A 417,665-nucleotide genomic window follows, 5' to 3' on the forward strand; every position below is an offset into this window, starting at 1 on the left:
AGTGGCACTGTGGCTCCAAGTGGTAGAGCGCTCGCCTTGAGCAAGGAAATCTCAAGTACAGCGCTTGGGCCTTGACTTCCATCCCGATGAGTACAGCCACCACCACAAAAGGCGTGGACTTTCCTGTCCAGGCTAGCTTCTACCCACAATCCTCTGATCTCAGCCAAGTTACCGGCGTGAGCCAGCCCCTGGCACCCGGCTTCTCGTCCATAAGAGTGAAGAGTTCAGAACGTTCCAGTGCAGGCTTTGCCAGTATTGTGCTTTTGATCAACACTCGTCAGTATCCAAAGACCCCAATACCTGTCATCTGGCTTCCCCCACTTTTTTACTGGGATTTACAAAGGAATTTCGGACGTAATGACATTGGCCCCTACAAGTTTGTTATGTATCTGAAAACAAAGGCATTTTTCTTGTTTGTTGAGACAGTTCAGTTTTGTAAGCTATCATTGAGTTGGAGATTCTCATGCCCGCAGCTTCCTGTGTGCTGGGATTACAGGTCTTTACCACCACACCCAGAAGCCTTTTCTTAACACACCACTGCATCAGAAGCCTCATCTGGCACACAGACGTATGTAATGCGGTCAGGAGATACTCCAGCTAACAGTGGAGACTCTAGGGTTCTAGGGAAGGCAGCAGGGTGGGGAGGGTTCTAGGCTCTGGGGAAGGCAGCAGCAGGGTGGGGAGGGTTCTAGGCTCTGGGGAAGGCAGCAGCAGGGTGGGGAGGGTTCTAGGCTCTGGGGAAGGCAGGCAGCAGGGTGGGGAGGTTCTAGGGTTCTGGGGAAGGCAGCAGCAGGGTGGGTGGGGAGGGTTCTGGGGTTCTAGGGCTCTGGGGAAGGCAGCAGCAGGGTGGGGAGGGTTCTGGGGTTCTAGGGCTCTGGGGAAGGCAGCAACAGGGTGGGTGGGGAGGGTTCTAGGCTCTGGGGAAGGCAGCAGCAGGGTGGGGAGGGTTCTAGGCTCTGGGGAAGGCAGGCAGCAGGGTGGGGAGGTTCTAGGGTTCTGAGGAAGGCAGCAGCAGGGTGGGTGGGGAGGGTTCTGGGGTTCTAGGGCTCTGGGGAAGGCAGCAGCAGGGTGGGGAGGGTTCTGGGGTTCTAGGGCTCTGGGGAAGGCAGCAGCAGGGGGAGGGTTCTAGGTTCTGGGGAAGGCAACAGCAGGGTGGAGTTAGGGTTCTAGGGAAGGCAGCAGGGTGGGGAGGGTTCTAGGTTCTGGGGAAGGCAGCAGTAGGGTGGGTGGGGAGGGTTCTAGGCTCTGGGGAAGGCAGCAGCAGGGTGGGGAGGGTTCTAGGCTCTGGGGAAGGCAGCAGCAGGGTGGGGAGGGTTCTAGGCTCTGGGGAAGGCAGGCAGCAGGGTGGGGAGGTTCTAGGGTTCTGAGGAAGGCAGCAGCAGGGTGGGTGGGGAGGGTTCTGGGGTTCTAGGGCTCTGGGGAAGGCAGCAGCAGGGTGGGGAGGGTTCTGGGGTTCTAGGGCTCTGGGGAAGGCAGCAGCAGGGGGAGGGTTCTAGGTTCTGGGGAAGGCAACAGCAGGGTGGAGTTAGGGTTCTAGGGAAGGCAGCAGGGTGGGGAGGGTTCTAGGTTCTGGGGAAGGCAGCAGTAGGGTGGGTGGGGAGGGTTCTAGGCTCTGGGGAAGGCAGCAGCAGGGTGGGGAGGTTCTAGGGTTCTGGGGAAGGCAGCAGCAGGGTGGGTGGGGAGGGTTCTGGGGTTCTAGGGCTCTGGGGAAGGCAGCAGCAGGGTGGGGAGGGTTCTAGGGCTCTGGGGAAGGCAGCAGCAGGGTATGGTGGGTTCTGGGGTTCTAGGGCTCTGGGGAAGGCAGCAGCAGGGGGAGGGTTCTAGGTTCTGGGGAAGGCAACAGCAGGGTGGAGTTAGGGTTCTAGGGAAGGCAGCAGGGTGGGGAGGGTTCTAGGGCTCTGGGGAAGGCAGCAGTAGGGTGGGTGGGGAGGGTTCTAGGTTCTGGGGAAGGCAGCAGTAGGGTGGGTGGGGAGGGTTCTAGGTTCTGGGGAAGGCAGCAGTAGGGTGGGTGGGGAGGGTTCTAGGTTCTGGGAAAGGCAGCAGCAGGGTGCGTGGGGAGGTTCTAGGGTTCTGGGGAAGGCAGCAGCAGGGTGGGGAGGGTTCTGGGGTTCTAGGGCTCTGGATGGAGCCCTGGGGCACAGGCCTCTGAAAACCTGGAGGTGAGCACTGCTGAAAGCCAGGTATGCTGAGGGCGTCCACCTTCCCCTCCCCCCCCCACCTTCCCCTCCCCCCCCCCACCTTCCCCACCCCCCCACCCCCCTGTGCATGCCAGCACTCAGCCCAGCTGCGGGAGGTGAGGAGAACTAGGAACATGGTGCCCAGGGCAGTGTTCTCAGATGGTGTGAGGCTGGATCCCCAGCCACCCTTCGTGTGTGGAAATGGGGTCTGTGCTCGGGGGTTGCTCAGGTCCTCGCACAGCAGCACAGGATTGAGTGCCATCTTGTCTGTGTGGGAGCCCACAGGTCTAGCATAGGACTCTTTCTGCCCACCCTCCCTCCTTTCATCCTGAGCTGGGGAGGAGACCCAGGGACTTACTCTGCGGCCGAGATCCCTGGAGACCCCCAGCCTCTCCGTCCTCTTCCCCTTCGGCCTTCCACCTGGAAGCTTGTGCCCTGTGGATGAGCTGAGGACTGCAGCTCCACCCAGCTTGGCATTCACTGGCTGGGACTCGCTCCGAAGCTCCCACATCCAACAGGCTGTTGGCTACCTCCAGTTCAGGCCAGAAAGCTAGCATGAGCACCTCATGCTTTCCCTCTGGCTATGAGTTTGGGGAGCAAGGCTGCTGGAGCTGGGACTGGGACTTGAACTTTGGGCTGGGGTCCTGCTCTCCACTCTTTTGCTGTTTGCTGGCTAACTGGAGAGTAATCTCACAGACGTTTCCTGCTTGGACTGGCTTTGAATCACAATCCTTAGGCTCAGCCTCCTGAGTAGTTTGTGTTACAGGTATGGTGCACTAGTGACCCTTTGAGTTTTTGGATTTTTTGTCAGTCGTGGGGCTTGAACTCGGGGCTTGGGCACTATCCCTGAGTTTTTGTGCTTAAGGTTAGCATGCTACCACTTTGAGCCACAGCTCCACCTTGTTTTCTGGTGGCTCACTGGAGATGAGTTTCACAGCCTTTCCTGCCTGGGCTGGCTTTGAACTATACTCTTCAGATCTCAGCCTGTGAACCACCAGCACCTGGCCCATTTCTGAGTTTTTAATCTTGAAACATGACTTTCTTATACTGGAAACAGAACAAAGTTTGCTCCAAGAAGAGCTGAAGCCCGGCATCCGCTTTGTCCACACGCCTTGCTCCCTTCTGCATCTGCCGGCCACTGCACAGCCTCGGATGGCATTGGAAGGGTCCACCAGAATTCGACCCCACGCAGCCACCGCGCAGCCTTCGGGATCCTCTGCCCGCCTTTCCAAGGGCTGGGAGCGTGAGGGGAGGAGACAGGACTTTGCAGAAGGGAAAGGGGACAGGGGAGGAGCTCAAGCTGGGCCCTAAGGCAGAGAGGGCGGTTTGAGGCCAGGACTGGCTTTGCTGTGGCTCCGGGGCCTTGTGTGCAAAGCCCTGTCCTGTGGGACTCTAGCTTCACCCCGAGGCTGGTGAGGCTGGAAGACCTGAGCAGTTGTCAGGCTCAGCCCTGTGCTGTAGAGGGGAAGCAGGCCGGAGGGCTGGTCGGGTGGGGGGGGGGGGAGATGGGGCCGGCCCAGCCAGGCAGCTGAGCAGCTGCTGTTTGTTCCTGGTGTGAGTGTGCCAGCACTCGTGCCAGCATGGGCACGTGTGAACCCTGTAGGGCACAGGGGGGGAGAAGCTGGCCTCTGCCTGGAGGTCTCAGGAGCCCCGACACCTGCCTTGAGCTGGTGGGAGCGCAGGGTGGGCACCCGCCGGACTCCAGTCCCGGCAAAGGCTGGGCCGCCCAGGGCACACCGAAGGCCGGCAGCGCTGCAGTCCTGAGAGCGAGCGTGGCTCACCGGTGAGTGTGCCTCTGTGAAGGACAGCCCTCAACACTGCCGGCTGAGCACCTCCGAGTGCCTCCCGTAAGCCAAGAGGCACACAGTGCCAGCTCGCTCGGGCTGGAGGTCTGTGGCCCCCATTTCAGCCAGTGGAGCCTGGTTTCTACTCAGCCCCCCACACGCACACACACACTTGCGACAGTAAATGAAGGCTCCACTTGCTGAGCCATCCACACACCCTCAACCGTGTGCCCTCCTCGCTCTTCCCACGCACACATCCTAGATTTGTCAGTGTAAATTTGGAAACAAAGTACTTTTGGGGGGGCCAGTCCTGGCACTTGAAATCAGGGCCTGAGCTCCGTCCCTGAGCCTCAAGTGGTAGGCTAATACCTACCACTTGAGCCACAGCGCCACTTCCAGTTTTTTCTGAGTAGTTTATTGAAGATACATCTCAGACTTTCCTGCCCAGGCTTTGAGCCACAATCCTCAGATCTCAGCCTCCTGAGTAGCTAGGATTACAGGTGTGAGCCACCAGTGTGTGGCAAAAACCAAGTTCTTCCCAAGTGCTACACAGCTGTCTTTGGGCCTGGGGAACTTGGTCTCTAGAAGCGAAGATGGCTGGGCCTGTGGTTGGGGATGGCCCTCAGCTGCAGTGTGGGGCGGTGGTTGGGGATGGCCCTCAGCTGCAGTGTGGGGCGGTGGTTGGGGATGGCCCTCAGCTGCAGCGTGGGGTGGTGGTCTTGTGAGAGGCCCAGGAACTCAGTGCTGCGTGGCAGCCTCCCTGAGCAATGCCAGGGGCGTCTGGGAGGCTGCGCTAACGGCCTCGGGGCGGCGGCAGACCGTCTCTTTGGGGTAGGCGTGATTTTGAGGGTTTTTAAGGTGGGAATTTGAGTGCCCACACTTATCTTTTTTCCCCATTTTGCACAGTCAGTGCGGGTTCATGGGGCCCCTGGCGTGCGAGCGTGTTCCCGGGCCGTGGGACCTGGAGCTTCCGCATGTCTATTGCCACATCTGACCCTGGGCTATCACAATTTTCTGCTGTTGGAAAAAGGCAGCAGAAACTTTCAGTCTAACCAGTCTACATGGACGCCCAGAAACCTTTCCTCCATTATTCTCAGACAGACTGCGCCTCCTCGTTCCCTAGGAAGACTACTCACAGTGAGGGAGCTCTCAGCTTGAGTGGCGTTCTGCAGGGCCAACTGGAGAGCCAGTCGCTGGGCTGGGCCCAGCCACGTGGGTGCCCAGAGACAGGGCAGGCACAGCCTGTGTGCACCTGAGCGCCTGGGTGGGCCGGGGTTCCCGCACGCTGCCAGTGAGCGCCGAGGGGGCCACAGGGCGGCTGCAGGGTGGCTCAGACATAGTGCATCTCCGGTGCTGGACTTGCTCAGATCTGAACTCTCCAGGGGTCTGGGCGGACACATCTGTGGGGGGTCGCATAAGAACAGGCACAAGGATAGCAGGAGCCGGGGCCCCATCTGCCCTTCACGGGGTGAAGTTTTACTGGGATCCAGCCTTCCCGCACTCTTCGTCAGACATGCTATTCCGAGCTGTGTGCCCCGGTTCCCCGCCACCGAGCCCCTCAGGCTGCTCCCAGCACACAAGCCAGTAAACCACGGCTCCTGCTTTGGTCAGGCACAGTCCCCCGCAAATGAAATGCACAGGGCCTGCTAGCCTCAAGGATCGAGGCCAGCCCATGTCCTGAGAGGTCCCTTCCCAGACTGGGGCCTGGGGCAGCAGGTAAGAGTGTGGTCTTGCCAGGTCCCTTCCTCTGGGGCCTGGAACTGGCCCTGGCTTTCTGGCAGATTCCAGAAGGGCCACAGGTAGCATGAGAACGCCTCTTCCCGCCCCAGAGGCTGGGTCTGCAGAGCAACTGGGCTCAGCCTGCGGCCGGCAGTCCAGGCTGTGGCCCTGACCAGACGGGCAGCTCATCTCTCTGGCAGCAGCAGGAAGAAGGCAGCCTTCAGGAAGCGGCCGAAACTGCAGAGTGCCGCCACAAACCAGTGGGAACGAAGGCCAGGGTCCGTGCTGACCACACACTTGAGGACGTCAGTCTGTGGGGAAGAGGACAGTCAGACAGCCAGGCCCCAGTCCGGCAGCCTCGCTCTGGAATGCCTGTAGAGTCAGAGGGGACTGAGGTGGGGTGGTAGCTGGCTGAAGTTCCAGCAGGGAACCTAGCTCGCTGGACAGGGAGAGGCTCCCGGTGTGGAGAGGAGCAGGCACACACCACCGCATCCGGAAGGACACACCCAGCTTCAGATCTTTCTTTGTGAAATGAGACTGGCTTTTCTAGAAAACCAAGGAGCCCTGGATGTCTTAGGTCCCTTCTGGAATTATCCACTCCTTGGCTGCTCGTTTCTGTCTATTCCTGAGTCTGCCCCTGGCTTGGGCTCTGATGGCCGCCCAGGAGCCCAGCTGCACGGCCTGCTCCGCAGGGGAGGGGGCGGCAGGGATGGCCACCAGGGTCGCAGAGGACCCTGACCCCAGGAATTCTCAAACCCACTGTCCCTCACAGGGGCCCACGTTGTCCCTGCCCACACTACAGGAGAGCAGCCTCCACCCCAGAGCCTGGGCATACCTGCAGTTTGGCCATCCAGGCGGTCATGGGTCACGTGTGGGGATGGGAGAGGGGTGCTAGGCGGTCATGGGTCACGTGTGGGGACGGGAGAGGGGTGCCAGGCAGTCATGGGTCAGGTGTGGGACGGGTGCCAGGCAGTCATGGGTCATGTGTGGGGACAGAGGGGTGACAGGCGGTCATGGGTCACGTGTGGGGACGGGAGAGGGGTGCTAGGCAGTCATGGGTCATGTGTGGGATGGGGGAGGGGTGCTAGGCAGTCATGGGTCACGTGTGGGATGGGGGAGGGGTGCCAGGCGGTCATGGGTCACGTGTGTGGGATGGGGGAGGGGTGCTAGGCAGTCATGGGTCACGTGTGGGGACGGGGGAGGGGCGCTAGACGGTCATGGGTCACGTGTGGGATGGGGGAGGGGCGCCAGGCGGTCATGGGTCACATGTGGGGACGGGTGCCAGGCGGTCATGGGTCACGTGTGGGATGGGGGAGGGGCGCCAGGCGGTCATGGGTCATGTGTGGGACGGTGCCAGGCGGTCATGGGTCACGTGTGGGGACGGGGGAGGGGCGCCAGGCGGTCATGGGTCACGTGTGGGGACGGGGGAGGGGTGCCAGGCGGTCATGGGTCACATGTGGGCCGTGCAGGGGGTCGAAGGGCCAGCCTGACCCCCACCCCTCTGGCTTCCCCTCCTCTGGGGTGGGCAGGACTAGGCTCTGCGGAGGATGGTAAGGCTGCTGTGCACAGTACTGAGACAGCCCCTGGCCTGCAGTGGGCCTGAGTCCGGCCTACCCCAGGCCCAACCGCGGTGCCCGCTTGGGACCAGGCACACTCTGGGACAGCGTATTCTGGGGGCCCCTGCCGGTGGTCCAGGAGCAGAGGTTAGGGGGTGCTGCAGCTCTGAGGCCCTGCCTGCCACCTACACTTCTGCTGTCCCTCCCACGTCCTCTCCTTCCACACTCCACCTCCTGCACCACACGACTGGTGCGCCCCCACCCCCACGGCTCACCCATCCTCCACGCCACACACAGGGCTCACCCATCCTCCACGCCACACACACACACACACACACACACACACACACACACACAGGGCTCACCCATCCTCCACACCACACATACACACACACACACACACACACAGGGCTCACCCATCCTCCACGCCACACACACACACACACACACACACACAGGGCTCACCCATCCTCCACGCCACACACACACACACACACACACACACACACACACACAGGGCTCACCCATCCTCCACACCACACACATACACACACATACACACACACACACACACAGGGCTCACCCATCCTCCACGCCACACACATACACACACACACACCACACACACACACACACACACCACACACACACACACACACACACACACAGGGCTCACCCATCCTCCACGCCACACACACACACACACAGAGCTCACCCATCCTCCACGACACACACACACACACACAGGGCTCACTCATCCTCCACGCCACACACACACACACACACACACAGAGGGCTCACCCATCCTCCACCACACACACACACACACACACACACACACACACACACAGGGCTCACCCATCCTCCACGCCACACACACACACACACACACACACACACAGGGCTCACCCATCCTCCACACCACACACATACACACACATACACACACACACACACACACAGGGCTCACCCATCCTCCACGCCACACACATACACACACACACACACCACACACACACACACACACACACACACACACACAGGGCTCACCCATCCTCCGCGCCGCCGGAGCCAGGTTGCCAGTGTCTTGCGCACAAACTCCCCCAGGCAGTCCACCAGGGCGTGAACCAGGGCCGGTTGGGCCTGCCGCACGCAATCCACCGCCAGCCCGGCCGCCACGGCGTACAGAGAGACCACCTTCCCCCAGGTGATGCCTGTGGGAAGAGACCACTGCCCGTCAGCAGGAGACACCAAGACCGGGCTGGCCAGCCCACAGGTCATACCTTCTGAGCCCCTCCGGCCCCTGGGCCGGCGGCAGGAAGCCAGGTGCCGCCCCGAGGAGGAGCGCCCCGAGGAGGAGCCTGGCCGTCCTCCCAGGCAGGTGTTCAGGGGCCGGCTCCAGTGCACGCCTGTCTGAGCCTGGTGGTGTGGAGGATGTGGCCGCGGGGGGGGGGGGGGGGGGGCGGTCTGCGCAGCACCCAGGCTCCGCCAGCGGACAGGACCCGGTCTGCCTCTGCACCTGATAAAGATGAGGCCGCAGGGGTGCCTGCCCCAGACCGCTCACCTGGGGCCAGAACCAAGACGCGGACACCTCCGGGAAAGGGCGGATGGCTGGAAACGATGTGGGAGGAATGCCTGAAGTCAGGACATGTTTCCCTAAGAGAGTGGGTAAATCACTGAGAAAAATAAACCTCTCAAGACCCAGACTGTGATCAACACAGAGGCTGAGGAGGGCCGAGGGTGTGGCTCTGCACAGACTATCTGCCTAGCACACACAGGCCCCAGGTTCAAGCCCTGCCCTGCGAGGAGGAGGGGGAGTGTGAAAAAGATGGCAGGGCTGGGAAGGTGGCTCAGTGGTAGAGCGCTGGCCTTGCACGCCTGAGGCCCTGGGGTCGATTCCTCAGCACCACATAAGCAAAAAGAAAAAAAGCCGGAAGTGGCGCTGTGGCTCAAGTGGTAGAGCGCTAGCCTTGAGCTGAAGAGCTGAGGGACAGCGCCCAGGCCCAGAGTTCAGGCCCCACGACTGGACCCAAAAAAAAAAAAAAGATTACAAGTGGTGGTGGTGCACCCTGAAACCTCAGTGGAGACAGATCAGGAAGACATCAAGAGTTAAGACAGCCCGGGCTACTGAGGGATGGGAGGCCTGGCTCGAGCGGCAGAGCATCTGCATGAGCAAAGGTGAAGACCTGAGTTCAAACCTACCGGCAAAGGAAAACGCAAGGAGAGAGAAGCTCAAATAACACATCCTAGCCAGGCGCGGTGGCTCACGCCTGTCATCCCAGCTACTGGGGAGGCTGAGAGCTGAGGGTCACGGTTCAAAGCCAGCCCGGGCAGAAAAGTCAGTGAGGCTCTATCTCCAATAAACTACTCCGAAAAACCTAGAAGTGGTGCTACGACTCAAGTGGTAGAGCGCTAGCCTTGAACACAAAGAGGCTCAGGACAGCACCCAGGCCCTGAGTTCAAGCCCAAGCCTGGGGGGGGGGGGGGTAACATCTCCTCACCATCCTTTCCAGAAGGCAACCTGCGATGCAGACGGTCACCGCCACATAAATCCACGTGGGGTTCAGGTAACTGTCCCAGCGTTGCTGGGGGACAGCTGGGAGGTGCCCGAGGGGGCACATGCCCTGCAGAGCCCTCCCAGGACACTAGACTAGCAGGTAACACTGGCAGAGGACAGAACCCCAGCCTGCGTGACCTCTCGCAAACACACAAATCAGACCACGGACTTGCTCACAATGGCCACAAGGCGCAGACAACCCAAACGCCCTTCTTGCTGGCCCAAGAACCCCACCCCACCACACATGGTCCGACGCTCCCCAGGCTGACACCTCCACTCGCTCGGAAGCCCACCCCATCCTCCCTCAGGGGACCCAGAGCCAGTGCCCCTGGCTGCCTCCCAGTCCAGCGCTGGGCAAGGGTGGGTGGGCAGCAAGGGGCTTCCCTCCCTGCTCACACGACACCATCCAGGGCCTAACCCACCTCCCAGCCCCGTAAGCCACCAGGCCAGAGCTGGGCTCAGAAGGACGTGTTCCTTGTGAATCCAGCCGGTGGCTCACAAACAGGCCTGCTCACGGGCTGCAGTCAGATCCATAGGTGGCCACGTGCAGCCACAGATACGCCTCCGGAGGGCGCCCCTCAGTCCACAACACCGGCCCAGTTCCCGGCCCTGCCCTGAGCCTCACTGGCTGCGTCCTCCAACATGCTCCAGGGGGCTGGAGCTCACCCACCAGCTCCCGGTGCAGCCCTGGACCACGTGGACACAGCCCCTGCTACGTGCCCACGCCCTGCGGCCCACGGGCCCTCTGCCCCCAGAGCCCCGCCCTCACACCCCACGGAGTTACACTGGCTGACCCTGTTCTCCTAGGCTCCCGGCCTGGCCAGGACTTCCCTCCCAGCAAGCCTGGGGCAGGCATATGGGACACATGTGGAGCAGCCCAGGGGGCTTCTGAGGACAGGACAGTGGACAGGAGGTGTCCAGCGGGCTCTGAGGACAAGACAGTGGACAGGAGGTGTCCAGCGGGCTCTGAGGATGGGACAGGACAGGCTGGGGGAGAGCCCCTCAGCACCTGGTGAGCCTGGCCCTGAGTACAAGGAGAACAGGCAGGACTGGCCTTGAGGAAGGGCAAGGAGGCCACAGAAGGGTCCAGGTAGCTCCCAGCTGCCTTGGAACACATCCACAGGGGCTTGTGCACAGCTGGGTGAGCCCTCACCCAGACCTTCCCACACCGGGCTCCCCCCACCCCCCGCTGCTCAGAACGCACTCCTGGACGCTCCCCACTGCCCCCAGCACCGCACGGTGAGAAGCCAGGCCGCCCTGGTGTCACCCACACCCTGAGGAGCACCACGGCCCGGCCGGTGCTGGGCCCGAGGGCCGGTGCTGGACCCGAGGGGCGGTGCTGGACCCGAGGGGCGGTGCTGGACCCGAGGGGCGGTGCTGGACCTGAGGGGCGGTGCTGGGCCCGAGGGGCGGTGCTGGGCCCGAGGGCCGGTGCTGGACCCGAGGGGTGGTGCTGGACCCGAGGGCCGGTGCTGGACCCGAGGGGTGGTGCTGGACCCGAGGGCCGGTGCTGCCGAGGGGTGGTGCTGGGCCCGAGGGGCGGTGCTGGGCCCGAGGGGTGGTGCTGGACCCGAGGGCCGGTGCTGGACCCAAGGGGTGGTGCTGGACCTGAGGGCCGGTGCTGGACCCGAGGGGTGGTGCTGGACCCGAGGGCCGGTGCTGCCGAGGGGTGGTGCTGGGCCCGAGGGGCGGTGCTGGGCCCGAGGGGCGGTGCTGGGCCCGAGGGGCGGTGCTGGGCCAAGGGGTGGTGCTGGGCCAGAGGGGCGGTGCTGGGCCGAGGGGCGGTGCTGGGCCCGAGGGGCGGTGCTGGGCCCGAGGGGTGGTGCTGGGCCGAGGGGTGGTGCTGGGCCGAGGGCCGCACGGGCCTGTGCCTAGGCCCTGGCTCACACAGGCAACACTGCAGGAGTGCGGCACAGCTCACAACAGGCATGTGCGTCCGGGCGGCTCCAGGACCCCATGGGGCTTAGTCTTCTCGGCAAGGCCACCCTCACCCACACATGCTGGTCCTCCCCGGGCGTCCCGGCAGCGGACCCATCCTACCTGCAGAGAAGATGTGGCTGGCCACAGCCAGGAACGCATCCGTCACCACGGGCTCCGACTGCAGGGAGAGGTGCAGCTGGCGGGCCACGTTACGGTACACACTGGGCCGGATCTGCTCCAGCTCGTCACCTGTGGGGACACACAGGGCTCAGGGCCCACCTGTGCCCCCCACGGTCACCCCAGGCCACTCCTAACCCACCCCCGAGCCACGCCCCCCCACTGAGCCACGCCCACTCCCAGCTGACTTACTTCACAGGCCCTGGGGGCAGGACCAGACAAGTGCTGTGGGCACTCCCAGTCCCAGGCTGTGGTGGCGCTGCCCCAAGCCCCCGCCTGTTCCCCCCCCACCGGGGCAGGAATCCTGCAGGGGGGAGTGGGCCCTGCTTGCTGGTGACTCTCGGGAGCCAGCCAAGCTGCTCAGGCAGAGCCCAGCCTGGCAAAGGGCAGGGAAGGGAGCCCCTACACAGGCCTCCGGACCCACACTCCAGTGGGGAGGCCCCGGGCTGACCCCACCATCATCTGGTGATGGTTCAGCAAACAACCTGTAGATGCTGATCCACAGCCCCAGGCCATCAGCACCACCCACCGCCACCACCAGGGTGTGTGTGTGTGTGTGTCTGTGTCTGTGTGTCTGTGTCTGTGTGCGTGGGCGAAGCAATGTAAAGATGGTGCCTGGAGCTCCACACTGCCAAAGACTGGGAGTCCCCAGCTCAGCCAAAGCACACAGTGACGTGCTGCATGCTGGACTGGCCACTGGTAAGGGCTCCAGTCATGTCTAGAGCTGACTGCCCCATCTAATTAACGAAGGCCTAGAAGGAGAGCAGAGGCAGGGCTGTCCCAGGGATGGGGGATGCCGTGGGAATCCTCAGGAAACACAGACCCTGGGGGCCCCTAGGGGCTGGTTTGGGGGGCACGACGTGGCGCAGAAGTGGGCTGCTTCCTGCTTGTGGCAGGGCTGGGGGAAGGTCAGGGGTCACAGCACCACACTACGAAGAGACTTACCCTAAGACACGGAATCCAGCAAGTGGACATGAACAAGAACTCCTAAGGTCTGAGCTGTCTCCTGGGGTCCCTTCAGCTGTCTGGCAGGGCTGTGGTCTAGGCCCTGCCTGCCCAGCCCCAGTGCAAGGTTTGTGCCTGTTCCCCAAGCCTGTGACAGAGTGTCCTGGGGGGGAGGCAGGCAGGTCTGAGGGGAGAGGCTAGCTGGGCCCGACAGCAGGCCACCATCAAGCAGGACTTTCTCCCTGCCTGAGCCCTGGTTCTGAGGAGCATCACCTCCAGAGCAGCCGGGTCTCACAGAGCGAGCCTGGCCCTGCGGCCCTCCCTCTGGCCCTGCTCCCTTAGCCTCCCCCCCCTCGCTCAGGCGGCGGTAATGCGTCCCACGGATGGTGTCCCTTGTGCTCTGGGGCAGGCCGGGCGGACACAGCCGTGTCTGGGACCAGCATGGCATGCTGATGCGGGGCCACACAGAGCAGAGGGTCAGCCTGCGGCCACCCCAGCACAGGCCCTTCCGTCAGACCTCCTTCCCAGTCGGGCCGGGCGAGGTGGGCCCTGAGGCAGTGGAAGCGCTGAGCTGTGACCCCGAAAATGCCCCAATCTCGGGGTGGGAGGCCCTCAGGGGAGAGGGCAGCTGAAAGGCCTGTTTTCCAAAACAAACATGGGACTGCGGTCCGAGGGCAAGGGTCACCCAGAGGCTAGCGCAGCCCTTCCCAGGCCCGGCAGCCAGCAGGCCGGCCGGGCCGCGTGCGGAGCCCCACTCCACCCTCCGCACTGGCCCGCACTGGGCCGGCCCGCACCAGGCGGGGCCTTGCGGGGCGGGGCGGGAGCCGCCCGGGGGTTATGGGTAGGGGCCTGGGCGGGGCCTCTCGGTGGGGCGGGGCCCGAGGGGCGGGGCGGGGCCTTGCGGGGCGGGGCGGGAGCCGCCCGGGGGTTATGGGTAGGGGCCTGGGCGTGGCTCTCGGCGGGGCGTGGCCTCTCGGCGGGGCGTGGCCTCTCGGTGGGGCGGGGCCTCTCGGCGGGGCGGGGCCTCTCGGCGGGGCGGGGGCCGCCCGGGGGTTATGGGTAGGGGCCTGGGCGGGGCCTCTCGGCGGGGCGGGGCCTCTCGGCGGGGCGGGGCCTCTCGGCGGGGCGGGGCCTCTCGGCGGGGCGGGGCGGGGGCACTCACCCAGGCGCAGCAGCACCGCGCACACCTCGGCCAGGCGGCCGCCCGGGGCCGGGGCCGCGCGCTCGGGCGCGCTCCAGGCAAGGCCTGCACGCAGAAGCCGCGCGTGCACGAACTCCCGGCCCAGCGCCTTGGCCTGGGCCACCAGCTCCTTGTCGGTGGGCGATCTGTCAAAGGCATCCATGATCTCCGCCGCGAAAACCGAGGAGCGCCGCAGCACCTCCATGGCGGGCACGCGGGCGGGCGGCGCGGCACCTGCGGGTGGGAGCGCTCAGCGGGCGGAGCCCGGGGCCGCGGGAAGGGGGCGCGGGGCGCGAGAGGGGTCACGGGCGCGGCCTCCCCGCCGGCCTCCCCGCCCGTGTGGCCCGGTCCGGCCGTCCCCGCCAGACCCTGGCTCTGTGCCCGAGCCTCGTAAATCGGTGTCGAATCCTCCCGGCTTCCGCGGACATCCCCCGCCTGCTCCAAACTAGACGCCGCAGACCCCCGGACCCCCGAACCCCCGCAGACCCCCGAACCCCGCAGACCCCCGGACCCCGCAAATCCCCGGACCCCGCAAATCCCCGGACCCCACAAACACCCAGACCCCGCAAACCCCGGACTCCGAAGACCCCCAGACTCACAGACCCCGCAGATCCCCGGACTTCCAAACCCCGCAGACCCACAGACCCCCGGACCCCGCAGACCCCCGGACCCCGCAGATCCCCGGACTTCCAAACCCCGCAGACCCCCGGACCCCGCAGACCCCCGGACCTCTAGACCCCACAGACCCCCGGACCTCCAGACCCCGCAGACCCCGCAGGCCCCCGGGCCTCCAGATCCCGCAGACCCCGCAGGCCCCCGGACCTCCAGACCCGTCAGACCCCCGGCCCCGCAGACCCAGCACGGTCGGCAGCGCGCGCCACCCACCCCGCCGCTCGCCGCCCGGCGGTCCCCGCGGCCTCCCCGTCCCCGCGGCCTCCCCGTCCCCGCGGCCTCCCCGTCCCCGCGGCCTCCCCGTCCCCGCGGCCTCCCCGTCCCCGCGGCCTCGCCGTCCCCGCGGCCTCCCCGTCCCCGCGGCCTCCCCGTCCCCGCGGCCTCCCCGTCCCCGCGGCCTCGTCCCCGCGGCCTCCCCGTCCCCGCGGCCTCCCCGTCCCCGCGGCGCCGCCCGCTCACCTCTCCCGCCGCATGTCGCGCCGGGGCCGGGCGGAGCTCGGGTCTCTGGCTTCAGGGGCCGCGCCCGCGCCGCCCCGCCATCCCCAATCAAACCCAAGCCCGGAGCGGCGGCACCGCCCCGCCGTTCCCAATCAAACACAAGCCCGGAGCGGGATCCCGGCCCGCGCGCCCGGGGGTCAGCTGCGGGGGGGGGGTCCGCGCTCAGGACGCCGCCGCCGCCGGGACGCCGCGCTTCGCCTTCTAAGGGAAGGGCGACCGGGGCGGAGCCGCGGCCAGGCCGCCCCGCCGCCCAGAGGCCCGATCCCGCCCAGAGGCCCGCCCCCCGCCCAGAGGCCCGCCCCCCGCCCTGCCCGCCAACCAGAGGCCCGCCCCCCGCCCAGAGGCCCGCCCCCCGCCCTGCCCGCCAACCAGAGGCCCGCCCCCCGCCCTGCCCCCCGCCCAGAGGCCCGCCCCCCACCCTGCCCGCCAACCAGAGGCCCGCCCCCCGCCCTGCCCGCCAACCAGAGGCCCGCCCCCCGCCCTGCCCGCCAACCAGAGGCCCGCCCCCCGCCCTGCCCCCCGCCCAGAGGCCCGCCCCCCGCCCTGCCCGCCAACCAGAGGCCCGCCCAGACGCCCGCCCCCCGCCCAGACGTCTGCCCCCCGCCCAGACGTCTGCCCCCCGCCCTGCCCGCCAACCAGAGGCCCGCCCCCCGCCGCCCCCCGCCGCCCCCCGCCCCGAGGCCCGCCCCCCGCCGCCCCCCGCCCCGAGGCCCGCCCCCCGCCGCCCCCCGCCCCGAGGCCCGCCCCCTGCCCCGAGGCCCGCCCCCCGCCGCCCCGAGGCCCGCCCCCCGCCGCCCCCCGCCGCCCCGAGGCCCGCCCCCCGCCGCCCCCCGCCCCGAGGCCCGCCCCCCGCCGCCCCCGCCGCCCCCCGCCGCCCCGAGGCCCGCCCCCCGCCGCCCCCCGCCCCGAGGCCCGCCCCCCGCCGCCCCCCGCCGCCCGGAGGCCCGCCCCCCGCCGCCCCCCGCCGCCCCGAGGCCCGCCCCCCGCCGCCCCCCGCCCCGAGGCCCGCCCCCCGCCGCCCCCGCCGCCCCCCGCCGCCCCGAGGCCCGCCCCCCGCCTCCCCCCGCCCCGAGGCCCGCCCCCCGCCGCCCCCCGCCCCGAGGCCCGCCCCCCGCCGCCCCGAGGCCCGCCCCCCGCCGCCCCCCGCCCCGAGGCCCGCCCCCCGCCGCCCCGAGGCCCGCCCCCCGCCGCCCCCCGCCGCCCCGAGGCCCGCCCCCCGCCCCCCCCCGCCGCCCCCCGCCGCCCCCCGCCGCCCCCCGCCGCCCCGAGGCCCGCCCCCCGCCGCCCCCCGCCGCCCCGAGGCCCGCCCCCCGCCGCCCCCCGCCGCCCCCCGCCGCCCCCCGCCGCCCCGAGGCCCTGGCGGAGAGCGTGCGGGCTGAGCCCTGCGCGGCAGAGATGGAAACGCCGAGCGCAGGCAAGGCCGAGAGAGGCTAACCCGGGAAACCCCGGCAGACGGCCCGGGCCTGGAGCTGCGCCCCAGCTGCGCCTCGGCCGGGCCCAGCCGGGGCCTCGCTCCGCCTCCTCCCGCCGCGCGGCCGCGGGGTCCAGTCCGGCTGCGCCGTCGGAGCCGTCCGTCGGTCCGTCCGGCACGCGTCGCGGCACGCCCCCAGCTCCCTCGGAACGGACGGTGTCCCCGGGAGACGAACCTCCCGAGACCCGCGGCCCAGACCAGCGGCCAGGCCCGGGGTCGGCCCCCGACGGCCCGCCCAAGGCGAGCCCCCTCGCAAAGGCCCCTCGCGGCCTCGGCCCTAGCCTGGACGGCGGGGATGGAGCCGGCCGAGCCGGGACTGCTGTTGGTGGTGTGGTGTTAGGATCTCACCGCGGAGCCCAGACCGGACCCCTCGCCTGCCTCTGCCCGTGAGGGGGCTGCGCCCTGCCCTCGCCCACCTTCTCTGTGGGGGGGACAGGCGTGCGCCCTGCCCTCGCCCACCTTCTCTGTGGGGGGGGGGAAAGTCGTGCGCCCTGCCCTCGCCCACCTTCTCTGTGGGGGGGACAGGCGTGCGCCCTGCCCTCGCCCACCTTCTCTGTGGGGGGGACAGGCGTGCGCCCTGCCCTCGCCCACCTTCTCTGTGGGGGGGGGGGAAAGTCGTGCGCCCTGCCCTCGCCCACCTTCTCTGTGGGGGGGACAGGCGTGCGCCCTGCCCTCGCCCACCTTCTCTGTGGGGGGGGGGAAAGTCGTGCGCCCTGCCCTCGCTCACCTTCCCTGTGCGTCTGCACATCCAGCTTTCTCTTGGTATAGATGTTGCACACGTCCCAGGCTGCTACCTCAAGTGTTGTTGCTAGTTTGTTTATTTCGTGGCGGTTGAATTCAGGGCCTGAAGCTCTCTAGGCAGGTGCTCCGCCGCTTGAGACACAGACGTAGCCCTTTCTGCTTCAGCTATGTTTTGGCTGGGGCCTTGAGCATTCCCCCGAGCCAGGCTGGACCACTGTCCAGCTGTCCTTCATGGCTTGGAGGACAGCGATTGGGCACCACGGCCAGCTTGTTATTTAAGATGGACCTTAATCTAACTTGTGGCCCAGGCTGAGCTCAAACTGCAACCTTGCTGATCCCAGCCTTACGCAGACCTGGGTAAAGCGCTTCTTTTCTTTTTTTCTTTTTTTTTTTTTTTTTTTTTTGTCGGTCGTGGGGCTTGAACTCTGGGCCTGGGCACTGTCCCTCAGCTCTTCAGCTCAAGGCGAGCGCTCTACCACTTGAGCTACAGCGCCACTTCTGGTTTTCTGGTGGTTTTATTGGAGATAGGAGTCTCACGGTCTCTCCTGCCCGGGCTGGCTTTGAACCGCGATCCTCAGATCTCAGCCTCCTGAGTAGCTAGGATTACAGGCGTGAGCCACCAGCGCCCGGCAGCGCTTCTTTTCTTGTACAAAGCTTGTGCATTTATGATGGACTGTGTCCTGAGGCGCTTTGAACGCCACCACACCACAGCCTGTCCCCTGGACTCTTTTCCTAACTTGGTCATGTTTTCCTCCTTTGGTTTTGTTTTTTATGTTGCTCCCATTTTCCATCACAGGATTTGGGAACGTGTATATGTTAGAGGTCAATGTGGTTTTCAGAATCAATTTTCAAGAGTGTTAGGAAGAAAGAATATTAGGAAGAGTCAGAGATAGGAGGATTTTGGTCAAGGCCAACCCAAAATGTAGTGAGACGTCTTAAAACACAAGATGGGGCCTGGGAATGTGGCTTAGTAATAGAGTGCTTTCCTAACATGCACGAAGCCATGGGTTTGATTCCTCAGTACCATATAAGCAGAAAATACCAGAAATGGCACTGTGGCTCAAGTGGTAGAGCACTAGCCTTGAGCACAGAGAGGCCCCAGGGGAAAAAAGTCTGACTCTGTCTCCAATTAACCAGTAAGAATTCCTGGACTATACACATAGTCCAAGGGGTAGAATGCTAACCATGTGAGAAAAAGCAAAGAGTGTCATGCATTGAGTTCAAATCCCCATACCAACTCAAAACCAAAACAAACCGAAAACAGCCAGGTGACAGAAAGACTGGAACATGGCTCAAGGCATAGAACACACACCTAGCAAGCAGAGAAGCCCTAGTTCAATCCTCAGAACATGGGTGGGTTGTGTTGCTTTCGTTTATTCTCCCCAGCCTTGGCCTGTCTGGTCTTTGTGTGATGGACGAGGCTCTGCCCGACTCCATCTCTCATACCACTGCAGTGGGTGTGCAGTCACCCTCTTATGTGTTTTTCTGCAACTGAACCCAAATTATGAACATCCATGACTTAATTTTTTTGTTTTTGTTGGGCATGGGGCCTGAACTCTGGGCCTGGGCGCTGTCTCTCAGCTCTTCAGCTCAAGGCTAGCGCTCTACCACTTGAGCCACAGCGCCATTTCTGGCTTTTTCTGCTTATGTGGTGCTGAGGCATCGAATCCAGGGCCTCATGCATGCAAGGTAAGTGTTCTACCACTGAGCCACCTTCCCAGCCCCATCCACGACTTTAAAAGTCCAGTAGTTCGGCATGGCTGTTGGTGAAATAGTGCCACCCTTGCTGCAGGCCCCAGGGGCCGTGTACCCTGGTTGTGGCGCCTCACCACACCGGTGCTCAGCCCATGACCCTGAACAGTGGTGTGATGTTATCTGGGGAAGTCCAGGGATTGCCCCTTCCAGCTACAGGCTTCCTGTCCCTCTCCTCCTCACAGCTCGTCCGGGCCTAACATCCGCCCTCCCCACGGAGCTGAGCCGCCGTGTGAAGCTCCTCCCCCTCTCCAGTGCAGCCCCTGAGATGGCTCTGCAAGGTGGGTTGGAGTCAGGCTGTGCCTCTTGCTCCGCGTGGTGCTGGCCGCTCTGTGTCCCAGCGGCTGTGCACACCCTCGGCTGCCGGTGTCTCTGCAGCCTCCCCGGCCACGGCCCCTTCCTGCATACTGATTTCCCATGTACAGCACAGATCAAAAGCACCCGACGGCCCACATCCAGAGTGGGAATTGAAGGCCCCTTCCCTCTACTTCCCCGTCTCTCTCAACCCACCTCACTCCCCCGCTTCCACTTTCCCAGGACAGCTGGACCTAAATCCTGGCACCCCACAGTTGTTGTGGGCTTTCAGTCCCTGCTGAGCTGGTGAGCACCTGGCTTTCCCAAGGCTGATGGCTGCCGTTCCGTTCCCCCATCCGCCTGCCTGCTGTCACCCCGGGCACCACAGGCCCCAGCTCACGGTGCCCCTGCTGCCCTCCCCGGAGGCCTTGCTCTGTCCTCTTTCCCAAGGGGTGCATGTAGGGGCCGAGCAGGGCCCCCGGCAGCAGGCTCCCTGCCCCTCTGATCCAGCTCTGTGCTCCCTCCTCTCTTATCATTTGGTTCTAGTTTCTGGAAGAGTTCCTTTGTGTTTTTTCCTTTTAATGTTTCTGGTGAATTTTATTTTTAAATCCAGATGCTCTTATGCTTTGAAAATTGCCTCTCTCGCCATACACAGAGCTCTCTCTGATCTCTCCGGCGGTGTCCATTTTTAGAGCATCAGGACCAAAGATCTCCAGCTATCCATGTACCAAAAACAGTGTCTGCAAAGACGCCTGCTCCAGGGAGGCTGCTTGCCGCCCTGCGGGGTCACACACCACACAAGGCCCTTCTGAGGGTGACGTGTGTGCGTGGCCCTTAGACCTCTCCTCACCTGTCTCTCTCCGTCACCCCATCTGTTGGTGGCTGCAGGGCCTGCCAGCGCCTTCTGGAGTGAGCCTGGTGATTGATCTGGTGTCCTGGGGACTGGAGGGGAGGGCCGGCGCACCTAACAAGGGAGTGGGGAGTAGAGAGCATTGCTCTGTCTGGGCAGAGGGCAGGAGGGGAGCGGGAGCCTTCGTTCAGCATCAGCCCACCCGGCCTTCCCTGGACCTCCCTCCCAGGGTCCACGGAGGGCTTCCTGCTCCGACCGGGGGAGGTGAGGCAGGCCTGGCCAGGGGTCTCCCACGGCGGTGCCACAGTCCACACCATGGCTGGCCTCAGGAGGGCCTTGGAGCCACAGTGGTCAGTTGCATGGTTTAGAGAGCACTCTTCCTCACTAGTCCATAGTGACTAGTGCTGACCGGGTGGCTGTCCTCCTGATGGACAGCGCTGGGCAGGGTGGCTGTCCTCCTGATGGACAGCGCTGGGCAGGGTGGCTGTCCTGATGGCCAGCGCTGGGCAGGGTGGCTGTCCTCCTGATGGCCAGCGCTGGGCAGGGTGGCTGTCCTCCTGATGGACAGCACTGGGCAGGGTGGCTGTCCTCCTGATGGCCAGCGCTGGGCAGGGTGGCTGTCCTCCTGATGGACAGCGCTGGGCAGGGTGGCTGTCCTCCTGATGGCCAGCGCTGACCGGGTGGCTGTCCTCCTGATGGACAGCACTGGGCAGGGTGGCTGTCCTCCTGATGGCCAGCGCTGGGCAGGGTGGCTGTCCTCCTGATGGACAGCACTGGGCAGGGTGGCTGTCCTGATGGACAGCGCTGGGCAGGGTGGCTGTCCTCCTGATGGACAGCTCTGGGCAGGGTGGCTGTCCTCCTGATGGCCAGCGCTGGGCAGGGTGGCTGTCCTCCCGATGGACAGCGCTGGGCAGGGTGGCTGTCATGATGGACAGCGCTGGGCAGGGTGGCTGTCATGATGGACAGCGCTGGGCAGGGTGGCTGTCCTCCTGATGGACAGCGCTGGGCAGGGTGGCTGTCCTCCTGATGGACAGCGCTGGGCAGGGTGGCTGTCCTGATGGACAGCGCTGGGCAGGGTGGCTGTCCTCCTGATGGACAGCTCTGGGCAGGGTGGCTGTCCTCCTGATGGCCAGCGCTGGGCAGGGTGGCTGTCCTCCTGATGGACAGCGCTGGGCAGGGTGGCTGTCATGATGGACAGCGCTGGGCAGGGTGGCTGTCATGATGGACAGCGCTGGGCAGGGTGGCTGTCATGATGGACAGCGCTGGGCAGGGTGGCTGTCCTCCTGATGGACAGCGCTGGGCAGGGTGGCTGTCCTCCCTGTAAATAAGCTAGGGTATTGGCTCCCTGAAGGAGGTTAGAGCCTGCAGGTGCCCCACCCGGGCCGCCCGGCCCTCCCCCCCCCCCGTGCCCCCGCCCCAGGCCCGGCCAATCCCCGCCCCACCCTGCCTGCCCAGGCCCTGCCCCCGCCAGATCCCCCGCCTCGCCTCAGGGCCCGCCCAGTCCATGCCCCCGCCCCGCCCCAGGCCCTGCCCGGCTTCACCCCCCCGCCCGTCCAGGCCCTGCCCCGCCCCAGGCCCCGCCCAGACCATGCCCCCGCCCCGCCCCAGGCTCCGGCCCCGCCCCACCCGCCCGCCCAGGCGCCCCGCCCCAGGCCCCGCCCGTGCCCTGCCATCGGCCCCGCCCAGGCCCCGCCCCACCCTAGGCCCCGCCCCTGCCCCGCCCCACCCTAGGCCCCGCCCCGCCCCAGGCCCCGCCCGTGCCCTGCCATCGGCCCCGCCCAGGCCCCGCCCCACCCTAGGCCCCGCCCCTGCACCGCCCCACCCTAGGCCCCGCCCCTGCCCCGCCCCACCCCGCCCGCCCAGGCGCCCCGCCCCAGGCCCCGCCCCCGCCCTGCCCCACCCTCCTGTGCCCCGCCCCGCCCCCAACCCCATCCCTGCCCCCGCAGCCTGGAGCAGGGCACTGTCAGCCAAGCAGCAGGCTGGGCTGCGCATACTAGCCAGCGGCTGGGAAGACTCCAGGACACCCGGAGGAAGCCAAAGGCAGCCACCTACTCGCTGCTGAGGGCCCTGTTCTAGCCTGACATTTCAGACAGCCATCGCACCAGGGCCAGAGGGGAAAGCTTGTGATTGGTGCAAACAGTCATCATTTGCATGGGCACACGCTGTGATTGGCGTAGGCACCTTCGCCCCGCCCCTGCTGGCTATATAAGCGGGATTCGCGGCTCCCTGCGCCGGCTCCCAGCAGAAGCACCCCTGGCTCCCCCGCTGGCATCGCAGACGAGGCTCCCGGTGTGATCCCAGTGTGACCCCACGCTGTGATCCCAGTGCCCACCAGGGCGCCACACCCCTCTGAAGTGGAAGCCGAAGGCCTCTGAGGTGGCCCTTTTCAAAAGAACTGACCACCTAGTTGTCCTACCGCCCATCATCCTGTTATTTGAGCTTCTTTAATTTCCACTTGAATTGCAGGAAAACTGATGACAGCCTCATAACCCCCATCAGAGATTTTGGGGATCAAGTTATTTGGGGTCACTCAGGGCAGGTGAACCTTCCTGGTTCTTAGCTGCTGACAGCCCAGAAAAAGAAAAGCACTTACTATGTATGGTTGTATCAATCTAAACTAGTAGAAGAAATTATAAAAACTTACTGTGTCAAAAGAAACACCAGCCAAGAAAGCCCGCAATGCCAGGGGCTGGGTTTCTACTGCGTCGCCCTTCGACCAGGACAGCGGGAGCTAACTGCAGAGAACAGAACACCTAGGGCAGCCTTGGTCTAGACGCCTCCTTCGGCTCTTGGTGCTTACCAGGGTGGACTGGGAGGGGACGGAGGGGTGGCATCTGAACAGGGGTGGTGACAGTGGCGGCAGTCACCGCGACAGGGCCCTACACCTGCTTCCTGTTCGGGTGGGGGCTGGTGTGGCTGAGCTGTGGCTCACTGCTTGGGGATGGGCTAAAGTGGTTGCTGGGTGAGAGGCCATGGGTGGTAAAGTACAGAGCAATAAGCCTCCAATCTGACCGCCAGGAACAACAGGCCTTCCCTTACCGCTCAGGGCTCAGAGCTGTGTTCCTGTGGCTCTCAGGGCACAGCCCCACCTGTAGTCCTGTGGATTTCAGGGCCCAGCCCCAAGACTCTGAGCATGGAAAGGCTGGGGACGGCCGGTAGTGGAATGTGGGCGACACAGACCCACGTGACCCTGCCTAAGGATTCATGTGGTTTATGTATGCTCCTCCACAATCCTGGCCAAGGTCAGGGACCGGGCTGCAGCCTCCAGGCTGGAACCGGGCTGGACGAAGGTCCGGATGCCTGGCCATGACCTTGGTGGAGGACACAGGGAGAGTGTCCTTCGTGCTCCTCCAAATAATTCCGGAGAACAACGCCTCAAGATTCCTTTCGTGTTTCTTAATGGACCCCACCTGCCCCTTGCTTTCTCTTTATTATCTTGGCCACAGGGAACTGCTCCATCTTTGACAACCCTTCCTGCTCACTTATTAAAGGTTGTTCACTTTTATTGTCTGCATTCCCTGAAAATTGTTTAAGGTTAAACTTCTGTCCTATGATTGTCCTGTGATTGCCCGGTGACTACAGACTTACTTTCCATGCCCCTATACTGTGTATAAGCATGTGATAAGTGTGTGATGTTTTAATAAACTGTCTGTGTCCACATTGTATGGTCCACTCTCTGCCTACCAGGTATTGTGTTCCCAGGTCTCCCTGTGTGAACAGCAATAGTGGAAGAGCTACTCAGTTTCTTTTTGAGTTTGGCACAAGGAACCCAGCTGGCTGATTGGTGGCACCTCCAGTCTATTGTCTATACCCTACTGTATGTCTTTATATCAGACTGATTTTTGTTCCTTTTTCCCCTCATAACCTCCCTTCCATCTGTCCCTCCTCGATTAGAATCCTAGCAGATTAACACCAACAGACATGTATTCTCTGACCGTCTGAAGCATCACAGAGCACGAGGAGGACATCTGGCCTCCTCACTCCAGCTGCCTCGGCCGCCATGGCTGGCTGTGGCCGTGCCACTGCTGCCTTCGCCGTGGGCTCCTCCCTCTCGTACCTGCCACCCTGCCCCTCCGGACGCAGAGCCCTCCTCTTCCCTCGGCCTGCTCCGCAGCGTCCGGGCTTGCTCCTTATAAGGACACCAGTCACTGGCTTCACATCTACCCGGCCCAGGATGACCACATTTTAGCTTGGTCACATCTACAAAAGTAATTTCCATATTTGGCCAAAACTCCAGGTGCCGGGGATGGAGACGTGTCCTTGCCTTTGGAGGGCACGGTTAACCTCCACAAGATCGTCCTGGCTTTTTGTTTTTGTTTTGTCTTATACTTCGAGTTCTGACATTTAACCATGATGTATGAAAATTCTCTCCTCTTTTCTTGTCTGTGTGTGTCATCTCATGCTGCTGCCACTAAGGGCTCTACCACCCAAGCCACAGCTCCACTTTGGCCTTCTAGTGATTCATGGGCAGTGAGAGTCTCATGGACTTCCCTGCCTGGGCTGGTTGGAACCACACTCCTCAGGTCTCTAGCAGTTCAGGTGAGCCTGCGAGGCTGGGATGTGGCTGGTCTAGCATTTGCTGTGTCTGGCTTTAATCCTGGCACATTATGCTCACACATAGATGGGCTCGGGGGCGGGGGGGGGCTCTCAGAGGCTCCCAGAGGCTCCCTCCCCCAGGAAGGGCAAAGTGCTCCTACCGCAGCCGGTACTGAGAGGAGCATACTGTCAGAACGACCACGCCTCTCCAACGAATGACCACCACAGGCTCAAGTCAAAACAACTTTATTATCTCACAGTTTAGGGGCTGGAAATCAGGAGCAAGATGTCAACAAACTTCTCTGAAACCATTCCTGGCTTTCCAAGCTTTTAGAAACCACCTGCTTGCTGTGGCTCTCCTCTGGCTGCAAAACCAGCAACGCAGTGTCTGCCCGTGTCCCTGCCCAGCGTCTCTGCTCAGACCCTGGCCCTACTGTCTCCCCATTGTAGGGACTTTTGTGCTGACACTAAGACCAATCCCCTAGGACCTCATCCCCTCCACAGATCCCCTCCTCTTCCGGGGGTTGGGAACATGACCGGATTGTGTTTTTCAGCACAGCACACTGAGCTTTGCAGAAATGCCAAGATGGGCAGGAAAACCAGGCCAACTGAAGGAAGAAATGATTCCTGCTCCCACTGTTGGGAAATGCCACTGGAAGAGCGACCAGAAGGTCCTGCCACAGGTATAGACCCAAGAAAGACCAGAGAACAGGGAGAGGGTGTCCGTGTGGAGTCTGGACATCCAAAGTATGAGAAAAGGAGCTGGGAGGGTGGCTCGGTGGTCGAGTGCTGGCCTAATCTGCAGGAAGAAGCCCTGGGTTCCATTCCTCAGGACCACATACACAGAAAGAGCCATAAGTGGCGCTGTGGCTCAAGTGGTGGAGTGCTAGCCTTGAGCAAAAGCAGATCAGGGACAGCGCCCAGGCCTCAGGCCTGGCAAAAAATAAAAGACAAAGAAGAAGTATGAGAAAAGCCAGGCACCCGTGGCTCATGGCTGTAATCCCAGCTACTCAGGAGACTGAGATCTGAGGACCACAGTTCAAAGTTAGCCCAGGCAGGAATGTCAATGAGACTCTTATCTCCAATTAACCTAAGAAAACCAGAAGTGGTGCTGTGGTTCAAGTGGTAGAACGCTAGACTTGAACAAAAAACTCAGGGTCAGTGCCTAGGTCCTGAGTTCAAGCCCCGGGACAGGTGCTTGGGCACACCTGCACACTCATATGTGCCCACGTGCATGCACGTGCACACACACACACACACACACACACACACGCACACACAGAGCACGAGTTAAAAATAAAGTAGCACTGTCACTGTACTGAGTAGCAGATGGCTGGAAGAAGATCACTGAGGTGAAGATTGAGTTCAGAGAGGGATCTCCAGGGCTGGGAAGGTGGCTCAGTGGTAGAGCGCTTGCCTTGCATGCATGAGGCCCTGGGTTCGATTCCTTAGCACCACATAAGCAAAAAAAAAAAAAAGCCGGAAGTGGCACTGTGGCTCATGTGATAGCGGTCTAGCTTTGAGCTGAAGAGCTGAGGGACAGCGCCCAGGCCCAGAGTTTAGGCCCCACAACTGGACCCCCCCCCCAAAAAAAAAGAAAGAAAAGAAAGGGGTCTCCATTGTGGTCCTGGAGAAAACTGTCAAGGAAAAACAGACCTAAATGAGAGAGGCTCAGGTCTTACAGCTGTCCACCAGGAGTTTTACACTCACACACACACACACACACACACACACAGGTGTGGCTCAAGGGTAGAATGCTTGTTTAGCATATGTTAGCTCTGGCTTTCTCACACACCACACACCACACACCACACATACCATATATACCATACACATCATACCACATACTCCAACCACACAGACCACAAACTGTAAGGTCCACTCCTGGATGGCGAGCAGACTCCACCCTCCTCGCAGCAAAGTCTCCACCCAGAACCTGCGTTACCTAGGCAACTGGGACACCTGGAAGAGGTCACATCTGCATCCGCTGAGGTCACATCTGAATTTGATGTGGCCACACCTTTCCCCACCCATACCCTACATAAGGGCTAGCCCAGGCCCAGACTCTCCCTTTTTTTCCTCTCTGTTCGTTTCTAGCTCTTGCTGCTCTTTTCTTGCTCTCTTGCTCTCTCTCTTTCCTAGCCACGTGGAGTGCCAACCTTGCCTGGTCCCAGCAGGTCTACCCCTTACCTGAATACCACGTGAGTGCTACTGTTCTTACCCCTCTCTCCGCTCTTTTCTCTCTCTTTCCTCTCTTCCCAGCTCTCTCTCATTCCCAGGCCTTTCCCAGCCACGTGGAGTGCCAACCTTGCCTGGTCCCAGCAGGTCTACTGAATAAACCTACCCCTTACCTAAATACCACGTGCGTGGTGCAGTTCTTACTCGGCTACCTCTTTTTAAAAACCTAACACAAACCACAGCATGCACCACTTACAAATAAACACACACATACATCAAGCACACATGGTATAGTTAGGCACGCATGTACATGTGTGAAATTTTCCCTAGAAGTGAAGAGTGAAACAAGCTGAGCACATAAACAGCTCCCAGTCTGGTTCACAAGCAAACAGAGTTGGACATACTTCTTAGAAGGTCTGGACAGGGACCCCTCCCTCCCTCCTGGCTAAGTCTCCGCCCAGTATCTGTTACCTAGGTAACTGGCAGACCTGGAAGCAGTCACCTTCCCCTCCTGCTAGGTCACATCCTGGGCCAGCTGTGGTCACAGGCCTCCCATCTGACCTTAGGAGGGTCCCAGACCCTGAGGTCACATCCAGATCGTGTGGCCACACCCCTTCCTGTCCCTGGTCTGGATCAGTCCTGGCCCAGAGGTGGGTCCCCTTCCCTCCCCCTTTCCTTCAGCCATGCCTCTCCACTGAGCAGGTGGGTGGGTACGTGGGTGGGTAGCTGTTGGGGGGTGGGTAGGTGGGTGGGTAGCCGGTGTTTTCCTCTTCCGCTACCTAGTGAGAGCTACCTACTTAATGTGCCCTCACCGGAGGGGGGAGGGAGGCAGGAGCGGGGCTGGAGGAGTTGTGAGCGTGGTTTTGTGCGTGTTTCCCCTTATTTTGTAGCCTGGGCTCTTGGCCAGGGCGTTACATTGGTCTGTGTTCTGTGAGGGGGAGTCAAGCCCGGGACCCACGCAGGCTGGACCAGTGCGTCCACCGCTGACTCACACCCCGTGTCCACCGCTGCCCCACGTACACTGCTGACCCGCACCCTGTGTCCACTGCTGACCTGCGTCCACCGCTGACCCGCACCCCGTGTCCACTGCTGACCTGCGCCCTGTGTCCACTGCTGGCCTGCGTCCACCGCTGACCCGCACCCTGTGTCCACTGCTGACCTGCGTCCACCGCTGACCCGCACCCCGTGTCCACTGCTGACCTGCGCCCTGTGTCCACTGCTGACCCGTGTCCACCGCTGACCCGCACCCTGTGTCCACTGCTGACCCGCATCCACCGCTGACCCGCACCCCGTGTCCACTGCTGACCCACGTCCACCGCTGACCCGCACCCCGTGTCCACTGCTGACCTGCGCCCTGTGTCCACTGCTGACCCGTGTCCACCGCTGACCTGTGCCCCGCATCCACCACTGACCCGTGTTCACCACTGACCCGTGTTCACCACTGACCCGCGCCCCGCATCCACCACTGGACCCGTGCCCCGCGTCCACTGCTGACCCGTGCCCCGCGTCCACTGCTGACCCGCGTCCACCGCTGACCCGCGCCCCGTGTCCACTGCTGACCCGCGTCCACCGCTGACCCGCGCCCTGTGTCCACTATGACCCGCGTCCACCGCTGACCCGCGCCCCGTGTCCACTGCTGACCCACGCCCCGCGTCTACTGCTGACCCGTGTCCACCGCTGACCCGCGCCCTGCGTCCACTGCTGATGAGCGGCCTGTGTTCACCACTGACCCGTGTCCACTGCTAACCCGTGCCCCGTGTCCACTGTTAACCAGCGCCCTGTGTCCACTACTGACCCGTGTCCACTGCTGACCCATGTCCTGTGTTCACCGCTGACCTGTGTCCACTGCTGACCCATGCCGTGTCCACTGCTGACCCACGCCCTGTGTCTACTGATGACCCCTGCCATATCCACTGCTGACCAGTGTCTGCTGCTGACACACACCCTGTGTTCACCGCTGACCCATGTCCACTGCTGACCCGCGCCATGTCCACCGCTGACCCGCGCCCTGCACCCATTGCTGACCTGACCTGCACCCTGTGTCCACTTCTGACCTGACCCGTGCCCTGCATCCACCGCTGACCCAAGCCCTGCGGGGGACCGGGGGCCACGGCCTGGTGCGGGCCCGGTGTGGGCCCTGTGCAGGGAGCGGGAGGGTGGGGGAGAGGGACAGGGGCCGGTGCGTGGGAGGGGGGAGGGGGGGCCAGGCCCAGCACGGAGGTCAGTGCAGAGAGCCGGCCTATGCTGGACCCAGCCCCGCCCCACCAGTGCACTCTGAAGAGGCCCCGCCCACGGACCATAGCCCCGCCCACGGACCATAGCCCCACCCTTGATGTCCTGAGAGGCCCCGCCCTGAGGTGGCCCCGCCCACGGACCATAGCCCCACCCTTGATGTTGTCCTGAGAGGCCCCGCCCTGAGGTGGCCCCGCCCACGGGCCATAGCCCCGCCCTTGGTGTCCTGAGAGGCCCCGCCCTGAGGAGGCCCCGCCCACGGACCATAGCCCCGCCCTTGATGTCCTGAGAAGCCCCGCCCACCGCTCTGGCCCGGACCCGCCCCTCACTGAGGGTCTGGGCCCTGCAAGGCCGCCCGGCCAGGCCTCTCCTTCCTGAGCTTCCGAATCAAACCTGCAGGAGGAATGGCCTGCAGCGGCGCCAGGGCGCCAGGGCGGGGACCTTCCCGTGCCCAGGGGCGCCCGTCCTCCCGGGCTGACCCTAGGCCCCCGAGGCCATCCCAGGGCCAGGGCCAGCCTGCAGCCTGACCGGCCCGGGGCCAGTGTCCAGGCGCCCCGCGGCCCGCAGCCTGCCATCCCCTGCAGACAGACCTCCCTTCCTCCGGAGATCTGGAGGCCTTCTTTGTGCACAAATGCATAATTTGGAAACAGCATTGTTCTGAGATTTCAGTCAAGGCCAGGACCAAACACAACGTGGTTTTCTGAATTATAGCAAAAAAAAAAAAAAAACGAGCACTGAAGGACATTGCGAAATCAGAAAAACATAACAAGATGCAAGCCTATAACTCTTAGCTGCTCAGGAGGCTGAGATCTGGCAGTTCAAAGCCATTGGGGCAGAAAAATCTGCCAAGCCGGGCGCGGGTGGCTCACGCCTGTCATCCTAGCTACTCGGAAGGCTGAGATCTGAGGATCGCGGTTCAAAGCCAGCCCGGGCAGCAAAGACCGTGAGACTCCTATCTCCAATAAACCACAAGAAAACTGGAAGTGGCGCTGTGGCTCCAGTGGTAGAGCGCTGGCCTTGAGCTGAAGAGCTGAGGGACAGCGCCCAGGCCCAGAGTTCAAGCCCCACGACCAACAAAAAACAAAAAACAAAAAAACAAACCCTGTCTCAAAAACTTCAAACCCAAAGCACTCTTCTTTTTTGGCCAGTCTTGGGGCTTAAACTCAGGGCCTGGACACTGTCCCTGAGCATCTCTTGCTCAAGGCTAGTGCTCTAGCACTTGAGCCACAGTGCCACCTCCAGCCTTTTCTGTGTATGTGGTGCTGAGATATCCAACCCAGGGCTTCATACATGTTAAGCAAGCACTCTACCGCTGACACATATTCCCAGTCCTAGCCTGTAATTTTAACCTACCGTAATTTCATCCCTGGGAGTTTTTTTAAATTTTATTTTATTTTTTTAAATTGTGATTAAGTGATTACATAATTTCCCGAATTTCACAGTATTGTGGAATAAAGTCACAAGTTCATTCTAACTTTCCTGGAGCAAATTCTCTATCACAGTCTATAACATGTAATGGTGTACACATATACACCATACATGTGATCAGCAGCATGGGGATATTTAGTAGTGGTTCGACCAGATGAGTGGGGGAGTTCTTTGTTTCTTAAGTCCTGTTAGTTTTGTCGTATCTCCTAACATTTTGGATTTAGGTTTTTTTTTTTTTTTGTCAGTCATGGGGCCTGAACTCTGGGCCTGGGCACTGTTCCTCAGCTCTTCAGCTCAAGGCTAGCGCTCTACCACTTGAGCCACAGCCCTACTTCCAGCTTTTTCTGCTTATGTGGTGCTGAGGAATCAAACCCAGGGCCTCATGCTTGCAAGGCAAGCACTCTACCAACTGAGCCACCTTCCCAGCCCCGGATTTAGAGTTTTTTAAAATCATTTTTAAATTTTTTTTTTGCCAGTCCTGAGGCTTGAACTCAGGCCCTGGGCACTGTCCCTGAAGTTTCTTTTGCTCTAGGCTAGCACTGTACCACTTGAGCCACAGTGCCACTTCCGGCCTTTTCTGTGTATGTGGTACTGAGGAATCAAACCCAGGACTTCACGCATGCTAGGCAAGCACTCTACCACTGAGCCACATTCCCAGCCCCCTGGGAGTTTTTAATTGGATGTTTTCCTGAAATATTCTGGTGTTGTTTCTGGAGTGTGGTATTTTCATCTCCCTCTGGGCATTCTAAAACAGTATGGGACATTCTTCATTTCTCCATCCTCTGTATTTCCTGTTTCTTCCTAGATCATCATTCTCATTCTGGTTAGTTCTGTTAGTCTCCTATCACTGTGAGGAAACTCACAAGCAACTTAGAGGAAAGATCTTTTTTGTTTCTGATTTCTGAGATTTTGAGACAAAGAGATAAAGCAACAGAGATTAAAAATTATAAATACATATAAATCATGTATGTTTGTGTTTGTGTGTTATCAGACCAGATTTGGGAATTAAAATAGAACCAGGAAATAAAACTGAAAAAAATCAGAACAAAAAACTTTCCTGTTGGGGCTGGGAAGATGGCTCAGTGGTAGAGCGCTTGCCTTGCATGCCTGAGGCCCTGGGTTCGATTCCTCAGCACCACATAAGCAAAAAGAAAAAAGCCGGAAGTGGCGCTGTGGCTCAAGTGGTAGAGCGCTAGCCTTGAGCTGAAGAGCTGAGGGACAGCACCCAGGCCCAGAGTTCAGGCCCTACGACCGGACCCAAAAACAAAACAAAACAAAACAAAAACTTTCCTGTTAAGTTACAAGACACACAGGAAATTCACACCTATTTCCCCTGATTTGGGTAAACAAAATCATTTGTCTTCATGTTTGTAGATAATAAAGAAAACCCATTTCAGCCATGTTTTAGACAATAAATTCAACCTAACACTTGTCTCAATGTCTGGAAACACAGCAAAGGATTAGAGGTTGTTAGGTAATATGATGAAATTCAACAAATACTAGGGGAGCGGTGGGGAACTGGGCAGCGGCAGCTCAGGCCTGGAGTCCTAGCTGGGACTAGAGCGTGACCACCATCGGAGACCTCTTCACGTCTCTCTCCTGCCTGGGAGCAGGAAGACATTTCTCCTCCCTTTCTGATTTCTCCCTACATTACCCTCTCCCTTTCTCCAGTACACTTCCCCGTCCTGGCCCTCTGCTGAGAGGCTGGGGCAAGGCTGCCCTGGGGTGGACCCTGTGGGGGAGCTGAGGGGGGGGGGGGGGTGGGGGGGGGTGGGGGGGGTGGTGGTGGTGGTGGAGCTGACCGGGGGGTGGAGCTGACTGGGGGATGAGCTGACCGGGGGTGGAGCTGACTGGGGGAGGAGCAGACGGGGGGTGGAGCTGACCAGAGAAGGAGCTGACTGGGGGAGGAGCTGACCAGGGGAGGAGCTGACTGGGGGTGGAGCTGACCAGGGGCAGAGCAGACGGGGGGTGGAGCTGACCGGGGGAGGAGCTGACCGGGGGTGGAGCTGACCAGGGGGTGGAGCTGACCGGGGGGTGGAGCTGACCAGGGGCGGAGCTGGCCAGGGGTGGAGCTGACGGGGGGTGGAGCTGGCCGGGGGTGGAGCTGACCGGGGGTGGAGCTGACCGGGGGCAGAGCAGACGGGGGGTGGAGCTGGCCGGGGGTGGAGCTGGCCGGGGGTGGAGCTGGCCGGGGATGGAGCTGACCGGGGGCAGAGCAGACGGGGGGTGGAGCTGGCCGGGGGTGGAGCTGGCCGGGGGTGGAGCTGACTGGGGGAGGAGCTGACTGGGGGTGGAGCTGACCAGGGGCAGAGCAGACGGGGGGGGGGGGGTGGAGCTGACCAGAGAAGGAGCTGACCAGGGGGTGGAGCTGACCGGGGGGTGGAGCTGACCGGGGGAGGAGCTGACCGGGGGTGGAGCTGACCGGGGGTGGAGCTGGCCGGGGGAGGAGCTGACCAGGGGTGGAGCTGACCGGGGGAGGAGCTGACCGGGGGTGGAGCTGACCAGGGGAGGAGCTGACTGGGGGTGGAGCTGACCAGGGGAGGAGCTGACCAGGGGCAGAGCAGACGGGGGGGGGGTGGTGGAGCTGACCAGGGGTGGAGCTGACTGGGGGAGGAGCTGACCAGGGGAGGAGCTGACTGGGGGAGGAGCTGACCAGGGGTGGAGCTGGCCGGGGGTGGAGCTGACCAGGGGCAGAGCAGACGGGGGGTGGAGCTGACCGGGGGTGGAGCTGACCGGGGGCAGAGCAGACGGGGGGTGGAGCTGGCCGGGGGTGGAGCTGACCAGGGGCAGAGCAGACAGGGGGTGGAGCTGACCGGGGGTGGAGCTGACCGGGGATGGAGCTGACCAGGGGCGGAGCTGGCCGGGGGTGGAGCTGACCGGGGGCAGAGCAGACGGGGGGTGGAGCTGGCCGGGGGTGGAGCTGGCCGGGGGTGGAGCTGACCGGGGGGTGGAGCGTGTGGTGGAGCTGAGAGGTTCCCCTCATGGCAGCCAGGAAACAGGAGAAGGTTCCTGAAGCACAGTGTGCCTTGCCAGGCACACCCCAGCGATCTACTTCCTCCACCGAGGCCTGTCTTCCCGCCGTCCTCAGCAACAACACAGTGTGAATTGGTCCACGGCTCAGGTCAGCCCTGGGGAATCAGCCATCGGTCAATAGCGCTGCCGTCAGGACCCCATCTTCAAACACAAGTCATTCGCAGGAAAACCCCAGACACAGCGATCCTGAGCCGTCTGTGTAAAGAGGTGACAGGAAGTAGATATGAAGATGTCAGGCTGGGCATAGTGGTGCATGCCTGTGCCCCCAGCCCTTGGAGGTGGACGCAAGACAGACAGACAGACAGAAAGAGAGAAGGAAGAAAAGAAAGAGAAGGAAAAAAGAATTAAGAGATTAAAAAACGGTGAGACACGTCAAAACTGCGCTTTGCTTGGGGAAGGGTACGGGATGTGGTAAGCAGCCTGAAAGCCACCCTGCGGGGCACTTTTTCTAGGACAGTCAGGGTCTCTGGAGTCCATACCTCACCCCATCTTTGTGCCGGGAGGTCATGGTGTGTGGGCTCCTGTGCTGGGGAATGGAGGGGGCAGAGGCCTGCGGGCCCACGGATTCAGGCACAAACCTGCCACCCCCCACCTTCCTGGCATGGGCCGGAGGCATCAAGCTTTGCCACTGGACACTTGTGGCGTTTTCTCACCTTCTGGGAGCTTACTTCTTCAGAGTTAGAGTTTAGATCCTCTTCCTTGGCCCCTTTTGGCAATGTAGCAGGTCTTCAGTTAGGAAAGAGGAATAATCACCAGTGCCCACTTACTTAGACCAGGGTGGACTCTAACCCTGGTGGAGTCTGTGCTGTGCTGTCCCTGGTAGATCTCACCCTCTCTGGGCTTTATCTCACGTATTCAGTGACAGGGAGGCCCCCTGGCCTGATGTGCCTGGGTGCTGGAGGTCCCACGGTATCCACTGTTTAGCTCCCTTTGTCCACAGGGCCAACCGAGGCCTCTTCAGCAGTGCCAGAGGGGCTTTTAGGGAGTTGAGTTCCGTCCTGGCCCTGCCATGTTATTGTCATGGCCCTGGACCCTGAACCCAAATGAGCCACACACAGCTGACCACTGGAAACCACTGCCCACAGCTCAGCCGACCACTGCCCACTGCCCACGGGAGCTCAGCTGACCACCTGCCCATGGCCCACGGGAGCTCAGCTGACCACTGCCCACTGCCCACGGGAGCTCAGCCGCCCACGGCCCACGGGAGCTCAGCCGACCACGGCCCACGGGAGCTCAGCTGACCACGGCCCACGGGAGCTCAGCTGACCACTGCCCACTGCCCACGGGAGCTCAGCTGACCACTGCCCACTGCCCACGGGAGCTCAGCTGACCACTGCCCACTGCCCACGGGAGCTCAGCCGCCCACGGCCCACTGCCCACGGGAGCTCAGCCGACCACGGCACACAGGAGCTCAGCCGACCACGGCCCACGGCCCACGGGAGCTCAGCTGCCCACGGCCCACGGGAGCTCAGCTGACCACTGCCCACGGCCCACGGGAGCTCAGCTGCCCACGGCCCACGGGAGCTCAGCTGCCCACGGCCCACGGGAGCTCAGCTGCCCACGGCCCACGGCACACAGGAGCTCAGCTGCCCACGGCCCACGGCCCACGGGAGCCCCATCAGGAGGCCTCCGACCCCCTCGAGGTCCCCGTCCTCAGGATCCAGTTCTGAAGGCGGAAGCAGGGAGTGGAGATCCTGCGAAGCAGAGGCCTGCTCAGCGCCACGGAGGAGAGTGTTGCTACGTCGAGGGCAGGGCGGCAAGGGCTCAGTTCTAGGTGCTTCTGGAAGTGCAAGGACACTGAGCACCAGGGCCGGAGGTGCCGCGGGCACGGACCGAGGGACAGGCCCGCACGGACCGGACGGCGGCTCCCGCTGGTTGCGAGGCCCCCACGGGCCTCGTGCGCGGGCACGAACGGGAGGACCCCCGACGGGAGGGCCAGGCAGGCTTCTAGGAGCTTCTAGGCCGCTGCTCAGCTTTCAGCGTCCCAGAGCGCCACCCAATGGGAGTCCCTGCCCCGAGCAGCCGCGTGGTGCGCCTGCGCCCTCCCGCCCCCCGCAAGCTGCCGGGATTTGTAGTCGGCTTCCAGGGAGTCTGTTCTGCGCTTGCGTTCTCCCAGCGCCCTCCGAGGCCTGCCGGGACTTGTAGTCAGCGTCCGTAGAGGCTGTTGCGTCTCGCGGCCCCTTCGCCGCCGCTCGGCCTGCTGGGAATTGTAGTTCAGCGCCCGTAGGTCCTAGGCACCGCGTGGGTTACAGAACTCGCGGTCCCAGAAAGCCTCGCGCCCGCCACGACGCCCTGGTGGGTCGCGGCCGCCGCTGTTTCGCCGAGGGAAGGCCTGGGCGTTCCTGGAGACTGGGGCTGCGGGCGGTGCGGCGGAGCGGGCCGGAAGGCCGGAATGGAGCCCCCCGGAGGTGGGCGCCGCTAGAGGACGGCCCGGCGGGCAGGGACGGGCTCGGCGCGGGGTCTCCGGGCCGACCCCGACCCGCGGCTCCCTTCTCTCGCAGGGGCCTGAGCGAGGCCGTGCGGGCGTCCGGGCGGCGGGCGCACGGCGGGCCGCGGCGGCGGCGCGGACATGGCTCACCTGCGGGGCTTCGCGCACCAGGTGAGTAAGGCGGGCGCCGCGCCGGGCCGCGGGGTGGAGGCCGCGGGGCCGGGTCGGAGGCCGCGGGGCCGGGGCCGGGCGGGGCCGGGGCCGAGGGGCTGGAGCGGAGCGGGGCCGGGGCGGGGCCGGGGCCGGGGCCGGGGCCGGGGCCGAGGGGCTGGAGCGGAGCGGGGCCGGGCGGGGCCGGGGCCGAGGGGCTGGAGCGGAGCGGGGCCGGGGCCGAGGGGCTGGAGCGGAGCGGGGCCGGGGCCGAGGGGCTGGAGCGGAGCGGGGCCTCGGGGCGGGGCCGGGGCCGAGGGGCTGGAGCGGAGCGGGGCCGGGGCGGGGCCGGGGCCGGGGCCGGGGCCGAGGGGCTGGAGCGGAGCGGGGCCGGGCCGGGGCCGGGGCCGGGGCCGAGGGGCAGGAGCGGAGCGGGGCCTCGGGGCGGGGCCAGCGCGGGGCGGGGCCAGAGCCGGGCGGGGCCTCGGGGCGGGGCCGGAGCGGGGCGGGGCCGGAGCGGGGCGGGGCCGGAGCGGGGCCGGGGCGGGGCCAGAGCGGGGTGAGGCCGCGGGGCGGGGCCAGAGCGGGGCGGGGCCGCGGGGCGGGGCAGAGGGGCGGTGCCAGAGCCGGGCGGGGCCGAGGGGCGGTGCCAGAGCCGGGCGGGGCGGGGCAGAGGGGCGGGGCGGGGCCGGCCCCGCGCAGGCCCTGGCGTGGAGCGTGCGGGGTCGGGGCGCGGGAGGTCACCGGTCGGCGCCGGCCGGGCGGCCCGGGCTGGCAGCGCCTTCCCTGAGGCCGGTTCCCGCCGTTGCTCCCGGGCCGCCGGCGCTGCTCGGGCCCCGCCTCCGTCACGTCGGCCCTGGCCGTCGGCCCGGCCCCCGGACCGGGCGCCGAGGGCGCCGGCGGACCTTCTGCCTGGTGGTTTCCCCGAGGCCGGAGAGAACCCCCCCCCCCAGCTCCTCCTGTGACCCAGTGCGCGGGGGGGGGGGGGGGGGGGGAGGGAGGGAGGGAGGAGGGGAGGGAGGGAGGAGGGGAGGGGAGGAAGGAAGGGAGGAGGGGAGGAAGGGAGGGAGGGAGGAAGAAAGGCAGGGAGGGAGGAAGGGAGGGAGGGAGGAAGGAAGAAAGGGAGGAAGGAGGGGAAGAAGGAGGGGAGGGAGGGAAGGAAGGAAGGGAGGAAGGAAGAAAGGGAGGGAGGGAGGAGGGGAAGAAGAAGGGGAGGGAGGGAAGGGAGGGAGGGAGGAAGGAGGGGAGAAAGGAGGGAAGGAAGGAGGAAAGGGAGGGAGGAGGGGAGGGAGGGAGGAGGGAGGAAGGGAGGAAGGAGGGGAAGAAGGAGGGGAGGGAGGGAAGGGAGAGAGGAAGAAGGGGAGAAAGGAGGGAAGGAAGGAGGGGAAGAAGGAGGAAAGGGAGGGAGGGAGGAAGGAGAGGAGGAAGGAGGAAAGGGAGGGAGGAGGGGAGGGAGGGAGGAGGGGAGGGAGGAAGGGAGGGAGGGAGGAAGGAAGGAGGGGAAGAAGGAGGGGAGGGAAGGAAGGAAGGGAGGAAGGAAGAAAGGGAGGGAGGGAGGAGGGGAAGAAGAAGGGGAGGGAGGGAAGGGAGGGAGGGAGGAAGGAGGGGAGAAAGGAGGGAAGGAAGGAGGGGAGGAAGGAGGAAAGGGAGGGAGGAAGGAGGGGAGGAAGGAGGAAAGGGAGGGAGGAGGGGAGGGAGGGAGGAGGGAGGAAGGGAGGAAGGAGGGGAAGAAGGAGGGGAGGGAGGGAAGGGAGAGAGGAAGAAGGGGAGAAAGGAGGGAAGGAAGGAGGGGAAGAAGGAGGAAAGGGAGGGAGGGAGGAAGGAGAGGAGGAAGGAGGAAAGGGAGGGAGGAGGGGAGGGAGAGAGGAGGGAGGCAGGGAGGGAGGAAGGAGGGAGGCAGGGAGGGAGGGGAGGAAGGGCCGCCCTTTGTCTCTTCAGGAGCTGTTTGTCCAGCAGAGGCACCCCCCTCCCCCCCCCTCCCTGGCGCTGGGACTAGGGCTTGAACTCAAGGCACCATCTCCCTGGACTTTTCCCCTCCTAGTTGGCTTTTTAATACTCCAGCCACACCTCCAGTTTTGGCTTTTTGCTGGTTAATTGGAGATGGGAATCACTGGATTTGTCTTCCTCTGCTGGCTTTGAACTTTAACCCTTAGGTCTTAGCCTCCTGAGTAGTTAGGATTATAGGCCCGGGCCACTGAACCAGACTACACTCTGTTTTTCTTTTTTTGGTGAGGGGAGGGGGAAGGGGTCCTGTTGTGGGGTCTGAACTCTGGGCCTGGGCGCTGTCTCTCAGCTCTTCAGCTCAAGGCTAGTGCTCTACCACCTGAGTCACAGCGCCACTTGCGGCTTTTTTTCTTTTTGCTTATGTGGTGCTGAGGAATCGAACCCAGTATGCAAGGCAAGGCAAGCGCTCTACCACTGAGCCACCTTCCCAGCCCCTACACTCTGTTTTTCAATGCAGGAACCCTTGTAGGCCTCTTACTTTCATCCCAAATGGGCACCATGCTGTCCCATGGCCTGTGGCCAGTCTTTTTATTTTTATTTTTTTTACTGGGTCCAGTCGTGGGGCCTGAACTCTGGGCCTGGGCACTGTCCCTCAGCTCTTCAGCTCAAGGCTAGCGCTCTACCACTTGAGCCACAGCGCCACTTCCGGCTTTTTTTCTTTTTGCTTATGTGGTGCTGAGGAATCGAACCCAGGGCCTCGAGCATGCAAGGCAAGCGCTCTACCACTGAGCCACCTTCCCAGCCCCTGGCCAGTCTTTTTAAAACATTAGGCAGCTGCTACTCCCCCAGTGATTGCTTCTCTATTACGACTCCCCTGGCCATTTCTTTCCCAGCCTTGGAAGCCCACCCAAGAGTGTCACTTGGCTCTTGCCAGTTGGGTGGTAGACGGGATGGCTTGCCACACTTGTTTTGTGTGTGACTAATAGCAGACATGTTGGCAGGCAGAGGCCCCAGATGTGGCAGCCCCTGGGCTGAATGGGAGAACAGGTGTCTCTACCACCAAAGCCAGTTGCATGGCCTGAGTGATGGCTCACGCCATCTGCATGGATGCTGCCCACAACCAGGTACAGCACGACAAGATACCAGGCCAAAGAACTGAGAGAGGAGGGGGTACCAGGGTCCAGAGCTCACCAGCTTCTGAACCCTGAGCTCCCGTTAGCAAGCTTATGTATTTAGTTCAGTGCAAGGGAGGTGACTACAGGTATGTGCAGAACCTCGGGTATCAGTCAGTCTTGTGGTTATAACCATTAACGTGACCTGTAGTTTGTGTACATAGTGATAACTGACTCCCTATTGTTAGGGAACAGCAGTAAACCTTTAACCATAACACAGACCATTCATCTTATCTCCAAGATCTCAAGCTTATAGTGTCCAAGCAGCTCTAACTTAAACACACTTAGGATAGTAACTATACATCTGATGCCTTGACTGTTAGATCTTTCCAGGGCCCAGTTCGAAGCCTTCTGAGTGTTGTGGACATGGCATTCCAACCTTTTAACATTTTCCTGGTCTCACAGCTCTGCTCCAGAGTTCCTTAGACTCTGTCTTCCAGAAGAGGAACCTGATGGGGGAGCTCCTTAGCTTTTGTTGGCCAGGTAGGGTGCAGGCTGTGTGGGGGACCGGCCCCCGGGCCAGCTCCCTTGAGGTGTTTCTGAGGAACCGTCCTAGGTGGAGAGCAGGCCAAGCAGGCAGAGCCACCCCCCAGGGCTCTGCGTGACGATAAGAGGCTTGAGAGGGTGGCCTTGGGTCTGATGGAGCAGAAGCAGGCAGGACTTGCACTGTGCCTGGTGTTCAGGACTGAGCTCTGATCATATGGACAGCTGGAGAATACATTTTTTTTTGGGGGGGGGTCTGTTCGTGGGGCCTGAACTCAGCCTGGGCGCTGTCCCTCAGCTCTTCAGCTCAAGGCTAGCACTCTACCACTTGAGCCACAGCGCCACTTCCAGCTTTTTTTCTTTCTGCTTATGTGTTACTGAGGAATCGAACCCAGGGCCTCATGCATGCAAGGCAAATGCTCTACCACTGAGCCACCTTCCCAGCCCCGAGAATATATTTTTTAAAAATTTTTATTTATTTATTTTTTTGTCAGTCATGGGCTTGAACTCTGGGTCTGGGCGCTGTCCCTCAGCTCTTCAGCTCAAGGCTAGCGCTCTGCCACTTGAGCCACAGTGCCACTTCCGGCTTTTTGCTTATGCGGTGCTGAGGAATCGAACCCAGGGCCTCATGCATGCAAGGCAAGCACTCTACCACTGGGTCACCTTCCCAGCCCCTACTTCCAGGTTCTTGCTGGTCAGTTGGAGATGAGAGTCTCAATGGCTTTGAACCATGATCCTCAGATCTCAGCCTCCTGAGCAGCTAGGATGACAGGTGTGAGCCACCACCAGCATGCTGTTTATTATTGTGCTGGTACTCCAAGCTTGAACTCAGAGCCTGTTTCCCTTGCTTAGCTTTTTCATTCAGGCTTGGTGCTCTGTGACTTATGCCACACCTCCACTTCTGGCTTCTTGTTGGTTAATTCAGGACTTTTTTTTTCCTGCCTGTGTTGGCTCAGATCTTAGCCCGTGAGCCCCACCCAGGTAACATCAACACTGCTCACCGTTTGGCCCGTGTTGGGAGGCCCGTGAGTCTCTGGCAGCTGAGCCGCCCAGCCCACACTGGAAAACACCTGAGCTGTCTGTCTGGCAGCCTTAGTGGAGTGAGCTTTTTCCTGGTGGTTCTTTCCAGCATGGCTCTGATGGGGGAGTGAGAAGGGTCAGGCTGGGCTGGATCTGTTATTTCTTTACTTGGCCAGGCAGGGTCTGTGTGGACACCAGCACCGGCTCCTGTGGAGAGCTGGCGAGGGTGACTGTACCCAGCCCTGGCTGGCCGGTGTCCTGGACGGGTGGGATTGGCTCTGTGTTGCAGTGGTGCTGATTTGCAGCCCTTCCCCACCAGGACTCACTATCAGGTTCCTCTCAGTGTGGACCTGGCCGTGTGTTCACAGGAGGTGCCCTCCCTCCCTGCTCTCTAGGTTACACACGTTTGAAGGCAGCAAATTGGCAATCTCAGACCCTGGACCCCCAGCGGGGGCAGAGGTGGCCCTGAGGCAGCGGGGCGAGCACAGAGTCAGCTGAGTGCCTGAGCTCTCAGGATTCATGCAGTATACCAACGTGTGGTTTGGGCTTTTTGTGCCTGGCCACTTTATTTTATTTTGTTGAACTCAGGACCCTGGGCTAGGTGGCTCAGGGTTAGCCCTCTGCCACTTTGTGTCACAGCTCCACATCTGGTTTTCTGGTAGTGAATTGGAGATACAAGTCTCAGGGACTTTCCTGCCCAGGCTGACCTTGAACCACTATCCTTAGATCTCTGCCTCCTGAGTAAGTGTACAGGCGTGAGCCACTGATTCCCTTACACTTCTTATTTTGCAATTTTTGCAGTTCTGGGGAGTAAACCCAGTTTGTCATGCTTGTTGGCAAAGTGTTCTCCCACTGCCTGACCACTTTTAATTGGCACCAAGAATCTGTCTGGCTGAGGGGAAACTATTTAGGAGTGAGATTGCGGGCGGTGGACAATCTCTTGATGAGATTTAGGGCTCCCACCCCCTAGGCCCAGTAAACCTGTGTGTCCTGAGGTGCCCTGGCATGTTCTCTGCCTGGGCCTCTGCCAGCTCGAATGGGTCGGTGGGAGCTGAAGAGAACATACTCTTGGATGATGGGTAAGGGCAGGGCCAGACCACACCCAGGGGGTGCTGCAGAGCTCCGTTGCTTCTGGCTTCTCTGTGCAGAAGTGAGGGATCCGAATCAACTCGTGATACCTTGGCGCCCAGGCTCAAATCCAGCACGGGGTTTGGGCAGCGACACGCCTTTGTGCTAGAGCTCGGGGCGCACGGGGGCTGTGAACTGCGGGTTCTGCTCTGTTGGCTCAGCAGTTTTCAGGCTTTGTTTAAGTCTGTGGGCATGCTTTTGTGCTGCTTATGTTGAACCAACCGTCCAAAAAGTATTGAGGTTTCAGTTCTCCTGGTATGAGGTACAGCAGAGTGCTTCCAGGAGAGCCAAGAACATGAGATCATCATTTCTTTCATAGTTTTTTTGTTTTGTTTTGAATTAGTCATGGGCCTGGGTGCTGTCTCTGAGCTCTTCTGCTCAAGGCTAGCCCTCTACCACTTTGGGCCACAGCTCCACTACTGGTTTATTTTTGGTTTTTTTTTGGCCAGTCATGGGGTCTAAACTCTGGGCCTGGGCGCTGCCCCTCAGCTCTTCAGCTCAAGGCTAGTGTTCCTACATGTGAGCCACAGCACCTCTTCTGGCTTTTTCTGCTTATGTGGTGCTGAGGAATCGAACCCAGGGCCTCATGCATGTGAGGCTAGCACTCTACCACTGAGCCACCTTCCCAGCCCTCCACTACTGGTTTGTGAGTGGTTAATTGGAGATAAGAGTCTCACTGGGATTTTTCTGCCCTGGCTGGTTTTGAACCATTATTCTCAGATCTCAGCCTCCTGAGCCACTGATACCTTTTTTTGTTTGTTTTAAGAGAATGTTTAGGTTTATAGCACAATACGGTACTCTGTCCCTCACATGGTGCCCCTCCCCCAGCTCCTAGAGCCACGGTTTACATCTGGTTCGTGGTGTGAAGCTCTGGGGAGTCTGCTCCCTGGAGACGGGAGTGTTTAGATTTTTCAGAACAAGGAATGAAAGAAAACTGAGGTGTGAGGAGCCCTTGTGGACCCTAGGAAGCCGCTCTGCGTGGGCCGTGCTCCACAGTGCGGCCCACGCCCTGCCCCCTGCTGTGCCTCCGCAGCACCCTCGAGTGGACCCCGAGGAGCTCTTCACCAAGCTGGACCGCATCGGCAAGGGTTCCTTTGGGGAGGTGTACAAGGGCATCGACAACCACACCAAGGAGGTGGTGGCCATCAAGATCATCGACCTGGAGGAGGCTGAGGACGAGATCGAGGACATCCAGCAGGAGATCACTGTGCTCAGCCAGTGTGACAGCCCCTACATCACACGCTACTTCGGCTCCTACCTGAAGGTGCGGGGGGGGGGGGGGGGGGGGGGGGGTCTGTGTCTGCGAGGGAGGGTGGGGGGGGTCTGTGTCTGTGAGGGAGGGCGGAGGGGGCCTCAGGCTCCTACCTGAAGGTGGGGGGGGCGGGGGGGGGGTGTCTGCGTCTGCGAGGGAGGGCGGAGGGGGCCTCAGGCTCCTACCTGGGGGGGGGGTGTCTGCGTCTGCGAGGGAGGGCGGAGGGGGCCTCAGGCTCCTACCTGAAGGCGGGGGGGTGGGGGGTGTCTGCGTCTGCGAGGGAGGGCGGAGGGGGCCTCAGGCTCCTACCTGAAAGTGGGGAGGGGTGTCTGCGTCTGTGAGGGAGGGCGGAGGGGGCCTCAGGCTCCTACCTGAAGGTGGGGGGTGGGGGGTGTCTGCGTCTGTGAGGGAGGGCGGAGGGGGCCTCAGGCTCCTTGCGCCGCCGCCTGGGGAGTAGAGAGCAGGGTGCTGTAGGTGCATGGGGCACCTCTGGAGGGCAGAAGGCCTTGCCACAGCGTCACAGCCGAGCAGGCTCTGCCCTGGGAGGTGCTGGCGACAGGGTAGGCTGGTGTGAAGAGTGAAAATGACCACCTGCCCAAGTAGGCCCTGCCAGGAGCCTGCCACAGAGGGCCCTTGGTGTGTGGCTGTGTTGGCTATGATTTTGCCTGGCATGCTATCGTCCTGGGTTCTGTGGACCGAGTCTCCAGCTTGGTTTTGATGGACCGTTCACTGTTCTGAGCACTCAGTATCCAGCACACGCATGCAGTGGGGGTGTGGTGGAAAGGAGTCTGCTGTGACACCTGAGCCCTTTCCTGTTTGGGCCAGTGGCCTGTGGCCGTCACAGCGTGGTGCTGACAGCTCTCTCTGCTCTCAGAGCACCAAGCTATGGATCATCATGGAGTACCTGGGTGGTGGCTCTGCGCTGGACCTGGTGAGTTGGGCTGCAGCATGGACAGCTTGCTGGGAGGGGGGGGGTCCTGCCCATCCAAGGATGCCCTTCCCCACAGATCCTTGGAAAACTCTAGTCTGAGTATGTCAGTCATCAACAGGAAGTGCCTAACCCACACCAAATCCATAGTGATTGTGCTGAGTGGTGCTGAGAGGTGTCTGGCCTCTGCTGGGGTCCCCAGGCGGGCGGCGTGCTTGGGGAGAGCTCTGATGTGTGGCTGGGATCCTACAGCTTTGCCATTCCCCATTCCAGTAGGCCCACCTCCTGACGGGCCACCACACTGAATTTTACTTCAGAAGTACTTAAAGGATTGACCGGGTGCTGGTGGCTCACACCTATAATCCTAGCTACTCAGGAGGCTGAGAGCTGGAGGATGGAAAGTTCACTAGAATCCATCTCTAAAATAACCAGCAACAAGTAGGATTGGAGGCATGGCTCAGATGATAGAACACCAGCCTTTGAGGAGCCCCTCTGCTGCTGACAGCCGTGGAGCTCTGGCCCTGAGGATGTTCGGGTGTGGCTGAGGCTCTGCCCTGCCCTCTTCCTCCAGCTGAAACCAGGCCCTCTGGAGGAGACGTACATTGCTACCATCCTGCGGGAGATTCTGAAGGGTTTGGACTACCTGCATTCAGAGCGCAAGATCCACCGAGATATCAAAGGTCCTGCGGGGTGGGCACGCCCCATTGACCCTGGTGTGGGCGGTGGGAGGGAGCGGCTGTGGGGTTAGAAGAGTGGGGTGGGTGGTGGGAGGGAGCGGCTGTGGGGTTAGAAGAGTGGGGTGGGTGGTGGGAGGGAGCGGCTGTTGGTGGCTGTGGGGTTAGAGGAGTGGGGTGGGTGGTGGGAGGGAGCGGCTGTGGGGTTAGAAGAGTGGGGTGGGTGGTGGGAGGGAGCGGCTGTGGGGTTAGAGGAGTGGGGTTGGGTGGTGGGAGGGAGCCGCTGTTGGTGGCTGTGGGGTTAGAGGAGTGGGGTGGGTGGTGGGAGGGAGCCGCTGTTGGTGGCTGTGGGGTTAGAGGAGTGGGGTGGGTGGTGGGAGGGAGCGGCTGTGTGGTTAGAGGAGTGGGGTGGGTGGTGGGAGGGAGCTGCTGTGTGGTTAGAAGAGTGGGGTGGGTGGTGGGAGGGAGCAGCTGTGGGGTTAGAAGAGTGGGGTGGGTGGTGGGAGGGAGCGGCTGTGGGGTTAGAAGAGTGGGGTGGGTGGTGGGAGGGAGCGGCTGTGGGGTTAGAAGAGTGGGGTGGGTGGTGGGAGGGAGCCGCTGTGTGGTTAGGGGAGTGGGGTGGGTGGTGGGAGGGAGCTGCTGTGTGGTTAGAAGAGTGGGGTGGGTGGTGGGAGGGAGCGGCTGTGGGGTTAGAGTGGGGTGGGTGGTGGGAGGGAGCGGCTGTGTGGTTAGGGGAGTGGGGTGGGCGGTGGGAGGGAGCGGCTGTTGGGGGCTGTGTGGTTAGGGGAGTGGGGTGGGCGGTGGGAGGGAGCGGCTGTGGGGTTAGAAGAGTGGGGTGGGTGGTGGGAGGGAGCCGCTGTGTGGTTAGAGGAGTGGGGTGGGTGGTGGGAGGGAGCGGCTGTGGGGTTAGAGTGGGGTGGGTGGTGGGAGGGAGCGGCTGTGGGGTTAGAAGAGTGGGGTGGGCGGTGGGAGGGAGCGGCTGTTGGGGGCTGTGTGGTTAGGGGAGTGGGGTGGGCGGTGGGAGGGAGCGGCTGTTGGGGGCTGTGTGGTTAGGGGAGTGGGGTGGGCGGTGGGAGGGAGCGGCTGTTGGGGGCTGTGTGGTTAGGGGAGTGGGGTGGGCGGTGGGAGGGAGCGGCTGTTGGGGTGGGCGTCCTGCAGTTACTCATGGATGGGGCAGTCCATGCTGATCTGCTTCCAGATGATACCCCCAATAGCAGCTCTTCCCCTGTGGTGCTTGGGTTAGACCCCAAGGGGTTTGTACATGCTAGGCAAGTTGCTCTACCAGCAAAGCATACTTTACCCCACCTAGCAGGACTGTCCTAGACTCCTAAACCTGTTAACCTGGTTTAGGGCCAGGCAGCTTCAATCACAGCTGTTAGCTTGGTCACCAGGGCTTGGGGAGGACTCGCTGAGGGGTCCTACCCCGTGAGGGATGTGGCGCCCAGCCTCCTGCCCCTGCGAGGGACAGGGGGGGGCAATGACCATTGGGTCAGGTCATGGTGAGGTCTTTCTGTTGGTATTTGCCACAAAAGCCAAATGAGCCCCTGCAGCTCAGGGAGGAGGGCCTGGGGGGTCCTCTAGTTTGTGACTTCTGCCTGCCAGGCCCCAGGGGGCCCGGGAGCCGCCGTGGGCACACGCAGCCTCGGGCAGCCCCCAGAGGCCGGGCGGAGGGTGACGCCTGCCCGCCTTCCTGTTTTGAGCAGCTGCCAACGTGCTGCTCTCAGAGCAGGGTGACGTGAAGCTGGCCGACTTCGGGGTGGCCGGGCAGCTCACAGATACACAGATCAAGAGAAACACATTTGTGGGCACCCCGTTCTGGATGGCTCCTGAGGTTATCAAGCAGTCCGCCTACGACTTCAAAGTAGGTTCTTGGGGTGGGAGGCGGGAGGGTGGTCCGTGGCTCCAGCAGCTGCGGCAGAGTCCTGTGTGGCGCCTCCTCCAGGCTGATATCTGGTCTCTGGGCATCACCGCCATTGAGCTGGCCAAGGGGGAGCCGCCCAACTCTGACCTCCACCCTATGCGCGTCCTGTTCCTGATTCCCAAGAACAGCCCCCCCACCCTGGAGGGCCACCACAGCAGAGCCTTCAAGGAGTTTGTGGAGGCCTGTCTCAACAAGGACCCCCGATTCGTAAGCCGCCCCCCCTTACCCCCGCACAGCTGAGGCAGGCTGGGTCTGGCAGCTTGTGGGTGGTGGCCGCCGGCTAGGAGGGGACAAGGTCAAGAGGTGCAGCCACCCAGTCACCTCCAGCGCCCCCTCCCTGACTCCACGTTCCTACCCGGCCTCTCTGGGCCACTCCTGCAGGCCACGCTGCGGTGTCTGGCACCTGGTGACCGTTCTGTGACTATTCTGTTTCCTGCCCCGGCAGCGGCCCACCGCCAAGGAACTCTTGAAGCACAAATTCATCACACGCTACACCAAGAAGACCTCCTTCCTCACCGAGCTCATCGACCGCTACAAGCGCTGGAAGTCTGAGGGCCATGGAGAGGAGTCCAGCTCCGAGGACTCCGACATGTAGGGTGCCTGCTTGTCCTCAGGGGCCTCCTCTCCTCTGAATCCCCCCCCCCGCTCCTGGGTACTTGGATGTGGGTGGCAGGGACAGGACCTGCAGTGCTGTCACTGGACACTGCAGCCCCGGCGGGCCCCCATCAAGTTCAGAGCCTGCTGGCTTGTGAGGCTGCCTCCCAGACAAATCCCCCCCCCAGCGTCCCCACCGGCTCCTAATTCATCACCCCCTTCAGCGACGGCGAGGCTGAGGACGGAGAGCAGGGCCCCATCTGGACGTTTCCCCCGACCATCCGGCCCAGTCCGCACGGCAAGCTCCACAAGGGGACAGCCCTGCATGGCTCCCAGAAGGTTTGTCCCGGCTGGGCCCAGCTGTTGAGAACACCCTGGGGAGGGTGCAGGTCCTTGGCTCCAGCCACTCGGGCTGCATTTTACTTCAGAAACCCGTCCCTTGGCAGCGTCCTGACCATCTGCTCAAGGATGCCAGAAGGGAGTGGGAAGAAGCCCTAGTCCCAGTCTCACCTGGTGCCTCCATTTCCCCCTTACAGCCCACCGAGCCTGTCAAGAGACAGCCGCGGTCCCAGTGCCTGGCCACGCTTGTCCGGCCTGTCTTCGGAGAGGTGAGGGTGGGGCTGTGCCAGGTCATGTGGGGGGCTTTGCTCTCCACCGGACCCTTTTGTGTTTCTAGACCTGCTGCGGTTCTCAGCTTCCAGGCGGCTTTTGAATTGGAATTAAGACCTATGAATTTTCCTTCTCAAAGTATAAGCATACCACATGACTCTGGGGAAGGAAGAGGGGTCAGTTCAGGCGGTCATAGGACCTTATATCCACATCTTGTGCTGGTGGAAGTTAGAGCCACCTCCCAAAATAGGAGGCCGCCAGGTGAAACCCCCCCCCGTTCTCCCGGATCCCCCCCCCCCCGCCATGTCCACCTCCACCCTGGGGGTGCGGAGCCTCCCCAGGATGGCACTGAGCCCGGCTAGGCCGTGGGCACGGGTCCCTGGGGAGAGGTTGCTGCGAGCCCAGGCCTCACATGAGATCTGCAGTGCGCTCGGGATCGTCAGACCCTCGCCCGGCTGCCGACCTGATCCTCCATCGTGAGGAGACTAAGGTGGCAGCAGAGGAAGGGAGCAGAGGCGGGCCACCTTGAGACGGAAGGCCACGCAGGTGCCCCCATCAGGGTGGGGCACGCGGCCTCTGTCTGCCTCACCGGCTTCCTGGACTGAGTCTCAGGGAAGGCCCGTTCAGATAGTTTCTCTCTGCAGCTCAAAGAAAAGCACAAGCAGAGTGGTGGGAGTGTGGGTGCCCTGGAGGAGCTGGAGAACGCCTTCAGCCTGGCGGAGGAGTCCTGCCCCGGCATCTCAGACCAGCTGATGGTGCACCTGGTGGAGCGCGTGCAGAGGTGAGCGTCGGGCACAAGGATTGGCAGTGCCTTCCCTGCCGCCGCTGCTCTGCAGGGGCAGAAACGTCTTCTCTCATTTGGGCCTTTGGGCCTCGGCCCCTGGTTTTGAGCTGTGTGCAGAAGGTTTGGCCCTAGCAGCAGAGCCTTGATCTGTGCTCAGTGAACAGTTTGAGGGGTTGGCAAGCCGGCCGGGCGAACCTGAGGTCACCTCCAGTGGGGGCAGGCACGGAGCCGTTCCAGCAGCCCCGAGGGCTCGGGTTCCCATGTCTGGGCTAGTGCAGTGCTGCGCCTGAGACCCAGGAGACCCCTCCCCTGGGGACACGGGTGGAGTGGAGGGAGGCCTGGCGGCCATGATGGCTGCCGAGGCGCACGTCCAGGCCACACTGACGAGCTCTGTTCTGCAGGTTCTCACACAGCAGGAACCACCTGACGTCAGCCCGCTGAGCGTCAGCCCGCTGAGCAAGCTGCTCTTCGTGGCAAGGAGGAGAAAGAAAGGTTTTTGTTTGGAGCTCGGAAAGGACCCTGCTGACCTGGGCGCTCCCTTACGCTGACTGCAGAGACCAGCCCGGCCGGCCTGCAGACCTCACGCAGGTCTCCTTCCTGTTCCCCGTGTAGTGTGCCGCCCCCCCCCGCGGCAGCCGCCCGCCATGTCTACTCTCCTGGCTTGGCTGAAGCAGCACCTCTGGCAGAGAGCCCACGGAGAACAAGGTAGCCACTCTGGGGCCCTGGCCCTCCCAGCCTTCTCTCCAGTGCAGGCCACGCCCTCTGCACCCGGCCCGCCTGGCTGCCAGACCCAGGAGCAGAGCAGCTCTCCAGGGCCGTCCCCCAGCCCTGGGGCCTTCTCCTAAGGGCCATGGTGGCCCGGCCGGGTCCTGGGTGTTCCTCTTCTCATGAGTACTCAAGTCATCCAGAATGTTTGGTTTTTTAAGCAATTTGAACTTATTCTCAAGTGTTCTGAGGAGTAACGTGTTAGTTTTCATAGAGCACTGAAGGTCCCACCATTTTAAATAAAGACCTGGACTGGATGTGCTCGTGTGGGCCTGGCCAGGTGGCCCTCCTGCAGCCTAGGACCTTCCCTGGGACCCCCCAGCCCCTGCAGCCTGCCTTCCACTCTCCATGTTCCCTGAGGCCTGCTGGAGAACAAAATGGCAGAAGAGGACGCAGATGGGGAGTTGGTTTATTTTGTTGGCTGTGGGGCTTGAACTTGGTGCATGGGTACTGTTCCTGAGCTCTTGCTCAAAGCTAGCACTCTACTGCGTTGAGCCACAGTACCACTTCTGGTTTTCTGGTGATTAATTGGAGATAAGAGTCTCATAGACTTTCCCATCCCAGGCTGGCTCTGAACAGAGATCCTGAGATCTCAGCCTCCAGAGTAGCTAGGGTTCCAGGTATGGCCACAGCCCCCAGCTGAGGGTGGTTTATTGTAACTTACATAAGTGCAGTTGTAAGCGCACACTTGCGGCAAGGAGCACTGGGGCTGACAGGGTGGAGACCCTGCCCTTCTATGGCACAGGGAACTTGAGTCAGTCTTAACCTCTAGTTATGCTGGTGGGGTCCAGAGTAGCTGTTGCTGGACTCTCATCTTTCTGTAGGCCAGGCTACGAGGCTCTGGGCAGGAATTCCCTCAGAAGTCGCAGGGCAGTGAGACTCACCACACAGCCTGGGTACGGGCTTCAGGGCTTGTCTGAGGCGATGTGGACCCAGTGCCTTGAGTGTCTGAAGCGGGGTCGCTTCATGCCCTCAGCCCTCCTGGTAGCCCCCCTCCCGGCCAGGGGCGTCACTCCTTTTCTCTGACTGTCCCCTGCAGTCCTGGGGAGGGACACAGGCAGTCTTGCGTGGAGCTTGGGGGCCTTCCCGGTGCGCTGCCGGCCCTCTCAATCACCTCCATCCACCTGCAAAAGCAGTCAGGCCGTCAGACCAGTGAACTTACACTCACCTATCTTCCCAAGAATGATCCAGAATGATAGGATAGAAAGGGCAGGGCCGTGGTCAGCTGGAAACCTGTAAGCATCACTCAGTCCTTGCTCTAGAACCCAGAGAAGGCTCTGCTCAGATTGGGCTGTCCCCTGCAGAATCACCTCTCAAATGTGTACTTGCTCTCGGCTCGGAAGAAGTAGACATGAGACTTGAACTGAAGCTTGAAGACGTAGTCTTTGTGGATGCTGTCCTCTTCTTCAGGGACACTCACACTGTAACCCAGCAGCGGGAGACTGGCAAGGGGGTAGTCATCCTGGAAGCAGGCATAAATTCATGCACAGGGTTGGTCGGGGTGTTGGGGAGGGCAAAGCCGCAGCTTGCACAGGAGGACCGCTTTCCACATAGAAGGGGCTGGGTGGGGGTGGTGAGCCTGACTTCCAGAACACTGTTCTTCAGCATTGTGCCCGGGCTCCAGGTGCACACACCTGGTGGGTTTTGTAGAAGAACAAGCAGAAGTTGGTGAAGACTACCCAGAGCTTCTGCCAGCCATTGCTGTTCTTGAACTTTCTCAGCAGATATCCTGAAAGTTGGTTCTGTGAATAAAAGACAAGAGTGCTCTGGGTAAAGCTGTTTCCCACCTGTGTTCAGTACCATGGTAAGTCTAGGGACACTAGAGTAGGATGCTTTAGTTACTTTAGTTAAATGTCCTTGAGCTCTTTTACTCAAGACTAGTGCTCTACCACTTTAGCCTCCGCTCTACTTCTAGCTCTTTGCTGGTTGGCCTTTTCTGCTTGGACTGCAGTGCTCAGATCTCAGCTTCCTAAGGAGCTAGGATTATAAACTTGCTGGAAAGCAAGAAGATAAGGAGTCTGAAGAGGTGACACAGTGGGGTCTGGAAGGTTCTTTCAAATGATGGGCAAAACGCTTTCACCTTCCCACTGCAGATGCCTGTTGGGGGCCTATTCTACTGTGCGGCCTGACCCCAGGACGGCCTCACTGTGACCCTTAGGTACCCAGAACTGTCAGGAACCACATGGGCTCCTCATTCCCTGGGTCCTGGCCCTATGGAGTTAGGAGACAAGTTTGCAGCAGATAGGGAGAGTAGGCCTGGGAAGGGCCTCCAAAGTCCTGCAAAGGCAGATGGGTAGCAGAGCAGCCACTGAGCAACACACAGGGTGAGAGCGTGGGTACAGTCCAGAGCGGAGGAGGAGGGCTGTGAACATGCCAAGGTGGCGGGAGCACCCAAGAGAACAGTATCCTGGGTCTCTGGTCCCAGGTGACTGCTGACAGTACACACAGGGTCTGGTCCCACCTGACAGTACACACGGGGTCTCTGGTCCCAGGTCCCACCGGACAGTACACACGGGGTCTGGTCCCACCTGACAGTACACACGGGGTCTCTGCCCCACCTGACAGTACACACGGGGTCTCTGTCCCACCTGACAGCTGACAGTACACACAGTGTCCCTGGTCCCAGCTGACAGCTGACAGTACACATGGGGTCTCTGTCCCACCTGACACCTGACAGTACACACAGTGTCTCTGGTCCCACCTGACAGCTGACAGTACACACAGTGTCCCTGGTCCCAGCTGACAGTACACACAGTGTCCCTGGTCCCAGCTGACAGCTGACAGTACACACAGTGTCCCTGGTCCCACCTGACAGCTGAAGGTACTCTTGGTATCTCTGGGCAGAACTCAGGACATGCAGGGCCTCTGGTCCCACCTGACAGGCAGCCCATGAATGGGGACCAGTTGCTAGCAGGCAGAGCCCTGGGCTTTTCCCAAAGGGCACCTGGTGTGCACAGCGGCTGCGGGAGACCTTCCAGACCAGTTTCTGCTGTGCCGGGAGCTGATGGCTCTTAGCTCTGGTTTAGCCCAGCCAGCTGGGACCATGCTGGGTCAGCCCTGCCCACAGCCAGCACAGGGTCAGGGAATCAGGCCATACCTCAACAGCTGCACTGCGGTCCGCCCTAGACACACTTGTGTTCCGGTACCAGCACACATGCATTGTGGTGTTGGTCCGGTGTTGGCCTGGCCCCTCCAGGGATCCTCGGGTGCCTGGGGCATCCTCTTCTGACTCCTGCTCCAGAGAGAGCTCGTCGGAGGATCCTGTGGGGAGTTGGCATTTGACCCCACCCCGTGCCCGCCCCCTGCCACCACAGCCAGCATCACTTGGTACTTCTGCCAGAGCCGTGAGGTGTGGGCACTGAGCAAGCTGACCGTCCCTAGGTATGCTCCCGTGGGGGCCGGGGACCCGCAGGCCTGCCCAGCCACTCACTGGGGGTGTGGGTGCATGTGGGGCCTCCGGCCAGTTCTGGTGGTGGGTTGCTGCTGCTCTCGGCTGCTTGGATGGCTGTACTCAGGTCTTGCGTCCACTTCTCCTTCTCTAGTTGGGTGCTGTGGGGCAAGGTGGGGGCGGGGGGGCTCGGGTCACAGCTCTCCCAGGCCCAGGGCTGTGGCCTATACCCTGGTCCTAAGGCCCATTACAATGGCCCCTCCAGCACAAGCAGGGAGGGCCCCAGAGGCCACGCCTGGGTCAGCAGGAGGGGAAAGAAGGCTGGGAGAGCAGGACCAACACTGGAGCAGTGCCTCCTTCGAGAGTTGTTTGATGCTGAAGCAGACAGGCCTACGTTCTTAAGTCGGCACTTCCTGGAGGAGGACCCGTGAGCGGTCAGCGGGGCTGGCCACTGCAAGCCTTGTCCCTAAAGAGCACAGTGCACGGGAGGGGGAAGGCCGGCTGCGCCCCGCAGGGGCTCTTGCCTGGAGGGCCAGAGGCACCAAATCACACAGCCTGCTGGCTGGCCCTGTGCTTGTCAAGCAACAAGGGCCCCAGGGCGCAGCACCGCGCTGACTTGTGGATACTCTAGAGGTCAGTGAGCGTTCCCGCCTGGCCACGGAGAGGACAGGAAGCCCCCCTGCAGAGCTGGGTCCCAGGAGGCTCTGGGTACAAGGGAGGGATGCGCGGGGGGGGGGGGGGGGGGGCGCTGAGGCCCGTACCTGGCGGCCACCACAATCGTTTTCTGAACTGCGTAGATGGTGAAGCAGTGAGGAACAGACCACTCGCTTTCACTTTCTTCTACCTAGGGTGAGAGCAGAGGTGAAGGTCCCAAACCTCAGGCACAGCACTAGGTGACTGCCAGCCATACTAGGTGCAGCCAGCTTGGAAGCCCTGTGCTGTCCAAGCCTGCGTGACTACGGGGGACATACCGTGTCCCTGCACTACAACGGCCGCCGGGAGCGTGGGCTCCAGGCAGACACCGGGTACTCACCGGTGGGTCCAGCACTATTAGCTGAAAACCAAGCAAAGGAGAAAAGATTGAGCATTTTTGTTACTAGTTCTCTCTCTCTCTCTCTCTCTCTCTCTTTCTCTCTCTCTCTCTCTCCTCTCTCTCTCTCTCTCTCTCTCTCTCTCTCTCTCTCTCTCTCTCTCTCTCTCTCTCTCTCTCTCTCAGACACACACACACAAAGCCATCACAGATGTAAGAGTTCCAAAACTAAATATGACCAAATCAAACCTAAGAGCATACTCAACAGCTGTTCTAGGATGGGTGAACTCAGGGAGATGATGAAAACAATTCATCCTGCTAGAAGTCAAAGAGAAAAAACCATTTGTGTACGTGCTGAGAACACCATGGCTAAAAGCTGGTTCCTCCGTCGTTCCTGACTGTCAGTACCTCGGATACAGAAGCCGAGGCCTAACACGATTAAGTCTTTCTCAGGCAGAGATGCTCCATCCTCTGGCTGCAGGCCCACAGCCTTCACAGGCAGCCAGAGAATGGAGGCCAAGCACTGCATCACACCGGACAGAGCAAAGTCTCCTGAGTCTGTAACTTTAATGTGAATTCAGTTGAAACCTTAAAAGTGTTTGGGAAAACATTTGTTTAACTGACTCCAAAGTTTCCTTCCATGCTGCAAAATAGCGAAGAACAATTTAAGAGGGAAGATGGATGGGGGATGTATTCCCCCAGCCCATGGCAACTCCTTGGTCAGTGTGGACTGTCCAGCCACGGGATGAGAACAGTGAGAGAAGGAGGAGTCAGCGAAGGACAGAGAACCGCATTACACAGCCATCTAATAACACCAATCATGTTCTAGGCAGTTCCGCGATGCGGCCTGGGAGGGGAGCCCCAGAGGGAGTGTGAGCACATCTGACATCCAAACCACTCCCTTAACAGTGAATGCAGATTCCCCTCCAGAACAACACAAGCAGACTCCTTTAACAGTGAATGCCAGATACCCCTCCAGAACAACGCAAGTAGACTCCTTTAACAGTGAATGCAGATAAAACCTCCAGAACAACACAAGCAGACTCCTTTAACAGTAAATGCAGATAAAACTTCCAGAACAAAGCTGGGCGCTGGTGGCTCACGCCTGTAATCCTAGCTACTGAGGAGGCTGAGATCTGAGGATCGTGGTTCAAAGCCAGCCCGGGCAGGAGAGACCGTGAGACTCCTATCTCCAATAAACCACCAGAAAACCGGAAGTGGCGCTGTAGCTCAAGTGGTAGAGCGGTCCCCTTGAGCTGAAGAGCTGAAGGACAGCGCCCAGGCCCAGAGTTCAAGCCCCACGGCCGACCAAAAAAAAAAAAAAAAAAAACTTCCAGAACAGCACAAGCACAATCCTTTAACAGTGAATGCAGATACCCCTCCAGAACAAAACAAGCAGCCCACAGAGATAGGTCTAAGTGTGCCACAAAACCAAACTACAGATAAAGAAGGCATTTACTCCTGGAAAAAGGACTTGCAGCCTGTCAGAGTGGCTAGCAGTTTTACTCACATGGGTGTTACAGATATGCACAAAGCTGAGGCTCATGAGATCTAGTGACAGACACACCAAATGGCTGCTGCCGGGGGCCACTCAGCCGCCCTGAGTGTCCACAGGCGGGAGGCGACAGCGCTTCCCGCTAGTGGGTGGCTGATTGGTGCCACCATGTGAGCGCGGAGTCAAGTGCCCACGTGGGGGCGGTGGGTGGGGCGGGCCCGAGGACGTGGGGGCCAAGGGTTATGGTTTACAGTCTTGAAAAGCTAGTCTGACGGCCAGCCACAGGTGTCCAGTGTCTAGTCCCTCATCACTCATCACCACGTACCTGTACTGCATGAGAGACGCCACAGACGGTGCATAGCTCAAACGCAGCTGGGAAGTGACTGGTGATGAGGCAGCCTGGGGGAGCCTGGAAGGCTTTGGTCACAGGTACCTATCGTAAAGTCTATTTTGCCAGTCCTAGGGCTTGAACTCTGGGCCTAGGCACTGTTTCTGAGCTGCTTTTGCTCAAAGTGAGTGCTCTACCACTTGAGCCACAGTGCTCTTCCGGCTTTTATTATCTTTTTTTTGGGTCTGGTTGTGGGGCCTGAACTCTGGGCCTGGGCACTGTCCCTCAGCTCTTCAGCGCAAGGCTAGCGCTCTACCACTTGAGCCACAGCGCCACTTCTGGCTTTTTTTCTTTTTGGTTCTGTGGTGCTAAGGAATCGAACCCAGGGCCTCAGGCATGCAAGGCAAGCGCTCTACCACTAAGCCACCTTCCCAGCCCTCTTCCGGCTTTTTTGAGTGTTTATTGATGATAAGAGTCTTGTGGACTTTCCTGGCCAGGCTGGCTTCCTCCTGAGTGACAAGGGTTGCGTGTGGAAGCCACCAGCGCCCAGTGCAGTAGTGCTTTTAGAACCTCACAGTTGCGGTTCAGCTTTGTCACCCTGTGAGGAAGCGGCCACCAGTGCCCCCAGGCCAGACCACGGCGCACTCACCAGCATGCCTCGGAGTGGGAGGAGGCCCCGGATCCGGAAGCGGCCGGTCCCTGTGACCCCTTGGCCTGTGTACAGCAACACGTCTGAGAGCTGAGGGTAGACAGAACAGGGGAGAAGGCTTCAACGTCTTCACACTTAGGCAGTGGTGGGCTCTGGGTGCCCCTTATCTGCTTATCAGGCAGAGGCAGCTGCTGGAAGTTTATAGCAGAAAAATACTTTCATTTCATGGCTCAATTCTTTTCAGCTAAGGTAGCAGCCAGATGAACTGGCTGGCCAGGGTGCCACCAGCCTCACGGAACTCCTTACTTAAGAGTACAGTACGGTGTGGTCAGCTGGTCACCTTGTGGGGCAGGCAAACCGGCTGGGTCCAGACTGGGGAAAAGGGACCGGCGAGCCAGTTCTCAGCCCCATGCACGGGGCTGCCAGACACCCCTGTGACCCAGAGAGGGTTTCTCCCCACGGCACCCTGCTCTTCCACTGGTGCCTGGAACTGCCCGGAACTCAGTCGGAGCAGGCCCGCTGCTTCCCCTGCACCCCTGGGGCCCACGTGCCCCCCCGCGCCTCCCAGGCTGCCCTGGTCCAGGCCGACAGGCTGCCGGTAACCAGCTCCTGAAGGGGAGTGGGGCTCGCGCAGGAGACCTACCAGAAAGAACATCCTCTGCTGCAGCCCCTTCTTGGTAAGTTTGTGGAGGCAACCCTCACGGATGAACTCCTGAAACACAGGCAGGGCTCCCTGAGCCAGGGCTGCCACGGCACCCCAGCCACTGGCAGAGCTCGGTGGTAGTGTGCCAGCCTTGCACAGAAAAGTCACGCAAGACTGCAGGGCCCCGAGTTCAAGCGTGTGAAGCCCCGAGCTCAAGACTACAAAGCCCCGAGTTCAAGACTGCAAAGCCCCGAGGCCAAGACTACAAAGCCCCGAGTTCAAGACTGCAAAGCCCCGAGTTCAAGATTACAAAGCCCCGAGTTCAAGAGTGCAAAGCCCTGAGCTCAAGACTGCAAAGCCCCGAGCTCAAGACTGCAAAGCCCCAAGTTCAAGACTGCAAAGCCCCGAGCTCAAGACTGCAAAGCCCGAGCTCAAGACTACAAAGCCCCGAGCTCAACTGCAAAGCCCCGAGTTCAAGACTGCAAAGCCCCGAGGCCAAGACTACAAAGCCCCGAGCTCAAGACTACAAAGCCCCGAGCTCAAGACTGCAAAGCCCCGAGCTCAAGACTGCAAAGCCCCGAGTTCAAGACTACAAAGCCCCGAGCTCAAGACTGCAAAGCCCCGAGCTCAAGACTGCAAAGCCCCAAGTTCAAGACTACAAAGCCCCGAGCTCAAGACTACAAAGCCCCGAGCTCAAGACTGGGAAGCCCCGAGTTCAAGACTGCGAAGCCCCGAGCTCAAGACTGCAAAGCCCGGAGCTCAAGACGGGAAGCCCCGAGCTCAAGCCTCAGCACCGCACAAAGCTTAAGAAAGAAAAGCATGAAATGAGATAAGACAGGCCATAAAAGTGCTGGGGCAACTGAACGTCTTTGGGCAAAAAAACAGAAGTGGACGCTATTCAACAGCCATCAGGTATCTAAGTGGAAGGACTGACACAATGATTAAGTGGATGGAGGGCTGGGAAGGTGGCTCCGTGGTAGAGCGCTTGCCTTGCATACATGAGGCCTTGGGTTCCATTCCTCAGCATCACATAAGCAAAAAGAAAAAAGCCGGAAGTGGCACTGTGGCTCAAGTGGTAGAGCACTAGCCTTGAGCTGAAGAGCTGAGGGACAGCGCCCAGGCCCAGAGTTCAGGCCCCACAACCGGACCCAAAAAAAAAGTGGATAGAGCTTCACAGCTTGGAATAGGTGATGGTTTCTTAACTATGAAACCTATGGCAAAACATCTAAGGATAACTAAGACATCATTGAAATTAAATGATATAGTCAAAAAAGTGAGCCAGGTGCTGGTGGCTCACGCCTGTCATCCTAGCTACTCAGGAGGCTGAGATCTGAGGATCACAGTTCAAAGCCAGCCCAGGCAGGAAAGTCCGTGAAACTCTTATCTCCAATAAACCACTCACAAAACGGGAGGTGGCACTGTGGCTCAAGTGGTAGAGCGCTAGCCTTGAGCTGAAGAGCTGAGGGACAGCGCCCAGGCCCAGAGTTCAAGACCCACGACTGCCGAGTGAGCAAAATGCCAATCTGACAAAATTAATTAATTAAAAACTTGAAAGGGGGCTGGGAAGGTGGCTCAGTGGTGGAGTGCTTGCCTAGCATGCGTGAGGCCCTGGGTTCGATTCCTCAGTACCACATAAACAGAAAAAGCTGGAAGTGGTGCTGTAGCTCACATGGTAGAGCACTAGCCTTGAGCTGAAGAGCTGAGGGACAGCGCCCAGGCCCAGAGTTCAAACCCCAGGACCGGCCAAAAAAAAAAAAAAAAAGGGCAACCATGTAATTTGCAAATATTCTCTCCCATTCTATGAGTCATCTTTTCACTTTTTTTTTTTTTTTTTTGGTTGGTCATGGGGATTGAACTCTGGGTCTGGGTGCTGTCCCTCAGCTCTTCAGCTCAAGGCCAGCACTCTACCACTTGAGCCGCGATGCCACTTCCAGTTTCCTAGTGATTTCACGGACTTTCCTGTCCAGGCTGGCTTTGAACCTTGATCCTCAGATCTCAGCCTCCTGAGTAGCTAGGATTACAGGTGTGAGCCACTGGTGACCGGCTTCACTTGGCTTTTTTGAGCAGGATCACACTTGAGCCACACCTCCAGCTTGGCTCTTTGTTGGTTAATTAGAGATGGAATCTCCAAGGCTTTTCTGCCTAAGCTGTCTTGAAACCTCATTCCTCAGTCTCCTGAGTAGCTAGGATTACAGGCATGAGCCCACCTGGCTCTCTCACTTTGGGTTTGAACTAAAGGCCTCATATGTGGTAGGTAGGTGTGCTATCACTTAAGCCACACTACGGCCCTTTTTGAATACAGTTATTTTTCAGATAGGATCTCACTCCATCCCCATTCCCTGGGCTGGCACTGAACCATGATCCTCCCAATATCTACTGGCATTACATGCACGAACCACTGTACCAGCCCTTATGTGTGTGTGTGTGTGTGTGTGTGTGTGTGTGTGCACGCACACGCATGTGTGTGCATGCACAGGTGTGCGCACATGTGTGCACTGCTCCTGGTGCCTGAACTCAGACCCTGGGCACTGTCCCTGAGCTTTTTTGCTCAAGGCTGGCTAGCTGGCCCAGGCTAGCTTCAAATTGGGATCCTCAGATGTCAGTCTCCTGACCAGCTAGGATTACAGTGTGAGCCACCAGCACCTGGCTTCTCATTGTTTTTGAAGCAAGGTTTGTGGCCCAGGTTGGCCTTGAAGACAATCCTCCTGGCTTCTGGGATTATAGAAGTATACTGACATGCCTGGCCATTTTCTGGAAAGGTTCTAATATTCAAGATAGGTAAAGAACTCTTAAGGTGGCTGGGAAGGTGGCTCAGTAGTAGAGTGCTTGCCTCACATACATGAGGCCCTGGGTTGATTCCTCAGCACCACCTAAATAGAGAAAGTCAGAAGTAGGGCTGTGGCTCAAGTAGTAGAGTGCTAACCTTGAGCAAAAAAACAGCTCAGGGACAGCGCCCAGGTCCTGAGTTCAAGCCCCAGAATTGGCAAAAACAAACAAACAAACAAACCCCAAAAACTCTTAAAACTCAACAGGTTATATTTTTACTGTTAAGGTGTTTTTTTTTTTAAATTACTGTTGAACTTTAAGGGTTCTTCATTATTCTAAATAAAATAAGCCGGGCGCTGGTGGCTCACACCTGTAATCCTAGCTACTGAGGAGGCTGAGAGCTGAGGATCGCGGTTCAAAGCCAGCCCGGGCAGGAGAGACCATGAGACTTTTTTTTTTTTTTTTTTGGGTCCGGTCGTGGGGCCTGAACTCTGGGCCTGGGCGCTGTCCCTCAGCTCTTCAGCTCAAGGCTAGCACTCTACCACTTGAGCCACAGCACCACTTCCGGCTTTTTTCTTTTTGCTTACGTGGTGCTGAGGAATCGAACCCAGGGCCTCGAGCATGCAAGGCAAGTGCTCTACCACTGAGCCACCTTCCCAGCCCAACCATGAGACTCTTATCTCCAATAAACCACCAGAAAATCGGAAGTGGCGCTGTAGCTCAAGTGGTAGAGTGTTTGCCTTGAGCTGAAGAGCTGAGGGACAGTGCCCAGGCCCACGACCAACCAAAAAAAAAAAGGCAAGTAAAGGATCTAAGTAGACTTTTTTTTTTTTTTGGTCAGTCGTGGGGTTTGAACTCTGGGCCTGGGCACTGTCCCTCAGCACTTCAGCTCAGATTTGTGAGTGATTTTTTGGAGATAAGAGTCTCATGGACTTTCCTGCCCAGGCTGGCTTTGAACCCTGATCCTCAGATCTCAGCCTCCTGAATAGCTAGGATTACAGGCGTGAGCCACCGGCACCTGGCTTACGAAGACATTTTGTTTCCAAAGAAGGCATACAAATGGTTGATGGGCTGGGAAGGTGGCTCAGTGTTAGAGCACTTGCCTTGCATGCATGAGACCCTGATTCGATTCCTCAGCACCACATAAGCAGAAAAAGCTGGAAGTGGTGCTGTGGCTCAAGTGGTAGAGCGCTAGCCTTGAGCTGAAGAAGTCAGGGACAGCGCCCAGGCCCAGAGTTCAGGCCTACGACCGACAAAAAAAAAAAAAAATAGGCTGATAACCATATGAAAAAATATTTGACATCCTGAGCCATTAGGAAGACATATCACCAGGATAAGAAGCCTCATCCCCACCACGAGGGCAGCCACAGCTAACAACTCGGGATGTGCAGAGGGGAACCAGCCCACAAGACTGCCCGTGTGACCAACAGTCCCGTTCTTCTTCTGTCTATACACAAGACATGAAATACAAGACTCACACAGGAGTGTTTACACCTTCCACAAGGTGTTCATCGCAGATGAATGGGTAAACACCTAGTATGCCACGATGGACGTGTGCATAAAGAAGCCACAAAGCGAAGTGAGGCTGTGCTTGGGCCGCCTCCGGCTGGGCGACTCCAGCGTGCTGTGTGTGTGAACGAAGCTGCCAGACAGGAGCTGCTGCACTGCAACCCCATTTCAGCGAAGTGCCCAGGACAGGCAACTCTGCAGAGACAACGTGGGTCAGTGGCCGCAGGGGCTGGGAGAGGCCCGGCCAGGGGCGCGGCGTGACCTGATCCAGCCATCGTTGTCATTGCCGTGACTTGTGACCCTAGCTACCCAGGAGGCTGAGATCTGAGAACTTTACCTCAAAACCAGCTGTACACAAAAGTTTGCTAGAACTTATTTCCAGAATAACCAACAAAAAAGTAGGACTGGAGGTGTGACAAGTTTGGTAAAGTGCCAGCCTAGAAAGCATGAGCTGGGTTTAAACCCCACTAGTAAGCAGGTGGTGTGTGGAGATTTTATGCTTTTGAATAAAAGTCAAACAAAGCAATGAAGTCGTCAGCTCGAAACCTCTCCCCGCCGCGCGGCCACTCACCCTGCCAGGAGCAATGAGGTTGTCTATGCCCACCAGGTCCCGCTGCAGCTCCATCAGCTTCTGCAGGTGCTCCATGCGGGCGAGACTGTGCTGGAGCACAGAGGTCACCTCCGTGATGGCCTTCAGGGCATCTGTGTGGAAAAGCACTCAGACCTCCACCCGGCCCTGTGCAGAGGCTGAGATTTTATTGTTTTTTTTTTGTCGGTCGTGGGGCTTGAACTCTGGGCTTGGGCGCTGTCCCCGCACTCTTCAGCTCAAGGCCAGTGCTCTACCGCTTGAGCCACAGCTCAACCACTTTGGTTTTCTAGTGGTTTATTGGAGATAAGAGTCTCACAGAGTTTCCTGCCTGGGTTGGCTTTGAACCGGGATCCTCAGATCTCATCCTCCTGAGTAGCTAGGATTACAGGCGTGAGCCACCGGCACCCGGCTGAGATTTTAAAGGGTGCTTTTTCTTGGGGGGTGGGGAGGGAGGTTGGTCCTGGTGAGGGCCTGGTGGTTTTAATCACAACATTCTACTCAGACTCCTGCAGGACCAGGCTTGCAGCCTCCAGAAATCTCTCAAAGCTTTGGCCCCAGCAGCGTTAGCTTTGTTCAACCCAGGCTGTGGACCAGCCAACAGTCTGGTGTGGGGAAGCTCAGGCTCTGTACATGATGAGCAGTATTTGCTCCTTAAAGGATAAATGCTTTGCACCTTTTAGTGCAATTTTCTCTAGAACAGAGGAGCAAATACTCATCTTACAGTTGAGCTGTAGAGTCAGGAAATAGATCACCATGACAAAACACAAAAGTCAGATGCCAAGGGCGGCAGCCTGGCAGGGGGGCTGCTTGGCTGCCCCCTCAGCCGCGCCCCTGCCCCGCCCCTGCCCTGCCCCGCCCCTGCCCCGCCCAATCCTGCTCTGCCCTGTCTGGCCCTTGCCCCGACCGTTGCCCCATCCCGCCTCCGCCACGTCCCGCCCCTGCCCCTGCGCCGTCCCGCCTCTGCCCTGCCTACTCGTCCCCCATCCACACCTGTCTTCTGCCCACAGGACTGCCATGGTACTGCCCACGGGACTGCCCACGGGGACTGCCACGGGACTGCCCATGAGGCTACCCACGAGGCTACCCACGGAACTGCCTACAGGACTGCCCATGAGGCTACCCACGGGACTGCCACGGGGACTGCCCACAGAACTGCCCACAGGACTGCCATGGGACTGCCCACGGGGTTATCCATGGAGACTGCCCACGGGACTGCCACGGGGACTGCCCACGAGGCTACCCACGGGACTGCCACGGGGACTGCCCACGGGGTTATCCATGGAGACTGCCCACGGGACTGCCCACAGGACTGCCCACGGGGTTATCCATGGAGACTGCCCACGGGACTGCCCACCGGGCTACCCAGGGAGACTGCCCACGGGACTGCCCACTGGGCTACCCACGGAGACTGCCCACGGGACTGCCCACGGGACTGCCCACCGGGCTACCCACGGGAATGCCCGCCTAGGTCATTTATGAAAGTGGCGTTTTGCTCGCAGGCAGCAGTTTTCTGTACTAACATGCTACAACTGAAAGTCTGACTTGCAGGTTAAAAAGGCTCAACTTTCTCTAACACAACTCTGAACAGAGAAAGTCCACTTGTATTTCAGACACTTCCAACAGATCCCTGCCCAGGGCTTCTGGACTGACACCCCCAGGACTCGGGTCCCTCTGGGAGATGCGCCCACCCCATGCGTTGGTGTGGGGGTGGCAGCAGCAGGCAACCCTGGCCGTTGCCTAGCTCTGGAACTGTGCAGGGCAATCAGTCCTCCATGCTGTTGGCATTTGGGGCCAAGAAGGTCCTTGCCCAAGGGTAGGGGGCAGGACAGGCACTTGGTGGAGCAGACCTGGTCCTCCCCACGGGACGAGGGGAGGGAAGGGCAGAAGCTGGTTCTGCCCTGGGGCCATGGCCTGCCAGGGTGAGGGATGCACCTGCACTGCCCAGCTGCAGAGGCCCAGCCCTCGGGTCCAGTGCTCTAGCTCCGCAGCCTCCCGCCCCCCGGCAGAGGGCACAGAGGGCACAGGGCGTGGTCACACGCACCACGGCAGTCGGCGTGGTCCCGGTGTCCAGGCGGGTGGTGAGCACACAGCCGGCTGAGCAGCAGGCGGTAGTGCACCAGCCGCTGAACTGGCTTCAGCAGGAATGTGTTGAGGGGCAGGTAGCAGACCTTCTGGAGCTCAAACTCTCTATACACGGCCTCCAACTTCCGGCAGCCCTTGGAAGCCTTTTCCAGTTCCATCAGGACCTCATCGTGTCTTTGGAAGTAGCTGGTGAACTCCTGTGGAAGCAGGGGAGGGCATTTTGGTGAGGAGACAGGGTGGGTTCGGTGCGAAGTGGCCTGAGGCCAGCGTAGTTCCCAGAGAGCCGGGTCCCGACGGGTGGAACAGGGCCAAGCAACCTCCGTGGGGTCTGCATATGGTGGGCTTCGCTCTGATCCCGGCCACAGGGCCTTCTTGCTTCTTGTAAGTGAAGACGGGTTAGGAGGAGCACAGCTGGCCTCATGGGACTCAGTAAGCATCACTGGGCAGGGGTTAGACAAACCCCCTTCGAGCGCTGCTCAATCCTCAGTGTACTCGAGAGAGCACTGGAGAGGGAGTCACCATTGTGATGATGTGGCAAAGCCCACAAACGTATGGATCCTGACCACCTTCCTCAGAGACGTCCTGGACTACATTAGTCCCTACATTCTAGGTTTCGAGAGTAAATCAATTTATTTCCACAAACATTAAACATAATCTATGTGGATTAAACAGACTGGTGTCTATTTCTACTTTAAATTAGGACAATGCTTTTGGTGTAAGTTGAGCCTTATAATGACTCAGCTTCTGAAACACAAGCGCAGGCAGTTAGGAGGCTCTGCGCAGATGAGGCGGGGAGGGCCGGAAGCTCTTCCGGTCGGCACCATGGAGACCCAGCAGAGCTAACTGGGCCTTCAGGAGTTGGGGGTGCGGTGCGTGGCCGTGTGAAGCTGGGATGCAGCATGGGGCTCAGCAGTGCCCTGAGCTACAAGTGGCCGCCATGCCCCAGGCTGCCACAGGGTAGACTTCTGGGCAGCCTGGGCCGGGGAGGCTGGCTCCACGTCTGTGTGGTAAAAATACCAGTGTGGGTATGGGGCCGGTACTGCGGGTGTGGGGCCGGTACTGCGGGTGTGGGGCCGGTACTGCGGGTGTGGGGCCGGTACTGCGGGTGTGGGGCCGGTACTGCGGGTGTGGGGCCGGTACTGCGGGTGTGGGGCCGGTACTGCGGGTACGAACAGTGGTGGCTCCATCATGGCACTGACATATTCTTAGAATAGTCTCTTCATAGACCTCTAAACACTCAAGAAGAAAGCCTGAGCTACGAGCCCACACCCTTCCACCCTTAGCAGCTACAGGGAGAAGCCCATTTCCAGGAAATGCTATTCTCTGGCAACACAGTGAGGGGATCCCTGTTCTGTAAACTCCGTTCTAGAAAACTGCATCCTGAGGGGAACCAGGGTCTGAAACCTTCTATCCGGAAGGACAGACAGGACAGTGTCTGGGAAGCCCAGTTCTGGGGGGCCCAGTGTGAGGGCTGTCATGAGGAATCATGTTCGGGAGAACCTGGATCTAGGAGACCTGAGTTTTGAGAGGAACGTCATGAAAAAAAAATAGTGCTCTTCAGGACCTGTCAGTCATCCGGAGCACAACTGGCTGTGAGCCACCTGTTCTAGGGGGTCTTGGTTCTGAGGGGAACTGCATGCTCAGGCGCGCCACATGCTGGGGGACTCTGCTTGGGGAAACCGGGCGCTGGGGGAACACCAGGTGTTCGAGGAACCACATGCTCGGGGGACCGAACCATGCGCTAAGAGACGCTGTTATGAGGGGAATGCTGTCCTGGGGAAAGATACTCTGAGATGAAGCCTGTTCTGAGGAACAATGCTGATGGAAACCTTTTCTCAGCAGTACTGTAGTGGCAGGACCTTGTTTTGAGTGAAATACTGTATCAAGAAACCCTGTGTGGGGCATACTCTGTGTGTGAATGTGTGTGCACACGCACACGCATGTATGTGCATGTGTGCTGGTTCTGGGGCTTGAACTCAGTCCTAGAGCTTTTTTTGCTCATCGTTATTGCTCTACTGCTTAAGCCACAGTCCCACTTCTGACATTTTGGTGGTTAATTAGAGCTAACAGGCTAGCTTTGAACTGCGATCCTCAGATCTCAGCCTCCTGGATGACAGGTATGTGGTACTGGCCCCTGGCTGGGGATTTTGTTCTGAGCAGAACCTTGTGCTGAGTGAACAGCCATCATCTTGTGATGAATACTCTTTTTAGAGGAAGACATTTATGGGGCAGGGCACTGTTTGAGGAGTCCTGTTCTGAGGGGACAGGTGTTCTGGGAAAAGGTATCTAAGGGGAAGGCAACACCCCTCAATGGAGTGCTTTCCCCGGGGAAATGCGGACGGAGGGCTGCCCCATTCAGAGGAGAGATGTGGAGGAGTTCTGAGAACGCTGTGTGAGGCGACCCAGCTCTGTGAGAAGCCCTGTGGGGCACGGTGAGAGGAAGGGCACTCTGAGGGGAAATCCGCTCTGAGGACAACACCTCCTGGAAGTGACACTGTTCGGAGGGGAATTCTATCCTGCCACCCTTGTTCTGGAGGGAATTCTGTGCTGGGGAGGAAGCAGCTTGGGGGATCTGCTCTGGAGAGTTCTAGTCTAAGAAGAAATCTATTTTAGGACATTCTGTTTTGAGGAGAATTATTTTTCTGAGATGCTATCTTAAGGGAAATGCTATACTGAGGGGAATGCTGCTCTAGGAAAATGAACTTTGAGGGGAAATCTGTTTTGAGGAACATCTGCTATGAGAACGCCATTTTGAAAGTTCTGTCCTGAGGGGCGTTATTCTACGCAGTGCTTTCTGCTCACACCGAGGGAAATGCCTGTTAAGAACAGCGGCGCAGTGTGTTTTTGTGTGTAACTTCTGTGCGAGGCCCCACGTCACCACACAGATGTGTCCTACCTTTAACTGACGCATGTTTCTGAGCAGGATGTCCCCAATTCGTTGGTGTTCGCCTTTCACCTGGGCACTGATGGGCCCTTCCCTGGAGTGGAGGAACAACGAGGTTAAAAACCCATGGAACAAGCCGGGCGCCGGTGGCTCACGCCTGTAATCCTAGCTACTCAGGAGGCTGAGATCTGAGGATCGTGGTTCAAAGCCAGCCCGGGCAGGAGAGACCGTGAGACTCCTATCTCCAATAAACCACCAGAAAACCGGAAGTGGCGCTGTAGCTCAAGTGGTAGAGCGCTCGCCTTGAGCTGAAGAGCTGAGGGACAGCGTCCAGGCCCAGAGTTCAATCCCCACGACCGACAAAAAAAAAAAAAAACCCATGGAACAGTGATACTCCTAGACACTGTGCTCAAAACGAACTATACGTGTGGGTGAGGATGGGAGGGAAAAACTGGGAGAGTAAGGGAAAGGACGGCACTGTTCCAAAAGAAATGTATGTAACTTAACCCCTCCATACATCACTTTTATAATAACCAAAAAATAAAAATTTAAAAAACCATGTAGCTGGGCGCTGGTGGCTCCTGCCTGTAATCCTAGCTACACAGGAGGCGGAGATCTGAAGACTATAGTTAAAAGCCATCCTGGGCAGGAAAGAAAGCCCAGGAGACTCTCATCTCCAATTAAACCATCAGAAAACTGTAAGTGGAGCTGGGATTCAAAATGGTAGAGCGCTAGTCTTGAGCAAAATTGCTCAGGGACAGTGCTCAGGCCCCAATGACTGACAAAAACAAAACAAAACAAAACAAAAACCCATGAAAGCATCAGGATTTGGTGGGAGCTGCTGCTTGCAGTCATCTGGTTTTGAAACAATGTCTTGCTATATAGTCTAAGCTGCCTGTGGGTTCCACCTATGCTTCTCCTTCCTAACTGCTGGAATTACAGGCATAGGCTGTCACAGTTATATGAGTGACAAAACACTTTGAAGTAGAAGGGCTTCTGTGTTACAAACAATTATTATGTGTCTGCCAATGTTCTTTTTTTTTTTTTTTGTCGGTCTTGGGGCCTGAACTCTGGGCCTGGGCGCTGTCCCTCAGCTCTTCAGCTCAAGGCGAGCGCTCTACCACTTGAGCTACAGCGCCACTTCCGGTTTTCTGGTGGTTATTGGAGATAGGAGTCTCACGGTCTCTCCTGCCCGGGCTGGCTTTGAACCGCGAGCCTCAGATCTCAGCCTCCTGAGTAGCGAGGATGACAGGCGTGAGCCACCAGCGCCCGGCTTGTCAATGTTCTTAAGAAGATAGTAACCACATTAAAAAACAGCATGCTTTCTTGTTTCTGTGTGTGGCAGCGGTGAAGTCTGAATGCAGGGTCTCATGCATTGTCAGGCATGTGCTCTAGCACTTGAGCCATGCCTCCAGCTTGCTTGTTCTATTTTTCAGGTAGGATCTAATGTTTTTGCTGGGGATCAGTCTCGGATTATGTTCCTCCTACCCAAGGTCCCCCATGTAGCTAGAATGATGAGTGTGCCACTGTGCCCAGCTTATTGATTGAGAAGGGGGTCATGCTAAATTTAAGCTGTGATCGCTCTAGTAGCTGGGATTATCTATGTGCACCACCACACCTAGCCGATTTTACCTTCTTTTAACTCTCTCCTTTCATTTTCTTTTCTAGAACATGACGAACAAAGTTTACTGTTATATTCCTAACCTTCCCTATATGATTTTAAAATATACTGGAAGGAAAATGGGTGCTGGTGGCTCAGGCCTATAATCCTAGCTGCTCAAGAGGCTGAGATCCAAAGATTGTGCCTGAAGTGGAGCAATGGCTCAAGTGATTGAGCAAAAAGTTCAGGGACAGTTCCCAGACCCTTTCATTCAAGCCCCTTTCATTCAACTGGCACCAATAAACAAATAAACAAATAATCGAAATGTATTTTAAACATATAAAACATAAAATGGATCACTGTATCTCTGTTCTATATACACTGGAATGAGATGATGCTTCTGAAGCTGGAAACTCCAGCGGGGTGATGTGGCCCGGCTGGGAGGCCATAGGCAGGCTGTGACTCGGGCTGCTCCCTAGGGGTCCAGGGCAAGGGCGCCATTGCATGCGGAGGGGACCTGGGGACAGGAGCCAGCACTGCGGGCCCAGCAGGAGAGCTCTGGTGTGATGGTCGGGGTGGGAGCCCTCTCGGGTACAGCATCATTACCAGAGTGCCAGCCTCTGCTCCACCTCGTGGAGGAAGCCTCTGTGGAACTCGTAGACAGGATCGATGTTGGAGAAGAGCAGCGTCGTGAGGGCTGCAGGCATGGCGTCCTCCTTGACCACCGCACTGCGGAACCACTGTGGGGAGCAGGGCATGAGGGCAGGCAGGGCCTCCGCTAGACCCCGCCGGGCCCAGGACCACACCGTGGGGAGGACCAGCCAGCTGTCCCCCCTGTTGACCGTGTGTTCATGTCAACGCTTTCAAACGGACACAGTCTCAGCTTTACAGTTCTGCCAAAAGTTGGACCTCAACATTGTGACCTGCTATAGATCATGCCTCAAGACAGACATACGTGAGATTTACATATACATATCTTCTGAGTGGCAAGAGGCATTTCTTAGGAGGGGGCTTGTGTCTGTGTTTAGACGTAACACATATTAAAAAAAAAGCAATCAAGCACTTAGGCTTCATACCACAGTAATGACTTCTAAATCCTTCAGGTATGTCCGCTCTGTCGAGAGGATCTCCTTTGCTATGAAATAGGCCTCATCTTCTGGTAGACGCTGTAAGAAGCAGAGATCGCTAAGAGCCCATGTCTGGGTCTGTATCCCTTCCATGTTCACGCAGAGTCTGCAGTTGGCAACCATTGCTTTCTTCAGCTCAATTCATATTCTCATAGAACTTTTGGCCATAGTTTCTAAAGGAACTTATTTGTAAGTGACAACATAGTCATAATTAAGTCTGGACATATTTCCTTCACTTATTTTTCTTTTATGTTATTCTTTTGAAGAGAAGTTGTTCACACACACACACACACACACACACACACACACACACACACACACACACACACAGACAAATTGGGCTGGAGCTTATTATTTGTTTTGTGGTAAAAGTATTATTCATCCATCACTGCCAGTGGAATAGCTGGTTACAGACAAGAGCTGTAAGTGTATATGTATAGTATATATGTATATGTGTGATTATAAACAATTAAACCTAACTCACTAAAATGCACATACATGTGCCAGAGTCCCAGGCTAGCTGATCACTTCCTGAAGCAGGCCCCAACCCTGGGCCCTGAGTGCAGTGCTGTCCCAGTCCCAGAAGCCCTGAAGCCCTCCAGGCCAGTGCTGCCTGGTGTTCAGGTGTCTGGCGGGCAGTCGGTGATGCGCACAGGTGCCATGCTACCTCCTGCGGAGTCTGCATGAGAGATGGTGTTAGACAAAGAGCTTCAAGGAAGCATGCCTGCAGGAAGGGGGTGTGTTGGTTCAAGGCTTCCCATACACTTGGCTGCACCTTTATAGCCTCTACCTTTATTTTTTTTTTTTTTCTTTGGGTCCAGTCGTGGGGCCTGAACCCTGGGCCTGGCGCTGTCCCTCAGCTCTTCAGCTCAAGGCTAGCGCTCTACCACTTGAGCCACAGCGCCACTTCCGGCTTTTTTCTTTTTTTTTATGTGGTGCTGAGGAATCGAACCCAGGGCCTCAGGCATGCAAGGCAAGTGCTCTACCACTGAGCCACCTTCCCAGCCCCCTCTACCTTTATTCTTACTATATTCTTCTTGGCTGTACATTCATTGCCTTTATTCTCGTTTTGGCTATTTTTCTATTGATCCACGAGCAGAGCATGTTGTATTTTTCCAGTCCAATAGAGACGGCTTCTCTAAGTAATAAAGACTAAGACCAAAGATTAAATGTGGGCAATGCCCCAATCAATCTATCATCTGATGTGACCTTGCCTCCAGAAACTCCTACAACTTCACAAGCGGTTTTGCAGCTCACGCATAGTAAATATAGAGACTTAAAATTTCCAGATATGTCCAACAGAAAATCAATGAATTAAACTAAGTTAGAAAGAGTTATCCCGGTAGTTCAGAGAGTTCTAAAAAAAAAAAAAAGGGATCTCTGATTATAAAAGAAAAAGAAAGATTCTCCCAACAGTTATGATTAAGTTTAGTCCAACTTACGTTATAGGAAATAGATGGTGGTTTCACACAAAATATAAAGTTAGTAACATCATATTTCCTGAACCAACTGAAGAACCATTTCCTTATACAGGAGCTTATAAAGATGAAATTAGTTGGATAAAATTAAAAAGAGTATAATGTAAGTACAGCCCTGTCTTAGGTTTGTTAATTATTAACCATAAAAAGGCTGAATAGATGATGCACTCTATTAAACAATATGCTAGACTTGTCTCGCACCACTTCGCTTAAACAGTTGGTGGGATAGTCATCAATTTTCATGTAATTCATCAATGCTTTGCCTTTTTAAAAAAATTGATTACGGCCGGGCGCTGGTGGCTCACGCCTGTAATCCTAGCTACTCAGGAGGCTGAGATCTGAGGATCGCGGTTCAAAGCCAGCCCGGGCAGGAGAGACCGTGAGACTCCTATCTCCAATAAACCACCAGAAAACCGGAAGTGGCGCTGTAGCTCAAGTGGTAGAGCGCTCGCCTTGAGCTGAAGAGCTGAGGGACAGCGCCCAGGCCCAGAGTTCAAGCCCCACGACCGACAAAAAAAAAAAAAAAAAAAAAAAAAAAATTGATTACGTGCTTAAATAAACAAAGAATCTATGTCACAATCACACACTGTATAAAAATGTTAATTCTCCTCAATAAAGATACACTCAGATGCAACTCTTTTGAGTCTGTGTCTGTTTGTCACCTCGCCGACTCCTTGCCCACCTATCCCGAGATCCCTGTCCCGTCGGTCCCAGTGCTCCGGCCGAGCTGGTCCGTGGCACACGGGGACCTCACCTGAGGACACCTCACACTGGCCTGTGGCGCGGCTGCCGGCCCTCCTCCACCCTCTTCCATTGCAGAGACCCTGGCTGCTTGCCCTGCGCTTCTCCAGGGCAGACAGGCCCTGAAGCCCCTATGGACTGGGCAGCTCCAACAGAGATCTGGGACAGGGCCTGGATCCCAGGTCCTCCCACCCACTATGCCTCAAAGAAGCAGAGCCAGTGAGGGGGAGGTGAGCACAGGCGGGGCAGGGGAGGATGGGAGCGGGGCTGGGAGAATGAGGGCAGGCTACGGCCTTGCTAGGACTGGACAGTGTGAGCTGGAAAGCAGGGCAGAGGTCAGAGAGCAGGGGTGAGGTGGGTGGGGCAATAGGGGATCAGATGGGTTCTGGAGGGGGAAGGAAAGGCCTCTGGAGGAGGCAAGACACCAGCCTCTGGTTAGACACTCAGGGTACACTCGAGTCGGGGTGCACTAAAGTTTGGGTACACTTGGCATTGGGGTACACTGAGGGTCGGGATGCACTCGGGGTGCACTCAAGGTTGGGGTACACTCAGGGTTGGGGTACACTCCGGGTTGGAGTATACTCAAGGTTGGGGTACACTAGGGGCTGGGGTGCACTGGGGCACTCGGGTTGGGGTACATTCGGGATCAGGGTATACTGGGGTCAGGGTGCACTCAGGGTCGGGATGCACTTGCGGTTGGGGTACACTTGGGATCAGGGTATACTGGGGTCGGGGTGCACTCAGGGTCAGGGTACACTCAGGGTTGGGGTGCACACGGGGTCGGGGTGCACTCAGGGTTGGGGTGCATTCAAGGCCAGGGTATACTCGGGGTCAGGGTGTGCTCAGGGTCGGAGTACACTTGGGCTTGGGGTGCACTTGGGGTCAGGATACACTCAGTCGGTGCACTTGGGGTTGGAGTACTCAGTATTCTCAGGTTCAGAGGTGCACTCGGGGCTGGGGTGTGCTCAGGGCTGGGGTACAGGGAGATGGCTTTTGGTGAGCTCTGCAGCAGCCAGTGAGGTGGTGCTGGGCAGATGTGGCGGGTGAGGGATGGCCACCAGTGGAGGAAGGGCACGGGAGGTGGGCCTGGGCGGAAGAGCAGGGCTGAGGAGGCCCCCTTGGTGCCTAGGCTCAGGAGAGCTACGGCAGGCTCACAGAGCCCTGTGCATGAAGGGGGACAGCCGAGCTCACCTGCGTGCCCTGCGCCCAGGCCTGATGGCAGGGGGGGCTCCCTCCACGCTCTGCTGGGACCACTCCCAGCCCCACCCAGCAGGGAGCAGGCCGGCCCCTCCCGGAAGCCGTCCCCTCCTCCCAACACTGCCACCTAGGGGATGGCACAGGCCCTGCTGTGTCCACGCAGTGTCCCCATACTGTCCCCATACTGACCCTCCACCCCAGAAGAGAAGCTCAATCCCCTTTCCAACCTTTGTACTTGAAAAAAAAGGGGGGGTTGTGTTGTTGTTTTTTTAATGGCCTTTTCAAGTCCAAATTCAGTAAGATCCTTTATAAATTCTCTACTGACTGGGTCGGTGTGTTCCATGAACTCCCTGGGGTGAGAAATGGCTCCAAGACACCCGTGCCTGTGGTCTGCAAACCCCTGCAGACTCTGGACCCTTGCTACCAACCCCACAGCTGAGGCACACGGACTGTGGACATGGACACCCACCCACTGGCCTGGGATGCAGGGGAGTCCCGCCCAGAAGAGACCTAGCTGCAGCTACCTTTGCAATGGGTCCCCAAACACTTAACTCTGCGTGTTGTTCTACAGAGACAGGCTCCCCAAGTTCCAGACCAGCTCCTTACTCCTGGGACATGGGTCAAAACACAGCAAGAAGGGTGAGATGGCCTGGAGGTGCACTGTTGGTGACCACACACTGTGCCTCCACCTTCCCCAGCCTTCACAAAGCCAGCAGGAGGGTGGAAAGCACCACAGCCAAGTGCTCTGCCCCAGCAGCACCCCAGGCAAGCACGCTGTGGGTCAGGGCCACAAGGCGGCAACAGAGAATAGGGACAGGGCACCCTCTCCACTAAAGGAAGCACTGGGGCAGTTCTCCGCCCATACAAATGGTGGGAGGGCACTTCCACCATCTCTGGCTCAGTAGAGCACTTGCTTAGCATGTATGAGGTCCTGGATGAATCTTTAGCACCACATGTGCATGTGTGTGTATGTGTGTGTGTGTATTGCACATACCTATTTACTGTAGTACAGTAACATATTAAGTTACTTTTAGCTGAGTGCTGGTAGCTCATGCCTGTAATCCTAGCTATGCAGGAAGTTTAGATCTGAGAACTGCGGTTTGAAGCCAGCCTGGAAAAGAATGTCCTTGAGACTCTTATCTTCAAGTAACCACAAGAAAACCACTGTGCTGTGGCTCAAAATGGTACAGTGCTAGCCTTGAGCAAAACAGCTCTGGGACAGCGGCCAGGCCCAGAGTTCAGGCCCCACGACCAGACCCCCCTCCCCCACAAAAAAAGTTACATTTAGCTGTATGCCAGTGGCTCACACCTGTAATCCTACCTACTCAGGAGGTTAAGGATCACGATTCAAAACCATTCTGGACAGGAATGAGACTCTTGGGCTGGGAAGGTGGCTCAGTGGTAGAGCGCTTGCCTTGCATGCATGAGGCCCTGGGTTCGATTCCTCAGCACCACATAAGCAGAAAAAGCTGGAAGTGGTGCTGTGGCTCAAGTGGTAGAGCGCTAGCCTTGAGCTGAGGAGCTGAGGGACAGCGCCCAGGCCCAGAGTTCAGGCCCCACGACTGACCAAAAAAAAAAAAAAAAAAAAGAATGAGACTCTTATTTCTAATTAACCACCAAAAAGCTAGAAGTGGTTTTTGCATGGCAAAGGATGTAGTTACTAAACTAAAATGATAGACCTTTACCAGTAATACATCTGACAAAGGCTTAACATCCAAAATATACAAGGAGAATCTAACCCCACCCAAAGCCAATAAACCAATCACTAAATCGGGAAAAGAGCTAAGGAGAGACTTCTCAGAAGAAGATGTAAGAATGGCAAAGAAACATAGGAGGAAATGCTCATCATCTCTGGCCATAAAGAAAATGCAAATCAAAACAATACTGAGACTCTCTCTCACCTCAGTTAGATTGGCCAACATCATGGATTCTAACAACAAATGTTGGTGGGGATGTAGGGAAAAAGGGGCCCTGTTGTGCCGTGTTGGTGGGAACGTACACTACCACAGCCACTCTGGTCAGCAGTCTGGAGGTCTTCTCTAAGACCCAGCCATAGCACTCCGGGGCTATCTACCCAGAACTTCACAAGCCAGCATGCCTCGCGGCTGCAGTATTCATACCAGCGCAGCTATACAAACAGCCCAGAGGCCCTGCAATGACAAGTGCATCTAGAAAATGCGGGACCTATACAGAAAGGAACATTATGTCATGTGCAGGGAAATGGAGGAACCTAGAACAAATCATGTTAAATGAGAGTGATGCCAACTCAGAGAGACAAATGGTATACACTTCTTCTCATTTGTGGAAGGCAGATTTAAAATACACCAGGACACGACATGTTACATAGGGCTGTAGGCATCCACACACAGGGAAACCAAAGGAGGATATTTGTAAGAGAGGAACACAAAGGCACAATGCCTCTGTGCCTCAGATCATGTAAAACTATTTACTGATGGGACTGGGAAGGTGGCTCAGTGGTAGAGGCTTGCCTTGCATGCATGAGGCCCTGGGTTCGATTCCTCAGCACCAACCACATAAGCAGAAAAAGCTGGAAATGGTACTGTGGCTCAAGTGGTAGAGCGCTAGACTTGAGCTGAAGAGCTGAGGGACAGCGCCCAGGCCCAGAGTTCAGGCCCCACGACTGGACCCCCCAAAAAAACCCAAAACTATTTATTGAAATGAACTCTAGGGGGGCTGGGAAGGTGGCTCAGTGGTAGAGTGCTTGCCTTACAAGCATGAGGCCCTGGGTTTGATTCCTCAGCACCACATAACCAGAAAAAGCTGGAAGTGGGGCTGACGCTCAGCCTTCAGCTGAAGAGCTGAGGGACAGCGCCCAGGCCCAGCTTTCAGGCCCCAGGACCGACCAAAAAAAAAAAAAAAAAAGGAAAAAAAAAAGATATGAACTCTAGGAAATGGAAACACGAGTTTTTTCTTTGTTAAAAAACAAAAAGCCAGGGCTGGGAAGGTGGCTCAGTGGTAGAGCGCTTGCCTTGCATGCATGAGGCCCTGGGTTCGATTCCTTAGCACCACATACGCAAAAAGAAAAAAGCCAGAAGTGGTGCTGTGGCTCAAGTGGTAGAGCGCTAGCCTTGAGCTGAAGAGCCGAGGGACAGTGCCCAGGCCCAGAGTTCAGGCTCTAGCACTGGCAAAAAAAAAAAAAGAAAAAGAAAAGAAAAAGGCAGAAGTGGAGCTGGAGCTGAGGCACAAGAGGTAGAGAGCTAGCTTTAAGCAAAAAAGGCCCTGACTTAAAGCCCTGGAGAAACGCACCCAGAAAAAAGTGACTTTTAAGGACAGATTTCCTCTAAGCCATTTTTGTTTTTGTACTGATCAGCAGGGGCCTGTGGTCTGAGGAGGGCGTGTGCCAGCCCCAGGCCTCCTGGGGCCCGACCCCCACCTTCTGGTTCCAGGGCTGCTCAGGGCAGGCACTCAGGGAAGGAACGCCCAGCCTCATGCCTTGTGAGGTGGGCACCGTCCTACCTGCCTCACCCCCTCAAGGGTCCCAGGGGCGCGTCCATCCGGGAACCGTGGTCTCTGACAGGGTACACCTCCTTCAGTTAATTCACTGTTACAGCTTGATCTGGAATGTTCTTCATGTACTAAGGCTTGGGTGGAGCAAAGGGAACCTCTTGAGGTCACTGGGGACATGCTCCCACAGGGGTGAGGCTCCTAACCCTGGCCTAGCCATGACCTCCACCACGATTGACACTCAGGCCCAACAGGCCATGGATGTGGCCTTCAAGACGGAATCACACGCCTTCCCTGTTGGAAGAGCTGCTCAGGAAGCTGGAGGACAGGCCTCTTCTGCCACAGACCCACCCGAGCAGGCCCCAGGCCCTCTCTCTTCTGGCTGATACTCGGGACTTCTGCTTCTTCCCACCGTGTCCCTAGGCACAGCTGGAGCTCATTTTAAGCTGGGCCTCTCTAGACCTTTCTTGTGCTCCTTCTGCCCAGCTGTAGCCTCAGGTGGGCCCTGTAGATTGTATCACCTGCCACTGCGCGTCTCCCGTACGCACGCGCCAGCCAGCGGTTCCGCCTGCTCACCTCACCACGGGCTCCACTCACGCTCACACTGCAGACACGCACAGCCACAGCCCTGCTGCTCCCCAGCCAAGAACCCACTCCTGCCACCAAGCACAGGACTGGCTCTGCTGCAGGCTCCTCACTCTCCCCAGCTTTTGGCCAGAGCCCCACTGCTCTTGGGTCTCCCATCTGAGAACCTCCCGACCCCCACCCCCAATCCCCTAGCTGTTCACAGTCTTTTCCAAGTCACTAAAAGGTCAGGATGGAAGCAAGGAGGGAGGCAGGAGCAGGGGGAGGGGGAGGAGGCAAGAAGAGGGGGAGGGGGAGGAGGTAAGAAGAGGGGGAGGCAAGAAGAGGGAGAGGAGTCAGGAGCAGGGGGAGGGGAAGGAGGCAGGAGCAGGGGGAGGGGAAGGAGGTAAGAAGAGGGGGAGGAGGCAGGAGCAGGGGGAGGGGAAGGAGGTAAGAAGAGGGGGAGGAGGCAGGAGCAGGGGGAGGAGGGAGGTAAGAAGAGGGGGAGGAGGCAAGAGGAGGGGGAGCAGGGGGAGGGGAGGGGGAGGAGGTAAGAAGAAGGGGAGGAGGCAGGAGCAGGGGGAGGGGGAGGAGGTAAGAAGAAGGGGAGGAGGCAGTGTGGGAGGGGGAGGGGGAGGAGGCAGGAGCATGGGAGGGGGAGGGGGAGAAGGTAAGAAGAGGGGGAGGAGGCAGGAGCAGTGGGAGGGGGAGGAGGCAAGAAGAGGGAGAGGAGTCAGGAGCAGGGGGAGGGGAAGGAGGTAAGAAGAGGGGGAGGAGGCAGGAGCAGGGGAGGGGGAGGGGGAGGAGGTAAGAAGAAGGGGAGGAGGCAGGAGGAGGGGGAGGGGGAGGAGGCAAGAAGAGGGAGAGGAGTCAGGAGCAGGGGGAGGGGAAGGAGGTAAGAAGAGGGGGAGGAGTCAGGAGCAGGGGGAGGGGAAGGAGGTAAGAAGAGGGGGAGGAGGCAGGAGCAGGGGGAGGGGAAGGAGGTAAGAAGAGGGGGAGGAGGCAGGAGCAGGGGAGGGGGAGGGGGAGGAGGTAAGAAGGTGAGGAGGCAGTGTGGGAGGGGGAGGGGGAGGAGGCAGGAGCAGTGGGAGGGGGAGGGGGAGGAGGCAGGAGCAGGGGGAGGGGGAGGGGAAGGAGGTAAGAAGAGGGGGAGGAGGCAGGAGCAGGGGAGGGGGAGGGGGAGGAGGTAAGAAGGTGAGGAGGCAGTGTGGGAGGGGGAGGGGGAGGAGGCAGGAGCAGTGGGAGGGGGAGGGGGAGGAGGCAGGAGCAGGGGGAGGGGGAGGGGAAGGAGGTAAGAAGAGGGGGAGGAGGCAGGAGCAGGGGAGGGGGAGGAGGTAAGAGGGGGAGGAGGCAGGAGCAGGGGGAGGGGGAGGGGAAGGAGGTAAGAAGAAGGGGAGGAGGCAGGAGCAGTGGGAGGGGGAGGGGAAGGAGGTAAGAAGAGGGGGAGGAGGCAGGAGGAGGGGGAGGGGGAGGGGAAGGAGGTAAGAGGAGGCAGGAGCAGGGGAGGGGGAAGAGGCAGGAGCACTGGGAGGGGGAGGGGGAGGCAGGAGCAAGGGGAGGGGGAGGAGGTAAGAGGAGGGGGAGGGGGAGGAGGTAAGAGGAGGGGGAGGGGGAGGAGGTAAGAGGAGGGGGAGGGGGAGGAGGTAAGAGGAGGGGGAGGGGGAGGAGGTAAGAGGAGGGGGAGGGGGAGGAGGTAAGAGGAGGGGGAGGGGGAGGAGGTAAGAGGAGGGGGAGGGGGAGGAGGTAAGAGGAGGGGGAGGAGGCAGGGGGAGGGGGAGGAGGCAGGGGGAGGGGGAGGGGGAGGAGGCAGGGGGAGGGGGAGGGGGAGGAGGCAGGGGGAGGGGGAGGGGGAGGAGGCAGGGGGAGGGGGAGGGGGAGGAGGCAGGGGGAGGGGGAGGGGGAGGAGGCAGGGGGAGGGGGAGGGGGAGGAGGCAGGGGGAGGAGGAGGGGGAGGAGGCAGGGGGAGGGGGAGGGGGAGGAGGCAGGCTTCCCCTGGTTGCCTCTGTCCTCCTCCTGTTAACAAGAAGTCTCTTGAGGCCCAGGAGAACCCAAAGGTCCACTTCTCACAACAGTTTGCTGGGGATGAGCCGAGGCTCAAGGGTGATCCTGAGGCAGAGCCCTGCCCCACCTGCACGTGCTCCGGACAGCATCTCAGAAGAGGGAAGGTTTGCAAACCCCTCAGCCCAAGAGGCTCACCTTGTGTTTCAGCTCCTCTTGGTCATCCATCCACCTTCTACCCGCACTGCTAAGGACAGGGCTCACAACAGGGGACAAGGCCTGCTCGGCCGGGCCCAGGCCCGCCTGGCGCGCGGGGCTCAGGCTCTGCAGGCTCCTCTGGCTTGAGGGTGAAGGCTGAGGACTGTCCACGGAAAGGCCTGGAAATGAACGGGGCAGGGGTGGAGCAAGAATGAGAAGGGCTGTGGTGCTCACCGTGCACTAGAAGTAGTATCAGGACTCATACTGCAGCTACCACTTTCAGGGAATGTACGTGCAAGCCTGGCACATGCATTTCTACATGGAACATGCTAGAAACAGGCTGATGGGTGAGCTGCCCAGTGCTAGGCACCAAGAGATAGTGTGGGTCTCAACACCTCTTTTGTGTCTAGGCATTGTGTTTCTTTCACTCTGGAGATGTAGCTATGATGAAAAATGCCACCAAAACTGAGACAGCAGGAGCTGGGAAGGTGGCTCAGTGGTAGAGCACTTGCCTTGCATGCCTGAGGCCCTGGGTTCCATTCCTCAGCACCACATAAGCAGAAAGAAAAAAGCCGGAAGTGGCGCTGTAGCTCAAGTGGTAGAGCGCTAGCCTTGAGCTGAAGAGGTGAGGGACAGCGCCCAGGCCCAGAGTTCAGGCCCCACGACCGGACCCCCCAAAAACAAAACAAAACAAAAAAAACAAAACTGAGACAGCAAGTAGAGGCCTGAGCCATCAAACCAGTGCTGGCCACACTTACTAATCATTCATCACAAAAACCAGGTCACAGCTGGGCGCTGGTGACTCACGCCTGAAATCCTAGCTACTCAGGAGGCTGAGATCTGAGGATTGTGGTTCAAAGCCAGCCTGGGCGGGAAAGTCTGTGAAACTCTTATCTCTAATAAACAGAATACCAGAAGTGGCGCTGTAGCTCAAGTGGTAGAGCGCTTGCCTTGAGCTGAAGAGCTGAGGGACAGCGCCCAGGCCCAGAGTTCAAGCTCCAGAACCGATCGAAAAAAAAAACAAACAACAAAAAACCCAGGTCACATAATGCTTACCTCGCCGAACGCCAGTGGCTCCTGCTTATAATCAATCCTACTCAGGAAGCTGAGATCTGAGGATTATGATTTAAAGCCAGCCCAAGCAGGAAAGTCTGAGACTCATCTCCAATTAACAACCAAAAGAAGGAAGGAAGGAAGGAGGAGGCCAGAAATGGAGCTGTGGTTCAAGTGGTTGAGTGCTAGCCTTGAGCGAAAAAGCTCAGGGACAGCGCCCAGGCCTTCACAGCTCAACTCATGATTCTATCTGCTAATTCCTTGATTTTTAATTTTGTTTCTAGAATTAGACCAAAATAAGTAACTAATAATAATGTATTCTTTTCCTCCTTAAGAGTTTACTTTTGAATAGAGAAATACAATTTGCAAGCTCATTCTAAGGAGGATGAGGAGGCATATTTCATCATACTTAAAACAGTTTTGGTAGTAGTTTCTTATTCATTATTTAAATGTCAGTACTGGGTCTCCAACTCAGAGCTTCCTTGTCCTGCTTAGTTTTTCCTGCTCATAGCTGGTACTCCACCTCCTCAGCCATGCCTCCAGTTCTGCTTTTTTGCTGGTTATGAGGAGTCTTGTGTCTGTGTCTGCCAGGCTTCCAATGGGCAATCCCGCTGTCAGCCTCCTGAGTAGCGAGGAGTACAGGGGTGAGCTAACAGTGTCCTGCTTGGTACTGGCTTTTCAATTCAAGGTTTCACACTTACTAGGCAGGTCCTCTACCTCCCAGGCCATACCTCCAGTACTTCTGTGCTTTAGCTGCTTTTCAGATAAAGAGTCTGATGTTTTCCTTGGGCCGGCTCTGGCCCAGTACCCTCACCACTCCCTGCTGTGGGACTGCAGGTGCAGGCTACCACTTTATGGATTAAGATGATGTTACCTTACATTTTTGTCCAGGCTGACTTCAAACTGCAATCCTGTTGATCATCTTGATATTTTTTCCTACCAAGAAGCTGGATTACAAGTGTGAGCCACTCACACCATACATTTTGTAATGAAGAAACTTCCTTGGGAGGCTGAGGCAGGAGGATGGACTTTTGAGGCCAGCCTGGTCATGAGATGCTGACTGAAAGCAAAACCCTGGTTCAAAAAAAAAAAATTCTTTATCTTTTTAATCTCAAAAGTGTGTTTCTTTTTTTGGTTGGTCGTGGGGCTTGAACTCTGAGCCTGGGTGCTATTCCTGAGCATTTCTGCTCAAGGTGAGCGCTCTACCACTTGAGCCATGACACCACTTCCAGTTTTGGTGGTTTATTAGAGATAAGAGTCTCATGGACTTTCCTGCCTAAGCTGGCTTCAAACTGCAATCCTGATTACAAGTGTGAGCCACAGGCACCTGGCTTTAAAGTTAGCTTTACACTTGAAAAAGATACTTTAAAGAAGGAGAGATTTAAATGTGATTTAAGAACTATCAAAGATGGAATTGATCTACTTCCCAGTGCATGATGTTTTACCCCTGCAGCTGTTCCTATTTCTGATAATGCCGTCAGTTTACAGAGGTGGAAGAGCCTGAGCTGGCGGCTGGTTGCAAGCCTGTTCTCCTGTGGGCCTCCTTTCTCCACCCAGGCCTGGCTACTGACAAACAACAACCTCTTAGGCACTGCTGGGAATGCTCCCGTGCGGTGCTCTCCAGCATCAATTGGTAAGACAAAACTTAGTTATTTACATAAACAGGAAGTGAGTGGGCGGCAGCTGTGGCGGGGTGGAGCCGGCTGGCATTGGAGCCGGGGTCTTGCCCTGCAGAGTGGAGGAAGGCCTTATTTCACATTGACAAACTCAGGGGCCTGCCAAGACCTCACCTGCTGTTGGGTCTTTTAAAAGAGGAATATTCATGATGGAACTTTACTCTGGAACTGTCCATAAGATACATTTTAAAACGAACATACATTGACGCAGAAGACCTAGACAGTGCTACTATATAAAATGATTAACCAGTTTATTAGCATTTGGCTTTATTAAAGTATGCTGCAGGGGCTGGGAAGGTGGCTCAGTGGTGGAGTGCTTGCCTTGCATGCATGAGGCCCTGGGTTCGATTCCCAGCACCACATAAGCAGAAAAAGCCAGAAGTGGTGCTGTGGCTCAAGTGGTAGAGCGCTAGCCTTGAGCTGAAGAGCTGAGGGACAGTGCCCAGGCCCAGAGGTCAGGACCCACAACCAACCAACTAACTAAATTAACAAACAAACAAAGTATGCTACAACATTAACATAGAGTTCTTACACCTCTCTCTGCCATGCTAACCTGTCCCTCTGGAGAGCTCCCAGGGAAGCCATGTGGTTTCCTAGGTGAACAGCTTGTTTCCAAGGGCGCACCATTCAGGATCTGTGCTCCTAAATCCTCTTTGTCCCTAACAAATGATCATGAGGTCCTTTAGTGTAATTAAAATTCAGAGAAAAGTCTCGATGCTCTAAATATCTATCTACTTCTTCACAACAGCACCTTTAAAAACTGTAACTGCCACAATGTCTTACGTTCAGCTAAGAAAGTATGTCCAAAGATGGTCACTTTACCATTCCGAGCTCCACACAGGCCACGTCCCCAGAGGACGCTCTGGGGACAGTAAAGAGACAGCTGCTGCAGGATGGGTGTGGTGCACCCAGAGGGTGGAGCAGGAGGATCATGAATTTGTGGCTAGCCCTGGCTACACAGAAACAAAAGAAAAGAAAAGCAAAACAGAAATTGCTGAGAATCTGACTTTATTTTTAAATGGGAGGAGATAAAATGTGAGGAAATGGTATCAGCAGCGTGGGAAGTGCGCCTAGGCCTTTCTGGGTTTGAGCTACTGGTCCTGAAGTGTAGGGTGAAAGTTCAACAAGCAGTCCCTTAGTGAAGACTCAGAGGATGGAGACTCTTCTTTAGGAAAGAATGCTCCTTTGGACTCAGCTGCTTTTGTACCTATGGAAGTTACAAGTTGTCATTGAATTATCAACATAAACACTTGCTATTCACTCGAAACTTAGTGGATAAAGTACCATAAAGTTCCACTAAACTTTTGTGTGTGGTATTGGGGCTTGAAGTCAGGGTCCTAAACTCTTGGCTGGATTTTTTTCTCAGAGCTGGAGCTCTATCATTTTAAATTATTTTGTAATAATTGAATGTTAGCTATAGCAAATAACACAATCGTGTCTACACTTTGAATCACAAAAACACGAACCCTACCCGATAAGGTAAAGAAATCTGGGGAGCAGCTGTGTTCTAGCTCACTAGCAATGCACTTGTCTGACTCTTGCAAAATCATGGACAGCACCCCACCACCATCAAAATCTGTGAGGAGATATTCTGCCAAGTGGCAGTCGCGGTGTTCCTTGTAAAGGCGGGGTGGCGCCATGTGCAGCTGTATGCAGTTAGGCTCCTGTATCGCCAGTGTCTGTCCATGAAACGACGGTGCTGGAGACACTACACTGCACAGCAAGACCGTGGGGGGCAGTGAAGCTTCCCAGAAGTGACATGGGCAGTCTGAAGGCAGCGCCACTCTGAGCTCAGAGATGACACAAAGGGCGCTGGGTCTACTGCTCCATGACTTGGAAAATTTGCTCAGCATTCCTAAAGCATATTTGAACACATAGCTGTAAGTTTTTAAAGGAGCTGGGCACTGGTGGCTCATGTCTGTAACCCTAGCGACTGCAGAGGCTGAAATACAAGGCACAGTTCAAAGCCAGTCCAGACAGAAAATTCCTTGAGATTCCTAAAAATCAGCAAAATGTAGGACTGGAGGAGTGGTTTAAGGACTGCCAATCAAGCAAGCAAGCCAAGCAAGGACAATGCGCTGAGTTCAAGCCCCAACACTGCAAAATAAATAAAAACTAAAAAAGGTAAACATCAAGTTTTTAGGTGCTACAGAATGTTAGAGTTAATCTGAAGGATTTGTGAAAACAGACTCCTACAACCAAGGTCTTGAACTAAAAGTCAGTCAGAAAGAGTCAGCATTTTTTGGAGCTACAGGAGTCTGTTACAAAATTCATCCAGAAAAGCTGGGCGCCAGTGGCTCATGCCTGTAATCCTAGCTACTCAGGAGGCTGAGATCCGAGGATTGCAGTTCAAAGCCAGCCTGGGCAGGAAAGTCTGTGAAACTCTTATCTCCAGTAAACCACCAGAAAACCGGAAGTGGCGCTGTAGCTCAAGTGGTAGAGCGCTAGCCTTGAGCTGAAGAGCTGAGGGACAGCGCCCAGGCCCAGAGTTCAAGCCCCACAACTGACCGAAAAGAAAAAAAAGCATCCAGAAACAAATACAGATACACTGCTGGTAAAAAGATGTGCCCGCCCCACAGTAACCCACATTCTGTCACATATGACTGACAGACTTGTATACACAAGTCCTTTAGTTTGCAAGTCGGTTATTTGCGATTGACAGGGATGATCTGCTGAGTGCTCTCTGCTGGGGGGATGCCCACAGTGCAGCTTGCTGTCAGCGGGAGAGGCTGCTCCAGCGACCCGTGGAAGAGGTGTAAGATCCAAGTCTTTCTTCACAGGACACTTAAAATCTAAAACTCACTTCCACCGTCAACAGTCCACATTTTTGGTAGGCACTTTTCCTTTCGGCAGTCTTTAATATCAAGTTTTTCCCAGCATTCATCTGATAATTTTTGAAATGTTAAAGAATACGGTATTATACTTTTGTGTTTGCCTTTACTTTTTCCTTTAAGGCATTGTTTTTAGCTCACTAGAGATGAAAGATGATGAAAAAGAACTATTACAGTTAGAAGAAAAACAGTTTTTTACCCCCTTTTCCTTTTTGTGCCAATCCTGGGGCTTGAACTCAGGGCCTGGGTGCTGTTCCTGAGCTTTTTTGCTCAAGACTGGCACTCTCTCTCTTTTTTTGAATATTTTTTTATTGTGAAAATACTGTACAGAGGGGTTACAATTACATGGGCAAGATAACGAGTACATTTCTTATCAAGCATTGTAGCCTCCTCCTTTGTTTCCCCTTCCCAGCCCTTCCCATCCTCTGCACTCTATCTCGAGTCACAACTCTATGTACGGCTTTTTAGAGGGTGAGATAAAAGTCTCACCAACTTCCTGCCCAGGTTGGCTCTGACCTGTGGTCCTCAGATTTCAGCTTACTGAGTAGCTGGGATTACAGGCATGAGCCACCAATACCCAGCAAAAGATTTCATAACTTTAAATCCTCTTTCTCAAAATTTTAATAAATAATCCTCAAAAAATGACAGCCCAGCAGAGGAGAAACAATCCGTTCTTGTTTGGAAAACCTCAGGGTCAGTTGAAGTTTATGTTGTAAGAAGAACAAGAGCCATTTGCTCAAATAGTGAACTGTTAATCCCAGAAGAAAGAGAGCCAAACTGGAAGGGATGTGGCTGTGAGCTGGAGGGCTATCAGAAGCAGTCTCCTCAGGAGGCCGCGGGTCACTTCACACAGCATCTGGCTCTGACATACACGTGGGAGGAGAGGACAAGGAGCCTCCGTCTCCGTTCACTCTTCCTGTCATCGGTATGGAGCTCACCTCTCTTCCCACGTCTCCATCTACAGAGTGGGAACCATTCCACAGGGCTGTCTACACTGCGGGCTGGGTGACACACCAAGCTCTGAGCCAGTGCCCAGCAGAACCAAGGCAAGGTCGACTCTAGTTCAGAGCATCCCGACATAGGGAGAGCCCCAGCAAGCATGGTCTTCTTTCATCTTCCTCTTTGGTAGGAACGGATGTTCCTTCATGAGAGTGGCTGCGGTTTCTAGTCTCAACAGTGTTTGAACAGGTGCTCAACACTTCCACCCGGCAGGCTATTCAGAGCGCTGGTGTCCTGTCCCTTCCCTCCCCTGGCACTGCAGCCCCCACAGCCTCCGCTGCTGTGTGGTGGTTGTGTCCCATTTGAAGGTGCACCAAAACCGCCACCACCAGGAAAACCTCAAATCCTGCATCTCCTGTGTCTGTCCGTCTGCCTCAGGGATTTGAACCCCATGACGTGGCTTTGAAGAACTTTGCTAAGTATGTTTGTCACCAGAATCCACAAGAGGGAACACACCAAGAAACGGGTGCAGCCATCGAGGTGAGGTGGCCAGATCTTCCTACAGGACGTCAGGAAATCAGAGTGTGACTGGAAGATCTGGCAGTCTGAATTCAGTGCAGTGTGCACTCCTACTGGAGAGTGGGGGACACTGCCAGGGACCCCACCATGTGACCTAGTGCACTGAGACTCATGGGAGATGAGCAGCCGCGATCTAGCCGAGGACTGGGGCAGTGCTGCCCATGGCTCCGGCACGGACAGAACTCTCTTCTGCAAGCTCCCCTGGGAGACTCCACTGGACATCACTGAGGGGCACACATGCTGGGTCACTGTCACCGTATGCTGAATAAATCAGCCACATACATCCTCTCATTTGTAGCATTCCTTCAAATAAAGGTACTTGGTACCAAAGAAGGGGAAAAAGAGAAAAAAGGGGGAAAGGCCATAACTGACACAATATACTAATTTATAACACAAAGTAAGAGGGCAACTCGTCCGCAGTCACAGCCTGCCACTCAGTCATCTCCCCTTCTGCATGGGCAGCTGATCTACGGCTTTGATACTTTGATTCCTTGGCAGTCAGTGGTGAATTTCAGCGGTAGAGAGCATGAGGCCCTCAATACCTAGCACTGGAAAAAAACAAAATGAAACAAAAAAACAATAGCAACAACAAAAATCCTGAAAGTAAAATCCCCAAGCCCCAAGCTCCAATCCAGTGATGGGCATGGGGTCTGACACACTTCTTGCTATCTGTATCAGTCATCCTACCGAACCAATTAAGAAATGCTTTTTTAAATAGTTTCGTGAATCAGGATTTGTACACCAAGGCAGCTCCCTGGGTGCCCACTGAATGGTCACTGCTTCATTCCTGAGCAATTGGTGCTGGACAGGTATGGGCAGGGGACTCGAGCCCAAGACTCACTCCTCATGTGAGAAGTAGCTGCCCTGGACACTGGGGAGACCCTGAAGTGCATGCCAGGGGCTATTTTCCTACATGGACTGCGGCCATGGCGGCTCTTCTGTGTGGGGTGGAATGCAACGTTGGTCTCTAAGAGGGCCTGGGTGCTTCTCACTCTGGGCTCAGTTATTTCCTCTGTCCACTGCTTGTGCGGTACCCACAGGGCACAGTTATTCCTCCCGGAGGTGTTGGGCACAGTGGCTGACTTTGCTCAAGCACCCCAACATGAGGGAGCCTGTTTTCCAAGGATGTGCTGCTGCCCAGGAAGAGGGGGTGGCAGTGGGTGGTCCCATACACTCGAGAGGGTGAGGCTTGAGAAGCTTCATGAAGCAGCAGTAGGTTTGTGCTGGTCAAGCAGAAAAGTCTGAGATCAGAGCTAGAATAGAGACTGCCCTGGGGGCTGCAGCCTGTGCTTGGCAGTCAGTGATGGGCTCCACAGGGTGGACCCCGCTGATGAGAGCAGGTGATTGTGTCCAGATGTCCAGCATTTACCACCCACCCGCAGCACAGTCGGTGCAGAGACCTGCTCAGTGCCCATCTCCACGGCAAGCATCTAGCACAGGCAGTGGCACACAGCCCATACCTTGAGGTGCACACGGTCTGAGTGCAGACTATGGGTTCCTATACCTCTCTCTGCCATGCTGGCCACAGTGGTCACAGGTAACATCTTGATTTAAAGAGCCTTCTGAGAGAAGCAAGGTACTGCCCCCTGCTGGCCTTGGGTAGAGATGACATTACCCACAATGATGACAAGGCCATTCCCACAGCCCTGTGGCACGGCTTGGGGCTGCAAAGCCTGTGAAGTGAAGATGTCAATGAAGGGGTTGCACAACTATGCAGCTAGTTAAAGGATCAAGCATGGATTTAATATGTGAAATGACTTTTAACTTATATAAATCAAAATTCTAAAGAGAGGAAAAAAACCTAAGATCTATTTAAAAAAAAATCATACCTGCCTGCGGGGTGCCGGTGGCTCACTTCTGTAATTCTAGCTGCTTGGAGGCTGAGATCTGAGGATCACGGTTCAAAGCCAGCCTGCACAGGAGACTCCATGAGACTCTTACCTCCAATTAATCACCAAAAAGCCAGGAGTAGAGCTGTGGCTCAAGTGCTAGAGCAGCCACCTTGAGCACAAAGGCTCAGGGACAGTACCCAGGCCCTGAGTTCAAGCCCCAGGACCATCACAAAAAAAAAAAAACAAAAAAAAAAAACATAACTTGAATAGTAAATATTTCCTTATTTTATTGAACAAACAACTTAGGAACTCTTAATTAGTACATATCTGCAAGTTTATAAATGGCAATTTCAATGGAAAACAAAAAATTAAGTACTGCAAACCAGACAACAAAATGTGTCTCTAAAGAGCAAACAAATTTCGAATGTGTAAGAAAAATTCCAGCTTCATTTTTCTTCATTTCCTAAGGGAATGAATGCAATTACTTCCATAAAAGACAAGGCTCTGACACTATGGACCCGGGTGCACCTACTGCATGGACAATGGTGGCAACATCACCTGATAGCACACATGGTTACAGGACAAGCCAAAGTGATGTGGTGGTCTATGCAATTCTACAGCCTTGAGAACAAACACTAGCCCACCCCTCTCCAAGAAGACTGTTGTTTCTGACCATAAAGCAGCCTACCCAGTGCTAGATTCTTTCTGATGTTCATGAGATGGGAAGGCGTTAAGTGTACCTTGAACATGTATGGATCACATCAGCGTTGAGCGGCACGTAAAGCACCTCACAGCTAAGGTCATGTGTGCTACGTGTGTTCCTGCACGGTCATGGCCCCAGTGTGTGCACGGCACTGTGACCCCTCCTCAGTAGAATGTGGAGCCTGAATGAAAATCAAAATGTACCTGCACACCAAAGCTATCAGAAAGGGCCAAATCGCAATTGGCACAATAATAATCATGGGAATGGCTTAACCGTTAGGGTCAAGGTTTCTATATTTAAACTATTTTGGGTGCTAGTGCCCAGCTCTTGGACATCACCACTACGTACAGCATGGTAGCTCTGGAGAGAAGGGGTTAAATATAGTACCACTTACACAAGGCCTCTGTGATATAAAAAGACATATATCAACACCTAACGCTTAGAAAAAAATTCACAAGTGTATATCATCACATATTTTTAGTGTAGTCAATCTTGTTAACACATAACTATGTTGGTAGACTTGAAATATTCATCTATTGGCCTATATAAGACACTGAGACTTGGAAACTTAATGCAACAACAGACTTGACAAGTAATAAAAATAAACATTCTACCTGCAGCAGTGGCGTATACTGTTAGTGGCATAAGAAAATCAAAAGTCATCACCGGCTGGTGGCCCCGTCTATCTGCACTCAAACTCTGGCTGTCTGTCTGTATGGATGCAGGCTCTGACGGCCCTCGCTCCTCCTGGGACGGCAGAGGCCATGGTCAAGGCAGCAGAGTCCTACTTTAAGACTCTGGATGCAACCAGGAGGCAAACAGCTCTGTCAAGTACTGCCACCACCAGGCAGAACTCTCCCCTGCCCTTTCTAGGTGCTGCCTCCGCGGGGGCAACGCAGTGTCCGGGCCCAGGGGCTTCTTCACCATCCACTGGTACCAGTCATAGAGCACTGGTCTCCATGCTGGGCTCTCTTAGAGCTGTTTTGTCCCCCAAGGAGAAACTGTGGAAATTAGTGCCAGTAAGGTGTCGGCAGCAGACCTCAAGTGCCTCCTGGCATAGTGCCAGGCTCAACCTTTAGTACAGCCAGTCCAGGCTTCAAAGAGGGGGCAGGACCCCTGGTCTAGCTTCTCCCACACCAGGCACCGGCTGGGAAGAGGGGTCTAAGTGAAACCTAGCATGTATCACACATACCAACATGAGCGAATCAGATGCGCACAGGTATCTCATGTCTCACACACTACTACCAACAAATCAGATACTAACAGATGTTTTATGGCTTTTGAGACAGGGTCTTACTATACAGCCCAGGCTGGCCTTCAACTTTTCACCTTCCTGCTTCTGCCTATTAAGCTTGCTAGGATTATAGGTATGTACCACCATGCCCTGTTTTAACAGGCACTTTGAAGATAAGTAGGTGATTTAAGTGTGTTCTCAGACTTGGAGGATACCAATAAACCATTAGTTTGTATGACTGTGTATGGGACTATATAACGTGTCCTGTTTCAGAGACACATGTAGGGTTTCTAAGGAAAGTGACAGCAACAGAACTTAGAAGAGAAGGAGGGGTAAGCAATGCTGACTTGGGGGTGGGGGCTTGTTATAGCCCTCCTGTTTTGAACATTTTGAATACTTCCTAACTAAAAAATTATCTCCTGAAAGTGAGGCTCCACTAACAGAAAATAGGAACAGCAAAACCCATTTTATAAGAGTCCTACCAGAAGATGGCTGAGAATTGATCCACAATCTCCAGGAAGGCACATGAGATCTGCCCTAGGGGACAGTTCCACTCACATCCCCTTTGAAAGGAACACTCCCTTTCCAGTGCAGTAGCTTCATCTGGTACCAAAGCTAGATACCTGCTACTTGACACTAGGGTGGACTCCTTAAAAAAAAAAAAAAGACAACTGTTACTTCATTGCATCAATCAATGCCTAGGCAGTATGTAATGAAGGGCAAGATCTTCATTAGCTACCATGTGTTATGTTTCAGATATGTCAATTGGTTTACTACTGGAGTGGTACGGGGGAGAGAATAAATTGTCCTGTCCAGTCCTGTTGTAAACAGGTGCCAAGTTCACCACCAGCCTCTCCATGCTAGCAAAAGGAGCCTTCACAGACGGCAGACGGGAGCATAGGATACCAATCCTGCCTTAGCAGTCTTCAGAAGACTGCCCAACACTATGAGAGGATAGAATGGAACACATGGAAGCACTAGCCAAAAGACAAGAAGAGTGAGACTTTAGGCTTAAGGAAGCTCAAAAAACAGAAATAACATGATGCATGTCACATAAGCCCTTTGCTACTGTCCGCACAACACCAAAAAGAAACCAGAGACCAATATGTTCATGACACCTCACAGCTCACCGAGACTCCAGCAAGGCAAAGACAGCAAATCCATTCCAACTCAGAACTAGAGGTCTCTCACATGACTGGAAATGAAAAGTTTCCATAGGAAAGCTGAGGTGTAGTGGCAGAGTGCTTGCTTGCTTAACATGTGCAAGACCCATCTCAGCATGGAGAAAAAGCTTCCACGGGACATTTTGGGAAGAAAATCAAACTATTTCTGTATTTCATTACTAGATAAGATCAGGAAGGAAAACCATCAATATTCTCCTCCTGCCAAACTACTCAACCTGTGGATGGAACCAATTCAACAGTGCAGACCAGGGCAGGCCTGGGGCTGACACTGGTGGGGCTCTGGATTGCATGGCAGAGGCTTTTCCTGACCTTGACTGGTGGCATATCCGGTAGGTGCTAAGGAACCTCAGCCCCAACTTTTATAGTATTTTCAACCAGGGCCTTCCATTACCTTGGGCATCCACTGCACACAGCCATCATGGTGACTGCAAACCATCTGATGTGACAGAGACACCTCCCCCAGATAAGGAACAAGAACCCAAGATTTCTCACATTTTGGGCATCTTATGTTCTTATAATTTTTAACGAATAATTTGTTCTACAAGTAGGAGAAATAGCTTCCAAGCACTTTGGCCTGTTTGTGAGTCTGGTTCTACATTACCGCCACCATATTATCTATGGGTTATCACACGTACTAAGGAGAAGAACAGCTCACACTTGAGCAGTGCTCCTGCAGCGCGCCCTACGCACGGCACTACCCCCGTCTCGTCAGCGACAAGCAGAGGCCCTCTGGCACAGGCACAGTCCCCAGGACCCCCTTTCGGAAGGGGTCTGCAGAGGCATTATGGAGAGATTTCCTGCAGTTTCCCTGGCTGGACAAATCAGATAAACATCCTAACTGAGTAGGAGTGGCATGGCTCATCTTACAAAGCAGCATAACAGGCATAATTACATACATTCTATTAAAGTCAACACAAATCAGAACTGTGTAACATTCAAAATGTGTAGCACCGGTTTTTACTTGAATTAAAGGCACATGTCCCAACCCAAAGCTACAGAGGCTAATTCCTCAGCCTTCAGATGGCAATTATCAGCCACCAGGAGGAATGGTAGAAATGCTCATTTACTCTAAACTGGTTGCATAAGTGTTAACATTATGATAGGTGGAAATTTTAATTCTTTGACATTCAAAAAATATGAATCAGGAATTTAAAAAAACGGATTATATTGTATATACATAATCACTTCCTATGTCTAAACCAAATGATTCTGAGCTCTCCATGGATAGGGGAGGGGATCTCCTTATAAAGGAGTCTGCAGTGGTCAAGATGGGTTTTTGTCTACCTGCTCTCCTGGAGCTGCACACTTTAAACTGTCCTGCAAATTGTAAGGGATTCTCTCTCCACCTGTCTGTACAAAAGGGTTGCTGAAGAAAAGGCTCATGTCCAGAGGAGCCTCAGCCTCAGAGTCCCATGAGTCTGTGTCTGTGCTGCTGGAGTCTTCAGCTGTTGTGGGCGGGTAGCTGAGCTGTTCTAACTGGTCAATGATATCAGAGAACTGGAAGGCTGAGCTGGACTCTGAGCGGACTGAGTAGGCTGGGAAGTTAACCATGGAGCTGGCCTCAGACTGATTGGCTGAGCTGGATATGAGCAGAGACAGTCCGCCATGCAGTGGCATATTGTTGAGGGAGCTGTTCTCAGACTGGTTGTTCCTAAGGGAACTGGTCTCAGAGGGGCTCAATAGGCTCTGCATGAGGCTGGCTTGTGCCTTCACCTCAAATAGTTCTGAGGTGTTAGAGGGCTGCACATTGCCATTGAAGTCACTTCCCTCCCCAAATTCAAAATCATCTTCTACACTCATGTCTACTGCCTCAGTGGAGTATCTGTCAGGGCTGGACTGGGCTGATTCTGGGTGCTGGAAGGTTTCTGGACCACACAAGGGAGGCGAGACAGTGAGATGGGCAGGTGTCCGGGGATCCTGAGAGACCAAAGAGCTATATGGGAAAGAAAATGCCTCAGAGCCTCCAGCAAAGAAAGAGATGTCTGCTGGGTCGTCATCTATGAACTCCTCAGACACCTGCAGCTGTGCATTTGTCAATGTGAAACCAGGGCCCTCCCCTCGATGCTGCTGGCCACGCCGGTACTCCACTCTGGACAGGAACGGCCCAGTAGAGAAGCCACCCTCACCACTACCCTTTCTCCCACTGGCCCTTCCTGTCTCTAGGTTTAAAGCACCAAGACCCTGCCCCCTAGGACAGATGGAACCACAGCTGTTCATCACACGACAAACCCCAACACCTGGACCAGGCTGGAGCGCAGGGGGTCCAGGGAGGTAGGCTGACTGAGTGCTGGGGCTGTCGGCCACGGCTCCTCCGCTCCTCTCTGCTGCTGCACTCTTGATGTAGGCAGCCTGAGGATCTTCAAGGGAGTAGCTGCTGTCTTTGGAATTGGGCAGACCAGGAGGAGCCAAAGGGGAGGTGGAGAGCGGGTAAAAGGAGGCATTTGCTGAAGACAAGGAGGCTGAAGTCCTGAAGCCCTCGGTGAATGAGATGCTCTGCAGATCAAAATTAGGAGAAAAAGAACACATAACATTACAAACCACTAGACTGGGGACGTGACTCAGGTGGTAAAGTGCTTGCTTAAAGAAGAACAAGATACTGAGTTCAAATCTCTGTATATAAAAAACACACACACACACACACAAAATAAATACAAAAAAAATTCACCATTCCAAGGTTCAAAGTGAACTGAGCCCAACTTAGGACATCCACATATTTCCCACAGCCTTCCTAAAGAGGGAAACTGACCAGACTTTTGTAAGTGCAGGTGGCACTGCAAACCAACTCAGGGCCATCTGTTTATAATCCCTTATAATTCCATTCTTTTCTCTTGTGGCATGGAATGTCCGCATTATAGAGAGCTGTATCTAAGTAGGTGTCAGTACTCATACCTGTAACCCTAGCTGTACTAAGGAGGCTAACGACTAAGGCTCCATGTTGGTAGCCAGCCCAGGCAGACAAATACGAGAGACACCTAGCTCCAATTAAACAGCTTTAAAAAGGCAGAAGTGGAGGTGTGGCTCAAATGGTAGAGTGCTAGCCTTGAGTGAAAAAGATAAGAGAACATGAGGATCTGAGCTCACGCTACACACACACACACACACACACACACACACACACACACACACACACACACACGTGTGAGCTCACCCTCCCTCCCATATGTGAGCCTTCATCATGGAGATCATGGTAAACAGGGGCATGTTGACTGTGTCTTTGTAGTACTCCTCATCACCCCAAGATCTGAAGCTGATATATTTGGGTGTTTACAATTCTACCCACAGTGCCAACATCAGATGACAAATCCAGAGATTTACTACCACCAAGGAGTGGAGACACAAGGCAGCCCACTGATGCATGCAAGGAAAGGTTTAGGGGGACTGCTCAGGAAGCACATTGTCTACCTCAGTGGCACACCTGAAGGCAGGGTGAGGAGCACTGGAGGGCAATGAAGCAGCCAGGCTGTTGCACACTTTTCCCTGGGTATTCTAACGCTGTCCACACTGGCGATTGCATATGCAAAGACACAGATTCAGTGGGGGAAGGAGGGGATAGTGGGACAACAACAAGGGAAGGGGTAACAATGATCAACAAGTATGGTACGCATTGCTTTACTCATGTAATTGTAACACTTCTGTAGAGCATCTTTACAATTTATTTATTTATTTATTTGGGGCGGGGGGGGGGTCTGGTCATGGGGCCTGAACTCTGGGTCTGGGCACTGTCCCTCAGCTCTTCAGCTCAAGGCTAGCACTCTACCACCTGAGCCACAGCGCCACTTCCAGCTTTTTTCTTTTTGTTTATGTGGTGCTGAGGAATCGAACCCAGGGCCTCATGCATGCATGGCAAGCGCTCTACCACTGAGCCACCTTCCCAGCCCTATCTTTACAAGTTAAAAAAAAGGCACAGATTCACCTCTCTACATGCTAAGGATCACTCCTTATGTGTGCTTTGAGGAAACCGTTCAGACGGGATTGTGCATATGTACACGGGCAATACACATAGGTATACTGCATTAAACCATGGAATCCAAGTAAATGCCTTGTTAGGAGGCCTGGCAACCATTGTTCTAGAAACGAAACAGCAGCTCGTGTCCATAAGACATTCATGTATTTTCAAACATCTAGCATATCATATTTTGAGACAAGGTTTCCTATTATACCCAGGCTGGCTTTGAACTCCAGATCTTTGAGATCCTACTGCCTCAGCCTCCCGAATGCAAGAATTATGAGCATGTACCACCACATCCAGCTGACCAACTTTTGATAAGCATTCATCTGTGGCTTTTTATTTCCAGGGCTGAGGACCGAACCCAGGGCCTTGTGCATGCCAGGTGGGCGCCCTTCCGCTGGGCTAACCCCCCAGCCCCCATCTGTGGCTTTTAAAATACATTGCCAGGTGCCAGTAGCTCAGGCCTGTAATCTTAGCTACTCAGGAGGCTGAGATCTGAGGATCACAGTTCAAAGCCAGCCCAGGCAGACAAGTGCAAAATGAGACTATCTCCAATAAACCACCAGAAAACTGGAAGCAGGGCTATGGCTCAAGTGGTAGAGTGCTCGCCTTGAACCGAAGAGCTGAGGGACAGCACCCAGGCCCAGACCAACAAAAATACACACACACATGTACACACACAAACACATACACACACATACGTACAAACACATACACACACATTATTGACAGGTGCTGGTGGCTGGCACCTGTCATCCTAGCTACTGAGGAGAGGCTGAGATCTGAGTATTGTAGTTCAAAGCCAAATGAGACAGAAAACTCTGTGAGACTACTTCTTCTTCTACTTCTTCTTCTTCTTCTTTTTTTTTTGGTCGGTTGTGGGGCCTGAACTCTGGGCCTGGGTGCTGTCCCTCAGCTCTTCAGCTCAAGGCGAGCACTCTACAACTTAAGTCACAGTGTCACTTCCTGTTTTCTGGTAGTTTATTGGAGATAAGAGTCTTACGGAGTTTCCTGCTCGGGCTGGCTTTGAACTGCGATCCTCAGATCTCAGCCTCCTGAGTAGCTAGGATGACAGGCGTGCCCACGGTCTGTGAGACTTTTATCTCCACTTAACTACAAAAAAGCCAGAAGTGGAGCTGTGTCTCAAGGTGTAGAGTGCTACAACTTTTTTTTTTTTTTTTTTGTCGGTCGTGGGGCTTGAACTCTGGGCCTGGGCGCTGTCCCTCAGCTCAAGGCGAGCGCTCTACCACTTGAGCTACAGCGCCACTTCCGGTTTTCTGGTGGTTTATTGGAGATAAGAGTCTCATGGTCTCTCCTGCCCCGGCTGGCTTTGAACCGCGATCCTCAGATCTCAGCCTCCTGAGTAGCTAGGATTACAGGCGTGAGCCACCAGCGCCCAACTGAGTGCTACAACTTTGAGAAAATAAGTTCAGGGACACTCAGACCTTGAGTTCTAGACCCAGGATCAGCACATATACACACAAAAAACAGACATTGCAAGAATTTCAGTCTAAGTGTAATCTTTAAACTATTTATGTTATTTGTGTGTATGTATGTGTGCGTGTGTACAGTACATCGGTATGAACTCAGGACCTAGCACTACTTGTTAGGCAGGGATACTATTGCTGAGCCATAGCTTCCTCAATTAATTTGTAAAGAAACAATTAAAAAGATACTGTCCTTTAATTCCAATTCGTGTAATAATTTCCAGAAGAGACATACCTGGAAAAGGTAAAGATCCTGATTTAAAAGATACATTAGAGACTGGCACTGGTGGCTCATGCCTGTAACCCTAGTTACTCAACAGGCTGAGATCTAGGATTACATTTTGAAGCTACTTTGGGTGAGAAAGTCCGTGAGAATTTTTTCTAGCTTTTTATTGGAAAATTGGGACTATGAGTCTCTTTAAAAGATTATTGTGGGCTGGGAAGGTGGCTCAGTGGTGGAGTACTTGCCTTGCATGTATGAGGCCCTGGGTTTGATTCCTCAGCACCACATAAGCAGAAAAAGCCAGAAGTGGCACTGTGGCTCAAGTGGTAGAACGCTAGCCTTGAGCTGAAGAGCTGAGGGACATCACTCAGGCCCAGAGTTCAGGCTCCCACGACCGACAAAAATAAATAAATAAAAATAAAAATTATTGTAAAGATGATGTACAGAGAATTACAGTTACATACATCAGGAAATGAGTACATTTCCTTTTTTTTTTTGTTGGTCGTGGGGCTTGAACTCTGGGCTTGAGCGCTGTCCTGTGCTCTTCAGCTCAAGGCTCTACCGCCACTTCCTATGAGTACATTTCCTTTTTTTTTTTTTTGTTGGTTGTGGGGCTTGAACTCTGGGCTTGAGCGCTGTCCTGTGCTCTTCAGCTCAAGGCTCTACTGCCACTTCCTACGGGTACATTTCCTTTTGATCAGTGTCTCACTCCTCCCTCATTCATTTGAAGTCAGGAGATGAAAACTTGCATGCTGCAAGTAGTAAAGTGCCAGCCAGGAGCAAAAAGGCTGTGTGAATGCATATGGCCCTGAATTCAAGCCTTAATATCAGGGGAAAAAAAGACCCATTCTTACTGGGTGTTGTGGTATATGCCCATAATTCAAGCACTGGGAAGGCTGAGGTAGAACACTGCAAGTTTGAGGTCAGCCTAGGCTACATAGTGAGGACTCTATCTCAGAATATTAAAAGTGAAACAATCTACTAGAGAAAAGTGCTTCTGAGCATTATAGCCTTAAGACAGGAGATAAAGTGCTGGCAGAGTGCCTCAAGTAGTCAAGTGTCTACCTAGCAAGCATGAAGCCCTGAATTCAAATCCCAATACTGCCAACAAAAAAAAACAAGAAAAAAAGAGGTCAAAGTGGAGATTTGGAAGCTTCCAGGAAGTGAGAGACCATCAGCCAACCTTAATATAAGAACACTGCAGAGATAACAACTGTAAACATGAGAATGCGGAAACGCCAGTCAGCTCTTATGGCACAGGATTACCAAAAAGCAACAGGACTCTAGGTACAATCATGCACCTGTGTGGAAGGTAATGGAAACATGAGCTGGGAAATGCACTGGAGCAGAATGGCCACTGACATCTCAGTGCAGGGTTTAGGGCATTCCTGCTACATGTTCTTCACTGGGGTAACTGCAAACCTTCTGTGTCTCCTTATTTAAGTACAAGAGCCATCATGCCACACACGTGCAATGTAAAGCAAGCCTGTCTCCATGCTTTGTATACTCTTTACAGGTAGTCTCTTGACAGTCATACATGAGCTAGGCATAGTGGTGCACCCTTGTAAACTCAGTACTTGGGAGGTAAAGGTAGGAGAATCTGAAGTTTGAGGTCCATGTGGCACACAAGATCCTTTCCCCAAAGTAATGACTCTGAATGGGTAGGTAAGGGGTGGTGGGTGCTCAGGGTTCTCCAGTGGACTATGAACAACATTTAGGACTCAGATTTGAAGACAGTCTCAGAACTGGGACTGCTGAATGTCCAATTTGGAGATTGTTGTTGTAACAACTGCAGATGATTTCTAAGAGTACAGGTAATGAATTCTGCATATGATTTCAACCAGAAGAGACTAACCTGTTTGGGCAAGTCTGTAGCCAGAGCACGGAAAGATGTTCGGGTCTTGCTGTGCCGCCTACAAAACAGAAAAAGTATCAACAGCCAGACCCTCCTTTTCTATACACCTGCTTCTCAAGAAGAAAGTGTGTGCTGTGTCCATGAAAAAGAGCTCACCCAAGAATGCTGCAGAGGCAGGGGGTGTACTAGAAATGGGCAGGCTAACCACTGAAGCAGACACTGGTGGCTCACGCCTGTAATCCTAGTTACTCAGGAGGCTGAGATCTGAGAATTATGTTTCAAAGTCAGCCTAAGCAGGAAAGTCTATTAGACTCATATCTCCAAATTCACTACCAAAAAAGCTGGAAGTAGAGCTATGGCTCATATGGTAGAGAACTAGTCTTGAGCAAAAAAACTAAGGGACAATGTCCAGGGCCTGAGTTCAAGCTCCAGCAGCAGCACAAAAACACAAACAAAAAGCAACAACAACAAAAACTAAAATGAAGGCCACAGAGGTAAAAACACAAACTGACATTAAATGAAAAATCCCACACATATTTTCAGATTAAAAGTTCAGCATACTGCCGGGCGCTGGTGGCTCACGCCTGTAATCCTAGCTACTCAGGAGGCTGAGATCTGAGGATCGCGGTTCAAAGCCAGCCCGGGCAGGAGAGACAGTGAGACTCCTATCTCCAATAACCACCAGAAAAACCGGAAGTGGCGCTGTAGCTCAAGTGGTATAGTGCTGGCCTTGAGCTGAAGAGCTGAGGGAAAGCGCCCGGGCACAGAGTTCAAGCCCCACGGCCGACCAAAAAAAAAAAAAAAAAAAAAAAAAGTTCAGCGTACTATGTAAAACTACTAAGTAAGATCAGTATAGCGCATGCATGCAATATCTGCATGAAGACATTACCAACCCTTTTTCTTTAAAAAACTGAAGAGTTCCAGCACTGAGGTGTTTGCATAATTTGTAATGATTTTAATTCAAGTACTTATTTGTACTTTACCTTTCATATGGAGTTCTCTTCATTCCACCATCTTTGACATAGTCTACTAATTGTTTTTGAGTTCTTCCACTGTGAATAAAGATTCAAGATTTTTAAAAAAGGACAAACAGTAATTCATAGCTTTAATTTTTCATAGTTAGAAATATGCCCATCCCGGTCTCTGTGAAGCCTCTGAGCCACTGAGAAGGAAACTTGAGTCATTGATTTGTGCTTCCCCTACACTCAAGGTGGCTACTGAGCCTGAAGGCTGTGAGGCAGCAGAGAAAGAGGCCTTGGGTGCTGGAGAGGAGGGGGGGCTACTGGGGGTGACTACTGGATGTCTCAGTAAGTCCTAGCTGGCCACATCACTAACGCCAACTAATTTACAGGGTCACACTATGTTGCTCAAGATATCCTCAAACTCGGACTGGGAAGGTGGCTCAGTGGTAGAGTGCTTGCCTCATATGCATAAGGCCCTGGGTTTGATTCCTCAGCACCACATAAGCAGAAAAAGCCAGAAGTGGCGCTGTGGCTCAAGTGGTAGAGTGCTAGCCTTGAGCTGAAGAGCTGAGGGACAGCACCCAGGCCCAGAGCTCAAGCCCAGGACTGGCAAAAAAAAAAAAAAAAAAAGATATCCTCAAACTCATGATCCTCCTATCTGAGCCTCTCAGATGCTGGGATTAAAGGCACGAACCACCATGCCTGGTTAACAATCATTTTGTAGGGGCTGCGAAGGTGGCTCAGTGGTAGAGTGCTTGCCTTGAGCTGAAGAGGTGAGGGACAGCGCCCAGGCCCAGAGTTCAGGCCACACAACCAACAAAAAAACCAAACAAATGAACAATCATTTTGTAAACATGAATTTATTTTATTTTTTGTTGGTTCTGGGGCCCGGACTCTGGGCCCTGGGCACTGTCCCTCAGCTTTTCAGCTCAAGGCTAGCGCTCTACCACTTGAGCCACTTTCGACTTTTTCTGCTTATGTGGTGCTGAGGAATCAAACTCACCGTTTCATGCATGCAAGTCAAGCACTCTACCATTGAGCCACCTTCCCAGCCCAAATTTATTTCAAAATAAAAATAAGAATAGCAATAATTACAACAGTAATTTGTAAAATAGTTGTAATAATATTCTCCCAAATTCTGTTCTTTTTTTTTTTTTTTTTTAGGTCCGGTTGTGGGGCCTGAACTCTGGGCCTGGGCGTTGTCCCTCAGCTCTTCAGCTCAAGGTTAGCGCTCTACCACTTGAGCCACAGCACCACTTCCGGCTTTTTTTTTTTTTGCTTATGTGGTGCTGAGGAATCGAACCCAGGGCCTCATGCATGCAAGGCAAGCACTCTACCGCTGAGCCACCTTCCCAGCCCTCTCCCAAATTCTGTAAGTCACAAGACAGAGAGGGGATTATAGCATGGGGGGGAGTATTTAATAATGTTCTTTAATTATTTCATTCCTACTCCAAAGTGTTAACTTATATTCTAATACATATGCGCTTTCTCTCTTTCTCTCTCTCTCTTTCTCTCTCTCTCTCGCTTGCTGGGTTCAAACCTTTAGATTCACAAATGCTAAATATATACTTTACCCTCAAACTATACCTGATCCTCTGTGTTCCAGTGCATTTATTTTGTCTTTTGCAAAAGCCAAAAACTTACTGCCAATTCTGTTTTAGATACAGTTACTGCATTCTCCAATTCACGATGATCAGACTTACTAGTTTTGACTTTGTAATAATGCAAAAGTAATGCACAGTCAGTAGAAGCCATACTTTAGACTTTGATCTTTTGCCTCTGGCTAGCTATTTGCTGTGTGATATTCTCTATGCTCAGAGCCAGCACCTGACACCCAATCAGGAGAATAAATAATTGGTATTCTGGGCATTGAGCTGCTAATAGTTTGATAGAGGGTGTATGTTACATGCATTCCATTTACAATCTTTTCAGTTGGTCATGGATGTACTGCCACATAATTCCATTGGAAGTTAAGGAACATCTTTATCTTTCTTTTAATAAAAAATAAATTTAAAAAAGAACATGGGCTGGGAAGGTGGCTCAGTAGTAGAGTGCTTGCCTTACATGCATGAAGCTCTGGGTTCAATTCCTCAGCACCACATAAGCATAAAAAAAAAGCCGGAAGTGGTGCTGTGGCTCAAGTGGTAGAGTGCTAGCCTTGAGCTGAAGAGCTGAGGGACAGCGCGCCCAGGCCCAGAGTTCAGGCCCCACGACAGGAAACCGCCCCCCCCCCCCCCAAAAAAAAGAACAAGCCCACCCTTTCCCTTAAATATACATGATATATTTCAAAGTTACATTTTATAAAAAGCATTTCTGGTTTGTTGTTTATTGATGATACTAAGGATTGAACTACACTTGATAAGTAGATGCTCTACCACTTGAGCCACACCTCTAGAACCTCTTTCTAATAGTTATTTTTGAGGTAGAGTCTGGCTTTATACCAGACCTGGGCTATGACCCTTCTCTTTGTGCTTTACTATGTCACTGGGGATGAGAGCTGTGCACCACTGTGCTCAGCCACTGGTTGAAGTAGTCTCATGAATCCTTCTGCCTGGACTGTCTTGAAACCATGATCCTCCAATCTCTGCCTCCCAAATAGCTAGGATTATAGACTTGAGGAACCACTTCCAGCCGTAACAGATTTTCTAGGCAAAGTGTCTGCTCTTGCCAGTTCTTGTGTGAATGTGATTCTCTGCCTTCCCTCCTTAAGAGACAGCCATGCCACAGCTGCAGCACAGCCCTACCTGTATCTGAAGGAAGAGCCTCGGCTGAAGAAGACAGCTTTTCCCTTCGGCTTAGGCTGGTCAAAAAGTCTGAAAAAGGTGTGGTACTCCACACAAATCTTCCAGAAATTCTTACACGCATCTCTGCTTCCCAACAAGAATTCTAATGTGTCCTGGTAGGATCCCTACAAACAAAATACCTAGGTTTAAATAGGAAATTTGGCAATAAAGTACTGGACAATAGAAAACACATTTAGGAAGCAGATCACACAAAAGGCAGTTAAAAAACTAAAAATAAGGAGCTCCCCCCTTTTAAAAACTGAATACAACTAGTAAGATTCTAAAGTACATTTTTTTCTGATTTTTTTTAATTTTTATTTTTTGTGAACATACTGTACAGAGGGGTTACAATTACATGGGCAAGATAATGAGTACATTTCTTTTTTTTTTTTATGAGTACATTTCTTATCAAGCATTACAGCCTCCTCCTTTGTTTACCCTTCACATCCCTTCCCAGCCTCCCCCCGACCCCCCACCCAATTCCCCCCACCCACACCTCCCCACCCCCCCACCAAAGTTGTAAAGTTCGTTTTCGACATGACAACTTGTACTTCTCATTGTTGCAATGGGTCCACCTGTATCCTTAAACGACTTATTTTTCCCCATCTCCTCCACAAATTATACCGACATCAAATATATCTAAAGTACATTTTTATGCCCACTCTGGCCACTCTGTAAGCTACGGCACTTTTCCATGTCAAGTGATGTGTATTTTTTGGATACCCAAGAGATGCAGCTTTAAGGCTCCCAAGTAGCAATATGAGGAAACCCCCACATTCTCTTATAGCTATTCCTTCTGATAAATTCTTAGAAATGAAATGCTGAGCTCAAAAGATAACGCAATTTCTGAACTTTCTGATATTACCAAGTTCCTCTTCCCAAAGACTGTAATGTTTTGATTTCCCTAGTCTTAAAGAAACCTAGATATTTAGGGATATAGGACACTAACTTTGCCAGTTTATAGATACAACCATGGCTCTGGTCTTTGAAATGTGCTATCCCAAGTAACAGTTACTTTTGCAAACTTAGCAATAATTTTCTTTTCTATCTTCTCAGAACAACTGCAGAGAACACTTTTTACTCAGAGGATCTGCATTTTGTTTGGCATTCCTACTTTCCTTTCATCCACAGAAGAACAATTTGAATTATAAACAATAAACCATTCTATCTCCAGGCATTGTAGTACATGCTATAATCCCAGCACTGAGGCAAGAGGACAAGTTCCTAGACAGTTTTTGAGACTGTCTCAAAACAAACAAACAAACAAAAATTAAAATAAAAACATGCGCGCGCACGCACACGCACGCGCGTGCACACACACACACACACACACACACACTTCCAAGTCACTACCAAAACATAGCAATATAGTAGACATGAACCTGATAAATCAAGAGCCTTTCTTTTGACTGGTCTAAGGGCTCAGAACACCTAGTGAACCAAAGTGTGTTTAAGCTGACTCAGGTGGCACCTCAAGTTTCAGCTTCACAGTGGTTCAGCTAATTTGCTTTTTATTTCTTAATTTCCTCTGAACAAAGGAAATGCAATAATTCGAACATCCATGAACAGATATTTGAAGTATTGATTTTTTTCCAAATATCAGCTTGTACGTGTATGTCTATGTTTGTGTGTGTATTTTCTTTTCTGGTGCTGAGTTTGAGCTTGGAGCCTCTGGCCTGCCCAGTATGCTCACTTGGTTAGTGTTCTACCACTGGAGTCATATTTCCAGCCAGGTCTTTTGCTGGTTATTTTGGAGATGGAGTGTGTAGACTTTTTCTGCCTGGACTGGCTTCCCACTATGGTATTCTGGAAGTCAGCCTCCTAAATAGACACTACATAGATATTAACTTTTCCCAATTTGGTAAATAGGTGGTTATTACTTTTACTAGAACTCTCTAGACTCAGGGCCTGAATGATGTCCCTGAGATTTTTTATTTTTTTGCCTTGCTCAAGGCTAGTGCTTTACCACTTAAGCCATAGTTCTACTTTCAGGTTTTTGGTGGCTAGAGATACAAGTCTCATAGCCGGACACTGGTGACTTACACCTGTAATCATAGCTACTCAGGAGGCTGAGATCTGAGGATCATGGTTTGCAGTCAGCCAAGGCAGAAAAGTCCATAAGACTCACAGAAAAAGCCAGAAGTGGTGCTGTGGTTCAAGTGGTAGAGCGCTAACCTTGAGCAAAAGGAGCTCAGGGACAGTGCCCAGGCCGAGTTCAAGTCTTAGGACCAGCAAGTAAAAAAAAAAAAAAAGTCTCATGGACTTTCAGGACTGGCTTTGAACCATGAACCTCAGATCTCAGCTCCTGAAGAACTAGGACTACAGGTGTGAGCCACTGGCACCTGGCAAGGTATAGTCCAGACTGGTCTTGAACTTGTCATCTTTCTGCCTTATCTTCCTCACTGATGTGTGAGGAAGTGTGCCATCACAGCCAGTTGGAGGTGTTTTTGAGTCAGAGTTTCACTATGTACACCAGTCTGGCCTTGAATTCACATCCTCTTGCTTCAGCCTCCCCAGTGCTGGGATTATAAGGGTACACCACCATAGCTGGCTTAAGAAAGGTGTTCTTATTTCCTGATAATCTAGGCTTCTTTGATTAGCGCCAGGTGTGTGAAGACAGCCCCTCAGTTCATTTAGGACATTCTCTCCCTACCTTACTGCAGAAGTTCAGTTCACTCTGAATACTCTGTCCTGAAGTTCTGACTGGCAACCATGCTCTGCTGTCCCTGGGGGCATGTCAGACCACCCAGGCTTGCATGGCTATGTGTGGGTATAGGCTTCAGAGATCAGTAGACCACCCTCATGCCCTTCCAGACTTGTAAGGCTGAAATGATTTACAAAGTAGTTTTTAAAAACCTCTCAATAAGTAGTATTTAATTTTAAAAGTTGTTATTAATAATACTTGCATGGGGGCTGGGAAGGTGGCTCAGTGGTAGAGTGCTTGCCTCGCATGCATGAGGCCCTGGGTTCAATTCCTCAGGACCACATAAGCAGAAAAAGCTGGAAGTGGCATTGTGGCTCAAGTGGTAGAGCACTAGCCTTGAGGTGAAGACCTGAGGGACAGCGCCCAGGCCCAGAGTTCAGGTCCCCCAACTGACAAAAAAAAACAAAAAATACTTGCATGGACCTCCGGGTGGAGTTTGATAAGAAATCTTTTCCTCTTGAAGCTTAGTTTACGGACCTTGGACCAGTTGAAGGTGTTTATTTTGGTGGTCCCCTGGAATGCAGAAGACAGATGTAAGGTACTATAAACACAAACTCCTTCTTATCAAATAGAGATTACCACACAGCAACTTGCTGCCATTAAAATGGCAGCTTGACATGATGCCACTTCATCTAGAATGTTAACATGAAACATGCTAAGCTGCTTCAGAATGATGGCTGGGCTTAACAGGGTTTTATTACATTAAAAAAAAAAAATCAGTGTTTACATCACACATTTGAAGTCCACTCCAGCAAAGGGAAGGGATATGGAAGGGGCAGTGGTGGTTGGACTGGGAGTAGTGTCAGGTTTCTCTCTGTAGGAAAGACCAGAGGAGCCCTGGCCAGCTGGGCTGGACTACAGCTTCCACATCTACAGATGGACAGATAGAAACAAATGCAGGGCGTGAGCAGGTACACTCAATGTATGTAGCTTTGAGAAGGGTCAGGGGAGGTGACGCTCAAGTACCCTAAAAGCAGCAAGCACACTGAGCTCTGAGTCCATGGAGCTTGTCTCCTCCTCCCTGCCCCCTCCTCTCCAGTCTCTGCCTCCCCTGCTCTCTTCCCTCCCCCCTTCTCTCCTTTCTCCTCCTTTCCCCTCTTCTCTCCACCACTCCCCACTTCTTTCTTTTCCCTGTGGATTTTTTGTCACTAGTGGGGCTTACACTCAGGGCCAGGGTGCTGTCCTGAGCTTTTTTTTTTTTTTGGCTCAAGGCTGGCACTCTTAGCACTGAGCCACAGCCCACTTTCAGTTTTCTGGTGCTTATAGCTAGGATTATGGGTATGAGCCACCAGCACCTGGCATGATCGATCTATCTATCTATCTATCTATCTATCTATCTATCTATCTATCTATCTATCTATCTATCTATCTATCTATCTATCTGCCCCCCCTCCTGCCCCCACCATAAGGCTTGAACTCTTGACCTGGACAATTGTCCCTGAACATTTTTTGCTCAAGGCTAGCACTCTATCACTTGAGCCACCAAAGCCACTTATAGTTTTTTTCTGAGTAGTTTATTGGAGAGAACCGGAGGAGGTGTGGCTGCATTGATGACTTCAGGGTATAGGGAAACTCCCACTGCCCCTAGGTATGTCACTTTGAGTAGCATATTGGAGATAAGAGTCTCACAGACTTTCCTGCCCAGTCTGGCTTTGAACCACAATCCTCCTATCTCAGCTGCATGAGTAGCTAGGATTGCAGACATGAGTCACTGGTGCCTGGATTCTTTTTTTTTTTTTTGGGGTCCGGTCATGGGGCCTGAACTCTGGGCCTGGACGCTGTCCCTCAGCTCTTTAGCTCAAGGCGAGCGCTCTACCACTTGAGCTACAGCGCCACTTCCGGTTTTCTGGTGGTTTATTGGAGATAGGAGTCTCACAGTCTCTCCTGCCCGGGCTGGCTTTGAACCGCGATCCTCAGATCTCAGCCTCCTGAGTAGCTAGGATTACAGGCGTGAGCCACCGGCGCCCGGCTTGGTGCCTGGATTCTTATGGATTGTTCAGTCTCACGTAATAGTCCAGACTGGCCTGGAATTTCCTGCCTCTGCCTCAAGGTATGCTCCACAACACTTGGCCATAGATCTTGGCTTCCACATGTTATTCTCCACTAAAATGGGAGCCCCCTTGGAGAAACAGCTGATGCCAGGACAGGGAAGATTATGTGCTGTATGATAAAACAAGTGATCAAAAAGTAAAGTACATATCAAAATGACACAGAAACCTATACTAAATGTCAGGGGCTAGGAAGGTGGCTCAGAGGTAGAGTGCTTGTCTCACAAGTATAAGGGTACAATTCCTCAGCACCACATAAACAGAAAAGGCTGGAAGTGGTGCTCTGGTTCAAGTGGTAGAGTGCTAGCCTTGAGCTGAAGAGCTGAGGGACAGAAAGTAGGCTGAGTTAAAGCCCCAGGATTGGCAAAAAAAAAAAAAAAAAGAGAGGGGGGTGGAGAAGGGAGGAAGGGGCTTGGAGAGAATGAGGGAACAGATGGCACTGTATGAAAGGAAATGTACTCATTACCTGACTCATGTGAATATAACCCCTCTGTGCATCACCTCTATAATAACAATTAAGTAATTTTTTTTGGGGGGGGTCTGGTTGTGGGGCCTGAACTCTGGGCCTGGGCACCGTCCCTCAGCTTTTCAGCTCAAGGCTACCACTCTACCACTTGAGCCACAGCGCCACTTCCAGCTTTTTTTCTTTTTGCTTATGTGGTGCTGGGGAATCGAACCCAGGGCCTCATGCATGCAAGGCAAGCGCTCTACCACTGAGCCACCTTCCCAGCCCCCAATTAAGTAAATTTTTAAAAAAAGACTTAAAATGTATGAAGGCCCTTTCTGATAGTCCATCCTCTACTGTTGACATCAACTCCATTTACTCTCTTCTGAAAACAGTGAGGTAAAGACTGGGTCTGTCAGATACAGCTGTAAAAGGCGCAAGACCCAACAGAGGTGACCTCTGAGGACAAGAGCCAGCAACTGGGGACAAAAGACCGTAAGGTTATATGACCCCAGCTATGTAAGACATTCAGAACAAGCATATCCACATGACAGCCACATCACATTATGTCCTGATTCTGGTGTTAGTGTTCGTGAAGGCTGTGGGAGGAACTGCTAGCAGGTAAAGGAATTTTTAAAAATTTATTTTATTAAAAGTGCAGTCCATTTTATAAATATACAATAGAAGCAATGCCATTCAATACCTGCCCCATCACCTCATACTCTATCACTTTATTCTTGAAGAGATGAGGATATTAGAGAATTGGATTTGGTGATGGTAACACAACTCTGAAAATATCCTAAGAACAGATCGACTATACACTCTAGAATGATCAGTTTTATGGTATATGACTTGCATCTCAATTAAAAATATCCTGGCTGGCATAGTGGTACTATACTTCTAGCTACTTGGGAGATGGATACGTGAAGATCAAGGTCTGATGCTGATCCAGGGAAAAACCACAAGATTATCTGAAAAACTACAAGCAAAAAGATTGGAGGCCTGGCTCAGGTGGATAGTATTTGCCTAGCAAGCAGGAGACCCTCACTTCAAATTCTAGTACTGGAAAAAAAAAAACAAACCTGCATGCCTGTCTGTCTTCTGTACAGAAGTTGTGTTGGGCATGTAAAGAATTCTAGGTCAGAAATATATATATATTTTTGGGTCTGGTCGTGGGGCCTGAACTCTGGGCCTGGGCGCTGTCCCTCAGCTCTTCAGCTCAAGGCTAGCGCTTTACCACTTGAGCCACAGCGCCACTTCCGGCTTTCTTCTTTTTGCTTATGTGGTGCTGAGGAATCGAACCCAGGCCTCATGCATGCAAGGCAAGAGCTCTACCACTGAGCCACCTTCCCAGCCCTATAAGTACTTTCAAATGGAACTTTTCCCTCATTGCTTTAGCATTTTCCTCTGATGCTTGTCTTATCTCCTCAATATCTGGAAACTGGATATGAGAGTTCCTGGGTTGTGTTTTTTGAAATTTTGTTTAGCTGGTCATTGGGGGCTCATGCCTGTAGTCCTAAATACTCAGGAGGCAGAGATTTAAGGATCATAGTGTGAAGCCAGCCTGGACAGGAAAAGACTTTGAGACTCTTATCTCCAATTAACCACTAAAAAACTGGAGGTGGAGGGGCTGGGAAGGTGGCTCAGTGGTAGAATGCAGTGCTTGCCTCGCATGCATGAGGCCCTGGGTTCGATTCCTCAGCACCACATAAGCAGAAAAAGCCGGAAATGATGCTGTGGCTCAAGTGGTAGAGTGCTAGCCTTGAGCTGAAGAGCTGAGGGACAGCGCCCAGGCCCAGAGTTCAGGCCCCATGACCGACAACATACAAACAACAAAAAACTGGAGGTGGAGCTGTGGCTTAATTGACAGAGCACCAGACTTGAGAGAAAAAAGTAAGAGAAAGCCCAGCCCTGATTTCAAGCCCCAGTATTGGCAAACTGACATATACAGGCCCAGTTCATGTTCCAGCTGCAGGCTTCCCCGGAGCCTGCCTTTCAGGGAGATGTCTTGTTTCTTCCCTCTGACTCACACCACAATGAGGAGACCCTGGCCCTTCAGCAGCACAGGAATCATCTACTCTGTCTCCCATCCAGGCTACAGCTGCTCCTTGCACAGATGAACCAAGCTTCTGTTTCCTTGCCCACTGCCCTTGCTGTTAGAGAGCAGTGGGCAGCTGGGAGCCGGGGCTCCAGGATAGTGAAGGTGATTACTAATGTTAGAGAAGGACTAGGAAACAATTTCTCCAACACCTCATTCATCAAAAAAAAGCTACCAATCAATAAATGTGACAAGCATTCCATGTCACAGTACACCACCACCACCACCACCACCACCACCCAGCTATGCTCTGGCCCCTCCCTGTCTCCTCCACTGACCTGGAATACAAGGACACCCATGTGAGAGACGGCCAGGTTGATCTTGGTCCCCTCCCGGTCAGAAGCTGTGTGAAACCTGATGCCATACATTTCCAGCTTTCTAGCAATCTCCAGTACCTGGAAATCGGACTCAGCAGGCGTCTGGCCCCTAAAAGGATAGACAGTTTATTCTATCACTGAAACACTGGGTTTCTAAGAAAGCTAAAATATATTAGAGAAGTGACTGGGAAAACAGTGAAATAAAACTACCCAATAGACTAAGAAGGAATGTTTATAGAGGACAGATGGTTCACTGTCTCTGTTTACTGCCTACAAAACCAAAGTACTACATGACAGACCAAAGAAACGGTTTCTTCTGCATCTATTCCTCTGTCCTATTCTAATCTACTTACAATGGTACAATGTTTCTTTAACATTCACTAGTCTTCAAATTTACTCTAGAATGACAGGTTATATGCAAAAATCATATGTAGCTGCTGAGTATTGTGAGAGAAAATGCCACAGATTCGCATGGAGCCTTATTAAGCTCAATTTAAAAACGCTAAAGTAGGAAGTGGCGCTGTGGCTCAAGCAGTAGAGTGCTTACCTTGAGCTGAAGAGCGCAGGGACAGTGCCTAAGCCCAGAGTTCAAGCCCCACAACCAACAACAACAAAAACAACAACAACAAAACACTGAAGTATTTTCAGAACACATCCTTCTAAGCATGACATTTTTTGTGACAATGAAATTATGAAGTGAAATAACTGTGTGGTTGCCAAACAATGTTGGTTTTCTGTCTCAGTGTGCCATGTGTCTAGTTTACAGCCCAGGTCACCAGCAGACAGAAGTGAGAGCAGTCCGTGTCCCACTGAACAGCCTCCAGGAAAGCTGTAGGTAGGATACTGCTGTGGGGTGCTAATGCACATTGCCTGGCTCTACATGTGGGCTATTTTCTTAGCAATTGTTTTCTTTTCCTTTTTTTTTTTTTTTTTAATTTTTTGTTGGTCATGAGGCTTGAACTCGGGGCCTGGGCGCTGCCCCTCAGCTCTTAAACTCAAGGCTAGTGCTCTACCACGTGAGCCACAGCGCCACTTCTGGCTTTCAGGTGGTTTATCGGAGATAAGAGTCTCACAGACTTTATGCTCGGGCTGGCTTTGAACTGTGATCCTCAGATCTCAGCCTCCTGAGTAGCCAGGATTACAGGTATGAGACACCGACGCCTGGCAGAAATCTTTTTCTTTTAGGGTGGAACCTAGCATTTTATTAAGATCTTCATTAAACTGCTGAAATTGAGAAACCTCCAAATATGAATCCCCAAAGGCACTTTCTGCTTGTGGCAAGTAGTCATGAATGGGCATGTAAAATCAAGCTGGCCCCTCCTCTGCGCCACACTGGCCAAGGAAGCTTTCTCTATGGCCAGCTGTACCCGTTCAAGTCTCCCTTGTGCGTTAATTGCTCTTACATCAAATGTCTGAACTAGGGCTTCTCAGAGCCTGTGATTTCCATTGTAGACGATCTACAAACACCTGATTACATGTAGACAATGGTCTCCCCAGAACCCTAAACCCACCTGTCCATTTGGGGTTGCTACCTCAGCTGGACACTTCACAGAAAAAAAGCCTCATCCACTCACCCTCCAGGTGTTCTCCCTTCTCTATGTTATAGCAAGGAGGGACTTGTCTCTTATCTCAGAACAGATCTAAACCAGAAGAAGTTCTCTACCTGAGAGAGTACCTTTTTTTTGAGGGCATCAGTGTCTAGCATCTTTCCTGCTACAAGTTGGAAGAAATCCAAGGCTTGCATATGGTGAAGCCAAGGGCGACCAGAGCTCTGAAGTTGGGGCCAGGAGCTTCCTCAAGGTAAGACCAGGTAAGTAGACTCTGGGCCACAAAAACCGATGGACACCAGAGACAATTCACATGTTGTATCCGAGGTAGAGCTCTGCCCACTGCCTCTCCTGTCCAAGAGGGGATACCAGTGTGTGCCTATGGGAGCTGAAGGATCGTTAAGTGCTTGACAAAGCAACTAGCTGAACCATGAGCATTGCCTTGGGCCACCCGAATCAGCCGGACTTCTGCTCACACCAGTGCTTAAATTGTAACTGTCAGCTTCGTGCTCCACTACCCTTCCTGTTCCCAGACAAGCGCTCTGTCTGGATTGCTTCCTCTGTCACCAAGATTAGTGTACATCTGAGTGTCAACTCAGATATACAAGGGCCGTCAGCAGGTCCCAGTACAGCTTCACCTACACATCACACGACAAAGTCAACAGGCTCTTTCTTCATGAAGTCAAGGTGAGGCCTTCCAGAGCCATGTTCACAGGCCTAGCTCCTCTGGTGAACAGCAGAGCTCCCAGCCCCTGCCCCTGAGCCTACCACAGCCTCTCACCATCAGCACCCTCCATTTGATCTGAAGAGCCCACCAGTGACAGTTCTGGCAGAAATCAAAATAGTCAAGTCAAAGATCATGCCTGTCAGCACAGTTCCAATGCCCCACAGGGGCTGATGCCAGCCTGGATCTACTTTACCACAGTGGGGGCTGCTTTCCACTGGAAGTGACTCCTGCCACACTTCGGGGCTAGGGAATGCCTCACTTTCTCCCCCAGGCAAACAGCAGCTCCTGCCTAGGGAGAGCACTCAGTTCTCGTCCCAGAATTGGGTGCCTTTGCTGCCCCTCCTAAAGCAGTGGTTTGCACATATGCCTGTGCCCTGAGCCTGGGCTGTAGTCATCTGCGAGCAGGTATGTCCTAAGACCAGGAGGAACAGGTGTCACTTCTATCCAAATCCCTCAGATGCCTGAACAACAGTTCCCCCTGGGTTACACACCGTCAAGTCCTTACTGCAGTAACTACATACCGGCAGCCATTCCTAGCTGACTTACGTGTGGCCCTGATGGAAGTCTAGTATCTTTCCCAAAAGGTGCTCCTGGGTGGGCAAGTACTTGTTGGATTTGAGGTGCTCTCGGTCCAGAGTTTCATCATAATCTCCTATTTCGGCTGATACAATAAAAGTCAATCATTTGGATTTTGAAATGACAAGTAATTATATAGACAAATGTATTAATTAACATTTAAAAAAACCACCCAAAGTTGGCAGTAATATTCCTAGCCCTCCCTCCTCTACCCCAATATATTGACTGGGCATGGTGCTCCTGCTTGAAGTTGTGTATGTGAAGAAGAGACGGGAGGATCACAGTTCAAGGCCAGCCTGAGGAAGAAGTTAATAAGACCTTATTTCAAAGAACATGTTGCCTATATCTATATCTATCTATCTATGTACACACACACACAAAATTGTAAGACCATCTATGAAAAATAACTAAAGCAAAAAAAGGACTCGGGTGTAGCCCAACCGGTGGAGGGCCTGGCGAGGCTGAGTTCAAACACTAGTCATTATGTAACAGAAACTCGCAACATTTTGTTATTTTTCCAAATATTTTATATTTTTCAAAGGCAGGTAAAAGGTTTAAAAAATGCCAGGAAGAGCAAAAACTCAAGAAAACCCCACTGAGAGGCTCCAGGAGGGTAAAGGGGAACGCTGGTCTAATATGCTCACTGCTTTCCAAAGCCACACTCTGTAAGTTGTCCTGTGGCTGTGTGAACAAAAGCATATACTTTGTTCCAAAAAATATTTTTTTTTTGGGTCCAGTCTTGGGGCCTGACCTCTGGGCCTGGGCACTGTTCCTCAGCTCTTCAGCTCAAGGCTAGCGCTCTACCACTTGAGCCACAGCACCACTTCCAGCTTTTTTCTTATGTGGTGCTGAGGAATCGAACTCAGGGCCTCAGGCATGCAAGGCAAGTGCTCTACCACTGAGCCACCTTCCCAGCGCCCCCCCCCCCCCCCCAAATATGCACACGTACACACGGACTGGTACTGAGACTAGAACTCAAGAATTCATACTCTTGTTTTTTCACTCACATTTGTTGTTCTACCACTTGAGCCAGGACATCAATGCCAACATGCAACAATCCTGCAATCCTCCCCTACGGTATAACCCCTGCTTTCACCGTATTTGATGTTGGTATAATTTGTGGAGGGGAAGGGAAAAAAAAAATCGTTTAAATAGGTGGACTCATTGCAACAATGAGATGTACAAGTTGTTCTGTCGAAAGCGAACTTTACAACTTTGTGGGAGGGAGGGAGGAAGACTGGGTGGGGGGGTGGGGGGAGGATGGGAAGGGATGGGAAGGGGAAACAAAGGAAGAGGCTACAATGCTCGATAAGAAATGTACTCATTATCTCGCCCATGTAATTGTAACCCCTCTGTACAGTATTTTCACACACACACACACACAAAAAGTCCTGCAATTGTAGATTGCTGCCTGCAATCCTCAATCCTAATCCTCAGTGTTGTTACCAGGTGGGGTTACAGATGGAGAGCCAGCAGTGCCTCTCCATCAGCTCCCTGGTTCTGGGGCTTCAACATAGGGCCTGGGTGATGTATCTGAGCTTTTTTGCTCAAAGCTAGCCCTCTACCACTTGAGCTACAGCTCCATTTCGGGCTTTGGTAAGTAATTGGAGATTAGTCTCATGGACTCTTCTGCCTGGGCTGGCTTTGAACTGTGATCCTCAGATTTCAGCTTCCTGAGTAGCTGGGATTACAGGCATGAGACACAAGCACTGAGCGCCTTTCTTTTTCACTTTTTAGTGTATTAGTGTTATAACTGTAGTATTTCCACACATGCATATAATGTACTTTGATCAAATGCACCATTATGCCTTCTTAGGCCCTCTTTTTTCCCATAGTTCATTTCTGAATAATTCTTCACACTCTGCTGTACCATTTTTATTTCATGTGAGATACTGAAGAAATGTTTTCTTTCCTTACGGTTAATGTTTAACTAGTTGGAGGTGACTTTTATTCCAGAAGGACTCCTTTTAGGAATGAAGAGAATTTAGTTTATAGTTTGACTCTAGCCTGAAGTTGAACTGTTGTCGACATGCACGAAGACAGATGGGTGAGGTGGCACAAAGCCATAACCTCAGCCCTGGGAGGTAGAAGGAAGATAACAGAGTTCAGGGTCAGTCTGGGCTACAGTGACACTATCTCAAAAACCAAGGGCCAACAAAGTAGATCAGTGGTAGAGTGCTTGCCTAACAGGTCGTGAGGCCTTAACTTAGATCTCTAGCACTACCAAAAAACATAAATACATCAACTAGAGACAACCCAAAATGATGAATGTGGCTATAGGTTTTGTCTCTGTCTCTAGGCAAAGACTGTACCTCAAGAGTTTACAGAAGTTAAACTTCAGCTTATCAGGAATATAATGACTATGTGAACTAAGTGCATCAGCTCTGTGACCGGTACCAGCTAGCCTTGGGGCGTAGATACTAACACTGGAGAAGGTGGGAAATGAGCAGGGCTGCAGTGGTGGCAGTGCAGGTCAAGCGCTCCTCCAGAAGGTCCCTTCTTAGTTGCAAGGCAAACAAGTACCTAGAAGGCGACACAACACAAGACACATCAACCCTGAGAGTTCTCTGAACATAACACTGACACCAGCTGTGGAGAGAGCAAACACACCCTGCAAGCAGCAGCAACCAACATTGAGCAAAATGCGGGGCCCTCTTGGAACCAGCAAGGTTACAAAAGGCCTTTCATGCGAAGAGCCAGCAGCAAGCAAAGGTCAGATGAGAAATCGGTTCAGCAGGCTGAGTCACACACGTCAGAGCACTCAAAAGTGCTGAGCATACACAGGCACTGCCAGGAGAACAACAGCAAAGAGAAATTAGCCTTCTCAGGCATACCATATACCCACACAATCACTATCTGCAGCAATACCTTCAAAAGAAAGTTCACAGATACACATTATAAAACTGAACTCAACGTTTTATTCAGAAAAGTAGAATTAAAACATAACCCAAAATATGCTTGTGAAGCTGTGTGTGTGTGTGAGAGAGAGAAAGCGCGCACGAGAGAGAGAGAGAGAGAGAGGGAGAGAGGGAGAGAGAGAGAGAGAGAGAGAGAGAGAGAGGGAGAGAGAGAGAGAGAGGGAGAGAGAGAGAGAGAGAGAGAGAGACAGAGAGAGAGAGACAGAGAGAGACAGAGAGAGAGACAGAAAGAGAGAGAGAGTCCTGAGGCTTGAACTCAGGGCCTGGACACTATCCTTGAGCTTTTTTCACTCAAAGCTAGTGCTCTATCACTTGAACCACAACTCCACTTCCAGCTTATTTGGTGTTGGAGAGAAATCTTGTGGATTTTCCTGACCATGTGGCTTTGAACTGGGATCCTTAGATCTCAGTCTTCTGAGTAGCTAGGATTACAAGTGTGAGCCACCAGCACTCCACTCTTGTGAAGCTTTGCACAGATTGATATTTAGTCTTGGTTAAGATTTGAGACTAGATTTTTTTTTTTTTTTGGGTCCGGTCATGGGCCTGAACTCTGGGCCTGGGCGCTGTCCCTCAGCTCTTCAGCTCAAGGCTAGCGCTCTACCTCTTGAGCCACAGCACCACTTCCGGCTTTTTCTTTTTGTTTATGTGGTGCTGAGGAATCGAACCCAGGGACTCATGCATGCAAGGCAAGCGCTCTACCGCTGAGCCACCTTCCCAGCCCCGAGACTAGATTTTTGATCTTTTTAGAAATGGGCACTCTGGAACACCAGCAGTGAGAATATAACTAGATAAGGCATTTGAGATATTTGCATATTCATTTATTCCATCAATAAGTAAACAATGAGCACATATTAAGTTATTGGAGCTGGAATATAAAGACAAACAATACAAACTATCTGTTCCTACTGAAATCTACATTTTAGTTAAATCTATTAAAAATTATCACATTTTCTTAAAACTTAAGATGTGTATGCCTGATACTCAGCAGTTCCATTTCTGTAAACTTTCTACAACAGTTTTCCCATTATGACTGTTTCTTTGTAGTGCTTAACAGACAAAAATTAGTCATAAGCCAGGTGCTGGTGGCTCATGCCTGTAATCCTAGCTATATAGGACACTGAGATCTGAGGACTGCGGTCATGAAGACTAAGGTCCCCAAGAGACTCATCTTCAATTAACCACTCAAAAAGCGGAAGCAGAGCTGTGGCTCAAAGTGGTGGAGTGCTAGCCTTGAGCAAAAGAGCTCAGGGACAGCGCCCAGGAATGGAAGGACAAAGGGTGAACAAGTGCAGCAGTGGTACTCACTAGACATTATGTTGAAAATGAACTATACCACCTGTGGGTGGGGATGGAAGAGAAAAACTGGGAGAGAACGAGGGAAGAGGTGATATTGTCCAAAAAGAAATGTACTCATTACCTGACTTTTGTAACTATAAGCTCTGTACATCATCTTTATAACAAAAAACTTACAAAAATTAATACATGAATGAGAATAAAAAATACAAGGACGCTTCCCTAACTTTGATCAGATGACTACATTTTCTTTCAATAATTTCTACAGAAAATCAAACATGAATTAGAGTACTCCATATATTCATAAGAACTATCAGACACTGTACTTCTCCTAATTACATAGATTTTTTTTTTTTTTTTTTTGTCGGTCATGGGGCTTGAACTCTGGGCGTGGGCGCTGTCCCTCAGCTCTTTAGCTCAAGGAGAGCTCTCTACCACTTGAGTTACAGCGCCACTTCCTACATAGATTTTTTAAAATGCATGCATGAGCAAAGTATCTACAAACTTTACCCACATGCATAACTCTCAGCTTACCTGAAAGGGTGCTGGCTCAACATCACCTAACACCACACTCCAGTCTTTGTTTTCAGATCTCTTCGATAAACCTTTCCTCTACTGCACACTTGTGTTTGTGCAGGAAACAATGGCCAGAATGCTTCTTTTACTACTCTACCTTTAGTCATCATTATGTATATACTAGCTCATTCAGTTGGCTGAATACAAGACCCTGCTCACGTTCAATGTTTGTTATTCACTCTTAACCAAAGACGGATGAATACAAGACCCTGCTCAAATTCAATGTGAGTTATTAACCTGGTATATTCTTCTTGCAACTGACCAGGATCAGGTGGGAAAAATTTTACAGCCAGGCGAAGCACTGTGTTCTTTGGCCCTACAAGAAAAAAAAGTCAGTTTCAAAACATCAAGCCAATCTTTGTATTTCCTGTTTTGTTAAAAGTATTTTTTTTTTTCAAATAAGAAGGTATTAGGAAATAATGTCCTGGAAGTGGCACTGTGGCTCAAGTGGTAGAGCGCTCACCTTGAGCTGAAGGGCTGAGGGACAGCGCCCAGGCCCAGAGTTCAGGCCCCACGACCGACAAAAAAAGAAAAAAAAAAAGAAAAAAGAAATAGTTTCCTGGCTGGTCATGGTGGCATATGCCTATAATCACAGCTACAAGGGAGGTGAAGGTAGGAGGATTATTGTCAGATGCCTGCCCAGGCAAAAGCTATACCCTACCTGAAGAGCAAAGGAAAGCTTTTAAAAGACTGGTGGTGTGGCTCACGTGGTAGAGGGCTTATCAGCAAGCATGAACTCCGGAGTACAACTGCCAGTACCATAAAAAAAAGTTCTATGAATTAAGCATCCACCACATGCATTAAAGAAAAACTGTATATCCTTTGACTAACTTACTCAAGGAACTTTAAAAAATAAGCAGGAAATCACACATTAAAATTTAAAATAAGGTTGGTAGGGCTGGGAAGGTGGCTCAGTGGTAGAGCGCTTGCCTCTCACGCATGAAGCCCTGGGTTCAATTGCTCAGCACCACATAAGCAAAAAATAAAAAATAAAATAAAATAAAATAAAATAAAATAAGGTTGGTAGTAATGGTGCGTGTTTGTAATACATCTCAACACTTGGGAGAATGAGTCAGAAGCATACAAGTTCAAAGCCAGCCTGGGTTATGAAGTGAGACCCACTCTCAAAAAAAAAAAAAAAAAAAAAAAAAAGAGAGGGTGCTCGTGGTTCATGCCTGCAATACTGGCTATGTGGGAGTCTGAGATCTGAGGACTGTGGTTCAAAGATAGCCCAGGCAGAAAAGTCCTTGAAATTCTTATCTCTAATTAAGCAGCAAAAAGCAGGAAGTGGGAATGTGGCTCAAGTAATAGAGCACTGACCTTGAGTGAAAAAGCCAGGGAAGAGTGTAAGGCCCAAGTCTGAGCCCCAATACTGGTAAAACAAACAAATAAATGCCTTCCTCCCCACCCCAAACCCCACAAACATAAGCTCCACTGTATTCCTGTTGATAATACTAGGATAAAAACAACAAAGGTGGGCTGGGAAGGTGGCTCAGTGGTAGAGCGCTTGCCTTATATGCCTGAGGCCCTGGGTTCAATTCCTCAGCACCACATAAACAAAAAGAAAAAAGCCAGAAGTGGCGCTGTGGCTCAAGTGGTAGAGTGCTAGCCTTGAGCTGAAGAGCTGAGGGACAGCGTCCAAGCCCAGAGTTTGGCCCCACGACCGGACCCAAAAAAACAACAACAAAGGTAAAGTACACTATTATTATTATTATTATTATTATTATAGTAATGAACATTTTTTGAAATCCTTCTTTATTCTGTTATTGAAAGGAAAATATAATTTATCACTTACTATACTGAACCAGAACCATGAAGGTATAAGATACAACTAATCCAAGTATTTATTGTCATTGAAATTTAATAATGATGCATATATATAATTTCACCAGAAAGAAGAGTTATTTTGCTTAACTGCTATGGTCACTTAAATGGTTTTAGTTTACCCACATATAACAAGGTTACTTCTTCACCTGGGTAGCTATGCCTCACACCTATAATCCTAGCAACTCAGGAGCTTGAGACCTGAGAACTGGGGTTTGAAGCAAGCCACAGCAGAAAAGCGTGCAAGACTCCATAACCAATTAACCTGAAAAAATACCAGGGTAAAGGTATGGCTCAAGTGGTAGAGCATTTTCATTATCAAGAAAGTCCAGAGAGCATGAAGTCCTGAGTTCAAGCCCCAGTATGAGCACAAAAAGAAAAAAAAGTTACTTTTCAGACTATTTTTCCTTCCATTTAGTATTAAAAACAGTTGTAGTCAGTGATGGGCACGTTGGTGCACACCTGTAATACCAATGGTTCAGGAGGCTGAGGCAGGAAGATAACAGTTTGAGGCTGGCCTCGGCAATATATCAAGACACTGTCTCAAAAACAAACAACAATAAACTCTAGAGACTTCACCCTAAACAATGATATAAGAACTAAGAAACAGGGCTGGGAAGGTGGCTCAGTGGTAGAGCACTTGCCTTGCATGCCTGAGGCCTGGGTTCAATTCCTCAGCACCACATAAGCAAAAAGAAAAAAGCTGGAAGTGGAGCTGCGACTCATGTGGTAGAGCACTAGCCTTGAGCTGAAGAGCTGAGGGACAGTGCCCAGGCCCAGAGTTCAGGCCCCACGACTGGACCCCCCCCAAAAAAAAAAGAACCAAGAAACAATATAATATCCCTTTTTTTTTTTTTGTAGTTCATGGGGCTTGAACTCTGGGCCTGAGCACTTCAGCTCTTCAGCTCAAGGTTGGTGCTCTACCACTTGAGCCACAGTGCCACTTCTGGTTTTCTTTTTTTCTTTTTTCTTTTTTTTGCCGGTCATGGGGCCTGAACTCTGGGCCTGGGCACTGTCTCTCAGCTCTTCAGCTCAAGGCTAGCACTCTACCACTTGAGCCTCAGCCCCACTTCTGGCTGTTTCTGCTTATGTGGTGCTGAGGAATCGAACCCAGGGCCTCAGGCATGCAAGGCAAGCGCTCTACCACTGAGCCACCTTCCAAGCCCCTCACTTCTGGTTTTCTGTGGTTAGTTGGAGATAAGAGTCTCATGGACCTTCCTGCCCTGGCTGGCTTTGAACTGAGATTCTCAGATCTCAGCCTCCTGAGTAGCTAGGATTATAAGGTGTGAGCACTGGTACTCAGCCTAATATTATATCTTAATTTTTATTACATGCTTTATTAAAGTAGTTCTTTGCTGGGCACTGGCGGTTCAACCTGTAATCTTACTACTGAGGAGGCTGAAATCTGAGGATCACAGTTCAAAGCCAGCTGGGCAGAAAAGTCCCTGGGACTCTTTATTTCCAATTAACCCCCAGAAAACCGGAAGTGGAGCTATGGCTCAATGTGGTAGAACACTAGCCTTGAGCTCAGGGAGGGTGCCCAGGTCCCGAGTTCGAGCCCCAAAACTGATTCTTTTTTCTTTTCTTTTCTTTTCTTTCTTTTTTTTTTTTTTTTTGTTGGTGGGGCCTGAACTCTGGGCCTGGGTGCTGTCCCTCAGCTTTTCAGCTCAAGTCTAGCGCTCTTACCACTTGAGCCACAGCACCACTTCTGGCTTTTTCTGTTTATATGGTGCTGAGGAATCGAACCCAGGACCTCATGCATGCAAGGCAATCACTGTACCACTGAACCACCTTCCCAGCCCCCCCCCCCCCACAACTGATTCTTCTAGGGGATACTACAATATTATTTCATACTCTGAAAACTGTTAGTTCTGCCCAGGAGAATAGCCCACTTCCTCCCACTACTTTTCATGAAGGATAGGACATAGCCTTACCAGAAATCACCTGTCCCAAACCTGTAATTACCTGTAACTGTCAAACACCTGACTGGAAGTCAGTAAGGGATCCAGGCTCTGAGGTCACTGCTGAATCCACTGTGGCCACACCTTATCCTCACCTTCCCTCTACAATCTCTGACATTAGTTCCCTCTCTGTACTTCTAAATCTGGTGCAGGCCAGTGGTTTGGTTCTCCCAATAAACTCTTGTGTCTGAACAGTGTGGTGTGCATACTTTCTTGCATACTGGCCAAAAGTTAAGATATTAACTTAGCAGTCACATATTCTATGACTTCCAAACTGGAGGCAACTCATGAGGGTTGAATTAAATATACTGGACCCTCCCACCTCTCTGTTCTAGCTTAACTGCAAGGCAACTTTTTTTTTGTTTTTTTGCTGGTCATGGGGCCTGATCTCTAGGCCTGGGCGCTGTCCCTCAGCTCTTCAGCTCAAAGCTAGAGCTCTATCACTTGAGCCACAACGCCACTGCTGGGTTTTTCTGCTTATGTGGTGCTAAGGAATCAAACCCAGGCCCTCATGCATGCAAGGCAAGCACTCTACCACTGAGCCACCTTCCCAGCCCACAAGGCAACTTTTAAGTGTGTCAGCTGTGGGTGATTACTTGACTACCATCTACAAAGAGTAGTGATGAACAGACAAGCACATGCCTGCAGCCTGAACTGAACGTCCCAGAGTAAGGCATCTTTCTTTTTTGGTAGTAACGGGGTTTGAATTCAGGGCCATGAGTCATTTCTCCAGCCCTTTTTGCATTAGTTATTTTTCAGGTAGGAACTCATGTGTTTTTTATTTTTTTATTTTTTTTGGGTCTGGACGTGGGGCCTGAACTCTGGGCCTGGGCGCTGTCCCTCAGCTCTTCAGCTCAAGGCTAGCACTCTACCACTTGAGCCACAGCGTCACTTCTGGCTTTTTTCTTTTTGCTTATGTGGTGCTACGGAATCGAACCCAGGGCCTCAGGCATGCAAGACAAGTGCTCTACCACTGAGCCATCTTCCCAGCCCCGGAACTCATGTGTTTTACTTGGGCCAGCCTGAGACTGAGATATTCCTACCAAGAGCCTCCTGCACAGCTGGGAAGACAGATGTGCACCAACATACCAAACTTTTTCTGGAAAGGTTTGAGGCCAGCCTCAATCTTCCCAATCTTTGCCTCCTGTGTAGCTAGGACAAGCATGAGCTATACCCATATCCTACCATGAAGCATCTTGAATAGAATTTTAGCGTTAAAGGACTTACTTCGTACTTGTCTAATGATGGGTTTCATAGGTTCAAGCCAAATCTAAAGAGAATTTAACAGAAAAGAATATATTAATTTCATTTAATAAGTATAATATAAACTTTTTAAAATTAAAATTAAAAGATTTTCTTTTTCGGTCATGGGGCTTGAACTCTGGGCCTGAGCACTGTCTCTCAGCTCTTCAGCTCAAGGTGAGCGCTCTACCACTTGAGCCACAATGCCACTTCCAGTTTTCTGTGGTTAATTGGAGATAAGAGTCTCATGGACCTTCTGCCCTGGCTGGCTTTGAACTGAGATTCTTAGTTAAAGGCATGAGCCACTGATACCAGCTAAAAGAATTTTTGTAACACAATTTTTGTGTGTGTGGGCTGGGAAGGTGACTCAGTGGTAGAGTGCTTGCCTTGCATGCATGAGGCCCTGGGTTCGATTCCTCAGCACCACATAAGGAGAAAAAGTGGGAAGTGGTGCTGTGGTTCAAGCAGTAGAGCACTAGCCTTGAGCTGAAGAGCTAAGAGACAGCCCAGGTCGAGAATTCAGGCCCTACGACCTGCAAAAACAGCATTTTTGTGTGCATGAATGTGTACAGCAGTCCTGGGGCTTACGCACAGGAACCTGTGCTCTCATGCGGCTTTTCCTCAAGGCTGGTGCTCTACCATGCGGCTTTTCTTCAAGGCTGGTGCTCTACCATGTAGGCTCTGTGCTGGGTGACTAGTCTGAGCCACAGTCCTGAGATCTCAGCATTCTGAGTAGCCAGAATTAAACACATGAGCCACAAGCACCTGGCTCTTAATCTTTTTGTTTTGTTTTGTTTTGTTTTTGCAAGCCTAGGGCTTGGACTCAACCTGATGTTGGTCCCTGAGTTTTAATCTAGCCTCTTTGGGTTTTGGCGATTAACTGGAGATAAGAGTTTCATGGACTCAAATCATGATCTTCAGATCTCAGCCTTCTGAGATTATAGGTATGAGCCCCTAGCACCTGGACCTAAAAATCTACTTTTGACATAGCTTTTGGGGCAGGGTACATTAGAGGTTGCTGTGGTAACACAGAGAAAAGAAGGCTTTCCTTGGCATTATGTGCAACTGATGGAAGAGTTAGAGGGATGTGCATTTGGACTTAAAGAACTAGGGTAAGGGGGCTGGGAAGGTGGCTCAGTGGTAGAGCGGTTGCCTTGCATGCATGAGGCCCTGGGTTCGATTCCTCAGCACCACATAAGCAAAAAGAAAAAAGCCGGAAGTGGTGCTGTGGCTCAAGTGGTAGAGCGCTAGCCTTGAGCTGAAGAGCTGAGGGACAGCGCCCAGGCCCAGAGTTCAGGCCCTATGACCGGAACCAAAATAAATTAAAAAAAAAAAAAAAAAAAAGAACTAGAGTATGCATTCAAATGAAAAGCAGAAATGTTGAAATATTCCTTGTAGCTAAAAATATTGTAATAGCACAGCTTTGATCAGGACATGCCAATTATCAAACAACTGACATCATTAAAGTAGGTTCTGAAGGGCTCTTTGTATACCAAGAACAGAGCTAAAGTCAAATGCACATACCCAGTGGGACTGAATGTCCTGAAACTCCAACCCAAAGTAGTCACATTCGATCAGATTCAAATGCTTCCACACTTGTGTGAGCAAGTTCTGGCCGTCACATTTAGGCTACAAGGAGACAGATGGGAAAAAGCTTACAGGCTGAGTGGTGAACAAAGATTACTTAGGAACACTGGCATAAAGTTACAATCCACCATATAACTTCAGTTCATTTCTTGCTCATTTTACCTTCAAGAGTATAAGATTTATAAACAGCCACATAACAAGTAAATGAGAGATATCTGTGCTTAGGGACTGACAGAAATACATTCATAAACACACTTCTTTCTATTTTACATTCTTATTATGATTTAGGGTATCTTTGTAACTTTACACTGCAGAAACCATTTCCAGTTTCAGATTATATATATATATATATATATTTTTTTTTTGGGGGGGGTCTGGTTGTGGGCCCTGAACTCTGGGCCTGGGCGCTGTCCCTCAGCTCTTCAGCTCAAGGCTAGCGCTCTACCACTTGAGCCAAGGCGCCACTTCTGACTTTTTTCTTTTTGCTTATGTGGTGCTGAGGAATTGAACCCAGAGCCTCATGCATGCAAGGCAAGCGCTCTGCCACTGGGCCACCTTCCCAGCCCCAGTTTCAGATAATATTTTATCAAGTGAAAATTTGATATTTGCTAAAATGCTGAGACCAACAGTCTTACTACTTGAGAAGAACAGGGGCTGTTGAGATAAAAAACAAAAACTTCTGAACAGAAAGATGTTTAATGAAATTAAACATACTGAAAAAATACAATTTATCTACTCTTATGAACTGAGTGAAGAAAAACAAATGGTTGCTAGAAATTTTAAAAAGTTCTTAATCTCTCTAATAAAAGGATAAAGTAGTAAAACCATATTTTCTCTATCACGGAGATCAGAAGAATCTGTGAAAAAGCAGGTAATCCCCACACAGTACTTAGGAGAGTGTAATTTACAACTTTGGAGGGGTGATTTGCAAACACTTCAAAACTTAACACTTATCAGCAAGAATTTTCTCCTCTATGAACACTCTCATAAACTGCATATAGCTAGTTCTACAAGAACAAATTTGGTAAGACTAGTAAGTAAGTAATAGTATGGCTATAATGGAGAATTATGCAGCCTCAGAAAGAACACAGAAGTCTGTGTACAATGGAATATAGAACAGACTGCAGGTTAGGTAAGATGAAAACTCAAGATCTCCATTTCTACGAGGTGTATATAATATGATTCTCTTTTATAATGCACATGATATTTACAAGTTTATATACAATAAACTTAAACTGTATACATGAAGCCTTGAAAAATTACTACCACTGCAGGACTGATTAGAGATAGGAGGAGGCAGGATTTTTTTTTTTTAAGGTTTTTTTTCTTATTTACTCCTGTAATGTTTCAACTTTTTGTTTCTGGTCCATTCCTGGGGCTTCAACTCATGGCCTGATTCACTGTCCCTAATCCTCCCTCTCTCCCCCTCTCCCTTATCTCAAGGCTATAGAGTCCTCCCATCTGAGCCCAACTCCACCCCAGCTTTATGGCAGTAAATTGGAGATAAGAGTCACAGAGACTTTGCTTGCTGGATTAGCTTTGAACCACAACCCTCAGATCTCAGCCTCCTGAGTAGCTAGGCTTACATCATAAGCTCTGCATCAACCCATTTTCAATACTGAAAACACATATTCAAGTGTAGGAAGGGCAAGTCTCCATTTTTCCCGAGCATCTTATACTCCTTGAAGTTTAACCAACAGATCTTCTGTGTACTAGCAATGTTTATGCTACTAGAGAAATTACTCTTGAGGAATAAAAACCTATAATCCCTTGAAATAAAGATGTATTTAAAGAATGAAAATGTATGGGCTGGGAAGGTGGCTCTGTGGTAGAGCGCTTGCCTTGCATGCCTGAGGCCCTGGGTTTGATTCCTCAGCAACACATAAGCAAAAAGAAAAAAGCCGGAAGTGGCGCTGTGGCTCAAGTGGTAGAGCACTAGCCTTGAGCTGAAGAGTTGAGGGACAGTGCTCAGGCCCAGAGTTCAGGCCCCACAACTGGACCCCCCCCCAAAAAAAAAAAAAAAAAAAAGAAAAGAAAACGTAGTGAACACCTTCCTAGGACACAGTGACTTACGTGGTAAATCCAATTTATAAATGAAGAGTAAATCTTCTGGGTTGAAGTCATTCTGACATCATCCTGTAAACACTGCTGTGATACCATGGTCATCTTGGAAGACCCTGACTGTGCTCAGTAACTCAGATAGAATGTGCCTAGGCCAGGGCTTCTCAGACCAAGCCATGGAGCAGCTTGGGTGGTTGCCAATTGGGAATCATGACAGCCATATTGTCTGTTGAAATCAATTCCTTGTGGACCAAAATCCATGGGGTTAAGCAGGATGCTGGCAGCTACCAGGAGGCTGAGATGTGAGGATCTAGGTTTGGAGCTAGCCTGAGCAAGAGAAGTACCTGTGAGACTCATCTCTGATTAACCACCAAAATGCCGTAGGTAGAGCTAAGGCTCAAGTGGTAAAGTGCTAGATTGAGCAAAAAAGCTCAGACGGCACTCAGGCCCCGATCTCAGGACTGGCACGCTGGGAAGCAAGCACGCACATGCACACACTACCAGGAATTCTGAAGCAGGGTTGTGAAACCTGGAAAAGGTTTGAGAGACTGGCATGCTAACCCCTCTTCCTTACTGGAAAGTGCTGAATCTTGGATGCCGGAGACCTTGAAGGCTGGACAAAACAGCTGACAGCTTAACTTTGGGGTACTACATAGCAAGACTTCATGTCTGGACCTTCCCGAGGGCGCAGTCTCCTGTGTCATAAGAATAAGGGAACCAGGGCTGGAAAGGTGGCTCAGTGGTAGAGTGCTTGCCTTGCATGCCTTAGGCCCTGGGTTCGATTCCTCAGCACCACATAAGCAAAAAGAAAAAAGCCAGAAGTGGCGCTGTGGCTCAAATGGTAGAGCGCTATCCTTGAGCTGAAGATCTGAGGGACAGCGCCCAGGCCCAGAGTTCAGGCCCCACAACTGGACTCCCCTCCACCCCCCAAAAAAAGAATAAGGAAACCAGTGTCTCTCAGAAACTCTGTTTTGGCTCTATAGATGCTTTACTTTGCATGTATCCATGATGATCCTCCCTCCCAATGGGGACTCGGGGCCCAAGTGCTGGTGAGCCTTGGTGTGAGAGCCGGGGACTGCGGGCTGGATGCCTCCTCCCGACATGAACCCCCAGATGCTAAGAGGCCCCTGGAAAGGTCGCTCACTCCCGGCTTCACAGGAGTCCAGACTTTTATCCTGGATGTGGGCTAATTCAACCCCAAATTTTCTGGAACCTTGGGGATAGACCAAAGCCTGTGCAAACTGTTAGTCATTTACGGCTTACCTCTACTTCCTAAGATAAGGAAGTCATTTATCACTTGAGTAAGGTTATATCACGTTGGTACTTGTGACTTCAGGAATATTGATACTTCACTTTCTGCACATAAGCCCCTGTGCCCAACTAAATAAATACTTTGGGTAGAGGGACTTTGGGAACCCGAAGCTGGTGGAAGGCTTCAGGCCCTGGAACCCCACGCCGTACGGCCATGGTTGCTCTCCATTACTGCCTTGCCCTAGTTGCAGTGGGTTGGACACTTGGGGACCCCGGGCGTCCCGCCGTCTCTCTATGTCTCTGTGTTTTTCTAGTTTTCTTGGTCTCTGGTGTCTTGTCCTACCATCCACTAGGATACAGAGTTATTCTGGGGAAGGCTCTCAGACCACCCGTTGCCTACCACTCCATCCCCTTCTCCAGCATAACCGTATGGGGCACGATCCAGACAGGGCTCTTCCTGCTTATAGGGCTGGCTGCATTCAGGACTGAGGGTGGATGTGATGTGGGAAAATGACATACACCTCAAGTATTCCATTATGGGAAACCCTCTGTCACTTTCCTTTGTGAGCCTCCAGTGTATCCCTCATTTGCGATACCTCCTTAACACCAGCTGATTTACTTATTGTTTGGTTTGCTCTTTCTACCAGGTGAATCTGAAAGGTAGAAATTGGGTCTTCATCCTATGTTGCTAGGCCTGGCATTTGGCAGTCTGCTACAAAAGGCACAACTCCAAACCCCCTCACAACGCTCTGATTCTGATAGTTTGGGGGGGAGAAGGCAATTCCCCCAGCCCCTCCCTGGTCTTCTGCCTGGCTATCGCAGATGCCAAGGTCTCTACTCCCGAGTGATCAGGAAGCCCATGTGCCAATCATGCAAACACACATGCTGGGTTCAAGATGCAGTCTTATTTTCCAGGAATGTCCTACATGTATTTGCATATACACACATACACACTTTTCTGCCAAAAGCCCTTAGAATTGCATATTTTTACAAACTACAAAGGAAGATATTTTCTTTTTTTTTTTTTTTTGGGTCCGGTCATGGGGCCTGAACTCTGGGCCTGGGCGCTGTCCCTCAGCTCTTCAGCTCAAGGCTAGCGCTCTACCACTTGAGCCACAGCGCCACTTCCAGCTTTTTTCTTTTTGCTTATGTGGTGCTGAGGAATCGAACCCACGGCCTCAGGCATGCAAGGCAAGCGCTCTACCACTGAGCCACCTTCCCAGCCCCAAAGGAAGATATTTTCAACGCAATTTAAATTTCTCCAAAGCATGGAAGATTTTTTTCCCCCCTAAACACAAAGACATCTACATCCCTGCAGAAAAATATACATTTATAGATATTAATAAAAATATTTAAAGGATAATATTGGTAAATATAAGCCAGTAACAATTAAAATAACTCTATACCATAAATTTTATAGGAAGTTTATTACTATGTCACATCAATAAACCACACAGAAATTAAATCATACAATTGGTTCCAGAATAATTTGAAGAAAGCAAAGATGTGGTTCAAGTGGTAGAGTGCTGGCCTTGAGGGAAAAAGCCAAGTGAGAGGGTGAGGAAGGTTGTTCAAGCCCCAGGACCAGCCTCAAGAATAAACAAACCAAAGAATAATTTGAAGGTTAAGAAGGTATCTAATTTAATTTCTAGTGTCTCTCTCCCATCTTCCCAGGGCTTTGCATATGCTAGATAAGGGCTCTACCATTGAGATATGCTCCAGACCCTCTATTTCTAAGTGTGTTTGTGTGTGTACCTGCACGTGTGTGTGTGTGTGTGTGTGTGTGTGTGTGTGTGTGTGTGTGTGTGTGTGTGTGCGTGCATGCATGCATGCTGGTACTGGGGTCACATTCTTTTTTTTTTTGTCGGTCGTGGGACTTGAACTCTCGGCCTGGGCGCTGTCCCTCAGCTCTTCAGCTCAAGGCGAGCGCTCTACCACTTGAGCTACAGCGCCACTTCCGGTTTTCTGGTGGTTTATTGGAGATAGGAGTCTCACGGTCTCTCCTGCCTGGGCTGGCTTTGAACCGCGATCCTCAGATCTCAGCCTCCTGAGTAGCTAGGATTACAGGCGTGAGCCACCAGCGCCCGGCTTTGGGGTCACATTCTTTATATTCTTTTTTTTTGTTTGGTCTGTCATAGGGCTTAAACTCTGGGCCTGAGCACTGTCCCTCAGCTTTTCAGCTCGAGGCCACAGTGCCACTTCCGGTTTTCTGGTGGTTTATTGGAGATAAGAGTTTCATGGCTTTTCCTGCCTGGGCTGGCTTTGAACTGTGATCCTCAGATCTCAGCCTCCTGAGTGGCTGGGATTACAGGCGTGAGCCACCAGAGCCTGGCTACATTCTTTATATTCTTACTCATGGCTGTTCTACCACCTGAGCTACAGATCCAATCCAGTATTTGGGAGAGAGTCTCATGGACTTTTCTTCTGGGCTAGCTTCAAATCACAACCCCCAGATCCATTTCCTGAGTGCTTAGGATTATAGGCGTAAGCCATTAAGATCTAGCTATTTCAAGTCATGATATAAAATACAATTTTTTGACCGGGTACTGGTATCTTACACCTGTAATCCTACCTACTCAGAAGGCTGAGATTTGAGGATTGCAATTCAAAGCCAGCCAGGGCAGGAAAGTCTGTGAAACTCAGATTTCCAATAAATCAGCAAAAACCCAGAAGTAAAGCCAGCTTTACAGGCCTTGAGTTCAAACCCCACAACTTTAAAAATAAAATAAAGTTATTTTGGGGGTTTGATGGTACTGAGACCTTGTGCTTGTTAGGATGGCACTCTACCACTTGAGCCACACGTCCAGTTCTGCTTATTGCTGGATATCTGGAGCTGGAGCTGGACTCCAGGAGACTTCTCTACCACAGTTGGCTGTAAACCACAATCTTTTGGATCTTAAACTCTTGAGTATGCTTCTGCGTCATCTCCAATGTGCATGGATAGCATCCAAACCAGGGGCTGGTCAATCTGTGCTCACAGTACAGCCCCAGCATTTGTCACAAGGATCAAATTGTGTGCACACAAAACATGGGCTCTGGAGCTGAAATCTTGGTTTCCACTGAGTGGTCATGCTCAGCCTATTTTCCTCATCTGAGGAATAAATCTAACTCTATCTTATAAGGCATTTATTTATGTATTTATTTTGGTGCCAGTAGGGCTTGAACTTAGGGCCTGGGCACTGTCATTTAGCTTTTTCTGCTCAAGGCTGGTGAAGCCACAGCTTCACTTCCAGCTTTTTGTAGGTTAATTAGAGATAAGATCCTCATGGACTTTCCTGTCTAGGTTGGATTCAAACAGTGATCCTTGGATTTAGCTTCCTCATTATGAAGGCTTTAATGAAATAATGTACAAAAACTGTTCTGATTCATACTTGGCATAAAGAGCTGCCCAAGTCCAAAGCTGCAGTCACCAACTGCACATTTGGAAGAGCACAGGCATCACCAGAGATGGTCTACTACCCACACAGAGGGCTCACACCCCGCCTTTCCCAGTTCAGTTAGACCGACCCCCAGGGTTCAGATTATCTCTTCAATGCAAGTCCACAGAGAGGACCGGTCAAAGATGGGATGCATAGCACTTGGTTCTACGATGGGTGCATTTACTCATAAAATGGCAGCCAAAAATTTCTTTCGCCTGCCAATATGTATGTAACATGGGGGCTGAGGATGTAGGTTAGTAGTAAGCTATTCATCTAGCATGTACAAGGCCCTGGATTCTATCCCTAGTACTGAAAAAATATATGAAACCTCACAATCCTTTTTATAATGTATTATGAAGATAACTTTTGGGATGTTTTTCTGTGTTACTAGGTGAAATACTTTTTCACAGAATTCACACCCTTAATTTTTTTTTTTGGTTAGGGAGCCACACCTGTGATAATTGCTATTTACTCCTGAAATTTCCAAAATTAACACCAAAGAATCACCAAGGGGTATAAAGGAGAACAGGAGGCTTCAACACTGACTGCAGGAGGGGTGTGAGTTACAAGTTTGAAGGGATGGGGAAAATGTGGGGGATCCCAACTGTCTCTCCCCATTCTTTTTTTTTTTTTTTTTTTGTCGGTCGTGGGACTTGAACTCTGGGCCTGGGCGCTGTCCCTCAGCTCTTCAGCTCAAGGCGAGCGCTCTACCACTTGAGCTACAGTGCCACTTCCAGTTTTTCTGGTGGTTTATTGGAGATAGGAGTCTCACGGTCTCTCCTGCCCGGGCTGGCTTTGAACCACGATCCTCAGATCTCAGCCTCCTGAGTAGCTAGGATTACAGGTGAGAGCCACCAGTGCCCGGCTCTCCCCATTCTTTAGTGACAGGGAAATAGGTCCTCCTCTGGCTGGCTTTCCTTCCCAACCCCTTTGTTCACTTTCTCTAGGTCATCTCAGGACTTGAACTACAAATTGTTAAGTGTCACAAACAGCTGCATCCTCAGTGTCATTTGTATCTATAATATGTCTATTGTGACTCTCACATCTTGTATACTAAAGGTACAGAAATTCAGCCTCAGTTGAACTTGGATACTTATCATCTGTTCCCAAAGCAGCAAAATAAGGTAGAAGAAGACCCTCTTTGCGGTAAATCGGAAAGACCTTCCGGCTACCTGGTCATTGATAGACAAGGGAAGAGACCTACTGTTTCATCCATGTCCTGCTGATAACACAGCCACCCAGATCACAACTGTACTTCAAATACAAGCTAGCGAAGAAAAGTACTGAGAACACAGCATATGAATTATAAGTTAAAAAACTTTTTGTTCATCTGAGCATTGGTGGCTCACGCCTGTAATCCTAGCTACTCAGGAGGCTGAGATGTGAGGATCTAGGTTTGGAGCTAGCCTGAGAAGGAATACCTGTGAGACTCACCTTTAACCACCAAACAGCCAGAAGTGGAGCTGTGGCTCAAGTGGTAAAACTCTTTTGCCTTGACCAAAAGAGCTCAGGGACAGCACCCAGATCCTGAGTTCAAGAGCCAGGACTGGCGCGCGCGCGCGCGCGCGCGCGCGCGCGCACACACACACACACACACACACACACACACACACACACACACACACACAATTTTTTTTTGTTCAATATTTCATTTGCCACTTGTACTATAGTGAATCAGACATAAAGCATATTGTTAAATATCGACATCCACAGAAACACCATTAAAGACTATGTCTAGATGGAAATGGGTACAAAAGCTGCCTAACAAAGCAGCGCTTTATCTTGAGCGCTGTGGGAAAATCCTCTTGGAACAGCATCATGTCCTTCAGCTTGTTTGCTTCTGTGCCCATTTACAGTCTGTGTGCCAAGTCTTAACTTCCCATCGGTCCAGATGCCCACTCCTGGTACTGAACTCATATCTACCATTAGCTTCATTACTTAAGATTTTTCTTGTCTAATAATTAGATCAAACCCAAATTGCCTTTTATATTACACTGCACAATGAAAATAATCTTGAGAGCTCACAGGAAGCTGCAGTGCATTCATATGAATTCTCTGAAAGGTCACCAACATTTTGGACAGGCATCTCATTCTTATTCTGGAACACTTTTAAAGAAATTATCTTTACATAGTTGTACAAAGGGGCTTCTATTCAACATAGCAGCTTATGAGTACAATGCATCTTTTTTTTTTTTTTTTGGTCAGTTGTGGGGCTGGAACCCTGGGCCTGGATGCTGTCTCTCAGATCTTCAGCTCAAGGTGAGTACTCTAGCACTTGAGCCACAGCACCACTTCCAGTTTTCTGGAGATTAATTGGAGATAAGAGTCTCATGGACTTTCCTGCCAAGGCTGGCTTTGAACCTCGATCCTCAGATCTCAGCCTCCTGAGCATCTAGAATTACAGGCGTGAGCCACCGGTGCCTGGCCTAGGAACATTTTGAATTCCTAGATTGTCACATATTTCTAAAATACTGTCCACTAAAGTTCTGCTAAGTTTCAGTGGAAGCCATAAGGACTAGAGTAGAGAGGTGTGAATGGCTATGTATGCCTTCTGGAAGGGCTCTGTACCACATGCATCCCATGTTCTTAGACTAAAGAGATAACCTGGTACAAACTGCCTTCTACCATAGAACATGGAAATGAACTGGCCCTGTCAATTCATTGTTTCACTGATACCTAGACAACAGATTTTCCTAAACTACTCAGGGAAATAGTAAAATATAAAATTTCCAAATTGGAACTTATTAATAGGGGTGAGCAAGTTACTTTTTTTTTTTTTTGGTTGGTCATGGGGCTTGAACTCTGGGCCTGGGCGCTGTCCCTCAGCTCTTACAGCTCAAGGCGCGTGCTCTATTGCTTGAGCCACAGTGCCACTTCCAGTTTTGTAGTGGTTTACTGGAGATAAGAGTCTCACAGACTTTCCTGCCCGGGCTGGCTTTGAACTGCGATCCTCAGATCTCAGCCTGAGTAGCTAGGATTACAGGAGTGAGCTACTGGCACCCAGTGCAAGTTACTTCTTTATTGTCCTCCATCTAACATCCATGATTGTCTTGCTTTGTGTTGCTAGAGCAGGGCCTTGAAGACACTCCTTTTCAATGTCTGGCTTGTCAGTAGAAGGTGCTGGTGGATCCAAGGAGTAGGGGTTTCTCTTCTGGCTCTGGGGCTTTACGTGTTCATGTGGGCTCCTACTACCCTACATTTCATCGGCACTTAGCTTCTACCTGCCAGCCTGTTCCTGTGACACCTTCATGAACTTTGCCATTGTCTAACATTTGTTGTTTCTTGGATTTTCTTTCCCTAGTACATTTCTACTGATCATGTGTGCATGTGAACGTGCATGTGTGTGCACATGTGTACATGTGAGTACCAGAAGCAGGATTTGGATTAGGGGCCTTGTAATCTAACCAGAAAAGTCTTTCTAGCTGGCTTTGAGTCATGATCCTCAGGTCTTGGCATTTTGAATCACCAAGATTACAGGTGTAAGCAACCAGCTTCTTGATTATTCCTGCATTCTTCAGTAAACCCCTATCTCCTGGTCCTTAGTAGTTAACTATTATTCCTGTTACATTTCCAAGTTCACATTACTAGTGTCATTTCTGATGCTTGACTGGGGTGTAAATAATTAAACAAGCAGAATATAAATTGCCCACAGACTGGAAAGTCTTGACACTTTTATGTTGGAAAGAGCACTTCAACTGTGAGGAGGAAAAAGCAAAGGTGCTGTGGCGCTCCAGCAAGTTCTCCGAGTCAAGCTGCCTGCACAGCTACAAAAAGTGCTGGGAGCAGAAGCTGCACGTGGCCCCAGCGGCTGGCAGAGGAGATGCAATGTGACTCACTAAAGGAGCATCAGGTGTTTGTCTGCTCATTTCCTATTTGTAGTCCCAAGTTCACGAGAAGAGGACAATCATGCCTGCCAGCACTCCTCACAAAGTCAGACAAACCTGAGGACAGAACTCTGATGAACTTCCTAAGTGAGATGGCCATGAGCTACTCTTCCCATGAGGGACACAGTGGCAGAATTGTCCAATGAAAGCATAGAACATCAGAAAAGATAAACCCCACGGTGATCTATATCTGGCTTCAGTGCGTAACTGCATAAATGTTAAGTCATACACAAGAAGCAGAGAAGCAACCTGCTATTAGCTGACAGGCTTAAAATTTCTGGACAAACAAAATGTGACTTTTTAGTTTCAGAAGAAGAAAAAAAAGCAAATTGAAGGGCAGCTAGCTTACAATCCAATCTCTTAAGGCAGATGGCCTCTAATTAAATCTTCTCTTTCATCCTCTCAAACAGAAGGGGTTCTGGTTGGCTTGCCTGTCCTTACTTGTGTATACATGTGTACACTTACATACGAACTGAAACCTGTCTGTCTGCCTGTCCTGCCCACTCACCCTTGTCAGGACGAGGCTCACTCCTACAGCTCTGTATCAAGGAGGTAGTCATTCTCTGAGGGAAGGCCTATCTGGGAAATAAAACTGTAGCCTTTAGATAAGATCAGTTATAATCAACATAGACCAGCTTGGAACCTCATTTGTAAAAATGCAAATTGAAATCAAACTGAAACCCAATTCCTGAATACTATAGCTACATCTGGAAAGTGGAAAATTAGCACAATGAACAAAGCAAATGTGCACACCAAAGGGGAAAACCTATTTCAAAAAAATTCAATAGATCCTTAAAAAGGTAAGCTGTAATCCTAGCTACTCAGGAGGCTGAGATCTGATGATCACGGTTCAAACCCAGCCTGGGCATGAAAGGCCGTGAAATTTATTCCAATAAACCACCAGAAAACCAGAGGTGGTGCTATGGCTCAAGTGGTAGAGTACTAGTCTTGAGCTGAAGAGCTGAGTGACAGCGCTTAAGCACAGAGTTCAAGCTCTATGACCAACCAACCAACCAACAAACAACAAAAAAAATCAGTATAAGAGAAGGGATGAGCTGGGAAGATGGCTCAGTGGTAGAGTGTTTGCCTTGCATGCTCTTCAGCTCAAGGCTAGCATTCTACCACTTGAGCCATAGTACCACTTCTGGCCTTTTCTGTTTATGTGGTACTGAGGAATTGAACCCAGGGCCTCATGCACGCCAGGTAAGCACTCTACTAGTAAGCACATTCCTAGCCCAAAGGTACATTTCTTTTTGGACAATGTCATCCCTTCCCTTGCTTTTTCCCAGAGTACTTCTGAGGGAAAATGACAACACAGTAACAACAACAACTAAAGTATAAAATGAGAAATCTAACTCCCATTTCCTGTAAGGGAGCAGGCAATGTTTTTCTCTTCTGTATTTCTCCCAACCTTAACCCTGTTATACTAAAATAAATCCCTGCTAAAGCATAAAAAAGATAAAAAAATAGGACATTGTATATACCTATAATCCCAGCAGCTGGAAAGCTGAAATAGAAGGATCATAAGTTTGAGACCAGTCTGAGCTCCAAATAGCTAGAATATGGCTCAAGTGGTAGAATACCTTCTGAGCAAGAGCAGGCCCTGAGTTAGACTCCCAGTACCATGCACCTTTTCACCTGAAATATGAGAATAAGGGGGAAGGGGCTCCATTTTCAGTAAAGTTAAGGAACGCCTAAATCCCCAATCCAAATTTAGCGGGAGCGGTGCCTGTAGCCAGCGAGCAAGGTGTGTGAATGCTCACGAGGTGTGGGAACGGCGTGGTGCGGTGCTAGGTGCAACTTCAGCAGGATCCCCGAAGCACATACATACATCAAAGGCGGAGGGTCCAAGCTGAGAGATAAAACCTATGTGCTTAGCTTGCAAAATGAGGGTGGGGGAGATCACGGAAGCAGAGCCCAACCAAAGCCCAGTGTGGCTTGGTGACTCAGAGCTGACAACACTGAAGATACTACATGCAAATCACACACAGGGCAGCTTCCACCCACACACCTCAAGACATGACACATTCCAAACTTCAACCAGGGTATCATCACCAGCTCCTCTCACAAGCACCTCCTTAAGTTAGGCAATTGATGAACTTACATGCTTCAAAGACTGATGGTCAAATAGAATGAACGCTGAATATTCAAAAATACTCATCATAAAATCAGCAAATAGAAACAAATATCAGAAAAACACGCCACAGGAAAACATTGCCAGTTAAAAGAGTAAAATCTGCAGCAGAAACTTACTATGGTTATTAAGTAATTGCTGCTGTGACTCCAGAGCGCCAGGCTACATGCTCAGAGGGAATGAAAGGGGAAAAAAAGATGGAAAACGAGAGCAGTCCCTGAGAAGTCTCACAGGAAAGGCTCACAGTGTTCCTGAGGGCCACACACACTCAGCTCAGGCTGCTACAACAAATACTCCATGGAGTACGCAGGGCTTGTTTGGCTTGTTGGCGGTGCTTAGGTTTGAACTCAGGGTCTTGCACTTGCAAAGCAGGCGCTCCACAACCTGAGCCACACCTTCAGCCTGACACTGCATGTCTTGGTGTTCCCCTCTCTTCCTTCTGGGGCTCAGATGGTGGCCGATACACTGTACAGTGAGGGTGTCCACTCATAGACTGTACAGGGAGGGTGTCCGCTCATAGACTGTACAGGGAGGGTGTCCACTCATAGACTGTACAGGGAGGGTGTCCGCTCATAGACTGTACAGGGAGGGTGTCCGCTCATAGACAGAGCAGAGAAGAGAGTTCTCTCACCACTCTTACAAAGGCACTACTTCTAGTGATTCGGGCTGCAGATGGCTTTTTACTAGTTAACTAGCGTTATCTGTCTCATGGACTATCTTGCCAGATGGATAGGAAAGTAGCCAGGATTACAGGCATGAGCCACTGGTACCCAGTCTAGCTTGTTTTTTAGGATGGGGTCATGCTTGCCTGGGCTAGTCTCAAAGGATGATCATCCTATCTTTACCTCTGTAACTGGGTTTATATGCATAAGCTACCATGCCCTGCCCAGCTTCAATGATCTATTGAGTTTCTGTTTATAGTATGAAGCAGGAGTCCAACTTTATTCTTTGCATGTGGACATCAGCTCATCTCAGCACCTTCATTGAAGGCTTCAACAGAGACTGAATTATCTTGATGCTTTTTTCAACAAAATCAACTGGCCATAAATGTCCTTACATTTCTTTGTAGCCTCTCAATTCCATTCCTTTGATAAACATAACTCTCTTTAGTCCTACAATGCATGGATTACTGCAGCTTTGAGTAAGTTTTGGCATGGGGAAGCGTGATTCTTTTTTATTTTTTGAGACTGTTTTGGCATATAAATATTGGAGTCAGCTTATTAATTTCTGCAAAGAAGCCAGTTGAGATTCCGATGGGGATCACGCTCCATTTGTAAATTAATTTGGGAACATCTAAACAACATCAGCCTTTACAATCCATGAATATTAGCTATCTTTCTATTTAGGTAGATCATCTTCTGGCATCTTTAAACAGGTCTATGGTGTTCAGTGTATGAATTGCTGAAGTTATTGCTGATTTCTTTCCTCTCGTTCTCTGGGTATAGTGACACATGTTTATAACCACAACTACTTAGGAGGTGAAGGCAGGACCATCATGGTGGTACCAGGTAGGCCTGGGCAAAGGCAAGAGACATTATCTAAACCATAAAGTTAAGCAAAAAGGGGGTAGGTGAGTGGCTCAAGAGGTATAGTGTTTATCTAATAATTGCCAATACATGAGTTGAAACCCTAGTACTGCAAAACAAAGAATACAACAACAAAAACAAAAAGCACAACAAATAATAAAACCTAAAAACAATAAAAACCCAGAAACAGTTATAAAATTGAACACCCCTGAATTAACAGGAATTTGCTTAAAGGGCTTGCTAGGAGATAGGACCCTGCCTGGCTCAAGTGGTAAAGTGTCTAGCAATCAAGACCATTAGTTCAATCCCCATTACTGCAAAAGAGCTTGCAATGTACTTTTAGCACGATGTTCCAATATGTTTTCTAGGAATATAATAATCCCTAGAGCCTCAAAGTTACTTTTAAGTTGTGTTAATCGAAAATTCCTTTTTTTTTTGGGTTGGTTGTGGGGCTGAACTCTGGGCCTGGGTACTGTCCCTCAGCTCTTCAGCTCAAGCCTAGCACTCTATCACTTGAGCCACAGCGCCACTTCCAGTTGAAAATTCCTTTAATAGAAAAAAAAAGCCATATCTTTTGTTATAAAAATTTGATTAACAGCCAGACTCTGGTGGCTCTCGCCTGTCCTCCTAGCTGTGCAGGAGGATGAGATCTGAGGACTCAAAGCCAGCCCTGGCAGGAAAGTCTATGAGACTATTTCCAACTAACCACCTGAAAACCAGAAGTGGTGCAGGGGCTCAAGGGGTAGAGCACTCGCCTTATGCTTTAGTGCTCAGGGGCAGCGCCCGGGTCCAGAGTTCAAGACCCATGACCAACACAAAAAAGAATCTGATTAATAGTTTCAAAAACAACATATGCAAAAAGCATATGCATACATTTTAGTAGAGACCAAACAAGTTCAAAAAATGTAATTATGAGGAAACTAAATTATGAATTATTTTATTAGAAAGTATGTGAGATTCATTCACAAATTTATGACAGAAGTCTAAACTGAAGCTTTACTTGTGTTTTAGCTCTAGGTAGGAACTGATGAAATTGTGGACTAAGAAGAATTTCTAATTTTCATCCTATCAGAAGCTGTCTTTCACTTTTTTTTTTTTTTGGTCGGTCGTTGGGTCCTGAATTCTGGGCCTGGGCACTGTCCCTCAGCTCTTCAGCTCAAGGCAAACGCTCTACCACTTGAACCACAGTGCCACTTCTGACTTTTTTCTGCTTATGTGGTGCTGAGGAATGGAACCCAGGACCTCATGCATGTGAGGGAAGCACTCTACCACTGAGCCACCTTCCCAGCCCCTGGCTTTCAGTTTAATTGGCCACCTCTCTCTGCCACTGTGGTATAAGAGGCTTTTATAAAGTAAGCTATCCCCTCAATATGGATTGACCATACATGCAAAGTACCACTCTTATATTTAGGACATACCAGAGCACTGTGTAACAATTGTTTGGAAGCACCCACAGATGTTTTTTATATTTGTTCTTAAACTACAGTCAAGAATCTCTCTAAAAATAAAAGCCTACAAGCCAGGCGCCAGTGGCTCACGCCTGTTACCCTAGCTACTCAGGAGGCTGAGATCTGAGGATCACAGTTCAAAGCCACCCGGGGCTGGGAAGATGACGAGGTGGTAGAGCGCTTGCTTTGCATGCATGAGGCCTGGGTTTGATTTCTCAGCACCACAAAAGCAGAAAAAGCCAGAAGTGGCACTGTGGCTCCAGTGGTAGAGTGCTAGCCTTGAGCTGAAGAGCTGAGGGACAGTTCCCAGACCCAGAGTTCAGGCCCCATGACTAGCAAAAAAAAAAAAAAAAAAAAAAAAAGCCAGCTCGGTGTGAGACTCTTATCTCCAATAAAAACCACTAGAAAACTGGAAGTGGTGCTGTGGCTCAAGCGGTAGAGTGCTTGCCTTGGGCTGAAGAGCACAGGGGCAGTGCCCAAGCCCAGAGTTCAAGCCCCACGACTGACCAAAAAATAAATAAATAAATAAATAAATAAATAAATAAATAAATAAATAAATAAATAAAAGCACAGTTACTGCTGCAGGAGCTGAGCCTGAACCCAGTTAGAAGATGCCTTCCTGCTCAGGCCCTGGCATTTCACCTGAGCTGTAGATTAAGTATGACAGCACAGCAATGCTTATCACCTCTGTGCTGGAGATACTCACTGCTCCTACCTAACTGGGAGAACTCCTTACTAAGACACCTCCACTCTGTGGGATCACAGTGGGAAACGGCTCAGGCTTGAGGCTCCTTGGTTCCCAAGGTTCCCTGTCTCCACTGGCAAGCCCGCATGCTCCGTTGCCCAGAGGGCTCCAGGTGTGGCTCCTCCTGTGACCTCTCTGCACTCCTGGGGGCAGCTTTACATCCTGGGTAACCCCAGGCTACCCAGCACCTCAGTGGCCTCGCTCTGACCTAAGCCTTAGGGCCCTTGGTGGGCTTCTCTATCCCAACATGTACCACTGGCTTTCTGGATGCCATCTGCAACCTTCCTGACACAATGGTTTCTTTCCTGCTACATATGGCCACACAAAAGCACCTGTATGTGCTGTAGGCACTTCCACAGAACAGAGATCCCAAAGTCCCTCCAGTCTCAGGACCCGGGTGCCTGAGTACAACTTCCTGTCCCTCCTCCCCTGAGTACTAACGCTCTGGACTTGCCTCATCCTCGGTCAAGTCCCCTCTGCAAAGGGGCCCAGAGGGGCAGGCAGATCTGGGTGACATATGCAACCTTGAGGACCAGCTCTCCAGCAGAAGAGAGTACACAGAAGCCCAGAAGACACCTGACAACAAAAACTGGCTACCAAGAGAGACTCTAGGTTGATGAGAACAACTGAACGGACCACTCCTCAGATACCCAATCTACTTTTTATTTTCTTTTTGGCCAGTCATGGGGCTTGAACTCAGGGCCTGAGTGTTGTCTCTGAGCTCTTTCACTCAAGGCTTTGAGTCACAGCACCACTTCTGGCTTGTTCTGTGTATGTGTTACTGAGGAATGGAACCCAGGGCTTCATGCACACTAGGCAAGCACTCTACCACTGAGCCACATTCCCAGCCCCCCAATCTAGTTTTTTTTTCTTTCCCATAAGTAGTCACTCTGTAAGGTTCCTAGCATTCCTTGATTGATAACTGATAACTGATGCTTCTTTTATTCAAATAGAATATATTTACTATCTTCCTAGCTTTAAACTTAATTTTAAGTTAAAATACAATGGAGATGCCAAATGTAAAAAGAAAAACAAGCCAGGTGCTTGGTGGCTCACAGTTGTAATTCTAGCTACTCAGAAGCTGAGATCTGAGGATCATGGTTTCAAAACCAACCCAGGCAGAAAAGTCCGTGAGACGCTTATCTTGAACAAACTACTCAGAAAATGGGAAGCGGCACTGTGGCTCAAGTGGTAGAGCACTAGCCATGAGCTGAAGAGCTGATGGACAGCACCCAGGCCCAGAGTTCAAGCCCCACAACCAACAAAATAAAATAATACAGGCTGGGAGGTTGTCTCAGTGGTAGAGCGCTTGCCTTGCATGCATGAGGCCCTGGGTTCGATTCCTCAGCACCACATAAGCAGAAAAAAGCCAGAAGTGGCACTGTGGCTCAAGGCAGGGCACTAGCCTTGAGTTGAATTGCTGAGGGACAGCGCCCAGGCCCAGAGTGCAGCCCCCATGACCAACAAAAAAAAAAAAAAAAAAAAGAAAGAAAGAAAAAAGAAAAAGAAAAAGAAAATAAAACAATACAAAACAAAACACAACAGATAACTGGAGTGAAAACTGTGTAAAACAAACTTTTTTTGTTGTTGTTGGTCATGGGGCCTGAACTCTGAGCCTGGGCGCCGTCCCTCAGCTCTTCAGCTCAAGGCAAATGCTCTACCACTTGAGCCACAGTGCCACTTCTGGTTTTCTGGTGGTTTATTAGAGATAAGAGTCTCACGGACTTTCCTGCCCCGGCCGGCTTTGAACTGAGATATTCAGATCTCAGCCTTCTGAGTAGCTAGGATTACAGGTGTGAGCCACCAGCACCTGGCTACTTTTTCAATACTGAAGGTGAACTCACCGTAAGTAAAGCTGATGAGATGACCTTGTTAAAAAGCTCCCTATCAGAAGCAAAGCTGTGAAGAACACTGTACTCTCTAGGTGCCCGGAAGAGAGGGGTTCCTTTTGCACAAGTGAATTGGAGGAAACAATGAAGCGTATGAGTAAACGGCATCAGCAGAAGGTGTCTGATGAACCCTGACACAGGAGATGGGAATTTGGAGTAGAGTCACAGCTGTGGCCTTCTGAGCAGGCTGCAGTATTTGAGGAGCTTGGGACAATGGAATTGCCAGCACCCTGGCGTGTGACTGGGTCTGAGAGGCCAGTGGGGTGGGCAGTGCTGGAGGATGACACAGAGGAGGCAGTGACAGGGTGGGCCTGGACCTGAACTGCAGCAGGCCCAAGTGGCAGGCAGTAGAAGCCTGCAGCAGAGTAGAGAGAGAGAACTGAGAGAGCAAGGCCTCATCAGGGAGAGCGGGGAAGCCGCCGTGGCGGGGAGCATTCCCATGAGGAAAAGGAACATAAATCAGCCCAATTCCTTTCTTTTTCTTTTTTGTCGGTTGTGGGGCTTGAACTCTGGGCCTGGGCGCTGTCCCTTAGCTCTTCAGCTCAAGGCGAGCGCTCTACCACTTGAGCTACAGCGCCACTTCTGGTTTTCTGGTGGTTTATTGGAGATAAGAGTTTCATGGACTTTCCTGCCTGGGCTGGCTTTGAACTGCGATCCTCAGATCTCAGCCTCCTGAGTAGCGAGGATGACAGGCGTGAGCCACCGGCACCCGGCTAGCAACCCTGTGGTACCGTGGCAGGGCTGAAGATGGGAGCACATATGCATGCAAGAGTGCCCGTGGCACCTTGCTGACATCACTGAACTTTAGGAATGAACTCACCGTCTCCAACAGGAACAAGAACAGATTTCAATGGACTCAGGAGGTGGTGGGACCAGCCAAACAACTCATTTCAACACGGATCAATAGAAAGCCAAATGATGGCAGGCAGTCTTGAAAATGCACTATGACACAGGTGTCTGCTGGTCAGCCAAGGGAAGGCCTGCAGAGAAGTGAGGGCCCTTTGACTTATAGTAAGGATCTGGCCTGAAATCAGCATGGCTCTAGGAGACAGAAATGTGCACAAGTAACGCTCCATTCTCTAGCATGGGCCAGGATCTGAGTGGGACACCTGATAAAGATGTCCCACAGAGTCTCTCTCGTAGATTTGCAGGCAGAAAGAGCTGCACATCTACACTCCACCAAGTAGCTAAAGATTGAGACGTAAAGCACATGGGGAATGGGAGGCCTGAGAAGAAGTACCTGGCTGTATAACCCACCTCACCTCCCCTGCCCCTGTGGAAGCCTGTGTGTAGAGAGCTGGGCCACTAACTCAGGCATTTAAAATGTCATAAAAGAGTAACAGCCAAAACAAAACGGAAAAGTAAACGGCAGCAGTCAGAAAACGTTAAAGGGAAGCTTTCTGGCTCTCCTGATGGCAAAGAGGAGAACTACTCAGGTAAAAACAGCACAGGGATGCTGAGTGGGGCTCACAGCTTGGTTGGGTCACCTTGGGGGACTCCTGCCCCCTCTCATTGTGTACATCAAGAGCTAGAACTCTTGTGTGATGCAAGCAAGGTGAAAAGCTGCCAATTGCATTTCTTTGCCCTGTGCTGAGAACCTGCATTGCTGTAGTCTTCGCTATTAGTTACCTGTGGTTAGGGGATTTCTCTGGTACCTGGGTCTCTAGGACAGCAGTCCCTAGTCTTTCTCATTTTCTAGCCTAAAAACCAACATACCAGCTCTGCGGGTGTGTGCTGCGTTTGGAGGAGGCCACTGTTACTGAGCGCTCCACTACCACAATGAGTAACTAAGAATGAAAATGTCCACGTCTCTGCAATACACTACCCTACCACATTCTTGGGTGTCAGGGTTAAAAGAGATCCACTTTCCATGACAAAATAACAGGTTCTAAAACCTAGGGCAGAGTAACATAATAGCTATGTCTCCCAGAGACACATATGAGCTTTTGTAAAAAGCCTATATTTTCCCCATATTTCAGATGTTGAATTACTAGCTTTTTCTTCTGAGGTGAGGCCAAAATAAGTTTGAAGCAGCTTATTTGCCATATTTGGGATGTCCATGTGGGAGCAATGGCAAACATCTGGCTATGATACTTTCTGGAATTTTGACTATTTCTTCCTGGCCAGGCTGAAAATACCAACTTTTACTGAAATAGAAAAAGTCTTGGAGCATAGAACTTCATGACTGAGAATTTGTCTTCCTACTTGTTACATATTTCAACTAATGCTTCTGTAATTCTTTTGTTGTTGGTGGAGGTGGTGTTTTTATTTTATTTTATTTTTTGTTGGTCATGGAGTTTGAACTCAGGGTCTGGGTGCTGTTCCTGAGCTTTTTTAGTCAAACCTAATGGTCTATTACTTTGAGCCACAGCTCCACTGTTAACTCACAGCATTTCTTGCCTGGGTTGACTTCAAACTGCAATCCTCAGATCTCAGACTCCTAAGTAGCTAGGATTTTACAGGTATGAGCCACCAGCACCAAGTACTTCTGTAATTCTTAAAAGAAAGGAAGGGGGAGGGAAGTATGGATAGTAGAACAATAAGGGAAGGGGTAACAATGCTCGACAAAAAATGTACACATTGCCTTACTCATCTAACTATAACCCCTCTGTATAGCATCTTTACAATAAAATAAAATTTAAAAACAAAAGAAAGAAAAATGGAAGCTAATCCTAACACCTGTGAGCCTACTAGAAGACAGAGAAATACAGGACAGTGGAACGTCAAAATAAAGAAGACCTTCATGGTCTTCAGAGCTCCATCCTCACTTGCTTGTGAACCAGCAGAACATGCAGTCCCTCAAGACAGGCTCTCATACATCAAACCACATCCTAGATGGTTGACTTACGCTTTAGGCAACCCTGACTGAACCCAGGGCCTTTGAATGTGCTAAAAAGTGCTCTGCCATTGAGGTACACCCTACCCTCAGACTGCTCTTTTAATCATCAGACATCGCCTTGGTCTAATACTTTCAGATAACAGAAAAGTTGTAACTCACATGAACTCTTCTCTTTTTTTTCAGTTTGCAGTACCAAGAATTGAACCCAGAGAGTCAAGTGCTCTATCGCTTGAACTCTACCTCCAGCACAATTTCTAATGCATAAAATAGCAAATTATCCATCAGTGAAGGCATAACTGCCCTGACCTCTAGACTGAAGACAACCATTCTCGGTGGGGCCTTGGGCACCTGCCAGGCCTCTCCCTCCACTGTTACGATGTTAAAGCTGGATACACTCCATACCAAACATGGTCAGACTGAAAGCATTACTATTCCACAACTTGGCACACAAGGCAAGTAGATACAGATGGGTTTCAAGCAAACATATGTCTCAAAAGCCAAACTTCATACAGCGGAGGGCACATTTCAATGTTCAAAACCAGATAATTCATTAACTGATTGAAATAAACCAACTTTACTAGATCTCTCTCTCTTGCTGGCACACGTGTGTACACACACACACACACACACACACACACACACACACACACAAAACCAGATAATTCATTAACTGATTGAAATAAACCAACTTTACTAGATCTCTCTCTCTTGCTGGCGCATGTGTGTACACACACACACACACACACACACACACACACACACACACACACACACACACACACACACACACACACACACACACACACACACACACACACACACACACACACACACACACACACCAGCTACTGACTGAACTTTGGGCAGCCAAAGATCCAATCAATAAACATCAAAAGTTGATTAAATTGAAGCATACATCCATACACAGGGCTCTACCCTGACCCTTCCATCAAGATTTCTCTCCCCTTTTTTGCAACACTGTAACTAAAAAAAAGAACAAAAACCCACATACAGAAAGTATTTAAATCTAATTATAGTCAATATAAAGAACCACAAAAAAAAAACCCCCACAAAGTGTATATTACTTCATTTATCTTAGAAAAACCTGGTAACCAAGTTTGTTTCAGCACTGATTTTTACAGATGAAAGTGTCATAAATCCTGGTAACTACTACCAGAATAAGCACTGATTTTAATACATTATCAATAAAAGTTCCTACTTGTACTCGCCATGACAACTCTAGACGAAAGTTTAAAATGATGCAAGCAAGCTTCAACTGTTGGTAAGCATCTGCAGGTGCCCTGTTTTCTCTAGCTCCTCATAACCCTGCACTGCGGCTTTCTGATCAATTGTCCTTACAGTCTCAAGAACCATTTCTAAGACTGGCTTCACCTTTTTTTTTTTTGTTGGTCGTGGGGCACTGGGCACTGTCCCTCAGCTCTTCAGCTCGTGAGTGCTCTATCACTTGAGCCACAGCGCCACCTCTGGCTTTTTCTGCTTATGTGGTGCTGAGGAATCAAACCCAGGGCCTCATGCATGCAAGGCAAGGACTCTACCACTGAGCCACCTTCCCAGCCCTGGCTTCACTTTTAAATTATATAATTCTCTCTCTCTTTTTTTTTTTTTTTTTTTTAGCTCAAAGCCCTTCCTTCTTCAGCCACTGCAAATCACTTTTAGGGCTTGAGTGTCTCGTTCAGTGGTAGAACATTGTGAGGTTGAGGTCTTCATCCTCAGCATGGCAAAAACTTAAAACATCTTGAATTACAATGAGATTCACAACATACCCAATAGAATGGCTGGAATAAAAAAAAATCAAAACAATGAGGCTGAGGTTGGTAGTGCCTATCTGTAATCTCAGCCCTTGGGAAACTGAAGCAGGAGGATCTGAATTCAAGGCCAGCCTAGATTACACAGTGAGATCCTGGTCTCAAAATGAAATAAAGAAAAATAAAATGTCAGGGGCTATGGCTCAGGCCTCTGGTCATAACCACTCCAGAGGATCACAGTTTGAGGCCAACCTAGGTACACAGTGCAGGCCAGTGTGAGTATAAATGCCAATACCCTACCTTGAGACAAGTAACTAAAGCAAAAAGGGCTAGAGGCATGGCTCATATGGTACAGCACCAACCTCTGAATTCAAGTGCCAACTGCTTAGCCTGCCAGTCCTCCCTCTTTTCCTTCCCCTCCCTGCCTCCATTAACGCTTTGCTTTGGATCAGGGTGTGACTCATTGGTTTGCACGTCTAGCAATCCTGAGGCCCTGAGTTTAATCCACAGCGTATTAAAATAAAATAAAAAGTCAAGCCAAGCAGGAATGGCTCACACGTGGTTACCTGGAGGTAAGTGTCTCACAGATTTTCCTTCCTGGGCTGGCTTTGAACCTCAATCCCCAAATCTCAGCCTCCTAAGTGACTCTTACTTTCTAAACAAAAAATTCAAAGTTGACTTAGAAAAATAAAATTATACACTAATACTCTACAGTGGCTTGGGTATGTCAGCTGTCTGAGTGCTGTCGGCTACTCATCGCACCGGGTACCATGAGAAGGAGAGGGTGAATCTGTCTCCCAACAGAGATGCTTACCCATACTGAGGCAAAGTCACATTCCCTCACCCAGGTACCCAGCCAGCTGAGCAGGGAAGATACGGGTGGAAGTAATCTGGTTGCAGATTGTTTTCAGCTGTCCTTTAAGCTAGCCTCTCAAACGAAAAGCGTGAAAACACTGGATCTTTTCAGAATTTTAGATAAAAGTTAAGAGGATACCACTTGTTAAACTAAAAGAACTCATATTCACTGTTTGTAAGGACTTTTCTGTGTTCACCAAAACCCCTCTTGATCAAACTCTCGGTCTAAATGTACAAGTTGGAACTAGCCAATGGAACTTGGTACCTGGTCCCTGACCTTCAGAGGGAATGAGGAATGTGCTTCTTACCTCAATGTCAAACATCTCCACGGTGTTGTCCAGCAGCTTCACGCGGATGTGCAGACACTTGTCCTGCATTCTGGATGACAGTGCCTGCCCTGGCTCCAGGGTGCTCACACCCACAGGGGTCTGGCTCCCAAGGCGTGTGCCTGCAGTCTGCAGGACTCTGTATGTTCCTTCTATCTCTCCCATTCTTCACCAGCTCAAAGTGGAGAAAATACTAAAACAAACACACAGCAGGGAATTACCATGTCACTTAGATATTATAATATGACAAAGGACAAAAATAAAGAACTAAAAAAGATTATCTTTTATTCACACACAGAATATAAATAACGAACATGACCTTTAGTAACAGTATTTCCCAGGTGCTAAAACATTCGCTTCAAACCCCCATGAACCATCACTAGGTGACAGAACCACCCTCACATAACAGAGGGGAGACCTCCAGTCTGGGCCCTCCCCTGGGCTTCCCAGGCTCTGGCAGTGTGTGACTGTGCTGACAACCCCACCTAAGTACATAAAGGTAACAGGCACCACAGGGCACACGTGCTGGACAGCTTAAGCAGCTGTGCTCATCTCTCACCTCGCCTCTTACTGAGGCTGTGTGTCAGGCAGATGCAAACAGCCACGCATGTCTTTGCTGGCTTAGCACTCTGTAGTTTTCATAATTTGTGCCTCATCAGGGTAGACTGGGTGCCACTATGGCTTGGAGGGTCGTTTCTGGTAGGTTACTGAATGACAGCAGCAGGAACACTTGTCCCAGGCCAGCTTCTTCCCAGCTTTTACCCTATCCAAACTCTTGATAACCTCATTATCACTACCCAGGCACTTAATAGGCACCACTGAGGGCTGATGAGGGTTGGAGGAGCACTGTCCTTGTCACCTCTCCATGATGCACTGAAGGACAGGAGTAACAAACAGCAGGCCAAGGCCTGATAAGGTTGGGTTTTTTATTTTTTTTTTCCTCCGGTCCTGGGGTGTGAACTCTAGGCCTGGGCACTGTCCCTGAGCCTCTTTGTGCTCAAGGCTAGCATTCTACCACTTGAGCCACAGTACCACTTATGGCTTCTGGGTATGTGGTGCTGAGGAATGGAACCCAGGGCTTCATGCATGTGAGGCAAGCACTGGACCATGAAGCCACATTCCCAGCCTGGAGCAACCTTTTAAATACTTCATCTTAAAAGGCCAGTGATAAGAGTATGGTCTACATCTTCACAGCCCAGGATCCAATCCTCATCACTGGAAATAAAAATGTATCTTACTAAAGTCCCAGTCATTCCCTTGTGTGCCAAGAATTGCTGAGGGTCTCTTGGACCCTTTCCTGCTTTTTAATGCATATTTTATTACCAAGAAAATAAAATCAAGAGCCTTTTATTCCTTAAGTTCAAAAAGCTTCTTTATGACTCACTACCAATCAACTCCAACTATCTACTTAACCGTATTCTGCAAAGACAACCTTTCCAACCATTTGAGAATTACCATCCATGCCCCAGTTATCAAACAAGAAAGCAAAAACATCTGAGAAGGTGCCGTGTGAGGACCTGGACCAAAACATCGGAGAAGGCGCCTTGTGAGGGTCTGGACCACAACGAGGAACTGCTCGTGGTTCTGCTAGGTGTATCTCCCATCACAAATCCCACACAAAGTCAGTTTCAACATAGCTGCCCAAACTAGGATCAGGCTGGTTGTGACCTATTGTCTCTGAAGTCTCTCTCCAGTGCATTCTGCCTGGAGAGGGCAGGGCCAGATTCTCACTGTGCTTGTCTCCTACGCGTTAGCTGGTAACCACCATGCTTGGCTTATTTGTTAACATACGACCTCCCTGAGTAGCTAAGGTTAAAGATGTGCCTCTCAGGGCCTTGTGCTCTCACATGGCTTCCCCCCCTCAAATATTTCTTTACTGAGATTAAGCAACTACATAAATTTCACAATTTTGTGGCATAGTTATACTTAGCTAAAGTCACAAACACCTTTTAATCTTCAAAATGATAGTCATCATTATCTTAATCTACATAGCTTATGAACTCTATGACTTTTAACAATAAAACTATTTTTTGGGGGGGGGTCCGGTCGTGGGGCCTGAACTCTGGGCCTGGGCGCTGTCCCTCAGCTCTTCAGCTCAAGGCTAGCGCTCTACCACTTGAGCCACAGCGCCACTTCCGGCTTTTTTCTTTTGGCTTATGTGGTGCTGAGGAATTGAACCCAGGGCCTCTGGCATGCAAGGCAAGCGCTCTACCACCTTCCCAGCCCCTCTGTGAGACTCTTATCTTCACTTAACCACCAGAAAACCGGAAGTGGTGCTGTGGCTCAGGTGGTAGAGTGCTCACTTTGAGCTGAAGAGCTGAGGGACAGCGCCCAGGCCCAGAGTTCAAGCCCCATGATCTACAAAACAAACAAAAAACCAAAAACAAAACTTTAAGGTTGAGTTTGTTATTAGTTTAGGAAAGCTTCAAAGAATGAAGGAGAAAACCAACAGGCAATCTCAGTGTTGTGGCTGTCGTTCAAGCCTGGCCTCAGGTCTATCAGGCATCTCAGAAGCAGCCAACTAGGCCCTTCACATCGAAACAGCAGATTGCATCAGAATCATTTTCCATAGCCTGGCTGCCTGACATTGGGGAAAATGTATGAACTAAATGTGCATTATGACCTAGTAGAAAATAATCTTGTTTTCTTTCATGTGTTTACAAGTTAGTATAAAAGAGGAAAGTATATATGACCGAGACCAGAAACAACAAGGACACTCGCAGTCCTGGGACTGCCATCTACCTTCCCAGTCCCTGTGACTGCTAGCAAGCCCTCCTGGAAGCCCTAGGAGAACAGCAGTATAAAGAACCATGGAACGGGGGGCTGGGAAGGTGGCTCAGTGGTAGAGCGTTTGCCTTGCATGCATGAGGCCCTGGGTTTGATTCCTCAGCCCCATATAAGCAGAAAAAGCCAGAAGTGGCTCTGTGGCTCAAGTGGTAGAATGCAAGCCTTGAGCTGAAGAGCTGAGGGACAGTGCCCAGGCCCAGAGTTCAGGCCCTATGACTAACAACAACAAAAAGAACCAGGGAGCTGTGGTGGACACAGGTGCTTTTTTTCCCCTCATCTTCCTTTCATATACATAAGATGCTTCATATCTTAAAGTGTCTCTGGTGGCCAGGCACTAATGGTTCATGCCTGTAATCTAGCTACTCAGATCTGCGATCTGAGCATTGTGGCAAAGCCAGCACAGGGGGGAAAAGAAAAAGTCTGAGAGACTCTTAAAAAAAACGAAGAAAAACAACAAAAAAACCTCATTTCCATTTCTGGAGTTCATCTTTTATTTTTATTCAGATTAGGTGATTACATAAATTTAACATATTTTACTGTATTGTGGAATAGTGATACTTAAAAGTCACAAACACATTTTAATCTTCACAAGGCAAATTGTCATTATCATGGACTATAAAGTTTGTGAATTCTATGAGCTTTGACGGTACAATTATTTCTTCCACATCAGGTGACATGTACATTTCTGTCCTCTTGCTTAGTGTGGGCTGTTCCCTCTGTCCCTCTCATTCCTTCCCTCCCATCGCTGTCTTTGGGTTGCTTAGTTCATTTTCATCTATGTCCAGTGGGCCCCTCTGTTGTATGTTTTCCCATTTCCCTCTGACTCTTTTTTTTTTTTTTTTGGTTGGTCATGGGGCTTGAACTCTGGGCCTGGGCGCTGTCCCTCAGCTCTTCAGCTCAAGGCAAGCACTCTACTACTTGAGCTACAGTGCCACTTCCGGTTTTCTGATGGTTTATTGGAAATAAAGAGTTTCATGGGCTTTCCTGCCCGGGCTGGCTTTGAGCCATGATCCGCCGATCTCAGCCTCCTGAGTAGCTAGGATTACAGGCGTGAGCCACTAGTGCTGGGCTTCCCTCTGATTCTGTATATAATCAGTTACATATAGGCATTGTGCCTTTCTGTTCCTCTCCTAAGAGTATCCTCCAAGAGACTCTCATCTCCAAGTAACTACCACCCCCGCCCCCCACTAAAAAAAAGCCAGAAGTGGACCTGTGGCTCAAGTGGTAGAACACTAGCCTTGAGCAAAACAGTGTCCAGGCCACTGAGTTCAAGCCCCAGAACTGGCACAAAAAAAAAAACAAAAGCAGTATCTCTGGTGGTTGGAAACTATTTATGCTACTGACATTTCATACTTTCAACTACATATTTGGCTCGTATGGACATATTCTCATTTAATAACACAATAAAGAAAACTAACATTGGAAAACTCATCTTAAAAGTTGGCTGCAGCCGGGTGCCACTGGTGGCTCAAGCCTGTAATCCTAGCTACTCTGGAGGCTGAGATCTGAGAATCACAGTTGAAACCCAGCCCAGGCAGAAAAGTCCATTGTCTCCAACGAACTACCTAGGAAAATCTAGAAGTGGTGTGGTGGCTCAAGTGGTAGAGTGCAAGCCTTGACCACAAAAAGGCTCAGGGGGGGCTGGGAAGGTGGCTCAGTGGTACAGTGCTTGCCTTGCATACATGAGACCCTGGGTTCGATTCCTCAGCACCACATAAGCAGAAAAAGCTGGAAGTGGTGCTTTGGCTCAAGTGGTAGGGCACTAGCCTTGAGCTGAAGACCTGAGGGACAGTGCTCAGGCCCAGAGTTCAGGTCCCATGACTGACAAAAAAAAAAAAAAAAAAAAAAACCACACAAAAAAACAAAGAGGCTCAGGGACAGCCCCAGGCCCTGCGTTCAAGCCCCACCACCAGCAAAAAAAAAAAAAAAATGTTGGCTGAAACATCGGGTGATGTAATATACACATCCAATCTGATGAAGTGGCATTGGGAGATACAGGGCAGAGGATATATGGGAAATCTCTGTCCTTTATATTCAATTTTGCTGTGAACTTAAAACAGCTTTTAAAAAAAAGTGGTAGGCTACCTATTTTATAACTCATATGTGAGCAAGCTAAGCCTTGGGCCTAGACTCTGGCTCTTCTGCCAAGAAGCAGCACCCGGGTTCATGGTCAAAAGCACTCTCCACAGTGAAGGGAGCTAGTTAAAAATGTTGTTGTAGGAATAGTGGTGTGTTCAAGTGAGAGTTCCCACATAGTGAGCACACAGCCCTGTGGTCAAACCCCAGTACTAACAAAGTAAATAATGAATAAATAAAAACTGCTGTTGTACAAGACATCTTGAAACACTTTTCATTGTCTCTTTTTGGAGAAGAAGAAGCCAAAAGTTCTATACTGACCAACTAAAGAAATCACAATATGATGCCTATCATTTTTACCAAACTGTCTAATATACCTAAAATGTATTCAGTGTTAAGAATGAACTTTTCACCTGTAATCCCAATTATTCAGGAAGCAGAAAGGAAGATCATAGTTTGAGTATAGCCTAGGCAAAAAGTAACCAAAATACTATCTCAAAACCAAGGCAGATGCCTTAGCCCACAGCTGTAATCCCAGCTATTTGGGAGATGAAAGTAGGAGGATCAGTCTGAGACTGGTCAAGGCAGAAGTGCAGTACTCTATGGGGGGTGGGAGTGGGGACTACTCAAAACAAAAGGACTGGAGGCATGGCTCAAACTGGTACAGCACTTGCTTAGCAAGTACAAGGATGAGTTCAAGCAAAAAACAAGCAAGCAAAACCCAAAGAATAAACTTTGACACTTGATGATAAATGGAATGTATTCTTACCTAAATCCCTAGACTTCTGGCTGTATTTCCTCTTGACTCCAGTGTAGGTAGAGATGGGTCTTTTATTCTCTTCCTAAGCATGCCTAATTTCTTTGCTAATAAGCAACAAAGTACGTTAACCAATGTGAGGAAGCTGAGAAACAATGCTCAAGGCATAATCCCTGGATATGGCTGCACAGAAACCATGCCTGCATCCACTTCCTTTCACAAAGCTGAACATGCCAAGAAGCACCATCTCTTCAAACCCAGAAAGCCAGTCACAATCCAAGACACTGACACTGTATGGTAGCTTACCAAGACTAGAAAAAGACCAGAAAGCCAGTCACAATCCAAGACACTGGCACTATATGGCAGCTTACCAAGACTAGAAAAAGACCAGAAAGCCAGTCACAATCCAAGACACTGGCACTATATGGTAGCTCACCAAGACTAGAAAAAGACAGCGAGACAGGCACTTTGGGGATAGGAATGAAAGCAGCTGACTGGCGGAGCAAACACTAATGCTGCATCGGTTCCAATCACAACTTTGCCACTGATGTTGGTCACGTCTCCATTCCCAGGTGCAGCTCTTTATCTGGAAACTGGCAGGGGAAAGGGGGGGATAATCAGATCCTTTTCAGATCCAAGGATCTATGCTTCTGTTAAGCAGCTGATGTGAAAATGAACTGAAAGGTGATGTATTTTTTATTCCAACTAATTTACATTAGCAGTCAAGAATTAAATATACTTCCTAACATCTTGTCATACAACAGTTATCACCAAAAAAGGCAGATCACATTCAGATAAATTTGACACCACAAAACAGACTGAGATTCAAGGTGCCATCTTTGAACAGAACCAGTATTTCCACCTTACAGTTTTACTTTCACTCCTTAGGGTTTTTTCCCTTAAGTCTGAACACTATATGTATTTATTTTAGTATACTTTAAAAAACTATCCTGGGGCTGGGAAGGTGGCTCAGTGGTAGAGCGCTTGCCTCGCATGCATGAGGCCCTGGGTTCAATTCCTCAGCACCACATAAGTAGAAAAAGCTGGAAGTGGCACTGTGGCTCAAGTGGTAGAGTGCTCACCTTGAGCTGAAGAGCTGAGGGACAGCGCCCAGGCCCAGAGTTCAGGCCCCACGACCAGCCAAAAAAAAAAAAAAAAAAAAAAAAACAACAAAAAACCTATCCTAAGTATTTTGATAATACATATCCTAAGTATTTTGACTCTCTATGTATATATACACACATATACACATACACATACACACACACACACATATGTTCAGCCGGCTCGGTGCTAGAGATTGATCCAGGGCCTTGCACAGGGCAGGCAGGGTTACAGTGATGGCCCTGAATAATAAAGTGTTTTTTGTTTTGGATCCAGTCATGGGGCCTGAACTCTGGGCCTGGGCGCTGTCCCTCAGCTTTTCAGTTCAAGGCTAGCACTCTACCACTTGAGCCACAGCGCCACTTCTGGCTTTTTTTCTTTTTGCTTATGTGGTGCTGGGGAATTGAACTCAGGGCCTCATGCATGCAAGGCAAGCGCTCTACCACTGAGCCACCTTCCCAGCCCCAAAAATAAAGTTTTAAGAGCTGAAAATAAACTCACTTACTAGAGAAACAGATCAATTAACTCCATAGACGTACCACATTCTGACTTTCTTAGTCTCCTGTTAGGTAGATAACTAGCTGAATCTAAACTTTTTTTTTTTTTTTTTTTTGGTGGTACGAAATCACCCAAATGAACTTTATACATGCTACTTTGTGAAAGTGGGGAAAAGGTGTAAAACCAGAGAAAGGGCCGGTTAACCTTTGTCAAAAGAGAAGGACTATGTGTATGTATTCACATATTCATAACAGAAGCAACAGAAGGATAATGAAAACTAATGAATGTGGTTACCTACTTATGGAAGAGGAAGGGAAAGGAACAGATGATCTGACACACTGTATTATTCTAATATATCATGTTTAATAGTTTTGATTTGAAAATTAAAAAATTTTTACATAACTAGAAAGCAAACAAATCAATGTTTTAGCAAAATAAGTCCTAGCTATTCCCCAAGTAACAAATAATTATATATATATATATATATATAATTTCTTTTCTAACTCTATATTAAGGCATCAGCTAAATTACAAACAGAATTATTTCTAGTGACCTTAAAAGCCAGTGATTTCATTATATATGGCCAGTACAATATATCCTAAGGAAAAAAGAAATTCCAAGAAATCAAGAATGTGATATATCCTACAGGACAAATGACCTGTTTCTTTAATAAATGGGGGTGGGGGAAGGGGGAAACAAAATGAATGGAAAATGCTGGAGATGTTACCTGCCAAATGTCTCGTGCCCTTGTTTGAATGCCAAATCAAATATTTTTGGCTTGACTGATGTGATAAAGACAATTTGCCCCATGAAGGTAAGAATGTGTTTGTGACTTTAAGTATTACTATCCCACAATACTGTGAAATTTATGTAATCACTTAATCACAATAAAAAAATTGCTTAAAAAAGATGTGAATGCTAACAAGTATTCAATATTGATATCGTGATGTTAGGCAATTAAAAGCTGCTATTTTTTCTTTTTCTTTTTTTGGTTGGTTGTGGGGCCTGAACTCTGGGCCTGGGCGCTGCCCCTCAGCTCTTCAGCTCAAAGCGAGCCCTCTACCACTTGAGCCACAGCGCCACTTCTGGCTTTTTTTTGCTTATGTGGTGCTGAGGAATCAAACCCAGGGCCTCAGGCATGCAAGGCAAGCGCTCTACTACTAAGCCACCTTCCCAACCCCAAAGCTGCTATTTTCGAGCTGTTGCAATGGTAATGTGAGGATATGAAGCAGGAAAGGGTCCTTATCTCTTAAAAATATATACTGTTTGGAGTCAAATGGAATAATTAGGATTTACTTTAACTGCATGAGTGGGGGAACAGGAAATTAAAAAAATTGTTCATGCCTTGATTAGTGAAGTTGGATATATTGGCTTTTGCATTCCTCCCACATTTTGTGAATTTCTGGAATTTTCAACATTTTAAAGAATAAGCCAAAGAACAATTCCATGTACACAAGCATCTGCAGAGTCCTCAGGCTAGTTCATAGCTGACAGAGGGGGAGAGCTCTTTCCTGTGAATGCTGGCCTGGTTCTGTTCTTTCCACAGGAAACCACAGCCCAAAGAATGAAGCCACTTGCTGAAGGAAGGCCAAGGTCCCACATGTGGGGAGGCAAGCCGGGTGTCCTGCACGTTGGCTCCCAATCCAATGGACTATAGTCAAGGTTAAAAACAAAGCTGGGCGCCGGTGGCTCACGCCTGTCATCCGAGCTACTCAGGAGGCTCGCAGTTCAAAGTCAGCCCGGGCAGGAAAGTCGTGACACTCTTATCTCCAATAAACCACTAGAAAACCGGACATGGCACTGTGGCTCAAGGGGTAGAGGGCTCACCTTGAGCTGAAGTGCACAGGGTCAGCTCCCAGCCCCAGAGTTTAAGCTTCATGACCGACAAAAAAAGCCCAAAAAGGCCACCTTCACGCCTTGGCTCACAGCCATTCCATCTTCCAAGACAGCCATAGTAGACTGAAAACTTCCCATGTTGCTTCTGGATTACATGAGCCCACCTGCGATACCCACCAGGATATCCCATTTCAAGGTTGGCTGACTGGTGAGTGCCCTTAATTCTATGTGTCAAGTGCTTTTTGCTTTTGGTCTCCTAAGGTTCATCCAAGGCTGTGGAAGCCAGAACATTCCATCTACCCAATATGTGTATCACCTCAGCTTTTGATGTGCCTTTTCTCACTAATGGGTGTTTTTCTGGTTTTTGATATCTGAGTAATTTTGAGCTATATCCTATGCCTTTTAAATGATTGTGCTGTTATAGTATATGGCTCTTGCTTAAGTCCTGTGGAGAGCATGGGTATTTCTGCTGAGCCAGCCGGCCTGACCAGGTTCAGGATGCAAGTCCCTCCTTGCTGTGTGGGTAGTGTCAGCGGCCCCTCTACATTCCCAGCAATGTCCTGTGCATACTTTGCTTACCCTCTCATAAGCTGGCTGCAGGGCAAATGTTCTGTGCATACTTTGCTTACCCTCTCATAAGCTGGCTGCAGGGCAAAGTTCTCCGTCTGATAAACTGTTCCGTTAAATCCCCTCATGCAGAGCTTAGCCACTTACCTAAGCTCCTTTCTATATTCTCTCTGGTACACTCCCCAGTTGCCCAGGGCTTCTCTTTCCAGTCCTTCAGCCAGAAACCTAGGGTTTAAATTACTCTTCCCTGTCATATACTTCTTGTGACTATACTTTCCTGGGATGGAGCTGCAGGAAGAAAGAAAGGGGGAAAAATCCAACTGCTCTAGGAAAGACTAAATGGTACTTTTCTCCCATTCTTTCCTGGAGTTCAAAGTAGGCTTCCCAGGAAATCTACTTGTTCTTATGTAGTGTCTGTCTCTAGGTTTGGACATCCTGACTCCAGGCCAGGGTGGCTGGAGGTTTAACAGATGCTCACTCCTGATGGGGTGGTATTTTAAATGCTGTCCATCTTCCCTGCTACCCATTACCCTTTGTCAGTGTCTTCCACGGTTGCTCTGCGTGCATGTCCAGAGGGTTATGTTATGGCTAGTCAGTGGGACAGGCAAGACATCGGATGTGTATCCTCCTGGAACCTGAGCTCCACATCCATGCATTTTAAAACATGCTTACAGTGCTTATCACTGGCAGAAGAACGCTGACTTCTACTTTCTTCTTTTCAATTTTCTGTACTTCCGAATTGCCTACAGTGATGAGTATATATTACCTTTGAAATCAGGTAGTTTTCTGTAGACACCTGTAGTACTGTCTGCTTCAAGGCTTGAAAGGGATTACCTACATCATGAAGCCGCTTACCTTCCAGAGAAAGCCCAAACAACTGCTCTCCCTTCGAGATCTGCTCTTCTTTCTAAACCAGATCAATTAAAGTGAGTGTTTGCCACACTTTCTGGGATTGGTTTCTCATTCTGATATTGGGACTTCTCCCCACATTCCTCTAATCAACAATTGCTGAGGGAACTGGAATTTTAATAATAAAGGAGACAAAAAACGGGAAAGGCTTGCAATTTAAACAATTTCTAACAATTTTTCTTTCTGCTAAAACATATTCCTTCTGTTGACAGAAGATATACGAGGTCCCCTCACCTGGCGTCCTATCAGATTATCTGGCATCAAGCAGTGGATAAGAAAGAGCCCCCATCCCAGTGGCTTTGACTATGAAGCCAGAATATGGATGAGGCACGAGTGGCTCACACTTGTAATTCTAGCTACACAAGAGGCTGAGATGTAAGGATGTATGTTGGAAGCCATCATGGAGAGACAAATCTGAGACTTTTCTTTTTTTGGGGGGTCCGGTAGTGGGGCCTGAACTCTGGGCCTGGGCGGTGTCCCTCAGCTCTTCAGCTCAAGGCTAGCGCTCTACCACTTGAGCCACAGCACCATTTCCGGCTTTTTTCTTTTTGCTTATGTGGTGCTGAGGAATGGAACCTAGGGCCTTATGCATGCAAGGCAAGCGCTCTACCACTGAGCCACCTTCCCAGCCCCTGAGACTTTTATCTCTAAGCAACCAGCAAAAAGCCAGAAATAGACGTGTGGTTCAAAATGCTGCAAAGGTGCCAGCCTTAATGAAGCTCTGAGTTCAAGACCCAGTTATCAGCACAGAAAGATAAATAAAACGAGAATAGCTTACATTTCTGGGCCTCTCATCTGTCTTCTTCCCAAAGTCCTGGGAAAAGGCCCTAAGTGACCCTGTTGTCATTCTTCTTTAAAATTTACTAAAATATACCCCAGTTGTGCTCAGTCATAACTGTCGCGTCTCCGTCTTTGTCTTTGTCATGGGGGGGGGGTCACGGGAAGAACAGCCTATGTTTCTGGGGTCAGGCAAAGGGCACATGGAGGTGAAATACATGTGCACTGTCCAGTTACTTTGGTGCACACCTAAGTGACTATTAGCTATCTAGCCATTTATCTAGCTATCTATCCTAGGATGTTCCCTATCCCAGGATTGGTCCCAGAATTTCGTAACAAAGGTCTGGGCCAGGGGTACTAAGGCAATCTCAACAGATCCAACAGCACCTGACATGGGAAGTGGAAAAGAAACAAGACTGAATACAGGGAGACAAATGCTCCTTTGTGGGAAAGTTAGCAGGTGTGCTAAACTGTAGGGAGAGTTCAGCTCTCAGTAGTCAGTATAGATGTTCCTGCCTGCCAGAAAAATGTCAATAATGTAGTTTTACAATTATAAATGTGCTTTAGTATATTTTTTCTTTTTTGAATGAAATTGTGCCAAATAAAATTAAGTCAGAATTCTTGCCTTGGAGGCACACAAACCTATAGCAGCACTAGAAACAGAAATCAGACTTATTATATAAGTAACAAAAATGTATCAACTATGCTGAATGAATAAATTCTTTCTCTTCACTGACATATGAAAAGACAAAAAATTAAACACCCAAAACAAAGCTCAGGTAATTAACAAATATATTATTTTTTAAAGTTAAATATATGTGTATTATTGGCCAGTTCTTTCAAGCTCTTTTTCTCAACTTAAAGTATTTAGGCCAGGTGCTGGTGGGTCACGCCTGTAATTCTAGCTGCTCAGGAGGCTGAGATCTGAGGATCATGGTTTAAAGCCAGCCCCAGCAGGAAAGTCCATGAGATTCTTATCTACAATTAACCACCAGAAAACTGGAAGTGGTGCTGTGGCTCAAGTGGTAGAGTGCTAGACTTGAGCTGAAGAGCTGAGGGACAGTGCCCAGGCCCAGAGTTCAAGTCCCATGACTGACCAAAAAAAAAAGGATTTTCTAAAAAAAATTTTTTTTTTGGTTGGAACAAACAGCCTTTATTGGTTGTAATAGTAAATGAAGGGAGGAAATGTATCAGCTCTCCATCATAGAGCTGGCCTGGCTGGCAGGCAAACACTGTCCTTTGAAAGGTCTCTAGTTTTTTTCTTTTTTTTTTTTTTTTTTTTTTTGTCGGTCGTGGGGCTTGAACTCTGGGCCTGGACGCTGTCCCTCAGCTCTTCAGCTCAAGGCGAGCGCTCTACCACTTGAGCTACAGCGCCACTTCCGGTTTTCTGGTGGTTTATTGGAGATAGGAGTCTCACAGTCTCTCCTGCCCGGGCTGGCTTTGAACCGCGATCCTCAGATCTCAGCCTCCTGAGTAGCTAGGATTACAGGCGTGAGCCACCGGCGCCCGGCTAGGTCTCTAGTTTTTAATCTGTAACTTTGTATTCACTTTCTTAAAGGGTTTCTCTTCTCAGAATTATATATATATTAAGTCCTATAAACCCTGCCATTAGCCCCTATCTCAGATAAAATGTGATTAATATCAATGTTAAATTTAATTCAAACACTTATTGAGCCTTATTTTGAATTAAGAAACGTCTAAGTTCGTATGGATAAAGGATTTTCTAAGGAGGAGAAATCCCTCCCAACACAGTGGGCCAAGATAAAGAAAATAGTCTATTAAATGGTGACAGGTGGGTAGTAGGGGGAGGCCTCAAGAATGTACCAAAACACATGACAACACAGCCATGAGTCCCGAGTGGTACCACTGCCAGAAGACCGCACCAAGTCCTTTGATTACACTGGCTCACACCTCTGGGCAGTTGTGCTACACACAACCCAAGGAATTTAGCTTCAGAAAGGTGTACAACATTGTAGCTTCACAGCTCAGCATGTGGCTTCAATCCAGAAAGTAAGACAGTTAAATAAGCGGCCAGGAACACCTGTCTGTCCACTGCGGCCCCAGGGAACAGACAGAAGGGGCCACTGCTAGTCTGACCTAGAGCAGCCCCCTCTGCATCACGTGGCTGGGCCTCACAGGAGGATGAGGCTCGGTGGACAAACAGGAAAGGCTGAGTGTGGCTGGGCCTGCGACCCCTGAGGAAATAGAGGAGGTGGCCTGGATCTGAGCTGTGTGGGATCCAGTGGGCCAACCTGATGGAGTCACAAACTTACGCAGGTTTGGGAGCTGGGATATAATCTGACCAAACCAATTATTTGGAGAAACAATCAGGAGGGTGGGCTTGGGCAGGGAGATGGAACAAAGCAACATTTACCCTTGTATTCTACCGTACTATAATATCTTCTTTTTCTCCCCGTTTACCCAGGCCTTCATGCATGCTAGGCAAGCACTCTCCCACTAAGCCATCTTCCCAGCCCTCTATAATATCTTCTGGTGTTTTAATTTTAAAATGCAATCAACTAAAATGTCAGTTTAGAGGAAAATAATCCCATGATTCTACAATGGTATCACTACTACTACTCCAACTTCCTTTCTGTCCCTGACCACGTCTTCACATACTTTTTCCAACACTGTAAATGCTGTCTATTCATCCTTTCACATTTTACATAAAAATGGTATTTCCATGGATCAAACTGGTTCAAGTTTTGATTCCGGAAAGGACAGAAATGAAGCTGCAGAAGTACGTGTCCTAGCCGAGGAGTATGCTACCTTACTGATACAAGGTTTACAGGACTGTTTTCAAAATTGGGATACCATAATTTTTATCAAAATCTTGAGCACATACATCCTGCTAGTTGCTCTCCAAAACTACTGAACTAAAACCACCACCATATAAATGCTGCACTGAAAACCATCAAACAATGTGTTTCCCCATATCACATTTTATAGGATCCTCAGCTTTTCCATTCCTTTTGTAAAGGAAAACTCCTAGTAGCCACAAATACACTAGAGGACTCTGCACATCCTGATTATAATGAACCCCATCAGAGTCACTCAACCTTACAATGGGTTCCAGTTGCATCCCCAGCACTGCATGTAATAAAGCTCAGAGTGTGTGCTTAAAAGGGGAAAACATGGATGTGACTGAACAGGTAAGCAGCAGGAAAACATGTCAGCATGTAAATAGCAGGAGTACTGCTATGACTAAAAGCAGGCAACTTTAATGAGTGAGCCAGACTCCTTGGTGCCAAGACTTAAATGGGCTCCTATGGGATCACCTAAGTATTAATCTTTGCTTTGAGAATTCACTTTGTATTTTCCCCTCCAACCAAGATAGTTCTGCTTAATTACTAATTCTTTCTTTTTTTTAAGTACCAGTATTTTTCATTAAGGCATCAAAGCAGTATTTTATACATTAGCTCATTTTACTGTAAAAACATCTATGTACAACTGCAGAGAAGCCATTTCACAAATGGCTCTAACACTAAAAAGTGGGTCTCATTTTAAAAGTACGTTGAGTTCCTAATTCTCTTTCAACCTGTGTTTTTGTAAATACCCCGATTGCCTACTTCTGTCTTCTTATTCTTCCCCCGTGGTAATCACCAGCATGAAGTGCTTCCTGCGTGCAAAGCATCTTATAGCAGCTGTTAAACACTGACTTCTATGAGGAGGGTCAGTTTTAAACACTCTTTAAGGACGAGGAATCCGAGCTAGAGGCGCGTCCTCCGGTGGTCCGGAGGGGCGGCCGCGGGCGGGGCGGGGCGGGGCGGGGCGGGCGCGCCGCGCGGTCACCGGGCCGCGCCGGGGCCTCCTCCCGAGGCGTCACGCGAGGCCGCCGCGCCGGGGCCTCCCTCCCGAGGCGCCCCCCGCGGCTCTCCCGGGCCTTCCTGCTCCGACAGCCCGCTCCCTCCCGGGCAGCCACGAGTCCGTGTCACCTGTTACGTAACGCCGTCCCGCGGCCCGCCGGCCCGGCCGCCGCCCTCCCCGGCCGGCGCGCGGGCAGCGTGCGCTCCGCGGCGCCTCGCCGGACGCCACGGTCCCCGCTGGGGCCGGGGGCCGGCCGGGGGGCGCGGGGACCTCCCCCGCAGGGCCCGGCGCGGGGCGGGCGACGCGGGCTGCGCTTCCCGGCCGCCCCCACCCCGGGCTCGCGGACGCGACCAAGGCCTCAGCTCCGCGCGGACTTTCTGTGGGGTGCCGCCCGCCTCAGGCCCGGCCGGCTGCAGGCCGCCGCCGCCCGGTCCGGCGAGGCCCGGCCCGCCGCCGCCGCCCCAGGCCCGCCCGCGCGCCCGCCCGCCCGCCCGCGCGCCGCGTCCTCACCCGGCGGGCCCGCCCGCGCCGCCGCCCGCAGCAGCCTCCCGGAGCTCCGCCGGCGCCGCCCGATCCCGCCGGCCACGGCTTCGCCGTCTCCCCACCCCCGCGCCCGCCGAAGCCCCGCCCCCGCCGCGGACGGGCCGCCGATTGGCCATCGGGTCGGGGAGGCGGGACCTCCTTGGCTCGCGTGGCACTCCGTCCTGATTGGTGAGTAGAGGCGGGGGCGGGGAAAGGGGCGGAAGCGGCGCGTGGGTCTGCGGGCTCGGCCTCGGAAACGGCCCCGACGGCCCCGCAGTGCAGGCGGCTCCGGCGGGCTCGGCCCCTCGGCGGTGGGCTCCCCGGGCTCTTCCCCGCCCCTGACCAGGGCTCCCTCCCGTGCTCCTCCCGTCTCTCCTCGGCACAGGGAGGCGCGGCCCGATCGCCAGGGGCGCAGCAGCGGACTGGGGTGTGGGGTCCGTGTGTGTGTGTGTGTGGGTCCGTGTGTAAGGCCCGTGTGTGTGTAAGGCCCGTGTGTGTGTGAGGTCCGTGTGTGTGTGGGTCCGTGTGTGTGGGTGCGTGTGTGTGTGTGTGTGTGTGGGTCCGTGTGTGTGTAAGGCCCGTGTGTGTGTGGGTCCGTGTGTGTTAAGGTCCGTGTGTGTGTGTGTGTGGGTCCGTGTGTGTGTGTGTGGGTCCGTGTGTGTGTGTGGGTCCGTGTGTGTGTGTGTGGGTCCGTGCGTGTGTGTGTGGGGTCCGTGTGAGGTCCGTGTGTGTGTGGGGTCCGTGTGAGGTCCGTGTGTGTGTGTGGGTCCGTGTGTGTGTGGGGTCCGTGTGTGTGTGTGTGTCCGTGTGTGTGTGAGGTCCGTGTGTGTGTGTGTCCGTGTGTGTGTGGGTCCGTGTGTGTGTGTGTGTCCGTGTGTGTGTGAGGTCCGTGTGTGTGTGTGTCCGTGTGTGTGTGGGTCCGTGTGTGTGTGTGGGGTCCGTGTGTAAGGCCCGTGTGTGTGTGGGGGGGGGCCCGTGTGTGTGGGGGGTCCGTGTGTGTGTGTGTCCGTGTGTGTGTGGGGTCCGTGTGTGTGTGTGTGGTCCGTGTGTGTGTGGTCCGTGTGTGTGGTCCGTGTGTGTGTGGGTCCATGTGTGTGTGTGTGTGTGGTCCGTGTGTGTGTGGGTCCATGTGTGTGTGGGTCCATGTGTGTGTGGGGAGGGTCTGTGTGTGGGGTCCGTGTGTGTGTGTGAGTCCATGTGTGTGTGGGGAGGGTCTGTGTGTGTGGTCCGTGTGTGTGTGTGTGTGGGGTCCGTGTGTGTGTGTGTGGGTCCATGTGTATGTGGGGAGGGTCTGTGTGTGTGGGGTCTGTGTGTGTGTGTGGGGGTCCCTGTGGGGTCCGTGTGTCTGTGTGTGTGGTCCGTGTGTGTGTGTATATGTGGTCCGTGTGTGTGTGGGTCCGTGTGTGTGAGATCCGTGTGTGTGTGTGGGTCCGTGTGTGTCTGTGTCTGTGTGTGTGAGGTCCGTGTGTGTCTGTGTGTGTGTGTGTGAGGTCCGTGTGTGTCTGTGTCTGTGTGTGTGTAGGTGTGGGGGGTCCCTGTGGGGTCCGTGGGGGGGGCACGTGCTGGCACGCACCGTCCGGCACCCAGGGCCCCCCTGACAGACCAGGGGCGGAGGCCGCACCCGACCCCCCCCCCCCCCCCCGGCCCCTGCAGCCCCGCAGCCCCGCGCAGGTACGGCGGCCCACGGCTGCTCGAGACAAGCTGCCGCAAACAAATCCCCCCCTCCCCGGGCCTCGCCACCTCCCGGGCTCAACAAGGCACCATCACAGGCTTGAGCCACCACTCGACGAAGTTGGGGCCTGGCGCTGTCCCTGCGCTCTTCAGCTCAAGGCGAGCGCTCTACCGCTTGAGTCACAGCGCCACTTCCGGTTTTCTCGTGGTTTATTGGAGATCAGAGTCTCATGGACTTTCGTCCCCGGGCTGGCTCTGAACCGTGATCCTCAGATCTCAGCCTCCGGAGTAGCTGGGATGGCAGGCGTGCCCACCGGTGGCTGAATCTTGTATTTCCAGTGTTTTTTACCAGATGGTCTTGAAGATGACTTTGAGCGCCTGTAATCTGTTCAAGTCTCACCCTGGCTCTTTTTGGCCAGTTTTGCTCAGGGCTGGCTCTCTACCATTTGGGCCACAGCACCACTTCCAGCTTTTTCTGTGTATGTGGTACTGGAGACTCGAACCCAGGGCTTCAGGCAAGCACTCTACCACTGAGCCACATTCCTAGCTCCTCACCCTTGCCTTTGAACTGTAGCTCCAATGTGAGGTTCTGCAGTACAGGTACTGCTAATACATCAATAACTGCTTCCCATTAATAACTGTTGGGCTCCAGGGATCTCAAACAAACACCGAGGAGCCAAACACTGATGGCTCATTCCTAGACTCCTAACTACTTAAGAGGCTGAAATCCAAACGATCACCAACTGAAGCCAGCACAAGCAGAAAAAGTCCCAGCAAAAAGCTAGACTGAAATCATGGTTCAAGGAGTAGAATGTCACCTAAACAAGCAAGCAAGAGGCCCTGAGTTCAAACCCCAATACCAGGTTTTTTTTAAAAAAAGGGGGAGGGGGTGAAGCGGGTGCTGGTGGCCCAGGCCTATAATCCTAGCTACTCAGGAGGCTGAGATCTGAGGATCACAGTTCAAAGCCAGCCTGGGCAGAAAAGTCCGTGAGACTCATCTCCAATTAACCACTAGAAAACTAGAAGTGGCGCTGTGGCTCAAGAGGTACAGCGCTCGCCTTGAGCTGAAGAGCACAGGGACAGTGCCCAGGCTGAGTTCAAGACCCACCACCAAAAAAAAAAAAAAAGGGTGGGGTGGGGGGAGAAGAAAATGGCTCATTTAATATCTAAACAATAGTGCTTTATTGAAAAGGATTAGTTTAAATGGATACAAACTTGCTGTGTAAAATAAGTGTTTTCAAAATACATTACTCTAGGCAGAGATGATCTCTTTGTGAAAGAACAATCATGGAAACATCCAAGTGTGAGGCACAGGCCCTCCCAGTCCACACTGCCACCCTCTGGTGGCAGCAGGTCCTACATGGTGGCTTTATCACAACATACACTGACAGAAACATAATTAATTGTCTTTTTACAGCTTCCTTGAGCAAAGTTAACAAATGCCAAAATAACTCGAATAAGTGACTGCATGGGTATATTCTGAAGTCATACAGCATGTTTCTTGGAAGAAATTTCACAACACGAGCCTCTAACCATTCACAATGATCAACAAGGAAGAACCCTAGATTTTCTGTTGCATAACTCTGTAACTAACAATTTTTGAGTGTTGTTTTGTTGTTCTTGGCCCAAAAGAAAGCCTCCAAATCCCAAATTCCTGTCTCATCTTATGCATTTTCTTCAGCTCAACTCCTGTTGGAAAGGAATGAAGTGAAAATACTAAAACCACACTGCCATCTCCTTCACTCATTCCTTTTGTTTGTTTCCTGACCTTAGCAGACATGATGGAAAGGAACTTCTGAAGGACATGATGGAGGAAAGGCAAGTCCAGGAAGGGCCAGGCCACAGCGTCAAGAGACAGACTGGACCTGGCTTTCCTTACAGCTGCCTGTCCACCATCCTGCAGCAACAGGTCTGAATTATCTTTCATTCCTATATGACACTCGGAAAAATTTGAACAAATGGAGAATCATTGCTATTGTTTTTTTTTAAACAAAGTCAATAAACAAACAGAGAAAAACCAAATCAGAAAAACCAGGCAGGCATTTGGGATTCATGGGGCATGGCCCTCAGGCAGTGACAAGTTCATGCCTTACACTTCTGAGACAGATCTTTTACAATTGCAGTTACAGACTGTACATTAAAGTGCAGCATAAAATATTAAAAGACTGGTTCTAAAAATATATCATCTCCTATAACTTAGGAAATAATTTAGTTGAGTAAAAACAGTTCACGGACTGTGTGTGGAGTCTTACTGCAGTGTGAGACCAGATGAGACCAGAGCTCACAGCTGCCTGCACGGTCTAACCAGCATCAGAGGAGGACACTATAGAAAGCTGTGTGAATTCTCTGCACGAATGTTTTTTAAGTGATCTAGCATCAGAATACAGAGCTCTTAAAATTCACAACTAAAAGCCTGGTAAGCAAACACATGTCTCATTAGACACTTCAGTTCTACTTGGTAAACAGGTAAGTAAATGTGCAGAAGAAATAACAGTATTGAATTATAGCAGCAAAACTGGTCTTAGGTGTTGTGCACAATATAAAACCAAGGAAAATTTAGTCTCCACAGAGTAAGATTTAGTAAGAAGAAAATGGCCTGGCACCAAGACTACATAGTCTTCTCTCTGTCAGAGTACATGCCTATCATGCAGGAACATTTTGGATTAAATCTCAGTCTTCTAGATATAAATTCAAAGTGGTCACCAATGATTAGCTAGGCCAGCTAACATAAAGAAATTCAGTATTAACTACACACAATGAGTGATTCTTAGAAATGAGTTATAGTAACACAGGTGATTTAGTTAAGGAGGAAGAAAGTAAATATAGAGTGTAACAGCAATGAAGTATAAATGTTAAAAGCACTTCATACAAAAATACATCAAAAGTTGGTTAAAAAAAAAGTCAGATGCAGGCACTTAAATTTGTAGAGGCACCTGCCAAGGGACCCAGCGAAGACACAGCTGTGGCACTCATTTGGAATCGCTCATTTTATCCAAGAGTGTTTCTGGAATAACCAAACAAAACAATTTAAATGGAAGTCATGCAACATTTGTTTCTTTGTCAAAAGTACTATGTTCTGCATAACAAAGGGCATGAATTGAGCAAAAGGTTGGATTTCTGTGACTAGTTAACTAAATCAAATGCCATTTACGAGGCTCTTGGAAACTACAAGTACTATAAAACTGAACAGTATACAAAAATAAAAATTAACTATGTACCCCAAGTAATAATTTTCCAAATTCCATAAAGCTTCAAAAAGACAACAGCAAGAGCATGGTGCTGGTGGCACACACCTGTAATCCCAGCTACTCAGGAGGCTGAGATCTGAGGATCACAACTGAAAGAGAGCCTGGACAGGACGGTCCATGAGACACTGATCTCCAGTCCACCAAACAGCCAGAAATAGAGCTGCGGCTCAAGTGGTAGAGCGCTAGCCTTGAGCAAAAAAGCTCAGGGACAGTGCCCAGGCCCCAAGTTCAAGCCCCAGGACATGGGGACAGACGGATGGACACACGCGCGCGCACACACACACACGCGCGCGCACACACACACACGAGCGCCCCCCCCCCCCCACGAGCAAGATCTGTGATGAGGGAGGTCTACCTTTCCCTCTTGTTCAAATGAACCTTGTTCAGGAGCTGCATCTTTTTAAATCTGGTTAAGCACAACCCATTTCTGTAGCCTCCCCATCCATCACTAGAGATAAGACTGAAGGCAAAAAAAACATTTTTGACTCTTGCAGCACCGGAAATGCAGACTAACCACACAGCTTCTCAGTTGCTAGGGAAGTACTAGGGTTTGAACTCAGGGCCTTAACATTTCCTAGCCAAGCAGTGTTATTACTTGAATCCTAACGCCAGCCTTTTTTTGGCTGTATTTTTGGCTAAGATCTGGCAGTTTCGCCAGAGGCTGGCCTCATACTGCAGTCCCCTGATCTTGGCCTCTTGAGTTGCTGGGATTACAGGCATGAGCTACTTACTGGGGCTCTCTCCCTTTGGGACTCTTCCAAGGTTTCCATGTAATGTTGAAATGAAATCAACATGGACCAGGTAGTGCTAAATGGACATTCCCTTTGGTTACTATTAAACAGTACATCAGAGTTTGTTTGTTTTTTTCCCCCTGTCGGTCGTGGGGCTTGAACTCTGGGCCTGGGCACTATCCCTGAGCTCTTCAGCTCAAGGCGAGTGCTCTACTGCTTGAGTTATGGTTTTCTAGTGGTTAATTAGAGGTAAGAGTCTCATGGACTTTTCTGCCCAGGCTGGCTTTGAGCCATAATCCTGAGATCTCAGCCTCCTCAGTAGCTAGGATTACAGAAGTGAGCCACCAGCGCCCGACTATACATCAGAGTTTTAAAAAGTCTTTTTACCTATACAGCTATGTAACAAATACCTTCCTGAGTAAGCTGTACCAGGGCAAGGGTGCTATTTTGGTAAATATGATTAGTTCTGAGTTCCTGGTTCTTCAGGTTCCTTTCAAGCAGGTAGGCCAGGGCATACCAAGTCAGAAATCTATGTAATTCACTAATTACCACTTGTTGTAGCGGAGCTACCCAGAGGCCTGGAAGTCAGTGGTCTACACAGCAAGGTGACTCATATCATAAATCTAGGATGATTTATCTTTGTGGCATCTTGACTTCTGATTAATTAACACAAGCTGTTTTAAAAACCTTTCTTCATAGGTAATTTCAACATTAACAAATTTTCATCTGTATGGCTAAAGAAAGTATTTAAATTTTTTCGTCTAAAACTTTTCTTCTGACATTGGTTTCTTTAGTTTCATCTTCTCATGGAAACCTTGGATAAGTATGGAAGGGATTGGGCTCCTTAGCTCCTATATGTAAGCTAACAAAGAACAAATATCCGGGCTGGGAACGTGGCTTAGTGGTAGAGTGCTTCCCTAGCATACATGAAGCCCTGGATTCGATTCCTCAGTCCCACATACACAGAAAAAGTTTGAAGTGGTACTGTGGCTCAAGTGGTAGCGTGCTAGCCTTGAGCATAAAAAGAAGCTCAGGGACAGTGCCCAGGCCCTGAGTTTAAGCCCCAGGATTAAATATCTTTGCTAGACAGTAGGTGGCAGTGGAGAGTGGGCTTCTCATTTCTCTCTCTCATTTAAAGCTAGTGATGTGGCTAATGACAGAGCTTCTGGTCAAAAACAGGAGACATTAATAAAGCTTAAGGCAAAGGAGCCTGTCTGATTCTAGGCAAGCTGATCATGAGATTCCTAGAGCTAGCAGTCAGCTCCTTGGCTTACCAACACACAAGGATCGCCTCACACGTGATGCCCCAGGGCCCCGCTGTCACTGTCACCACCCTGCATCTGCATCTGCATCTGCGCCTGCATCCTGGCAATCATTTCCTGCATGCGGCGGAGCTGTGGACACAGTACACATGCAGTCAAACACAGTGTCAAGTCCATAGTTGTCTCTGAACATCACTTACGCATGTTCTGTGTTTTCTCAAACAAATCAACATGTTAAAATGCAAAGTACTTTATTTAAGAAACCAACAAAAATGACCAGCAGCTCATCAGAAACCATGTAAATGATATAAACAATTCAAATAAGACAAAAGAATTACCAATAAACAGAAGGAATAACTGAAGAAAAATAAAGACAATGAGACATTCTCTTTAGCCTAAAAGGCAATAAAGAGAAGGATGTCATCCAGTAGAGAATAGGAATGAGACAGATTTCCTGGAAGACAATGAAATCAATGTTTTCCCACCATGATCCTCACCAGTTTTCATCACTATGGCACCCGAGTAAGGATTACAAAATGCTTACACAATTTTTCTTCAGGTAACTGAGGTTTTAATACTTAAACATTCCATTTAAGCTACATTTAGCTGATCAGGCCAAAGAAGGGAGTTTTTGTTTAAAAAAAAAGTGGGTCCACTGTGATCTTATTACCGGACTCCCTAGCAGGCATGAAAGCATGTCTGTTCTATTTCTAGATAGTGACTTGGGTGAGCCCTGTTCTCCAGTGAAGCAAAGTTCTTCTCATTTGTTTGTAAGACCTCCTTGTTTTCCCATGCTTATTTCTTAAAAACACAACAAAAACCCAATTACTTTATCAAGTGCTCACCTAGGAAAGCTCAATAAATACAACTGCTGGGACATTGTAGCTGCATTAAATTTAGAGATTTAGAAGTCTGTGATCCTTGTATGGACTCTTGTCACATACAAGTATGCCTGATCTCTCATCATCATCATCATCATCACTTTTTTGTTGGTCGTGAGGCTTGAACTCTTGAGCCTGGGCGCTGTCCCACAGCTCTTCAGCCCAAGGCTAGCACTCTACTACTTGAGCCTCAGTACTACTAATGGTTTTCTAGTGATTAATAATTAGAGATAAAGAGTCTCATAGACTTTTTTGCCTGGGCTGGCTTTGAACCGCAGTCCTCAGATCTCAGCCTCCTGATTACAGTTAGGATTACAGGCGTGAGCCACAGGCATCCAGCTTATCATCAGATCTTTTTATAGTGGAGTTTAATCATTTCTTTCCTGCTGTAAGTTCTACATATGTCTTCTCAAATTTTGATAATAAATTTAAGGGGTAGTTTCATTGTATTTTCCAGTTGGTTACTGTCTACCTATGGGAGAAATGATCTTTGGACCTTTTATAAAAATCACGTTACTAAATTCAGTTTCGAAGTTTCCAAGCTAAATTACTGGAGATTAAGTGAGAAAAAACATGTACACATGCACACTATTACAGTATAGACACATACACAACTTTGAAAACATTAGAAAAAATTAGGAGGGGGGGAACCCTGCAATAAGCTAATTACAAATAGTTTTAGAAACCAAATGGCTTTAGTCATAAAAACAGTACTTTTGTACTTACCTCAGCCTCCTTTTCCAGCAAGATCTGGTCCTTATTCATGTCCTCATTCTCCACTTTCCTGAAATTACAATTGCAATTGCAATGTGGTAAGTTATTTCTAACTATAGATAACCAAATAAAAATTTGCTTAAAATTCACAGAAACATCTATTTAAAATTACATATATGTCATTTTTCTAATTAAAGACATGATAAACAAGAGAACAGGATGAGGGGCTGGAAAGGTGGCTCATTGGTAGAGTGCTTGTCTTGCAGGCATGAGGCTCTGGGTTTGATCCTCAGCATCACATAAGCAGAAAAAGATGGAAGGCGCTGTGACTCAAGTGGCAGAGTGCTCACCTTGAGCTGAAGAGCCGAGAGACAGCACCCAAGCCCAGAGTTCAGGCCCCACGACTGGCAAAAAAAAGAAAGAGAGGGAGAGGGAGAAGGAGAGAGAGAGAGAGAGAGAGAGAGAGAGAGAGACAGACAGACAGACAGACAGACAGACAGACAGACAGACAGACAGACAGACAGACAGACAGAGAAAAAGAGAGTGGGGGGTAAGGATGAAGAAAAAGGACAAATATGGAATGGTAAGTTGTTGTTTTACAATAGGATGAGTGTCTTTACTGAAAATCAGCGAGTCTGGCCTCTTGATCTGACTGAAGTGACTCTCAAACAGATAACTCGTCACATTTGAAGGAGAGAGCCAAACACAAGAGGCTGGAGAAAGCTCCTTAAGCACACAGACAACACTGGCTCTTCGGGCATGAGGATTCATCGACCTTTGTACTTCTAAAACCTATCAGTTTACCATAAATATGACGAGCAAAACAAGTTAGAATTCAGTGTGTACTTCTACTAAGTACAAATATCTAGCAAGTTACCAAAATTTTTCTTTGTTTAGGGCCTCACTTGGTTTGTTTGCTCCCAGCTGACACTCTACCACTCACCTGAGCCAGCCCTCCAGTCTGGAATGTTGCTCATTAACTGGAGATAGTTTCTTATACTTTTGTGCTGGGGCTGATTTTGAATCACCACCTGGCAGGTCTCAGCCTCCTGAATAGCTAGGATTAAGGGCATGCGCCACCAGCACTCAGATAGAATGATTTTTTTTTTGCCGGTCATGGGGCCTGAACTCTGGGCCCTGGGCGCTGTCTCTTGGCTCTTCAGCTCAAGGCTAGCGCTCAACCACTTGAGCCACTTTTAGTTTTTTCTGCCTATGAGTGCTGAGGAATCAAACCCAGGGCCTCATGCATGCAAGGCAAGCACTCTACCACTGAGCAACCTTCCCAGCTCCCTAAAATGAAATTTTAAAACTATATATAATGAACTTCAATAATGAATGCGTATGCCACTATTCATTCACTAAGCTCTATTCTAAGCACAGATAGGATTTTATCAGGTAGAGATTGTATCACAGATCTCATATAAAAATATATTAGGATGGCAAAAAAAGAAAAAAAGGTGAGGACAGCTTCAGGAGTCTGCAGAGAGCAGAGCTCATGCTCCATTGGCATTTATCATGGGCACACCACCCTTAACTACAGTTTTTCAGTCTGTTCTCATGTACAGAGTGACTCTTAATTTTTTTTAATGTTTTTTTTTGGTGCTTCATCTGGTGCCTGAACTCAGGGCCTGGGTGCTGTCCCTGAGCATTTGCTCGTCTAGCACTGTACCATTCAAGCCACAGCTCTTACTTCCAGCTTTTTTTGTAGTTAATTATAGTTCAGTCATAAAAATTCCTGCCCTGAACTGTAATCTTGACATCTCAGCCTCCTGAGGGCAACGCCACTGGCGCCTGGCCCAGAGTGACATTTTTGAAGCACTAAAACAAGCCTCTAGCCTTTTCACCTAAGCTGTTCTTTATATACAAATGATAAAACCCTTTTTTAAGGCAAGAAAAGAAAGGTTTGGTTAGGTTAATAGCAACACTCTTATAAAAGCCTTTAGTAGGGAGTGTATTTCCTTGGTGGGCAAGACAACTAAGCTGTGTACACAAAGGAGGGAGAAGAGAAACCTGTGACTACCTGCCACCTCTCTTGAGCCTCTCAGAACGGAAGTTTTCATAGTGAAGGTCCTGTGTCACTTCCTGGAGGTCTTGCATATGGGTGCTGAAAAAGAAGAAATTCACCAAAACGGCTGCATGAAGGCACCATGTGCGTAGGAAAAAAATCTCAACTAGTTCAGAACACAGAAAACACCAATACCAAGAACCCCACTGAGTATCTTACATGAGCATTGTTCTCAGCTTCAGAAAGTCATTGTGCTCTGGGTTCTCGACCTCCACAACACCCCAAGGGTAGAGGCGCCCCCTGACCTTCTTGCCTTTAGCTTCAATCAACTGGTTGGATCCAACTACAGAGAATGGGATACTGGCCTAGAAAGGAAAAGAAGTTAAAACAGGCTCCACACAGAAGCACCAATGCTCACCGTGAAAACAATGGTATCAACAAAGATTTAGGTTGTTGGTGTTTAGTACAAAGCTTAGTTGAGAGCTACGGACACCTACATTTCACTTGGAAGAATCAGATATTTTCTACATGAGAATAACTGGAAGTAGACCTGCAATGTTTTTAAGTCTTAAGTGAGAACTATCTGAATATATTTAAATCAAAACACTATTGTAATTGAACCTTCCCTGGCAATCTGAGCCCTCTAGGAGGTAGGAACAGAGAACAGGAATTATTTAGAGCCAGTTCTTACCTTGAGCAGTCTAGTCTGCTCTTTAAAATCTTCATCTTCATCTGATTCTGCATCAGGTAAATGATAGATTTTAATGCTATGTTCTTCAATTTCATCCAAAATCTGAAAAATCCAGAATCAACTTTAGCAATATATCAGAATTACCCGAATACCAGTAAAGAGTCAAGTTGATTATAGTTATTTTCAAATGATTTTATAAAATACAAAAATGCCTTTGTGCTTGAATCGAGAGCTTTTCTGACTGTAAGATGGATATTAGCAATGATACACCCCCTCTTTCAACGTACAAGCAGTAAGACTAAGGATAAACAGAAGGACAAGTGTTAAGACTAGGCTACAGAGAAAACTAATACATACGGAGTTCCTTAACAGCAGACAAGAATGTAAGTAAAGAAAGAAACCATACCTTAGATGGGAAAAAGAAAAAAAAGAATTCTCTTGAAAGGCATGGATGAAAGAAGTGTGTCCTGGGACTACCAAGATATGCAGAAGGCGCAGTCGAAGACATCCAGGTTTTTGTTTTGTTTGTTTTTGAGATAGGGTCTTACTATGAAGTCCAGACTAGCTTCCAACTTGTGATCTTGCCTCTATCCCCCTAGTTGCAGGGATTATAAGTATAAACCACCATGCCTCACCCCAAGACTATCTTTAAGACATCTGGTTGGAAGTAAGAATACACACTGGTGTTACCTTGTGGAGAGTTATCTGGATCTAATAGCAAGTAACTAAACGTGAAATCATACAATTTAAAAAAATCTACCAACTAGGCCGAGAGAAGAGGTGTAGAAAGAAAACAAAACAAAACAAAAAATGACCTGGAGCTGATCTAAGCAGCTATTCATTATGGCCCCCCTCAGTGGCCACAGCCAACAGTAGGTGTCAGCTGCACCAGCAGACTAGAGTTGTCTGCTCTCACTGGAATCCACACCACCTCTCCACAGTGAGCAGGTTAAGTGCTCAAGGAACGCTCAGCCTCAAGGTTGTACCACCGTGGCTCCTGGTCATAAGGACAGACCGTCTGTGTTCTGCAGAACCAAACACTGTGATCCCAACATGTATGTCCAAAAGGGCCTGCCTCTCCATACCCTTTACTTTGAACCAAACTTTTTTTTTTTTTTTTTTTTTTTTAATAAATCTTTATTCCAGGATTGCAGGAACAGTCTCATCCCTGGGCCCAAGTATTTCCTAAGAAATGGTCTCATCCTTGAGCAGTGTAGGTTCACATGAACTACATGTGAACTTGGAATATAAAAGCAGAAGCCACAGAGATGAAAGGTATCAAAGCAGTATCAAAATCTTCAGGGGGCCAGGAAGGCAACTAGGCAGTGAAATACACAGTGGGGAAAGCAAGAGGAGGGGGAGGATTGCTAATCATGGCCAACACAAGTGAGCACTAGTCTGAGGACAGAACGATGGGCCACGCCCGGACCACAGCAGCAGCAGGTGGATGGTACATTCAGGCAGAATAAAAGGGATCATTAGTAAAAGCAGAGGCTTCTGAGTGCACGACAGGGCCAGAAAAAGGCTTATAAAGGCCCATAGGGAAGATCTAGCGGATGAGCGGCTTCAAAATGAAGTCATCTCAGACAGATATTGCAGCCTAAAGCTTTAGATGTAAGATATGACACCCTTTCTATACCTCAGTGAGAATGAATGTAAGAATACAAAAAACGTGATGTTTCCTTAAGCTGAACAGAGTAAATAAACCTTATCAAGTATTAAAATGTCTAAGATGGGGCTGGGAAGGTGGCTCAGTAGTACACTGCTTGCCTTGCATGCATGAGGCCTTGGGTTCGATTCCTCAGCACCACGTAAGCAGAAAAAGCTGCAAGTGGGGCTGAGGCTCAAGTGGTAGAGCACTAGCCTTGAGCTGAAGAGCTGAGGGACAGTGCCCAGGCCCAGAGTTCAGGCCCCATGACTGACCAAAAAAAAAAAAAAAGTCTAAGCTTTATTCCAAAAACCTAATTATCTCCTAAAAAGAAATAACAACAAACAAAAAACTTGGTAAGGCAATTCATATGACAAAGAAAATGGCTGACAAATACTATTAGATACAGCTTTGAAATTACCATAACAAAAAATATACCAAGACACATGAAAATACAAAAGTGAAATAAGGAAATATCTGCAACATGATGTCTTCAGAACTGAAAGATTTACCTGCAATTAAAGCAATAAGGAAACATCAATGGACATGATACATTAGGACACTCACCTGGATTCAATAAAATGCAAATTAAAAGAAGATCTAATTTTTGAAGTGGGCAAAACAAAGTTTGGTATCCTATTCAGGATAATTTGTATGACTAGAGAGCAAAAGATGCTCTGAGAAAGTAAATTATTTCTTACAAGCTTACTTGGGAAATTTAGCCATCTTTCAAAAGTTTAATTTCCTTCATAAGAATTCATCTGATTTATTACATTGAGAGAAAACATGTACCATTATATGACTTATTCAACAAAGGCCAGATGCAGTGTTACATTCGTATAATTACTCAAACCCAGCTGAGGCAAACTGTAAGACCTCCATCTATATCAGTAAAGCAGGTATAATGAGAATGACTGACCTGCTATGTTGGTGGATGTGAGTGAGAGAACTGTGGTTTGAGGCTGGCCCCTGGCAAAACAGGAGACTCTACCTAGAAAATAGCTAACTCAAAAAATGGGCAGAGTATCTAAAGTGATTAGAAGGCCTGCTTATCAAGCATGAAGCTCTTAGTTTAATCTCTCATACTAGAGGAAAAAAATAATTCAACCAACATTACTGAATTCCTACTTTTTGCCACATAATATTCTCAACTCTTAAACACACTTTATATATGTTAGGGAGTGCCACAAGAAGGGTACAGGAGAAGGGCTTGGGTCTAAGACCCTGCAATTACCATCAGATTCAGGTAGCAGTCATGACTAATGTGCTAATGTAGGAATTTATCTGGTCTGATAGCAAAAAACAAAGTAACAGGAAATCTGGTCCAAAAGGGAACCAGAGCAAAACAAAACAATAAGCCAAATATCCATCAAGAGAGAAATAGAAATATAAACTACCACACATTCATTCAATGGAATACTGTGTCCAATAAGGATCAAGGACGAGGGGCTGGGAAGGTGGCTCAGTGGTAGAGCACTTGCCTTGCATGCGTGAGGCCCTGGGTTTGATTCCCCAGCACCACATAAGCAAAAAGAAAAAAAGCCGGAAGTGGCGCTGTGGTTCAAGTGGTAGAGCGCTAGCCTTGAGCTGAAGAGCTGAGGGACAGCGCCCAGGCCCAGAGTTCAGGCCCCAAGACCGGACCAAAAAAAAAAAAAAAAAAGAATCAAGGAGGAAGTCTGGAGCGAGTGGCTCACACCTGTAATTCTAGCTACTCAGAAGGCTGAGATCTGAGGATCACAGTTCAAAGTTAGCCAAGGCAGGAAAGTCCCTGAGACTCTTATCGGCAATTAGCCACCAAAAATCCTGAAGTGGAGTTATGGCTCAAGTGATAAGAGTACTAGCTTTGAGTTCAAGCCAAAGTACTGGCATCAAACAACAACAACAACAACAGCAACAAAAAATGTCGCAAGCTATATGTAGTGAAGTTTAAATTTTTTTAAACCAAAAACATGATCTCATTTACTGATGTTGTTACAGATAATATCCTTACAATACCTAACACTTGTTTCTGTGGGTCCTTAAAAGAACTTGTTAACTGGACTTTAAGGCACAAAGTCAGAAAAAGATAAAATACTTTTTAAAAATAAAGAAGCCTGCCAGGTACCAGTGGCTCATGCCTGTAATCCTAGCAACTCATCAGGAGGCTGAGATTGCTGCATCACAGAGCAAAGCCAGCTCAGGTAGGAAAGTCCTTAGACTCTTATCTATAATTAACCAAAAAGTTGTAGAAGTAGAGCTGTGGCTCAAGTGGTAGGCCACTAGCCTTGAACAAAAAATGTCAGAAACAGCACCTGGGCCAGCACAAAAATAGAAAAAAAGCTTTAGAGGATACACACAGGAATAGGGTAGTAAAATAAGGTACCACAGAGACAACTAGTCAGTGTCAAGTGTAGTGGGAGGTGAGGCATATCCATCCTATGGGGGGGGGGGGGAGGCTGGGGTGGGGGAGGTGGAGAGCTGGGGTATGACACCGTCACAACCCAGATACAGGCAACTTAAAACTCTGAAATGGATCGTTGAAGTAATAGAACTTCAGAGACAGGTCACAATTCCACGTTCATGTCATGTACCTATTACTTTTGGAATCTCTTTGCACTTAACCACCCCTATTCCTTAAGTCTAATTTGTCTAAGGAGAATTTTTAAAACAAAAATATTTTCATGCAAGCAAAAGGTAAAATATCTGTAACTATTAGGCATTCTCTGAATTCCGGTGTCAAAATATGGGACAAATTCTGCAGCCCTGGGCTGGGAAGGTGGCTCAGTGGTAGAGCGCTTGCCTTGCATGCCTGAGGCCCTGGGTTCGATTCCTCAGCACCACATAAGCAGATAAAGCTGGAAATGGCGCTGTGGCTCAAGTGGTAGAGCACTAGCCTTGAGCTGAAGAGTTGAGGGACAGTGCTCAGGCCCAGGGTTCAGGCCCCACGACCGGACCCAAAAAAAAAGAAAAAAAAAAAATCTGCAGCCCTGCCTCCCTCATCCCCAAACAGCTTGGTCTAGCTCCCACTCACCCTTTTCTTCAGCCGCTCCCGTTCCTTCAGAGTGAGAGTATCAGCTTTTGCGATGACAGGCACAATGTTCACCTTATTGTGTATCGCTTTCATAAATGCAACATCTAAGGGCTTCAGTCTAAAAGCAATTTTTAAATTGTCACATAAAGAACAAAGAAGTCATTCATTTTTTTCCTTAAATCATCTCAGTTCTTCTATTGCAATAGGCAGTTTGTGGAAACTTGTAAAACATACATAGAAAATCAGGCCCCATGGTAAGTAACTGACTTACCCATGTCCAAAAGGCGAGATGAAGTAGAAGCAGCAATGCACCCTGTTATCAATGATATGTCGCCTGTTCAAGCCACTCTCATCATGCAGATAGCGTTCAAACTGCTCATCGATATATGAGATAATTGTCTTAAAACTGAAACACCAATGTCAACAGTCATTATAGGGTACAAAGACTGGTAGTCCCTAATTTCAAAAGGAAAACACATTTTTCTCTCCTTTCCCACTGAACATATATAACTCCTCAATCTGATAAAATGGACGTTTTCTGGGAACTATGCCAAGTTAAAGAACTTTCCTCAAATGCTGGGAATGCAACTGTCAGGAGCAAGGAGTACCAGCCTCCTGCCCAGAGGATGACACGCAGCGGGGGCACAGATCTAAGGAAGACAAGCAAGCTGCCAGACAGGACAACACTTCAGTGACCTCGGGTAAGGAGCCTCCTGACACAGGAGAAAGGACCTTTCCAGAATCCAGTACTACAAAGCCAACGCTTATGCTTATAGGTCAGAACCAGAAAGGAATCTGCACAGGACGAGTGAGAGGCAGTAGGCAGCTCTACGTTCTACTTCTTAATTTCCTAACTTGTGAAAATTATGCCAACAGTCACTTTACTTCCTCCCACAGAAGGTACATGCTACTGAGCATCTTGTTCAATGCCAAGGGTTCGAAACTGAAGTGTTTGTAGTATTTATAGCCTATGGATGGCTGACTTTGCAATCTTAGATCTCATTAAAGTGCTCTCAAAGACAAAATAGATACTCTCTATAGAAGCTCTTATTTGCAAAGGCTGGTATGCAGTTAGCCCAATCTGTATCTAAGTCACTTACTAGCAGAAAGCAGCAATTGAAATATATTAGCATAAATGAGCATCAATACACACAGTCCCTGGTGCTGTGGCTGCGTACCAGTCCCTGCAGTTGATGGCATCCCCGTAGCCAGGGGTATCTACGACTGTGAGGCGCAGCTTAACTCCCCGCTCTTCAATTTCAACAGTTGAAGCCTCAATCTGAACAGTTCTTTCAATTTTCTCTAAGAAAGGAACAAAAGTTAACAGCAACTGTATCTTATAATTAAGCCTCATACGAAGAGAAGACATTACCTGTTACGGATGTTTCTACAAATACTTGACCTGGAAGGTTCTCAGGAACTAGCATGGATTGTTTAAAATCACCCCAGAGTTAGTAAAAGAAATGTCAATGGTAAAATTCATGTGCTGCTTGGGAAGTTTAAAACTGTAATATAAGCTGTGTACTGGTGGCAAATACCTGTAATCCTAGCTACTCAGGAGGCTAAGGATTGCAGTTCAAAGCCAGCCAGGGCAGGAAAGTCCATGAGACTCATCTCCAATTAACCACCAGAAAACAGGAAGTGGTGCTGTAGCTCAAGTGGTAGAGCACTAGCCTTGAGCTGAAGGGCTCAAGGATTGCTCTGAGGCCCAGAGTTCAAGCCCCCCATACCCCCCCAAAAAAAACCCAAACAAACAAAAAACTGTAATATAATGTCTCTGGTGTAAAAAAAAAACAACAAATTAGGAATTCATTTAGAAATTGAATTTAAAAACACTAGTGAAAAAGTGGTCTAAGACTTTCCAGTGTTTATGGATGCTGGTGTCCTCCCTGGGAGCAGTCAGAACAAAGAGTAGTCAAAAATCTCTTTCTACAGTACTTGTCCATGCAGTCTTTTTTTTTTTGTTTTGTTTTGGTTGGCCGTGGGGCTTGAACTCTGGGCCTGGGCGCTGTCCCTCAGCTCTTCAGCTCAAGGCAAGCACTCTACCACTTGAGCTACAGCGCCACTTCTGGTTTTCTGGTGGTTTATTGGAGATAGGAGTCTCATGGTCTCTCCTGCCTGGGCGGGCTTTGAACCGTGATCCTCAGATCTCAGCCTCCTGAGTAGCTAGGATTACAGGTGTGAGCCACCAGCGCCCGGCTCACGCAGTCTTTTTAATGACATAAAATGTAGGAAGAAAATGATGGTTGTTTGTAGATGAAAGGATAGATGCATGGGTTTGTGTCAAATGAGATCTGTAACAAGGAGGACCTCAGGTCCTGTGCTTTCCCCATGAAACTTACGTGTTTAAAGAAAACACAAAAACAAACAAGACACAGAGCTATGCCATATTATCAATTATATGCACATCAGCATTTTTTCTTTACCTGCAGCTCCAGGTATAATTCTTTCTGGGTAGAGATCAGTCAGGAATAGACTGTTGATAAGAGTTGATTTTCCTAGACCGGATTCACCTTTAAATGAAAATAAAAGCCTTGTCATGACCTTCCCTGCGTCTGACCAATCATGGAATAATTACTTCAGGCTGGGGCTTGGGATAAGTACCTCATAAAAACAGTATGCTGTATACTTTGTACAATGACTACGGGAGTCTTGCATGAACCACTGGCACACAGCCCCTTTTTTCTTCAGTGGCACTAGAGTTTGAACTTGGGGCTCCTGCTTGCTAGGCAGGTACTCTCACTACAAGTTTACCTATAGCCCTTTTTGCTTCAATTAGATAGGGTCTTAGGCTGTGCCCAGGCTAGCCTCAGAACACTGAGATTATAGGCATATGCCACTCTGAAAGAGTATTTTTTAAAATTGTGGGTTGGCATCACACATCAATCCTATCTTTGCCTCTCCAGAAGCGGGAATCCTAGGTACATACCACCACATCTAGCTATCTTTATTTCTGGTATTTCAGTAAAGACTGCTTTGTTTTTAATGTAGCCACTTCAGCTTCTTAGGACTGGTTCCTGTAACTTCTGTTTTCACTTATCTATTTCCATGTTTTCTCAATTGTATGATTACCAAAAACATAGACTGATGGCCCTGTACTTAAATGTCACTGTGGTCATTTGCTGGTTTACATAAAACATAACTATTGTAGAAGACTCTTCACAAATATGCCCTGAACACAAAAATGTAAAGAGAAATGACCAACAATACGGTGCTCTTTCAGACATAATCCTCTTATAATTAACACCTGCTAGAAAGTGGATTTTGTCATTATTTATCATTACACCAAACTCCCAGAGGCCAACTACCACAGGCATAAGGACATACTGTGAAGGCCATAAGACATTTCAAACAGTTTTCTATATTTTAACTATGAAGGTTAGTTACCACAGTCCAACTTGCTTTGAACAAGAATTATGCCCATTCAATCAGTCTCTTAACATCTTTCTGGACCCATTCATTTGCAGACAAGAGAAGAAACTGTAGTCAGATTCTTCAAATCATGTGGTTCACATGTTGCTCAGTTTTTAAGATAAGCGGAGTGACTCACAGCAGGGCCCTGAAGATGAGCAAGTTCCATAAAGAGGAAAACATGTCCTCGCTCATCTTTTCTATCATCTCCTCTGGGTCCAGCTTCGTAGCAAGACCCTCGATCTGCTCCAACACTGCCTGTGGTCACCTCTCCTCTGTGGTGGCCACTCTGTACTGAGAACTCCTGTTCTTATTTTTATTGACATTTTTGTGTTTCTATGCCGTTTTCCTTATATACAAGGTCATTTTCTATTCTCATAAATTTTGAAATTTACTTGTAGTACTTACCTAGCTTCTTTACATACCATTTTCATTTAAATAACACTCTGTCATTTAATGTGTGTTTAGAGTAGCACGTTTGTGTCTTCCTGTCCTTTGTAAAATCCTAAGCAATATTATTTCTGTATCCTTTTATTTTGAATAATTATCTTTGAAAAAAACTAAATGTAAGTTTCTGTATTTATACACTTTTTTTTTCTGTATTTATACACTTGCCATTTCCATGCCAAATTAAGGCCTAATTTCCATTTGAAACCTCTTTCTTCCAACCTAAAGAACTTCATGTGGTACAGAACCAACAACATCCTCTAGGCTCACTCTGATTTATCTTCATAGAAGGAATCAGTGAAGAACACAGAGGCTAGGCTGATGGCTGTTTCCAGGCTCCCTTGAAGAACAAACCATTCTTAATGCATCTCATTTTGGATCCTCCATAAGCAATGATTTCCTTTCTTGTTCTGGTTACTTTTCTGACTACTGATCTGTGCCTATCACCAGTCTGATTACGTGCCTTTGATACGCTTTTCTCTGCTGTATTCTGCTTAGCTTGTTTCATTACTGGCTTGGGCCAATTTGTTGTAATGCGCCTTGTAATGTTTTGAAAAAAAATTTTGGTATTAAAAAAATATTTGTCTTGGGGCTGGGAAGGTGGCTCAGTGGTAGAGCGCATGCCTTGCATGCCTGAGGCCCTGGGTTTGATTCCTCAGCACCACATAAGCAAAAAGAAAAAAGTCGGAAGTGGCGCTGTGGCTCAAGTGGTAGAGCACTAGCCTTGAGCTAAAGAGCTGAGGGACAGCGCCCAGGCCCAGAGTTCAGGCCCCATGACCGGATCAAAAAAAAAATATTTGTCTTATTGGACAACACTTGAAGACCTGTCCATTTATCATTTTCACATTTCTTTTCCTCTTCCTCTGTGCTGTTTTCTATATATAAAACTAGTTATCTGGGTGCTGGTGGCTCACACTGTAATCTTAGTAGCTACTCAGGAGGCTGAGATCTGAGGACCGAGGTTCAAAGCCAGCACAGGCAGGAAAGTCCGTGAGACATTCATTTTTTTTTTTTGGGTCCGGTCATGGGTCTGAACTCTGGGCCTGGGCGCTGTCCCTCAGCTCTTCAGCTCAAGGCTAGTGCTCCACCACTTGAGCCACAGTGCCACTTCCGGCTTTTTTCTTTTTGCTTATATGGTGCTGAGGAATCGAACCCAGGGCCTTGAGTGTGCAAGGCAAGCGCTCTACCACTGAGCCACCTTCCCAGCCCCTCCGTGAGACATTCTTATCTCCAATAAACCAAGAGAAAACTGGAAGTGGCGCTGTGGCTCAAGCGGTAGAGTGCTTGTCTTGAGCTGGAGAGTGCAGGGACAGCACCCAGGCCCAGAGTTCGAGCCCCACGACAGACCAAAAAAAAGATTTGTTAAAATATACCATAAGCTAATGAGGCTAAAATTTATTCTTTTGAGCTTTTTCCCTTTTGTGCTTTAATTACTTCTATTACTCTTTCCTTTATAGTATATAATCTGTTGTTAAGACTATCTTGTAACAAAAATATTACAAGGGACTATTTAATGGACTTTAAGAAATATGTTTGGGGCAATCATATAATAAGGAGTTACTTGTTTAAAATATACCCATCTTTATGATTTTAGAAGTTAATTTTTGTCTGTGTATGCCAGTCCTGGGGGCTTGAACTCAGGGGCTTAGGTACTATGCGTGAGCTGTTTTGCTCTAGGTTGGTGCTGTACAACTTGACTCACAGCCTTTTTTGGGTGGAGGTGTTAATTAGAGCTAAAGGTCTCAGGGACTTTCCTGCCCGGGCTTGGCTTTGAACTATGATTCTCAGATCTCAGCTTCCTGAGTAGCTAGGATTACAGCTGTGAGCCACCAGCGACTGGTTAGGAGACAATTCAATACAATTCTAAGCTCAAATAGGGACATTATCTGTTAATACGTAACAATTACTGGACAACATAAACATCTCTCACAGATTTTAGGGGTGAGAAATACAAGAATGTCAAAAGGTAGTTCTAACTCAAGGTGGCAGTCACACTGGGGAAGCATGCCTAAGGCTGGAGGACATTTGTGAAGTGTGTTATATACACAGGAACTAAGCAAGTCAAAGTTCTTTGCTTTACAGACTTCCTTATGAAGACCCTAGCAGCTGGCTTCCCTGAGTGATTCAACAGAAGATGGAAAACATACTATGTCTTAAAATCCTGTCCTGGAAATCACACCATTTCCGCAATGTCTCACTCACGTTATTTAGACTATGTCAGTGTACAAGGGGACTACCAGGTATGTGAACACGAAGAGGTCATTTGGAGACTAGCTGTCACAATGAAAAAGCCCTTTGTTACATACAAAGGAGGACACCATAGAAATGGTATTTTACTATTGAGCAAAAGGTTTTAAAGACTACATATATTTTTAAATTCTCAAGAAGTTTTAAAGACTACATATAGTTTTAAGTTCCCAAGATGATCTGGCCACACAAAGGAATTTTTCCCTCTTATATTATGGGTCACACTACTATATTCCACAGGTTGGGAAAGAAGGGACACCTATTTAATAAAATTGAGGATATAAATTAGTTTCTTACCAACCACCATCAGTGTGAATTCAAAACCTTTTTTCACTGATTTTCGGTGAACTTGATTGGGAAGGTTTGCAAATCCAACATAGCCAGGAGTTTCTGGATTTATAAACTGAGCTGGTTGTTGCTAAAATAAGATAAAAAGGGGGGGGGGGAAAGAGCTAAAAGGCACATTGATCACTTGAAGATATAATCAGATCTGTGACAAATTAAAAAAATTGCATATCAATCAACATTTCCAAAAAGTTAGTTCTACCAGAGAATTTACAATATTCACTTGATAGCATTAAAAAAAACAGGAATTCTAATGAAATTCCTTAGCTATGTACTGGCCTAAAACTCAACATTTTGTTACTCAATATTATTTAACAGTTAACAACACACAAGTATAATTCATCTTAAAAATTTCAGATTTGGGTTTGAAATAAAGGAAGAAATAAGATTTAAAAAATTAAGGTACCAAAGAAGTACCAAACCAACAGTAGTTTAATACAATAAATCTGGCTAAATAACCTCCAAGGGTTATTTCCTGGACAATCAGGAGTGGCATGTTGAGATTCTAGCTTCAGAAACCAAGAACGGAAAGAACAGAATGAGATGATCATAGCTGCCCAGAGGGATACATCAGTACTTCTTGATGGAAAGACCTGATAATAGTGGAAATACATGGAGATCTGATCACTCATTAGTAAAAGCAAAATTACTGAAAATGAGAAATTTTAAGCCAATCAACTGACTTAATATTTCTGGGTGGTAAAATAATGGCTAATATTTACTTATTTGTGTTCTATACTAGGAAAAAAAGTGATTTTTAAAAAAATTTGGATAGTCTAAAAAAATAAAATACTAAAGAGAAGTAACCTTGCAGTTTTAACCACAATTTTGGATTTTTTTTCAGCCTAATGTCCTTCACAACTAATTTATTTCAGAGCTCTGGGCCAATTTACCAGGGTTGAGCTAAACCAATTTATTAAGTCTAATAGCCACATTATTAAGCCTAATAGCCACATCATATAAATTACTACAATTTTATATTATTTGGTCAACTGAACATGATCTAGTGATTTTAATGCATTTAGAAAAAACCTGAAAGAAGCTGGGTGCTGGTGGCTCACACCTGTCATCCTACTCAGGAGGCTGAGATCTGAGGGTCACGGTCCAAAGCCAGCCAGGACAACAAAGTCAATGAGACTCTTTATCTCCAATTAACCACCAGAAAACTGGAAGTGGTGCTATGGCTCAAGCAATAGAGCACTAGCCTTGAGCTGAAGAGCTGAGGGATAATTCTCAGGCCCAGAGTTCAAGTCCCGAGACTGACAATCAATCAATCAATCAATCAGTTTCCGAATCAGTAGAAATAAAAAATTAAACAAAAAAAGAATGACAAGTATTTTAGAACTCTATCATCTGAACTACGCTCAGGCCTTTATGCATAGGTTATTTTTAATGGTTTCACGTTTTTGCCAGGTTGGTCTTAGAACCTTATTTTCCTACCTATACCTCTGGCATAGTTAAATTGCAAACATGTCTGACCACTCAGCTTGTTCTTTGAGATAAGGTCTCACTAACTTTTTAGCCCAGATTTGACTTGAACCACAATCCTGCCTATCTCTGTCTCCTAAGTATCTAGGATTATACTTATGAGCTATCACACCCAGCTACCTTATAAACTGTCTTAATGAATCAAATATATCACAAAAATCCTGATTGTAAATAGTCTGAAATAATAAAGCAATTGTCTTTATACTACAGATATATGACAAAGAATGATCTTACCTTAGACATTTTTCTTGATTGTTTTCCTCTATCTGTTACAACAAAACAAAACGCAGGGTATAAGGGGAGGCGTAGAAATAGAGGGACAAAGGGTGAAGAATTATAGTAATGGTACTTTGCACATAAATTACCATTTGCAAAAACTCATACTTCTACCAGAGAATAGACAATATTCAGAAACAGGAATTCTAATGAAATTTCTTAGCTATATATTGGCTAAAAAAAAAAAAAAAATCAACATTTGTTACTTGATACTGTTTAGCAAATTAACAATATGTAAGTATAATTCATCTTAGAATTTTACTTTCTTTCTTTCTTTCTTTATTTTTGGGTCCAGTCATGGGACCTGAACTCTGGGCTTGGGTGCTGTCCCTCAGTTCTTCAGCTCAAGGCTAGTGCTCTACCACTTAAGCCACAGCGCCACTTCCGGCTTTTTTCTTTTTGTTATGTGGTGCTGAGGAATTGAACCCAGGGCCTCAGGCATGCAAGGCAAACACTCTACCACTGAGCCACGTTCCCAGCCCCCTCACCTTAGAATTTTAAATTTAGGCTTGAAATAAAGGGAGAAACAGGATTTTAAAAAATTAAGGATTCAGCCGGGCACGGAGGTTCACTTCTGTAATCCTAGCTACTCAGGAGGCTGATATGTGAGTATCGTGGTTCAAAACCAGCCTGGGCAGGAAAGTGAGACCCTTATCGCCAATTAGCCACCAGAAAACTGGAAGTGGTGTGGTAGCTCAAGTGGAAGAGCACTAGCCTTGAGCTGAAGAGCTGAGGGACAGCGCCCAGGCTCAGTGTTCAAGCCCCATGACCGAACACCCCCCTCCCCCAAAAAATTAAGGTTCCAAAGTAGTAAACCAGACTATTTACAATGAGTAAAACTGGATACTATGTTGATAATGAGCTATAAATTGTGGAGGAGATGGGAGAGAAAAACTGGGTGAGAGACAGGATGACATGGTCCACAAAGAAATGTACTGTATTTTAAAATATAATTTTATTGTTATTAAGGTGTTATACAGAGGGATTCCTATTTCATAAGTCAGGTAATGAGTACATTTGTTTTTTGGACAATGTCACCCCTTCCATCACTTTTTCTCATTTTAGAGGTGATAAACACCAGGATTTCATTTACACGTGTCAGGTAACAAGTTCATTTCCTTTCATACAGTGTCATCTGTTCCCTTATCCTCTCCCATTCCCTCCTTCCCATTTCCACTCATGAGTTGCACAGTTCACTTTCATCAGTGTCCAGTACACTCCACTACTGCACTTTTTCACCCATTTTCCTCAGATTCTGTACCCTCCTTCCACAGATATGCACACGAACACACCATGTATAAGATAAAGAATGTAGAATCATCAGAAAAAGAAAAACAAAATTAAGAAAAAAGTCTTTAGAGTTTCAGTATGTGTATCATTTTATATACATATAAAGTAGTTGGGTATTGCACCTTTCTGATTCTCTCCTAAGACTATGTTCTTTGCTTTTGGTCTCATTGTATGTGAGTAACTAGAATCCTGTGTAATTTGTCCTATCTCAGTGTGTTTTAGATCTAACTTTTACATATCAGGGAGAACATATGTCTCTCTGATCTACAAGTGTATTCTTTACCTGACTTATGTAATTGTAACCCCTCTATCACCTTTATACTAGCAATAATAAACAGACATATGCACACATACACACTTAACCCCATAAACTGGCCTGTAAGGAAATCCACATATATCAGCAGCTTATTTCATTTTGCTTCTCAAGTGCCTCAAATACTTCCCCAGAAGAGATTAAATACACATTATTCATCATAAAAATATATTAAAATTACAAGTCAATGAAAGCGACATACAGACCATTTCCACATTTTCAAGTAGTGCCGATGTGCAACCCACTCTAGACCCCCCCCCATAGACCTTGAAATTAGGTTTTGACACTAGGCACGGGGTGTGATGTGAACTACATTTGTGGGAGACCAAGGCATCTAGGTATCTGTGAGTTGTGACAGTACTTTAGAGACAGCTGGAGCTTTATACAAATTTTAGAACCCTGAAGCTCTTGGAAAGGAAGAAGACTTGGCTAACTTTCAGTAACAAACAAGCTCAAGGGATACAACCAAATCTGATTTCCTCTGGAACCACAGAAACTTAGTAGAAAGCTTCTTTTCATCTGCTACTTTGTCATCTTCCTGGTTTTTTCTAAACCTTAACATTTCTAACATATCATACCAAATTTAACTTTTGAATGGAAATGTTCCCAAGCATCTGGGAAGAAATACGATCCCCACATTGGCAATGTATTTGGCCTAGTTATCCAAGGTAAATTCATGAGCCTGAAACTCCACAGCATTACAACTCATGGAAGATCGAGTTTACCACGTTGGTTTTTCTTCTCAGTGGGGTTCACTGTAAGCCCTGCCCTGGAAATCTAGAAAACCAACATTATTAGCCATAAGAATTCCCAATGGGGAAAAAAAAAAGACAAAGGAAAAGAATAAAGTAGCAAATATTTTTCTAAAAGTAAAGAAGACCAAACTTGATACATTAACCAACTATCTGGGCTCACGTAATAGAGGAATGAATTAAGATCTACTGAATAGAAAGAACATCTAAGATAATTTTATCAATAAAATAGAGGGGAAAAAATAATGAACCATCTCAGCAAATTAGCTGGGGGCCGCAGTGAGAACAGAGAATTAAAACGTTCTAAAGAAGTTATGGGTCGGATGGAGTACAGACTTCCCACAGTACTTACACAGGTGGAGCACAGACTTCCCACAGTACTTACACAGGTGGAGCACAGACTTCCCACAGTACTTACACAGGTGGAGCACAGACTTCCCACAGTACTTACACAGATGGAATACAGACTTCCCACAGTACTTACACAGATGGAACACAGACTTCCCACAGTACTTACACAGATGGAATACGGACTTCCCACAGTACTTACACAGATGGAATACAGACTTCCCACAGTACTTACACAGGTGGAACACAGACTTCCCACAGTACTTACACAGGTGGAATACAGACTTCCCACAGTACTTACACAGGTGGAATACAGACTTCCCACAGTACTTACACAGACGGAACACAGACTTCCCACAGTACTTACACAGGTGGAATACAGACTTCCCACAGTACTGACACAGACGGAACACAGACTTCCCACAGTACTTACACAGGTGGAATACAGACTTCCCACAGTACTTACACAGATGGAATACAGACTGCCCACAGTACTTACACAGATGGAATACAGACTTCCCTCAGTACTGACACAGATGGAACACAGACTTCCCACAGTACTGACACAGATGGAATACAGACTTCCCACAGTACTGACACAGGTGGAACACAGACTTCCCACAGTACTTACACAGACGGAACACAGACTTCCCACAGTACTGACACAGATGGAATACAGACTTCCCACAGTACTGACACAGACGGAACACAGACTTCCCACAGTACTTACACAGATGGAGTACAGACTTCCCACAGTACTTACACAGATGGAGTACAGACTTCCCACAGTACTTACACAGATGGAATACGGACTTCCCACAGTACTTACACAGATGGAATACGGACTTCCCACAGTACTTACACAGATGGAATACAGACTTCCCACAGTACTTACACAGATGGAATACAGACTTCCCACAGTACTGACACAGGTGGAACACAGACCATTACAGCAGAAGCTACCTCTTGATTTTACATAAAAAGAGCTAAGAATCAGGCTGGGAAGGTGGCTCAGTGGTAGAGTGCTTGCCTAGCATGTATGAGGCCCTGGGTTCTATTTCTCAGCACCACGCAAGCAGAAAAAGCTGGAAGTGGCACTGTGGCTCTAGTGGTAGAGCTCTAACTTGGAGCTGAAGAGCTGAGGGACAGCGCCCAGGCTCAGAGTTCAAGCACCATGACTGACCAGGAAAAAAAAAAAAAAAGAAAGCCGGGCGCTGGTGGCTCACGCCTGTAATCCTAGCTACTCAGGAGGCTGAGATCTGAGGATCGCGGTTCAAAGCCAGCCTGGGCAGGAGAGACCGTGAGACTCCTATCTCCAATAAACCACCAGAAAACCGGAAGTGGCCCTGTAGCTCAAGTGGTAGAGCGCTCGCCTTGAGCTGAAGAGCTGAGGGACAGCGCCCAGGCCCAGAGTTCAAGCTCCACGACGGACAAAAAAAAAAAAAAAAAAAAAAAAAAAAAAGCTAAATATCTTGTTGATCATGAAAGAAAAGGAAGACAAACCTCTTTAAAAATCGTGGAGCAAGCCAGGTCACCTGCAATTGTAGCTACTCAGGAGTCTGAGATCTGAGGAGCAGAGTTCAAAACCAGCCGGGGCAGGAAAGTTCATGAGACTCTTATCTCCAATAAACCACTCAGAAAACCTGAAGTGGCACTGTGGTTCAAGTGGTAGAGCGCTCTCGTCTTGAGCTGAAGAGCTGAGGGACAGCACCCAGGCCCTGAGTTCAAGCCCTAAACCAACCAAACAACAACAACAACAATAATAATGTAGTGCAACTTCCATATTAAAGAGGAAAAATTCAAGCCAGATGCTGGTGGCTCACACCTGGAATCCTAGCTAGACAAGACGCTAAGATCGGAGGACTGTGATTAAAAGCCAGCCAAGACAACCAAGGGCAGAAGAGCCCCTGTGAAACTCTTATCTCTAATCACTCAAAACCCAAAAATGGAGCTGTGGCTCAAATGGTAGAGTACTAGCCTTGAAAAAATGATCTCAGGGACAGAATGTAGGCCATGAATTCAAGTCCCACAACCGATAAAAAAAAAAAAACAAACAACTAAATAAACAGCAACCCAATCAAAGTAGGCAAAAATAAGAAAAAGAAACAAGAAAACAAAATCATCAACAATCCTAAATTAAGAAATAGGGCATGAGCCGGGCGCTGGTGGCTCACGCCTGTAATCCTAGCTACTCAGGAGGCTGAGATCTGAGGATCGTGGTTCAAAGCCAGCCCGGGCAGGAAAGACCGTGAGACTCCTATCTCCAATAAAACCACCAGAAAACCGGAAGTGGCCCTGTAGCTCAAGTGGTAGAGCGCTCGCCTTGAGCTGAAGAGCTGAGGGACAGCGCCCAGGCCCAGAGTTCAAGCCCCACGACCGACAAAAAAAAAAAAAAAAAAAAAAAAAAAGAAATAGGGCATGAAAACTCAAGAATATACATCTAATTCCTGCTGGAAAACATTAGAACCAATGCTACTTAAACATATAAACGAAGCAATGAAAAAGGACAAAAACTAGATGGAATTAGAACACAGTTCTATAGAACCCTAAACAGTTTAGAATAATTTTGCTCAACTACTTCAAGCCACTACAGAGAAAGGAATGTGTGCTACTTTAAGAAAACAGTGAAGTTTCAGCAACTAATCCAGATCTCACAGCAAGAAGAGCAGGGCAAGCAAACAGCATAAACCAACCTCATTCAGGAAAGTGTATGTGAAAATTGCAAATAAAATAATAGCAACCAGGTTTTAGAAATCTCCAAAAGTGTCCATGTGTTTGCTAGACAGCATGCATGCAATCCTAGCTTCTCAGGATATCTGAGGATCACAATTTGAAGCTGGTCCAGGAAGGAAATTTCGTCTGTGACACTCTTCCCTCTAGTTAACCACCAAAAAGTGGAAGTGGAGCTATGGCTCAAGTGGAACAGTGCTAGCCTTGAGCAAAAAAGCTCAGGACCACAAAGCCCTGAACGGAAGCCCCAAGACAGGCACAAAAGTAGTATTAATGATAATACTTGAATGGGAGCTACAAGAAACAAATCATTAAAAATACTAAATCTTAGAAGCATGAACCAGTTTTCATGACCACTTGCCATATTTTTCCTTATGAAGGCAAGACTGCTCTTTTTGTTGTTTTAGGAGCCATGCAGTTAGGATTCATGATTTCCAGCTAGATAACGTCCCCATTTCTTTTTTGCTTAATTTTTTTTCCCTCTTAAAGAGAAGGTCTGCAGTGATCCTCCCTCCACCCCCTCGGTAGGATACAATTTGTTCTTTGAGAGATAAGGTCTAACTTTTGCTCTCTGTGACCTGGGATAACATGCATGATCCCATGAGCCAATCCTTACAAGACTTTTTTTTGCTGGTACTGGGGTTTGAACTCCCGCTGTCTGTCGGCTGACACTGCAACACCTCAGCCACCTTATTGGTTGTTGGTTATTTGAAGATAACAGATCTGTCTCAATTCTCAGATCTTGCCCTCCGGCGTAGCTAGGATTTTTGGCGTGAGTCACCAACGTCCAGCTGAACCACCTTAGAATATTAAATGTATTTGAATACCATGATTTGAGACCCCACCACACGCTGGCCCGGGTAAGGAAATGAGGGAGGGTGAGGGTGATCGTTACCACACAGAGCCCCTCATCCAGCCCCAGTGAACCACGGGTGGACAGGCAAAGACCCGAACCAAAGGAGAAGCTGGGCAGTGGGAGGGTTTGGGGGAAAGCCAACCGGTTTGAACAAGTTCAAGTGCGGTCAGGACCGGCAGGGTAGAAGCTACAGACCACAAAGAGGTAAAAGGGCCCGGACTGGCTTGGGGGAGGTAGCGGCCTTGGGGTTGTCGGGGGTGGGGCCCCTGGTGTGATGGGGGAAGGGGGAGGCGCCTGGCGTGTTGGGGAGGGGCGCCTGGGGCCTGGCGTGGTCGGGGGGTTGGGGCGCCTGGGGCCTGGCTTGGTCAGAAGGTGGGGCAACCTGGGGGGGTCGGGGGCCGGGTACTGGGGCCTGGCGTGGTCCGGAGGCCCCGCGGGCCCGCGCGGGCCGTCTCCCGGCGTCGCGGCGCTTTGTCTAGCCGCCCCCGCCCCGAGGAAGGCCGCGGCGGCCGTCGGCTAGAGGGCCGCCGAGCCTCCTGGACAAAACGGCACCGTGAGTGGCCGGACGGCCCCACCGCACGAGTGCGCGCGGCCCGCCCCGCCCCGGGGCCCGCGCCGGCGCGCGGCCGCCCTCCCCCACCCGCGCCGGACGGCGCCCAGCCCGGGGCGCGGAGCACCCCGCACCTCCGCAGGAGCGTCGTGGGCACGCCGCGGCGCGCGGCGGCCGCGCACCCCCGGGGCACTCACCTCAACCCGCCTAGCCCGGACGAGCGACCGCGCCGAGGTCCGGTTCGGTTCCGCCCCACCCCGCCCCGCCAGGCCCCGCCCCGCCCTGGTGCGCGCGCAGACCGCCGCGTCATCGCCCCGCCCCCTGCCAGCGCTTTCCGGGGCCCAGGTCCCGCCTCCCGCCCCTCCCGCGCGGCCGGCTCCCAGCGCGCAGGCGCGGCCGCGGCCGTCGTCCGCCTCTGAGCAGGCGCGCTGCCCCTCCCACGGCGGTTGGCCATATAGAGGCTGGGGGCGGGGGGGTCAAGCGTAGCCTCTTCTCCTTTACCAAGATGGCGGCCTGTCCCTGTTTCGCCACAGTTCCTACCTTATGAGCCTGGTTTCCTCACGCTAGTAAGAGTGGAACAGGTAACGAGATTCTTCGCCTGGTGGGCAGCTAGAGGTGGGGCAAGGGCGCTTTCTCAGAACGCGAGGGGTCACGGCGGGCCGGAGGCAGCGGGGCGGGAGGTGGCGGTGTCCGTGCAGAGCGATGGCGGGAGGGGCCCTCGCCGCTGCCCTTTCCTCCGGGAAGATGGCGGCAGCACCGAGCCTGGAGCGCCGAGCCGGGTTGGTGCGCTGGCGAGCCGCCCGCGGGCTGCTCTAGCCGGCGTCGCGGCCGTCTCGGTGGCGCGTTCCGCCCCGGGATTGGCTGCCCGCGGGTCACGTGGGGGCGCGGCCCGCGCGGACCATAGAGTCGCGCCCGTCCCTGGGGACGCGGCCTCCGCGCGCCGGCGGGGTCGGGGCCGCGGCCTGCGCGGGGCGGGGGAGCGGGGCCGGGGCCGGGCCTCCGCGGGCGGCTCCCCGGGGCGCCCCGCCGAGGAGGCTGCGCGTGCGCGCCCGGGCGGCCCGCGCGGAGCCGCGGCCCGGCCCTCCCGGCGCGCCGTCGGGAGGACTTCCTGGCAAGCCCGGCCCCGCGTCGAGGGCCGGCCGCGGGCTGACCGAGCCAGGGGCTCCGACCCGACCGGCCGTTCCCCTCCGGCATTCGCGGGGGGCCGCTGCCCCTGCGTTCGGCGCCCCGAGTGGGTCTAGGTCCTTCGGAATGGGCCCGACGCCGGCGGGCGCGGGGCGCGGGTGACAGCGCTCGGGCCGGGCCCGGCACCGACCCTCAGCCTGCCGGAGGCCGGCCCCGCGGCCGCGGGACGCCGTCCGCCCGCCAGGCCCCCTCTGCGGGGCGTTAGGCCCGGGCCAGGGCTAGGCCGGGCGCGCGCGGCCAGTTAGCGGCCTCTCAGGCCTCACGGTAGCGTGGGCTTCATTTTGGTGGGTCGTGGGGCTCGCACTCGGGGCTGGGCGCTGTCCCCGCGCTCTTGAACTCCGGCGAGCGCGCTGGAGCCCAGCGCCACGTCCGGTGTCCTGGTGGTGCATGGGAGAGCAGAGTCCCCCGGCCTGCCCTGCCCGGGCTGGCTTTGGACCGCGGTCCTCGGATCTCAGCCTCCTGAGCAGCCAGGAGGACGGGCGCGAGCCACCGGCGCCAGGCCGGACGTCCGCCTTGACCTGGGCTCAGCACCGTGGCTGCCTGTCCCGTCCACCTTCGCCCAGACGACGTCACTGGGCGTCCGCGCCGCGAGTTCCCGCGGCGCCTGCAGGAGGCCGCGGCCCCGACGCCGCCGCGCTGGCCGGCGCGCGCCTGGCCACAGCGCCCTCTGGTGGGCAGGCGGACTCGGAAGTGGCCTGATGGAAGAATTTCTGGAAACGTCTTCTACTTGCCTGACTCCAGCCATTTGTCCTAACTTAGCATTTCAACGACGGAGGAGGAGTGTACTGCGAAGGCCGGCGCCAGCGCTGTCTATGAGTCTTGGGGGATGCGGTGGTAGACTTTTCTCTTTCTCCAGCAGCTTGTCTGGTCTAGACGATGGACTTGTAATTAAGACAGCACTTCAGACCTCCCCCTCCCCCTTCTGCTCAGGGCTTCACGCTACTAGGCAGGTGTCAGACCATCAGCCCTTCTTGCTTTAGTCACCTTTCAGACAGGGCTTGTGTTTTTGCCAGACTGGCCTCCCCATACCTCCAGTGTAACTGGAATTACAGAGGCCCACACGCCACACCCAACTTACTTGTTGAGATAGATTCTTACTTTTTTATTTTTTCTGGCCTCAAACTGAAACTCGTTCCGTTTCTACCTTCCAAGTATCTAGGACAGCCAATGAGAGAAGTATCAGGTACCGAGTTCAAGCCCTGGTCCGAACCTAAAAAGACAACAACGTAGTCGTTGGAGATGATTAGTGGTGTAAGCAGAATCGATTGTTCTACACAGGAAGAGCAGGAAAGGAGCAGCACATCAGCAGCAGGTTGATAGTCCGTCGGAACTGGGAGGTGGTGTTGAGACACGATTTCAGTTGATTGTAACATTCTCACTAGGATGACATGATCTTTCTCATGTATCAGATAGGTTCTCCATTAGTGCTTACCAACTGAAAAGTGGGAGCAGAGAAAATGCCTTTTGGAGTACTTATTTTCCCTTGAATATACATCCTTTTCATGGGCCATGTGGCCCAGGTGGTCATAGAAAGCTTCTCCCTTTTTGATTAATCAAAAAATTTAAATTAATCAGTAACCAAATAATTAAATTATTTTTATATGTATAACATTTTAAAACTACACGTTATTTGGGGTAGTGTGAAGTTTTTTTTTTTTTTAACTAATTTCTAAACTCAAGCATTTTAAGGGTTAAATCCCTTGCGGGCTGTTACATTATCAGGCTGTTGAAATTCCCTAAATGCCACTAAAAGAGAAGCCACACACACTGAGATATGTCTGTCTTTTTGTCCTTGTGTTAGTTATCTTGTTAGCTTACTTCACTGTGTCTGACCACCCTACTTTGTAAGAATTACATTCATTCGTTGATTGCAATCCTGGGTTTTTGAATGCAGGGCCCTGAGCTTGCTAAAGTGATACCCTATCACTTGAGCCATGCTGCCTGCCTGGGTTTTTTGTTTGGCTTGTTTTTTGGTGCACCACTTCTGGGGTTGAATTTAGGGCCTGGGTGCTGTCTCTGAGATCCATATCCATTTCCTTAGTACTCGCTCTCCACTACTTGAGCCACAGATTCCACTAAGGGCTTTTTTGATAGTTTAGTGGAGTCTCATGGACTTTGCTGCCCAGACTGGCTTTGAACAACTATCCTCAGGTCTTACTCTTCCGAGTAGTTAGGAATACAAGCACCACTGGTGCCTAGCTTTTTTTTTTTAGGTTTCAGGGTCTTAAGAACTCTGCTGTGTGTCTGAAAGGGATTAATTCCACCCTTTCATCATGCTTTCACAGTTTCTGAAGTTTCAGGCTATACTGAATCTTTAATTTTCATATGTAAACTATGCTTTTCTTGGTGAACAATGTGTGAGATTCAGAATGCTTTGGGCAGAATTCTTTTGGGGGCTGTTCCATACAGTGTCTTTTTAGTCTTTAGAACCCTTCATTTGGAAACTCAAGTTTTTCTTGGTTAATTGCTTTGATTCTTCTCATTTTCTTGCTTTCTCTTCCTGGAATTCTACAGTTGGACTTTCTGGATTAGTGCTCTGGTTTTCTTGGTTGTTGTTTGTTTGTTTTTTTAATCTACCTTTTTTTCAAGTCTTCAAAAAATTAAGTTATCAGTTGACAAATTAAAGTTGATTATATTTAGGGGGTACACAGTGATGTTATTGTTTATGGTGTGGAATTATAAAGTCAAACTGGCGAACATGTTAATCATATCAGATATCTTTTGTGTGTGTGTGTGTGGTGAAAACATTTAAAATTTGCTCTCATTTGATATTGGGGGTAAGGGGGCAGGATAAGTGGAAGAGCAAAATGATGTCCAAACTCCCACTCGGGGAGAATAAAGCCTTTTCAGAACATGACCTTTCAAAACCTTTATCTCATTGTTTGGCAGCCTGTAGAAGATGTGCTCCACTGAAAGGAGAGGCCAAAACCCAGGGAGAAGAGGACATTCTCCCTGGTACATTATTATATGCTCTTGGCCACACTGTATATCACCTCTGAAAGAAGGGGAAGAAAACCCTCATCCTTACATCTGTTGCAAGGTTGTATCCTTGACTTTCCATTCTTTTTTTTTTTTTTTGGTCGGTCATGGGGCCTGAACTCTGGATCTGGGTGCTGTCCCTCAGCTCTTCAGCTCTTCAGCTCAAGGCTAGCACTCTACCACTGGAGCCACAGAGCCACTTCCGGCTTTTTCTGTTTATGTGGTGCTGAGGAATCGAACCCAGGGCCTCATGCTTGCAAGGCATGCACTCTAGCGCTGAGCCACCTTCCCAGCCCTTTCCATTCTTTTTCTGAAGATAATCTCAAAGATTTGTAGCTCTGGTTTTTCTTTTCTTTTTTTTTTTTTTTTTCTAAGCTTTCTCTTACACCTGTATTCCTCTTTGTTTTAGGGATGCACCATCTCACATCTCAGTAGCTATGTTCTTTAAGATTTTCTTTTCCCTCAAGTTACTGTTTGCTTCAGGCTGCTTTGTATGTGTTTGGAGCTTCAGTTTCAGGCCTTTTCTGGACTATCTCGTCATATTTTTTTGTGTCTGTTAGGATGTCAGAAATATGCCTGGCTGGACTGTCCATAGCACCACACCTACTTGGGTATCTGCAGGTTTTTCGAGCTACCTGTGTCAAGGGCCAGAAGAGAAAAATCTGGGATCTCAGCACTAATGAAGAGCTTACCTGCCCCATTTTTGGAATGGTTTCGTACCTTCCACTGTGACTCAAAGATTGATTCTATTTCTCTTTCCAGAGAAAACAGTGACTGCCTTTGGCCAGACCAGCTGCCCAGCTGTGCAAAGTTCAGTAGGATCCTAGAGGTTTTCCTGCTTCTGAACATGGTGCCTGTGCGTGTGCATGCGCCTGTACAAGAGCTTGAACTTAGGGTCTGGGTACTGTCTCTTAGATTTTCACTCAATGCTAACTAGTGCTTGAGTCAAAGCTCCACTTCCAAAAATCTTTTGTGTGTGGGGGGCAGTACTGAGATTTGACTCAAGGCTTTGTGCTTGCTAGGCCTTTGCTCTGCCTATGAGGCATGCCCCAGCCCTCATCTTAACATCCTTAATTTAGTTTCCAACCCAAGTTCCCTACATCTAGTCAGGTTATATTGGCCTTCTCCACTGCTGGTGACAGAATTAAAGTGTCTCTTGTAGATGAAATCTTTTGTCTTAGATTTTTTGTTGCTGATTTTGTGTTCTATATCTTTTTATTAGTTATCATTCGATTGTAAAAGAGGTTACATTTTGACCAGCTCTGATCTCAGCCTCCTACGTAGCTATTATTACAGATGTAAGCCACCGGCACATAGTTATATTTTATCTTTCTTGATGAATGAATAATACTCCGTTATAGATAAAATTCATATACACACAATACTAATTATGTATACATGTACATATACACCATAGGTGCCTGTCTAGCAAGTACAAAGCTCTGAGTTCAATCCCCCACACCCGCACAGACTTAAAACAAGATTTTACTCAGTCTCTCCAAAGTTGGGAGTAAGCTGTGCACTGATGTGTCTAGTCCTTTACTATCATTTTAGTGTTGCTTCAAGAGTGGGTACAAGCGGTTGGGAAGGTGGCTCAGTGGTAGAGTGCTTGCCTTGCATGCATGAGGCTCTGGGTTCGATTCCTCAGCACCACATAAGCAGAAAAGGCTGGAAGTGGCACTGTGGCTCAAGTGGTAGAGTGCTAGGCTTGAGCTGAAGGGCTGAGGGACAGCGCCCAGGTCCAGAGTTCAGGCCCACGACCGACAAAAAAAAAAAAAAAAAAAAAAGTGGGTAAAAGCTGGGCACTGGTGGCTCACACCTGTCATCCTAGATACTCAGGAGGCCAAGATCTGAGGATTGCAGTTCAAAGCCAGCCTGGGCAGGAATGTCTGTGATACTTTTATCTCCAATACACCACCAAAAAAACAGAAGTGGCTCTGTGGCTCAAGTGGTAGAGCACTAGCCTTGAGCTAAAGAGCTGAGGGACAGCGCCCAGGCCCAGAGTTCAAGCCCCAAGACTGATCCAAAAAAAGAGTGGGTACAAGCCAGGCACTGGTGGCTCACGCCTGTCATCCTAGCTACTTAGGAGGCGGAGGATCATGCTTCAAAGCCAACCTGGGCAGGAAAGTCAGTGAGACTTATCTCCAATGAACCACCAGAAAACTGGAAGTGGTGCTGTGGCTCAAGTAGTAGAGTGCTCGGCTAGAGCTGAAGAGCTCGGGGACGGTGCCCAGGCCGAGTTCAAGCCCCACGACCCACCAAAGGAAAAAAAAAGTGAGTACAAGTAAATGTAGTGATTGACAACTGCCATATGCCATCAGGCAGCATAAGAGGTAAGGTATCATAGGAGTAGACAAGGCGAGCTGTTGTACTTTAATTGAGGTCCTACTTCTGTGAGGAGACAAGCACTCAGTGACCAGCAAAATCAACTCATCGGTAATAAATCAACTGGCAATAAGGAAAAACAAAAGAACATGGAGTCAGGCGATGGGAGATAGTGGCAGCCTGGTAAGGATTTGCTGACGGAGGGACCCTCGATTCAAGACCAGTGAGCAAAAAAGCCATGGATGGCCATTTGGGGAGCTAAGTGCAGTGAACAGGAAGTGCAGAAGCATGGTGTTGCACTTGGCATGTGGGAGGAACGCAGATCACTAGGCACTCGAAGACAGGGCAGCGCAGAGGGAATGGCAGGAGAGCTGGAGGTCAAGGAAAGAGGACATAGGTCTGCATGATAGGTCTTGAGGCCTTGGCCAACCCTTGTAAGAGAACGGAAGCAGAGTGGTCCGTGGTGGTGCTGGTGGTGGGTCTCCAGAGATGTCCCAGGCCATGGCTGTTGAGGCATTCTTTTCCTATGAATTTAGGAGGAAGGGACTTCGCATCTGAGGAAGACCCAAGGCAGACTACTCAGTAGCAGAGTTGTCTGTGCCTTTCAACTATGACTTCTCTGTCTGCCACATTCCACCATGTGCCCAGAGGGGTGTGCACTCCCAGAACTTGCTAGACACCTGTAACTCACTCACTCTTCCCTCCCTCCCTCCCTCCCTCCCTCCCTCCCTCCCTCCCTCCCTCCCTTTTTCTCTCCCTCCCTCCCTTTTGTTGCTCATGGGGCTTGAACTCTGGGCCTGGGCCATGTCCCTCAGCTCTTCAGTTCAAGGCAAGCGCTCTACCACTTGAGCCACAGAGCCACTTCCTGTTTTCTGGCTGTTTATTGGAGATAAGAGTCTCACAGACTTTCCTGCCCTGGCTGGCTTTGAACCATGATCCTCAGATCTCAGCCTCCTGAGTAGCTAGCTAGGATTTCATCTGTGAGCCAGCAGCAATTGGCTTTTTCTGTTTATGTGGTGTTGAGGCATTGAACCCAGGGCCTCATGCATGCCAGGCAAGAACTCTACCACTGAGCCACCTTCCCAGCCCATCAGGAGTTTGTTCTTTAGAACAGGACAGTTCAGCATTTATGAATGCCACAGAACTTAGGCACTCTTTCTCATATTATAACATGTGAATAGTGGAGGACAAAAGATTGCATTTTCAGTGGTATTTTCTCAAGGCTTTTCCTGCCTGGACTTCATTCACCAGTATCATTTTAAGCTTAGAATCTGAGTTTTACTTTAGATCATCATTCCTCAGTTCATTCCTCTGCTCTATTGGCTGGCTGGATTTTTCTGTGTTTTATAATGAGTGGTGAGTCACTGATAGAACAGTAGATGGACTTGGAATAGCTTAAGTTTCATCGTTTAGAAATTGAGATGGCTAGTAAGCAAAACAGCATTTCAGTCTCACTAATGATCTAAGAACTGCATTAAAGTTAGACTTTTTGTCCCATCACGGTGGGAAAATGACATGGTTCTTTTGGTTGTTGTCAAGAACGACAAGGACAGATGTGCGTACAGATTGTGACTGTAGGTAGTTTAGTTCATTGGTTTTATTCTGTCAATACAGATCCAATACATTGCCTGGAATCATTAATTCTGTTTTTAGGAATTTATCCTATGGAGATTTGGGGGAAAATCAACAGAGAACTTCCCAGTATGTTTTTATAATTGGAAAAATAAAACAGAAGCAACTCAGATGTCCCACGTTATGGGCTTTGTTATGGTCACTACATTGGCCATGAAGTTGTTAGAGAGATAAATTGTAAAACTTGGAAAAACAGCCATTACCCATTTTAAAATGAAAATAGGTGTGAGCAGATGGTGAATAGTATGTATAATGATCCAATTTTTATTTAAACCATGTATTAACATACATTCAGAAAGTACCTGGAAAAGACTGAACAAATGATTTTGGAGATAATCCTCTTATTTTTCCTTCTGCTGGGCTTTGAACCTCTTCCTGTCCTTTTTGTTTTGGCTATTTTCTGAATACCATGTGTTGTTTATGCCTGTGTTGACCTCAGCCACAATCTTAATATTTTTGTTTTCCGTATATCTGATATCCATGTGCCAACTTGCACAGCTTTTATTAGCTGAGATGAGATCTTCATAAACCTTTTCTTTTTCCTGGCCTGGCCTTGAACCCTTGTTCCCTTGGTTCCCATACTAGACGCTATAATTATAGGCATGAGTCATCACACCTGTGCATTTTGAAGATTTTTTTCTCTCCCTCTCCCTCTCCCTCTCCCTCTCCCTCTCCCTCTCCCTCTCCCTCTCCCTCTCCCTCTCGGGTCTTGAACTCAGGGCCTGGGCGCTGTTCCTGAGCTTCTTTTGCTCAAGGCCAGCACTCTCCCACTTGAGCCACAGCGCCACTTCTGGCCTTTTCTGTTTATATGGTACAGAGGAACTGAACCCAGGGCTTCATGCATGCTAGGCAAGCAGTCTACCACTAAGCCACTTCTTAAGCGTCTTAGGAAATTGCCAGTTTTTGCATTATTTTGTTGAACTTGTTTTACCTTTTTTGCTGCCAGTACTGGGGCTTTAATTCAGGGTGTCCTGCACTGGCTTAGCTTTTTTGCTCAAGGCTGGCATTCTGCCATCTGAGCTGCACCTCCACTTCTGGCTTTTTGCTGGCTAATTGGAGAAATAGGAGTCTTTCAGACTTGTCTTCCCCAGGATGGCTTCAGATCGCAGCCTCCTGAGTAGCTAGGTTACAGGTGGGAGCCATTGTTGCCTAGTGTATTTATTGCCTTAGGTTCATATAGGGCAGGTGTTGATTTTTCCCAGCAAGACAAAGGATTGGGATGTTTGTCTAGGTGAGGAGGGTGGTTCCAGAGCCTGTTTGTCACCTTCAGACTTCCCTGCTTGGACTGGCTTTAAATCATGATCCTCAGGCCTCAGCATCCTAAGTAGCTATGATTGCAGGCTCGAACACCAGCACCCAGAAAAACACATCCTTTTTTTGGTCATAGGTCTTGAACTCTGGGCCTGGGCACTGTCCCTGAGCTCTTCAGCTCAAGGCTAGTGTTCTACCACTTGAACCACAGCACCACTTCCAATTTTCTGGTGGTTTATTGGAGATAAGTGTCTCACAGACATTCCTCCCAGACTGGCTTTGAACCGTGATCCTCATATTTCAGCCTCCTGAGTAGCTAGGATTACTAGTGTGAGCCACTGACACCTGGTACAAGACACATTCTTAATCATCTATGTGATGGATAGAACTTGAGCTTCATCAGATGAGGAAACAAGTCTGAGCAGGTTTGTGCTTTTTTTTTCTTCTTCTTGTATTAATAGCTGGAAAGCTCATAAGCATTGATTTAACTCAGTTCATTAGAAATTTAGTTTTCAAGTTTGGGAGAATGATACTTGAAGATCCAATATTGTAATCTTCAAAAATGCAATGATTGGTGATGCAAAAGGCTTCACAAGTGAAAACTTGCTCTGATTGTTTCCTCTTTATTCTCAGTAATGATTCTTAACTGGGATGATTCTCCCCACACACACACTAGTGAACATCTGGCAGTTTCTGGAGAGCTTTTCGGCTATAACTTATAGGTTCTTCTGGCATCTAAAGAGTAAAGCCAGTGAAGCTCAGTGTCCTGAATTAGCAGAACATCTAGTTAGGATGCTCTCTCAACAAGAAATTGATCCGCCGGGTGCCAGTGGCTCACGTCTGTAATCCTAGCTACTCAGGAGGCTGAGATCTGAGGATCACGGTTCAAAGCCAGCCCGGGCAGGAAAGTCCGTGAGACTCTTATCTCCAATAAACCACTCGAAAACTGGAAGTGGTGCTGTGGCTCAAGCGGTAGGTAGAGTGCTTGCCTTGAGCTGAAGAGCGCAGGGACAGCGCCCAAGCCGAGTTCAAGTCCCACGACTGACCAAAAAAAAAAAAAAGAAAGAAAGAAATTGTTTGATCCAACATATCAGCAGCTCAGAGGTTGAGAAGCACTTCCTTAAAGGTCAGTCCATAAAAGGCCTGCAGGATGGAGCTGTCACAGGCCCTGGTTTTCATTTGGGAGAGTTGACCCTAGTGGAGTGAAGCACTGGGGAAGTGTCCCAGTAGTGGCATTACCATGTCAGGCTTGAGTTAAACTCACATAGTCCTCACAGTGATTCCAAAAGGTAGGCCTTCTTATCAGCCAGCTCCTTTTCATAGAAGACACGGGCCTAGAAAAGTTAAGGTCTGTCATTATTTCCATTTGTTTTATATCGATAGTAGGTCATATATTTAGATATTCAGTCTTGGCAGATTTACCTAGTATGAAGGCTTGTGTGGCATCTCTACATCTTATAATAAAAAAGGTAATATCATGTCCACATAAGTCTTATAGATCAGAAATGGGGCCAACCAGGCATTGTGCTAAAATACACACTGTATAAAGTTGTCCTGTGCCCCTCATTGATTGAATTAGCAAACATTTATTTTTCACCAGCTACAAACCATAAAAGTAGGTTTCTGGTAAGGCATGAAAAAATCAAAGTCAAAGCCAGGCACTAGTGGCTCACTACTGTAATCTTAGCTACTCAGGAGGCTGAGATCTGAGGATTAAGGATTGAAGTCAACCCCAGGCAGGAGAGTCCATGAGACTCTCATCTCCAACCCAAAAAGCCAGAAGTGGAGTTGTGATTCAAGTGGTAGAGCACTAGTCTTGAGCTGAAGAGCTGAGGGACAGCGCCCAGGCCCAGAATCAAGCCCCACAACAGACCCTCCTCCCTCCCCCCCCCAAAAAAAAATCAGTCACAGTCCTAAAGTCATTAACACATTCGAAGCCTATCTCCATAGTAACCTCTTGCTGCTTATTAGCACTGGAACTAAGTCAGTCTGCAGCCATCGGATTGTCTTTCTAGTCTAGACCACCACTGTGTTTGATCATTCTGCCGGTGACCTAGCTCCAGTGCCTTTACCACTGCCCTTTTGCCATTAAGGCACAAGTTTTGGAATAATTCCCCTCTTTATTTTGCCTGCTTCTGCTCCCACTCAGGATTACTGATATGCTATTGCTGTTTTGACTGATAGTGCATTTCCTTGTTTTGGATTCTTGTTGGCAGTGAAACATGAGCATGGCAGGTGCCCACACGTGTTTGACAGGTTAGCAGGATACTGTTGATCGCTAATACTGATACTGTTGTCCTTTCACTGTCTTTTAGGGAAATTATAGTGGGCTGTTAGAACCCAGATCCACTTTGTTAGGTTCTGGAAAAATGCTGGATGTCGGAGTGGACTCAGGAGCTTTTTCTGTTTGGGTTTTTTTTTTTTTTGCTAGGCAAGCGCTTTGCCACTGAGCTACATCCCAGCCCGACTCAGGAGCTTTTTCTGAAGTTTGTGTGTGATTGTACTTGACAGGCCCAGCAGTGCTTACGTCAGTGTGCTTTCCTCCATTGAACACATTCTTCAGGGTCTGCCGTCCTTCGCACCATTCAGTAGTGAGAAACTATCACTTGCTGGTGTGTAAAGCTGTGTTCTGCAGCACTGCCTCTTGTGTCTTGCTCACCTTCATTGAGCATCAGTCCTTTGATCTTTTGGCATCCTCTTGTGTAGGCTTTGGTTAGCCAGGGATCTGCACTGATGCTATGAAACTGTGGTTTGTGGCCTTGGTACATAGGAGTGCAGTTACTGTTTTCTTTCCTTGCTACAGAAGCTGTTCGCTGCCTCCCAGGGACGCTCTGTGGAACACCCTGGTGGCTGTGTAGGTGTCAAACCTACACACTGGCAGCGTGATCACAGGGAACAACAAGGTCAGGCCAACAAGGACCACGTGGTTGAGCTTCTTGCTGCAGTTCTGAGCCACCTGGGAGTTGGGAGTTGTCCTCTTGTGAGCCCGGCTGCAGCCGGCCACGGGAGGCCTGCAGGCCTCTGGGAGCCAGCTGCTACTGTGGTTGCCATGCAAAGGCCCCTGGGGGAAAGGGCTCTGACCCAGGAGCTGAGAGGGGTGTGGCGGTGAAGAGTGTCAGCCACACCCCTGCAACTGGGGAGAAGGGTGACTTCTTAGTGCTCCTTCTTCATGTAAAGTATGGTTCTTGACTCCTTGGTGTGTAGAATGCAAAACTTTTTGCACACTCTTTACTCTTTTTCTTTAAAACTTAAGAGAGTAGGAAAGAAAAGCTTGGCACTGGTGCCCACACCTGTAATCCCAGGTAGTCAAGAAAAGAGGAAGGAAAGAGCCTATAATCTGTTCATATCTTGTTCATATCTAGGAGTCCCGTTGCTTGTTACTGTGTGTGTGTGTGAGTAGAAGTTTGGGTTTGCTTTTTCTTCCCTCTCTGTTGTTGAGTTTAGATATAGTGTACCGATTCCTGAACGTGGCCAGTAATTACAAGTGCATACTCTTCATCCCAGCAATTCCTGGCTACTGTCACTGAAATCAAATAGGCTACATTCTCCTTACCTGTACCAATGCTACAAAACATTGGACACGTATGTGTTACTCTTACGTGAAATGCTTTCTAATGAATTAATACGTATTTATGTGTGTCTAATGGATTATGAATTGTGTTTTCTTTTTAAAAATTTAAGTCATTTTATAAGTATTAGCTTAAATCAGTGCAGTAGAGATCATTTTAAAGGAAATGTTTTTGTCTTTGTTTTTTCCTTTGAAACAAGGCTTCTATTTTGATACATCTGCTCCTGTTGGGAACTGACTTGATACAGCCCCTGAGACCAGCCCCTGTTGGCTGCAAGGCTCACTGAGGGGCTGTGGGACTGTCTTGCACAGGGCCCTTGGACGTCCAGGTTCACCTGGCAGTCTCTGGGACTTCTTGAGGAGAGAGGGCCACGATACCGAGCCTGGAGCCACTGTTAGTTTACACAGGCACCATAGCTGATGGCCACCCTGTCCTTCTGAGATTGGTAAGTGAGCAGAGAAAAGAGGTGGTGCTACTGGGCAGAGTTAACAGTGAGAAGCTGGTTTGTCCTCCACTGGCATACAAAGGGTGGTCTTTCAAGAGTGGTTTGTGTAGGATGCAGATGTTGTGGTTGGCCTGCTTAAATGCTGAGTGGAGAGACGGGGAGTGAGGAGGGGAGAGAAGTGAGCCTTTGGGTGTCAGGCTGTGTGTTTGGATTGAAGTAGCCATGGAGGTTCTTTTCTCTTTCAACCAAATCATACCCATTAACTTCTGCAATGTTTGTTTTTCGCTATTGCATGTTTGGCTCTGTTGAAGGCGGTTTTGGCATATTGCCAACTTAGGATGCATTAGCAGTTTAAGAATGTTTCATTCGGATGGGTACTTTGATTCCCTCCAATCCTGTAGACTTGCATGTGCATGTATTTGTATGTCTGTCTTTTAGCCACTGCTGACAGACAGTCCTTTCTAGCCTTGGATCCTGTTACTTGTATATGACTATACACATCCCTGAGTTTTGCTCTTCTTCAGAATAGACTGTGATTGGGTCTACAATACTTGCAGTAGGCTTGCCTGTTAGGGTAGAAGGGGAAACACGTTCCACATAGACCCTGAACTTGTCTGGAATGAACCATTGTGCAACTCCTTATAGTGGCTTTCTTGTTGCTTTCTACTGGTTAAGAAATCTGCTTTTGCTGGGTACTGGTGGCTCATGCCTCTAAATCTTAGCTACTGAGGAGGCTGAGAGATCTGAGGATCACAGTTTGAAGCCAGCCTGGACAGGAAAATCCATGAGACTTTTTTTTGGGGGGGGGGGGTGTCCGGTTGTGGGGCCTGAACTCTGGGCCTGAGTGCTATCCCTCAGCTCTTCAGCTCAAGGCTAGTGCTCTACCACTTGAGCCACAGCGCCACTTCTGGCTTTTTTCTTTTTGCTTATGTGGTGCTGAGGAATGGAACTCAGGGCCTCATGCATGCAAGGCAAGCGCTTTACCACTGAGCCACGTTCCCCAGCCCTCCATGAGACTCTTACCTCCAATTAACCACTATAGCAAGTGGAACTGTAAACAGCTCAAGGACAGTGCCCAGGCCCTGAGTTAAAGTCCCAGGACCAGCACACAACATGTGTGCATGTGTAAGTGCACACTCATGCACACGTACACAGAGAATAAATAACATCTATTTTCATGAACTTTGACAAATGACTGAGGGGCCATATAGTTATATCCTTGTTATAAAATGTGAATGAAATGTGTTGAACTTAGTTCTTGAACTTTAATTGAATTTATAGTCAAAATTTGGGTTGGCTTTGAACTTGGATGGCCATTGTTACTTGACTTTCTTTCCTATATTGATGTTTATTATTGTGTTTGTTTCCAAGTTGAGTTAATTTTTCTGGTTATATGCAGTACATTTCTCTATTAATTTTTAATATTTATTAATAGTTATACAGACCTTTCAGTTCCAGAAGTCAGAATGTGAGCACAATACATACTGAACCATTTATTTTTTTCTTGATTAATATAATTGCACACATACTCAAGAAAGTACTTGCAAATGGAATTTGCCAGCACATTAAAGTAACACAAGATGCATTTTACACATAATTTGGCATGTCATATTGAAACCCCTTTGCACAACTTTTTAAAGGCCATAAAAAACTAAATGTATTTAAAATATATCAGTGGATACAATTTGTATGCTTTCCAGAGATGAATGGATCCACACAATACATCTTATAGAATCATAACGATCATCTCAACAGACAGATTAAAAAGCTACAGCAAAAAAAAAAAAAGTGCAATCCTTCATGATTAGAGCCCTAAAGAAAGTATGGATAGTAACATCACTCCCTCCACCTAACAAAGGCTACATAGAAGAAATATATAGCCAACATTTTACTGGATGGGGAAAAACTCAGCCTATAACCCTAGCTACTCAGGAGGCTGAAATCTGAGGGTCAAGGTTCAAAGTCAGCTTAGGCTGGAAAGGCCATGAGACTGGAGCTGTTGCTCAAAGTGGTAGAATGCTAGCCCTGAGCAAAAAAGCTCAGGGACAGTGCCTAGGCACTGAATTCAACCCTCCTTCCCTCCCCCCCCCCCCAAAAAAAAAAAAAAAGGAAAAAAGATGACGAAGTTGAGCCATGACTGAAGTAGTGGAGTGGTAGCCTTGAAAGGGGAAAAAAAAAAAAAAAAAAGATTTTGAACTTAAAGAGAGTTGCAAATAGGGTCTGTCGCTTTTTATTTGAACGACTGAAATATTTTCCTGGCCCAAAGTCCAACCAGGCTGAGTCATTTTACCTGTTGACCTCAGACCCACTCACACCTCTCCCAAACAACCCATTCAGAATCACCTGTTAATATGTTATGGTCAAGAAACCGTAGTCTCCTTCAAACTTGGGATAGTCTGCCTTGCCTTGACTTTTCCTAAACCATGCCACTTTAAATGATCTCAGGCAGCTATTTCTGCAGAATATCACTTAGAAGCTTTGATGTTTCTCTCTGATTAGATGTAGGACTTGTCTTTGATAAGAATACCACAAAAGGTGGGGGGAGGGGGGAGGCTGGGAAGGGATGTGAAGGGTAAACAAAGGAGGAGGCTGCAATGCTTGGTAAGAAATGTACGCATTATCCTGCCCATGTAATTGTAACTCCTCTGTACAGTATGTTCACAAATAAAATTAAATTAAAAAAGAATACCACAAAAGGGATGCTTAGGTCTTCTCTGCATCTTGTCAGATAGGATTTCAATTTGCCCCATTATAAATTATGGTCACTTAAATGCTTGTTTAAGATGCCTGTCAGACTTTTTTTTTGGAGGTTGGGGGGGGGGGGGTCAGTCATGGGGCTTGGCCTTGAACTCTGGGCCTGGGTGCTGTCCCTGAACTCTAGCTCAAGGCTAGAGCTCTACCACTTGAGCCACAGTGCCACTTCCGGTTTTCTGGTGGTTCATTGGAGACTGCCTGCGCTGGCTTTGAACTGTGATCCTTAGATCTCAACCTCGTGAGTAACTAGGTTGACAGGCGTGAGCCACCGGCACACGGCTTAGACTTTGACAATAAAGTCTTTGTAATTAATAATACTATACTTTTGAAGCTAAGTCAAACTTTCCATTTTTCAGCTATCACAAAGTTTTACTTTAACCAATATTGACTCATAGCTTTCCATCTTTTTCAGTAGATCTTGTCTTCATTTTATTTTATACTACTAATATCCAGTTTGACCCCTCAGGCTAGTTTCTGTGTCTTCCTTGTTCTCTGCTGTTCCCAGCTCTTCACATACTTTTTTTGTGCTAGACCCAAAATCTACCTTTTCTTTTATGGAGGCTGGCTTCCTTTCATGACATTGAATACTCAGAGAAACAGGGTCTGGACACCAGCCAGGTACGTTGGTGTTGGGCGTGTTACTACCCTTTAGCCCTATCAGTTGATTCATTTTAGTATCCCCACTTGTAATTGTATTATTTCAGTTTTTCCCTTTCCTAGTGGTTAACTGCATTTTTCAACAGTGGAGATCCTAGATCAAGAGGTCTTTGATAGATTTCCTTCCTTACACACACTGTATATAACCAGCCTTTTCTTGTGAACCCTTACCCCTGATTGTTGTAAGAACAGTCAACACTTGTTAACATGTTACTGTATTGTTGAGGTGAGGTGGTTGATAGCCTATCAACACTTAATAACCCACACTTGTAACAATGCTGCCATGAGCCTCCTTGTACCTGTTAGTGTGTGCTTATTGCAATCTGCTGGTGCCTCTGGAGAGCAGCTTCTTTGAATTGCATCATGTGTGTGTTTCAATTCTGTTCCTAAGTTTTTTTTCTAATTTTATATATCCTCATCCTTTGAGTAGTAAACTCTTTCCTTACCATTGCAAAAACCGAATAATCACTTGTTTATCTTTGCCAATCTCATTGAATAAGGGATACCTGAGGATGGATGAATGTGTGTTTATGGGAAGTTTAATTTCTTGTCTGTAACTTTGACATCTTATTGTAGCCTAGCCTACTGATAGGTTTTCCTATCAGAAAAACTCAGCTTTGTATCCTAACTACTACCTCAGCTGTTCTTGCTGTGAGGCTCACAATCTCTGACACGGTCAGGTGAGTCAGTGTCCTCCTTTAATGGTCGCTACTATCTGTCACTGAGGTGTTTTTTTTTGTGTGTCCCTTCCGCTCCCAAATCACAGGTTTTCTTTTTCAATCTTCCAAGTCCTCAATTCTTGTTTATATCCAGATTTCTAATCCAACTCAGATTTATTTTGGAGTATGTTGTGAAGTAGGGATCAAATGTATTTTTTTTTTTTCAAAGTGGGTAGCAAATTAGCCTAGTTCTTGTTCATCTGGATCTATGGGTAAGATCATTGGTATGTTTCAGTACATTTTCTTTATTGATTTGCCTCTTCCTTAGCCAATACCACCAAGTCCTGCTTATTATTATTGTTAATTTTTTTGTCAGTCGTGGAGCTTGAACTCTGGGCCTGTGCGCTGTCCCTCAGCTCTTCAGCTCAAGGCGAGCACTCTACCACTTGAACCACAGCGCCATTTCCAGTTTTCTCATGGTTTATTGGAGATAAGAGTCTCAGGGACTTTAATGCCCCGGCTGGTTTTGAATCATGATCCTCAGATCTCAGCCGCCTGAGTAGCTAGGATTACAGGCGTGAGCTACTGGCGCCTGGCTCTAATTACTATTATTTAGTAATGTATTTTTTTTTTTTTTGCTAAGTTTAAGTGATGACAGTGTGTGTGTGTGTGTGTGTGTGTGTGTGTGTGTGTGTGTGTGTGTGTGTGTGTGTGTGTGTGTGTGTGTGTGTGTGTGTGTGTGTGTGTGTGTGTGTGTGTGTGTGTGTGTGTGTGTGTGTGTGTGTGTGTGTGTGTGTGTGTGTGTTGGTCTTGGGGCTTGAACTCAGGGCCTGGGTTCTGTCCCTGAACTTTAGTGCTCTATCACTTGAGCCATAGCTCCGCTTCTGGCTATGCTTTTCTTTTCTCTCTTTGTTTCTCTCTGTGTCTCCGTCTCTGTCTCTGTCTCTGTCTCCCTTCTCCCTACACGTTCCCTTGCCCCCCCCCCCCCCAGTTTCATGGAGATAAGAGTCTCACATACTTTCCTGCCTAGCCTGGCTTTCCACTGGTTCCTGGCTGCAATTTTATTTTTGTTATTTTATTTCATTGTATAATCTTGTAGGCTGGTTTTGGTTTTAGGTAAATTGAGAATACTCTGTGTGTGTCTGTGTCTGTTGTGTCTGTGTGTCTACGTGTCTGTGTGTTGGTTTGTTGTGTGTTGGTCCTGGGGCTTGAACTCAGGGCCTGGGTACTGTCCCTGCATTTTTGCTCAAGGCTAGCGCTGTACTACTTGAGCTGCAGCTCCACTTCTGGCTTTTTGGTGATTACTTGGAGATAAGTCTTACATTCCTGCCCCAGCTGGTGAGATCTCAGCCTTCTGAATTGCTAGGGTTGCAGGTGTGAGCCACACGCAACTGGCCCTTTTACCATTTAGAAAAAAAAACAAAAACAAAAAACCAAAAAACCAAAACAACAACAACAAAATGGGGCTGGGAATGTGGCTCAGCGGTAGAGTGCTTGCCTCACATGCATGAGGCCCTGGGTTCCATTCCTCAGCGCCACATAAATAGAAAAGGCTGGAAGTGGCTCTATGCTCAAGTGGTAGAGCGCTCGCCTTGAGCTGAAGAGCTCAGGGACAGTGCCCAGGCCCAGAGTTCAAGCCTTACGACCCACAAAACAAAAAACCCCCTGGGATGTTGTATTACTTTTCTACAACCAATAGCTTACAACATTTGACTTTCTCACAATCCAGAAAGGCCCCACATGGCCTTTGGGGGCTCTTAGGAGAGGACCATCGATTGCCTCTGCAGCCCTTGACACCTGCCGCCACATTTCCTTTGCTTGTCACCCAGTGTTATTACTCTGCCTCTCTGTTATAAGGGCACTTGTTATGAACTTGCAATAGAGCACACATCTTTTGTTGTTACATCTCTGTGATTTTAGGCTCTCTCTCTTGAGAGTAGGCACACACATTTCTGTGTATGTATATAACTGCTTTTCAGACAGCCTGAAGTTCCTTACGTACTTCTAGGACTTCACTATAATATTGAGATAATCTGCAGACAGTCTATTTTTATTTCCTTAGCTGGTATGCTTGCAAGTCTTTTTTTTTTTTTGGTCGGTTGTGGGGCTTGAACTCTGGGCCTGGGTGCTGTCCCTCAGCTCTTCAGCTGAAGACTAGCTAGCGCTCTACCACTTGAGGCATAGCATCACTTCTGGTTTTCTGGTGGTTTATTGGAGATAAGAGTCTCACAGATGGGGCTGGGAAGGTGGCTCAGTGGTAGAGCACTTGCCTTGCACGCATGAGGTCCTGGGTTCGATTCCTCAGCACCACATAAGCAAAAAGAAAAAAGCCGGAAGTGGCGCTGTGGCTCAAGTGGTAGAGCGCTAGCCTTGAGCTGAAGAGCTGAGGGACAGAGCCCAGGCCCAGAGTTCAGGCCCCACGACTGGACCCTGCCCCCCAAAAAAGAGTCTCACAGACTTTCCTGCCCAGGCTGGGCTGGCTTTGAACCGCAATCCTCAGATCTCAGCCTCCTGAGTAGCTAGGATGACAGGCGTGAGCCACCGGCGCCCAGGTTTGCAAGTCTTTGACAGTAGTAACATCTTTGTCATTTTATTAATTATTTTAGTATCATAATTATAGTATTTTACTAAATATGTTATTCTAAGAAATGGTGTTTTAGGTAGCCTTTTTTAAGTGAATTTTTTTTATCAGTCATGTATGTGCCTCTATTAAGCTATAAATAAACATTTCCTGGAATTGAATCATTCTTGCATTTCTAGAGTAGACCTTATCAAGTCATAGTGTCTTGTTTTCTCAGTTTTGTGATTGGTTTGTTCGTCTAATGTAGTATTTCAGTTGTGCAGTTTTGCAAACTGGTTTATAGCAGGTAATCTCTTTGCAACTTCTACTTTTTGGGAGAGGCAAAACCCTGCCTTGATTTTTCCCTTTCCACCAGGTAGCTTTGCATAGAATGGCTCAGCTGCTTGAACGGACTCTGGTTGGCTATGACTTATAGATATATCCCATCCCTTCAGCCCCTGGGCTATAGTTATTTGTCCTCTAATGGGCTCAGGACCCAATTACTGCCAGTGAAATAAAAAAGTAATTTGTAAGGCCCCTATGAGCAAAGACGTTCCTATTTCCTTGGGAGCTACCAGAAAATATAATTGCAATCCTTTTAAAACACCTTCAGAACCAGTCAAAGATAATATTGTATCACTGTGTGGTTAAGTGCTTTTTCCTTTATCTTTATCAAACCAAAGTTAATTGTTAAGCAAGTACTCTGCCTAGAACTCCAGATCTTCCTGCTACCACACCCTGCTCCTTCATCTTTTAAATACATGATCTAGAGGCTACTTTGGTTATATTTTATTCCCACCTCTAAGTCCCAGGTAATCTCAGGGTTCTTAGTTTTTATCTATAACATTTACAGGTTCCAGGAATTAGGATTTAGATTAATTTTTTTTTCTAATTCTATTTCTACACTTGTTAGTTGCCCGTCTTACATAAGAAAGGGTCTCCAATTAATCTTGATCGGCTTGAAATGTGACTCCTACTAGAGAAAGGGTCTCCAATTAATCTGGTCAGCTTGAAATGTGACTCCTACTAGAGAAAGGGAGAATGGACGTTTCTTTATTGGTGCCAGGACTGCAGCTTCCAGAGGTACGATGTGTTTTTGTAGCCTTTTCCCTAGAATCATACACTTGTTCACTTTTAGATAGTTGTGATGAAGCCCATTGGAACCCCAAACCCACCCTGCTCCTAGTCTTTGGCTGCTTCCTTGCTTTCTGCCACAACAAGACTGTCCACCCTGTTCACATCTGCTCACGGTCAGAGTTGGCCGGGACTCCAAGGAAAATGGTGCACCATGGTCTCTGCTAGGAGTACTGACTGCCACGGGCTATGTACTGTACAGATAACTCAGGAACCCTTCTACTTGTTTTTTCCTAAGTGGTTTGTAGAAACTTAATTTAAGTAAAAATTAATTATGTCTTTGTACTTTTCAATCCCAGATCATCCAGACAGCTGCTACCTTATAATGTGTAAGCTCCAATCTTGCTGCTGGCTTAGAGACCCCTTAATGTTTTCAAACCAAGTGTCTGCCTACAGTTCTTGGATTGGATTCTGTCATGTAACCCTGGCTGGACTTAAACTCATGATCTTTCACTCCAGGTCTGAAGATGGAGTTATTCTAAAATATCTAACTCCAATGTTAAACTCCCAGCCTGGGCTTAAAGCTCAATGTGCACTGTTGTCATGCAGATGCAGACTCTTCATACCTTTATTTGTGGTCTCCACTCTGGACCCAAGAGCAGAAGTTGCGGACAAAACTAGTAAGACAACTGAGACACCACCATTTCAGCTTCTGCTTTTCTAGTAGTGCTTTTGTCCATAGCTGGACCGGCTGGCTCTTTACTACCTCATTTCTCAACCTTCTTTGACCCCTGGCAGCAAACTCCCAATGCTGAAAAGACAGCTAAGACTGCCCTCCTACTTTTTAAGAGAGAGAAAAAATAATGAGTGTAGATATTTTCAACTTAATAACAATTTATAAAATTTTTACCTAGACGTATATCTTTTTCTTAGGCTAAAAATCTTGGGGTTTTGGGTCAGTTGTGGGGCGTGAACTCTGGTCCTGGCACTGTCCCTAAGCTCTTTTGCTCAAGGCCAGTACTCTACCATTTGAGCCACAGCCCCACTTCTGGTTTTCTGGAGATTAATTGGAGACAAGATGTCTCATGGACTTCCCTGCCCTGGCTGGCTTTGAACTGCGATTCTCAGATCTCATCCTCCTGAGTAGCTAGGATGACAGGTGTGAGCACCGGCGCCCACCTGGTATCTTGATTCTTAATATAGAGTTGATTACCTCCCAACTCACCTGAGCAACACGTGTAAAGCTATTCTGATCATTCGATTTTTATTTTAGTATATTCTCTGGCTTGTGTACATCTAAAAGTGCATTCAGATGAGTATAGTTTCTGTCTCTGTCCCCCGCCCTCTTGTTCATTCCCCTGTTGTTTCCTTCTTTTTGGAAATACAAACAGATACATATACTTTTGCATTTCTGTCTTGTTGTCACAGAAGATTGCATGACCTGCACCTGTGTTTTCTTTACCTGTGTACCTTGGAGACCATGCTCAGCAATGGGAGTTCCTCCCCTGCTCTGAATTGCCTCATTTGTGATGGAATGTGGTTTATTCACCTCCTTTCCATCTATAAGTTGTGTTTGTCCCCATTTTTAGCCCTCTATTTCTGTCTCTGTTCTTGCCCTTATCAGATAGTTCTCACATGCTAGCTAGATTACCTCTTCATCTAACGCTGCGTTTCCCCCCTCACTCTCAGACCGTGTAGCTAGCACCCAAGGCCAACCTAGAGTGGTGGCTGTGGAGGGCTCTGGCCCCCCTTGTTGCTGATCCCCATTCTGTGGTTGTTCCTGGGAGCCTCATAGAAAGGTCCTTAATCTCCCTCATCGTGTGGTTCTAATTTTTTCATAGTAGGAGTTATAGTTGTGTTCTTGTGCTATCCAGCTTTCTCCCCTGACAAATGAAATATCCAAGTTACTACCTTTTGGATGGGAATCATGTTTCGTTTTCTTTTTTTTTTTTGTCAGTCGTGGGACATGGAACTCTGGGCCTGGGTGCTGTCCCTCAGCTCTTCAGCTCAAGGTGAGCGCTCTACCACTTGAGCCACAGTGCCACTAACGGTTTTCTGGTGGGTAATTGGAAATAAGAGTCTCATGGACTTTCCTGCCCGGGCTGGCTTTGAACCATGATCCTCATCTCAGCCTCCTGAGTAGCTAGGATGACAGGCAGGAGCTGCCAGCGCCCTGCTAGAAATCATGTTTTCTGACTCCATTATTTCAACTTTCTAAGTTAGAGGCAAAGTATTTGTTTGTTCTGGGTATTGTACTTGTATTACTACAGTTTTTGAAGAGAACAAGGAAACATGAGAGGTGATGGGGAGGGAGACTTGTCTACTGTCACCACGTCGGTGGCCCCTCTGAGTGCCAGCTTGCTGTGTGCTCTGCAGAGGAGGTGACCCAAAGCGTGCCAGCTTGCTGTATGCTCTGCAGAGGAGGTGACCCAAAGCGTGCCAGCTTGCTGTATGCTCTGCAGAGGAGATAACCCAAAAGCTTGTTTTTCTGTGTTTCTTTCTGCCTGTAGAAAAGCATTACATTCCCATGTTCTTGTCATTTTGTTATTGCCTTGTCATACTGGGTTGAGTCCATGCTAATAATAAGCAAATACTATCTATACTTCTTGATCAGTGCTCTCATGGTTCATGGTATTTGTGTGCGTTCTCTCTTCCTCGCTCTTTCCTTCCTCCCTCTGTTTCTCCTTTCTCTCTCCTTTTTTCCCTCTGTCCTTCTCCCCATCCTGTATTTTGACTTGAGAAGGGGTCTTAGTTGTGCCCCTGGCTGACCTAGGACTACAACTTTCTCGTTTTGCCTCTTCTCGAATTCTTAAGTGTTATACCCATTACTTTACCTAGTTTTTGTTTTCTGTTTTTTTTTTAGCTAAGTCTAGATTATGGAGCTTTATAGGAAATAAATGAAAGGTAATAAATCCTTACCCTTGATTAAACTTTCAACCCTTTCGTTTCTTGTAGTTCAGTAAGATTTATACTCAGGTTTAAAGTTATTTCTTGAATTGTAGAACCTATAGCCATTGCTGCTCTACCAGCATTTGTTGTCTTTCTCAGAAACACCATTACAGTTGAGGTTGGACTCCCTGAGGGCTCTGAGCTCCTGGGCACAGGGGCATCCCACGCTGAAGCGTGGTTAGTCTTTCTCACAAGTCACTCCAAGGATCTCCCCTGGAGAGCAAGGCAAGGCTCATACGGAATGCCCTTCTCTGGTGGGCATTGGGTCTGCCCTCTTACTTGTTCTTGGGGCTCCAACGTAGGGAAGCCTGGCCACTTTCGGGGCCTGTTTTTTGTGCCAGGTGAAGTGTGTCTCCAGGGAGTTTCACTGGTTGTTGGGGGGGGGGGGGGGGTGGAGCTTGACAGAGCTCTCCAGATGAGGACCTCTCAGCAAAGATCTCCAGATTCTCAAAGGCAGCTCTACCAGACCTGTGGCTTCATGGGTTAAAATCAAGGCACAGCCTTCCTGTAGTCACCAGTCCCTCCCTCACAATGAAACTGACAGCAGAATTTTACTTGAGTTCTTGCTGAACACATGATCTTCCAAAACAGCAAAGAAAATGTCTTTTTTGGGGGGAGGGTCCGGTCGTGGGGCCTGAACTCTGGGCCTGGGCGCTGTCCCTCAGCTCTTCAGCTCAAGGCTAGCGCTCTACCACTTGAGCCACAGCGCCACTTCCAGCTTTTTTCTTTTTGCTTATGTGGTGCTGAGGAATGGAACCCAGGGCCTCAGGCATGCAAGGCAAGCGCTCTACCACTGAACCACCTTCCCAGCCCCAAAGAAAATGTCTTGAGACTGCCTTGTGCTGATGCAGTAGCCACTCTGCCAGAGCAGCTCTTTGCTTTTCAAGGTGGAAGAATCCCCGCTGGAAGTGAGTGGTACCTCCTGGGTCTCTCGCAGGAACGTGGGCTGGCCACGCACTCTTCTGGTTGGGTGGTGTAAGAACTCAAGATCATACACTGTTTGTAGATACTGTGCTCCTAACTGCGCCCTTTGCTGTTCTGTGGGTCAGGCTGTTCCTCCCTGACTAGCTGCTGGTGTTGGGTTAGGACACTCCCTCCCTTTTCTGGTTTTTATTTTTCTCCAATATTTGAGTGACCTTTCAATATGAAAACATATCTCTCACACAGGCTGGTTGCATGTGGATAACTCACGGAACAGCCTCTTTCTGGCGGGTAGCAGTGGGTGGAGGGTGATGCTAGTTGAGGCTCTGATGTTCACTCTGGCATTTGGTCATGGTGAGGCTTTGGCTGTGCCATTTGAAGTGGGCCTACTGTTTGGGTTCCCCTTACTTTCTTACTTAAAAAGATTTTCAGTATCCATTTGTTTTAATTGGATCAAAAATTTAGGAAAACAATTAGAAGGTAAGACTTTTTGAAATTTTAAACATTTCTCCCAATGATAGACTTTTTAAAAGCAGTTTACCCTTCCAGAGAATTTTAGTCTGGTAAACTTAAATTCAGAAGCATCACACATGTTTTTCTCTCTCTCTCTCTCTCTCTGTGTGTGTGTGTGTGTGTGTGTGTGTGTGTGTGTGTGTGTGTGTGTGTGTGTGTGTGTGTGTGTGTGTCTGTGTGTGTGTCTGTGTGTGTGTCTGTGTGTGTGTGTCTGTGTGTGTGTTCACATATACACCATAGCTTGAACTTGGGGGCCTTGTATGCTTGCTGGGCTTCCTTGCCTCCAATCTCTGATATTTTGCTGGTTAATTGGAGATAGTTTCATGGACTATTCTGTGCAGGCTAGCTTTGAACTGTGATTCTCTGATCTCCGCCCCCTGCGTAGCTAGGATTATAGGTGTAAGCCACTGGTACCCAGCTGTTCTGTGCTATTTTTAAGTGTGGTTACAGTAACAAGCAGGATTGAGAGGAGGCCCAGTGGAGTCTTCCTAAGAAGCCACATCCCTGGTGGGAACTGCAGTCAGGGCAACCAGGCCGTTTGTTAGTGGTCCTGCCATCATCTTCGCTCCCTGGGGCTGGACCTTGGGCTGTCACAGGTCACCGGAAGAGGGCACCTAGGATGTTCTCATGTACCAAGTAAGAATTGTTCAATCAAGTAGTTCATATTCTAAATGTCAATATGTAATTAAAATGTGTGCTCTCCAGAGAGATCACACCAATTTACTCCTCCAGCTAGACATTTTCCATGTCTTCTGACAGTCATCACATTATATTTTTGCCAAACTGAGAGTAACATGTAGAACTGAATCTTACTTTCCATTTGTGTTTTACTTTATAAAATGAATAAAATTGCATGTTTCTGCGAAAGGTCTGTTTGCATCCTTTGCCATTTCTTAAAAGAACTGTTGAGTTCTTGGAGGAAACACCCCAAGTCACCTTTGGCCTCTTCCCAGGAGTCTCTGAGATGCCCATCTGCCACATGCCCTGAGTGTGTGTGCGGCATATGGGATGTTTTTATGACCCAGATGACAACCATTTTCACCCAGAATGGAAAAGTATTCATTATAAACGAAAGTTTTGTAACGAGTGATTTGAGGTTATAAAGTTTAATAAGAGAAACCTCCTTTGTCAGCTGTAGTTTGAGAGTCATCACCATAGCACCAGCATTCAATAAGAACATAAGATGGACCGCACAGTTAGTTTTTATTTTTCTAGTACTTTCCTTAAAATATAAACAGAAGCAAATAACGGTATATTTCACTTTACCCAGTCTATCCTAATACCATTTTCATAAGTGAGCAGTATAAAAACTACTACAATGTTTTATATTGTATCTTGTTTACTAAGTCTTTTTTCTTTTTCTTTTTTTTTGTCAGTCATGGGGCTTGAACTCAGGGCCTACAGACAGCACCTAAGTCTGCCATTTTGCTTCCAGTTTGCTGGTGGTTAATTGGAGATAAAAGTCTCACAGACTTTCCTGCCGGGGCTGGCTTTGAACCGCAACCCTCAGATCTCAGCTTCCTGAGTAGCTAGGATTACAGGTGTGAGCCACTGGTTCCGGGCTTAAGTCGATTTAAAAAAAAAAAACAAAACAACAAACCTGGTGTATATCTCAAACTACAATCTGAACTAGACACACGTGACCCAGACAAACTGGCCAGCACAATTCTGAAGAGTAGTCTGTTTCATTTTTATGGAAATCTGCTAATTTGTTTGAACCTAACATTTGTCCCAACCTCTTTTTTAAAAAGTTATTCATCTGATACATATTCTTGATTTAGGCTTTAAGTAAATATTCTTCACTCAGTTGAAGACAGCATGTGCTGATTGCTTCAGCACTTAATAAAGCTGATGTCATAGAGTATTACATTAAATATATTCATTTAGTAGACTGGTGTGTTTATTTAGTAGAATTAAATGCTGGTGTCTTCAGTGAAATCTTTCTTTTTTTTTTTTTTTTTTTGGTCGGTCATGGGGCCTGAACCCTGGGCCCGGGCGCTGTCCCTCAGCTCTTCAGCACTCTACCACTTCTTGAGCCACAGCGCCACTTTCCGGCTTTTTTCTTTTTGCTTATGTGGTGCTGGGGAATCGAACCCAGGGCCTCATGCGTGCAAGCAAGGCAAGTGCTCTACCACTGAGCCACCTTCCCAGCCCCTTCAGTGAAACTTTTCTAGGACAAGTTCTTTCAGATTTTGCTACAACTTACAGGAAAGGCCCCTAACATTTGAAAATGTAAATAAGTTGAACACTTGAACAACTAGCCAAGGTGACCCAAATAATTAACAGAGCAAGATTCTGAACTCAGGAATCCAGAGAACTTTGGTGCTCTTTCTACAGTCTCCTCACATTGTGAGTGCTGACTGTTGTTCAGCATTTTTGGACAGTGCACCTCCTCCCTTTCCCTCTCTGTTTTTTCTTACCATCCCCACCCACAAGTTGTATAGTTCATTTTCCTAAATGTCCCTAAAATCTAGGAAATTTCAAAAGTTAACAGTGTCATGAAAGAAAAGACTTACATTTACCCTTTCAGTTACTTGCTGAAAAGTACACTGTAGGCTGCTATATTGTCTGTACATATATATATATATATACACACACACATAATATATATATATATATATATATATAGCAATAAATATTGTATCTGAGTCACAGAAAAGAATATTGACATATCTAGTATTGGAATGTGCCACAAGTCTACTTAAGCCAAAGGATTTATAGTCATACACTATATTATTTCAAAATTTCAAGAACTATCAAGAGCCAGGTACTGGTGATTTATACCTGTAATCCTAGCTATTGAGGAGGTGGAGATCTAAAGATTGTAGTTCAGGGTCTGGGAAGGTGGCTCAGTGGTAGAGTGCTTGCCTTGTATGCATGAAGCCCTGGGTTTGATTCCTCAGCACCACATAAGCAGAAAAAGCCGGAAGTGTCACTCTTGCTCGAGTGGTAGAACGCTAGCCTTGAGCTAAAGAGCTGAGGGACAGTGCCCAGGCCCAGAGTTCAGGCCCCATGACCAGCAAAAAAAAAAAAAAAAAAGATTGTAGTTCAAAGCACCCTGGCCATGAAAGTCCATGAGATTCATCTCTCTTTCTTTCTTTCTGGGCCTGGGGTACTGTCCCTCAGCTCTTCAGCTTTCAAGGCTAGCTCTACCACTTGAGCTACAGCACCACTTCCAGTTTTCTGGTGGTTTATTGGAGATAAGAGTTTCTTGGACTCTCCTGCCCGGGCTGGTTTTGAACCTCGATCCTCAGATCTCAGCCTCCTGAGTAGCTAGGATGACAGGCGTGAGCCACCAGTGCCCGCCAAGATTCATCTCTTAACTACCAAAAAAGCCAGAGGTGGAGCTGTGAATCAAGTGGTAGACAGCTAGCCTTGAGTAAAAAAAACTCAGGGACAGTGCCCAGGCCCTGAGTTTGAGTACCAGGACCAGCACCAAAGAAAGAAACAAACAGAATCAGTAGAGAGATGAAAGCATTTCTTTGTCCTGATTTGACCACTAAGAATGGGAGATTGGTCTCCTGGCCCTCCTTCCAGCTATTCTTTGCCCTAACCTGACCGCCTAGATCAGGCAGACTTAGCTACTGTAGTGTGTGTGGATGTGGACTTGTTTAAATTATCCTGCAAGCTTCCCTTTTTTTTTTTTTTTAAAGGTAAACTGTTGTGTTTTTAAATCCCCGAATTTTCTGGATTTCCCATCTCTTTTCTGTTCTTTGCATTTTCTTACTTTAGAACTTCTGTAAGAATATGTTGAGCTCTCTCAGCCTCTCTTCCATGGTTTTCAACTGATTTATTCCATCTCTTGATATTTTTTTTAAAATTCCAACTTGGTGCTTTATGTCTTTTATTACTTTTAATAGTCTCATCTGAAGTTCTGGAATCTGATCCTATTTCATCCATCTTAACTTTTTAAAGTAACATACTTGGATTTTTAAAATTATTTTTTACCATACTGTGAATAGAACCAAAAGCCTCACATGTGGTAAGCAAGTAGCTATACACCCAACCCTTAATATTATTCTTTGAACCTTAGACTTTTAGTCTGTGGATATCCCCTTTACCCTGATAGGAAAGTCATTCCTTTGTGAACGGGCTTGCTGTCTGTTAATTTGGGCTAGGGGTTCCTGGGTAAAGAAGAGGTAGGGCTTTAAACTCTAACCTTTCTAGAGGTTTTGCCCAACATATCTCCCAGCCCAGCCTTGGCCAGTCATGAAGAACATCCATTAGCTACCATCTCAGTGGGCTTCTCCTCACATATACACTCTCCCTCAGACCTACCTTCTTTGGGGGGGTATAATAATTTGGGGAGTAGGGAGAGTAACTTTGCTCAAACAGTTGCCTTCCAAAGGCCCCAAATGACTTCTTCCTTGTCCTAGGAAGGATGAAACTTGAAAAGTCACAGACCAAGAGTCTCTCTTTTTTTGTGGTTGGTGGTGGTTGTGGAGCCTGGATGAATAGGAATCTCATGGGGACTTTTCTACTCAGACTGGCTTCAAACCATAATGCTCAGATATCGGCCTCCTGAGTAGCTTGCAAATGCAGTGCCTCAAAATATTGGTTTAAAGCTCAGAGTTATTCCTCTCCAGAAATCTTTAGTAAAAAGTGAAAGGTTTAAGCAATCTAGGAGAAACCAATGTTCACTTTTTGAGGCAGTGTTTACATGTTATCTCTATCTACTCTGAATATTCTGGACATAGAAGTCCTAAAAAGTCTATATAAACTGTGTTTTGTTCAGTGCTTTTTTTGTTTGTTTGGTCAGTCGGGGAGCTTGAACTCTGCGCCTGGGCGCTGTCCCTCAAGTTTTCAACTCAAGGCGAGCACTCTACCACTTGAGCCACAGCGCCACTTGCAGTTTTCTGAGTGGTTTATTGGAGATAAGAGTCTCTTGGGCGTTCCTGCTGGGGCTGGCTTTTAACCCTGATCCTCAGATCTCAGCCTGCTGAGTAAAGGTGTGAGCCACTGACGCCTAGCTTTATTTGTTTTTTTGATAGCTGGGTTTTGAACTCAGGGTTTCACATTTACTGGGCATATACTCTATCTACCACCTGATCCTCTACCATTTTTTGCTCTAGTTATTTTTCAGATAGGGTCTTGCACTTTACCTAATCCTTGTAGCTGAGATTATAGATGTGTGTCACCCTTAAGTTTTATTTTTTAAAAAAGTGTTTGTGTGCCAGTAGTGGGGCTTGAACTCAGAGCCTCATGGTCTCACTTCTTCACTCAAGGCTGATATTCTACCACCTGAGCCACTTCCACTTTTGGCTTTTTTTAATTGGAGAAAATAGTGATTTATCTGCCTGAGTAGGATTACAGGCGTGAGCCACCAGAGCATAGCCTATAGTAGTTACGAGTGGGCTTCCATGATTACATTTCCGCACATTTGCACTGTTTCCTATCGATTTCACTCCAGCATACTCCTTATCCTCCTTCCTTACGTTTTTATTTTGTGGTGTTTCTTTTTTTGTTGTTTGTTTTTCAACCATGTCCCACGCTGGCCTCCTACTCTGACTCCACTTCCTCAGTGGTGGAATTACAGGTGTGTGCCTCTATCCTGGACTTACTACAAGATTAAATACAAAGTCTTGAGCATGCTAGCCAAGTTCTCAATCACTCAGCTACATTCCCAGCCCTGTTGTTTTGTTTTGTTTTGTTTGTTTTTGTTTTTTTGGTCCTGGGACTTGAACTCTAGGCTTGGTCACTGTCCCTCAGCTCTTCAGCTCAAGGCTAGCCACTTGAGTCACAGGGCCACTTCTGGCTTTTTCTGCTTGTGTGGTGCTGAGGACTCGAGCCCAGGGCCTCATGGATGTGAGGCAAGCGCTCCACCACTGAGCCACCTGCCCAGCACACCAGCTGTTGTGCCTGTATTGACTTGTAGCTCCACTGGAAGTCCCTTGACATCAAACTTACAGGCTGATCTCCTTCACTCCCTGCCCACAATACTGAACCCTCAAAACAAAAGGACAACAAAAACACACTTGTAGTTGCTCGTGGTTCATCTCCAGGGAAAAACACCCTGAAGACCACAGTAATAGCACAAAAGGGAGTGCTGAAGACTTCCACCCAGGGACGGCGCTGGCAGCTGAGAGCTGCTCTGGCAGGGCTGCCCTGGTCTTGCTCGCTGCCTCCCCCAGTGGACTCTGTGCCTTCAGCGACCCAGCGCTGTGCTGCTGGTGCTGGGCGCTGGGTTTCTGAACCCTGACCTCAACCTACACAGCACTCCTCATCTCAGCCTGTTGATTCTTTGCATCACACTACTTTTCACTGCTCTTTAATCCCGGAATCCCCAGACCCTCTCTGCCATTCTTGACTTTCATTTCCATCCACATCCAGTTAGGAAGGGGCTCTTGGCTGCCGGTAGTCATAATGCAAGCACTGCTCTTCCGTGGGTCACAGTGCTCCACCCGGCCCCTCCGCACCTCCCACAGTGCTCCACCCCTGCCCTCCACCTCCCACAGTGCTCCACCCCTGCCCTCCACCTCCCACAGTGCTCCACCCCTGCCCTCCACCTCCCACAGTGCTCCACCCCTGCCCTCCACCTCCCACAGTGCTCCACCCCTGCCCCTGCAGCTCCCACAGTGCTCCACCCCTGCCCTCCACCTCCCACAGTGCTCCACCCCTGCCCTCCACCTCCCACAGTGCTCCACCCCTGCCCCTGCACCTCCCACAGTGCTCCACCCGGCCCCTCCGCACCTCCCACAGTGCTCCACCCCTGCCCTCCACCTCCCACAGTGCTCCACCCCTGCCCTCCACCTCCCACAGTGCTCCACCCCTGCCCTCCACCTCCCACAGTGCTCCACCCCTGCCCTCCACCTCCCACAGTGCTCCACCCCTGCCCTCCACCTCCCACAGTGCTCCACCCCTGCCCCTGCACCTCCCACAGTGCTCCACCCCTGCCCTCCACCTCCCACAGTGCTCCACCCCTGCCCTCCACCTCCCACAGTGCTCCACCCCTGCCCTCCACCTCCCACAGTGCTCCACCCCTGCCCCTGCAGCTCCCACAGTGCTCCACCCCTGCCCTCCACCTCCCACAGTGCTCCACCCCTGCCCCTGCAGCTCCCACAGTGCTCCACCCCTGCCCCTGCACCTCCCACAGTGCTCCACCCCTGCCCCTGCACCTCCCACAGTGCTCCACCCCTGCCCTCCACCTCCCACAGTGCTCCACCCCTGCCCTCCACCTCCCACAGTGCTCCACCCCTGCCCTCCACCTCCCACAGTGCTCCACCCCTGCCCTCCACCTCCCACAGTACTCCACCCCTGCCCTCCACCTCCCACAGTGCTCCACCCCTGCCCTCCACCTCCCACAGTGCTCCACCCCTGCCCCTGCAGCTCCCACAGTGCTCCACCCCTGCCCCTGCACCTCCCACAGTGCTCCACCCCTGCCCTGCACCTCCCACAGTGCTCCACCCCTGCCCTCCACCTCCCACAGTGCTCCACCCCTGCCCTCCACCTCCCACAGTGCTCCACCCCTGCCCTCCATCTCCCACATTGCTCCACCCCTGCCCTCCACCTCCCACAGTGCTCCACCCCTGCCCCTGCAGCTCCCACAGTGCTCCACCCCTGCCCTCCACCTCCCACAGTGCTCCACCCCTGCCCCTCCACCTCCCACAGTGCTCCACCCCTGCACCTCCCACAGTGCTCCACCCCTGCCCTCCACCTCCCACAGTGCTCCACCCCTGCCCTCCACCTCCCACAGTGCTCCACCCCTGCCCTGCACCTCCCACAGTGCTCCACCCCTGCCCCTGCCCCTCCCACAGTGCTCCACCCCTGCCCTCCACCTCCCACAGTGCTCCACCCCTGCCCTCCACCTCCCACAGTGCTCCACCCCTGCCCTCCACCTCCCACAGTGCTCCACCCCTGCCCCTCCCACAGTGCTCCACCCCTGCCCTCCACCTCCCACAGTGCTCCACCCCTGCCCTCCACCTCCCACAGTGCTCCACCCCTGCCCTCCACCTCCCACAGTGCTCCACCCCTGCCCCTCTGCACCTCCCACAGTGCTCCACCCCTGCCCTGCACCTCCCACAGTGCTCCACCCCTGCCCTGCACCTCCCACAGTGCTCCACCCCTGCCCTCCACCTCCCACAGTGCTCCACCCCTGCCCTCCACCTCCCACAATGCTCCACCCCTGCCCTCCACCTCCCACAGTGCTCCACCCCTGCCCTCCACCTCCCACAGTGCTCCACCCCTGCCCTCCACCTCCCACAGTGCTCCACCCCTGCCCTGCACCTCCCACAGTGCTCCACCCCTGCCCCTCTGCACCTCCCATAGTGCTCCACCCCTGCCCTCCACCTCCCACAGTGCTCCACCCCTGCCCCTGCACCTCCCACAGTGCTCCACCCCTGCCCTCCACCTCCCACAGTGCTCCACCCCTGCCCTGCACCTCCCACAGTGCTCCACCCCTGCCCCTCTGCACCTCCCACAGTGCTCCACCCCTGCCCTCCACCTCCCACAGTGCTCCACCCCTGCCCCTCTGCACCTCCCACAGTGCTCCACCCCTGCCCTGCACCTCCCACAGTGCTCCACCCCTGCACCTCCCACAGTGCTCCACCCCTGCCCTCCACCTCCCACAGTGCTCCACCCCTGCCCTCCACCTCCCACAGTGCTCCACCCCTGCCCTGCACCTCCCACAGTGCTCCACCCCTGCCCTGCACCTCCCACAGTGCTCCACCCCTGCCCTGCACCTCCCACAGTGCTCCACCCCTGCCCTGCACCTCCCACAGTGCTCCACCCCTGCCCTGCACCTCCCACAGTGCTCCACCCCTGCCCTGCACCTCCCACAGTGCTCCACCCCTGCCCCTGCACCTCCCACAGTGCTCCACCCCTGCCCTCCACCTCCCACAGTGCTCCACCCCTGCCCTCCACCTCCCACAGTGCTCCACCCCACCCCTGCACCTCCCACAGTGCTCCACCCCACCCCTGCACCTCCCACAGTGCTCCACCCCTGCCCCTCTGCACCTCCCACAGTGCTCCACCCCTGCCCTCCACCTCCCACAGTGCTCCACCCCTGCCCTCCACCTCCCACAGTGCTCCACCCCTGCCCTCCACCTCCCACAGTGCTCCACCCCTGCCCCTCCACCTCCCACAGTGCTCCACCCCTGCCCCTCTGCACCTCCCACAGTGCTCCGCAGAGGCGCGCACTGGGTCACGGTCCCGTCCGCCGCCTGTGCGGGCTCGGCCCGGTCCCGAGGGTCCAGCTGTACCTGCAGCAGTCCGCGCGCCGGCCGTGCGCTCCGTGGGGTGTTCTGGCGGGCCGGGCCGGCCGGGCCCCGTCGGCCTCGGGGCTCGGGCCGGGCTGGGCCCCCGTGGGGCCGCGGGCCGGCTCGGCGCTGGGCCGGGCGGCGGGCGGGGCCGGCGGCCCGTCTGACGTGTCTCGGCGGGATTGGAGCCGCCGCCCTATATAGCAGCCGCGGCCCGGGCGCCGGCCTCCAAGCGTCTCGGCTTCTCCCGCGCGGCGGCCGCGGCGAACGGACGGACGGACGGACGGCCCTGGGGCGGGCAGGCGGACAGACTCCGGGTGAGAACGGGGCGGGGGTGGGGGCCGCGGGGCCGGGCCGCGGCCGTGGGGTCCGGGCCGGCGCCGCCGCCGCGCCGGGCGGGGCCGCTACGTGTCACACTGCGCATGGCCGCCCGCGCCGCCGCGCGGAAACTTTCCCAAGTCCGCCGCGCGCCCGCCGCGGGGCGCCGGGCCTGTGCGGGCGCCGGGCCGGCCGGGGCGCGGGGGGCGGGGGGGGGTCCGCGCCGGGTCCGCGCCCCCGGCCGGCCCGCGCCTTCACCTGCCGCCGGGCTACGTGGTCGCGGGCGGGGCCGCCCGACTGGAACTTGGCGGAGCCCCAGGGGCGCGGGGAAAATAGATGACGGAAAAACACCGAATTTGGAGAGGGAGGCCGGGAGGGAGCGAGGGAGCGAGCGCGGCGGCGAGCAGAGCGCGCCAGCGGCGGCCGGGCCCTTTAAGCCGCCCCGCCCGCGGCCCGCGCGGGGAGGGGCCGGCCCGTGCTGAGGTGGCATCCGCGGAGTTCCTCCCCGTCCGGCCGCCGCGGCCCGCGCCTCCGACCCGGCCTCCGACCGACCCGCCCGCGGCCTGCTCCCTCCGGGGGCGCGCGGGGCCGCAGGGGTCGCCGCGGGCGGCCCGGGCCCGCGGGACAGAGCGCAGCCCGGGAGGCAGGCCGGCCCGCCCCCCAGCCTTACCCGCGGCCGGGGCGCTTCCGTGTCGAGGAGCCCCTGGCGTGTCTGTGGTGACCGCTTGTCTCTCAGGCTGGAGCTCGCGCGAGGCGCGGGCCGAGGTGAGCGGAGACGTGGCCTGGGTGCAGCCGGGTCACGTGGAGGGGCCGACGCGGCGCAGTGCGGGCGGGCGGCCGGCGGCCGGCGGAGGTGGAGGGCCCGCCGCCGCCTCTCCACACCCTCACCCAGCTGCGAGCCCTCTCCAGAGGGCCTTGAAGGTTCCCTCCCGTCCTGTGATTTTATGACCTGGTTTCCGAATCCCCGGTGGATTAGAAGGGACTGACGGACTTGGACAAAGAAACTGCAAAGCTACTGAGGATTCTTAAAAAGACTGTAGCTCAAGGCTGGGAAGGCCGCTCAGTGGGAGAGCGCAGGCCTTGCATCCCTGAGGCCCTGAGTTCGATTCCTCAGCACCACATAAGCAAAAAAGCCAGAAGTGGCGCTGTGGCTCAAGTGGGAGAGCGCTGGCCTTGAGCTGAAGAGCTGAGGGCCCAGAGTTCAGGCCCCACGACTGACCAAAAAAAAAAAAAAGACACTAGTTCAGCCAGACACTGGTGGCTCACGCCTGTCATCCTAGCTACTCAGGAGGCTGAGATCTGAGGATCACGGTTCAAAGCCAGTCCAGGCAGGAAAGTCCATGAGACTCTTATCCCAATTCATCACCAGAAAATTGAGCTGAAGAGCTCAGGGACAGTGCCCAGGCCCAGAGTTCAAGCCTCACAACTAACAGAAAAAAAAAAAAAAAAAAGGAGATCCTGGCCACTCTGAAAGCTTGAACACCTGACCAAGGTCCACATCCAGTTCTATGCCATAGCTAATACTACAGCCCAGGCCGCAGCCAATACCACAGCCCAGCCAGCTCAACGGACAAAGCTAGGTATTTTCAAGATACATAGCTTAAACAGCAGGAGAAGCTGCCTCTCTTTTCCCCCTAATTTTTTTTTTTTTTTAACTTCTGAATGGTTAAACTTCGAAGTTTTGGCACTTAGGGATTACTCACTTGCCCAGCTTCCTGGAAGAGTTGTCTTCTGAGAGTTAAAGATGTTTAGGTTTTGCTGAAGTGTGTTTTGTTTGAAGCTAATAGCCTAAGAGCAGAGATTTTGTTTGTTTTTCCAAGAGACTTACCTATGTATCAGGATTTGTAGCTGAAGTGTAAAGAAGATTTTGACCTTTTTTTGCTTGAGCAATAAAAGGATCTAAGAGTTGCAAAATTCAAATAAATAACTTTCCTATGGTTTTCTTTTTGTTCTTTTCCTTCCTATCCTGTACCAGGAAAAGCTGGCAGGCTGACAGAGGTGGCCTCCGGACGGACTTTCTGGCTATTGACCATTTTGCTGGTAAGTTTGACTGCCCTGCCCCAAAGATTTCCTGTGCCTAGAGTACAAGGATCTGTGTTTCCCTGGCCTACTTAGAGCTCCTTCCTACATTTAATCTTCTATACTGGCACACAAAGGTAAGATACCTGCCCTGAGGTCATGTCCTGGCTTCCTTCTGTTGGCAGTCTTTTTTTGCAAGTGAATTGTGTTTGTTGAGGATTATCCTGATTTGAATGTTGCTTTGCTTTAGGACACTAGAGCTTAATTTCTGAATGTGGGGAGAGGTCTTACTGTGTTACAAAGGAGTAAGTTTTTCTGTTAAGCTACCTGGCCATTTCTTATTTATTTCTTTTGCCAAGGTAGCATGTATAAGATAATTGATGCAGGGCTGGGAAGGTGGCTCAGTGGTAGAGCGCTTGCCTTGCATGCCTGAGGCCCTGGGTTTGATTCCTCAGCACCACATAAGCAAAAAGAAAAAAACCGGAAGTGGCGCTGTGGCTCAAGTGGTAGAGCGCTAGCCTTGAGCTGAAGAGCTGAGGGACAGCGCCAGGCCCAGAGTTCAGGCCCCACGACCGGACCCAAAAAAAAAAAAAAGATAATTGATGCATAATTGTGTGAAGAAAATGGTTTTCTTCCTCATTGTAGTTGTACAAAGATCACTTGAAACTTGGGGGGGAAAGAAGCTAAAGCCTCAAGAGCAGTGAACTGTGTTAGATTTATTTACAAGTAAGGGAGCTTTTAGAACCAGTGATGCCATTGAGAATTGAGGTCCTGAACTGAAGAACTTTGTGCCTTGGGCCTGAGCTCCCTGCCTTTCTAAGGCCCTCCTGTACTTGGAAGAGTAGATTGAGGGAAGTTAGCAGTCAGCATATGTCAGAGGCATTTCACCTAATACATAGGCCCGTTAGCACCACAAAACCTGTGAGGCTGCTACTTTCTGCCACTTCTAAGAATGGGAAAGGGTTCTCTTTAGGTCCTGGACATGTGACTTGCAAGTAACAATGGTAGTATGATACTTTTTATAGTTAACCATCAGGAGGCATGTGGTAAACAAATAAAAATAACAGATTATCCAGGGGCCAGTGGCACACGCCTTTCATCCTAGCTACTCAGACTGAGATCCAAGCATTATGGTTCACAACCAGCCCAGGAAGGAAAATCCATGAGATTCTTTTCTTTTTTTTTTTTTTTTTTGGTCTGTGACACATACCTGTGATCCTAGCTACTCAGGAGGCTGAGATCAGGAACACAGATCAAAACCAGCCTGGACAGGAAAGTCTGTGAGACTCTAATCAGTCACAGAAGAAGCTGTGGCTTGAGTGGTAGAGTGCTAGCCTTGAGCAAAAGGAGCCCAGGGATAGCCCAGGCCCAGAGTTCAAGCCCCAGGACCAGAAAAAAATAAATAATCAAGGCTAAAGAGAGCTGGAGTATACTTAACTGCCAGAATGTTTGTCTTACAAGCAAGTTTAATCATCAGTACCACAAAAAGAAAAAAAGAGAGATGTACTATGATCCTGGTGTTGACCTCTTCAGGAGCTGGGCCGGGAGCAGGTTCTGGTGGTCCCAAGGCCCCTTGGGTGTGGCGGGTACTGCAGACTGTGTCACTGAGGCCCGTAGGGGTACAGACTCTTGGTATTCCCACTTACGGAGAGGTGGGTGCACACTCTCACCCCTGAGCATCCTGACACTGAATCTCTTGGGCAAAGCCTTGTCTCCTTGGTCTCAGGCAAGGTTTGATCAGTTAAACAACTGTCCTAAACCCTCTCTAACTTGGAATTCCCCGGCTTGTCCTCGTGGTCTCATAGATGGTTGAGAGTTGGCTCTACTTGGGCTTGTCCCGATTCTCTCTTTATTGCTACAGTGGCTTACCCGGACTGTGTGTGGTGTGACATCAACCATGAGCTCCGTTGCAGTTTTGACCCAAGAGAGTTTTGCTGAACACCGAAGTGGGCTGATTCCGCAGCAACTTAAAGGTGACAGTCCCTTTATGTGTTTTTTGTGCTAACACTTAGGGATATAAAAATTGGAAGGGCTTGCTTGGCCTTGCCTTCTAGGGTTATGGCTGTGTAGAGAAGCAGAGCTCCTGGTAGGTGCGCTGCACAGGGGTCACCACAAAGAGCCTGCAGGATTTGGGGTCTCTGGGCCTAGTGACTTTTGGGGCCCTTTCCCATCACTGAATGAGTCAGAGGGGTCCATTTGTCACTCAAATACTTGAATTTTTAGTAGAGAGTTCCTATTAAAACCCTCCCATAGCACTTAAAGTAGGGCTTTCTTCCAAATCTATGTTGGTCTAGTTACCACCTTAAACTCAGAAGAAGAGAGTGACCCTCCAACCTACAAGGATGCTTTCCCTCCACTTCCTGAGAAAGCAGCTTGCTTGGAAAATGCCCAGGAACCTGCCGGAGCCTGGAGTAACAAGATCCGGCCCATCAAGGCCTCTGTCATCACTCAGGTAGCAAAGCCATCCCTTCTTACCTTTCTGTCCACATAGGAAACAGTAGTGTTTTGAACATGCAAAGATGTAGTTGCTTTGGGTATGTAAAGGGAGGGAATCTTCAGATAAAACCAGTTCCTCTGTCCCATATTCCTGAAGAGTTCAGATTCTGCTGTGCTTATCCTTTCTTCCTGACACCAGGAGGGCTGGCACACAGTTGAACGCTAGTTGTCAGATTCATGGGGCCCGAGTGCTATTGCACTGACTGCCACACCAGATGTGAAATTCAATCTATCCTGTGCTGCTGCTGTCTAAATCTTGAGTTCAGATTTTCTTATTTCATTAGCTATGAGATATGGGCTTCCTGTGAACTGATACCTGGATGTGGTAAAGAAATTGTCACCCATACATCAATAACTTTTCACCCCCTCTGTGCACAAGCAGGCACGTTTCAATCCTTGTACTGCAGCCTTTTAAAATGTGCCGCTGGGGGGGGGGGGGGCGGCTCATGCCTCAGACAAGGGTGGTAGATGGTGCTTCCATCCTTCCCCTCTCCCACCTATTCTCTATAAAGTTCAGAGTCATTAAGCAAAACATGTCCTGGTTAAAAGCCTTTTGACTTCAACCTTAATGTGGGTAAGGGTCCTCTTTGCCTGCACCCCACCCTCCACTTACCAGCCTGTTGCCCCTGCTCTCCAACATAAGTGCTGCTTTGTCGCAGGAAGGTCTTTTCTGGCCACCCTGGTGTCTTCCACCAAGTCGTTTGTTACCCCTATTCCCCACCCCCTTCACAGGCACACGTTTGTGATGCTCCCTTCTCATTCATTTGTACAGTGGGTGTAGTTCTCTGCACCACAGTGTCAGTCTGCTGACATTTTGTGCTTCTCCTGACTCTTACATTGCCCTGTCATAAGACACTGCTTCATAAGTGAGTGACCAACGAATGCGTGTTCGTTACTGTTTATTGATCATCTTTGTTGCTCTTTATATTTTAATCTCACCTTTTCTGGTCTTTTCTGCGCAGGTGTTCCATGTACCCTTAGAGGAAAGGAAATACAAGGACATGAACCAGTTTGGAGAAGGTGAACAAGCAAAAATCTGCCTTGAGATCATGCAGAGGACTGGTGCTCACCTAGAGCTATCTCTGGCCAAAGACCAAGGCCTCTCCATTATGGTCTCAGGGAAGCTGGACGCTGTTATGAAGGCCCGGAAGGACATCGTTGCTAGACTGCAGACTCAGGTGGGTGTCCCTAGGCCAATACCAGAGCTTGTAGTAGAGCTGTGTTGCTGCCTCTGCCTGGTACACGCTAGAATTTCCCTGGATATTTCTTGCCAGTAGGACAGTTCAGTTCTTCATGGTTTAGAAAAGTGACATTTGGGGCTGGGAAGGTGGCTCAGTGGGAGAGTGCTTGTTTTTCTCGTGGTTAATTGGAGATCAGAGTCTGACAGACTTTCCTGCCCTGTGATCCTCAGATCTCAACTTTGTGAGTAGCTAGGATTACAGGCCTGAGCCACCATGACCCAGCTTTTAAACATATTTTGAATTCATATTTGCAATTTTTTTCTATGAAATGGCTGTTGTTTTGCTCATTTTCTGTCAAGTTTATTTTTCTCCATTTTCAGGAGCTTCTAAAAATCCTTTATCAGTCATAAAAATTATAATTACTTATTCTCTTTTGACATTGGATATGTTTTGCTATGTGATTGTTTTATTTTTATATAATTACTTTTTTTGCGTGTGCCAATTCTGGGGCTTGAACTCAGGGTCTGGTTACTGTTCCTGAACTTTTATTATTGCTCAAGGCTAGTGCTCTACTACTTGAGCCACAGCCTTCCTTCTAGCTTTTCTTTGGTAGTTAATTAGAGATAAGAGTCTCATGGACTTTCCCGCTTACTCTAGCTTCAAATCTGGATTCTCAGATCTCAGCCTCCTGAGTGGCTAGGATTACAGGTGGGAGCCACCTGTGCCCTGTAGTTTTATTGTCTCTAATTCTTTTCCTGGTACAGGCCTCCGCAACTGTTCCCATTCCAAAAGAGCACCATCGCTTTGTTATTGGCAAAAACGGAGAGAAACTGCAAGACCTGGAGCTAAAAACTGCAACCAAAATCCAGATCCCACGCCCAGATGACCCCAGCAATCAGATCAAGATCACTGGCACCAAAGAGGGTATTGAGAAAGCTCGCCACGAGGTCCTTCTCATCTCCGCTGAGCAGGTGAAGCTATTGGAGCCCTGTGCATTTGTCACCCTGTCACAGGCCTAGTGTAGTGTCTGTCTTTGACCCTGGAAAGCCTTTTCCTGCCTGGGTGTCCTCATCAGTCTCCCTGTCCTTTTTGTAGGACAAGCGTGCTGTAGAGAGGCTGGAGGTGGAGAAGGCCTTCCACCCCTTCATCGCTGGTCCATACAACAGACTTGTGGGTGAAATCATGCAGGAGACAGGGACTCGCATCAACATCCCCCCACCCAGTGTCAACCGGACAGAAATTGTCTTCACTGGAGAGAAGGAACAGCTGGCTCAGGCAGTGGCTCGAATCAAGAAGATTTATGAGGAAAAGGTACCATGTAAAGGAGTGAGAGCCAGTAGACAGGACTGTGCAGCAGGACTTAAGTCTGGAGGCTTGGCTAAGCCCTGTTCTGCCTCTCCTCTTATATCTCTAGTGATTAGATGTTGGTGTCCACACTTCCTTCTGAGCTGCTGAATGCCGGGCACATCTCAAATCTTCTCCCAGGCCTCCAGCCAGGCTAGGAGCTTGCTGCCTGGGTTGTCATAGGGGTTATACTTACAGCGTAAAGCCGTTCATCTTTGCTTAAGCTGTTAGATCACATTGGTCATCACTGAGGTCTGGACCTTGTTCTTTAATTTAGGGGACAAAGTTGACGTTTCAAAGTCTTCCAGATTGACTTCAGAGAAAATGTAATCCTTGGGAAGTGGAGAGTCTCTAGGGAGGCTAGTCATGTCTTCATTTTTGGGGATTAGCTCTGTTGTCAGCGTCTCATCTGGCTTACTTCCTCCTCTGTTGGCAGTGACATTCTGCTCCCACTGTCTGCCTCCCATGTCTTTCCTGCTGATTGTCCTTAATGCTCTTCATTAGAAAAAGAAGACCACAACCATTGCAGTGGAGGTGAAGAAATCCCAGCACAAGTATGTCATCGGGCCAAAGGGCAATTCATTGCAAGAGATCCTGGAAAGAACTGGAGTTTCTGTTGAGATACCGCCCTCAGATAGCGTCTCTGAGACTGTGATACTGCGGGGCGAGCCTGAAAAGTTGGGGCAGGCATTGACTGAAGTTTATGCCAAGGTAGCCTTTCCCCCTGGGGAATACACTATTTTGATGAATTTCTGGGGCCTTGTATGAGCTGACTCTTATTATATCCCGTGGGCCTGGATGCTCACCTCTCGACTTGAGGTGAGCAATCTGGCCTTTGTTTAGCATAACCTTGAGTTCCACAAACCTAAAGTCTATTGTCCTATTTGTCCTAGGCCAATAGTTTTACAGTCTCTTCTGTGTCTGCCCCTTCCTGGCTTCACCGGTTTATCATTGGCAAGAAAGGGCAGAATCTGGCCAAAATCACTCAGCAGATGCCAAAGGTAAGGAAACATTTCAAGTCTACTGTATTAAATTGGGTATTTTATTGTTGCTATTTGTCCTTGGAATGCTTTTAAAGATAATGCCACTTTCTTAATCTGTTATTCTCCTGGACATAGCCAGTTTCTAATACTAGCTATAGGAGAAGAGAATAACTTTGTAAGTGCATACACTATTTAGTCTTTTGTTTCCAGGTGTGATGTATGACTTTAGAAACACTGTAGGAATGCTGGTTTAACCTCCTGGTAATGCCTTGCATACAGTCTGTCCTCACTTCCCTGCACACAGGCTGTGTTAGACAAAGACTGAGTGGGTCTCCTCACCCTCCACGTTGCTGTCCTTACTCCAGGACAGACACAGCACCCCAGGAAACTAAACAGAGAGGAAGCTGCTCAGATCGCGTTGTCTTTTGTGTTTTCGTTTCTGTCCTGTTGCAGTGTCCTCCCACCTGATTCGATTTTTTAGCTTCAGACTCCTGGTGAGCTACTCTACCTTCCTGCCTTCCAGACCCTTTGCATGCTCATTATAAATCAGGCTTTGACAGGTGACAGTGAGTACTTCAACCACTTTGGACATTTGTACTCATTTTAAAATTTCATCCCTGACATTTTTTTCAAGGTTATTTATGCCTTCTAGGTTATCTTTTTTGTTCTTTTGAAACAGGGTCTTGCTATGTTACCCAGGCTTGTTTTGGACCCTCTGTCCCCTTGCCTCAACCTCTTTTTTTTTTTTTTTTGGGGGGGGGGTCTGGACATGGGGTCTGAACTCTGGGCCTGGGCGCTGTCCCTCAGCTCTTCAGCTCAAGGCTAGCGCTCTACCACTTGAGCCACAGCGCCACTTCCAGCTTTTTTCTTTTTGCTTATGTGGTGCTGAGGAATCGAACCCAGGGCCTCTGGCATGCAAGGCATGCGCTCTACCACTGAGCCACCTTCCCAGCCCCAGCCTCAACCTCTTGAGTACTAGAATTACAAGTGTATACCACCATACCCAGCTCTCCTTTTTTTGTTTGTTACCTCCCTATTTCAGCCAGAGAGGAGTTGGCCTTCCAAAAGTGAAATATGAAAATGGCACACGAGCACATGAATAGTGAGTGAAGTCCATGTGCTTTAAGTCGGTGATTGTGAGGTCAGCCGCAGCCTGAGACTTTGACGTGCCTGTTCCGGGCGTATCCCAGCAAAAGGAAAATCTATCAGCCCATAATAATGCTTAGTGCCAAAAGCATGCCGCTCCCTGAGCCGTCCCTCGTCCCTCGCAGCCCTCCACAAGGCAGTGGTTGTGATCCTCCTTCTTGGCATTTGTATGTAGCAGTTTGGGGTCAGCTTCCTTCCACAGCAGTATGGGACAAGCAGCGCCCCCGAGGCTCAGGCTGCTGCCACTGTGCCAGTTGGCCTGCACTATTCATTTTCTCATTTTGGTGTGGCAGGTTCACATTGAGTTCACAGAAGGTGAGGATAAGATCACCCTAGAAGGTCCCACGGAGGATGTGAATGTGGCTCAGGAGCAGATCGAGAGCACAGTCAAAGACCTGGTAAGTGCCTGTTCCAACCACAGGGAAGGTGCTACTAAGCTGAGGACAACTGGAAGCCTTGTTGGGTATCCATGGGCTCAGGACTAAAAGGCGGCCTTGCTGCCCAGTAAGAGGGTCTTAAACAGCTTGAAGCTAGCTGATAGCCTAGGGGGTCTGTGAAGTGCTAGAGGAGCGATTTTGAAAAACCTGTGTCAGTCAAGGTGGAGTAACATTTTCTGGATTTGGGGTCTGGCTCCTTGGCTAAATACTCAGGAACCCCAGCACTTGTCTGCTGACCCGTCTTTATGCTCCTCCCACAGATTAACCGGATGGACTATGTGGAGATCAACATTGACCACAAGTTCCACAGACACCTCATTGGGAAGAATGGAGCCAACAGTGAGTGAGGCTATGAAGGGTAGTAGCTGGGGCTCAGGTGTGGTGAGCAGGGCTTTCTGAGATTCTGAGGAGGCCTTTACTTTGAGTCAGAAGCTGCAGTCACAGCAGCCTTCTTCGCCTGCCAGGAGAGGCCTATTTTCCTTTTAAAGCTTTTAGGCCTATCAGAGAGCTGTCACTTTGAGAAATCAACCTAATCCACCCTCCCTGGAAGACCGCAGGAGTATGTAGTAGGCACACCAAAGACACTTAATCTCAGCGAGACTTACTCTCAGACCCACTAGTGTTTGTAGGCCTCTCTACGTCACTTCCTAGTTCAAAGAGGAATGCTGTTGAGTGAGCTCAGACTCGGCTTTTTGACTTGTCAAATTGTAGGGACAGTGTAGAATGGGATATCTTTGGATATGTGTTCAGTGAATACTCACTTGCTGTGATCCAAGTGTGTGTGTTTGTCTTATGCAGGGAATTGAACTCACAGCACTTTGGGTTTTGTTTTTTGCTTTATCAGTCGTGGGGCTTGAATCTGGGCCTGGGCACTGTCCCTGAGCTCTTCAGCTCAAGGCTAGTGCTCCTCTACTTAAGCCACAGTGCCACTTCCAGTTTTCTGGTAGTTAGTTGGAGATAAGAGTCTCAGACATTCCTGCCTGGGCTGGCTTTGAACTGTGATCCTCAGATTTCAGCCTCCCGAGTAGCTAGGATTACAGGTGTGAGCCAACATGTCCAGCTGCATTTTGTTTTTTTGAGACAGGCTTTTGCTCTGTGGCTCAAATTGGCCTTGAGCTCCTAATCCTTTTTTCTCCTGAGTGCTGGGATTACAGGTGTGAGCCACTATACCCAGCTCCGGTGATTCTTTTTAACATTTCCTCTGCTTAACTGCATAGCCACATGCATATGCATACATATCACATGCTTAAGTATTGTAGAAACAGCTTTACTTCCTGTATAGGAGGGCCAGCACTACTGTTTGTGGGTTGTTCAGCCAATGAGGATCCTTTCTATGAAGTCTGCTTTGGTCACAAAGTACTCCATGGTGCCAGGCGCTGGTGGCTCACGCCTGTAATCCTAGCTACTCAGGAGGCTGAGATCTGAGGATCGCCGTTCAAAGCCAGCCTGGGCAGGAGAGACCGTGAGACTCCTATCTCCAATAAACCACCAGAAAACCGGAAGTGGCGCTGTAGCTCAAGTGGTAGAGCACTCGCCTTGAGCTGAAGAGCTGAGGGACAGCGCCCAGGCCCAGAGTTCAAGCCCCACGGCCGACAAAAAAAAAAAAAAACAAAAAAAAAACCAAAGTACTCCATGGTGTCTGTGAGAGTGTCCTCTTCAGGGACGTGTTCCTGATAGGTACAAGAATGGTCCTCATCAGTGCTTGATCTCAGGCACTCCTCAAACCATGCATATGCCATGACCTTGCTTTGTGGTTTTGTTTATTGTATCAGTTAAAATAAAAGTGGAATAGTGCAGACCGGACATGATTTCTGATTTCTCCTCCTTGTGCATTGCAGAACCTCTGAGCGTAGCATGGTCATAGAATTCTCTTTGCTCTATTTTCTTATGATCCAGTTCCTAACCTCATTTTATCCATAATCTAAGATCTACTCCCTGCCCCCAACACTTTTGGCTTTTGCTGTTTCTTGCCCTGTGTCATGTCAGTCCCTGTCCCAGATTGTCTCGGTACCTCCTCTGGAGTATGCACTGCTTAGAGTGGATGCACAGCCCCACCCTTCTGAGGAAACCTGCTTTTCTTACTATATAATGAGCATGCGCTTTCTTCATTTCCTAGGGAAAATCTCTGGAGTTTGGGGAACCTGCATTTTGATCATTGGTGTCAGATTCTTTCCAGAGAAGGTGGCAGGAAGAGAATTTGAAACTCCACTTGTTTTGCACACAAAGTGTTCAGTTTGATCAGAGCTGACAGTAACTGAGTCTTGACAGCAGCTTGGTTTCCACATATTTTTCAACAGTTATTTAGGCAATCCTGTCTTGAGTTAATATCTGTAATGTTATGCCTCATTTGTAGGTTACATTAGTGCAAACAAGTTTGAGTGCTATGATTGAGGTTTAAAAAAAGTATACTTACTGTACATGTTAAATATATATAATATATATTATATTGGAATCTTTATTTAAAGTTCCAACCACATGCAAACCAGCTAACTTTCAAACTACTCAGTCCCAGACATCAGTCATTCGAAGCTCTCAGGGCAGTGCCAACTTGTAATCAAGGCTAAGAGCCAGTGCCTTCAAAACTTTGTAGTACCTTGAGGAATATAACCAGTTCTCATTTTAGCCAGTGCAAAATCCTGTCTTGGAAATTTTTTTATTGATGAGCATGACTGATTAGGGTATTTGAAGGCTGGCTCTTCTGGCTGGCTGTCATTAGTGGACCATCATAGCATCTGTGCCCAAGGTGTGCTTCTTTTGTGTCCTAAGTCAACAGAATCAAAGACCAGTACAAGGTGTCCGTGCGCATCCCTCCTGACAGTGAGAAAAGCAACCTGATCCGCATTGAGGGCGACCCACAGGGTGTGCAGCAGGCCAAGCGGGAGCTTCTGGAGCTCGCCTCTCGCATGGTAAGGCAGCTGTGTCAAATATGTGGCCTAGAGAGTGGGAGTTACCAAGTCCCACATGGTTGGGCTTACTGGGGCCACATTTCTAGAGATTAAGATTTCACAGTGTCGTGAGACAGTGATACTTAAAAGTCTGAAACACATTTTAACATTCACAAGGCAAATTGTCATTATCTATAATGTTTGTCAATATCTATAATGTTTGTGAATTCTGTGATCTTCCACATCAGGTGATATGTACATTTCTTTCCTTTTGCTTAGTGTAAGCTATTCCCTCTTTCCCTCCCTCCCATCACTGCCCTTGAATTGCTTAGTTTGTTTTCATCAATGTCCAGTGCAGTTGATGGGCCCCTCTGTTGTATTATTTCCCATTTCCCTCTGATTCTGTGCCCTCCTCCTAGCTTCCCTCAGATGTGCAGATAGATAGATAGATAGATAGATAGATAGATAGATAGATAGATAGATAGATAGACATATCATATCTGTGATTAAGAACATGGAATCATTTAGAAATGTTATGACATCTGGGCGCCAGTGGCTCACACCTGTTATTCTAGCTACTCAGGATGCTGAGATCTGAGGCTCTCCAATTAAGCACATGAAAAAGTGGTTCTGTGGCTCAAGTGGTAGAGTGCTCACCTGGAGCTGAAGAGCTCAGGGACAGCGCCCAAGCCCAGAGTTTAAACCCCACAACTGCCAAAAAAAAAAAAAAAGAAAGGAAAGAAATGATAGGACACATTCAGTGGAGTCCTTTGCTGCTCGAGTCCTGTTTACCTTGTAGTATCTCCATGCATTTTGGATGGCCACATTTCTTTTGCCTCCCAGATCACCAGCATGTCTTATTTCCTTTGGCCCTGAGCAGTAGAGAAGCACAGTGGTACCCCAGGTCCCATGTGACCTGGTTGCCATTGCCACAGGCAATGATAACATTCCTGGGCTCTGAGCCAGAGCACTCTCTCATGTGGCCAGACTTGAGACTCAGTAGTGCCACTCCTGAGTCAGGCTGTTCCTCACTCTACAGACCTAGGTTTTCTTTATCCTAGGGCCTCTTGTCCTACAGGGTTTTCTGCCTGCACTGTACCATTCATTTCTGTCATCCAGATGTTAATCTGACCACCGGAATTCTGCAGAACTTTTGATAGACTGGTCATGTTATTCCCTGGGTTCTGCTTTGCTTTTCCTTCTGATGTTTTAGTGGGACTCTCAGAGGAGACCACCCGTCCAGTGCCCCATGTTGGATGAACCATTCTTTCTTGATTTCACTCGGGGAAGTTGGGTTCAGGAGGCAGGGCCCGTATGGACAGTGCTAGACTCACTCCATTCTGAGGGAGAAGTACTGTTAGGGTTACATTGATGGTCACTATTGGGACAGCACTTTCAGCTAAAAGGCCCTGTACTTTGTTCAGGAATATAATACATACTGAGTGCAAATGGAGATTTGGTGTATGTAGTGTTTGGGGGTGGAGCCAGTGTTTCCTGGTGGTTTTTCTAATGGCTACCCCAACAGTGGTCTCTGGGTTCCCAGTATCTCTTGGTGATAGGGAGTCTCCCTCTACTTGTGATAATAGAATCATCTACTTCAATTATATTTTTAGGAAAATGAGCGTACCAAGGATCTAATCATTGAGCAAAGGTTTCATCGCACAATCATCGGCCAGAAAGGTGAAAGGATCCGTGAAATTCGTGACAAATTCCCTGAGGTAAAGGATTGCCAAAGGCATTCCTTTTTGTTCTTGTTTTGGAGTGGGGCTCCCCTGGATCATTTCACCCAGCTATCTCTCTACCAAGCCAAACTATGCCTCTAACCCCAAGGCTTTATGTGATTTCTTAGGAGTAAGCTCATTTGTCCTTTAGGTATGTTCCTTTTTTTTTTTTTTTTTTTTTTTTTTGTCAGTTGTGGGGCTTAAACTTGGCCTGGGCGGTGGGGCCTGAACTCAGCCTGGGCGCTGTCCCTCAGCTCTTCAGCTCAAGGCCAGCGCTCTACCACTTGAGCCACAGCACCACTTCAGGCTTTTTCTGCTTATGTGGTGCTGAGGAATTGAACCCAGGGCCTCATGCATGCGAGGCAAGCGCTCTACCACTGAGCCACCTTCCCAGTTCTAAAAGTTTATTTAATTATATATGTAATTATACAAAGGGATTTCAATTCAGCATGTTAGTTTGTGAGTATAATGCATCTTGGTCAGTGTTAGCCCTTTCATCCTTCTCCCCCACCTCTGTTAGTATTTTGGAACCCAGGCCTGATAATCAAACTCAGTCTTCTGATTTGTTCTAGGTTATCATTAACTTTCCAGACCCAGCACAAAAAAGTGACGTTGTTCAACTCAGAGGGCCTAAGAATGAAGTGGAGAAATGCACAAAATACATGCAGAAGATGGTGGCAGACCTGGTACGGGTTTGGTGCAAGCCTTTGTGGGGCGTGCCTCCCATGGGAGCTCCTTGCTCAGGAGCTGTCCGGTCTGATAAGGACTTTGCTAACACAAGTGAAATGAGGAGTCATGTATTGATTTAACATATTCTTCAAAAACTGAAGTAGGAAGACAAACAAAAGGATAGTCCTAGAGTTCAGGAGGCAGAGGCAAGGGGGCGGTGAGTTGAGGCCAGCCTTATGTACAGAGTGAGCTCCTGTCTCAGAAAACACAAAGGAGTAACAGAACACGAGGGAACCATGCCAAGATCTAGAAAGCATGAAGTAGAGGTTACTGGAAAGGCCACAGCTTGCCATGTGTCCTGCCACGTGTCCATGATCCTCAGAGGAGGCTTCACTGTACCAGTAAGCCTTCCTCAAGAGAGAGGAGGTGGCCAGGGGCTTCAGCAGTACGAGGCTCAGTGTTGGTTTGATGGGTGTTCTGAGCCCCTTCCTTGTTAAGCTGCGGTCCTGGCCTGTGGCATGATTCCTTGAGCCAGAACAGTTCAGGGCCTGTGGCTAGACTTAATGCCTTCTGGACTGTAGAAGATACATCTACATTTTCTGTGACTCTTCATAGAGGGCCTTTAAGTTGACTGACGTTCCACCAAATTAGTCAGATGTTGGACAACATAATGATGTCTGTCCCCATGACAGACCTCTAAAGGTCAAGTCGATGGGAAGAAAGGCTCATAGCTTCGAGTGTCTGCTGATACTGGTGCCCTGTCAAATTCATGCTGCTTCAGGGGTGGAAGACTTTACTCTGTCATGGAGGGCTAATTTTGCTATCCTTTTGTGTTTTTAAGGTGGAAAATAGCTATTCAATTTCTGTTCCGATCTTCAAGCAGTTTCACAAGAACATCATTGGGAAAGGAGGTGCAAACATTAAGAAGGTGACTAGTTCACCCCTCGTCAGTGGCTTTTAACCCCAGCAAGGGCCCTGAGCCATCTCCTCCTAGGTGGAGAGGAGGTGTGGCCTATCCTGAACCCTGTGCTCAGGCCTAGCTGCTGTGGTAAGCCTCTGCTCTTCGTATTTGGTTCCCTACATGCAGATTCGTGAAGAAAGCAATACCAAGATTGATCTTCCTGCAGAGAACAGCAACTCTGAGACCATTGTCATCACAGGCAAGCGAGCCAACTGTGAAGCTGCCCGGAGTCGTATTCTGTCCATCCAGAAAGACTTGGTAATGACGGACAGCCTTGACAACTTCCTGTGTTATAAAATAGTAGGACCTTTTGTTCCAGCCATGCAGGGCCTTTGGGCTGGCATGGGCTCCTACGAGCCCTGCCCCTGTGTAAACCTGGGGGTGCTGAGCAAACGGTCAGTAGCTCTCTGCCATTTGTCTACCATGCTTATCTTCTTGGCCCACAGCAGTGTATTTGACCCAGTGCTGGTTCTGCGAGGTATTTAATAATATCTGAAGTTTGGTGGTTTTGGTATGTGTGTGGTAAGTGTAGAATCATTCTCACGGCCAGTCTGTGGTTTTCCATCACCCCCAGTGGGCTCTGTCTCATGTATCTGTCCTGGCTCCCCACACCTACAGGTGGTCCATATCTGTCTTCACTCTTAGAAGGGTGTGCGAGTTGTGAGTATAGTCATGATGTGTGAGAACACATCATGAAATCTCTTCATGTTGTCACGTGTGTTGTACTGTGTTCTTTTTACAGGGTGGTGTTTTAATGTGAGGATAATCCATCTACTTAATATGCTTGGTATTATTTAATATGCTTGGTATTATTGGGCTTTAATTTTGGGGGGGATCTTTCATCCAAATTGTCAAGTTTATTAACATAAAGTTTTTTTTGTTTTTTTGTTGGTCGTGGGGCATAAACTCTGGGATTGGGCGCTGTCCTTGCACTCTTGAGCTCAAGGCAAGTGCTCTACCGCTTGAGCCACAGGGCCACTTCTGGTTTTCTGGTGGCTTTTTGGAGATAAGAGTCTCACGGACTTTCCTGCCCGGGCTGGCTTTGAACCATGATCCTCGGATCTCAGGCCCCTGTGTAGCTAGGATTACCGGCATGAACCACCAGCTCAACATAAAGTTTTATAATATAGTTCCACATTATTCTTACTGTCCATGCTGTTTTTGCCTCTTGTTTGTGGTGAGAAATCTGCCATTATTAAATGTCTGACCTCCTTGGTGGTCACACCTATAATCCGAGCTACTCAGAAGGCTGAGATCTTAGGATCTTGGTTGAAAGCTAGCCAGGGCAGTAAAGTCCATAAGACTTATCTCCAGTGAACTTCAAAAAAAATAGAAGTCAGAAGTGTAGCTGTAGCTCAAGTGGTAGAATACTAGCCTTGACTACAAAAGCTCAAGGATAGCAGCCAGTACCTAGTCCCTGAATTCAAGCCCCAGGACCAGCACCCCAAAAAACAAAACAACAGCAACAAAAACCTTCTTTTATATCCTCATAGTATTCTCTGGAATAAAATTTGCTATTTGTTACTGGGCGCTGGTGGCTCACGTCTATAATACTAGCTACTCAGGAGTCTGAGACCTGAGGATCCCAATTCAAAGCAAGAAGGTCTCAGACTCCTACCTTCAGTTAACCACCAGAAAACCAGAAATGGCACTGTGGCTCAGCTTGGTGGAGTGCTAATCTTAAGCAAACATTGCTTAGGGACGGCGCCCAGGCCTTGAATTGCAAGCCCCAAACCAACATTTAATTTTTTTTTTTTTTTGCATTTTCTGGTATTAAGGTTTCTTTTCAGGAGCTTGCTTTTTCTTTCTTTCTTTTTTTTTTTTTTTTTGGTCCAGTCGGGGGCCTGACCTCTGGGCCTGGGCGCTGTCCCTCAGCTCTTCAGCTCAAGGCTAGCGCTCTACCACTTGAGCCATAGCGCCTATTCCGGCTTTTTTTTTTTTTTTCCTGTTTATGTGGTGCTGAGGAGTCGAACCCAGGGCCTCATGCATGCAAGGCAAGCGCTCTACCACTGAGCCACCTTCCCAGCCCAGGAGCTTGCTTTTTCTTTTTTTTTTTTTTTTTTTTTTTTTTTTTTTTTTTTTTTTTGGGGTCCGGTCGTGGGGCCTGAACTCTGGGCCTGGGCACTGTCCCTCAGCTCTTCAGCTCAAGGCTAGCGCTCTACCACTATGAGCCACAGCGCCACTTCTGGCTTTTTTCTTTTTGCTTATGTGGTGCTGAGGAATCGAACCCAGGGCCTCGAGCATGCAAGGCAAGCGCTCTACCACTGAGCCACCTTCCCAGCCCGCTTGCTTTTTCTAATGGAAGCTTTTTTTTTTTTTGTCGGTCATGGGGCTTGAACTCTGGGTTTAGGCGCTGTCCCTCAGCTCTTCAGCTCAAGGTAAGCGCTCTATCACTTGAGCTACAGCACCACTTCCAGTTTTCTGGTGGTTTATTGGAGATAGGAGTCTCATGGTCTTTCCTGCCCAGGCTGGCCTTGAACCATGATCCTTAGATCTCAGCCTCCTGAGTAGCTAGGATTACAGGCATGAGCCACCATTGCCTGGCTAATGAAGCTAGTTTTAACTGATATTTAACAAATGTGATTAAACCGCATTTATTACAGTCTCCATATTTTTATTTTATTTTATTTTTTTATTTTTATTTTTTAAATTTTTTTATTGTAAAGATACAGAGGGTTACTGTTACATGAGTAAGGTAATGAGTACACTTCCTATTGAGCATTGTTACCCCCTCCATTGTTTTCCCCCTACCATCCCTACCTTCCCTACCTTCCCCGAGGTTCTTTTTTTTTTTTTTTAAATTGTGATTAAGTGATTACATAATTTCCTGAATTTCATAGTATTGTGGAATAATGATGCTTATTTAAAGTCACAAGTTCATTCTAACTTTCCTGGAGCAAATTGTCCATCACAGTCTATAACATATAACGGTGTACACATATACACCATACATGTGATCAGCAGCATGGGGATATTTAGTAGTGGTTCGACCAGATGAGTGGGAGTTCTTTGGTTTTTTTGAAATCCTGTTAGTTTTGTCGTATCACCTAACATTTTGGATTTAGCATCCACTTATCAGGGAGACCATGTACTGTTTGTCTCTTTGCTCTTGGCTTACCTCGCTCAACATGATTCCTTCTAGCTCCATCCATTTCCCTGCAAATGCCATTATTTTGTCATTTCTAATGGCTGCTTAATATTCCATTGTGTATAGATACCACAATTTTTGGATCCATTCATCTGTGGTGGGGCATCTGGGTTATTTCCATATCCTAGCTATTGAGAACAGTGCTGCAATAAACATGGAGGTGTACGTGTCCTTGTATATTGGTTCCTGTTGTTCAGGGCAGATGCCTAGAAGTGGTATGACTGGGTCGTAAGGGAGGTCAATCTTTAGCTTTCTAAGGACCCTCCAGACTGCTTTCCAAAGCGGTTGTATAAGTGTGTACATTCCCACCAGCAGTGTAATAGGGTTCCTCTTTCTCCACATCCCCTCCAGCATTTGTCGTTGGCTGATTTGTGGATGTGGGACATTCTGACTGGTAAGGCGGTATCTCAGGGTTGTCTTTATTTGCATTTCCTTCACCATCACCACCAGGGATGATGAACATTTCCTCATGTGTTTCTTTGCCATTTTTATTTCTTCATTTGAGAAGTCCCTCTTGAATTCCCTTGCCCATTTAGCAATTGGTTTGTTAGGTTTGGGAGGGATTAGTTTCTTGAGTTCCCTGTATATACAGGATGTTAACCCCTTGTCTGATATATTGCTGGTAAATATTTTTTTCCCAATTAGTTGATTGTCTTTCTAGCTTGGTTGCGATAGATTTAGCTGTGCAGAAGCTTTTTATTTTAAGGTAGTCCCATTTGTCGAGTCTCTCCAATTTGTTGTGACCCTGGGACTCTGTTCAGGAAGTTCCTTCCTGTGCATATTTTTATTTTAGTAAGATATGCTTAATAGAGTGGACCATGATAACTACCGTTTTTTGTTTTGTTTTGTTTTTGTTTTTGCCAGTTGTGGGGCCTGAACTCTGGGCCTGGGCACTGTCCCTCAACTCTTCAGCTCAAGGCTAGCACTCTACCACTTGAGCCACAGCACCACTTCTGGCTTTTTTTTTTTTTTTTTCCTGCTTATGTGGTGCTGAGGAATTGAACCCAAGGCCTCATTCATGCAAGGTGAACACTCTACCACTGAGCCACCTTCCCAACCCAACCACCAGTTTTTGTACTACTGATTGCTTTAGTCAAGTTGCACAATGTACCCCAAGTGACTTTTGTGCCAGGTTCTACCCCTGTTCCTGACTTTGTTCCCAGTTCTTGCCTTTAAGTCCATGTGTTAGCCACACCCACAGTAGTTTGTTCATGGTTATTTAAATAATCTAGGGTTTGCCATTCTGGAGTGATTCACTCCCTTGTGTGATGTGTAGTCCATTTTCCCCATGTCTGAAGGCTCCTTGTGAGGTGTGTGTGGTCTTACTTACCTGTTGGTTTATTGTTTGTCTCGTGTTTGTGCACATGTGCTCACGCATGTGCTGGTGCTGGACCTTACACTCAGCACCTGGGTGCTGGCCCCTTAGGTTTATTGCTCAAGGTTGGCACCCTACAACTTGAGCTCTACTTCTGGCTTTTTTGGGGGGGGTGGCAGTCCTGGGGTTTGAACTCAGGGCCTAGGCACTGTCCCTGAGCTGCTTTTGCTCAAGGCAAGCATTCTACCACTTGAGCCACGGTGCCACTTCCAGCTTTTTCTGTTTATGTGGTACCGAGGAATCATGCATGCTAGGCAAGTACTCTTCCACTACATTCCTAGCCCCACTTCTGACATTTTGATGGTTAATTTGAGATAAGAGTCTCATGGACTTTCTTGCCCAGTATGGCTTGCAGGCCTGAGCCACCCATGCTAACCATGTTCGGATGTGTCTTTGTGTTTCTTAGAGCTACTTAGATATGTAGGTCTCAAGTTTTGAATTTTCATCAAATTTTAGTTGCTAATTTCTGGGCTGTTTTTGTTGTTTCTTCTCTGTCTTTCTGTCTCCCTTTCTCCCTCCCTCTCCCTCTCCCTCCGAGCCCCTCCCCTTCTTCCTATCACTTTCCCCCTCCCCCCTCGTTGTTTTCTTTTTGTTTTTGCTGGTCCTAGGGCTTGAAATCAGGGCCTTGGCGCTGAGTTTTTTTATTCAAGAATAGTGCTGTACTTGAGTCATAGCTTAGCTCTACTTCTGGCATTTTGGTGGTTAATCAGAGATAAGGGTCTCAATTGGGCGCTGGTGGCTTACTCCTGTAACCCTAGCTGCTCAGGAGACTGAGATCTGAGGATCTTGGTTCAAACCAGCCTGGGCAGGAAAGTCTGTGAGACTCTTCCATTAACCACCAGAAACCAGATGTGGCTTTGTGGCTCAAGTGATAGAATGTTTGCCTTGAGCTGGAGCTCAGAGACAGTGCCCAGGCCCAGAGTTCAAGCCCTACAATCGACCCCAAAAAAAAGGAAAAGGACCTGTCCAGTTGCACTTTTGGAAGCGGTGCTGTGGCTCAAGTGGTAGAGTGCTTACCTTGAGCTGAAGAGCTCTAGGACAGCACCCAGGCCCAGAGTTCAAGTCCCAGGGCCGACGACAACAACAACAACAAAAAGTCTCATACAGCCGGGGCACTTGTTGTTCAGGCCTGTCATCCTAGCTACTCAGGAGGCTGAGATCTGAGGATCATGGTTCAAAGCCAGCCCAGGCAGGAAAGACTATGAGATTCCTATCTCCAACAAACCACTCAAAAACCGGAAGTAGCACTGTGGCTCAAGTGGTAGAGCACTTGCCTTGAGCTGAAAAGCTGAGGGACAGTGCCCAAGCCCAGAGTTGAAGCCCCACAACCGACCCCCCCCCCCCAAAAAAAAAAGTCTCATAAACTTTCCTGGCTCCTGGGCTGTCTTCCAATGTTGACCATCAGATCTCAGCTTCCTAAGTAGCTAGGATTATAGGCACGAGCCATCAGTGCCTCATTTGTATTATATTTTTAATTGCTTACTTTTGCTCTATAAAGAATTTTGAGCCAATGTTATGCTGAGATATTTTTCTTTTAGTGTATGTGTGTGTGTGTCTGTGTGTGTGAGAGAGAGATTAGGGGTGGTTCCTGCTAGGTAGACATTCTACCACTTGAGCAATTTCCTCAGTCTTTTGGGTTTTAGTCATTTTTCATAGGGTCTCTCCCCCCTCTTCCACTCTCCCTCCCCTCCCCTGCCCTTGCCCCTGCCCCTGCCCCTTCTCCTTCTCCTTCTCTCTCCCTTTGCCAGTCTTGGGGCCTGAACTCTGGGCCTGGCACTGTCCCTGAGCTTTTTAGCTCAAGCCTCACTTCCGGCTTTTTTTTCTTTTTTGCTTACGTGGTGCTGAGGAATCGAACCCAGGGCTTCATGCATGCAAGACGAGCACTCTACCACTGACCCACCTTCCCAGCCCCATACTTCTGGCATTTTTGGCAGTTAATTGATGATAGTCCCACAGACTTTCCTGCCTGGGTAGCTTCTAATCATTTTCCTAAGTTCTCAGCCTCCTGAGTAGCTAGGGTTACACGCATGAGCCACTGGCATCCAGCTGGGTTCATTTTTTTTTTTTTTTTTTGGTCGGTCATGGGGCTTGACCTCTGGGCCTGAGTGATGTCCCTCAGCTCTTCAGCTCAAGGCAAGCGTTCTACCACTTGAGCCATAGTACCACTTCCCGTTTTCTAGTAGTTAATTGGAGATTAGTCTTTGGTTTGCATTTTTATCTGGGCCAGCTTAGATTGCAATCACTCTATTTCCCCTTCCTACATAGCTGGATGACTGTTGTGGGTCACTGCACCCAACTTCTGAATAGCTGGATGACTGTTGTGGGCCACTGCACCCAACTTCTGAAGTTTGTTAGATAGGATCAGAGCTGTTTCGCTTCCAAGCCCAAATGTCTACCAGTGCTGAGGCTAGGCCCTCCTTGCTCACTGTACCAACTGCTCAGAAAACAGGCTGTTTTCTGACTGCTGAGGACAGGGTGTTTGCTCTCTCCATGTTATGTGCTTCGGGCTGTGAACTAGTCTTCCAGCTGCCTCAGCCCCTGGCTACTGGCTGTGTCCTCATCTCTCAACACTGTAGCATCCTGACAGTCATACAGCTCCCGGTGTTTTCTGCCACCATTATCTGGAACTGTAATTTTAGATAGAAGACAACATCATCTCTGCTGTTTCATCTTTTCAAGAATCAAGTCCTCTAGTTTTCTTTATTTTTATTTTTATTTTTTTGTCAGTTTTGGGACTTGAACTCAGGGTATGGGAGTGTCCCTGAGCCTCTTTGTGCTCAAGGCTTAGTGCTCTGCCACTTGAGCCACCATACAGCTTCTGGTTTTTGAGTGGGTAATGGGAGATAACTGTCTCTCCAGGACTTTTCTGCCCTGGCTGGCTTTGAACCACAGTCCTCAGATCTCAGCCTTCTGAGCAGCTAGGATTACAGGCATGAGCCACCAGCACCCAGCCAGAATCTTTTTTAATAGGAAAGTTTATCTTTAGCCATATTGTGCTTGCCTCTGCTAGCTAGTACCAGAACTGACTAAAGAAGTAGAGCCCTGTATTGTGTGGTCTAAGTCGAGGCTTTGCTTCTTGGTCCCCCAGCTCCCACAGCCTCAGCACACCTCTGAGAGGCTCCAGGTTCTGATTCTTCAGACATCTCCCAACGTGGCAGAGCTCCATGTGTGTGATTTTCTCCTGACATGTGTTTGGTTTCAGGCCAACATAGCCGAGGTGGAGGTCTCGATCCCTGCCAAACTGCACAACTCCCTTATTGGCACAAAGGGGCGTCTGATCCGCTCCATCATGGAGGAGTGTGGTGGGGTCCACATTCACTTTCCCGTGGAAGGTTCTGGAAGCGACACAGTTGTCATCAGGGGCCCTTCCTCAGATGTGGAAAAGGCCAAGAAGCAGCTCCTACACTTGGCTGAAGAGAAGGTAAGCCCTTGCCGTTACTCCCTCTGCTCTGTAGGTAATCCTGAAGACCTGCCTTGTGTTGGGTCAGGAAACAACCCTTTGATGGGCCTTTCTGTCTCCTTGACTTGCCCTTGCTTGCGACTTCCTAGTACAAATGCCTGTGTAGACAAAGAAAATTTGTTCTTTGGTTTATTACAAGGGCTTGTTTGTTTGGTGAGCAGTGAGGTACTGCTTAAACGTCAGCTTTATAGTCAGTGGAAGGACTTTCTTGGTAGGTTTTGTTTGTTTCCTATGCCGCTCCAGGGGCTTGAACTTACTTGGCCTTTTAGCTCAGCACTGATGTTTTACTACTTGAGCCACACCTCCAGTTCCAGCTTTTTTGCTGATTGGTTGGAGATAGTCTCACAGATTTTTTTCTCCTGGGCTGGCTTCAAACTTCAAATCTCAGACTTTTGAGTAGCTAGGGTTATAAGCATGAGCCACAAGCACCTGGCTGTTTGTGTTGGGCACATAAGGCAAGCATTCTTCCACTTCAATCACTCTTGAGTTCTTGCTGCTGTGAGTTTTGACAAACATACAGTCACTGTGGTCCACTGCCATCAATACATGGTACCACCACTGTTTGTGATAGCTGGCTTCCTGGGAAGAGCCCTTCTGCATTCCTTTTAACCTGTTTGGCTGTTCCAGATCCTTGGCCTTTGTACACATCTTAGAATCAGCCTGTCAGATGTGGTTGGAGTTGTGACAGAGATCGAATCAGAGGGGTTTGCACCTTAGCAATTTTTAGGCTTTAACCCATTTATCTCGTGTGTGTGTGTGTGTGTGTGTGTGTGTGTGTGTGTGTGTGTGTGTGTGTGTGTGTGTGTGTGTGTGTGTGTGTGTGTGTGTGTGTGTGTGTGTGTGTGTGTGTTGTGAATTCATTGTGCTTTGTAGGTTTCCACATACAGATTTTAAATGTGTGGTGTTGGTTTATTCCTGTTATATGTTTTTCAGTGATACTGTAAAAGGTTCTGTTTTTCTAGTTACTGTTGTTACCCTGTGGAAATAAAATTTGACTTTTTCTTTGTAGTCTTTTTTTTGTACTGGAGAAAACACAAATAGAAATCCTGTTATCTAGCCAGGGACGGTGGCTCCCGTCTGTAATCCTAGCTACTCGGGAAGCTGAGACCTGAACACAGTGGGAAGCCAACCCGGGCAAGAAAATCCTAAAGACTCTTATCTCCCATAAACTACCTAGAAAAAGTCAGAAGTGATTCCATGGCTCATGTGGTAGAATACTAGCTTTAAGCACAAAAAGCTCAGGTGCAGTGCCCAGGTCCTGAGTTCCAGCCTTAGGACCACCACCAATACCTCCCACCTCCACCCTCACCCCCCAAATCATCATCTATGAGTTGTATTCTTGTCTTGTGTTGTGCAGGTCCCCTAGAGCTTTCTAGAAATAGAGCTAAGGGCATAGTCTTACCTTGTGTGTCTTTGATAGTGTGATCTGCTCGCTGTAGAATTCCCCTTTGTCTCTGAGTTTATACAGTTTTGGGAGGAGTGAGTATTGGATTTTGTCAGATCCATTTTTTTTTTTAACCTCCTAATGTGATTTTTGTTGGTGGCAGTGGTGGTCATGGGGCATGAGCTCTGGGTCTGGGTGTTGTACCTGAGGTTTTGGGGGTTTTTTTTCCACATAAAGCTAGTGATCTACCACTTTGAGCACACCTGCCCAGGTTGGCTTCCCACTGAGATCCTCAGATCTCAGCCTCTTGAGTAGCTAGGGTTACAGGCATGAGCCACTGGTACCTGGCTTTCTCATCTTTCTTTATTTCTCTTCTGCTCATGACCAGTACTCTACCACATGATATGCCTCTACTTCATGCTTTTTTTTATGGTTAATTGATGTTAAGATCAAATCTCATATTTGTCAGCTTAGCCTGGCTTCAAACTTCAGTTCTTAGAGTTAGCCTCTTATATAGCTATGTTGCATGAGCCATAGTACTCGGTTCTGATTTTTTTTTTTTTTTTTTTTTTTTTTTGGTTGGTCATGGGGCTTGAACTCTGGGCCTGGGTGCTGTCCCTGAGCTCTTCTACCACTTGAGCCACAGCACCACTTCTGGTTTTCTTTGCTTTATTGGAGATAAGAGTCTCATGGACTTTCCTGCCCAGGCTGGCTTTGAACTGCTATCTTCAAATCTCGGCCTCTTGAGTAGCTAGGATTACAGGTGTGAGCCACCGGTGCCTGGCTATAATTATTATTATTTTTTAGACCATTAGTGTTCTGTTTGTATATTTAACCAATCTCTTGGTTTTGATGATTATTTCCGTTTTTTGAGAGTCTTAGTTTGTATCCAAGAGTAACCTGGGACTTTCAGTCCCCTTGCCTCTATTTCCCAAGTGTTGTTATTATAGGCATTGGCTTTTTTGTGTGTGTGCCAGTCCTGAGCCTTGAACTTGGGGCCTGGGCACTGTTCCTGAACTTTAACACACTACCACTTGAGCCACAGCTACTTCCTTTCTGGTGGTTAATTGGAGGTGATGCCCAAGCTGGCTCTGAACTTGGATTCTCAGATCTTAGCCTCTTCAGTAGCTAGCATTAAAGGAATGAGCTACCAGTGCCTGGCCAGGCATTGGCTTTGAAATAATGTTGATGTGTGTGAATATCTGCCTCAACCAAATTGGTTGTTTAAGCTATACAGTTTTTTTTCTGTATTCTTCATGGTGTGCTCCAGGTACAAACAAACAAAATAGCAGGATGTGCCTTTGTGGCTTTCTGTTTTGCAGCTTAACTCTATGCGGAGCACTGGTATACATAAGGCACTCCAAGAGCTTTTGCTGCTCTCTGCCTTCTTGGCAGAGCCCTTCTCAGCTGTGGCCTTGGTAGCTGGAGATGCCCCAAGCTTGACCTGAGAGTTTTTTTAGTTAGGCTAGTCTGGAGGGAAGATGCTGGCCCAGCAGTGCTTTGTGTTGGTTTGGTATGGAAGCCAGTAGATGAAGGCAGTTCTGCAGTAGAGCTCCTCAGGCAGTGGCTTGGAGATGCCGATCATATGCCGATCATCGCAGATTCGTGGCAGAACCAATTGTAGTTCTGTGTGTCTCCACAGTTAGGCCTCTTTGCCCAGACTGTCTTCTGAGGTCAGGTGCCGTTGGCCCCCCTTGGGAGTGTGACGCTGTACAATTAGCGGTGCTCACCGCATGCCATGTCCTCTAGGCTTTCTCATTCACTTGTGCTGTGCTACAGGCAGGTGGTGTGGGGCTAAAATATGTGGAGTTGATTTCTGCAGCAAACCAAGAGCTTCACCGTGGATATCCGAGCCAAGCCAGAATACCACAAATTCCTCATTGGCAAAGGGGGTGGCAAGATCCGCAAGGTGCGTGACAGCACCGGAGCGCGCATCATATTCCCAGTAGCTGAGGACAAGGACCAGGACCTGATCACCATCATAGGGAAGGAGGACGCTGTCCGCGAGGCGCAGAAGGAATTGGAGGCCTTGATTCAGAACCTGGTAGGAAGTGGGCCTTGGCTGTTGACTCTGTTCATGCCATGGAGGGTGGGACCATTTTTCATTTTCTTCTCTCAACACCTCAGGATAATGTGGTTGAAGACTACATGCTGGTGGAACCCAAGCACCACCGCCATTTTGTTATACGAAGAGGCCAGGTTTTGAGGGAGATTGCTGAAGAATATGGTGGGGTGATGGTCAGCTTCCCACGCTCAGGCACACAGAGTGACAAGGTCACCCTCAAGGGCGCCAAGGACTGTGTGGAGGCGGCCAAGAAGCGCATTCAGGAGATCATCGAGGACCTGGTGGGTTCCTGGCCGGGCTCGTATTTCCAAAGTCCACTCAGGAGTGAGTAGCTGCTGGGCCTCATGCACATCCCTGCTTCTGGCCTCATAGTGACTGACAAGCGGCCTTTTTATTTTTAAGAAAGTATCTAATGAGCTGGGTGCCAGTGGCTCACACCTGTCATCCTAGCTAGTCAGGAGGCTGAGATCTGAGAATCGTTCTTCAGAGCCAGCCTGGGCAGGAAAGTCCATGAGACTCTTAGCTCCAGTAAACCACCAGAAAACTGAAAGTGGTGCTGTGGCTCAAGGGGTAGAGCACTGGCCTTGAGCTGAAGAGCTGAGGGACAGTGTCCAGGCCCAGAGTTCAAGCCCCACGACCAACAAAAAAAAAGAAAGAAAAGAAAATATCCAGCAATCCTATTCGAAACCATCTGGGAAAGACAAATCTGAGAGACTCTAATGTCCAACTAACCAGCAAAAACAGTATGAAGGTGAGGCTCAGTGGTAGCACAGCCTTGAGCAAAAAAGCAAAAGGGTAGAGAGCCAAGACCAGGGTTCAAACCCAGTACCAGCACACGAACGGAAGGAAAGAAAGAGGTGGGAAAGTAGGGGGAGGGAGGGGAAAAAATACGATCTTGAAAGGACCTATTTTTTTTCTTTGTAGCAAAGGGCCCAGACTGAAGGATAGGAGGGTATCAGTGAAGCAGTAGAAGAGTCACATGAGAGCACCTGGGTTTTCTAAAGCAGCCTTAAGCGCATGTCCCTTCCTCTGGGACCTTCCTTCCTGCGGCCCACGGGGCCTGATGCCCTCTGTGGGATGGCCTGGTGGCCTCAGGGAGTCCCAGGCTGTAACAAGAAAAGGCCACCTTGCGTGCACGTGCCTCCGGGCAGCTTGCTGTGGGGGGACAGTGCTTCCTCCTCCCGTGTTTACTAGACAGTTTCTTTTTCTATCTTTTTTTTTTGTCAGTTGTGGGCTGAATTCTGGGCCAAAGCTCAGGGAATCCTGAGCTCTTCAGTTCAAGAAAAGTGCTCTACAATTTGAGCCACAGCACCACTTCCAGTTTTCTGTGCTTTTTTGGAGAGTCTCACAGGGTTTCCTGCCCAGGCTGGCTTTGAACCTTGGTCCTCAGATCTCAGCCTCCTGAGTAGCTAGGATGACAGGCATGAGTCACCAGCACCAAACTTTTAGTAGATATTTTCTATTCAAGCTATGCGGTAGATGGCTGAGGATGTTTGTGCTATAGGCAGTCGGTGTTTTCTATCTCTGGCTCTTCTGCAGGAAGAAGGCTGCCTCCTTGGCCATGTCTGTGTTGGGTCCCCATGCAGGAGTCCTTCCTCAGCCATGTGGACCCTCCCACCAGGACACCAAAGAGGATGGAATATTGACCTGAGGGTTTTGAGCTCTGCTCTTTTTTCTTTGTGCTTCTGTTCAGGAAGCTCAAGTCACAGTGGAATGTGCTATACCCCAGAAGTTCCATCGATCTGTCATGGGCCCCAAAGGTTCCAGAATCCAGCAGATCACTCGGGATTACAATGTCCAGATTAAGTTCCCTGACAGAGAGGAAAACCCAGGTGGGTCCTTTGCCCCTGTATTGACAGTGCCATTTCTGCGAGTCAGCTCTGTGCTCCTGTGCTGCTGTCCTGCCCTGTGTTGTGGTGCGGGAGGGGGCTTGGCTGCCGCTTGTGGTTTTAAGGGCCTTCCAGAGGTTCAGGACAGCTTCCTACCTGGTCTTGGGCCCTGTGTGTGCTCCCAAGAGGAGCCAAGTGTTGTCAGTGTCTTCCTGGAGAGCACTGAATGAAGCTCAGCTCCACTGGTGTTCAAGACATCACTTACTTGACTTCACTCGGAGACCCAGAGCAACCTCTGCCTGCTGCACAGCACTGTGCATGTGTCCCTGTGGGGGCTCCATCCTGTTCTCCGAAGGGCCTTTTAGCTCCCGGGTGAGAGCAAACGTGCATTCTTTGATGGCACAGGAGGTCAGTAAGACCCAAGTGGCTGCCTTTCTGCTTGTTATGTGGAAGGGGGTGTGTGCACTACAGTGCCTTGTCCTGGGATCTCCATGAAGGAGGCACACCCCCTGTGGAGTCCTGTCCTGGGATCTCCGTGGGCTTGGCCCTGCAGTGACCCTGTAGCCTGCCACAGCATTGCTGTCGCAGCACCCCTGGCCCTTGTCACACACGGCCATTTCAGCTTATTTGCTATTTGTGTAGGAAGCTAATTAAACCCACTTGCCTTATCTGCATACCATCTCTATGTAGTTCTTTGAGCAGTTTACTTTTGATACAGTTCACACTTAGTCAAGAACCACACATAACATAAAGCTGCATCTGTTTTCCTACGCTCCAAAGTCAAAAAATGTTTTTTCAACCCTTTCCCTATTCCTATGTTTTCTCCTGAATCAGTTGAGTGAAATTTTTAGACATATCTCTAAAGTGGATAATTCTTAAGGCTCCAGACATTCTCGTAAAACAGTGGCACATTCATCAAAGTTACACAGCAGTATTTAGTCCATAGACAGTATTATAGTTGGCCAGTATTAAAAGTATCCTTCAGCCAGATGTCAGAAGGCTAGCCCAGGCAGGAGTTTCTTTTTTTTTTTGGGGGGGGGGGGGGTCTGGTCGTGGGGCCTGAACTCTGGGCCTGGCCGCTGTCCCTCAGCTCTTCAGCTCAAGGCTAGTGTTCTATACCGCTTGAGCCACAGCGCCACTTCCGGCTTTTTTCTTTTTTCTTATGTGGTGCTGAGGAATCAAACCCAGGGCCTCATGCATGCAAGGCAAGCGCTCTACCACTGAGCCACCTTCCCAGCCCCAGACAGGAGTTTCTTAAGACCCCATCTCACACAATAAACTGAGTGTGGTGGTTCATACCTACGGTCCCAACTAGGGGACCAAATAGGCCTAAATAGGGATTGTGATCCAGGCCAGCCTCAGCAGAAACAAGAGACCCTATGCAAATAGGACTAAAGGAAAAAGGGGGGCTGGGAAGGTGGCTCAGTGGTAGAGTGCTTGCCTTGCATGCCTGAGGCCCTGGGTTCCATTCCTCAGTACCCATACACAGAAAAAGCCAGAAGTGGCGCCATGGCTCAAGTGGTGGAGTGCTAGCCTTGAGCAAAAGATGCTTATGAACAGCACCCAGGCCCTGAGTTCAAGCCTCAGGACTGGGGAAAGAAAGAAAAGGAAAAGGGGATCAGGTTATGGCTCAAGTGGCAGAGTGGCTGCCCAGGAAGTCCTGCAGAGCGCTGCCCGGTAACTCACACCTGTAGTCCCAGCTACTCAGGAGGCTGAGATCTGTCTGTGGATTGGATTCCAAGCCAGTCCAGGTAGGCAAAGTCCATGAGGCTCTCATCGTAAGTACCCACCAGAATGCCAGGAGGGATGCACACATTTCCACAGAGCCTCCAGCCAGCCTCCCTATTCTGATGGCCTCATTTTGGATTCTACTTCCTTAGGTTAGAATCTGACCTGTCCCTGAATACACTCTCAGATTTCTCAAACGCTGTCCAGGGTTGCTCCCCGTACCTGACTGCATGGCAGTCCCTTGCCCTGGTGCACTCTGCCTCGTGGTCAGGCTCCACACATGCTGTGGGGCCGATCACTGCTATCTCCTTCAAGTCTTAGGTTGTTAACATGGCTCTGTTAGTTGAGAAAAGGGGTGGAGCACCAGACGCTGACGGCTCACGCCTGTATCCCTAGCTGCTGAGGCTGAGATCTGAGGATCGCAGATCAAAGCCAGCCCAGGCAGGAAAGTTTGTGACGCTGTTATCTCCAATTAACCAACAAACTGTTGAAAGAGGAGCTATGGCTCAAGTGGTAGAGCACTAGCCTTGAGCATAAAAGCTCAGGTATGGTGCCCCAGCCCTAAATTTAAGCCCCAGGATCAGCACCAAAAAAAAAGGGGGGGGGATGTGCAGGGCTGCGTGTGCGCGTGCACACGGGAGGGGGCTACCTGTTCACTGCTTTAAAGGTAAGAGAGGGAGATAAGCTTGGCTCTCTGCCCCCACCCTGCCCTAGCAGCTTCCAAGAGCAAGTGTCTTCCCACCCCAAGGCCCAAGCGGCGGGTCCACCCTGCCCTAGCAGCCTCCAAGAGCAAGTGTCTTCCCACCCCAAGACCCAAGCGGGTCTTGACAGACGTTGAATGTGCTCACGACATGACACTGGCTGCTTTTCCTGTTCTCCAGGGCAGAGTGCAGAGCCAGCCATCCAGGAGAATGGCGATGAGGCCGGGGAGGGCAGAGAGGCCGACCCCGGCTCTCCCAGGAGGTGCGATATCATCATCATCTCAGGCCGGAAGGAGAAGTGTGAAGCCGCCAAGGAAGCCCTTGAGGTGCGTTTGTCCCCCTGCTCCCCAAGGGCGGAGCTTCCCACCTGGCCCGAGCCTGCTGACACAGACTGGCTGTGCTCAGCTGTCACAGCCCCAGGGTGGCCACTTCCCTTTCCAGGACCTGCAGTCTACAGCTCCTCCCATGGACCTCCGGCGGCTGGGCCCTGGGCAGGGGGGCTGTGGAGAGGTTTCGTTAGCAGTATGTGATTGGTCTCAGGATCCATTGACTTCTGAAGTGTGGGTGTAATCTAGCTCAGGCTTCGACATAACTGAGTCATCTATGGGGCGGGTACTTGTTGAGCAGTGGCCCTGTGTTGGGTCCTGTCAGAAGCACTGTGGCACCACAGTGCAGGAAGGTGCGCAGTGACCTGTGAGTCAGAGCAGGAGCCTTCCAGGAGAGTCTCTTTGCCACGGCCGTCAGAGCATCAGAGATGTCCGTGTGTCCTGCGCCTACCTCTTCCCGTTGGGGTACAGGCTGACTCCTCAGACTGTGTCTGTGTTTGTTCTTCATGAGTGGTCCAGGTAGCATAGGCACACTGACAAAAGGTTGCAGAAAGACGCTCTTGTCCTCAGGCTCGTGGGGCAGGAAACCTGCCCTCTATTCCTGGCCAGCCTTCACTGTCTTCCTCTGCAGGCATTGGTTCCAGTCACCATTGAAGTGGAGGTGCCCTTTGACCTTCACCGATACATCATTGGGCAGAAAGGCAGCGGGATCCGAAAGATGATGGATGAGTTTGAGGTAAGCTCCTGTCCTTGGAGTCGCTAGAGATTTCTCCCATCTGGCCTTCAAAGTGCTGTTGTTGATCAGTTCATGCGCCTCTGCTGACTCCTGGCTGAGCACTGGCCTCCCCGCCAGTCCCCCCTCGCGGCCCTCCACACTCCCCCCCTCTGAGTCCCAGGCCTGCGACTGTATGCTGGGGCCACCACGTAGTCTCCTTCCTGCCTGACAACCCAGGTGACTATACACGTCCCGGCCCCCGAGCTGCAGTCTGACATCATTGCCATCACCGGCCTGGCTGCGAACCCGGGCCGGGCCAAGGCCGGCCTGCTGGAGCGGGTGAAGGAGCTTCAGGCTGAGCAGGAGGACCGGGTAAGCCATCTTGGGCCACAGGAGGGCAGAATCATTACATGCCCGGGAGGCTTTCTGCAGCTTGGCCCTCGGCCCAGTACACTTCAGACTCCTGGATCAGAAGGGAGGCCAGCGGGTCCTGCCGTGCGTTCCTGACAACACACTAGCAGCACCCTGGAGTCCTTCATGTGGGAGGGGTGGAAGGCAAAGTTCAAAGAGCTCGGCCCTTCTAAGGGAATCAAGTTGTGTTTTCCCACAGAACAGTCTGCTGATGTGACAGAATTCTGAAGCCTCAAAGCCTTCTCGCATGCTGTGACCATGCCCTGAATTGGTCTCTAGCCAGATCTCACCTCAGGCCATGGGGGGCCACAGCTGTCTATTCCCTGGACACTCTTGGCCTTTTTCATACCAAATCCTGAAAGATTCAGAGTGTTTTCCTTAAACTGATTCATCTTAACTGTAGTTGGCAAATTCACCGTGTAGCACCAAGAGCTTGAGCAGCTCATTTCCTGCCCTGAGCTTCCTGAGGAAGTGCTGGCCTCCCCATAGCAGCCTGCTTCAAACACAGCATCACCTGGAGTGGGTGTGAGTGGTCAGGGTCTCTGGTGCTCACTTGGACAGATGATGGAGTGTGGCAGGAGTCAGGCAGAGAGGTGCCTGGCTCTTTAGGGTCAAAAGTGCTAAATGCCAGCTGTAAGCAGGGATATCTGGCTGGTGTTTGTCAAGGCTGCACTGGAATGGCTGTGGGTGCACCGGCTTCGTTGTAGATGGAGTGCTCTCCACCTCATTCTCCTCCCTTGTTTCTTTCATAGGCTTTACGGAGTTTTAAGCTGAGTGTCACTGTAGACCCCAAATACCATCCCAAGATTATTGGGCGGAAGGGGGCAGTCATCACGCAGATCCGCCTGGAGCACGATGTGAACATCCAGTTTCCTGATAAGGATGATGGGAGCCAGGTGAGGGGGAGGACTCCCTGGGACTCGGGGAGCACTTGGCGTGTGCGCGGGGAGCACTTGGCGTGTGTGCGCAGGGAGCACTTGGCGTGAGCGCGGGGAGCACTTGGCGTGTGTGCGCAGGGAGCACTTGGCGTGTGTGCGTGGGGAGCACTTGGCGTGAGCGCGGGGAGCACTTGGCGTGTGTGCGCAGGGAGCACTTGGCGTGTGCGCGCGGGGAGCACTTGGCGTGTGTGCGCGGGGAGCATTTGGCGTGTGTGCGGGGAGCACTTGGCGTGTGTGCGCGGGGAGCACTTGGCGTGTGCGCGCGGGGAGCACTTGGCGTGTGTGCGCGGGGAGCATTTGGCGTGTGTGCGGGGAGCACTTGGCGTGTGTGCGCGGGGAGCACTTGGCGTGTGCGCGCGGGGAGCACTTGGCGTGTGTGCGTGGGGAGCATTTGGCGTGTGTGCGGGGAGCACTTGGCGTGTGTGCGCGGGGAGCACTTGGCGTGTGCGCGGGGAGCACTTGGCGTGTGTGCGCGCGGGGAGCACTCGGCGTGTGTGCGCACGGGGAGCACTCGGCGTGTGTGCGCGCGGGGAGCACTTGGCGTGTGCGCGGGGAGCACTTCGCGTGTGTGCGCGGGGAGCACTTGGCGTGTGCGCGGGGAGCACTTGGCGTGTGCGCGGGGGGAGCACTTGGCGTGTGCGGGGGGAGCACTTGGCGTGGGCGCGCGGGGAGCACTCGGCGTGTGCGCGGGGAGCACTCGGCGTGTGCGCGGGGAGCACTCGGCGTGTGCGCGGGGAGCACTCGGCGTGTGCGCGGGGAGCACTCGGCGTGTGCGCGGGGAGCACTCGGCGTGTGCGCGGGGAGCACTCGGCGTGTGTGCGCGGGGAGCACTCGGCGTGCGTGTGCGGGGGGAGCACTCGGCGTGCGTGTGCGGGGGGAGCACTCGGCGTGCGTGTGCGGGGGGAGCACTCGGCGTGTGCGCGGGGAGCACTTGGCGTGTGCGCGGGGAGCACTTGGCGTGTGCGCGGGGAGCACTTGGCGTGTGCGCGGGGAGCACTTGGCGTGTGTGGGCTTTGCCGCCCTAGCTTCCACCTGGGCCCGGACCAGGCAGGGCTTCTTTGGTCTGATTTTAGCTTGAGGCTGAGCCAGGGTTTAGTGCTTGCATTCAGGATGAGGTTTCAATGCCATATGCCATCGGGAGCCTTGGGCATTTCCACACTCCTGATAGGCAAGCCAGGCCTCAGCTGGGTCCTTCCTGAGCCTTGTCCCTGCATGCACAGCTGTCCTCCAGGGTCTCCCGTCTCTGCAACTCTACGTCCCTCCTGTTGCGCTCACATGAAGTGGAGAGGGTAGGGCAGCCCCGTCTCACCTCCACCTCCACTCACACAGACTTCCAGGTCCCTCTCTCCCTTAAGCTTGGCTGTCCTGCTGCCAGTGCTGCTTTTGGATGTGATCCAGCTCTGTTCGACACTACTGTAGTCCAACAAACTGATGGTCAGGGCCACTGAGCCCAGGAGAGCAAGTCTACTGTACCACGTCTTTTTTTTGCCAGTCCTGGCACTTGAACTCAGGGCCTGGGCACTGTTCCTGAGCTTCTTTTGCTCCCAAGGCTAGCAAGCACTCTTACCACCTGAGCCAAGTGCCACCTCTGGCTTTTTCCTTGTATGTGTTGCTGAGGAATCGAACCTGGGCTTCATACATGTAAGGCCAGCCCTCTACCACTGAGCCACATTCTCAGCCCCCAATTTTTATTTGTATTTAAATCTTTTAGTGGCTTTACTTTTAATATAAAGGTGATATACAGAGGGGTGACAGTTACATAAGTCAGATGATGAGTATGGCTCTTTTTGGGCAATGCCACCCTATCCCCCACTCTCTCTCAGTTTTATCCCTCCTGTCCCTGCCAACAAGTTGCATGGTTCATTTTCAGCACAATGTCTAGTGAGTACCACTGCTTTACTCACGATTAAAAAGGCCTGGTCTTCCTTTGAGGCTGTTTTAGGTGATATTCATGACGGGCAGTGGCACGAGCACCTCCTTTTCATATTCAGACTTCCCACGTGCAGCAGCTCAGACCCCCTGCTGGAGGAGGTGTCCGCTGTGCCTGCCCCCAGCGAACCTACCTCCTCTACCACCTGGCCTTCGCTTGGACAGCAGGGCCTCCAGCTGCTGTTCTCCGATCCCCTGAGTGTCCCTTGCTTCCCTCTCAGATCCTGGGACATTTTGGCTTACCTCCAGGCTTTTGTTCTGTGGCCCTACTCAGAGTGTTTTGCTGTGAACCTGTTTCCACTGTTGTGAAGATGAGGGGTTACAGCTATGTTGTTTACACGGCTCCTTCTGTATGCCCTGTATGCCTTTGCTCCCTTCTTTCCAATGTGATGGTGCCCATCTGTGTGAGATGAGCGGCCTGAACTGGGGGTCAGGGAGCTGAGGAGAGCTGGGGAGAAGGCAAGGTCTGAGGGATTGGGTGCTCTGTGAGAGTGGGCGCGCCTTCAGGCAGGCGCGAAGTAGAGGCTGAGGGGCGTAGCCTCTGTTCCACAGTGGTCTCTGACCGGTACCTACTGTCTGGACTCCATTTTTGTGGTCGGCTGCCTTTCTGCTCTTGTGTCTTGACTGTCTTTTTGGTGGTGATCAAGGACTGGCACTGATCAGACACTGTTCACCTGCTGTTTCACGTCAGCCACGTGACATGCACCTGTGCCCATGCCTTCTTTTCTGAGGTGACACGCGTTTCCTTACCCTAGGGGCGGGCGGCCTGTGTGCCGGGCCCTCCAGCCTTGGCTTGTGGTGGAAAGACCCAGAGAGCCTCCCCTCTCTGACTGCGTTCTCCTCTCTTGAGGCCCAGGACCAGATCACCATCACCGGGTATGAGAAGAACACGGAAGCTGCCCGAGATGCCATCTTGAAAATTGTGGGTGAGCTTGAGCAGATGGTTTCTGAGGACGTCCCGCTGGACCACCGTGTCCATGCCCGCATCATTGGTGCCCGGGGCAAAGCCATCCGCAAAATCATGGATGAGTTCAAGGTGAGCCCCAGAGCCAACTGGAAGCTCAGCGTTGAGGGTCCACGCTGTGTCAGGACAGGGGGAGCCGGCGGTCCCTGTCTGAGGAGTCACCTCAGGCGCAGGAGGGGCCGGTGGGCGCATCTGGGGCACTCTGCTTTCAGCTGGTGGGGTCGCACAGACAACATGGACCTGCACGCTGAAGCGGCCACCTCCAAGTGTCTGTGAACTCGGAGCCCTCTCAGATGCCTTCTGCGGTCCTGTGTCTTCCAGGTGGACATTCGCTTTCCGCAGAGTGGAGCTCCAGATCCCAACTGTGTCACTGTGACAGGGCTCCCGGAGAACGTGGAGGAGGCCATCGACCACATCCTTAACTTGGAGGAGGAATATGTGAGTCTGGGTGGGCGGGGCCTCACGAGGGCCTCGGCCGAGCCAGGAGGCAGCCCGCTCCACACGGCCTGGGTCCTGGCCGGGGGAGACGTGGAGGTGCAGGGGTGAGCTGCTGGGTGGCTCGGTTGAGCTGGGCTCCAGACTGACCCACACCACCCTGCACCCCTGCAGCTGGCCGACGTGGTAGACAGCGAGGCCCTGCAGGTTTACATGAAGCCCCCGGCACACGAGGAGTACAAGGCCCCCTCCAAGGGGTTCGTGGTGCGGGACGCTCCCTGGACTGCCAGCAGCAGTGAGAAGGTCAGGTGACACTTCCTCCCATCTGGGAGGGGGGCTGGCTGGCGATGGCCCAAGAACCAGTGAGGAGCAGGGGAAAGTGTGTCTCCTGCGCTTCCTGGGGTCACAGCGGTGGCTTCAGGAACCGCTCAAGCCGGGAGAGCAGTGCCAGGCTAAAGCTGTGTCTTCCCGCTCTACAGGCTCCTGATATGAGCAGCTCCGAGGAATTTCCCAGCTTTGGGGCTCAGGTGGCCCCTAAGACCCTCCCTTGGGGGCCCAAGCGATAATGAACAAAAGGCAGAAAGCTCTCCAGCCTGCTGACCTGAACCTAGCCACACCACGGTTTGTCTCAATCTGACCCAGCAGCTGGACCCTGGTAAATTGTTGACGCTCTTTCCCCCTCCCCGAGGTCTCGCAGTGAAGCCTGGTTGGTAGCCAGTGGGCTCAGCCACCTGCCCCTGGCACTGTGCTCTGGGACAGGCACACTTTTCAACACTAAGCAAAGTAACTGAGCATCTCCTGATAACACAGACTCCAGCTTCCTGGCCCAACCCAGCATGCAGTCAGCACTCTGACCTCCATTACCAGAGCTCCACGGCAGCGGCTAGGAGTCGACTTCCTGTGTCATGACCTCAGGAAATAAATTTCCTTGACTTTATAAAAGCCAAAATGTTTGCCCTCTTCCTTTCCCAACTCCTTCCCACGGGCTCTCTGTCGGCCAGACCCTCTTTGTGGAACATGGTCAGCTCCTCTAACTGCCAAAGTCTGCTTAGCTCAGGCCACAGGGTGGGGGGCCGAGGCTGGAGACCAGGGCGTCCAGCACCGATCGTACCATGTGGGTCCGACGTCCCTGCAGGCCTCGGCTCCACGCGGAGGTGGGGCCGCGCATGTCTGCTCCCCGGCCTTCTGTGGCAGGGAGCAGGAAGCCTGCTCCCCCTTGGGCGGGGGTGCTTGCCTCTGATGCCGTCTCCACTCGCCCCCCGTGGCCCAGCCCGGGCACCTCGTGTTCAGTCGCCTTCTTTCTACCTCAGCAGTGCGGTAGTGTTGTCGTGCGTAGTTTATTTCCCTCCCCCAAGTCTCCTTCTGGTGGTTGGTCCTGGCTGGCTGCAGTTGGATGTGGGCCCTGTGTGTGGACTGGAGCAGGGTTGGAGTCTGGTCAAGTGTGGTTGGTCCTGGTTGGCTGCAGTTGGATGTGGAATGGAGCAGGGTTGGAGGCTGGTCCTGCATGGAGTGCTCTCTCCCTTCCCGCTCCCATGCGACTGGCCCTCGAAGGCTCAAGCTGGGCAGGCCACAGGCACTGATCCCAGGTTGCTGGCTTTAGAGGCAGGTGTCACAGTCCTGGTTTAAGTAAAGAGAAGCTGTCGATTCGCTTAATTGCAAAAAGAAGCCAAGTAAGAGGCAGAGGACCCTCCCAGCCTCGGTAGATTCTTTCATTTCGGTGTGGCTTGAATACAATCCGGGGCTACAGGCCCCCCACCAGGAAAGGTATGGGGACTGAAGACGTGCTTTAGTAGCCCTAGTAAGTGTCCTGTCCCAGATGTGTGGGCTCCTTAGACAGCCAACTTATGCCCGTTTCCTAGCCCGCCCTAGGGATGGTCTCTGCTCTGAGTTGGGCTTAAGCACACCAGCAGTTGCCACTTTGGGTACAGCATCTGCTCGGCTGGGTAGCAGCTAGCCTGAGGCTGGGCAGATGGGACCGGGAGCAAAGGCCAGGGCTCCCACCAGTCCCCCAGGGGGCCTTGCTCCTGGGGACCTTGAGGGAGGTCTGCATGAGCTTGAGGTGTTTTCCTGTTGGTCATATTGCTTCCTTCCTCTTCCCCTGCTCCTCTGGTACCCACCCCACCTCTCCTCTTCCAACAGTCCCTTCCCTTCCCCCAGAAGGTCATTTTTGAACACGTCTCCATTTATTGCCATGTGCTGTAGATGTGAGTCCCATCCAAAGCTGTTCAGGGCCTTCTTTTCAGTCGTTTCTGACCTCCTGCAATTTGAACTGCTGGGGCTGAGCAGGGGTGGGCAGAGCTTTTTCTTCCTTGTTGATGTCTTCCATGCCCTATGTTTCCATAGAAACATCCATCCCTTGGCCTTAACTTTGGAATTTGGAGATTATATGCAAATATGTGTAAAGGCTCATAAATATGGATGACACTGGAATTTTATAAATTCTAAAATAAAACCAAACCTGGATGCTGTAGAATGGGACTCAATTTATTGTGTGCTCTCCTTCCTGGGCCACCGTCTGCTGTGATACTCCAGCTGTTTGCAGTGCTGCTGCTGTGGCCTCCTGTGCTCAGTGGGAGAGTCGGCCTCCTGGGATGGAGCTGGCGGAGTCTTGGCGGTGGCCCTTACGCCTGGCACTGGCTTCCACCAGTCCATCACCACGCTGCAGCTTTCCTTTCCTTGGCTCAGGATTGAGTTCTCCATCAGTTTCAGGAAGGGGTCCCAGAGTCCAGGCAACCTGGAGCGCTCCAGGACAGGCCTAGTTTATGGGCTTGGCTGATGGAAAGCCACAGAGAGGAAGCCAGGTTAAGCAGGAAGGACTACTCAAGACTGGCTCACACCTGTAATCTCAGTCAGCTGAGATCAGAGGATCACGATTTACAGCCAGTCCAGGCAGAAAAGTCCATGAGACTCATCTCCATTTAATCACCAGAAAACCAGAAGTAGAGCTGTGGCTCAAGGGGTAGACCACTAACCATGAGTGAAAAAGCTCACCGATAGCGCTACATCCCTGAGTTCAAAGACCTTTTGAGGCAGGAGATTCCTGAAAGTGGCAAGAAGAGGAGCAAGGTAACTAATACACACATCCACACCATCCCCAGTAGCCCCATCTCCACCTGAAAAATAGCCCAGAAGCTCCTGTCAAAGCCAAATGTACCTCAAGCCAGGCCCACGCCGCCTGGGAGGGACCTCCAGCCAGCAACCAGAGCCTAGGCCCAAGTCCAGTGGAGAGAGTCACGGTTCCACAGCTCCACCCATGGATGAAGCCATGAGTCCTGGGCCAAGAGTGTCCACACACGCACTCTTGGTTACGTGAAACTCTGGGGTGAAGATCTTAAAGGTCACAACAAAGACACCGATTTCACTGCACATGCCCTCCCCCTCCCGGGCCCGCCTCACGGCTGCTCGGTGTGGTTTATTTCATCAGTCCAGTGCTGCTGTCCCCAACCTCCCTGGCAGAGTCCTTGCACAAGGCCAGGACCGGCACTTCTAACAAGGCAGGTAGCATGTCACATGTCCAAAACTGCCACTGGCTGTGGCCAGGATGAGCCAGTGTCTCCTGAGCCAGGTGTTGCCCGGGTTGCGGGTGGGTGGGAGGAGGCACTGTCCACGGAGGGAACCTTTTATTTTGATGTTTTTGTCAGTTCTCCTTCTTAAGGCTGCCCTGTGTACATCCCACACAGTGGACACGATTCATTTAAGGTTTATTCCAGCATAATCGGCAGTGGAGGAAGAAGACAAACTTGCATCCCAACAGTACACGGATGGATGCCAAGTTAGGAAATGCGTTAGCCGGGAAAGGTCAAAGCTGTCCTGTGCTGGGCACTGGTGGCTGACACCTGTAATCCTAGCTGCTCAGAAAGCTGCAGTCTGACATTGTGCAGGAAAAACAAGTGTGGTTCAAGTGGTAGAGCACCAGCCATGAAAGAAAAAAGCTCAAGGCCCTGAGTTCAAGCCACACCAAAAAGAACAAATCCGAGACAGCATGGTGATGTGCTGCATGCTTTCTGTTTACGAGAGGCCTCGTTCTATGCCTTCTCCATCTCTGTGTTCTCTCCTGACGCCAACTGCGGGGGTGCCTTGAGCCCCGATGCGGGTGCAGGCGGCGGGAGCTGCAGGGCGGCACCGCGGGCACCGCAGAAGGGTCAAGAAGCAAGAGCGGGGCGGGAAGGTGGCTCAGCGGCAGAGGGTGCGATCCCCAGTCCCACATGCACAAAGAAGGCCGGAAGTGGCGCTGTGGCGCAAGTGGTAGAGCTGAGGGACAGCGCCCGGGCCCAGGACTGGCAGAAAAATAAATAAAAGAGGACTGGGAGGACACGGACATGAGGCGGAAGATGGACGGCCTGTGGCCTTGACAGGAGTCGGGCCACGGAGGGCGGGCAAGATGAGCGGAGGGCGGGGCGCTGCGGGCGGGCCCGGGGCTCCGCAGGGCTTTGTGGGGTGACCCACGGCCCAGGGCGTGCTCCCGCCCTGCTCCTGCCCCACCCGGGTCCTCCTGAGCCCCGGCCCTTCCGAGCCCCGCCCCCGAGCCCGGCCCTTCTGAGCCCCGCCCCGTCCCTCCGAGCCCCGCCCCTCTGCCTCCGAGCCCCACCCCTCTGAGCCCCAACGAGCCCCGCCCCTCTGAGCCCCAACGAGCCCCACCCCGTCCCCCCGAGCCCCACCCCTCTGAGCCCCTCCGAGCCCCGCCCCTCTGAGCCCCACCCCTCTGAGCCCCAACGAGCCCCGCCCCTCCGAGCTCCGCCCCACTGAGCCCCGCCCCATCCCCCCGAGCCCCGCCCCTTCGAGCTCCGCCCCGCCGAGCCCCATCCCGCCCGCCCCTCCAAGCTTCGCCCCGCCCCGCCGAGCTCCACCCCGCCCCGCCGAGCCCCGCCCCTCCTAGCTTCGCCCCGCCCCGCCGAGCTCCGCCCCGCCCCGCCCCTCCGAGCCCCGCCCCACCCCGCCCCTCCGAGCTTCGCCCCGCCCCGCCGAGCCCCGCCCCGCCGAGCTCCGCCCCACCCCGCCCCTCCGAGCCCCGCCCCACCCCGCCCCTCCGAGCTTCGCCCCGCCCCGCCGAGCCCCGCCCCTCCGAGCTTCGCCCCGCCCCGCCGAGCCCCGCCCCGCCCCGCCGAGCTCCGCCCCACCCCGCCCCTCCGAGCCCCGCCCCGCCGAGCTCCGCCCCGTCGAGCCCGGAACCCCGCCCCTCCGGAGGAGCTCCCGGTCTCCCCCCCCCCCCCCCCCCCCCCCCGGCTCCTCCCGTTGCGGGACGCCCGCCAGAACAAGGACCCCGACGCTGCTGTCCGGAGTCGGCCGCGGGGTCTCCACCCAGCCCGCCGAGCCCGGCCGAGAGCGGCGGCCACGAAAGCGACGACGAGGCCGAGCCGCGGCGCGGGAGCGGCTGCGGGCTGCGGCCCCGGGCCCCGTCGCCGGCCGGGCGGGACCCGCGGGGAGCTGCGGAGCACCCGCGCTGCCGCTGGGCGGCCTCCGCACCGGTGTGGGGTCAGCGCGCGTCCTTCGGTCCTTCGGTTCCCTAAGCCCGGCCAGGCCGCGTCCCCGGGGACCGCCTCCCCCCCACCCCCCGCCGGCCCCGGGGACCGCCTCCCCCCCCACCCCCGCCGGCCCCGGGGACCGCCTCCCCCCCCACCCCCGCCGGCCCCGGGGACCGCCCACCCCTCCCCCGCCGGCCCCGGGGACCGCCTCCCCCCCCACCCCCGCCGGCCCCGGGGACCGCCTCCCCTTGTCCCAGGGCCCCGCCCAGGGAAGAGGGAGGAGCCGCTGCGCTGGCCCCCGTCGCCCCCCCCCCGTCGGCCCCCGTCGCCCCCGTCGGCCCCGTCGCCCCCGTCGGCCCCCGTCGCCCCCCCCGTCGGCCCCCGTCGGCCCCCGTCGGCCCCCGTCGCCCCCCCCGTCGCCCCCCCCGTCGGCCCCCGTCGGCCCCCGTCGCCCCCCCCGTCGCCCCCCCCGTCGGCCCCCGTCGGCCCCCGTCGCCCCCCCCGTCGGCCCCCGTCGGCCCCCGTCGCCCCCCCCCCGTCGGCCCCCGTCGGCCCCCGTCGACCCCCCCGTCGCCCCCCCCGTCGGCCCCCGTCGGCCCCCGTCGCCCCCCCCGTCGGCCCCCGTCGGCCCCCGTCGCCCCCCCCCGTCGGCCCCCGTCGGCCCCCGTCGACCCCCCCGTCGGCCCCCGTCGCCCCCGTCGGCCCCCGTCGCCCCCCCCCCGTCGGCCCCCGTCGGCCCCCGTCGGCCCCCGTCGGCCCCCGTCGCCCCCCCCGTCGGCCCCCGTCGCCCCCATCGCCCCCGTCGCCCCCCCCGTCGGCCCCGTCGCCCCCCCCTCGTCGGCCCCGTCGCCCCCATCGCCCCCCCCCGTCGGCCCCGTCGGCCCCCCCTCGTCGGCCCGGTCGCTCCCATCGCCCCCCGGCGTCCGCGTCCGCAGACACAGCGACCCTGGCCAGGCCTGCGCAGGCGGCGTCCATCAGAGGAGGACGCTGCCGGGCCGAGCGGCAGGCCGGCGCCCTGTCAGCACCCCGCAGCGCCTCCTGTTGCATACAGCTCCGCGCTCGCTCGGGTGGGCCGTGGGGTCCTGGGGACCAGATGCCAAGCCGAGGGCCGCCCCTGGGCGCCCCTGGCTGGGTGGGCTGGGTGCGCAGAGCTGGCTCGGCGGGGCCCAGCTGCCTGGTTGGGCTCTTGGCCCCGCCTGGGGCCGCCGTGGGGACAGAGCCGAGCCCCTCAGCGGCGCGGCCCAGGGAGGTTGGCCCTGCTGTGCAATGGCTCTGGACATGTCCTTCCAGCAGCCGCTGGCCTGGGGGCCCTGACATGCCAGGGCCTTCCCACACCCCGCGCCAGGACCTCCCGGCCCGGCCTATCCCACAAGTGCTACGGCTACGACCAGACCCAGCCGCCTAACCCACCAGGCCTGTGCCTGTCTCCTCCAGGCCCAGTGTGTGTAGGCAGGGCCGGCTGCGGGGCGGGGCGGGGAGGCAGGGCATAGCCCCCCCCACTGCGTATCTACGAAGAAGTGGGCCACATTCCCGGAGGGGCCTGGGGCCGGTGAAGCAGCCCAGCCATGAGACCCAACAGCATCTAGAGCCTGCTGTCCAGCCTCTTGTGAGGGCGGGAAGGGCTGTGTCTGTGGGGACTCGGAGTGTGGTGACTGCAGACAAGGAGCTGGATTTCTACTTTAATTTAATGAATTCAAATTTACACCAAAATTGTGTGCGGCGGTGAGTGGCGCCATGCTGGGCAGCGTGGCCTGGGGGCCTTGGAAGGACAGGGGCCTTCGGTGCCACAGGAGCAGTCTTTACTGTGGAAGGGGACCCTGAGGCCTGACGGAGCCTTTGCAGCCTGAATTCGGGCCCATGGGTCTGAGAATGCCATCTTCACATACACAAAGCCAAAAGGATGACAGGGTACGGAGGTGCCCGGGCCGGCGGCCGCTCAGCCCCCACCCTGGCACAGCGGGCACATGCAGACACTGGGCTGGTGGGCGGCTCTGAGGACTACGCACCGGGACGTGGGCTGTCTTCTACCCACTTTATTTTTTTTAACGTAGGTACTATTTTTCAGGCATCACCTGGTCTGAAAAACTAAGCAGCACTCCGGTGCAGGTGGTGGCCTGAAGACCGGCCAGGCTGGCCGCGCTGCCCACCCCGAAGATACTCAGACCATGTCGCAGGGGGCCGGCAGGGCTGGAGAACAGAGGACTAGGGGTCCGGAGTTCACTCTCCATGGCTTACAAGAACCATCAACAATTCGGGAAGACCATGTGGCAAGGTTTAATAGGACTGGCATCTCCGAATGGTGTGCGGCATCTCGCGGGCGTCGCCCGGCCCGTCACTGCCATCGGTGGAGACTGCTGAATAGTGGCGACCGCAGGGCGACGGCGGGTTAAGAACCGTGGCTGGGAGTTCTTGCGTGGGGGCCTCAGAACCGGACAAACGTGGCGTCGATCTGCCGCACGGAAGGGAGGGCCAGCATGACCTTGCGCCGGTACTGGGGGTCTCTCTGCAGGGGGTTGTGCTCCAGGTACACGGTCTCCAGGCCCCGGGCGCCCTGCAGCTCCTCCAGGTCGCTCCAGCTCTCCAGGAGGTTGTCATTCATCTGGGGGACGGAGACGAGGACAGAGGTTACCCGTCAGCCGGCCTCTGGCCTGGGTCCCAGACCCAGGGGGTGTGAGCCCGCCAGACTTGGTGGTGGGCATCCTGGCACCTTGTGGACTCTCCCACAGCCGCTTCCCGGCAGAGTCTCAAGTGGATCCAAGGCGGTACCCTGGGGTTAGACCCAGGGCCTGCACAGAAGCGCTGGTGTGGGCCCAGCAGCTGGCCACGGCAAGGCAGTGCAGGCTGTGCCTGGAGCACCGTGCAGTTGGGGCTGCTGTGCGCCACGCCCATACTCCCAGCCTCCTCCAGAGGACCCCTGCGCATGCCCCAAGCCACGCTCACTGAGTGCCGGGGCCTCAGGGCAGGGCCCTGGTCCTGACGTAGCCAGGCCCGTCCAGAGGGCCATGCCCTGGGTAGAGGGCTGCAACCCATGTGAACTGTGGGGACAAGAGGAAGCGACGCAGGCTGTGTCACACGGGGAGTGTGCACAGTGGAGGGCTACATGCGGCGCTCAGGCTGCAGTGTCACTACCTCAGTGACAGCCTGGGTCCCAAGCAAGACTCTGAGATCACATCAGAGGCCCAGGACAGACACCAGCCGGCATGAAGAATGCTGCCAGTGTCTAACCACCTGGATGAGCGAGCGTGGAACGAAGGCCACTTTCTGGGGTACTAATACCAGCACGGCGAGGAGACATGGTGACATCTCCACGCCTGCCCAGGCTGGCCCCAAACCACGATCCTCAGAGCTCAGCCTCCTAAGCAGGAAGGGCTAGAGGTGTGAGCCATCCCGGTATGCTTTTTGGGTTGGTCATGGGGTGTGAATTCAGGGATGGTGCCAGCTCTGAGCCTCTTGGGCTCAAGCACAGCACAATGCCACTTGAGCCACAGCTCCACTTCTGGTTTTTGAGTAGTTAACTAATGACAAGAGTCTCACTGACTTTCCTGCACTGGCTGGCTTTGAACCATGATCCTCAGGTCTCAGCCTTCTGAGAAGCTAGGATGACAGGCGTGAGCCACCAGCGCCTGGCTTCCTTTTCCTTTTCTTTTTTAAAACTTATTTAAATGAGCAGACATATCAGCATCAGGAAAATGCCACGTTATTCTTGTCATGAGGACTGACTCTCCACAAGGCTAAGTACCAGTGCTAGAGCAAGCCCACGTGGGTCCCACAGCACCACACAGCCGCCACGCCCCTCCTCCTCCTCCACACAGCCGCCACGCCCCTCCTCCTCCACACCACACAGCTGCCACACCCCTCCTCCTCCTCCACACCACACAGCTGCCACGCTCCTCCTCCACACCACACAGCCGCCACGCTCCTCCTCCTCCACACCACACAACTGCCACGCTCCTCCTCCTCCTCCTCACCACACAGCCGCCACGCCCCTCCTCCACACCACACAGCCGCCACGCTCCTCCTCCTCCACACCACACAACTGCCACGCTCCTCCTCCACACCACACAGCCGCCACGCCCCTCCTCCACACCACACAGCCGCCACGCTCCTCCTCCTCCACACCACACAACTGCCATGCTCCTCCTCCACACCACACAGCCGCCACGCCCCTCCTCCACACCACACAGCCGCCACGCTCCTCCTCCTCCACACCACACAACTGCCACGCTCCTCCTCCACACCACACAGCCGCCACGCCCCTCCTCCACACCACACAGCCGCCACGCTCCTCCTCCACACAGCCGCCACGCTCCTCCTCCTCCTCCTCCACACAGCCGCCACGCTCCTCCTCCTCCTCACCACACAGCCGCCACGCTCCTCCTCCTCCTCCTCCTCCACACAGCCGCCACGCTCCTCCTCCTCCTCCTCATCACACAGCCGCCACGCTCCTCCTCCTCCTCCTCCACACAGCCGCCACGCCCCTCCTCCACACCACACAGCCGCCACGCTCCTCCTCCTCCACACCACACAACTGCCACGCTCCTCCTCCACACCACACAGCCGCCACGCCCCTCCTCCACACCACACAGCCGCCACGCTCCTCCTCCACACAGCCGCCACGCTCCTCCTCCTCCTCCTCCACACAGCCGCCACGCTCCTCCTCCTCCTCACCACACAGCCGCCACGCTCCTCCTCCTCACCACACAGCCGCCACGCTCCTCCTCCTCCTCCTCCACACAGCCGCCACGCTCCTCCTCCTCCTCCTCATCACACAGCCGCCACGCTCCTCCTCCTCCTCCTCCACACAGCTGCCACGCTCCTCCTCCTCCTCCTCCACACAGCCACCACGCTCCTCCTCCTCCACACCACACAGCCGCCACGCTCCTCCTCCTCCTCACCACACAGCCGCCACGCCCCTCCTCCTCCACACAGCCGCCACGCTCCTCCTCCTCCTCCACACAGCCGCCACGCCCCTCCTCCTCCTCACCACACAGCCGCCACGCTCCTCCTCCTCCTCCACACCACACAGCTGCCACGCCCCTCCTCCTCCACACCACACAGCCGCCACGCTCCTCCTCCTCCTCCTCCACACAGCCGCCATGCTCCTCCTCCTCCTCCTCCACACAGCTGCCACGCTCCTCCTCCTCCTCCACACAGCCGCCACGCTCCTCCTCCTCCACACCACACAGCTGCCACGCTCCTCCTCCTCCACACCACACAGCCGCCACGCTCCTCCTCCTCCTCCACACCACACAGCTGCCACGCCCCTCCTCCTCCACACCACACAGCCGCCACGCTCCTCCTCCTCCTCCTCCACACAGCCGCCATGCTCCTCCTCCTCCTCCTCCACACAGCTGCCACGCTCCTCCTCCTCCTCCACACAGCCGCCACGCTCCTCCTCCTCCACACCACACAGCTGCCACGCTCCTCCTCCTCCACACCACACAGCCGCCACGCTCCTCCTCCTCCTCCTCACCACACAGCCGCCACGCTCCTCCTCCTCCACACCACACAGCCGCCACGCTCCTCCTCCTCCTCCTCCTCACCACACAGCCGCCACGCTCCTCCTCCTCCACACCACACAGCCGCCACGCTCCTCCTCCTCCACACCACACAGCCGCCACGCTCCTCCTCCTCCTCCTCCTCACCACACAGCCGCCACGCTCCTCCTCCTCCACACCACACAGCCGCCACGCTCCTCCTCCTCCTCCTCCACACAGCCGCCACGCTCCTCCTCCTCCTCCTCACCACACAGCCGCCACGCTCCTCCTCCTCCACACCACACAGCCGCCACGCCCCTCCTCCTCCTCCTCCTCACCACACAGCCGCCACGCTCCTCCTCCTCCTCCTCCTCACCACACAGCCGCCACGCTCCTCCTCCTCCACACCACACAGCCGCCACGCTCCTCCTCCTCCTCCTCCACACAGCCGCCACGCTCCTCCTCCTCCTCCTCACCACACAGCCGCCACGCTCCTCCTCCTCCACACCACACAGCCGCCACGCCCCTCCTCCTCCTCCTCCTCACCACACAGCCGCCACGCTCCTCCTCCTCCTCACCACACAGCCGCCACGCTCCTCCTTCTCCTCCTCCACACAGCCGCCACGCTCCTCCTCCTCCTCCTCCACACAGCCGCCACGCTCCTCCTCCTCCTCCTCCACACAGCCGCCACGCTCCTCCTCCTCCTCCTCCTCCTCCACACAGCCGCCACGCTCCTCCTCCTCCTCCTCCACACAGCCGCCACGCTCCTCCTCCTCCACAGCCGCCACGCTCCTCCTCCTCCTCCTCACCACACAGCCGCCACGCTCTTCCTCCTCCTCCACACAGCCGCCACGCTCCTCCTCCTCCTCACCACACAGCCGCCACGCTCCTCCTCCTCCTCACCACACAGCCGCCACGCTCCTCCTCCTCCTCCACACAGCTGCCACGCTCCTCCTCCTCCTCCACAGCCGCCACGCTCCTCCTCCTCCACACCACACAGCCGCCACGCTCCTCCTCCTCCTCCTCCACACAGCCGCCACGCTCCTCCTCCTCCTCCACACAGCCGCCACGCTCCTCCTCCTCCTCCACACAGCTGCCACGCCCCTCCTCCTCCTCCTCACCACACAGCCGCCACGCTCCTCCTCCTCCTCACCACACAGCTGCCACGCTCCTCCTCCTCCACACCACACAGCCGCCACGCCCCTCCTCCTCCACACCACACAGCCGCCACGCTCCTCCTCCTCCTCCACACAGCCGCCACGCTCCTCCTCCTCCTCCTCCACACAGCCGCCACGCTCCTCCTCCTCCTCCTCCACACAGCCGCCACGCTCCTCCTCCTCCTCACCACACAGCCGCCACGCTCCTCCTCCTCCACACCACACAGCCGCCACGCTCCTCCTCCTCCTCCACACAGCCGCCACGCTCCTCCTCCTCCTCCTCCACACAGCCGCCACGCTCCTCCTCCTCCTCCTCCACACAGCCGCCACGCTCCTCCTCCTCCACACCACACAGCCGCCACGCTCCTCCTCCTCCACACCACACAGCCGCCACGCTCCTCCTCCTCCACACCACACAGCCGCCACGCTCCTCCTTGTCCTCCACGTCCCGTTTTCTTGAGGTTTGTTGGGCTCTTCAGCTTTTGTTCGCCATACTATGCCCCTGGCACAAACCCTGCATCAGCTGCATCTTTCTGAGGGTGACGTTCCCGCCACAGCACCACGGCACGTCAGTACCATGCTGTGGGGCAGGGCTCTGTGCCTAGGGAAAGGCCCTGGAACTCCTGGATGGAATCCTGACAGAGACCTCAGCTCAGAGTCATCTCCCAACCCCCGAGGAACTGCCAACACCTCTCCTCACACGCTGCTCCTCCTCGTGGCCTGTGGTACCTCTCTCATTAACACAAGGTAAATTCCAGGTCACATGACTGCAGAGAACAACCACAGGCAGATTCCTTCTGTAGCGTATCTGCAAGGAGTATGCTCACCCCTCACGAAACCCTGATCACATGGCAACTCTGGCCAAACCACGCAGAGACGGGGCTTCTCACAGATCTGTGTGCGCAGCTATCATTGAAATCTCGGCCGGGTACAGACACTGCCCCGGGGGTGGTGGGCTGGGACTCTGCACATCAGACAAGCTGAGGCAGCAGATACTGCAGAGATGAAATGCCTCGGAGCAGCCGGACCACACGAACCCCAGAACACCCACCTGCCGTGTCACATGGCACGCCTGGCGTCAAGGCCTCCGAGACAGAAAGCTTGGCATTCATTCATGCGTTTACTCAATGGGACTGGGGTAGGTAGCCAAAGGGCCATTAGTCCACTCGAGAATGACACTTACCCAGAATTCTTGCAGTTCTGTTAGATGGCTGACATTTTCAATCTTTTTGATTCTATTTGATGCAATGTCCAACATTGTGAGTTTGTTCTAAAACAAGAAAACAAAATTTCTCCTGGATTATTGTAGTTCTATTTCTATTGCCTTCTTGGTGTTCTGATTCCAAATTTTCCAAGGTTTTAGGGTACATTTAATAAGTCTCAAATCCAATAAAACATGCCAACACTTAAGAAGCTAGCCGACGGCATGGTGCGTCCAAGGTCCTGCGGTACCATTCCCCCCCCCCATGCCCGGCATCACTGTGCCCGGCAGGCACAGTGGTCAAGGCGCTGGCTGAGTCAGGTGCGTACAGGCGCGGCTGTCACCTTCAGGAACCACACAGCCACCATCACATCTGACTAGAGCTGGCAGCGCCTTCAAACCTTTTGTTTGTTTGCCATTCATGGGGTTTGAACTCAGGGCCTAGGCACTGTCCCTGAGCTTCTTTTGTTCAAGACTAGCATTCTACCACTCGAGCCACAGCTCTACATCTGGCTGTTTTTGGTAGTTTCTTGGAAATAAAGTCTTACAGACTTTCCTGCCCAAGCTGAAACGCGATCCTCAGATCTCGGCCTCCGGCGTGAGCCGCCGGCGCCTGGCGCTGCAAACCATTTTATCTTGCTGCCACAGCCATGTCTACTCAGAGTGGAGCGCAGTGGGGCCTACTGGGGAAGAGCTCAGGGAGCTCCAGACGAGACGGGCTCCGGAGGCAGCAGAGGGCTGTGGGCAGCCTGAGGATGAAGAGCAGAGGCAAGGCGGCCAGGCAGGGCGGGCCTAGGGAACGGCGAACCGAGGGTGGCCCGGCAGTGGGCAGTGCGAGCGGCCCCAGACTCTGAGGGCAGGCTCCGTGTCACACACGCAGGTATAGTGAGACACGGGAAGAGGCTGGCGATGAGCTGAAAGCTCACTCAGAAGCAAACCAAAGGACCACTTCAAAACCAAAATAAACAAGGGGTCAGGTGTCGGTGGCTCACGCCTGTCATCCTAGCTACTCATCAGGAGGCTGAAATCTGAGGACTGCAGTTTGAAGTCAGCCTGGGCAAGAAGTCTGTGAGGGGCTGGGAAGGTGGCTCAGTGGTAGAGCGCTTGCCTTGCATGCATGAGGCCCTGGGTTGGATTCCTCAGCACCACACAAGCAAAAAGAAAAAAGCCAGAAGTGGCGCTGGGGCTTGAACTCTGGGCCTGGGTGCTGTCCCTGAGCTCCTCAGCTCAAGGTGAGTGCTCTACCACTTGAGCCACAGTGCCACTTCCCTGTGAGACTCTTTAACTCTAATTGACTACTAAAAAGAGATGGAGGGCTGGGAATGTGGCTTAGCAGCAAAATACTTGCCTAGCATGCACAAATCCCTGGGTTTGATTCCTCAGCAACACATAAACAGAAAAAGCCAGAAGTGGCACTGTGGCTCAAGTGGTAGAGTGCTAGTCTTGAGCAAAGAGAAGCATTAGGGACAGTGCTCAGGCCCGGAGTTCAAACCCAAGGAATGGCAAAAAAAAGAACTGGGAGGGCTGGGAAGGTGGCTCAGTGGCAGAGTGCTTGCCTTGCATGCATGAGGCCCTGGGTTCTATTCCTCAGCACCACATAAGCAAAAAGTAAAAAGCTGGAAGTGGCGCTGTGGCTCAAGTGGTAGAGTGCTAGCCTTGAGCTGAAGAGCTGAGGGACAGCGCCCAGGCCCAGAGTTCAGGCCCCACGACCGGACCCCCCCCCAAAAAAAAAGAACTGGGAATGGAGCTGTGGCTCAAGTGGTAGAGCACTAGCCTTTGGGGAAGGAAGCACACCAGACCCTGGTGGCTCATGCCTGCAATCAATGCTACTCAGGAGGCTGAGATGTGAGGATCACAGTTTGAAGCCAGCCTGGGCAGGAAAATCAATGAAACTCTTATCTCAAACTACCAAAAAGCTGGAAGTGGAGCTGTGGCTCCAGTAGTAGAGTGCAAGCCTTGAGCATACAAAAGTTCAGACAACCGGGCACTGGTAGCTCACGCCTGTAATCCTAGCCACTCAAGAGGCTGAGATCTGAGGATCTCAGCACATGCCTGCAACCTGTTATTTAAGAGGCAAAGACAGGATTAGTACCCACTTTGAGAGACAAAATAAAAAACAAACACCATGGTTCAGCTGGCAGAGTGACTGCTTAGTAAGCAATGGCTTCTAGTGACACCACGTGAACCCGGGCCAGGGGCTGGTGCAGGCACACCCTAGACTAACGAAGGGAGCCCTGGGGCACAGAAGAGGCAATCAAGAAGATGGGTCTGGCTGGGGCGGCAGCTCACACCTGTCATCCTAGCTCCTCAGGAGGCTGAGATCTGAGGACCGCGGTTCAAAGCAGCCTGGACAGGAAAATTTGTGAGACTCTTAGCTCTAATAAACCACCAGAAAACTGGAAGTGGCACTGTGGCTTAAGTGGTAGAGCACTAGCCTTGAGCTGAAGAGCTGAGGGACAGCGCCCAGGCCCAGAGTTCAAGCCCCAAGACCAACCAAAAAAAAAGATGGTGTCACGGACACTGGTGGGAGGATCTGTGTGGCACCTGGTGCTGGGAAAGGGGCCACGGCCGCCCACCACGAAGATGAATCCCGGATTGGTTAAGAGCTGAAATTTAGATTACAGTGAACTTTACCATAGCACAGAGTATGTTTGCTTTATCTTTAAGGCTTCGGGCCAGGTTTCTTTCCCACCAGCCCAGGGCTGTGTGGTTTACTGCAGCTGTGCCCCACCCTGGGGGGCACCATGGGGCCTGCGGTGGGCCAGGCCAGCACACACACCCTTCCTGAGACGCCTCAATGCTCACTCTGCAAAACGGAAGCGAACACCGGCTTCACACGGCTGCCACAACACTGGAGGAAGGTGACCAGACTTCCCATAGGCAGATTTCGAAAAGTTTTCTGTAGATGTTGGTGAAATGAAATTCAAAACAGTTTTTTTTTTTCCCCCCTCCAGACCAGTACTGATGACTGAACTAGACTGAGCTCGGGCACCAAGGGCCAGGGAGCCTGTGGTGAGGCTGACGTGCAACCCTGGCGACCCATCTGCTGACCCAGCTGGTGAGTTCACAAACCCCAGAAAAACGGAGTGAGACCAAGTATTGTATTTGTCTTGAATCTGCCCGGGGGAAAAGCAGGTAGAGGCTGGTGTGTGGGGGAGGGGACGGGTCCCTGTCAGAGAGGCTCTTTGGAGCAGGAGAGCAGGAGAACAGGACGGGCTGGCCCTGGGAGCTGGAGGAGGAGGAAGAGAGCTCCAGGACTCTAGGGCAACCGCGCTGGGAGACACATGCGCACACACACACACAGCACACACACACACACAGATACACACACACACACACACTGCCTCCTGAAGAGCTGGAGGAGGAAGCGACCTCCAGGACAACTGGGCTGGGAGACGGACACACGGACACACGGACATACACACACACAGACACAGACACAGACACACACACACACACTGCCTCCTGAAGAGCTGGAGGAGGAAGCGACCTCCAGGACAACTGGGCTGGGAGACGGACACACGGACACACGGACACACACACACACAGACAGACACACACACAGACACAGACACAGACACACACACACACACACTGCCTCCTGAAGAGCTGGAGGAGGAAGCGACCTCCAGGACAACTGGGCTGGGAGACGGACACACGGACACACGGACATACACACACACAGACAGACACACACACAGACACAGACACAGACACACACACACACACACTGCCTCCTGAAGAGCTGGAGGAGGAAGCGACCTCCAGGACTCTAGGACAACTGGGCTGGGAGACGGACACACGGACACACAGACATACACACACACAGACAGACACAGACACAGACACAGACACAGACACAGACACAGACACACACACACACACACACAGACACACACACACAGACACAGACACACACACACACACACACACACAGACACAGACACACACACACACACACAGACACACACACACACACACACACACAGACACACACACACACACACACTGCCTCCTGAAGAGCTGGAGGAGGAAGCGACCTCCAGGACTCTAGGACAACTGGGCTGGGAGACGGACACACGCACACACGGACACACACGTGCACACACACGCGCGCGCACGCACACACGCACATGCACACGCACACACACACTGCCTCCTGAAGAGCTGGAGGAGGAAAAGACCTCCAGGGCTCTAGGAAAACCCGGCAGCTGAGCCAAGCTTGCCCTGTGGCCCCGTGGGCTGAGGAAGCTGAGTGAGGCGGGGTGCGGCGGTCGTGTGATTCCAGCTACCCCGGAGCGTGAGGCGGGAGGGGCTTTGTCTGCACACCCTGCTGACATAAGGTGTCAGCTGCTTGCCATGCTCGGGGCAGAGCTCATGGCTCAGCAAAGTGGGAAGGCGGCCTGCTTTCAAGACAGTGCATTTACCTACGACCAGCCCTGGAGGGCAGCGTGTGCCAGCTGCCAGCTCCCGGTCCCACTCGCTCCTAGACAGACCGGCCATGAGGTGCTTACATTGTTCTCAAGGCCCTCGATGACCTCAATGCCGTTGTGGCTGAGGTACAGCTCCCGAAGGTTCACCAGGCTCTGAAGCCCCTCAATCTTTGTCAGCCGGTTACTCTGCAAGAGGAAGAGTGGAGAGCTGTCAGAGCCATGCAGAGGAAAGCGCAGGAATCGTCGGGAAAGTAAGCTCTCTTTATTATTCCGAGGAATCCTAAAAACACCATTTCACTTAAAATGTGCTGGAATGGGACTTGTGCAGCCTGGTGTACTAGAAAATTCATACATGGAAGTTCTTTGACAAGCTACCGCTACAAGCTAAGTAGCCTATGAAGACATCACATGAAGGAGGAGGAAAGAGGATGGTCAAAGTGTTTACAACTATAAAAACAACAATGAAGCCTGTTTAGGAAAGGGAAATGGAGAGAGGGTGAGACTGACGACAATGTATTATCATGTGGAAATGTAACAAATGAAATCCCTCACTGTTTAAGATAATTTAAAAAGGGCTGGGAAGGTGGCTCAGTGGTAGAGCGCTTGCCTTGCATGCCAGAGGCTCTGAGTTCGATTCCTCAGCACCACATAAGCAAAAAGATAAAAGCCGGAAGTGGCACTGTGGCTCAAGTGGTAGAGCGCTCTCCTTGAGCTGAAGAGCTGAGGGACAGTGCCCAGGCCCAGAGTTCAAGTCCCATGACTGATAAAAAAAAAAGTCACATGTACAGAGTAATTTGAAATTAAAAGAGATTCTTTTGGGGCTTGAACTCGGGGCCCGGGCACTCTCCTTGAGCTCTTTTGCTCAAGACCAGCACTCTCTGACTAAGCCACAGCGCCACTTCATTTTTTTTTTTCCTGATGGTTTACTGGAGATAAGAGTCTCACAGACTTTCCTGCCCAGGCTGGCTTTGAACTGTGATCCTCAGATCTCAGCCTCCTGAGTAGCTAGGATGACAGGCACAAGCCACCAGCACCTGGCTTAAACATTCTTACTTCTTTTAGAGTATATTACAACTTAACTAGACATTAAGAATTTCTTTTCCAGAGTAAGCGCAAGACATCTTTTTTTAAAGAGGTCTCTTGTGCCTGGACAGGCAGTTGGTGGGAGCTGCCACCCAGGGTGTCGCCAGATTCTCAGTCACGTTTCTCCTGGGGTGGGATTGCACTGAATTGCTACCCACAGAAAAGGTAAACATGAGCCAGCATGCCCTCCAGGGCTGTGCCCAGCATAGCCCTGATGACAGCTTCCGCTGCTCCTCACAGTACAAGACGACTGGGGTGAGCTTTTGTGCTGCCCAAGGCTTTGATAATTTATTTACTCAACTGCTAACAGGACGAGAAAGACAACCTTTAGCGATGAAATTTTTGCCAAAAGCAGTTCACACCTTAATCCTAGCTACTCAGGAAGCTGAGACCTGGAGAATCTCTAATTGAACACAGCCCAAGCAGCAAAGTCCTTGAGATTCCATTTTCAATTAACCAGCAAAATGGTAGACTGGAGAAATGGCTCAAGTGTGAGCAAGCAAGCTGAGTGAAGAGTGTGAGCCTTGATCCAAGTCTTAGTACAGGCACAGAAAAAAAAAAAAACAATAAAAAATTAAACCAGACATCTGTGGCTTATTCCTGTAATCCTAGCTGTCCATAAGACTGATGAGCATGAGGTTCAAAGCTAGTCTGGTCAGAAAAGCCTATAATATTTATCTTCAGTTAACTAGCATAAAGCTGAAACTGGAAACATGGCTTGTGTAGTAAAGCACCAGTCATGAGAGAATAAAGCCCGGAGAGTGAGGCACTGAGCTCCAGCTCCAGGAAAAAAAAAAGAAAAAGGAAAACAAATCAATAAACCAAAAATTTAAATGTCCAAACTATAAGTAGATTTTAAAGCATAAATAACATTTAAAAATCAGTGTCCGCTTCGGCAGCACATATACTAAAATTGGAACGATACAGGAAGCTTACCATGCCGCTGCACAAGGATGACACGCAAATTCGTGGAGTGTTCCACATTTTTTTATTGTAACCCCTCTGTGCAGTATTTGCACAATAAAAAAAATAATAAATACTCTAGTAAAAAATCATATACATCTGGGCACTGGTTGCTCACGCCTGTAATCCTAGCTACTCAGGAGGCTAAGATCTGAGGATCACAGTTCAAAGCCAGCCTGGGCAGGAAAGTCCGTGAGACACTTATCTCCAATAAACCACTAGAAAACCAGAAGTAGCACAGTGGCTCAAGTGGTAGAGCACTCGCCTTGAGCTGAAGAGCGCAGGGACAGCGTCCAGACCCAGAGTTCAAATCCCATGACCGACAAAAAAAAAAAAAAAGAAAAAAGAAAAAAAATCATACACAAAGAACAAAATTTCACCAGGTGCTGTCATCCTAGTTACTCAGGAGGCTGAGGTCTGAGGATTGAGGTTTAAGGCCAGCTGAGGAAAGCTTGTGAGACTGCCCCTTTTTTTTTTTTGCTTGTGGGCTTGAACCCAGGGCCTGGGCACTGCCCCTGAACCTCTTTGTGCTCTAGTGCTCTTCCACTTGAGCTACAGCGCCACTTCCAGTTTTTGGGTGGTTCATTGGAGGTAAGAGTCTCACTGGACCTTTCTGTCCGGGCTGGCTTTGAACCTCGATCCTCAGATCTCAGCCTCCTGAGTAGCTAGGATTACAGGTGTGAGCCACTGGTACCCAATGCCTGTGAGAGTCTTATCTCCAATTAACCTTTGGAGAACCTGAAGTGGAGCTGTGGCTCAGAGTGGTAGAGTGCTAGCCTTGAGCAATAGAGCTCAGGGCCAGCGCCCAGGTCCTGAGTTCAAACCCCCCAAATTGACAAAATAAATTGAAATAAAATGTCAGTCTGACACATGTATGGAGCCTCTGAAGTCTACTTGAATTACTGATAGTAAAACAAAGCACTAGTTGTGGACACAGAGACAGACAGAAATCAGTGGTTGGCCTAGGTTAGACCACAAATCTGTCATCTCAGTGCGGAGGGGGCGGAGGCAGCAGGCCTGAGCTGACGCCTGCGTGGGTTTCACGGTGAGCTCCGCCGGCGGGTGGCTGCTTGGCTTGCTGCTGGGGACGCGCGGCGGAAGCGGGAGGATCAGTACCTGCATGCTGAGGACTGTCAGGTTGGTCAGTGCATCCAGGTTCTGAAGCTTAGTAATTTTGTTTTTCCCCAGAAACAAACTCTCCAGGTTGGTTAATGTGTCGATATTTTCAATTGCCTGTGAAAAGGATGGAGCAGTCAGGACTGGCCAGCAAGCTGAGGCAGGGACAGGGGCTGGGCTGAAGGCACGGTGAGCTACATGCCCCGCTCTGTGACGCCGGACACCTTTCCATTTTGTTCAGGGAGTCTTCCAGTCAAACAGTGTGGAAAGTACTGTAGTCCTCAAAGTCTAGGAAGTGCTGGGCAGTCTAAGACCTTGCTTGGGCATGCGACCTCAAGCTGTCAGCTCTTAGGCTGTGTCTGGGGAACTGGGGATGGTTTAACAAGATCTTATCCCTTTCAGTTCTCTACCCTGAGCTGGTGTGCTATCTGACACGGCATCGGACACATGCACTCCCGAGAGCCCGGTCCTCCAGGAAGCAGGCTGCAGGAACTGTGGCCAAAGGTATTAGGATGCTAGAACGCCTTTTGGATGCGGGGGCTTTCTGTCTCCCCTGCTCCGTCCAGGCTCCCCTCCACTGACGCCTTGACCTCACTGCATGCTCTTCTACTCAACCTGAATCCTAGACAGGGCCCGGCTTCTTGTTCGATCCCTTGCATTTTGCATGGCAGGTTGTTTAATGACAGAGTACTGGCCTCTTGATTTCCCTCCTCTCAGAAAGCACTCTTTCAAACTGATTAAAGCCTATTCATAAGTAGAGGTGCCTGCAGTACCTGCCAGCCAGCGTGCAGCCCATCTCAGCCACATGACTGACTGGGTGTGCCTTGCTGGGGAGCCAGTACTAATGGCAAGCCACTTCCTTCTGCGAAGCTCTGAGGGGCAGGTCTGAGGGCAGAGGGCCTGTTAGCACAGTGCTCTGGGGACAGGTCTGAGGGAGGGCTGGGCTAGCACAGTGCTCTGGGGACAGGTCTGAGGGAGGAGGGCTGGGCTAGCACAGTGCTCTGGGGACAGGTCTGAGGGAGGAGGGCTGGGCTAGCACAGTGCTCTGGGGACAGGTCTGAGGGAGGAGGGCCCAGTACACTGCTCTGGGGAAAGATTCTGAGTGGCAAGGGTGTACAAGCCTGGGAAAGTCATCCTTGAGGCTGGCTGAGGAAGTGAGCAGGAGCAGGTTTAAATGCAAAGGGCACAGGGTGCCTAGCCAGGAGTGGCCTGAAGCTGGGTTAGGACATGGGTGGAGAACAACTGAAATCTGCCTGCAGAAACAGACCAGACCGCTGTGCGGCCTGTGTTCTTACTAACAGACTTCCAGTGAGCATTTTCTTTTAGAAAGTTTTTGTGCCATGTTCCTGAAAAACTACACCTCACAAGAAAAACCCAGGCGAGGGGTTGGAAGAGGCAAGTACAAGGCTCTGACTTCAACCTTGCAACCCGACACAAACAGGCAGCCCCTGCGTGCCCCTGCAGACGCACCACCCGCACAGCACCTACCCGGATGCGGTTAGACCCCAGCTCCAGCATCTGCAGTTGATGTAAGCTGCTTATATTCTCAATTTTATTGATTTTATTGTTGACCAAGAAGAGTTTCTTCAGCCTCGTCAATTTGTCAATCCCTTCAATGTTTCTCAGTAGATTAAAAGAAATATCTAGAATCCTGAGAGCAAGCAGAACAACATTTTTAAATGAGTGGAGTGTGCTTCACTCTGCAGAGGCATTCCAACCAGGGACTGGTCCTGTAGGGGACCTGGCCACCACCCTGTCACCTAGCTCTGCCAATGTGGGACTGATTCAGGCTGTCCAGAAGCCCGAGCACCAGGGCTGTGGGCTCCTCACAGACATGGGGCTGCATCTGGGGCAAAAACCAGGGTTCATTCATTCCCATGTCACAGCAAGACTCAGAATCATGCCCTGCACATAGGAGTGACCTGAGAAACAGTCAACTAAAATCAAAACAAACGAAAATCACACCTATAATCTCAGCTACTTGGGAGCCTGGGCCTTGAGGATCTCAGTTCAAAGCCAGCCCAGGCAGGAAAGTCTGTGAGATCTTATCTCCATTAAATCACACAAAAAAATGGCACTGTGGCTCTCAAGTGGCAGACTGCTGCCTTGAGAAAAAAAACGCTCAAGGACAGCATGAGACCCACTGAGCCTCAGGACCATCAGGAAGAAAAAAAAGAGTAGAGATGTGGCTCAAATGACCCTGCCTGCCCAGCACGCATGAACCCGCGTTCCAAATCCAAAAGGCTTGCCCAACCAGCCAGTGATGACGGGAAGCTGTCCTGTCCTCCTGGAGCCCAGGATAGAGCGGGCAGACCTGGCAGCCAGGCCTGGGGAGGCTCTAAGGTCAGGGCCCAAAGAGTGGTTGGTTCTGGGAAGACTGCCCCTCCCTGACTCCTGATTCCTCTGGTCCTAATGACTTACTCCAACTCGGTCAGCGCCTCCAAGTTTTCAATTTTCTTGATCTGGTTGTCGTAGAGATCCAGCTCTCGAAGACTCTGCAGCTCCTCAAGGTTCTCGATGCATTTGATTAAGTTCTGACGAAGGCAGAGCGTCTGGGGGAGGGAACTGGACTGACACAGCAGAAGGACACGGAACCTCCTTCCTCACCAGAGGACACCCTCCTCCTCCCACTGTGTCCCAGAAAGGCTTTGACTTTCCAGATGCCGGGGAGCAAAGGTGCGAAGCCAGAGCTGCTCCTGCTCACTTGAGGACAGGCAGAGGCCAAGGGGAGCTGGGACGGAGGCCCCATTGGGGAAGGGAACACCAGCTCTTGGTAGATTTGGGAGCTCAGGTGGGCTCATTTTACGCAGCAAACTTAGCTGGCATGAGCTGAGAGGAAGACTGCAGAGCTCTACTAAAGGGAGCTCAGAGCCACGGCAATGTGTTCCAGGCTAATGAAAACACCTGCTTCCAGGGGGAGGGGGAGCGGGGTCAGTGCCTGCCGCAGGTGGCCAGGACAGCGTTCCTCTCACCTTCACTTTCTTCAGCACCTCGAAGCCTTCAATCTTCCCAATTCGATAGTGGTTCAGGTCAACATCCTGAAACACAGAATTCAAGTTCAGCTGCATCCAGGGGCAGGCTGGCTTCCTGGACAGGAGCTGTTAAAGGCTACTGCCAGGAAGGGAGGGGAAGGGAAGAGAGGGGAGGGGACACTGCACATCAGGTCTGTAACGGGCCCACGACAGTAACACAGTGAGTTGCCAGGCGCTCACTGGTTTAGGTGTGATTTGTATTTTTTGTGTAAAACAGACCCATAAAATGAGTGAAGGTGAGGGCTCTCTCTAGCCTCCCAGCCCTTGGGTGCGGGGACAAGCCTTGCCCTGCACACTGAAAGGGCCCTCATGACCAGCTGTGAGCTTGGGAGAGCGCTACAGTCAGCAGGCAACCATTCCTTATTTAGCCTGGCTGCTGGCTGCATGCTTGCTGCTCTTCAGAGGTCGGGGGCGTGAGGCCCAATCCTGTGCGGTGCAGTCACTGGTCCTGGGTAACTTATGAGTCAAAGGCACTTAACGTGTCACTCAGTCCTTGATGGTTAATGGGACTGCCATTTCTGGTACTAAAGCAGCGAGAAGACAGGCAGGCAGGCAGGCAGGCTTCACCGACTTCGCTGCAAGTCCTCCCGAGGATGACCCGAGAGCCAGTGTGACAGGCAGTGTTACCTCTGCATCTCGGTCCAGGCTAATGGTTTCCATATCCACAGCCAGCTCATGTTCCTCTGAAAACAGGAGAAAGAGAAAAGCCCACTCAGAACGACTCCTCTGACAAGAGGCATTGGTGAAGAGCAGCCGCTTCTGCCTAATGCTAAGACCTACAGCCCACAGACTCCTCTGTGCAGCCAACTCCAAGGGAGATCAGCAGGGCAACACCTGAACATTCTGAGCTCTCTGGATTTAGCTATTGGCCACGATCTCCAAACCTCTATTCGAGCCCCTGTATTTCCAAAGGAAGGAAAGTGCAGTTTGACCTTACAGTGGGGAGGAGGGGGAGCGGCTGCCTGTGCGGAGCTAGCCCAGACAGTGGGGAGGAGGGGGAGCAGTTCCTGTGTGGGGCTGAGCCCAGACAGTGGGGAGGAGGGGGAGCAGTTCCTGTGCGGAGCTAGGCCAGACAGTGGGGAGGAGGGGGAGCAGTTCCTGTGTGGGGCTGAGCCCAGACAGTGGGGAGGAGGGGGAGCAGTTCCTGTGCGGAGCTGAGCCCAGACAGTGGGGAGGAGGGGGAGCAGTTCCTGTGTGGGGCTGAGCCCAGACAGTGGGGAGGAGGGGGAGCAGTTCCTGTGCGGAGCTGAGCCCAGACAGTGGGGAGGAGGGGGAGCAGTTCCTGTGCGGAGCTAGGCCAGACAGTGGGGAGGAGGGGGAGCAGTTCCTGTGTGGGGCTGAGCCCAGACAGTGGGGAGGAGGGGGAGCAGTTCCTGTGTGGGGCTGAGCCCAGACAGTGGGGAGGAGGGGGAGCAGTTCCTGTGCGGAGCTAGGCCAGACAGTGGGGAGGAGGGGGAGCGGCTGCCTGTGTGGGGCTGAGCCCAGACAGTGGGGAGGAGGGGGAGCGGCTGCCTGTGTGGGGCTAGGCCAGACAGTGGGGAGGAGGGGGAGCAGTTCCTGTGCGGGGCCCAGACAGTGGGGAGGAGGGGGAGCAGTTCCTGTGTGGGGCTGAGGCCAGACAGTGGGGAGGAGGGGGAGCAGTTCCTGTGCGGGGCCCAGACAGTGGGGAGGAGGGGGAGCAGTTCCTGTGTGGGGCTGAGCCCAGACAGTGGGGAGGAGGGGGAGCAGTTCCTGTGCGGAGCTAGGCCAGACAGTGGGGAGGAGGGGGAGCAGTTCCTGTGCGGAGCTAGGCCAGACAGTGGGGAGGAGGGGGAGCAGTTCCTGTGCGGAGCTAGGCCAGACAGTGGGGAGGAGGGGGAGCAGTTCCTGTGCGGAGCTAGGCCAGACAGTGGGGAGGAGGGGGAGCGGCTGCCTGTGTGGGGCTAGGCCAGACAGTGGGGAGGAGGGGGAGCAGTTCCTGTGTGGGGCTGAGCCCAGACAGTGGGGAGGAGGGGGAGCAGTTCCTGTGCGGAGCTAGGCCAGACAGTGGGGAGGAGGGGGAGCAGTTCCTGTGCGGGGCCCAGACAGTGGGGAGGAGGGGGAGCAGTTCCTGTGTGGGGCTGAGCCCAGACAGTGGGGAGGAGGGGGAGCAGTTCCTGTGCGGAGCTAGGCCAGACAGTGGGGAGGAGGGGGAGCGGCTGCCTGTGCGGGGCTAGGCCAGACAGTGGGGAGGAGGGGGAGCAGTTCCTGTGCGGGGCTAGGCCAGACAGTGGGGAGGAGGGGGAGCGAGCCCAGTCCTTCTGAGAAGCACGCTGCTGGACTGCTGCCTTCCTGGAACCTGCACACTGGCAGCAGCCTATGTGGGTCCCCTTCTTGTTTGTGGCAGAGAATCAGGCCATCATGCTCAGTGCATCACATGCTCTAGGATGTGCCTGTTGGAAAGTAGCCTGTATCTATAAATGCTCTTTCTCCAAAGAGCAAAACAGCATGAAGCAGAGCTCAACAGACAGGATCAAAGAGCCCCAATGAATAATTTAAACACACTTCTTGAGTGGAAACTTGGTGAACTAACTCCAGCAGAGCGCCAGCATCTGGATTTCAGGCCCACACCTCCAGCAGATAGCCAGCTTCCTCTGTTGGTGTGTGTGTGTGTGTGTGTGTGTGTGTTGGTGTGTAGGAGGGACCCTGAAAACCTCTTTCATGGCTGCCATCAACAGTCCTAGCTGAGTAGCTAGCTACCTTCCTCTATTCATTTAAGCAGAATCTAGTTAAGCATGAATGACAGTCAAGAGGAAGAACCTAGATAGGAGAGATGCAAACTCACATGTGCACACATATGCATACACAAAACTTAAAGCACTTTGAAGGGTAACAGTATTCCCTCCGCATCACCAAATATTCAGTCACTGTTCATCTTTCCCAGTTTTGTAGTTTCTTTGCTCTTTCCTTTTCTTTTAGTTCAGAAAGGCTGTTGCTAGGTAGCTCAGACTGACATCAAACTTGCTACGTAGCCTAGGCTGGCCTTGAACTCCTGATCCTTCTGCTTCAGCCTCTGAAGGCTAGTAGTTCAGGTATGTACCACCATGTCCAGCTCCACAGATGGTACTTCTGTGAAGCTAGATGAAAATGGGTTGTTTGTCTCATGGTGCTGCTGCAGGTCTGGTCTCTGCAGTCTCTTGCCTGTTTTCTGTAAACTAGTCTGCTTGGATCTCACCGGGGCTCTTTCTTCTGCCTCAATTTCTCAAGAGCAACCCCGTACTTGCTTCAGCAATGGGGCTGTCTCCCACAACTTGGACCGCGTGTTCCTGGCTGGTTCCCCAACAAAATGAGACTTATGTAGTCAGCCTGCTCAGCAACTGAAAGCCCCAGAAAGAGGACCCAACATGGAGCAGCTTAAGGTCCCACCTGGCTAGATTTAGTGTTTTTTGGTGGTACAGAGCCTTATGCTTACTAGGCAGGTATTCTACCACTTTTTAGCCACACTTCTGGCCCTTTTGAGTTTAGTATTTTTTTTTAAGATAGGGTTTTTTTGGCCTAGAAGGTTAGCCTTGAACAGTGATACTCCCACTATGCCTCCCATGTAGCTGGGTTACGGATGCACACCGTCATGCTTAGTTTATTAGCTGAGAGACTACCTTGCTAACTTATGGCTCTGGTTGGCTTCAAACCTGTAATCTTCATTTCTACCCACTGAGTATCTGAGATTGTAGACATGTACCACCCTGTCCAGAATGAAACTGACTTTTCATGATGACTTATGTTTGGTGCCAGTCCTGGAGCTTGAACTCAAGGCCTGAGCACTTCCCCCGAGTTTTTTTGCTCAAGGCTAGTGTTTTATCATTTGGGCCACAGTTCCACTTCTGGCTTTTCTGGTGTTTAACTGGAGATAAGATTCTCACAAACTGGCTGGGGGGGGGGGGGAGGAGGCGGGGAAAGGGGAGGCAGACTTTGCACTGTAATCCTCAGATTCAGCATCTTGAAGAGCTAGGGTTACAGGTATTAACCACTGGTGCCTAGCTCGTGATGGCTTTTATACAATGATCAACAGTGGTCGGTTAAGAAGTGTTACTTACTATAACTTACCCATAACTTTATAGGAGACTAATTAACCTAAAAACTAAATAAAAGGAACTGTACATATCCAAGAGACAGACTCAAACGCCCTATCACCCAAAGCTAGCATTAATTAAGCATTAAAGGTAGCGTTTGTACCACTCAAAAACCAGAAGTGGCGCTGTGGCTCAAGTGGTAGAGCGCTCGCCTTGAGCTGAAGAGCTCAGGGACAGCACCCAAGCCCAGAGTTCAAGCCCCATGACCGACCAACCCCCCCCCCCCAAAGATAGCATTGTAATTAAGGAAGGATGGTCAAGTTCATTGGAAGGACCCTAGGAAACTTATAGGGGAAGGTGGTGATGGATCAGGAGGGGTCCACCTGCACTACACTTAGGTCAGGACGTGGGGTTCACAGCTAAGGGATCCTGTCTGCAGTACACCCAGCTCAGGACGTGGGGTTCACAGCTAAGGGATCCTGTCTGCAGTACACCCAGCTCAGGATGTGGGGTTCACAGCTAAGGGATCCAATCTGTAGTATACCAGCTCGGGACATGGGGTCCACAGCTAAGGGGTCCCGTCTGCAGTATACCTAGCTCAGCTGTTCTCTCCTCCTACTTGAACTGCTCACTGAACATGGAGCATTTAGCATTTTCTGGTTATGTCACATTCATTTTTTTTTGGGGGGGGGGGTCAGTTGTGGGTCTTGAACTCTGGGCCTGGGCGCTGTCCCTGAGCTTTTCAGCTCAAGGCTCTACTACTTAAGCCACAGCGCCACTTCTGGTTTTCTGGTGGTTAATTGGAGTTAAAAGTCTCATGGACTTTCCTGCCCAGGCTGGCTTTGAACCGTAATCCTCAGTAGCTAGGATTACAGGTAAGAGCCACCAGCACCTGGCCATACTCATATTTTTAAAAGAAAGCAAGATAAAATTGAAGTCAGGGAAAGTAAGTTAAAAAGTAATGGCTAACATGTTTGAATTTTTGTTTCATACATGAGACTTGAACTCTGGGCCTGGGCACTGTCCCTCAAGCTCTTCAGCTCAAGACTAGTGCTCTATTACTTGAGCCACGTGCCACTTCCGGTTTTCTGGTAGTTTATTGGAGACAAGAGTTTCATGGAAGCCAGGCGCCAGTGGCTCACGCCTGTAATCTTAGCTACTCAGGAGGCTGAGATCTGGGAATCACAGTTCAAAGCCAGCCCGAGCAGAAAAGTCTGTGAGACTCTTATCTCCAATAAACCACTGGAAAACCAGTGGTGCTGTGGCTCACGCGGTAGAGTGCTTGCCTTGAGCTGAATAGTGCCCAGGCCTAGTTTCAAGCCCCATGACAAAAAAAAAAAAAAGTTTCACGGACTTCCCTGCCTGAGCTGGCTTTCAACTGCAATCCTCAGTCCAAATAGCTAGGATTACAGGCGTGAGCCCCCAGGGCCTGGTTAACATGTTTGAATTTGTCTGAACTAATACTTAAATAATATTGGGCACTGGTGGTTCATGCCTGTATCCTTAGCTACTTAGGAGGCTGAGATCTGAGGACAGGTTCAAAGCCAGCCCTGGAAGGAAGGTCCATGAGACTCTTTTCTCTAATACTCAGAAAAAGCCCAAAGTGGTACTGTGGCTCAAGTGATAAAGTGCTAGCCTTAAGCACAAAGAGGTTCAGGGACAGGGACAGTGCTCAGGCCCTGAGTTCAAGACCCAGGCCTGGCAAAAACTAAACAAAAACCAAACATTTAAATAAGTTTCAATTTTTCTAAGAACTTGAAAGACAGGTTCAGAGAGAACTAGAATTTGTTCTATTCTTCTGGAGGAGATAGCCTGGGATTTAGACAAAGTAAGCTCTAATTCCACTGGCTTTTTTTGCAGTACATGTGCTCTGGCAAGCAAGAAGGCCTTATTCTCATCTGTCAGGGACCACAGTCCTGTTACCAGCAAAATGACATTGCCAGCTAGGAAAAGAAGCCCAAAACAGTTCAGCTCCATGCCCCAAGTCCTCCATGGTTATCTACAGTCTCAAAGGTACAGACCTGAGCTTCTCTATGACTAAGCCCAACGGGGAGGACTGTGCCCAAGCCCGTGGTCCACCCACATCACTCCCCGAGTACTGACACTGAAGTTCCACACCAAAAATTATGGGTACTTTTGGGGCAATTGCCTCTTCTCTTAAAATTCAGTTGCCATGGTTACCAATAATCTTTGCTGGCACACTACAACGCTATTTTAAAAATCAGCGATGTTTTAAAGAATTTATTTTTATAAGAGTAAGGCATAATTATGAATACCTGAACAAGTCACACATTGCCTGCAGATCTGGAAATACAGAAGGCAAAGGTTCCTGTCAAACCTCAGCAGTGTTGATGTGTTTTATTTTTAGGCAGTAAACCACATATTCACATTTAATTGAAAGTAAGATTTCTGGTTGGGTACTGGAAGCTCATGCCTGTAATGCTAGCTACTCATATAAGGCTGAGCTCTGAGGACTACTGTTTGAAGGCAGCTATGGTAGACAAATCTGAGACTAACAAAAAACTGAAAGCAGAGGTATGGCTCAAATGGTAGAGCACCAACTTTTGAGCAAAAAAGCCAAATGAGGGTATAAGGCCTTGAGTTCAAGTCCCAGCATTGCCCCCCCAAAAACAACAATCTACACGTATCCTGTTTAGATTTTTTTTTTTTTTTGCTGGTCGTGGGGCTTGAACTCAGGGCCTGGGTGCTGTTCCTGAGCTTCTTTTGCTTAAGGCTAGCACTATACCACTTTGAGCCACAGTGCCACTTCTGGCTTTTTCTGAATTTATTGGAGATAAGAGTCTCATGGCCTTTCCTGTCCAGGTTTGCCTTGAACTATGATCCTCAAATCTCAGCCTCCTGAGTAGTTAGGATTACAGGAATGAGCTACTATCACCCAGCCTGCTTAGAATTTTTTGAAGCCATTAATAATCAATCTTGAATATCTGTGTTTACATGGATCTCTTATTCTTTTCCTTGTAAACTGAATCTCCTAAGCAAATATACAAAATGGTATGGGCCTTTATGGGGGTACAAAAAGCCACCAGAGAAAACTACTTGGCTAGTTCACTAGCAAATAACCTTCCTAACATCCATCACCTTGGAGAAACATGGTGGCACCAGAAGTGGCCCTGTGAGTGCTCTGAGGAGACCGCTGCTATGTGGACAGGAAGTGGCCCTGTGAGTGTTCTGAGGAGACCGCTGCTATGTGGACAGGAAGTGGCCCTGTGAGTGTTCTGAGGAGACCGCTGCTATGTGGACAGGAAGTGGCCCTGTGAGTGTTCTGAGGAGACCGCTGCTATGTGGACAGGAAGTGGCCCTGTACAAGTGCTCTGAGGAGACCGCTGCTATGTGGACAGGAAGTGGCCCTGTGAGTGTTCTGAGGAGACTGCTGCTATGTGGACAGGAAGTGGCCCTGTGAGTGTTCTGAGGAGACCGCTGCTATGTGGACAGGAAGCACAGTAATCACCTAGCATGTTTCTTCAAGTCCAGGTACACACAGGGTTCTGTCCCAGGCGATATTCCAGGGCCAACCTTCTCAGTAGTAGTGTTTGCCATCAATGCAACTCGACAACACTGCACAACTGCACACTTCTGCAAGGGGCACAAGTGAGTCACTTGAGGAGTGCCCTGGGCACACAGCCACCTGCTCCATCCTTCCCAGGACCGTCACACACTACCTGAGGATACATGTGCAACACAACCAGCACATCTCACCCCCACACATCCTTGCTCTCGACGAGTCTGAGGTTAACGGCACCCAGTACCTTCCGCGCTCTCGTCTCCCTGCTCCACGCCATCCTTCAGGCTCTGCTGGCTGAGGTCTGCTACAATGCCACTGCTGCGCTTCTTGCCCTCCTCATCACCAGACTCTTCGGATTCAACCCTCCTGTCAACTGAACCCACACCTGTCATGAGAATCCATGTCCACTTCATATGACGTTCTGAAGAACATTTGACAACACCAGGTGTAAGTCACACACACACACACACACACACGCACACACGCATGCTATTCCCTACATACTTGGGATGGCCAGGGTCACTGTGTCAGTTTTTCATGGGTTGAGATGAGGGTCTCATAAACTTTTATTGCTCAGGCTTGCCTTATATTTCGAAATTTGAGCTCCTGAATCTCAGCATCCTAAGTAGCTAGGATTATAGGCATGAGCCAATATGTCTAGCTCTGACCCAATTTTTACAAAAGAGCACACTCTCAAGGGGAAGGAGGTTCCATTTCATATGTGCATTTCCCACTGTATCCAGCAAAGCACACTCAGGAAACGATAGTGTATAAAGAAGATTCTTCTAAAATCCATCTCCCAAATCTCCATATCCACTCCTTCTTCCCGAACTAGTCACTGCCTTGGCTCCGTTATTACTGAAGCCTGGACTCTAGCTCTGCCTCCTTACTTGTCTCTCTAATCTTGTTCTGTTTACCCTAGTCTTCATTTCCACTGAATCTGATCTTTGCTTTCATCTTGGTTTGCATCTTGCCTCTAAGGATTCAGCTTTGGCAAATCACTTTCTTCTTCAAGTCTCAGACTCCTCATAGATGAGAGCTAGTGAGCCGGGTGCTGGTAGCTCACGCCTGTAATCCTAGCTACTCAGGAGGCTGAGATCTGAGGATCGCGGTTCAAAGCCAGCCCGGGCAGGAAAGACCATGAAACTCCTATCTCCAATAAACCACCAGAAAAACTGAAGTGGCGCTGTAGCTCAAGTGGTAGAGCGCTCGCCTTGAGCTGAAGAGCTGAGGGACAGCGCCCAGGCCCAGAGTTCAAGCCCCACGACCGACAAAAAAAAAAAAAAAGAGGGCTGGGAAGGTGGCTCAGTGGTAGAGCGCTTGCCTTGCAAGCCTGAGGCCCTGGGTTCGATTCCTCAGCACCACATAAGCAAAAAGAAAAAAAGCCGGAAGTGGCACTGTGGCTCAAGTGGTAGAGCGCTAGCCTTGAGCTGAAGAGCTGAGGGATAGCGCCCAGGCCCAGAGTTCAGGCCCCATGACTGGACCCAAAAAAAAAAAAAAGAAGAGAGCTAGTGGAGCATCCAGCCTCAAGAGTTGTCAGGATTACCTTTTAAAAAGGCACAAGAACAGTTACCAGGGTATGACACACAGGAGAATTTAGCAAACGAACTACCAGGAGCACAGGAAGACCAAGTTCTGGGTCACAGCCCATGCACTTCCTCCATGAGGTGCCAAAGAATAGGAGGAGCCAAAGTGCAGCTTGTGACTATGGTGAGGGTGGTAGAGAGGGTCTGCAGCCTGGGACTGTCAATCACTCAGCAAGGAAATAACTGTGGGGCTGAGTACAATGAGCTGGCAGGCAGGCAATTAAATCTCCAAGAGGAAGGTCGGAGTGAAGGCATTGGTGGTAGGAATGGAGGTGTCAAAGCACTGGAGCTGTTAAAGCAGTACGTGTCAGAGCTGATAACGTGTGGGAGAGGAGTGGAGAAAAGCCTGGCTTTTGTATTTGCCCTTTATCAAGAAATGCAAATAGTGGAAGAGAATCAGAAGTGGGCTAGATGAGTGGGAAGAGGGGGAAAGAACCACTTTCATGCTCCAAAAGATTCAAGGATACCAAAGAGCCGGACCCCTAACCTGACCTTTTATATTACAAACAACTGTCACTCCACAGCCTTTTGCCTTTGACTGGGTTTCCTTTCTATGGAATGATAGCTGATTCCTCCCACCTGCATCCCACCTGTCCCCAACCTGGTGGGCAATGCCGCTGGCATCACTCCCAAATGTGCCCTCTACATCTCCAGCTCCGGGGCCTTTTCCCCTAGCACTCTTCACATGAAAATAGTGTTTGTTCAACGGGAGGTCTGTACCACTCCACCGGTGAAGCAAAAGCATTTAGGCACTCAAGAGACTTGACTGATTCTCCAGTTGGAGAGAGAGAGAGAGAGAGAGAGAGAGAGAGAGAGAGAGAGAGAGAGAGAGAGAGAGAGAGAGAGAGAGAGAGAGAGAGAGAGAGAGAGAGTGTGTGTGTGTGTGTGTGTGTGTGTGTGTGTGTGTGTGTGTGAAGATCGTGACTGTTCTTCTGGAAGTCTCTACTACTCAATCAGTGGAGCTAACAGCATTTAGGTACTGAAGAGACTTGACTAGTTCTCCAGTTGCAGTGTGTACTGGAGCGCACACGTGCACCGGATTCGAAGTTTGCACATAATTATGCCGAAAAAGCATGGATGCAGGGATAGGTTATACACACAGGGATGTGTTCGTGCGTGTGTGTGTGTGTGTGTGTGTGTGAGACATAATTCCAACGAAGTGGAAAAGGAGGAAGAAAGTTGAATGTATCCTTTTGGAGATTCCGAGGCCTAGAAAACAGCCATCGCCTCCAGCTCCCCGGAGCTCCTGGCCATGCCTTCGCCACATCCCATCCGCTCCCGAGTAGACCCTTCACCAGCCGCGAGAAGATCGGTACTGCGGGGTCCGCAGGTCCCCGCGCCCGGAGCCTCAGTTTCCCCGCGAGCCGAAGGAGGCCCGCCCCCTCCCGCCTGTCAATCTCCGAGGTTCGCGGCGAGGCCCCCCCGCTTCGCCGGCTCCTCGTCGGCTCCCCGGCACCGGCGGGCTCGCGCCACGCTCTGCCCCGGGCTCCGGTCCTTGCCAGCCGCTGCAGCCCTCGGGCCGAGACTGCCCGGGTCCAGCCTCCGCCGCCCCAGCCAGCCCGGCTGACAGCTGCCGTGGTGCCGCGTCCCCGGCCCGATGCTCGGCCCCTCTTGGGCGAGGGGCCGTGCGAGCCCGCCGTCCCCTCCCGCCGCTCCAGGGCCGCCCCCGGGGGCCGCTCACCCTCCATCATCTCCTGCGACTGTTGCTGCCCCGCGCCGCGCTCCGCCGCCATATTGGCTGCTCTTCCCCTTTCCGGAACCTGTCGCCTCAGGGCCCTGGACCAATCAGGGCTCCCGGCCCCGAGCCGCCAGCCAATAGGGGCCGGCGCGGCGTCCGGAGCCAGCGGGCCTGCGCGGGCACAGCGCCCCGTGGGAGTTGTAGTTGCGGCGAACCTCGTCCCGCCTCCGACATTGGCCGGGAGCTGGGGCGGCGCGAGAGCGAGGCCGTGCGGAAGCAGTGTCCCCGCAGCGCGCCCGAGCGCGGGGCGTGTCCGTAGCTCTGGGTTCTCTCGTGCCCACGGGCTGGGCTCGGAGGAGCGGCGCGGCCAGGGGCACGGGCATCCCCGACGTCGGGAGTCTCGCGGCGGCGTCTGCACGATGGGCCGGGCGGCCAGAGCGGCCACTCTCTCGGGCTCCCGTAAGCCGCCTTTAGCGGACGCCCAGCACCGGCAGGTCGGCTCCCGGGCGCTCGCTAGCCGCCTTCTCCGCCTCCGTTCCGCGCCCACCGCCTTGAGGACGAGGCCTCCAAGGGGCGAGCTCCGTGACGCTCAGCCTGCCGACCCCGCGGCCGGATGAGACGGCGTCCCACGGGCTAGGGGTCCGCTGGAGTCGCAGCCTTTTGGTTCCTCCGGGACGCCGTTGGAGGCGTCCGGTGCGTCCCTAGCAACCGTTTGCGCGGGCTCCAAGATCGAGCGCTCCAAGTTCCGCCCACTGGCCCACATGGTTGGTCGGTGGGGCCTGTCAATCCGCGCGAGTCTTCCTGCGATTGGCCCACGGGCTAGCCCGCGCACCGGCTCCCTCGGCGTCGTGCTGCTCGCTTGGCCGGGCGCTCCTCCGGAGATCCTCCCAGGTGAGACGCCCGTCCGCGGGGAGTCGTTTCCTAGGGCCGCGGTCGGCCCGAGTCCCCGGCGACGGGGCGACCCAGCGTGCGCACCGGCCCCGGCCGCCTGGGCTCCGGTCGGCCCGGCCCCCGGTGGGGGCGGGTTCCGGCCGTTTGCCCCGCCGGGTGGGAGGCGCACACCCGCGGGCTCGGTGTGCTCGCCCGGACGCGACCGCGTTTTGTCCGTTCGTGCGCGGCGCCCCTCGGCCCGGGGCGAGTGCGAGCAGGGCGCGCGGGCCGGCCGCTTCCCGGTCCTTGAGCGACCCGGCTCCTCCCCGGCTCACCCTCCGCCCGGCCCGGGGTCGGCCCAGCCCGGGGTCCGCCCTGACTCTGCTCCCTCCCCGGCTCATCCTCCGCCCGGCCCGGGGTCGGCCCAGCCCGGGGTCCGCCCTGACTCTGCTCCCTCCCCGGCTCATCCTCCGCCCGGCCCGGGGTCCGCTCTCACTCTGCTCCCTCCCCAGCTCACCCTCCCTCCAGCCCGGGGTCGGCCCAGCCCGGGGTCCGCTCTCACTCTGCTCCCTCCCCAGCTCACCCTCCGCCCGGCCCGGGGTCGGCCCAGCCCGGGGTCCGCTCTCACTCAGCTCCCTCCCCGGCTCACCCTTCCTCCAGCCCGGGGTCCGCCCTGACTCTGCTCCCTCCCCAGCTCACCCTTCCTCCAGCCCGGGGTCGGCCCAGCCCGGGGTCCGCCCTGACTCTGCTCCCTCCCCGGCTCACCCTTCGCCCGGCCCGGGGTCGGCCCAGCCTGGGGTCCGCTCTCACTCAGCTCCCTCCCCGGCTCACCCTTCCTCCAGGCCTGGTCGGCCCAGCCCGGGGTCCGCTCTCACTCAGCTCCCTCCCCGGCTCACCCTCCCTCCAGCCCGGGGTCGGCCCAGCCCGGGGTCCGCTCTGACTCTGCTCCCTCCCTGGCTCACCCTCCCTCGCTCTGACTCTGCTCCCTCCCCGGCTCACCCTCCGTCCAGCCCGGGGTCCGCCCTGACTCTGCTCCCTCCCCGGCTCACCGCCCACCCCTGGTCTCTCTCCTGGGTTCCTTTCTCAAGGCTGACTGCCTGTCTCTGGATCTCTAGTCCAGGGGATTGTGAGTGCCCCGTTTCTTGTTTTGCCCTACATTGCACCTGGAAAGGCTGTAAAATGCGTGCCTCTCCGGAGAGTTGATTCCCTTAGAGTTAAATTTAGGGATAATTTCTGGACTGCCCAGGCCGACCCAGAGGCTCGCCAGGCCTCTTGCCCCTGCCCTGCTGCATACTGAACTTCTGTCCAGAAGTAAAAGGTCTTCATTCATCTTTACCAGGGGCTGCAGTACACTTCTGGAAGGCCTTTGCGTTCCTTCAGTCTGGGAGGTGCCTGTTGCTCCTACCCTTAGTCACAGTGGTTGCCATTTGTGTACTCATTATAATGCCTCAATGCCAATTACAGGCCAAGGGCTCCGAATGCCTATGGCAGTGAAGAAAGCAATTGTGAGAGACAAACAGGGCATGCTTGCTTTCATGTGGGAAAGCTAGATCGAAAATATACTGGGACAAAATAAACTATATAGGACTCTATATTCACATATGCTGAGACCAAAGGAAGATAACTCTTAGGGGAAGAACCCAAAGGTACAATTCTGTGTGCTTTTTTTTTCTTTTTGAGTGAAGGTCCTTTGTTTCTTGAGTCCTGTTTATTTTGTCATGTCTCCTTGCATTTTGGATTTAACATCCATATATCAGGGAGACCATGTGCTTACCTTGTTCAAAATGATTCCCAAGTGCTTTTTTTTTTTTTTTTTTGTCAGTTGTGGGGCTTGAGCTCTGGGCTTGGGCACTGTCCCTCACCTCTTCAGCTCAAGATGAGCGCTCTACCACTTGAGCCACAGCACCACTTCCAGTTTTCTGAGTGGTTTATTGGAGATAAGAGTCTCATGGTCTTTCCTCAGATCTCACGCTCCAGAGTAACTAGGATTACAGGCATGAGCCACCACACCCGGCTTTCCTATGTGTTTCTTGATCATATAAAATAATTAGCAAAGGTCGAATCCCAGGAAATTAAGGATTTTTCTTAGTTGTTTTGTTTGCTTTTTGTCTTGTTTGTCCATTTATCTGTGGGGTATGCAGGAGCACAGAAATGGAGGGTCAAAGGGTCAACAAATGCACTAGACACTAGACACTGTTGAAAGTGAATTATACAACTTGTGGGTAGGGATGGAAAGGAAAAACTGGGAGAGGGTGGAAAGAGGGGGCATTGTCTACAAATAATAATAATAATAAAGAACAGTTGGCTCGCAAACCCACAGAAGAGAAGTTTTATGAGAGGTTGATTCAGTGGTTTGAAATTTTACAGGTTCAACATCCTTTGCTGGTTGGCTCCACCCAATGCTGGTTCTGCTCTTTGGTGTATATTGGCAGTGTGAGTGATTGGGGCTATTTGCTCCTAGTGTTTGTTCTGATGGTACAGAAAGGCTCACCCAGAAGAGTAGGAGTGCTTCCTCAGAGGTCCCCTTTTCCTTGCTTGTGTTTGGTCTTGTGCTTTGTGGAATAACTAGCAATGGGAATCCATGTGACACCAGCATGTACTGTCAAGTACTCAGTTTTGCATGTCTACTTCTTGGAGCTGCTTAAATATAAACCAAACTTCCAAAACTGTAGGCCTCAACTTGGAAGCATTTCCTGTTAACAACTGAGTAAAAATTAAGCCTGTAAAAAATTAAGTGATTGATGAGGAAACACATAAAGTCAGAGTACTCTTTGAACAGGCTTTTTCTGTTGACTGGTGAAGCTAGCCAGGATGATGCTGGGATCTTATCCTGCCTTCCCTCCTGGCTCATTTTTTGGTCCATTTTACCTTATTGCCTTTCCATATCTTCCAGTGCATTTCTCTGGAAAAGTATGTCTGAAAAAAACAACTACTCACAGCCAGGCGCTAGTGGCTCAAGCCTGTAATTCTAGCTAGTCAGGAGGCTGAGATCTAAGGATCACTCTTCAAAGCCAGCCGGGGCAGGAACATCTGTGAGACTCTTATCTCCAATTAACCACCAGGAAACAGAAGTAGCTCTGTGGCTCAAGTGGTAGAGTGCTGGCCTTGAGCTGAGAGCTCAGGGACAGTGTCCAGACCCAGAGTTCAAGACCCATGACTGACAAACAAAACCACACAATTTTTTCGTGCCTGTCTTGGGGCTTGAACTCAGGGCCTGAATGTTGTCCTTGTCAAGGCTAGTCCTCTACCATTTGAACCATAGCTCTACTACTGGCTTTTTGGTGGTAAATTTTTTAAAAAATTACTTCATTGTCCTTTTAGAAGTGATATACAGCCCGGTTACCTTTACATGCATCACATAATAAATAATTTTCTTCCTTTTGCATAATATCATCTATTCCCTCCTTCTCTCCCATTCCCTCCCTCCTCTCTCTACCCATGAGTTTCGTGGTTCACTTTTACCAATGTGCAGTGTAGCCCATAGGCCCTGCTGCTGCACTTTTCAGCCATTTTCCACTGATTCTGTGCCCTCCCCCATATACTACACAGTATATGATGTAAAGAATGTAGTCATCAGAAAAAGGAAAAATAAATTGAGAAAAGGTCCTTTGTTTTCTTATCTTTGGAGTTTTTCAGTATATCTTATTTTATATACATATGAAGAGGTGCTTGAGTATTATAACTTGGTGATTTTCTCATAAGACGCCTCTTTTAGTCTCACTGTATGTGAGTGTTTAGAATCCTGTATAATTTATCATGTCCCATTGCATTTTAAATCTAACTTCCACAAACAGGGAGAATATGCTCAGTTTCTCTGATCTTGGCTCACCTCACTTCACATGGTATGTTTTAGTTCCAGCCATTTCCCTGGGAATGACATTAATTTATCCTTTCAAATAGCTGTGTAAAATTCCATTGTGTATTACCTTATTTTTTGGATTCATTTATCTATTGTGGGGCATCTGGGTTGTTTCCATATCTTGGTTATTATGAATAGTGCGGCAGTGAACATGCGTGTGCAGGTGTCTCTATATCCTGGCTCAGGGTAGATGCCCAGGAGTGGTATGGCTGGCTCATAGGGAAGGTCTATGTTTAGTTTTTTGAGGAACTTGAGACTGCTTTGCAGATTGGTTGTGTCTTTCTAATTTAGTAGCTATGTCCTTCGCTGTTCAGAAACTTTTTATTTTAAAGTAGTCCCATTTGTCAAGTCTCTCTGTTGTACCCCTGCATCTCTATCTGGGAAGTTCCTGCCTGTACCTAAAGCTCTAATGTATCTCCTACTCTCTTGCAGTAGTTTTAGAGTTTCAAGTCTGATGTTAATATCTTTAATCCACTTTCAGTTAATGTTAGAGTGCAGTGATAAGCCAGGAGTCCACTGTTTTCTGCATATGGCTGCCTAGGTTTCCCAACACAATAGTTTAGAGACTGTTTTTTCCACTGATGACTGTAAGTATGTGGTTTTAATTTGTTCCATTGATCTTCAGGTCTATTTTTGTGCCACTGCCAAGCTGTTTTTGTTACTATGGCTTTTGCAAATGGTGGTGTTTTCATGATTTCCCTTTCTGCTTGTACATTGTTGGTGTACAGAAAAGTGACCGATTATTGGGTTAATTTTGTAACCTGCTACTCTGTTGAAGTGGTCAATTAGGTCTAGAGGTTTGGGAATGGAGTTTTTTTTGTTTTTGATCCTTCAGGTATAAGGTCATGTCATCTGCAAATAGGGATAGTTTAATTTCTTTCTTTCTTTTTTTTTTGGGGGGGGGGGGCAGGTCTGGTCGTGGGGCCTGAACTCTGGGCCTGGGTGCTATCCCTAAGTTCTTCAGCTCAAGGCTAGTGCTCTACCACTTGAGCCACGGCGCCACTTCCAGCTTTTTTCCTTTTTTCTTGTTTTGGTTTTTGTTTTTTTGTCGGCCGTGGGGCTTGAACTCTGGGCCTGGGCGCTGTCCCTCAGCTCTTCAGCTCAAGGCGAGCGCTCTACCACTTGAGCTACAGCACCACTTCCGGTTTTCTGGTGGTTTATTGGAGATAGGAGTCTCACGGTCTCTCCTGCCCGGGCTGGCTTTGAACCGCGATCCTCAGATCTCAGCCTCCTGAGTAGCTAGGATTACAGGCGTGAGCCACCAGCGCCCGGCTTCCTTTTTTCTTATGTGGTGCTGGGGAATCGAACCCAGGGCCTCATGCATGCAAGACAAGCGCTCTACCACTGAGCCACCTTCCCAGCCCCTCTTTTATTTTTTTTTTTTTTTGTCGGTTGTGGGGCTTGAACTCTGGGCCTGAGTGCTGTCCCTCAACTCTTCAATTCAAGGCTAGTGTTCTACAACTTGAGCCATAGCACCACTTCCAGTTTTCTGAGTGGTTAATGGAGATAAGAGTCTCACAGACTTTAATTTCTTTCTCTATGAAGATCCTTTTAATGTCCTTTTCTTACCTTATTGCTCTGGCTAAGAATTCCAAACCAAGCTGGGCACTGGTGGCTCAGGCCTAGCTACTCAGATAAGAGTCTTTCCTTCCCCGGGCTGGCTTTGAACCATGATCCTCAGATCTCAGCCTCCTGAGCAGCTAGGATTACAGGTGTAAGCCACCAGCGCCCAGCTTTTTCTAGCAGTTTAAATTGCATCGTGAGGTTATTTACTTGAGCTGTTTTTGTTTTCTTTATGTGTGTGCTTAGGGCTTTGAACTTTCCCCTCAGCACTGCTTTTACTGTATCCTGAGGTTTTGTGATATGTTTAAATTTTCATTGAGTTGTGAGAACTTTCTAATTTCTTCCGTGACCCAGGTGTTACTCAGTAGTGTGCTGTTTAGCCTGCATGCGTGTGAGCAATTTTTTTTTTTTTTTTTTTTTTTTTTTTTGTCGGTCGTAGGGCTTGATCTTTGGGCTTGGGCGCTATCCCTGCACTCTTCAGCTCAGGGCTAGCGCTCTACTGCTTGAGCCACAGTACCACTTCCGGTTTTCTAGTGGTTAATTGGAGATAAGAGTCTCATGGACTTTTCTGCCTAGGCTGGCTTTGAACTGTGATCCTCAGATCTCAGCCTCCTGAGTAGCTAGGATTACAGGCGTGAGCCACCGGTGCCCACCATTTGAGCAGTTTCTACAGTATGTTTTGCTTTAAAACATTAGTTTGAGGGGCTGGGAAGGTGGCTCAGTGGTAGAGTGCTTGCCTTGCATGCATGAGGCCCTGGGCTCGATTCCTCAGCACCATATAAGCAGAAAAAGCCAGAAGTAGCTAGGATTACAGGAGTGAGCCATGGGCACCCAGCCTGTCATCATTTCTTCAATGGTTCTTTTGTCCTCCATCTCTACTTCACTTTCACTGGGGTCCTTCCCTGGGTTGTTGTTGGCTTTTGGATTTGATTTGTTGTCTTGATTGTCCGTGAATCTTGTAATCTTTTGTTGTGATTTATGCATTTGGGTTCTGGAATTGTCAGGGTCGTGGTCTGAACTTGGCCTCTTCTCCAGACTGGTGGCAACCTGTCTTGGCCCAGGCTAGCCCACTCTGGGTCCCTGGGCCAGCAAGTGCCTTGCATGTGCTCCACCCTGGGCTAGCGGGAAGGAGCTTGGTCCAGTCTGCAGTGGGGGCTGGGAAGGCTAGATCCGGGTGTGGGCTTGGGAAGGGTTGAGTCCCCCAAGGGTGCACTGGACTTTGCTTGTGTCTTGGCCCACAGGGGCTTGTGCATGTGTGTGCGTTTCATGGCTCCGAACAGGGGCCGGCTCTCACATGTGTTTTGTCAGCTGCCAGTGTGTGCACACGATTTCCAGCTCTCAGCAGGGCAGTACTGTCAGTGGCTGGTGTGCACATGTAATTCGTGGCTCCTGATAGGAGAGCCCTCTGCCCACAGCTGTGCCCTGGGACTTGTCCGTATGGAAGGCTGGGAGGAGAGGGACTCACTCTGGGATGAGCTTGATGTTTCAGAAGGGGCAGCACCTATGGCTGTGCAGACTTTTGTTCTCAGACCGCCCTGTTACTCTCCTGATAGCCAGGGCTATGGAAGACACAGAGTCCTAGTGCCCGAGGCCTCATGCTGGAAGCCAGTGGTAGGACGAGGGGAGTGAGGAATGGCCCTGGCCTCTTTGTCCTCTTCCAATGTGGCGCCCTTCTTGGGCTGGGGGGAGAGGGATCGAGTCAAGCTCTGTGGCTCACCACCAGCGCTGGTCTCTGTGGGGATCTCCTGCAGGGTACCCACTGATCCTGGAACTGGATGTAGCCTGACTGGCAGATCTCTGTCCTGGTGGTTAATTGCAGATAAGAGTTTCACAGACTTTCCTGCCCTGGCTGGCTTTGAACTGTGATCCTCAGATCTCAGTCTCCTGAGTTAAGGTTAGGATCACAGGTGTGAGCCACTGGTGCCAGGCTGGAAGAATTTCTCTTAGCCCAGCTTTGGACTGACTATACTTACTATGTAGCCATTGTGCTCTTGTGTTGCTTAGGTTAACCAGGTGCCCTTTGATTTCCAGGTGAGGGCTGTTAGAGGTGGGAGATTGGCGACTTGCCTTCTTGCTCCCCATGGAGGACAGAGGCCCACCCACCTTTGATGAGGACCAGAGAATGCTGTCCAGGAGCCTTCCTGTGCTGGAGAGCTCAACTGCACAAACCACCTCCGAACCCAGCAAGCCCCTGTCCTCGGCCCGCAGACACCTGAGCAGGAAGAATGGACTCTCTAAACTCTGCCAGAGCAGGATGGCACTCCCCGGTAATGATGTCCTCATTATGGGCATCAGACTTGTAATATGAAAACGTATGGTGCATATCTTCTCTTGTCCGCTGAGAGGCTGGGCTGCGCTGGTTGCAGAGGAGCCCATGGTCTTTCCTCTCATTCATCTTCTCTGCTTAGCACAAAGTCTATTCCTCAGCATCAGTTGAATTCACTTCCGTGTTTCAGGGCCAAGTTGGAGCAGAATGTTCTTTCTTACTCATGGAATGCCTGAGCACCATCTTAAGCCAGACTATATTCCAAGAGTATGACTTTGCTAATGTAGCTCAGTGAATACTGACTACACCAGGTGGAGGTGTTCTACCTAGACACCACAGAGACAAAAATGGAGGCAGCTACCCTCCTGGGTGGGTTGCTTTCTCTATGTCCCCTCTCCTGGAGGGATGAGTTTTATGATTGGGGCTTGAGGCAGCATGTTGCTTTTTTTAAAAAGAATTTTTTGTGCTAGTCTGGTGCTTGAACTCAGGGTTTGGGCATTGTCCCTGAGCTGCTTTTGCTCAAGGCTAGCACTCAGCCACTTGAGCCACCACTCTACTCCAGCTTTTTCTGTAATTAATTGATAAGAGTGTCAAAGACTTTCCTGCCTAGGCAGATCTTAAATCAGGATCCTCAGATCTCAGCCTCCTGAGTAGCTAGGATTGTAGCTGGGAGACACCAGTGCCTTGGCGGCAAGTTGTGGGGGCGCTGTTTCTGAGATTTTGTGCTCAAGGCTAGCTCTCTACCATTTTGAGACACAGTACCACTTTCAGTTTTATGGTAGTTAATTGGAGATAAGAGCCTCACAGACTTTCTTGCTTGAGCTGGTTTCAAACTCAGATCTCAGTTTCCTGAGTAGCTAGGATTACAGGTGCAAGCCACCTGCACCTGGTGCAAACTGCATTTTTTTTTGGGGGGGGGGGGGTCTGGCCGTGGGCCTGAACTCTGGGCCTGGGCACTGTCCCTCAGCTCTTCAGCTCAAGGCTAGCGCTCTACCACTTGAGCCACAGTGCCACTTCCGGCTTTTTTTTTTTCTGCTTATGTGGTGCTGAGGAATCGAAACCAGGGCCTCATGCATGCAAGGCAAGCGCTCTACTACTGAGCCACCTTCCCAGCCCGCAAACTGCATTCTTGATGTTGGGAATGGATCTATAAAACAAGTGGCTGGAGGCTGGAGCAGTTTTAGGGAAAGGCTGGGCTAGGGTCTCAAGGTCATCTGTCTTGCGGTCATGAAGCAGCTTGATGGTATTGAACACTGGTGCTGAGATGGTAGGAGCAGGGCCCGAGGAAGCCTGAACAGGAGGTGAGCTTTACTGCCATTGTCCACGCACACCGCTAGTGTACTGATACCATAGATTGACTTTAGGATGATCTTTTCAGTGACTTCCATGCCAGAAACTGCTGACTGGGAATAGAAGGGACCAAGTGACTGTGTGGCTCCCCATCCCTAAGAGCCGTCAGTGGGCCATGTACTGAGACATTGTGATCCTAGACGAAAAATGCAGAGCAGAGAAGACAGGGTGAAAGAGCAGTCAACACTGGGGTCATATGTGTTTGGTTTCAAGGCAAAGGATGAAGATAGGAAAGGGAGTAGGCCGTTTGTCTGTGATGGGAGGTTCTGGCCTGGAGGTAGATGTGGAGCTGACAGCACATGGATCTTCTGCGTGATGGAAGGTACTAGGGAGTGGGTTACTTTGTGGTCATAGGTAGAGAAGGGGAAGGGGAGAAGCTTAGGTGACTAGACTTAAGAAGGTGAGGGACCTGAGGCCCAGTGCTCCAGCTAAGGGGAGTGGGTTGAAGACTAAGACTGAGGACTGACTGCTGGGCAGAGTACTTTTCTGCTGCGGGACAGGATGTTGAGAGCAGCTCCACTGGGGTGGTAGAATGGGCTAACGGAGGAGCAGGTTGTTCCGAACTGATGCTTCCTGGGAACAAGTGTCAGGGTGGTTGCTGCAGAGGTGAAGTGACTGACGCAGGGAAGGATACAGGGCTTTAGAGTGTGGCTGAGATGTGCTACTCTTGGGCAGTTTGTGTTTCTGAGAGGGCATTGCTCTGTGCCAGTGTGTGTCCCTGGGCTTTTCTGGTGAGTCTCACTCAGACACAGTGGGTGGGACAGCCAGCTCTGTGGATTACCCAAATCCTGGGGTCCTCTTCAGGCGTGTGCTCTGCCTGTCTCAGAAGTTAGTACTTGGTAGCTGAATGAAGTCTAGAGCTTTCTTTCCTTCTTTTCCTCTCCAGAGGACAGGTGGAGCTCCTACTGCCTGTCATCACTGGCTGCCCAGAACATCTGTACAAGTAAATTGTATTGCTCCACTGCACCTGAGCATGCAGACCTGGCTGGGTCCATGGCTAGTACATCCTGTTGTTCCCTGCTGAAAGGACTATCTTCAGGGTGGTCTGCACCTCTGCTCCCCGCCTATGTGTACAACCCCAACAAGGCTGTCTTCACTGTGGACGCCAAGACCACAGAGGTATTGGCTTTGGTTTGAGGCCCATCTGTGGCTGTGGTTTGGGGGCTAACCTGGTACCTCAAACAGGAATTTGTGTTTTAAGTGTGATTAGAAAAGATTTGTTTAATCTGTCTAGTAGCAAAAAGATAAGAATTTGAAGAACTATAGAATTAGTGGTAGAAAGACTATCCAGTAAGCACTGGGCCTTTACTAGGCCTTCAGTTAAACTCTAGTACCCACACCACACACAAATCAATCAAGTTGAATCCTCTTCTCAAGACAGGTTTGTGTGTACCTAAAGCATACTTTAACACATTGGCTCAACTACAGAAGATCGGATGTTCAGTGCCTGAATGAAATATGATCACATCATGTATGTTTACATACATTGTTAGACGGGAAGTTTTATGTCTTTTCCCATGTTTTCTTTGTTGTCTTTATTGTAACATGCCCAATTTGGCTGTGAAGGCATCTTGGGTAGTTGGTTCTGACCAGTTGCTTTGGCTACAGGGTGTGAGTGTTGCTGCCCGAGCTCTTGGTGGGAGGGCACTGGAGGCAGTGCTGGGCAAGGGCAGGTCCTTGGCCCTGGCTCCTGCATTGTTCTCCTTGGCGGATGCCAGGAGTGTGAGGAGACTCTGGTGACGTGTTCTCTTCTCTCTGTGGCTCTTCAGATCCTAGTTGCCAACGACAATGCCTGCAGGCTCTTGGGGTACAGCAGCCATGACCTGATTGGCCAGAAGCTCATGCAGTTCTTCCTGAAGTCCGACTCTGACGTGATGGAAGCCCTCAGTGAGGAGCATGTGGAGGCGGATGGCCACGCTGCGGTTGTGTTCGGCACAGTGGTGAGCGGGCACCATGGGCCCTTGTCTGCCTTCAAGGCAAGAGCAGCATATGATGAGAAGGTGCTGACTTCCTCATCCAGGCTCCTGCTCTGAGCTGCGCTCTGCTGCACGCTTCAAACTATAGGCACAATTGGTGGGTATGTGGAGGGGCCAGGAATGCTTCCCTAGACAGTTTTTTGTTATGTTTTGCTTTTTGTTTTTGCCAGTCCTGGGGCTTGAACTCAAGGCCCTGGGATGCTGTCCCTGAGCTTTCTTTTTTTTTTTTTTTTTTTTGTCAGTCATGGGGCCTGAACTCTAGGCATGGGCACTGTCCCTCAGCTCTTCAGTTCAAGGCTAGTGCTCTACCATTGAGTCACAGCACCACTTTCAGCTTTTTCTGCTTATGTGGTGCTGAGGAATTGAACTCAGGGCCTTATGCATGCAAGCACTCTACCACTGAGCCACTTTCCCAGCCCTCCCTGAGCTTCTTTTGCTCAAGGCTAGCACTCTCCCATTTGAGTCACAATGTTACTTCCAGCTCTTTCTGTTTATGTGATACTGAGGAATCAAACCCAGGGCTGCATACATGCTAGGCAAGCACTCTACCACTAAGCCACCTTCCCAGCCCCCTCCCTGGACAATTTTGTTCCCCATCCTAGTGCTGCTAGGTCTAGCTGGGACCTTGATGTGGGGGAGGGATTGGGGGGAAGGTTGAAGTATGAAATTCTGTGGAGTCTTTGGGACCAAAGGAAAGTGGAGAGTCAGAAAGTTACTGGTTCAAGTGACTGACTGCTACAAAGAAACAATTATGGCATTAATCATACTTTGCTGCCTATTTCTTTAGGAAATAGCAGCTACTGCTTTCTTTTTTTTTTTTGCTTTTTATCCTAATATATTACCATGACGCTGAGTGTATTGGTCAGAATTTGCCAGAAGAATAGAACCAATAGAATATGTGGACACTTTTTTTTTTTGGGGGGGGTGTCAGTCGTGGGGTTTGAACTCTAGACCTGAGCACTGTCTAGCTCAAGGTGAGCACTCTACCACTTGAGCCACAGTGCCATTTCCAGTTTTCTGGTGGTTCACTGGAGGTAAGAATCTCACGGACTTTCCTGCCCAGGCTGGCTATGAACCATGACCCTCAGATCTCAGCCTCCTGAGTAGCTAGGATGACAGGTGTGAGGCACCAGCACCCGGCTATGTGTAGTTTTAAAAGGGGGTTAATTGGATTGGCTCACGTGATTGGAGAGGAGCTAGTCCCACACTGGCTATCTGCTGGCTGAACAAGAGTGACCTGAGAAGGAGCCCACCTAAGACCAGAGGCCCTGACACTCTTGGCGTGTCCCAAGTGTGAGGTATTCAAAGGCTAAAGAGTGCTATGATAACACACCCTGGGATCTTCCCTCCTTATCTGCCTTTTCATTCCGTTGGGCCCTGGATGTTGGAAGTGCTGCCCACACGGAGGGTAGGTCTTCCCCACTTGTTTGGCCCACACACCAATTTCTGGAAACATGCTCACAGACACTCAGAAGTGTGATTTATTGATTTCCTAGATGTCTCTCCATCCTGCTGAGGATTAAAAAACAAACAAACAAAAACTGCCTATGTTGATAAAACAGTCTCTGTCTGTGACACTACCTATCAGAAGCATTGTTTATATTTGCTAGATTTTTGAGCGCAGAGAACATGGCAAAGGCCTCCTGTGGCTGTGGTGGCAGACTTCGCGCCTTGCTGGTTGTAGACTCAGTGGGGCAGGCAGTGTGCCCAAGAGCAGCTTGTGTCCGTCCACAGGTGGATGTTGTCAGCCGTACTGGGGAGAAGATCCCAGTCTCTGTGTGGATGAAGAGGATGCAGCAGGAGCGTGGCCTGTGCTGCGTGGTGGTTCTGGAGCCTGTGGAGAGGATCTCTGCATGGGTCTCTTTCCAGAGTGATGTGAGTGTGTGACACTTGTCTACCACACAGCTTTGCCTCATATAACAAAGTGCATCCCAGCCCTACCTCTTGCCAGCACCTCTGACGTGGGAAGGAAGGTGCCCAGGGTGTCTAGAGGTCTTCTCCAGCTGTGTCCCTGCTAACTGCTCGGGCAAGGGACTCAATTGCTCATGTCTCAGTCTCCTGATCTGTAAAATGGGGATATAGACAAAACTACTGACAGAGTTGTTCTTAGATTTAGTGGAGTGATAGCTATAAGCCCCTCAGTAGAGTCTGTCCTGCAGACATGGCTTGGCTGTGAGCTGAGATATGACTGTTAGAGTCTGGTGCGGGCCCAGGACCCCGAAGAGCAGCTTGTTCTCTCGGTTTTGGTATGTCTGGTGCAAGGACTGGCATGCTGTTCTTGTGAAACCCCATTTGGCTGCTTGCTGCCCTTTGGATGCAGAAGTTGTGAGAGCTGTCTTGCCTTGAGCGTATAGACACTGGAGTGTAAGATTGAAAGCCAAGTGTGAGAAACTGTATTTGTCACACTTATGAGCACTGAGTTTTTCTCCAGGGAACCGTCGCAGCCTGTGACAGTCACTTTGCTCATCTCCATGGGTTTGCCTCTGGGGAGGACGTGTTAGGGCAGCACATCACAGACCTGATCCCATCCATACAGCTTCCTCCTCCTGGCCAGCAAGTTCCAAAGGTAGGACCTGCGTCTGTAACCTGACGACAGAACCAGCCCAGGATGGGGGAGGTTCCAACTGCCTGTGCTCCAGGGCTGGGTCAAGGGCTGGACCCTATGTGGCCTCTCAAATATCGCTTGTGTCTCCTCAGTCTCCTCTGTAAGGCAGAGCCGGGAAGACAGGGTTCTTCCTTGTGTGGTTAGAGTTCTCCAGACAGAGCCAGTAGGGCTCATGGGAGGAATTGACTCCCACAATTACAAAGTCATCTGCAAGCAGGAAGCCCTGGGATGTGCCCTAAGTGTGACTCCAGGGACAAAAGTCTGAGAACCCTGAGGGCTTTGCAGTTAAGTCCTGGAGATAAAGGGTGGAGAGCCTGAGTTCTGGAGGAGGTGGACCCTAACTCCAGAAGTGAGAGCTCTGTTTTTATTCTTTCTGGGCCCTGGCTGACTAGGCAGCACTGCCCACATTGGGAAATATTGTCACAGATACACCCAGACAAGAATCTTGGTCAGCTTTCTAGAAATTCCTTCATCTAGGCAAGTCCATGGCTAAGTCAGGTGGGCAGGGGGGGCCAGAGTGCTACGTGGGATGGGAGGTGGGCAGGGGACCCTCTGCTCAGAGCTGAGTCCCCAGACTCCCCTGTTTCCCAGTTAGCATGTGGCCGTCACACAGCAGCCTGGTGCTGTGACTTTGCACCTGCAGGAAGGGACTGGCCAGGCAGTTGGGTTTTGGTCACAGCTCTGCTCTGGTCAGACTGAGGACAACCCCTGGGTGTGATTCTCTAAACGTAGCATCTCAAGTTGTAGGTGAAGCGTTACAGTTCTGTGGGAAGTGCTGCCTGCCCAGTCCCTGTGTTCTCTGCCTCCTCTCTTCTGCTCTGAGGCAGCAGTCCCACAGCTTGGCAGCCTCACAGCCAGCAGGGCCTCAGCTGGCACCTCTGCGGCACACGTCCTGGAGTGGAGATGCACAGGGGGAGGCGTGTGTGAGCATGAGGGATGAGCTACCATGCTTCTCAGTAACACATGGGAAGCGATGAGGGGTCCTGTGTCCTGCCTGTGTTCCTGGCAAGCTCACTGGGGCTTGGGGTCAGATGAGGACCAGCAACAGAGTCAGGACTTGCCCTTTTGTTGGGAGAGCTAGATCTGAGTTCTGGCTTGGACTAGGGTGCTATTTTCATGGAGAGGTGCTCCCTGTGCTCAGGATGGGCGCCTCTGGCCTTGTCCTGTCCTTCATGAGCCCCAAGCAAAGGACAGACACAAAGGTCTGAGTCCAGCTTAGTGTCCTGAAACTGCTTCCCTGGTCAGGAGCCCCGCGCTGGTGAAGTCTCAGACGGGGAGCCAGACGCGATGCACGTGCTTGAAGCAGAAGCCACAATGTGAGGTCTGGTTATTATGTGAGGGAGGGGAGTCAGTGTCCCCAGGAAATAGCGTGAGGGGCTGGGGCCACAAGGACAAGGGTGGGAGAAACACTGGCTCTTCCTCCCCTCAGAGCTGGGGGGGAGGGGGGTGCAGCCCATGGGGCTGTGTACTGTGGTCCTCAGTGCTGTGGCTGAGCCTGGGTCCAGTCCCTACCTAGCTCGCACCTCATCCTCCCCAGGCAGCTCTTGACTGGTATATGCCGCACTCTGGCTGTTCTGGACCATGAGCCCTTGCTCCCCCACCCCTACTATTCCCTGGCCTGAGTGGAGCAGTGTTGGGCATGTGTGAACCTATGGGGTGGAATTGGGATCAGAAGCACTGAGGCTCTGCACACAGTGCGTGGCCATGCTGAGCAGGGCGCTTGTCTTCCAGAGTCTCAAGATCCAGCAGTCGGTCGGGAAAGCCAGGGACGGCACCACCTTCCCTCTGAGTCTGAAGCTGAAATCCAAGCCCAGCAGTGAGGCAGCGGCTGAGGGTGCGGCAGCCCAGGGTCTGGGTTACCAGGCGTCCGTCTGGGTGTTCTGCACCATCAGTGGCCTCATCACCCTGCTGCCAGATGGCACCATCTATGGCATCAATCACAGCTTTGCGCTCATGCTGTTTGGTTATGGAAAGATGGAGCTCCTGGGCAAGGTGGGGTTTGCCGTCCGGCTTCCATCTCCTCTGGGAATTTACCTGCTGGGCTGGTCAACTCTGGTCAGCTGTGGTTGGACTTAGGAGTGTCCTTAGACCCAGGAATGGCAGGAGCCCGGGTCCTAGCCAGCCAGCTTGCTTCTCCTGTTCCGGCCTCAGCGGCTTCCCTCCTGTGTCCAGTGGAGTTCTGACTAGGCCAGATCCCCTGGGCTTGTCTACTCTTTTACCCTGCTGAGGAGGTAAAGGAAGGGTTTCTCAACTTCCCTTCACTGACTGGGCATTGGTGGACATCTACCTGCCCAGAGCCAGGCCAATGGATTTAACTGCCTCCTTTCTTATTCAGACCTGTTTGAGACCATCCCATTATGTGTGTCGACAAATCATCACAGTGTTTGAAACATCTAGAATCCTGTGATTTGGTCATGGCTCAACCTTCTGGGATGGGATTTTGCTCTGTGTGGTGTCAGCTGGCATGACCACTGGCTGAGCAGTGTCTGTGGAGCTCACTTGTTTCAGTTCCTGGCGTGGGTGTGGCTTGGCCATTCCTGGCTTTAAATGCCCCCAAAACTATGCAGAGGAGCAAGTACGTAGTTCCTACAGGACTCACCAAGGTGGTTCCAATGGTGGCCCTGGGTCCACCAGATGCCCATGGGTTGAAAGACAATGTCCATTGGCTCACCTGGTGCCAGTGAGTGTGTATCAGTGTCCTCTCTCCTGGTAAGGCCAGACGCAGGCTCCCAGTCCAGGTATACATGACAGCAGAGGCCAGACATCTGCCTGGAGGTGTAGCTTGCCTCAGGGTATGCTGAATTTTTCTTTTGCATCAAAGAAATGAAAAAAAAACAACCATGAATTATGCATTGAGTTCCAGAAAGTCTGCAGGTTGGTTGAAACATCTTGACTGGAGGTAGTGGTGAATTGCCCAAGGCTTGCTCCTGTTTGCATTTCTCCTCCAGGAAGATGCCACTGAGTCAGAATGGATCCTTCTAGGTTCTCAGATGTCCTGCTTTATTCCATAGAATATCACATTCCTGATTCCTGCCTTCTATCACTACATGGACTTTGCCTGTGACAGTTCTATATACCTGCCAGACCTGACCAATGAGAGTGGGCCTGCAGAGCCGGGCTGGGGCCTGGCCAGTGAAGCCCGAGGTGAGGCTGCTGTCCTGAACCCCAGCATTCCTGAGCGTCCAGTCCCGTAGGCCCATGCCCACGGGACATGGGGAAGGAGCAGAAGCCACGGACGGCCCTCCAGAGGCGTGGGTGCTGGGGCACAGTGAGCTGCAGTCTGTCCCTCTTGAGCTTTCTTGTTTGTACCTAGGAGAAGAGACTAACACGTTCTTGGAAACATGATCATAGAGGAGGGGAATAGAAGTCCTCCAAGCTGTGCCAGTGTCTGAGAAACAAGTAGCTGACAGTGTTTTTAGAAAAGATTTTATATTTCATATAGCACAACATTGAATTAGAATAACATTTATTCCTGAATTAACTATTCCTAGCATAGTTGCTATCGCCCATAGTTTTAATTTAGCCCTTTTAATTGGGGAGTGGTTTGTAGAGGCAGCATGAGTGCCAGCCCTATATCCCAGGACACTCTCCTGGTCAGGATGCTAGAGAGGGTGGGCGGGGTCCCAATAACCCCCAAAGCCAGTGTCTGTACCCTGGATGTCCCTGGGCCATGTACGGGCCTGTAAGTTCAGGCAGAGCAGCAGAGCAGGATCTTTGCCTTTCTGTGGAGGGAACAGAACAGGTGAGAGATTGACAGATATGGCAGAAAGCGAAGTGTGTGTCGAGTTGTGTGCACACCTGTGGTGGCAGAGGTCCTCTGTCCCACATGGGTGGTAGGCGCAGCCTCTACACGGAGCTCTGGCACAAGCACTCAGGCAGGGCCTGCCAGAGCGTAGAAAACCCTCTTCTGTGTCGTCCTTAGATCCAAGGGCTGATGTGGTGCTCCCACAAGAGGAGACCTTGAAGCTGGTGGAGAGACAAGAAGTCTTGCCTGAGACTCAGACACAGCGGGAGACTGTGCGTCAACCTTCCTCTCACTCGTGTGAGCCCTCCCTGAGGTAAGCGTCTGAGAGTTACTGAATGCCACGGTAGGTGGTAGGTGGTAGGCAGAGAACATGCTAGAGAGAGACGGTGACAGCAGCAGCCACTGTGCTGGAGCTTCGTCCACGCAGTGTTAGCTGCTTCCTGCTGCTCAGCTGACTCCTCACAACCTCCCCGGCATCAGATGTTCTCATCTCATGGGTAAGGAAGGGTGCGGTAGACTTTGGAGAACTGATGCAAATGCAGCCTTATGGTTTTGAAAATCATCTGAGGCTATTCTCTGCCCATTTAGAAATAAGCATTCTCTTTAGAGTACAGGAAGTCTTGCCAGGTACCACTGACTCACCCTTGTAATTCTAACTACTCAGGACGTTAAAATCTGAGGATGGTGGTTTGAAGCCAGTCCAGGCAGGAAAGTCCATGAGACTCTTATCTCCAATTACCCAACAAAAAAAAGCTGAAAGTGGAGCTGCTACTCAAGTAGTCATGTGCTAGCCTTGACCAAAAGAGCTCAGGGACCTTGCTCAGGTACTGAGTTCAAGCCTGAGGACTGGTACACACACAAAAAAACCCTCACTCTTTCTGATATCACAGTCCACATTGTGCAGTAGATTTAGTTTACTTTTTTTTTTTTTTTTGTCAGTTGTGGGCTTGAACTCGTGGCCTGGACGCTGTCCTTGGGCTCTTTTGCTCAAGGCTAGTGCTCCATCACTGAGCCACACACCACTACTTCCAGTTTTCTTGGGGGCGGGGGTGGGGGTGGGGGTGGGAAGGGGAGGGTAACTGGAGATAAGTCTCCTGCCTGGCTTGGAATTGTGATCCTCAGATCTCAGCCTCCTGGGTAGCTAGGATTACAGGAGTGAGCCACCAACATCTGGCATTTACTTCTTTTTAGAACTTTCTTTCCTTCCTTCTTTCTCCCCCCCCCCCCCCACTTTCTTTCTTTCTTTTTCTCAGTCGTGGGGCTTGAACTCTGGGCCTGGGCACTGTCCCTCAGCTCTTCAGCTCAAGGCGAGGGCTCTATCACTTGAACCACAGTGCCACTTCCGGTTTTCTGGTGGTTCATTGAAGAGAAGAGTCTCACAGAAGCTGGGCGCTGGTGGCTCACGCCTATAATCCTAGTACTCAGGAGGCTGAGATCTGAGGATCCCGGTTCAAAGCCAGCCGGGGCAGGAAAGTCTGAGACTCTTATCTCCAATAAGCCACCAGAAAACCGGAAGTGGTGCTGTAGCTCAAGTGGTAGAGCACTGGCCTTGAGCTGAAGAGCTGAGGGACAGCGCCCAGGCCGAGTTCAAGCCTTTAAGTTCAAGTTTTTAAGCCTTGGGTGTGAGTGTGGACATACCATCTATGGTTGTCTTCCACTGGCTCTAGAAGTCTCCCTGGGCTGCTTTTTTTTTTTTAACCAGTCCTGGGGCTTGAACTCAGGGCCTGGGCGCTGTCCCTGAAATGCTTTTGGTCAAGGCTAGCACTCTACTACTTCAGCCACAGCACCACTTCCAGCTTTTTCTGTGAATGTGGTACTGAGGAATAGAACCCAGGGCTTCATGCATGCTAGGCAAGCACTCTACCACTAAGCCACATTCCCAGCCTCTGCTTTTTGTTTATTTGTTTGTTTTTATTGTGAAAATACCATACAGAGGGGTTACAATTACATGGGCAAGATAGTGAGTACATTTCTTATCAAGCATTGTTGCCTCCTTTGTTTCCCCATACCATCCCTTCCCCTCTCCACCCCAGCCCCCACACCCCCTACCACCACTGCTTTTGTTTTTTGATACTGTTACTGGGTTTGAACTCAGGATCTCAAACTCTTGCTTTTTCACTCAAGGCTTTACCACTTGAGCCATACTTCCCCTCTGGCTTTTCGTTGGTTAATTGGAAGTAAGAGTCTTGGCTTTGTTTGCCTAGACTGGCTTTGAACCATGATCTTCAGATCTCAGCCTCCAGAGTAGCTTGGATTACAGATGTAAGCCATTGGCAGCCTTCTTCTGGGCCTCCTTTTTGTTCAGCAGCCACACTGTCCTAGGCCAGAGTAGAGGTCAGAGTTTCTGCCTTTAAACTTTACCTATACATTTCCTCTGTCTGCGTGCTTTGTTTACTATTGTATTTTTGAGATTTAACCAGATTATGTTTTCTGACTTGAAATTATTCAAGAAATATTCTCAGTTCCAGGCGCCAATGGCTTATGCTTGCAATGAAGTCCCAGAGGATCACTCTTTAAAGCCACCCTGGGCAGAAAGGTCTGAGAAACTCCCATCTTCAGTTAACCAGCAAAAAGCTGGATGTATGGCTTGAGTGGTAGAGCACCACCATCCTTAAGCAAAGCAAGCCAAGTTGATTATGAGTTCCCCAGTTCAAGCCCCTAAGATGCAACTTGCAAGACATTTTTGAATTATTTTAAAAATATTCTTGGGCTGGGAATGTGGCTTAGTGGTAGAGTGCTTGCCTAGCATACATGAAACCCTGGGTTCAATATAACAGAAAAAGCTGGAAGTGACCCTGTTGCTCAAGCAGTAGAGTGCTAGCCTTGAGCAAAAGAAAGTCAGGAAGAGCGCCCAGGCCCTGAGATCAAGCCCCAGGACTGGCAATAAATAAATAAATAAATAAATAAACAAACAAAAAACTTCAATTATTCAACTTTAAGAACTTAAAAGTTTCCCTTTCCTTTCTCCTGGCTTCAATCCTAATAGTCTTCCAGACTCTCTTTCTAGGCAAATTAACATAAGGGCATATTATTCATTTACGTGTGTGTGTGTGTGTGTACGTGTGTACACGTGCGTGCGCAAGTGTGCACGTGCACCTGTACTGTCACATACCTGGAGTCACATTCCACATGCTTTTCTAAGTGTGTGTGTACCTAAGTATATTCTTGTTTGTTTCGACCATCTTCCAGTGTGGTAACTTTCAGATGGTGCCATCTTCTATGCTGGTGTTTTTCTTTTCTTTTGTTGGTTTTGGGGCCTGAACTCTGGGCCTGGGCGCTGCCCTCAGCTCTTCAACTCAACGCGAGTGCTCTACCATTTGAGCCACATACTCCGGTGTTTTTCTACAAGCTGATATCTCAATGCTGCTATCATTTGCCTTAACTCCCTTCCTTTTCCTGTGTAGCTATAGGGTCTGCTTTGCTGATATGAGCAGAGTAGCCAGGCTCTCATGTTTTATTCTGCAGAGAGGAAGAGAAGTCTCCCCTGTACAGTGGATCCATGGAGCCAAGATAGGTAACTGTGTCCTGGAATGACCTGGACAGTTGCTGTTTCCTTGCCAGGGTATCTGAGGGGCTGTTTCTCAGTGGCGGTACATAGTGCTCTGCTCTGCCAGCAGCTCACCGCTGAGCCGGAGCAGAGTATCTTCTGGGACTGGTGTGTACTAGGAAGAAGTTGCACTTGATTGGCCAGTTCCTGTTTTTAGATCTCAGGTCCTTTAAGAACTTCATTAGCTTCAGCCATATAGGTCATAGTTATCTATAGAGAGCCATCCAGTCATTTGTAGATGCCATCATGTTTTCAACAAACAGCCTGTGGAGGACTTGCAGGCTTGTACCTGGCCTCCTCAGGAAGATAAGTTAGCACGGTAATTATCAAGATCAGGAGATGCATCTGGAGGAGGTGTGAGATGCATGTTCTGGGGGCCGTTAGGTGTTTCCTCAGAGGGTGTCTTTAATCTGGTGACCCCTAGCTCAGTTTAACTGTTTTTAGTGAATTGATGCAGAAGCTGAGTGGTTATTAGACTTTGGGCCAGGTGATCAAAAAAACCTCGAGCAAAGTGCTCAGATAGTGTTGTGGACTGTGTGTGTGTGTGGTGACCTGGCTGGAGGACCGAAGATCCCCAGCTGTCCTAGGCAGAGGCCCTAGCAGTGCATGTTCATTGGAAGCCGCTTCCCCACCCCTCCACAGTGGCCAGATTCCAGCGATGGTCATGCAGGGCTGCCGGGGAGATGGAGGAATGTCTTCTTTTCCCCTGGGTTGTTGGCATTCTAAAAGTCAGGATTCTACGGATTTGAATACTTAAAGCAAATTAGTTATATCAGTTATGCAGGGAGGAGGATTTTATCAGTATACCACAGCACACGTATACACTGCATTCCTATCACACTTCCTGTGCCTTTCCGTCCAAGAAATAGTGTCCTCTTAGGGTTGGAGGTGTGGCTCAGTTGGTAGAGCGCTAGCCAATGAGTGAAGGCATCAGGTACCAAGTTCGAGTTCCAGTCTTGGAACTGAAAAAATAAAAAAAGATACAGTGTCTCTGATAGGCTCTTGGTGGTCAAACTGTTCCCGCGCAGACAGGACGCCATTGGTAGTCTTTGTTCAACCCCTACGGTATGAGTTTCTAGAGGCCTGCAACAATGACATGACTGTCCCTTCAGTCAGGGTTTACCCCAGCAAGACACTTCAGATCTTTCCACAATCCCAGAACAGTCTAGCACTGTGGCTCACTCATGCCTGTAAGCCTAGCTACTCATGACTGAGATTTGTGGATTGCAATTTGAAGCCAGCCCAGACAGACAGATCCATAAGATTCTTTATCTCCAATTAATCAGTAAAAAGTGGAGCTGTGGGCAAGTGGATGAGTGTCAGCCTTGAATGAAAAGGCTGAGTGGGAATGAGGGCCCTGAGCTCAAGCCCTGTACTGGTGCACGTGCGCATCCCAGAGCAAATCTGGCACAAGGGTTTGTGAGGCAGGCCTGTGGACACTAGCAACCACAGAGGAACGTGCATGCCATTGCCTGCTAGCCATCAGTGCTGCTCAGAGAGGGTGAGGGAAAGTGCATAGGTGCCCAGGGGCCTTAAATAGGTCTCCTAAACAGTGAACTTCAAGACCAAAGGCTGCCCAGTCTTTCTGATAAAGGTTCTGGCCCCGCAGAAGTACGTTCCTTTATTGAAATCTATTCCTGTAGATGACTGGCTGAACCCTTGGACCCTGAGGGAGGGAGAGGGAGAGGAAGGTGGAGAGATGGGGGGATGGGGTGCGTGGAGACACCTCTGCTTCCCCTGGAAATCCCTCTTCTGCATCTCTGCTCATACCGCCTGTAGCATGTCCTTATGCAGACCTTTCTCCTTCCATCTGTCTTCATGAACTTGGATGCAGTTGCTAGCTTTCCAGTGTTAATAATGTTTGTGGTTCCCCCCACCCTTGTCCCCAGGCAAGGAATGGCATGATCTGAAGGGCAAGTGCCCAGCCTCAGGTGGTTAGCTGTGTGGACGCCCTGTCAGATGGGCTGGTGGAGCTGGGGTAGTGATTTGTGGGTCATCCTCTGCACTGTGTCATGGCTGAATGCTCTGGGGGCATCTGACCCAGCTCTCAACCCTCTCTTCATCCCTCTCCCTTTGTGCAGTTGGGGTGCCAGCCTTTTCTGAAAGCTGACTTTCCAGGCACTAAGAAAACGGGTGGTGTTGATAGACAGTCACAGTCTGCTCTTGGGGCTTGCAGGACTGTGAAGCCCCGCTCCCTTCTCACCACCTCAGGTAGCTGCTGGGGCATCCCCGTTGCTACCCTCAGCTAGGGACACCCCACCGAAGAACGAGGGGGGGAGGGATAGGAAAGGGGACACCAGAGGGTCCAGTGCTCACTTGCTTCTGAACTCCAAGCTCCCGTTAGCAAGCTTATTTATTTAGTTCAGTACAGGGGAGGTGACTACAGGTATGTGCAGAAACTCGGGTATCAGTCAGTCTTGTGGTTACAACCATTAACATGTATAGTTTGTGTACATAGTGATAACTGACTCCCTATTGTTAGGGAGCAATAAACATTTAACCGTAACACAGATGTTCATCTTATTTTCAAGGTCTCAAGCTTTTAGTGCCCAAACAGCTCTAACTTAAACACACTTAGGGAGCTGGGAATGTGGCTTAATGGTAGAGTGCTTGCCTAGCATGCATGAAGCCCTAGGTTCAATTCCTCAGTACCACATAAACAGAAAAGGCTGGAAGTGGCGCTTTGGCTCAAGTAGCAGAGTGCTAGCCTTGAGCAAAAGAAGCTCAGGGATAGTGCCCAGGCCCTGAGTTCAAGCGCCAGGACTGGCAAAAAACAACAACAAAACTTAGGGTAAGCCGGGCACAGGTGGCTCACGCCTGTAATCCTAGCTATTTAGGAGGCTGAGATCTGAGGATCCCAGTTCAGAGCCAGCCTGGGCAGGAAGTTCTGTGAGACTCTTATCTCTAATAAACCACCAGAAAACCAGAAGTGGCGCTGCTCTGTGGCTCAAGTAGTTAGAGTGCTTGCCTTGAGCTGAAGAGCTGAGGGACAGTGCCCAGGCCCAGAGTTCAAGTCCCACAACCAACAAAACAAACAAACAAAAAAACCTGCTTAGAGTAGTAAATTATACATTTGTCCTGCCTTGTCTGTTTGACCTTTCCAGGGTCCAGTTCTCAGCCTTCTGAGTGCTGTGGAGATGGTTCCCCCCCCCTCCCCCCCCCCCCCCCCCCGTCACATCCTCCCTGCCTGTGGGGCTTAGGCTAATGGCATGGCTGAGATCAGGCGGCCTGGGATTGCTGGAGGCCCCTCTTTGTGATGTGGGGGTGCTGACTAGTGCTCAGCATTTAGTCCTGTACCATGATCCAGGTCTTTGAACAGTGTTCTTTGGTGCATCTTTGGCAAATGTGGATTTATGTTTATGAACTTCGTTACAGAGTTTGATCTCTCTGTCATAAACCTGTGTTAAATGCTCTGTACTTGTCTCTGATAGAAGGAGAGTCTGATTCTGTTCCCTCTTCTGTGACTTCTGAATTCCTGTCCGCAGGGGGGACGGTGCTCCTGAGGACGGCTTCTCGGCCCACAGTGATCAGTCTTCCGAGCAGCAGGACCTACCAGAAGGAAGCCCTCTGGTCCACGCTGAACAGACAGGATCTGAGAAACAACAAAAAAGCTCGGGAGAAATCCCACTACCCCATGACGAGGGCTCGTTGCCTGAGCAGCATCCTGACACCACGGGAGGAGGCCCACCAGTCCACACGGAACAGTCACTGCCTGCAGAGCAGTGCACCCCTGTCCCGGGCAAGGAGAATCCAGGAGTGGCAGAGAGTCCCAGGCAAACGCTTTTGGGAGAAAGCAGGTCTCCATCAGCGGATGCAAAACTGTTTGCTTCCCGAGCAGATTCGGAACCTTTGCTCCTGGCGGAGGACAGGAACAGCAGCATGGACTTGTGTGGTCTGCGTCAGGAAGCTCAGTGGGAGCTTCTGGGAATCAGTAATCCCAGCAGCCCCGCCTGGGCTGATGCCACCATGCCTGAGCCCCACACTGCAGGGCAGCCAGCGGGAGGGGGCTTCCCCATGCACTGTCCTCGGTATGCAAGTGAGTGGGTCATGCAACAGCGAGCCCAGGACTTGGTCCCCAGCTCCCCTGGAATGGCGGGTGTCTCTCTCGGGACGCCAACTCTGGACGAGCAGTGGCTAGGAGTGAAAAACGACCGAGAAGAGCTGCAGACTTGCTTAATTAAAGAGCAGCTGTCCAAGTCTAGTTTTTCGGGCACCCTGGGCATCTCCTATGTGGAGCTTGTTCCTGCCGAGCACCCGCCTTTTGCCACCCCTGTGTCCTTCTGTGATCTGGGAGGCACAGACCTACGCAGTAGCCACCTTGGTAGCTCCTCGGCCTGCTATGCCCTAGCCACCGACCTCCCTGGTGTCCTAGAGACCATGGAGTCCCAGGAAGACGACGTGAACTCCTACTCCTGGAATCTCAAGGAGCTCTTTCTCAGTGACCAGACAGAGCAAGATTCATCGAATTGTTCTTGTGCTACATCTGAGCTCAGTGAGACACCCTCTCCTTCAGTGGTGGGATCTGATTTAGACATGGGTGGTCTCCGCAGGCATAATCCAGATCCTCTGGGTGATCGAGAGCTGTTGCTACTGACCGGCACCTACTTCAACCTTAGCGAAGGCCGACAGGACCCACAGACCCTGGAACCGCCAGAGGTTTCCTTAAAGCCTTCCAAATACTACAAACCAAGTGACCTAGAAAGCTCAGCCCGCATCCTTGCCATACCAGACACCAGTTCTGAGGCTGAGTGCCCTGCAGTGGGGGATCCTGGGCTGAGTACCCAGGTCACCTCCACCCCTATGACACGCAGAGCTGCCAGCCTGCAGCGGGAGATCCAGGAGGGCACCTACTCCGGGAGCTGCTTCCACCGAGACGGCCTGCGGCTGAGTATGTCCCCAGCCCTGAGCGGGAGGGCGGCAGGCTGTTCCCAAGCTCAGTCTAGCAGGGGTGCAAAGAGGCCTTGCCTCCAAAAGAGGAGGACACTGTGTTATCACTACCTCTTAGAGATGAGGGTTTGCCTGGGAAAGCAGCTCATGGTCCCAGCCGCCCTCTCAGCACCTGGCTCCCCCACTCACCCAGGTTACACGGGACTCCACAGGCTGTATGGGTGTGCCCCAGGCAAGCTGTTCACAGTTGTCAGGGCTTTTGGTGTCAGGATGCTTGTCTCTGCAAAGCCCCTGTGAGGGGGGCTTGCTGGCCAGAATGACGACTATTCTGTAGCTCTTTACTCCCATTTCTTAAAAGCTGCATGTTAGCTTAGCCATTGCTTCTCTATTGTTGGTTTTGCAATGTTGGTTTTGCAATTTTGACTTTTTCTAAATTTTTTTAAAAAAATGTATTTTGCCAGGCACTGACGGGCTCTGCCCTGGCTTTCTGACTTGAGGCGGTCTGCATCTCTCTGAGGACATCTCTTGACTTCTGGCTGCCCTGATGCTATGGCCCTGATAACTTTGTCTCCCTCTCCAAGCTCAGGAGCCATTCGCTCCATACTGCTGGTGTAGCTTCCTGTGGTTCCAGGGAGGGGCTGCGGGTTATCCAGGTGCTCTGCCCTGCCTCCTCGCCCTGTCACCCTCCAGGTATTCAGTTTGAAGTGAAGCGGGTGGAGCTCCAGGGCTCTGCAACCCTGTTCTGCTGCTGGCTGGTGAAGGATCTCCTGCATAGCCACCAGGATTCTGCCACCAGGACCCGCCTGCTACTTGCCAGTCTGCCTGGCTCCACCCACTCCATCCACGACATCTCCCCATCCAGCCCTGGAGAGGTTGGTACCTGCTGTCAGCTCAGTCCTGCATTTGCTGTTCATTGTGCTGCAGACTTGGAGTTGGCATGGCTGTCTTGCGTGTCTTTTGGGATGGGTGTTGGTCCATTTGTGGCTTTTTAAATTGCCCTCTGATACCCTATGTAAGTATAAAGTAGAGATAGGGCTTTCCCTTCCCCTTCCTCCCCCTCCCCCTTTCTTCTTCCTTCACTCCCTCCACTCCTTCCCTACCTGTCCTCCCCCTCCCCCTCCCCCTGCCCTTCTCCCTCCTCCTCTCCCTCTTCCTCTCCCTCTCCTCCCTCTCCCTCCCCGTCTCCCTCTCCCTTTCCCTCTCCCTCCCTCCCATTTTTTTTTTGGTGATTAATTTGTGTCACAGACTTTTCTGCTCAGGCTACCTTTGAAATGTGATCCTCAGATCTTAGCCTCCTGAGTAGCTAGGATCACAGTGTGACTCTCCATTCCCTGGGACAGGTACAGGACTTTAAATCTGGGGATGCCCCATGTGTGCCGTGGGATCTAAAACCTGTGTGACACATTTGGATTGATAGGCCAAGGCTGCCTGGATGGCCCCAGGCGAGGGTGAGAAGCTTGGACAGTGCGGACACAGTGCCCAGCACTGAGACAGGGCGATGGCGCCTGTCCTTGGAGGAGTGGCCTAGGATGCTCCAGCCCCTTCCTTCACATTCACAGGTGCTCAGAACCAAGCCTTGGTTTGAGGATCCTCCAATGCCTGCAGAGCTGGAGGGGCTGGCGGCCTGTGAGGGCGAGTACTCCCACAAGTACCACACCCTCAGTCCGCTTGGGAGCGGGGCCTTCGGCTTTGTGTGGACCGCCATGGATAAGGAGCAAAACAAAGAGGTGCTGTGGCTCTGGGAGGGAAAGGCGCCAGCCCAGGGTCTTCTGCTCTCAGCATTGGGGGGTTTTAGTGGGACCGAGGAATCCCCTGTGCAGACCAAGCACACAGCCTGGCCTGTGGTGGTTTTGAAAGGAGGGTGCTTCTGGCAGTGTACATGTTGACATCGAGGTGACAGTCCTGTTGTTTCCTACTTAGACCTTGCTCCTAGCGGGCTTCTGGGCACTGGCCAGGCTCAGGGCTGCGATGGCATCACCTGCCCACATGGCACGGGGCTCCCTCGTGTTTGTAACTCAGGCTGCTCCTCTCAGTCATCCTGGTAGGTTCCCGCAGCGTCTCGGAGGCCCTTCATCCCATCTGCATGCATTAGGACTTAGCTTCCCCTCCCATGCCACCCTCTTGACTTAGGCATCCTGTGTTTCGGGAATTGAGTTGAAGTGGTACTCAACCATGTCGCTCCTTGTACAGAGCACTATTACCCTGCCCCCACAGCTTTCTGATCACTTGTTGCAAAGATCCGGGTTGGAGTTAGAGTTAGGCATCACAGTCTTCCTGGCACGTCATTTTTAACTATTCCTCAGCATGGCGGCTGTGCTTACTTCTCATCACCTTTACTCCTGTTCCCTGTCCTGGTGGCCCAGCGCTGTTCTACAAGAGGCAGGCCGCCCCGGGCCCTGGCTTCCCTCTGCCACTGCGCCCCTTCGTTTTCCAATTGGTATCTTTTATTTGAAGGTGTTAGGTTTAATTTTAGTCCATTAGTTTAATTTTTATTTGTTTGTTTTTAAGCATGAGTGTTAAGTTCTGTCAGGTGGTCTGGATGTTCTCCCATCATTGATGACAATGATTGTCTCCTTTCAGTAACGTGATGGGTGATACCTGTCAACTTCCTTACATATGGTCCTTGGTTGTATGTAATTTTTTTTTTTTTTTGGTCGGTTGTGGGGCTTGAACTCTGGGTTTGGGCACTGTCCCCACACTCTTCAGCTCAAGGCAAGCTCTCTAACGATTGAGCCACAGCACCACTTCCGGTTTTCAAGTTTTATTGGAGATAAGAGTCTCACGGACTTTCCTGCCCAGGCTGGCTTTGAACCGTGATCCTCAGATCTCAGCCTCCTGCGTAGCTAGGATTACAGGCGTGAACCACCAGCGCCCAGTTCTTTTTTTATTTTATTTTATTTTATTTATTTATTTTTGTTGGTCATAGGGCCTGAACTCTGGGCCTGGGCGCTATCCCTCAGCTCTTCAGCTAAGGCAAGCGCTCTACCACTTGAGCCACAGCACAAGTTCCTATAATATTCTTTTCATGTGATTCTGGCATGGGTTAGCTGATTTACTTAAAGCGTGCTTTTTTCATTCATATTTATATGAATTTATGTTGGATTTTTGTTTTTGATGTCAGTGTTATTTGAGGCCTGAGGATGAACAGTTTGAGTAGCATGTCTGGACATGCAGATTCTGTCCATTGATTTGTCCCTTGACCATCTTAATTCTTTTTTTTTTTTAATTTGCTAGTTTTGGCAAAGAATTGCCTGTTTTACTTATCAAAGTTCTTTTTTTTTTTTTAATTTCTTCCCCTTTTTTTTTTTTTTTTGCTGGTCCTTGGACTTGAACTCAGGGCCTGGGCACTGTCCCTGAACTTCTTTTACTCAAGGCTAGAACGCTACCACTTGAGCCACAGCTTTACCCTGGCTTTCTGGTGGTTAATTGGAGATAAAAGTCTCACAGACTTTCCTGCCCAAGCTGGCTTCAAACTGCGATCTCAGCTTCCTGAATAGCTAGGATTATAGGCTTGAGCCACCAGCACCCAGCATTTTCTTTTAATTTCTTTCTTGCTATTTTTATGTTAATTTAAGCTTTTTCTGGCATATGGAGTTGATTTTTTTTTTTTTTTTTGGTTTAGTCAATTATGGGGTTTGAACTCAGGGCCTAGGTGTTGTCCCTGAGTTTTTTTGCTCAAGGCTAGCATTTTACCACTTTGAGCCACAGCTCCACTTGCAGTTTTCGTTCTTGTAGGTAAGAATCTTATCTCCCCAGGACCATCAGCTCCTGGAAAAAAGGCACGCCCAGCCCGGAGGTGCACAGGGCAGGCCTGCTCACCTGCCACCTACCTCCTTCCTGCCCATTATCACACTGCAGCCCGAGTCCGCTGAGTGACTAGGCTATCTTGTGTGATCTGCAGCATCTCTTTCTTGAGGGGTGGACGCTTTCTCCCCTGGTAGTTGTAACTGACCCGCATTTCCTGTGTGTGGTGCTGTGTTTCTCAGGGCTAGAGTGTCCACTCAGCCTGCTCCGTGGTAGTGCTGACACAAGTCTTATGGTGACAGTTTTAAAATGTTTTCTCTACTTCTGAAGCTTCTTATTTCATTCTCTTGGTTAGGACATGCAGTACTCAAACATTGGGGTGCTGTGGCGTTTTCTGTGGGGAACACCTGCCTTAAGATCTTTGGGGCTTTTTTTCTTTTCCAGCACTGGCTGTCACTCCTCAGCCCCTCCTGGGATCCCCAGCCTTCCAGGCATGCATCTGATACTGTCTGGAACTCTTCTTAGGGCACTCTTTGTTAGTGTTTCTATTTCATTGTTCTGCAGGGGTTATTGCTGCTTCTTCATTGTCCTGGGGACCAGGGGAGATAATGCAGAGGCTGTGTCTGCCAGCACAAGCCTGTGGTAGGCACTGAGTGTAACAGGGTGCTGGAGAAATGGTTCAGTTATGTTTACCCTTCTTTTCTCTTGTAGGTGGTGGTAAAGTTTATTAAGAAGGAGAAGGTTTTAGAGGATTGTTGGATTGAGGACCCCAAACTTGGAAGAGTTACTTTAGAGATTGCCATTCTATCCAGGGTAGAGCACGTCAACATCATCAAGGTAGATGTTGATTCCCTGTTCAGCAGTACCATACCCTGTGTAACACTGCTCACGTAAAATTTCTGTTTGTTGATGGAACAGTTTCAGCAGAGTGGAGCTCAGTGTTGTCTTCTTCCAGGTACTGGATGTATTTGAAAACCAAGGGTTCTTCCAGCTTGTGATGGAGAAGCATGGATCTGGCCTGGACCTCTTTGCTTTCATTGACCACCATCCTAACCTGGACGAGCCCCTGGCAAGCTACATCTTCCGACAGGTGAGAGCAGACCAGAGCCGTGTGGGGATAGGTCTGGCTGCTTGGGCCCCTGGTGGCCAGTGACACATAGTCGGTTCTGTGTGTGAGCAGATCTGGCAGTCAGCTTTGAGAAAAGAATTCTGGGGCCGAAGTAGAGAGAGTAAGGTTGGAGGGAGGGAAAAGGCCAGATACCTTCCCTGGTTAGTGATTAAAGTTTCTGTACACACACTATTCATACAATCACCAGTATTAACCAGCAAAGCCATACACTGGGCCGTAAGCCCTGTGCCTTTCATCTGAATTCTTTTTTTTTTTTTTTTTTTTTTTTGGGGGGGGGGGGGGTCCGGTCGTGGGGCCTGAACTCTGGGCCTGGGCGCTGTCCCTCAGCTCTTCAGCTCAAGGCTAGTGCTCTACCACTTGAGCCACAGCGCCACTTCCGGCTTTTTTGTTTTTGCTTATGTGGTGCTGAGGAATCGAACCCAGGGCCTCAGGCATGCAAGGCATGCGCTCTACCACTGAGCCACCTTCCCAGCCCTCATCTGAATTCTTATTCCCACAAGCTGTGAGACCTTGTCTGTAATCTCCAGTAGAAATTCCTTATCTCTACTTAGAAGGCTGTTAGGGTCAACTCAGAGAACCTCTGAGACGTGCACACAGACTGTGGCCTGTACATTGTGAGTGCTGTTAGTTAATCAGCAAAGAATGGGATTTGGGCAGTCCTATTTTGTAGTAAATTTCCTATTTAGGTATGTATTGACGTTATGCATTTGTTATTTTAATGGAAGAGCAAGCAATTAGCAAAACTTGAAGCTATAAGGGAGAGGAGGCCAGACACTGTAATCCTTGTTTTGAATCACAGGCTGGAGCTTCCACACTAGGCTGCTCCTTGCTCCAAGAAGGAAGGAAAATACAGCAAGAGGCTGGGGGGATGAGGGAACACTTTGGGTTGCCTTTCGATTACTTCTTGGGAATGACTTGATTCCTAGTGGTTGCTCCCATAAACCCCTATTTCTTATTATAAATTCCCCAAAGTTATTGGATTTCTGAAATTGAGTTTCTTTGGCATCTATATATGAGTTTCAGACCTCATGGTTATTAAAAAAAAGTCACCTCTGTCTGTGTTGGAATTTCATTCGCTCATGGAAGATTTATGGCATAGTGTATTCATGAGGGAACATTAGATTCACCTTTTAAAAGTTTCTAAGTCAGTTATTAATCCTGGGGCCTGCAAAAAGTAATTTCAGGCTGGGCACTGGTGGCTCACACCTGTAATCCTAACTACTTAGGAGGCTGGGATCAGAGGATCACAGTTCAAAGCCAGCCCAGGCAAGAAAGTCTGTGAGACTCTTACCTCCAGTTAACCTCCAGAAAACTGGAACTGGAGCTGGTGCAAAGTGGTAGAGTGCTAGCTTTGAGTGAACGAGCTTAGGGCCAGTGCCCAGGCCCTGAGTTCAAGCCCCGCAACCAAAAAAAAAAACACCTCAAAACAAACAACAAAAAAGTACTTCTGGCTCATACATATATAGAGTATATCTATTATATGTATATAATTTTATATGCATGTGTTATCATGTATAAATGGTACCAGTTAAGAGTATTCTTTTTAGCTCCAAACCCACTGGGCTGCTCAGTGATGGGCTAGAGCCTGAACAACTCTGCTATCCAGACAGCAGCCCCTGTGGACGACTGAGAGATGGGCACTGGGGCAGCAGCACTTACAACTTCTCTTCCAGGCTGGACTGTAGTTAGTAAGATTTAGTGAGGCTTTCTTTGTTCTAGGTAGAAGGGGATTTCTGGCCAGACGTGGTACTATAATCCCAGCACTCAGGAGACTGAGGCAAGAGAATCTCAAGGTCAAGGCCAGCCTGACCTGCATAGCAAAACCATGTCTTCCCCAAAATGTACCTTTTGTCTACTGACTTGGTGACAAATATGTATGTGTCCATTAGACTTTCATACTTGCATGTTTCTGTGAGTTTATGTACCTGTGCATGAGTGCACAGGTATGCACTTGTATTACATATGCACCCATATGGGTGTGTTCATGTGTGCATAAACATGCATACTAAAATGCATGTGTGGGCTGGGAAGGTAGTTAAGTGGCAGAGTGCTTACCTTGCTTGCATGAGGCCCTGGGTTCGATTCCTCAGTACCACATAAGCAGAAAAGGCTGGAAGTGGTGCTGTGGTTCAAGTGGTAAAGTGCTAGCCTTGAGCTGAGGGACAGCGCCCAGGCCCAGAGTTCACGCCCCACAATTGGAAAAAATAAAATAAAAATAAATAAAATGCATGTGTACGTTTGTAGGCATGCATTTGTAAGTGTACATTTATTTATGAAATGAAACCAAATTGACCAGGCTTGGTTGGACAGTCATTAACTATTGCTTCTTATTCAAAGATATTCATTCATAAGATAGTCTGCAAGCTGGCTGCTGGTGGCTCATGCCTGTAATCTGAGATCTGAGGATTGTGGTTCAAAGCCAGCCAGGGCAGGAAAGTCCGTGGGAGTCTTCAATTAACCACCAGAAAACTGGAAGTAGCACTGTGGCTCAAGTGGTAGAGCACTGGCCTTGAGCTGAAGAGCTGAGGGACAGCGCCCAGGCCTAGAGTTCAAGCCCCATGACTGACCAAAAACAACAACAAAGAAAAAAAAAAAACCCAGTTGTCTCTAGAGATCAGGAAGATTAGCTACTAAGTTGATAGGTACAGCTGATGCCTGGATTGTGATCATGCCAGACCCCTGAACTGGATAGTAGGCTCATTTGTTGGACTTCTTCCACTGGAGAAGCAGAGCTGAGCAAGAGGGCCTTTGTTATGGTGACAGTCGGGAGTGGGATCATGTACACTCAGCACGATACAGTCCACTCCCAGATTGCTGCTTACTCTGCCCGTCACGAGCCTGCTGGTTGGGAAGAGACAGTGGACATACCAGGCTGCTCTTGGAGTTGCTGCTGAAGCCCTGCAGCAGGAGCCCCTGTACCCCAAACTGCCACCGTGTGGGGCCACTCTCGCTTGCCACTGCTCCCAGTGCCTGCTTTGTGGCCTGTCTTGTGAGGGTTCTGGGCCAGGTAGATTTCAGCAGTAGCAAGAGGAAACTCATGTCCCCTGTTTGTGCTGCCACTTTCTGGCCCACCTGTGCCCACATAGTGACGCCGCTGCCCGGAACAGCTCTGCCCCCTGCTGGCCAGATTTCTAGCATCTACAGTGACGGACTACAGGTGATGAACTACAGAACACGTGGCTTTTCTTTGTTGTTAATTGTTTTCTTGCTCACATTTATTTCAAAAGCATGCTTCACGTGAGTTGCATTTTGAAGCCCCTCTGGCCTGTGTTGCAGTTGGTGTCCGCCGTGGGGTACCTGCGTGCACAGGGCATCATTCATCGCGATATCAAGGATGAGAACATTGTCATCGCCGAGGACTTCACCATCAAGCTCATCGACTTCGGCTCAGCTGCCTACTTGGAAAGGGGCAAATTGTTTTATACTTTCTGTGGAACGATCGAGTACTGTGCCCCCGAAGTTCTCATGGGGAATCCGTATGTACCCCAAGTTCACAGCAGCACTGCCTCTTCCTGCCTGCCCCCTTGAGCCACGGCCCGTGTGGCTGTCATCTGTGCCTCTGTGTTGAGTGATGAAGGGTCATGTTTGGAGATTGAGTGGCCAATAGTCAGGCAGAGTCAGCTTGGTGAGAGGAAGCTGGGGAATGGATAGGGTTGTTTCATCAACTTCTGTTTATCTGTAGAGTTAGACATCATAGAAAGTTTAAAAAACAAAAGATAAACTAGAGGTTCTGCAAAGGCAGGAGTGTTCAAGTCTTCTTTAGCTAGCTTTATTTGGATGGTAGGAGTACTGATTTCCATAAAATCTTGTGCTGGCGCCAGGAGAAACAGCACTGACTGAAAGAGTCATGTGACTGCGGAGGCCTTGTAGAGGTGCCACTGCCCCTCAGCCAGAGACCACCCTCATCTGAAGCTTCTCAGCCTTGCTAAGTGCTTCTGATGATGCTGGAGGGAACAGCTCCAGGGATGTGAGCCAACCTAGCTTCCCTGCACTTGGTGTGCTGTGGGCAGAGGAACCTGGCCCAGACAGGGCCTCACCTTCGGGAAAAACTGCAAGAAATGTTGTTGCCAATGTGTTTGCCTAGCCTGAGGGGAAACTACAGACAGCGGCTCGTGCTGTACGTGCCAGCCAGGGCATCTCAGAGCCAAGTTACTTGACTCAGACTCAGACCCCCGTGTCTTCCTCTGCCACCTGCACAGTTGTTCGAAGTGCTGCTGGGGTATGTTTCAGGAGGGCAGTGAATTATCAGAGTGACAGTGTCCCTGGACACTGCAAGGGGTCACTCACACAATAGGCCCTGTTGGAGTCGGATCTGAGTCTAGAGTGTTGCTGGCAGACACTGCTGTCCCCTGCCATGTCTTGGGTTTGTGTGGGAACCCCAGCACCAGAGCTCAGGCAGGGTCTGCTCAGGGCACTCCCACCTTCGAAGCGTGTATCAATTCCCAGAATGTGGCCGCTCTCAGCCTTAGCGGCCTGTTCCTGCCAGCAGTGCTCGGCAGCTCTCTTGGGCCTCGCTGCCCAGCAGCGGTGCTGTGGACCTTTTACCAGCCGCAGGGTACGGGGAGCGCAGAGAAGCCCTCCCCTCTGGAGCCTCCATGTGTGTTCAAGCACCACACGGGGACAACAGATGTGCAGGGGTAGAGCTGCTTTTCAGATCAGATTTGGTTGCCCTGGAGCTCAGTAGTAGCTGTCCCAGAGGACACGTGGCTAGTCTTCCTCTCCATACCCCGCCATGAGGCTGCCAGTGCAAGGTGGAGGCCCCAGCCTAGGCCAGCGACCCAGCCCTCTCCTGTCTGCCCCTCCCCTCTGCCCCACTGCCTCTTCTTTCCTGTCAGAATCTGACCCAGATCTCACCTCTGGAGCACCTTCCTTCCTCGTGGTTCACACACACACCCCTCTGCTTGATGGGTCAGCAGACTACAGCCTTTGGGCAAATCAGCCTGCCCTGCCTGGGATGGCTCATAGTCTGCCTTCTTCTCTCCTCCCCCACCTGTTCTCCCGCTGGCCCAGCTCCTGGTGCTCCCCACCCTGCCACCCCCTTGGATAGTTCCACAATTTATCCTTCTGTGTTTCTCACCACTCCAGTGTTGACTGTGAGCTTCCCTGGCCTGTGGCCATGTGGCTTTTCTGTGGAGCACACCACCCTGTTACGGCTCTTCTGCCCTCCCTCCTCCAGGAAGGCCTCCCCAGGCCACATGGTTCCCTGAGCCGCCTAGGCGCCTCTCTGCATGTGTGGACTTCGTGGGCACCAGCCTCTCCAGTGAAGGGCCCCGGTGCTCACCCCAGGGCTGAGTTGTGAGCTTCATGCTGAGGTCATGGGCCCTGAAATGCTCTCTCTTCCTTGCAGCTACAGAGGGCCAGAGCTGGAGATGTGGTCTCTGGGTGTCACCCTGTATACGCTGATCTTTGAGGAGAACCCCTTCTGTGAAGTGGAGGAGACCATGGAGGCCACCTTGCGCCCCCCGTACCTGGTGTCCCAAGGTGGGCCTGAGCCCATTGGCAAGAGATGACAATGTCCTGAGAACCTGATAGTTCTTATTTGCATCTTCTCACTTTGTTCATACTAAGTATCTCATTTACCGCATTTGCTTTTCTTTTTAATTGTGCTTTGATTGGAACATAAGAATGATTTTTTTTGTTTTTTTGGTCAGTCATGGGGCTTGAACTCTGGGCCTGGGTGCTGTCCCTCAACTCTTCAGCTCAAGGCGAGTGCTCTACCACTTGAGCTACAGCGCCACTTCCGGTTTTCTGGTGGTTATTGGAGATAGGAGTCTCACAGTCTTTCCTGCCTGGGCTGGCTTTGAACCATGATCCTCAGATCTCAGCCTCCTGAGTAGCTAGGATTACAGGCGTGAGCCACCAGCGCCTGGCCATAAGAATGATTTTAATATGTCTTGAATCTATCTTTTTCTTGGACGGATGGTACTAGGGTTTGAACTCAGCCTCATGTTTGCTATACAAGTGTTCTGTCTGCCACACCTCTAGCCTTTTTGCTTTTATTTGGATTAGAGTCCCAGCGTGGTCCACCTTGGGCCATGATCCTCAGAATCTGGGATGATGATGTTCACCATGTTATGTTGAGGCGGGGGGGGGGGGGGGTGGGGGGGTGGGGGGGTGTTAAACAGTGATCCTCAGCCGGGTGCCTGTAGCTCACGCCTGTAATCCTACTCAAGAAGCTGAAATCTGAGGATCAAGGATCAAAGTCAGCCAGGGCAGGAAAGTCCTTGAGATTGAGACTCTTAGCTCCAGTGGCTCAGGTGGTAGCACACTAGCCTTGAACTAAAGAAGCTCAAGGACAGTGTCCAGACCCTGAGTTTGAGCCCCAGGATTATCCAAAACAAAAAACAATGGTCCTGCTGATCTCAGCGTCCTGCGTAACTTGCATTGTAGATATAAGTCACTAGGCCTGGTTCAGAACATGTTGATAGTTTAGTTTTTATCGTGGACTTGGCAGACGTGGTAAGTGACCTTGTCTGGACCTGGTGGTGGTGCCTGTGGTCTGGAACCCCATGGTGAGCAGTGGTGTGTGTGTGTGTGGAGATCTTGACCCCAGCATCTCATGTGGCGCCTGTGGGCCTCTGTCACACATAGCCCCATGAGCAGTGTGTAAAGATGGGCCTGGCTGTGGTTTGATCTGGAGTGAGGACCAGCACAGTGAGGTGGATGTGAGCTCTGGCCAGAAAGGCTTCCAAAGCCTGTGGTGGGTACTTAGGAGGGGCCCACGCTGTGGGGAGCAGCTGGGGTCAGCTGGCTGGGAGGCTGGGCCTTCAGTGATGTCTGGTCATGCTAAAAGCCGGGAGAGTGGCAGCCAGCCCTCCTGAGGCGGGGTCGGCCTTGGCCGTGCTGCTCGGGCTGTGGGCAGCTTAGTGGCCATCGCAGTCTCATGGCGGTGCTCTCCTGCTGGTCTGTGCAGGTCCGGTTCTTGGAGACAGCACCTTTTCCTTGAGTCCCAACGGCCAAGGCTCCCTTTCCCCCTGTGGGGCCAGGGCTTCAGGACATGCACCAGGGGGCAGGGCATAATGCAGGTGTGTCAGCTGGTGGGAGGGCCTCAGAGTTAGGGTAAGCTCCAGATTGCTGAGGTGCTGTGGCTCGGGGGGGGGGGGGGGGGGAGGGGGTTCCCGTTCCACGGTTGTCCCAGTTCTCTCACTCTTCTCACGAGAGTTCATGCTGCCCTCCCCTGGCTGAGGGAGAGATGCTCCTGACAGCTCTCCTCTCTCCTCCCGTCTGACATATCCTCCAGTGCTCGCTGCTCTGCTCACTGGGAAGACGGGTTAGGGAGCTCCATGCCATTTGGCTTCGGTTAGGATGGATCTCCATCTGCGGGCATTCAGTCCAAAGCAATGGACCCTCCCACAGGCCCTGGCCTGAGGTTCTTGTGGCCTCCGACTCTGTCAGAGGCAGTTGTGGTGGGGATCGGGGTCTGAAGTTCTGAAGTTTGCCCCCTGTTGCCCCAGCCTGGATCCACCTCTGTTCTCTGTGTCCTCAGAGCTCATGAACCTCGTGTCTGGGCTGTTGCAGCCTGCCCCTGAGAAGCGCACCACTCTGGAGAAGCTGGTGCAAGACCCGTGGTTGACACAGCCTGTGAACCTGGCTGACTACACGTGGGAAGAGGTGTGTCGGATCAGCAAGCCAGGTGAGGCAGTTCACAGCTTCCCCCCTGTCTGCCTCGTTTTTCCTGGGGTTGGAGGTGCCCAGGATGCCTTCCTGATCAGGTTCCCCTCCCCACGCCCTCCTGGACTTGAGTGCCAGAGCCTGTGGCTGGCAAGGAGATTCTGTGCAGAGAACCCAGGATTCAGTATAGCTGTGAGCCTTAGTTAGACAGCCAAAGGCCCCAGACACTGAGTTGATGCTTTGGGGCAGGGGTGGGAATAGGGCGTGTCTTCTCCCAGAAAGTTCCTGGCCCTAAGCTAAAACCACTGCTCAGAGCAGTGGCACCAAACTGGGATTGATAGCTCTTGGGCTAAGGCTTGTACTAGCACTATAGCAGGCTGTGCACTTAGAACATGGCAAACATGATGGGCGGAGGAGGGTAGGGTGTCTCTGAAGCTGCCTAGTAACTCTGTCCCTCGGACTTTCAGGGAGGAAGAAGTATTAGAATACTGTGTTGTTAGTATGCAATGTATCTTCTTCATCTATTAGAGCCTCACCACCTATGCACCCCAAGTCTGGAGGTGGGATGCAGGAGCCCTAGCCAAGGGCCTCGTGATGCAGGGCTGCCCAGGGCGCCCTCTGGCGGTCAGCACAGCCTGGGGCTTGAGGAACCCTCTCCGCCCGTTGGCTGAACCCAAGGCTCCCCTTGTTCTCTACTCAGAGTGGACAATCAAGTGGATTTTAGGCCCCTCCCATCCAAAGAAAGTAACTCTCAAGCATGGGGCCCAACTCACCATCAAAACACCCACGTGCAAGTTTTTTAAGGGCTGGAATAAAAGCTGGTGATGCTATATTTTTTAAGTGTATAAAACAGACTTGGAATTCATGATAATTGTGACCCTGGAAAAACATTCTGGTGTTCGTGTTCAATTACTTTGTACTATTAAAGGGCTTAACTTGAGAGCTCAGAAAGGTATAAGGAGTGTTATCTTGTACATGTAGCTTTCTTTCCCAGTGACCTGGCATAGGCTTATCTGAACAATAGATGTATAGGATCTGTAGAACCGGTTAGCCTGAAGAGCCAGAATATCCCCTTGAATGCTTTTTTGTTAACCATAACCAGATAGGGCCTGAATGAACTGTCCCACCATGCTGGGTCTGAGACGCGGGAACTTATTATTCCATGTGCATATTACTTGTCACAACTGTGGAGTTCAACTTGGGTCAGACTGGAGATCCACCCAGCAGAGGGTCCTGGCAGGAGCAGGCCCGGGGCTCTGAAGCTGAGTGCATAGAAGACTGGGGACAGTGTGACTAGTGTTCCCAGTACCACTCTTCTCCATTCAGAACTGTTCAGGGCAGGGCCTGAACATATGCTAGTCATCTGATGTGTGTCAGCCAGTCTAGGCTGACAAACTGATGACAGGCTGAGGGCTCCAGGCCTACCTGTGTGACTGTGTGAGGGTTCCAGTTCTCCAAGGAACACTGTTTTCTTTGGTGCCAGTCCTGGGGCCTGAACTCGGTTCCTGGGCACTATCCTCGAACTTCTTCGCTCATGGTTAGCATTCTACCACTTGAGCCACATCTTCACTTCTGGCTTTCTGGGGGGGGGGGGGGGGCGGGGGCGGGCAGTTCACTGGAGATGAGTGTCACAGACTTTCTTGCCTGGGCTGATTTTGAACCATGATCCTCAGATCTCAGCCTCCTGAATAACTGGGATGTGCCCAGTGCCCAGCTCCACTATTTATTAGACAAAAATAAAAGTTTTTAATGAGTAAGCAATCTACTACTGCAGAAGTAGGTTTAAATACTTTTAACACCAACTTGGTGTCTAACACAAAGCAGTTAAACACATCTATGCAAGAAGTAAACCTTTACTGGGCACCAGTGGCTCACCTTGTGATCCTAGCTACTTGTGAGGCTGAGATCTGAGGATTGAGGTCAAAGCCAGACTAGGCAGGAAAGTGTGTCACTCTTTATTTCCAATAAACCACCAGAAATTGGAAGTGGTGAAGTGGCTCAAAGTGGTAGAGTGCTGGTCTTTGAGTTAGAAAGCTCAGGGACAGTGCCCAGGCCCTGAGTTCAAGCCCTATAACCAAGAAAAATAAAGCCAAGCTTCAGTTCTGCCACACCCGCACCCCCACCCCCACCATCATCAAATCCTTTTACTCAGTTTAGAGTTGATAAAGAAAAAATACATATCAATTGTGACTTTCAAGTAGTGTGATCTAGGCAACTTTCTCGGTCTCTCCTTTTATTCATAACCATCTTTAAAGGGTCAGGTCCATGAATGAATACATGTTGAGATGTACATAACTGAAACTGGAGTTTTAGACCCCATCCCAAACTCCCAAGAGTCCCGCCTGTCAGGATGGGCACCTGATGCCCAAAAGACACATGGCAAAGGGCAGGAAAAATTGTTCTGTGGCGTGTGCATGCCGTGGAAGACAATATTCTAGCTGCTATTTGGCCCCGTGGAGGGTACAGACATTAGCTATAAGTTTAAGTAGATAAAGAACCGAGAGCAGGGGGGCAATCTGGGTCCAAGGGTGTGGACCGGATGGGGACAGGCTGCAAAGCCGACGTGATGCCGTTAGCTGGGGAAGCTCTCCCAGCGAGCCCTGCCCACAGCGCGGTCCACCCTCCCCTCCCGTCCCCTCCCCTCCCCGCGGCGCCAGCCCCTGCACGAAGCGCGGCCGTCATCCCAGTCCGCCTCGGTGAGCCCGGGCTCCCCTCCCCTCCCCTCCCCGCGGCGCCAGCCCCTGCACGAAGCGCGGCCGTCATCCCAGTCCGCCTCGGTGAGCCCGGGCTCCCGTCCCCTCCCCTCCCCTCCCCTCCCCTCCCCTCCCCTCCCCGCGGCGCCAGCCCCTGCACGGAGCGCGGCCGTCATCCCAGTCCGCCTCGGTGAGCCCGGGCTCCCGTCCACCCTCCCCTCCCCTCCCCGCGGCGCCAGCCCCTGCACGAAGCGCGGCCGTCATCCCAGTCCGCCTCGGTGAGCCCGGGCTCCCGCCCACCCTCCCCTCCCCTCCCCTCCCCTCCCCGCGGCGCCAGCCCCTGCACGAAGCGCGGCCGTCCGTCTCAGTCCGCCTCGGTGAGCCCGGGCTCCCGTCCCCTCCCCTCCCCGGCAGTGGCCGGCGCCGCCGCTCACCGCTCCCTCGTGGGCAGGGTCGGCGGCCCGGCCCGGCGCGGCACGGGCTAACAGTGGGCAAGTCCCGCCCTTCCCGTCCCCCGGGAGGACGCGGGCGCCAGGCCCCGGCGGGGCCGCGCCTCGGCTCCGGTCGGCCCTGTCCTTGGGCCGCGTGTGAAGAACGGCGGGGACGGTGGACACCCAGGCCGCGGACCCCCGCCCGCCCGCCCGCCTCCGCGCCCCACGCGAGCGTCGTGGGAGGCGAGCGCCGAGGACGCGAGAAAGCGAGCCGCGGGCCGAGGGCTGAGGCGGCGGAACGCGCGCCCGGGTCTGCGCGGGAGCCGGAAGTGACGGGCCAAGAGCAGCGCCGCTTCCGGCGCCGCCGTGGGAGAATCCGCTCGCGCGCGATGTTGGCACTGGGCAGGCGGGTGAGACCCGGGATGGGCGGCTGAGGCGGCGGGAGCGGGCGGTGAGACCCGGGACGGGCGGCTGAGGCGGCGGGAGCGGGCGGTGAGACCCGGGACGGGCGGCTGAGGCGGCGGGAGCGGGCCCGGCGGGCGGCTGAGGCGGCGGGAGCGGGCGGCTGAGGCGGCGGGAGCGGGCGGCTGAGGCGGCGGGAGCGGGCCCGGCGGGCGGCTGAGGCGGCGGGAGCGGGCGGCTGAGGCGGCGGGAGCGGGCGGCTGAGGCGGCGGGAGCGGGCGGCTGAGGCGGCGGGAGCGGGCCCGGCGGGCGGCTGAGGCGGCGGGAGCGGGCCCGGCGGGCGGCGGGCCGGGACGCGGTCTTCCCCGCGCCGGCCTCGCGCGCGTCGCTGCCTCCGGGCCGCCACCGGGGAGGGGGGACGGGACCGAGCCCAGCTGCGCTCGGGCTGCTCCACAGACTCGCTGTTCCCCAGAACTTTCTGTCCATAGCAGCAACGTGGGCCCCGGGCCCGCAGTGTCCGCCCGACGTTGCCAGCTTCCCCCTCCCGCCCCAGCCTGCGGTTGCAGCTTGGCCACCCGGGACTCTGACGGGTCCCTGACTAAAATTGCCGGAATAAGCGTTTCTGGACAATTCACTGTGGTTAGAAAACGTGGCAGAGCTTCGTCGAGTAAACAAGCAGACAGGCAGAGGCACCGAGTTGCTTTGACCTCGGGTACTTACTTGACAAAGGCAAGGTCGGGTGTTCTTTGCTCTAAGGACTCGGTGCTACACTGTTAACACTTGGGCCCGGAATCTCTGAGACTGCCCTATACTTGAAATACATGACCATTATGTTTGGGCATCCGTTTTAGGGAGGACTATTCTGCCATAGGTTTTATTATAAAGGTGCTGTACATAAGTCAGGACAGTGTCATCTCTTCCCTTGCGCTCTCCCAATTTTTCCCTCATCCACAAGTTGTATAGTTCATTTTCTTTTTTGTTGTTGTGAAAATACTGTACAGAGGGGTTACAATTACATGAGCAAGATAATGAGTACATTTCTTATCAAGCATTGTAGCCTCCTTATAGTTCATTTTCAACATAATGCCCAGTGAGTACCTTTGCTGCATTTGTTTACCCTGCATCTCTCCTTTTCTGCTCTTTATTTATTTTGTTAGTTGTGGGACTTGGAACTACCCCTGAGCTCTTCAGCTCAAGGCTCTACCGCTTGAGCCACGGCACCACTTCCAGTTTTCTGGTGGTTTATTGGAGATAAGAGTCTCATGGACTTTTGTGCCTGGGCTGGCTTTGAACTACGATCCTCAAATCTCAGCCTCCTGAGTAGCTAGGATTACAGGTGTGAGCCACCGGTGTCCGGAATGTTTGTTTTTAATTGTGTCCTTTTTCAGTTTTTAGAGCACAGTTAATTGTTTGGTGGGGCTAGCAGGCAAGGTCAGATGGACAAAGCCTCTCTTGCTCTTTCCCTTGTGTTAATGCTGCAGCTTATAAAGGAATTTAAGGGCTAAAACAAGATAGTGCTTCTGTGTTTCTAAATATACTTCCATTCAACATGTCTCATTTTCCCTAGTCTATCCTGCCTTCACTTAAAGCTAGCAGTACCCTTCTGACTTTGATGTCTTGATTTGCAACAAAACTTGTTTTTTATGGGGGCCTTTTGTAGATTTTGTTTTCTGTATATGAATTTCCTTCAAGGTAGGCTTTTGCAGTTTCTCAGAGTGCCTATATAAAGCTCATGTTTGTGTGGAACAAAAGCGCCAAATATCCTGGTTCAGAGGTCTTGTGACATTCATTATTCTAGGATGGAGTTGATTTTCTTTTGGTCCTGTGTCTTCTAGGTCCTTGACTGGCACCACGTATTCCCACTTACCTTGATTGGTTTGGCTAAGTGGACTCCTGTTCTTGGAGAGCAGAAAAGGAAGGCTGTTGCTTTGTCATGTAAACTGACTACAGCCTCCCAGGGAGGGAGGCTTAAGGGATTATCTTTTGTTGGACCCAAAAACTGTGTGCGAGTGCCAACATGCAGGACACATCTGGTTCAGAAGCTTCCTGAGAAGGTGGACCTGGAGCAAGGGTCCTTGGGACTTGAGATGGTCATCAGCTCTCTGCATGACATGGGTTTCACTGACGCCCACATTAATGAATTGCTCAGTATACAGCCAGATGCCAACCACAGACAGCTGCTGGACATCATTTCAGAATTTATTCTCCTGGGTGTGAATCCAGAGCCTGTATGTGTAGCCTTGAAGAGATGTCCTCAGTTACTGAAACTGCCTAAAGCACAAATGAAGAAACGCTCCAGTTACCTGCGAAAGCTTGGCTTGGGAGAAGGTACAATGGGGTGCACATTTTACGTAACGTTTAGAGCAATCTGACTCGGGGAAAGAATAGCCTAAGGACTGGTAGGCTCAGGAAGTTTTCTGAGAAGTCAGTGACTTAGAGGAGGATGTGTGATAGGTCCTCTGCAGAAGGAGGGATGTGGGGAACTTGGGACTGGAAAAGAAGGCCAGAACCTGGACACTAAGTCTCTAGCTCCTGGAATGGTGGGGGCACACTGTCTGTGTTCATTTGGTAGTGATGGCATGTGATGGTAACATAGGAGAACATCTGACCTGAAAACCAACTTGACATGGTCTTGGTCCCTTGTGTGGTATAAAGGGTACCATTCCAAATTCAGTGCCAGCCGAGTGTTTTTATTTACTATGGAACCTGAGAAACCTAGCCAAGAGAGCTGTTAGAGTGGCCTCCCTCTAGTTGTTTCCCTTCAACATTTTTCACACTTCCAGGACACCTAAAGTTATGTCTCTTTCTGGAGAAGGGGAATGGGGACCATGAAGGTCTCAGTGAGCCCCTCTTCATTCAGCCAGAGGAACCGCACTACTAGTAATTTTCATTATTGACTCTTCCTGATAAGAATTGCTTTTGGCAGGTAAGGGAGGGGAGGTTTGAAGACCACTCACTATATTGTACAATTCTAGATTGCTATGTGTATTTCCCATAACTGATTATCTCATAGTGTAATCTAAAAGCTCAAATGTAATACAGAACATGTTATGGCTGTTAATGACCCACATTCAGCAGCAGGTTAAGAGATGAAGATAGCGGCCAAGTTCCTAAATTCACTTCTCACACGTTTTTTTGGGGGGGAGGGGGATCCGGTCGTGGGGCCTGAACTCTTGGCCTGGGTGCTGTCCCTCAGCTCTTCAGCTCAAGGCTAGCACTCTACCACTTGAGCCACAGCGCCACTTCTGGCTTTTTTTCTTTTTTGCTTATGTGGTACTGAGGAATTGAACCCAGGGCCTCAGGCATGCAAGGCAAACGGTCTACCACTGAGCCACCTTCCCAGCCCCAACTCACATATTTTTAAAGTAAAGGTAATGACTGATCTGTTAGAAAATTTTAAATAGACAGTTTAGGTGATTTTTAAGTTTTTAGCTACTGAATTTTGCCCAACTGCATATGTGCCCAGAGTAACAGGGAAGACCTCATTTGGTACTTGTTTGAGTGCCATTACAAATAGGCCCTCTTACTCATCAGTGCCCCAGTTTGGATAAAACACTTGGCTGTCCTTGGGATGTCTGTGTGGCCCTGTGTCATGAGTATTCTTGGCCTCCTTATTGTCACTGTTACAGGATGCCTTTTCTTTTTTTTTCTTTTTTTTTTTTGTTGGGGGGGGGGGGGTTCCGGTAATGGGGCCTGAACTCTGGGCCTGGGTGCTGTCCCTCAGCTCTTCAGCTCAAGGCTAGCATTCTACCACTTGAGCCACAGCGCCACTTCCGGCTTTTTTCTTTTTGCTTATGTGGTGCTGAGGAATCGAACCCAGGGCCTCAGGCATGCAAGGCAAGAGCTCTACCACTGAGCCACCTTCCCAGTCCGCATTTTCTTTTTTTTTTTTGTCGGTTATGGGGCTTGAACTCTGGGCCTGGGCACTGTCCCTCAGCTTTACAGCTCAAGGCAGGTTCTCTACCACTTGAGCCACAGCACCACTTCTGGTTTTCTAGCGGTTTAGTGAAAATAAGAGTCTCATGGAGTTTCCTGCCTGGGCTGGCTTTGAACCACGATCCACAGATATCAGCCTCCTGAGTAGCCAGGATGACAGACAGGTGTGAGCCACCAACGCCTGGCAAGATGCCTTTTCATGAGGTCAGGCTCCTCGGTCTTGTCAGTGTTGGTCATGAATGTCTTCTTACAGAAGGGAATAGCGCCCCAAAGCCTTGTTGTTGGAAGCTCCTCTCCTATCTACTGACTGATTTCTGTGAGATTATTTTCTAGTAAGGACAGGAGAAGTCCTAGAATATGAGATTGCACCTCAGATGGAAGGACAAAAAAAGGCAGGAAGTAGGGTGGGCTGGTTGGAGAGAGGTGTTTGTGGAAGAAGCATCTGGAATTGTGCTGATTCTGTGAGTGAAAGGGTCCTTGTTCATTGTTTTAATGCTGGCTTCTGTCATGCGCAGATGCACAGTAGCCCTTGGGTTTCTGGGATATCTTGAAGATAAGTCTTTGCCTTTTCATAATGTTCTGCAGGAAAACTAAAAAAAGTGCTTTATGGCTGCCCTGAGATCTTCACCATGCACCGTCGGGTTATTGATGGTGTGGTCCAGGTCCTCAAGGAGAAGTGCCTGTTCCCAGTGCAGCAAGTCACTGAGATTTTGTACAGGTGCCCCAGTGTTCTTCGGGAGTGTCCCAATGAACTGGAATACAAATTCCAGGTGAGAATGACTGATAATGGTGGTTAGACAGGTTTTTACGGTTTTCAAGTAGAGTAAGGTCCACCAAGTGGTAAGGTGCCTGTGAGTCATGAATGCACAGCTGTTTCTCCACACACACTATCCCAGAAGCATAGCCTGGTTCTGACAGATCAAAGCTGCTCCATAGCTTTGCTTCCATTGGTCCCATTCTTTAGTGTACAAGTAGGGGCTCTGAAGTAGCTAATTTTAACATAGCTAAAACTTACTTTTAAAAATAGCTAACACAAAGCTGGGCGCTGGTGGCTCACGCCTGTAATCCTAGCTACTCAGGAGGCTGAGATCTGAGGATCGCGGTTCAAAGCCAGCCCCGGCAAGAGAGACCGTGAGACTCCTATCTCCAATAAACCACCAGAAAACCGGAAGTGGCGCTGTAGCTCAATTGGTAGAGCGCTCGCCTTGAGCTGAAGAGCTGAGGGACAGCGCCCAGGCCCAGAGTTCAAGCCCCACGACCGACAAAAAAAAAAAATAGCTAACACATAAAAAACATGCTGTCTAGCCGGGCGCTGGTGGCTCACGCCTGTAATCCTAGCTACTCAGGAGGCTGAGATCTGAGGATCGCGGTTCAAAGCCAGCCCGGGCAGGAGAGACCGTGAGACTCCTATCTCCAATAAACCACCAGAAAACCGGAAGTGGCGCTGTAGCTCAAGTGGTAGAGTGCTCGCCTTGAGCTGAAGAGCTGAGGGACAGCTCCCAGGCCCAGAGTTCAAGCCCCACGACCGACAAAAAAAAAAAAAAAACATGCTGTCCTTAGAATGTATTTTTTACCTGTTGGTTTTGAAAATATAATACTATCCTAACTAGCATTTTAGTAACAATTACAACGCCTTGAGTTAAATTCCTAGATATTATTTTCATACTTTTGTCTATTTTCCTCAGATTCTTGGTTTTCTTTCCCATCTCAAGAAAAACATAACTTCTTCTTCTTGCTCCTTTATTTAAATTGTGCTGCATGTATTTTTCTCAGTATGAATTTGAAAATGCTTTGAAAACTACTGCTGTCATCTAAATGTTGATAACATAGAATGAGTATTATGCCCTTATTAGTGAAGTATCTCTCTTCAAATGCTTTTGTATAACTCAGGTTTTTTTTTTTTATGGATTGTTATGATAGATTTGAAGATTCTGTAGTAGGATTTCTAAATGTGTTTGTGTCTTCTAGTATGCTTATTTTAGGATGGGAATTAAGCATCTGGACATAGTAAAGACTGAATTCTTGCAGTACTCAATAAGCAAAATCAAGCAGAGACACATTTTCTTGGAACGTCTGGGACGGTACCAAACCCCTGATAAAAAGGGTCAAACACAGATTGCTAACCCTTTTCTCAAGGACATCCTCAGAGTTTCAGAAGCTGAGTTTTTGGCCAGGACAGCCTGTTCTACTGCTGAGGAGTTTGAGGTTTTTAAAAAGCTCTTGACCCGGGAGGAGCAGGAGGAGTCTGAGAGCGGCACATCTGATGAGGAGGAGGAAGGGGAGGAGGAAGATACGGAGCTGCTGTGACCGGGACTGAGTGAAAAGGCCCAGGGATGTCAAAGAACATTCTCGTCTTAGAGCTTTCGCAAGCTTCCCTTGGATCTTCTCAAGAATTTCTTGCTGACCCTTTTTTTGATGAAAAAGTTATGAATTATCTTGGGATGGAGCTCCATAACCAAGTAGGGGCTGTTTTGGTACGATCAGTTGTTGGGTTGTGTATGAGGCCCTGCTCCATCCTAAATAAAAGAGCAGTTAAAAACCAGGGTACTCAGTGTGTCCAAATATGGTTTATTTTTCTCTCTGTTGAAGCATGTTTGTCTGATTCCACACAGTGGGGGGTGGGGGGACCGGACGAGGACGGTGCTGTCGGTGCAAAAGTCACTTGTCTTTCCTTGTAGTGAGAAAGATCAGAAATCATGAGAGGGCAGTATGGCGCTTCACTGCCCCATAGCACTTGGTTTGTTTTTTTAAACAAGGAGCAAGCTTTCCACAAATACCCTCATGTTTTTTAAAACCCCACAGACTCACTGCCTCCTGACTGCATTCGGTGTCTGCAGAGGAAGAAGGCAGTGACTGCCATGTATGTGCTGCTTACACATGTCTTCTTGAGGTGGGCAAAGTAGTGGCATTAACACTTCTGTTCAACCAGTTAGCTTTCATGCCCACTTCTGGCTGGTGGCCATTTCCAGGCCTTGCATCTCTGGCCTGTTAGCCTGTCTGCTAGTGTGCCAGCACTCAACCCTAATGGGCTAAGAGGAGGGCTGTGATGTCAGCCCCCACCTGGACAATGGTAGCTTCTGTGGACCAGAGGGAAGAGTGCATGCCTGTGTCTGATTCTGGCTTGTGCCACAGGGTGCTGATCACCTTGGGGAATATGGCAGTGTGGAGAACATGTAGAGGGCTCGGATCGGGTGAGCTCTGGGGCAGAGGCAGAGCCAGTGGAGGGTCAGTGCTGCAGATGCATTTTTGGTGATAGAACCAAAATTCAGATGTGCTTGTTGGAATAGGAAAACAAATTTTTGTTACTAGAAGAGAGCTAGGGGAAAGGGGACACTGGCCAAAAAGAAATGTACTCTCTACCTGACCTACATAACTTTGTATGTCATCTTTCTAATAACAATTTAAAAAGTTAAATAAAAATTAGTTATATTTTTACTATTCATGTGTTACACTGAGGGGTTACCATTTCATAGGTCAGATAATGAGTACATTTCTTTTTTTTGCACAGCATCACCCCTTCCTGTGCTTTTTCCCAGTTTCCCCCTTATGTTCCTGCCTACATGTAAGTTCCATTTTCTACATAGTAGCATGATGACATTTATTCACTCTTTTTCCCTTTCTGTCCCCACTTTGTTTGCCCCGCTCCCCTACCCTGAGAGAAAAAAAAAAAACCCAAAGGAAAAACAACCACCACCACCAACAGCAACAATAATGTCAGCAGAAAAAAACATGTTTCCATTTCCTGGAGTTCATTTCAATAGTATTTTGAGTGTTTGGAGAAAGTACATCTTGGTGTTCTTCTCAGGGTGTCCTTTAGTCGGACTGTGTGTGGATGCCTGGAGTCCTGTGTAGGTTATCATGTCGTTATAGTTTACTAGCTTCTTTATGTGAGAGAAAACATGCACCATTTAGCTCTCTGAACTTAGCTTACCTTAGTTAACATGATTTGTTCGAGGTCTGTCCATTTCTAATGGTTGAGTAAAATTCCATTCTGTATATATACCACATTTTGTTAATCCACTCATCTGTGGTAGGGCATCTGGGCTGTTTCCATAACTTGGCTATTGTGAATAGTACAGCAATAAACATGGATGTGCAAATGTCTTTACTGTATCTAGACCTGTAGTGATCAGGGTAGATACCCAGCAGTGGTATAGCTGGGTCATAGGGAAGATATATGTTTAGTTTTTTGGGGAACCTCCAAACTGCCACTCAGAGTGGTTGTACTAATTTAAATTCCCACCAGCAGTGCCATAGGGTTCCTTTTTCCCCACCAGCATTTGTTGTTATTCAAGCTCTTGATGGAGGTCAATCTAACTGGGATGAGATGTGGTAACAAAGTTGTTTTGTTTTTGTCGGCCATGGGTCTTGAACTCAGCCTGGGCGCTGTCCCTCAGCTCTTCAGCTCAAGGCGAGCACTCTACCACTTGAGCCACAGTGCCACTTCTGGTTTTAGCTGTCTTTCTAGTTTAGTAAAAATGTCCATTGCTGTGCAGAAACTTTTTATTCTGATGTAATCCCATTTATCAAGTCTCTCTCATCTGTTTTGCCTCTGGGACTCTTCAGAAAATTTCTGCCTATGCCTATGAGTTCTGGTGTTTATCTTTCTCCCTCATGCAGTAATTTCCAAGTTCTGGGTCTGACGTTGAGGTCTTTGATCCAATTTTAGGTTTTCCAACACCAGTTTTTGAAGAGGCTTTTTCCACTGAATATTTTTGGCTCCCTTGTCAAGTATCGAATAACTGTAGATATATAGTTTTTTTTTGGGGGGGAGGGGGGTCTGGTCGTGGGGCCTGAACTCTGGGCCTGGGTGCTGTCCCTCAGCTTTTCAGCTCAAGGCTAGCGCTCTACCACTTGAGCCACAGCACCATTTCCGGCTTTTTTTTTCTTTTTGCTTATGTGGTGCTGAGGAATCGAACCCAGGGCCTCATGCATGCAAGGCAAGCGCTCTACCACTGAGCCACCTTCCCAGCCCTAGATATATAGCTTTATGTCCAGGTCTTCTAGTCTATTACATTGATCCTCAGGCCTGCTATATTTTTAAATTTTTATTTGTACTAAATTAAAACTATACAAAACTATTGAGTAAAGAATACTCTCCAGAACACATAATTTGATGGACTGTCTACATTATGTGCAATAAAGCCAAACATAACAGCAGTTTAACATGGAAGGTCAAACAAATTAGTATTTTCCATTATATAAAGCCATTTATGTAACTGACATGAAACCATCTAGCATTCCCCCAATCATCTGTGATGGGGTTTTTTTGTTGTTGTTTGTTGCCAGACCTGGGGCTTGAACTCAGGGTCTGGGCACTGTCCCTAAGCTGCTTTAAAGTTCAAGGCTAGCACTCTACCACATGAGCCACAGCACCACTTCTGGCTTTTTCTCTTTATGTGGTGCTGAGGAATCAAACCCAGCACTTTGTGCATGCTAGGCAACCACTCTATCACTAGGCCACATTCCCAGCCCCTGTGATGAGTTTTTTAAAAAGCATTTGAAGATCAGCTAGATGTCTTTAACATAGAGTTCAAATAAATTAGTTACATGTGTACTACTGAAACCTCTTTCAACCTCTCGTGCATTCCAAATAAAACCTTAGTGCAAACATCAAAGCTGCTGGTCATTTCATACATCTGTCAAATCCAAATGTGAATATGATTTCTGAACTAATATGTATTAAGAAAGACTAAGAAAGCCGGGCGCCGGTGGCTCACGCCTGTAATCCTAGCTACTCAGGAGGCTGAGATCTGAGAATCGCGGTTCAAAGCCAGCCCGGGCAGGAAAGACCGTGAGACTCCTATCTCCAATAAACCGCTAGAAAACTGGAAGTGGCTCTGTAGCTCAAGTGGTAGAGCGCTTGCCTTGAGCTGAACAGCTGAGGGACAGCGCCCAAGCCCAGAGTTCAAGCCTCAGGACCAACAAAAAAAAAAAAGACTAAGAACATTAGTTATTCATTTTAGGCAAACTATAGTCCATGCTATGCACTTTTCCTAAATCTCTCACATTAATGACTAACACCTGTTACAGTACTAAAATTCTATCATTCAAGCATCAATGGTTATATTTCAGAGAAGAAAAATCATTTGTTTCAATAATAGCATCACTGCTACATTCTAAAGAAAAAAAATCATAAATAACATACCCAGTACCCACAATAGAATACCTGGAAGAAAACATCTTAAGAAAAAAAAAAAAGTGCTCTACTTGCACAGCAGCAGTTATGTACTTTAAACACCTTATTGGCCTACTCCACACAATCAATGAGAAAAGCTCCACTTTGAATACTGCATTATTTTCGAATTTATGTTTGTGAGTTTATATTGCCTTTGCTTGTACCAATACATTGAAAAATAGAAACACTCTCTCATACATACACATGCAAGTGATTTAAATATTGAGCATGGCTTCTTGCCCTGACACTAATGCAAATAAGTGGTAAATGGCATTCCAACTGTTATAAAAAGTGTAGATAGAAAGCATTCAGTGAATGTGAGAAATGATTGAGAATGATGGAAGGGTGATGGTATTGGTATAACAAAGTGAACTGAAGAATGGACACAACCGGCTGAGATGCACACACATAGAAAACCTTTTTTTGTGGGCCTCGTCTGAGCTTCTAATTGATACCAAGAATATATATCTATATATACGTGTGTGTGTGTGTGTGTGTATAAGTCTTCTGATGCCTGAAAGGTGCAAATTTTCAAAGTGCAAATTTCAACAATGGGATGTTTGAGCAGAGACATAAGGACAGTCATGTCTTTTTCTAGTTGGAAAATAGAATATTTAGGGCTGGGAATGTGGCTTAGTGGTAGAGTGCTTGCCTAGCATACATGAAGCCCTGGGTTGAATTCCTCAGTACCACATAAACAAAAAACTGGAAATGGTGCTGTGGCTTAAGTGGTAGAGTGCTAGCCTTGAGTTAAAGAAGCTCAGGAACAGTGCCCAGGTCCTGAGTTCAAGCCCTAGGACTGACGGAAAAAAAAAAGATATTCAGGAAGTATTTATTTTTCCTGAACAAAGTTCTTTCAGTTTCATGGTAAAGCAAAAACTTAAAAAGGTCCATAGCCGGGGCTGGGAAGGTGGCTCAATCGTAGAGCACTTGCCTTGCATGCATGAGGCCCTGGGTTTGATTCCTCAGCACCACATAAGCAGAAAGAAAAAAGCCGGAAGTGGCGCTTTGGCTCAAGTGGTATAGAACACTAGCCTTGAGCTGAAGAGCTGAGGGACAGCGCCCAGGCCCAGAGTTCAGGCCCCACAACTGGACACCCCCCCCCAAAAAAAAGATCCATAGCCAAAATTATCACCTACACATTTGCATCCATAAAACCATTCTTAAGCTGGGGTGGGGGTGGGGGTAATAAAGCCATCACCTAATACAGCCCTTGGATTTGGAATGTCTTTGAATCTACTACATTAAATGCCACAGCAGATTGAGTAAAGAGGAAGCTGGCCACACCTGCCCTCCAGTGGTGGAGTAGGCTCGGACCTTGTCCAGCCGTTTCCTGAGGGCACCGCAGTCACCCAGGTTGCCTGGTCACCTCTCTCTTAAAAGAAGTGAAGCAGGCTATGGAACTCCTGGGTGATGAGATGAAGAAGAAAGCCAACTTCAGACACTCCATTTATTATTATGTCTACTTAAAAGTCTGCTGTTTGGTGCTTTCTTCACACCTTCCCCAGAGAAAGAGAAGTGCTGATACCTTGTGAAAGGAAAGCTTTCCAGCATTGCTCCCCCTGCCCCCAGCTGCTTTGCAATTAGGTGTCTTTGATTGTTCACATGAATTTTTGGATTGTCTTCTCTGTCTTGATAAAGAATGTCATTAGGGTTTTGATGGGATTACATTTAATTTGTAATTCGCCTTTGGCAGTTTTTGGTGGTTTTCACAGTATTTTATCCATGAACATCCTTTTCCTGATGTTCTTTGATTTCTTAAGATTTTTATAGGTTTGATTATAGTGGTCTTTTGCTTGCTAAGTTTTTTGAGGCTATTACAAATGGAAATACTTTTATGATTTCCCTATCAGCTTGTACATTGTTGGTATAAGGAAAGGCTACTTATTATTTTTATTTATTTATTTTTTGTCAGTCGTGGGGCTTGAACTCTGGGCCTGGGTGCTGTTCCTGTGCTCTTCAGCTCAAGACAAGCACTCTACTACTTGAGCCGTAGTGCCACTTCCAATTTCCTGGTGGTGAATTGGAGATCTTTCCTGCCTGAGCTGGCTTTGAACCACAATCCTCAGATCTCAGCTTCCTGAGTAGCTAGGATAACAGGCTTGAGCCACCAGCACCCAGCTTATGGTTTGATTTTGTATCCTGCTCTTTTGTCAATTATTAATCCACTCTAGGAGCTTGGGGGCGGAGTCTCTTGGGTCCTTTAGATATAAAATCATGTCACCTAGCCTGACACTGGTGGCCCCGCCCTGTAATCCTAGCTACTCAGGAGGCTGAGACCTGATATTTAAAGCCAGCCTGGGCAAGAAAGTACATGAAACTTGTCTCCAATTAACCACCAGAAAACCAGAAGTGGTGTTGTGGCTCAAGTGTTAGAGCACTAACCTTGCAGCGTCCAGGCCCAGAGTTCATGCCCCACCACTGACCAAAAAAAAAAAAAAAAAAGTTTCCATTTCCTGGAAAAGTTTGAGGAGTATTGGTATTAATTAATCTTTAAAGGTCTTGTAGAAATCAACTGTGAATCCATCAGGACCTGGGATTTTCCTTGTTGGAAGACCTTTTTTTGGTCGGGGGGAGGGAAGGGAGAGGTGTCGGTTGTGGGGTTTGAACTCGGGGCCCGGGCACTGTTTGTGAGCTGCGCTTGGCATACTAGTTTTGGTTGGCAATTGTATTCAGAGCTTGAATTCTACCACTTCAGGCTCTGCTTGCATTCAGAGTTTGTGTGGATAAATCTGGTTTTATCCTAATCTTTCCATTGTAATAAAGTTCCCTCTTTCATTTTGCTGCATTTAATTCCTTGGTTTTTAAGTCCAGCGTTTTCATTACAATGCTTCTAGAATTTCTTACCTGATCCTGTCTGCTAGGAATTCTGTATGCCTGTGTCATCTGGGTGAGAGTCTCCTTGTTGGGGAAGTTTACTATTATTATAGTCAGTCATGAGGCTTGAACTCAGGGCCTGGGCACTGTCCCTGAGCTCTTTTTGCTCAAGGCTAGTCCTCTACCACTTTGAACCACAGTGCCACTTCTGGTTTTCTGGTGATGAATTGGCGGTAAGAACCTGATGAAATTTCCCGCATAGGCTGGCTTTGAACCAGGATCTTCAGATCTCAGCCTTGTGAGTAGCTAGGATTATAGGCATGAATCACCTGTGCCTAGCTTTCTTAAATAGGTTTTCAATGCCTTTAGTTTTGAGTTGTTCTCCCTTGTCTATCCTAATTATGCATAGATTCAATATGTTGGCTGAATCCACCAACTCTTTAATGTCCCTTTGGTATGTTCTGAGTGTTTGTTCTAATTCCTCTGCTTTATCCTCGACTTCTGATACCCTCTTTTCTACTTCATTTATTCTATTGTCTGGAGTTTCAACTGTGCTTTTCAATAGGGAGATAGATCCTTTCATGTTTTCTAGCCTTTTTTGATGTCAGCTCTCAGGGTGTTAATTGTGTCTCTCATTTCCTTCATGGAGGTAGGTAATGTTCTTACATTCTTATCCATGTCATCTTGGATGTTCTGCATTATTTCCTCTCTATATTCTTCTAGTTGATCTTGGATCTTCCCTTTTATTTCAATAGCCAATTCCCTCATTGCTTTAATTTTGTTCTTCTTCACTGTCTGTCTTCCCTGAGTTGTTGATTTTTGAGGGTGGCATATCATCTTGATTGTTGATGAGTTTTGTAATCTTTCACTGTGATTCATGCACTTGGGTTCAGGGACTGCTGGTGCTGGTCAGTTTAGGTATTAATTTCAGTTGTGGGATGCAGTTCTCTGGAACCCTGACTGACTGAGCCTGGAGGCATTCGGTACACGGTGCTGTGGGGTCCCAGCCAGGAGTTTGGCCTGACCCGCATGGAGGGTGGATTGTTATTTTCATAAAGGTGACGTACAGAGGGCCTTCCCTTCTTCTGTTAGGGAATGGGTGCATTTTTTTGTGGACAGTGTCTACTCTTCCCTTGCTCCCTCCCAGCGTGGTGGAAGTTTTTTGTTTTTTTTCTGTTGGTCATGGGGCTTGAACTCTAGGCCTGGGCGCTGTCCCTGAGCTCTTCAGCTCAAGGCTAGCGCTCTACTACTTGAGCCACAGCACTACTTCTAGTTTTCTAGTGGTTTACTGGATATGAGTGTAGGACTTCCCTGTCCAGGCTGGCTTTGAACCATCATCCTCAGATCTCAGCCTCCTGAGTAGTGGGGATTACAGGTGTGAGCCACTGGCACCTGGCTGTGGTGGAATTTTAATTGTTATGGGAAACTCTTCCAAGATTACACCGTATAGTCTTATGAGCCAGGCACTGGTCACTCATACCTGTAATCCTGGCTACTCAGGAAATCTGTGGGTCATGGTTTGAAGCCAGCCTAGACAGGGAAGTCCATGAAACTCGTCTCTAATTAACCACCAAAAAGCTAGAAGTGGAGCTGTGGGCCAAGTGGCAGAGTACTAGCCTTGAGCAAAGAAGCTCAGGAACAGTGTGTAGGCTGAGTTCAAGCTCCAGGACTGGCACCAAAAAGAGAGAAAGGTTTTGGTGGGTCTGGTCTGTTTTTTTGTGGATTTGGCATTAAGTTGTGAAAGCTGGCTTTCCTGTAGCTCACCTTAGAGCCCGATGAAGGGGGCTCCTGTTAGGAAAGGTCTGATGGCAGCTGGCCCTCAGAGTCCTTGCCTACTGGGCTCTCTGTGGGGAGCATCAGGCAGCCCACAGGTGGTGGAGAAAGAGAGTGTATGTTTCCATGAGAAAAACCATAAAAGAGACTCAGTCTGTACCTACCTTGCCTCCGCCTCTTCCACTCTGTTGCACCCAGGAGACGGTAGAATCAGCTCCTCTCAAGTTCTGATTAGCACATGGTGAGCCAAGAACTTATAACTGCATCATTCATTTTGGCATAGACGTAAGTGTTCATACTCGGAGTTCTGTGATTCCATAAGATAAAGTCACAAGAGAGACTAAGTGCTTTCAGGAACAGCATCAGTCTAGCTAAGGACATGTGAAAGTGCAGAGGACTTATTTGGAATGTCTCCCATGGACTGTAATTCCCTCAGTATCAGGAATTCTATTTACCTGACTCCATTTGTGAAGCTGCTGTGTGGGTTGGTGGCAGCAAGCGCCACACTCAGCACATAGTGGAATGGCTCGTTAGCTTCTAAGCCAGCAGCAGGGTTGGATGGCGGGGGCCTGAGGTCGCTAGCACAGTGCGGAGGGTGTCATCTACTTTGCTAGTGGCACCCCTCATCTTTGCTCATCCTGTGTAGCTCACATGGGTGTGGCGGGCCCCACGACCAGGGTGGACATCAGTGGTGTGTTTTCTGTTGAAGCTGTCTCTGTTCACACAGCTTGCAGCACCCTTGCCAGGCTCTGCCCTTGGCCAAGTGGCATCTTTAGGGGATAGTAGAAACTTCTTTTCTTTCAAGTTTATTATGTACATATATAGTAAATTCTTAGCTGTATACATTCAAGGTTATCTGTATTCAGTTATCTAGAAATCACTGTTTTTTTCCTCTATTACACAGCCTAGTATACCTTCTACATGCCAGAACAGTGGTTGGAAAAGTAAGGCCCACTGGCCAATTCAGACTAGGGCCTCCTAGTTTTCTTTTAACAAATACAGAGTTATTCATAAATGTTTTTATATGGGGCAAAGGACTTTTCTTTGAAAATGAATATATCCACATAGAATCCAATGTAATCTTTCATAAATCATACTGATACTGCATTTTCTATTTTATTTTATTGTAAGGTGGTGAGTACATTTCTTGTTGCTTGTTAACCCCTCCCTCATTTGTATTTTTTTTTTTTTTTTGGTAATGGTTCTGGGGCTTGAACTCAGGGCCTATCCCCAAACCTCTTCTGTTCAAGGCTGGCACTCTACCACTTGAGCCATAGTTCTACTTCCAGCTGTGTGTATGTATGTGTGTGTGCGCGCGCATGCGCGTGTGTGCACATGCAAGAGAGAGAGAGTGAGGGGCAGGGAGGGAGATTAGAGATAACGAAGTCTGATGGACTTTCCTTCCTGTGTTGGATTCAGACTGGGATTCTCAGAGCTCAGCCTGCTGAGTAGCTAGAATTACAGGTGTGTCACTGGCACCTAGCTTTTTTTTTCTTTTAAAGTAAACATTTCCTCCTTTCCTTTCCTTTTTTTTTTTTTTTTTCCAGTCCTGGCACTTGAACTCAGTCTGGCCGCTGTTCCTGAGCATCTTTTGCTGAAGGCTAGCACTCTACCACTTGAGCCACGGCACCACTTCTGGTTTTTTCTGTGTACGTGGTATTGAGGAATGGAACCCAGGGCCTCATGCATGTGAGCCAAGCCCTCTACCACTGAGCCACCTTCCCAGCCCCAAGCAGAGGTTTCTTGACATGACTGTTGTACTTTTTTGAAAACAACAAATTGCATAACATACAGAAAGGCACACACAAGATTTTACTAAAAATAAAGCCTACAATATTATTCTTCAAAGAGCATTTTGGTAAACCACGTAGGATAGGCGGCTGTGGGCCTTTGCGCTCACTCTGGGTGTTGGACTTGCAGGCAGCCCCACGGGGCCCTCTACAGGAGCCGAGCAGAACTGTCTTGTGAGTCCTCAGGGAGAACGCCGCGGCTTGTGCTAAGATGGCTGTGCTCACAGCTGTCCAGGTCGGCCATGGACGCCTGTCACGGCACCCGTTGCACCCGTGGCCCCATGTTGCCCTTGCGGCTTCATGGTGGTGCCTTCTTTTCTTCTTCTTTTTTAACATGTTGAACTCAGGGCCTCCCCGTGCCCTCGCTTGGCTTTCCTATTCATGGCTGGCACGCCACCACTTGAGCCACACCTCCGTTCTGGCACTTTGCTGGTTCATTGGAGATGGAATCTTGAGGATGTGTCTGCACAGGCTGATGTCAGACTCCTGTAGGATTATAGGCTTACTGGTGGTGCCTTCTGGGTAAAGGTCCAAGAGCTGTTGTCTGTGGAAGTCCAGGGGTCTTTGGGGCCTTGGGGTGACTTGTCATCCAAGGGCTAGCTTCCTCAGCCCAGGAATCACACAGACCAAGGATTTTCTCACCATCTATTTGAGTCTGTAAAGCTTTATGCAGTTTCACACCTGTGGTTGTGTGTGAGCTGCAGCCGCAGAAGGCTGCCAAAGAGGCCAGGCCAAGAGCGCATGTTGCCTGAGCCTTTACAAAGAAGTCTGCGCCCCTGCTGGAGATGTAGTGTTTAGATCCAGTATAGTAGTAAGTGTGTTTCCTTCTGGAGAATGCATGAACAGCATGGAGGCGTGGAGGGAGTGGCCGGGACTCACTCGTCCACACCTTGTGCCTCTTCTCGTCTGTCTGGGAGCTGACAGGTCTTTTCTCCTTGTGTTTGGGCTCAGCCACTTTCTCTCTGATGTGGGAATGTGAGGATGGGTTTCTGAGCCCTGTGGAAGTATTACTATCTAGGGCAGGGAAGCTGTCACCATTCACAAAGGCACTAGCTATGTCTCTGGAATCCTGGGATTGATGGCAGGCACTACTGCACTTGCCCTGATTGGTCTTAGAGGAGTCCCTGGGGGCTGCCAGGTACAGGTCTTGGAGGGATGGGGGGGGGCACGGGGGAGCTGGTGGGTGCACAGGTCCTGGAGGGTCCCTTGGTGGGCTGGTATGTATGCAAAGCCGGGCCATCTGTTTTCCCACCTAAGAACAGAGGTTATAGAGGACTGGCTGTGGTGTGGACCTTGATCTTGATGTCCTTTTCAATCCAATTCTTAGCTCTTATCTTCCTGGGTTCTGAAAACTCTTGAGGTGGTGGAGTGTAATAAGCACATTCCAGATCCTTTGGGGGAAAGAGGGGAGTGTGAGAATGACAGGCATGTCCTCTTTTCAGCAGCTGCCTTTCCCCGGAGGACAGAATTCCTGTGGGGCCCACGTGGGGCCAGGCAGGGAGTGAAGGGAACCTGCGTTGTAGAAATGCATTGGCCCACTATCCTCAGGGACACGCGGCTCAGAGCGGTGGAGGCCTGCATGCTCCCCTGAACAGAACTTGGGCTCAGCACTGGGACTTTAAGTTTGAGTGCAGAGGCGGCTGCAGCCGCTGGCGCCCCCCGGAGGGCGTGAGGACTGCCTCCTCCCAGCGGCTCTGGAGTGAGGAGCGCTTGGGTGCTTGGTGGTATCTGAATGGGTGATTTAGTCTTGCCTTGTGTGCTCCTCATTGTTTTGAGAACAGGTGTTTGGTAAGCTTGTATTTAATGATTAGTTGTTTCTTCTCATTTGTTTCTATAGGAGTGGATTTGCTGGGTGAGTTCTGAAAAGGTGAGTTTTTCAAGTAACTTACTCCTACATCAATATTTCAAACCCAAGTAACCGTGGGTTCTTGGTCCTTACCAGGACTGAGTTGTTCCCAGGCCTTTGCGTGAGTGTTCTTAGAGGCTGAGGCCAGAGAGGAGGCAGAGCTGTTAGGGCTCAGGAACCGGCTGCTGTCAGCTCTCCTCCTGCAGTTTCTCTAGGAGGTGGGCCAGGTGCACGCGCCTCTCGCCAGGGCACCCTGAGAGCTTGCCCCAAAGCCCTTGGCCTTGTTAGTTATCTACAGCTCCCGTAGGAGCCATGCCTAGAACTCCTTTGCTTCTGGTTGTTCTTGGCCTTTGGGTGACATTTCTCTTTCCTGTCTTCAGCCATGGGAGAAAAGGCCCGCAGGAGCAGAGCCCCAGCTGTCCAGGCCCAGGGCGTGTGGGTCACGTCATAGTTTTCAGGCTGTTGTGAGGTATACCGACGCCCTTTAAGAGCCAGTGGGGTGTGTGGCCAGGGCAGGGAGGGAGGAGGGTGGGAGGGAAGTGCTGGGATCAAAGAGGGAAAGTTTCTTCCACTTTGGGGTTTGTGAGACCAAGAATTCTGGCATCCACTGTGTCTCGGGTGAGAGGTTGTTTTCAGCAGATGTCAGAGGCCCGAGCCCGCACCCTTTCCTCCCAGCAGAATTCTGTTCACAGGGGCTGGGGGCACCTGCCCAACTCCTCGGCACCCCAGGCACCTCCCTCCAGGAGTCAGCTGGCCCCCAGAGTCTCCCTCTACTGGGAGACTGGGCAGGAGGGCTGCAGTGCCTGGCCAGCGTCCCTGCTTCTCCACAGCTGGGAAGGAGGGCAGACCAGGGTAGATGGGGAGGGGGGAAGGAGAAGGGGGGAGAGAGACCCGTACCTTAAGGTTTCTTCAGTGTTTGACTGCTACTTTGTTTCCTGAAGTAAGAAAGTGGCTTAGTCGGAAAAGGTGTTTGTACCTTTAACCCTCCCTACTTCAGTTGATCCTCTCCCACCCATACCCCAGGTGTGGGGCACTGCAGGGCCGGTGCTGGTGAGGGAGGGTCCTCCTGTGCTCAGCTGAGTGCGCAGGCCGGCCTGCAGGCCTGCCTGCCTGCCTGCCTGCCTGCCTGCCTGCCGGCCAGCCTGGGAGCCACAGACAAGGGAGGCAGCAGCCCCACTGCCCGGCCCTGAGAGCTCTGACAAGAGCTGCCCAGGCCACGCCTGTTGATGAACGCAGGCCGTGGCTGCCTTGGCCCTGTCACACAACTAGTATGCGACTCTAGTGGGCGGTGGGGAAGGGAGGGGACCTGGGGTGAGGCCTTGCTGGTAGGCACACAGGGTGTTCAGGAACCTCTGTCAGTAAAAGCCCAGCGGTCACTCCAGGAACCCCTTGCCCCATGGGAAGGGCCTGGTTCTAAGTGGCAGAAGGATGCTAGGTGCCGGGGCTCAGCATGGCCATTCTTGTCCACTGGCACCCTTTCCTGTGTGAACTCATAGGGCTGAAGGAGGCCTGTGTCCTTCCACCCAGCCCTAGGCGTCCGTGTGCGCACACACTGGGCACGGTTGCACAGGGGAGGTGCTGTATTTCTGGGAGGCACCCTGGCTTGGCCCAAACCTCTTGCCCTGTGTCCCGCCCCCAGTCACCCTACAGAAATGCATGCAGTACACGGGGCGTGGCCCCAGGGGCACCTGTGTGGGGTTTCTCAAGGCTCGGGCCTTCGCAGCGCTCTTTGAAGCAGATGTCCTGGTGAACTTTGTAGACTCGCTTATACCTGTTGTCACAAGGAAAGCTCTGTGAAGTCATAACTGAGGGGGAAACCTGCCTACTCTATGCAGTGAATACCCAGGGTGAATGACATTGGAGGGAAAGACCATATAATGAGAACATGCATGTATTAAATATCCATCTTAAACATGAATGAGTTAGGGCTGAGCACCAATGGGTCATGCCTGGAATCCTAGCTACAAAGAACAAAAAACTCAAGGACAGTGCATAGGCCCCGGCCAGAAGGGGCGAAAAACACAGAAATTGTTGAGAACCAACATAACACTGTACTATTCAGAGTATGTGGAAGTAAAAATGTCTGATCACAATTCAAAGGATGGGAGGAATGAAAGTATCCATTTAAATGTGCCATTGTACTGCAGTTGGATACCAGTAATTTCAGGTATGTGGTGGTGAAATGAAGTTGCATATTGTAAATCCCAGAGCCACTACAACCACAGGCAATGGTAAAACAATCCAAAATGAAGCAGAATAGGAGGAAATGTAATAAAGAACCAATGGGACAAATGGCAAACAAACAGCAAAATGGCAGATTTAAACCTAGCCACATTATGCCTAAGTGTCATTTAAATGGGCTAAAAGGATCATCGGAGGGGCTATCAGACAGAGTCCAGGCCTGGAGATCCTCCCACCACGCCTCTGAACGCTCCCCAGTCCTGGCCTCACCCCCTGCCTCACTCCAGCCTGGCTGGGCTCCATCCTCGGGGCTTGCCAAGCGTACCTGGAGGCAGAGCCTTGGAAACATTCTGCGTTGTTGTCACCTCTTCCCTGAGACCTGCCTTGACTCTGTTTCCCACATGGCCTTCTAGCCTTGTGCTGTCATTCCCTTTCATCTGAGGCCCTCCCTGTGGCCTTTTCTTGTTTTGTTTTGTTTTTTTTTTTGGTCGGTCGTGGGGCTTGAACTCTGGGCCTGGGCGCTGTCCCTCAGCTCTTCAGCTCAAGGTGAGCACTCTATCGCTTGAGCCACAGCACCACTTCTAGTTTTCTAGTGGTTTATTGGAGATAAGAGTCTCACGAACTTTCCTGCCTGGGCTGGCTTTGAACTGCGATCCTCAGATCTCAGCCTCCTCAGTAGCTAGGATGACAGGCGTGAGCCACCAGTGCCCAGCTCCCTGTGGCTTTTTGTTTTTGCTGGAGCCTGGGCAGTGTCCCTGCACCTCTTTGTGCTCAAGGCTAGTGCTCTATCACTTGAGCCGAAGCACCACTTCCTGCTTTTTCTGTGTCATTTATTGGAAATGAGTCTCACAGACTTTTCTGCCTGAGCTGGCTTTGAACCACGATCCTCGATCTCAGCCTCCTAGAAGCTAGATTTACAGGTGTGAGCCACTGGTCCGGCTCTTGGTGTGGTTTTCTACGACAGCTTCGTTGGCACGCATGCTCTTAGGACCATTCTCTTACCACACTTGTGTGCAAGTGCTCCCGGTGTGCGCCGGTCTCAGAGCACACGCCAGGCACCCAGCACTGTGTGGGTTGACTCGGTGGGGTTAGCAGGAGGGTCCCAGGAGACCCTCAGCCCACTTTGCCCATGGGAAACTGAGGGAGGAATAGTTTGTCCAGGGCAAGTGGCAGTTAATGGTAGCATGGAGACCATGTTCTAGAGGCTCCAAGGAGGAGAGGAAGGCCCAGTCCCCGACGTCTGCAGGTGACCGCAGGAGCAGGTCAAGGCCTTGGTTTTGCTCTGGCAGCTCTGGCCCTTGGCGTGCTGCTCATCGCTGCCTCAGGCTCCTCACTGTCACACTGAGGGCTCGCATGGCCTCATTACCCCCCATCAGCCTCCCCTCCCCGGAGAAACGGAGGCAGAGGACCCACACCAACTTACACATGGTGGCAGACACCTCCTTCCCAGACAGGAAAGGACTTGGTCTCCGAGAACAGCCGTGTGCAGGGACGGGGCACCTTCTCACAAGCTGTGGTACAAGAAAACCGTGTCACCCCGAGGAAGGCCGGTGGCCTGGGGCCTGTGCCAGCTGTGCCCTGGGCCCCGCCGATGACGGGCTGACCTGATCCCACTGTGCGCGGCCTGCGGGCACTTCCCTCCAGCCTTGACCTCTGGGTCACGGCTGGTGTGGGAGCAGCTGACTTCCCACCCTGGAGGTTCGGCCCCACCTGGGACCTTCCCACAGCTCTGTTGTCCCCGGCCCCTGCGGTGTCATCTTGCTGTGTGTGGCCCCGCCCCTCTGTCCAGCCCGTGGGCAGTACCCCATCCCGGCGCTGTGGATGGGTGTGTGGCTCGTCTCTGGGCCCCTATCCCCACTGCCTCCCTCCCTGGGCGCCCAGGGCTGAGCCCGGGGTGCCAGGGCCGGGCCCAGCAGCCAGCCCTGACGTACCGAGCTCGCAGCGCCTGCCTTTGAAGCCAGGGCCACAGTCACAGCTGTGGGCGGGGGCACCCGGCACACAGGTGCCTCCATTCTGACAGGCATCTTCTGAACAGCCTCCAGGGGCACCTGGAAACAGACAGGAAGGGTCAGCTGTGTGGTCAGGAAGGCCGGCTGGTACCGCAGGCCCTCTGCATGTCTGCCCCTTCTGTGTCAACACTGCTGGTCTGGGAGTGGACACAGGTTAGGTGTGCAGAAAGGGGAGGAGTGGGAAGACAGGCCTTTGTATGCCTGGCCTGATTCACAGAGAGGGGGAGGAATGCAGGGAAGGACCCTCTGTGCATGGCTCTAATGTTCTTTGCTTGGAGTTGACCAGAGCGTCTTCCCATCTCGGCAGCTCCAGGCAGCACTGGCCTCGGCCCTCGGTGTCGCCTGTGGCAGTTGGCACTGCCAGGAAGTTACCAGCCTGCCCTTGCCCTCTCAGATAGTTTCCCCATTTAAACAGGATTGTGACTTCTCCATCACATCCAGTATGAAAAAAGGCTCAGCCTTCTTCTGTCCATCTAACCCAGCCCCTGCATCACACTGTGTGGTCCCACTGTGTGACAGCGCATGCAGACCTTGTGGCCGTGTGGTCCCACTGTGTGATAGCCCAGACAGACCTCGAGGCTGTCTCTGGTTACCATCCCTTAGCTGTCATGGAGACTGGTAAACGCTGCAGGATGGCCGTGACCTTGGGGCCACGGGCCATGTCAGACCTCCTGAGAGGGAGTTAGCGGACCACTCACTCCTCTCCTGCCTCTGGGCTTCTTCAGATGGAACATGGGGTAGCAAGGGGCTCAGTCGTGTGACCCGTCTGAGGGAACGCTCGCTTACTTCAACCCTAACACGCCAGACAGCACACCTTCACTCTGCGTGAGCTGTGCCTTAAGTAAGGGACGCTGAAGCACCAGCACTGGACTGGGCCCACACTGGCGCCTGAGGACAGGGCCAGCACAGGCCTCCCCTGGGGAATGCCGAGCTTGACGCCAGTTTGCAGCCCACCCTGTGGGGCTGCATGCCCTGGGGCCTGGGCAGGCCTCCGGTGTGACCCACACGCCTACCACGCATCTGGTTTTCTTTGGGGTCAGTTGAATGAGCCCACCCTGAGCTTGTGATGTAACTCAGGGGAAAAGGACGGTTGGTCCTAGAATTGTCCCTAGGAGGACAGAGCAAGTGACAGACTAAGGAGAGCACGTGTCAGCGCCCTGCGGACTGCCGTGCCTCAGGCCCGCACCTGCCCCGAGGCCCCTCCCTCCACAGGCTCCACTGCCCTGAACCAACAGCACCTCGGAGGGAGTGGGGGGGAGGGTGTGGAGGCCCCTCTTTTCCTACGTGGGTGGGTGGGTTGGGCAGGTGCTGTCTGAAAGGACAGCTGAGCCACCTGGGTGGCGAGGCTCAGCTCACCCTTTGCCCTCCAACCCCTCAGTGTGTGATGCCCGGTGGTGGCCCAGGCGCCTACTTTCTGACTTCCTGTCCACGTCCTTGTCACCACGTCCAGGGGGCTGGAGGGCCAGGTGGGCCTGCTCAGCGGTCTCCATGTCCTTGTCACCACGTCCAGGGGGCTGGAGGGCCAGGTGGGCCTGCTCAGTGGTCTCCATGTCCTTGTCACCACGTCCAGGGGGCTGGAGGGCCAGGTGGGCCTGCTCAGCGGTCTCCATGTCCTTGTCATCACGTCCAGGGGGCTGGAGGGCCAGGTGGGCCTGCTCAGCGGTCTCTTCCGTGTCCTTGTCATCACGTCCAGGGGGCCGGAGGGCCAGGTGAGCCTGCTCAGCGGTCTCCATGTCCTTGTCACCACGTCCAAGGGGCTGGAGGGCCAGGTGGGCCTGCTCAGCGGTCTCCATGTCCTTGTCACCACGTCCAGGGGGCTGGAGGGCCAGGTGAGCCTGCTCAGCGGTCTCCATGTCCTTGTCACCACGTCCAGGGGGCTGGAGGGCCAGGTGGGCCTGCTCAGCGGTCTCTTCCGTGTCCTTGTCACCACGTCCAGGGGGCTGGAGGGCCAGGTGAGCCTGCTCAGCGGTCTCCATGTCCTTGTCACCACGTCCAGGGGGCTGGAGGGCCAGGTGGGCCTGCTCAGCGGTCTCTTCCGTGTCCTTGTCACCATGTCCAGGGGGCTGGAGGGCCAGGTGGGCCTGCTCAGCGGTCTCCTCCGTGTTCCCGAGTGGCACCAGTGTGGTGGGTTCTAGGAGAAACTGGAGGTGACCACACACATCTGCTCTGAACCTGGACCTGACCTGGGCCTGCCTGGAGCTGCCCTCCTCTCTGGGGCCTACAGCCCCGCCTCCAGGGCTGCTCTCCGCCTCCAGCCCCCCCCCCCCCCCAGGCTCTGGGGAAACCCAGTGAGCTGCTTTGCCAGGAGCCTTCCTACTGCCCAGGTGATGACCTCTGTCCCCATTTCTCTCCTTCTGTCCTTGCCTCTTGGGGGTGGGGGACAAATCTTCCTCTTATCTGCCTGCGTTCTCTGTAGGATGTATCCTCAGCCCCCAGCTGCAAGTCTTGCAGTGACCACTGCCAGGCAGCTGGGCAGCTCCCTGGGAAACCCCAGTCTTTGCTCTCCCCACGTTGTCAGTGGTCGGGCTTGCTATCCCTCAGCTCTTCAGCTTAAGGCTGGTGCTCTAACACATGAGCTACAGCGCCACTGCCAGTTTTCGGGTGATAAACTGGAGATGTCTCATGGACTTTCCCCAGATGTCAGCCTCCTGAGTGGCTAGGATGACAGGCGTGAGCCGCCGGCACCCGGCTGCTCTCCCCTTTCTTACTTAGAAGCAGCAACGCCTGCACCAACCCTCAGCCCGCGAGGGCGGAAAGGGCCTCCATCTCCCTGCCACCTCCCCTTCCTCTGAACGTGGCTCTGGAACAGGCCGTCAGGTCTCTGCTGGGGTCCCATGAGAATGAGGCCTGGCTTTTAGGGGACCTCTGCCAGTACTGTGGGGGATGTCTGCTGCAGGCAGGTTCTGGAACTCACCCCTTGCCCAGCCCGGCAGGGCATCGGGACCCAGGGGCTGGGGCCGCTGGCCCGGAGCCAGCCACCGGCCTCCCCTGCTGGGTAGACTGCACTCTGGCACCGACCCAGGAGCCCAGAGCCCCCTGCATGGGGGGAGCCCCTGACTACACAGGTGGCAAGGGCCTCGTCACCGCTGATTCTGGGGACGGGCGCTGGGCCGTGCGTGGGGCCAGGGCGTCTCAACTCACGTGATCCCACGGTGACGGCTCTGTGGGGAGAGCCGCGGAACCTAGCACTCACTCTTCTTCTTCCATCCACCAGCTCCGAGAACCTGTGAGGCACGGGGGGGGGTCACGGGGCTGAGCGCCCCCGGGGGCCAGGCAGGGGCGGGGCAGGTACCTGGGTGGCCGAGTGGGCGTCCCCGGGGCGCTGTGGTCACTGAGCAGGTGCAGCTCGGGCAGGCGCACAGGGGGCGGTCTGTTTCGGAGCACCCGCGGGTGGTGTCCGCCCTGGTGCCAGCGTCTGTCAGCACCATCCCTGGGGGCTGCAGAGCAGCGGAGAGGAAGGAGAGTGGCCACTAGCTGGGGTGGGCTGCCCTTTGCTCTTGGCCTCACTGCTGGCAAGGGGCATCTCAGGCCCCGCTGGGCTGTGCAGGGGTGAGGGGTGAGGAGCAGGGCGTCTCAGGCCCCCCCTGCTGGGCTGTGCAGGGGGGGCGTCTCAGGCCCTGCTGGGCTGTGCAGGGGTGAGAGGTGAGGAGCAGGGCGTCTCAGGCCCTGCTGGGCTGTGCAGGGGTGAGGGGTGAGGAGCAGGGCGTCTCAGGCCCCACTGGGCTGTGCAGGGGTGAGGGGTGAGGAGCAGGGCGTCTCAGGCCCTGCTGGGCTGTGCAGGGGTGAGGGGTGAGGAGCAGGGCGTCTCAGGCCCCGCTGGGCTGTGCAGGGGTGAGGAGCAGGGCGTCTCAGGCCCCTGCTGGGCTGTGCAGGGGTGAGGGGTGAGGAGCAGGGCGTCTCAGGCCCCGCTGGGCTGTGCAGGGGTGAGGGGTGAGGAGCAGGGCGTCTCAGGCCCCGCTGGGCTGTGCAGGGGTGAGGGGTGAGGAGCAGGGCGTCTCAGACCCCTGCTGGGCTGTGCAGGGGTGAGGGGTGAGGAGCAGGGCGTCTCAGACCCCTGCTGGGCTGTGCAGGGGTGAGGGGTGAGGAGCAGGGCGTCTCAGGCCCCCGTTGGGCTGTGCAGGGGGGGTGTCTCAGGCCCCGCTGGGCTGTGCAGGGGTGAGGGGTGAGGAGCAGGGTGTCTCAGGCCCCACTGGGCTGTGCAGGGGTGAGGGGTGAGGAGCAGGGCATCTCAGGCCCCCCCTGCTGGGCTGTGCAGGGGGGGCGTCTCAGGCCCCGCTGGGCTGTGCAGGGGTGAGGGGTGAGGAGCAGGGTGTCTCAGGCCCCCCCTGCTGGGCTGTGCAGGGGTGAGGGGTGAGGAGCAGGGTGTCTCAGGCCCCCCCTGCTGGGCTGTGCAGGGGTGAGGGGTGAGGAGCAGGGCGTCTCAGACCCCTGCTGAGCTGTGCAGGGGTGAGGGGTGAGGAGCAGGGTGTCTCAGGCCCCGCTGGGCTGTGCAGGGGTGAGGGGTGAGGAGCAGGGCGTCTCAGGCCCCGCTGGGCTGTGCAGGGGTGAGGGGTGAGGAGCAGGGTGTCTCAGACCCCTGCTGGGCTGTGCAGGGGTGAGGGGTGAGGAGCAGGGTGTCTCAGGCCCCGCTGGGCTGTGCAGGGGTGAGGGGTGAGGAGCAGGGCGTCTCAGGCCCCGCTGGGCTGTGCAGGGGTGAGGGGTGAGGAGCAGGGCGTCTCAGGCCCCCCCCGCTGGGCTGTGCAGGGGTGAGGGGTGAGGAGCAGAGCGTCTCAGACCCCTGCTGGGCTGTGCAGGGGTGAGGGGTGAGGAGCAGGGCGTCTCAGGCCCCCGTTGGGCTGTGCAGGGGGGGTGTCTCAGGCCCTGCTGGGCTGTGCAGGGGTGAGGAGCAGGGTGTCTCAGGCCCCACTGGGCTGTGCAGGGGTGAGGGGTGAGGAGCAGGGCATCTCAGGCCTCCCCTGCTGGGCTGTGCAGGGGGGGCGTCTCAGGCCCCGCTGGGCTGTGCAGGGGTGAGGGGTGAGGAGCAGAGCGTCTCAGACCCCTGCTGGGCTGTGCAGGGGTGAGGGGTGAGGAGCAGGGTGTCTCAGGCCCCCCCCTGCTGGGCTGTGCAGGGGTGAGGGGTGAGGAGCAGGGCGTCTCAGACCCCTGCTGGGCTGTGCAGGGGTGAGGGGTGAGGAGCAGGGTGTCTCAGGCCCCGCTGGGCTGTGCAGGGGTGAGGGGTGAGGAGCAGGGCGTCTCAGGCCCCGCTGGGCTTGCGGGCCTTGTCAGGTCTCCTCTGTCCCGCCCCTCAGCACCTGTGGGACCCACCTGTGTCTGCTAGGAGCCAAGCTGGGCGTGCGGGCTCACGCCCACTGCCAGCTTCCATACAGACCAAGGCACCCTCACTCGGCTTCTCTGCGTCCTGCCAGACCTGTGTCGGGTCTGCCTGCGGCTGTCCTGGGGGGGGCACCCCCTCCCGCACAAGGCCTCGGCCCCGCCCGGCACTCACAGGTGATGATGTAGAGGTGTGCGGGCTCGCTGTGCAGCTGGCCCTGCTCCGTGCCCTGCACGGCCGTCACGGAGAGCTGGTACCGCCGCCCAGGCAGCAGGTCGCGCACCGTGTAGGATGCCAGCTTCCCGTTGGGGACATAGCGGCTCTTGGTGCTCTGGCTGGTGGTCACGTTGATGACATAAGCCTCCAGCGAGGTGCCTGGAGCAGGGGGGTCCCAGACCACATGGGCCGCGGTGGCCATGACGCGGGAGGCCGTCAGGTTCGCCGGTGGCAGGGGCCCTGGACGGGGACAGCAAGGGCGGCTGAGGGGCCGGCCGGGGCGTCTGGGAAGGGCACACGTGGGATCTGGCAGGGGGGGCTGAGGCCTGTGAAGCCCAGCAGTGTGTCTGCGGTGGGAGGGCCGGGCTGCTGCCCGCAGTGTTACCCAGCCTGCTCGCACAGACCTTCCCCAGGATGTCGGTGAGGGAGGGCTGGACGCAGGGGTGTACCCTGGGGGGGTGTGTGCCTCCCGGCGGGGCTGTCCCTCCTCCCCACCGGGGAGCGTGTACACACAGGTGAGGCAGGGGGTGTCCCCAGAGAGGGCCCGCCACCGGCCCCTCCCGACCCTCCAGCTCTGGTCAGTGTTGGGTGGAGGCCGGCAGGGGGTGGGCGCTGAAGGTGGCCTGGGAAGGTGTTCCCAGCAAGGGCCCTGGCCAGACTGGCAGGGCGGCTCCCTCCTCAGCCTTGGGAGGCCAGGCCGGGCAGTTTGGAGAGGCCTAGACGTGCATGGTAGAGGCTCACAGGCCTACTTACGGGTCCACACGTGCAGTGGTCCCGACGCCAGGCTCTCCGTGGGCCTCTCTGCCCCTGCAGGCCCACTGAGGGTGGTGGTCCGCAAGGTGTACCTCCTTCCAGGCAGCAGGCCCCTGCCACAGCAAGAGAGAGAACTTCCTAAACTGGTGGCCTGGGCCCCCTCTGTGGCAGGGCGGGGGTGGGGGGCATGGCTGGCCCTCAGAGTATGAGGCTGGGGAATCCTGTGCCGTGTCCTGTCTGGTCGGGGCTCCTGGAGCGTGCCCAGGCTGGAAGCTCTCTGAAGGCCCAGGGGGCTGGGTCCCGAGTCTAGAGGGTCCCTGGGTTACGGCTCGTGCTGACACCTGCTTTCCTCCTGGGGCTCTGGAATCTTCACAGGCACAGACAGGGTCCCCAGTGGGTGACCAGCCCCGTGTGCCCACCTGGTCAGCGCTCCTGACCACAGCATTCGGCATGCCACGCTGTGGGGCAGTGCTCAGCTACCTGTGGGGCCCCTTTACGCCGAGTCCTCCTGGGCAGGCAGGGAGGTCAGTGGCCCCTGACTGGCGTCAGCAAAGCCCACCTGGGCCACTTGTGCTGTGGGCTGGAGCTGCCAGAGGCCCCTGAGGATCAGCAAGGCTCACCTGTGCTGTTCACAAATCATCTCAGACACCCTCAGGAAGAAGCCAGAACATACACCAGGGAAAGTCATGGAAGCCAGGCTGGTGGCACACGCCTGTCGTCCTAGCTACTCAGGAGACTGAGATCTGAGGATCACAGTTCAAAGCCAGCCGGGGCAGGAAAGTCTGTGAGATTCTTAATCTCCAGTTAACCAGTTAACCACGAGACAACCAGAAGTGGCGCTGTGGCTCAAAGTGGTAGAGCGCTCGCCTTGAGCACAAAAGACAGAGCCCAGGTCCCAGCTCACGCCCCATGACCAACAAAAACAAAACAAAACAGAAACCATCCCGGCAGTGCTTACGACAGAGAGTAGAGGGGCCTGCCTGGTGTGGGAAATGGGATGACTCTCTACTACAGCTGCAATCCACGTCCAGCTCTGGGGCTGGGGCAGCGGCCGCGCCCAGCAGCCCCTCCTGTCCCCTCCGGAGGGCTCTGCTGCGCTGTGGCCCCTGTTCTTAGTCCCCATCACACCTGTTTGCTCTGCACAGGGATCCAGAATTTTCCTCGCGGGCCATCCCTCCCCAGGAAGCCCAGGCCCCACGCTGCTGCCTGCCAGCCACTGTGCAGGGGCTGTGCGGATCTCCTCCTCTGTGCCCAGGATCTGTGGGGCCCCACTGTGGTTCCTTTCAGTAGTGTCAGGCGCCGTGCTGTTCACGGTGGCTCTGGGAGGAGACCACTCAGCACCAAGGGGGAGGATAACTGTTCAGACACGGAACTCACTGTGGCCTCTCCGCTTACCCGAAGGTGAGCTGGTCCACACTCCTGTCCACCTCAGTGGCCCGGCCCTGGGGGGCCTCTGGGTGGAGGATGGACACTCGGACCCCGCTGACGGTGGCGTGGTGGACCCTGTGCAGGGCCCATCGAACGGAGATGGCACTGGCTGTCACGTTGGTCACCTCCAGGTCCTCAAGAGGGCGGGGTCCTGGGGGTGGCGGGCTGCTCAGCGGACGCAGGTACCCCTTGCTCCCAGGGGAGGGGGGCTGGTGACAAGGCAGAGCTCAAAAAAGATGCTGGGTCTCAGGAGGTGGGGGAGACGGGTCAGGGGTTCAGGCAGGGTGCAGACACCCAGGCTGTGCTCCAAGGTAGTGGGTACAAAGGGGCCCTAGCCAGGTCCTCAGTCTAGTGACATGCAGAGGCCGAGGCTGCTGGCTGCTTGGTCTCGCAGGGCGCGCCTGGTCCTGGGCTGGGCAGTACTAGGCCGTGTGATTGAAAGCGGCAGAGGATCTTCCTCAGCCTCCATAGGCACGGGGCTACTGGCCTCAGCTCCCACCCGTCCCGTCTCCCCAGATGTCCCGCAAGCGCACTGCCCGGGGGTTGCAGCCCAAGCGCCAAGCCCCTGGTACCCAGGGCCCAGTGCTGATGGCGGTCTCTCTGGCACATCCCGGGCCTCCAGTTAAGGCTCTGAGGTGGGGGCGGGGCAGGAGTCCGGCAGACCCCATCTCAGGAGCTGTGCCCAGCACGAGCCCACCCAGCACAGAGGCCCTGAAGGCTCCCGCACCACCTGCTCCACACCCCGCATCGACATCTCTGCGGTTCCCCCACTGGCCTGCCACAGCTCACCTGGCTTCATGGCCCTCCTCCCCCCGCCCCACATGGACATCCAGGCTCCTCCACCCCTCCCCCATCACATGAGCATCCAGGCTCCTCCACCCCTCCCCCATCACATGAGCATCCAGAGTCCTCCACCCCTCCCCCATCACATGGACATCCAGGGTCCTCCACCCCTCCCCCATCACATGAGCATCCAGGGCCCTCCCCCCCTCCCCCATCACATGAGCATCCAGGGCTCTCCACCCCTTCCCCCCTCACATGAGCATCCAGGGCCCTCCCCCCCTCCCCCCTCACATGAGCATCCAGGGCCCTCCACCTCTCCCCCCTCACATGAGCATCCAGGGCCCTCCACCTCTCCCCCCTCACATGGACATCCAGGGTCCTCCACCCCTCCCCCACATGAGCATCCAGGGCTCTCCACCCCTCCCCCCTCACATGAGCATCCAGGGTCCTCCCCCCCTCCCCCCTCACATGAGCATCCAGGGTCCTCCACCCCCTCCCCCATCACATGAGCATCCAGGGTCCTCCCCCCCTCCCCCCTCACATGAGCATCCAGGGCTCTCCACCCCCTCCCCCATCACATGAGCATCCAGGGTCCTCCACCCCTCCCCCCTCACATGAGCATCCAGGGTCCTCCACTGCCCCCACATGGACATCCAGGGTCCTCCAATACCTCCACAGGACATCCAAGGCCCTCCACTGCCTCCACATGAGCATCCAGGGCCCTCCCCTGGGCTGCCCCCGCAGTCTCCCCTCCAGTGCAGGTCTGTCCACTGGGCTCCCCTCCCACCCCCAGCCCAGACTCCCAGCGCAGGTCTGTCCAGGTGCCTTCTCCCACCCTGGCCACCCACCCAGGGCTTCCTGCCCAGGCACCCCCACCCCAACGGGCGGCGGCCGGCACTCACGTGTGCGGGCCAGCAAAGCTGCGGGCCGGCTGATGTCATTCTTGTTGTTGGCGTGCCGCTTGACGGAGAAGATGGAGATGTTGTAGGCGCGGCCGGCCCCCAGGGCCCGCAGCTGGTGTGAGGAGCGGCCGCGGCCCACAAAGTCCGTGCGGCGGAAGGAGCCATCTGCCGAGGTGTAGGTGACCGCGTAGCCATCCAGCACCTGCCTGGCCGCCGAGCCCTCGGGTGGGCTCCAGGACACGGAGATGCCGCCCTCCTCCACCCTCTCCACCCTGAGGGCTGTGGGTGGGAGGAGCTCTTCGGCGGTACAGCCAAAACAAGAAAAGCTGGTCAGCTGCCCGCTGTGCTGTGCCGGTCAACCGGCCTAGGTCTGGGCTGGGAGGCAGGGCAGGGCGGCTGGGGGGCGCTCTCCCTGCTCCGGGACCCCACCCCCAAGGTTTCACCTGGGCCCTGACACCCTGACCGGTGCCCTCCCCACTCAGCAGCGCCCTGGGCTCCGCTGCGAGGGCCAGCGCTGCGTCTGGCGGGGAGGGCCTCCCCCCAGGCCTGGCCACCTCACCTTTAGTGCAGTCTTTGCCTGTGTAGCCCACTTTGCAGGTGCAGCTGTGGGAGCCATTGCTGGCCAGGCAGTAGCCACGGCCCCCACAGGGGCTGGAGAAGCAGGGGTCACTCACTGAGAGAGGAGACGGCATGAGGAGGACGGGGTCCCGGCCAGCCTCCCTGGCCCGGCCTCCACACGTGTGAGCTGCTGGCTGGGCCCTGCCTGAGCACAGTCCCGGGCAGCGCCGTCCCGGGCAGTGGGCAGCGCTGGGGGGCAGTGGAGCCTCGGGCCCCAGGGACCCGCTGGGGGCCAGGAGGGGGCAGGCAGGGAGTGCCTGTCATGGGCAGCGGGGAGCGCAGCCTGTCCTGGGTCGGGAGGCCTGGGCAGGCGGAGGAGCTGGGGCTGGGGGAGGAAGGAGAGGGTGACCGAGGCGGCGTCTCCCAGGAGGGGCTGTGGAGTCCCATTGGGCGGCTGGGCCCAGGTGCCTACCTGTCTCACAGTGGTAGCCAAAGAAGCCCTCTGGACACACACACAGGTAGGTCCCGCCGCCGTCCTGGCACCGGCCTCCGTGCTGGCAGGGGCTGGAGCGGCAGGAGTCCACCTCTGGAGAATAGCCCGAGAGTCGGCCCGCGCGGTGGGGGGGCCACTGGGGGCGGGAGGAAGGGACGAAGAAGGCGGGGAGCAGAGGCCGGGTGGAAGGTGTGGGGAGCCTGCAGGGGGGGAGGGGCTCTTGGGGAACCCCTCTGCACCACAGGTCTCCCTGCCCCTCCTTCCAGAGCAGCCTCCCATGGCCGGCCCCTCCCGGGGCCCTGCCAGCCTCCAGACGCCCTACCTGTCTCACAGAGCACTCCAGAAAAGCCCTCTGGGCAGGCACAGGAGAAGGACCCAGGGAGGTCTCTGCACACGCCTCCATGTCTGCAAGGCTGTGAGCTACACTCATCCGTCTCTGAACAGACAAGGCAGTACTGGCTCAGAATGCAGGAACCTCCCGGTTCTGGATACTTCCTGAGGAGGACGGGGTCTGAGGAGGATGAGGGTCTGAGGAGGATGAGGGTGTGAGGAGGATGAGGGTGTGAGGAGGATGAGGGTGTGAGGAGGATGAGGGTCTGAGGAGGATGAGGGTGTGAGGAGGACAGGGTGTGAGGAGGATGAGGGTCTGAGGAGGATGAGGGTGTGAGGAGGACAGGGTGTGAGGAGGATGAGGGTGTGAGGAGGAGGGTGTGAGGAGGATGAGGGTGTGAGGAGGACAGGGTGTGAGGAGGATGAGGGTGTGAGGAGGATGAGGGTGTGAGGAGGATGAGGGTGTGAGGAGGATGAGGGTGTGAGGAGGACGAGGTCTGAGGAGGATGAGGGTGTGAGGAGGATGAGGGTGTGAGGAGGATGAGGGTGTGAGGAGGATGAGGGTGTGAGGAGGATGAGGGTGTGAGGAGGATGAGGGTGTGAGGAGGATGAGGGTGTGAGGAGGATGAGGGTGTGAGGAGGATGAGGGTGTGAGGAGGATGAGGGTGTGAGGAGGATGAGGGTGTGAGGAGGATGAGGGTGTGAGGATGAGGGTGTGAGGATGAGGGTGTGAGGAGGATGAGGGTGTGAGGAGGATGAGGATGTGAGGAGGATGAGGGTGTGAGGAGGATGAGGGTGTGAGGAAGATGGGGACCTGTCCCTGCCGCTGTGCCACTTTCATCTCTGGCCCTGTCTCTGCTCCCCCTGGCAGGCCTGCCACCCCCACTACCGCCAGGGCTCGGGCTCCGGCCAGTCTCGGGCTTCATGCCTGAAGGCTCCCTGGGGCCCTCACTGGGCACTGCTGCTCCCGTGTGATGCCCTCCGTCGGCCCAGTATCTGGGGACGTAGAGCCCTAAGCAGGGGTGCATGTCCAGTCTGGACACACACCGTAGGCCTGTCCACTAGTGGCTGGCAGCGGCTGGCATCAGAGGTGTCTGCTGCCCACCTTCGTGTTCACCCACGGACTGGAGTCTGGCAAGGTAGTGCTTCTCAGCCAAGCTCCATCCCCAGGACGTGGGAGTCTAAGAGGTGTGGACGTCTGTGCTGGCAGCCTTAGGGGTCAGGAGGGGCCACACTGGCGTCTAGACAGAGCGGCTAAGGTGCACAAGTGGCTGTGGCCTGGGGACTGTGTTGGGGGCCGTGGCCTGGGGACCGTGGAGGGCACCATGGTGGGGGCCGGCGCTCTTACCCAGCTCACAGTGGACACCCTCATACCCTGGGCTGCAGAGGCACAGGTACCCGGCGGCGCGGTCCTGGCAGGAGCTCCCATGCAAGCACGGCTGGGAACGGCACTCATCTGCTTCTGAGGAGGAACCACAGAACGAAGCCACATGGCCGTTACTACGCCCAAGAGCGTTAGGGTGGACAGGAATTCACTCTGAGGAGCTGGACAAGGTCTTTGCTGTCCCCTGGCGGGTGGAGATGGTTGCTCACGGTGGCCTGGAGGCCTTGTGAAGACATGGAGTTAACTCCCAAGGCCTCAGCAGTCTGGCAGATCTCACCGCCGCAGCACAGAAAGGCCATTTGTGGAACAGTGCATTCAGGGGCAATCTGCAGATACAAAACGTTCGCCACAGGTGTCTCCTGTATGGGAACCTCGCTCCAGGGTGTGTGTGTGTGTGTGTGAATTTAGCCTGAGAAAAACCCAATTGTAGTGCTCACTTAGTAATAACAGCAACCCTGTGGACCTGGAACTAGCCCCACACACCCGGGGCCTCGTCCACACAGCTGGGGCTTGTCTGTCCACACACCCGGGGGCTCGTGGCACACGCGCTGCTCATCCACTCAGAGCTCCTCCTCAAAATCAGCCTTTAAGAGTCTACAGGTCACCTAAGCAGGGTATGGTTTTGTTTTTGTTCATGAGCACTGTTCATATCACAGCATCTTATCATCAGGGCCTTGCTGGGGTCCTGGCAGTTTTGGTTTTGCTGCTGTTGGTTGATGGTGTCTCACGTCACCCCTCAGTTTGGCAGGCACTGGCCTGTGCTCTCGACGGCTTGCTCTCATAAAAGACGTGGCTCTGTCCGTGGGTTTGTATGGAATTGCCAGAACACAGGCAGAGTACCAAGTCATTTGCCAAGTGCCTAGGCCAATTTCTAACAAATCCTGCTGGTCAGGCCTGTCATCCTAGCTACTCAGGAGGCTGAGAGCTGAGGGTCACAGCGGGGGCAGGGAAGTCTGTGAGACATCTCCAATTAGCCAGCAAAAAGCTGGAAGTGGAGCTCGGCTCAAGTGATCGAGCGCCAACTTTGAATGAAAAAGAAGCGAAGAGCTCAAGGCCCTAAATTTAAACCTTGGTACTGCGCAAAGGCACACATGAAAAATCTATTCCTATATTTCACACAAATTATAGTTTTTAGAAAACTCTTTAAGCCTTTGCTCCATTTGAACTGACTACTGTGTGTTGAGGCAAATGTCAATACTTTTCCACATGCAGAACCATTAACTCTAGCTGTGTTCTGCACCTTGATCCTGTCTCCTGTGACCTCCTAAACCCCCTTCCTTTTTTTGGATTTTCTGTATGTACGTTTGCACCTTTTCTTCTCCCTTCCTTTCCTAAGCAATGCCTTCCAGTCCCTTTGTTCATCAACCTCCAGGAACAAGGAGTGGACAACTGGATCTTCCTGAAGATGGAAAAAAAAATATTTTGCCCTAAGTTTGGTAGCTGTAGACTTCTCATAGATGCCCTTTATTAAGCTGGAAAAAAGCTTCCTATCTCTCTACTCATTTATTGAGTTTTTAATAATAAACTTTGCCAAGTGCTCTTAATACATTGAGCTCAACATCATATGGTTTTCTTCCTCTCTCTTAATATGAGACATATCAATTTTCAGATGTAGGCCCAGCTCTACTCCCGATAAATCCCACTTGGTAGTGATAACGGTGTCCTCGTTTTGATTTAGGAATACCCCATTAGGACTTTTTCATCTGTGTTCATAAGAGCATTAGCCTAGAATGTCTAGTTTCATAATGTCTGTCTGCATTGAGTATCAAGGCAATATTATTGTCCTTCCTGTGTTTTCCAGGAGAGCTTGCATAGTTTGTATCATTCTTTTCTTAAATCTTGAAAGCTTGTTTGCTGGGCTGGCCTTTTCTGCTCTCAGAAGTTTGCCAATGCTGACTCGGCACACTGGGTGGCATCAACCATAAAATGGCTTGGGCTCAGTGTTTCACCATGGGAAAAGGTTTTAGATGCTGCTTTGATGTCTGTAAGCAACCACAGGGTATGTAGGCACCCTGTATTGCCTTGATCCACTTCAAGATATGCTGTCCTGTGAATATGACGTCCTTTACGCTAGGACTTCACATTTATTTGCGAACACAGTCACCAATGTCCTCAGTACCTTTTAAATCTCAGCTGAATCTTCACTTCCACTGGTAACAGTTTTTATTTGTGCTCTTTGTTGTTCTTGCCCAGTCTTCACAGAGATCTATCCTTTTTATTAGAATACTAGCTTTATTTTTTCTTGCATCTGACTTGTTTCATTAATTATGGCTTTTACCTTTATTGTGTCTTTCCCTCTTAATTTCTTTAATATCATTTGCTACTTGTATCCCAGTTTCTGAAGTCAGACATTTCTTTTTTTTTCTGGGGGGGGGGGGTCCAGTCGTGGGGCCTGAACTCTGGGCCTGGGCGCTGTCCCTCAGCTCTTCAGCTCAAGGATAGCGCTCTACCACTTGAGCCACAGCGCCACTTCCGGCTTTTTTCTTTTTGCTTATGTGGTGCTGAGGAATCGAACCCAGGGCCTCATGCATGCAAGGCAAGCGCTCTACCACTGAGCCACCTTCCCAGCCCCTGAAGTCAGACATTTCTTGATGAGCCTGGAGTGTATCTTCTCACACTGGCAAGAAGGCCAGATACTTCCCCCGAAGCGCTTCTGCCAGAACCTGCCAGTCGGCTATGTAAAGCGTTGTAAATCATTTAAGAATATTTTTAGCACCTGTTATGACTTCTTTGTCTCATGAGCTACTGTGAAATATCTCAAAGTACCTCAGATCTGCATGGTGCTATTAGTAGAGGATGTATTAGCTTAAGTCAGTAACTGTGTAGTTCAAATGTATCTTTGCTGACTTTTTCTTCTTAATCTGCCATTAAGAGACATGGCTCAAAAATCTCCCAGTTCTAAGTGTAAGATGTTGCGACCTCTGCAGGGGCTGGCTGCCACAGAGGTGGCGGTGTGGCTCCTCCCGGAGCCCTGGGCTGGCTGGCGAGGCCGCTCCGGTCCAGGGCTGCTTTCCCGAGACGTCCCGTTCTCTTCTCCACGATGCGACGCGCTGCTCCAATCCCTGACACCTTCTCCAGATGTTTACCTTCCAGATTCCTGTGTCCTCCTGTGTGCAGTCTCTATAGCTGTTTTGTTTAAAATAAACCTCATGCCCTTTATCTGGCAAGTTTAGTGCATTCATATTTATAATTTTATAATAATAATTTGTTTTTTTTTTTGTCAGTCGTGGGGCTTGAACTCTGGGCTGTGGCTCAGCTCCTCAGCTCAAGGCTAGTGCTCTACCACTTGAGCTACAGCACCACTTCTGGTTTCTCTGGTGATTAATGGGAGATAAGGGTTTCATGGACTTTCTTGCCCGGGCTGGCTTTGAACCACGATCCTCAGATCGCAGCCTCTTGAGTGTAAGGTCCGCTCCTGGATGACGAGCAGACTCCACCCTTCTCCACTCTCCTTGCAGCAAAGTCTCCATCCAGTACCTGTGTTACCTAGCTAGGATTACAGGCATGAGCCTCCAGCACCCAGCTTATAATTATTTTCGATATTAATATTTGCTACTTTTCTCTGATTTTCTTCTTTTTAGACAGTGGCAAATGACAAGTCTAGTTGCAGTGTTCTGGAGCTCTCTTTTCTCTCTTCTAGGCTTGCTGACCTTATTCTTTAAGTACTCCCCTTCCCGCCATGAGAGGGTCTTTTTTTCATTTTTTGGTTGTAAGGCTTGAACTCGGGGTGTAGGCGCTGTCCCGGAGCTCTTTCAAAGCTCACCACTTTGAACCATAACTTCATTTCCAGTCTTCTGGGAGTTAATTGGGCATAAGAGTCTCATTTCTTGCCCAGGCTGGCTTTGAACCACGATCCTCAGATCTCAGCCTCCTGAGTAGCTAGGATTACAGGCGTGAGCTGCCAGTGCCTGGCTGAGTTTTTTTTACGTTGTCACATTTGGTTAACAATTTGATTAATAACAACATTTAAGTCTTCAGTTTACTTCAGTGTCTATCCTGTTTGGGATTTACTGAGATTCTTGGAGTGTTTTTAGAAGATAATTTTTCAATCATTGACTTCAAGTCATTTTTTTTGCTCAACTTATGCCTCCCTCCGGGGTGGGTGAGGGGGGGCCTCCCTCCGGGGTGGGTGAGGGGGGGCCTCCCTCCAGGGTGGGTGGGTGTGGGGGGCCTCCCTCCAAGGTGGGTGTGTGTGGGGGCCTCCCTCTGGGGTGGGTGTGGGGGGGCCTCCCTCCGGGGTGGGTGTGGGGGGGGCCTCCCTCCGGGGTGGGTGTGGGGGGGCCTCCCTCCGGGGTGGGTGGGTGTGGGGGGGCCTCCCTCCGGGGTGGGTGTGGGGGGCCTCCCTCCGGGGTGGGTGTGTGGGGGGGCCTCCCTCCGGGGTGGGTGTGTGGGGGGGCCTCCCTCCGGGGTGGGTGTGGGGGGCCTCCCTCCGGGGTGGGTGTGGGGGGCCTCCCTCCGGGGTGGATGTGGGGGGCCTCCCTCCGGGGTGGGTGGGTGTGGGGGGCCTCCCTCCGGGGTGGGTGTGGGGGGCCTCCCTCCGGGGTGGGTGTGTGGGGGGGCCTCCCTCCGGGGTGGGTGTGGGGGGCCTCCCTCCGGGGTGGGTGTGTGGGGGGGCCTCCCTCCGGGGTGGGTGTGGGGGGCCTCCCTCCGGGGTGGGTGTGGGGGGCCTCCCTCCGGGGTGGGTGTGGGGGGCCTCCCTCCAAGGTGGGTGTGTGGGGGGGCCTCCCTCCGGGGTGGGTGTGGGGGGCCTCCCTCCGGGGTGGGTGTGTGGGGGGGCCTCCCTCCGGGGTGGGTGAGGGGGGGCCTCCCTCCGGGGTGGGTGTGGGGGGGCCTCCCTCAGGGGTGGATGTGGGGGGCCTCCCTCCAAGGTGGGTGTGTGGGGGGGGCCTCCCTCCAGGGTGGGTGGGTGTGGGGGGGCCTCCCTCCAGGGTGGGTGGGTGTGGGGGGGCCTCCCTCCAGGGTGGGTGGGTGTGGGGGGGCCTCCCTCAGGGGTGGGTGTGGGGGGCCTCCCTCAGGGGTGGATGTGGGGGGCCTCCCTCCAGGGTGGGTGGGTGTGGGGGGGCCTCCCTCCAGGGGAGTGGGGGGGCCTCCCTCCAGGGGAGTGGGGGGGCCTCCCTCAGGGGTGGTGTGGGGGGCCTCCCTCCAAGGTGGGTGTGTGGGGGGCCTCCCTCCAGGGTGGGTGGGTGTGGGGGGGCCTCCCTCCAGGGTGGGTGGGTGTGGGGGGGCCTCCCTCCAGGGTGGGTGGGTGTGGGGGGGCCTCCCTCCAGGGTGGGTGGGTGTGGGGGGGCCTCCCTCCAGGGTGGGTGGGTGTGGGGGGGCCTCCCTCCAAGGTGGGTGTGTGGGGGGGCCTCCCTCCAAGGTGGGTGTGTGGGGGGGGCCTCCCTCCAGGGTGGGTGGATGTGGGGGGCCTCCCTCCAGGGTGGGTGGGTGTGGGGGGGCCTCCCTCCAGGGGAGTGGGGGGGCCTCCCTCAGGGGTGGTGTGGGGGGGCCTCCCTCCGGGGTGGGTGTGGGGGGCCTCCCTCCAGGGGAGTGGGGGGGCCTCCCTCAGGGGTGGTGTGGGGGGGCCTCCCTCCGGGGTGGGTGTGGGGGGCCTCCCTCCAGGGGAGTGGGGGGCCTCCCTCAGGGGTGGTGTGGGGGGACCTCCCTCTGGGGTGGGGGGGTCCCTCTGGGGTGGGTGGGGGCCTCCCTCCAGGGGAGTGGGGGGGCCTCCCTCTGGGGTGGTGTGGGGGGACCTCCCTCTGGGGTGGGGCCTCCCTCTGGGGTGGGGGGGTCCCTCCGGGGTGGGGGGGGCCTCCTTAGGAGTGTGGGTGGGGGGCTCTGACGCCACAGCTCTGGGTGGAATTGGGGGCACACAGGCATCTAGACCCATCTCTAAGCATCCTGCCTCTGGCTGCATGGTGGCCTGGGTGCCTGGCTTCTCCTGGGGCTGCTCTGAGGACGGGAAACCCCTGGGGAGGGCTGTCCAGAGCAGAGCTGACCACGGCCTGGGCTGCTGCCTCACGGCCCTGCGGCTCGGGAGAGGGGATGAGGGGTTCCTCTGTGCCACCCGCCCCGAGGCCCCAGTCACCGAGGCACTGGGGAGGCTGGCTCCAGACGCCCTGGGGCTGGCAGACACGGCTGTGGTGGCCGGGGACGCTCAGGCTGTAGCCGAGGTCACAGGCATACAGGGCCACGGCGCCCACGCGTGTTCCATTGAAGCGCACCGTGGCATGCTTCACCTCCTCGGGGCGGCCGCAGTCCACCTCTGCGGGGCACAGCGCCGGGTCCTGAGCGTGGCCGCCCTGCCAGGCCCTCCACAACTCCAACAGACCCGACTCAGGGCTCTGCAAAGGTCCGGAGCCCCCCTGCCCAGCCCCCCTCTGCTCCCAGGAGCCCCCTGCCCAGCCCCCCACCCCTGTTCCCCAGAGCCCCCCCCCACCCAGCCCCCCACCCCCGCTCCCCAGAGCCCCCCCGCCCAGCCCCCCACCCCCGCTCCCCAGAGCCCCCCGCCCAGCCCCCCACCCCACTCCCCGGAGCCCCCCCGCCCAGCCCCCCCACCCCCGCTCCCTGGCTGTCCGGAGCCCCCCTGCCCAGCCCCCCACCCCACTCCCCAGAGCCCCCCCGCCCAGCCCCCCACCCCCGCTCCCCAGAGCCCCCCGCCCAGCCCCCCACCCCACTCCCCGGAGCCCCCCCGCCCATCCCCCCACCCCGGCTCTCTCACCTGCCTGGCATCTGTGTCCTGTGAACCCTGGTGGACAGTGGCAAGAGAAATCCACGCCCAGATCCTCACAGGTTCCCCCATTCATGCATGGGCTCCGGAAGCAGAGGGAGGGGGCTGCGAGAGTGCAGAAAGGGCCATCCCTGAACCTCCAAGTGAGCCTGCACCCGCTCTGCACCCGCACCCACCCGCCACGGCCTGCACCGCCGCCCTCCACACCCTGGCCAGCCCCCCCACTGACCTCCACACCCTAGCCAGCCCCCCCACTGCCCTCCACACCCTGGCCAGCCCCCCCACTGCCCTCCACACCCTGGCCAGCCCCCCCACTGACCTCCACACCCTGGCCAGCCCCCCCACTGCCCTCCACACCCTGGCCAGCCCCCCCACTGCCCTCCACACCCTGGCCAGCCCCCCCACTGACCTCCACACCCTGGCCAGCCCCCCCACTGACCTCCACACCCTGGCCAGCCCCCCCCACTGACCTCCACACCCCTGGCCAGCCCCGCCCCACCCACTGACCTCCAAACCCCTGGCCAGCCCCGCCCCCCACTGACCTCCACACCCTGGCCAGCCCCCCCCCACTGACCTCCACACCCCTGGCCAGCCCCGCCCCCCACTGACCTCCAAACCCTGGCCAGCCCCGCCCCACCCACTGACCTCCACACCCTGGCCAGCCCCGCCCCCCCACTGACCCTCTAGACCCTGGCCAGCCCCGCCCCACCCACTGACCTCCACACCCTGGCCAGCCCCGCCCCACCCACTGACCCTCCACACCCTGGCCAGCTCCCCCACTGACCCTCCACACCCTGCCTGCCCCCACTGACCACACCCTGGCCAGCCATCTTTCCCCCCACCCCACCCCACCCCCGTGCAGTCTCCCTACCAATCTCACAGTGCCTTCCAGAGAAGCCCGGGGGGCAGTCACACTTGTACTTGCCGATGTAGTGGAAGCAAGTGCCACCGTTGTGGCAGGGGCCAGAGGCACAGGAGTCAGGCTTTCCTGGGAATGGAAACCAGCGGGGTCCAGTCACAGCCCCCGTGTCCCCTCTCCATCTCCCCAACACCCAGAAGTGGGGGCCGGTCGTCAGGAGGATGCTTCTGAGAAGCCCTGGTGGCGGTGGGTGAGGGCGCGGGTCCGGGCCGGCTGGGCTCTGTCCCTCATCCCCAAGGGCCCGTCGCGGCCCCCCCCCGCGCGCACCGATCTCACAGTGCCTCCCGGTGAAGCGGTACGGGCAGGTGCAGTGGTACTCGCTGCCTACTTCTTTGCATGTGCCCCCGTTCCGGCAAGGCCCCGAGCTGCACGGGTGGGGCCGGGCTGTGAGAGAGAGAGGCATGAGTGAGGGACCGGCCTCCCGGCCGCAGCCACCACACCAAGGCCTTCCAGTTCTCTGCCACCAGGAGGTCTCAGCAGCGAGGCCGGAACTGGCGCCCGGCGGCTCACACCTGTAACCCTACCTGCGCAGGAGGCTGAGATCTGAGGGTCCTGGTTCAAAGCCAGTCTGGGCAGAAAGCCCCAGTGAGACTCTTATCTCCAATGAACCACTCAAAAACTGGAAGTGGAGCTGTAGAGACCTAGCCTTGAACAAAAAGCTCAAGGACAACACCCACACCCTGAGTTCAAGCCCCACAACTGACACACAAAAAAAGCGTGAACTGAGTTAGTACGTCAGACATGCTGGTCCTACAGCCTTCACAGGGTCCCTGGGGCTGCGGGTCCCCGTCTCCTCCATCGTGGGGTGGGGAGACGGTGCGGCAGGAGGTAGCCTGCCCCTCTTCTCCCCCACCCTCTACCCAGGAAGTCTCACGGGTTCCAAGCCCACCACGCCTCCCCGAGAGCAGCCTTCTGTGGCTGGTGCCTCTCGGGCTGCATCCGGGCTTCAGCACCAGGGAGGCTGGTGCTGTTTCTGCAGTGGACACAGAACCGTGGAGACAGGGACGCCGGGAAGCCAGCCGGCAGCTGTCACCTCCTGGAAGCCAGGGCTGGCGCCCTCGGGGAGTGCAGGACTGGAGTGCAAGGTCACCCCCAAGACACCGGGAGTCTCAGTGCAGGAGCTCCCAGCGGCTGAAGGCCAGGCCCAGGGGCACTGAAGACAGCCACTGTTGACAAGTATTTGGGGTAGAATCCTTCATATTCCGAGTGGCTAAGTGTGGCAGGCTGTGTGTGCACTCCGTGGTGTCTAAGTGTGGCAGGCTGTGTGTGTGCTGTGTGGTGTCTAAGTGTGGCAGGCTGTGTGTGTACTCCGTGGTGTCTAGTGTGGCAGGCTGTGTGTGTGCACTCCGTGGTGTCTAAGTGTGTCAGGCTGTGTGTGCACTCCGTGGTGTCTAGTGTGGCAGGCTGTGCGTGCACTGTGTGGTGTCTAAGTGTGTCAGGCTGTGTGTGCACTGCGTGGTGTCTAAGTGTGGCAGGCTGTGTGTGCACTGTGTGGTGTCTAAGTGTGGCAGGCTGTGTGTGCACTGCGTGGTGTCTAAGTGTGTCAGGCTGTGTGTGTACTCCGTGGTGTCTAAGTGTGTCAGGCTGTGTGTACACTCAGTGGTGTCTAAGTGTGTCAGGCTGTGTGTGCACTGTGTGGTGTCTAAGTGTGGCAGGCTGTGTGTGTGTACTCCGTGGTGTCTAAGTATGGCAGGCTGTGTGTGTGTACTCCGTGGTGTCTAAGTGTGTCAGGCTGTGTGTGCACTGTGTGGTGTCTAAGTGTGTCAGGCTGTGTCTGTGCACTGTGTGGTGTCTAAGTGTGGCAGGCTGTGTGTGCACTGTGTGGTGTCTAAGTGTGGCAGGCTGTGTGTGCACTGTGTGGTGTCTAAGTGTGGCAGGCTGTGTGTGCACTGTGTGGTGTCTAAGTGTGTCAGGCTGTGTGTGCACTGTGTGGTGTCTAAGTGTGGCAGGCTGTGTGTGCACTGTGTGGTGTCTAAGTGTGTCAGGCTGTGTGTGCACTCCGTGGTGTCTAAGTGTGTCAGGCTGTGTGTGCACTGTGTGGTGTCTAAGTGTGTCAGGCTGTGTGTGTGCACTGTGTGGTGTCTAAGTGTGGCAGGCTGTGTGTGCACTGTGTGGTGTCTAAGTGTGGCAGGCTGTGTGTGCACTCCGTGGTGTCTAAGTGTGGCAGGCTGTGTGTGCACTGTGTGGTGTCTAAGTGTGTCAGGCTGTGTGTGCACTGTGTGGTGTCTAAGTGTGTCAGGCTGTGTGTGTACTGTGTGGTGTCTAAGTGTGTCAGGCTGTGTGTGTGCACTGTGTGGTGTCTAAGTGTGTCAGGCTGTGTGTGTGCACTCCGTGGTGTCTAAGTGTGGCAGGCTGTGTGTGTACTCCGTGGTGTCTAAGTGTGTCAGGCTGTGTGTACACTCCGTGGTGTCTAAGTGTGGCAGGCTGTGTGTGTGTACTCCGTGGTGTCTAAGTATGGCAGGCTGTGTGTGTGTACTCCGTGGTGTCTAAGTGTGTCAGGCTGTGTGTGCACTGTGTGGTGTCTAAGTGTGTCAGGCTGTGTCTGTGCACTGTGTGGTGTCTAAGTGTGGCAGGCTGTGTGTGCACTGTGTGGTGTCTAAGTGTGGCAGGCTGTGTGTGCACTGTGTGGTGTCTAAGTGTGTCAGGCTGTGTGTGCACTGTGTGGTGTCTAAGTGTGGCAGGCTGTGTGTGCACTGTGTGGTGTCTAAGTGTGTCAGGCTGTGTGTGCACTCCGTGGTGTCTAAGTGTGTCAGGCTGTGTGTGTGCACTGTGTGGTGTCTAAGTGTGGCAGGCTGTGTGTGCACTGTGTGGTGTCTAAGTGTGGCAGGCTGTGTGTGCACTCCGTGGTGTCTAAGTGTGGCAGGCTGTGTGTGCACTGTGTGGTGTCTAAGTGTGTCAGGCTGTGTGTGCACTGTGTGGTGTCTAAGTGTGTCAGGCTGTGTGTGTACTGTGTGGTGTCTAAGTGTGTCAGGCTGTGTGTGTGCACTGTGTGGTGTCTAAGTGTGTCAGGCTGTGTGTGTGCACTCCGTGGTGTCTAAGTGTGGCAGGCTGTGTGTGTACTGTGTGGTGTCTAAGTGTGTCAGGCTGTGTGTGTGCACTGTGTGGTGTCTAAGTGTGTCAGGCTGTGTGTGTGCACTCCGTGGTGTCTAAGTGTGTCAGGCTGTGTGTGTGCACTGTGTGGTGTCTAAGTGTGGCAGGCTGTGTGTGCGCTCCGTGGTGTCTAAGTGTGGCAGGCTGTGTGTGCACTGTGTGGTGTCTAAGTGTGTCAGGCTGTGTGTGTGCACTGTGTGGTGTCTAAGTGTGGCAGGCTGTGTGTGTACTCCGTGGTGTCTAAGTGTGGCAGGCTGTGTGTGCACTCCGTGGTGTCTGTGTGGCAGGCTGTGTGTGCACTGTGTGGTGTCTAAGTGTGGCAGGCTGTGTGTGCACTGTGTGGTGTCTAAGTGTGTCAGGCTGTGTGTGTGCACTGTGTGGTGTCTAAGTGTGGCAGGCTGTGTGTGCACTGTGTGGTGTCTAAGTGTGTCAGGCTGTGTGTGTGCACTGTGTGGTGTCTAAGTGTGGCAGGCTGTGTGTGCACTCCGTGGTGTCTAAGTGTGGCAGGCTGTGTGTGCACTGCGTGGTGTCTAAGTGTGGCAGGCTGTGTGTGCACTGTGTGGTGTCTAAGTGTGTCAGGCTGTGTGTGCACTGTGTGGTGTCTAAGTGTGTCAGGCTGTGTGTGTACTGTGTGGTGTCTAAGTGTGTCAGGCTGTGTGTGTGCACTGTGTGGTGTCTAAGTGTGTCAGGCTGTGTGTGTGTACTCCGTGGTGTCTAAGTGTGGCAGGCTGTGTGTGTACTGTGTGGTGTCTAAGTGTGTCAGGCTGTGTGTGCGCTCCGTGGTGTCTAAGTGTGTCAGGCTGTGTGTGCACTGCGTGGTGTCTAAGTGTGTCAGGCTGTGTGTGCGCTCCGTGGTGTCTAAGTGTGTCAGGCTGTGTGTGCACTGTGTGGTGTCTAAGTGTGGCAGGCTGTGTGTGTACTGTGTGGTGTCTAAGTGTGGCAGGCTGTGTGTGCACTGTGTGGTGTCTAAGTGTGGCAGGCTGTGTGTGTGCACTGTGTGGTGTCTAAGTGTGGCAGGCTGTGTGTGTACTGTGTGGTGAATAAGTGTGGCAGGCTGTGTGTGCACTCCGTGGTGTCTAAGTGTGGCAGGCCGTGTGTGTGCACTGCGTGGTGTCTAAGTGTGGCAGGCTGTGTGTGCACTCCGTGGTGTCTAAGTGTGTCAGGCTGTGTGTGCACTGTGTGGTGTCTAAGTGTGGCAGGCCGTGTGTGTGCACTGTGTGGTGTCTAAGTGTGGCAGGCTGTGTGTGTGTACTCCGTGGTGTCTAAGTATGGCAGGCTGTGTGTGTGCAGTGTGTGGTGTCTAAGTGTGTCAGGCTGTGTGTGCACTCCATGGTGTCTAGTGTGGCAGGCTGTGTGTGCACTGCGTGGTGAATAAGTGTGGCAGGCTGTGTGTGCACTCCGTGGTGTCTAAGTGTGGCAGGCTGTGTGTGCACTGCGTGGTGTCTAAGTGTGGCAGGCCGTGTGTGCACTGCGTGGTGAATAAGTGTGGCAGGCTGTGTGTGCGCTCCGTGGTGTCTAAGTGTGGCAGGCTGTGTGTGCACTCCATGGTGTCTAAGTGTGTCAGGCTGTGTGTGCACTGCGTGGTGAATAAGTGTGGCAGGCCGTGTGTGCACTGCGTGGTGTCTAAGTGTGGCAGGCTGTGTGTGCACTGCGTGGTGTCTAGTGTGTCAGGCTGTGTGTGCACTGCGTGGTGAATAAGTGTGGCAGGCTGTGTGTGCACTCCGTGGTGTCTAGGTGTGGTAGGCCGTGTGTGCACTGCGTGGTGAATAAGTGTGGCAGGCCGTGTGTGCACTGCGTGGTGAATAAGTGTGGCAGGCTGTGTGTGCGCTCCGTGGTGTCTAAGTGTGGCAGGCTGTGTGTGCACTCCATGGTGTCTAAGTGTGTCAGGCTGTGTGTGCACTGCGTGGTGAATAAGTGTGGCAGGCCGTGTGTGCACTGCGTGGTGTCTAAGTGTGGCAGGCTGTGTGTGCACTGCGTGGTGTCTAGTGTGTCAGGCTGTGTGTGCACTGCGTGGTGAATAAGTGTGGCAGGCTGTGTGTGCACTGCGTGGTGAATAAGTGTGGCAGGCCGTGTGTGCACTGCGTGGTGAATAAGTGTGGCAGGCTGTCCCTGCCCAGGTTGGCCTCTCAAGTCCACGCCCCACCAGCCCAAGGCCACCCACTCAGTAGCACGCCCACCTACCTCAGGCCACGCCTCTGAAGAGCAGTCTGCCCCTGACCACGCCCAGCACCTGCCCAAAGGCCACGCCCCTCAAACAGACCACACCCTGGCACTCATCAGACCACGCCCCAGCTCCTGCCCACGGCCATTTCCGGTGAAGGCCCTGCTCACTTGGGTCATCCCCTCCACAGCCCCCCTTCCCCCCCGCCCCCACCTTTCTCGCAGTGCCGGCCCTGGAACCCGCGCCGGCACTCGCAGGTGTAGGAGTCCTCGTGGGCCATGCAGGAGCCTCCATTGAAGCAGGGGTCCGAGTCGCAGGGTGAGGAGGGCAGGGCTGCGGGGGCAGAGGGCGGTCCTGGAGCCTGTGCCTGCCAGGCTCACCCTGCCGTCCTGTCTGGAACCAAGGCCACTTAGGACTCGCTCCTGGGCGCCGGCCTCACTCCTGTGGGCTCTGCAGCGCCGGGGCCCAGCCTGCCTCGCCCTGCCGCCCCCAGGAGGTAGAAGGCTCTCCTCCCCCGACGGGCAATGGCACTCATGACACGTGGTGCGTGCGTGCGTGCACATGCGCATGACGGTCCTGGAGCCTGGACTAGGGCCTGGACACTGTCCCTGAGACTTTTGCTCAAGGCTGGCACTCTACAACTTGAGCTACAGCTTCAGTTTTGGCTGTGTGTGTGTGTGTGTGTGTGTGTGTTTAACTGGAGATAAGAATCTCCAGACCAGAACTTTCCTGACCAGGCTGGCTTTGAACCATCATCCTCAGCTCTCAGTCTTGAGTAGCTGGGATTACAGGGGTGAGCACCGGTGCTGGGCTACACGTTAAGCGTGCACCCGGTCTTTGTCACCGGGCTGCCCCTCTCAGGAGTGGAGGGGACCCCTGCTGCGTTACCCGTGAGGCAGGTGGAGCCCCCCCCCCCCCGAGCGAGCACCCGCCCGGCCGGCCTCCCCCAGGCCGTCCCTGGCCACAGGTGCCCACCACTCACAGTGGCTGGCGTTGTGGTCAGTGTGGCAGACGCACAGGTAGCTCCCTCCATACTCCATGCAGTAGCCTCCGTCCGGGCACTGGGTGTTCAAGTTGCAGGGCAGCGCTGTGACCTCTGGAGAGGAAGACGCCCTCGGATCCCTCTCAGCCCCGGGCCCCGCCTCCCGTGAAGCCCCAGGGCCCCCGCGGCTCCACCCCACCTAGGGCGGGAGGGGTAGGGAGGGAAGAGCCCCGCCCCACCCCAGCACCCACCAAATTCACACAGGAGCCCAAAGAACCCCGGGGGGCACTGGCAGAGGGTGACGTTGGCGCCCGGGCACCGGCCGCCATTCCGGCACTGGCAGTCGTGCGGGGTTCCTGTGAGGAGGGCAGGAGTGGGCTGTGGGGTGCGCACCGTCCTCACCACCCCGCCCCGGCCCGCAGCCCCACAAACCCCGCGCACACAGGCCGCGGGCCTGCCTGGCGGCCCCCTCCCCGGACACAGCCCCCACGCACGCTCCACGCAGTCCAGGCCCATGAAGCCTTCGGGACACTCGCACACGTAGCCCTGGTCCGCGTCCACGCAGGTGCCCCCATTCTGACAAGGGGCGGAGAGGCAGGCCGCGGGCACGGGGGGTCGCGCTGCAGGGAGACCACGGCCAGCAGAGCTGGGGACCATGCTCTGCAGCAGAGCAGCGTCTGCAAGCCCAGCCCCCACCCAGGGCCCTCCCTGTGCCCAGCCCCCGCCCAGGGCCCTCCCTGTGCCCAGTGCCCTCCCTGTGCCCAGCCCCCGCCCAGCGCCCTCCCTGTGCCCAGCCCCCACCCAGGGCCCTCCCTGTGCCCAGTGCCCTCCCTGTGCCCAGCCCCCGCCCAGCGCCCTCCCTGTGCCCAGCCCCCACCCAGGGCCCTCCCTGTGCCCAGTGCCCTCCCTGTGCCCAGCCCCCGCCCAGGGCCCTCCCTGTGCCCAGCCCCCGCCCAGGGCCCTCCCTGTGCCCAGGGCCCTCCCTGTGCCCAGCCCCCGCCCAGGGCCCTCCCTGTGCCCAGCCCCCACCCAGGGCCCTCCCTGTGCCCAGTGCCCTCCCTGTGCCCAGCCCCCGCCCAGGGCCCTCCCTGTGCCCAGCCCCCGCCCAGGGCCCTCCCTGTGCCCAGGGCCCTCCCTGTGCCCAGGGCCCTCCCTGTGCCCAGCCCCCGCCCAGGGCCCTCCCTGTGCCCAGGGCCCTCCCTGTGCCCAGTGCCCTCCCAGCGCCCTCCCTGTGCCCAGCCCCCGCCCAGGGCCCTCCCTGTGCCCAGCCCCCGCCCAGGGCCCTCCCTGTGCCCAGTGCCCGCCCAGCGCCCTCCCTGTGCCCAGCGCCCTCCCTGTGCCCAGTGCCCGCCCAGCGCCCTCCCTGTGCCCAGCGCCCTCCCTGTGCCCAGTGCCCGCCCAGCGCCCTCCCTGTGCCCAGGGCCCTCCCTGTGCCCTCCCTGTGCCCTCCCTGTGCCCAGCGCCCTCCCTGTGCCCAGTGCCCTCCCAGCGCCCTCCCTGTGCCCAGTGCCCTCCCAGTGCCCTCCCTGTGCCCAGTGCCCTCCCAGCGCCCTCCCTGTGCCCAGTGCCCTCCCAGCGCCCTCCCTGTGCCCAGTGCCCTCCCAGCGCCCTCCCTGTGCCCAGCCCCCGCCCAGGGCCCTCTCTGTGCCCAGGGCCCTCCCAGCGCCCTCCCTGTGCCCAGTGCCCTCCCAGCGCCCTCCCTGTGCCCAGTGCCCTCCCAGGGCCCTCCCTGTGCCCAGTGCCCTCCCAGCGCCCTCCCTGTGCCCAGTGCCCTCCCAGCGCCCTCCCTGTGCCCAGCCCCGCAGCTTGTGCTCCCCCGCCTGCGCAGGTGGACACCGGCCGGCAGCGGCTACCTGTCTCGCAGCGCGGGCCCTGGAAGAGCTCTGCGCACATGCAGGTGTAGTTCCCCACCAGGTCCACACAGGAGCCTCCGTTCAGGCAGGGATCCGAGCTGCACTCATCCAGGTCTGAGGCGGCAGACGCAGGGTTTAAGCAGGGCGCCCACCCTGCAGCCACAGCTGGCCGGGGCCCTCCCCTCAGCCCTCCCCACAGCCCCCCCGCCCCGCCCCTGCGGCCCTCCCCAGCCCGCCACCCCGCGGCCCTCCCCAGCCCTCCCCGGCCCTCCCCAGCCTGCCCCCCCACGGCCCTCCCCGGCCCTCCCTGCAGCCTCCCCCCCACACGGCCCTCCCCAGCCCGCCCCCCGCGGCCCTTCCCACAGCCCTTCCCGCCCCCGTGGCCTCCCCAGCCCGCCTCCCCCCCAGCCCTTCCCGCCCTGCCCCCCGCGGCCCTCCCCACAGCCCTTCCCGCCCCGCCCCCGCGGCCCCCCCCCCGCAGCCTCCCCCCCGCCCCCCCCAGCCTCCCCCCGCCCCCCCGCAGCCTCCCCACCCCGCCCCCCCGCAGCCCTCCCTCTGCCCCCCGCGGCCCTCCCCCCGCCCCCCCCACGGCCCACTCACCCGTCTCACAGGCCGCTCCTGTGAACCCAGCCTGGCACACACACGCCGCAGAGCCGCCCTCCCCAGCCCTCCCCCCCAGCCCTCCCCCCGCCCCCCGCGGCCCTCCCCCCGCCCCCCCCCACGGCCCACTCACCCGTCTCACAGGCCGCTCCTGTGAACCCAGCCTGGCACACACACGCCGCAGAGCCGCCCTCCCCAGCCCTCCCCCCCAGCCCTCCCCCCGCCCCCCGCGGCCCTCCCCCCGCCCCCCCCACGGCCCACTCACCCGTCTCACAGGCCGCTCCTGTGAACCCAGCCTGGCACACACACGCCGCAGAGCCGCCCTCTGCCTGGCACTGGCCGCCGTTCTGACATACCTTGTGGTCACACGGGGACTGGGCTACAGCAGCAAGCGGACAGGACAGTGGATTCCAGGCTGCAGCTGCTGCCGGGCAGTGGCGCCCGACGATCCCCACCGAGTCCCACCCGAGTCCCGCGGCATCTGGAGTTGTTGCTCAGGAGTGGGGACTCCCGGCTGTCTCCGGAGGAGGACTGTGGGGAGGAGGCCCAGCCCGGGCAGCTGGCTGTCCACGGAGCCATCGGAACTGGACCCAGCCCGGCGCACCTGGGGTGGTGGCTTCGGACCAGGTCCAGCCAGAGTGCAGCGCCCACCCTGGAGCCTCTCTCCACAGGCCCCGTGTCCTGCCCGGCCAACGCCTCGCAGGTGGCCAGGCTGAGGAAGGCCCCAGGGCCCCTCCAGGCTTTGCAGGTAGGCAGCCGCAGGCGGACCCTGAAACAGCTCCCACTCACCACAGGCCCAGCACCGCCCGGCTTGAGCTAGGGACTTGCGGGTGAGGAGGCCCCGCATCTGCCCGAGGAAAAGCTCCTCTGCACAGAATGTCCTCCAAGACTGGGGGGTGGGGGATGGGCTGGGACTAAAGCAGTGTCCCGTCACACTGGATAACAAGGAGTCACTGCAGTGTCAGCATCGAGCTGAGAGGAAGGGGCAGCTGGAAGTTCTGCTTTCCCCTTTGAAATGATGTGGCCTTCCCACTTCTCCTGTAGAATTTTATCTAGGTTTTTGTGGTGATGGTTGTTGTGTGTGTGCCGTTCCTGGTGCTTGAATTCAGGGCCTGGTTGCTGTCTTTGAGCTTTCTTTTGTTCAAAGCTCTACCACTTGAGTCGCAGACCCACTTTCAGCTTATTTGGTGCCTAATTGGATGTAAGTCTCACAGATTTTCCTATCTGGGCTGGCTTCAAACCACAATCCTTAACTTTCAGCCTCCTGAGGAGCTGGAAGTACAGACATAAGCCATTAGCCCCCAGCTTTTTAATGCATTTTTTTTTGGTCGGTCGTGGGGCTTGAACTCTGAGCCTGGGCGCTGTCTCTGCGTTCAGCTCAAGGAGAGCGCTCTTCCACTTGAGCCACAGCGCCACTTCAGGTTTTCGAATGGTTTATTGGAGATTAGAGTCTCTAGGACTTTCCTGCCCAGGCTGGCTTTAACTGTGATCCTCAGATCTCAGCCTCCTGGGTAGCTAGGATGACAGGTGTGAGCCACCAGTGCCTGGCTAATGCATTTTTATGTAAGCCATTTGCTGTCATTCAATCAACTATAGTTCTCCCTAGCAAAACGTGTGTGTACTTAAATTAAATATGTAGCTTTCTATGGCCATGAGCCTCTGACAGGAAATGTGTCTCCACACGGAGATGTCAGCATTGCTGCCGTGTGAGTACACTTGAATTACAACGATCTGTCACACATTCTGTAAATGTCTGTTGGGGGGGGGGGGTGTGTCTGGCTGAGCCACTCTGACATGAAGGGCTCCCATTAGTGCCCCATGATGAGACTGGGGACTGCAGGGGTGAGTGCGAGGGGTCTGTGGTGCTGGCCAAAGGACAGGAGTGTGGGGCTGAGTGGATCTGACGGCTGCCGAAGCGGAAGAGCGGGGCTCTGAGGGCTCAGGCAGAGGCCTGGAAGCCTCTGTGCCGGTGATGACGGCAGCCATCGGGTGCAGGGGAGGGGCTGTGGACAGCGGTGGGCGGGCGCCCCAGGCAGGGGAGGGGCTGGGCGCCCCAGGCAGGGGAGGGGCTGTGGACAGCGGTGGGCGGGCGCCCCAGGCAGGGGAGGGGCTGGGCGCCCCAGGCAGGGGAGGGGCTGTGGACAGCGGTGGGCGGGCGCCCCAGGCAGGGGAGGGGCTGTGGACAGCGGTGGGCGGGCGCCCCAGGCAGGGGAGGGGCTGTGGACAGCGGTGGGCGGGCGCCCCAGGCAGGGGAGGGGCTGGGCGCCCCAGGCAGGGGAGGGAGGGGCTGGGCACCCGGCTGTGTGGAGGAGCAGCTGGCTCCAGGGCAGCAGCCAGGTAGAGGGTGGCAGAGAATGTTCTCCATACACACCGTGCCTCTCCTCACCCCAGCCACCGGCATGTGGGCTCTTGCTCAGGCCCGGCGGCCGGCTGGCTTGGACCTGGCCCGGACCAGGTCCCAGGCACCAGCTTCGCCCTTGATCCACTGCCTGGGCCTGGGCAGCCCTGAGCACGGCTCACAGCCACGAGACGGCCCGTCCCTAGTGCCTGCCCCCACGCCCCACCCCGGTCTCTCCTCCAGAGTCGACTCCACTGCCTCTCCCCGCTGGCCTCTCTGGCCTCTGCCCAACCTCGGCCTCACCCATCGGTGTGGTGCTGCCCTGCGGCGGGTCACGGGCCCGGCTGGCTCTCACCTGACTCACAGGTGGGCCCCCTGAAGCCCTCTGGACACTGGCAGGTGAAGCTGTTGACGCCGTGGGTGCAAATCCCGCCGTTCTGACATGGGTGGGAGGTGCACTCGTTCACGTCTGAAACACGGGCGGGAGGCTGGGTTGGGGCCTGCCGGGGCCTCCGGCAGAGGCGAGGGCAGATAAGAGAATGCTGAGCTAGAAGCCGCAGCGGTGGTGGCAGAGTCCACCGCCAGGACCCACGGCGTGGGGTCCTCGGCCTTCCCCAGCCCCCGCGCGGCGGCGACTCACCCAGCTGGCACCTCCGGCCCGTGAAGCCGGCGCGGCAGGAGCAGGTGTAGGAGGGGCTGCCGGTGACGCAGTCATCGATGCACTGGCCACCGTTCAGGCACGGGTGCAGGGTGAGGCACACCGAGGCTGCAGGCACAGGGGGAGCGGAGCCTCGCGCCACGTCCCCCAGGGCACCGGCAGAGCTGCAGCCTCCTCTCCTCCCCCTGACCACGGGGTCCGCCCAGGGACCATGCTGTGGGCCACCCGCGCCCCAGGGCCTCCTCCCGGGTTCTGTGAGGGAGCCTGGCACCATGGGTGTGGCTGCCGCCTCCGGACACAGCACTGCCTGCCAGGCCCCGCCTCCTTCCCACGGAGCCGCTAAGATCACCCTGGAACGGGAGTCCGGCAGGCAGGCTGTCTGGGAGGCCGGCCCTCGCCTGGTTGTGGCTGCTCCCTGCAGTCTCAATCCCTCTTCTGGTATGGCCTGGGGCTCTGGGAAGAAGCCCTCCGCACGGGGATAGGCCCAAGGACTAGCTGGGCTCTTCTCGGGTTTAACTTGCTGGCTCACAGCATGTAGCTCTGCCTGGAACCTGGCCTGGCCACACCCGCACCTCGCTTCTCAGCCCAGGCTCCTGGCACCCGGCCCAAAGCGATACCTGGCTGGCCAGCGGCATCCTGACCCTCAAACCACCATGCAAGCCCAGGTCCCTGGGGTGCCTCCGGCTTTCTACTCCCTGGCTGAGTCAGGCCGGGGCCAATGGGTTGCCCGAAGTGTGCCCAGCTGTCCTGGAAAGAGGCCCCTCTCCAGGTTTCTCTCCTAGCCACCCGGTGGGCTTAGTCCAAAACGCTCCAGGAGCCTCCGGCTCCGTGCTCTTCTTGCTCCCTCCCCGCCTGTGGAGCTTCAGCTCTCCCTCTCCTCCCTTCCCACCCAGGGTGAGCACCCACCACTGCCTGTGTGTGCAGGCACCAGACTCTCCCTCTTCCCCACGGTGCTCACGCTACCCGACTCTCCCTCTTCCCCACGGTGCTCACGCGTGCCTGACTCTCCATCTTCCCCACGGTGCTCACACGTGCCTGACTCTCCCTCTTCCCCACGGTGCACACGCGTGCCCGACTCTCCCTCTTCCCCACGGTGCTCACACGTGCCCGACTCTCTCTCTTCCCCACGGTGCACACGCTACCCGACTCTCCCTCTTCCCCATGGTGCACACGCTACCCAACTCTCCCTCTTCCCCACGGTGCACATGTGTGCCTGACTCTCCCTCTTCCCCACGGTGCTCATGCGTGCCCGACTCTCTCTCTTCCCCACGGTGCTCACGCGTGCCCGACTCTCTCTCTTCCCCACGGTGCTCACGCGTGCCCGACTCTCTCTCTTCCCCACGGTGCTCACACTACCCGACTCTCCCTCTTCCCCACGGTGCTCACGCATGCCCGACTCTCTCTCTTCCCCACGGTGCTCACGCGTGCCCGACTCTCCATCTTCCCCACGGTGCTCACGCGTGCCCGACTCTCCCTCTTCCCCACGGTGCACATGTGTGCCCGACTCTCCATCTTCCCCACGGTGCACATGTGTGCCCGACTCTCCATCTTCCCCACGGTGCACACGCGTGCCCGACTCTCTCTCTTCCCCACGGTGCTCACACGTGCCCGACTCTCCCTCTTCCCCACGGTGCTCACGCGTGCCCGACTCTCCCTCTTCCCCACGGTGCTCACGCTACCCGACTCTCCATCTTCCCCACGGTGCTCACGCGTGCCCGACTCTCCCTCTTCCCCACGGTGCTCACGTGTGCCCGACTCTCCCTCTTCCCCACGGTGCTCACGTGTGCCTGACTCTCCCTCTTCCCCACGGTGCACACGTGTGCCCGACTCTCCATCTTCCCCACGGTGCACACGTGTGCCTGACTCTCCCTCTTCCCCACGGTGCTCACGCGTGCCCGACTCTCTCTCTTCCCCACAGTGCTCACGCGTGCCCGACTCTCCATCTTCCCCACGGTGCTCACGCGTGCCCGACTCTCCATCTTCCCCACAGTGCACATGCGTGCCCGACTCTCCATTTTCCCCACGGTGCACACGCGTGCCCGACTCTCCATCTTCCCCACGGTGCTCACGTGTGCCCGACTCTCCATCTTCCCCACGGTGCACATGCGTGCCCGACTCTCCCTCTTCCCCACGGTGCACATGCGTGCCCGACTCTCCCTCTTCCCCACAGTGCTCACGTGTGCCTGACTCTCCATCTTCCCCACGGTGCACATGCGTGCCCGACTCTCCCTCTTCCCCACGGTGCACACGCGTGCCCGACTCTCCATCTTCCCCACGGTGCTCACGCGTGCCCGACTCTCCCTCTTCCCCACGGTGCTCACGTGTGCCCAACTCTCCCTCTTCCCCACAGTGCTCACGCTACCCGACTCTCCCTCTTCCCCACGGTGCACACGCGTGCCCGACTCTCCATCTTCCCCACGGTGCACATGCGTGCCCGACTCTCCCTCTTCCCCACGGTGCTCACGTGTGCCCGACTCTCCCTCTTCCCCACAGTGCACATGCGTGCCCGACTCTCCCTCTTCCCCACGGTGCTCACGCGTGCCCGACTCTCTCTCTTCCCCACGGTGCTCACGTGTGCCCGACTCTCCCTCTTCCCCACAGTGCTCACGTGTGCCCGACTCTCCCTCTTCCCCACAGTGCTCACGTGTGCCCGACTCTCCATCTTCCCCACAGTACACATGCGTGCCCGACTCTCCCTCTTCCCCACGGTGCACACGCGTGCCCGACTCTCCATCTTCCCCACGGTGAACACACGTGCCCGACTCTCCCTCTTCCCCATGGTGCACATGTGTGCCCGACTCTCCCTCTTCCCCACGGTGCACACGCGTGCCCGACTCTCCATCTTCCCCACGGTGCTCACACGTGCCTGACTCTCTTCCCCGCAGTGCTCACGTGTGCCCGACTCTCCCTCTTCCCCACGGTGTTGCGCGTGCCCGACTCTCCCTCTGTCATGTTCAGGCTCGGCAGGGCTTGTGGTGAGCATGTCAGAGCAGCCATCAGTCACTATGCATCAGCCCCGAGGCAAGTTTGGGGGCCCTGTGAGTCCCTGGGAGCCAGCTCCCCAGTTCCCCAGCTGCCTGCCCTGCTCAGGGCCCCGGACCTGTCCCCGTGCGAGCAGCCGGGTCTGTGGGACACGGAGGTGGCAGAGCCGCTGCCCTTCCTCCTCCCCAGCGCCTGAGCTCCGCCCCCGCCCCCTCCTACCACCCCCGCCCAGCCTGGTGGTCCTCTTACTTGTGTGGGCGCAGCCCCCCACGCGCACCTGGGCATCATCGATTCTGAACGCCCAGCGCCCGGGCACGCCCACGTTGGTGGTGCTCTCCACGTCAGCCATGTCCGCAGTGCGGGAGCCGGGGATGTTGAAGTAGCGCTGCCCGTCGCCCGCGTTGAAGCCTGCCTGGGGTGGGGACAGCCGTGGGCACGGGCTCCTGCAGGGCCGACACCCTCCCCGGCCTCCCCGGGAGGTGAGGGCAGAGGCCGCGGGACGGCCTTGCCCCTACGCTGCTGACATCAGGATGGGCCCATTGGGGCCTGACTGCAGCCCCGGTTCCTCCAGCCAGGCCCTGTCCCCTCCCCACGCCCCACTGATGGGAGGGGGGCGAAGGGGGGCATCTGGACCTCCCGGGGCAAAGGCCACTGGGCGGGAGGCGGGGTCAGAGGCGGGGCGGGGCGGGAGCTTCCTTTTGCGGCTGCTAAGCAGGGAAGCCCAGCCCTGGAGGCCGGCCAGGCGTCAGGGGCTTCAGCGGGCTTTGGGCTGAGGGTGTTTGTGGGATGGGCAGAGCCAGGCCCCAGTGACAGGGGCTGGTGTGACCTCACCCTGCCCTGGACACAGCGCGGGGAGGGCGTCTGCAATGGCGAACCGCTGCCTCCCTCTCCAGCTCACGGCGGTGCCAGCGGAGGGGAGCAGGCCCGGAGCACTAGGGCCAGCGCGCTGACCTACCTGGGCCGCGATGCCCCCCAGGCCGGCGGCGTCGCCCCCGCTACTGGCGTGGGTGCCCGTGGTCCACGTGATGGAGTCGTAGTTGAAGATGGTGAAGGAGAACTTGCCGTCAGTGATGAGCACGGTTTGGAACGTGTTGATCTGCCAGGGCGAGGGGCTGGCTAGGCCTGGGACCCCTCGCCCTGCCCCCGGGCCCTGCCCAGCGATTGCTCCATGCTGTCCCCGCAAGGAAGAACCGCGGTGGCCTGGTCTGCCTCCCACCCCCACTGAGTCCCAGGGGCCAGGACCAGGCAGCCCAGGGGGCCAGGCTCCAGTGCGGCTGGGCCACAGAGGGCCAAATCCTTAGTCTCCTGTGTACAATGAGCAAAGAGGTAAAAAATATATGGAGACAGGTGAACTAGAGGAGCCAAGGAAAAACGTTTCCTCACTTCCTCCCTCCCTATCTGTCAGTACTGGGGCTTGAACTCAGGGTCCTTTGCTTTGTTCGGCTTTTTCATGGCTCATTAGAGATAAAGAGCTTCTCGGATTTATCTGCCTGGGCTCCCTCTCCGGCTCCCCCAGCCGCCTCAGCAGTAATGGGGCGGGCGCTGTCCCTGAGCTCTTTGTACTCAAAGCTAGCACTCTACTACATTAAGCCACAGAGCCACTTCCAGTTTTTGAGTGGTGAATTGGAGGACCTTGCTGCCTGAGCTGGCTTTGAACTGTGATCCTCAGATCTCAGCCTCCTGAGTAGCTGAGATGACAGGCCCGAGCCACTGGCACCTGGGCTTTGAACCATGATTCTCAGGGCTCAGCTTCCTAAGTATCTAGGATTATAGGTGTGGCTCTAGCACCTGGCTGAACAGTATTTTTTAATAGCTATGTCTTTTGGTTTTTCATGAAATTCTGCTTCATGACAATGGTGAGAGTACGTGTGAGAGATGCCATCTCTGAATGGGGAGAAGCAATGATCTTGGGACACACGGGAAAGTCTGAAAAAGGTGACACTGGAGCCCTGCTTCACACTACATACCAAAGGAGGATTTTAAAATGAAGCCCCAGGACTGGAGGTGTGGTTCAACTGGCAGAGACCAGTGTGGAATGAAATCATAAAAGGCTAGAAGAAAACACTGGCCACCATGTACATCTCATGAGCATTTCCTTCAGGGGAGGGAGGAGCTGAGGACGGAACCCCAGTGTAGTGCATGTGGGGATGGACCCAGAGCCTCAGGCCTGGGGGGACGGACGGACCCGGAGCCTGAGGCCTGAGAGGAGAGACAGACCCCGGAGCCTCAGGCCTGGGAGGACAGACGGACCCCGGAGCCTCAGGCCTGGGGGGACAGATGGACCCGGAGCCTCAGGCATGCTAGGCAAGGGCCCTCACCATGGAACAACATCTACCCAAAGAAGAAGACTAGTATGGTGATTGTTAACAGCAAAGAGAGAGTAATGCACTGAGTACCAAAAAGTTCTGAATTGAATTTGAAGCTCTGAATTAAAATGTGTCTGTAGCACGTGGCAGGTAAATGAAGCAGCAGGAATGTCTCCAGATCCATCAGACCAGAAATAGTCCAGAAAAACCCCCACATATGAACAGATAACCAGGACAGAATGTGACCACTCAGGAACACCAGGAGAGAAGTCCAGCATCTTTAGAAATCAAAGATGTGCAAGATAATGGTTAGAAAAGACGTTGCTTGTTCTGCATGTTTGGTGAGCAAGGAAGGGAAAAGGCAGCGAGCTTCGCTGAGGTGCGGGGAGTGTGCAGGTCCCTGTGCCCTGAGCTGTGCACAGGCCACGAACGCAGCAACCCGGGCCACACGGAGCCAGACCCAGGCACCTGGGAGGGGCAGTTCGGGGCCACGGAGGGTCTGGGAGCCACTGGGCTAGAGTCCTGAGGACCAAGGAGCCGGCCAGGAAGCGCCACCTGCCTGTGGACTAAGGAACCTGCTCCGGGCAGTGCCACTTGCTGGCACCCGCGTCGCTGTCATGCCGTATGCCCAGCTGATGCTGGACTCACCCTGCTTCTCTGTGCAGTCCGTTTCCCTGTGCCAGGAACACTCCCCCTCACCCTGAGGATGAGGCACCCACACACCTCAGGGCCCTTCCAGGCTTGGCGATGGCCACGTCCAGCTGAGTGCGGCAGCCGGAGGGGACGGCTGCCTTCTTTACTAGGGTTTGCAGGAGGCTGGGGGACAGGCTCCGTTCCCCTGCCTGGCCCCACGGCCTCAGCCCCGTGAGCCCGGGTTCCTCTCGGGTGTGGGCGGGTGCCGGAGCCCGACCTGCCTCGGTGAAGGCCGGGCACACGGCGAGCCCTTCAGGAGGGAGGTGGTGACTTACCGGGGAAGAGGTGCTGCCTCCAAAAAAGGTCACTTGATACCACGTGGCAACAAACACCCAGGTGGCGGAGAAGTCCAGGAGCTCGGGGAAGTAGCGCCTGATGTCCCCGGTGGCTCTGCGCAGGATGGCCGGGTCCGTGGCCTCCCGGTAGTAGACATCGCCGGCATGCCTGTTGTCCACATCTGCCCAGAAAGCTGCCACCACGCAGCGGTCCTTGGCGATAGGGAAGGCCACGGGGGTGAACTGAGACACCTCCTTCAGGAAGGAGATGACGCCGTTGTTGTTGACCTGTGGGCACAAAGAAGGGAGGTGCTGGGGTGGAAAGCCAGAGGAACTGGGGTGTCCTGAGCAGAAAACTGAGGGACGCAAAGGGAACCCACTGCTGTTATCTACGCGAATCCCAGGAAATGGAAACGTGGTGGTGGTGGTGGTTTGGCGTTTGTTTTTTTCTTTTTGGGTGGGGGCAAAATGGGCACAGAAATGGAGGGAGGCAGGGCGAGCAATGCAGGCGTGGTGTTCGGTACACACTATATGGAAAACTAACTATGCAACTTGTAGACAGGGACAGGAGGAAATGGGGCAAGCAAGGGAAGAGGTGACACTGTCCAGAAAGAAATGTGCTCATTACGGAAATTTCTCTGTACAACACCTTAATAACAATGTCATGTACGTGTCAAATAAGTGAAATATAAAATGGAAAAAGGAGGGAACTGGGATGCCATAAAACAGCCACCATCCCCACTGTCCCCCGAGGGAGAGCTGCCCCCCACTGTCCCCACCACTGTCCCCCGAGGGCGAGCCGGCCACCGTCCCCACTGTCCCCCGAGGGAGAGCCGCCCCCCCACTGTCCCCACCACTGTCCCCCGAGGGAGAGCTGCCCCCCACTGTCCCCACCACTGTCCCCCGAGGGAGAGCCGCCCCCCCACTGTCCCCCCCACTGTCCCCCGAGGGAGAGCTGCCCCCCACTGTCCCCACCACTGTCCCCCGAGGGAGAGCTGCCCCCCACTGTCCCCCCCACTGTCCCCCGAGGGCGAGCTGCCCCCCACTGTCCCCACCACTGTCCCCTGAGGGAGAGCTGCCCCCCACTGTCCCCCCCACTGTCCCCCGAGGGCGAGCCGGCCACCGCCCCCACTGTCCCCACCGGGGGTCCCGAGGGCGAGCTGGCCTATAGCAGCGTGCCAAGGGCAGCTGAAGCCCCTGATCACTGACGGGCCCCGGCAGTCCTGCCGCCCTCCGGACAGGCTGACTCAGGCCAGGCCCTGCCCTGTGCCCTGCACAGTGCTGGGTCCTGGACTTCTGCCTCCAACCGGGCACCTCAGGAGGTGTAAGTCAAGGCAGAGGCCTGGCTGAGCCAGGCCTGGGAGGGTGAGCAAGAGATTCACAAGACAGCAGCAGGGACTCTGATCTCCAACGGACCACCCGAAAACCGGAAGTGCTGCTGTGGATCAAGTGATAGAGCACTCTCCTTGAGCTGAAGAGCTCAGGGACCACACCTAGGCCCAGAGTTCAAGCCCCATGACCACCAGAAAAAAAGTTGGGGTTCTCAGAGCTGGACTGGGAGTGAAGTCTAGGAGAAGATGAAGTTATAAAGGTGGGGTTCTCACAGCTGGATTAGGAGTGTTGTCTTGCAGGTCAGCAGGAGTAAATTGATGGGGGGAAGCTACAGTGTATTGATTTGATTTGTGGTAACAGTTGCACAATGTATCACATACCAAATCATTGCTTTGTATAACTTCAATATACACAGTTTCTATTTGTCCATTGTACTTCAATACAGCTGGAAGTATTAAATTAAAAACAAATTAAGAGCAGCCCTAAACATCTATCACTGTAAAACAATACGTGATGGATTCTGATAATCACATAGCACTGATGAACAACCATGTTGCCAAGGCACGGCCCCGAGCCACGCAGACAGGGAGCCACAGACAGGCCCGAGCCACACAGACACAGAGCCACAGGCACAGGCCTGAGCCACACAGACATGGAGCCACAGGCACAGGCCCGAGCCACACAGACACGGAGCCACAGACACAGGCCCGAGCCACACAGACATGGAGCCACAGGCACAGGCCTGAGCCACACAGACAGGGAGCCACAGGCACGGGCCCGAGCCACGCAGACAGGGAGCCACAGACACAGGACTGAGCCATGCAGATGTGGAGCCACAGGCACAGGCCTGAGCCAAGCAGACAAGGAGCCACAGATAGGCCTGAGCCACACAGACAGGGAGCCACAGACACAGGACTGAGCCACGCAGACAGGGAGCCACAGACAGGCCTGAGCCACACAGACAGGGAGCCACAGACAGGCCTGAGACACACAGACAGGGAGCCACAGACACAGGCCTGAGCCACGCAGACACGGAGCCACAGGCACAGGTCTGAGCCACGCAGACAGGGAGCCACAGACACAGGCCTGAGCCACACAGACACAGAGCCACAGGCACAGGCCTGAGCCACCCAGACAGGGAGCCACAGAAATGGGCCTGAGCCACACAGACACGGAGCCACAGACATGGGCCTGAGCCAAGCAGACACAGAGACACAGGCACGGCCTGAGCCACGCAGACACGGAGCCACAGACACAGGCTTGAGCCAAGCAGACACGGAGCCACAGACACAGGCCTGAGCCACGCAGACATGGAGCCACAGACACAGGCCCAAGCCACACAGACAGGGAGCCACAGACACAGGCCTGAGCCACGCAGACATGGAGCCACAGGCACAGGCTTGAGCCACCCAGGCATGGAGCCACAGGCCTGAGCCACGCAGACGTGGAACCACAGGCACGGGCCTGAACCATGCTGACATGGAGTCACAGGAACAGGACTGAGCCACGCAGACACGGAGCCACAGGCACAGGCCTGAGCCACGCAGACATGGAGCCACAGGCACAGGCCTGAGCCACGCAGACATGGAGCCACAGGGCTGAGCCATGCTGACACAGTTCTGAAGGTGGGTGTACTTCCATGTCAGTGAGGTGGAGGAGTGAAACCAGGGTGATTCAGGCTGGGCAGGAAGGGCAGAGGGGCTGGCAGTGGAGGGGCTGGGCAGGAGGGGCGGAGGGGCTGGCAGTGGAGGGGCTGGCAGTGGAGGGGCTGGGCAGGAGGGGCAGAGGGGCTGGCAGTGGAGGGGTGGGAGTGGAGGGGCTGGGCAGGAGGGGCGGAGGGGCTGGCAGTGGAGGGGTGGGAGTGGAGGGGTGGGAGTGGAGGGGCTGGGCAGGAGGGGCTGGGCAGGAAGGGCAGAGGGGCTGGCAGTGGAGGGGCTGGGCAGGAGGGGCGGAGGGGCTGGTAGAGGGGCAGGCAGTGGAGGGGCTGGCAGTGGAGGGGCTGGGCAGGAGGGGCGGAGGGGCTGGTAGAGGGGCAGGCAGTGGAGGGGCAGGCAGTGGAGGGGCTGGGCAGGAGGGGTGGAGGGGCTGGTGGCAGAGGGGCTGACGGCTGCTCTGGGCTCTTCTGGGGCGGAATTCACTTTACACTTGCTTCTCTGCACATGTGTGTAAACACCTTGTCCTGATGTGTTTGGGACAAAGGAGTTAAGGCTTTGTGACAGATAGAAGGGCGCCTGGGGGCGGTGGCTGCAACAGTGGCCAGCAGCTGCCACTCCTGTAGAGGGCCCAGGGCTGGGCTGCAGGCCCCATGGGAGCCGCACTGCCCCCGTGCTCCTCTTGGTGGTGCACTCCCGTGACCTCCTGCCCGCAGTGCGAGCCCCTAGCTCAGGGTGCCGTGTGCAGAAGAGGCCCCTGGCCCCGCCTTGGATGGCTGCCCTCCCTCTTGTGGAGTGGGGCGGGATGGGGGGGCTAGAGCCTGGAGTTGCAGGAAGGAGGCAGAACAAGCCAGCTCTGCCCCCCGCCAGGGTCAGCCGGACCCCAGGGGAGTGGTGGGACCCAGGCCTCACAGGCAGAGGCACCCCCCCTTCCTGCAGATGAGGGGGGGGAGGGCGGCCCCTCCCACCCACAGCCACGGTAGCCCAAGGGGCTGCAGGAAAGTGGGGCTGCAGGGAAGTTACTTCCCCTCAAATGCTAACTTCACTCTCTTCTTTTACCCTGGTAATTGCTTTTTGTGAAGTGAAGCAAGTGGGAAGGATTCTGCCCAGCAGGTGACCCTGGCAGCTGAGGCCTTCACCCCCAGTCAGGCCCTCCAGCTCCAGGCCCAGGCCCTCTCCTTAGAAGCTGGACTTGAGAGCTTGGGATCCACAGCCTGAGGCCAGCTGTGGCCTTGTCCAGCCCCATCTGGACACCCACAGAAATCCCAGCACCTCAGGCCGGGAGGAGACGGCCCCTGGCGACCATGTGGACGCCCTGGCTCCGGACCCTTCCTGTGCAGGGCCTCTCTGCAGCCACCATGCGCTGGACTGGGGCTCTTGGACAGTTCTGGCCTCTCTCTCCTCTCCCCCAGCAAACCACCTGCTGCTGAGAAAAACAAAACTCCCACCTGGCTGCAGAGGCCCTACTTGCTGGTATTTCTGATCTAGATGAAGTCAGAAACGAGCAGAAATGACCTGGGAGCCTCTGGAAGGCCAAGTATGCGCCGTGACCGGTGCTGGGTTGACTGAACTGGAGCCAGGGAGGGGCTGCTCGGGGCAGAGAGGGGGCAGAGAGAGGGGCTGGAGGGGGCTGGACACTATGGCCTCAGATCCAGCTGGCAATCAGTGGACCAGAGTGGGTGATATTGCTGCGTCCCTGCGCTGATTTATCTGCCCAAAGGCAAGTAACAAAGATCCTAAGGTGTTTCTGTAATGTAGGCATGTCTTTTATTTCCTGGTAGCTTTCTGGGGCGTCAGGATACGGCCGCAGGCCCCTGTGGGGGTGGGCATCCCTGGCAGCTGGCAGGCAGGGCTGCGGGCGCACCCTGGAGGGAGGCCCCGAGGTGCCCCAGCTCTGGGTCGGGGCAGGCATCAGGGGGGTGCCACAAGTCACCACCAGAGAGGTCCAGTGCCCTTGTGAGGGGAGGGGGTGGCTGCCAGGGACAGGCAGAGGGACTCCTGGCAGAGGGGAGGGGAGCCGAGTCTAGAGAGGGAGGAGGGCGGGGCAGCCCCATCCTCTCCCCTGCAGCCCCAGACCGCTGTGGCACCACCGGCTTCCTGCTGGAGGCCTTTGGTCCCGAGCCTGCTGGGCTGGGTGGATCTGGTGGCCCCTCCAGCTTCCTGGCCCCCCCAGGTGCCCCCCCGCCCCCCACACCCTGTCCCTGGCTGTCTCCAGGGCGTCCGGGTGTAGGCACAGCTCCCTGCACCTCACACCTGGCCTGGTGCTCACATCCTGCTCAGCCCCGAACCCTCTACAACCATCACGGCCTCCGCCCCGCCTCCAGGCCTCTATCCGCCGGTGTTCTAGATGCTCAGAGGGAATCCCTCTTCCTCCTATCCACAGCACGCCCGCGGCCCGAGGCCCGCCAGCTGGACCGCTGGGAACAGTGGTGGGTTCTCTGGACCCCCACTCGAGGTCCCCGGGCCTCCAGAGCGCCCCACAGCTTCCCATCCCTACCCCCTGCTGCCCAGGGCAGAAAGTGTGTGCCCAGGTCAGGCACAGGGGCTGAGGAATGCTGACTGACCCCCAAAAGGCCGTGGTTAGGACAGGGACGTTCAGGTCAGGCTGCCTCTGATGTGGGGTGCGAAGTCCCCACAGCCCAGACCAGCCCACAGTGCTCAAATGTGGGGTGCAGAGTCCCCACAGCCCAGACTAGCCCACAGTGTTCAAATGTGGGGTGCAGAGTCCCCACAGCCCAGACCAGCCCACAGGGCTCAAATGTGGGGTGCAGAGTCCTCACAGCCCAGACTAGCCCACAGTGTTCAAATGTGGGGTGCAGAGTCCCCACAGCCCAGACTAACCCACAGGGCTCAAATGTGGGGTGCGGAGTCCCCACAGCCCAGACTAGCCCACAGTGCTCAAATGTGGGGTGCAGAGTCCTTATAGCCCAGACTAGCCCACAGTGCTCAAATGTGGGGTGCAGAGTCCCCATAGCCCAGACTAGCCCACAGTGCTCAAATGTGGGGTGCAGAGTCCCCACAGCCCAGACTAGCCCACAGTGCTCAAATGTGGGGTGCAGAGTCCTTAGAGCCCAGACTAGCCCACAGTGCTCAAATGTGGGGTGCAGAGTCCTCACAGCCCAGACTAGCCCACAGTGCTCAAATGTGGGGTGCAGAGTCCTCACAGCCTAGACTAGCCCACAGTGCTCAAATGGGGGCGCAGAGTCCCCACAGCCCAGACTAGCCCACAGGGCTCAAATGTGGGGTGCAGAGTCCCCACAGCCCAGACTAGCCCACAGTGCTCAAATGTGGGGTGCGGAGTCCCCACAGCCCAGACTAGCCCACAGGGCTCAAAGGAGATCCGGCTGGAGATGTGTGCTGGGTCCCAGGGAAGGAGGGTGGCCGCTGTCTGTTGTAGGTGTGGCATTCATCACTGAGACCCGGCTGGCTGGGGAATGGTTGGACCTGCGGTCTGAAGCGGTTTGTGGGTGTGAGCCTGGGCCCCAGCAGAGAGGGGAGGAGGGCGGAGCGGGAGGAGGGAAGAGCAGGTGGCCCACCCACCGCCAGGGCTGGAACCAGGCAGTGTCCTGGCCAGGCTCTTTGATCTCTGAGGCTCAAGACCTGGGGAGGGCAGGAGGGTGGGTGAGTAGACTTCTCCGGAGGAGTCAGGCCCTTCCTGTGGGAACTGGTCCCGGACATAGGGTCAAAATGCTGCCTTCGGCTCACTCCGACCTCAGAGTGCGCCCCTGTGCTCGGCCCCCCTGCCACACGCCGGCAATCCTGGGGTACAGCCAAGAACCTCCTCTGGACACCTGCTGGACACCTGCCAGAGGAGGAGCAGTCAATCTGGGCGGCTGAGGGCTGGGAGGTAGGCAAGCTCAGGGTTGGACCGGGGATGGTGGGCACCCGCTGGGCGAGGTGGGCTGTGCGGGGCTCTGAAAAGGGCCACTCACCGGCCTCCCGGTATCACACTGAACGGGAAGGTGGCCAAGGTGCTGCGGGTTTCTCCTTTATTAAATGGGTAAAATCTGTTAGCACGGTTACGTTAGCGGCCGGCGGGATGCCCGGGCCGTGTCCTCCCGATACTCCACACCCTTCGACTGGCTCCTCTTCACATTCTGGCACAAGTCGTACTCTCCCCCACAGTTAGACTTCCAAGCGCTGGGAGTCTCCAGAGCGCCTTGTCGGTGGAGACTGGTGTTTAGCAACCAACCTGAGCCCTGAGCACACACCGCCTCGGATGTGAGCGTCTGCCTTCCTCTCAGGCACAGAGCCGCTTGCGGTGGGGACACCTCAGGGGAGGTGTGTCGTGGGTGGCTGTCATGGAGTGGACACCACGGGCGGCGTGCACACCTCGGTAGCAGTGCCAGGCCTGCGATGCCAGAGACGGACACAGGAGCGCGGCCCACGGCCCACATGAGCATAACAGTCACCCAAGTGCAGTCAGCAGGGCACACACCCGCTCAGCTGTCGCCAGGCCTGCTGCGTGCCGCTGGCCAGCAGCGCAGCGGTTTCTGCGGCTCATGCTAGGAGCCCTGGCAGCCAGCCTCACCTGCCCAAGGGACAGATCTTCAGCCCCAGCGTCTTCTCAGGGGCCACAGCTTGTCGGCATGGCCAGCGTGTACACACATACACACCCCCACACCTAAATCCTCCTACCACAACATCTCCCCACCCATTTGTACTATGAGCCTGAAAAAACAAAAAAGATGCTCAATACCAATCTAACACAAAGCCACCTGATGGCCATGTAATCTGAGTGAGTCTTCTGATGAGAGAGACAAAGAGCAGGAGAAAAGATATTTGAAAATGTGTATATATTGCATGAAAAGTATGCAACCACAAACAAGCCAACTAACTGAATTAAATATGTGTACATATATGTGTGCATGTATGTAGGTGATGTATAAATAACATGATGTACCTAAGAACAAAACCGTTGAAGACCAGGGGGTAAAAAGAAAATCACAAAAGCACTCAGATTTAAAAACTCACATTACAGGCAGGGGAACAAAGATGAGAATACAACAGCCTTCTCATTAGGAACTATGCAAGTTCAGAGATGACAGAGCAGCATCTTCACAAAACGGGAGACAAGACAGGCACCAGTAGCCGACGCACATAATCTTATCTACTTTGGAGACAGAGATCAGGAGGATCACAGTTTGGGGTCAGTCCAGACCCCAGAGATCTCTACCTCAGCCAATAAAGAGATGGACATAGTGGTCTGTGTCTGTCGTCTCAATTTCATGGGAAGCGTTAAGTAGAAGGAATGAAGAAGCTCCAGCCATAAGTGTGAGATCCTATCTCAAAACTTATGGAAGCAAAAGGGTTAGGGTGTGGCTGAAGTGGTAGAGTGCCTGTCTAACAAGAGCAAGGCCCTGAGTTTGAACCCTAGCACCACCAAAACAAAACAAAACAACCACCAACCAAACCCAGAAAAAAATGGAAACAAACAACCATCAAACCACACAGGAGACCCAGATTTCTATATCCACTCAAAACAAATATCTTTCAAATATGAAGGTAAACAAAGACGTTTTCAAGTAAGATTTTTTAACTTCAGGTACATTTTTAAATCTTTTTAAGGGATAGTCACCGGTCTACAACAAAGAAGTTGTGCATTACTGGGTTTATAACATAGGTGAAGGGACAGGAAGACCACCACATCATGAAGCCCAGAGGCGGCGATGCACATGGCACACTCTTACACCGGAGTAGAATGCTACTTGTTAGTCAACTACATAAAGTAAAAATTTATTTCAAGCCTAGCGTAAGCACTAAGGCATAAGCTAAAGAAAGTATACTAAAGAGTCAACAGTAGAGATAATACAAAATCATTAAAAAAAAAGTCTCCACGGAAACAGAGAATGGATGTAAACTGGAAGCCAGTAAATTAAAACTCAACCATATCAATAATCATACTAAATGTAAACGGCATAATCGCACCAATTAAAAAGAAGACAGATTGTATAGACGATGACAACCACCACCCACTCCTACATTCATTTTGCCCTTACTAGAAGGAGAATTAAGGGGCAGAAAGGGCCTTGCTGAAGATTCTACAAAAGCCAGCACAAGACGCCATGGCGCCCATGAGGCTGCAGTTGTATACTAGATCTGACCACTCCTACAAACATCTCCTCTCTATGATCTCCGGCCTCAAGAGGCCCATCCTTAGTCATACAGACAAGTAAGCACCCAGGCTGAGGTCAGAGCTATGCAGCATGAGGCTGGGCAGGAGCTGGGAGGGGGTCCAGCAGGACTTCAGCTGGGGCCCCATCAAATCTGCGGTGTCATTATACCACTGTACATCACCAGCTTCTGGTCATCCAGAAAATCTTCCCTGACCTACAAGGATGACCTGAGGGAGGGAGGGAGGCCTGAGTATAGGCAAATTTTGAGGCAGCCAGGAGAAGAAGTCATTGTCTACTCTTCACAGATGGAGAAAGCCAAGGTCATAGAAATGGCTAGGCCGAGGTCACATGCTTCTGAGTAATGGAAGACACCAGGGGTGGAGGAGCAGAGGTCAGACCGTGATCTCAAGACTCCAAGGTCAGCACAGGCCTGAGTAGGTGGTGGGGGGGTCCTCTGCTTTGGGGGTCTGAGGTGCGGCCAGCTAGAGTTGAGGTCAAGTTGGCTGTCAACACTCGACATGGCCATTGCAGACCGGGCGTCCTTCACGGCTCCACTCAGGACTCTACACCTCCTGGACTGGTCCCAGAGTCTCCCAAAAGACCAGGAGGGCAAAGAATTTCCAAGGCACAGTGGTCAGGGGATGTTACCACACACAAGAGTCCAACATGGCCACAAGACCATCTCTCCCAGGGAGAGGGTGAGAGGGCCCCAGGGAGGGCTGGGCACATCTGAGCATCTCCGCCAGCTCAGCCTGACCCATCTGAGCATCTCCACCAGCTCAGCCTGACCAATGGCTCTGTCTCTGCCCGGGTACTGCACCACCTTAGCTGACTTAGAGAGCACTTGCCCTCTGACAATCAAGGAACAGAGCTGAGAGGCGGTGAGTTATCCGAGAGCCTCCTGGCTGCAAATAAGCACCATGTCCCTGCATGGTCTCCAGACCTGCCTGGGTGGGGTTGCGCCTGGGGCTTCAGCTCCCGGGGAGGATCCAGGACTCCGAGAGACCCACCACCTCCAACTCTACCTCCAGCACGGATCACAGCCCCCTTCCATCTCACCCAGAACCTGCTGCCCAGACGCCCGCCCTGGGGTGGCGTGCAGCACCCCGCCTTGGCTGTTCAGAGCCTTAGCAGCGAGACACAGACCTCCCTCCAGAGATTCAGAGCTTTTCAGCTTGCCAGGCCCAAGGCAGAGCCTTCCTGCTGAGACCAACTCCGTGCTTTACCAAGAAACGCCATCTAACGTGGGGCACTGCCACTTCCCCTGTGAGATGCTGGCAACGGGTAGGCCTCTTTCACACAACCCCTCCCCAGGTCAAGACATGGACTGGGGGGGACACAATGCCTCACTGGCCGGGCAGGGACACCCAGCGGAGAGCGCTCTTTGCCTGGGCAGGCCCAAGTGCAGTCCCTTGCCCCTTGCTCTCTGGTTGGGTGGGTGTGGGGACAGCCCCTTGCTCAGCAGCCATTGTCTTCCTTCTCTCCCTTTGGTTTTGATCCCAACCTGCCCAAATCTGGCTCCTTCCCCGCAGGGCTATTTCAGACCAGGGAATCTGGGCACAGCTCCCCAGAAAATCCATTTCCCTTCCCACTGAGCCAACGGGCTGCCAGCTTGTGCCATTCGCGCTGCTCCCTCCACGGATGCTTCACACGGCCGCCACAGCAGGTGTTTTCCAAACATCTGTGTTTAGGAAGAAGTTCTTGTGGTACTGCATGTGTGGCTAGCAGCCACGCTTGTTTCTGATGGAACCCTACGTTTCTGCTTTAGAACCCTGTCCCTCATTATTTTGGCCAGGGCCACTGTTTTCCATGAGGCTGTTAAGCTCCAACCGTTATTTAATGGTATCTCACCCACGATTCAGAGCTGGTCCACACGCTGACAGGGCTCTGCGAGGAAGGACTCGGCACGGGCTTTCCCATGCCCACGATGCCCAGCCCTGGCAGATGCCAAGCCCCCTCCGACTTCCAGGCGCGCACTCCGAACCTCAGCCCAGCCCTGGCCCAGGAGACGTCCAGGGGTGGCATCTCCGGAGGCAATCACTGCCACCCGGTCACCAGAGGCTGTCGCGAAGAGATGCACAGGGAGACCAGAGGCCGGGCACGGGGCGCCGGCTGGTGCATGCTGTGTGTGACCTGTGAGGTGGCTGTGTGGTGTGCACAGCAGGGTGACAGTGGCGATGGAGGTAGTGTTCAGGGTGGCGGGAGGACGGCGGAGCTGAAAGGGGCGTGCCCACAGGAGGTGAGGGGAGTTCCTGGGATGGCGGAGCTGGGGACGAAGGTGGCTGCGATGGTGCTGGGTGTACAGAGGCTGAGGCTGGTGGGGAGCGGAGGTGACTGGAGGATGGCTGGGCCACATTCCACCCGCATGGACGGCCCACAGGGGCCTGCCTGCCACACACACACACACACACACACACACACACACACACACACACACACACACACACAGTGCCTGCCTGCCACACACACAGTGCCTGCCTGCCACACACACACACACACACACAGTGCCTGCCTGACACACACACACACACACAGAGCATCTGCCTGATCTCACACACACACAGTGCTTGCCTGACACACACACACACACACACAGAGCGCCTGCCTGATCACACACACACACACACACAGAGCACCTGCCTGATCTCACACACACACACACACACACACAGTGCCTGCCACACACACACACACAGTGCCTGCCACACACACACACAGTGCCTGCCTGCCACACACACACACACACACACAGTGCCTGCCTGACACACACACACACACACAGCATCTGCCTGATCTCACACACACACACACAGTGCTTGCCTGACACACACACACACACACACAGTGCCTGCCTGATCACACACACACACAGTGCCTGCCACACACACACACACACACAGTGCCTGCCTGATCACACACACACACACACACACACAGTGCCTGCCTGACACACACACACAGTGCCTGCCTGATCACACACACACACACACACACAGCGCCTGCCACACACACACACACACACACAGTGCTTGCCTGACACAAACACACACAGAGCGCCTGCCTGATCACACACACACACACACACAGCGCCTGCCTGATCACTCACACACACACACACACACACAGTGCCTGCCTGATCACACACACACACACACAGCGCCTGCCTGATCACACACACACACACACACACACAGTGCCTGCCTGATCACACACACACACAGCGCCTGCCTGATCACACACACACACACACAGTGCCTGCCTGATCACACACACACACACACACAGTGCCTGCCTGATCACACACACACACACAGTGCCTGCCTGATCACACACACACACACAGCGCCTGCCTGATCACACACACACACACACACAGCGCCTGCCTGATCACACACACACACACACAGTGCCTGCCTGATCTCACACACACACACACACACACAGTGCCTGCCTGATCACACACACACACACACAGCGCCTGCCTGATCACACACACACACACAGCGCCTGCCTGATCTTACACACA

General features: G+C 52.3%; 10 protein-coding genes and 1 non-coding gene across 26 annotated transcripts in view; 6 read left to right on the forward strand and 5 right to left on the reverse strand.

The window, feature by feature from the left end:
- Positions 1–5,402: 5,402 nt before the first annotated feature.
- Positions 5,403–15,426, reverse strand: Bok (BCL2 family apoptosis regulator BOK). The gene is made up of 5 exons (XM_070000361.1): positions 15,147–15,426; positions 13,998–14,249; positions 11,834–11,962; positions 8,287–8,450; positions 5,403–5,991 (listed from the first exon to the last, which is right to left on the reverse strand). Exons 2-5 carry the CDS (start codon positions 14,218–14,220, stop codon positions 5,866–5,868), a joined length of 642 nt encoding a protein of 213 aa, XP_069856462.1. The 5' UTR covers positions 14,221–14,249; positions 15,147–15,426; the 3' UTR covers positions 5,403–5,865.
- Positions 14,219–15,390, forward strand: LOC138810409 (proline-rich protein HaeIII subfamily 1-like). Its single transcript, XM_069997543.1, has 2 exons — positions 14,219–14,255; positions 14,465–15,390. The coding sequence occupies exons 1-2, from the start codon at positions 14,219–14,221 to the stop codon at positions 15,388–15,390; spliced, it is 963 nt and encodes a 320-aa protein (XP_069853644.1).
- Positions 15,427–36,025: 20,599 nt separating the features above from the next.
- On the forward strand, positions 36,026–51,327 carry Stk25 (serine/threonine kinase 25). Of its 2 annotated transcripts, none has more exons than XM_070000897.1 (12): positions 36,026–36,108; positions 36,202–36,299; positions 43,059–43,289; positions 44,152–44,208; positions 44,777–44,885; positions 46,583–46,740; positions 46,822–47,007; positions 47,246–47,391; positions 47,619–47,733; positions 47,931–48,002; positions 48,648–48,784; positions 49,189–51,327. In XM_070000897.1, exons 2-12 carry the CDS (start codon positions 36,270–36,272, stop codon positions 49,226–49,228), a joined length of 1,281 nt encoding a protein of 426 aa, XP_069856998.1. In that variant the 5' UTR covers positions 36,026–36,108; positions 36,202–36,269; the 3' UTR covers positions 49,229–51,327. The 2 variants fall into 2 exon arrangements, with proteins under 2 accessions (XP_069856998.1, XP_069856915.1); XM_070000814.1 differs by lacking the exons at positions 36,026–36,108; positions 36,202–36,299 and adding exons at positions 37,094–37,247; positions 39,224–39,346.
- Positions 50,167–164,293, reverse strand: Farp2 (FERM, ARH/RhoGEF and pleckstrin domain protein 2). Of its 4 annotated transcripts, none has more exons than XM_070000528.1 (27): positions 164,208–164,293; positions 148,562–148,772; positions 124,374–124,478; positions 122,835–122,877; positions 118,060–118,138; positions 115,461–115,558; positions 113,006–113,120; positions 110,147–110,294; positions 105,701–105,790; positions 102,535–102,698; positions 99,812–99,880; positions 98,829–98,886; positions 93,552–93,807; positions 79,284–79,462; positions 69,592–69,681; positions 69,122–69,255; positions 66,928–67,009; positions 63,991–64,228; positions 61,932–62,062; positions 57,086–57,154; positions 56,443–56,532; positions 53,702–53,784; positions 52,983–53,101; positions 52,650–52,813; positions 51,187–51,294; positions 50,863–51,014; positions 50,167–50,676 (listed from the first exon to the last, which is right to left on the reverse strand). In XM_070000528.1, the coding sequence occupies exons 2-27, from the start codon at positions 148,742–148,744 to the stop codon at positions 50,562–50,564; spliced, it is 3,162 nt and encodes a 1,053-aa protein (XP_069856629.1). In that variant the 5' UTR covers positions 148,745–148,772; positions 164,208–164,293; the 3' UTR covers positions 50,167–50,561. The 4 variants fall into 4 exon arrangements, with proteins under 4 accessions (XP_069856629.1, XP_069856546.1, XP_069856704.1 ...); XM_070000445.1 differs by having other exon boundaries at positions 105,695–105,790; XM_070000603.1 differs by lacking the exons at positions 113,006–113,120; positions 115,461–115,558 and having other exon boundaries at positions 105,695–105,790.
- Positions 164,294–167,048: 2,755 nt separating this feature from the next.
- On the reverse strand, positions 167,049–195,942 carry Septin2 (septin 2). 3 transcript variants are annotated; one of them, XM_070001321.1, is made up of 13 exons: positions 195,674–195,942; positions 188,253–188,284; positions 186,483–186,603; positions 182,507–182,593; positions 181,259–181,382; positions 180,352–180,486; positions 180,081–180,198; positions 175,423–175,524; positions 174,951–175,096; positions 174,747–174,830; positions 172,739–172,796; positions 171,144–171,263; positions 167,049–168,894 (listed from the first exon to the last, which is right to left on the reverse strand). In XM_070001321.1, exons 2-12 carry the CDS (start codon positions 188,259–188,261, stop codon positions 171,162–171,164), a joined length of 1,086 nt encoding a protein of 361 aa, XP_069857422.1. In that variant the 5' UTR covers positions 188,262–188,284; positions 195,674–195,942; the 3' UTR covers positions 167,049–168,894; positions 171,144–171,161. The 3 variants fall into 3 exon arrangements, with proteins under 3 accessions (XP_069857422.1, XP_069857459.1, XP_069857537.1); XM_070001358.1 differs by lacking the exon at positions 195,674–195,942 and adding an exon at positions 195,331–195,407; XM_070001436.1 differs by lacking the exon at positions 195,674–195,942 and adding an exon at positions 192,501–192,605.
- Positions 195,607–268,317, forward strand: Hdlbp (high density lipoprotein binding protein). 4 transcript variants are annotated; one of them, XM_070001028.1, is made up of 28 exons: positions 195,607–195,714; positions 232,094–232,158; positions 233,999–234,110; positions 234,432–234,589; positions 235,596–235,811; positions 236,579–236,785; positions 236,910–237,125; positions 237,663–237,869; positions 238,052–238,159; positions 239,581–239,685; positions 239,985–240,063; positions 242,491–242,630; positions 244,223–244,327; positions 244,903–245,016; positions 245,841–245,927; positions 246,087–246,218; positions 253,686–253,904; positions 257,150–257,371; positions 257,455–257,673; positions 259,086–259,224; positions 261,831–261,976; positions 262,608–262,712; positions 262,929–263,063; positions 263,855–263,998; positions 266,820–267,005; positions 267,255–267,371; positions 267,543–267,671; positions 267,848–268,317. In XM_070001028.1, the coding sequence occupies exons 3-28, from the start codon at positions 234,035–234,037 to the stop codon at positions 267,932–267,934; spliced, it is 3,798 nt and encodes a 1,265-aa protein (XP_069857129.1). In that variant the 5' UTR covers positions 195,607–195,714; positions 232,094–232,158; positions 233,999–234,034; the 3' UTR covers positions 267,935–268,317. The 4 variants fall into 4 exon arrangements, with proteins under 4 accessions (XP_069857129.1, XP_069857211.1, XP_069857341.1 ...); XM_070001110.1 differs by lacking the exon at positions 195,607–195,714 and adding an exon at positions 230,022–230,117; XM_070001240.1 differs by lacking the exon at positions 195,607–195,714 and adding an exon at positions 230,819–230,883.
- A 6,178-nt stretch (positions 268,318–274,495) lies between these two features.
- Positions 274,496–302,217, reverse strand: Ppp1r7 (protein phosphatase 1 regulatory subunit 7). Of its 2 annotated transcripts, XM_070001997.1 has the most exons (10): positions 302,111–302,217; positions 299,088–299,216; positions 291,920–291,975; positions 291,233–291,298; positions 290,682–290,812; positions 289,749–289,911; positions 288,261–288,377; positions 285,180–285,284; positions 280,648–280,734; positions 274,496–275,429 (listed from the first exon to the last, which is right to left on the reverse strand). In XM_070001997.1, the coding sequence occupies exons 1-10, from the start codon at positions 302,160–302,162 to the stop codon at positions 275,253–275,255; spliced, it is 1,083 nt and encodes a 360-aa protein (XP_069858098.1). In that variant the 5' UTR covers positions 302,163–302,217; the 3' UTR covers positions 274,496–275,252. The 2 variants fall into 2 exon arrangements, with proteins under 2 accessions (XP_069858098.1, XP_069858146.1); XM_070002045.1 differs by lacking the exons at positions 299,088–299,216; positions 302,111–302,217 and adding an exon at positions 298,790–298,893.
- Positions 287,067–287,169, forward strand: LOC138834860 (U6 spliceosomal RNA). The gene has a single exon (XR_011374279.1). It is a non-coding gene; the product is annotated as a U6 spliceosomal RNA (small nuclear RNA).
- Positions 302,218–302,797: 580 nt separating the features above from the next.
- Positions 302,798–346,678, forward strand: Pask (PAS domain containing serine/threonine kinase). 6 transcript variants are annotated; one of them, XM_070001755.1, is made up of 18 exons: positions 302,800–302,998; positions 310,431–310,666; positions 312,902–313,134; positions 313,785–313,955; positions 315,726–315,866; positions 316,423–316,557; positions 318,328–318,588; positions 319,608–319,740; positions 320,519–320,654; positions 327,374–328,776; positions 329,466–329,647; positions 330,335–330,502; positions 333,231–333,356; positions 333,475–333,609; positions 336,925–337,124; positions 338,996–339,129; positions 341,135–341,281; positions 341,727–341,804. In XM_070001755.1, exons 2-18 carry the CDS (start codon positions 310,480–310,482, stop codon positions 341,741–341,743), a joined length of 3,909 nt encoding a protein of 1,302 aa, XP_069857856.1. In that variant the 5' UTR covers positions 302,800–302,998; positions 310,431–310,479; the 3' UTR covers positions 341,744–341,804. The 6 variants fall into 6 exon arrangements, with proteins under 6 accessions (XP_069857957.1, XP_069857856.1, XP_069857890.1 ...); XM_070001789.1 differs by lacking the exon at positions 341,727–341,804 and adding an exon at positions 346,621–346,678 and having other exon boundaries at positions 302,801–302,998; XM_070001573.1 differs by having other exon boundaries at positions 302,802–302,998; positions 341,788–342,109.
- Positions 344,658–351,284, forward strand: Mterf4 (mitochondrial transcription termination factor 4). Its single transcript, XM_070002140.1, has 4 exons — positions 344,658–344,793; positions 346,621–347,113; positions 349,307–349,491; positions 350,690–351,284. Exons 1-4 carry the CDS (start codon positions 344,773–344,775, stop codon positions 351,026–351,028), a joined length of 1,038 nt encoding a protein of 345 aa, XP_069858241.1. The 5' UTR covers positions 344,658–344,772; the 3' UTR covers positions 351,029–351,284.
- Positions 351,285–361,278: 9,994 nt separating this feature from the next.
- The window catches only part of Sned1 (sushi, nidogen and EGF like domains 1), a 61,131-nt gene continuing 4,744 nt past the window's right edge, over positions 361,279–417,665 (reverse strand). The window contains exons 2-32 of the mRNA XM_070002271.1: positions 405,040–405,327; positions 402,721–402,861; positions 402,015–402,177; positions 398,766–398,891; positions 398,481–398,594; positions 396,053–396,166; positions 395,188–395,301; positions 393,829–393,954; positions 393,586–393,690; positions 393,335–393,448; positions 392,566–392,685; positions 387,369–387,485; positions 387,054–387,170; positions 386,174–386,287; positions 385,541–385,717; positions 379,438–379,551; positions 378,082–378,195; positions 377,739–377,852; positions 377,268–377,381; positions 376,709–377,005; positions 374,991–375,174; positions 373,596–373,708; positions 372,801–373,082; positions 370,608–370,752; positions 370,457–370,539; positions 368,727–369,446; positions 367,238–367,354; positions 366,730–366,817; positions 364,814–364,896; positions 364,023–364,060; positions 361,279–363,584 (exon numbers count right to left, since the gene is read on the reverse strand). Of these exons, the coding sequence (XP_069858372.1) occupies positions 364,035–364,060; positions 364,814–364,896; positions 366,730–366,817; positions 367,238–367,354; positions 368,727–369,446; positions 370,457–370,539; positions 370,608–370,752; positions 372,801–373,082; positions 373,596–373,708; positions 374,991–375,174; positions 376,709–377,005; positions 377,268–377,381; positions 377,739–377,852; positions 378,082–378,195; positions 379,438–379,551; positions 385,541–385,717; positions 386,174–386,287; positions 387,054–387,170; positions 387,369–387,485; positions 392,566–392,685; positions 393,335–393,448; positions 393,586–393,690; positions 393,829–393,954; positions 395,188–395,301; positions 396,053–396,166; positions 398,481–398,594; positions 398,766–398,891; positions 402,015–402,177; positions 402,721–402,861; positions 405,040–405,327 (4,644 nt within the window). The 3' untranslated portion in view covers positions 361,279–363,584; positions 364,023–364,034. The remainder of the gene's footprint in view (positions 363,585–364,022; positions 364,061–364,813; positions 364,897–366,729; positions 366,818–367,237; positions 367,355–368,726; positions 369,447–370,456; positions 370,540–370,607; positions 370,753–372,800; positions 373,083–373,595; positions 373,709–374,990; positions 375,175–376,708; positions 377,006–377,267; positions 377,382–377,738; positions 377,853–378,081; positions 378,196–379,437; positions 379,552–385,540; positions 385,718–386,173; positions 386,288–387,053; positions 387,171–387,368; positions 387,486–392,565; positions 392,686–393,334; positions 393,449–393,585; positions 393,691–393,828; positions 393,955–395,187; positions 395,302–396,052; positions 396,167–398,480; positions 398,595–398,765; positions 398,892–402,014; positions 402,178–402,720; positions 402,862–405,039; positions 405,328–417,665) is intronic.

The sequence above is a fragment of the Dipodomys merriami genome, unplaced genomic scaffold, assembly GCF_024711535.1.
Source record: "Dipodomys merriami isolate MVZ:Mamm:240054 unplaced genomic scaffold, mDipMer1.0.p SCAF_1, whole genome shotgun sequence".
Lineage (NCBI taxonomy): Eukaryota > Metazoa > Chordata > Mammalia > Rodentia > Heteromyidae > Dipodomys > Dipodomys merriami.

Coding starts and splice junctions, on each gene's coding strand:
- LOC138810409 (XM_069997543.1), top strand. CDS start 14,219: ATGGCGGGCACGCGGGCGGGCGGCGCGGCACCTGCGG. Junction 14,256..14,464: donor GGGCGGCGCGGCACCTGCGG/GTGGGAGCGCTC, acceptor GCTCCAAACTAG/ACGCCGCAGACCCCCGGACC.
- Bok (XM_070000361.1), bottom strand. CDS start 14,220: ATGGAGGTGCTGCGGCGCTCCTCGGTTTTCGCGGCGGAGATCATGGAT. Junction 11,963..13,997: donor CGCGGTGCTGCTGCGCCTGG/GTGAGTGCCCCC, acceptor GTGTCCCCACAG/GTGACGAGCTGGAGCAGATC. Junction 8,451..11,833: donor CAGCCACATCTTCTCTGCAG/GTAGGATGGGTC, acceptor CTCTTCCCACAG/GCATCACCTGGGGGAAGGTG.
- Stk25 (XM_070000814.1), top strand. CDS start 39,308: ATGGCTCACGCCATCTGCATGGATGCTGCCCACAACCAG. Junction 44,886..46,582: donor GATCCACCGAGATATCAAAG/GTCCTGCGGGGT, acceptor TGTTTTGAGCAG/CTGCCAACGTGCTGCTCTCA. Junction 47,734..47,930: donor CCCTGCATGGCTCCCAGAAG/GTTTGTCCCGGC, acceptor TCCCCCTTACAG/CCCACCGAGCCTGTCAAGAG.
- Farp2 (XM_070000445.1), bottom strand. CDS start 148,744: ATGGGAGAGATAGAAGGAACATACAGAGTCCTGCAGACTGCAGGCACA. Junction 99,881..102,534: donor GGCTCTTCCTTCAGATACAG/GTAGGGCTGTGC, acceptor CTTTATTCACAG/TGGAAGAACTCAAAAACAAT. Junction 53,102..53,701: donor ACGATTGTGGTGGCCGCCAG/GTACGGGCCTCA, acceptor CTTGCCCCACAG/CACCCAACTAGAGAAGGAGA.
- Septin2 (XM_070001321.1), bottom strand. Junction 174,831..174,950: donor AAGCTGAGAACAATGCTCAT/GTAAGATACTCA, acceptor CTTCTTTTTCAG/CACCCATATGCAAGACCTCC. Junction 171,264..172,738: donor TGCTGGAAAAGGAGGCTGAG/GTAAGTACAAAA, acceptor CTGTGTCCACAG/CTCCGCCGCATGCAGGAAAT.
- Hdlbp (XM_070001028.1), top strand. CDS start 234,035: ATGAGCTCCGTTGCAGTTTTGACCCAAGAGAGTTTTGCTGAACACCGA. Junction 245,928..246,086: donor GAGGTGCAAACATTAAGAAG/GTGACTAGTTCA, acceptor CCCTACATGCAG/ATTCGTGAAGAAAGCAATAC. Junction 257,674..259,085: donor AGGAGATCATCGAGGACCTG/GTGGGTTCCTGG, acceptor GCTTCTGTTCAG/GAAGCTCAAGTCACAGTGGA.
- Ppp1r7 (XM_070001997.1), bottom strand. CDS start 302,162: ATGGCGGCGGAGCGCGGCGCGGGGCAGCAACAGTCGCAGGAGATGATG. Junction 291,299..291,919: donor GCCTGGACCGAGATGCAGAG/GTAACACTGCCT, acceptor TCTGTGTTTCAG/GATGTTGACCTGAACCACTA. Junction 285,285..288,260: donor TGACAGTCCTCAGCATGCAG/GTACTGATCCTC, acceptor TTCCTCTTGCAG/AGTAACCGGCTGACAAAGAT.
- Pask (XM_070001573.1), top strand. CDS start 310,480: ATGGAGGACAGAGGCCCACCCACCTTTGATGAGGACCAGAGAATGCTG. Junction 328,777..329,465: donor CCGAGACGGCCTGCGGCTGA/GTATGTCCCCAG, acceptor GTCACCCTCCAG/GTATTCAGTTTGAAGTGAAG. Junction 341,282..341,787: donor GTGTCGGATCAGCAAGCCAG/GTGAGGCAGTTC, acceptor TTCATCTATTAG/AGCCTCACCACCTATGCACC.
- Mterf4 (XM_070002140.1), top strand. CDS start 344,773: ATGTTGGCACTGGGCAGGCGG. Junction 344,794..346,620: donor TGTTGGCACTGGGCAGGCGG/GTGAGACCCGGG, acceptor TGTGTCTTCTAG/GTCCTTGACTGGCACCACGT. Junction 347,114..349,306: donor AAAGCTTGGCTTGGGAGAAG/GTACAATGGGGT, acceptor AATGTTCTGCAG/GAAAACTAAAAAAAGTGCTT.